The 481,849-nt window shown below is 42.5% G+C and overlaps 1 protein-coding gene and 3 long non-coding RNA genes across 16 annotated transcripts; 3 read left to right on the top strand and 1 right to left on the bottom strand.

Moving 5' to 3' along the window:
* Positions 1–29,183: 29,183 nt before the first annotated feature.
* On the bottom strand, positions 29,184–392,508 carry LOC105488273 (family with sequence similarity 135 member B). 13 transcript variants are annotated; one of them, XM_071067775.1, is made up of 22 exons: positions 371,073–371,829; positions 369,449–369,516; positions 326,642–326,713; positions 269,320–269,415; positions 217,429–217,508; positions 172,020–172,159; positions 162,695–162,765; positions 156,811–156,984; positions 147,873–147,999; positions 101,313–101,466; positions 99,063–99,112; positions 81,700–81,855; positions 80,502–80,575; positions 71,665–71,819; positions 56,290–58,315; positions 54,004–54,170; positions 51,120–51,211; positions 47,888–47,985; positions 46,103–46,254; positions 43,872–43,982; positions 42,039–42,152; positions 32,689–37,702 (listed from the first exon to the last, which is right to left on the bottom strand). In XM_071067775.1, the coding sequence occupies exons 4-22, from the start codon at positions 269,394–269,396 to the stop codon at positions 37,497–37,499; spliced, it is 4,224 nt and encodes a 1,407-aa protein (XP_070923876.1). In that variant the 5' UTR covers positions 269,397–269,415; positions 326,642–326,713; positions 369,449–369,516; positions 371,073–371,829; the 3' UTR covers positions 32,689–37,496. The 13 variants fall into 13 exon arrangements, 12 of the variants coding, with proteins under 12 accessions (XP_070923882.1, XP_070923877.1, XP_070923880.1 ...); XM_071067777.1 differs by having other exon boundaries at positions 371,091–371,829; XM_071067776.1 differs by lacking the exon at positions 326,642–326,713 and having other exon boundaries at positions 29,185–37,702.
* LOC139355739 (uncharacterized) lies at positions 322,992–329,017 on the top strand. The gene is made up of 3 exons (XR_011606685.1): positions 322,992–323,126; positions 328,084–328,221; positions 328,889–329,017. It is a non-coding gene; the product is annotated as an uncharacterized lncRNA (long non-coding RNA).
* LOC139355740 (uncharacterized) lies at positions 336,616–341,110 on the top strand. The gene is made up of 2 exons (XR_011606686.1): positions 336,616–336,774; positions 340,895–341,110. It is a non-coding gene; the product is annotated as an uncharacterized lncRNA (long non-coding RNA).
* An 85,384-nt stretch (positions 392,509–477,892) lies between the features above and the next one.
* Positions 477,893–479,351, top strand: LOC139355634 (uncharacterized). The gene is made up of 3 exons (XR_011606439.1): positions 477,893–477,988; positions 478,236–478,448; positions 478,740–479,351. It is a non-coding gene; the product is annotated as an uncharacterized lncRNA (long non-coding RNA).
* The last annotated feature ends 2,498 nt before the right edge of the window (positions 479,352–481,849 follow it).

Here is a 481,849-nt window from a genome sequence, read left to right as displayed (position 1 = left end):
ATTTTTCTAGACATATTAATTTGAACCAATGACTCCCCTAATAAAAATCGTTCAAGTAATTCGCTGTTGATTAACCCACCACAGAAAATAAAATCAGATCAAATTAGAGCTTCCTTAAAGCACAGTGGCATATTAAACCTTTGGAGTTTTACACATATTTCTCTGTCTTCTGGGATGTTTCTTTCACACATTGGTCTGACTGGAACACCATCATTTTTCTTTTAAGATCCAGACAAAATACCTTTCCCTTTGTTATGAATTTCGGACCCAACAACAACCTCTGGTAGAGTGGTTCATTACTCCCTTTGGCATAACTCTATTTTGGACATGCTTATCATACAGTGTTAGCATGCTATGTCTTATTGTATTTGTTTAGATGTACATCCCTTACTAAACAGTGAGGAAATTAATTGAATACATACATATATATAAAATTAGTTATCTACTATATGTTGCATATTATATCAAGCACCATGGGTTAATAAACTATGCCTAACTTCCATCTGTGCTAGAGAAAGTTACAGCAAAACCATGTCTCCATCAAGAAAAAGTATAAAAACAGATAAAATACAACAACAGAAACATATCTTTTGAAGACTTTAAGGAGCTGCTCAACAACTAAGATGTGAGGAGCCAAATATCGAGGAAAGGAGAATACAGAAGCTCATTGAGTTGAGCCCAACATTTGCATGTTGCTTTTTGGCTGAGAAATTTAGTGATTCTTGTCTTTAGGCAGAAAACTAAGAAGTTAGGTAGAGGGATAGATCGTAAAAGCCTGAGAACCCGCCAGACCTTAGGTAATCTCACTGGGCTGGGAAGAAAAATACCAGGGTTTAAGGTTACAAGAACCAGCACTTAAAAAGCAAAACTCAGACAGTGAAGCAGAAAATTAAACTGAACATCATTTGCCAGTTTTTCCCTTGAAGCATTTGCCAACCAATTGAACAGCCTAAGAGACTAAGAAGTCACTCAGAAAGCAGCTGAAAAAGAGAACAGAGTTTTTTATAAATGTCGCTATGGAGGAAAAACAATAATTGCAACTCAAGACCCGCTAAGAAAGATCCCTAAGAAATATCCCTTACTCTAAATTAGCACTCTGGAGGACTGAATTCTAGGAGTGGTAAAACAGAGGAAGAGCAAACCTTACAAAGACTACTAAGCAGTTTCAAATCTGTTCAGTCCTTGGGTGGACTGAGGAGATCTGATCCACTGCTGTACACAAAGATAAATGCTCTCAAGAGAAAGATACCAGTAAGCAGAACCTCCACAATGTTCAGCAATTATTTTAGACACACTCAACAGGACTCATGCTAAAAACAAAAAGAAAATAGAATGGATGCATGTGTAACTTAGATATTGGAGATCTCAAGCGTGGACTTTAAAATAATTTATTATAATGTTGATGAAAATCTTTAGAAATTTGGAATCTGTACCAAAAACCAAATAAAAATCTTAACAATGAAAAACTCATAAGTAAAATGTACAGCTTAACTGATAGGTCAAACAATTTGTTGGGCATGGCTGCGAAGAACGTTCATGAGCTGGAAGATGGTCAGTTAGGAATATCTCAAAAATGGAGAGCAAAGGAGACAGAAAGCACAGAAACATAAAAACACAAGAGATACATAAAACATAATAGAAAGATCCAGTGCATGTAAAATAAATACCCAGAGGGAAGAATGATAATATAAGAAAGAATAAATATTTGAAGGGATATTGGCTAAGAATTGTCCCAAACTGACAAATGACTCAAGCCAGAAATTCTGGAATTACTATAAGACCCAAGGCAAATAAATAAAGCAAGTAAATCACAATAGGGTTATTTAAGTAGTAGTCTTGTAAATATAAATCATGGAGATAATCTTGTAAGCATTCAGTTTAAAAAATAAAAACAAAATACAAGCACTGATTCAATACCTTTAAAGACTCTACAGTATCAATGATATAGAACTTATCATCAGAAATGATGAAAGCCAAAAGACAAGAGAACATGTCTTCAAAATGCTGGAAGAAAACAAACAAACAAAAACTGAAATAATATATCCAATAAAAATATTCTCAAAGGAGGAGATAAAATAAAGACTTTCCATACAAAGTATTAATTTAATTTCCATCAGACTTACACTAAATGAATTCCAGAAGATATGATTTAATCAAAAGTAAAATGACCCAAAAGGAAACATAAAAATGTAGGAAAAAGACAAAAAGAATGGAAAATGGGTAAATATTTGGGAAAATAGATAGTTATCATTTAGAATAAAACTCTCAGTTCAAAATTCGAACTCCAGTAAAAATACCTTTCAAAAATAAAGAAAAATTCAAACAAATCAATGAAATCTCACAAAACTTAAAACTAGCAGAATTATGTTACAAAGAATCTTTTAAAAAGATATTCAAGCATAAACAATACAATACAAGACTAAAATTAGATTTACATAAAGAAATTAATGACCTGGAAAGAAGATAAATATAAAAGCATCTCTCCTTTAAAAAGATTCTAAAGGATAATTATTGAAAGCAAAAATAGTACACATGGATTATAGCTTTAGAACATATGTAAAGAGAAATGTATTGCAAAAATAGAACAAAAGACAGAGGTGATTGAAATTATATTCTTATAAGACTATAAGCTTTCAACATTTTACATGAAATTTTATATTATTTTTATTGATATATAACAGATGTATATATTTTCTAGGCATATGTGATATTTCGATATATTCACATAATGTGATCAAATTGGAGTAATTGAGATATCCATCACCTTAAGCATTTTTCTTTTCTTTATACTGGAAACATTCAGATTATTTGCTCCTAACTATTTTGAAATATAAAACAGATTATTGTTAACTGTGATCACTCTACCAATCTATTGAACACTAAGTCTTTTTTCTCTTATCTAACTTCATTTTTATATCCATTAGTTAACTTCTCTTCACTCCCCTGCTCCCCATTCCCACCCTTTTGAGCTTCTGGTAACCACCAATCTATTCTCTTTTTGAGATCTACATTTTTAGCTCCCCCAGGTAGTCAGAATATGTAATATTTGTCTTTCTGTGTCTGGCTTATTTCACTTAACATAATGACCTACAGTTCCATCCATATTACTGCAAATGACAGGATTTCATTTACTTTATGGCTTAATAATATTCCACTGTGCATATGTACCAAATTTTTTTTTTTTTTTTTTTTTTTTAGACGGAGTCTCACTCTGTCACCCAGGCTGGAGTGCAGGGGTGTGATCTCGGCTCACTGCAAGCTCCGCCTCCCGGGTTCACGCCATTCTCCTGCCTCAGCCTCCCGAGTAGCTGGGACTACAGGCACCCGCCACCACGCCCGGCTAATTTTTTGTATTTTTAGTAGAGACGGGGTTTCACCGTGGTCTCGATCTCCTGACCTTGTGATCCGCCCACCTCAGCCTCCCAAAGTGCTAGGATTACAGGCGTGAGCCACCGCGCCCGGCCCATATTTTCTTTATCCATTCATCTGTTGATGGCACTTAGTCTGAAACCATATTTTGGCTACTGTGAATAGTGCTGTAGAAAACAAACATTAAGAATTCAAATATCTTTCTAAATAATGGTTTACTTTATTTTAGATATATACACAGTAGTCAGATTCCTGGATCTTTTAAAGGTAGGCCATAATGAATTAAAAGGTATTTTTAAACTGTAGGATAACCATTAAAAATCAAAGACAGGTTAGGTAGGTAGGCAGGTAGGTAGGTAGGTAGGTAGATAGATAGGTAGGTAGATAGAGAGAATGTGCCAATAATGGAGATAAAATAAAGTTATAAATATATCTGATTAATTAAAAAACAGAAAAATGAAAAACAAAAACCAAAAAGCAGATGAAGCAAATACAAAACAACAACTAGCAAGATGGTATATTTAAAATCAAATATACCCATAATTATATTAAATGTAAATGCTCTAAATATATAAATTAAAAGGCAGATATTTTCAGTTTAGATAGCAACAAAGTCAAACTACATATCATCTCAAACATACATAGACACAAACAAAAACAAAAAATAATACCTTAAACATAATGATGTGTATTACAAGTAAAGCATGAGATAAGATACACATTGCAAACTTTAAATAAAACAAATCTGATGCAGAGAAATTGGCCAGAACAAAGGGGCTACAAGCCCCACACAAGGCTGAAACCCAGCATGGCAATCATTAAATTTTAAAGCTCCAAAATAATCTCCTCTAACTACATGTTTCACATTCAGGGCACACTGATTCACGGGATGGGCTCCCAAGGCCTTGAGCAGCTCCACCCCTTTAGCTCTGCAGGGTGCAGCCCCTGCAGCTGCTTTCACGGCTGGCATTGAGTGCCTGCAGCTTTTCCAGGTGCACAGTGCAAGCTGTTGGTGGATCTACCATTCTGGGTTCTTGAGGACAGTAGCCCTCTTCTCACAGTTCCACTAGGCAATGCCACAGTGGGGATACGGTTGGCGGCTCCAACCCCACATTTGCCTTTCATACTGCCTTAGCAGAGGTTCTCCATGAGGGTGTCACCCCTGCAGCAGACATCTGCCTGGACATCCAGATGTTTCTATACATCCTCTGAAATCTAGGCAGAGGTTCTCAAACCTCAACTCTTAATGTCTATGTACCCACAGGCTCAACACCATGTGGAAGACTGCCAAAGCTTGGGGCTTCCATCCTAGGAAGCCATGGCCTGGGCTGCATCCTGGCCCCTTTAGCCACAGCTGAAGTGGTTGGGCTGCAGGGCATCATGTCCTGAGGCTGCACAGAGCAGCTGGACTTTGGACCTGGCCCCCAGAACCATTTTTCCCTCCTAGGCCTCTGGGCCTCTGATGGGAGGTGCTGCCAGGAAGGTCTGTGACATGTCCTAGAGTCATTTTCCCCATTATCTTGGCTATGAACATTCAGCTCCTCATTACTTATGCAAATTTTTGCAACTGGTTTGAATTTCTCCCCAGAAAATGGGCTTTTCTTTTCTACCACATGGTCAGACTGGAAATTTTCCAAACTTTTATGCTCTGCTTTCCTTTTACACAAAAGTTCCAGTTTCAAATAATCTTTTTGTGAATGCAGAGGACTGTGCAATTTCAGCAAAAGCCAGGTCACATCTTGAATGCTTTGCTGCTTACAAATTTCTGCCAGATACCCTAAATTATCTCTCTCAAGTTCAAAGTTCCACAGATTCCCTAGATCAGGGACACAATGCCACCAGTCTCTTTGCTAAAGCATAGCAAGAGTGATCTTCGTTCCAGTTCCCAATAAGTTTCTCATCGCCATCTGAGACCACCTCAGCCTGGACTTCAGTGTCCATATCACTATCAGCATTTTAGTCAAAACCATGTTACAAGTCTCTAGGAAGTTTCAAACTTTCCCATATCTTTCTATCTTCTGAGCCCTCCAAACTGTTCCAATCTCTACTTGTTACTGAGTTCCAAAATCACTTCCATATTTTTGGGTATCTTTATAGCAGTGCCCCAGTTTCATGGTACCAATTTGCTGTAGTAGTCCGTTTTCATACTGTCTTAAAGAACTACCTGAGACTGGGTGATTTATGAAAAAAAGAGGTTTAATTGACTCACAGGTCTTCAGGCTTAACAGAAAGCATGATTAAGAGGCCTCAGGAAACTTACAATCATGACGAAGGAAAAGGGAAGAAAGCAGGTCTTGCCATGGTGGAGCAGGGCAGAGACAGGGGTCGGTGGGAGAGGTGAGGCGAGGGAGAAGTGCCACACACTTTCAAACAACCAGATCTCATGAGAACTCACTATCACAACAACAGCAAGGGACAAATGACAAGCACACCCCCAGTTTAGATCACCTTCCACCAGGCCCCTCCCGAGACTTGTAAGGATTACAATTCCAGATAAGATTTTGGTGGGGATACAGAGCCAAATCAAATCAGTACCCATGAAAATTTAAAATTTTTTAAAAACGGAAAAATTTGAAAACTTAACAACACACTTATAAATAATTCAGGGATCAAATAAAAAGCGAGAAGGACAATTAAAAATGTTTAAAGTTGCAACTAAAATATGACAGTAAAACATGTAGGATGCAGCTAAAGCAATGTTCAAACAGACATTTACAGCATTAAATTTTTATATTAGAAAAGAAGATCATTCTCAAATCAGTGATCTAGGCTTCTACTCTAAAAAACTGAAAGAATAATTAAGTAGAGAAATAAAATAATGAAGGGCAGAAATCAATAAAATTGCAAAAAGAAACATTGAAAAACAGTGGGAAAAAAGGTAGTTCTTTGAAAAGCTCGATAAAATGCTAAATCATTAGCCAGAGTAAATAAGAATAAAATAAAGAATACACAAGTTGCAAATATCAGGAATAAAAGAGGTAACATCTCTATAGATGAGCACTATAATAAGAAACTTCATGAACAAAGTTATACCTTCGAAGTAAGAAACAGAGAACATTTAAGAGAATACAAAGGATGATAAAAGGACACAGCATTCCAGACCCTATAGAAATTAAAATACACAAAATATGAATAACATATTAACATATATAAGTCAAACATTTTAAAATTCTGATAAAATAGATGAATTGCTATAAAAACACATCTTTCCTGAAACTGAAACAAAAATCTGAATAATCATATACATTAAATACTTGAAAAATGCACAGGAAAAGATCTTCAGGAATAAATGGCTTGACCCTTGTTCTCTTAGAAGTATTTGTAGAAAAAAAAAAAACAACATTAATGTGATGCAATGTTTTCTTTTCTTTTCCCAGATAATGAGAAAAAAAGGAAAATTCTCAACTTGCATTATGAGGCCCTAGCAAAACTTTGATATGGAAGCTTGAAAGGAAAATAACAAAAAAAAAAAAAAAAAAAAAAAAAGTCTTAGCCAATTTCTCTTATAAACATGAATCCAAAAATCTTCAATGAGTTATTAATGTAAAATTGATATCTAATTGACACATAGTAAAATGAGGATATACTATTTTTCAATCTTGTTAAGCTTATTTCAGGAAACTCTTAGCAATTGAAAATTAATATAATTTATAATATTAACACAGTAAGTACAAATTATATGATTATCACAGTAGATGGAGAAAAATCATTTTATAAATGTCAACACCATTTGAATAGAAACAAATTTATAGTCAATAAAAACAACCTTTCTTTATAAATATTATCTACAAAATATTGTGTATCCCATGCAAAAAAAAGTATTAAAATGGGAAATCTATGAATTGAAAAGGAAGAAACAAAGTGTTGCTATTTGCAGATTATGTAATTACAAAAATAAAAACAAGGATGTTGACAGCTACCCTTTAAAATTAATAAATGAATTTAACAAGTTGCTGAAGGCAGATTAATATAAAAAACTCAATTGTATTTCTATATTCCATCAAAATTATATCAATAATGCATTTTAAAATGCCATTTAAAATCGCACTAAAATGTCAAATAGTAATAAATCCAATAAATGGCATACAAGACATCTTTCACAATGCTACAAAACACAAAGGAGAAGAATTAAATAAAACAAGTAAAGGAGGAAATATATTCTGTTAATGGACTAGAAGAATCATTATTATAAATATGCCAATTTTACCTAATTTGGACAACCGATTTAGGGTGATCCTAATCATCTCCTGATATTTTTGGTTTTGTTTTCAATGAAAATGAATAAGCTAATTCTAAAATATGTACGAGCATGCAAAGGAACAGTAAGAGCTACACATAAACAGAAACAAGGTTGGATGACTTATTAGCAGAGAGTAAGACATTATAAAGTCACAGTGATTATAATATTGTGTTATTTGTGTGAGTATAAACTATAGAACAAAACAGAGTTCAAAAACAGACATCCACATTTATGATAATTTGATTCATGTAAAAGATACACTAAGAAAGAAGGGGGAAAATGAATTTTTAAATAAATAATTCTGTCAGAAGATATTAAGTGGAAAAAAGAATTTTTATTTCTACCTTAGGACTGAAATAAATTAATTTAGGATAAACTTAGAAGTTTACTGTGAAAGTGAAATGCATAAGTTTAGAAGAAAACAGTAGAATACCTTCACAGCATTGGAATAGGGTAAAGATTTTTCAAATAGAACACAATAAGCTACAACAATAAAATATGTTTGATAAATTGAACTTTATCAAAAAACGTCATTAGGATAATACAAATCCTAGAACAAGTATAAAATCTACAAAGATGACATGTAAGAATCTCATGAGGAATCTCATTGATTCCTCAAATCAATGAGAAATATGTAAACACAATTTTAAAACATGAAAAATATAAAAGAATATTAAAGTGATCCATGAATACAGGAAAATATATTCAATTTGTTTAGTGATCAGAGAAATTCAAATTTAAACCATAATGAGATATCATTACCTAATTGCTAGAATATCTACAATTTTAAAAGACTGACAATGTCAACTATTGTAAAGTAATGGCGTAACTCGAACCTTCATATGCTAAAACAAGTGGTGTAAATAGGTACAACCACTTCAAAAAACTGTTGGCAGTGTCTACCAAAGGTGAAAATACACATACCCTTCACTCAATCATTTCATGCCTAGTATATACCTACAGAAATGTACACATAAGTGCACCAAAAGTCATGTACAAAAGTGTTCATAGCAACACTGCTCCTAACACTCAAACGTGGAAACAACCAGAATGTAAGTCTAAAGATAGATAAGTAAAATGGTCATATATTCATGCAGTGGAATGTGATAAGAATGATTGGTTTTCCACAATACACAATAGGGATGAATTTTACAAAAATGATGTTGAGAGAAGGAATCCAAACAAAGAAGGAGTAATAAGGTGAAGTGTAAAATCAGACAATGGTAACAGGCATTAGGACCGCAATTACCTCAGGAGTTTATAGTGATAGGAAGAGACAGGAGTTTCTGTTCTATTTTTCGATCTAGGTTTAGTGTACTTGTGTCAAAGTTGTAAAAAGTTTTTTACAAAAAAAAAAAAAAATCGTAAAACTTCATTGAGCCTATGGCTTGTGCATTTGTTAAGTGTCAGACACTGCTGCTTCAAAGCACTTGGTCACTCTCAAGCAGCTTTCAGGGATTAACAGCACAAGATTTAAACAAAAATTGAATTTTTAAAGATAGCTGTGACTTTGAGCAAGTCATTTAACATCTCCAAGCCTGTATTTTACCTGTACATAGAGTCTGACAATAATATTCATCCCACAGAATTATTTTAAAAATTTAGTTAATTTAAGGTATATAGTATGTATCATAGTGTCTGACACTAAATACACCCCCAAATGTTAAATAGGATTATTAATGCATATTAAATATTTATGACAGTATCTGGCATGTAGTAAGCAATCAATGTTAATAGTGATTATTATATTAGTAATATTAGCAAAGTGCATGCGGGAATCATTTTATCCAAAGCCTGCCACACATTATTGCCTCTAAAATGGTGTGATGCTAAAATTCCAAAGAAAAGCAGGCCTATCCTTGGTCTTAAAGTTGGTGATGGCTCCAGGTTTCCTGTTTTTCTAAAAGACCTGGAGATTGGAGAGAGAAAGTAAGAACAGCTCTCTGGCAGTCATCCCTGAAGTATGGGACCATGCTGATGATAACTAAAATTGCAATTAGAGGAATTTCCTCAGAGTGCCTCTGGGCATCATCACCCTGGTTTCACTACAAGAGTCTTTAGCCATTTTCAATCTGTGCCTCATTAGACAGTCAGCAGCATGTACAGCCTATGGAGACATTTGGTAAAATAAGCTTTGTGAAAAGGAGTCTGCCTTTTCCCTCCCAACCTTTTTCTACCTCTAAGTGTCTGTTCCACAGCAGCTGGGGGATGCCAGCGAGGGTTTTGGGACTCTTTCCCATTCCATCAAAGTCCTTTTTCCCAGTCAGGCGCAGTGACTCACGCCTGTAATCCCAACACTTTGGAAGGCCGAGGTGCGCGGATCACCAGGTCAGAAGATAGAGACCATCCTGGCTAATACAGTGAAACCTCGTCTCTACTAAAACTACAAAAAAAAAAAAAAATTAGCCAAGCGTGGTGGCATGTGCCTGTAGTCCCAGATACTCAGGAAGCTGAGGCAGGAGAATCGCTTGAACCCAGGAGGCAGAGGTTGCAGTGAGCCAAGATGGCACCACAGGACATTGGGAAAATGTCCTTTTTCTCCAATTTATGTATGCGTGAAAAACATAGGAGACCTTTGCCATTTTGTCACATCATATATTATTTAGTTTTTTTTTGGGTCCCCTCACTTTTCAGTAACCTGAGTAGACAACCAGGTGATCCAAAACCTCAGATGCTCCCCTCAAAGGCAATCATTTTATTCCCGGACAGAGGAGATGCAGGAGAAGCCCACAACTGCCTACATTGCCTTGGGATAGGACCTAACCTTGGGATAGGTTAACCTCTGCATAACTTGGATTACTTTCCTGGGAAAATTGGAAAACAAAAATTGTATCTGTCCAGTTGTGGTATTGAATGAAATCCAGAGTCATGAACGTTGTGTTTCTACCTCTTCACGTTCGGACCCAAGGATTCCTCAACCAAAGCACCATCCCTTCAAATCATACCAGGCACTTTCCCAGCACAAACTCTCCAGTCCCTGTCCTCCAGGCCTTTGCTCAACAAATGTCCCCTCCCAGAGGTGCTCTTCTCTTCATGATGTGCCTGTAGAAATAAATCACTGCTTTCTAAGTCAAGTCCAAATCGATATTTTTTATCTCAGCTAGAATTAACCTCATCTGAGCCCAGTGGTTCTCAATCCAAGATGGATTAAGACATTTAGCATATTTAAAGACGTTTCTGGTTGTCACAATTGGGACAGGTCAACTTGTGGGTAGAAGTCAGTAACACTGCTAGACATCCTGTAATGTGCAGGACAGACTCCCACAGCAAAAAATAATCCAGTCCGAAACGCCAGTAGTGCTGAGGTTGAGAAATCCTGTCCTAAACTGTCATCTGTGACTTAGCCAGAAACCTCTTGTGGCCTCCCCATTACCAGGGTGGTTCCCTGCGCATGGTTCTCAGTAATGAGCATTGAGTTCCCAGAGAAGGGGGCACAACATCATATCATCTGCTCATCTTGATGCCAACTTCAGTGACTGTCTCAGTGCTCCTCCTGAACAGAGGCTGTGCTCAGAACTGTTGGCTTTTTGGAATTGGATTCTGTTTGATTTAATTGTATATTACCAACACTCAGTTTTCTCTCTTTGCAGCTTATCCTAGGTCTAGGAGTTAAAGGGGTCAGAAGAAGAGATGTTGGTGTAAATTCCAATAACCAAAGGAGATATTTAAACTGCTCTCACCACTACACACCATACAAACCAAAGCTCCAGAAGTAGAAACTTCAATAAGGAATGTGTTAGTCCATTCTCACACTGCTATGAAGAAATACCCAAGACTAGGTAATTTATAAAAGAAAGAGGTTTAATGGACTCACAGTTCCACATTGCTGGGGAGGCCTCAGGTAACTTACAATCATGGTGGAAGACACCTCTCCACAGGGAGGCAAGAGAAAGGACGAGTGCCAGCAGGGGAAATGCCAGACGCTTATAAAACCATCAGATCTCATGAAAACTCACTCGCTATCACGAGAACAATGTGGGAAATCCTCCCATTATTCAATTCCACCAGGTGTCTCCCATGATGTGCGGGGATTATGGAGATTACAATTCAAGATGAGATTTGGGTGGGGGCACAGCCGCATCTTATCAAGGAACAAGGATGTGATTCCTCAGTGATGTTACTGGGAGCAAAGTCACTTGCAAATGGGGCTTTTGTTGTGTTGGGGTAGGAGACAGATAAAATCTTGGGCTTTATCAGGGAATAGTCAGTTTGCGGATCTGGGTGATCCTAGCCATAGGCAGAGCATGATAACATGCCTAAGGGAAGTCATGGATTATTACTGGGCACACCTGTCCTTCCCTGACCCTGCCCTGATAAACTTCTATGATCATCCAAAACTTTTTACCCCCACCCAGTACATGCCCTACCAAAGGGCATGGGTGGGGGTATGCAGGGTCAGTACTGCCCCTTTCTCAGTGGTTCTTGCATCTCTGGGAGTCGAGGGAACATGCACTTCATCCTCAAATGCTATTTCTATGGTCCTAACCTTTTGGGATTCAGATTACTACTCAAACTCTGTAAGGCACGTGGATGTGCTTTGGTCAAGAATAAGCTAAAGTAAAGTAAAGAATAGGCTAAAGAATAGGCTAAAGTAAATCACTCAGTGAGTTTGGAGTGCAGGCACATATCTCCACTTGGTGTATAACCTGTTTGTATAATCTCATATGTGGCTCAGAGCCACTATTGTTTGAAAAAGGTATAACTGCCCTGTTGACGCAGTATATATGGCATGGCATGGCATGACATGACATGGCTCAGGCACAGTGGCTCATACTTGGAGAGAGAAAGAGTTAAACTGCTGACCCTGTAGGGAGAGCTGGCCATGCAGCTGTGTATGGGAGCTGCAGGAGCTGCAGAGCCGGCTGCTGAGAAGGGAGCAGACAGCTAAGACAGAAACACTGTGTGAGAGAGCTGCTGATGAGAGAGCAGCTAAATAAAACCATCTTTCACCTGCCTACACTGCATACAGGCCCCCACCGACACACAACCTGAGTGTTCTTTTAGCTATCTGCCACCCATCCACCCACCCTCTTCGGAACTCAGCATGGCCTGGAACCTAACACTGGGCATGACATTTGGCATAGTCATGGCATGACAACCTCTTATCTCTTTGATTAGATTATCTCACTTGTTTTTCCTACATGACTGGATGATATGGGAGTCCTGGGGCACAGCTAAGGCCTGTGAAAAATTGTGATTTTCATCCAGATCATAGGCCAGAGCTACAGTGGAGTCCACCTGGTACACACCCACACCAGCCGGTGCAACATGATTAGATGGTTCTTAAAAGCATGTGGGAAAGTAGCCAAGGCTGGAACAATCAGGCACATCCACTTGGCATATACATCTTCAGAAACACTGGTGGCTGATTGAGTATTGATTGAAAATTGGAGATCCTGAATCCCATTCACCTGTTTTTCTATCTCTTTTCAACTTAAAGACATAACCAATGTGTGGTGCCGTTGGCAGAGAGAGATGAGTCTGGTCTTTCATTCACTGATTCATTGAATATTTGCTAAGACTTACCTCATGCCAAACACAAGGCTAGGTACTGAGAACACGGTGGGCAGCCAAAGGATGTGAGGAGATGTGGTCATTGATTCGAGGGATGTTAAAGAGGCAATAGCAGTCCTTGTGAGAGAGGGGTCATGGAAAATGAAAAGGGGGTTGTCAAGAGTGATTCTGAGGCTCTTCAGCTTCAGAATCTGGATGGATAATGGTATCATTTACTGAGACTGGGAGAGCTAGAGGAGGTAAATCAGAAAGATGGAAGAGCAGGAAGAGAGCTTGGCATGTGCTGAATTGAAGATGCTTTGGAGCCCTCCAAGGTATAAGGTCGAGTGGGAAGTCGGCCACATAGCTTTCTTTCTCAGGAAGGAGTTCTAAGCTGGTATTGCTAAAGTTTTGGTGGTAATGGAAGACTTGGGTGTACCTGAGTTACCCTATTTTCAAACAAGATTCATCTTCCCAGTTAATTAAGGAGATAAGCACTATGTGGGCTCCCAGTGGAAAGTAATAGGATGCTAAATGGAACAATTAAGCTGATTGGCATTCACTGACATCAGAGAGGAATGAAACCCCAAGGCTAAAGTCCTAACCATCACGAATCATATCATTAAAAGAACTTGAAAGTCATGGATAATTTTGTACTACATTATACATCTACGTTTTAGCCCTTAAGACTGAGGCTATATTTTGTCGTTTCGTGAAGATAAAGCCACAGTTATAAGAGATTGCTGTAATTTTTCAACTCCTTAGAAAGCATCCTGATGAAGGATAGGCCTCTAAAGGCCCATAAATGCACCTGCAAAGTATTTCTGCTTTTCATTTGTTTCTTACAAATTCTGCTTCACCCATGAAACTCCATCCGAAAGGCAATGAGGAATGATGTTCTCTGTTCTGAGGCCCAGAACAAGGAGGATCAACATACTGTTGTTTCTTCACTTGTTAAAATTTCTCATTGGTCTACTCTACAGCAGTGTTTCTCTATGGGAGCAATTTTGTCCCCCAGGTTACATCTGGTAATGTCTGGAGATGTTTTTGGTTGTCACAAATTGGGGAGAGGTTGCTACTGACATCTAGTGGGTAGAAGCCAGAAATGCTGCTAAATACTCTACAGTGCACAGACAGCTCCCACAAGGAAGAAAGGAAGAATTATCCAGCCAAGTCTCTCTGTAATATCAAGGTTGAAGAATCCTGTTATACAAAATGGCGCCAAAATGCCAAAGCTGTCACTCAAACCCTTCTGTGATCCCTCTCTCCAGGTGTCAGCTCCATCTAATACCTTTGCCTTCTCATATGTTGTTCTTCAATCATTTCAATCTAGTTATAACATCTGAAACGTTATGAGTATGTATATTCCATGAGAACAGGAAATTATTCTTTTCTGTTTTGTTCATTCCTGCTGTTCAATAAATAACTGTTGAATGAGTGAGTGAATGAACAGTAAGGGCAGTGCTTGCAAAGACAACTTCTTTTCTTGGAATGTTTTATTTTCTCCGTGTTGAGACCTAATAAAGCATTCAACACTGGAGCATCACCTCTTTGAGATGTTCCTCCTTGCCCCAGACAGCCTGTCCTACCTCTCCTACTGCACCATTTTTCATCTTTGACATCCTTCTACTTTGTTTTCATCGCACTGCACTGCAATTTATCTTATCCCATATTTATCTTCTCTATATGACTCCAAGTTCCTTTAAGGCAGTGCTCCTGCCTGATTTACTATCTCCTGTACCTGTCACAGTACGTGTCACTGAAGAGATTCTCGGTAAAGATTTTTTTTAATGGGTGAATGAATGAATGAATGAGGGGATAACTAAATTCTTGCCTTGGAACAAACACGGTGCCTGGAGGGTGGGAGAGTCACTGTAGCTAATAGTGAACGCAGCCCCACCAGGTAGCATCCCCCTCTCCATGTGTCTGCAGGATGCCCAGGGAGCACACAAGGAACCCCCGCAGGGCCAATCAACTGCTGACTATTGTGGGCACAGTTTGGAGTTCTTGAGAATAGGGATATTCTCAAGAATACCATAATGTATAGATTTGTAAAAAGTAAGAGAAATAGAGAACGTGTGTTAAGAAAGACATCAGGTCTAAGTAGAAGCGGCCAGCATGAGTTCTTCACTTTCCATAGACAGCATTTCCCAAGAGACACCTGGGGAGGAACTGGTGTTTTTAGCATTGAGGCAGACACTCAGAGGCCCAGTGGAGAAGGGCCAAGTGGCCAGTCACCTGCCTCTCCACACTTGACAAAAATAGAAGTCAAAATCCGTGTAGGGCCAGATTGTCTGGAAGTCAAGGTAGAAGGAGCTGAGTAAAGGAACAGACAAATGAGGGCAGTGAATTAGCCCAGTGTCTGTCGGTACAGACCGCTGGTAAATCCATGCTCCTCCTGCGAGCCTGGTGGGAGTAGTCCACACGCTCATCCCTCAGAACTTAGGGGAACAGAACACGGAAGCAGAGTGAGAAGTGTTGCCCCACCCGATTGCCTCCAGCCTGTTTATTTATGGCTGGGGTAAGAATGACAAAATTTAGTACTGGTGAAACTCAAAAAAAAAAAAAAAAAAAAAAAAGAAGAGCTCAAGAGAGTTAGGAGAGAAAACTGTTAACTACAGGGAGAAACAGATTTGACAGAGGCTAAGTTCCCTTGTTGACTAAATCCACAAATACTGATTGTGAAACTGTTCAAGTAAACATTTCAGACACAGAAGAATCTTGAGAGAAATTGCCGAAGAAAAATTCCAGAATGTGGCCAACTGGTGATGTGGGGCCATCGCCCACTCTTCATTCTCTAAGGGAAGATATCTGCAAGGAAGTCAGGAGGTGACAAAGACATGTCCATGAAACAGAAGAGAGAAAGGTACTTTTCCAGGCAGAATCTGAAACCACCCATATTTTTCTGAGAGTGCTTCTCCTAGTTAAGAGTATCATCGGATGGTTGGAATGGGTCACTCTTCTCAGTTGTAGTGTATGACATTTTCTGGGAGACATGGTCATCTGTCTTGATATTTACAAATTTGAGGATGCTGACGACCATGGAACGTATTGTTTGAGAATTTTAGGTTTGCAATAAGCACAGAGCTGAACAGAGAGCCTGGCACCTAGAGGGTGCTCCACATATGTTTTGTAGAATAAATGAATAATTTCATAGCCATCATTTATTGAGCACTTATTATTCACAAACTGCTTTTCATATTTTATCTCAACAAACTCTCACAACAATTTAGCAATGTAGGTGAGTGTCTTTGTCCCCAAAGTCTACATGAGGCAACTGAAACTTAGAGGGGGTAAGTCACATGTCTGAGGTCTCACAGATACATTTTTAGTAGTATCTGCATATGAAGTTATGAATGAGTGAATAAATGAAAGTATGAATAAGTGAATTAATGAATGATTGAAAACAGCTATCAGGCTTGAAGTATCACATCAGGGTCAGACACGGTGATTGCCAACCCTGCTGCACAGGTGGGTGGACATTTGAAAACATATGGTACATGGGACATTCTGATTGAATTGATTTGGGCTGAGGAGGAGCCATCAGGGTTTTTACCAGCTCCCTCATGATGATTTTAACGTACAGTCAGGTTTGAGAATTACTTGGTTAGAAGAAAGGATGGTTTTCATTGAACTCAGTTGCTTGGTGAAGGAGATAAAGCTATGATCTTATGTTGGATGTTTACAAAGGCCAGGAGCATGTGTTTTTAATAATCTCACCCAGTGATTCTTATCTTCCAGCAAGTTTGGGAACCACTGTATTAAAGGTAGGCCAGCTGGTTACATAGCTCTTGCTGCAGGATAGGGTTAGTCCTGGAAAGTAGCAATAGACTTGGTCTTTCCAGGAGGGCAATGGGAGGTCAGAGCCTCGTGGCCCCACCTAGAGACGGAAAGGAGGAGTCAGCTGGGTGCAGAAAAGGAGATGCACTAAAGAGGGCAATTATTTGGTGCTATTCAAACTGACAGTCTTTAAATATTTGTTAACGTTTATTCAATAGGGGCTTGGAGTGACTGATTGGCTATTAATGCAAAATGTGTACACAAATAATGTGCTCATTTGGCTTGAACATTTTATTGCTGTGATCGCATTTTTCAAGAAGAAACATTATTCAATAGAGAACATTAAGTTTTTTTATTTGTTTTTTGCTTTGAATAGCTTTGTTTTAATTTCTGACTTCTGCAGGCAAGGGGCCAAATGATATAAAACAATTTATTTCATGGATGTTTAGAGACCCTTGTGCATTATATCTTATCCAGCTCAAATAGCTGGCCTGCACTGTTTGGGGCATTGTGCAAAGCCCTTTAAAGGACAAATTTTAAAAAGCCATAGGCTTTCCTCTAGTGGAGAAAAGTATAATTGCAGAGACACATATATTTTTAATACAAATCTCAGAGATTAACCTTGTTCAGACACCACATTAAATGAGAACATAAAGAGGTGGCTCAGGCACACCTTGGAGCATCTTAGAGTGTGTTGTAGCAATGTTAAAGTCTGGCTCCAGGCCGGGCTCAGTGGCTCACGCCTGTAATCCCAGCACTTTGGGAGGCCGAGGCAGGCAGATCACGAGGTCAAGAGATCAAGACCATCCTGGCCAACATGATGAAACCCCGTCTCTACTAAAAATACAAAAATTAGCTAGGCATGGTGGCATACACCTGTAGTCCCAGCTACTCAGGAGACTGAGGCAGGAGAATCGCTTGAACCTGGGAGGCAGAGCTTGCAGTGAGCCAAGATCATCGCACTACTGCACTCCAGCCTGGTAAGAGAGCGAGACTCCATCTCAAAAAAAAAAAAAAAAAAAAAGAAAAGAAAAAATAGTCTGGCTCCACTTTTGAGGGCAGACAAGTTATTCTATAAATATGTATTTATTCTATGTCTATGCAATGCTGTGTACCTTTTTAAATGCCTTGGATAGAGATGAACAAAACAGATAAGATGCTGGCTTTGATAAAATTTACATTCTAGTTGGAAGAGAAGGACAGTGATTAAAAAATAAACCACAACGTTCATGTGATTATTAGTGCTAGACAGAGAATAATCCCAGGGGCACAGAGAATAACTTTAGGGTGGGTGGTCAGAGGAACATTCTCGTGTTCCAGGCAAAGGCTCTGGGGTGGGAATGGTGTCGGTGTGTTCTGTGTAGCGGAGAGGAAAGCCAGGAAGGGTCAGAAGAGGTCACAGCAGTGCACAAGGACCAGGCCAAATATGATCCAAAAAGCCAGGATAAGGAACTTTATTCCAACTAAAATATAAAGTCATTGGGGGTTGGGGTTTTTTTGTTTTTGTTTTTTTGTTTTTGTTTTTGTTTCTTTGAGACGGAGTCTCGCTCTGTCACCAGGCTGGAGTGCAATGGCACAATCTCGGCTCACTACAACCTCTGCCTCCCAGGTTCAAACTATTCTCCTGCCTCAGCCTCCTGAGTAGCTGGGATGATAGGCATGCGCCACCATGCCCGGCTAATTTTTTGTATTTTTAGTAGAGATGGAGTTTCACCGTGTTAACCAGGATGGTCTTGATGTCCTGACCTCGTGATCCGCCCACCTCAGCCTCCCAAGGTGCTGGGATTACAGGCGTGAGCCACCGCACCTCGCCTCATTGGGAGTTTTAAAGAGGGAGTTGATATATATGACTGCTTCGGGAGAATGAGTGAATAGGTCAAGCAGGAAGGTGGAGAGAATCATTGAGAGACTCTTGCATTGAGTCAAACCAACAATGATGGTGGTTTGAACTAGGATAGACCCATGAAAATGGGGAGGAGTTGCTGAATTTGGGATTTGTTGTGATGGAGGTGTCAGAGGACTTAATAAAGCAATGACTGTGGACCAGTGAGTAGAGAGAGGTAGGAAAGATTTTCTGGGCTTTGGGCTTGAGCATCTAGATCTGTGTTGGTTCATTGACTGGAACAGTGAACACTGGAGTAGGAGCGATTTTGAGGAAGAAAGAATAAAAAATTCTGATTTTATAAACAGATAAATGTATTCTGGGCAGAAGAACATATAAAAAGCATAATTAATATTGATAAGAAATATGTTTTGTATTAAGTTGTGCTAAATACATATAGTTCAGCTAAACAAATATTTACCGAATAACGTCTCACATAAACCTCCACCCAACTATGTGGTAGTTATTATTTCCCTCATTTTCTAACAGTAATGGTTAAGCCACTTGCTCACTCTACCACTCAGAGAGACAGTTAGGATTCATCCCAGGTCTGTCTTCTTGCATAGGCTCATCAGCTCAAACTCTTCAAATGCACTCATTCAATTAGGTACAAGACCTGTTATGTCTTTTAAAATTCATTTTACCAAATGTGCTGGCAAGAACAGCAGAGCTCCTCCTAGCTCTTCTGACTTAAAGCAGGGCAAATCAGAAGCTCATAAAATCTAAATTAAATACACACAACATTGTGGGTTTTTTCCTTTTACTTTTTCTTTTTCTTCTTTAGACTCTTCTCAGTGACAAAGGAGATGTTGATGAAATTTATGCAGGAGATTAAGGAGAAGTTATTTTTTGAATTTTCCGTATGTAGAAACCTATCATCTTCCTATCCAAAATTGGTTTGAGCAATCATTATCCCCAGTGGTGGTGTCAGTTGCCTTCAGAAGTCAGAATTGTATAGATTTCCAAGACTGCTTTTTCACTGCTCAACCAAACCCCACATTCCTAATCCCAACAAAAGAATTGTGATGGGGAAGACGGTGGAGGTAACCGTATTAGAGCTAGAGATGCTGCCTTAGATGAGTCCCCAAGCCTCTAGGAGCCTCACTTCTCTCAACTGTCAACCCTTTGATACTCACAATAGCAGCCCTTACTTTGCCACCACACCAAGTTTTTGCAAGAATCAGTAGAAAGTCACGCAGATGTGAGACTGCTTGGAAAACCAGGAAATCCTCAGATTGGAAGAAAAGGAACACTCTTCCCACACCCACCCCCATTCTGGCCCTTCTTGTTGGCTATGTGGCTATTGGTGAGCTCTTTTTTTGAGTTGCAGATGCCTGATCTGTCATGTGGACATAAAAGAAGGAGTGATGTAGTAGGTCAGAGAGCACCACAAAATTATCACATTTTTAGGGGCTTAAAACAACACACATTTATTATCTAACAATTTCCATGGGTCAGAAGTCAGGCATGGCCTAACAAGGCTCTCAGGCCCTCCCAAGGCTACAATCATGGTGGTGGGTGCTCCTTATTCTCCCCTGGAGCTTAGAGTCTTTTCCCAAGGTTACATGGTTGTTGGAAATGGACTGTCTACATCACAAGGCAGCCTGCCCCTTCCACAGTGAAACCATAGACCAGACGGAAACTGGGAGAGAAGCAGCCCATCTAGATCTTGACTGTATGTGCCAAGATAGAACTTCTGTAAGTAACATGGAGCTTGATGGGAACAGTGAAGCAGTGTCGGGCTCAAATGTCACAGGCTTCCCCTGTCCTCACTGAGAGTACATTTTCCTGAATGACTGTTTCTCCACTTTAGTAAGCCCTTAGGACAACTTCCAAGACAGTCCTCACATTTTCCTCACCTTGACTAAACTTTAGACAGGCTTCTTCCTGCCTCTAGGACACTTGGACTCTCTTTTCTTGGAACATTTACTTTAGAAAACGTATAATTGTGCATTATTTCTCTGACCCACCCCCTGTGATATAAATCTCGTACCAAGCCTTTTATCAGTTTCACAACCCAGAACTGTCTATCTCTAGACCCTGGGAACCATCTCTTTGCAACGTAATCATCACAGAAGTACTGTCCCTTTCTCCCAGCCTCTGCTAGAAGGTGGGAGCCTGACTTTGGTGAGTACATTGCTGCAAGTTGTTGGACTCCCTCCTGTCATAAGGTGAAAATGTTTACTTTTCTTGAGTAAAATCAATTGACAAATACAGATGGCCCACGATCTCCTTCGCACTCCAGCACTTGAAGTCCTTCCTGCCTTTTGTTTCAGCAAAGTTCAGCTCTGACTGAGTCCTGGCCTCACTCCTCTATTGCAATGGCCTTGAATAAAGTCTTTCTTGCCTACTTAATTTGGTGCAAATGTTTGTTTGAAATTTTGATTATTTTTTAAAATAATTCTCACCAGATAAGTTGTGGTTATGCTGGGAATAAAATCCACTGGGCTCCTTACTCATCATTCCAGATGTCTCCACTCTTGGGATGCGATGTGCACACTTGACTGAGGGAGTCTCCAAGGTTGTTTAGCCCCCTCTCCATCCTCAACGCCTAGCACGAAGTAGCTTCATAGTAGACAGTGAATGAATGAATAATAACAACACATAAAACTCATGATCCAGACACTGTGTTGGGTTCTGGAGATTTAATGGTAAACAAAAGAAACAGAGCTGACACCAGGCTGGATCATGATTGTGGTCAGATCTCAGAAGAAATTTAAGTGATTTTCCCTAAAAGCAATGGGGAGCCATTAAAGATTTTTTTTAATAGGAGGTGATTTTTTCATTTATATCTTTAAACAATAAATCTGTGAAATGAGCTTTTTTTATAAATGCAAGGACAGATTTTATTTTCCCTTGATGTTCTGAGCCCAAGATCCATTTCCAGTCACTCTGACTCATCTTTAATTACCATCTTCCATGCAGGCAGAGAGGCCACCACGGGCCCTGTGGTGTGGGCAGAAGTGAGGTCAAGGTTGAAAAGGGGATGGGAAAGAAAACATGGCCAAAAGCCTTTTCCATTTCACTTATTGGAAAATGTGTTATTGGGGGAAATGAAGATGATATGAAGCCAAAAAGCAAATATTACTCTCAACCTACAAGCCCAGGATTTAATGAGAATTAGTCTAACAACTGGTGTCACTTTAAAAGGACTTAGAGAGCCTACTGATTAAAATCTGAGGAAAAGTCATTCTGTTCCTGAGCCAGACATAAGTTTTGTTTTGTTTTGTTTTGTTTTTTGGCGGGGGGGCAGTATATCGTTTGTTTTTGTTTTTGTTTTTAATGAGATGGGTAGAGGAAAGGAGATTTGGGACAAAAGCAACCCTCAGCCTCCTGATGGAGAAGCAAGAGTGCAACCACCAGGCTTAGAAGTGTCAATAAATACCACACATATAAGCAAAGGGATGCAGGGAGCAGTGCTACCAGCATGGGGCTGGGGGCAAATCTCCTGGTCTCCTGTAGGTTAGGTCACTGAACTATGTGTGTCCTGGAGCAACTGAGGTGCCCTTTCTGAGCCTCAGTTTTCTCATTGGCAAAATAAAGTGATTGAACTGATGATTTTAAGGGGAACTACCAGCTCTGAAAACACCAATGTCTCTGTATTCTAAGGAAAGAAGAAATTGACATTAGTGTTGCTGGATGGACCAGATCTCCAGGAACCTTTAGTTAATTATTTTTACCTTTGGAAATAGTGAGTAGCAGGTCATTTCCCTCCATGACCCTGCCATTTCTCTACACCCCGTCTGTCAAATGACTATGCCTTTAATATTCTCTTTGGAATAAGCTAATTCATTTAACATAAAAGTAAATAAAGAGGAACAATAAAAAGATAACAGAGGGGAATTGATGCTAGCAGTGTGGTCTTTCTCTAAGAACAAAGACTTTGGGCCCAGACTCCCTGAAATTAAATGCAGGTGTCTTGGTCTCCCTGTCAGTTGTGTGTTGTTGGCAAATTACTCTCCAAGTTTCTGTTTCTGCATCAGTAAAATGGAAATAATATTCATACATATTTCATGGGGTTTTGAGGACTATATGGCATGATGCCTGTGTTTAAAGAAATAGACTAAGAGAGTGAAACAAGAATAGTATTGATATAAATTTTACTAGCAACAGGAGGCCCCATCCAGTGAGGCATCAAAGCTCTAGGGGATCAGGGTCAGTGGGGGAGAAGTAGAATACATTCTTTAAAACTAAAGTTCCTGCATGCTACCTTTGATCCACTTTAGCAAAGCACAAATCTCTTAGTGTTGTTGGTTATCTAGCCATGTCTGGGCTGATTAGTTGATAGGCACTGGGCCAGCAATTGCATGCACCAGGCATCCCATTGGGGACTATGATATCCAACTGCCTTTGACTGGTAAGAGATGGGTTTATGGTGCTAAGTCAGCTTTTAACCATTGCCAGCAAGCTGTGTCACATGCATGGTGCTAGGCAGAGTTCTTAGCATGTAATAATATCGGTTTTTATAACTAATATCACTTTAAAATGTACACACAATAAAAACACTCAACACTAGATCATAGTTGTTCTTAGAATTATGCCATGTGCCCTGACAGTCCCCTGCTCTAGTGGCTGGCATTCAGCCTGCTCCCATATGGCCATCAGCATTGACCCAGCAATGGTCAGGCTGATGCCATCCATCATGTCCTAAGCTTTTTGCATCAATTTGCTGTGCACTTTAGAGTTTTATTGCACATTAAGCATTTTATTGCATACGCTCTATTACATGTGGATTTGCGACCTATAATATCCATTCACTCGTCCTATTCCAGTTCAGAAAAGTGTGTCTATGATGCTCTTTTAATTTCACCTGCAGCCAGGACCCACCCCAAAGCCTCCCTCCTCCCTCAGCATAAGGCAGCCCTCGTCAATCCCCAGACACATTCCTGCACACCTGTGCCCGTGCCTTTGCACAGGCTGTTTGCTCTGCCTGCTCCTCCTGCCTCTATCCTGCATCTGGAAAACTCTGGATCTTTGTACACAATCCACCCAAATCTCCCCCTCATTATAACCCACCCCACCCCACCTCTTCTAAGCATCATTGCTTGTTGCCTCTGTATTCCTAGAGCTCTTTGCACATTATATCACCTTGCATTACCTTTGGGTCCCAGTTTCTCTACAGGAATAATGGGAAAGTAAGAAAGAAGCATTCACATTTGCAGAATAGCTCAAAAGGCAAGAATGTCAACAATGTTTCACACATGTGAGGACTTTGGAGACTTGTCTGAGTAGGGAATAATGTTCAGGGTAGTCTGGAGGGCGTCCTCCTAAGGCACAGTAGTTTTCTAACTCTGCAGATGGAGACTCCAGTTCCCTCAAGTGGGGATGGAGACAGGGGAAGGGGTTACAATGTGTCTTGTTTACACAAGCATAAAACTGTTGCTCACCCATCTTCAGTGTTAATACAATGCTGAGCTGGCAACTGTTTTGTGAGGTTGACAGAGTTGTCTGTGAGGTTTGAATGAAATAGTATTTTATACAATATTTTTAATGGGCGGAGGGCATTGCAGACCTAAAAGGGATAGATTCGGGGGACAAATTTGCCTTACTTGCTTATTTCTATGAAAATTTCTGTCTTTTTTCATTCTCTGACTCTGTCCATGATCTTGGAGCAACTAGATCAGGCAAACTTAGCACCCCTCTGGGAATCCCATGGGGACAAATTAGCAGAGGCCTCCAAGAGAAAAGTAAAGGACAAAGAGGACCGAGGTGATTGGCTAAGAAATGTGGATCTGGGTTTCCCTGAAACCGTGTAAGATACACAGGGTAGACAGAGTTATTGCTACTGTTTTATAGATGAGAAAAGTGAAGAAAGCTTGATTTACAGGGGTTGATCAATAATATTATTAGGACCAGCATGGTGTGGACTGTGACACAGATAGAGAATATTACAGAGAAGAGAGAGGAAAAAAGAATTCCAATTCTGGTCAGCTGGGAAAACTTCCTGGAGTACATAGTAATAACAAAAATCAATCACCTTTCTTCATTTATTGTTTGTTGTCAATGTAGAACTCCCTCACTAGAATGTAAGCTTCATCAAAGAAAGGATCTTGTCTGTTTGGGCAACCGATCATCTCAAGTGCTTATAACACAGCCTGGGACATTATAGGTTCTCAATAAATATTCGTTTATTGAAAGAATAAATGGCTCCCACAGATCGCCTGTGGATTACATCATTGCCCCTACTGACAGCAACAGAGTTCTCTTTAAATGTAACTGTTGAATACCATCTTTCAGAGGAGAACCTGGGCATCTCTTTCTAAGAAGACAACTTTCTAGCTGATAACTGAATAAAAAGCCAGAATCAGGTAAGAGGGGCGTGCTATTCCTACCCGGAGTCCCATTCCTACACCAATGGCTGGCACACAATATCCCTCAGTAAACAGTTTGAGGATTGAACTGGAATAAATACATTCATCATGCTAATCCTAGCTAAAAATTCTAAGACATCATGCTGCACGTCGCTGATTCTAACTTCTTAACTTCCCTGCTCCTCTCTTGAATCCAAAGAACAAATCCCAAATGGTACAATTTGGCTGTGTCCCCACCAAAATCTCATCTTGAATTGTAGCTCCCATAATTCCCACATGTTGTGGGAGGTAATTGAATCAAAGGGGAGGTTTCACCCATGCTGCTCTCATGGTAGCGAGTAAGTCTCATGAGATCTGTCAGTTTTCTTAATGGGAGTTTCCCTGCACAAAGCTCTCTGGCCTGCCATCCCTGCCTTTGCTCCTCACCTGCCTTCCACCATGATTGTGAGGCCTCCCCAGCCACGTGGAACTGTGAGTCAGTTAACCCTCTTTCCTTTATAAATTACCCAGTCCCGGTATGTCTTTATTAGCAGTGTAAGAACGGACTAATACACCCTCTTCTCTTTTTCTGGCTCAAATGCCAAGCGGAGAGCATTAGGAAGCTTCCGTGAGCGTTCTGCTATTTGCTGGGCTCTGGGCGCCCTCTGCAGGCCCTGTGAATTCCTGTCTCTGCCCCAGGCATAAAACCCAGGGAGGCGTCTGCCTGTAGGCTACATTTCCAGCCACAGGCTGCAATAGTGTGTTTCCCTTGGGTGGAAGATGTGGATAATCAGAGAGCACTGGAGAGGATCCTTGAGCTTAGTTAGACAGAACCAGTTCAAGACGGACGCTTCGTGTAAGGAGGTGGGGGTGTGCTCCAGCAAAAAGGAACTCGGGCTTAGGGATGTGTTAGCCAACATTCGCTTACTGTGAGCCAGATACGTTTTCATTCATTCATTCATCATCAGACTTTTCATAGGGGCCTACTAAGTGCCAGAGCACTGGAATTCAGAAGTGGAAAGCAGGCCACAAAAACAAAACAATCGCCTGCCTTCACGGGGCTGGCACCCTAGAGAGGAAAGACCAACAAACCAATAAGATGAATAAGACAGGTAGTAAGGTGGATGGTGGTAAATGCCAAGGAGAAAAGATGAAGTGGGAAGAAGGCTCTGAAGCTTCTGGGGCAGAGATGGGGAGCAGTGAGATGTTTTGTCAGAGGTTCAGGAAAATCCTGGCTGAGAAGGACTGTGAAATGAAGATCAGAATACAGAGAAGGAGTGCACCTTGCAGCTCCTGGAGGAGGAGCATCCAGGAGAGGGAACTGCCCTGCAAATGCCTTGAGGCAGTAGCATGCTCACGTGCTCAAAGACCAGCAAACAAACTGCATGCCTGGACAGGAGAAGATGAAGAGCAAGTAGGAGGGGCACCGGGGAGTGAAGCAGATTAGGTGGGAGAAGTTACAAAGGGTCAGTTGAATCCAGGTCTTGCTGGCAATGATGTGGGGAAGATGAAGAGCCTCAGAGACCAACCCAAGCTCCGATGTGAACTCCAGTTGCTGGAGCACAATCCCCTCAGCTGTAAGACGTGGATCACGACACTGGCTTGTAGGATTAAGAAAGTGCCTGGCCTGCTGTCTTGCACCTCTTTGCCCCTGCACACATCCCTGCATGTCACGTTTACACGGTGACTTAAGGATTTCTAAAACAGAAGGCCTGAGGCAAATTGTGAAACTGGTTCAAAGTGTCCCCCACATCTGCCCTCCATGCACTCGGTGCTTCGGGCCCTCCTACTTCCCCATCAAGACCTATTGTCCTTCCCTGGGGATGCTGTTCGTAGGCAGCAGCCACTACAAAAGTAACTTCAACTGAGTCTCCATGAACATTTGAATGGAAAAACACTACTAGACCTAGAGACAAGGCTGGAGAGGGAATGCTGGTGTCATCCATTTACTGGTAACACAATCTTGGTCAAACACTTAGACTCTGCACCTCACCCATCAGATGGGCTTGGCTCACAGAGCTTGGTAAGGACCTAAGAGGAGAATTGGCACATGCATCATTTGTCACCTGTGATAACAGCACAATGTGTCTTTACCCAACACTTCATATATCAATTTCAGTTTCCATAGACTCTCAAAATATTTGGATAAGGTTAGAGCCACCTTTAAGTCCTTCGTCAGTAATTGTCTTGGAAATAGGGGTTAGTTTCCTAAGCTTCCCTGAATCTCAGATTGTCTCTGTCTAAATTTGGGGAATCAATATTTGCCTTCTCTATTTCACAAACTCTACTAAAACACGTATGTAAAAGGCTTTTTAAAAAAACTTAAAATGGGTAAGTATATGTGTTTAAACAGATAGTTTGAGCTAACACCTTTTACTCTAATTCACATGATTTTGAACTCTCCTTGTTCGAGAGCCCTACATATCACTCAGATACAAAATCCTTGGTGCCACTGAGAAGATACAGGACTATGGTTTCTCATGATCTCACAGAGACGGAGGTTAGGGATATAAGGAAGCTGCAGGGGCCAGTCTGATTGCCCCCTCTGCAGTCAGAGCCACCTCTCACTAGCACCCTCCTTCCACTTGACAGTGCCTCAGACACATGTTCATATTGATTACCTTTTGCTCCTCCTACTACACAAACTTGACGCTCACTGTAATCTCCAGTTTAGCTTCTGGAGATATCCTTAAGAGTTTGGCCAATTTTCTCCATTCCTGTTCTGCCTATCACAGGTCATTGACTGGTCTAAGGAAGCTCTGTGCTTGGCTCAGTTATCCATCCCTGGTCCTATGAGCTACAGTCAGTGGGGGTAGGGTCAAGTGATGTAGACACCATGCCACAGGGACTGACAGAACAGCCCATGGCCTCCTTTCCTAGCAGGGGTTGTAATCATGGGTGGTTTCTATCGGAAACAGGCAGTGGACAGATGCTCATCATGACTGGCCTTTCAGGACAGCAGGAAACAATGTATTAGACCACTCCCATTGCGTGCTTCTTCCAGTCAACTAGACATATTCAGCAAAGCCACTATCTAGAGAACAGAGCCTATTCTTCCAGCTGCACTTTGGATGAGCAGCGTTGATTGTTAGAGACTCCGAGTAATCGGGGTGCACTGAACATAGAGATGAAGACCAGGTCTTTAGTTTACTTAAATGACACATCCCATTCCCTGACCCAGTTCTCCAAGAGTCCGGTTAGGATTTCTCTCCTATTCTGTCAGCCACTCCAGGACACCCGAGGTCCTTTCTAAAAGATGCCTCCCAAAAATAACAGCCATGTGGCATGTATCCTCTGACGAAATGTCAAAATAACTCCTTCAGCCCTGACTGCATTCCTAAAGAGTGGCTACTGTGCATTCCATAAACAAGAAGTCTTGGCAGAAGAAAGTCAAAGGATTTTCTTTTATTATTGTTGTCATTAATACACATCACAATTTACACAAAATGCCAACCAAAAAAAAATGTAGAAAAATAGTAGAATTGTATTGGCACTAATGACTTTGTAATTACTAAGGTGGCTGTTTTACAGACAATTTGTAAGAGTGCAGGAGATTGTAATTATTGTATACAGATGTTGTCACCAGAATAAATACACATTAGGGTTCACAGTGGCATCAAGCTGTACGTTCAGTTTCTTTCTCAGATAAAGAGACCATGACAAAAGACCCTGCCTCTCTTTGCCTTCTACAATGTAGGAGGTCACTTTTGAAAATAAAAATAAAATAAGAAGAGAAATTACAGAGCCCTGCCCTGTGTAATCAATAAACATAAGCCACTGGCTGGTCCCCTTGGCCAAGTCTAAGCATGGGCATGCTTATGGACACTATTGGTGTGCCTTTTATTTATTCAATAATCTGAGTTTGTCTATTAATTTGGAATAATGTAAAGGTTGGTTACTGAGTATCCAGACTGTATTACAGACAGGAGGAGGTGCTTCTTGACCAACTGTTTTGTAATCGGCCCCATCACTTTCTCTTTTTATTTTTTATTTTTTTTTTTTTTGAGACGGAGTCTGGCTCTGTCACCCAGGCTGGAGTGCAGTGGCCGGATCTCAGCTCACTGCAAGCTCCGCCTCCCGGGTTTACGCCATTCTCCTGCCTCAGCCTCCCGAGTAGCTGGGACTACAGGCGCCCACCACCTCGCCCGGCTAGTTTTTTGTATTTTTTAGTAGAGACGGGGTTTCACCGGGTTAGCCAGGATGGTCTCGATCTCCTGACCTCGTGATCCGCCCGTCTCGGCCTCCCAAAGTGCTGGGATTACAGGCTTGAGCCACGGCGCCCGGCCACTTTCTCTTTTTATACATTCCCTATCTTGGCACTGATCTAGGGATGGTGACCCAATGAAGCATTGAAATCTTACCTGAATGGTGTGGCTGATGTCATGGCAGCATCGCATCTGGACTGGATTTCTGCTTCCAGACCCAGATGAGAAGCCAAAACCCCAATACCAGGGATGTGATTTGCTTTTACCGATATCAGGATAGTATTAGTCTCAATGTTTCCCACTTGCTTTATTGCCTCATTAGTCTATCCTGCACTATGAATGTGGCCATCCTCTCCCCCAACTAGATTATAAATTCTTGAACAGCAAAGTCACATCTAATTAATTTCTGTAACCACCAATGCTTAGCAAAGAGCTAAGCAGAGACTAAACGTTTTTAAAAAATAAATGTATTTCATATGAGTTATGGGAAAATTGTAAATGAAAATCAAATCACAGACTTTCATGTTAAGTTGTATGTAGAGAAGAGAGTATTTTGGGATTAAGTGAAGTGCACTATTTAAAAGGAAATATATATGTGTGTGTGTGTGTGTGTGTGTGTGTATACGTGCAAAGATATAGGAATAGGTTATCAGATGCACCTTATTATTCAATTTTCTTTCTTAGGGTAAGAAAAATAAGCAAGGTATTTTGCCATATGCAATAAGTTTAACCTTGGGCTAGAGGACATTTCAATATGTCTTTGCAGTTTGATGCAATACAAAGGATTCTGAGTGACATTTACAGAATTAAATCTTTCAAACACCTTAAATTAGATGTAATACTGTTCTCGGCTCTGTGTCAAGTTGCAGCCTTTCCTCAACTCTCAACAATGGCGTACAATATACCCTAAACAGAAAAATAGTTTTATGACATAGATCATTCAATAATGCACTGAATGGACCTGAAAACGTCCAGTCTGGAAGCTTGTAGAGTCACAGTGGAATGTTCTGATGGAAGCTTAAGGCTAAAATTTCAAACCAAGTAATCTTCCTTAAGCCATCATGTATGAATCACTTTAAAGCCATGTAAGAAATCTCTTAATTTGTTTATTTCAAAGATACCTCCCTATAACCAACCTTTTGCTACAAAACATTCCCAAGCCACTCCCCAAGCTTTTCAGTGCTCACTCTATAAAAGGCATTGTTCCAGATCTCTACTTTTCCTACCTTGTTTGCACCCCCGAACTACCTTTCAATTAGGTATTTCCAAGCCTTTCCAAGGAAACTAGGGCCTAAAGATAGAATGATGCTTCCCACTACACAAAATTCCACTGTGACGTCTTAAGAAACTCCTCTTCCCTTGCAAATTCAGAAGCTTAGAGAGTAAACATGAGCCAACGTCAAACTCTGCATTAGCATCAGTTGCTGTGGATGACATGAGGGGTTGGAAAGAAAACATGAGCTTTCAAAGGACTGACCCTTTCAGCAAAGATGTATTGAACACCCACTCTGTGCCAGGCAGTGTGTGCAGGATCAGCTGTACTGGAAGAATTAAACATGGTTTCTTCCCTTGAGGAAAAAATATTCGTATGTGAGAGATCTATAGGAGGAATACAGATAAAAATGTGATGAGAAATGAGAAAAGAATGGGCTTATAGGAACGTGAGAAAACCTAGCTCTGATGGCAAAATGCACTGAGCTCAGATTCATCCAGAAGCAGGAATCTGCAATCTCGGAACCATTTATTGTAGACTCAAACCCTATGGTAAAGGGAATGAATCCTGGATGAATATGATCAGCCACTGCGGCGTAAGAATTGTAGAAGGAGATAAGGTATGGAAGGAAGAACATGGCCTGGGACAGCTGTGGAAAGAAAGGTGTGTGGTTTTGGAAAAGGAACTCCAGGTTACTAGGAGAAAAGAGAATCTTGTGAAACATAGATGATCAGCAAAGAATGCAACAGTTCATCCAATTACACTATTGACAATGCTTTATAAAACCACATTTGTCACTGAGTGTTTCTTGCTGTTTATTGGTTATGTAGATGTCTCATACAAGAATTTATTATAATAGAAGGCTCAGAAGGTTACGGTTTAGGAGACGTGGACTTGAACTCTGGCTTTGATTTTAACAAGACATGTGACTTTTACAATTAAGTAACTCTCTGGGTTGGAAAAATCATAGAATAAAAGATAAAATGAAGACTAGAAGTTCAAATCTTGACTCTACCACTGCTAAACTGTGTAATTGGAGGCAAGTTACTTGACTTCTCCCAGCATCATTTACATGTTGTGTGGGATGAAATGAAACCATATATGCAAAAATCTAGCCAACGAATTTGAATACTGTAGATTATTTCCATTTTTTTCTTCTTCATTTGTTACAACTTACAGGGACAAGAATCCAGGTTTGTTTTACTTGTAAAAGTTTCTGATTCTGTGATGACATGAAGTCTGAGGTTTGAGGACTTTTTTTAAAGTCCTATAATCAAAACTACATTTATGAAACAAAAATACACACAGTCTTTATGATCAAATGTAGAGAAATGACCTGGTTTAATGATTCACAAAACACTATTCAGCAACACCCACACATTTACGTTTGATCTAAAAGCTCAATTCTATATATTCTGGTCTTTCTCTTGTGTAACAGAAGTCACTGGGATCCTTTTCCCAAAAGTTAAAATTGATTATTACAGGGTTTGTGCACTGAAAACTCTCTATTATTGCATACCATATCATTTCCATTCAACATAAAAAGCGCTGGGGAGAGTTCCACTTTTCCGAATTGTCCATAGTGTTTTCTACTGAGAGTTAACATCATGCATAATTGCCCAGGTGCCATGGAAAATCAAACTAGAAACAAGTATAGAAAAAAGTAAAACTTATAAATAAAGGAGGAAAGGGAGGAAGAAGCATAGAAATCCTGAGAAAGCCACCTTAAAGGTTTTGAAAAATTGCCATGGTTTCTCTTCATTTAGAAATTACATGTGCGCGCGTGTGTGTGTGTGTGTGTGTACACAATATGGTATATAATGTCAACATAATGACTGTGCTTTGTCATATACGACCTGTCTGGTCAAGTGAAGCTGGAAGTACACAGTTCAGGATATAGACATCAGATAGAGTTAATTATGAAGCAGTCCATTTTTCCTCTTCCAATTCTGATACTCAATATTTCAGACGCCAGTTAAAAGTAAAACATGTTAAAAGTAAAACACGGCGGGTGCAGTGGCTCACTCCTGTAATCCCACCATTTTGGAAGACTGAGGCGGGTGGATTGCCTGAGCTTAGGAGTTTGCGATCAGCCTGGGCAACAAGGTGAAACCCCATCTCTACTAAAAATAAAAAAATTAGCCTGGCATGGTGGTGTGTGCCTGTAGTCCCAGCTACTCAGGAGGCTGAGGCAGGAGAATAATTTGAACCCAGGAGGTGGAGGTTGCAGTGAGCGAAGATCGCGCCACTGCACTCTAGCCTGGTGACAGAGCCAAACTCTGTCCAAAAAAAAACGTAAAACATTAAGCTTTATCATTACCCCAGATCCTTCTAGTGTTTAGGATGATATGATTTCCTAGCATGGTACCCAACTCAAAATAGATGTTCAATAAAACATGTAACAAATAAGTGAGTGAACAATTGAAAAAACAAATGATCCAGATGCTAGCATATAATGCTATATTGGGATGGGTGCCTTGCAAGAAAATTAACAGAAAGCGTAATCATTGTTCTATGTGTCCTTTGCCATGATCACACTTCCGTTTTTTATAGGACCCCCACCACTGTCCCTAGTAGCCCTGGTTATTTCTAATGCTCAGAAATATATGCTGTGAAACCAAAGCTAATGTCACGCCCCCCCCCCAAAAAAAAAAGTGGCAATTACATTCAGGAGCTTGCAAATACCTGAATGCAAGCTTTCAAATCAGTAGCCATGTGTGTAGAGAGAGATGCCATCATCTTACACAGCGAGAGCCATCTGAACACTTGTTCACCTCCTATCACTTTTAAAGGCTATTTTTCTTCTTTACGGAAACACCTGGGTTATGTGCTATTATTTATAGTGTGTTCTTTGCCATTCATGTACTACATGCGTGACCTCCCTATTGGTTTCTCCCAAAACTCCTTCTGGACATGGCCTGGGCCACACTCACTGGGCCTATAACTTTCTGTTCTCTGTCTACTTTCCCTTTGCATGTATACCCTCCATCAGGATGGGATGATTATTTTATTTTAGCTTTACGACCAACACCTGGCTTGTGCCAGGCTATTAGGAAACTTTGTGGCCGAAGGAAGGACTACAGTTTCAACTAAGTTACCCCAATCTTGTGGGGGCTGCAGACTGCTTAACTGTAAGATGAGAATGGAATGACTTTCTTTACTCTATAAAATGTTTATGATCCAAGAGCAGCTTGTGTGGTCACCTTAAATACCAATATAAGAATTTAATTTGATTGCTTCCATGCTTTAAAAAAAAAAAATTAACCAAATGACTGTTCCCTTTTCTTAGCCTGTTTATATGATGCCATTTGTTACAGTTTTTCTCCATGGGAAGCCCAGCAGACATGTCTACTATGCTTCTCAAAGGAAAATTTCAGAAATGAGTGAAGGTGGAGGATGTGGCTGGACTTCTCCCAAGACAGGTGGGATCAGATCTCTCACAGAGGGTGAAGCATGGAGCGACACATGATGGCAGGGGGCAGGCCTTGGTCTCCCAGGGGCTCTCATTGCCAAGTGGGAATTTTCCTGCTAGTGTTAACAATGGAAATTTCCTCCTGATAGAAGAAGAAAATCCTGCATGGCAGCTGATTTCTCACACCTCCATTTTGCTACTTTTGTGCTCAAACATATTCTCCATCTACCTTTGCAGTGGCCAAAGTTTCCCAGCCCTCTGCTCTCACTTGAAGCCCTCTGCTCATTCTGTCCCTCTTGGAGGGATCCACACAACCCACCTTCGCAGAGCCGGCTCCTACTCAGCCTTCGGGTCTCAGCTTAGACACCAGACCCTCCCAAAGGCCTTTCCTGACCACCTCTACCCCACATCCCTGCTGTAAGTGGATGCCCCTGCTCGAGCACACACAGAATCATACCCCTTCTATGGGGCCACCCACTTTGATTTCCCATTTGATCAGCTGTGTTCCTTGCTAGACGGTGAGCTACTGAATTTTACCAATGCATCCCTGGCACAGAGTAGGTCCTCAAGACAAACTTGCCAGATGAATGAATGAATGATATAATGGAAGAGTGCACACTGGGGTGACGGGCTGTGCAAGGTAAATCGTCTCACCTTTCAAGTCTCACTCTCAACGCTTCCTTCCTGGCCTTCCCCAGGCAGTAAGGAGTGGATACCTAAGACCAAGGAGCACCAGCCCCGGCCTCCCTTAGCGCTTTTGTTATATCCCATTGTAATGATAAGACCGGATCTCCCTCGAGTTCCTCATCAGCATGGACTGTGCATTTTACCTCTGTGCTCCATCTGGCACAGACGGATGGAAGCTGCTCAGTAAACACCTGTGAACTGTAGAAGCCAACAGGGGACTTTTCTCTCTTCACCTTCTCTCAGGTTCATAGCACTCCCTCTGCTTTCAAAATGCCATTGGGGTATTTGTTTTGCTCCAAGACGACTTTGGGTTCATATCTGCTTCCCTGGATTTATTTGGCTCATAAACAACAAATTCCAATTAATCTCAATATTGGTGATTTTTATTTCTAACTCATTTTGGGAAACAACAAATCATAAAAACAAAAACAAAAATTACGCAGAGAATGAAGACATACTAGACCATTATCTTGGCAGGCATTTTGTTTATAATTTTTACAATCAATAATAGAATGTCCCTGTTTTACATAATATATATTTATATATATTTTATGTATATATATTTATATATTAGATATCTATATTTCAATAGAAAGAGACATAAAAAAGCCTTTTCAAATGAGGCATGACACGCAACACTTGACACTCTTATTTACAATATAGAGATGTACTTTCTACACAATTATAATAGATGTTCAGAGGCCAGAGAGGGTTTACAAAGACAGCAGAGCACCCCCATAAAAAAGAGGTGCACCATGCAGCTGGACGTTTATTGCCATTAGTTCTCACTATGTCCAGACAGCATATTGAAGTTAAAAATGGCATCTGGTTATTGGAGAAGATGATGATCATCAGATTCATCCCAGCTCCATAACCATGGGCTACACAGTCTTTCAAAGGACCAGGGAATGACGAACATTGCTGATGAAAATTGGAAACACAACATGAAATGCACTCATCAGAGGGACAGGGCCCATCATTTGGCCAGAAAGGAGAAGCTGCTACCAACTTATGGTTCTGTACTGAGCATGGGCACTTGCCTAGGTCAGGAAACATAACATCATGTGCTGCATGACTAGGGAACAAATGTCTCCCAGGTTACAGAGCAAATATAGCATTCCTCATGAGGAACCAGAGTCTATGCCCAGCTCTGACTCGGGAGCTCAGACAAAAATTCCCAGTGGAAAGAGACCAGAGGACTCAGTGAACCCATATGCATTATGACCAGGATATAACAAGCATTTAGAAAGGACCCACTGAGAAACCCTAAATCCATTGTGTGGAACTCTGCCTTTGCAAGACATTCAACTCTCCCTCAACAACTCTCTCTTTCTTAAACAGAATCCAACATGTCTATACTCCTGCAAAGTTGCCCATCTGGACTCATTCTCATGGTCTGCTTTTACTTTTCAAAGTCACGTTGTTAATAGAAGAGGATCCAAAATTCTCAGATGAGCTTAGATTTACTTGGTTTGGTTACCATGGCATCAGTGACCTACAGTCACGGTCCAGGTGCTGAAAACCCTGGTCCTAGATGTGTTTCCACACTTCAGAAGGGATTTTTGCAGAAGCAGGAGTTTTGATCTCCAAAAGATGAGGATCCTGTCTTACTTATCCCTACTGTCCAGGTTCATTCATCTCTTCCATACAACGAAATGATTCTTTAGATTTCCTTTAGCCCATACAACATACTCAGTCTTTGAGACCTGACCATTAAGCATCCTGGTGATTTTCCAAACTCCTCTTTGAGTCACCTACCAATAACAGTTTATGTTGAATCTTCAGTCTGGTTGTTCTCCTCCTATCTGATCTCACTTTTGTCCCTGTCATCTATTGGTTTTTATCAATGCAGTGACCTTTCCTAGCCCTTTATTTTCCTAAGGCAAGAAGACATTTCTATTGAAAGATAACCAGCACCCTTCTTAGAGCTCCCCTGAGGTTTTAATCCAGCACTCCTCCATTTAGATGTGTTTCTCCTTTCATGGAGAGAAGCAGCTGGCCACGTTAATGGTTTTAATTTTTTGCAATTGCATCAAATGCTAACATAGCATGTCTTTGGAAGTGTATCAGCAGGAGCTTCACACATGTGTGCATTCATCTCAGTGCCCCCTTCTGCTAGGTTAGTCTCACCCAATGTTCCCTACTACAGACAAAGATGTAAGCAATCACTACAATAATTAGTGGATCAGGGCTCTGCATAGAAGAAGTCTGGGGAAGTAGGTGGAGCAACTGTTCATAGTTCAGTATATTCCTAGAGTCATGTTTCTTTGTAACAAACATGTATTTACCAATAGTGTCACCTTTATCCCTCGTTACCTTAAGTCACCCTGCTCACTGCTGTTATGAAATAAAACTGGGATTTGTAACGCATTCCTTGCTCCCTTGTTTAGAAAACATGAAGAGAGAAAATGAATATGGGCATCTTGAACAAGTGGCACATTTGAATCTACTGAGGATTCTATTTACACAAATATGTTCCACTTCTGCACAGAGATTAACCTGAGTTCTGAAATGCTTGTGTGCACTTAATCAGAAATGATAAAGCTATAAGCTAGTAACATATTGGGCAAGTCTAGTTAAATTGGAGTAATCGCTCAGTGAGCCATTCGTGGCTAGCAAGGGGAGCTCACCGACTCCCAAGTCTTCTGTTTATTCTCTCATATTTTTCCTAGAAAACATCTTGAATGACACTCCAGGTAACTACACAAATTCAAGCAAACTTTGTTGTCATGTAGTCTATTTGCTCAGCTTTCTCAAATCTCCAAAACAAAAGCACCTCTCATATCAGGTTCCACCCCAGCCTCCATCCCCCAGCGCTGTTCCCTTGGAGTTTCATTCTGAAATGGTGAGGTCTGTAAAAGCAGGTCTCAGCTAAAGCTCTCCACCAATCTTAAGCATTAACAAAGACCCGCTCCCTCAAAGCCACTACTTGAAGTAGTTGAGTCCTGCCACCAAGAAAAACTTCTCCAGGAAAAGTTCTGAATCCAGCACAGCGATGTGAGCGGCTCGGCCGATCAGGGTGTTGGCAGTGTTGGGCAGGGCGTGGAACACGTTGTGTCGGATTAAAGTGCAGTCCTTGGCTTCAACCAGAGGGCCCAGGAGGTTGTTGATCATTTCTGCATAAACTGGCCCTGTAAAGTGGGGAAGAAGGATATAAAGCTAGTGCAGAAGTTAGCAGTGGAATCTAGAGAACATCACCGGATGTGTGTTGAAATTCTATTTCCGGGCAGACCTGTTATATAGCAGTTTCCAACCTCCTTCTAATGTTAGTGAAATAAATATGAAATAAAATCAAAGTTCTCTTTGTCTAGTCAGATTACAATAGCCAGAAGTCAGAAGGGGATTCCGAACAGCGTCTTTGCGAACCCATGCACCAGAAGCTATGATAACGGTGTTCGTGTTTCTCAGTAATAGCTGTGCCTCCCAGCAGCGGAGCAGAGAAGGAGGCATACAGCAGAAAGGACCCTCAGAGTTTCAAGTTCTATTTCAGGGGACGTTGGGGGTTGGAAACACAGCTCAATAGAGAGTTAGAAGCAGACATTTTCTGCTGTCATGCATAATGCAAGCCACGTGGCATTTCGCCTGACTCCTCTGATTCCAAAGAAGGAGAATGCAGTTTTCTTTATGTTGATTTGTTTTGTTTTTACAATTGTTAGTCTGAATTGACTCTTTCCACCTGAAAGTGACACAGTTGCAATTCTGCATCAGGCCATAGGGGTCTTGGAGCCATGCAGTGCAATTGAATTGCTGAATACTAGATAGATTCTCACACCTGGATCTACGATTCATCCCTCTTAGCCCTGTGTTCTTCTTTTCTGAAAAACTGTTGATGACAACTTTTATATCATCGACAGACACCTTCTGCAATGATCCTGACAGCTGGAATATTTTACTTTTGACCAACTTGGAGACAGTAATTGGAAGTTGGAAGTCAGATAAGTCTCTGGGTACCCATTCCAAACAACCGGGTCTGTTTTACAAAGCCAGCAGAGCAGTCACTTTGGAAGATGAAAGAGAGCTTATTCTGAGTTTAACAGTCCACAGCCTCACTCTGGACACTCCCCCATGTCACGGGAAGGGACTCACACCATTTTCCTTTTCCCTCTAGTTATCAGCAGGGGAGAGTACTCAGAGGTCTGCTTTCCGAGACTGGGATGGACAACTGGACTCCTCATTATGCCGGGGGTATGTATTTGGGGGTGTTTCTTTCCCCCCTCTTCTTAGGGTCTTGGTAGGAGCTTTGAGGTAAAGGGAATTGAAACATGAAATTGAAATAATTAGGGATTTGGTTGTAGCCATGTCAATTCAGCTAAAAAGAATTTGGGGTTAAAACAAATGGTATGGCCGTTCCCAAGAGCCCATTAATGTTTCAGAGTAGTGGTCATTACAATAGGCAATAATATGATGTGAGGTTACGCCACAGAAATTTTATGCATGAAATAGTCTTTCCGAGGGAAAATGCAAGTCAGCCAAAATTCAGCATCAAAGGAAGAGTTAAGTAAACCATGCTTTGTGGGCTAAACAATTCTGCGCTTTAAAATGATGTTTATGAACATTATGTAATAATATTTTTTAAATGATGTAAGTGAATATTATGTAATAACAAGAAAAATGAATATTGCCAATAAATGGAAATAGAAGCATATTATTATTGCACAAATACCATAATTTGTTTAAATTGTATATGCAATAAAGGTCAGAAGGTCATTTATTTAAAGAAAAAAGTCACTCAAAATGTAGTGATTACTCAACCAGATCATTTTCTGCTGAGACCTTGATTGGCTTCGTAAGTCCTGGAAGCCATCATTGGTATATTTTTTAACATGTATAGCAGACTCATATTTTTTCTCAAATACAGCACTATTTTTAAATTGATGGACTTTTGGGATAGGAGCAAATTATCTACATGACAATGTAGAGAATAAATTGGAAGGTTACGTGAAGTCAGACAGGTTGAGAGGTATTTTATTTCAGAATTTTTGAAAAATAAAAATATTGGTACTTCTTCCAGAAAAAAAAAAATGATAATCACATATGAACTAAACTTCATATCAAGTCTTCCAATCTGTTTAATTCACCAGTTAAGCCACATTTCTTTAATGCCCATGCAAAAATGTAACAGAAAATATAAATTTAACAAAAGAGAGGGTGATTTTTTTCTTAAGATGACTAACAGGATCATTAATCAATTTAAGTCATATATTAATATCCTTTGAAGATACACTCCCTTTTCCTTAAAGGCCATTGGGAATATTAAATAAGATAAGCAAAGTGCATGAACTGTGCCCAGCACATAACAAATACAATTTGCTATGCTAGAGCAGGAGTTGTCAGGCTTTCTCTGTAAATATTTAGGGCTTTCCAGGACATTCCAGTGTAACTACTCAACATAATTCTGAATTCTAGCATGAAAGCAGTCATATACAATATGTAAATGATGGGCGTGGCTATGTTTCAATAAAACTTTATTTACAAAATGAGAGGGGGGTTGAATTTGGCTTGTGGACCACAGTTGTTGAACTCTGTTCTTAAGCCTTTACCAAGGTTGAAATGTCAACAAAAATACTTCTCTATGTCAGGGAGATAAGAAATTAGGTAAGGAAAATTAACAAATCCCTGCACAAAGAAACAGTTTGGCTGTCTCTTGACAACAGCTGTTTAGTTTAGTCAAGTCTGAACTCAAAACCAGTTCATTAACTCTTTGTTTATTGTCACAAGTCTTAGCATATAATGATGACCCATGGGTAATTAGAAAATACTTAAAAATTGATTAAAATATACATAAAAAAGCATCAATATTTAAAAATTAAGGCTGAAAAATTATAAACAAATATCTTTAAATTAATATTTAATCTGAGAGACAGTAGAGTGAGATAGGCAGGCACCCATATACTCTAACAGTACAGGTGTTGCTGGTATCAATATTTTAGAAGAGAATTTGGCAAAAAACGTTAAGAGTAGCAACTCATTAACATTTTCCTCCAATAATACCACTACTAGAAATCTATTTCAATGAAATACCGTAGATGTATTAAAAATTTACACATGCAAAGTCTTTCATCACATGATAACTAAAAAGGAAGCCTTCCAGAAGCAAACTATACGTGTAGTAATTAACAAGTTATTGATTAAATTATGGTATATGCATATAGTCTATAATTATTAAAATGTGTTTGCATTTATGATATTTTATTAACATGGACAAATAAATATATTAGTCTAAATCAAATCATGACACAAAATTATAACTTTTATCATGAACACACATGAAGAGACTAGAAGAAGAACATGGAAAGTAGGTAGTAATAGAGGTGGAGTTAGAAAGGATCATGAATTATGTAATGAGTTTGACTTTTTCAAATATCCTATAACGTTTTAATCAGACAAAGAATCATTTTAGAATATGCCCTGTGTTACTTTTCATTACATGTACTAGATGGTATAAAACACAATGCTATTTTATGTATTAAAAGTAATTTTTAAATATTTTTTCATCAAAATTCCTGTTGGATTTTCTAGATACCAATGAAAATTTGGAATAGACCCAATTATATATTAGCACCAAATCTTTGGACCTTTGGTACACTATTTTTTTATAGTACCTTAAAATATAACAAAAATACTATTTACTTAAAAAATAATCAATATGCTTGACCTAGAAATAAACAAATTAGACTGGATTCTAGAAGAGAAAGGGGACATTCGTGGACACTGACATAATTTGGATAAGGTCTGTAAATTAGATAATAATATTGTATCAGTATTAATTTTGTGGTTTTGATAATTGTACAATGCTTATGTAAGATGCTAATATTGGGCATCACAATGAAATGTATACAGCAATTTTTTTGCACTGTTGTTGCAACACTTTTTGAGTATAAAATTATTTCAAAATTAAAAGCTACAAACATGTTTAAAAAAAATAAATTAAACAAATTAACCAAAGGAAACCAGGAATGCCAGCCCACATCCATCTTGATTGTCTGGAAAATTCCTACCTATCCTTTAAAACCTAACTCATCGTCATCTCCAGGGACCCTCGTCTGACTCTGTCCTACACTCTGTTCCACTGGGCTGCCTTAATGCCTTAGGCATTATTTTATTTTTTGACTTACCACATTTTTATCATTGCTATTACTTGTCAAGGCTCCAGCTAGACAATGTGCCCCTTGAGGGCAGGGCCTGTCTCGTTGAATTATACATCCCAGCCATCAATTTCAGTGACTGGCACACAATAGGACTGAACAAAAGTTTCATAATCTAATAAACATGCGACTGTTTATTACACAAAGGAAGGATCTGGCACAATAACATCAAGATGAGCTACGTTTATCCTATCACTAAGCTAAGATAAATGCAGCACTAAACCTATAGCCCAGGTGTTCCCAATAGGCATAGTCAATTTCACAAATTTACTTTTGCTTTTCAAATCAGAAAGTCCCTGAGCAAAAATTAAACGTAGCTTACCTGTGTGTCTGTCTTTGAGGGCAGTTTTACACATTTCAATCCTGGCTGAATGAAATGGCACATAACGGTCTTGGGGAGAAGCAACCAGCACGACATTTTTAAAATACTGCAGCCCTGTAACAATTAGCCAGATGAGTACTTTTTACCCAGGTAGTTTCAACTTCAACACCCTCTGGAAATTTGCACAAATTTCTAGACTTGTCCCAGAGAGAGAAAAAATGATGACACACCACACACTAGTTGTATCATTGCACAAGGACATTCTGTCCTGAGGTTTAACAAGGCACAGCAGATGGCACAGATGTATCGTGGGGGCCTGTGGAAGGCTGAAAAAAGAAGTCACTACACAGGGGCTTTGCATTTGTGAGGGGAGATGAAGCCTGTTCTCATCAGCCATGAAAGCTAAGGAGACACACAGAAAGCTACTCTGGACACAGAGAAATAAGCAACAAGGATGAGATCATAAAAGCCTTTTGGGGATAGAAATATTAAGGAGTTCATAAGGACGTCAGTCTGAGTATCCTGTTCTTCCTCCTCAAGCCCAGCACCTCCTCTAATTCCAGCCTTCACCACATCCCATGCTTTAGGAAAACAGCCTCAGAACTCACCTCTCTGTAGCCAGTCTTGCCTTCCTGCAATCTGTCCCCACAATGTCGACAGAAGAACCCTTCAAATTCAATATCACAGTGTATCCCTCCAGGCCGCAAAGCCCATCGTGAACCTCCAGAGCACTGCAGACCACCCGGACACTCCGTCTGGACTGAGGCCATCCTTCTCATTCCCCACATCCTGCTGGGCGGGTGGCTGTCAGCTCTTAGCCATGTGTCCCTTACTGAAGTGGTTCCCCTCATCAGACATCACACACTGGGGGCAGCCTACTTCAATAGCTGGCCAATACACGGGCCAGTAGGACAAAGGTGTGATGGCCAGCCCCTCCCCTTCCTTCAGGATCGCTCTCCAGGGCCACTTCCTACACCCCTGATGGACTCTGCGGTGATCATGCTGCAGTCCCACCTTCTTCCGCCAAGTCCTGCCTCCCTCCTCCTCCTCCACAGAAGATAGCTCTAAGAGCTCAACTCAACACACAGAGGCATAAAGTAGGAGAGGAACTCAGCCGGGCTCACAGATCAGCCTGTGGCTACACCAGACTCACAGGCACAGAGGGATCAGCAGAGTCAGTGTTTACAGGACGGTGGAAGACTGTGACCAAGAACAGACCCTGGACCAGGCCAGCTTGCGTGGTAGGACTGAGCAGGGCAATCAGTCAGCTGCTCCACTCCCCGACTGGACATGGGGACCACTCGGCAATGACCACCATTACTGCTGTCCGCTGTGGTCATTCCCACGTAGCAGGCAGAGTCTTCAACATCTCTATGCACTCCCATGTGACAGAGAGAGGGTGCAGGTACGATAGCAGGCCTGCCTGACAGTGATCGCCGTCTCCCACTGCACAGTCAACACCAGTGGAAAATGTTGCATCTGCCTTTTGTGTAGATGGGCCCGCACCTGGGTGAAGCTGGCACACAGATCTTGGGTCTACGCAATAAGAACATTGAAAAACTGGCACAAAGAGGAATCTACAGCTTCTGGTTATTGAAATGATCTTACACGCACCTTGGCTCAATCTCTCACATGCCATATGGGCAATGGGCAAGAGGAGCTGAGTTCCTGGTAGCTGTTGGCCTCCCAATGAGCCGAAGAGGCTTTGAGTGCTGGGCCTCCTGACTAGGCCCTTCTGTGAGTGAATCAACGTAGCATTATATCTCATTTGTGTCTCAGGAGTTGAATTCCAAGCTCAAACTCATAACTGCAGCGGTGGGGGAAACCACTGACCTGTTTTTTGGCTTAGTTGGTAGAGGAAACATTTGCGCAAATCAGCATTATCCCTGAAGGTCAGCTGCAGTAGAGACCCGGATTTCTTCAGTTTCTGCATGAGCCATAAGCCTAGGAAGACAAAAACAAAACAAAAATCAAAAACATAAAACAAAACAAAAAATAATTGGGATGGAATTTTGGTGAGATGAATGTTAAACTGCGAATTTTAGTTAACTTGAAAATAAGACAGAAGTAGGCATATTAGCAAATAATTGGGAAGTTAGAGGTAAATTTGCCCTCTCATGTACTGGTGGCAAGGACTTAAATCATCCTGCAAAAATGAGAGGACAACAGGCTTGGGAGTAAGGAACTACTCACACTCTTCGATCCAGTCAATCTCCTTCTGAAAAAGAAACCTAGGGTAATAATTTTCAATGCGAAAATAATATAAAAATGATACTTACAGATACATTTAGGATACTGTAAAGCTAGAATAAATGTCTCAATTCACAAGTCATCTGTTTGCCAGGCATGGTGGCTCATGCCTGTAATCTCGGCACTTTGGGAGGCCAAGGTAGGTGGATCACCTGAGGTCAGGAGTTCGAGACCAGGCTGGCCAAAATGGTGAAACCCCATCTCTATTAAAAAATTAACCAGGTGTGGCGGCAGGCACCTGTAATCCCAGCTACTCCGGAGGCTGAGGTAGAAGAATCACTTGAACCTGGGAGTCAGAGGTTGCAGTGAGTCGAGATTGTGCCATTGCACTCCAGCCTGAGCGACAAGAGCAAGACTCCCTCTCAAAAAGCAAAACAAAACAAAACTCATCTGTTTAGCTATGCATAGGCAAACACTAACGTTGATGAGTGTAAGGATTATGTAACCACAACAAGCAAATTAATCTGATAGAAATACAAGGAAATAAGCAAGCTATGGTATGTACATATATTACACTGACTGCTATGTCAGTGTGTGTGTGCAAAGATAAATAGAATGAAATATATAAAATTACTCTGGATATGCTACATTGGAGAAATTATTAGTAAAGTCTCTCTTTTTAAAAAATATTTTATAATGTTGCAAGATTACTTTATAACTCTGGGCGGGGGGCAGGAAATGTAGTTTAACAAATTTGTTTCTGTTCAAAGAATGGCTTCCTTGGTTTGCGAGGAAAGACAGAGTGCAGAGGAAAGGACTTCCATTTGTTATGTGCCAATGTGTCAGATAACTCATGTTCACAAGTATGCCCTAAAATAACTTAAAAGCAAACTAACTAAACTGACCAGGTCATGAGGAAACAATGTGAGTGCTGGGAGAGGACAGGGGACAGTGGCAGAGGCCTAGAGGATTACAGGGACAAGGAAGCTTCTTGGGGTGACTCTAATGCCACATAATGGGTTTGCACAATCAGGGACTACTGAGATATTTGTTAAGAAATGATTTAATAAATGTTTTGTTATTACATGTAAAACTCAGTGCCCTCCTTGGGCTTCCATACACCAAACCATGTCACCTCCTCAGCTAAAATCTCGTGAGTAGTATCTACAAGGTCTACAGGTTAAGTCTAACATCTTTGCGAGTCATTCGAGGTCCTTCTTTGTCTGGCTCTTGCTGATACATTTGACCTCCCATAGATGTGAGTTAACCTCATTTCCTTCCCTTGTGTAATTCAACACGGAAATTCTTCAACAATTCTATGATACACACATGCACATATGTACCTACATAACACATATGTGTATACATACATATATGGTATACATGCTTGTACACATACATGTATGTATGCACACATATACACAAACACAGATACACACACACATAACCACCATTTTACAGACAGGGAGACCGAGGAGCACAGAGATTAAATGTCTAGGCCAGAGTCTTCCTCGAGTGTCCTGGTCAGGACTTAACCACAGGTTTGTCATGCAGGTGGCCTGATTCAGAGTCCCTGTTCTCTTCATCACAATGCCGTGCCTTGTCAATCTTTTCCAACCACGACTCCAGGGACACTGCCTTTTTTCCACAGAAATTTGAAGGCAGAAAGGATCCTGGAAAACATCTAGTGTCACCTCACTCAGCCCCCAGACACAAGGGCCGCACCTCTAAGGCCAGGACTCCTCCCTCCACGCCATGCTTGGAAAAGACTCCATAGTCACAGGGTTTCCTCTGGAAGAACCCCTGTCCCCAGTTTCAGGTCCCAGAGGCCCCAGATTAATTCTGAGGAATGACGAGTCCTAGAAGAGTCTTACCTGTACTAACCAGGGTGCTGTTGTTGTACAGGGTTCCCAGGTGAGGCCCAGAGAGTGACAGGAACGTGTGGAGTTTGTTGAGGTAATACCGGAACCGGGGCCGTGTGAGGACCGATCGGATGATGATGTTGCCAAGAGAATGGCCAATGAAGCTGTGGAGAGACGGAAAGGGTACCCGTGAGTGTGACGGTGAACGCTGGTGCCCAAGAGCGCAGTGCTGGAAGCATCAGGGGCCAGCGTCCTCCACCTCCCACTGAATGTAGGGGCACTGGCAAAGAGCACAGGGACTGCCAACTCATCCTCATCAGGTTTCCAAACCCTGACCATGAGAAGCCTTAGATGGGGTCTTTGTGAATGGGAGCTCTGTGCCCAATCAGGGGAGAAGTGTGGGCATTTCAGCCAGCTTCATGCTGTTAGAGCAGCCTGCTTTTATTCCACATGCAGGAAGGGAAGGTCCTTCCTGAAATGCACCTCTGAACATTGAAATCTCCTGGTCATTCATAGGATCAGGTCCCAAGTCCTTATCCTGCTTGGGAGGCCATTCATCCTCTCCTTCACCTGCTGTGTATATACTGAACCACCTGCTCACAGCCCATGCTGTTAGACCCCCTCCTGCAGGCTCTGCTCCAGCCATACTCCTACTCACAGGCCCATGTGTTCAATGCATCATTACTCTCAAGTTAAATACTTATTTATTGAGAGTCTATTAAATGAGAGGCTATACCTCCCCACCTCTACTCATGATGAGCATACAACCAGCCAAGAAAAGAAGTCAGTGTCAGCCTATGAAGCTGCCTTACCTAGCTTTTCTTTTATTCTCTCTTTTTTTAAATCTAATCTCCATAGGCTTCATTTGTGGAATAAAGAAGTAATATTTTATATCTGAAGACTAAATGGGATAATGCATATCAAGGGATTAGCACTACGTCTACATATTCGAATGCATGAAAAATGCAAGCTGCTTACTAGCACTGTCATCACTGAAACAGTTGGTACAGTGTAAGAATAAAAGCAGTGCTGATTGGAACCCTCTCTTTGGGGTGGGCAACTCATTCTGCTTTTTATTTTCTTTTTTTTTTTTTTTTTTTTTTTTTGAGATGAAGTCTCACTCTGTCGCCAAGGCTGGAGTGCAGTGGCGCAATCTCGGCTCACCGCAAGCTCTGCCTCCTGGGTTCACACCATTCTCCTGCCTCAGTCTCCCAAGTAGCTGGGACTACAGGCAACCACCACCAAGCCTGGCTAATTTTTTTGTGTTTTTAGTAGAGACGAGGTTTCACCATGTTAGCCAGGATGGTCTCTATCTCCTGACCTTGTGATCTGCCCGCCTCGGCCTCCCAAAGTGCTGGGATTACAGGCGTGAGCCACCACGCCTGGCCTTTTTCACACATCATTCCAGTGCTAGTTCCCCTTAATAGATAAAAAAACAGAAGTTTAGAGATTTAGAAACCTTGCAAAAGGTTCTATATCTGGTACATGGTAAGAAACAAGATTTCAACTTGTGAGTGTTAGAACAAGAATTCAAACCTAGGAATTTTTGTTTTAAGTCCAATACTCTTTCTACAGAACTACAAAAATTTTTATTCTCCCTGACATAAACTATGGCAGATATGAATGTGTACAACAGACCTGGTACTTACTTCTGCTTTAAAAATAATTTATTAAAAGTCACAAGTTAGCTTAGCTCAGTGGTATACAGAAGGCATCATAATATTGCTTTTATACAGCAAACACTCAAAAATGTCCCCCCTCTTCCCCCAGCATTCACTACCTGTGGTTTCCTTTTACCTAATTCGGGATATGGAGAGGTTGTACAACTGAATGTGTTGAATGATTTCATCCAACAACCGATCCGTCATGGTATCAAAATCTGCAAATGTGTCCATCTGGAAGAAGAGAGAGGAACAGGTGTTGGGTATGGTTGTGGCGGGGACTGGGCTCTGTGCACAGCCTGTCTTCTTCCACTAAACACTGTGATGTCTACGGGGGTGTGCCTACCTCTGATGTTAGGGCTACAGGATGAGATATGACCTCAGGATGAAAGACCCACAGGCTGGGGCTCTAAGGAAGAAACGTGGAGATGCTCAGGAACACTGAGCTGGGAGGGCGGCTGACAGTGAAGTAGCAAGCTTGTGGTGCCGACTGCCGCACCATGTGCCTGGAGTGTCACCATGCTGCTGGGATTGCCGTCCCCACTTCACAGAGAAGGAAATAGGCTCTGGGAGGGGAGGCTGCCTGTTCACCTCACATGACCCAGGGTTCACACCAAGACAGGCCTGACTCCAAAGGCCCTCCCCTTTCTGGGGCATAGCCTTTAGAGTATGCAGTCAGCTTTGGGAAGGATCGTAAAGTCACCCACGTCTTAGGATGGATAGTGGAAGGATCCAGGAGATGAAAGGAAGAGGAGGAACGCCACCCATGTCCTTGAATGTTTGAAGGGCAGCAACAAGGAAGATATATTAGATTGGTTTATATAACCTCAAGGGCTAACTTTTAGAAACATGAATTAGAGTCAAAGGGAAATAGATTTGGGGCCAATATCCAAAAATGTTTGAAAAGTCCCTCATATGTGGAGCTGTCCTATAACATCATGGGCTGCCAAGAGCTAGGAAAAGTGAACAGGATGTCTCACAAATATCCATCCAGTGAAGAAAGGAGTACATGTTGGGGGATAGGAGTGGTGAAGAGAAGACCTTTATGAGTTTCTGTCACCTGCCATCCAATGAGCTTTGAGGCGCGACAGAATAAAGCATACTGCTAAGTCTCTAGACTTCCTGGAATAAGAAAGAACCATAAGCTCTTCTGCTTATGGGATCTGCGCCTTGGACCTGTTGCTTCCCATCTAAACCTCAGTCTCCTTATTTATTAAAGGGGGATAGTGTTGCTACCTCCTTAGTGCCATGTTAAAAATTAGATAAAATAGGACAGGTGTGGTGGCTCATGCCTGTAATCGTAGCACTTTGGGAGGCCGAGGCAGGTGGATTACGAGGTCAGGAGATCAAGACCATCCTGTCTTACATGGTGAAGCCCCGTCTCTACTAAAACTACAAAAAATTAGTTGGGTGTGGTGGCACATGCCTGTAGTTCAGGAGGCTGAGGCAGGAGAAATGCTTGAACCCAGGAGGTGGAGGCTGCAGTGAGCTGAAGTTGCACCACTGCACTCCAGCCTTGGCGACAGAGTGAGACTCCGTCTCAAAAAAAAAAAAAAAATTAGGTAACCTAAGAGAGATGCTGCTTTTTTTTCTCTAACTTTTCAGAGCCTATTTCCTCATCTATAAAATATTAATTCAACATATACATTATTTAAACAAATGGCTATAATTATGATGCCTGAGTTGACCATGATGAGCTATGCTTTGGAAATCACAGTAGGTTTAAAAGTAATACCAGGAACTCCCCAACCAAGGCGTTTAAAAGTATATTAATACATACTGAAAGTGGACCTGCTGATGAGACAACTTTCTTTTTTTTTTTTTTTGAGACGGAGTCTCGATCTGTCGCAAAGGCTGGAGTGCAGTGGTGCGATCTCGACTTACTGCAACCTCCGCCTCCCGGGTTCACTCCATTCTCCTGTCGAGTAGCTGGGACTACAGGTGCCTGCCTAAGTTTTTGTGTTTTTGTAGAGATGGGGTTTCACCATGTCAGCCAGGATGGTCTCGATCTCCTGACCTCGTGATCCGCCCACCTTGGCCTCCCAAAGTGCTGGGATTACACTGTGCCCGGCCAAGACAGCTTTCAAAAAGTAACAATGTGTGCATAATCAGTACTGAATGGCCAACTCCTGCAATTAAGTGAATTGTGTAAAGGTCCAGCTCTAAAGATCTGAGGTTTCCAGGTTGAACCCAGCAGCCATGAAGCTGCATCAGAGAGTTGCTGGATGCGCACACCCGGAAGGATTATTTCCTGACTGGCTCTCTCTTGCTAACAATTCTTATCTTCCCTGAATAGAAAACCTCTCTAGCACAAATCACAAACACAAAGTGAGCAAGTGCTGCTCACTCATTTCCCTGCTCCCTCCTCTGACTGGCCTGGTTATCCTCTTTTCTTTACTTTTCTTCTCTTTTTTGATTTTTTTTTTTTTTTTTTTTTTTGAAACAGCGTCTTGCTCTTTCACCCATGCTGGAGTGCAGTGGTGTGATCACAGTTCACTGCAACCTCGACCTCCTTGGGCTCACGTGATCCTCCCACCTCAGCCTCCTAAGTAGCTGGGAATATAGGCACCCACCATCACACCAAGCTAATTTTTGTATTTTTTGTAGAGAAAGGGTCTCACTTTGTTGCCCAGGCTGTTTCTGAACTCCTAGGCTCAAGCGATCTGCCTGCCTCGGCTTCCCAAAGTGCTGGGATTATAGGTGCGAGCCACCGCGCCTGGCCATTCTCTCTTAGCACTGGGTCAGATTTGTTCATGTATTAAAGTTGGGTGCACACAGGAATTATCTTCCTGGAGATCACATATAGTATCCTCCTCTCCAGGACAGCCTGACATGGACCCTGCCTAACTCCCAGAAGCTCCGTCCCCTCTCCTGTGAGGAGATGGTGATATCAACGTGTGATAGAACTGCCATGAAGTTAAATGAGGAAACAGGTACAGAGTACGCAGATGCTCCAAAAAATCACTTTCTTCTCTCTCCCTCAACATCTATACCTCTGTGGACTGCATGGTGCACAACTTTGCATAGAGCAGGTGCCCAAGTAAAGGCAGCAGAACTGAGTGCCAACAGTTGGGAAGTGAGTCATTACCCAAATAACTTATGCTCTCACTTGCCACCTGCCCTAATGCCCTGTGAAGGCAAAGGCTCCAGTCAACTGATTCACATGTTCTCATTTCTTACCCTTTCCTCTCCCTCCCAAAATAAAACAGCACGTCTTTTCTTTCCAACTCATCCAAATGCCTGGCCAGCATTTCTTTTCATGGTCTCCTCCTATCTGTGTGTGTCCATAAATTATCATGGTGTGTTGAGGAGGCTCATATAAGCATGCATCCAGGGTTCTTCCAGTTCTGATGTTTTTATCATCATACCTGATTCTTTTCAGACATCAGGAAGTCCAGTTTTCCTCCAGGGAGCCCCAGTTCTATGAACGTCTTTACCAGTCGAAGGTCTGCACTGTTCCCTAAAAATGACAGATAACCCCCACCCCAGTCCCGTAGTTAGTCATATAAAATATTGACACACGAGGAATTTCTTTCTCTCTCCCTCTTCCCCCATTTCTACTGGGTTTTCTCAGTTTTGGTTAAGTAGTTAATATAAACAACTAAAACAGCTACAATCCCAGCTCTCCTGCCACCCCTCGGGCCCCCACACTCAGAGTCTGGTCCTTTCTAGCAGTCCCACCTCGATAGAGTTATCCCTGATCTGTGAGCATGTGACTTGTGAACACTCTGCATGCAGGAATGGTGGGAGGTACACCGCCTCCCCTTCTTCCACAACAAATCCCATTTTGCAAGTGGTTCTTTCGCATGGCTGATGGGGCACAGTGGGACCCCTACCAGCCCCGTCTTCAGTTACTTGCTTAATAGAAGACTATTTAGTACTGCCATTTACAGGTAATCTGCAAGCCTCCCCCTACCTTCCAATTGGCCAATCATGGCACAGTGATCTAAATAGACTAGGACTGTCTCTTGGGAACAAGAGTCACAGCAAAGCAAGCTCTATGGAGGCACAGCAGTGAGCATCGGGGCAGAGGGATGAAAGGTTAAGAATGCAAGGCTATCAAGGCACGAAGAATACAGGAAATGCATTCCCAAAATAAAAGTCATGTGAAAAAAATGGATTTAATACAACAGAATAAGGTTTATATGCAAGTATAGTGACGCATAAATTTAATGTTGGTCGCATGGGTTCAATTATGTCTTAATAAATGTTTGTCCTATTTCTTGAAAGTTCCCTATAGAGGCCAGCAGTGGCGGCTCACACCTGTAATCCCAGCACTTTGGGAGGCCAAGGCAGGTGGATCACCAGGTCAGATCAAAACCATCCTGGCTAACATGGTGAAATCTCGTCTCTACTAAAAATAAAAAAAAATAGCTGGGTGTGGTGGCGGGAGCCTGTAGTCCCAGCTACTTGGGAGGCTGAGGCAGGAGAGTAGCGTGAACCCAGGAGGCGGAGCTTTCAGGGAGCCGAGATCGTGCCACCACACTACAGCCTGGGGGACAGAGCAAGACTCCACCTCAAAAAAATATAAATATATAAATAAATAAATAAATAAATAAGTTCCCTGTAGAGTTGAAAGCTAGAAGCTGGTTATTTAGATATATAAATCACTTACTTTACCATGTAAATATGCCCCACAGGTCATACTTCCAAAATAGTCTGTAAACTGTGAGTGAAAATATCATTCTTTATGAAACTACCCAATGATTCAAAGGAGGGTGAATGTGCCACGTGGAATTGTGGGAAGTCCAGGTGTTTGGGGTTGTCCCTGATGCTTAAGGATGACTCAGATATGCCCAAACGCCACCCATGTTGGTGGCCTGTCAGAGTACATGCCCAAACTTGCAGGGTCACAGTCATAAAATGGTCATTTTTTAAAGGAAATCTCTGCATTTTGTGTTATGATGTTAATTATTGTTCATTCCCTCTTTCATTTTTGTCAGTAAAATTAGGCTCTTTGGTTCCACTGTTGCTATTGTTTGAAGCTCCCTAATGATATGCCAGGGCCTGCCTTAGGAAAACAAAAGCTGCAAGTGTTTATATTCAGCATAAAGTGTTAAGCAAGGGGTGGAAATGGCCCCCTCTCCTTCAGCTACTGAGGGAAAGAGAACTTTCTGCAACTTACAACCGTCTCAGAAAATATGATTTAATATGGTGTTCTTAATAAACTGAGAACATTTATAAGAATACAAATCTTGAGTTTTTTGTACAACATGAAGAGTTGTGTCAATATTCATAACTGTTATCAATGTGCTCAGCTCTCTGTTAATACACATAAGCCCTTGGAAATTGAATTTGAACAAGTGGATCCTGAAAATTCTGCAGAGTTTAGGCAGATGCACCTTGAAGTAGAGAACTCATCTTCCAAAGCACCCTGTGCTTGGTATCTGTTGTGGTTTTCATGACTTGTTGCCCAGTTGATAATGTGATCCACGGCTCCGTTTTCTGACAGTACAAAATGGGTGAAGCCTCTCTATCTTTATAACATTCCTCATCTTTCACGTGCATGATGGAAAAAATTGCCTATAGCCTGATCAGATGTCTTATTTTAACAAATACATTGAAAGTCTTATCTCATTTTACTTTAGTGTCATACACACGAGAGGTACAGACTGGTCATGCATGACATTGAGTTGATGAGTGAGAAAGTTTGTTTTGTTCCTGCAGATCCCAGAACCTAGCAAAGTCCCTGGTATAGCAAAGGTATTCTATAAGTGGGAGGTAAATAAAAGTAGGTAGCAAAATGTTTGGGCCACTAACCTGAGCTCCTCAAAATGAATACATGTATTCATTCCTCTCCATTTCTTCCTTTATTCAGACCATTGTATTGACTCATGAATTCCATGAATTCATGGGTTCAAATCACTGTGTTCATGCATTTCATTAATATATTCATTCCCATAATATACTAATTTCATTAATTCATTCACTCCATTCATTCTTTTACTTTGTACACTTATTCTATGAATCATTTATTCCATTTATTTATGTATTGATTTATCCCATTCACGCCTTCACTACATGTATTCATTCATTCATGTATTTTATTTAGTTAACAGATTTTTTGGGACAGAGAGATATTTTCTTTAAGAGCAAGGCCATATCACTTCCTTAGATTCATCGTAATTACTATCATTCCATAGTTGCTAATAGAACATTCTGTTGAATGAATACTTCATCTAAATTAATGCATAAATATTGTAAGTTGTATATATGACAGAATTTGGGAAGAAAACTTGTTTTAGAACTCACCATCCAGGCCATGGACACAGACAACCAGGTGAATTCCATCTTCCAAATTTTCTTCCTCTTCCTCTGGTGGGAAATATGGTATATCAGAAGCTAGTACAGTTAAGTCACTGTACAGAAATCCTTCAATCTTCAGTTCTTTTTTAAATTTTTCTTTGGCCTGATAAAAACTGGAGAATACACTAATTAATCACAAGCCAAGCTGTGTGTTTCATGTTGAACAGGGAATGAGCTGGGCTGGTATGTAGGAGGGCTGAGCACCCACAGGCAAAGTGCCTGCTGAGTGGCAGTCGCTGACTTGAGCCCCCAGGGGACATGCTAGTGAGTGAAGCTTTGTTCTGAACAAGGAGGCAGGAAAGTACTCTACGAAAACCAAAGCCTCTATGGGTTTTGGTTCTGCAGATGCTTATGTGATTCCTGCATTGAACAGGAGACAGAATGACAGGATATCAAAGATTCTACCCAGCTCTAAGGCCCCATGCAATCTTTAAAAAGTGAAAGCTTCTTGACTTGATTGACACCCAGGCCCACCATGGCTTGGCCTTCCCCTGCTCCTCCAGCATCACTCCTCACCACTCCCAGCCTCCATAAATAACACATTTCTTATCATTTTCTGCATGAACTACATGTCTTGGCTTTACTTAGATGCCTTGGTGCACAAGGGACTGTGTGCCTGAAATGCCTGTCTCACTTGGCTATGATGCTCTTTGTCTGGTTACCTGGCAAGACGATGGTTAAGGGACTGGACCCTGGAGTCAGACTGCCAAGGTCAGAATCTCAAATTTGACACTTACTATTTCTTGTTATTATCTGTTATTAGCCTCATCATCATCATCGTCTCTTATACTTTCTTCTCAGAGTAGATGCCATCGTTTTTAGGACGCTTTGCCTGGCCACTATCCCTATTCACACTCATTTCCCCAAGCCAAATTAGGCACTTTTCCTTCTGGCTTCACCATGCACACATGAAACATCATATTTACCCAGTCACTGCCCTCATCTACTTTTCTCATGTGTCTGTCTCTCCATTAGACTGCAGATACAATAAAAGCAAGGGAACCCCTGGCCAGGCAGGTACTGGATAGCATCTGCTATGTCTGCTGTGTACTCACTGAATTAATGACAAGTACCATATGATAGGTATTTAATATTCTTTATAAAACAAAAAACCCAATGTTTACCTGCCTGTGGCAATTTCTTTTGGAGACACCATTAATATGTAACTCTTTAGCATTTTGCAGAAGGGTAAAGAAGATGGGATGTTTTGATAAAGTGATTCTATTATATACATAATCAGATATACAGTTTACAGATGGGAGAACATTGTGAATACAAGCCCAATACAAGGATGAAGAAATGAATTCTGGCATTACAAAGGTAAACTTAAAAGCCCCACAATGTTAAAGGGTGTTTGGGAGTCAAATCTGACGAAGAATTGTATTCCTCAAAGGCTCTTAAGGAACTCCCCTTTCAAAATATGAAAAGGTAGAGGTACAATGATATTCATAAGAGAGTTATAATATTCATAATAAAAACTGAACAAAATTGGCGGGGTGCGGTGGCTCATGCCTGTAATCCCAGCTCTTTGAGAGGCCCAGGTGGGCGGATCAAGAGGTCAAGAGGTCGAGACCATCCTGACCAACATGGTAAAACCCCATCTCTACGAAAAGTACAAAAATTAGCTGGGCGTGGAGGTGGGTGAGGCAGGAGAATTACTTGAACCCAGGAGGTGGAGGTTGTAGTGAGCCAAGATTGAGCCACTGCACTCCAGCCTGGTGACAGAGCGAGACTCTGTCTCAATCAATCAATCAATCAATCAATAGTTAAAATTTAAAGGTTCATTTGTAAAGAATTTGGTTAACAAATCATGGTATATTCATGCAACAGAATGTTGTGTAATTATTAAAATGATGATGCAAACATAGATATTTCTAATATATTATTAAATTAAACATTTACAATTGCCATTTGTACAGAATGGTCTCATTTTTGTATAAAAAGCATAAATAGATATAGATTCACATAGAAAAAATGCAGAAGAATATACACTGTGGTTACATTTGGAGGTAGACTTATTGACCATTTTTACTTCCTTACAGCATTCTGCATTTTTAATTCATATAATATGAATTAAATATATGATATATTATCTATAATATGATATATTACCTTATTTAAATCAGAAAATCACAGATATCTAAACTTTGAAATAGTATGCATGAAATGGAGAAATATGTGGAAAAATTTAAAAGACTGTTGTGGGAAAGGTAAGCCCATCAGCCAGCTTACCTAAACATCCTTTCACTGACTTCCTCATCCAACGTGCTGGAATGGGTAGAAACAACTCCAAAGGATCCCAAAGGCTGATGGGTGATGGGAAACAGGGTCTGTTTGGAAGAGAATCCAGCCCTGGCAGGGGTCTCCTTGGGCACAGATGAGAAAGGGAGACAGGTGGCAGTGCAAGATACAGATAAGTTCACAACCTCCACAGCCTTCAGACTGTCCAGAGTGAAGGTCTCTGCAGAGGTCAGATGGGACCCCATGATGGAAGTGCCTGCCTTCAGCTCTTGGTTTTTCAAAACCTGGGAATGAACGGAATGGGTCACAGTGGGGCACACAGTGCCTGCTTTATGTTTAGCCTCCGGGAAGGCATTCACTCCTCTATTAAATGCTGTGTCATCCATAATGCAAGGTGAACCGCTTTGGCTTTGCTGGCCTGTTGAGTTCATGTTGATGGCATCAGCAGCTGATGTATAGCTCAATTCAGGCACCTGATGTTGAGAGAGACCCTCAACCTCTGAGATGCCACTGTTGGAAAGAGCTGGCTGACCCACATTCAAGTCTTTAGGTATGCCCTTTGGGGTTTCCACAAGTGCTCTAGGAAGAGATCTGGTCCTGGGGTTTTCAAGTGCTATGACACGTGGTATTTTTAAATTAAGACCTTTGGTTTCAACACCTGGAGTGTTCTCAGTCCTGCCATCAGGAAGGCAGTGTCCTTGAGCATCAAACTGCTTCCCTTTCCCTTTGGGAATGTCTATGTATCCAGGGCCCTGCTGGTTGTCAGCATCTAAAACTATCTCTACCAGGGGATGGTCTGCTCCAGCATCCTGTGTTCCAGAGTCACCAGAAAGTTGAGAGCAAGGTCCTGGGGAACCTTGGCTCTTGCTGTGCATATCTGAAGGTTCAGCAAAACTTCCACCTTGCTGCTTGGTGTCTGCATCTTCAGCAGCCTCCTCTGGGCTACTGATATGGGGAGCAGATACAGACTTGGTTAACTTAGTGAGTGCCACCTCCCGCTCATCCTCCTCGAAAGGTAAAGAGCTAATGGAGGTGAGAGAAGCCTGGATGCCGCTTGGCAAACTCGTGTTACTTTCTGTGTGCCCACCCTCTAGGGAGTTCCGGTGGAGGGCTTGTCTTCGAACAAATGGGTGCAAGACTTCCCGATCACTGGGCAACTCCAGAGCCCTGCTTCGGGCCTCCGACCAGGCAACAGAGCTTGGCTCACTCTCAATGCCTGAATCTGATATGATGGATGCAGATCTCTTGATGACCCCAGATAGCACTGAGAGTTCCTCCTGCTCTTCTGTGTGAGAGTCCTTTAGGGAAGACCTAATATCTAAGGGCTCCCTCACAGTAGAATTTAGTGGATCACAGGGCTCAGAGGGGGTGAGTTTCAAGCTTAGCAGCACCATCTTCCCCTCTTGATCTATTCCCTTTCCTAGAGTACTTAATTCATGGAGAGTTGTTTTGTCTGAAGAGATGGCATTTTGGTGATTTCCACCTACTACCACTTTGCTTGGCCCAGTCCCGTCTAATCCATACTTATCTCTAGAGCTCCTATTCTCATGCTGAGCATTGAAGGCCACCAGGGGTTCAGCTCTGGAGGGGTTCTTATTGCTAGATTTTACATCAATGTAGGTCAGCACTGGGGCCTGTCCATCCTCTGGGCCTGGACTCCTTCTAGAAGTATCCACATCTGCCATTGGATGTGTCCCAGCATCAGATGTTTGGCCAGTCCAACATTCATCTTCAGGCACACCTGTTTTGTTTTGAAATTCACCAATTGTTATATACACCTGAGATTCAGAGCACACATCCATATGCTTTTGTGTGGCCACATTCTCAGCCAGCTCTGGACACTTTATAACTTCTTCATCAGAATCCATTTGGGATGGTTTTATGGTAGACAAGACAAGGTCTTCCCTAAAAGATAAATTGCCATTTACCATACAGTTATCTGCTTTCTCTTTTAGATTCATTATTGTAGGACTTGTCACTGGAACATCAAAATTAGGATAAACACTCAAGTTATGCCCTATGGGAAAAAAAAGAAAGAAAATTATATTATAGCATAAGAATCTATGTTTACAAGTTATCCAAATGTCTAACTGTATAATAAAAAATTTGGCTTTGAGGACTTGGTTCCAAGATGGCTGAATAGAACAGCTCCAATCTACAGCTCCCAGCATGAGTGATGCAGAAGATGGGTCATTTCTGCATTTCCAACTGAAGTACTGAGTTCATCTCACTGGCACTTGTTGGACAGTGGGGGCAGCCAACGGAGTGTGAGCTGAAGCAGGGTGGGGCATCACCTCACCCGGGAAGCACAAGGGGTCAGGGAATTCCCTTTCCTAGCCAAGGGAAGCCAAGACAGATGGTACCTGGAAAATCAGGACACTTCCACCCTAATACTGTGCCTTTCTAATCATCTTAGCAAACAGCACACCAGAGATTATATCCTGCGCCTGGTTCGGAGGGTCCTACACCCATGGAGCCTCGCTCACTGCTTGCACAGCAGTTTGAGATCAAACTTCAAGGTAGCAGCGAGGCTGGAGGAGGGGCGTCTACCATTGCTGAGGCTTGAGTAGATAAACAAAGCAACCAGGAAGCTCGAACTCGGTGGAGCCCAATGCAGCTCAAGCAGGCCTGGCTACCTCTGTAGACTCACCTTCTGGGGGCAGGGCATAGCTGAACAAAAGGCAGCAGAAACTTCTGCAGACCTAAACATCCCTGTCTGACAGCTTTGAAGAGAGTAGTGGTTCTCCCAGCATGGAGTTTGAGATCTGAGAATGGACAGACTGCCTTCTCAAGTGGGTCCCTGACCCCTGAGTAGCATAAGTGGGAGGCACCTCCCAGTAGGGGCTGACTGACAACTCATACAGCCAGGTGCCCCTCTGAGACGAAGCTTCCAGAGGAAGGATCAGTCAGCAACATTTGCTGTTCTGCAATATATGCTGTTCTACAGCCTGCGCTGGTGATACCCAGGCAAACAGGGTCTGGAGTGGACCTCCAGCAAACTCCAACAGACCTGCAGCTGAGGGTCCTGACTGTTAGAAGGAAAACTAACAAACAGAAAGTATATTCACACCAAAACCCCATCTATACATCACAATCATCAAAGACCAAAGGTAGATAAAACCACAAAGATAGGGAGAAACCAGAGCAGAAAAGCTGAAAATTCTAAAAATCAGAGCACCTCTTCTCCTCCAAAGGAATGCAGCTCCTCGCCAGCAATGGAACAAAGTTGGACGGAGAATGACTTTGAAGAGTTGATGGAAGTACACTTCAGATGATCGGTAATAACAAACTTCTCCAAGCTAAAGGAGGATGTTCAAACCCATCGCAAAAAAGCTAAAAACCTTGAAAAAAGATTAGATGAATGGCTAACTAGAATAAACAGCAGAGAGAAGACCTTAAATGACGTGATGGAGCTGAAAATCATGGCATGAGAACTACATGATGCATGCACAAGCTTCAGTAGCCGATTCGATCAAGTGGAAGAAAGGGTATCAGTGACTGAAGATCAAATGAATGAAATGAAGTGAGAAGAGAAGTTTAGAGAAAAAAGAGTAAAAAGAAATGAACAAAGCCTCCAAGAAACATGGGACTATGTGAAAAGACCAAATCTACATCTGATTGGTGTACCTGAAAGCGACAGGGAGAATTGAACCAAGGTGGAAAACGCTCTTCAGGATACTATCCAGGAGAACTTCCTCAACCTAGTAAGGCAGGCCAATATTCAAATTCAGGAAATACGGAGAACTCCACAAAGATACTCCTCGAGAAGAGCAACTCCAAGACACAAAATTGTCAGATTCACCAAAGTTGAAATGAAGGAAAAAATGTTAAGGGCAGCCAGGATGAAGGTCAGGTTACCCACAAAGGGAAGCCCATCAGACTAACAGTGGATCTCTCCGCAGAAACTCTATAAGCCAGAAGAGAGTGGGGGCCAATATTCAGCATTCTTAAAGAAAAGTATTTTCAACCCAGAATTTCATATCCAGCCAAACTAAGCTTCATAAGTGAAGAAATAAAATCCTTTACAGACAAGCAAATGCTGAGACATTCTGTCACCACCAGGCCTGCCTTGCAAGAGCTCCTGAAGGAAGCACTAAACATGGAAAGGAACAACTGGTACTAGCCACTGTAAAAACATGCCAAATTGTAAAGACCATCCATGCTAGGAAGAAACTGCATCAATTAATGAGCAAGATAACCAGCTAACATCATAATGACAGGATCGAATTCACACATAACAATAGTAACTTTAACTGTAAACGGGCTAAATGCTCCAATTAAAAGACACAGACTGGCAAATTGGATAACGAGTCAAGACCCATCAGTGTGCTGCATTCAGGAGACCCATCTCATGTGCAGAGAAGACACATAGGCTCAAAATAAAGGGATGGAGGAAGATCTACCAAGCAAATGGAAAACAAAAAAAAGCAGGGGTTGCAATCCTAGTCTCTGATAAAACAGACTTTAAACCAACAAAGATCAAAAGAGACAAAGAAGGCCATTACATAACGGTAAAGGGATCAATTCAACAAGAAGAGCTAACTATCCTAAATATATATGCACCCAATATAGGAGCACCCAGATTCATACAGCAAGTCCTTAGAGACTTACAAAGACACTTAGACTCCCACACAATAATAATGGGAGATTTTAACACCCCACTGTCAACATTAGACAGATCAATGAGACACAAAGTTAACAAGGATATCCAGGAATTGAACTCAGTTCTGCACCAAGCAGAACTAATAGACATCTACAGAACTCTCCACCCAAAAGCAACAGAATATACATTCTTCTCAGCACCACATCACACTTATTCCAAAATTGACCACATAGTTGGAAGTAAAGCACTCCTAGTAAATATAAAAGACCAGAAATTACCACAAACTGTCTCTCAGACCATAGTGCAATCAAATTAGAACTCAGGATTAAGAAACTCACTGAAAACTACCCAACTACATGGAAACTGAACAACCTGCTCCTGAATGACTACTGGATACATAACGAAATGAAGGCAGAAATAAAGATGTTCTTTGAAACCAATGAGAACAAAGACGCAACATATCAGAATCTCTGGGACACATTTAAAGCAGTATGTAGAGGGAAATTTATAGCACTAAATGCCCACAAGAGACAGCTGGAAAGATCTAAAATTGACACTCTAACATCACAATTAAAAGAACTAGAGAAGCAAGAGCAAACATATTCAAAAGCTAGCAGAAGCCAAGAAATAACCAAGATCAGAGCAGAACTGAAGAAGATAGAGACACAAAAAACCCTTCAAAAAATCAATGAATCCAGGAATTGGTTTTTTGAAAAGATCAACAAAATTGATAGACCACTAGCAAGACTAATAAAGAAGAAAAGAGAGAAGAATCAAATAGATGCAATAAAAAATGATAAATGGGATATCGCCACTGATCCCACAGAAATACAAACTACCATCAGAGAATACTATAAACACCTCTATACAAATAAACTAGAAAATCTAGAAGAAATGAATAAATTCTTGGACACATACACCCTCCCAAGACTAAACCAGGAAGAACTTGAATCCCTGAATAGACCAGTAACAGGTTCTGAAATTGAGGCAATGATTAATAGCCTACCAACCAAAAAAAGTCCAGGACCAGACGGATTCACAGCTGAATTCCACCAGAGGTACAAAGAGGAACTGGTACCATTCCTTCTGAAACTATTCCAATCAATAGAAAAAGAGGGAATCCTTCCTAACTCATTTTATGAGGCCAGCATCATCCTGATACCACAGCCTGGCAGAGACACAACAAAAAAAGAGAATTTTAGACCAATATCCCTGATGAACATTGATGCAAACATCCTCAATAAAATACTGGCAAACCGAATCCAGCAGCACATCAAAAAGTTTATCCACCATGATCAAGTTGGCATCATCCCTGGGATGCAAGGCTGGTTCAACATACACAAATCAATAAATGTAATCCATCATATAAAAGGAACCAATAAATGGGGAAAGGATTCCCTATTTAATAAATGGTGCTGGGAAAATTGGCTAGCCATGTGTAGAAAGCTGAAACTCGATCCTTTCCTTACACCTTATACAAAAATTAGTTCAAGATGGATTAAAGACTTAAATGTTATACCAAAAACCATAAAAACCCTGGAAGAAAACCTAGGCAATACCATTCAGGACATAGGCATGGGCAAGGACTTCATGACTAAAACACCAAAAGCAATGGAAACAAAAGCCAAAATAGACAAATGGGATCTAACTAAACTAAAGAGCTTCTGCAAGCAAAAGAAACTATCATCAGAGTGAACAGGCAACCTACAGAATGGGAGAAAATTTTTACCATCTACCCATCTGACAAAGGGCTAATATCCAGAATCTACAAAGAACTTAAACAAATTTGCAAGAAAAAATCAAACTACTCCATCAAAAAGTGGGAAAGGATATGAACAGACACTTCTTAAAGAAGACATTTATGTAGCCAACAGACACACGAAAAAATGCTTATCATCCCTGGCCATCAGAGAAATGCAAATCAAAACCACAATGAGATACATCTCACACCAGTTAGAATGGCGATCATTAAAAAGTCAGGAAACAACAGGTGCTGGAGAGGATGTGGAGAAATAGGAACACTTTTACACTGTTGGTGGGACTGTAAACTAGTTCAACCCTTGTGGAAGACAGTGTGGCGATTCCTCAAGGATCTAGAACTAGAAATACCATTTGACCCAGCCATCCCATTACTGCGTATATACCCAAAGGATTATAAATCATGCTGCTATAAAGACACATGCACATGTATGTTTGTTGCGGCACTATTCACAATAGCAAAGACTTGGAACCAACCCAAATGTCCATCAATGATAGACTGGATTAAGAAAATGTGGCACATATACACCATGGAATACTATGCAGCCATAAAAGAGGATGAGTTCATGTCCTTTGTAGGGACATAGATGAAGCTGGAAACTATCATTCTGAGCAAACTATCACAAGGACAGAAAACCAAACACCACATGTTCTCACTCATAGGTGTGAAATGAACAATGAGAACACTTGGACACAGGGTGGGGAACATCACACACCAGGGCCTGTTCTAGGGTGGGGGGAGGGGGGAGGGATAGCATTAGGAAACACGTCTAACATAAACGACAAGTTAATGGGTACAGCACACCAACATGGCACATGTATACATATGTAACAAACCTGCACATTGTGCACATGTACCCTAGAACTTAAAGTATAATTAAAAAAAAAAGAATCTGACATTTTTTCATTCCTAATTCCTAAGAGATAGTCTCTAGATTCTTAGAATTTCTCAAATGATAATAGTCTCTTTGTTATTTATGGGGTCTTGACAATGTTTGCTAACCAGGGACTCATGGTGAATCCCTAAACACTTTATGCTAATAAGTTAGTTCAGGATAGAGGTTGGCCATGCTGGAAAGACCAATAATGTGACTAGACAGTTAAGACATTCAGTCAAGTAATACCAGCCTGATTTCTGGGAAAGAGTGACCTGGAGATTGATTTTGGTCACAACGAACCCCCGATAAAAACTCTGAATTCTGAGGCTTAGGTGAGTGTCTCTGGTGATGACACAGACCGGTGTGCCTGGAGGGTGGTAAGTCCTGAGGGCACAGAATGTTTATGTCTGAGGGCCCTCAGACCTCATCCTATGGATCTCCTTTTTAACTGGATGTTGTATCTTTTATAATAAAAATGCAATTATATGTACGATGCTTTCCTGAGTTCTGGGAGTCATTCTAACAAATTATTGAACCTGAGGGGTTATGGAAACCCACAATTTGCAGCCAGTTGTTCAGAATATGGGTGGCCTGGGAACCCCTGAGCTGATGTCTGGTTTTATTTATTTATTTATTTATTTATTTATTTATTTACTTTTTCTTTTGAGATGGAGTCTCGCTCTGTGGCCCAGGCTGGAGTGCAGTGTCTCCATTTCAGCTCACTGCAATCTTCACTCCCAGGTTCAAGTGATTCTCCTGTCTCAGCCTCCCAAGTAGCTGGGATTACAAGCACATGTCACTATGCCTGGCTAATTTTATTTTTTTATTTCTTTATTTTAGTGGAGATGGGGTTTCACCATGTTGCCCAGGCTGGTCTCAAACTCCTGAGCTCAGGCAATCCACCCGCCTCGGCCTCCCAAAGTGCTGGGATTACAGGCGTGAGCCACCGTGCCCAGCCTGGTGTCTGGTATTTAAAGGTAAAGTTCGTCGAGGATTCTGCCCTTAGATGGTGAAGTTTGACCTCTGGGTAGTTAGTGTCAGAATGGTACTGCACAAACAAAAAGCTGTCAAACCTGTCATCCTTTTACTTTTAACTTATCAAAGTATGTGTAATAATCCCCACTTGTAAATATTAAAGCATTTCTCCATCTTATGCACAATATTTACAGAGTAAAAGACAGCTTTAGAGCCAGAAAAGCCTGATTTTCAATTCTGACATTGCCATTTACCCAGCGACAAGACCTTGGACAATTATGGAACTCAAATAAGCTCTTATCCTATTAGAGGTCACTGTCCTCAACTCTACAATGGGAAGATTCAAAGTAAACTTCATGCTCTATAGTCATAAGTCAAAGTAGAGTTATGATACAAAATGATGTTACACCTGGGGAAGACAGATTTCTACTTTCTCAGAAAAATACTGCCAAGCTTCAATTTTATTAAGAGAAACTCTCCTTTGAGGCATTCAGACCACAGGAAAGCTCCCGGAATCATTGTGATCTTCATAATCAGATGGTGGGGAGCCAAAGATGATCTTTTCCTATTTTTATTTAGGTAAGTCATTCTCTCTCTCAAGCTTTTGTCTCTTCTTTCCTTTCTTCTCTCCCCCTTACTCTCTCTCTGCCTCCCTCCCTTCTAAGAATTCGTAACTGGACAAAAACAATAACCTCTCATGTCTGTCTGTATCATGGCTCTCATGAAATAGTCGTGTGACATGTTATTCAATTTACATATACAGCAAACAAAAAAAGGACTGGATTTTTATTTTCTTTAAAAAGTTTAAATCCTCCACATGGTCTTAGTAGAAGTTAAATCAATGCAATCACTATTGAATGTGATCATGAAGTAAACCACTGAGACACTACTTACAGACTGCAGGCAGCATTAAGACATGATGCCTTGGAATGAAGTTTATGATTGCAGCAAGGGAATAATGGATCTCTTCCTTACCAGGGCACATTCTTTGCATCTTGAGCAACTGTGAACAAATTCCCCTCTCTCTATGATATCCTTCCCACAACCTACCACAAGTTAGACATTCTCTAACAAATTCTGAGCCTCCTTTCTAGATACATGCAGTGTGATATATCCTATTGCCATACTATGATCTGTTTGTGCATCTGTTGTCAAGTCTAGAGAGAAGAGTTGATGTTTTGTGAATTTCTATAGCCCCAAGGCTAGCATCATGGCTAGTACATAGGTGATGAATTGAGAATAGAACAGAAATCCAACAAAACAAATAATAATATGCTCATTATTGTTTGCATTGGCTTGAAAAAATGTTGCTTCAATATCATTTAGTCCCACAAACAGTACTTTGACATACTCTACGTGAAAAGTCCCTCTCCTAGGCAGTGGCTTAGGAGGAAGGAAAGTGAGTACTAGTTATAACAGTGAACCAAGCTCTGCCTTTAAGGAATTTGCAAAATGTTGGGAAATATACACAGATACAGCTATCTCTTCTGCCAAAATAATGTGCACTATGGCAAAACAATGAAGATAGTAAAAAGACTAGTGGTTGCCAGGCACTGGGGAGAAGGCAAGATAAATAGGCTAAGCACTGAGGATTTTTTGAGCAATGGAACTACTGTGTATTGTGCTATAAGAATGGATGCACATCACTCATTATACGTCTGTCCAAACCCATAGAATGTGTAACATGAAGAAGGAACCCTCGTGCAAACTAGGAACTTTGGGTGATAATGACGTGTCAATAGAGTTTCATCTGCTGTAACAAAGGCACCTCTCAGGTGGGAGATGTTGATAATGAAGAAGGCTGTGCATGTGAGGGCGCAGGAGGTACGTAGGAAATCTCTGTATCTTCCTCTTTATTTTCCTTTACTGGGAACCTGAAATGCTCTTTTAAAAAGTCTTTAAAAAAATAAAAAAAGAATGGGACTGCTGGGGAATATGAAATGAACTTCTTCAGAAAAGGAGGGAGTGAGCCACACTAAGCACAGGGAACAGCATGGGCAAAGGCCCAGAAGGCTGGGCACACTCTGCTCCAGGTTTGGTTCATTCCCATGTGGATGGAACAAGAGTGAGGTGTTGGGGGTATGGAGTCAGACAGAGAGAGAACCCATGCCATAGATGAACTTGAATGCCTTGTATAAATGAGTCATCTGGTCTTTATACCACAGGTCATAGATTCTTGGAATTAAAAAAAAAAAAAAAAAAAAAAAACATTCACCAAATTCATCACGGACAGCCAAGACAGGAAACAGAAAGTGCATGAAGTCAGTCAGTTGCCAAAATAGCAAATAATTAGTTTCACTATTGTAATTATAGAAAAATGAAAGTAGCAAAGGATCTAATTGAAAGAGAATGGATTTAGAGTCAAATACTAATGAATAGTGTTAGTTAACATGCATTCAGAATGCCTTTATGCCAGTTGCTCTTTTAAGTGTTTTATGGACTGATCAATCCACTAGTCACAGCAATCCTGTGGAGGAGAAACTCTAACCCCTTTTGCCTAATTTCACACAGTTAATAATCGTTAGGGGGAAAGACTCAAAACCAGACAATCTGACAATCTGGCCAACTCTTCAGGTTTTAGGCGAACCTCCCAATTGTCTTAGAATAGAGAGGCATGGTGTGGGTGTTGGGGGAGCAGAGACAAAGACAGATTTTGCAGAGTGTCTGGCACATGGCATATGTTTAGGCCATGTGATATGGTTTGGTTGTGTCCCCACCCAAATCTTACGTTGAATTGTAGCTCCCGTAATTCCCCGATGTTGTGGGAGGGACCTGGTGGGACATAATTGAATCATGGGGGCAGCTTCTCTCATCTGTTCTCGTGCTAGTGAATACATCTCACAAGATCTGATGGTTTCATGAGGGGAAAACCCTTTCGCTTGGCTCTCATTCTCTCTTTGCCTGCTGCCACGTAAGACGTGCCTTTCACCTTCCACCATGTGATGCCTCCCTAGCCACATGGAACTGTGAGTCCATTAAACCTCTGTTTCTTTGTAAGTTACCTAGTCTCAGGTATGTCTTTATCAGCAGTGTGAGAACATACTAATACACCATGGTACTGTCACAGACCATGAAGAAATGCTATTATGGCTTACCTTAGTTGTTTTTTCTTTTTAGAGATAGGGTCTCACCTGTCACCCAGGCTGGAGTGCAGTGAGAGGAGGCACAGTCATAGCTCACTGTAGCCTCTAACTCCTGGGCTTAAGCAAACCTCCCACCTCAGTCTCTCGAGAAGTTTGGACTACAGGTGTGAGCCGCCGTGCCCAGCAAATGCTATTATTTTCACATAGAAATGGAAATCTTTTATTTCCCTTTTTCCCTTACACTGGACGAATGGAATATAATTGTATCTGATAACGTCACGGCAGGGTATAAATATTAAGGTCACTGGGTTCTTGAGGGAAGAGAAAATAGTTCTTTATCACTCATGCTTTTGATCTGGGGTTAAAGAATCATCGGAATACTTTGTGAGAGACCAAGGAGTTCAAGAGAAGCTTTCAGTTTGGAGTGGGGGTACAGTTATTTCTGTAAAAGTAGTATGGGGGATACAGAAGGCTCAGGTCAGAGGTCCGTGGAGAGAAGACTGGAGGAGAGAGATCCGCCTCTGAGAGTGACTGCCTTTGTTCTTCCAGGAAGATGAGTGCACCTGTACTGTGCAGGAGTCCCAGCCTCAAGCTCAACACAGAAGCTGCAAGGAGAGGCTGATCCTAAAATATGACATTGTGCAAGGAAAATATCTTGAGGCCCCCAAAATCACTAAGCTAAAGAGAAAAGCCAAACTAGGAACTGCTTAAGGCAAACCTGCCTCCCATTCTATTCAAAGCTATCCCTTTGCTCACTGAGATAAATGCATATCTGATTACCTCCTTTGGAAAGGCTAATCAGAAACTCTGAAGAATGCAACCATCTGTCTCTTATCTACCTATGACCTGAAAGCCCCCTCCCAGCTTCGAATTGTCCCGCCTTTCAAGACCGAACCAGTGTTCATCTTACATATCTTGATTGATGTCCCATGTCTCCCTAAAATGCATAAAACCAGTGCTCTGACCACCTTGGTTACATGTCATCAGGACCTCCTGAGGCTGTGTTGTGGGCCTGTGTCCTCAACCTTGTCAAAATAAACTTTCTAAATTAACTGAGACCTATCTCAGGTTTTTGGGATTCACAACATAAATATGGATAACCAATGGGTTAGAGCAACCTGCAGGTTTGGACAATCCTAGAAAGACTTCCCGCAACCATGTCTTGTTGCTGTTTGACTCCAGGGCACTGACGTGAGAGGTAGTGAGAAAGGAGTGGGCAGAGAAGCCCCAGAAAGACTGCGGTTGATTTTCCAGCTGATGTTGCAGGATGGAGGCACAGAGAGGGAATGAATTTATTTATTTACTTAATTGATGATTTTTTTTTTTTTTTGAGGCAGAGTTTCACTCTTATTGCCCAGGCTGGAGTGCAATGGCGTGATCTTGGCTCACCACAACCTCCGCCTCCCAGGTTCAAGCAATTCTCCTGCCTCAGCCTCCCGAGTAGCTGGGATTACAGGCATGTGCCACCACACCCAGCTAATTTTGTATTTTTAGTAGAGATGGAGTTTCTTCATGTTAGTCAGCCTGGTCTCGAACTCCCGACCTCAGGTGATCCACCCGCCTCGGCCTCCCAAAGCGCTGGGATTACAGGTGTGAGTCACCGTGACCAGCCAAGGGAATGCATTTATTTAAAAATAGAGGTATGTGATATAACTGCACCTGTGAGTTGAGGGACTGAGATTCATTTTCACAAGAATGTATGTTAATATGTGCAGAAAAAAGACTGGAAGACAATCTGCAACAAAACCTAATAATGATAATACTAGAGGTTCTGATAGTGGGCGATTAATTTAAATTTCTTCTCCAACAGTTCAGATTCTCTGTAGTTAAATCATATAACTCTGATGAAGATGCACTTACATATTAGTATACATGCATACCTACATATGCATACATACACATACATATATATGCAAACACACATACATACATGCACACACACACACCCCACAGAAGAAAACGTCTCAGTGTCATGTTTTAAACTTGTTTTGACCAGTTGGTTTGGAGGCTCTCTGGCCTGTACACTTTATAACTGCCATACACTGTGCTGACACTAGATGTCAGGGTATAACTGAGAACCAAATAACCGTATGTTTGCAAGGTTGCACTGCCCTTGGAAGTCTCTTGGATTTTTAAAATATCCTACAAGTCTCAGGTAGCAGAATCTTTGAAATTTAGCCATTTTAAAGCATCCTTTAAATGATGGGCACTTAAACACGATGATTTAAAACTCCTTGCACAGACAGCGAGGCAGAGCACGGACTGGAATCGGAGTGAGTTGGCTTTGAACATTGGCTTTAATAAGCCTTGTGATCTTTAATAAATTATTATACTTAGTGCCTCAGATTCTCTCTGTGGCATTGAGCTTGTGAGTTTGTTTATAGGATTAAAGAGGTAAAGCATCTACAACCTCCAGCATAGAGCCTGATGTTTTTCTGATTCTTGAAGGGAGCACAGGACGATTTAGCTTGTTGGGTTTCCAGGAGCAGGGCCATGTGGGTTAGGAGAAGAAACGAACCTTGACCTCTTGCCCAGGGCACTTCCCTCTTGACCTCTAAGTCCATTAACAAACTCTGTGTGACAGCAGCAAAACAGATTGCACTCCGGCTACATATACAGAAACAATACACACAAACAGGTGATCTTTTCTCCCTGAAATGAATCATTCATCTATTAAACCATATACAGTAAGTCCTCATTTAACATCATCAGTAGGTTGCTGGAAACACTGACCTCTAACACAATTAAAGGGATGTGTAACAGAAGCAGTTTTACCGTAGGCTAATTGATATAAACAAGAGTTAAGTTCCTATGGCATATTTCTGATCCCAAAACCATCATTAAACTTAAAGACCTAAAACACTTCTAATATTAAACCCTGAAGTAAATCTGAGCTATACATACATTTAAGAACAATTAATAAAAACAAATAATGATTTGCCCAGTATTTGGTGACTCGATGAGTGACAGGAGTTGCAGTGGTGGTGGGTTCGATCAAAGAATAAATGTCTGCAAAGTGAAATTGTAAGGAGCACCTCCTGCCAACCTATAGTTCACGATCAGTCAGAAATATGGTAGCTCGCTGAGTGCTTCCATATTTTACCCTTTCCTGGTGGCTCAGGAAAACAAATCAGCTTAGACAAGATAGCATCCCATTGCAGGACTCAGCCCTGGACAAGACACCATCCCATCTCAGGGTGCACTCACACATACCCACACTCACTCTGACCAGAATGATGTATACACACCAGTTCACCTAATGGGCACAGCTGTAGACTATGCGGGGAAATCAAAATACCTGGCGGAAAAACACCCACGCAGACAAGGTGATAATGTGCAGACAGTGGAACAAATGGCCAATGCCTTTGTTTTTTATTTTTATTTTTTTATTTTTGGGGGACGGAGTCTTGCTCTGTCACCCAGGCTGGAATGTAGTGGTGTGATCTCGGCTCACTGCAACCTCTGCCTCTTGGGTTCAAGCAATTCTCCTGCCTCAGCCTCCCAAGTAGCTGGGATTACAGGCGTCTGCCACCACACCTAGCTAATTTTTGTATTTTTAGTAGAGATGGGGTTTTGCCATTTTGGCCAGGCTGTTTGAACTCCTGACCTCAGCTGATCTGCCCACCTCAGCCTCCCAAAGTGCTGGGATTACAGGCACGAGCCACTGAGCCCAGTCTTTGGCCCAATGTCTTTAAAGTTCACCTGGAAATCGTATTTATTTGAATGGCACATTTGAGATAAGAAAGAATCTTCATCTGACTTTCATGTCACTCTGGTGTGGGGACAGGCAGGCTGTGGCTCCTATTGTGCAGGTGAAAACGCACTACATATAATTCCACTCCAGAAGGAGTCAGGGAAGAAGCGTTTCATTGTTATTTTGTTAGATGGGTTTGTCCATTTCACAGAAACAAAGTCATTTCAAACCATTAGCTTGTTTCCTCTCTACGGACTGACACAATCGTTCATTAATTTGGTGTCACTTTCGCTGGGACATAAACAAACTGGGCCACTGTCGGAATCTCACTGGAAAGCCTTATTCCTGAGTCTTTCCAAAACAAAACAGACAAACCTGTCGCAGGGCAGTCCACGTATCTGTCCTCAAAGATCACCGGCAGGGTGTTCCAATCGCCGTCGATGTCCAGGCACTCTGCAGGCAGCGGAGGCATGCTGGTGAGGTACTCTGAGTTCCGGATGTCCAGGGATAGCTGGCTGTGCGTCTGTATCCTGGGGAGCACATGCAGGGTAAACACCCAGGGAAGAGTGAAAGGTTTCCAAACTGTTACCCCCTCTTCCTCAGCCCAGGAAAATACTCGGTTCTCAGCCGACTCTGGCAATTGTCCGCCCGTCATCCTTCTCTTCCACCCACCTACTCAGCCCCCAGAGCCACAGTCTGCTTTGTTTTGGAACTGACTGAGGTGTTGAAATTAGAGGCCATGGATTATAGGATTAGCAGAAACACAAGGGTATTTATCATAGACCATTTTAGTGAAATATAATAAATACCACATTAGTGGAAAGCAAACTGAGTTTTTAAATGACTAGAAATTTAGAGATTTTAAATTAGCATTTCGAAAAAAATATAAATCTATGTATCTTTTACTCTTTTCTTACTTCTTAGACGTCTTAGGATCTGGTCATATTTTGGCATATTTGAATTAAAACCTATCTAAAATACCATTTTTATTGATTATTACATGGACAGTGGCATCCTGGATGAAGGTATACATTTCCCTAGATCAAGAGCCATATATTTTGATTTCCCCTGTAAGATGAAAAAAAATATGTTCCATATTCTTTCTTTCTGACATATATGTCCTTCCACCAACAGGAATTCAATTCCAGAGTTTGGAATAATCACCATTCCTAATTCAAAGGCTGGGGTGGCACAAAGTGTGTATTCCCTTCTCATCGAGTTTCTACAGAAGGGGGAGAGTGTATTTTACTCCATAAAGGAAAAAGGCATGAACATTTCATCATTATTTTCCATGCCAACTCAATCACTCTTCCCCCAGGGGAAGAAGGAGGCTTACAGAGTCTATGAGTTTTGGGAAGACTTGAGCTTGCAGAGCTAGTTTCTGTGTGTCTGTCTATCACTCCTGTGGAGCAGCTCAGCCTCTGGAAGCTCCCTTCTTACTCCCCAGCCTTGTAGACCAGCTGCCTGTAGAAGAGCTTCATAGCTGTGAAACTGCACAGACTCAAAGCAACTTCTCAAACTCAGCATTCTCAGGAACAGGTGCAATGAAGATAAATGTATAGACATATATAATATTTATGTATGTATAGTTCATACAATATACATATTGAATTTACATATTAAGTATGATTTCATATACATATTTACTATACATATTAAATATGTATATTTTGTTTCCTTCTCATTTTTAATTAGATGTTAACCCACCACAATAGAGAGGAAGGGTTATTTTCTCTTCCTCAAAGCCCTGAAGGCTGCTACAACTTCATAACTCTGTGAATTCTCAGAATATTTAACTCTTTAAATGTTCTTCTCTGAATATGTAACTCTTTACATATTCTTCTCAGCATATTTAACTCTTTAAATATTCTTATCTGAGTGTTTAAATGGAATTTTATCGCAGTCAATTCTGCACTTTTTACCACCCTCTGAATCTGGAATTTCTGGCCCAGTTTTGGTTTTATTAGAAAATATGTTGAATACCAGTGGACTTAGGATGGTGTGCATGGGCTAGGAAGTATACCTAGAAGATTGTAGCTTGAGTTTAGGACGGACAAGCTAACAGTCATGAAAAAAACAAGTGATTAAGCAAATAATTAAAATATAGCAGGACCGGTGTGGGAGAGTCAGGTCTAAGCTATGTTATGCAGGCTGGGATCTAGGGAAACGCAGCTTCTTGAGCACAGGGCTTTCGAGAATGTGACCAAGTACCTAAAACAAGGCCTAGCAAGTGTTAATAAGCTGACTGAAAATGCTAAAGGGTACACAGGAATCAGTGCCTATCTCTGATTGCAAGAATCTGAGGAGTCTGGTTCTAGGCCGAAATCCTGGGCATGACCTCTCAAGCCCAACCATAGGCAACTGCAAGGTTTTGCTAAGCAGGCCTCACAGGAGAAGCTTCCCTGCCATCCTTAAACTTGATGCACAGCCAGTGCAATGTGGCCGTCTGGAGGAAGTTGCAGAATAGTTGTGTCATGCTAGATGTAACTATGACACTGTTACTATCTTTTTTTTTTTTTTTTTTTTTTTTTATGAGACAGAGTTTTGCTCTTGTTGCCCAGGCTGGAGTGCAATGGCACAATCCTGGCTCACTGCAACCTCCACCTCCCGGGTTCAAGAGATTCTCCTGCCTTAGGTTCCCAAGTAGCTGAGATTACAGGCAGGAACTACCATGCCTGGTTAATTTTGCATTTTTAGTTTCTCCATGTTGGTCAGGCTGGTCTCGAACCCCGACCTCAGGTGATCCACCTGCCTCGGCCTCCCAAAGTACTGGGATTACAAGCATGAGCCACCGCACCCGGCCCACTATCTTTATTTGAAGATTAAATAAGTTTTAAGAAATGCGAATGGGTGCCAAGTTGACAAGGGGTGGATTCATGTTGGTTGATTTTGGATGTCACCTTGATTGGATTATATAATCCCCATATAGCTGGTAAAGCACTACACATTGTCAAACATTGCATGGATTATTCTCAGTGATTCTGCTGAAAGGGAAACCTAGGTGGTTTAGCGTGGATTAGAATGACTGGGCTGCCCCAGGATCCCTGTGAGGGTGTCTCCAGAGGAGACTGGCGTGCAAATTGTGGGACCGAGTGGGGAAGATCTACCCTGAATGTGGATGGCACCATCCAATTAGCTGGGTCCTGGATGGAACAAAAAGCAGAGGAAAGGCAAATTCGTCTCTCACTCTCCCTTGGGTCTGGAATGCTCTTCCCCTGCCCTTAGATGTCAGAACTCCAGGTTCTCCAGCTCTTGGACTCTGGGACTCTCAACAGCACTCTCTGCACCCCAGGCGCTCCCAGGCCTTTGTCCACCACCAGCTTCCTTGGTTCTGAGGAATTTCAACCTGGCTTGAGCCACGCTCGCAGTTGCCTTGGTCCTCCAGCTGCCTTGGTCCTCCAGCTGCCTTGGTCCTCCAGCTTGTAGAAGGCCCATCGCGGGACTTCCTGGTCTCCGCAATAAAGTGAGCCAATTGTCCTAATATATTTCTTGTCATCTCTCTCTCTCCATGTATATCCTATGGGTTCCGTCTCTCTGGAGAACACTGATGAAAACAGATCCTGGTAACAGAAATTACCAGGTGCTAATGGACTGAAGCAAGTTGGGGGAGAAGTGTTCCAGGCAGGGATGCTCTCTCCTCCACGGCAAAGATCACAGTTAGGAAACACCACAATCCACCCCACTCAGCCCAACCAAAGGCAGTTGTGATGTCGACTCCCTGCTCTGTGTTTTTACAATGCCTATCACTTCTATCATGCTGCACAACTGACTGATTCATAATGCTTATTGTTTAGCACCTGTCTTCCAACACATGCTGTTTTGCTCACTGATGTATATCCCAAGTGCCTTAGACAATGCCTCCCATGCAGCAAACAGCATTTTGACTATACTTGTTAAATCAATAAAATTAATCAACACGGCATATGCAGGGAATGAGAGAGCTCTGCAAGAGTGGTTCTGACGGCTGGGGCTGCAGTGGGAAGGTCCTGAGCACATTTTTATTTGAACAATAATTAAAGGGAAAAACTACTTTCTCTCTGAGTTAAGCAAACTACAGGGAGAATGTGGAGTTGGAGTTGGAGTTGAGTTTATTATTAGCAAAACTGGGAGTGAATCTTAATTTCTGACTCTCCAAGGCTCTGAATGACCCCCACCCCTGCCATCACTGTAACTCCTCCACCTTCCTCTTCACACACTGCCCTCCAGCCCCACTGACGTTCTCCTAGATCTTTGGTGCAGCATTCAGGCTGTGTCTGGCCTCAGGGCCTTTGCACCGGCTGTTACCTCCGCCTGTAATGCACTGTCCTCCTGGGCTCCTTCCCACCCTCAGACCTTAGTGTAAATGTCACCTTCTCTGAACTGTTCTCCTTTAACACCCTACTTTAGACAGCCACTGGTCCTATTCGGTCAAATCAGGAACTTTCTATTACCAGGTTCTTTAGCCCCATCTTAAATTTTCTTGCTTATTTGCAAATTTATTTATTGTCTTCTCTGTCCAGTGAGGGCTGAGACCTTGTCTACCTTGGTTGCTTTTTAATTCACTGTATGGAAAGTCCCCAGATCAGTTCCTGGATATAAAGGATGATGAATAATTATGCAGAGGGAGGGAGGAAGGGAAGGGGAAAGGGAGTTGAGTAAATAAATACATTAGCAACTAAGAGTAGCATTAATTAAATAAGAAATCCTCATTCCTTACCATCAAGAGGATCCAAACAGGAATCTGAACTCTGCCTTTGCCTTTTCAAACTTTCACCTCCAATTCCACTCCCTACCTACTCCTCCCCCACCCCACCCACGGCAGAAGCCACATAAGTGGAGAGAGACTAGCCTGGAATGCACCCTGCATAGGTCAGCCTTGCACACCTGTGTCTGAGCGAGCATGCTCCATTCATGGCCCCTGTTCAGCACATGGTCACCTCCTTATCTACCTAAATGACACTCTGAGGGAGCAGGGTTTGCTTGGAAGCCAGTCGTTTGCACAGTAGGCAGAGACGCTCCCATTCTGAGCATTCAGGTAGAATCCTTGATTTTAGTTGGGCTATTCTGTATGGCATGTAGGGAAAGAGTCTCCTGAAACATACAGGACCTGGTTCATCTTTTTTTTTGTTTTGTTTCAACATCAGGTTTACCTGAGTCCGGGCTTATGCTGTCAGACAGGAATCCTGACTCCAGGAATACAGAGTGAACGCATAAGGACACTTCTGTTTTAGAAATTCGCAAATCTGCATTTCACTTTATTCCTCCTCATTTGTTCTTTAGGATGATGGCTCAACAGTGCACAGAGAAGCCAAAGCAAGGAGGTGACGAGTGTGGTCACTGGGCTCCAATACATCTTGTTTGTGTCACTTGCTGGCTGTGTGGTCTAAGGTAAGTTACTTAACTTCTCTGAGCCCAGGTTTCCCCAGTTTCTTCTTCTTTAAAGTGGGGAGAATAATAGTACCTACCTCATACAGTTCATGTGAATATTAAACGAGCCAAAGTATGTAAAGCACTCATTTCTGATCAGAGTAGTTTCAATAGACGAAGCACCATGAATAAATGTCTATTTATTCGCACCAGGTAAAATGCCTATTGTGGTCAACCCTATGGACATAGCATCTCTTAGAATGAATTCCTTTTCAAAAGTTAAAACTTACAATTATGTAAAAGAAAGAGTGATATCTCATTACGATTGTTATGAAAATGAATACATCAACATAGGTTCCATCACCACTTCCACATTCATTCCTCAGCAAACTTTCACCCAACACCTCCTTGCTGTGTGAAAAGCACGAGCTAGACATTAGTAAAACAGAGAAGAGGGACAATAAAACACACCCTTGCTGCCGGTCAATTCTAGATGATTTGTTAACACTTTTTATTACGACCCATGGCCAAAGATGGTCTTCATTTCCATGGCAACCCCGTGCTATCACATACTCCCAGAAGCACACACACTGAAGAACAGTTTCAGCAAACACTCCTTCCTCATACCATCTATTCCGCCTTGCCTTGCCCTGTCCTTTCCTACTCCCTCCTATCCTATCCTGTTTCATTTAAGAAGCACTGTTCCAAACACACTAAGTTGATTTCACTGTCCACTAAATGATTGTGACCCATCGTTTGAGAAACACAATTTAATCTGAGCTTGAACAAGATGGGTCTTGACAGCTGAGTTTCACCTGTGCCATCTACATTGCCCCATGTCCATCCTAATTTGGGAGTCCGCTGCTGCCTTGTGTAAGCGGCATGACCTCCCTGGGGCAACTACCTCTCTCCAGCTCTGACCTGCAGGTGTGCAGAACCACATTCACGCACAGGTGCCAGCCCTGCATAGCCCCTCTTCACTATCCCACGGTAAGCCTCACGTCTCTTCACAGCACTTCGTACATTTTCTCTAGCAATTTTCTCAGTCTGAAATAAAATTCTCCCTCTTATTCTTGATGACCTGGCAAAAAGTTTTACTTTCTCCTGAGTAGTATCCCACTTATCTTAGTCTATGATTTATGTTTTCTGTTAATGTCTACTATTCACTGAATGCTTACAACATTCTCTAATCTCTAAAGTCACTCAGAGGATAGACATTACAATCTTCTAGAGATTTGGAAAGCTCATCTCTCACCTGATTCAGATCTTCACTCAACCATCACCTTCTCCAGCAGACCTTCTGTGACAATTCATGAACTAGGACTCTCTGTTCCTCTCACAGCGATGCATGTTTCCCCATAGCACTTACTACCACTTAGCATATCATATCTATGTACTTGTAGGCCTTCCATCACCAAAACATAAGCTCAATGAGATATTGGATTTCTCTGTTTTATTCACTGTTGAATATCCAGCACTCAAAATAGTGAAGAGCCAACTAACATAGTCAACACTAAATACATTAGTAATTGAATGAAGGACTCTTCCCTTTACATCTAAAAAAATTAGATATAAGAGATTCAGTAACTAGTTTGATGTCACAAGCATTATAAGTTATAGAATCAAGATTTCAAATCGTGTATATAAGATTTGAAATGCCAAGGCTCATACTCATTTGCTGGTAAAGGAAAAACAAAAGCATTAACCATAATGTTCATAGTACACGATCCAAAGTCTTTTCCTGGCCGACAAGGCCCCACATGGACTGGTCCCTACTGCCCTCTGGTCCTCCCTCCCTCTCCTCTCCTACTTTCTCACTGTATTCTGGCTACACTTGCCTTCTTGCTGATCTTTAAACACGTGTTCCCATATCAGAACCTTTACGACAACTATTCTGTCTGCCTAAACAATATTCTCGTATGTCATGGCATGGCTTGCTGTAACCCCAGACACTGTTCAAATGTCACATCTTCAAAAAGACCTTTTCTTATCGCGTTGGCTAAAACAGACTTTCTCTTCTACTCAGTGTTGCACTGGGGCCCATTGACGCTGGTTTGCAAGAGCTGACTGTGCACATCTCTTCCCAATTCCATATTCAGTGATAGCACATTGGTAGCTTGAAAGTGACCCTTGTGAAAACATTTGCACAGGAGAAATCAGCAAACACTACAAAAGGCAGTTCGTCCTTTGTCTATTTTTGCTCTTCTGAAAGCTGGTGGTTAAACATTTATGAGATTGCTAGGCATACCCCATTTCTCTTCATTTTCTATGTTCTTATCTTGCTTTTTTTCTTCCACTTGTCAGAACTTGAAATTACATAATTTATGTCTTGCCTGTTTCCTGATGACTGACCCATGTATACAGCACCTTTACTATATTATTGCTGTATTTCCACTTCTACATGGACAATACACATTTGCCTGCTTCATCAGTCACCGTCTAACCCTCTCTGAGGAGAGTATGTGGCTAGCTCCATGTGTTCCATATGCATGGACATGCCTGTTACGTCCTCACAATTGCTATCTTACCTACTGTGTGGATAAGGAAGCTGAGACTGGATGGGGGTGAGAAAAAAACAAGAAGGACAGAAACATAACTCTCTCAAGGACCAATTGCTAATAAATGCAGGAACTGGGTCTTGAACCCATGTAATCTGAGTGCTGGGTCATCTGCAGTTTGTACCGGTGGTCAGTGTTCTAAAGCTCTTCTGGGAGAGCAGTTGTCTCTGAGTCCGTCTCCTGTGTCTGTGCTCACACTCCTTGAGAATGCAACCATGGCTCCACAATCTAAGGCTTCCCTATTGTTGCAGTAACTCTGGAAAGAAGATTTCCTGCAGGGATCTTGATATGCAATAGTTTTCTCAGTGACCCTCACAGTTCTGTTTATATTTGTCAGATTAGCTCTTCTCTGATTTTAATTCTAGAAAATATATTCTCCCAGTTCTAGCTGGCCACTGGGATACAAGAATTAATGAGTGAGTGAACGACCGCAGAAATTCCTAGACTTGTCATTTCAACACGCAGCTGTGCTTTCCTTGGTGCCACCCCCTTACTTGCAGAATCCATGAGACAAGCCGTGAATGTCACTGTACTTTCCAAACAGAATGAATTGTGGGGAGGAAAATAGGATTCCAATGAGAAAGGTGAAAAGGTCTCCACGTCCGTCTTGAGTGATGGATGGGTCTCACCTGTTTCTCCTTCTATTTTTGCTATGGCATCTCAAACATCTCTCCCTCCACATTGAATTTTTGACGTGAACATGTCATTTGGAAGCAAAAAGAAACCCTTGGATCGTGGACCGGAGGACAAAACCTATTAGAGGAGTCTCTGCTCCCACTCACCCGGGAATCTATGAGACAGTGACCTCATCCTCCATCAACCCCCTCACTTCCTTGAGTACTTTTCAGTTTTTTTCTAGAAGAAGGCAAACTTAGAAATTCAACAGCCCTCCTAATTACGTAGTTCACTTAATTCTTATGCTAAATGCATTTCATAGCTACCACAGAGTCTCAGGCGCATTCTGTGTTTTTTTCTGACATAGTTTGTGGCCATACCACCTGCTTCTAATTCATTTTGCAGAGGACTCAGCACAGATGTCTTCGGGGACCTAGGGTGCCTTGATTCTGTCTACAAAACCATGACACTCAATGAAAGAAAATTTTGGCTGGTGACCTTCTCTGCCACCTGCCAGCTCCCCACTCTGCAATCTGTCTGACTCTTTTGCCTGCAGAGGAAATGCAGACAGAAAGTGCAGAGGTGGGCAGATTTCTCTCCTTCACATCCAGCGAGGAAGTGAGGAGTAACTTTGAACTGCGTGTCTTGGGTGGCTGCTTTTAGGGGTAAAGCGGGCGTGCAATGGATACTTACAGATTCTCCTGAAACGTCAGGACTGCAAGCTTTTGGTGCTCCATGTAAAAGAAGGCCTCAGAAAACCTTCGGACCTGCAGAATAAAACAACGTGAACAGTTCAATTCTTTAGGTAGGTATTACCAGCACTTTCTTTTTTTTTTTAATTGAGGCTCAAATAGATAAATGGCATTTCCTCATAGGAGGAGAGCCATGCCCATGACCTGAAGGTCCTGAAACAACAGTCTTCACATTCCTCCAAACTGATCTCTCTCCTTCCTAGCTCTTAGCCCACACTTGGTCTATGAACACAGGTGAATGCAGTCTATGAATCTGTCCTTGCATTGTTTTTGCTATTAATTTTAACTTGAGGTCTTATTTGTTCTACTAGAATGTAAGACCTCTGGTAACAGGGTCCATAAATAAATGCAGATGAAACAGATTTCCCAAACCCAGTCATGTATGTTCTCTGAACATTTTGTGGACTCTGATCTTCATGTGTTTTGTCACCTTGTTCTAACGAGATGTTGGTCTAAATACCAACATATTTAGTTATTCATCAACACCTACCCATATGCACCTAAGCTGGTGGCAGAGAAATACACAGAGAGCAATGTCTTACATTAAAAAGCACTTTTTGAGCTGGGTGCAGTGGCTCGTGCCTGTAATCCCAGCACTTCAGGAGGCCAAGGTGGGCAGATTGCCTGAGGTCAGGAGTTCGAGACCAGTCTAGCCAACATGGTGAAACCCCGTCTCTACTAAAAATACAAAAAACTTAGCCGGGCATGGTGGCGTGAACCTGTAATCCCAGCTACGCGGGAGGCTGAGGCAGGGGAATTGCTTGAACCAGGGAGGTGGAGGTTGTAGTGAGCCGAGATCACCCCACTGCGTGATCCAGTCTACGTGACAGAGTGAGACTCCATCTCAAAGGAAAAGAAAAAAAAAAAAAAAGCACTGTTTCCAAAATACTTCTAATATTTCTTGCGATAGGCTCTGACATCCTCTGAGATTGCCAAGGCAAGTATTCTATGAATGACACAGCAAAGGCCTGAGAGGCTAAGCACGTTCACAAGACCACCCTGCATGATCATGGTAGAGACAGGAAAGCACGAACGAAGATCTGGAGGCCAATCCCAATGCCTGATCTAATTCTCATAAAGGTTCCTCCAAAGAAATCAAATGCATGTGATCAGAGAATGCACAGCAGTTGGCCACTCACCCTCAGGGTGTGGTGTTCCTGGGTGAGATAAGTGGTCACTTGGGAGTGCAGAGTGACTGTGTCCAGGAACTGGGTCCACAGAGCCATCATGTGGGACGTGAGCCAGGCCAGATCCTTGCTTATCTGCTCAGCGATCTTCTCTGGATTGTTCAGCATCTGGAGAGGCAAAACAGGTGGTAGTCAAGGCTCCTGACTCCATGAAGTCAGGAGCAGTCTTCTTCTGAAGTCTTTACTGACTTTTCTGTTTTCAATAAATCACTCTCCTTTCTCTGTACCTCTGTAGTATTATATTACACCTCATAGTACTACAGGATCATGTTATCACTTTTGATCTGGAAGCTAAAACAGCAATGGCAACAAGAAATTATTGAGGTAGTTCCGGTCTATAGAAAAACATCCAAAGCCCTTAGTCTGGCAGGCAAGATTGCCCACTACCTAGTCCCAGTATATATTTTCCATTTCACTTTGATTTCATGTATGTTCTGAGTACAGCTTACTCTTAGATTTCTATAAACATCTTGCAACTTTAATATTTTCTGCCTCTCTTCATTTATCCTGGATATCCCCTTTCAACTTTTCTGTCAAATCTTCTAATCCCATCACCACAAAGCTCAATTCACCCTACTTTTTAATGCCCAGAGCCAACAACACTTGCTTTATGACATCTTCACAATTGCCATCAGCTGGAAAGCTTTTACTCATCTTCTCCCCAAACTCCTCAAGGTACCCCAGATCCATATACTGAACTCTACTCTGTATCCCATCAAATTTTGGATGCAGTACTTCACAGCAGTTATAACTTCCGATTGTCACTATCTCCTATGTGGAACGTTGAACACTCGGCATTTGATGGTGCTCCCCATCTAATCCAGAGGATACCAGCTACCCTTTGGTAGAGTTACTGTGGCCATCCAATTACAGAAAGTGAAATGAGAGTCAGTAAAAGAATGCCCACCCTCACACAGAGCAGGGATTCAATGGAAGGGATTTATGACTATGAAGCCACATCACCATGTCACCTTCACATAGTAAGTGTTAAAAACACCTCCTGAGAGAAGAGAGCATCTCTATAAGCTCACAGCAGCTGAGGACTGCGGCGATTCATGCACGGTCAATGCTCCATAGCTTTTCTCCACCATCCTCCTCACATTACTCCACATTTGTTTTTGTTTTTCTTTTAGTGGCAGGGTCTCGCTCTGTCACCCAGGCTGGAGTGCAGTGGTGTGATCATGGCTCACTGCAGCCTCGAACTCCTGGGCTCTGGCAATCCTCCCATCTCAGCCTCTGGCTGGGACTACAGGTGCATGCCACTGCACCCAGACAACTTTTTGTAGAGACGGGGTCTCGCTATGCTGCCCAGGCTGGTCTCGAACTCCTGGGCTCAAGTGATCCACCTGCCTCAGAGTGTTGGGATTACAGGCATGAGCCATCACACCTGACTTCACTCCACATATCTTATGGGGGATTCCTGGTTACATTAACTAAAACTTAGAGGAGTTAGACTAGAAAGGGCCTAGAGCCTTTGGGAGAAGACCCTTTGGACAGAAACTCTTTAGATAGCTGCAGTTTAGAACCAGGAGAACCACGTTTTGGGGGAGTAACTTGAATTCTGGAGAGGTGAGAAGAGAGGTCACACCTCTGAGGATGGCAGGGAGCCAGTTGCCAAGGCCTGTCACTGACCTCTAAGCTTCATCACTTATTCAAGCCTTTAATCCCAGGCACATGTTTGGAATAAGAGAGAACTCAGAGATGAACAAGAGAGGGTCTCTGTCTGTAGGGAGCCTTGTTCAGTGGTGGAAACAGGAACGTGAGTTAACAATTAAAAGTGCCGCGGAGCTCTCTACCATGCACAATAGACCAGGGACACACAGCCACAGCCACATCCAATCCCATTTCTTTCCCTTCGGTGCCCTGTGCCTCAGTTTCCCCATCTGTAAAGTGAGTATGTAAAGCAAATTACTGCTTTTGGATGTAACAACATGTGAGGAGATCTAAGTCTAATGCCTAGTTTGAAATGCTGGAAGTTTCTTCAGCTGTTTTTAGACTGAAGACTGGTGCTAGATGGAGACCGACTGGGTAAAGTGAGGCATCCAAGAGTATGAAAAAGAGGGAAGGAGGAGTTTGGCACACAGTAAGCTTCTCTAAATGTTGCATATTTCTGCTTTATCATGGATGACTTGCTTCCAGATATGGAACATCATTCAGCCACAGCATCATCTCTGAGCTACTTCTTCCAAAAGGTAAGATAAGTCTGTGATGATGACACAAGCTACGAAACCCCAAAATGAGGGAATGGCCTGCATTTTCTTCTGATGGAAGCTTTATTTCCAGCACTGGCTCTGGGGCAGGCAGCGGTCAAACAGGGAATGGCCACTCTTGGCCCATTCCCATACATCATGGTCAAAAGTGTTAAGTAAAAATTAGGGCCGGGCACGGTGGCTCACACCTGTAATCCCAGCACTTTGGGAGGCTGAGGCGGACAGATCATGAGGCCAAGAGATCGAGACCATCCTGGCCGACATGGTGAAACCCTGTCTCTACTAAAAATACAAAAAAATTAGCCAGGGGTGGTGGCAGGCACCTATAGTCACAGCTAATCTGGAGACTGAGGCAGGAGAATTGCTTGAACCTGGGACGCGGAGGTTGTGTGAGCCGAGATCGTGCCACTATACTCCAGCCTGACGACAGAGTGACTCTGTCTCAAAAAAATAAAGAAGAAAAGAAAAGTAAAAGTTGAATGGTGAATATGGCGGGCAGGGTCAGTCATTACAAAACCTCCTAGCTAGACAGTGAGGCTTTTGGATGAACCGTAAGTGACTTCTGTACAGATTATTGAACCAGTGCCTCTCATAATAAGACCCAACCTTCTGCAGCAGCATGTGGCACGACTGCCCCTGAAAATGTCCCCCACCTCACCTCTGCCCACCTCCCGTCCTAGCCCAGTGCACTCCCGTTCCCAGCCACACTAACCTGCTGGCAGTGGGCTGCACACACACTAGGCCCTTGTTCAGGCTGCTGGTCTCCCTGCCCACCTTCCCCCGTCACCTTCCAGTTCCTTTCTTCTTCTCTTCATCACTTTGGCCTTGTCTGTCCTCTACCAGGTAACTATTTCAGAAACCAATTTTGTGACTCTTTTTTTTTTTTTTTTTTCCTAAATAATGTCAACATTTATTTTAAATTCAGAGAGTCCACACACAGTCCATATTGCTTCTGACGACTCTTCTGAACCTTCTCCAATGCTCCGCGTGTAAGTCTAAGATCCTTCTTGACGTCGACTTGACCCGCACAGGCACCTCTCATAGCACCTCTACCCACAAGTTGCTGGCTTCACTTCCTACGTCCCTGTTTGCCATTTGCCTGCATTTTGAGCTTTAGCCTTCTGAGTATTCCCAGCCCCTAGCACAACAGCTGACAGAGAATGGGGGTCAGTGACTCTTTACAAAATGAATAGGTGGCTCGGTGTCCGTGGGAGGTGTCCCAGGCCTCCGGAACTCAGACTGCCTCTCCCAGGCTCCTTGTGCCCTCACTCACAGCACCACCACCACACCACCACCACAGTGGCACCGGCAAACACAGCATGAAGCCTGAGCTCTGCCACCAGAGTGGAAAAGAGAAAAAAGAAAAGCTATTCATTAAATGTGTCTTTGGGAGGATTATGTTTCCTCAAGTTGATTATAGAAATGGCTTTAGATAAGGTTAAAGAAGCTTCTAATTAAGCCCCAAGAGGACTTTTCTTCTCCACAGATGCCCGAGCCTGTGCAGTCACAGATGGCGGGCTTGGAAGGGTTTGTTCCAGAGACCGAGGATGCCCTTTACACTAACAAGGAGGCAGCTGCAGCCCAGAGACTGTCGGAGCTGAAACTCCCTGAAAAAAGGCCGTGCCATCCACGTCTGCCACACGTTCACCCTCGTCACCTGGGCACTAACCAAGCACCTTTGTTCACCTCCTCACTCCCTTGCTCTGCCAACTGAGTGCCAGTTCTGTCCCAGGGGCATGCCAAGCTCTGGGGAGCCCAACATAAATGCATACAGTCCAGGGACAAGCGTATGATCATGTTATAGTTATTTAATTAGATAATTATAATATACCTGTAAAGTACTGTGCAAGAGATATATACTGAGTACTGTAGAAGGGTCATGGAAGGCTTCCTGGAGGAGGTGATACTTACATTGCATCTTCAAGGTGAATAGACAATAAGTCAAGAGAAGCCTGCTTCACATTCCATGAACAAACTGTGCTCTCTCGTTGGTCCTCAGTTATGGTTACCCATCAGAATCACTAGGAGGCTATAAGTCCACAAATATCTGGGTCCGTCTCAGATTCTCTGAGGGTGTGGCCCAAACATTAAACCTTTGTAAATTTTTCACAGGTGATTGTAATGGGCAGCCAGGGTTGCAAACCCCTTCTTGGTCACAACCCCTGCCTTCGTGCATGTCCTCATCTTTATCCAGAATCCCTCCCCAACACCTTGTGTGCATAGACACTCGGGCATACACACACCTGCGGTGTCCACTCCTGTTTCAGATCTCAGTTCAGTGCTATCCATCCAGGCGCCCTCTCCTACATATACAAGCCGGGGTTCTAAGAATAACAATGGCAACACTGACAATTGCAAGTTACAAGGCACTGTGCACCAAGAGCTTTACAGAACTTTTCATCTACTTAATCACTTAATCCTTATAGTAATCCTACCCATAAATCTAATATTATCACTCTTAATTTATGGATGGAGTAACTAAGGCACTCGAAGGTTGAGCAACATGCCCAAGACTACAGATAGTAAGTGGGAGGCAATGTCTGGACCCAGGAAGTCCAGCTCCAAAGCTCTGTTTAGTTGTCATGCAATGCAGCCTCTCATTAACCCCTCTACATGCTGTGTAGACCTGCATGCTGGCTCCTGTCCCACTGGCTGTATTACAACAGCATGCTCACATGTCTGCTCAACTCACTTCGATATGTATTTGCAGACGACAGGAGGAATCTCCTGCAAACTTCGCATGCATGAAACTCCTTAAACTCACAGGATATACCTGGAGACTTCTGGCATGGGATTCACTTAATACCCCCTTCATTGGGAATTTATTTTTCCTTCAGATGTTCAAGGATTCTCATAACAACAACACAGCAATAGTTCTGCATGTGCCTCCACTTATATGACTTTGGACCAAGGGTGATGTGGATGAAAGAAAATTCAAGTTGTTCCGGGAGACTTTTTATCAATGAAAAATGAAATCCAACATCTTGTTGAGTTCAGTTTGATAATTGCTTCGGGATCTATTCTCTACCTGGTGCTATTTGGAGACTCCTTTTGCATTTTTGCTTCAGCCAATATTTATCATACTTAGTATGTTTTCGTAACAGGCTTCAAATATAAATAGAACTCAGTCCCTTCTATGCAGGAGTTCATGGCTTCGTGGAGCAGGAACAAAGTAACACAAATCATTAAACTAAACTGAGCCATGGCTGGGATGGAGCACGGCACCATGAAACACAGGAGCTCACCAGGAGCTCTCAGATCCCAGGATCTCAGATGGTCTCCCGAGAAGGCAGCCTTTGGTTTGGGCTTTGCAGGCCGATGGGGATTGTGTCAGGAATAAAAACAAGGTGAGATGGGATAGTCCAGGCAGAGACCATAGCTGGCAGAAAGACACTGGGGTAAGAACCCTAGTTTTGCCCCCTGAAGGTCTGAAATACGAGGTGTGCAGGAGGGCTGGGGCACCTCAGGGACAGATGAGAGGAGTATCACATGCCCATGGCTTTGACTTCCATCCTAAGCAATCAGGCCTTCACCCTGCAGGTGAACAGAAACTACCAGGAGCTTTTAACCAGGACAGCGAGAGTTGTCCCTACGTTGGTTTCCATGCTTCCTGCAGCACACTCTGTATGGGAGGCTGTGCAAAGCAAAAGATGGGTCAGACAAGGTCTCCACCATACGGTGCCTTGTGGTTACAGAAGAAGGCCCTGTGAAGGGTGATCCTGACATGTGGTGAGGTCTCACTGGGCCCAGAGGCTTTCCCATTCCATGGCACGGGCCATAGGAAGCCAGGCTGGGTATTGCTGCCAAGGCCCCTGGAACCTCCAGAGAGATGCACTGTGTGTACGGCTATAGAAAAGGCCGGGCAGAGAAGAGTTGAACCCTGTGCCCAGCTTCATGGTATGGTAGAGGGGGACCAGGAGACGGCTATGTGCCTGCCGGATGTCCACCTAAAGGGCGACCCCCAGTGAAGTTTTAGAGTTCAGACACTCACTATTCAAACCATGGTACACCATATCCCAGCTGCACCATCATCTCCAGGGAACTAGTTGGAATTGCAGAATCTCTTGCCCCACCTCAGCTCAAAAGAATCAGAAAGCACATTTTAACAAGATCCCCAGGTAATTCATGTGCACATTAAAGTGTGAGAAGTCCTAAAATCGGAGAGAGAAATTGTTTTTTCTCAAACCAGCTGCCTCCAGCTGAGCTTAGGGTTCCCAGCTGCCCTGGGCAGGCTCTCGATAAGCTCAGGGTCGCCCTCTAGAGTTAGTGCTGTGAAGTCACAGCACCAGGCATTCCCTGACCTGCGGGACAGGGAGCGGTAACGGTGACCACAGCGGACAGCCAGTCCCCAAAGCTTTAGTGTCCCCACTAGGAATCAGGCCTAATAAAACCTACATCACAGCATCAAATGAGGACCCACTGAGCACACGTGTAACATACTAATCAATGGGACCAGTGCAGACTAGGTGCTCAGTTTCAAGGAACAGCTTTCTTTCACTCATTGTTGGAAGGTAGATGGTGTGCCAGAGGGCCTCTTATGCTCTTTACGCCCTTGAATTTGAGGTCAGCTCCTTCACAGCAGAACCTTGAGAAGTCACTGGGCCTCATGGGACCTGAGTATCCTCTAGAATCCCTGACTTCAAAAAGATGTTAAATGAAACAATGCATTTAAAAACCCTCTGACAAGAGGATTGGTCAAAGCAAACAAACAAATGAAAGAAACAAACCCCAAATACACAATCTCTGCCACTCCCCAAAACCAACAAAACAGGCTGCCCACAGTCAGAAGCTGCTCACTGATGCTTTGTAACTGTACTTATCATTAATGGTTCCTGCTAGGAGGGTACAGCTCTGGGAAAGAGTACATGACAATTTGGGATCTCCCAGAAGTTTACTGGGGGGCAACCAGGGAATTCTCTTGTGTTATAGAAAACCCTACATTGCTGTGTTATAAAAAATTAAACCACAACAGCAACACTGCTCTCCAGTTGATACTCAGCATGTGTTAAACTTGTTTGTACCAAAGCACATGTCTGAGTTTCATTAGAACCTGCAGGTCCTCTGCGGGGAGCACACCCCACCTCTGCGGGGAGCACACCCCACCTCTGCAGGGAGCACACCCCACTTCCTCATCAGGCTTCACAGCAGGGGTCCTCAGTAACTGCTCCAACTCCCTTCTCCAGCCTGCATCCTCTCCAGCCTGCCCTGCATCCTCACCTGAGCTCCACCTAGGTGGGCCCCAAGTGCCCATGCTGCTTCAGGCTGGTGGGCCCTTACCCTGGGCTTTGCATGGCTGTTCCCTCTGCCCTGAGGGTCCTTCCCTGACTGGTGTCTGACACCCTCCCACTCTTTCAGGGCAATGTCCCAGGTTCCATCCCTGCCTCCCCAGGCAAGATAAGGTGCCCGCTCCTCCTTGCTCCCGCAGCCCCTCACCTCTCGCTCCCTGGTTGCAGTACTGACCACATCAGCAGTGTCCACCTTATCTGTGAACACTATCTCTCATTGAGCTGCAAGCGAGTCCTGGCTGTTGTCTTCCACCTTTGTATACCCAGTGAATAATCGAGTAGTCGGTACACAGTAGATGCTAAGTAAACGTTTATAAGAATCGCATGGAGTAAAGAGTCATCCACATCACTCCACTACTGCAGAACTCTGTGTCTTCAAATTGCTTTAAATCACCCAAAACACTTTCCAGCCTTCCCAACCCCACCACTGGCAGGAATGGGGAGACCAGGAGGTGGCGATGTTCTACCTCTAAACAGTGCTGCTGACTCAGCTTGCTCTGCAGGGATTTTTGGGAAGCGGGTGCTGTTTCTTCCACTCTAACAGCCAGGCCAGATCTTTAGCAAATCAAGGAGTAGGCAGAAACACACACCCATTCACCCTTTCCACCCTCTTCATGCAGCCACATCCCTGCAGCGGTTGGCTAATTTAGTTGCTTTGTATAAAATAAAGCCTGTGGCAACAGTCACTCAAAACCAAGAGCTGGTAGCCCTGCAGCTTGGGGCACCGCCCTAGAAAAGGAAGGCAACTAGTTGACCTGTCATAAAATATACTTGATCAAGTCACTGGCAGCCTGCATCCTAACCCCTGAATCTCCCACCAGAACCACTGTGGGAAACAGACAAGATAGCATTGCGATGGAATGCAGGTGGCCTTGCATTCAGGCCCTGGGTCCATCCCTTAGTGATTTGTGGACTTTAAGGAAGCCACTTTTCTGTGTGTCCACTTAAAGTAAAATGATTGGGGATACTTGAGTACCTCCCTCCTTGTACTCCCAGGGCTGCAGCAAGGATAGAGCCTGGTGAACCACGGATAGGGAGCCAGCATTCCCTAGGCCAGGTATGTTGGTATTGTCATTGTTATAGTGACTGCAATTAACCTTAATCACCATTTCCTGCCTCAAGATTCACTGCCTTTCCTTGTATATTGTGATAGAAGGAAATTAAAATTTCTTATCCCTAAACATATTTCTTTGACATATTTTGAAAAAGCTGCTGCTTGGCCACCAGGCAGAAGTGACCTAACAAAACTGTCTTAAGTGGGGAAAATTCGTATCTGCAGAGAATCTCCATTAATGAAGCCAGGTCCCCTCCCTTTTCCATGCCTTTCCCAAGATCCAGGAGGGATGGAGAGTTCCACACCTTTAAAAGTCTGAAAAGGAACACGTACCACCTATTCTCTGTGAGGGAGACTTCATCTACACAACAAGGCCACCTTGGCTGGCCAAGCCTCTTCTCTCCCTCCCATAACCTGCTTTGCCAGAATCTAAGCCTCCATCTTTCTGTAACTTTAAGGTGGTGTGTAAGTTTCTGTAACTCACTGGGAAATTGGATCTTTAGGGGGCCAAGAGCCTACAGCCCACATAAATACACATACATATATATCTCTCTCCACAGTTTCTGTCACAGAGCTTCTATTAATAAAACCCTTGACATTTCTGAAGCCACAGGAACATCTTTTGTTATTCATAAATTCCTTTTGAACATATGCTAATTGAGCCTGTACTCATGAGGTGACTCTTGACAGACCTTTAGATAGCTTTAGGGTAGAGGCTGTTTGCCAGCAAGACCAATCCATGATTGGAGAGCTGGGAGTTTGAGCCCCGCCCCTGACCTCTGGAGAAAGGAGAGGGGCTGGGGACTGAGCTAATCAACAATGGCCAATGATTTAATCAATAGTGTCTAATGTCAGGGAACCTCCATAAAAACCTGTAAGGGACGGGTCTTAGAGAGGTTCTAGGTTAGTAACACCTTCACCTGCCAGGAGGATGGTGTACAGGAGAGGACGCCTTCACCTGCCAGGAGGATGGTGTACAGGTGAGGACGCCTTCACCTGCTAGGAGGAACTCTACAGGCGAGAGGTCCCTGCACTTGGGTTCCTTGCAAACCTCACCCCGTGAAATTCTTCATCTTGCTATGCATCTGCATTCTTTGCAATATTCTTTGTCATAGAACAGGTACAGTAAGAAAAGTGCTTCCTGAGTTCTCTGAGTCATTCAACAAGTTATTAACCTAGAGGAGGGCATCATGGGAACCCCTGATGTAAAGCTGATTGGTCAGAAGTACCGCAGGCCCAGGACTCACAACTTGCACCTCAAGTGAGGCCTGTCTTGTGGGGCTGCACCCCTAACCTGTGGGATCTGATGCTGAACCCAGGTAGACAGGATTGGGTTTGAATTGGATCACTAGACATCCAGCTTATGTCAGAGAGCTGGCAAGGTTGTTGGTGTGAGGAAAACCTCCATGCATTTGGTGTCAAAGTGTCTGTGGATACAGACAAATCCTAGTAGTTCCTTTCTCTACACAACTTGTCAGACTCCTTCCTCATGGCTCTCTGTGACTTGGGAATGTGTTTCAGCTCCATGGTGCCTGGGGCACACAGGCCTGTTCACTATTAGCCTGGGATCTCTCCGCAGAACCTCAGTCACCCCATGCCCTCTGCCTTCCTGCAGCCCTGCCCACTGTTCACAAGCACAGCCTTGCACTTCAGGCCTTGCTGCTTCCAAGTTCCATCTACTGCCTTTGCGCAAACAGAAAAGAAGCTCCGTATTCTCTCCAGACTTGGCTCCAACTTAGCCTCCTCTCTCAGGTCCACTGCAGTCAGTCTTGTCCCGGGTAGAATTAGTGACACATCAACCTGGCATCCCTCTACCACATATTGATAGGGACAGAAGACAGGAAAATTCTGGACAGAAGAGGAAAGGTCCTGGCCAGGGCCCCACCCTCAGGCCTGGAACTGTGGCCCAAAGTAAGAACATTCATTTCTATTTTCCTGCTCAAATGTTGCCTTTTCAAAACATCCATGGCCAGCCCCCACCCCCCATCCTGTGCCCATAAAAACCACAGGCTATGCCAACAGAGGAGAAGAGGAGAAGCAGCTGGGTGCCTCCCCAGAGACTACGGTTGCACACTGGAGAGAAGCAGCTTGACTTCAGAAGGATGGCTTGACAGTGTTGCTTCACAGAGGCATCTGGCTGGGGATGGCCAAACTCTGAGGGAAGATTATCTTCCTGCTCCACACCATTTCCAGCTCCCCTTCCCACTGAGAGCCACTTTCATCAGCAATACAAGCCTCCACATTCACCACCCTTCAATTCATTCACCACCCTCAATTCATTCACCATCCTTCAATCACTTCAACCTGAGTTTTCCTGGATGCCAAACAAGAGCTCGCGTACCACAGGTGTGGATGCAAAGGGCTGTCACACTGACTGTCTGCCCTCATTGGCGGAAAGCAGCCACCTCATGCGAAAAAGCGAAAAAGTGTTAACTGAGCTGGGCCGGGCAGGGCGGCTCGCTTCTGTAATCCCAGCACTTTGGGAGGCTGAGGCAGGTGGATCATAAGGTCAGGAAATCAAGACCATCCTGGCTAACACGGTAAAACCCCGTCTGTACTAACAAAAATTAGCCGGGCGTGGTGGTGGGCACCTGTAGTCCCAGCTACTCGGGAGGCTGAGGCAAGAGAATGGCGTGAACCCCGGAGGTGGAGCTTGCAGTGAGCTGAGATCGTACCACTGCTCTTCAGCCTGGGCGACAGAGCAAGACTCCATCTCAAAAAAAAAAAAAAAGTGTTAACTGAGCTGTTAACACACTTAAAGCCATCCGCACATGGCAAAGCTAAAAGAGCGCTGACTGTAACACTCCTTCTGGGACTTTGGGGGTCATGAGTACTCCCCTCTAGATGCTGCTGTGAGGCCCACATGGACTTTTGCCCCTGTGAGCATCCCAAAGCACTTGCCCCGGCTCCTGTACCTGCTCACCTCCTGTGAGGGGTTCAGCTCAATGGGTTTGAGTGAGTGGAGTTTGCCCCTGCTGGTGCTGAAGCAGCCAGCTAGCTCCAGTGCCTACCTCCAGTTCCTGCCTACAAAGGGGTCAGGGAAAATTTCCTGCTTCAATACGGTATCTGTATCCATTGTGGAGTCCTCATAAGGTAAGATAAGTAAGCAACAACAAGGAAGGGGTCCCAGATGCGGGAGAACAATTTTTTTGAGACATGGCTGATCACGGACAACCTGCTGGCACAACATCCTTTTCCCAAATACCTTGTTCGGCACATGGCCCCAGTAGCACAACCTTATCTGCAAGGAGCCCTTCCAGCATGACCCTTTAAAACTTCCCTCCAGTCTCTGACTCTTTGCAGACAGCCCCTTGTCTGCCTCTGCTGCCTGTGATACCCTTGCAACTTATCTTCGTACCTTCGTACTTTAATAATCTGCCTTTCTTTACCTATGACTGTCTTGGTAAATTCTCTTAGCACCTGCAATGCCAGCTCCAGCCAATTACAACCGCGATGGCCACATCCACAACCCTCACCACTATAAATCAAAAATAAAATTCTGAGCCCCCAAACTAACTGAATGGACCCCACCTCTTGGTCAGGGGCATTCAAATGCAAACCTGAAGCACTAGTCAGGCTGTGATAGGAATGGTTGGCTGGGCATGCCTCATTATACCTTTCTCCCTTTGGAATTCAGGCACAGCTGACCAGCAAATTATAATGTTAAAACAGAGGACTTAAGACTGACAAAACAGACTACTTGTAGCAAGAAATACCAACACAACAGACAGCAGGCCCTGGAAGAAACTGAAGTATTTTACTCTAAAATATAGTTATTTAACATATTTTGGAAGGACCCTGCAAAGCGGCCTCTCTAAGAGAAAATCTACATTGTTAGAGAATCTCCTTCCCTTTATGTTTTTGCTGTTGTTGTTGTTGTTGTTTTTCTGATGTGGGAGAGAATTAACTAAGAGTCTGGCACCTTGTTTTTAAATTATTATTATACTTTTAAGTTCTAGGGTACACGTGCACAACGTGTAGGTTTGTTACATATGTATACATGTGCCATGTTGGTGTGCTGCACCCATTAACTCGCCATTTACATTAGGTATGTCTCCTAACGCTATCCCCCACCCTCACCCCTCCCCACAATAGGCCCCGTGTGTGATGTTCCCCTTCCTGTGTCCAAGTGATCTCATTGTTTAATTCCCACCGTCTGGCACCTTTTTAAGTCTGATAAGAAACATTTACCATCTATTCTCTCTGAAATCTGCTATCCAAAGGCCTTCATCTGCATAATAAGAACTTGGTCTCATCAAACCCTTATCTTAACCCAGACTCCCTTGTATTGATTCCAGGTCTTTAGATAACCTCTTTTAACCAATTGCCAATCAGAAAATCTTTGAATCTACCTATGATCTGGAAGCCTCGCCGCCCCCAGCCTTCAGTTGCCCCACCTTTTTGGACCAAACCAATGCAGATCTTACATTTATTGACTGATGTCTTAAGTCTCCCTAAAATGCATAAAACCAAGCTATAGCCTGTCCACCCTGGGCACATGTTCTCAGGATCTTCTGGGGCTGTGTCATGAGCCATGGTCACTCATATTTGGCTCAGAATAAATCTCAAATATTTCATGGAGTTTGACTCTTTTCGTCAACACCAGGCCCATGGAATAGGATGAACAATGACAAGGACAGCAGTGACACTCGTGGCGGCATTTTGCCCCAAGCTCTGTTCTGAGTACTGTGTACCTGTGACCCCACTTCACTCTCCTATGGCCTGCCCGACGCTGGACAGCCAGCTGGCTGATTCAGGACTGTGCCCTGCAGTCTGGGCAGAAGCCTTTACCCACTGCTTTTGGGGTGATGCATGACACAGGACAACGGCACACACAGGTCCATTGGCTCAGTAAATGAACATACTGAGTCCAAGCTCCTTTTGCAGATAGGCCAATAGCCTCAGGGGTGTGACATTAGTGGCTCCATGGTCAGTCACTTCCTCACCTTTGCTACCGTTCATCCACTCATTCTAGCATTTATTCAGAGCTTCTAGGTGCCAGGAGCCCTTCTAAGCAGTATAAGTTCCAGAGTGAAAAGATCACCTCCCTAGGCTATGTGCCACATGAGCAATGGGTCACCACTGAGTCCCCATGGCTGAGACCTGAAGAGCACTGGATCTGAGGAGCACTGGGGGTTGGGGAAATGTTTGTGAAATTGAAAACTCTCATGGGCCAAAAGACGGATGGCAGTCGTTCCCAGGAAAAAGTTGATCCTTTCTGCCATGAAGACAAAAGGAACCTGGACATTTAAATATATTCCCTGCCAAAGGCATGAGTATCACCAAACTCTACTTTATGACCACAAAAAATGACAAGCCAAAGCTCCCATCATTTGATAAATACTTGCACTAGACCTGATGGTTTCCATTTTCTGCATTTACTGCACAGGGCCAGACCTCGTGGACACCATCTCTATTCCTTGCACCGATGCTGCCTCCTGGGCTTGCATCACACTGGGGAGGGCTCAGCGTCGCAGGGACCAGCAGCCTAACCCTGTTCTGCCAGCATTGTGACTCTGGTCAGTGTGTGAGTCAGCCCTGTTTCTTCGCCCACTGAAAAGAATGTGATGGCTTATCTTATAGAATTATTTTATCAATTGCATGAGAAAATTCACACAATGTAGCCAGGCAACCAGCCAGTGTGCCAGGCTTATTGGCTAAGAGAAAAAGACATCAATGAAACCACCATTGCAAAATTATAACTGAGATGGTGAAAGAGACCTGAACTAACCACTTCCTTCTTGATTCTAACCTCTAAGCTGTCCTTGTTCATTCCTGGGCATAGGCCAAACGAACTTTGGGAGGAACTTGGTTTATCGTTTGAAACAAAGATAGCAGCCCTTTCCCAAAACAAACCCCCTTCTTGCCTGGTAAACTAGACTGCCTTTGTAAGACTAACAAACAAGCCAAAATCTTAGAAATTATGGTTTAGGAGTCATGCAGCTGGAGGCTACAAGATTCTGACCCTCCTCAAATTGCTTCTATGGAATAATATCACTATTGTAAAACCTAAGATATTTTGCAGACCCTGCACTTGATGGATCAGTTGGCATCACCCAGACTGATAAACTTGCTCATCTGGTCTCGTGGTCCCCACCCAGGAACTAACTCAGTGCAAGAGGACAGTTGGACTCATCCCCAACCCAACCAATCAGCACTCCTGACTCACTGGCCCCTACTCAGCAAATTATTCTTAAAAACTCAGATCCCCAAATGCCTGGGGAGACTGATTTGAGTAATAACAAAACTCAGGTCTTCTGTATAGCTGGCTCTGTGTGAATTACTCTTTCTCTATTGCTATTCCCCTGTCTTGATAACGGAGCTCTGTCTAGGCGGTGGTAAAGTGAACCCATTGGGTGGTTGCATCAGTGAAAACAGATTGATTTTTATCCCCATATTACGGATAAGAACATCAAGGTTCATGAAGATTAAGCAACTTGCCTAAAGTCACAAGTGAGTAGGTAGAGAATTCAAAGCCATGTCCCCCTGGCTCTGATGTGCATAATCTTTGCAATACAGGATTCCCCACCACTACCACCCACTAGTCACCACGCACCATCATGTGACGTATAAGGAGAAAGCAGGCAGTGGTCCCTGCCTGCTCTCACAACCGCAGTGCAGCAGCAAGCCCTGTCCGGTGACCTAGCTGGGACTCTGGAGGCAGAAGGCCTGCTGCGTGTGAGCACCAATTCCTCCCACCACTTACCAGGAGACTTTGGACAAGTGCTTTGGTAATGGTGAAATCTCAGGGGCTATAGAAAGATTAAAGGGGATTTTATTGACAAGCACTTAGGACTGTGCCAGGCTGAGAATCCCTGCTGATTAAATATAAGTCGGTGATGCTGGTGCTATGGTGATCCCGGACTAGGGAAGAGAAGCTCCTGGAAACCTGAACATAACAGGCACAGAGACCAACACAGAGAACCTGCAGGCCACACCCAGAAGGAAAGAGAGTGGGCGTATTGACAAATAGTCAAATAGTCACGAATCAGCTCTTCAGCCTGATCTCATGATGGGAAATGGAAAAGCTGAATTGGAGAGCTGCCTGTTCCTGTGTTCCTTGTTGTTTCAATTGCTAAAACTAAATTTCTGATAATTTACAGAGTAAAGCAGTTTCCCCTTGGGATGCTGAGTTGCACCTCCACAGGTACGTGGCTCTGGCCAGGCCCTCAGGGGATGGAGCCTGAGGCAGCCCGAGCCAGCCCTGGAAGGAGAGGCCATCTCACCAGAGAAGAGCAGACCCCTTAGGAGGGTCCTTGCTTGAGCTCTCTAGTGGTCCTCTCGGAACAAACCTACTATGTAGATGAGGAATCCCAGGCCCCAAAGGGTGAGCCCATTGTCTCAGGTCCCACAGCTGCTCCAAGGAGAAGCTCAGAGCCTGGATTTAAACCCAGGCCAGCATGGCTTTGAAGCTTCTGGTCCCTGCCTAACACAGTGGGTGCATTGAAGCTCACTCGGGGAAGGATGAGAGCTGTAGCCATCTGGAGCCCAGGGCCTCCTGTCTACCCAGCTGCCCACTCAGACACACATCATCAATACTGCATCAGAGTCGGAGCATATGAGCCCCCAAGTGTGGACATTAGGTCTTTGACTCATCTCAGTGGCTCTTACACACTCTCCAAATGGACTCCTGTGTTGCCGTCCTACAGTCTGCTGACGCTGCATTTAGGATAATCAGTGCTTGGCATGTGTTTCTCTGTTATTGCTACAAGCCAAGCCCCACCCCTTCTCCCAGGCTGCTGTCCAATGGCCCCTCCCTGAAGACCCTTCAGCTCTAAGCTCCCAACACCCTCTTCGGTCTCTGCCTCCGCATTCCGCCCTCTCCAGGGATCTCCTCTGCATCCACTGTGAGAATGGATTTTACGAACTTTCTAACATGCTCTAAAGCAGGGGTTCTCAACCCTGGCTGCACATAATATTCATCTGGGGAGCTTTGAATAAAAACACAGTATCGAACTCCAATCCCAGATCTTCTGTTTCAGCCAGTTTGGGCATCCAGGCTCAGGCAAAGATGCATCGTTAAAGTTCCAAGGATGATTCTAATGTACAGCCAGGGTTGAAAAACACTGGTTTAACAGACAGAGATGTCGGTTTGGGGATGAGAGTTTGAGTCCTGCTTCTAGTACTAATTAGCTGTGTTAGTCACCCTGGTATAGACTTCTTTCCAACCTTAACCTTAATTTGCCTGTTCGTCATATAGAAATAAGAGTACTCACCCAGATATCCAACACAAGGGGGATGTAAAAGTGTTCCAGAGACAGTAAATAGCAGCAGCATGCATTTGTCAAATATTTATTCAGCCTTTACTCTTAATGCACGCTTGATGAGGTTTTTTTTGGCAAATGCACGTGACTGTTTTCATTGTCATCACTGTTTTCATGTCATCTAGCATCCCTGCCATGTCTGAGGCCATCTGTGCACAGGTACAAGATTCTGTCATCCACAGTGAGAAGCACTGAGTTACTAGTCAACAAATGTTTGTTCAATGGATGGGTAATGGACAAATACATATGTGTAGTCTAAGCCTCAGGGAAACAAAAATCTGTGAACATGTTTAGTTTTTCCAAAATATCTAACAAGGCACATACTTATAGAACACAGTGATGTAGGGTAACAGAATGTAAGAATATTTCTCCAGCTTGGTATCTAGAGTGAAGTCACAAGTGGTGTCTTTTCACTTCTGTTTTATATAGCAAGCGAGCAACTGCATTTGTCTTGCAAAACTACTGCCATTCATTCAGACCCCAGCGCCAGCTCTCCAATTACCTGCAGCTCTGAGCACAGCTGAGAGAGTGTTTCTTCAACAGCAAGGGCCTCTAGAAAGAAAAAATAAACCGTATGATTCAATGAACACATAGTGAAACGCAGCAGTTGCTATTAAATGAAAAAGCAAAAGTTTCACATTGGCATTAAAGTCACAGAGACCAACACATTGCTGAGGACCTTCTGTCTATTCTAACTGCCTAATGGAATTGTGCTTATCAGGAGAATAAACCTGATTGGAGCCATGAACTGAGTACTAGATAAAAGCCAATATCACCCCATGCACACAGTTATGAGAAGCAGCATGTCCCAAATTCATACAACACTTGTGTGGCCCGGAGAGATTCCACGTTTATTTCTATTTTTGCAGGTACACACACACACACACACACACACACACACACACACACACAGAGAGAGAGAGAGAGAGAGAGAGAGAGATCTGTGCATCATATATGGAACATGGATTTGAATCTCTATCTTAAAGATAAAATATCAGAAGCCCTGAGAACCTCCTGCTCAGCCCTACCGGCTCTGATACTGAAGAACGTGGCCATCTTATTAACAGAAACCAGGTGGCCTCTGGCCATTTGTTTTCATGGTCACATTTGTGACCGGGTTTGAACTCTCCTCTGGTTCCATGATGCTGTGGTCAGTCATTTGTACACGGCTCTGGCATGGATTTTAATTAAAGCATGCTTGCCTAGGTGAGTGGAAACCATCTCTTAGCAACTTACGGTCTTGCTGATGACCTAATTAGTAGCTACCTCTCTACTTCACCGCTGAACTCAGGTCCCTGAACTCCACAAGGCAAAATGAACTTCTGATACACTATTCATGGCTATGTATTCTCAGTGTCTAGCACAGAATCTGACACAGAGTACACGTCCAGTAAAATATGATGAGGGTGTGAACGAACAAATAAATTCAGCTCCTTTGAATGAAATATAATATTAAAAGTTATATCAGGAATCCAACAGCTACTGAAAAATCTCCATTTTTTCATTTGAGCTATATAAAGTCCCTGTGATTCTGTACATGTCTTTCCTGCATGCATAAGATTTGAACTTGAAAAAAATTCGATGATTGCATGATTCAAAGAGTAGTGCCTGAGTACAGGATTTGTCTAAGATGTGAGAGCTGATAAAGCTTATGGTAAGAAGGCTCCGGATTCAATTCAACAACTGTCCCCTTGTACCTACTCCTTTACTCTACATACCGGAGAGAGTGCAGCAGGGATCTGAGGGGAATCAGCTCTCAAAGACCTCAGTCTAGCTGGGAAGCAAAATATGCAAATACATCTTTTTTACGTGATGATTTCAGTGCAGCAACAAACAATGAGCAAGGCCATCAACCCAGCCAAAACCACAGTTATCTCAGCAGTTGAGGTCTAGGGTAAAGATACGGAAGTCAAGGTACCCAGCAGGGTTCTGATGTTGAAATGGGTGTTATCCTTGAAAAGCAGGCTGAGGACTTGGCCTCTGTTCTAGAGGCAATGAGGCCTTATTAGAGAACTTTGAGCAGAACCAGGACATATCACCTGTTGTTACTGAGTGTGACATGATACAGAGGACTCTGCCCCAAGGGATCCCTGAGCTCTTGTCATGGATCTGCCACACATCACTGTGTGATGCTGAGCAACCCTTTTACCTCTCTGAGTTTCAGGACCACCATCTGTCAATCAACAGAGATTCAAGCCCACTGATTTCTATGATGTCTCATCTTTGGAAAATCCATGTGCAAAAGTCAACTGATCCCAAGATAACCAAATGTAATGGATACTAAGAAGTTTCTATAATCATCCAGATCAAGCATATATGGATGCATGTGTGTGTGTGTGTGTGTGTGTGTGTATGTGTATATATATAGTTCTTTATGAGGACTGTTTTACACTCTTGTAAGTTACAATTCCATAATTACAGCTTAATTAAGAAAAGGCTATAAACGAGCATTTTCCTCTAGAAAGCAACCTAAAATTAAGCAGTGGGGTGGCAGGTGTGTAATAGGTAATAGATGTCTAGCAGATGAATGCGTGAGTGAATGAATGTGCCTTAAAGAGCATGTGTCTTCTCTTACTGTATTTGCATTTCCCAGATCCTCTCCTGCTAGAACAATGAAAATCACAGCCCAAACCTACCTGGACCAGTGTTATTCCTGTGACATTTACAAAAGCATGCCAGCTTTTCCCCATCCCTTGTCTGGAGGAGGCACATGAGCTGCTGGGATGGGCTTGCCCCTGTCCTGGGCCCTTACCCAGCTCCGTGTGTGGCAGCTCTGGGATGTCCCGCATGATCACCAGGAAGTGGAGACGGAGTCCCCGGTAAGCGTGGAGGAGCAACAGGCACAGGTCTCGGTGCCACTTGTGTGCATGCTGCATGCAGTTCTCGGAGGTGATGTAGAAGCTTCCCTACGGAGTGAAACAGAAACAGAGGTTGAGGCATATTGCACCTGGCCCAGGTAGCACAGGGCCCTGATGCTCCATCTGCCCGCACCCACATTCACAAAATGTTTGGAGGTTCAGGGAAGGAAGCAGACCCCATCCTGAGTAAAACTGGAACATGGTTGAAGATTCCAAGAAAAAGAGAGTCCTGAGCTGGAATCGCTTCTTTATCCCTCCAGGTAAGAAAACACTGAAATCTGCCACACCTTTGTCTTATATTCAGATTAAAATAATAAAATAGCAACAATAATCACAATAATAATAAATGATCGTGAAGGTGATGAGGACACTGGCCTCACAGGTTTGAGACAACCAAGTGGCCCCACTTACAAGCTGATATGGTTTGGCTCTGTGTCCCCACTCAAGTCTCATCTTGAATTGTAATAATCCCCACGTGTCATGGGAGGGACCCAGTGGGAGGTAATTGAGTCATGGGGGCGGGTTTTTCCCATGCTGTTCTTATGACAGTGAATAAGTCTCATGAGATCTGATGGTTTTATAAAGGGCAGTTCCCCTGAAAATGCTCTCTTGCCTGTCGTCATGTAAGACATGACTTTGCTCGTCCTTCATTTTCTGCCATAATTGTGAGGCCTCCCCAGCCATGTGGAACTGTGAGTCCATTAAACCTCTTTCCTTTATAAATGACCCAGCCTTGGGTATGTCTTTATTAGCAGCCTGAGAACGGACTAATACACAAACCTCCTTTCCCCACCACTGCAGGGTACACTATAGAGGCCATGGGACAGGTGGCTGTGGGCTCCTTTTCAGAGAGAGAGGAGAAATTTAGAAAGTCCTTTGCAGCAGGTGAGTGAGCAGTAGGTCATGCTGAAAAGGAGGAAAAGAAAGTGTCATTGTAATGTAGAATGAAGTTGTGAGGTTAAGTAACCAATGCCGAAAGCACACCTATAAACAGCTCTGCACACACCTGTAAACAGCTCTGCATGTGAGCATGCAGTGTCACAACACTGTAACACTATATTTTGTTTGTAGAAATAGAATGGATTAAACTGGTAGAATTACAAAGTAGTTTGTCCAATGAGGAAAAGACACCTAAGTCTACAGTGCACTTGGAGACCTAGGCATGACAAAAAGGAATGAACAGGATGGTTCTTTCTTGCCAACTCAACAGAGAAGGATGTCCTGAGGTGAATTTCAAGAGAGATTTGTTCTTAGAGCAGAGAAAGGAATCGTGTGGGAAAAGGCCTGGGCACGTAGGTGGGAGTCTGGAGTAATGTGCTGGTGCCCATCTACTGCTCACATGGCCGTGATGGGAGGAGGCAGTGGCTCTTCATGTTCCCAGGCTGCCTTGTCTGCCTGCTGGAAGAAACGCCAGGTGGCATTTCACCTTGGCTTTTGTGAGTGAGTCTGCACAGTCAATGACCAGAGAGCCTCCTGCCTTGCTTGGTCTCCTTTCTCCTAGCTGCCATCCAAGAGGGCTGAGTTGATCCAATGTGGGCTGAGCAAGTCTCCTGGAGTCGACACACATCTGCACATCATCTGCACTCCCAAGGGTGTTGTATAGGCAGATAATGACGGGCACTATTATACCTTCTCTAATCACCATACCACAATGATTGTCATGTGTGATGCAAGGTGCTACAAGTTAGGAAACGGATAGAAGTCTCAGGCCTGCCGCCATCTACCTCTGATACTGTCTTAGGTGAGAGACTATGAGAAACCAGGAGAGGGTCACTGGGTTGTGCTCTCAGGAGCAACATCTGTGCAGCTGTAAAGCAGGACGGGTGGAGGAACTGCACTGCGTTGTCCTGTGGGTGCAACAGAGACCTCAGCTGATGCTGTGGGGAGTGCTGGGCCTGCAGAGTTACCCGGCCTTGGGGCAAGGACCAGGTCTTTGCACCCATTCACTGATCAGTACTTGGTGTAGGTTACCCTATGTATTAGTTCACTTTCACAGTGCTATAAAGAAATACCTGAGACTGGGTAATTTATAAAGGAAAGGCGTTTAATTGACTCACAGTTCCCCATGGCTGGGGAGGCCTCAGGAAACTTACAGTCATGAAGGAAGAGGAAGCAGGCACATCTTCCAAGGCATGAGGAGAGAGAAATGCAAAGGAGGAACTTCCAAACACTTATGAAACCATAAGATCTCATGAGAACTTACTCACTATCATGAGAACAGCAGTGGGAAAACTGCCCCAATGATCCACTCACCTCCTCGCTCAACATGTGGGGATTACAGGTTCTTCCCCTGACACATCGGAATTACAGTTCGAGATCAGATGTGGGTTGGGACACAGAGTCAAACCATATCACCCTAGCAGGGAAGTGTGACCTTGGAGGAGCAGCTCTCTCCAGATAGGGCAGTCTCCATACTTAGCCAATTGCTGTTGGCCACCAACATTCCCAGCAGTGTGAAGAGCGAACGGCTCAGATCTGAAGGTAGGGCTGGACATCACACCACAGAGTACAGGAGAGAGACCCTCTGCAGAACTTTACCCTCCATGGCTCGCATTTCTCAGCTCTGAAACCTGGTCTTGCATTAAAAGCTTGTTAAATTCTTTCTGATTTGAACTGAAGACATTCAGCAAGTTTTGGAATCAGAAGACTTGTCCATTTTAGAACCAGAAAACTCAACCAACTGCCCTGTCTGTGTTCAGGGTAACCCATGTATTCACATTTCTCAACTTTCCTATTATATTAAGGTTTAACACGGAGAAGCCAGTATGGCTGTAGAAAGTCGAGGAGAGCTTGTATGCAGCATGGAGCACATCAGACCAGCCAGATCTGTGGAGCAGGAAAGAAGTCACTGCTTATGAAGCATCTAGATAGTCCTATTGTACTTTATCTCCTTTGATCTTCAGCAAGCACCATGAAAGGCAGACACTCTCATTTTGATTTTCAAAGTAGAATATAAATATGGTGAAACAAAACCCTACCAATATCATCAAAGTAAACACAACATGAAGTGTCCCATTCCCCATAGTCTAATAATTTTTTCGTGTGGATTCTTCTGGAATACTGCCCATCTATGCTCTTGTATATGTATACATACTACATGTGTGTATGTCTTGAAAACATGCACAGACACACTTATAAGTTGGAGAATGCTCTGAACATTTCTCTGTTGCTTGCTTTTATCACCAAACATTGGAATTCGTTCTGATCAGATCAAACAATAACAATAGAAACTCTTATTTCCATTTCATAGATCAAAAGACTATGGCTCAAAGAACTGAGTGACATGTGCAAGGTCACTCTGCTTGCCAGCAGAAGAAATGTTTCTCAGGATTCAGGGCTGAAGCGAGGTTGTCCTTTCTCGGCATGCCACACCTGCCTCTGAAACCAGGCCTGGCAGAGAACACATGCTGGACAAAGCTCCGCTTGCTTTGACTGAGGCATTCAAGTCCTGCAGTGTCTCTGACAGCTGTGACTAAGCAGAAATGAAAGCAGAAAGGAGATTAACAAAGGCACCAAATACAGTAGTCATGAATCCCTAGTTGGCTTCAAGCAGTCCTGAGAGTCCCATTTTCAGGTCCCGCTACCTGCCACAGCTCCACTGTCCCATCACCCTGGTCTCATTCTGCAAAGCTTCAGGACATATTAAAGAAGGCAAGGAATCTATGAAGTCTCTTATCAAGTTTGACTTTTAAAACTAGACACCAATGTCACAGAGATTTTTCAAGAGACACTTAAAGAAAACTTCGGGGAATCTTCACAAGGCTGATTCAGTATGATTATTGAAATAATAATAAGTCAAAATGCTAATCCAAAGAGAAATCCTGAAAAAAAAATATTTATGGCTAGAGAGTATTATAAACAAAACAAAACAAAACAAAAATAAACCTTCCATTCTTCATAAATTGCTCAGCAGCACGACTTATTGAAAGTGTGCGATATACCGCAGAAAACCCCATTGGTCAGTCCTACAGACCTGCAGAGTCAGTGTCAGAGCGGACGGGCCGGTGGGCCTCCATTAGAATTGCACGAAGAGCACTGAAAAACCTTGCGCCATTTCCCTAGCACAAAGCAGTAACATTTTAGCAACAGTCTTTCCAGCAATCTGAAATGAAAACCTTAAATAATAAAACAAGAATGAAGCAGGCAGGCAGATCATTACATTGTGAATGAACTCGCAAATAGAAGGTCCCTGGCCTGGGCCTGTCCCACAACAGAAGCAGGACAAAAAATAGGCACCTTTCAGCTGAGCACAGTGACTCACGCCTGTAATCCCAGCACTTTGGGAGGCTGAGGCGGGCAGATCACAGCAGGTCGGGAGTTCGAGACCAGCCTTACCAACGTGGAGAAACCCTGTCTCTACTGAAAACGCAAAATTAGCCGGGAGTGGTGGTGCATGCCTGTAATCCCAGCTACTCAGGAGGCTGAGGCAGGAGAATCGCTTGAAACTGAGAGGTGGAGGTTGCGGTGAGCCAAGATCATGCCATTGCACTCCAGCCTGGGCAACAAGAACGAAACTCTGTCTCAAAAAAAAAAAAAAAAAAAAAAAAAAGGGCGCCTCTCCCCTTCTGAGACCGAAGTAAGTCCACTGCAAATGGGAAAATATTTGTATGGTTAAATATGGAGTCTGCAGCATGAGATACAGGGCAAACAGTCTGTTTCTTTTGTTTTGCTTGAGATAAGGCCTTGCTTTGTTACCCAGGTTGGAGTGCAGTGGCGCAATCATGGCTCATTGCAGCCTCGACCCCCTGGGAACAAGTGATCCTTCCACCTCAGTCTCCTGAGTAGCTGGGACTACAGGCATGTGCCATCACACTTGGCTAATGTTTTAACTTTTTTGTAGAGATGAGGTCTCACGATGTTGCCCAGGCTGGTTTTGAACTTCTAGGTTTAAGTGACCCTCTCTCCTCCGCCTCTCAGAAGTAGTGGGATTCCAGGCATGAGCCATGCCCAATTAGTCTTCGTTTTTGCTTTCCCACTTACTACCAATGTCACCTTGGGGAGGTTTCTTCCCCTCCACACACAGCGGGTTCATCACCTGAAAAGAGGGCACAGTCCTGAAATCAGCATCAGAGGGTTGCTGTTAAGGATTAAATGAGATTATTCCAGCAAAATGCAGACTTATGTAATGCTCCAGTATAAAGTCAGTGCACATTAAGAGGAAATTTTGCTTACTTAGGACACGCTCATTGACGGCCTCGGTGAACATGTCTATGGATGGTGCAGCTTAAGATTCAACAGTGATCCACTCAGAAGCCTAACAATGAATTTTAACTTAGTGGGGAGCTCCACAGGGACACAATTTGGTTTTGAAGGCAGAATCTGGAGTCAGACAGGCCTGTACCTCGCTCACAGTGGCACCCTCGCTAGCAAGTTGCCTGAGCTAGACCTTTAACATAGGAAGTGCCAGTTTCCCAACGAGGAAAGTCAGGATAAAGTTAGTTAAAATGCTTATGGAGTGCTTGGTTTACATACAGTTTAGTACTTGATAACTGTTAGCTAAGATGTTTTACTTTCTACTTCATTTATGCAAATGTCTCTCAAATCTACATCTCTACGTCTAATTCCTGCACTGAACTCTAGATCTGTATTGTCTAAACTTCCAATTGACTGGCTTGCCAAGCTGTCACAAAGCCATCTTGCATGGAGCTCACCAGATCCTTCTTTTCCCTCTGGTCTTCCTTAACGGACTCCACTTTTTCCAGCATCCAAGAACACAACAAGTTCTTCCAGATTCCAGACTTCGTTCTCACTTTGAGCATCTGTCAGAACGTCTTGATGGTTCTACCTCTAAAATTCTCTTACCTCTGCCCCAGGTTGAGCTGTCTCTATTGCTTATTGAATTACTAAACACATCCATTCCATCTAACGTGTCTTGCTGCTCTGATCTTACCTTCCGCCGCAGCGCCTGTCTGTGCAAGCGGGTCATATCATTATCCACCGTTTGTAAGATAAAGTTCGAATTCTTTTGTTTGCCATTCAAGGACTTTACACCTTAAAGCAGTAGTCCCCCTCCTTTTTGGCACCAGGGACTGGTTTCATGGAAGATGATTTTTTCCACAGACTGAAGTTGTGGGGGATGGTTTTGGGATGATTCAAGAGCATTACATTTACTGTGCGCTTTATTTCTATTATTATTACATTGTAATATACAATTAAATAATTATACAATTCACCATAATGTAGAGTCAGTGATAGTCCTAAGCTTCCCGGAACTAGACGGTCCCATCTGGGGGTGATGGGAGACAGGGACAGACCATCAGGTGTTAGATTTTCAAAAGAAGTGAGCAACCTAGATCTCTGCCATGTACAGTTCACAACAGGGTTCATGCTTGGGAATCTAATGCCACCACTGACCTGACAGGATGTAGAGCTCAGGTGGTAATGTGAGTGACAGGGAGCAGCTGTAAATACAGATGAAGCTTCACTGGTTCACCTGTCACTCACCTCCTACTATGCAGCCCGGTTCCTAACAGGCCACAGGCCAGTACCAGTCTGTGTCCCAGGTTTGGGGACTGCTGCCTTAATGCATCACATTCCCAGGTTCACCTGCTATCTCTTGTTTTCCTCCGGGACTTTTGTGGCACTTCTCTACAGGGCCTGTGCTCTTGCTGTTGGAAATTTCTTTCTGAATTAACCCTACTCGTCACCAAGACACAGGTCAAATGTCACCTCCTCGGTGACATTCTCCAATCATCCCCTCCTCATGCATACTTCAATAGACCAATTCTTCCTGTATCTCTCATTCCGATACTCCCTGAACACTTTAGGAGTAAAAAGACTTTTTTACTTTTTAGTTTTATTTTTCAGGTTGTCTTTGAAACTGAAACAATTGGCACCTAGATTTCACCGAATACACAGAGAAAGAATGAACGAATGAGTGAGTCACAGCATCCTCTACAGGGCACCCCAATGGCATGACGGTGTAGACCTGATGTATACAGGCCTGGCCTCAGGGTCCAGCTTACCCTCACCACCTCCTACTTTAGAATCGTGGAACATTCACACAATTCTGGGATTTGGATTAGGATTTCCTAGATTACAATAATAATGATGCTATAGAAATGTATGTCCTATAGAAATGTACTTGTTTATACTTTATATGGAATATGTATGTAACCCGATTTTAACTCAGCCTAGGATAAATACTGAGAACTTTTCAACATGATTCAAACAGACCCATAAAAGCAAGACATATTTTTAACCGAGAAATATCAGTACATTGTTTGTGTTACAATTATGGAGGAACTCATAAATGGAATTGGCTTCTAATATTCCAGAGGTTTATTGAAAAAAGAAATTTAAGGTTTATCAGACCTCAAAATCTATAATGCTATTAACAGTCTAGTGTTCATTATATGTCTGCTGTGTGTCTGGTACTATTCTTAGTTCCTGGATTCCTCTTCTTGGTGATTCAGTGAGTTTTACATTATTATCCCATTTTCACTGATAACAAAACAGTATCATCATAAAAAACAGCTAACACTTACTATTTGACTCTTAAATGTCAGGAATTAAGTGTTTTATGTGTATTAAGCATTTAATTCTCTTGCCAATCCTATGCAATAAGCCTGAGTACTTACACCCATTTTGGAGAGTGGAAAAGTGAACCTTAAAAGGGTAAACAATGTTTGCAGGTCTCATGGCAAGAAAGCGGCAGCTCAAGATTCCAGACATGATGTGCTGCTGGAAAACCCCCTACTGTTTCATCTCGATGCTGAACTTCCCCTTTGAACTGAGCTTCAGGCAGTTTAGATAGTTTGCCTGTGTTCACACATCTAGGAAACAGTCGAGTTGAACTTCTAACTCAGGTCAGGGCCCAGGTTTAAAAAGGAAACCAGCTTCATCAATTACAAAGAGAAGCAAAGCCTCTTCGCCAGCTGCAGCTTTGCTGCTAACTAGCTGCGATCTGGGAAAATCGCTTACCTTTCTGGCTCTTTAATACCTTCTCTGTCAGCCACAAATTGCTGAGCTTTTAGTCAGCAATACCTAAATTATGTGTCCCTGTACTCTGCATTGTGGCGACCAGCTTTGAGTTGAACGGCAAGTATTTCTCATCAAAAATTTAAAATATGAAATTCAAAAACGGCTTTTTCTATTAATACCACTGGAGTCAAAGGTACCCATGTTGTCTCCTCATTGACATTCCAGGGAGTGTATCCGAGTATGAGAAAAAGGGAGCAGGAGCTGCTGGACTAGAACTGAGGGGTGGGTGTAGGAGTGGGAAGGCAATTCAGAAACCTGGGTCAAGGTCATGTTCTGACCCCGGTAACTGCTCCATTATGCATATATGGTCTTGCTGCCCTCCCACTTCACACAGCTCCAGCAGCACCTCCACCTACACACAGCTCAGCATCCCCTCTCCACCTATGCAAGACTCCAGCATCCCCTTCACCTACACACAGCTCCAGTATCCCCGCCATCTATGCATAGTTCAGCATCCCCTCCACATGCTCAGGACTCCAGCAGCACCTCCAACACACAGTTCCGTATCACCTCCACCTATGCAAGGCTCCAGCATCCCCTTCACTACCCACAGCTCTATCATGCCCTCCACCTACACACAGCTCTATCATCCCCTCCACCTATGCACAGCTCTACCATCTCCTCCACCTATCCAGGGCTCCAGCATCCCCTCCACCTACACACAACTCTACCATCCCCTCCACCTACACACAACTCCAGCATCCCCTCCACCTACACACAACTCCAGCATCCCCTCCGCCTACCCACAACTCTACCATCCCCTCCACCTACACACAACTCCAGCATCCCCTCCGCCTACCCACAACTCTACCATCCCCTCCACCTACACACAACTCCAGCATCCCCTCCGCCTACCCACAACTCTACCATCCCCTCCACCTACACACAACTCCAGCATCCCCTCCACCTACCCAGAACCCTATCATCCCCTCCACCTACACACAACTCTACCATCCCCTCCACCTACACACAACTCCAGCATCCCCTCCACCTACACACAACTCCAGCATCCCCTCCACCTACCCAGAACCCTATCATCCCCTCCACCTACACACAACTCTACCATCCCCTCCACCTACACACAACTCCAGCATCCCCTCCACCTACACACAACTCCAGCATCCCCTCCACCTACACACAACTCCAGCATCCCCTCCACCTACACACAACTCCAGCATCCCCTCCACCTACACACAACTCTACCATCCCCTCCACCTACACACAACTCCAGCATCCCCTCCACCTACACACAACTCCAGCATCCCCTCCACCTACACACAACTCTACCATCCCCTCCACCTACACACAACTCTACCATCCCCTCCACCTACACACAACTCCAGCATCCCCTCAGCCTACACACAACTCCAGCATCCCCTCCACCTACACACAACTCCAGCATCCCCTCCACCTACACACAACTCCAGCATCCCCTCCACCTACCCACAACTCTACCATCCCCTCCACCTACACACAACTCCAGCATCCCCTCCACCTACACACAACTCCAACATCCCCTCCACCTACCCAGAACCCTATCATCCCCTCCACCTACACACAACTCTACCATCCCCTCCACCTACACACAACTCCAGCATCCCCTCCACCTACACACAACTCCAGCATCCCCTCCACCTACCCAGAACCCTATCATCCCCTCCACCTACACACAACTCTACCATCCCCTCCACCTACACACAACTCCAGCATCCCCTCCACCTACACACAACTCCAGCATCCCCTCCACCTACACACAACTCCAGCATCCCCTCCACCTACCCAGAACTCTACCATCCCCTCCACCTACACACAACTCTACCATCCCCTCCACCTACACACAACTCCAGCATCCCCTCCACCTACACACAACTCCAGCATCCCCTCAGCCTACACACAACTCCAGCATCCCCTCCACCTACACACAACTCCAGCATCCCCTCAGCCTACACACAACTCCAGCATCCCCTCCACCTACCCAGAACTCTACCATCCCCTCCACCTACACACAACTCCAGCATCCCCTCCACCTACACACAACTCCAGCATCCCCTCCACCTACACACAACTCCAGCATCCCCTCAGCCTACACACAACTCCAGCATCCCCTCCACCTACACACAACTCCAGCATCCCCTCAGCCTACACACAACTCCAGCATCCCCTCCACCTACACACAACTCCAGCATCCCCTCCGCCTACACACAACTCCAGCATCCCCTCCGCCTACACACAACTCCAGCATCCCCTCCACCTACACACAACTCCAGCATCCCCTCCACCTACACACAACTCCAGCATCCCCTCCACCTACACACAACTCCAGCATCCCCTCAGCCTACACACAACTCCAGCATCCCCTCCACCTACACACAACTCCAGCATCCCCTCAGCCTACACACAACTCCAGCATCCCCTCCACCTACACACAACTCCAGCATCCCCTCCACCTACACACAACTCCAGCATCCCCTCCACCTACACACAACTCTACCATCCCCTCCACCTACACACAACTCCAGCATCCCCTCCACCTACACACAACTCCAGCATCCCCTCCACCTACACACAACTCCAGCATCCCCTCCACCTACACACAACTCCAGCATCCCCTCCACCTACACACAACTCCAGCATCCCCTCAGCCTACACACAACTCCAGCATCCCCTCCACCTACACACAACTCTACCATCCCCTCCACCTACACACAACTCCAGCATCCCCTCCACCTACACACAACTCCAGCATCCCCTCCACCTACACACAACTCCAGCATCCCCTCCACCTACACACAACTCCAGCATCCCCTCCACCTACACACAACTCCAGCATCCCCTCAGCCTACACACAACTCCAGCATCCCCTCCACCTACACACAACTCCAGCATCCCCTCAGCCTACACACAACTCCAGCATCCCCTCCACCTACCCAGAACTCTACCATCCCCTCCACCTACACACAACTCTACCATCCCCTCCACCTACACACAACTCCAGCATCCCCTCCACCTACACACAACTCCAGCATCCCCTCCACCTACACACAACTCCAGCATCCCCTCAGCCTACACACAACTCCAGCATCCCCTCCACCTACACACAACTCCAGCATCCCCTCCGCCTACACACAACTCCAGCATCCCCTCCGCCTACACACAACTCCAGCATCCCCTCCGCCTACACACAACTCCAGCATCCCCTCCGCCTACACACAACTCCAGCATCCCCTCCACCTACACACAACTCCAGCATCCCCTCCACCTACACACAACTCCAGCATCCCCTCCACCTACACACAACTCCAGCATCCCCTCCGCCTACACACAACTCCAGCATCCCCTCCGCCTACACACAACTCCAGCATCCCCTCCGCCTACACACAACTCCAGCATCCCCTCCACCTACACACAACTCCAGCATCCCCTCCACCTACACACAACTCCAGCATCCCCTCAGCCTACACACAACTCCAGCATCCCCTCCACCTACACACAACTCCAGCATCCCCTCCGCCTACACACAACTCCAGCATCCCCTCCGCCTACACACAACTCCAGCATCCCCTCCGCCTACACACAACTCCAGCATCCCCTCCGCCTACACACAACTCCAGCATCCCCTCCGCCTACACACAACTCCAGCATCCCCTCAGCCTACCCACAACTCTACCATCCCCTCCACCTACACACAACTCCAGCATCCCCTCCGCCTACCCAGAACCCTATCATCCCCTTCACCTACACACTACTCCAGCATCATCTCCACCTACGCATGGCTCCAGCATCAAAGGATCCTAAAAGTGACCGTTGAGTGATCACAGAGACATCTATATGGCTCTGTCCACATGAGAAATAAACTCAGTTTTGTGTTCTTCTCCCTCTAGAAATCTGTTGTACTACTGTGTCCCTCGTGGAAATCAGGGAGAAAATATTGATCATCTTCTATTCTCAGCTACTTTAACATAGTTGGCAATAACTCTGTGTGGTTGACTGAAACAATACTTTGTGTGTATGGTGTGGGTATGGGTGGGTGTGTGTGTGTGTGTGTGTTCTTTTTGTTTGGTTGGTTGGTTTCTTTTCTTTTTTCCTTTTTTTTTTTTTTTTTTGAGACTTGTCTCGCTTTGTTGTCCAGGCTGGAGTTCAGTGGTGCAATTTTGGCTCACTACAACCTCTGCCTCCTAGGTTCAAGTGCCTCAGCCTCCCAAGTAGCTGGGATTACAGGCTCCCGTCACCATGCCAGACTAATTTTTGTGTTTTTTAGTAGAGATGGAGTTTCATCATGTTGGTCAGGCTGGTCTTGAACTCCCAACCTCAAATTATCTGCCTGCCTCGGCCTCCCAAAATGCTGGGATTACAAGCATGAGTCACCGCATCCTGCCTGAAACAATACTTAAAGAAGATGAGGGTCTCTGTGAAGCCTGAGAGATGCCTTCAGCTTTCTGAAGGCTCCTGAGGGAGAGCTCATTGCATAAGATACCACAGAGTGGAGCTAGAGTCAATGGATGGGCATTACATGCAGGCACATACTGTGGGTGAGAAGGCGAATTTTCCACTCTTAATGTCTTTTCAACATGGAGGGACAGCCATTAGCATAATAATCCTGGGCTTTCTCTGCCCATTTATTGGGCAAATGTTGAGTTTTGAATAAGAAACAGGTCTGCTTTGTTCTCCCTCAAAGGTGTCAATCTCCATCACTCTCACCCTGGAGTAGCCTGGTGAAGGAGGCATTCTGCAATGGAGGCTGGTAGCTGATAGTACTGCCATACCAGGGTGGGTAAGTAGTTAAATCCAGGGCTCACTACTCTATGTATCTTTTTGCCCAAAGACATAAACAAAAATCTGCAATTTGTCCTATCCAATTGGTTCAGCACTCACTTGGGGAAAAGAAGGTATTGTTTTTCAGTGCTGCTTCACACCCAACTTCAGATTGGATCTCCTTGGATGATGAGGCCACTGAGGTTATCACCACTCCACTGTGGACAGATGGCCTCAGAAACCTCCTGTCACCCAGGGTGCTCAGGAATTGGGGTTGGGGGGTGGCACACAGGAGAGTTAGTCAGTGTTGGGTAGACAGTTCAAATAGGTCAGTGGGTGGTATTCCCATTTCAACAAATCTGTTTTGTTTATAGCACTTTTATATGCTGGATTCTAAAAATTAAAAAAACAAAAAGTTTGAAAATCATTAGACTAAATGAATACCTCTGGAAGTCTTAGCTATTCCATTGTGATCCAAAAGGCAGGTACAAATTACGTAGCTGAAAATCAGACCTCAACAATCTTTTTGGCTCATGGTTTTCATTTCTTATTCCTAAATATTGTTTTCTTTCCTCTCTAAGTCTTGTTTTATACAGCATTTTTAAAAACTATTCTTTCTGATCCAGTTTATTTCAAAATGATGGCAAAGTGATTTTTAAAAATATATTTTGTGAGGCAAAGAAACGGAGTCCCACAAAAATATCAGCAGATTTAGAATTAGAGGAAAGACCCAAGGTCAAGTCCAGGCTTTGCTACTCCCTTTGGACAGAGACTTTGCTGCCCTCAGAAGGCAAGAGTGAGGACAAAGGGGAAACAGTTCTTTGCCATCATAAAGCATGACAAACATTGGTCTTCTGATTATGATTATTATTGGTAGGAATTCCATATTAATCCTTTCACTGGTGTACTTAAGTGATATTAGTAAACTAGTCAATTAGTCAATTCTTACATTGCCAAGAAATTCTGACCTATTCAGAACTTTTAAAAAATAACTCATTATTAGTTAGATAAGTTGATATATTGACTATGAATAATTCATAACCATCTTATAAATCACCTTAATACCTATGACGCATGTTGCATGAATACATAAATTGGTGTTATTAATCTGTTTGACTTTAGATAACTATATTTTCATATTAGAAGTATTGTGGTTGGGTTTCTGAATATTCCTCAGCAATCAATGGGGTCAGTACCATTGATCCTCATGATCCTAACTGCTGGGGTTTTTTTGGTGCTTCCTGTGTGCCCATCACTGTGGTGAACACTTGAACTCCAGAGGTTAATGAATACTGTCCTCACCTGGAGGAGAATATACCCAAATTGAAGAAATCAGGGTCACAAACACATCATTGCAGCACAATGTGGTAAATATGATACCAAAGGAAACCACAGGATGTAGAGAGTGTGTGATGGGGCACCCAGAGCCATTTAACAGGTAGGGCTAGAAAAAGGCTTCCTGGAGAGATGCTGCTGCAGTTGGACCTTGAAGGCATAGGTAGATACATAAGGGGTAAGAGGAGGGTGTGAGAAGCACAGAAGCCATCATAAACATGGGCATAGAGTAAGTAAAATAACAAAGTGCAGGGAGATAGAATCAGATGTGGGCTGCCAGAGTCCAGGGGAGAAGCAGGAGATGAAGCTCAATGGACAGACTGAATCGGGTCAGGTCATGGAGGGTTGGGCATAGCATGTTGATCAAGAATCAATTCCTAGGAAACTAGCGTCATATTAGCTATGTCCAAACCATGTGATTTTGTGCCCTTCAGGGAGATACAGGTAGGCCTTTCTCTGTGACTCTGGCTTCTCACTGGCTCTGGTTTCTGGTCCCTCAAACCCTTAGGAAAGTTGTAATCATGGTATAAATTTTGTATAAGCGGAATGGGCCAAGAGAGGTTAAGTCAATGGCCCCCAGTCCCACAATTGCTAAGATACAAATTTGGCATTCCAAAACAGCACAGCCTGACTCAAAAGCCAAGCTCTTTATCCCACATGGGACTATTCTGAATTCACCAGAATTAAAGTCCCCAAATAGAAAGGTGGCTTCTCAACTGAGGGCAAGACAATGAGAAAAGAGATAACGAAAACAGCAAGAGTAAGAAGAAACAGCCATCAGATAAATAGGATTAATTATGTAGAGTGTGAAGGGTTAAGCAATGATTACTCCCATCTCTGATAAGTAAGCTATCAGTCTCGGTGCCTCTGGACGTTGTGACCATTGTGTCTGTTTCTAATTTGAAAGTTGCAGCGGTTCACTATGGTGCCTTAGAGATTTCAACTTTCATGCTTTTCTAATTTTAATTATACAAGGCATTAAATTCCTTCAGCTGACACTGGGGCAGGCACAGAGTCAGCAGCTATGACTCTCTTATTGTGAGTTCTAAGATCTCTTGTATGAATTTGGTCTTTTTCTCTCCCCCTACTATGCTTGATGGGTGTATTAGTTCATTCTTGCATTGCTATAACAAACTCCCTGAGACTGGGTAATTTATTAAGAAGAGAGGTTTAATTGACTCAAAGTTTGGCAGGCTTAACAGGAAGCATGACTGGGAGGCCTCAGGAAACTTACAATCATGGTGGAAGGTGAAGGGGAAGCAAGCACCTTCTTCACATAGTGGCAGAAGAGACAGAGTAAGGGAGGCAAGCGCCACACACTTCTAAACCATCAAATCTTGTGAGAATTCACTATCACGAGAATAGCATGGAAGAAATCCATTGCTATGATCCAATCACTTCCCACCAGGTCCCTCCCCCTAACATTGGGAATTATAATTCGACTTTGGGTGCAGACACAGAGCCAAACCATATCAATAGGCTTTCTATACATGGTGCAGTCTGTAGGGAATCCGGAAAGTAGATCAGAACAGACCAGCATGGGAAACATATTCTATGTTCTGATACCAAGCATACACACACCCATTTAGCCCCTCATGAACTTCCTTGCCTGAGCCTCACAGGGCATTCATTCAGAATCATATTTAGTGTGGGGTGGGGGAGCAGAAGTGACTTTTCTGTCTCAAAATTGGACCATCAGTATGAGGCATGGCTGTGATTTGAATGAGGTGTACCTGATCCCAGAGCCATGCTCCTAATCACCACCATTTTTTGCCATTCTATAAAAGATGCTCAGTGCTAATGTTAGCTCTGTCTTGGCTCCTGCAGAAAACACATCAGGCTTTCTGAGGGATCACTAAGCCACATGGGAGGCCACTTAGGGAATCCCATCATATCAGAATATTTAATTCTATAGGAAAGCAGCTCAAAATAGGTCTGGCTTTTATTCAAATAACTGTAGCAATCATAGAAACTAAAATAATAGTATTTGCATAATAAATTATAGCTTACCTGGGACTTTAAGATCAACTCTATAGGGTATGTATTACTATTAGTCCCATTCTACAGATGCAGAGAGAGAGGGGTGGATCTCTCAGACAGTGTCAAGAATCAACAGTTTCCTACAAAATCATTAATCAAAATTAATAGCCCACAAATAATCTGAGCATATTTTAAGTAAAATTTGGATCATGTCAACAACCATGTTACATTCAAATATCATTGCATGGTTTTGGTAGCTGCATTTGCATAGGGTTTAAGATCAAGTTGTTAAACATATGGCCATGCTGTAGTGACAGTATTTATATTGCATTGCAACATTTTAAAATTGAGACTAGGGCACTTGACTTCTATTTAATGCTGCTCTGCACTTATTGACTGTTTGTTATTTGCTAGTATGCTGCTGAATGCTGTGAACACCTTCTATATGGCATATACCATGGATATATATGCAGCACATCTGTAATCATTTATTGCCTCCACTATAAAATAGCAATTATAAGTCCAGGCATGGTGGCTCACACCTGTAATCCCAGCACTTTGGGAGGCAGAGACAGGCAGATCACCTGAGGTCAGGAGTTCAAGATCAGCCTGGCCAAGATGGTAAAACCTCATCTCTACTAAAAATACAAAAATTAGCCAGGTGTGGTGGTGCACACCTGTAATCTCAGCTACTCAGGAGGCTGAGGAAGGGGAATCGCCTGAACCTGGGAGGTGGAGGTTGCAGTGAGCTGAGATGCAGCCACTGCACTCCACCCTGGGTGACAGAGAGAGGCTGTCTCAAAGAAATAAATACAATAAAATAGCAATAATAATAGCAATTACCTATTAGCAATGTGGTGAGGAGCAACTAGGGCAGATAGTGTAAGCAAGTGCTTACGGGAGAGCCTGACAAAGGATGGACATCTGGCACAAAACAGGTATTTGTGCTATGAGTACACAGAATAAAGGTGTGCAGCCCTCACTGCAGGTGTAGGGGGAGTGATAGCCCTCAGGAAGAACTCTAAAGTAGAAAGAAGGATGCTTTAGAGGACTCAGCCGGTAGAGTGATGTTGCTGGCCATCACACTGGCAACTGCACTATACAAATCGTGCCCTGCTTTTCCCTGCTCCGAAGAGACTGAGGCACAGAAAGGAAACAAGAGGAAACTAAAGCCCCATTTCCCTGGAGTCTCACAAACACAGCCGCCCTTCTGCCTTTTGCTTTTCAGGATTATAGACAGATGATATGCATAGGCCATTTCACAACTGGATTTGCTCACAATGACTCTGCAAACAGTAGTTCTTTAATTAAGGCAACTGAAGTCCACACATCATTCCAGTGTGGAGAATACTTAACAATCCACATTTGAAAATGCTAAATCTATCTATTAAAACATTTATAGATGGCACTTTCATTTTCTAGCACTTTACTTCCATTTGTTCTTCATTAAAAGCAATTCCCCTGACTGTGTGCAATGTTCAGCAATTTTGTTAGCAGTTGGCAAATTGGATTCTTAATATTTAATCTAATTGGGAACAACATTACACAACTCAAACTGAACAAGCAATTTAGTTGTCAGATCATTATAAAACCATAAACACCTTTTTGATGAATGTCTTTATTTTTATAGTGTGGCTTGAAGGTCCAGTTTAAAAAAAAAATACCAGTCTCCAATTTAATGTGTGCACATGTTTCTTAAAAATTTTTTACAACGTGATATTTTTTACAACGTGAGACATTGTCTGTTAAGTGAAATGAGCATGAGCTCCACCATCAGGGTCACCCTAGATTCAGATACTGGCTTTGTAAATTGTAAACTCTGAGATCGTGGCTAAGAAGTGACTCCTGAGAGTTCCCGCCTTCATGTGAAAACGCTGAATAGAACTACAAAAACGATATTGGAATGAGATACCACCTCCTGGATATGATTGTTGAAAAGACCAAATTATAGAATAAATTAAATGTCTGATACGTATTAAGCATACTGCATGATCACTACATAAATAGTAGCCATGTGAATTAAGTAATAAGTCTTATTGTCATTAGTAGTGTGAATTCTTTCTATTAATATCATTATAATGCCAACAGCTTGTCATCTCATTTTCCCTCATAATTAGACCACAGTCCGGAGTTACAGGAGACAAACAGATGGACGAATGGGAGAGGATGGCTAAATTCCGTGTGTTGTTTTCAATTTTATGTAATTTCTTTTTTTATTTTTTTAACTTGATGTCTTTGACTGCTTTAAGACTTGGCTCTTAGATCTGGCAGAAATAGCTTTTGGAGATAGAATCTTAGCTTGTTAAGGATCAGATGTGGAGAAAGTTTATCTCCCTTGCAAATTGCTGTTTATAGATTTAAGAAAGAGAAGGATGAATTTAAGCACTAGAATGATGCAAGAAGTAAAAATAAATGAAAATGGACTGGGAGGTTGTACAAAGGAGGGAAAGTCCAACAAACTCAGGAGTAGGGAGGAAGCAGCAAGCTCTAGTAGGCTGGAACCCATGTAGAGGACACTATCAAGGAGGCACCCACAATGAACAGGAGAGCTTGATGGACAGGAGAGCTTCTATAGCTTTGAAGACTTGTGGCTGGAAGTCTGCTCCCAACCCAACTGGACTCAACATAACTTTTGATGGTGTTCAGGATGGCTTTGTTGTGGGAGCCTTTCTAATCCAGGGACCAAAGCCTGATCATCCTCCTGTGGTTTCACGTTCACCTAATTTCTCCAAATCCAGCCTGTTCTGTCCCTGACACCAGTCTCCCATCCCAACACAAATGCATCTATATTCTATGCCTTCACCTTACCAAATCCATTGTGCAGACAGCCAGGTGATTGCCCCTGGTTTTTTCTCAACAGAGATTCCAGGAAATGACAGTCCATCTCCTCTTGGGAACTGCTCTGCCATTTCCCTGATGCAAATGCTATTACTATTTCTATACAAAGGTAATAAACAATTCTATCAAGAATAATTACGATTCGTGTTATTATGAATAGCCATATTTTAAAATTAAGTATAATACATGCACACAGCATGCTTAACATGGTGCATGTATGCATTTATTCAAGAATCACTTATTGGGCATTGTTTCTGGACCAGGTATCAAGCAGAACTCTACTAGGAAATGAAAATATTATTTGTATATGACTTTAGGTTAAAGATCCTTGTAGTTTAGCATGTGGGGTAGCGCACAGACTAATGATTTTAGGAGTCTGATAAGTGCTATGATAAATTTACACATAAATGCTATTGCAGCACAAAGAAAGATGCCTGCATCATGCTGGGGTCAGTTAAGAAAAACACCATGTAAAAATTAATCCTATTGTTTAAAATATATAGTTAGCCAGATAGACACATAGGTGAAAATTCCAGGCACCTAGATAAGGAAAAACCTATTGCAGAAGGGAAAAATAAAACTGATATGATTCTAGCAGAAAGTACAAGGTTGGAGCTGAGCTTAGACTCAGAGTCATAAAGCAGTATGAAGGTCTCTCTTGTTTGTCATGATGATAATTTTAAGATTCAGCACCTCAAATTAGCCTTAGGTGAAGATGGAGCAGAGGGAAGAGGATCAGAAAAAATTAAGAAAGTTGGGAGTCTGTGCTCTGTCTAGACAAGAAATATTTAGGACATATTTGCAGGCAGTGGAAGAAGGGGAAGAGGCAAAAAACACAAAGACACAGTTTGTAGAAATCAGTCACTAACATAGATGTAAGAGAGAAGAAGGGATCGGGGATAATTCTGAGGTTTCTAGTGACTCAAATAAAAAACAGAGATTTTTCAAAAAGTTTTAGATCCCATGAAGATGGACATGATTAAATATCACATGATTTAATATCTAGAGTCTGACAGCCCGGGCTCAAACCCTAGAACCACCATTCACAATCTACCTAATCTTGGGCCAGTTACTTATCTCTCTATGCCTAAGTTACCTTATCCATAAAATGAGAGAAAACTAATAGATTCCCGGTAGGGTGCTAGTGAAGAGCAAATTAGATAATGTGTGCAAGAACTTAATATGGGAGAGAGAAAATAGTAAATGCTCAAAAATAATATTTTAACTAATAATATTCTATTAATTAATTGAAAGTATGGACTCTGATCTGAATGTTGGCCATAGAGCCACTTCCCTTATATCTAGAAACTCACCGCCATGATCCCTGGAAATAACTATTATGTAGCAAAGAGAACATTAGACTTGGAGTCTTGAATCTAGCATCTAATGTTTCCTAGATGGACAATCCTAGGCAAGTCACTTTCAGTCTCTGAGCCTCAGGCTTCCATTCCATGATAGAAGTTAACAGGTTGCAAAGGTGTTATTAGAAATATTAAATGAAACAAGAGGGTGAAGTGCTTTGGGACAGACAGAACATTATAGAACCCCAAAATCATGTTGCATTAATTGATACATCAATAACAATTGTCAGAAAGTACAACTAAGGTACCTTGGGAAGATTGCATGGGCACTCCATTCTCAGCACCCTCTTCCCACCCATGAATGGCTCAGATCCTATAAGTGATGCAAAGCGAAGATTAGAGAAGCCCCCAGCAGATATTCTGGCAGCCATGAGCAAGCATCAGTTTCTTTGGACATTCTCTTGGGAATGAGAATGAGATCAGCATAGAACAGGATTCTCTGTATTACTCAGAGAAAGCAATTAATGAGTCAGAGGGGATGGCAAAAGTCAGTGAAAAGCGATATTCATTTCCAATAACAAATACCAGAACAGACTATGTTTACAGTAAAGAGTACAGTGTACATGCTACTACACCTACAGACAAGGAGCCTGTCTGCACATGGAACAATCTGAAGACATGATTCCAATAGGGTTTCCTTGTCATGTCTACTCCAGGAATAGAAGATCTGCAGTGAAATGGTGGCAGTGAGTTGCTGGTTGCCAATTAAAATCTAAATAACTACAATAACAATTTTTGTGAAGATACTACCAGTAAGACTTAGAACCATTGGGGGTTGGCTAGATAAAAGAGGACACATCTGATCACTTCTGAGATAAGCTTTCTTCAGACTATCTTTTAATAGCATTCACACTCATGATATTTATTGAGTTCCAGGTGTTTACACAGATGCTGAAGGTTATAGCATGAAGGCAGACATGTCTGCCTTCAGCGGGCCTTCAGCCTATAGCGAAGACAGATAATTGTCTGCAGTGAGATTGACATTGCACTAACGGAGAAAGGAAAAGGATGTAGGTAAGGGGAGTTGGGTAACACCTGTCTGAGCCAGGAACATTCATTCTGAATCCTAAAGAACGGCCAAGGGAAAGCTTCAAAAAGTCAATTATCTGATGAACTCTCTTTCTCACTCATTTGGGCAATAAATACCTAAAGTCATCTGATGTGTTTATGAACAAGATGGTGGTTGGAAAGCATTACTGTTTCTAAGCCCCATTAAACAGCCAGTGATGGGTTGCCCACTGGAGAGCGAAAATCTGCTCTCTAAACTCTGATTAATCCACAGGAATCTTTGGCTTGGTAGCCTTTGCAATAAGCATATTTATATAGCTTAACCCATGTTCTTGGAAGAGAGCTACAATCCTAACCATCTTATAAAGGGGGACACTGAGGCATGAGGACACATAACATGTAGGCTGCAGAGCTTTCCAGGGCTTTGGGGTATGGAGTCTACCAGCTTCTTCACTGTATGGTTGTGTAACTTTGGTCAAATAACACAAACCCTTGTTGTCTTGGTTTCCTGATGCACATGATAGTATAATAATAGTCACCTCAAAGCTGTGAGGGATAAGTGAGATAATCTATGTGTTGCCTGTCACTAGAATGACCAGCATCATCACCACCATCATCAACAGCATCATCACCATTATCTGATACCTCACAAACATGCCCACTTAGGTCAAGAGTCTGGAAATTTTGTACAGAATCTATATTTATGTAAATAGCAACTACATGAAATAATATGCTTCATGGCTGGAATTATCAGTATACTTCTGGATAGTCATATCTAGACAACAAAATGGTGTAACTGAAAAAGCTCTTAGCTTAAGATGGGGAGAAGTGATTTGGAATTCCAATACTGTTCTCTGTAAGATAGGAAAAAAAATATCTCTTGCCTCTTGCCTTCCATGTGAAGCTATTCATTGGTTCTCTCTTGGATATCTTTCTTTTTTTTTTTTTTTTTTTTGAGACAGAGTCTCCATCTGTGGCCCAGGCTGGAGTGCAGTGGCATGATCTCAGCTCACTGCAACCTCTGCCTCCAAGGTTCACACCATTCTCCTGCCTCAGTCTCCCGAGTAGCTGGGACTACAGGTGCAAACCAGCATGACCGGCTAATTTTTTTATATTTTTAGTATAGACAGGGTTTCACCATGTTAGCCAGGATGGTCTTGATCTCCTGATCTTGTGATCTGCTCGCCTTGGCTTCCCAAAGTGCTGGGATTACAGGTGTGAGCCACCATGTCCAGCCGATATATTTCTTTATACAACAGCATTCGGTGAGTTTCCTCCTAAGTGTGAGGTGCTGAGGATGTATCAGTGTTCATGAACTACCTAGTCCTTTCCTTCATGTAGCTTTTGTAGCAGTGGAGACAAAGTAGGAAGAGAAAAAGCTGAATATTGCTATGAAACAGCCATGGGATAAAGACAAGAAACTAGAGGGATTCTTTTAGGCTATCTCCTAAATGTAAGGAATTCTTATTTCTGTATCAAAAATTACCTCTCTCTTCCAAACAATGAAACTATTAATAGAAGTCATATTTAACTCCCACCTCTTCACACTAAGTATAATTGGTAGGCTTTAATGGGTGAAAATTTAGTATTTATGAAAACATGATAACTAAGATTACTTCCAAATGTGTGAGCAATGAGACTTCAGGGGAAAATAAAAATGGAATCCATGTAGATGCCATTCTTGAATTAACTAAAAAATGTGCATATAAGCAAAAATAGAAATAATTCTACTTCTATTACTTCTAATTAAAGCTATACTAAAAATAATGAGAAAAATAAAAGCAAGAGAAGGAAAAAGATGAGAGCTACCATTTATTCAGTATTTACCATATGTCAATCACTCTACATACATTAACCATAAGGACAACCATAGAAGTCACACGGGGATAGCAATATGTCCTGCTCACAATCACATATTAATTTCATGCAATACCCATATACAAAATAGTGAACAGTTCAGAATTATAGACGTGGGTTACAATGTGAGCTCTAATAATTTCCCTTAGAAAAGATGCCTGGTGTCTCAGATCCCCTGTTTGCTCCACTACAAAGTGAGACTCATACTTAGAAATGTTCATGGGTGTTAGAAAAGTTAAAAAGATGATGTTTGCAAAAACTGAATATACAGCACAGAGTTACTCAGTAAATATCCTTCCTCCTGTCTTTTTACCTGGGCACTGGATTTCTTGCCTTCTAAGGTTTGCTACGGGCCACTCTAGAGATCCTGTTCAACGCCCTGCTCCTTCCAAACTTACACACACACACACACACACACACACACACACACACACACAGATTTATGAATAGAATGTTGTCCCATCAGACAAGGCAACGCAGCCAAGAAACTGCTTACCAGGCACCAGTAAAATACTCCTCAAGAAAATGAAATTGAACCAAAATAGAAAATAAAACCATTTCTAAAATTCCAACAATAAAAATAAGTTGAAATGAGTTGAACGCATTTGCAGGTGATGATAAATATCGTGTGCCTATTTACCTGGCTAACCCAGTGTGAGCTGTATCTGTAACTGCCATTAATAACCACACAGCCGAACACTAGTAATTTGGTCTCCATGGGAACAGAAGGTAATATCTGTACTACTGTTCCTAGATGGATCTTTTATTATTTCAATATTTGAAAGGTGATTTTTCAAGATGATAGAAACTGTAAAATATATTCAATTATGCATAACATGGGAGATAGGAAGTGTGGAGTTTCGAATACCCTTTGGTTTTGCTTATTTTTCAGGGAGAAAAGAAAATGACACTGATGGGGAGAACAGGTTGATATTTTAGAGGAAAGGATCGCAATTCCCAGATCTCCTGTAATTTCTAACACTGTTAAACCTGGAACCTGTCCCTGGCAGCTTTCATCGAAGGGGTTGATTTACTGCCTTTAGTCATTTCACGGAAGTCCACCAGGCACCAATGCATGCCCAGAACCCTAGTGAATTCAGGAAGGCCACTCGGCAATCACACAGTGAGGTTCACAAAATCTGGGTAAAGATTTGAGATGGGGATTGAGAAAATAACAAAGAAGCGTGGTCTAAAATAACAAATGGACCAGGCCGTCCTATTCCTCCACTAGTTAAAACAGAAAACCAGGGTCATCCTTGAATGTTCTTTCCTTCTTACCCAGACCTGTTCATTCTCTCTCTTAAATAACTCTGCCTCCCTCCCCCATTTCCTGTTGCATTAGCACGGATCAGGTTCTCCCTCAGAATACTACAAATGTGTTTTTACTAGTCAGCTCTTTCCTTCTAGGAACTCATGTTCTGGTAGAAACAGAAACAGATGCATATGTGCTTGTGATAAGCAGTTCATATTAACTATTCACGGACAACAGCTAATAGGCTGACCTCCTGCCCTGGATGATCTCATGGATTTAAAATATTAACTCATTTGCTTCTCACCCCAAACACACTGATTGTTCTTGTTAGTATTATTTCTATTTTACAAATGACTTTAACTCATATACAAATAAGGTGATTTGCCTAAAATCACACAGACACATGTGTGCGTGCGTGCACACACACACACACACACACACGCACGTGTGCTCACGTGTAGAATGTAACAAAGCAGAGAGTAGAACATAAGCAATCTGGGTCCAGAGCCCAAGGTGCACACTAAAGCAGGTATATAATTTGAAATGCTTGGGTTACCCAAAGGTGACAATATTACAAGTACCCCCTTGGTTGGGTCACCTTTCTAGCCAGGAGTCTAGGATAGGCCTGCTGTTTCTTTCCGAGCACTAGGCAAGTGGAACTCAAATGTCACTATAATCAGCAGCTGAAGTACCACCTTCTCCTCTGGGGTACCTTAGGAAGCTCTTGCTGCACCAACTGCTAGTGTGAGGCAAAAAGCATCATTGTTGAGCCTGGAGCCCCTGAAGCCACACTGCTCAGGTGTGTGTCCCGCACAACTGCTTACCAGCTGGTTCCTTGCCCTTTCTGGGCTTCTGTTTCTTCATCTTAAAAATGAGATGATTAATGACCTGCCTTACAGGTGGTCACTTCATTGAAATGAGTAAATAAATGCACAGAGCCTAGAAGCATATCTAACGCATTGTAAGTGCTTGGTCTAAGTATTGATGAGGAAGAGGGTGAGGGGGATGGTAATGATGCTAGTGGTGGTGATAATGAAATTGAAAACAGCTACCACTTCTAAAACACAAGAACTCCCCCCAGCTATTTCGAGTCCTTTGTTTGTATTGCCACTGTACATTTCATCTCATGGTTTATAAGAAAATAGGAAATAGAACAGCAACTAACTGCACCTATATAAATGCTCAAAATCCCATATAAAAAGGAGAGTAAGAAGCAAGGGACCACTGCCTCAGCCAACAAGGAGAAACAAATGTACTCACTCATCTGAAATAAGTAAAATCTAGATAAGATGGGTGAGCATGTTTTTCAGGCTTTGGGTATCAGGCTGCATAGAGTAAAAATGAAGTGAGACCTACTATTGTTTGTTCTAATATACTTCCTGAAGGGAGTTTCCGGGCCATGATGCAGAAAGGTGAAACCCAGGCAAATTCTAGCTGACTTTTTGTATTAGTCTTTTCTTGCAGTGCTAGAAAGAAATGCCTGAGACTGGGTCATTTAGAAAGAAAAGAGGTTTAATTGGCTCATGGTTCTGCAGGCTGTCCAGGAAGCATACTGGCTTCTGTTTCTGGGGAAGCCTCAGGAAACGTACAATCATGGAAGGAGGAGAAGCAGACACCTCTTAGATGGCAGGAGTAGGAGCAAGAGAGAGATCAGGGAAGTGTCACACACTTTCAAACAATCAGATCTCCTGAGAACTCACTCACTATATAGCACCAAGGGGGATGGTGCCAAACCATTCATGAGAACTCTGCCCTCATGATCCAATTACCTCTCAGCAGGCCCCACCTCCAACACTGGGGATTATAATTCAACATGTGATTTGGTGGGGACACAGATTCAAACCATATTACTCTCAGATTTGAGAAGATAGAATGAAATTACAGGGAGTTTAGGCAGGCTAGAGTTCACAGGACAGAGTGCTGAATAGGAGAGCCAAGGAAACAATTCCCAGAGCTCACGCAGGACTGAGAATTAACTGATGTGTCAGATTGAAAAACCTAATAATTCATGGAATATTGAGGAGAAAACTCAGAAGGGCATTACCTAAGTGATTGGGTAAAATTAGCCCTAGAGTAAAAGCTGCTCTGATCCCACCAAACAAATCTCAAAAAGCAAACTTTGGAAAGATCAGATTCCAAGTAACTTAACCACATCCAATTACAAAGCTAAAGAATGCATAAGGATATATGAGTGTGCACAGGCATGCACATGCGCACACACCCACACATACCCAGCACTGAAAAATATAAAACCACAATGCCTATCATTGAATACAAAACTACTAGGCATACAAATAAGCAGGAAAATGAAATATATATAAAGAGAAAAATCAATCAATAGAAACTAGTTCAGAAACAGCAGCAATGATAGAGCTCTCAGCAAGGACAGTTGCAAAGAGACAGAAGATGATGTACAGAGTGGGAAGCGGAGATGTGGAAGGCAGAAAAGAGGAGATGGAGAGAGAGACAGAAGGGGAGCTGACAAAGATGCAGAAACAGAAGGACAACCGAGAGGTAAGGGGATAAACAGAGAAGCCATGTGAGTAAGAAGAGAAATGCCTGGAGAGAAAAGGTAGATACAGGAGGAGGAGCAGGCAGTGGCAGATAAAAGGGATAAAACAGGATGACAGAAAGGGGGTCAAATAGCAATCACCTGCCCACTGCTTCTTAACTCTTATCACAATTGCAACTCATAACTAATTGGTGCAATTATCTATTTATTCTATATGTGCCCCCTCCCCAAATAAAAACTTCCCCACCAAAGCCCTGTCTGTCCACAAAGCCAAGATATCATCTGTCTTATTCACTGCAGTTTTACCAATGATTCAAACAGCCCATTGAATATAGCAGGGTGGCCCAAAGTTACTGAATATATTAAAGAAGAAGGGGACAAATATAACCATTATTTTACTGACCAGGCTGAAGAGGTTCATTAACTTGCTCAAAGAAAAAAGGTAGTAAGTAGAATAATAACATTTAGATGTGGTGGGTTGTTGGTTTTTTTGTTTGTTTGCTTGTTTGTTTGTAGGTTTTCTGTTTTTGGTGGTTTTTTTGTTTTGTTTTTTGTTTTTAATTCTGAGTCCAGGATATTCCTAAGAGTCAGAAAAACAAAATGAATTTTTAAAAAAGATTCTGAAAAGCAATCCATGAGAAGTCTTTTAACTGTTCAATGAATAATTATTCTTAAATTATGGATTATATTTTCTCAAGTAGGACAACTGTGAGTACAGACAGCTCAGAGAGTCTTTATCCTATCTTTAGGAGAAAGACACATTGCCTTCTGCAGCTGCAGGTAGGTCTGGACAATGGAACGGACAAGGCTTGGCTGTGTAGGAGGCTACTGTCGGGGACATGAGCCTCCTCCAACTGCGAACTGGGTCCTCTTCATGTTCAGATTCCAAGATTAGGTAGACAGGTGTTAGGGGTTATCTGCCACACTGGTCTTCTGTAGCTTCTCTACTTGTGTCACACAGGAACAGACAGTTTGTATTTCTGAACCTCCGTTTTCTTGTTCCGAAATGTCAAGGGTGATCTCTCCCTCTAACAGTTATCATGGGGTTAAGCAGGAGAGAACAACAAAATCCATGTGGCAATGACTATTCCACTAGCTCCCATTTATGAGAAGCCTGCTAGTCTGGAAATGCACAGTGAAGAATAAACTGCTTCCTCCAACACCTGTAGTCCAGGAGCTCTTGACTACAGAGACTGGCAAGAAAATAAGCAGTGACAATGAGATGTAACAGTTGAAATGATAGGAGTGAGCAAAAAGATATTTGGGTCCCAGAGAAGGACCTCCTAAACTACCCAGGAATCGGCCAAGAGGGTGGGAAGTAGGTTAGGACTTCGGAGGAAAGAATGCTTGTGCAGAGTATTGTAGGAGCTATAAGAATTCATAAGGTAAAGAGGATCCTGAAGGGAATCCCAGGCATACGAAGCAGCCTACAAACAAGTGGGAAACTGAGAAAGATCATGTGTTTTTAAGGATCCTTTGGCATGGGTTGAAGGGTAGAGGTGGCCGAGACTCTAAGTTCATTGAGTATTAAACAATCACAGACACATATCTTACTCAGAGCATTGTGCACTAGCATTGCAGAAATATGCTAAACTCACATGTTCATCGTAGTACTATTCACAACAGCAAAGACATGGAATCAACCTAATGCCACCAATGATGGATTAAAGAACATGTGGTCCAAATATAACATAGAATACTATGCAGCCATAAAAAATAACAAAATTATTTTCCTTGCAGCAACATGGATATAGCTGGAGGCCATTATCCTAAGCAAATTAACACAGGAACAGAGAAACGTCACCTGTTCTCACTTTTAAGTGGGAGCTAAACACTAGGTACACATGGATATAAAGATGGCAAGAATAGAAACTAGCGACTACTAGAGGTGTGGGGTGGAGGGCAAGCGTTGAAAAATTAACTGTTGCATACTATGCTCAGTGCTTGGGTGACAGGATCAACTGTACCCCAAACCTCAGTATCATGCAATGTACCCATGTAACAAAGCTGCACGTGTGCCCCCCGAACCTAAAGTAAAAGTTGAAAAAAATAAAAATAAAAATGCTAAAGTTAGGGAAATACCACAGTTGAAGAACATTGATAATTGCAGACCAAAGAATTGACAGTGCTCTGTAGTTAACATATTCAGGAAGGCGTAGGTGTCCAGCTGAGATGGAGCAATGCAGGAAGTCATCCAGCATCAAATACAGAACAGGATTCATGCATGCACACATGCACACACACACCCAGGCAATGCAAGAGGGGCTAGACAGAATCAAGACCAAAACAATTTTAAAGATACATGTGGCTAAAGGTCCCATATCATTGAGTAAGAATTGGCATGGAAGAACAGTACTACAATGTAGCTACACCTAAACAGTTAAAACATAACTATTATCTGGTTGGCATATGTTATGGACTTGATGTTTGTGTCTCCCCAAAGCTAATATGTTGAAGTCTTATTCAGAGGTAAGGCCTTTGGAAGGTCATTAGAGTTGGATTAGGTCATGAGGATGGGACCCTCATGATGAGGTTAATGCCCTGAAGGACATTATTAAATAGGCCAGACACAGAATATATAAATCCTGCATGATCCCAGTTATATGTGGAATCTAAAAAAAGTCAAACTCGTAGAAACAGAAAATAGAAAGGTGGTTATTAGACACTGGCTGGGCAGAGGTGGGGGGAACAGGAAAGGCAGGGATGAAAAAAAAAGGACAAATTGGTTCAAGGGTACAAAGTTTCAGTTAGACTGAAGGAATAAGTTTTAGTGATCTATTGCACTGCATGGTGACCACAGTTAATGATAATGTATATTTCAAAATTGCTACAACATAGATTTTAAACATTCTTACCACAAAGTAAAGGATAAGTTGGTGAGTGACAGATCAGATATGTTAATTAGCTTGATTTAATCTGTACAAAGTATACACAGATCCAAAGAATCACACTGTATCCCACAAATATATGCAATTATTATTTGTCAACTAAAAAATAAATAGAAAGAAAATTAGACGGAACAACAAAAAAAGAGGAAAATATATGGATCTCTGTCTGCTCTCTGCCATGTACAACAAGAAGCTAGCCATCTGCAAGCCAGAAAGAGAGCCCTCACTGGACACTGGGTTTGTGGGCGCCTTGATCTTGGGCTTTTCAGCCTACAAAACTGTGAGAAATAAATGCTTGCTGTTTAAGCCAAAATAAAAGAAAAAAGTAAAAGAAAAGAAAAACATTTTTCAATTCTCAGGTGCTATATGTGTACGTGTGTTGTGCAGGGGTTGGGCAGAGAATAGACACCTACACTATTGGAGGTCAAATGGTCTTAGAGTCAGAGACACAGATTCTGGTGCACATAGTTTAATGAGGCACTGCTCTCAGAAGAAAATGATTGAGGGACCAAGATAGGTCAGGACAGATGCTAAGCAAGGACGTATTTTCTATTAGTAATTGGGTTAAACTTGAGACGAGGGGTGGGCAGTCTTCCACACCCAGGTGCCAGGCAGTCATGAGTTGTGAGCAGGGACAGGTGAAGCTCTGAGCTTTCAACACCAACCCTCATAGCAACTGGCAGGGTGGTGGTGCATGGTTCTGGTAAAGGAGATCTGCATACTATGCACAGAGGAGGGAGGAAGAAGTTCCAGTTATATTAAAGGTGTATGCTCATTCCACAGGGGCCTAGCGGAACCTGGAATTCATGAGATTTTGCAAGGAAATAGTATTTGAGCCACGTTTTAGAGGTGGATAACTTATCATTATTATTATCCTATATAACAAGTCATCAAGAAAAATTAGGAGATAAAGTACCTTGAAGTTCTAAAAAAAATACAACTTTCTGGGAACCCACTGTGCGTGTGCATGTGCGTGTGTGTGTGTGTGTGTGCACGCGCATGCACGCATGTCATTTTTTTTTCATTGATTCTACAAACAAATAGCGAGCATTAGTTTATGTTGAACACTATGGTAGGTCATGGAGACACTGTGATGAACAAGAACATCTATGACACCTGCCCTCATAGAACATAGAGTCACTGTTATAAACTAAGACAAATGCACAAAAGGAAAGGAACAAAATTCTGTTACAATGTATGACAAAGGAACCTGACAAACCTAGGAGTCAGGAAAAGTTCTCCCAAGGAATTCACCTTTAAACTGATCTGAAGGATGAATAAGGCCAAAGAGTAGGGGTTGTCCAGGAAGTGGGTGCAGCATGTACAAAGCCCCTGTGGTTGCACAGAACCTGGGTAACTCAGGGCTTTTTGTGTGTGTTTGTTTTGTTTTTGAGATGGAGTCTCACTCCGTCACCCAGGCTGGAGTGCAGTAGTACAATCTCAGCTCACTGCAACTGCCATCTCCTGGGTTCAAGTAATTCTCCTGCCTCAGCCTCCCAAGTAGTTGGGATTACAGGCGCCCGCCACCATGCCCAGCTAATTTTTATATTTTTAGTAGGGATGGAGTTTCACCGTGTTGGCCAGGCTGATCTCAAACTCCTGACCTCAAGTGATCTGCCCGCCTCAGCTTCCCAAAGTGCTGGGATTGCAGGTGTGAGCCACCACACCTGGCCCTAACTCAGAGCTTTCTGTACAGAGTCTGGCCTCTCCAGAGCATGCTCCATGACAAACTGTCCTGCCTTCAGCAGGAAAGATATGCTCTCTTCCATGTGGCCCCAGCTCCCAAGTTCACAACTGATCAGATCAGGGCAGACATGTGACCTAAGGGCAGCCAATCCCTAGGATGTCCAGTGACCTTTGACATGGCTGTTGCTAAAACCTCTGCTCAAATATAGGTGCTCATCTTTGCCCTAGTCAAACCAATAATCCTCTTTAAAAGTGTTTTCTGGGAAATAAGAGCAGAGTCAGCTATTTGAGAGTGGGGGAGGGAAATAATTAAATACAAAGTGAATCCTCAAATCAAGGGCAGCCCAGGCAGCTGACAATGGCACATTAGTAGGGACATTCATGAATAGGATCCTATCCAGCCCTGCTGGGACCTGCCTTGGATCCAGAATTTCTCACTCCAATTAGCAAAACTCTAGGCATACAACTGCTCCTACCTTTGGCATGCTATGAGAGTCCTGTTGTTTTCTTAAATTTATTATTGATAGCTTTATTAGGGGTATAACTGACATACAAAAACTGCACAGACTTAAAGTGTACAGTTTGGTGAGTCTGGGCATATGTGCATGTTCGTGACACCATCACCCCAATCAAGGAAACAGTCACATCCATCACATCTAGAAGTTTCCTTGTGCTTTCTGGTGTGTTTTAATTTTGTCTCCTTTTTTTTTTCTTTCTGTGGTGGTGGTAGCGGTGGTGGTTGCTTTTTGGTAAGACCACTTAATATGAGATCTGCTCTCTCAACAAATTTTTAAGTGTACAATACAGTATTGTTAGCGCTAGGCATTATGCTGTACAACAGATTTCTAGAACTTATTCATCTTACATAATTGCAAGATGAACTGCAATGAAAAAAAAACTGCCTATTGTCATATGTCTCTGTAGTACATCTTTAATCCTGCTATCAAGGCAACCTAATAGAATATACAGAAGGTTGTACCTTATAGCTTCTACTGCCTTCTTCATACACACAGAAAAGCATCCGTTTCTGAGCCATGCACGTGACTGCATTCTGACCCTATCTTGGGTACTTTATGTGTGCATTGTCTCTGGCTCAAAGAAGTTAAATGATGAAATCAAGGACTAGAGCAACTAGGACTAAACTTGGACCTAAGTGTTTGACTCTCAAGTCTATATCTTTTGGACCATTCCAAGAGACCTCATTTGGGGATGGACATCAGAATTATGTAGTAAGATTTTTTATACTGCTATCCAAACTTCACTCTAGCTGGGCTGAATCGGAATCTTTAGGTGTAGAGCTGAGGTATGCATAATTTAAAAAATCCTCTCCAGAAGATTTTGATGTGCACTCCTGGTTAATAACTATGGCATCACCCCCAGCTGCAGGAGCAGGTGCTTTCTGCCTATTCCCCAGTACCATATTCAAGGTTGTTTATCACTCATGAGCTGCTAAGAAGTGCACATTTGTTGGACTTCTGATGTTTATTTTTATGTTAAAGAATACACGGAGATATTTGAGGCTATGGAGTTGAGGGACATATGTTGGCGGGGAGCGGATCTGTGTTTGACAAGGTAGGTTTCACAGGCTGAGCTGAATGACAGACTTCCCTGAGCCGGCATACTGGGAGCATATGTCATATACCCCCACAGCTTCTGGCTGCTCTTCAGAATTGACTTTTCTTCCTCTTAAGCCTCTCAAGCAGTACCATGAGGCCAGCATGGGACTTAGGAAAAGGAGGAAGACAGGAAGAGGACAGCAAGGCTTGCAAGTGCTGGCTGCATTACAGCACAAGGTCCTGATGTCCCCCTGGTTCCCAGGATTCTCTTCAGCCATCCAGCTGCAGCATCTGTTCTTTCTGGGCCAGCTACAATTTCAGACTGAGGACAGAGCAGCAGGGGTATCCAGTAAATAGGTGTAAAGTGTCCTGTTAGTCTGCTGATTGGGTTCCAAACAGAGCACAGCTGCTTTTATGTTGACTGCTTTATCCCTCCTGCAAAGTGCCCGTGTTTCCCTATATGAACGCTCACACGTGTGTGCATGTGCACACCACACTCACACGGAAATCGGCAATGCTGTCAGCACAATGCTGGTTGGTCAGCTTCTGGCTGTCCTCATTACTAGGGGAAGTCATTTAAGGAGTTTCATGGGGTTCACACCATTGCATCTTCCTTCCATGCATTGCCCCTGCTATGTCCTCCTCTTTGGCACCTTTTTCATGGGGTCCGCTAGAAACTGAGTCTGAAGGAATCATCTCCAAGGGTGTCTGGGCCTGGCACTGGACACCTTCTATGATCTGACCCATCTCCAACTAAAGCTCACAAAGCATACACAATCTCAAGACCATAACACAAATGTTAATGATGTCTTGCACATCAGACTCCCAGCCTTCAATAAATATGGTCCTTCCATCTAGCACGCCTTTCCCCAGAGACCCATAGTTATAGTCAGAGTAGGTAAAACAGTGCTGAAGTAACAAACAACCCTAAACTCTCAGTGGGTAACAACACAAAAGCTGAGTTATCACTGTGGAAAAGGCAGCCTTTGTGGGCAGTTTTACAAGAAACAGGGAGTCAGTGTTTCAGCCCTTCCATTTTGTGATGCTGCCATTTTAACATACACCTTCTGTATTAGTCTGCTCTCACGCTGCTATAAAGAACTGCCCGAGACTGAGTAATTGAGAAAGGAAAGAGGTTTAATTGACTCCCAGTTTCACATGGCTGGGGAAGCCTCAAGAAACTTACAATCATGGCAAAAGGCACCTCTTCACAGGGCGACAGGAGAGAGAATGAGTGCTGAGAGAATGGGGAAGACCCCTGTAAAACCATCAGCTCTGGCGAGCACTCACTCACTATCACAAGAACAGCATGGAGGAAGCCGCCCCTGTGGGTCAATTATCTCCACCTGGACCTGTCCTCCTGCCGCCCCGCCCCCTCCTCCCCACCCCACCCATGGGTCAATTATCTCCAACCAGACCTGTCCTTGACACTTTGGGATTATTACAATTCAAAGTGAGATTTGGATGCAGATACAGAGCCAAACCATATCACCTTACAAAGGCACCACAGAAGGGGGTGGAGAGTAGCACATAAAATATTTTTCAGGGATGAGATATGCATCCACTGGCTAGAGTCCAAACACATGGCCCCAAACCAACTACAAGAAAGGCTCAAAAATGGGTCTTCAATTGCGCATGTAAAGATCAAATGAGAATACAGCCAATCTCTGCCACCATGGTCATTCTGATCAGCCACAATCTATTTCACTCTTCTTTCCACACCTAGAGTAACCACATTCCAGGGAAACAGCCCTAGGCTCATGAAGTCCCAGCTTCATACTGAAACTGCAGAATCCCTGAGTGATGGGTGCTGGTATTGGCATTAGGTCTGGATGTGACTCTTTTATGTCCAACAACCTAAGACCTGGACATATAAATTCACTACCCTTCAGAATGTACAATACTAGAAAAATAAGAGGATAACTGACAAAATTACTCCCATTAGGAGGAATGGAGAAAAGCCTCACTTGTAGCAGCCATGGGTCTACAATAGTTCTCAAATGCTGCTGGGCAGGCAAATTGAAAGCCCTCTAGCTGGAGCTGGGAATGGACTCATGGTTAGGCACAAATTCTGCTACTGATTGGAATTCCTTGGTCCGTGCGCCTGGACTCATGTAAGCTGTGCCCACTGAGTCTCCTTCTAAGAGGCTGTTCACCATTATTCTTATTCTTCTTGGACTGTTCTGAGGTAGACAGTGGGAACATGACACTTTGGGGACTATATGCTTTTTAATGCCTACCTCTTGCTCTATAGCACCAGAGGCCAAAGGGTTGATAACAGTCTTAAAGAGTCAAACATTCTTGGAGTCCAAGTTGGTAGTTTCTTTGACAATATAATTTTCTTCAAAAGACTGATTAGGCTGTCAATCTATTTGTTTCTGGTCTCTTCTAGTAAACACATTCAAAGTTTTAAAATCTGCTTTGTTGCTTGGCTTTTCATATACAGGTTACATGAAGTTACTTTTTCGATAATTTCTAATTTATTATTTTATTTTTTATTTTTATTTTATTTTATATTTATATATGTTTTTATTTATTTTGAGACGGAGTCTCGCTCTGTCACCCAGGCTGGAGTGTAGTGGTGCAATCTCAGCTCACTGCAACCTCCGCCTACCGGGTTCAAGCAATTATCCTGCCTCAGCCTCCCAGTGCTGCTGGGACTACAGGTGCCCGCCACCACACCCAGCTAACTGTAATATTTTCAGTAGAGACAGGGTTTTGTCATGTTGGTCGGGCTGGTCTCAAATTCCGGAACTCAAGTGATTTGCCCACCTCAGCCTCCCAAAGTGCTGGGATTACAGGCGTGAGCCACCGCGGCTGGCCTCGAGATTTTTTAAAATGGCTAATTTGTAAACTCCATGAGAGTAGGGACCAGGCAGACTTGTTCACCACCATTGCACTCATCCTTAGCCCTGAGAGGTTTAACATAACCATTGTCCACAACACATGAGTGCACAATAAATGGCTTAGACTCAGTTACACTAACTGCAAAAAAGAGCAAATACTAAATAACTTTTTATTAAGGAGACACCTATTTCTGATGACTCTGTGCTAGGTACAGAATGTGACAGATATGGCTTCCAACTTACCAGGAAGATGAAAGGAGGTGAGCAGGTGAAAAGTGACTCCAAGTGGACAAAAAACAAGTATTGGACACAGTCAGATCTGGAGTCACATCCAGCCCTGCCAGGAATCAACTGTCTGATCCTGGCCAATTTGCTTAAGTTATTAGAGCTCTAGTTTCTTCAACTATATAATGTGAGTATATTCAGGCAGGTGCGAGGAGGTATATTAAAAATATACAGCAGAGAGCCAAACATAAATAAATGCTCACTACATTTACCTGACATACTTATGTTACAAGGTCCATGGGTTTGTAGTGTCACCATCACAGCATCCCGGGGTGGGAGAATGGGGAAAGGAGAAAAAACAGGGTGGGGAGAAAGGGATTTCCCAAAGGAGAAATACTTTACCCTTCCTGAGTCCCACATAAATCTTATAGGTTAAGAAGATTTCATCCTCCCATCAAGAAAAGAAGAAGAAACAGGATCCAAATGGTTAAATGGCTCACTCAAGCTCTCACAGTTAATCCATGGGAAAACCCAAGCTTAGCCCTACCAGGTTTCCTTACTCCAAAGCCACTATTCTTGCTCTATGTCCTGCTTCTCTGTCACCTTGTACTCACTCAGTATGTATCTACTTCATGTCTGTCATGCACCGTGAGCCATGCTGGGCTCCAGGGACACAGTGGGGGAGTCATGGACTGCCTGGAAAGGAATTCCAGTGCTTCACTGTCACCATGTGACATCTCCATCATGCCCAGAAATACTGGTGTGGAGCAAGGATTCAGAAGGCAGACAATGTGGAACAAGGCAATTTTCAGTAATAGAAAAGGGTGATGTATAACTTAGCAATACTGTAGACCATTGCATTAAAGGCCCATTTTTACTGATTTATATGATTCATGAAAATGACCTGTGGAAATATGTTGGGTTCATATGCAGATTGATGTAATGCACCATTTACTCAAAGCACCCCTTAGTGTGTGTACGGTATAGCAACTTGTATTTATCTTGCAGGATTTTATTAAATCAAGCAATCATTTAAAAGATAAATTTTAAAATTTTATAATTTTAATGGGGGAAAATGCAAAAGTGCTTGACATCTTAATTCTTAAAATAGTAGAAGTTATGAAATACCTTTTTTAACTATACAAGTTTTTTTTCTTTAACTTGTGTTTTTATGTTTTCTTGGTAAATTATTTTTTATTTCATTTTTTAAAATTCTAGTAAAAACTTTTAATTTGAAATCTATCCTCTAAACAAAATCGTAAGTGTTCAACACAGTATTTTTAATATAGGCACAATATTGTTTAGCAGATATCTAGAATTTATCTATCTCACATAACTAAAATTTTATACCCATTGAACAGCAACCTCCCACTTTCCCCCTCACCACTGTCAACCACTATTATACTATCTTTTTCTATGAGCTTGACTATATTAGATACCTCATATGAATGGAATCCTGTAGTATTTGTTGTTCTGTGACTAGTTGATGTCACTGTGCATAGTACTAAAATTCATATGGAACTACAAATGATCTCAAATAGCCAAAGTAAACTTGAGAAAGAAGTACAAAGCTGCAGGCATCACACTTCCTGATTTCAAAATATATTGCAGAGCTATAGTAATTAAAACATATGATAAAGGCATAAAAGCAGATATATAGACCAACTGAATCAAACTGCAAGCCCATCCAAACTCACCAAATTGTAGACGCTAAATACGTACAGGTTTTATGTCACTCATACCTCAATAAAGTGGTTTTAACATAATAATAGAAAACTAAGAAATGAACCAACTCATATACAGTCAACTGATCTTGGATAAGGTGTTAAGAGCACACAATGGGGAAATGACAGCCTTCGTAACAAATGATGATGGGAAAACTGGATAGCCACACATAGAAGAATGACATTGGACCAATATCTTACACCATATACAAAAATCAACTCAAATGGATTAAACACTTAAACATCAGACCCCAAACTGTAAAACTCCTAGAAGAAAACATAACGGGAATGCTTCATGACATTAATCTTGGCAATGATTTCTTGGATACAACACCAAATGAACAGCAAGGAAGGCAAAAATAGATGACCAGGACTACACGGAACTAAAAAGTATCTGCACTGCAAAGGAAACAATCAACAGAGTGAAAATGCAACCTGCAGAATAGAAGAAAACTATTTGTAAACCATATATCCAATAAGGGGTTAATATCCAAAAAACATAAGGAACTCCTATAATTCAACAACAATAACAACAACAAATAAATAAGTAAATAAATAAACTTGATTTTTAAAATTGGCAAAGGACTTGAATAGTCATTTATCCAAAGAAGACATACAAGTGGCAAATGGGCATATGAAATGATAGTCAGCGTCACTAATTATTAAGAAAATGCAAATAAAAAACAAAATGAGATATCACTTCACACCTCATTGTCACCACGTGACATCTCTCATCATGCCCACCAGTACTGGTGAGGAGCAAGGCATCAGAAGGCTGATGAGACGGAACAAAGCAATTTTCAGTAATAAAAAGGATGGTGTATAAGTAAGCAGTACTGTTGACTTTTGCATTAAAAGACTCAATTAAACTTGTCAACAGTTATCTTGTAAAAGAAAGATAAGTGTTGACAACAGTATGAAAGATAAGTGTTGACAACAGTATGAAAGATAAGTGTTGACAAGAACATGGAGAAACTTGAATCGTTGTACAACATTGATAGAAATGTAGAATAGTGCAGCCACTATGAAAAACAATATGGTGGCTTCTCAAAATGCTAAAAATATAATTATTATGTGATCCAGAAATCCAATTTCTGAATATATATCCAAAACATTTGAAATCAGAATCTCCAAAAGAAATCTGCACTCATTTGTTCATTGCAGCGTCATTCACAATAGCTAAGATATGGAAACAACTTACATGTCTATGAATGAATGAATAGATGAAGAAAAACATATCTGTATACACATACACACTGGAATATTATTCTGTCTTAATAAAGAATGAAATCTTGCCACATGTAACCACAGGGATGAACCTGAAAGACATTTTTTTTTCTGGTAACTTTGGTCCTTCTCCAGGTAGTTAACCTTAAAGCATATTATTCACAAATGTCAAACAGCGGCACCTCTTGCATTCAGCTACTTCATTGGTGTACAAATGTCCTTGTGGCACACTCCGTGTGCAGGAAGCCATGCTGCCGCAATGAGTGTTAGCAAAGCCTGGGGCCAGAGAGGACTGAGTTCTAGGTTCACATCTTCAAGCCTTGGGGAAGTCCTCTAGGCTCACTGGGCTCAATTTTTCTATGTCTATAATCAAGAGACGATAATGAGGGATAATAATAATTGCTCTCAGAACTGAATTATGACTTTTGTGGGCCCCAGGCACCTTTGCCTTCATAGGCCTCCTTCATCCATAAAACAAGTACTTACAATTATATTTTTGCACCTGTTTGTATAAAGGTGAATATAATTCAGACTGGACCACATTCCTTATTATTTTCTGATTTTAAAAGAAATTAAAACATTCCTTTGGTCCTTAAAAAGTACTGTAGACCCTAGCTAGTACTGTAGACCTGGCTACATCTACTGTGGCCACTCACTGTAGATATAAGAAGATATAAGTCTCTATCTCCTCACCTCACTGATTCAGCACTAACTGAGCACCCACAATGTGTAGGAAACTAATGGGCACTGAGGGCTCTAGAAATGAATATGCTACACCAGGCTCGGATGAAGACTGCCATTTCCATTGCTGCATCACGAACCCCTTACACAGTGCCTGAGACAGCGTTAATGCTTGATTAATGTTTGATTAGTGAATAAACCAATGGCAGCATCTCTGCTCAAAGAGATGTCACCGTCCAGAAACAACATAATGACATGTTTAATGATAATTATGCATGTCTGTGTCTTACATATGTGACTCTACGTCCTCATGAAAAGAATATGAGGGTGTTCACAATAACAAGCAAGGGCATATTCAAAGAAAGGGCAAAGTGCAAAGAATCCAATAGAAATGGGTATAAGAGAATAAAAAGAAGAGCCTATGTAGGAGAAATAAGATTTCTGCCTGAGAGGCAGCTCTGTGCCTCAGCTCCCCCTCCCCACCCTGCCCTGCCAGACACACACCTCCCATCAGAGGAGAAGGGGTTGTCACGGCACAAGGCTCGGCATGGAAGGAGCCTTATAAAGCTAAGCACATCCTCTTGTCCAGTGTGAGCGTTACCCACTTTGAGGAAGATATCGTTCTACAATTCTCTGCAATTCGACTTAAAGACAGCTTCAGAGTGGCAACCTTGTACGTTTTCTCAATGACATGCATTCCTCTGTCTGGGAAACCATCTTCAAAGTAAAACAAAGGAAGGCGGATTTCACTTTGTTGGCCAGCACATTCATCTCGGAGAAAGGTGCTCTAGCAGAACACCCTCCCCACCGCAGGGCCGAACTTATGATCTCCACGGGTGAGCCAAGGCACTGGGAGGCTCAACGTGCAGGCTGGAAACAGGCCTGTTGGGAAAGTCAAATGCCTGACACCCTAAGTGCTTTTGTTCTTCTGCGTTCAGATGTTCTCAGATTCCAAGGCATCCAACACTCATTTACTCAACAAAGGCTTCGTGGCCATCTGTCATGTGCCAGGCACACATAGGTAAATAAATTAGAAACACACCCTAAGCTCTGGTGGAGCTTAGAGTCTGGAGTCCCACTTCTGGATATATATCCAAAATATTCGAAATCAGGATTTCCAAGAGAAATCGGCACTCCCATGTTCACTGGCACATTATTCACAAAAGCCAAAATGTGGAAACAACTTAAATGCTCATCAATGAATAAATGGATAAAGAACACACGCACACACGCGCGCGCGCGCGCGCACACACACACACACACACACACCCCCACATACACACTAGAATATTATCAAGTCCTTCCAAAGAAGGACAAAAGGTATCACAACCTTCTTTGGTTAAACATTCACATCATGGTTACTGATGGGGATGAGGAGATGGCATCAGGCTCACTGATTTAAAACTCCAGCTTGGTCCCTGCTCAGCTGTGTGGCTGCAGTGACATACTTAACCTCTCCCAGTTTCAATGTTTTCATTTGTAAAAGAAAATATGAAAGGGCCATTCTGTGAATTGAAGGAGTCCGTGCACATAAGTGGCTTACCAGCATATTTGATGTAAAGTAGATGCTCAAAAATATGATTTGAAATGATCAGTAACACACTTTTCACACTGTTGTGAAATGTGTAATTTTCAATTATTTCATGTACAATAATTGTTTCATGTACAACATGGTGAATGACTCACAGGATCCATTAAGGGTTGGCACTGAGTTTTTATACATTGTCTTAGCCCCTGCAGCTCACAGATCCTAGCACACAGTAGGCACGAAATAAATGGCTGATGAATAAATGAGCGTGTGTACTAAAGCTCCTGCCCAAGGAAATGGAGGTCTGAAGACAAAGAAATCTCCCTAAAGTCCGTGTCTCCCCACTAGGCTGCCATTCTTCCCTTGGATGAAGGAACAGCCCTCCTTATGTCAGCGAAAAGAAAAGGAGTGTGCAGACTTTATTGGGGAAGAACAGGTTGCACCTCACTCTGAGTAACTGGATCCTTGATTTTTTTTTGGAGACAGAGTTTCACTCTGTCACCCAGGCTGGAGTTCAGTGGTACGATCTCGGCTCACTGCAACCTCCGCCTTCAGGGTTCAAGTGATTCTCCTGCCTCAGCCTCCTGAATAGCTGGGATTACAGGTGTCCACCAACACACCCAGCTAATTTTTGTATTTTTAGTAGACACAGGGTTTCTCCATGTTGGCCAGGCTGGTCTTGAACTCCTGGCCTTAGGTGATCTGCCTGCCTCGGCCTCCCAAAGTGCTGGGACTACAGGCGTGAGCCACCACACCCAGTCTGAGTCCTTGATCTTTAATGACAGTCTGTCAGAGCCTGAGTATTCATCAGCTGTGATGGCTATTTATGTCTCAACCTGGTCAGGTCACAAAACCCAGGTATTTGGTCCAACATTGCAGATGTTTCTGTGAAGGTATCTTTTAGAGGAAATTAATATTTAAATCATTAGACTTTGAGTACAGCAGATGACCCTCCGTCGTATGGGTGGGCCCTGTTCAGTCAGTTGAAGACCTTTCAGTAGAAAAAGACTGACTTTCCCCAAAGAAAAAGAAATTCTGCCAGCAGACGGCATTCAGACTTGGATGGCAACTCTTCCCTGGGTCTCCAGCCTGCCAGCCTACCCTGTAGACTTTAGACGTGCCAGCCTCCACAAGTGCGTGACCCAATTTCTTAAAATCTTAAAATACACACGCGCAAACACATTCACACACACACGTACAACTTATCGGTTCTGTTACTCGGGAGAAAGTAACACATCGCGCATGTGCCAACTGCCCCCAACTGGACCAGGCAGTGTCAGGGATCTCACAATTAAAAACAGCACACAAAGGGCTAAAGGAGGCCTCCGGGGTGATCATATCCAATTGTCTCTCTATACCTTGAGAAACTGAGACCCAGAAAGGGTAGGTGCCTGGCTCAATGTCACACAGCAGGTTGGCACTGAGGAAAACCACATGGCAGACCCTTCACTCAATGTCTCACCACAAGGCTGCATTGGAGCTCATGGAGTAACATTTGATTTAATTATGTGGATAAATAACAGAAAAAATAATTTCAGCAGGAGGTTTTTATTGGGCATGTTTGTGTCAGGCTCTATGCGCAAGGCCTTTATAAGCTTATTTCATTTCATCTTCTCAGCACCCTGTGAGCCAGGCATTAGTATCTCCTTTGACAGCTAAGCCATGAGTCAAAGAGGGTAAATAATTCCCCTAGTGTGAAGTTGCTGGTTTCAGATGCAGAGGGAATATAAGTACTTGTTCCACCAACTCTAAATGTGGAATGTCTAGATGTCAAAGGTGCTGCAGGAAAGAACAGAGGCCACGAGGGGAGAGGGGCCGGGGCTAATGAGAAAAAGACATGGCCTGTCGCAGCAACCCTCACCTCCCTGTGATTTTTTATGCCAATCAGCTCATTTTGCTATGAAACTCCAGTTTTGCAAATGTCTCTGCAAGGAAAGGCTTATTTTGAAGGGAGCACCTGTTCTCTAATCCTTCCAGCTGATGCTGCAATCTGTGCGGATTCCAGTGTTATTTGTTAATGCGCTGGGCTTCTCAGGGATTTGGATACAGAGCTCCCAGGGGAGGTGGAAGGAGTGGATTTTATTCTTTGCTTGGCAGCACTTCTCTGGTGGGAAGGCACAGGGTGGGTGCACAGCACTGAATCTGCATAATTGGATGCGAATCAAATAGAAAATGCACAGGAAAAGAATCAAGTCCTGAAAATAACCCATTGAGCTCAACTCCGTGAGCAAGTTCAAAGCTAAGCACTCACAAATAAACCATTTTATCTGACTCTGGTAAAAGACAGGGATGTCTGCTTTGACACACATCCCCAAAAATAGCCAAGAAGAGAAATAAAAAGAAATGCTATACTGTATCATGGGCCTAAGTCTATTTCTGTGGTGTTTTTACACACATTAACTTCTGAAATCCTCCCTAGAAGGTAGATGTGATCCCATTTCACAGTTAAGAAAACTAAGTTTCCACAAGAGTGAATGAGTTCCCCCAAGTCACACAGCATTTACCATAGCGGGCATTTGTAACCAGAGTCTGCTTTCTACCACATCGTGTCAGTCTCAGAGATAGAAATTTGGCTGGGCCATGCTCAGATGTGTCATCTGTAATAGAGTCTGGTGGACTGAAATGGTCTATCATGTGTCCCATTCCATCCCACCCCACACCAGGTCTAATGTTCTGAGCTGGGCAAGCACACGTCAGCGGAGATGCCCCTCCTTCCACAGCTGCCTCCTGCAGCCTGTTGCTGGCTCCTGCCGTGTGAAGCAACGGATGGTCCGTGTGGCCTCAGTGTCTTGCTGCTCAGCTTCCTACATGAACAGGATTCACACATTTATATCATTCATTCCCCACACTTTTATTGAGCACTGAGTATGGTGGGCATGGTGTTGGCCCTAGGGATGGGGAGCTGAATGAGGAGGTTTCTATTCCCAGCCACTCAGAGCCCAGTGGAGGAGGGACACAGAAATGCCTAGAGAATTGAAGAGGAAGTATTTCTTTTTAAAAAATCAGAGAGTACTTTCACATTAGCGGTGGCATCTAACAAGGTCTTGGAGGGTGTGCGGGGATTTGCACATCAGAGTCCTTCAGGACAGAAACCTTCTTGTAGTCATCTTCATAAGCTCCTGTGGCAGCCTCGGCAAAGGCCCTTGGCTTGGGAGATGAGTGTTGAAAGTGTTCTGAATTGATCTGTGACCAATGACATCCCCTAACGCCCCAGGCCACATTCCCTGGAAAACAGTCTGAGTGGAAGATTTTCAGGCAGTAGATTACTAAGGTTCTGAGGGCCAGCCCTGGCTCTGAGGCTCCTCAGTCTCCACATGCGGTCTACTGAAACTCTAGGTGCCAGCCCACATGGGGGCTGAAGGAAGGAAGGCTGGACACAGGGAGAAGCTGAAATGTGATTTAGTCACTGCAAAGGCTTCAGCTGACCATGGGGAGCTCTGCCTCAGTGGTGGTCCTGGTGCAAAAGACCCGCAGCAGGGATAGTCCAACGACATGCTACAGGGCTCACTGCTTTCCACTCGCTTTCTTACTCATTCAGTTCCTATCTTCTGGGCCCTACATCAGCGCTAAGGATATCAGGTTCTGAGAAGCTCAGTGGTTGACTGAAGTTCTGCATCTACAAGTCGTTGGAGTCTACCCTGGAACTGGTCTTATTTGGCTCTAAAATCTGCTCCTTCCATCACATAGAACCCCTTTCTGGCCTCAGGTCCTCTCAGCAGGCTCTTGACCACTCTTTTCTTTGCTTCTCAGGACCATAAAGTCGCGTGACACAGCAGCTTGGACCAGATGAAGACACGACTTGGGCAGTTTTTGCCACCAGACCTCCTGGCTGGGTCTCAGAGCTTGCAAAGATGACATCACGGGAGAGCCAGCTGAATGCATTACCTAATATTCTGAACAGTTTGTGCACAGAGCCTGACTGTATATGAGGATAGAGCACCTCTTTTGTGGGGCTGACTGGGCATGGACAGTTTAACACATAATGTGGGCTACTCAGAAATTAGTAGTGATGGTTACTATTAGTGTGATGGTTACTTTTATGTATCAATTTACTTGGGCCACAAGGCACCCAGATGTTTGGTCAAACATTATTCTGGGTAAGCCTGTGAGGGTATGTCTGGATGAACTGGTCAATTGAATAAAGCAGATAACCCTCTCTAACATGAATGGGCCTCACCCAATCCACTGAGGGCCTGAATAGGACAAAAAGACTGAGTGAGAGAAAACTGTCTCTTATTTATTGTCTTTGATCTAGGACATCAGTTTTCTCCTGCCTTTGGACTTGGACTTGGAATGGGCCTTATAACACCAGCTTTCCTGGTTCTGAGGCCTTTAGCCTTGGACTGGAATGATACCATCTGTACTCTTGGGTACAGCTTGCTGGATGAAGATTTGGGGGCTTCTCAGCCTCCAAAATCATGTGAATCAATTACTTATGATAAATCTGTGTGTGTGTGTGTGTGTGTGTGTGTGTGTGTGTGTGTGTGTATGTGTGTATCCTATTGGCTGTATTGGTCCTGTTTCGCTGGAGAATCCTGAACAATACAGGCTGGTTATTTATGAGTAGACCACTAATAAAAACCCAGCACACACTGGCTCAGGAGAAATGAGCAGAATCATACCCTGTGTAGTTAAAGCCCTGCACATCACAGAAGAGTAAGGGTTGTTTCTTGGGATAAAAGAACAAGGAGAAGGACAGGATATGTATAGTCAGCAGCTAGTGAGTATTGGATACCGGGCTAGGAACTTTACATTCATTACAACATTTGGGTACATATAACACTTCATGAGATTATTAGCTATTGGGGAGCCCACTCTACAGGTGGGAAAACTGATGTTCAGAGAGTGCACAAATGAAAGTGGGAGCTAGGTTTTGAAAGCAGGCATGGCTTTCAATGTTATCACACAGTCTGAGTGGCCCCCTCACAGCACAGCCTCCTGACCTACAGAGAACCGTATTCTTCCAAGAGACCACATATAAGAAGTATCATATGAAGACCATATTCCTTGTATCTATCCCAGGGCTTGGCCTTAGAAATATTTCTGATAGAGCTTGTAGTGATAAAAAGAAGAGGTGGGAAGATGGTGAAAGGAAGGGTTAAATTAGCAAAAATCTCTGAAGGGGATGTTTCAAAGAAGCATGAATCTCATAGAACATACACTCTGCAAAGTAAAGTTTGAAAGTTTTGAAGCAACTGCCCCACGCAGGCCTTACCTCTGAGGAAGTCGGCTTGCAGTATCCAGCTCCAAAGACCAAGTTTTCCAGAGAAATGATAGACTGTTCTTGTCCGGTGTCTGGGCCACCTTTACCAAGCCAGGAGCCTCTTCCTGGACGAGTAAAACTAAATGAAAGATAATTGAAAGGGTGAAAAAGGAGGTAAAGAAAGTGATGGTGCCATTAACTCAGCCCCTTTGAGGGGTGTTCCTGTGAAGCCTTTGGGATAAGTCATTTAGGAGTAGTTCACCCCCAGGAGGTGTTTGCATGTGACATTTGTGGATGTCTTGATAATAAAGAGGGTATAACTGGCATGTAAGCTTGAAAGTCAAAGATGATACACATCCTACAACGTGTGCATGTAAATGCCCACCCTGAATACCAACAACATACCTGTAAGAAACACTGAAGCAGAGCTCCAAGCTTATATCACTAGAGGGGAAGGTGGCATGGGCTCCGGAAGTTTCAGGGGCAACTCTGACCGGACAAGGTCTGAGTCCTGTCACTGCTCCTTCCACCCCCTCGTCCCACTCCCTGGACCTCTTTTCTTCTGTGGAAAAGCATAAACCATCTTCCTCCATGATCCACACAAGAGTCTAATACGATGTCAAAGACTGTCATAAGCCAGAAAGCACTCGCTGTGTCAACGCTAATTGGGAAGACCATAACCTACTCAGCTCACAAATGCGCAGTTCCTGCCCAGCTCTGCAATCCAAAGATTAATGGACATGTGATGGCAATGATCAATGTCAGGATCAAAGGAGATTAGGAAAAGATGTGTGATTATTAAAATTTATCATATTTGAGTTTATGATCATCTTCCTCTATCTTTACCTGTTTGGTTTTCATCAATTGATATACCAGTAATGTTTACTCATTCTCGTATTCTTTTTTAGATCTCTTCTATTCAATTTCTTTTCCAATGGATGTTTTGTCATATTGTGGATACTATATTCTAGGCATGTTTTAGTCCCTCCGTAAAATTTAAAGTCTCTGATGGCAAAGAGAGTCTTGACAATAAATAGCCCCAGGTGACATCTTCACCATCTTCACTATGGGTGCTTAAGAAACATTTGTGGAAGGGCTTAATCCAAGAGATCCAGGTTCCTGCTTAAAATATTGACAGGAAAATAAATTTAGAATTATATTTCCGTTTAATTCATTTATTCAAATATGTATTAGGCCCATACCATACGCCAGGCAGTGGGTTAGGTGCTAGGATGATAAGATGATTAAGGCACAGCCTTCACCTTAAGACATTTGTCTAGAGAGCAAAGGAAACCAACAGATGTAATACAATGCAGGAAAATTCAGGCCAGTGCGTGCAGGAAAGCAATTTCCGAGGCAAACGAGGTAAAAAGAATACCATTCAGGACATAGGCATGGGCAAGGACTTCATGTCTAAAAATGGCAACAAAAGCCAAAATTGACAAATGGGATCTAATTAAACTAAAGAGCTTCTGCACAGCAAAAGAAACTACCATCAGAGTGAACAGGCAACCTACAGAATGCGAGAAAATTTTTGCAATCTACTCATCTGACAAAGGGCTAATATCCAGAACCTACAAAGAACTCAAACAAATTTACAAGAAAAAAACAAACAACCCCATCAAAAAGTGGGCAAAGGATATGAACAGACATTTCTCAAAAGAAGACATGCATACAGCCAACAGATACATGAAAAAATGCTCGACATCACTGGCCACCAGAGAAATGCAAATAGAAACCACAATGAGATACCATCTCACACCAGTTAGAATGGCAATCATTAAAAAGTCAGGAAACAACAGGTGCTGGAGAGGATGTGGAGAAATAGGAACACTTTTACACTGTTGGTGGGATTGTAAACTAGTTCAACCATTATGGAAAACAGTATGGCGATTCCTCAAGGATCTAGAACTAGAAGTACCATATGACCCAGCCATCCCATTACTGGGTATATAACCCAAAGGATTATAGATCATGCTGCTATAAAGACACATGCACATGTATGTTCATTGCAGCACTATTCACAATAGCAAAGACTTGGAATCAACCCAAATGTCCATCAGTAACAGACTGGATTAAGAAAATGTGGCACATATACACCATGGAATACTATGCAGCCATAAAAAAGGATGAGTTTGTGTCCTTGTACGGACATGGATGCAGCTGGAAACCATCATTCTCAGCAAACTATCGCAAGAACAGAAAACCAAACACCTCATGTTCTCACTCATAGGTGGGAACTGAACAATGAGATCACTTGGACTTGGGAAGGGGAACATCACACACTGGGGCCTATCATGGGGAGTGGGGAGGGGGGAGGGATTGCATTGGGAGTTATACCTGATGTAAATGACGAGTTGATGGGTGCTGACGAGTTGATGGATGCAGCACACCAACATGGCACAAGTATACATATGTAACAAACCTGCACGTTATGCATATGTACCCTAGAACTTAAAGTATAATAATAATAATAATAGAAAGAATTTGTCTAGAGATGATCCTCAGAGTATGGCCAATCAGCGAGGGGGCAATAAAGCCAGCCTCTCAGGGTTCAACTCCCTAAAGGCTGTGTGACCTAAGGCAAGTTTTTAATCTCCCTACTCTGCTTCTTCCTGTCAGAAGGTTTGATACCAGCACCCTAGCCATTTGGTGGTTGTGGGGGTCACATGGGATAAGCTAGGGGTAGCTTCCAGTACAGTGTCTGGCAAGCAGCAAGGCTTCCATCAATGCTAGGAGCTATCTGTTGTTAATACCACACATATAATAAAATAGAATCACTGTTCTGATTTCTTTTGAATTGCAAGTTGAAGAAACTCTATAATTTACCTGGAAGATGGATAAAAGGAACATCCACAAGAAAAGTAGAAAGTGTGTATGTGGATATTCCTGGCACATTCACTGGACAGACTGCAGATTAACAACTAAAATAACTTGTTATTTACTTAATTAGCTTTTCTGGTGGATCTGAATCCCTCAAGTGAAATCCAATCATATCCATTTGGGAGTTAAAAATGGATTCTTTGCTTCAACTTGTTTTAGTGAAGGCTAAGGGGTTTTGGAGGTTAAATGTTAATTTCACACCTGTTTCATGATAATTGGATTTAACCACTTTTCTGGAAAAGTTAGTGCTTGCCCTATTTGACAGGCATTTCCCACAAGCTTAAAGGGTTCCCTTTGTTTCCAGTTGCTGTGATCCAACTGATAGAAGTTCTTCCTGCAAAATCCAGAAGACAGAAGACAGAAGACAGTTCTATTTTTACCCCCATCCCTGGAGAAATCTAGCCCTTACTGTGAATTTATATCTGTGTTTCACTCCACCAAGGTTTCTGCAGACAAACTTGCAAGACTCTTTCGGTCGGAAGGTTAAACATTTTACTAAGATTTCTGATTCCCAAATTCTCATCAGGATAGTATCAGGGCCCCCGTTATAAAATGGGAGTGAAGCCTGCTGATATGGTTTCACTGTGTCCTCACCCAAATCTCATCTTGAATTGTAGTTTTTGTAATACCCACATGTTGTGCGAGGGACCCAGTGAGAGGTAATTGAATCATGGGGGTGGTTACCTCCATGCTGTTCTCCTGCAGTGAGTTCCATCTCATGAGATCTGATGGTTTTATAAGGGGCTTTCCCCTATTTGCTCAGCACTTCTCCTTGCTGCTGTCATGTGGAAGGACATGTTTGCTTCCCCTTCCACCATGATTGTAAGCTTCCTGAGGCTACCTCAGCCCAGCAGAACTGTGAGTCAATTAAACCTCTTTTCTTTATTAATTACCCAGCCTTGGGTATTTCTTTATAGCAGTATAGGAATGGAATAATAGAGTAAACTGGTACCACAAAATGTGGCAGTGACTTTAGAACTGAGTAACAGGCAGAAGTTGGAACAATTTGAAGGGCTCAGAAGAAGACAGGAAAATGTGGGAAAGTTTGGAATTTCCTAGAGGCTTGGAGGACTCAGAAGACAGGAAGATGTGGTAAAGTTTGGAACTTCCTAGAGACATGTTGAATGGCCTTAACCAAATTGCTGATAGTGATAAGGGCAATGAAGTCCAGGGTGAGGTGTCTCAGATGGAGATTAGGAACTTCTTGGGAACTGGAACAAAGGTGATTCTTGCTATGCTTTAATAAAGAGACTGGCAACATGTTCCCCCTTCCCTAGAGATCTGTGGAATTTTGAACTTGAGAGAGATGATTTAGGGTATCTGGCGGAAGAAATTTCTAAGTGGTAAAGTTTTCAAGAGGGAACAGAGCATAAAAGTTTGGAAAATTTGCAGCCTGATGATGCAATAGAAAAGAAAAACCCATTTTCTAGAAAGAGACTCAAGCCTGCTGCAGAAATTTGCATAAGTAATGAGGGACCCAATGTTAATCACCAAGGAAATGGGGAAAATGTCTCTAGGGCATTCCAGAGACCTTCTTGGAAACCCCTCCCATCACAGGCCCAGAGGCCCAGGAAGAAAAAATGGTTTTGAGGACCTGGGACCAGGGCCCCCTTGCTGTGCGCAGCCTAGAGACTTCGTGCCCTGTGTCCCAGCTGCTCCAGTTGTGACTAAAAGGGGCCAAGGTATAGCTCAGCCCATGGCTTCAGAGGGTGCAAGCCTCAAGCCTTGGCAGCCTCCACTTGATGTTGAGCCTGCAGGTGCACAGAAGTCAAGAATTGAGGTTTGGGAATCTCTGCCTAGATTTCAGAGGCTATATGGAAACTCCTGGATGTCCAGGCAGAAGTTTGCTGCAGGAGCAGATCCCTCATGGAGAATCTCTGCTAGGGCAGGGCAGAAGGGAAATACAGGGTCAGAACTCCCACACGAGTCCCCACTGGGACATGGCCTAATGGAGCTATGACAAGAGGGCCACCATCCTCCAGACTCCAGAATAGTAGATCCACTGATAGCTTGCCCCATGTGCCTGGAAAAGCCACACTCAACATCAGCCCATGAAAGCAACCAGTAGAGGAGACTGTACCCTGCAAAATCAAGGGGCATTGCTACCCAAGGTCATGGGAGCTCACCTCTTGCATCAGCATGACCTGGATGTGAGAGATGGAGTCAAAGGGGATTATTTCAGAGCTTTGAGATTTAATTACTGCCTTATTAGATTTTGGACTTGCATGGGACCTGTAACCCCTTTGTTTTGGCCAATTTGGAATAGATATATTTACCCAATGCCTGTACCCTCAATGTGTCTAGAAAATAACTAACTTGCTTCTGATTTTGCAGGCTCATAGGCAGAAGGGACTTGCCTTGTCTCAGTTGAGACTTTGGACTTGGACTTTTGGGTTAATGCTGAAATGAATTAAGACTTTGGGGGAATGTTGGAAAGGCATGATTTTGTTTTGAAATGTAAGGACATGAGATTTGGAAAGGATCAGGGTGAAATGATATGGTTTGGCTATGTCTCTACCCAGAGTTCATCTTGAATTATAGTTCCCATAATCCCCACATGTGGTGGGAGGGATCTGGTGGGAGGTAACTGAATCATGAGGGCAGTTACCTCCATGCTGTTCTTGTGATAGTGAGTGAATGCTCACAAGATCTGATGGTTTTATAAAGGGCTTTTCCCCTTTTGCTCAGCACTTCTCCTTGATGCTGCCATGTGAAGAAGGATGTGTTTTCTTCCACTTCCACCATGATTGTATGTTTCCTGAGGCCTCCCCAGCACTGTGGAACTGTGGGTCAGTTAAACCTCTTTCCTTTATACATTACCCAGTGCCAATTATTTCTTCATAGCAGAGTGAGAACAGACTAATACACCTGCTCTCTGCCCTTTCAGTTGGCATAAACACTTTGCATTAACAAACTGGCCTCTAATCTGATGTAACTTCCAGTCTAACCAACTCAAAGCTGCTGGAGTCTTTACAAAACATAGATCTTACCGGGTAACTCTCCTGCTGAAAACATTCAGTGCCTCCTTTTTATACAATAAACAAATTCTCAATTCTTTAATGTGTCATTAATTACTGTATTAAACTGTAACTCCAATTTACCATCCCAAATTCACTTTTCACTGTCACAGTCTCTCGTCCTCTAGGTGTAGCACAAAGACCGTTTCTTCTAGAAAGATTTCTCTCATGTCCCTGAAGTAGAGTTGCTTCTTTCCCATGCTAACGATTACATACCATTTATTAAATGCTTTTTATGTACTAGACATGAGGCCTAGGTGAGGGCTTGGAATACGAGAGGTGCTAAATAACAATCAACTGAATTAATGGCCAAGGGTTTTACATGTGCTGTCTCATTTAATCCTTCTAAAAGCGTTCTGGTATGTACTGAAACTGAAACTCACATGCTCAAACTAACAGAGTTAACAAGCAGAGGGCTCAGATTTGCAACATGGGTCTGTCTAACCCTAAAAACCATCCCTTTAATTCCTACCCTACACTGGGTTCCCACTCCACTCACTTAACAGGTATTGCTCAGAACTAGAGTTTGGTCTACATGTGTTTCTGCCGGACTCTGAGACTTTAATGATGTCAGACTTGATTTATCTCAGAGTTTCCAGACATGGCCTCTCTAGAAGTGGCCAAAGCTTTTGCCACCCACCTTGAAGGAAGCATGTTTTCGCCACGTGCAGCACTATACACCTCATCCCATTGCACCTTCTCATCATCCCTGTTGGGTTAGTATCACATCTCATTTTTAAAAAATTTTCGGCTTGGTGCAGTGGCTCACACCTATAATCTTAGCACTTTGGGAGGCTGAGGCAGGTGGATTTCGTGACCTCAGGAGTTTGAGACCAGTATGACCAACTTGGTGAAACCCTGTCTCTACAAAAAATTAAAAAAATTTAGCTGGGCATGGTGGCTCCTGCCTGTAGTCCCAGCTACTTGGGGGGCTGAGGCAGGAGGATCACTTGAGCCCAGTTGGCAGAGGTTGCAGTGAGCTGAATTTGCATTACTGTGCTCTAGCTTGGGTGACAGACAGAATGAGACCCTGTCTCAAAAAACAAAACAAAACAAAAAAACAATAAAAATAAAATAAAATAAATGGAAATTACTTTGACTCATTCATTGACTTATATGTTGAAACAGACGCTAGAAAAGTTAGGTGACTTATCCAAGAATTCCCCAAAAAGTAAGTGGTAGGGCTAGATGATAAGATGGTCTTGACTCCAGCCGATGAAAGAACAGTTTGATCCCAGGGCCCCAGAATCTGCTGCAGGAAGCTCTGCCTTTCCTACCGCAGGCTGTCTGTCACCTTCTCTTGCCTCATCTTCAGCAGTGACAGCCTGCTAATCGCAGGACCTGACCTCGCTAGCCTCACCTCATGGAGGGCAGACAGATCATGCCCTTAACTCTGCATTGAGGACGTGATTTGCCAGCCTTGGAGTGCGTTAGGAGCTAGGGAATATCCTTTGGGAATATTCTTCACAGGATGATAATACTCTCTGCTGCTTTCTGGATTCTATATCTCCTGTCACTTCCCAAGGTCAGGTCTGCTCTCCTTTGTTTCTGTAACTGTGAATATTGTAACATTTTCTACCAATCTCTACCACAACAGCATAACTTCACAAATGCAAATGGGCCCACTTCATTGGACTGTGAACTCACTGAGGGAAAGATCTATTCCAAAGTATTTTTATATTCCATAGTAGAATGTACTGCATATTCTCTTACACTTTTCCTAGAGCACAGCAGGCCCCCAGTAAATACCCATTGAGTAAAAGAATAATGGAGCCAGGAAAGGAACCCAGCAGATGGATGTGGTCACTGGATCACACCTCCAGGGGCACCAGCTCCTGGTCACATGGCATGGGTCAGATTGGGTAACTAATTTCCCACTCTCTGACCCCAGCAGAGAACAGGGGCTTCAGGACAGGAACAGCAAACGTAGTGAAAATTCTAGTCTCCTGTACCTGCACTTAAACTCTCAGCACTGAGAAGCCATTCAGAAAAGAGAAATTAGGAAAGATTCCTTTTGGAAATGCCATGCTACAACATTCTAGGCATAAACACTGCACACATGCAACTTTTGCCCATGTGTATATGTAATGTTTTGAAATTATTTCATGCACCGATCTGGCCATGCTCGGAGTAGGTATGAAGACAGGCAAGCACAGTACAATATGCTACATGTTGTCAGTTCTGTCCCTCCACTTGGGACATTCATAGAACCTCAGTGGTTCACATGATCTTGAACATGTTCTGGGAAAATTCACAGAAGGGAAGAATCAAACCATATGCATGGGCTGGGCATGGTGGCTCATGCCTGGAATCCCAGCACTTTGAGAGGCTGAGGAGGGTGGATAACCTGAGGTCAAGAGTTTGAGACCAGCCTGGCCAACATGGTGAAACCCCAGGTCTACTAAAAATTACAAAAATTAGCTGGGCTTGGTGGCAGGTGCCCGTAATCCCAGCTACTCAGGAGGCTGAGGCAGGAGAATCACTTAACCCCGGGAACCGGAAGTTGCAGCAAGCCGAGGTTGTGCCATTGCACTCCAGCCTGGGCAACAAGAGCAAGACTCCCTCTCGAATAAATAAATAAATAAATAAATAAATGGACCTTCTACATTTGAACAAATAACTACTTGGGGAAGAAAAAGAAAACTAAGCCCCTATCATGTGCCTGGCACTATCTTCATTTGAGATTCACTAAAATCTTATGTAGATGGGATACACATTAGTATCCCTGTTGTAGAGGATTATATGGCTCAGGAACATTAAATGACTTCTGAAAGAAGGCACAGTTAGAAAAATGTGAAGCCAGACTCCAAGTCTTCCTGGTGTAAGCCATAGTTTGCAGGTTTTCGACTTCCGGGTCCCACACCAGTCTCCCCTTGGGACCTCCTCCTTACTCTCTCCCATGCTCCTCAATGAGAACCAAAGCTTAAACCTGCAGCCTTAGAGAAACTCCCTTGCGTGTGCTGATCTCTCCTGGAAAACTCCCTGCCCCTCCACCACACCTGCAATGGAAGGTAGGTCCCACATATCAGGGCTGCCTCCAAACTTCATACCTGATCAAGGGCTGCTGCAGAGCCACCAGGGCAGCATGGACGGTCACTGAGATCACAGACAGGTGGAAATAGTCGAACATGACTGGGACCTGGTGGTGCAGACCATTCCTGGGGTGGAAGTGCAGGCCAAGCGTGCGGCTGCTGACCATCGGTGCCCCGGCCACATCCCTCAACCTAGAAGGCAAGCATGTGAGCTCATGTGAGAAATGGTGGGTTGCCCCTGCTGTCATCCTAGCATATCTGTATTAAGCCTCTCCATTGGCCAAGCACCATGCATACATCGTCTTATTCAGTCCTGCAAGTGCTCTGCCTGGTAGAGATCATTTTTCCCATCACTGGCAGATGAGAAAACCAGGGTTCAGAGGTATTACTGGATATCACACAGCTGCTACACAACAGATCTGGTGACATGCTGCACTGTCAGGAACATCAAGCTCATGTGTCAGTGATGGATAGGAAGCACACACTAGCTTTTCAAGACTCTTCAACACTGAAGCCTCCTACTTTTTCCACTTCATTTTTATTTCCCCCATAGATGTCCAGATGTCCAGTGCTCTCCTCATAATGCTGCACTGACTGTGTGAGCCTATGTTTTCGAACAGATTCCTACCACTTAAGGGACTATGATTAATGCATCTTTATAATCTCAATACCTAGCCTAGTATCTGGCAGGTATTGAGAATATAAATACAAATTAAAATGAACAATTGACTGACTGAATGAACAAAAGAATGAATGACACCCAAAGCACAGTGCTTAAATAATCTGACTAGTTTCATCAAGGGTTCCCCAATGTCTGCTCCAGTATTTTGTAATTGACACGTATCTGAGTCTAAGAGATTAAACCAACTGTCACAGCATCTTTGATGATTAAAAGAAGATTGGTTGTTACCTATATAAAACCTGGGGCCATGTTTGCCCCAGGAAGACCCAGCACTAATCTCAAATCCTGAGAACCAGTCATTTGGGCTGTGCAAATTTCTCTGAAGCAGAACACAAGGGAAACCTGGGAGGAGCATCTTTCATGAGGAGAACAGAGAGGAAATGCTTGTCCTCCATCCATAGATAAGGAAATGAAGCACAGAAAGGGCCAGATGGAGGGAGCAGCCTCTGGAGACCCAACACCACGGGCTTTGCTTCCTTGAAACCCTTGTTGCTTGTGTGCAAACAAAGGCCAAGTGAAAGAGCCAACTAAATTATTGGAGCTCAGGATGACTCCATAGATTGAATATGAATAATGATCCCCTGGTACCAGAAAGAAATCTGTTGGGGAGAGGGTGAAGGGTCTACCCCATGAATCTCAGCAAGGTGTTAACATTTACATTATTTTTAATTCTGGCTACAATGTATTGAGAGCTTATTATGAACTGAACATGTACTTTTCCCTTTAATCCGCATGGCAATTATAGGAGGTATTTATTGGCATTATTCTGTTTGTAGACAAGGAAGTAAAGTCAACAAGAGTTAATTAAAGCCACAAGACAAAAATGTAATCTTGGACCAGGTCTTCCTGATTCACAGTTATTTCTGAGTTACTGCTCAATATTGCTTTGAATCCAGTCAGACCCAGGTTCCTATGAATCACAGATATATCCCTAGGGCTTGAACAACAGAATGTTGAATACATATCAGTGTAGCAAAGATGGCAAAAATGTTCACAAGAATTTAAGCCACATTAGTAAAAGTAAAGAATTAAGAATGAAGAGGTGGTAACTCTCCTGTGCTCTTAAAGAGATATATCCAAAATGGAGATAAAACTTAGGTCCTGGTGGTGGTGCAGGGAGGTCTCTAAGCTCTGAAATGATGGTGGTAAACTTGATTGCACTGATAGGACAGTGTCTGAGTTCTTATAAGGGAAATAAAGCAAACAAATTAAACAAACAAAAAACACACACAGAAATAGCCCTAGTATTTAACCTGGAAATGACACAAATAAGGTTTCTTTTTTATTTTTTTGAGATGGAGTCTCACTCTGTCACCCAGGCTGCCAGGCTGGAGTACTGTGGTGTAATCTCGGCTCACTGCAACCTCCGCCTCCTGGGTTCAAGAAAACCTCCCACCTCAACCTCCCAAGTAGCTGGGATTACAAGCCTGAGCCCACACCCAGCTAATTTTTGTATTTTTTAGTAGAGATGGGGTTTCACCATGTTGGCCAGGCTGGTCTTGAATTCCTGACCAAAAGTAATCCTCTTGCCTTGGCCTACCAAAGTGCTGGGATTACAGGTGAGAACCACCGTGCCTGGCCAAGAAGATTTCTTTTCTGAACTGCCATCCAGACTTGGGATTTGTCTGGGTGGTCACAAGAAATAAAACTGAAATCTACTGAGGGCAGATGCACAGGGATGAATCGTTCCTTGAAATAAAGAAGAATTTCCCAATCAGCAGAACTATTCAGGGCAGAATGGGCCATGATGTGAAGGAGTGAGGTTCCCATCCCTGTGCAAACAGGTTCTGATGGGTCTTTGCAGAGGAACAAGTACAAATATGAGATTAGAATAAAGCACAGTTTCCTCACCTCATAACATTGCTTTGGGGACCGAGTCATGCTTTCTTGTGGTGGGAGGGGGCGCTGCTAACTTGTGCACTGTACGACGTGCAGCAGCATATCTGGCCTTCACTCACTAGACGGCAATATCTAAGTGTGACAATCCTGTCTGCTTCACACCATTCCTGGGACTTGTTCTAAGGCCCTAGAAGAGGTTGGCCTTCTTTCGGATCTATAAAGTCAGAAGTGAAGCCCTGCCCTTACTGTGCTCACATCTCCCCTCAAGCATCCTCCTCAGCTGTGATAACCAAACATGTCTCTGGGCAAGGCCACATGTCTCCAGGGGTCAGAATCCTCCCACCTGCATTGAGAGCCACCAGAAAAGACAAATTTCAGGAGCTCTTCTGTCCCAATATGAGAGGCTCTGCTTCTCCATTTTGTTCCCACCCAGGCCTATATGATGCTAAAGAAGCCAGATGACTTGGTCATGTTTCAGAGCCTAATGTCCACCCCAGGATATGCCACGGATGCCTTGTCATCCTTAAACTCAATTTATGAAAATTTAAAAATGTGGCATTTTCAATCTTCCCCAGCCTCTGACTTCCTGTTCATCTTAGCTAATCTTATAGTTCATGAAAACCCTTATTATTATTATTATTAAGTGCTTGGGAGAGGAAGCAACACATTGAAGCCTGGCCTCACTTCCAGCTAAGAAGCCATAAAGAGCAAGAAGACATTTATCCATCAGATTGTGTACTTGGCCTGCTACATATATTGTCTCTCTTAATCATCAAACAGACCTATGAGGTATGTATTCTATAATGATATCTATTTTATAACTGAAGCTACTGAGATTTATGAAAGTGTGAGACTTCCCCAATGTTTTATAGTTAATGAGTGCAGAGTCTAGGTTGCTGAGTTTTATACACTTTGATTAAACCAGTCGCCGGTATACAGGCTCTCCATTAACTACTGTTTTGCTGAACAGAAAGTCTCATTTACTGTGTACACTATGGCTTATCACATGGAGGGCAGGTGGGAGGCTGATTTCTAGGCTGAGCTTGGAGTTAGCCGCAAGGTTCTGTGATGAATTGGAAATGTCTACCATAAAGCTATGAATGAATGTCTGGGAAGGAAGTGGAACAGAGTGATAGGGCGGGGTGGGTTACTGGAGGTGTTAATGACAGAAACCCCAGATGGTTAGAGGAAAATAGGAGCACCATAACGTCAGGGCTTTACTTCTGAGTTTATAGCTCGGGAAGAAGGCCAGCCTCTTTTAGGGCGTCTGAGTTCAGTATGGTGCTAGAACAAGTCCTGGCGATGGGGTGAAGCAGGTAGGATTCCTCAAGTCTCTACACTATCCTGCTAAGGAGAAAGCAGATGTGATGAGAAAGGCAGGTGGCCAGAGGGCTGGGGTCCAGATAGAGACAAAAATGAGGCATCTGTGAAGTTGAACCCAGACTGTGGCACGACCATGGACAGATACTCCTGCCAGCCCAGGGACCAGGCAAGACTGGCTACACATCAGTGGATGCCCCTTCTCAATTCCCATACACGATCAAGTCCCTAACACTTCAGTAGACATCCATCTTTGGTTCAAATCCCCTTGGACCCAACTCCTCATGTTATGAACAGTCCCATAACGGATTAGACAGATTTCAGAGATAGGACAGTCCTTGAGAAGGGGAAGAAGTTCTGCGAAGAAATCTGACCTTTTTTTATTGTTTTTTGTTTGGTTTGTTTTGTTTTTGAGACAGGGTCTTGCTCTGTAACCCAGGCTGGAGTGCAGTGGCACAATCATGACACACCGTAAACTTGAAGTCCTGGGCTCATGCAATCTTTCCACCTCAGCCTCCCAAAGTGCTGGGATAACAGGCATGAGCCACTGCCCCTGGCCAAATCTGAACTTTGAAGGGATGAGGGAAACAGTTCTGCCAGCATTGACTCCTCAGCTTCCCAACTCCCCATTCTCCAAAGGAAAAGGGGAAACATTTGTTGGAGAGGTTACAGAGACCAGAAGTGAAAATTGACTTTAATTTGCAGATAGTGGTCAGCGTGTGCTGAGATTCTGCTAACAGAACGGAGAAAGAAGGAGTTTTCCTCCCTTTGCCTAAGCCAAGAGAGGAGGTCTTCAAGGGAGATTGCCCTGTATCCCCTAGAACAGTGGGAATGCAGTTCCTAGTGCTCAACTCATTCTGCAAAGGCCATCAAGAGAGAAGCTGAGGGTGGCTGGATTGGTCTAAACAAAAGTGAGCAGGCTTGGCAGAGGAGGTTATGTGGAATGGGGGTTAAAGTGTCTGTGTCCATTTCCCATGGGCCAGATGAGTGTGCTTTGGAAAAGTATCCACCCCCAAAGAGCTTCTTGCAAGGAATGAGTCACCCAGCCTCTTGTGAGGCATCACTACATCAGATAACTGCAGGGACGGGGCTGGGTGAGAGTCTTCTGGTCAGGGGTACCTAAGGAGTCTATCTCTAAGGAATTCACAAGAACATCCTAAGGCCAATTCAGGGTTTACCATATGACAATCCTACTCACAAATGAACCCCTGCCCTTTTCTCCACTGTTTCCCTCCTTACTGTGCCTGACCCTGCAAAGCCTGCAAACTGCAGTGGGGAAGAAATGGGGGATATGAAGTCCCCCACCATGCCCTGTTCCTACACTGGGAGTTTTCTACGCTAGGAAAGCCTGGATCTGGAGGTGAGGTAGAGAAAGGAGGCAACAGAAAGAAGTTATACAATGGATGAGGTTTAGAGTTCTGATATTATACTTCACTGGACTTTTCACACCTAAAAAAGGATGACTTACTCATTAGCGGAAATATCCCAGCTTAGTGGCCTGACAGCTCAGCCCAGGGTAGGAAGAAGAGGCCACAGAACAAGCCGAAAGAAAGCAGTTATGAGAAAGAAGAAAGTTGCCTCCTGCTTATTTAATGAGCAGGTTACAGATAAATGGAGTTTCAAGTTTCAGAGTTGAAACATAACAGCAGATAGGTCACACAAAGACGTTGAATCCTGAGAGAATCTCCTTTGATTCAGAAGGGGATTTGCCATTTGTAGCTTCATAGGGTCATTAATCTAAAACCTCCAATTATTATCACATTGTAAGATGTGTGAAGGTGTCAGACATGAGAAAGTGCCAGTTAATAAAGCCAACAAGTTATGAGATTTCTGTGTATGCATTTGAGCTGCCTGCCTAAAATGTATGTGGTTTGAAATGACCACACAAACTTTCTTAGCCCACACCCCTGAGTAAGGGACATTGCAGCTTATCAGGAGATGCTTATCTGAGAGACGTTCTGAGATTCATGGCCTATGAGACTATCCCAGGAGTAGGGAAGCGGGGAGGAGAGCATCGTGCTACTACTACAATTCAATAATTTCCATTTCCATGACACTCACTGCTGTTCACTGTCCGTAAAGTGCAGATCCACCTTGAGTTGAAAATCTACTTCACTCAGCGCATCTTCCATCTGCAAAAGAAACAAAGTCCAAGGGATTTCAGGAGTCAAATATTGTCCAAATGAAATACTTAGCTTGTCTACTTCCCAAAGTAGAGAAACACCATCTTGTCCAAAAATCAATGCCATTTATGCTGAAAGCAGAATTTCCATGTATGTTTCATGGAGTTCTGGGTGAACAGGATATCTGGGAGTATTACACAAAAAGAAAAAAAGAAGGGATTTACATACTCAGTTTGGGGAAAGTCAATTTGCAAAAAAAAAAAAATGCTAAACAAGTTTCTTTATTGCAGGACTTTCGAGAATCTCATTTGGATTTGATCTAGAATCCCATTTGGGGCAAGAGTCAAGTGTTCTGTAGCACCTCCTTTGGGAAGGATGGAGCAGTGAACTCGCAGTGAAATTCCACTTGGCTAGCAATGGGATTAAGTCAGAACAATGTCATCTCTAACCCTCAGGCATCCTCTCAGGGCAGGCATCATGGCCCACGTGTCCAGAGGAGGAAGCTCATGTTTGGGAAAGCAGTCACTTCTTCAGGTGGCTCAGCTTCATAAGAAAGCAGCTTCTCCTTCCTGAGTCCAAGTGATCTCATTGTTCAGTTCCCACCTATGAGTGACTGATGTAAATGACGAGTTGATGGGTGCAGCACACCAACATGGCACAAGTATACATATGTAACAAACCTGCACGTTATGCACATGTACCCTACAACTTAAAGTATAATAATAATAAATAAATTTAAAAAATAATAATAAATAAAATAAAATAAAATAAAATAAAAAAGAAAGCAGCTTCTTCATTTTTGTCTTGAAATCCATTGTATTTAACCATTTTCACTTTAAGACACTGGCATTTTATGTCCTACCCATGGCCGCATTTATCCTTTGCTTTAAGAAAAAATAAAAAAAGAAAACATACTTTTTAAACACAGGAATCTTTATTCTTCCTGCCAGTTTCTCCTATATACCTGGAAGATGGTACCCCTAGTTCTCCTTTTTTAACATCACTCCCAACTCAAGGGGGTGTTACTTGCTAAATACCAGATCTCGCCACCACCTCTACTCAGAGGTCAGCCCAGGGTCAGTTCTACACACCTGTGATAGGACTTGGCCTCCTCCTCATTCACAGGCAGGATGGAGCCCTTTTTGTCTGTAACCACAAAATGCCGTGTCTTGTTTATCTTGGTATTTAACGGTGCCTATTACAATTTTGGAGGCGGTGTTATCACCTGGAAGCTTGTGAGCCAAGTATTGTCTGCTGATGTGTCTTGTTTAGTCCCCATAGTATTTTTGAAAATGTTTTCAACAAATTGCAAACATTTACAATTCAGGCAATTTCATATTTGTATTATGGGTTTTTAGCTTCTGCAAAAAAAACAAAAAACAAAGCAAAACAAAACCCTGGACTTGGGAGTGCTGGGCTGGCATTTAGAAACTCATTTAGAAACTCTGTTTCAGGGTTCAATCACCTGATCTGTTTCAGATCAGGTAATTGCTGTCCCTTCTACCACCATTCACAGTATTCACTGACACCCGTCTGACCTGCATCTAAAAGCCCCTGGCTATTTTCTTGTGTAGTGTTCCCAGTAATCCTTGTATGATTAACAGAGAGACTAGTTTTAATTCATTCTTGATCCCTTGCTCCAGAAATAGTGTCTGCTACATAGAAAGTATCAATGCATCTTTGAGGAATAAATAAAGCTTTTTCCCCAATCCCCACCTTTTTTGGTTTTCATTTCTTTGCAAGAATCTCCTCATCTTCCTGAGATGGAAATATCTTACCCAAAGATCTCTTTGGAAATGTCTTCCTGGTTAAGCATAATTCATGGAGAGATATACAGATGGAATTTATCTTTAGGTCTCCAGGGTTTAAAATTTGTTATTTAAAAAAAAGCATTTAAAAGTTAACATTTTGCTGAATCCAAGTGCTATAAATAACTTCCTTTCCTAGCTTTGTTTTGCATAATCATGAACCTAGCTTCAAACACACAAGGAACGCATTGCAGCCTCTTGTCACCAGGAAGGGAGGGAGACTGGCAACGTAAGCTTCCCAACTACCTTCTGAGCACGCATTTGCCTGGGTAATGAAAATTCAATGTAAACTCCAGTTTTAAACTTGCTGCAGTTTCCTTAGGAACTGGGAGAGAAATCATTGGCCTGGATAAGCTGTGGCTAAATTGAGCTGGGCTATAACTTTACAATGCTTCAATGAATCTTATTTGCAAGATATTCCAGAATGAAGTCACTGCCTTTTCTAAACATTTATTCCTTGGTTGGCTGTTGACTTCCTACCCACCCCCCCCCCTTCAAAAAGACACACACACACACACACACCCCATACAAACATATGATTTTCCTTTATTCTGCATTATCTCAATTAGAGTCATCATCTCCATTCAAGGGTCATTTTCTCACGAACAGGAAGCAGTTCTGCAAACTAGTAGAAATAATATAAGAAGCTAATATTTACAGAAGAGTTATTATTTGGCAGGCAATAAACTATCATTATAAGTATACTATTTTATTTAACATGGATAAAACTATGAGTTAGGAAAGACTGTCCTGCATTTACCCATGAGGAAACTGAGGCTCCCTGTGGTAAAGGCATTTTCTCAAACTCAGTTAGTGAGAGTCCCACATCCCAGATGCTGTCAAGGGCTCCATTTCTTCAGCTTTCTCCCATGGTCATGTGTGTGTTCTAGGTTGGATGTTCTCTCACTGCTTGGTTTCAACTCATAATGGTGACTCTCTTGTTTTCTCCTCCATTCTTAACTACTATCTTGGGATTTGTTGCAGCCTGACAGCTAAGAGAGCAGCTTCTGAAATCAAGATACATGTGTACAACTCTTAGTTCTATCATTTCATATCTATGAGACCTGGGGCCAGTCAACCTCTCTGTTGTTTTCTCATCTGTAAAATGAGAGTAAAATAATCACATTTACTCACAAAGCATTGTTATTGTGTGAATTAAAATTTAAAAATGTACACAAAGGGCTTTGTTTACAATTGAACTGACAATTCTCAACAAAGGTTAGCTATTATTATTGCTGTCATTTTCAACCACAGGGGGCCCGGCCACATGAAGGACCCATTCTTCTACCAACGTCACATAGTGGTCCTGCACGCTGGTCACACACATAGACTTTATGATCAGAGGGCCCAGGTTCAAACCCTGGCTCTACAACTTCCAGGTGGCATGACTTCAGATAAATGCCTTCTCTAAGTCACTGTATCCTCCTCTGTAAAACAGGAGTAGTAAAACACCTCTCACGTTGTCGCAATAATTCAATGAAATATTCCAGACAAAGAAATCAGCACAGCGCCTGCCATACAGCACATACCTTGTAGGTATAAGATGCTGTTTGTTGGGGTTCAATCAGGCTGGTGGGAAAAATATGGAAGATAGTTAGAGTAATAGTCAAAAACTCTCTTGGAAGGCCTGACAGTTTGCACAGCTTCAGATTGCTTGGCTGAAGGCAGCCAGGGTGTCTTTGCAGGAGCCAGAAAGATGAGGGTACAAGCACAGAAGAATGTGGGAAGTTAATCTTCCCATCCTGTTTACTTACATGGGCTTAAGACTAACCTCTGTCCTACCAGGCACACTTTACTGCCTCCTACTTGGTGGCCGGCAGAAGTTTATTACCCGCAAATGGTGTTTACTTTAGGCCTGAGAACCTGGCCTTTAATCTTTACCCTCTAGTGGTGTTTACTCACAACTTTTGTTAATTAGTCTTACTGAATAAATAAGAGCCTCACTAACCCATATGGGCCCAGTCGCAACTGTAGAACTCATCTTGGAGCCTTTAAGCAGCTCAGACCCTCAGCTGGACTGGCAAAGCAGAATATCTGTGTGTCAGTGTATGTTTATTCATCCATCGCCGAATCAGGGGTCTGCAGGAACAGACCCCCTGCAGCTAGTGTCCCCGTGAAAGGAGCGCTGCCTCCGCTGTTAGTGCTAAGATCCTTGTGATTGTTCTTATAACTCATCCTCAACTCCTTTCACTCCCCAGTAGAAGCTTTTCTTCTCCCAACTACCCTGGACTATTAGTAACTCCAAGCCTATTTCATGCCCAAATCTTAGAGTCAACTTCCATTTATCAATCCTTTCTACATGATGCCTGCCATCTCCTATGCTCAACCTGAACCCAGTCCTAAGGGCTGCACTTGGCGGCCATGCAGCTCACCCTTTCAACTCACACAGTTTCCATTCACACAGTTACGTCCTCTGCCATGATGCTCACCAAGACACCATGCACTATAGCAGCAACTGCCTGTACGCCCTTGGTCTCCTGGGCCCCATTTTCTATATTATTGCCAGACCTTTCTAAATGCCAGGTCTCCTCCTTCTGTCCTGAAGGAGACTCCTACCTTTAAAAAAGGAAAAACATGACCTTCGGCAGAGTCTCTATGGCTCTCCATGCTGTGTCCTCAACCTTCCTTTCTAGCTTTGTGTCCCTGCCAGTTTCCAGCCCATTAGCAACAATGCTTTCTTCCCCAAATCTGCCTTCTGCTTTACTGCTTTTTATGGGCCTTGCTGTCTTCTGTCTCAGGGGCTCTTAACTGGTTACTGTGGAAATCTCGTCCATTTTTCTACTTATCAAAACTCTGAATCAACTCAGGCCCCTCTCTGCTTCCAGCAAACAAAAAAAAAAGAAAAAGAAAAAAAACCCCACCTCTGTCTGAATCACTAGGTCTGGCATGGGCTCATGAATCTGCATTTTGTATGAGTACTGCCAGGGGACTGTGATGCCGGTGCAGCAAGGAATTACACTTTGGAAAATGCTTTTCCTTTTTAAGCCTATGAAAATGCAATCTTGCTCATAAAATGTGTTTAATATATAATCTTTTCCCCTTCTTCCTCAGAGTGGCAAGCATTTTGTTGTTAATAATTGTATCTGCTTTTTTGCTCTGCCTGCTAGGAGCTTAGCACTAAATGTATGATCACCATTAGCAAATATCCAGAGGGTGTCTGCGCATTTTGGTCCCCTACATTTACCCCAGCCTTTATTTTCCTGTATGTGTTTCTCCTCCACTCTGCCTCATTCCATTGCTAACTTTTCTTTTTACTATTCTATGCATTTTGTAAGGCTTCCCAAATCTTCTGTGGGATTACACAGAGTATATAAATAAAATATACACACTACCTCCAGACTCACTCTTTGCAACTGTTATTATAACATCTCTTCCTACACCTTAACTTGTGATTAGTTCTGTCCATGGTCATCTCTTGCACTTATCTGTGACCTCAATGCATAACTGAATCTTCCTCATGTCTGAATTTCTGATAGCAGGTGGAATCACGTGTTTGGCGAATAGGCATTTCATAAATGTCTGTGGTTCACAATCATGTCTATGTGTATCCATGAACATAATTTCTGGCCGATTGGCTATAAGCAGTGTTTTGGTTGTCATAAGCAGACTGATACTAACTGGAAATGCATCCATTCCAAATATACAGTGTTTACAGACATATCCAATTAACTTTTATTATCCCTGATTTGTATATAGCAATTAGCTGTGACATTGTTTGCTGCCATATGGATTACCCCCAACAGAATAACAAATTATTAGCTTGCAGAGATAAGAAATTTGATAGGAAGAAGAAAACAACATGTAATATGAAACAGACTCCCCATTCAACTTGAGAACTAAGGTTGGCTACAACCTCACATGAGTTAAGGTTGAAGGTTGGGAAGGTCAAACTTGAAGGCTTTAAATTGTCAGGGACAAGAACAATTCTCTGACGGAATTAAATGGAGCAATGGCCAGGATACCTGACTAATACCCAAACCCAGCCTCCATCATTGGTTTGTCATAAGCATTCTGCCAGGGTAGCTCTTTGAGATCAATGTCCCAAAGGGCAAAGGCCCATGGGAAAAAATGGAGCACTGATTTCTTATTGGAGTTTGGGGAAGTGGACCTTGAGCTTGCAGTCTGTTTAACTGGGAGTTTATGACCACTCTAGGCAACCTAATGGTCTTGTTTCCTAAACTAAAGGTATCAACTTGAGTCCAGGAAGGAATTAGAGGATACACTCAAAATGAGGACTCTAGGTACAGTTTATTAAAGGGATTATTTACAAAGTGTGTGGAAGATTTAGAAAAAGCAACTAACAGCTGGGCGCAGTAGCTCACCCCTGTAATCCCAGCACTTTGGGAGGCTGAGGCGGGTGGATCACAAGGTCAGGAGTTTAAGACCAGCCTGGCCAACATAGTGAAACCCTGTCTCTACTAAAACTACAAAAAAAAAAAAAAAAAAAAAATAGCCAGGCATGGTGGTGGGCAGCTGTAATCCCAGCTACTCAGGAGGCTGAGACAGGAGAATCACTTGAACCCTGGAAGCTGTAATCCCAGCTACTCAGGAGGCTGAGACAGGAGAATCACTTGAACCCTGGAGGCAGAGGTTGCAGTGAGCCGAGATCACGCCACTGCACTCCACCTGAGCGACAGTGCGAGATTCTGTCTTAAAAAAAAAAAAAAAAAAAAAAAGCAACTAACAATGGCTCAGTTCCTCAAGATTAGTAACCTCAGGACCTCCTTATCACCCTAGGCATGAAGAATCAAGCAGAGACAGTGGCTATCAGAACTGGAGAGAAAGCTACATGGAGTGTGTCTCCCTGCCTGGAGCTGGGGCCTTTGGAAGAAGGACAGAGCAAGTGGTATACTGGTAAAGGTTTAACAACTGGCTCTCTGAAGAAAAATAAAAAAACACTGATTTGTAGCATTGGCAGTTTCTCCTGTGTAAATGTTTTCATCACAATTGACTTCGAGCTATGAATGTGAAGTCGCTAAATAAGGAGTTGGAAAGAAGTCTGTAGCGTGGCTATCAAAAGCTGATATAAGCAGACTCCAGCACACCACTGGACACAGCCAACCCTCCAGGACCCTGCAGGGAAGGAGCCTGGGGAATGAACACTCTGGGCCCATTCTCCTCGTAGTCACCTGCAGAAGCTCTCATAGGCTGAACTCAACGGAAACTAAAAGGTAAAGACATGACTGAGCAGTTCTTGCAGCCAGTCTCTGGGGGCATATAGCAGGTGGGAGAGCAGACAGGGGAAATGGTCAAGTAGTCAAAAGCTAGCCAGCATGGCTAATAGGAGCTTCATTTGTTCTTTTAAATTTTGATTACAGATCAAGTATTTGCAGTCACTGTGATGGCATAAGGGAGACAGGGTCAGGTTAACTGAAGGCTCCAGTGAGTGAGGTGTGCCTTGAGGTATCGAAGCAGGCAACTGTGGTCTAGGCATGATACAGGGAGCCCAGGGCCATCAAACAGGGCGCATGGTGGATGCTTATCTCTGTTTGGAAAGAATAGTGTGCAAAGGGCCTAAAAAGAAGAGATTATAAGTTAAATTCATTCATTCAACAACTAGGTCATCCACTCCATGTCAGGTATCCACAAGTGTAGTCCTATGGCTACTGGGGCACTCAGGATACAAAGAGAGATCCAGTCCTGTGGAGCTTGCAGACTGGGAGAGGGATGACAAAATTCTAAAATAAAAATTGTGCCATTGCACCATTCTAACAAAATCAGTGGATTTCTATTGCCCAAGAATAAGCCCTAATTTCCCTATCATGGCCCACAATGCTGGGCCTCCCTGCTCCATCTTCGTCTCCTGCTCCTTTGCCCTCCCTGTCTGTGCAAGTCACCTCAGCCTTAGTGCTCTTCCTGAAACACCCCAACGTCATTCCCACCTCAGGCTCTTTGTCCTTGCTGTGCTCTCCTCCAGAGCCGACATCTCCCTGAGCTCATGGCATGCCTGAATCTTCCTCCACAGTTGGGTGTCCGCAATTCTGCACTGGCTTCTCTGGGAGACTCTCCTGTCTGTCACTTGTCCTCCAGGGAATAATCACCTTGGGTGAAGGTTGTGTTGAAAGTTGTGCTGAGTTCTTGACATTCTCAATATCTGAGTATCTGTCATGAGGCAACAGCCAGTCTTGCACAGCAGGACCATCATGAGGTATCTTCCACTTTGGGTACGGTTGTAGCTTCACGGGGCCTCCAGTGAGGGTGCAAACTCCTATACTCTTATCTCCCTCATGAGTGTGTCTCAGAGACTAGGGAGCTGAGTATGTAGCAGTGAGAAGGCTCAGTAATAGAATATGCATGATTGGTTTATTTAATTACATTGTGATATATTGATCTAATATTAGAATATAAGTCCAAAATGCCAGGGATATTTCATGTTCACTATTTTACCTTCAGCACACAGTAGGTGCTTAGTGAGTGCTCAATAAATTTTTGAAAGGATAGATGGGTTAATGAATAAAGAATGAGTGACGCTTTTCAGTTTTAGCCACAAAGGGGAACCTGGTCACTACCTAGATAACAAAAGATGTGGACAAAAAGCCAAGAAGCCTGAGAGGAGAAAGATAACAGATGCCCAATAGGAGCTGTTATGCACACTACATGAGGAATGCAAGTAGTGGGGGCTCTAATTAGACCTTCCTAAAACAGGAATACTCTTTCAAATAATTCTCAATATATTCTAGCAGGAAAAAGTCAGCTCAAATGTGGCAACAGGTACACTTCAGTGAGGCTAGGGGAGGCAGATCAAAAGTTTGAGCTTCAGATATTCCTTTGAAATGTGTTAATCTGATGAACAGGAAATTTTCAATCAAGTTCCCAACTAATAAAGCGAGCTCCCCAAGGCCTCTGGGCTTGCAGTGATGCTGTTTCTCCTTCATTCAATGCCCTTCCTCTTTCTTTCTCTGGTGAATTCAGCATGTGCATCTGAAGCCAGCTCTTGTGCAAGCCTTGATGAACACCAGCTTTGTCATCTCCACAGAGATCATTGCTCACATCACCTACCAAGGTGTTTGCTTATATATCTGTTTTCCTGCTAAATTATCAACCCTTTCAAGGTAGAGTTCCTGCTGCCTTCTCCGGTTCTGTCCCTTATCCAAGGGTCCCACATTGAGCCCTGCAAAAAAACAGTTACTCAAAACCACCTGCTGATTGACTCATTGACAGAGGGCCTGAACAGATGCACAAATGGGCAAATGAGGAGGGAAGAAGAGACCCAGTAAATGAGTCAATGGAGACTGTCTGCACTTGAGACTACATGGAACAAGCAAATATATGAATTAAAAAAATGAGTAAAACAACAAATACATAAATAAGTGCATGAGTGCACTAAAAGCACTAATCTCTGTCAGATTTCAGAGCAAATCCATACCTTCTTCTTTCACCATTTACCTAGCAATGAGAGAGAACAGCCATGAGAGGGAATAGCCACTTGTGGCTGGTGGTAGATTCTTGACTTACCCTTTCACCACCTAAGAGCAAATGAACTCGGAAGACCACAGCATCATTTATGGGCACCTCTTCATTCCGGTATAAGATCTGAAAGACCCGGCTGTGCACGGTGCTGTCATGGACACAGGCTGAATGCAGGCTGCTGCTCTCTGCAAAACAAGAATCAGTTGGAACCCATGAACTCCAATACTGTCCTTTACCTGCAGCCCTGTCAGGTGTCTTTCCTGCTCAAGGAACTAATGGTCCCAAGCGGCCTTCCAATTTCCAAAGCTTAAAATCAGTTAATGAGACCTCACCATATGAATATTTCTGTTCATTGAGTTGGGCTGGTATCTCAGAAAAACCTTGTTCCATTCCTTACAAGCAATAAGATCTTGGCTAAGTCACTCATGCCGTGGGCAGTGCTCCTGGGCTGCTATGCAGTGCCTGCTCAACTTCTCACCTGTTCACCTGTGCCCTCCTCTGTGAAGCATTCCATAAACCTCCTCTCCCAGAAACAATGAGGAGAAGAACAGGGACTGAAAGACAGAAAACACCCTTCCTTCTACAAGGACTTCCTAGTGCCCATAGAATCTCTCCCTTCTCAAAGGTGCTGCTTGCACCTCATGCATGTCATGAGAACACTCTGTCTTGAGTTTTAGGAAAATGTGCTAATCCTACTGTATAATCCTACTGTATATCAAGTTTTAAAGGAATTGGTTTAGCTCTGTATCCCCCAATGCATTCTAGATATACCATATCCCTAAACAGTACTTCAAAGTTGAGTTATATTTCAAGAAGACAAATCTAGCCAATGCATCCACTGTCCAGGGTTATTTGGGGGAACAAATGGGTGAACTCTTCCAAATTACTTAACACACAAACTACACAGTTGGAGATACATGTAAAAAATATATATATATATATATTCTAAAATAAATAACACTGTCCAGGGTTATTGTGGGGAAACAAATGGATGAACTCCTCCAAATTACTTAACACATAAACTATCCACTTGGATATACATGTGTGTGTGTGTATATATGTATATGTGTATATATATATACACACATATATATACATATATATGTGTGTATATATCTACATATATATGTATATGTATATATATATACACACACACACACATATACACACAAACATATGTTTATATACATATTCTAAAGTAAATAATACTAATATTTGTATAAGGCAACAATGACCTATTGATTACCTATTTATAACAGGGAACAACTATATGGCATTTTACAAGTTCTAAAGTGCTTTTCAATTGTGGTTACTTTCCTTAATTATCATAACAAACCCATAAGGTAAATTTTACACCAGATGAAGAGACAAAGGGTCAAAGCAGAGGCAGGTGCCTAAATATGTACTTGTTGTGAATGTTTATGTCTCCCCAAGATGCAAATGTTCAAATCTAATCACCAATGTGATTATATTTGGAGGTGCAGCCTTTGGGAGGTAATCACATCATAAGGGTACAGCTCTCACATATGGGATTAATGTCCTTATAAAAAGAGGCCAGGGATCTGTTCCCCTCACCTTTCCCACCATGGAAGGATACAATGAGAGACGTCATCAATCTGCAAACCTGGAAAAGGGCCCTCACCAGAACCTGACCATGCTGGCTTCCTGATCTCAAACTTCCAGCCTCTAGAACTGTGAAAAATACATTTCTGTGGTCAATAAGGCACCCAGTTTATGGCATTTTGTTAGCAGACTTTGCTGGAGAATTGCTATATAATGAAGCATTGTGTAGATTCATCCTCACATCTACCTCTTTAATAAGAGAGAAAATGAAGTCTCCAGTGAATGAATAAAATGCATCTATTTCCTAGCAAAGGGTGGGGACTCTATAAAACAGTACTGAAAGAATTAAATAGTTTGACTGAAATGGGAGCCAAGAAAAAAAAAAAAAAACAGCCCAACTAGCAAAGAAAAATCCTAAGTATCTTGTACACTGTCTCTGGATGGGTCAAACAGTTTTTTGGAAACAGGGACACAGGATCACAGTCACCTCCCAATGCACAGTCACATCTAAACAAGCACCTACCTTGTAGCTTCAGAGCAAGGAATACAAAATATGTAAAATGCCAGGTTATTTCCAAGGCTGCTCAGATGTGCCTGCTCTAAGTTGCACTTTGTCATGAAGGCAATAAAATTACTGGCCTAATGCAGTTCTATTTAGACCTGCTGTATTCAAATTGATGGGCCTATTAAATAAAAATGATTCATGTGTGCAGATGCCTCTCTGTTTTTATTTGCTACACTAGCTCTTTCTATATCACTGTCAAGGCCCCGCTGATCTATAAGCCAGAATGACAACGTGGCAGCGGATGGATGGGGTAAATACCCTGAAGGTCAGAGCAGCCCTGAGCTGTCTGCTACCAGGAGGGACAGCCAGCAAAACAGTTCAATCACTTGCTGTCGTGGGCAAGTGACATCACCTCTTGGAACAGCAGCTTTCCATGTGAGAAATGGACACAGCCACACTGACCTTATGGGATCACTGTGGACACAGAGGATAAAATAGATCAAGCTCCTAAGACCAGGCACACGCTGGGCATACAATATACAGTATGATGACTTTTTAATTGTGTTTGCAGAGAAAGTTCTGAGTACTTTCTGTTGAATAAATTGTCATTGGCCACATTTTTTATGGGAGATTAAGAGCCTCTGAATTTGAGCAGATTGGCAAACAGACCACAGGGCTTAACGGGTATTTACTGAAAATCACTAAATCCCGAGGTGCCCCATTAAGCCTGGGATAAGGCAGTTTTCATACCTTAGGAGACTTTCTGGGTCAACTCCCCACCACTATTAAATAGGGCATCACATAGAACAGGTGTCTTTTTAACAAGGGAAGGCTCACCAATCACAAGATAACTTCCCTGGGATGGAGATCACTGGGACAACACTCCCTGCTTCATTCCCATTGGGATTCTCCCTTCTTCACCAACAATCCACATCTGGATACCCGGCCCACTATCCTCTCTCCTCCTTCCTGGTGAAATCAGCACCCAGAGACAACCAAAGTACATACTCCCTCTACCCTTAAAGACTAACTCATACTTTGGGAAGGCAGCCTTTCCTAGCTATGTGTTAAATAGCCACTTTTCATTCTAGAGTATTTTTTATGTATTTTTAGGCAACAAGATTTCTATTCAAGTGGTCCAATGAGAAGGTGTAGACTAGAGTCTTCCTACATATCTGCCTTCTTCTTTTCTGTGTGTCAGCCTTGGTACCATGCATAAAAAGAGTTGAGAGTTTAAGGGGAAAAAAAGAGATGAAAAGAAAATGGGTGGAAGAAGGAAAGGGAGTGTGAAGGAAAAACAGGAGGGGAGCAGAGAAAAGAGAATACAGTAGAGGAGGTAAGAGGAGCTCTTCAGGTCTCAGCTGCACAAAGAATACATTCCGAACATCTTAACACAGAATTTCAGGCCAGAGGGCAAGAGAAAAAAAAGACTTTTAGGTGCTGTAGTTTCTTCTTCTCCCCCCCACAAAATGAATGATATTAATATTTTATATATCTATACACCTCTAAATGTTTAAACTTTAAATGATGACATTCCCTCAGCTGAGAGCTCCCAGCAGTCCTAGAGGGATCTGTCAGTGTGGAGTATAAAATATAAGTATTATTCTTCTGACAGGGACTCTATGCCCAATGCTCAAACCAACAGCACCTGTAGGGACCATTTACTTGTGGACTAAACCTCAATCTCATTCCAAGAACATAGCCATGGCTCTGCCTGCATGTAGGAGATTCCCAAAGAATCATTTCTGTGCCCAAACCCCAGAAAACAACCCCTTCAATACCCCAGGCCTGAAGCCAGCTTTAAACTCAGGATATACTCAGTTAAATTCCTTTAAACTCAGGATATACTCATAGAGAATCTTCCAACATATTAGAGCCAACAGAAGTGGAAAAGCCCCATTAGACTATGGGTTCCTCAAAGTCACAATGTTAGCTTTCATATGGTTTAGAAAATGCTCCTTTAGTAAGGGAAATATAAGTTCTAGACTTGTCCCCACTTTCCGGCTGTGTGGCCTTGGGCAGGACTATGGAATCTGAGCTCCACGATAAGAATCTTGCCTTACTTAATTTCCATAATGAATGTGAGGCTTAGGTAAAATGGTGAGTAGAGAAGGATGTTTTTAACTGAAAAATTATCAAAATCCAAACAGATTTTCTCAAAGACTAAAGATGACAACGATTAAGACTCTTTAGGTAGGGTGAATTTTCTGACCCTTTCTAGGAACAGGAAGAACAGAAAATCACCCTGAAGCCAAACTTTATTTTTTTTCTCCAACGATTGTAAGGAATAGGCAGAAGAGAAAGCCACTTTGAAAAAGATATTCATTGTTGTTCCAGAGAAAGACCAGAATAATTTCCTGTAGTCGAGTATGTGCTGTCTAGCTCATAGGGTCATCAAGCCTTCAACGCCAGGGTAGGGAGGTCCAATACATGACCTCTTGAGACTCCCCCAAGGTTGCTACTTTCCTGGAGAGCCCATCACTGGAGGGCAAGTAGAAAAGTATGGATAAGAAACCAGGAACTCCTGGGAGACAGGTAACCATGGTCTTGATGACTTTTCTTGAGGTTGAAAATCAGGGATACTGTTGGACTGGGACAGATGCTTCTCAACCAAGGTGATACTAGTGTCAATCACACAAGCACAACGTGTTCCCAGAAATGAGGCTATCTTAAGAAAAGCTGGGGCCCAGGATGATGACTCCGGATGTTCAGAAATGCTCAGGGCTTCATGGGTAGAAGGTTGGTTTGGCTACATTGTGAGCTGGAAAGATGAGGACCCACCTAACCTGAAACAAAGATTGTGTTGTCAAAAGCAATATTTTAGTTCATTGTGTGTTTCAATAAGACAATAGCACAGACTACATAATTCACAGTGCACAAAATTTGATTGGCTCACAGTTCTGGAGGCTGGGAAGTCCAATATCAAGGTGCTTTCATCTGGCAAAGGCCTTATTTCTGCATCATCCCATTGCAAAAGGCAGAAAGGCCAAGAGACAAAAGGGAGCTGAACTTGCCCTTTTATAAAGGCAGTATTCCCACCCAGTAGGGTAAAGCCTTCATGGCCCAAACACCTCTTAACGGTTCTCACCTCAAAACTGTTACAATGGCAACTAAAGTTTCAACACACATTTTGGAGGGGACAAACGTTTAAATCATAGCAGTCTCTAATGAGTTATAACCTGGGAGCTCAGGGTGAAGACCCTAGTGGCCTGTGCAGATAACTGGAGCAGCAAAGCGTTCACCATTGAAGACCCTCAAGCTTCCTCCGAATTCTAAATACCTATGCTTCAATAGATACCCTGTGTGCCAATGAGATGCCCCAGCAGCAAGGGACTGATGAGATTCATTTCTATCCTAAACTAGCATTCAGAAAAGGACCACACTTCACTGAGTCAGCCCAGGGCTTCTGGGATGATGTGACATGGGAAAAGGAAGTGGCATTTCTGCTAACAGGGCATTGAGATATACAAGCACTTACTTGAAATATCTGAAGAGATGCAATTCTGCTCGTACCTTCAATTTTTGAAGCATATCAAATTGGTGACACATCAATAAAGAGCTGTATTTTGGTTGTCATTTTTATTTCTATCTCAAAGAATATAAAACATTTTTCTTGTTTTCTACTTAAAGTACCCTGCGGCACACGGAGTATTGAATATTTTGCTTTCATGCACATGGACATAAGTTCATGCCTCACCTATAATTTTGGATTATTATGTTTGTATGTTTTTGCTATAAAACGTGTTAATTCATTCATTGAATATTTACTAATCACCTGCTATGCACTAGGTCTTGGGCAAAACATTGTGATTCAGCATTGAACACTCACAGGGTTCCTTTTGGGACATCTATGTTTTACACTTGTGTCTGTGGAATAGGGAATGAATATTCCCATTGTTGTCCAACTCCACAGACATCTCCTTGTGTAAATGAATGTTTCATCTTTCCACACACGTTGCATTAGTCGGAATGCCTTATAAGGGCTAATTTAAAATTCTGATTGAGGTGGCAAATTATGTAAAACAAACTGAGTTTGATCAAAGATGTTATTTGTAAATTATATGATTGGAAAAGTCACTTTTCTATAATATATAATAAATACAAAATGGTTTTGTTAATTGCAAATTGCTCAATTAAAGCTAGCCTGAGATTTACTGGTCTAAATTCTAGATACCTTATGTTCCTTCCATCACTGAGTATAGCCTTGGGTATATGAGTTTTCATTTTATTCATGAGGAAACTCATGATCATAGAGATTGTAACATCCTCAATGTCAAATATAGTAGATGGTACAATGGTGACTCCAAATGGTTTTTTTTTTAATTTCACTCCTTAATTTGTTTATTCATTCATTCATTATTTAACTCAACAACCACACAGGCAATATGTTAGACATAATTCTGTCACTGGTAAAGATAAAACAATGACAAGGAATATTATTCAATATTTAGTACAGTATTTCCCAACTTTTTTTCTCTCCTCACTTCAAATGCACCATCCATCAATTTCTGTTTAATTGTTTAAAAAATCTGAGAATGACAGAACAAAGGCTTTGCATATCACTAACACTCAAATATTTAGCAGATCAATCCATCAATCAATTTATTAATAAATGCAAAAATGGAGGGATATGACTTTTGGAAGTTACCCAATGTTTGTTATAGTTCTAGTTTGTGACAGTTCTAATATCCAGAATTTCTGACTCCTAGCCTACTCTACAAGAAAACCCAACTTACAAAGCCGATACCATGCTCTGGCAGAAAGTCCTGTTTGTAGGAGGGCAACTAAACTAAAGAGCCCATTAAAAAGCACCATTTAACCTACTGAAAATGAGAAAGGCTGCTGCTGCGATTCAACAGGAAGCATTCTCTCATCAACACTGACTGGGCTTAATTACTTAATTACAAACCATCGTGACTTACTATTAGAATAAGCCCACTAAGCCAGCACTTGATAACACTTTATTATCTAATAACATGTATTGCTCCATAATCTCAAAAGTAAAAGGCCAGTGTGTTGCCTCCAGTACACTCTAGTTGCTCACTACAGAAACCCATTGGATTTCCTTGGATTGGTCGTAACTGCTGAGTGGTCTCAGGTATTTCAGTCTGGATTTCAATAACAGAGTCCAGGGTATGGCCTTGTACCTCATGCTTGTGTAAGGACATAGATGTGAGTTAAAAGACATGGATTTACTCTCAGCTCTGCCATTTATACACTGTATACCTATGAACAAAGAACTTGCTCAGTGTAAGCCTCAGTTTCCTCATCTGTGAGCGGGGGATGGAAGAGCAATACTGTTTCAGGGTTGAGAGGGTTTTACGAGATGACCTATGAAAGTACCTGGCACAAGATGGAACATATAATAGGGGCTCAGACAAATGGAGGGAATAAACATGCTGCTGGATCAATAGGAGTGTGGAGCTGACATGGCTTTTACAAATACTCCAGCATAGAACTTTACCAGCTATTAGTAGAAGTCTCAGTGGAAGTGAGGAGTGGAAAATAATCTGTTTGTTTGTTTGTTTGTTTGTTTTCAGATGGAGTCTCGCTCTGTAGCCCATGCTGAAGTGCAGTGGTGCGATCTTGGCTCACTACAATCTCTGCCTCCAGGGTTCCAGTGATTCTCCTGCCTCAGCCTCCTGAGTAGCTGGGATTATAGGTACGTGCCACCATGTCCGGCTAATTTTTGTAGTTTTGGTAGAGACAGTGCTTCACCATGTTGGTCAGGCTGGTCTCAAACTCCTGACCTCGTGATCCACCCACCTCGGCCTCCCAAAGTGTTGGGATTGCAGGTGTGAGCCACTGCCTCCAACCAAAGGGAATCTTTAATTACCTTTTGACACTATGAAGAAAGCAGGCCTGGCCCAGGGCAGTGGGCACTGCCTGAATGGAGCATGGAGCATGGAGCATCTCCCAGCTAGTAAGCAGGGAGATGCTGGGTGAGACTTCGACTCCACTGGCCTTAGTTCTTTTACAGGCACAAATGACAATAACAATCCGACTACACTGGGGAGCCAGATGATGCCTCACGTCCATCTCACCTGCTCTTCCAGCTCTTGTAGATCTTCAGCTTCTCTCTCATTTGCTCCTGCCCCTTCTGGATTCCTAGGCTCCTCCTGCACCTGCCACCTCTCTGTGTTGTAGAACCCCAGGTCATGGTCCCAATTATTTTCTCCATTATTAGCTGTGCTCCTTCCCTAGCATCATTTCCAAGGCTTTCTATGCCACCTACAAGCTGAGCACTCTCCAATGTACAATGCCAGCCCCATCCCTCTCCCGAGTGGGCCTGATCCCTCACCACTTGACGTGATTTCTCTGTCAAATAAAGATCAGAACCCTCGTGTGTCCAGTACAAAACCTTTGATTATATTTCCCAAATATGTTCCTCCTCCTGTCTTACCCATACTAATGAAATACTTCCTGGTCATTTAATTCCTCTTTTCCACTCACCTCCTCTATCCAATCATCAGCACATCCTGTGGATTCACACCCAAAACATGGTTCTGACAAATCAAATCCTTTCTACCTCTTTAAAAAAATTTTCTCTCAATATTGCATACTGAAAACCTTACTTTTTGCTTCTACTCTTACCACCTATTTGTCTACTAACATAAAATATAAACTAGATGTTGGCCAGACACGATAGCTCATTCTTACAATCCCAGCACTTCAGGAGGCCAAGGTGGGAGGATCACTTGAGGCCGGGAGTTCAAGACCAGCCTGGATAACACAGTGAGACCCTGTCCCTACAAATTCTTTTTCTGAATATATAAAATTAGCTGGGCATGGTGGTGTGTGCCTGTAATCCTAACTACTCAGAAAGCTGAAGTTGGAAGATCTCTTGAGCCCAGGAATTCGAGGCTGCAGTGAGCCATGATCTTGCCACCGCGCTCTGGCCTAGGTGATAGAGTGAGAGTTGGTCTCTAAAAAAACCTAATAAACAAAATATAAACCAGGTGCCTTTATCCCCTCCTTGCACTTAGAATGAAACCTAAAGTCTGTACTGTGGTTAATTGGCCCTAAATGATAAGTGTAGGAGCTGCAGCCACAGTGAGGACTGAACACAGAGCTGGTTCTTTGTGCTGTCTCCAGGCCCAGCAAATATCTATAGAATGCATGACTGACCGAAGCTCCAAGTGGCCTGATCACAGACAACTTGGCAGCGGTGTGTAGTAACATTTGTGGAGGTGAACGGAATCTCGGATGGAGCAGCTAGCTCACTGAGGCTGTCTCTATTTCCCGCTATGTCCTCATGATGACCCAGAGTCCACATTGATCCAGGTTCCCTTGCGAAAGGCCGGCACAAAGGATGCCCAGAATGCGTAACATGGGGCTTTCTGAGAAGGGTACAGCCAAGGCTCCACCGTCAAATCCTGAAACCCGTCCTGTTAATAAGTCATTCAGGAGACTCAACAAATCGGAGACAAAGAGCCTTGTTGATGTGATTCAGGCTTTCCTGAACCATCTGCCTCCCCATATGCTTACCAAGGAGAACTAAGTATAGCTGCAATCGCAGCTAATCAAATATTTGTCAGAGCTGCAGTGTCCCCACCCAATCATGGTCTCCAGGATGTGCCAAGGAGCACAGAGCTGTTTGCTAATCCACGGTGACCTTGGCCTTAGTTGGAGGTCACAGAATATAGCAGGGAGTTGTGACTACAACAAATAGCAGGGAGCCCCAGAGTCACTGCTGATTAGGGGAGGACAGGTGGTTGCTCTGCCTTTGTCTTCCACAGAGATGGCAGATCCCTCCAGCAGGGCCTGCCCACTCCAGGGGTAAGCTAAGCCCAGCCAGTCCAGAAAGAGATCACAGCCTCAGTCCCTCCAACTCCCTCCAAGGTCTGAGGCCCCCACCAACCCAAACATTGAATGAGTTGTCCCCGTCACAGCACATTCTCACCTGGACTGTCTCCTCTTTCCTCTCTTGGTCCCCTCCCTTCTGTCTATTAGGGCACACACCCACACACCAGGGTTGCACTTGCAGTCTGGAGTAGGGCAGGATATTCAAAACTGGTGACCCAGATAGCACCCAGTCAGAATGCCTGCTAGGCAGGGCGATGAGCAGGGCCTGCCGGTCATCGGCTGCCCTGGTGTAAATCCTTTAGCTATGGATGATAGAGAAGGTGAGGGTCTGCAATGGGGGCCAGGGTAACTGGTCATTGTAGTCCGGGAAGGAGGACTTGAAAAGCTCAGGGCAGTGCCTGTTATAACAACTGTTCATACCAGATGCACTGGCTGAATATTGCTCCTGGTTAAAATGAGCAAGGTATCCCCGTGTCATGCACAGGTCAGTCCTGCTGAGACCTGTCTCTGTAACTCGAGTTTTGTCTTCTCAGCTTCACAGCTTTTCACCTCATTCACTCTCCTTCTAGACTCCAGTGGCAGCTCAGAGTGACCTGAGTTCTTGTCCTCCAGGACAGCAGAGGCTCTTGCAGCTGACATTTTTTCTTCTGTCATTCAACTTCTCTCTCTGCTGCTTATACATTGTGCCAATACTGCAGATACACAGTCTGTCTGTGCGTGGACTTGGAAATTCTTTCAGGGAGAGCTCCCCTCTCTCCAGCTCAAACCTCCTTAGTCCTTGATACCCATGCACTCTTCCAGTTGCCTGCATACCTCAGAGTCCCAGTCCAATGGGTGACCTGGTTTCTGATGGGTCACCTTGACTCAGACTTGGCCCTGGCTGGGTCAAGTAATTAACTCCACACAACAAATGCAGAACAGAAGGGTTTTAACCACACTTTTCAACCAAGTTCTAGAATATTTCTTGATCTGTACTTCTGCATGTAAGCCCCTTAACTCCAGTCAAAAACTGGGACAGTCTCAGGCATAGCCAGAGTATATGGTAACCACACACTTATTGGTGCTGACACTTCAGGGAGTAGGGCCTTGAGAAATGATGCAAGATCCAGCCCATTTCATACTGTCACCCTTTCAGCAAGCTTTCTCTGCCTGTTCAGATTAGTGTGAATATTCTCACCTCTGGATCACACCCATTTACTGCTCAACAACATTCGGCAGGCAAAATATGCTGTCCGTCTCTTCCATGCATCCCTCCAATACACGTACTCCATTGATGGGAAATACTGAGAATTCCAGGGACCTTGCTGGATCAGTAAACACAAGATGCTCCTTGCTTTTGAAGAATCCCCAATATTATTCTCTTCTCTTGAATAAATGTTATGATTTCCTCATTAGTGTCACCTGTTGAATCTTGCCCTTTGACCCCTCAGCAGGTATATGCCCCTTGCGCTCAGCCCCCAGCAATGTACAGAGGGCTGGCCGATAGTGCCCCTGGTGCCTAAACAAACGTTCATGGTTGCCTCTGCACCAAGGTGTTGATGTGAAAATAAATAAGCATAAGAGAACAGGTCATCTGGTAGTTGAATCTAAGCTGCAAAAGTTGCTGATGAGAATGTAGATCTAGGTGTTCACTGACACTATAGCCAACTGGCTAAGCCTTGGCTGATACCCAGCCAGGTGATACTGCAACTTTCAGAAGGCTCTTTTGACCCCTCGTGTCTGAGAAAATTCTATATCCACCATCTGAAAGTCACAGTGTCATCTGCATGGGTGTCAGCCAAGGTTTAGCCAGTTGGCTCTCGTATCAATGAATACCTAGGCCTACATCCTCAAAAGCAATATGTGCTTGCTCAATGAAACAGATGAGGCAAAATGACTTGAGGGATGTGACAGTGCTGCTTTAGACGACTGTGGTACTGCGGGAGAACTGAGAGGCTCATAATGTTTCCTATTACAAGAACATGATTTTTTTTTTTTTTTTTTTTTTTTTTTTTTTTTTTTTTTTTTTTTGAGACAGAGTCTCGCTGTCACCCAGGCTGGAGTGCAGTTTCACCATCTTGGCTCACTGCAAATTCCACCTCCCAGTTCAAGCGATTATCCTACTTCAGCCTCTCAAGCAGCTGGGACTATAGGTGCCCGCCACCACACCCAACTAAATTTTTGAATTTTTAGTAGAGATGGGGTTTTGCCATGTTGACCAGTCTAGAGAACATGATTTTTTCTTACAAAAAACAACTTCATTTTCTGTAAAATGGAGCTATAATATCTAATCATAGGGTTGTCATGAGTATCAAATGAGATAATACAAATCAATGCCTAAAATCACTATACATGAGCAATATTGTTCAGTGTTTTAATTACTTCCTTGACTTTTGGGGAGAAGGAGGGTGGGTACTGGCTCATGGTGACTTCCACCATGCCAAATCTAAGCTTCTTTCTGATTAGACCTGGTTAATTATTGACAATTCTCAGAAGTCCTATCACACTGCTTGTCCAAATGACCAATCCGTAAATATTTTTTGAATGTTCTGTTTCCTCTGACATTCTTTTTCTGACTTTTTTCTTCTCATTCACAAAGACTCTGTGTATTTTTCCTTTCCTCAGAAGTTCTTCCCTCAATGCCACAGGCAGAGTAATTACTCCCTTGTCTGTTTCCGCAGCATTTTGCACCAGCTCTTGTAGAATACTTGTTCTTCGGAGCAGCAGTTCTGTGTGTCTTTCTGTAACCAGACTGTAGGCTTCTCCAAGACTGAAGAGTACACAACTCACCAATGAGTTCTAGGATTCTAGTAAGGCACTTAACATAAGAGGCACATAATTAGTCTTTTTTAATGAATTGATAGCATCATCCTCACCTCAAAAGTCTGCCTGTTTCTCAGTGACCTCTTAAATGCTACTTCTTCTATGAAGATCTTCCCAGCTAGAAGGCAGAATTTAGTGTATTTATAAGCAGCACAGGCTCTGACTCAGACTGATCTTTATTTAAGTTCAGGCTTTCCATGCACTTGCAAATCATTTATTCTTTCGAGAATAATTATCTTCATATATATAGTAATCATGAAAGATTAGATAAGACAAAGATGCCCATCATTATTATTAAAAACACATATCTTCCCCATGTTTATTCATCTAGCTTTATACCTTTCCTGTGTCTCACAGAGTCCACCTCCAATTTTACCCATCTTAGAGTCACGTTATTGCCACCCACCTACTCCCTCTCATCCTCTATTGTTCTGTAAGCTACTTAAGGGCATAGACATTAGGAAATCACTTGAGTCTCTTCCCTGTGACCTGGATCAGACCTGGATCAGATGCTCAAAAAGTTGCCAAATGAGCACTTGAGTGTTAGTCTGGGTAACTTGCTTACCCCCAAAAGAAGGCTGAGTACTCACTCCTATATCTGAAAACTCATGCAACCAATATGGGGACTGGGAGCTAAAAGAAAGTCATATAGTTTTATAAACCCATTTCACAAATAGGAACTGGGGCCTCAGAGAGATGGAGAATCCAACCAAGGACCAGCAGTGGAATGCTGAATCTACCCACCACACCCACGGCCATCCCTGCTACCCCCAACTGCCCTGATGCTTACCAGGGCACCACAAAATTATTTCCAAGGCTCTCTTGACTCCTTATGTGCAAGAACATTCTATATCCACTATCTGAAAGTTGTAGTATCACCTGATTGGGTGTCAGCCAAGGCTTAAGCCCGTTGGCTTTAGTATGAATGAACACCTAGGCCTACATCCTCAGAAGTACTTTCTGCAGCTTTAGATTCAACTACCAGATGGCCTGTTCTCATGGGCTCATTTACCTTCCCATCAACATTATGGTGCAGAGGCAACCACCAAGTTTGCTGTTTAGGTTCCAGGGCCACAATCAGCCGGCCCTTTGTATGCTGCTGGGGGCTGAGCCCAGGGAGCCCTTGACCAAACATTCATTCCTCTGCCTTCCTCAGGATCTCTTGTTATTGTGCAGCTGTTTATTTGCAGGTCTGTATGAGTTCCTTAGAGTTCAGTAGTGCTGTGGTTCATCCCAGCGGCCACAGGACTTGGCACAGGGCTTGGAAAAAGCAAACTTTTAATGACTGTGTTACCCAAAAAAGAATGGGGTTCATTTGCCTGGCAAGTAACAGACGAATCTCCTCAAGAGTGCAGGTTTTGATCAATAGGAGTTACATCACTTGTCACAAGGGAGGAGAGCACTAGGAGTATTCTCCAAGCAGTATCTCACCAAGGGAAAGTGACAGGAGGGTTTTATGGGGTGTTGGAAAGGGGAGAGGGTGCATCATCGCATGCAGAGGAGGGGGCTCAGAGGTGCAGACGCAGTGATTCATCATGCCAGCACAGAGGCACAGAGGTTGCATGTTATGGTAACGAGGCTACAGCTCCTCCCAGGGTGGAAGCTTTAGCATGGTAACCAGGAAAGGTCACTCAAGTTTATCTATAAGTTGCCAGGGCTGTCGGGAGCTGCTTCCACCCAACTAGGTGATTACATTCCACACAGGATTTTAGGGGGAAAAAAAACAGGTAGGAGGCTGTAAAATAGGCGGATTGCTCAAGCTGATTAAATTCCTATAGTCCCTGGAGATCCTCCATGTCTGCTTGCAACTAGAGTGTTTCAACTATTTTTCCTATTTTACATATCCAACATTTCCTCCTAAACCAGATTCTTCCCAATGATGTTGAAATGTATTCACCATTCTCTCATTAGAAATAAAATATACACAGAAGTCAAATCTCACAGCTCTTCCTAGATACCTTGGTTGGGTAGCAACCAACTTACCTACAGGATGTCTCTACTGGCTGTTTCCATTTCTCCATTGCTCTACTCACTCTTCACTATCCCAAATCTGGTTTCTGTCCCTTTAGCATCAGCCAAAAAAAAAAAAAAAAAAAAAAAAAGTCCTATCGAAGTAAATAGTGTCCTACATGTTTCTAAAAGCTCGAGGAAATTTTTAGTCCACATTATACTTGGATTCTCAGCAGCATTCTGCAATGTTGGTCAACTCCTCCCCCATTGAAATACCCTCCCTTGGCCACTGTGAAATGAAGCTTCACTATTTTTCCTCTTGACTCTCTGATAGCCTTTCTCTGTCTCCTTATCAGGGCCACCTCCCTGTAAATTGTCATGCCTTTCCCCACTCCAAGGTCACTTTCTATTCCCCTTAGGGTAGTTTATTTTATTTCATGGTACATATTACTATTTGTGTTATACTGATTCTCTTCTTTTTAAAAGAATTTTTAAATTATTTTAGAGACAGGGTCTCACTCTGTTGCTCAGGCTGAAGTGCAGTGGCACATTAATGGCTCACTGCAGGCTCAACCTCCTGGGCTCAAAGGATCCTCCCACCTCAGCCTCCTGAGTAGCTGGAACTACAGGCATGCACCATTGTGCCCAGCTGATGATCTTCTTTTCCAACCATAATGTAAGCAACATGAGAGCAGAAAATCTGCCTATTTTGTGCATTTTCCAAGTCCTACACATAAAATGGCATACAGGGCATAGCCACTTAATGAAAATTATGTCTCTAAAACAGATTTTTCCTCTAAGTTCAAGATCTAAAAGTTAAATTGGCTACTTCAAATTTTATGCTTAGATTTTCAAAGATAGCATACATTTAACATGTTCAAAAGTAATCTATCATCCCAGAAGATAATACAGGAGAAATATGTAGAATTCCTTGGATCTGGTAATGAGTTTTTAGATATGACACCTAAGGCACAGTTCCTGAAAAAAAAAAAAAAAAAAGAACTGATAGATTTCATTACAATTAAAATTTTCTGCTCAGAAAAAAACCATTGCCAAGAACATGGAAAGACAAGCCATAGGCGGGAAGAAAATGTTTCCAAAAGGCAAAAGGCATATTTGATAATGGAATGTTATCTACAGTATATTTTAAAGATCTTAAAACTTAACAGTGGAAAATAAACAACCCAATTAAAAAATGAGTCAAAGATCTTAACAGACACCACACCAAAGAAGATGCAGGAATGGCAAATAAGCATATGAAAGGTTGTTCCACATCATGTGTCATCAGGGAAATGCAAATTTAAAACACTGAGATACTGTTACACACCTATTAGGTGGCTAAAATTCAAAACTCTGATAACACCAAATGCTGACAAAGGTGTGGAATAACAAGAAATCTCATTCACGACATGTGTGAATGGAAAAGGGCACAGACACTTTGGGAGATCGTTTGGTGATTTCTTACAAAACTATGCATCCTCTTACCATATGATCCAGCAGCTGCACTCCTTGGCATTTACCCAAAGGAGATGAAGACACATGTCTATGTAAAAACCCACACACAAAAGTTCATAGCAGTTTGTTTTTTGTTTGCTTATTTGTTTTTGAGACAGAGTCTGACTCTGTCACCAGGCTACAGTGCAGTGGTATGATCTCGGCTCACTGCAACCTCCGCCTCCCGGGTTCAAGTGATTCTCCTGCCTCAGCCTCCTGAGTAGCTGGAACTATAGGCGCATGCCACCACGCCCAGCTAATTTTTGTATTTTTAGTAGAGACAGGGTTTCATCACATTGGCCAGGATGGTTTCACTCTCTTGACCTTGTGACGTGCCCACCTCAGCCTCCCAAAATTCATAGCAGTTGTATTCATAATTGCCAAAACCTGGAAGCAACCAAGACGTCCTTCAGGAACTGGATAAATAAACTGTGGTACATCCATACAATGGAATATTATCCAGAGCCAAAAAGAAATGAGTCGTTGGGCTATAAAAAGACAGAAAAAATCCAAATACTTATTACTAATTGAAATAAGTCAATCTAAAGGGCTAAGTACTCATGATTCCAACTATATGACATTCTGAAAAAGACAAAACTATGGATACAGTAAAAAAAAAAAAAAAAAAAAAAAAAAAGATAGTGGTTTTTCAGAGTTAAGGCAGATGAAGGGATTAACAGGCAAAGCTCAGAGGAATTTTAGGGCAGTGAAACTACTCTGTATGATCCTCTAATGGTAGACATGTGTCATTATATATTTGTGCAAACCCATAGAATGTACAATACCGAGAATGAACCCTGAACCCTAATGTAAACTTGAGACTTTGGGTGATAATGATGTTTCAATGGAGGTTTATCAATTGTAACAAATGTTCCACTCTAATGGGAGATATTGATAATGGGTGAGGCTGTGCATGTGTGTGTGTGTGTGTATAGGGTGTGGGTGGTATATGGGAAATCTCTGGACCTTCCCCTCAATTTTGCAGTCAATATAAACTGCTCTAAAAAAATAAAATCTGTTTAAAAAAACTTTAATCACTGCTAGAAAAAGAGAATTAAAAAATAGTTTAGTGAATGACCCTATAACCTAACCTCTTGCATAAGGCGAAGATCTGAGGGTCACCTTTAATAAATCCTTTTCTCTCACTCTCCATGTGTAATCCCTCAACAAGTAATTCCAATTCTCTCCCTCTCAATCACCTACCACAACCTTGTCCGTGCTCTCCTTGCCTCGCTCCTGGACCACTCTGCCCAGTGGCTTTCCTTCTGCTCAACCCAACTCCTGTGCAGACTTTCTCCACAGTTTCGTCTGAGAAGAATCTTTTCAATATGCAAAATGGATCAAGCTGCTCCCAGCCCAAAACCCTTCAGCATCTTTCCACTCCACTTAGGATAAAGAAAAAAAAAAATCCTAATGTATTTCTCAAAGCCAGTTTTGCTTTCTCCCCCGCCTCCATCTCCATATCACTCCAGGATCCAACCCCTTCCAGCTCACTGTTCTCCAGCCTCCCTGGCCTACCAGCCCCTCCCTGTCACAAGCTACCTTTGCCTATGCTGTTCCCTCTGCTTGGAATGGCATTTCCCTTCCCTATGGACCCCAGAGGCTTCAACTCACCCCTCACCTCTCAGTTCAGGCATCTCTTCCTCCCTGGAAAGTCTACCCTAATCTCCTTAACATGGTCAGACATACCTCTTAGCAGTGTGACATTAGTTGGTGTAGAAATACCTTTGTGTGATTATTTACATAGTAACTGCCTTTCGTATTAGACTAAGGCCTCTGTGAAGGGAGGTTTGTTTGGCTCAAACAGATCTAATACACTGTATAGCACCCAGCTGCTCAACAGATGTTTGCTGAATGTGGAACTTTAAAAAAATAGTATTAATTTTGAATGAAAGTATGAGGGCATTAACTCGACCATTTTCAAAGCATTTCCTTCTCATCTGACCATTACAAAAAATAATAAAAATACAGAGAAGTCAAAGTGTCACTCGATGAAATGAAATGAAAAACCAAACTGGAAAACATACATTAGCTCTACTAATTTTTTTTTTTTTTTTTTTTTTTTTTTGAGACAGAGTCTCACTCTCTCACCCAGACAGGAGTGCAGTGGTGCAATCTCGGCTCACCACAACCTCTGCCTCCTGGGTTCAAGTGATTCTCCTGCCTCAGCCTCCTGAGTGGCTGGAATTACAGGCACCCATCACCATGCCTGGCTAATTTTTGTATTTTCAGTAGAGACAGGTTTTCACCATGTTGGCCAGGCTGGTCTCAAACTCTTGACCTCAGATAATATGCCCGCCTCGGCCTCCCAAAGTGCTGGGATTATAGGCATGAGCCACCACGCCTGGCCTTGGCTCTACTGATTTTTAAACTCTCTGAGATCCAGGTTCCTTCTGTAGGGACGGAGATACCTTTCTCTACAGATTGTTATGAGGATATATACAATAATATCAACAAAAAATCTAGCACAGTGCCCAGTGTATTTGGTTGTACAGTCAAGAGAAATTTATTAGTGCCATTACTACCAATCCATGAAAATACAGGTCAGCCATTGGCACATATTTCAGAAAGCTGAGCAAAGTACACTTACTTTAAGGGAGATAAACAAGAGCATTAATTTCCAGGAGTCATGACTTTTATTGTGTCTTAAACTTTAACAATATTGACCTGAATTGCTCTAAACCAAAGCCATCAATACTGCAGAATGTTTGCTCAGGTGAAGCTTTCGAATGGGATTTAGGTGAAAGCAAAAGGTTCCTAAAATGGAGTGTGGAAGTGATGTGAGATTCTTCATTCATCTGCTTATCTTTGCATCCACCTATCCGTCCATTGGCTCAAAACTTAAGTATTGAGTAACTGAGATACAACAGGCACTAGAGTTATGGCAGTGAAGAGAACAGAGTTCCTGTCTTCATAGAACTTACACTATAGAAAAACAAAAACATAAAACCCACAAAACACTCAAGTAATCATTCCATGCCAGTGCCACAAAGGTTAAAAAATAAATAAAAATAGAAGAAAATATAGAACACTTAATTTGTAGATAGGGAAGGACCTGTTACATAACGATGAAAATAGGCATTTATATAAATCGTGGCTGGACAGATACCAGAACAGATTCTGCAAACCAATGTGAGGGAGCAGATTCAGAAGCAGAGCTTACAAGGGAGTGGGTGAAAACCACGGCTCTTGAACCCCTGGGTCAGGTTAACGGAGGAACATGGCGCCAGATTGAAGGGGAAGAAATAATTTTGGAAAGAAGACATATGCAGATGTTTATAGAGAGCTTTTGCTATGCAGTCTCTGTTTACACCATCTCCAATGCAGGAGATCAAAGAATTGTCACCTCCTTGCATCCACGTATAGAAGGCCTACTCAGAAAGCTTGGTATAGATTCCCATGTTTGGGGACCAGAGGCACAGGGATATTTCACTCCTCAGAAAGCTAAGGCAATCCTAGGCAACAAGAGGAACGCTAATGCATCAGGATAGGCTTAGATATTTAGAATTTGTCGAGGCAAAGGAAGCATTGCTCATGGACTAGAGGTGAGACACGTGGGGAAAAGAGTTGTCCTGGTGCCATTTTAAGGCCTGCCCAAGACTCCAGCAGGAGATTTCTGTGTGTTTGAAACATGTCCAATTGCAAAATGGACATCCAAGGCATGCTAAGTCAGGTGGGAGCCTCGGGAGGAGAGTCACTCATGACGGACCCCCAAGGTGCCATCCTGACAACAGCCTGGGGCCATGGCTCAAGCACACCATGATATCCGAGCCAGTGAGACCTGGACACAAATCCCAGGCCCACCAGTTTACCTCCCTGAACCTCAGTTCTTCCATCTGCAAAACAGAATATTAGCCACAGCATCGAGAGGTTGGGAAGAATATTTACATGAGTAGGAAAGCCCATTTTAAACAAGCTTATAGGAAAAAGCTTCAATACACTAAACTTCAAAGTTTAAAATGTCTGTATGACATAAACAGCCTAAAACAAACTTAAAGGACAAGCTACAGACTACGGGAAGATATTTTCTACATAATATACCCAAAAATTACTATCAAAGATGTGGTTGGCAGTAGACAGGAAATAAAATTATATAATGAAGGAGTAAATTATTCAAAGAAAAAGAAGCAAAAGTTGTAGATGGGAGATTCATGAAAGGGAAAACAAAAATAGCCAATAAACATGAGAAGATGGTCAACCTCCTTTGTAAACTTAAAAAAAAAAAAAAAAAAACTACATTTTTACCCTTCGTGACTGGGTTGAAGAAATAAGTATTTCTATAAACTGCTAGTAGAAGTTGAAACTAACACTTTGAAGTACATTTTGGAAGTCTTTTAAAAAAAAAAAAAAAATCTGCCTATCCTATGACTCCTTCAGCAATGTGGCTGCTTGGTATCTCCCTTAGAGAAACTCTTCATATGTTTTCACAAAGAAGCATGGACAGAAATGGTTACAGAATCATCCTCTCTTGTAAAAGTCCCCAAACAGTGGCAGGTTAGGACATGTTTAACAACTGGCTTCCCCCAGACAGACCTGATTTGCAGTGTTTGCTGATTTCCTGGCACACACAGCCCTACCATGGCCAATTTGAAGCTACTGAAATGAAGTCACTAAAGGAGATGGGATGTCCACAGTCAGCTCTTGTGAGTAGCACAAGTTGGCTGCAAGACACCACTGTTCCCAGTAGTACATATGGACAGATTGTGTTAAAGTACAAAAACCAAAACCTACATGTTGCCTATTAGTCTGTGACCCACAGTAAGAAATGTAGATAATACATATCAACAAGTTAGCAACGGTTTCTTTAGGTCTTGGATTTGTGTAATAATCCATTAGGTCTTTAGCCTTATTTGTAACATTCTCAAGGAGCATTTTGTCCTAGAGAGCTTACATAAGCAAAGGAAGGAAGTAATGAAATTACCACATAGTTACCACTTATGTAGCAAAATTAGTATAAAAACATTAAGGCAATAGCCAATCAGTGTTGATTCCTTTATTACCCCACCTCTCATTATAAGATCTCATGCATGCTGAGGGAAACCAATAAGGTTTGTTCATTCATTCATGAAATAAACTATTACTGAGTGCCCAATTTGTACCAAGCATGACAAGAGAAGATGGTGGTGACCAAGAGGTACATCAAATTACCCAACTAGGAAGTTTTATAACCTGTCATTGAAGAAATGGACATTAAGGAGTAATTTCTATTATACAAAGGTGCAAATCTACCTGAGAAAAAGAGAAAGGAGGCATACGGTAGATGTGGTCTTGGGGATATCTGGGGTGCTGTGAGGGAAGTGTGCAGGGCAAGGTTTCAGAGCTTGGGAAGCCCTTCTAGGTTTATCAAACATTCTGAGGGATCTGGAGGAAAGGAAGGTGAGGGAGATAGAGGGAAGAGCAGAGACAGGAAATGATCAAGCCAAGGAGAAACTTCCTGGCAAGGTGTGCAGGTAAGAGAAAGCAGGAGATGCTGAGGAAACAGAGGAAGTCCACTGGGCTGGCACATGCCAGGGTGACGCCAAAGAGACAGGTAGTGCTGGGCTGGAGAAGCCTTGTTAGCCAGGTCCATTTTGATAATCAAAATAATTTCTGATGAAGAAAGAGAACAAGCAGATCAAAGTATTTTTCTTTTAAGAAGATAATTTTCTTTTAAGGAGAAAGCAAAAAGATAAAATTCCTCAAAAACAAACCACCCATTAATAAAATCTCCTAAAAATGTTCTAGAGCAGGTATTAAAGATTATCCAACTTGCAGAGCTTTGGAGCAGTGCCTGGAAATGTTAAGTGCACCCAGTAGGTCTGCAGTGTACACAGATGTCCTTCTGATTACAACACTTGCCTATGCAGGCTGGAAGTCTGCCTAAAACAGGGTTCTGCCCAGCCAGTTTCATCTGAAAGCACAAAGCATTTGCTTTTCTGCTTTCTCCACACCTCCCTGACAAGTCTCTCATTACCCACTGTCAGCCTGGTTTTCCTCTGGACATTTTATCTTCATTTCCTTGGTACAGGTCCAGTTTCTCTGTAGATGGAAACCTCTATTTTCCTTTTTGTAAAATAAAAGAGAGAGATTCTTGCAGACAGGTTGTCCAAGCCTCTGCCATCAAGATGTGTGAGTTTACAATTGCCACGTATGCCCACCCAATAGGAATCACAATCTCTCAATAATAGAGAATATTCTTCTTATTTTCTGCCTTATCTTTGCCCCTCAGAGTTGTTGAAGGAAGAATCTTTACCGACCGAGAGACTGATGCAGTGACAAATGAATTGTTCAGTTACTCAATCAATAAACTCATTCACTGAGCTCTGCTGGGGCTGGTACTCCCTCACTCCACTTCTATCTGCTTTAGCCCAAAAACCATGGCCCTGGACATTTCTCAGAAGTGGCTCCAGCTCAGTGGCGTCTTCCCAGGAGATCCACTTAGGGCAAGGAGGAAACTTGCATTTTTTCAGAGTCATCCTGAGTATACTGCAACTAACTCCTCAGCACTATTTACTAACACACCATTAAGACCTCTGTTTATAGACCTACTTTTGGAATCTCCTGTTGCATTTCTCTTTTGCCCCAGTTACATCTTATCTAGGAGGCTGAGCCCCCTAAAGCCACCAGCACATTACGTTGTCACCCATGCTCCTGTCCATCCCAATCATCCTGGGAGTTGGTTGCCTTTGCTGAGTACAAGGAAAAGGGACTTTTGTTGTTGTCGTTGTTGCTTGTTTTCATTTTTATTTCATTCAGTGATTATGGCGCATCCAATACTCAAGGGGCAGCACACCCAGCGGCACCATCAGAGTTGCCTGTGACATGACAGATCATCAGCTGTATCCAGGCAAGAACATCACACTCAGGAAGAGTCGTTGTTAAATCATGCCAGGCCAAATGTGGAGCCTAAAAACACTGTGTCAGGAAGACAGTGTCCAGAGCCTTGAGACGAGCATTTAAAAACAGAGGGCTGCCTCTCAGTGAGTGCTCAACAGAGCTTTGCATTGGGGGTCCATATCATGAATCATCACCGAGCCCCCCCTTATAAGCTGGGTAAGGATGCTTGAACTTCTGAGCCTGCCCACCCTTGGCAGGGAAGGCAGAGCTAAGGAAGTGAAGGTTTGGTCAGAGGTATCCGTTAGAGGAGCAAGGACTCAGTGATTCTGAAGGGGGGGAATCATGGAGGCTGGGAGGGTGAGCTGGATTTCAATCAGAAGTGAAACGATACCTAGAAGTTGAATCCATGTCTTGGCCATGTCACCTTTCAGTCCCTTTAGAGCAGTGAATGCCCAGATTTTGTTTATTTAAAATAAGAACTTAGTGGTCTCAATGTGTCTATCTTTAACTTTTACCATTTTTCTTCTTGAAACGTTGGGGTTTGTGCGTGTGTGTGTGTGTGTGTTTTGTTTGTTTGAATTATTGTTATGTTCTCTTGATTTCATGAGGAAAGACCCCACTTGAGAAATAGAAACTGGGTTTTGAAACATCCGACTTGATTCTGTTGTAACTTACTTATTTTGATTTTTACTCCTGATGGCTTATTTTCTCATTGTAGCAGTGTTGGGTTAGGGGAGCAGAAACTGCTCTAGGTATTTCAAGCAGAGAGAGACTTAGTGCAGGAATTTGGTTGTGAGGGTGTTGGGGTGGGTTGGGAAAGCAAAAGGGGGAGGAAGATATTAGGAAGCTGCTGTTCGCATGAGATGAGGAGACTGTGGCTGAGACATTTTGATTGACTTGCTTGAGATCCTGCTAACCCTTGTTCTCATGAAGCCCAAACTCCAGGCAAGGGAGCAAGCATACACGATCAGCCATGGAGATTGAGCCTCTCCTGCCTTTAACTCCTGCCCAGTTCTCATTATGTCATGCTGCCTGCCATAGATGAGTGACTAGGAGGCTCAGGGACCTGGAAGGGGACTTTCTGCATCTCCATACCCTGCCGTATGTTCTTGGGATCTGAAAAATGTATCAAATATCTACTACTAGCTCTTTGAAACTTTTCAAAACCACCACATGCAGAGCTACCTGACAATAGCCTGAATCTGAACAAACAGGCTAACTGAAAACCGGCTGGATCAAAGCAGCTATATTTAGACTGATTGAATAGCATATCTTAGTGAAAGACTGGAACCTCCAAAGTCACCTATAAGCATACTTATTGACCAGGCATTTGACTAATGGAAGACATTTCTAAGGTAAGAGACAAAGACACTGGCAGAACTTAGGCATAAAATGTCCATCATACAAGCATTTATAGAAGAATGAATGTCGATCCTTCTAAAACTCTTCCAAAAAATAGAATAGGAGGTAACACTTCCAAACTCATTTTTTGAGGCCAGCATTACCTAGATACCAAAACAAGATAAGGTCATCCAATAAAAAAATATACAGGCCAATATATCTGATGAACATAGATGCAAATATTTGGAACAAAATACTAGCAAGCCTATTTCAACAGCACATTAAAAGGATCATATGCCATAATCAAATAGGATCTACTCAGATGCAAGGATGTTCAACACATGAACATCTGTAAATATAATACAGCATATCAACAGAATGAAAGACAAAAACTGTATCATCATCTCAATAGATGCAAAAAAGCATGATAAAATTCAACATCCTTTCACGATAAAAATTCTCAACAAATTAGGCATAAAATAAAAAATAAAGACCATATATTTCAAGCCTACAGCTAACATCATACTCAATGGTGAAAAGCTGAAAGCTTTTCCTCTAAGATCAGAAACAAAACAAGGGTACCCATTATTACCACTTCAGTTGAACACAGTACTGAAAGGCTTAGCCCGAGAAATTGAACAAGAGTAAAAGGACCTCCGTATTTTAAAGGAAGAGGTAAAGTTTGTTTTTGTTGGCAGATGACATGATCTCATATATACAGAAGCCTAAAAACTCCATCAAAAAACTGTTAGGATCAATAAAAAAATTTAGTCAAGATGAAGGATTAAAAAATCAACATTAAAAAATCAGTTGTGTTTCTGTATGCTAACAACAAAATACCTCAGAAAGAAATCAATAAAGCAATCCCATGTACAGTAGCTACAAAAACAACAAAATACTTAGAGACAAATTTAATCAAGGCAGTAAATGGTCTATACACTGAAAATATAAGACACTAATGAAAGAAACTGAAAAGGGCACAGATACATGTAAAGATATCTCACGTTCACGGATTAAAATAATTAATATTGTTAAAATGTCCATGCCATTTAAAGCAATCTATAGATTTGATGTAAGCCCTGTCAAATTTCCAGTATTTTTTCACATAAATAGAAAAAAAACCCTAAAATTCATATGAAACCACAAAAGACCTCAAATAGCCAAAGCAATCTTGTGCAAAAAGAACACAAAGGGAAAAACATTCCATGCTTATGGATAGGAAGAATCAATATCATTAAAATGGCCATACTGCCCCAAGCCATTTATAGATTGAATGCTACTCCTATTAAAACCACCATTGATATTCTTCACAGAACTAGAAAAATTGTTTTAAAATTCATATTGAGTTCATATAAAATTCATAAAAGAGTCCAAACAGTCAAAGGGCTGGTAATTATTTTACAATATATACTATATCAAATCATCACATTGCAGACCTTAACAAATGGAAACACATCTCATGTCATGGATTGGAAAACTCAATATCGTGAAAATGACCATTTCAATATTTGAAAATGACCATTTGAAACTGCCCAGAGCAATCTACAGATTCAGTGCAATTCCTATCAAAATACCAACATCATCTTTCACAGAATTAGAAAAAACAATCCTAAAATTCATGTGGAACCAAAAAAGAACCTGAATAGCCAAAGCTATCCTAAGCATAAAGAACAAATCTAGAGGAATCACATTACCTGACTTCAAATTATACTACAAGGCTGTATTTCCAAATCAGGATGGTACTACTATAAAAGTAGACACATAGACTAGCGGAAAAGAGTAGAGGACTCAGAAATAAAGCCAAATTTACAACCAACTGATCTTCAGCAAAGCCTACAAAAAATAAATTGGGGAAAGATATCCTAATTAATAATTGATGATGGGAAAACTGGATAGCCACAGGTAGAAGAATGAAACCAGATCAATCCTTATCTCTCACCTTACACAAAAATCAACTCGAGATGAGTCAAAGACTGAAATCTAAGTCGTGAAATCAGAACAATTCTCGAAGATAAACTAGGAAAAACTCTTCTGGACATTGGCCTACGCAAAGACTTTATGACAAAGAACCCAAACACAAATGTTACAAAAACAAAGATAAATAGATGAGTCCTAATTAAGCTAAAAAGTTTCTATACAACAAGTAAATAACTATCAAAGTAAACAGACAACTCACAGAATGGGAGAAAATATTTGCAAACTCTACATCTGACAAAGCTCTAATATCTAGAATCTACAAGGAGCTCAAACAAATTAGCAAGAAAAAAAAATCCCATCAAAAAGTGGGCAAATGACATGAATAGACATTTCTCAAAAGAAGACACACAAATGGCCAATGAACATATGAAAATATGCTCAACATAACTAACCATCAGGGAAATTCAAATTAAAACTACAATGAGATACCACCTTGCCCTTGCAAGAATGAATATTATTAAAAAGTCAAAAAACAGTAGACGTTGGCATAGATATGGTGAAAAGGAGATGCTTATACACTGCTGGTGGGAATGTAAATTAGTACCGACTCTATGGAAAACAGCATGGAGATTTCTTAAAGAACTGAAAGTAGGCCTACCATTTGACCCAGCAATCCCAGTGCTGGGAATCCACCCACAGAGAAAGAAGTCATTATATTCAAAAATGCACCTGCGTGCGTATGTTTATTGCAGCACAATTCACAATTGCAAAGATATGGAACCAACCTAAGTGTCCATCAACCAATTAGTAGGTAAAGAAAAAAAGCTATATCCACACCATGGAATACTACTCAGCCATAAAAAGAATAAAATGATGTATTTTGCAATAACTTAGGTGAGTTGGAGGCCATTATTTTAAGTGAAGTAACTCAGGAATGGAAAACCAAATACTGTATGTTCTGATAAGCGGGAGCTAGGCTGTGGGTATGGAAAGGTGTACAGAATGGTATAAAGGACTTTGGAGACTCAGAAAGAGGACAGTGGAAGGGGGTGAAAGATAAAAAATTGCACATTGGGTACCATGTACAATATTTGGGTGATGGGTGTGCTAAAATCTCAGACTTCACCACTATACAATTCATCCATATATTCAAACACCACCTGTACTCCAAAAGCTACTTAAATAAAACATATTTTTAAAATAAAATTTAAAAGTGGTAGACCTTAAAAATATGCAATTTTTATTTGTCAATTATACCTCGATAAAGCTAGAAAAACAAACTAAACCAAAAAGCTGTCCACATCATCATTCATAATTAATGACATTGAAATCATATTCAATATAAGGAGAATGGTTAAATAAATCACACTACACGCATTAAATGGAAAACTCTGAGGTAATTTAAAAGGTTTAGCTTTTAACATAATTAATTAAATAGCAACATATTTACAATCAACAAAATAAAAAAATATTAATTGACAAATTATCTCTGGAATCTTAAATTCCCGACCATTTAAACTGCAAAGAAACAGAAGGTCTTTCTCGTGATGAAACAAACAAACAAAAAAACCATTCAAGGTGAAAATGTCTTTAGATTTCACGTTCCTGAGTCAGAATACCAGCTTTGCTACTGACTAGTGACCTTAATCAATTCATTTCATGACCCTGCGTCTGCAAGTCTCCCATTTAATCTTTAAATTCATTTGGCCCTGAAACTCTGCTGTATTTCCCATACAAGTCTATTTCCTCTCATTCATAATCAAATACTTCAAGGCAATAATCTTCAGGGTCTGTTCTCAATGAAGGTAAACTGGCCACATAGAAGAGCTGGATCATGAGAGATAATTCCTCACACATTTGATTCAAATTTTAATACCATCCTTGCTGGTTCTTTTTTTTTTTTTTTTTTTTTTTTTTGGTTAAGAATCCCTTGCCCAGGCTCCTCAATGCACAAGCACAAGAAGGGGTGACGTCTAGCTCATAAAGACTCCTGCTGAGGGACAGATTCCTCCATCTGTGCAAAAGGGAGAAAGGAGCCATTTAACCTGCTAGGAAAGGCACTGGTCTGGGAACCCATCATGCCGGTTCTCTTGGTGACTTTGACATTGACTCTTTTGTGCTACAACTTTGTAGAGAGCCAACGTCTCCTTATCTACAGGATATGGGTGCTAGCCTTGATGAATACCAGGGTTTGGATACTGGATCCTGTGTCAGGAAGAGAGAGGAATAAAAACACAGTCCCTGCTTTCACTGAGCTTGAATCTGCAGGGGCCAAGGGAGGAACTGGATATTTTTTACACAAATACACGCACACTTAAAGTCCTGATTGCCACAAAGCAGAGGTGCCTGCCAGCCATGCCAAGGGGCACTTCCTGCAGGGAGTAGCCTGCGGCAGAGTTCTGAAGGAAATGAAGGCATGAGGAGGCAAAGCAGAGGGGAGACAGAGGGAGACACATGCAAGCATCTTGTCTTCTCAGTGTACATTAGTGGAGACGGCCAAGCCATGGTCTGCACAAACCCATGGTAAGGAAGCAGAAAGCATCATAAGGAATGTTCAGATGAAATATTAAGGAAATATTATGTCTTTTAAAGCAAGATTATTCCTGCCTGGAAGATAAAAGGCTTTGTGTAAGTGTGAGTGGAAAATAGAGCTGCAGAATTTGATGATCTGGTAGGAAATAAATTAAAAATTTGAGGGGCAAAAGCACATTTGGCAGGTCCATCACAGAACAAGCAAAGGCAGCCCCTCCCTTAAAAAAACAGAAAGCAGTCCAGCCTGAGTGAAGGCATGCGTCCGGGATGACTTGAAAAGTTTTATTTCAGAGACCTTGAAAATAAGCCTCAGGTATTTGCTGCTAATGAATGCTTTTTAGTCTATATCAAATGCCTGTCTATAGCTCTTTTCACTGTGGACTGAGACTTCTTTGAAATCCTCTCTGGTTCTTGTCTTTTTCTCTTAATTCTCTAGCTGTTCCTCCTCAGGCATCCTCATCAACTTGTTTTTATCTGCCCACCCCTGAACGTTCACATGGCCTCAGAAGGCCTCGGCTGGCTTCCTTTCACATTTCACAGAATCTCCACCTTCAAACTTATCCTCATGTCTGGCTTTAACCTCTGTGTATCTGCTGGTGACTCCACATGAATTAATGTCAGTTCAGATCTTCCAACGAACCAGCCGAGTCCCCGGTGCTGGGCCCTTTATGCATTTTATTATGTTGAATTATTTTTAGGTAACGGAGCTCCTTCTTTCCCAGCCCCTCAGCTCAATCTTACATGGAAATCTAATCTGTAAAACAGGTAAACATAATTTTATGAAAATAATTTAGTTTATATAGTCCAAATGGGTGGCGTTTACTGAAGAAAATCAATGAAACCGTGAAGTATTCTGGGTGACATGCAAGTTAGAAATTAAGAGCTATGGAGCCTTAGATAAGTAAGTTTTTATTTTTCTGACAGCATAAGATATAGTATATGTAACATCTACAAGCATCATTGTTTGTACATACGTATTTTGTGTGATATATATTTGATTTCATCCCATCCCTTTTCAAAATCTTTGGTTCTGCTATTCATTTTTACCCCCCGCCCCGCCCCGCCATGGTAACTATTTATCTTGCTATTATTCAAAAACTCGAAAATTGATTTTTTAAAATAAAAATTTGGGATCAATTATTGTTTCAAAGTCCCGTTACTTTATCTAGCAAATGTTCACACTCTCTTCCTCATGAATGTTAAAGCCAAATGAGAGGTATGGCAAGCTCAGGGTAAGCACTGAAATTACACATAGCCCCATTTGTCGTGACCTGGGATACCATCTGTTCTCATGTCATTGCACAACTCTGTGCTGAGAGGATGTGACCCAGCCAGGCCTGGCATCTGGGCCCCTCACGTGTAGGTGCTACAGAGAGGGATGTCTGCTTGCATCATGTCATGTGATCAGACATATGCATCTGCTAAGTCACCCTCTCAATGCCACAGAGTTGAAATATGGAAAGAAAGGAAATCTATACAAAAACAGTTAAGAAATATAGCACGAGTCGATGATGGTGAGAAGGAGGGGCAGAGCAGCTGCCATTTGAATATTACTTCCGTGACAAGGGCTTGCATGACCTAAGTAAATCTGCGACATGACCTCGCGAGACAGGGTCTGCTCCTGCTATCATGCTCATATGTAGAAACTGAGGCACTGGGTGCTTGCCCAAAGTCTCACCACTTTAGAGGTCGAGCCAGGATTTGAACCCAGACACTAGAAGTTATACTCCTAAAATCGGTCTTCACTGTATAAATATTTATTAATAAGACAAACATTTCATTCATTGTATTTTTTAAAACATGTAACATATTTAAGAAAAGCAACTGAAATAACGTGTGCCGTTAACCTAGAGGCCAGTCCATGGAACACTGAGAGACCCCTAAAAGTCTCATCTTGTCACTGCTGCATCAGTGTGAATGTCCAATGAGAGCTGGGAGCATGCAGAGAAGGAGGCTGGTGAAGACGCTGAGCAAAGGAAGGAATCAGGCAGTGCCAGGGGCACAAGGGGAAGCTGAACATCCAAGAAGGCAGAGACAGCTCTGATGGACAGGACTTAAAATTGAGATTAGAGGCAGAAGTGAGGGTGGATAAGGGGGTCAGGATGAAGCTCAGGTCCATCTTGCTGGGCCAGCTGCATGGCAGGGCCATTTATCAACAAAGCTGATTCCCTCGTTCAGCAGACGCTTGCCACAGGTCCTGTTCCCAGCACCATGGGTGCAGAACGGGACAAACAACGCTTGTCCAGATCCGGGATCTGGACCATCTGGACTTGAATCTTGCCTCCAGGAGTTAATAATTGGGGAGCCTTGGGCAAGTCAGTGGGTTTCTCTATGCCTAAATTTCCCTTTCTGCAAAACAGGGACCTATTCATATAACTGACTACATAGGGAAGATGTGATGAGTTAAGTACAGCATACACACGAAATATTACAAATAACTCCTGGCGTGTAAGCACCACTCAGTCGTGATCTGCTGAAAGTAACATTATTATTAAATTCAAGAGGAGATGCAGATGAAAAGCAACTAAGCCCATATGTAATAAATTAACTGAAGTCCCTTAAAGAAAAAAAGAGTAAGGACTTGCGTGTCGATAAGTGAAACAGAGAATCTATTCAAAGAAAACACTGGGCAAGAATTCCTCTCTCAGAAGGTGACATTTGAGCAAAGATCTGAATTAATTAAGGAAACAAGCTAGACAAAGGTTGGGAGAGAAATCGCCAAGTGCCAGACAAAAACATACCCAAGTTCAGAAGCTCTGAATTGGGAATGAACTTGGTGAATTCAAGAAAGAATAAGAGTCACAGGGAAGAGGGACAGAGACGAGTGGAAGAGGAACTCCGCGATGAGATGACCCCAAGCGAGCCAGGACCTGCTAAGAAGTTTGGATTTTTTTCCCATGGTTTACAAGATACAATAATATTGTAGTGACAAGCCAGACTGTCTGAGTTAGAACCCTGACCCCACCTCTTATTATACTTTGGCTAAGTCACAGGCTCGTTTTTAACCACGAGTATTAACTTGTGGATTTTTTTTTTTAGCTATTGCCAAGGAACACACAGTGGGAGGGACAGGTGTATCAGGATCTCTGAAATGCAAAATGAGAAAGGCGAGTGTTCTCAGGATAACAGTCCTGCTCACAGAAATTCTATACACCCCACACTGGGTCCCTTAGAGCCATTTCAAAAACGGTGACTGCAATTCCAGCTACTCAGGAGGCTGAGGCACAAGAATCACTTGAACCTGGGATGCGGAGGTTGCAGTGAGCCGAGATTGCTCCACTGCACTCCAGCCTGGCCAACAGAGCGACATTCAGCCTCAAATTAATTAATTAATTAATTAATTAAAAATAAAAAACACTCTAACTTTGGTGATCCCACTTTCTAGCAATTATATTAAAATACCAAATTTCCCACAAATGAATCAGAGAAATATGTCTTATTTTCTACAACACGTGTTTTCAAAATTAGTTACTTCCTAATAATCCTTGACTATCCTGTTGCCTATCAAAGAAGGCCCAATTCATCCCACTATCATGAAAAATAATTCTTAAATGAGGAAAGAGAAAATTTCATGTTTTTCTTATGCAGACGAACCCCCCCGAAACAACAATGAGCCCAGCAGAAGTAGACCCAACTCCACCAGAACTGACACCCGCTCACCAGGCCTCACCATTTTATTTGTGTTTGCCTTGGCTGCCAATGGCAGGCTACCTGGAGTGTGCAAGCTGTCCAGTGGCTTAGGGAATGGTTGAGATACACATGTATGTACACACACACACACATGCTCCAAATACAAAAATTAAGCTGCAGAGTCAAAATTAATAATGCTTAACTGCATTTCCTCAAAATGATAGTCCATTGGTCCCATGAGTCTTTATGAAAATGTCAGTGCATTTGCAGAGACCTTGTAGGTAGATTTTCTTACTTTGTGACATTTCTTGAGTGTGCAGTAAAATCACAAATGCTTATGAATAAAGAGTTAGTTATTAGGAGGTAACTAATTTTGAAAACACATGTTGTAGAAAAATAATACCTATTTATCTGATTCATTTGTGGAAAACTTTAATATAATTAAAATTGGTATATTTTAATATAATTGCTAGGAAGTGGGATCACCAAAAGTGAGAGTGGTTTTTCATTTTTTATTTTATTTTATTTTATTTATTTATTTATTTATTTGAGACTGAATCTCGCTCTATCGCCCAGGCTGGAGTGCGGTGGCAGGATTTCGGCTCACTGCAACCTCTGCAACCTGGGTTGAAGTGATTCTTGTGCTTCAGCCTCCTGAGTAACTGGGATTAAAGGCACCATTTTTGAAATGGCTCCAAGGGATCCAGTGTGGGGTGTATAGAACGTCTGTAAGTGGGACTGTTATCCTGAGAACACACCCCTTTCTCATTTCGCATTTCAGAGGTCCTGATATACCTGTTCCTCCCACTGTGTGTTCCTTGGGAATAATTTTTTTTTTTAATTCCAAAAGTTAATACTCATGGTTAAAAATGAGCCTGTGGCCTAGCCAAGGTATATATTCAGCAGAGCCTGGAGACTGCCCTCCTGCCGTTCATGGCAACCACTATTCCATTTGCCTAATGGAATCTGCCTCCCTAGCTCAGAAATAAAATCTATTTCTTTTCACAATTACAGTGCTTTCCACTGGCACCCAATGAAAATGCATCTGCGAGCAGGTCAAAAATCAAAGCCCTCTGCTGCAAAGGTCCTCAAAGACGTGGCTTTCACATTTAATGCATTAAGACTACAGAATTTCTTCTTATAACTGTTAAGTCACCAAGGAGAAAAGACTAAATCATGCAATTATCCATCATTAGTATCAACCTATTAGCTACAATTTTAGAATTCCCAGGTTCTGGGAGAGCAAAGAATTTATCTTGTGCAGCCTCATGTGAATTTCCTCTTCAATATTTTCTCCCCTTGCCGTTTTATTTCACTTTTTTTTTTTTTATTTTTTTATAGAGACAGAGTCTCGCTCTGTTGCCAGGCTAGAGTGCAGTGGCACCATCTCAGCTCACTGTAACCTCCACCTCCCGGGTTCAGGGTTCAAGCGATTCTCCTGCCTCAGCCTCCCGAGTAAATGGGACTACAGGCACGCACCAACACGCCCAGCTAATTTTTTGCATTTTTAGTAAAGGCGGGGTTTCACCATGTTGTCCAGGATGGTCTTGATCTCTTGACTTTGTGATCTGCCCACCTCAGTCTCCCAAAGTGCTGGGATTAAGGCATAAGCCACTGCGCCCAGCCTCATTTTACTTTTAAAGCTTGACTTAGGAGATCTGGGAGTCAGGGTCAAGAAACTGACCTTAGCAAATGCCCATGGGATTCTGTGAGTCAGGACCTTGGGCCACATATTGAGGAACTCTGGGCTATGGGATGTGGACCCACATGCTGTGGTTTGAGGGGGTACAGAACAGTTCTCCCCACACTGATCCTAAATATTTTCCATGGGGATAACCCAAATGTCAGGCATCATACTTCAGTCTTAGTCTATCAGAGACCTTCTGACCAAAACAGAAAGCGGTTGTCTTGCCTCTTTTGGTTTTCTCCAAATAATCAGGATATTTTTTTCTTTCAGTAACAGTTTAATGACTATGAGAACTCCAAACGGCATAGTTTTCCACTGATATTCTTTCTTCCAAAACAGCCTATTTTGCCTAGCCTTCGAGAGCTCAATTTTCTTTTTTTTCTAATTGCATGAAATTCAGCTTTCCACTTCCTTTTGTTCTTTGCTCTGAGCTCCGTCTTCAGATGTGGCTTTTTATCCACTCATTCAACAAACATGCATGAGATGCCTACTCTGCCCCAGGCCCTCTGCTAGGCACCAGCCGGCCAGCATTGAAGAAAGCAACATGGTTCCAGCAACTTGGAGTGTGCATTTTAGCATCGCCTTCCTCATGAAAGATTAACTTATATCCCTAAGTATCAAAAGATAAGAAAAGCTTTCTCATGTTAAAAAGACCTGGATGACTCCAAACAGATGCACACAATTTTATAATGCCCTTTTCATTGTGCATGGCCTCATACCATGATGGACCCCCGCTTGAAACCTTCAGTACAAGAAAAGTTCCGTGCTGTGGAAGACAACATCGCAGCTGGGCATCTCAGGGTTCAGAGAGAGCTCTGGACCAGTGCCTGGCACACAGGAGGCCCTCAAGAAATTCTGAAAAAGTAAAACTCCGTCAGGACTAACATTCTAGTCCGTGCAACTTCCCCCACTTTCTGTTATAAAACTAAAATAACCAATGTTGATGAGGGTTCATCATGTCGGACTCCCTTTTCAGTGCGACATTTTTAATTCTCACAAAAACCACATGAAGGAATTGTTATTATCATTATTATTCTTCCCATTTTACAGAGAAGAAAAATGAATTCCAGGGAGGTGAGTGAGGAGTCCGAGGTCATCCAGTGTGAGTGCGGGCCCAGGCTTCTGATTCTAGAATCTGTGTAAGTGGTACTCTAGAGACAGAGGTTGTCCTTTCTTCTACCCACAAGGTAAGCCACTCTGAAGCCTTGAGCTACATCTCTGGATGCATGCTTTCCGGCCCTCCACTTGTCCCTCATCCCTAGGTTTGTTTGCTTAAAACTCATTGTACTGGGTGAAATTTCCCAGGCAGCAGCTGTTAATGCCGCTGCCTGAGCAAGGAAAAGGTAGCTAAGCTAACCAAGGGACCCTGGAGCCTTACCCACTAGAGAACGAATGCAGGGCAGGGCTGCTGACTCCAAGTGAGCCGAAGTCATAAAGACCTGCTAGGGGGACCCTCCTCATTTCTGAGCAGATGAAGATTTGCCTTGATAACCTGCACCAGAAATCAGGACACCAGAAGTCAGGTGTGCCTCACAAAAGAGGGCAGCCTTGTCAAGGAGGCCCCCCTGAGCCCTGAGCCCCCGGGGCCAACCCTCCCAAGCCCACATCACTCACGTTGTGATTGCCAGACAATCTCTCTGTTCCACACCCTGGTCTTGGGGCCCCATGAGAATAGCGCCAGCCACCAAGCTCACTGTCAAGAGCGCCTCATACACAGCAAACTTTCAAAAGTAGAATTTTATGCTGGGTAAGTATCTTAACAGAAATCACAACACACACCAGTTAGAATGGCAATTATTAAAAAGTTAGGAAACAACAGATGCTGGAGAGGATGTGGAGAAATAGGAACGCTTTTACACTATTGATACGAATGTAAATTAGTTCAACCATTGTGGAAGACAGTGTGGCAATTCCTCAAGGATCTCGAACCAGAAATACCATTTGACCCAGCAATCCCATTACTGGGTATATACCCAAAGAATTATAAATCATTCTACTATAAAGACACATGCACATGTATGTTTATCGCAGCACTATTTAGAATAGCAAAGACTTGGAACCAACTCAAATGCCCATCAATGATAGACTGGATAAAGAAAATGAGGCACATATACACCATGGAATATTATGCAGCCATAAAAAAGAATGAGTTCATGTCCTTTGCAGGGTCATGGATGAAGCTGGAAGTCATTATTCTCAGGAAACTGACACAGGAACAGAAAACCAAACACCGCATGTTCTCACTCATAAGTGGGAGTTGAACAATAAGAACACATGGACAGAGGGAGGGGAACATCACACACCGGGGCCTCTCTGGGGGCGGTGGGCAAGGCGAGGGAGAGCATTAGGATAAATACCTAATGCATGCAGGGCTTAAAACCTGATGATGAGTTGGTAGGTGCGGCAAACCACCATGGCACATGTATGCCTATATAACAAACCTGCACGTTCTGCACATGTATCCCAGAACTTAAAGTAAAATAAAAAAAAATAAAGAAGTAGCCGCCATGCTAATCCCAATTAAAAAAAAAAATCACAACAAATGTGGGGTGGACTAAGAGATTATTCCCACCAGATGTGGCAGGGGGTGGTGCAAGGTTGTGGTGTCCTGGTGCGTGTGCCTGCGCATGAGAATCTATGCATATGTGTGCTCCCAACGGGACAGGAAATCTACCAAGTACCCACATATGTTACCTACACTGATCCTTCAAACATTTCTACAGGGTCATTCCTATCGTTGCTATTCCCATTTACAGAGAGCTAAAGAGCGGCACAGAAGCTACTGGTTCAGGGTCACAAGAACCTGGGTGGACTCAGGTTTGGCCAACTTCAAACCCTACTTCCTAACTGCTATACAATTTCTAGCAGCTTCTGGACACAGATGCTAAAGCAGCAGAGAACGATGTGTTGTCAAATAACTTATGACGGGTATGCCCTCAGTGAGACCCAGACAGAGAGTGGGGAACCAGGGTAGGGAAAGAGAGGAAGACAGGCCTGGGCACATTTCAGAGGTCCTGAGAAGGGCGCTTCAGCCTGATTGTCAGACAACTTGGGAGTGAGCCTTACTTTCCATCCTGAGACAAGGGAGCTGGGTTTCCATGACCCTGTGTTAGTAGCCATTTGTTCATAGCAAGGGTTGGGGTGAGGATGGGGGATGATGGAATTCAAACTCCCAGGAAAGTTTAATTATTGGACGAAATGCTTCCTGTTGTCTGGGAGTGGTCCTCCACAGGGAAGCCACAGGTTCTGGGGACTGGAAACACACTAAAATAGGGTAGAAGCAGCACAGAAATGCAGGTGGAGTGTGGAAGTGGCTACGTGCTGCATGCCTATAGCTTGTGCAAAGGACGTTCAGTTGCGTAACTATTAATAGTCGCATAACTATTAAGTCTCCTGGGGGCAGGAGACTGCCCTTAGACCACCTGGTTGTTGAAGGCTGCATGCATTCTTTCTGTAAGTCCACTGGGAGGAGAGGCGGGAAAGAAAGAAACAGGGGTAGGCATTCGAAGTTGAAGGAACTACAAAAGCAGGAGCTGAGATGAGTCAAGGCACATGACTGCACAGAGATTGATGGACGCTCCTGAAGGAGGGCCCTAGATGGCTAGCAGGTATCATGACACAACCTCAAGGACAAAGGATAGAGCAACAATGCTGGCTTGGCCCAAAGGAAGTGGGGTGGTCACCCACTCCCTTGGCTCGGAGTGGAAGGAAAGGGCCCCTGGGCTTGGCGTTTCTGAGTTGACTGGTGTGACCTGCCTGGAAGCCGAAAAGATGGAAGAGCCCCCTTTAAGTGCTTTGTTTAATCAGGAAGCCCACCCTGCCGCCCACCCTGCTGGCCCCGGGTAGGCTCTTCTGTGGCCCCAGGCTGGTACTTAGAGCCTGGGAGCTGCAGTGTTTTACCTGCTTAGAATTCTCCATGAAAAACAGACATATTTGATATTTAGGTGCTTTAATGGACCCTGAAAAGAAATTAGATTGATTCATTTGAAGAATAAATGTCTGTCCCCCGCCCTCTACATGGTAAAACTCTTAAATGCTTCTACTTAATGGAAATGGAAATTACCTCTCAAAACATTACGAAAACTAATCATGGCAATTTTTATACATTTCCACAATTTACTGTGCTATCTTTTCTCTTACTTTGATGAGCAGTGACTAGCAGATGCCTGTTTTGTGCCTAATCATTTAGCAGCCTCACTCGACTTGAACAGACCCCTCTCCCAAGTATGATTCAGCTGATCAGCCCCCTAAGGGAAAAAAATAACATCTCTAGGTAGAAAGAGACTGCAGAATCTACGAAACAGCAACATTTTGGTGGAAGAAAAGAGCCAAGGCTAAGTATATTTAACATCTGTTCACACAGACATGGACATACCAATTACTTTGTAACCCTGAACTCAAAAGAAAAAAACAAATCTGAGACCCGCAAAACATAAGCAAGCCTTTGAAGTAAGCATAATCACATTTTAAAATGTCTTACGTCTGTTTTATCCTCCTGGAATACCTGAACTCTCACATTCAATTCATTATCATTCATCTTTGTATTTCTCAGGGCATAGTACACATTCTGGCTTGTAGGAGGCATCTGAAAAATTTGTTGAACTCAGATAAATATCAATTTTGATCCAAATGTCATAGGCTTGACTGACAAGTATAATAAGTGAGTATGTTAGAAATAAGATAGACCAAATCAGTTATACATACATACATATATATATGCATATATTTATATGTATAGACATTTATATTTATAGGCGGACCACTTGAAATTAATTATATACACACATGCATATATATGTATACATATGCATGTATGTTCGCGTGTGTATATGTCTTATGATTACTACAAAGAATAGTGAAAGTAGCATTCAATTTGAGTACTGAGACACACAAGGAAGTTTCTGAAAATCCCCATCACACTTTTACTAAGAAAAATCTATGTTCTGTTCTATTTGCATAACTAGCTGTTGGCAAGCCACATCCTATTGGCAGGCCTCCTCTTAGAAACTATTAGATGAGGCCAGGCGCAGTGGCTCATGCCTGTAATACTAGCAATTTGGGAGGCTGAGGTGGGCGACCACTTGAGGTCAGGCGTGCAAGACCAGCCTGGCCAACATGGTAAAACCCAATCTCTACTAAAAATACAAAAATTAGCCAGGCATGGTGGCGCACACCTGTAATCCCAGCCACTTGGGAGGCTGAGGCAGGAGAATTGTTTGAACCCGAAAGGCACAGGTTGCGGTGAGCTGAGATTGCACCACTACACTCCAGGCTGGGAGACCGAGCAAGACTCCGTCTCAAAAAAAAAGAAACTATCAGATGAGACTGTACAACCTGGCTCGGCTCTCCCTTGAATGTTTAGACCTCATCTCACTAAGGGTCCACAGGAATGCAACAATAATACAAAAATCCCGTTACAGTCTATCACCTTTTTTTTTTTTTTTTTTGAGACAGAGTCTCACTCTGTCACCCAGGCTGGAGAGCAGTGGCACGATCTCTGCTCACTGAAACCTCCGCCTCCCATGCTCAAGCAATTCTCCTGTCTCAGTCCCCTGAGTAGCCGGGACTACAGGTGCATGTCACCACGCCTTGCTAATTTTTTGTATTTTTAGTAGAGACGGGGTTTTTCCATGTTGGCCAGGCTGGTCCTAAACTCCTGACTTCAGGTGATCTGCCTGCCTCGGCCTCCCAAAGTGCTGAGATTACAAGTGTGGGCCACCACACCCGCTGTATCATACACAGGCTGTATCATTCTTTAAGGCCATTGTGAACACAGAGATTAGCAAATGCTGCTGGTTACAGTCTTGGTTCTGAGCTGGTTGTCCCAGCCATTCCTGTATCCCACTCTCTAAAGTCTATCAATGTCCATGTTCCCATCTTGCCTTCACACTGAATGTTCAGCAACATCCCTCCTGTTTAACCTTGGCACCTGATGTGGTTTTGCTATGTCCCCACCCAAATCCCATCTTGAATTCCTACATGTTGTGGGAGGGACCCAGTGGGAGGTAACTGAATCATGGTATTCATTCTCGTGATAGTGAATAAGTCTCATGAGATCTGACAGTTTTAAAAAGAGGAGTTCTCCTATACAAACCCTGTCTCTCTTTGCCTGCTGCCATCCATGTAAGATGTGACTTGTTCCTCCTTGCCTTCCCTGGTGATTGTGAGGCTTCCCCACCCATGCAGAACTGTAAGTCCAATTAAACCTTTTTCTTATGTAAATTGCCCAGTCTTGGGTATGTCTTTATCAGTAGCATGAAAAGGGACTAATACACCCATGCTGTGAGGGCCCTCTGTCTCACTTACATCCAATCACCCTGTCACCTTTGCCTTAGGAACACTTCTGCTGACTCCGTCTGCAAGCTTCCCTTGAATGCATGGTAAGACTTTTTATTAATTGATAATATTAATAATAATAGCTGCTTCTTATTTTTCCCATTTTGTATCAGGCACTGTGCTAGGGGCTTTGCCATCATGCTCTCAAACCCTCTCTGAAACCCTAGGCAAAAGGTATGACTATCCCCATTGTGGTAAAAAAAAAAAAAAAAAAAAAAAAAAAAATTGAAGGCTTAGTGGTTGAAAGGCTTCCCTTGGCACACATAGTTCTGAAGTGAGTGATTGGGATGTTAACATGACTATCTGAGTTCAAGTCTTTTCTGCTGCAGGCCCTCCCTCCCTAATAAGTAGATTCTTTTATCAAACAGTTTTCATGGAATCTTCCTAATTTTCACTGAATTTTCTTAATTTTCACTGAAGGTCAAGGGGAACAACAGGAAGATATTGCAATGATTTTTTTCTTTTTTGTTCTTGAACAGTCAAGGGGTGTCTTGGTCAGTGAATCATTAGTCACTTGTAATTTGCACTTTTCTATTTCTGGTAATGATGAAGACCTGCGTCCTTCATATTCATACCCAACACTAAGGCCAAACCCCCAGTGTTCTCACATCTACACAGAAGGGGCCCCAGGTCCACAAGCACATCTGACAGTATTACAGTTGCTGTCACCATTCGTGTGCCTGTCCCTTCTCAAATGCTAGGATCTTTCTCACATGTCCAAGAAAACGATTATTCCTAACTGGTGTGAGCTCCAAGCCTGTCATGTTCTATGGAATAAGATATGCAGCTAACTCAGAAAAGAGCAAACCTTCAGTTTTCCAGAGAAGTCTTCCCCAAATCACCTCTTAAAAAAGAATTGAAAGGAAAAGGCAATGGCATGCAGGCTGTGCACATGGGGAATTACTATTATATTTTAACACACAGGATCTAATCATAAACATCTAGCTTGTACAAGTCAATGCAATATTTATTTCATATCAAGAAGATCTGGACCTAAATCATCTACATAATGGAAACATGCTTCCATATAATGAGGCTATTAGAGAACTGACATATTTAAAAAGAGAATAAAAATGCAGAATCCTGTCCCTCGATTTATGAGAGAGCACCACGTGTTTGAACAGCACTGGGCTGGACAAGGTGCTTTCATTTCACCTGGCTGTGTCTCTAAAACAAAACCAATCTCTTCCGTGTGGCACAAATGGGCTCCAAACCTGACCACAGCTTGTTTCTCTACTCATGTTGGTGCTGTTCTTATCAGCAGTCACATCTCTCCTCATCCTGTGAACACCTTTGCTCTGTACAGGTCATTGTATTACCTCGCCTGGATCAACCTTCCCTACTTTTGTCTGTGGAACCAACGTCTGCTTGTTCTTCAAGCCCAATCTGAGAGGTCCTTTCTCAGTCAAGCCACTGGCTCCTCGCACAGGCAGTCCTGCATGGCCCCACAGTCCGTCCGATGGTCACCGCACTCTCCACCCCTACTGTATCATCTGATCACTTCTGTCTCCCTGAGGTGACTTTGAGCATCTCTAGAGCTGGAAGGCAGCCTCTCGTTCCCCTGGATGAACAGCACAGGTCAGAAGGCTGCTAAATAAAAAGTGACTCTTGTACCTAATAGCAACACTTATTCTAAGTAACAGTTATTATGAGCTCACCATGTGCCAGGCAACAGTCTAATCACTTTACATAAATGATTTATATGTAAACCATGTAATGTATGTAATCATTTTACATGCATGAATTTGCATAATTCATTCAATCTTTACCATAAACCTATAAGTACCAACTGCCATCCCTGTTTTATAGATGAGGAACCTGAAAAACAAATTGGTTAAAGAACTTTTCTAAAGTCAAGCAGCTTAGAAGTGGGAGAAGTAGAAATTATACCTGGAAAGCCCAAGCTTGTGGCCCTCATAACTGCTAAATTCTGCCTCCTTGGATATGGCAAGCTGTTTCTATTTCCATTTAGAGATACATGGAACTAAAAAGCCAAATGAAATCATTTATTCCAACAAGATCGTTTAAGTACTGAGTATCAAAGACATCATTAAAGTCCAAATGTTTTCACTCCTCCTGGTTCTCTTCCAATATGTTATATTTTGTTGCCTAAAGATACATTTTTCTCTTTTCTCCTCAGAAATGCATATAGGTAATGGAAAATATGTTTGGATAGTTGGCCAGATATAGGACTGCCAGAGTTTCCTCCCATCACTGTACATGCAGATGGTGCTTCCAATGAAAGGCGAAAGTCTATTTCCATTCCCCTGGGGCTGGCCTTGTCACCTCCCCTGACCAATGAACTGTGGAGGAAGCGACCCTGGGCCAGTCTCCATCTAGCCCTTAGGTGGCCTGGAATCTTCCTCATTTTCTCTCTGGGGAACTCAGCTTTCATGTAAGAAGTGTGACCACCCAACTGGAGACAGAAGCCCAGCTGTGCCTCTTCTGGTGCAGCCAGTCCAACCAAGGAGTCAGACACAGATGAGTGACGGCATCTTGGCTGCTCCATCCTCAGCCGAGATCTCAGCTGAAGGTAGTGCATAAATGTCCCCAGCCTAGGCTGGCTAACTCAAAACATTACAAAAGAATAAGCCATTGTTAAAAGTCAGACGTTTTGGAGTGCTTCATAATGCAGCGGTCTCTAACCAAAAATAGTATAATTGGAAAATTCACCTTGAAGAAGAAATACAAATTCTGCACATCCCTCACCTGGGGCACAATCTCATTGTAAATTACTGCTGACCACTGTGTTTGTATTCTGTTCTAAACAGCGTGCTACTGTAAAGCTCAAGGCATACCAACTTCATCATAATTATTCTTCTGCTAAACGATACTAGAAAAGAAAATCGTGTTTTCATTTTTATTTTCTTCGTCTCTGTGCAGCACTATCTCAAGCCCTTCTCAACCCCCGTGGGCTCTGCCAACCACTGAGCATCCTGCAGCCCTCCGGTCCTCACAGCTGGGGCCTGCCAGCTCCAAAAGATGGCTCATCCGGTGACAGGACCCAAGCTCCTGACATCCACAGTCACAAGGAAGAAGCAGAGTCCTTGACGGGGAGCCTGGGGATGGCTTTCATCAGGTCGGCTGCAGTGTTATTTCTGCTTCACTTTTAGGTCCCTCTCCAAGGCTTTTACCTTGACCCTGAGATCGGGTTCCTCAAATCCCTGACGATATGACCACAGGTAGGACTAACTGGCTACTTACCTTGTGCTGGTTCTTGTTCTGACATAAGTATATTTAAAACCTCTATGAAATATAAAGTGTCCTTTTTAATTATAATTTCTAAGACAATATCTATGAAGAATGCATTTTTATCCTCACATTTCAGGAAACTAAAGTTAAAACTGCTAGTAACATATCTGGGGTCACGGATATGTTATTATCCAATGTACACATACGGACACTGGTTCACGGAGGGTCAGGGTCCAAATCCCCTGCTCTCTCTGTGGACATCATGGACCTTCTTCTGTTGGAAGGTGAGGTGGGGAAGGGGTGAAGCACATGATGATAGGAAAGGAGGGAACTGCTGGATTCTTAAATCACTCTGGATCTACACTGGACCTACGGGGATGGGTAGCCTACTTATCAGATGCCTGATTCCTTCCCAGGAGAGAGGAGTGGAGAGAAATAGGAGGAACACCTTAGAAATATGGCAACTTGACTATTATTTAATGTTTTACTCTACTCAGAGGCAAGGGGGAAGCCTGTGGCCATCAGTGTCTTTCCTTCTGTAGATCACAGGCTTGAGTTATCCTATTGCTCTGAAACCACAGGTCTCTTCTCATGTTTTATCATGTGGCCTCAGGAACCAGGTCCCCCTCCAGATGTCTTCTAAGGTAAATTTAAGCAGACCACCACATCTACATTCCTGACTTGTGGATATTCAATTGCATGTGATTCCACTCACCATAACATGTTGCAAATTCCAAATGAATTTTATCAAGCGTAGCTACGACCAGTACTCTTAGCTTTACTGGATTGGATTTCTACAACATTCTTGGCTACTTGTACTTTATAATTAATGTTAAACAGATTTTGCACAGCTCTGTCTTAATGTTCCCTACCCTCTACCCTGCCCTTTAAGTATTTCTCCTTTTTCTTTTTCTTTTTTTTTTTTTTTTTTGGAGCCCCACTTTGTCACCCAGGCTGGAGCGCAGCGGCACAATCCCGGCTCACTGCAACCTCCACCTCCCAGGTTTAAGTGATTCTCCTGCCTCAGTCTCCTGGGTAGCTGGGATTACAGGCACCCACCACCACGCCTGGCTAATTCTTTTGTATTTTTAGTATAGGCAGGGTTTCACCTTGTTGACCAGGCTGGTCTCAAACCCCTGACCTCAGGTGATCTGCCCACCTTGGCCTCCCAAAGTGCTGGGATTACAGGTATGAGTCACCGTGCCTGGCCTCTCCTTCTTCTTAAGGTCTAGCTAGTCTATACAGTTCTCCCAAATTTACTAATGCAAACTCCTAATAGTTCTACTAGTTAATATTATGTCTGTCTTTATTTCTGGCACAGTAAGTTCTCTTTTTCTGACTCAATACTCTGTGATAAACTACCTGCTCAGAGCCCTGGTTACCAACTTTGTACTCCAGCCTTCTCAAGATCAGGATCCGAGTTGTCCTTGGCAATCCTTCTCCTCAAGCTGGGACCACTGCTCTTTGTCCCCTCACTGTATATGGAAAGTGCCAGCAACACCACCTACTCACTCTGTCCTCTGTACCTAGTTGATTCCCAGGTTCCCTTTAACAGGCTTCTCTTTACCCACTTGCTGGATGTCATTTCCCACCGACGTCCTCCCTGACTTGACTTTAACCAACCTCCCACAGCCAGTTTATCTCTAAATACTGGCTGTTCGTGGGAAAGTATATTTCTCTTAAGCCAGGTTCCCCTTGCCACAATGTACACATATGGACACCTCCAACTGTTGGTTTCCATTTCCAAAATTTGCTCATCCAACATTCACCACAGATTGGCTGAGTGCGTCTACACGCCTTGCGCTCGGCTGTGCCCTGGCGAGCAGTGACAAAGGGAGGTTCGCCATTAGGGGCAAGCGCCCCATGGCCATTCTTCTGCTCACCTGTCTGCCCAGCGATGGAGGCACTCAGTCTGTGGGGGATCCTTGAAGACACCTTCAAGGTCACTCGGATCTGGTAATACCTAAGAAAAGAGAAGAGGAGAGGATGCTGAAGATCAGGCTTCTTAACGTTGACTTCTAAAAATACCTAGAACGAATCCTGAAAGCCACAGGAAATCAGGGAAGTTTCTTGGCAGCATGCACAATCATCTGGCATCAAAGAGAAATGCATTTTATCAGCAGAGCTGGAGAGGGAAGCAAGGGGGCAGCGTTGGAGACAGGAAGTTAAGTTCACTTGAGATCACACGAGACTGAACAAGGTTGGAGGTGATTGGAATAGAGAAAAGAAAGAGATGGGTCATGTGACACAGTTTCATTAAGGGGTGTGGGTTTTATGTAGTCAAGAAAGGTTATTGTTATAGGAAAGTAGGCTATTTATGCACGGTGGATAATCCATCTATAAACTGAGTTTCTATCATGTTGCAACACAAAAACCACTTCTTTTAGTAACACAGCCGCTGAGTTATTCTTCTTGGGGGTGTTGCCAAATGCACTTTTCCCTGTGTATTTCATCTTCTTAATTTTAACATAGCACTCCCATTTTCAAATTCCACCATTTCAGGACAATGTGCAGCTTCTCCTGCTATCCGTTAACTCTCTAATGTGCCCTCTTTCACCCCAAGTACAGAAGCATCTTTTGAAGTTCTGTGCTTTGCAATTAATGACTTTTTGCTTGTAAGCACTTGAGGACATTTCTGGCATCATCACTGTTCTCTTCTTTTACTGATTTGAAACCCATTGTGAACTGAAATGTGAATAAACCAAAGCGAAATATAAGGAAAATGGACCATGAACACATCAGTCTCCCGTAGCTCATTGAGCTCATGGCTAGGCAAGTACCCTGCTATTGACGTCCTTGCACTGCACATACACTCATAGAATGTTTCCTTGGCAGTCTCCTGCTTGTTTTTAACGTATAAATGATGAGCAAAAATGAAGAGAAAAGGGCACTAGCACTGAATTCATAGCTGCAGCATGAGTGACACATTTCCAGCTGCATGACTTTAAGTACATCACATAACTTCTCTGAACTTGTTTCTGTATCTGTAAAATGAATATATATATATATATTGAGATGGCGTCTTGCTGTGTAGCCCAGGCAGGTAAACAGTGGTACGATCTCAGCTTACTACAACATCCACCTCCTGGGTTCAAGCAATTCTTCTGCCTCAGCCTCCCATGTAGCTGGGACTACAGGCGCGCACCACCATGCCTGGCTAATTTTTGTATTTTTAGTAGAGATGGGTTTCACCATGTTGGTCAGGCTGGTCTTGAACTTCTAACCTTATGATCCGCCTGCCTCAGCCTCCCAAAGTGCTGGGATTACAGGCGTGAGCCACCATGCCCAGCCAAAATGAATATTTTTTAAAAGTACCTGCCATGACTTCTGTTTCCAGAAAGTGAAGTAGAGAGACATACTTTACCCTATTTTTCGCACTAAGCACAACAAAAACTCTAACAGTATATAGAAAACAAGCAAATGCAGATTCTTCAAGGTGGAGAAGAAAGCAGACAGGTTGGGAACCTCAGGACCCAAGGAGAGACATGCTGGTGAGGCTTCTGCATTTTCTGTTGCCTCATATATCCAGACTGGATACTGGAGAAGCCAAGAAGCCAGAAAAGCTAATAGCCACGAACAAGAAAATTATCCAAAGAAAGCCCTCTCCCTCCAGCCAAAGGATCAGGAAGAGAACAGCCTAGCAAGACAGAAAACTTTTAGGCAACAGCTGTCTACTCCAGCCAAAAAACAGAAAATACTGTGGGCCCACCTCCACCCACACCAGCAAAGGCAAAGTGGGAAGTCTAGACACCCGCCATCCCCAGACTGCATGAAAACACTGCATCCCCACCCAACCTGCCAAGAGAAGGACTTCAGCAGGGAGCCAGGCTTCCATCCCTAACAGATGGTGAAGAGAACCCCACCTGTTCAGTTTAAGTGGAGACCATTTGGGGAGCCTGGACCTCCACCCAGCACCCCGCAGTAATGAGGACATACATATGCCCATGTGGTTTTTCACAAAGGTGCAAAAGCAATTCAATGGATCAGAGATCACCTTTTAAAATAAGTTGTCCTGAAGCAATTGGCTATCCATAGACAAGATAACAGCCACAACCAAACACACAAACCTCAACTTTAATTTCATATCTTATAAAGAAACTATTAATAATGTAGATTGTGGACGTAAATGAAAAATATGAAACTATAAAACTATTAGGAAACAGAGAAAAGTTTTAAAATTATTCCTTTTTTCTTTCTTTGAGGCAGAGTCTCACTTTGTTGCCCAGGCTGGAGTGCAATGGTGCGATCTCGACTCACTGTAACCTCCACCTCCCCGGTTCAAGTGATTCTCCTGCCTCAGCCTCCCAAGTAGCTGGGATCACAGGTACCCACCACCATGCCCAGCTAATTTTTTTATTTTTAGTAGAGACGGGGTTTCACCATGTTGGCCAGGCTGGTCTCGAACTCCTGACCTCAGGCAATCCACCTGCCTTGGCCTTCCAAAGTGCTGGAATTACAGGTGTGAGCCACCACATCTGGCCTAAAACATATTCTAAATATAGAATTAAGCAAAGAGTTTTTAGACTTGGTACAGAAAACATGAATCATAAAAGAAAAACATATATTTTGTTTGTTTGTTTGCTTGTTTATTTTGAGAGATGAGGTCTTGCTATGTTACCCAGGCTGGCATCAAACTCCTGGTCTCAAGTGATCCTCCCACCTCGGCCCCCCAAAGTGCTAGGATTACAGGTGTGAGCCACTGAACCCCACAGATAAATTTTAATTCATTAAAACTAAACAGTTTTGTGCTATGAAAGACCCTGTTAAGATACAAGCTACCATGTGGGAAAAAATAGTTGCAAATCACATGCAGTGGCCCTCAGTATCTGTGTATTCTGTATTTGGGAATTTGTTTACTTGATAAAATATGTTTTAGCCCCAAATGCAACACTCACAGCACCTTTGTGGTCATTCACAGACACGAACACAGTGGTAAAAAGTTTGAATCTTCTGACACTCAGGTGCCCAACTGAGGTTAAGCAATACTACAAACAAGGATCCCTTTTGCAATTTATTTAGTCCCACATATTTTTCTACTCTGTGCTTTTTGTTGGTGATTCCACTGTTTGAGATAGACCCCAGGCATAGTACTAAAGGGCTGTCTAGCATTCCTAAGGGCAGGAATGCTGTGATGTGCCCCATGGAGAAAGGATGTGTGTTATTAGATGAGCTTCACTCAGCTATGAGTTCTAGTGCTGCTGACTGAGATCAATGGTAATGAATCAACAGTACATATTAACTGTGAGGTATCTTTAAACAGAAGCACATAAAACAAGATTATGTATTGGTAAGTCTGGCAGAAATGTGACCAGAGGCTCACAGGAACCTAACCTTGTATTTCCCCCAGGAACAGTGGTTCAGTATTTGCTAATTCAGTATTCATGGTGACTTTACAGAACATACTACTGTAACTATTGAGAATTGACTATCTGACAAAGGACTATTGCCTAGGATATATAAAGGACTCTTGGAACTGAGTAGTAAAAGCAAACACACCAATTAAAAAGTGGTCAAACACAAGAAAAATTTCACCAAAGGGAACACACAGAGGGCAAATAAGCTCATGAAAAGATGTTCAAATGTTCATACACCCAAAGCAAAACAGAGTATCAGTGCAGTCTCTATTAAAATGCCAGGTCAGGTGTGGTGGCTCATGCCTCTAATCCCAGCCCTTTCGGAGGCCAAGGCTGGAGGATTGCTTGAGCCCGGCCTAGGCAATATATGGAGACCCCATCCCTACAGAAAATAAATAAATAAATTAGCTGGGTGTGGTGGCATATACCTGTAGTCTGTAGTCTCAGTTACTGGAAGGGTTGAGGTAGGGAAAATCACTTGAGCACAGGAGGTTGAAGAGGAGGTGGGCTGAAATCACAACACTGTACTCCAGCCTGGGTGTCAGGTGGAGACCTTACCTCAAAAAAAAAAAAAAAAAAAAAAAAAAATCCCAAGGGCATTTTTTATACAAATAGAGAAAATAGTTCTAAAATATGTATGGAACCACAAAAGATGTTAAACAGCTATAATACAATCTTGAGAAACAAGAAAAATGAACAAGGTAAAATGGCCACTTACAAAAGAATGAAAATATTTGCAAACAGTATGTCTGATAAGGGATTAGTGTTCAAAATGTGTAAGAAAATCATGCAACTCAATAGCAGTAATAATAATAATAATAATAATAATCCAATTTAAAGGACAAAGGACCTGAATACACATTTTTCCAAAGAAAACATTCAAATTACCAACACATTTGTGAAAAAGTACTCAATGTTACTAATCATCAGGGAAACACAAATCAAAACCACAACATATCACCTCATACATTTCAGGATAGTTATCATGAAAAAGACAAGAAATAACCAGTGTTGGTGAGAATGTGGAGAAAAGAAAACCCTTGTATTCTTTTCTGGTGGGAATGTAAATTGGTACAGCCATTATGAAAAATAACATGGAGGTTCCTCAAAAAACTAAAAATAAAACTGCCATATGACCCAGAAACCCCTCTGCTTGTGTACACCAACAAGACATCAAAGTCAGCACCTCGTGGAGAGATCTGCACCTCCACCTTCATTGCGGCATTAGTCACAATAGCCCGGATACAGAAACAACCTAAGCGCCCAGCAATGAATCAGTGGATAAACTGTGGAATACATATCAATGTACACACACACATACACACACACACAAACAATAGAATGTTATTCAGCCTCAAAAAAAAGAAGCTACTGCCATTTTCAATAACATGAATGAAACTGAAGAACATTATGCTTAAATGAAATAAGCCAGATACAGAAAAAATATATATACAAGATCTCACTTACACGTAGAACTTTTTAAAAAAAAGGAAGTCAAACACATAGAAAGAGAGAATAGGATGATAGTTACCAAGAATGGAGAGGGGAAAGAAGAAATGGAGAAACGTAGGTCAGAGAGTATAAACTTGCAGTTCTATAGTATAAATAAGTTTAGAGATCTAATGTACAGCCAGAGGATTATAGTTAATAATATTGTATTATATACTGAAAATTTGCTAAGAGAACAGATTTTAGATGTACTTACTATGGAAAAGTTTAAAAAAAGAAGGCCACTTTGGAAGACAGTAGATGTGCTACTTTGCTCACATATAATGATCATTTCACTGCATATTTTTTATCAAAACATCATGTTGTATACTTCAAATATATACGATAAAATAAATGTTTAAAAAAGATATTCAACATCATCAGACAAAATACTAATTAAAACCGCAATTAGATGCTACAACGCACTCATCAAAATGACTAAAATAAAAAGCATTGACAACACCAGTTACTGGCAATTATGCAGGCAAAGTGGATCACTCACACATTGCTGCTGGAAATGTAAAATGGAACAGCCACTCTGGAAAATGTTAGCTAGCTTCTTTAAAAATTAAACATACAACTGTCTAACAACCCAACAACTGCCCTCCTAGGCATTTCTCTTAGAGAAATGAAAACTTATTTATGTAAGAACTTGTTCAAAATGTTGAGAGAAGCTTTATCCACAATACTAAAAACTGAAACAACCCAGATGTCCTTTAGTAAATGAATAAACTGTGGAAACTACTCCGCAATAAATAAGAATGAACAATTCATCCACAGACAGTCTGGATGGAGCTCCAGACAGTTATGCTCAGCAAAAGAAGCTAATTTGAAAAAGGTGTATATTTCCATTTATATGGCATGTTTAAAGTTGCAAAATTATAAAAATAGAATACAGATTAGTGGCTCCAGGGGTTGGAGAGAGGATGGGAGTGGGAGACGAGTGGGTGTGGAGCAACATAAAATGTGAGATCCATGTGGTGATGAAAATAATTTGTACCCTGACTGTCCATATCAATATCCTGACTGTGAAATTGCACCACAGCATTACAAGATACTACCATTAAGGAAACTAGATAAACATTATATGAGATGTCTCTGTACTACTTCTTAAAACTGCATGTGATGCTACAACTAATTCAAAATAAAACATTTAACTGAAAAACATCAAAGGCATCTGTCCTGTTCAACAGGAAAATCACAGTGATGGATCTATTGGAAAGGATGAGGCTCCATACCAACTGGAGAAAACACAAATGCCTGCAGGGGCCAGGCAAACTACAAAAATGAAATTGTCAGAAAACCTTGGGTTCCACCTAATCTATCTTTTTATTTTCTGCTTTTGATGGATATACGGGTCCAAAAATAATCAACTACCATTAGAAAATCCCAGTGGAAGCACATTTACAAATGATCATGACACTTGCCTCTGTGTGAGGGCAGCGGTGGCCGCCTTGGCCACAGGAGCAGCTGCTACTTAGCAGTGGCTTATTACGACCCTGCAGAAATGTTGACGGCATGTTGGGAGATCTTTCAGTTTTTCAGGGGAAGACAGAAATTTAATTTTGTAATAAAACATCTTTAAAATGCTAAATATTGGTTCACAAATCAATGGCAATGACAACAGCAACATCAGCAACAGCAAAAACAATTAGCAGCGGTAGCCATGGCCACGTTAGCAATAAAGCACTGTGTCAACAAGATAAAACACATTTGCAGGCTCAATCCTCAAGGGCCAATAATTGGCAAACCCTGACTGACACAAATGCAAGATGTTACTTTTAATGTTTCTTTAATAAAAGATCTATGTATTTCAGTAATTTCATGAAGAAGGAAAGGGACACAAATCCCATCAGCACGGCCACCAACTGTCACATTGTAACGGCGCCTTCTCTGAACATATTAATACGATGTGTCAGTCATTGCCAGGGGCTATGCATCCCTCTCCCATCCCACTGCACTTGCAGTGGTTACAGCTATGCTCAAGATTTATTGAGCATTTCTGTGGCAGGACCTGTACTAGCAACTTCCATGTATGCAATCTTGGTTGATCCCCCATGAATCCTTTGTGAAAGCAAGCAGCAGCTCAAGGGTAAACCAAGGAAGGCATTGAGCCATTGGAAAGATCTAACCAGTTATCCAAAGCCACAGAGCTAGCAAACGGCAACCAGGATTCCAATTCCAGAGATGGGTGTTTCCTTTTCCCTGATACACCTCATAGGAGGCACATTTTGTTGTACAGCTAAGTCCCTTTTATAGATGATTCCAAAGTGCTCTCAAATTGTTTCTTAAAAGCACTTGATGCTACTGAATCTTACTTCAATAAGTTAATTATGTTGAACTTCAGATGCTTTATAGGAATAGGGTGAACATTTATGTTTCAATTAGGTTGACCCATTCAGGCTCTGTCCCGATTAAACAGAAAGCTAAAACTGCTTTAGTAATTCCCTTTTATCTCATGGGAAATTTCTATCAGGTCATAAATCCATAAACCACATACTCATGTATGACATGCATGATACTGTTTGATCCCCATAGGATGTCTTTAATGTACTTACCATGATTTCTCTCTTAAAGATGGGAAAATTTACATTTAGTGATAAAGATTGGTGCAAGTTCACAGACTCAGTAAGTAAACCTACAAGTTTTTTGGTTTTTTTGTTTTTTTGGTTTTTTTTTTGGGTTTTTTTGGTTTTGTTTTGTTTGAGACAGAGTATTGCTCTGTCACTCAGGCTGGAGTGCAGTGGCACAATCTTGGCTCACTGCAACCTCCACCTCCCAGGTTCAAGCAATTCTCCTGCTTCAGCCTCCCAAGTGACTGGGATAACAAGCATGTGTCACCACACCAGGCTAATTTTTGTATTTTTAGTAGAGACGGGGTTTCACCATGTTGGTCAGACTGGTCTTGAACTCCTGACCTCAGGTGATCTCCCCGTCTTGGCCTCCCAAAGTGCTAGGATTACAGACGTGAGCCACTACACCCGGCCTCCAAGTATCTTTTAACCATCTTAGAGCCATCTCCTTCCACCTGGAGTCAAAGAAGTTATCATAAAGAAGGGAGCAGTTCACTTAAATTGCTGCAGAATGATCAAATGGCAAAAGAAGATGGGCCATGAGTTTCCTCAGAATGGGGAAAGAAGCTAGGAGGTGGAAAACTTCAGAGAGTATGCTGATGTGTTTCAGTAGCCTAGATTTGCACTGGACTCCTTCTGGGAAACAGTAACAAAAATAGTCACCCTTTATTGATTTCCATCTGTATGACTGGCACTAAACTATGCCCTTTGGATAATGTGGTAAGCATAATAATACGCCCCAACCCCTGACATATACCTCCTAATTTTCAGAACCTGTAAATATGTTGGGCAAAAGAGAATTAAGGTTGCAGATGAAATTAAGGCTGTTAATCAGCTGGCCTTGAAATCTGGATATTATTCTAAACTTCATGGGTATAATCAATGCAACACAAGAGTTTTTTCCTTATAAGAGAAAGAAGGAGGCAAGAGACAGAGAGAGAGGGACAGAGTAGTGCAATGTGAGAAAGACTTGACCAGCCATCGCTGATCACCACCCAAGGGATGCAGGCAGCCTCTATAAACTGGAAAAGATAAAGAAACAGACTCTAGAGCCTCCATGCAGTAATACAATCATGCAAGAATACTGACTTTAGCCCACATTTCAGAATTCTAACCTGCGGAATTCTAAGATAATAATGTTATGTTGTTTTAAGCCACTTAGGTTATGGCACTATGTCACAGCAGTAATTGTAAACTAATGAATACAGGTTTTCAAACTTCCTCCTCATGACAAAACCAATAGAGGAGAATAAATATTCTCATGTCAACAACACACACTTTGTGACTCAGAGAAGTTAGGTGATTTGCCCACAGTCACATAGCTAGGCAATGAATAGTTTAGGGATTAAAATGCAGGGCCATTTGGCTAGCACCCAGCTTATTTTAGGGAAGGCAAAGCCAGGTGCTTTAACATTATAAGCTCACCTCAATTTCCTCATCACTGTTATTACAGGAGCCTAAGTGGATTCTCGCTCTGATTACTAATTTTCTAGTAACACCTCTCGTTTCATGTATTTCATTCTGTTTTCTCAAAAGCACCTTGAGAATAGGAATGCTACTATTTACTTCTTTTGTATTCCTTAGAGGTCTCACAGCTGTGCCAAACAGAGAAAAGCACCTAATGAACATCTGTTCTCAGTTGATTAGAGAAATATCCATTACCACCAGCCACTGAAGGAGACCAGCCAGGCCCCATTCATCTCTGTACCCCAGAAACTAACAGAGGCTGACGTGGTTCGCATTCAATAAATGCCAGGTGAAGGAATGAATAAGTGAAAATTCTAAAAACAAAGATTCCCCCAAACAATGGTTTTCTACAATCCAATCCTAATACACAATTCTTTGCATGATAAAGAATCCACATGCAATTTTTGTAAAATGAGGGGTAATATTCTATAATGGGAATACAGAAATCTGTGACATTTTGTCGAAATCATTTTTCAGATCAGTATAGCACGAAACAACTGCTCTGACTCAGGGGCATCTGACATGACCTAAAATACACATCATTATCATGAAAAATCAAACACCGATACTCTGGAGTCTGAACACCTAGGTTCCCAAAGCCAGGTTGGAAAACTTAAAGCTAGTAACTTTCCCTCCCTGAGCCTCTCTTTCCTCCTGGGCGAGGAAAGCCATGCTGGTGCCAGCCTTGCAGACTTATTGTGAGGCAGGAACGGGAGCATCCATGGCAAGCACAGCATGATGCTCAACCCCATATTCCATTAAAGGTACAATGTCTTCATTGCTATTCCCTAAGACATGTGTGAGACACAGCCTCCCACCTCCATGATCCCAGTCTACCCTCCGGCATCACAGTTGGGATGAAGCTGGGAGAAGGCATGATGCTTTTCGTGGGTCACGTTTCAGGGATGCCTGCGGGATACAGTATACGATTACACCAAACAGTGCACCAAGATGTAAATGGTCGGCTATGATATGGGTGTGCCTACACGGCTGGGCGAAAATTATCTTTGAGTCTTGTGAAGCAATATAACATTTTGATTAAGAGGGTAAGCTCTGAAAATCTGCCCGTTTCTGACTGTGTGACCTTGAATAAATCACTCTCACAGTGTCCCTGTGCTCAAGGTCCTCATGTATAAATGGGGATAGTAATGACAGTAATGTTCCTCATAGTGCCATTACGAGGATTAAATGATTTGTAATATGCAAAGTGCATATCATGCCTGGTAAGTATTGAGTCTAAATGAGTGCTTTTTAATAATAGGTATAATAAAAATGATGATGATGAAGATGGCTTTATGAAGGCACCTTAGGCCCCCAGCATCACACTTGTCACATGATAATGGAATGACTCCCCTCTGTCTGTCTGTTCACCCAGGTGTCGAGGTCCCTGTGAAGAGGAGTGAAGTGTCCTTGCTTGCACCTCAGGAATTACAAGAGAACCACACATGCTGTGACTGCCAACAAAGGTCATTGGAAAGTGTGAGCATGACTTTCTCACAACCAGTCTTGCCTACATGAGCCTCAGGAGGGAACCACTGGAGACAGGCAGACATGGATTCAAATTCCCAAGGATTCAAAACTTGCAGAGGCTCAGTTCCCTTATGTTTAAAGTATACATTGTAATATGAACGTGGAGGGGAACTTTGTTTTTAAAGGACAGTTAAAACATTGTATATGGCAGGGACTCTGTAAATGGTAGCCATGATCACAACTTCCCATAAAGCATGCACACATTTCTATCAGCAGCGTTAGTGGAAACTCAAAACAGCTCCTCTGCCCACACCTGACAAGCGTGGTGCCTACTTAAGGGCAAGCTGGCAGAGGATTCAGGACATGAGCTAAGCTTCCTCTGGTCTGGCTAGGGGAGGAGACCCTCTCCTGTGCTATGTTGTTCCCCAAAAGGCTGAGTCAATTTAGAGTCAAAGCTAACTCCAGATTGCTTGATACTGTAGGGTTTTTTCCAGTGAGTTCTGAAAAGCCTGATTAAATACTGGCAATCCTGTCCTCGGTCTTGTCCTAACAGTGGGACACCATGACAGAATCAGCAATAATGCAGTCAGTGGATTTCTCTCCTTTAAAAAAGCTAATGCTCCACAATCTAATGATAGTCAGCTATGGGGAAACTGCATGAGGATTTATAAACAACTAGAGAGGTGAAATATTTTCTCGTATGGCCAGGTATAATAAACATAACCTGCCCTACCTCCATCTTTATAAAGAACTGCCATTTGCCTAGACCTCACCTAATGAGCTGTCACACTACTCTTCCCAGTCTCTTTGCCAGCAGGACACCTGGCACCATCTGGAATCCCAGCCTCACATAGCTGGCCCCCACCTGACAGTGGAAGACACTGTGATGCGGAGGTGAAACTCTGCCCTGGCAGGAAGGTCTGCAAGTCCTGCCAATAAAAGAGGCCTTGGTTTCAAAAGATAAGAAACAAAAAAACCAATGAAATGACTAATATATTTTTACTATACAGTACACACTAACAGGTTGACAGTATGTACTCACCACTGTAGGACTATGAACCATTCTGTTGCATTTTATTGGCTTCAATGGCGATTATTGAAATACTTTTCCAAGGAAAGTCCACTCTAATATTTCAGCAGAACTCATCTGGATACTTTGATATAATCACAATATAATAACTCATTCAGATTCCACCAATGTTTACTGTGATGATCCTCTGCATTTCTCTAGCCGCATTCTCCTTGCTGACCCAGAAGGTTCTATGTGGCTCAGGCTGTGAATTGCTGGCTGGCTATCTGTAAACTCCTCTTTCCTTACAAAGCAAAGCCAGGTTTTCTCAGGGGAATTACTATACCTACCTGAAAATATCCACCCTTTGCTGACTCCCTTGCAGCTAGGAGAAATCTCATGACCCCCTCTTGGCTAATGAAATAAAAGTGCACATTGGCAGGTAAAGCAGACAGGAAAGCTTTTAAAGGAGAAACCTGTTTCATGACCCTTGGGCTGTTTGTCTCTTCTCTTAATTTGTTAATATATCCAAAAATATAAATGTGGTTGTAAAGGCAGCCTTTCTCCAGCTATGAGTATTAAAAAGCCTTTTGCTATGCATGGAAGAGCAGAAAGAGAAGTCTAAGTCCTCACTGTCCCTGGTGACATGGTTGTGCTGTCTACTTCTGTGTTTCTTGTGGTATCTTGTGCTAGTTAAGCCAGCGTAAGTTATATGCTTGATTATTTGAAGCCAAACACACCTCTTACTGTAGGATCTGATTGCAGGACTCTCCTGGGCCATACTTTGTGTAGGTGAAAATTCAGAAGAATTGACACAGACAGCCTGACTTATCTCACTGCTTTTTTTCCTGAAAATGGAAAACTCTGCTTTGCCCTGCATAAGAGCCATTAAAATCTAAGAATCTAGGTTGGACTTTCGTGTAGACATAAAGCAGATATTTTTTATATACCGTAATTCAAGGTTATTTAATGGAAGACGAAGGCTGTCTTCATGTGGCTGAACCTAACTCGTTGGCATTCTCCAACAGGGCTTGGGGCCAAAGCCACAGATGACAGGACAACACTTCTTTCTTAATTCTCTGTGCTCATATCTGTCCAGGAAACTTGAGGGTAGTAAGTGGTCAAAAGCAGAAATTGCGAATCCCCATGTCCCAGCCAACTATAAACTAATTGCATTTTCTGCCATGTTTCGATCCTTTTTGTCTAGCACTATGTGGCATCCACATTACCAGAGATCACATTTAATTCTCATGAAAATTCTATGAATTGTACATTGTCATTCCATATACGGGTAAGGAAGTAAGGTTTTTCAAATTCCTGCAGTCACATGACTCCTAAGTCAGGTAAGAGATCTATATAGTATTAGATAGCATTTATTCTTCAATTTCTTTTAAGAAATTGAGGAATTCCTTAAAAGAAAGTAAACATTTTCAGCCAGACCACTCACTTCTAAAAAGTAGTAATGACAAAGGGTAAAGCCATTTGCCATTTTTGCAGAATCTTAAAAGTCCAAACAAAATTCTTTCTTCTTGCCACAGAAAATGTTTAAAAATATCAAACCAGTGATTTCCTTGAATTACCAAAACCACAGAAATTCAGAATGGAAAGAATAATCAGCAATTATCACTTTGATAGCTGACAATGTTCCAACCACTATGCTCACCACTCTTAGATCATCTCATGTAATCATCAAAAGCAGCCATGTATGGTGGAAACAAATATTAATATCCATTCAGAAAAACGATGTAAGATTGAGAGAAGGTAAACTATTTTTCCAAGTTTCTGCAACTTGTAAATTGGAGAGCTAAGACTCAAGCCCAAGAAATCTGATTTGTGAGTGTGTGCTCGTAACCACTATACAATACGGCATATCCTGACCAGGGGAAGAACTAATTAAAAGTCCTGGTTTTATCTACAGGAAGCCGAAAAGCAACTTACATGTAATCACTTAGTTAATGCATACAAATTCTCTTTGCGTTAAGTACTGTTCAATCATTTTACATAAAAGAAAAGTCAAGCAAAAATGAATTAGATAACTTTCCCAGGATAAGTAGCAGAGTTGGGATTCAAACAACACAGTCTGATTTCAAAGCCCATATTCTTATCTCTTTCTTATTTTTGACACTGTGTCTCCTCTGAGGGCTAGAGGATTCCGTAGAAATCATTAACCCCCATAGATTAAAAAAAATAAGAAAATTTAAGTTATATAACAAATATCAAAGCTATTAATGAGAATACTGAGTTGTAGGCACTTAACAAACATTTGTCCAATCCAATTGTGTGTAAATGGAGCCTCTGCAGAAGCCTGGAAGTAGTTGCTGCCTGCTGATTGTGCATTGCCTTCAGGTCCTTTAACTTCACATTGGTATCTTGAAATTGGCCTTGGTGGGAGTATTTACAGCATGTAAATGGACAAATACCATAAATCTTTGTTTTGAAGTGCCAGTTTTTACACATCAGCACCACTGCTCCACCTCCTTCCGTCACCACCACCGCTCTATCCTGTTAACCAAAGGAAATCTGAAACCCAAACAGAGGAAATAAATGGGCGATCTGGAAAAATTTCAAGAAAATCACTGTTGGGTGGAACTCAAACTGTTGAGCCTCCAGGAAATAATACATATATTGCTCAGAGAATCCTCATTGAATAAAGCTAGCTCATTAAGCTCTTACAAGCTGCAGGGAAGAATGACCTCTGTAAAATGTATGCCTTTTGTACACAAACTTGGAAGTCTGAACAGAATGGCTATAACTTCTCCCACTGCCTCCTCTTCTCATTCATATTAAAACAAAACAAAGCAAATGAACAGCATTAGCAACACTACAATGGTGCTTTCTGTGTCAACTTAAAGCTACTAACTCTCTGAGCTTCACTTTTGTCATTTGCAAATGAAGATTTCAGTTACCTTCTGGAGTTGACGTAGAAATCAAAATCAATGTGTATAGCAAAACTGAGCTTCAATGAATGGTGGGTATCATTACTGCTATGGTTATCTTTGCATATCTACCCCAAATACATTCATCAGCAAATGTCTATACTCCTAGAAGGAGGCCCCTTAAGGAACTCAAACCAGCAACACAAGTAGCTTAGTTGGGGTGACTGTATATAAAAAAATACGAGATTGCTGAGCTGCTGGGAAACTGAAAGGTGCTTCCCCATCCCTGCATCTCCCTTTGCTGCTTTTATTCATACGGGCTGATGGACCTGTTGTTCCTATCTGATGAGTCAACCCAGATGGAGTTCTAGTTTGCTGAGTGGCCATGTGTCAATGTTGTGCTCAGAGAAGTTGCTGCTGCTGGTCTGTCATCCAGGGAGTTACCACTTGCAGGTAAAATGAACATTCCTTCTAGAGAGCCAATATGAAACATTATTACAAGATGCCAGACATACAGTGGATGCTCAACAGGTGTCAGTCCTCTTCCCTCTGGATTCAAGGCAGCATTTGATTTTCTTTGCATGTGTGTGGCTTGATTAAATGAGCTTGGTTGAGGCAGGCCTTCAAGCGACTTGCACAGCTTGAAATGTCACGAGTAATTTAAAACCTCAGACCAGAAAATTTGTCGTGCAGTATCACACTGTGACAGGAGTTTCTGCAGAGAGAAGTTTTCTGATTGGCAAAACCAGAAACCCGCCACCAGTTCCAAGCAGTCAGGAGTTGGGAGCAGAGTTGAAAAGCAAAACAACTCACAAGTGTTTCATGCAGAAGGATCAAAGGCATGAAGTGAAAACACACGATAGAATCCAGGTGCTCAGAAAGACCAGGCTTTAAATGCTGGATTTGCAGTTTACTAATGGTGCGTTACCCTGAACAGTTCATTTTACCTCTCTGAGCATTTGGTTTCTCATGTTAACATTTTTTATGGGAAACAAATGAGATCACACATGCGCAACACCTGGGACCGTGTAGGAGACACAGTCAGCACCAACTCCTTCTAAAAGCCGTAATTTAATTATTATTATAATTATGACATTCATATGTTGCTAATGGAATGTAGACACAGAAATGGGGAAGAAGTCTTCCAAAGATTAGCAAAGTCTATGCTAGACCTCAGGACTGCTAATGTTGGCCCATCCTCCAATTCATTATACCCATATAATTGAACACAATTTAATTCTAGGATATATATTAATATTAAGTGATAAGAAAATACTTTCTATAAGTAGGCTGTTTACCTTATTGTTCCTGTTACCTTATTGTTCCTTTCAGGTACTCTGTAAATATCAATAATAAGCAGAATACCAGAGTGAAAACAAAGGAAGCCACCAGCTCTTGCAAGTCAACCGTGTGCCAGGCAAAGACTCTTGGTGATTTACATTCATTGTCACATTCTACCTGGACGATATTCAAAACAGATCCTTCCAATATTCCTCCTCCAGTATTCCTATGAGGAACCTGAAGTTTGGAACAAAAAGTATCTTGCTCATAGACTGTAGCTCACAAGAAAACCTGGGATGCAAGGTCATGGCTACGAAACTCCAAAGACAAAAATATTCTCAAAATGTATCAAGTCATACATAATGGCTACCCACTGAAATGTCACCAGGGTACAGGAATGACCCATAATAGCAGGAGGAGTGCAAACATTCACAAGTCGTGTCAGTAACCATGACGGAAACAGTCATTGCAAGCTTTGTGTCCACATCATTCAAGTTCTTGCTGCTCAGCTATGCTCATCTGAAAATCGAACATTGCTGAGAACAAGGCACCAGAACAGTGGCTGAGAACACAAGAAGGAAGGATGGAAGCTCCCCCTGACTTGGGGGAGCTTACAGTCTAACAGAGAACAAAACCAATTTCACAAATTATAATCACAATCACAGGAAACCCCTCAGGACTTCCAAGGGGGTAAGAAAAAGAGTGAGGTTAACTCAGAGTGGGAACATATTGCCTTTAGTAGAAGACAGGAGTTGATTTAAGGAAGAAGTAAATTTAAAACTCAAAGTCCCTACAAGGTAGTAGAACATATGAGAGAGACTTCACATTGCAAGAAATAGCCAAGAGTACAAAGCCAATAAAAACAGCAAACTGGTTGGAGCAAAAATTGATATCTTTGATGTCAGTAATTTTCATCAGGGCCTTATTATCATTCTTGTCTTGGGGAACAAGCCTAAAACTGCATTCAGTGTTTCTGTATTCCCCGGAGAACCCCAGCATGCTTCTTCAGTTTTAGAATGTAGGCCACAACCCAGAATGATTGAGATGCTGGTAGACAGAGATGCCCTGTAAAGAAATTTTGTGCATGTTGCATATATCTACACATGAGCTCACCTGACTTATTCAGATTTGACCCATTTTACAACTCTAACTGAATGCTGATGGAGCTTACGTGTCATTTTGGCTCACCCCTAAGAACAGGTAGGTCTTGACCAGGCTGGGGAAGATGGGACGGCATTTAACCTATTTATGCCTGAGGTTGCAATTTTTTGAAATTTTGTGATCAGACCTTGGCGATGACCTTGAGCAGTGGATATAAATAACTCCCACATGCTTAGCTTTCCAATAATGGAACATTAGGCATAAATGGCTAAGGTGGAGGAACAACTTGGGGAAATGCAGGAGGGCAAGTCCTAGAGAGCATTGTAGGAACCCTGAGGAGTTGACATTGGCCAGAGTATGGGATGGGTAATGAGGAAGTGCAAATAGATATTTCCTTCCCAACCATTTATTCTAATAAGTGTTACTATAAAAATAGATGGCCCAAGCTACCTTCCACCAGAGGATATAAGTGTAGTGGTTAAGGCAATCAACTGTGAAATCAAACAGAGCTAGGTTTGAGTCATCGCCTCCCAGCTTAGGAAAGTTACTTAACCTCTGTGAGCTACTATTCCCTCCTTTGTAACATACAGATGAACAAAGATCCAATTCATAAGGTTGAGTGAGGGAGACATACGAAAGTTTGGCACAGCCCAGATAAAGTCTTCAATAGTTATGAGACTATTTGATGAAAGGTGCATGTATATACTGTACATACTCAGAAAATGCATGATGCCTCACTTATCCTTTTGGATGATGTCACGTTCTCCTCTGTTTCCTTTGGAAACAAACAAAACACCCAAAAATAATACAGTACAAGCAACAGTTTATGCATGGGCTACAATGACAGGTAAAATAGGCCACCGCAAACTCCATAAACAAACAGCCACATAGATGATCGATTGAAAAGCAGACAGTGAGGGACAGAGGTAAGTAGATGTTGGGTAGATAAATAGATATAGATGGATGGGTGGGCAGATGGAAAGATAGAGACGGAGAGAGAGAGATGATAGAGGAACAAACACACGCACCAACTGTTGTGTCACAGAAAAGATCTCTGACCAATTTCCAGCTCCTTCCACCAGCATGTGTCTCTTTTGAGAAGAAACCATCATAACCCTGAATCGTGACTCCCTCCCTTGGCTCCCTGTGTCTTTTAATTGCTTTTTGATATGAAAACTCCCAGGTGTCTGAAGTCATTCTGGAGATTTCAAGGGATTTCATTATGTGTGTAGGAATTTCCATTTCCTCATCAATCAAATCTTTATTTCTACAAAACTGTTCAGACAGAACAACAACAAAAAATCCCCTTGGCTCCGTTTGACTAGGAGATGTATTCTGTAATTACAATGGGGGAGTGTGTTTTAACCAAAAGATCACACATGAGGCAAATGGTCTTTGCAAAACTCCTCACTGGCTGAAGTGAGGAGCAGGTAGAGTGAGGATTCTGGGGTCAGACAGACATGGGGAAGCTGTAAACTCACCTCACAGCTTTGTTGTGAGGGTTCACGAGGCAGTAGGTGGGAGAACTCAGCCCCACGTCTGGTAAGCTACTGCAACTTTGGTCATAGTTGTTAATATTAATTTGAACATGATTATCGCTCCAGAAAAAGCCCTGGGTTCCATGTAAGAAGATCTAGGTCAGGAAGTTTGACGGATGTCACTATATAAATATTAATGAATTGAATAGAAGGAAGAAAGGGAGAGAGTCCCAATGTTTAAGACAAGAATGCAGAGACTGCTTGATAAAGTTATGTTGAACAGAACATAAGAACGCTGGCTTGCATCCAGGCATGTTCTCAACCAGCTGGTTAGTGGCAAGCTGTCTGATGGGCTTGCTCCTGCCCAGTCTCTCCAGTCTCCTCTTCCCACCCCAACTCAATCCTCACTCATACCTTTTCCTAACAATAATGCCCAGGCAGCTGCTCTTATTTTTGCAGCAAAGCACCAGTTGCTTATTTTTACCATCAGTTGCCTTTTCTTATATGTCTCCCTTAACCTGTAATCAAAGTGCCGTGAGTTCAAAGTGTGGCTGCTGCTTTATGTGGTTCAGGGCAATGTCAGTCTCTGGTGGACAGAAAGCCACCACTTCCCTGGGCTTTCTTTGTCTTTGAGTACCAGGAAAAGCAAACACCCAAGTTCTGCAAGAGCAGAGCCTAGAAAAGTCCAGACACCTCTGAATCCACAGGCACACGGCAGGCCCACAGAAAACACTCATCTCACAATAACAACCTTGCAGAAGCTTTTCTTGCTCAAAGGCACTGCCCCTTTCAAATAAAAATAGTACAACTGCCGGCTACCAAGCATGGAATCACTGCTCTGTGCTGTCACCCAGTCCAGGAGGACGCCTTATCTCTAGACTTCAGCAAACCCCCTAAGCATGCTCATTCTCAGATTATTAATGAAGGAAGTTAACTCATAGAGGTTAAGTGGCTTTTCCCAAGGCTGTGATACTGATAATTAGCCAAGCAGGATCCAGGGCAGCTCCATCCACTCTTATATTCATGTGCTCTCATTACCTCCCCTCCACACTTTTTCTGAGCAGGACTATATTTTGGAAGGTCCCACATTTCAGGCAGTCAGTGATCTCCAGAACAAGCTGTCAGCCACTCTCATATAAATGCATTTTTTTTTTTTTTTGACAGAGTTTCACTCTTGTTGCCCAGGCTAGAGTGCAGTGGCGTGATCTTGGCTCACTGCAACCTCCGCCTCCTGGGTTCGAGCAGTTCTCCTGCCTCAACCTCCCAAGTAGCTGGGATCACAGGCATGCACCACCACACCCAGCTAATTTTGTATTTTTAGTAGAGATGGGGTTTCTCCATGTTGGTCAGGCTGGTCTCGAACTCCTGACCTCAGGTGATCCACCCGCCTCAGCCTCCCAAAAATGCATTATTTTTAGTCCTGCTTCCCTGGCATGCCATATGTGGTAGGTGCTAGGAAACATTTTCCAACTTAATGCAAAGTTCCAAAAACAAGAAGTATTGACTAATGAATGACTTCAATCACAGACACATTATTTGGAAAAGAAATATATTTGGGTGTGTATTTCATCATCTGACTCAGGCATTCAAAGTGTTAATCAAAGGTCTTTGCAGCATTTTTATCAATAATGTGTAAACCCCAAATAGTTTCTTTTATGATACAAGAATTCAAGGACTATAATGGCTCTTCTATTTTTAGGATGATGGAAAACAGATTAATTCCTTTTTAAAAGCAGGTCTAAAAATAGGCATTATCCCAGATTACAGATGAGGAAAGAGGTTCAGAGAAGTTGACTGACTTTGCCAAGCCATAGAGCAAAACAGTGGTGAGGCTGAATTTAAATCCAAGATCTGTCAGACTCTTTGAGCCACAAAACCCTGCACTACAGAAAGGTCTTCCAAAGATAATCATAACACAGTCAAATCTTAGCCACCTCACCTGATGACTAATTAGTGGAGGATTTAAATAAAGTCTTTTCTCTGGGGTGAACAGTAGCCTCCCCAAAGCCTGCATTTTGCTTGTTTGGTTAGTTTAGTTTCTACTGCTTTTATACTAGGCTAAATAAAGTTGCATTAAAATAATCCAAATACATTTATCTAGGATTTGGAAAAGGATTCTGTGAGAACTCTTAGATGGGCCTCAGCATGTGACTCCTCCCCCGTTGTGTCACATCACATCACATGTGTGATGGGCTGCTCCTCTGGGAATGGAGAGCCCCCAGGTGATGTGGTCAAAAGGTCCCAGAACCATCCCTAACACCAACCCACATGTGACCTTAGGCAAGTCACTTAATGTCTCCAGGACTCTCTGACTTTCATTCCCCAAATGAAAACACTGAACTACTTATGTTATGAAACCCAGTGCTACATTCTTGTTCCAAGCTGCCCAAATCTTGTTCCAAGATCTGTTTGAAGTGCTCTGAACAAGTCTGCAATTGTCAAGTAAGGTTGCAAGTCACAATTCCATGCTTATTTGCAAAATAAAAATTAATAGGACAGGTGCAACTAGGAGATTGCTCTCTCAATAATGACACTTAATGGGAGCAGTGTCAAAGCTTGGGTTTACACCTGGATCATCTGGCTCTGAGTCCAAGGCTTAGGGTAGCACATCCCCTGGAGACCAGAGGATACTTCATCTTCAGTCCAAGAGTGATTCCTTTGGTCTTCAAGGAAAGGGCATGCTTGCATTGCATCAGGACCAGGTAGGGCTATGTGGACACCTGCTTCTTCATGAGCCAATTTCTATGGCCCATGATGATCTCTGCTTCCAGTTTTAGTAAGACGCTGCTGCTCTTAGGAGATCATTGAGGGCTTTCTCTTTGGGAGGAAAAAAAAAATTTGCATTTGCTATAATGCTAAAATTACCTTAATGGACACTGCACATAAATTATATCATTCAGCCCTCCCAGTCATACAGTTAAGATGCCATATCCCAATTTTCAGAAGACGAAGTTGAAATTCAAGGTAAAACAAAGTCATGTGTGGATTTAGTAGACCTGGGATTTGGATCCAGACCTGGTTACAAAGATCACACTCTTCCTCACTACTCCTCCATCTCACCTCTGTTCAGGCAAAAGGGTGGATGATGAGGCTCTCAACTGTGACAGGTGAGGAGAAACCCTGGCGAAGAGCAGGGGCGTGTGGTGCATTTGGGGGCAAGGAGAAGAGTGAACATGGAGTGCAGGAAACCTGGGCAGGATTTAGGGGCCTACGCAACTCTAAACCATTTTGACTTGAGTCCTAACACACCAGGGAAGAAATGAAAGTTGTTGAGTTACACCCAAACAAAACAGCTGGCAGCTCTTTCTAGACATCTGTGTGGTGCTTCTTCAGGGAGATGGTGGAAGTGAGATGACCTCACATAAAACAAGGTTGGGTGTTTTGTGCTGGGAGAGTGCTGACCAGAGTGCTGTCCTCCCCTAACGATCCTAACGGAAGACTCTACAGCTGGGATTTGGAAAGCAAACACACACACACACACACACACACACACACACACACACACACACACTTGTATTTTAGATTAACAGTCCTCCAACCAACCGTAAAATATTTGGGGGAAAAAAATCACATTTAGAATGTTATTAAATCAAAGGAGATTTTGGCTTAGTGACTTGCGAAGAGGTAAAGGAACATCCAGTCAGGGATCTTCTGTGCTGTGTAGGGATTAGCCTCAAAACCAATTCACAGAACAAAGATCATCTCCACAGAGCCCTGTAACACTTACCCTGGGACAACTAAACCTCGGACCCTGTTTGCTCAACACTGTGGCATCTGCCTTCTACCAGACTCTGTCTCTGAGGTTGGGTCTTTCATTGTCTCTTCTGATAGCATCTTGGTTACCTGCTTCCTACTCCCTAGGCATCTCTGCCTTTGCACCAGGTATGCTGTGTTGCTGGTGTGCAAATGCATCATGTTCTTCCAAATTTCCACACCTTTGCCCGTGTCACTCCCCTAAAAGGCTCCCTCCCTGACCTGGTGGGAAGCCTTCCCTGACATCCAGCAGAATAGGGCTTGCCTATCTTCTGTTGTCTAAGGGCTGGGGGATCCCCACTGTTTTCTAAACATAATACTACATCACCATTGCTTGCTTTCCAGACAGGTTTTCCTTAGCTAGACCTGAGCACTTTGACAGCAAGAGTCATATCATGCTCCTTCTTTCTGTCTAAAATCCCATCACAGTGCCTAACACCCAGCAGTCCTTCAAGACATGAATTGAGAAAGGATTTATAAGATATTAATTAACAATTAATATCTGCTTAACCCAAGATCCTGATTCAGACTGTGAGCTTGCTTGCTATGAGAACTTTTGCTTGACTGATATCTGCAGACTGCTCAACCTACTTATTTGAGGAAAGAGTTCATGACCCAGTTCTGAGCCCATTTTAGTAGCCAGAATCATCTAACCACTGACCTCCTGATCCTGACCTCTATGTCTCTTTTTTTTTTTTTTTTTGAGGCGGGAAGAGGAATGGAGTCTTGCTCTGTTACCCAGGCTGGAGTGCAGTGGCGTGATCTCAGATCACGGCAACCTCTGCCTCCCGGGTTCAAGTGATTCTCGTGCCTCAGCCTCCCAAGTAGCTGGGATTACATGCACACACCACCATGCCCAGCTAATTTTTGTATTTTTAGTAGAGACAGGGTTTTGCCATGTTTGCCAGGCTGGTCTCGAACTCCTGACCTCAGGTGACCTACCCACCTCAGCCTCCAAAGTGCTGGGATTACAGGCGTGAGCTACCATGTCTGGCCCCATCTCTCTCTTATTGACCCACCACAGTAGGGTGGGGCTAGAATTGCTTGCTTTGGCAATGCTTCTACATTCCCACGTCACTCAGACTTTGGCCTACAGCAAGTGGCTATATAGAAACTCCCTTAGCAAATATCCACTTATTCAGTTGTTTTGTTTGTTTGTTTTCTTTTTTAAAAAATTTATTTTCAGTCCAGGGGTACATGTGCGGGTTTGTTTCATAGGAAAACTTGTTTCATGGGGATTTGTCACACAAATTATTTCATTACCATGGTATTAAGTCTAGTACCCATTAGTTATTTTTCCTGATCTTCTCCCCATTCCCAACCTCTACCTTCCCATAGGCCCCAGTGTGTGTTGCTCCCCCCTCTATGTGCCCATATATTCTCATCATCTAGCTCCTACTTATAAGTGAGAACGTGTGGTATTTGGCTTTCTATTCCTGCATTAGTTTTCTATGAATAATGGCCCCCAGATCCCTCCATGTCCCTGCAAAGGACATGATCTTGTTCATTTTCATGGCTGTATAGTATTCTATGGTGTATATGTACCACATTTTCTTTACCCAGTCTATCATTGATGGGCATTTAGGTTGATTCCATCTCTTTGCTATCTTGAATAGTGCTGCAGTGAACATACGCGTACACGTGTCTTTACAATAGAACTACTCAATTGTTCATAAGCAATCAGAAAAAGGAAAAGGATTCAGTGTGTCCAGCAGAATCTTATTTTTGTTTATAACGCTCACATCAATGCATTTATAATCCTCATGCATGCAAAAGAAAAGTTTACATTTTCTAAAACTTTAGTAATAATTGTAATACAATTTTTCTTATTCTGCATTTTCTAATTTGTTTAAATGAGTACACTGTGATTCTTGTTCAACAGCACAAATGTCTCAAGGGTAATACAGATCTCAGGAAGTGCCATGCCCAGCTCTAGACATGACCTACAGGGCAGGATTCTGAAAAGGAGTCTGGTCTTGGGAATCCCATGCCCATCGGAGAACTTGGGATTTTCAGGGTCCCACAGAGATGAGAGGAAGAACCCGCTGCACTCAGTCCTTAAAATGATTCCACATTCTTCTCGCCTAGCACCCTCATCATCTTACTGTTTTCTTCGTGTCAATTAAAAGAGTTGTGCAATACGTCGTACATAATTTTAAAACCCTAAATCATCATACAAATGTTTGTTGGTTAAGGGGCATTTACTCAGATTTGAGAAGTCAATTGCATCATGTTTAAAAAACTAAATAAATAGATATTTTTTTTATAATCTCCAATGTAAACTGTTTTCCCTGAACTGCCTCCTCCTGCCCCAACCCCACACCCTTTCTCCTTTCTTCTACCCTGAAGCTGGGCAGAATGCCAGGGAAGTATCAGAGTCAGGAAAAGTGACACCTACCATTTCTACCCTGCTTTCGTGACATCAGAAAAAAGGAGAGTGGATTGGGGAGGCTAGAAAACGGCACTGGCCTTTGACAAAACTGGGACACAGATTGCATATGTGTCCCAGTTTTTTTGCATATGTGCGTATGGTGATTAGAACTAGAGCATTCCATCAGCTGAGAGCTGCAGCGTCACAGAGTTAAAGCGCTAGAACAATCTAAACACAATTCCTCCTTGCTTCATGTTACAGGAAAGCCTCCCCGGCTCACACCCCCAACCCAGCCCCCTCTGTTAGGCCACCTGAGTGTCCTCTGCAGGGCTGAACTCCAAAGAGAGGGGTCCCATCGCTTCCTGTTCATCAGATGGTGAGGAAGCACTGACCGGGGAGGGGAAGAGTGGGGGCTGTGCTTTGTCCCCACCCCCATCCGGTTCAGCCTGCAGTGGGCACAGCCCCTCCATCTGAATTCCTCATATCTAACTTATGATCCCTGGACGCCAGGCCTGGTTCATCATCCCCGGGATGGGTTGGGAGCTGCAAGAACTCCCTTGTCATCATCTGGCAGGACTGCAGTCCTTCCTGAAGTACACGACTCAGCTGTCTATGTAGCACAGGTCACAAAAAATCTGGAATAATGACAGCGAGGTCCAGCACTCACATCCGGAACATCTCTGCACCCTGAATTTCTGAAAACCCCATCATAATGCACGCTCCCCACTGCCACTGCTAGAGAGAGCCTGCGAAAATAATAATCCCACACGAGAACAATATCAACGATACAAACAGAAAGAAAGAAACAGAACAGGAAACAGTCAGGGAGTACTCATCTATGCTCCAGCCCTGTGTGAAGCATTTTACTTAAAGTGTCTCACTAAATCCTCACAACTGCCCTATTCACATGGATATCAGTAGTATCCACCTTACCCACATCCTTATGCCCATGCTGTCATCCATATTACCATCCACAAACAGGACGCTGACATAGAGGGAGAGAGGATGATGGGTCCTGGCCACACAGCTAGGAGTTAACCCAGGAGGGCCAGGCTCCAGCACCCATGTCCTGTTCATCATTCCTCACCTGGGCATTGAGTACTAGCTATGATGCCAACCTGCTCTTAGAACCCTCCTGCTGGCCAGCATCCCAACTCCTCAGCCTGGAACATAGGGTTTCTCGTGGTCCAGCTCTCCCACATCCATCCCCTCCTCCCTCCTGCATGCTTCCCACATCCTTGGATGAGTCAGCCTATGCCCCCGAGGCTCCCTGTACCTCAACTCTCTCTGTGCCTCGTGCATCCACTCATCCTTGAAGGGCTAGTTCAAGGTTCACTTTCTTGGCAGTGGTAAATGGCCCTTCCTTCTCTTGGGACTCTCAGCTTCTGCATGCACTCCAGATCCAGCTCTACCTCCCTGTGTTACATGAATGTGCTTTTGTTCATCCCACAAGACTTTCCTAGTATAGGAGCACTTTCCTAGTATAGGAACACTGTCTCATTGTCTAGTACTCCCTGTTCCCAGCACCTAGGAAAGGAACTGAAACAAAGTACTCAAGAATTGTTTAGTACTGGGTATAAACCCAGAAGAAGTAGAATAAGAGACTCACACAGATTTTGCATACTCATGTTCACTGCAGCATTGTTTGCAATAGCCAAAAGGTAAAAGCAATACAAGTGTCCATCACCACGTAACTGGACAATCTGTGGCATGCCCATACAATGGAACAGTATTTAGCCTTAAAATGGAAGGAAGTTCTGGCACAGCTACAACATAAATGAACCTTGAGGACATTATTGCCAAGGGAAATAAGCCAGTCACAAAAGAATAAACAAATACTGTATTATTCCCCTCCTATGAGGTTCCTCGCATAGTCAAATTCGTAGGGACAGAAAGTTGAATGGTGGTTGCCAGGGCATGGAGAAAGGCCGAAACTGGGTTAGTTACAATAGTTAGTGTTTAGTGGGTTCAGAGTTTCAGCTGAGGAAGCTTTAAAAGTTCTGGAGACGGATCATGGTGATTGTTCCACAACAATGTGAATGTACTTAAGGACAAAGAATTGTACATTTAAAATGGCTAAAATAATTTATTTTATATTATGCATATTTTACCAAAATTGAAAAAAATTAGAAAGGTTTTTGGTAAAGCGAATGAATGAATGAAGACTTGGGCCACTGCAAGAATCCCCTGGAAGCACCTCTCTACCCTAAGCCTCTCCTAACTCCAATCCATTGCCCTCACACGTAATCAGATGCCTGTCCCCTGCAATCACCCCTTTCTTTCCCAAAAGCATAAAGACAAATGTCTTAGCCCAGCACACAAGGACCCTCTCAGCAGGGGGAACACTGACCTCCCCATGAAAGGAAAGGAATGCTTATTCAACCTCCTCATCTCCACAGAAGTTAGCTAATAAGCCTTTAACACGTTTATACTACACACTGCTTTATATACTGTTTTAGATACAGGGAATAAACATCACTTAAGACGTGGACCACATTTTGGTGCTCTCAAGCCAGCAGATGCAAAAAGGACTCTGCCAATCATTTAAGGCTGCCATTAATTACTGCTAGAAACACCAACGAGGCATCAAGCACTCTGCCAAGATTTCCACATCTCTTCACCCATTTTATCCCCACAAAACACCATGAAATCGGTCTTCTCGTAATATAGCGAAATACAGGCAGACTGAGCTCAAAGAGCTTAAACCAACCCCTCAGCTAGAGTGAGACAGAACCATGATTCAATTCTAGAGCTCTCTCAAGGGAGTAATCCAGGCATGAGTGACAGATAGAGAAAATGAACCAGAGAGGGGGATGACCCTTCTGATGACACAGAGTAATTAAGGACTCATCCCAGAACCTCCTCGTCTCCCCAGCAGTCAGGAAGTTTCATTGCTGTTTTGGCCTCAACATCAGCTAAGGCAGCTGCAAAGGCAGAAGGCACAGCCTCCTTTCAGACCAGAGAAAAGGGAAAGTGCTTTAAACTGTGCTTGCAACCAAGAATTAAACTGTGCTTGCAACCAAGAGCCCTCCAGGTGACTTTAAAGGGCCTTTGGCGCTCAAATGGTTCTTAGAACATATCCATGTAGACCCCTGGGACAGAGGAGGATACCTGAGTTGACCATTGAGCAGGAGACTGACACTCAGTAGAAACTTCACGTATGGCATAATGAGGTGGATAATTCAAGTTTCACTCGGGAGAAGGGACATGAAGAAGAAAAATGCCACAGGCGCCCTCCAATGTCTAAGGCCTTCAGTGCTGTACAACAGAGTTCAGATATGCCTGCTTGTTCATTTGTTTAATTAAGCACGCAGGCATGCCCACAAACACATATGCACACAACTATGCATACCCATAGACATGTCAGCACACAAACATGTATGCCCGCAAACACATGTGTATGTGCATACCTAAACACATGTGCACCCAAACATGGATGCGCAAATCCAATGGCCACAGCTGTATGCTAGGTATAGTGAATTCAGAACTGAATATAATGAGGTCTATATATTGATATATCACTGACATTTTCTTCCTTACATTCCACGCTGCAATAGAAGTACACTGATTCTTAAAATAGGCATTTGTTTATTTATTTATTCTTTAAAAACTTGTCCCATGAGGAATAGTTGAAGAAACTGAGGCACTTAGAGCTTGAAAGATTTGAAGTCCTGATGAAGTTCAAAGGAAAATCCAGAACTAAGGGCTGGAAGGTAGAAGGTGGCTGTCCCACTGTTGCATGGCTTTCTGACCACAGAGCTGTTCAATGGGGGAATTGGCTCTCATGAAACCTTGGGTTTCCCAGCTCTAGAGACGTGCAGGCAGGAAGACACATGCAGACACTGCTATACACTATAGCTGCCAAGAACAGCCAAACCCAGGCAAAGACACTCTGATCTCAGCTTCTTAGGCACAGAGCTTGACCTCCAGGCCACACGTGGATCTTAAAAGGGCCTCAGGACTCTGAAAGTCTCCAGAGCTAACTCCATCCCACCTCTGGTCTCTGTTGACAGCCATGGATGGCTGAACGGAAGCTGCAGGAACCGTCTTCACCTCCTCCACTGAGCCACAGCCAACATAGTAAAATGAATGTGACGAACTTTGGCTTATCATACTCTGCTTTCACCAGCCAGTGCCCAACGGGAAGGTCCTCCCCTGGCCAGGTATCTTCTACCACACAAGCACCCCACGATCTTCCTTGCCCTTGACCAAGTCCACAACCATTCCATCACCTCCCAAAGGTGTCCACTGTGTCCCCTGGAACTCTCATCTCATAATCAGAAAATACCTCCAAATATTTTTGCATCTCCCTGCCTGAGATAAAGAAAACCTGCATTCCCTGAGGACTCTGGCTCCCTGCAGCGCCTTACAGTGCACTGGTTTTGTTGTTTTCTCTTATCTGAAACACCACTGGACAGGAGGTGGGTTTGGGAGCTCCTTTCTCTTCATGGCCCTTCTAGGCCATTGCTGCTGACCCTTTCACCCAAGGCTGATCTTCAAGGCCTGTGCCATTTAGTTATACCCCCTCCAGCACTTCTGGCTGCTGTGCTGATGAGAATGGGATGAGGAGGGAGGCAGAGGGAGGCTAGGGAAAGGCAGTGACAGGCGTCCAGGCAAGTGAGGACAGTGGCTTACACTGGACGGCAGCAGTGAAGATGCTGAGAAGAGCCGCAGGATTTGAGGTATCTTACGAATGTGAGCCAAAAGCATTGCCTGAGGATTAACAAAAGATAAGAAGTGTCAAGGGAGAAGACGTCATGTCAAGAATGACTCTGGGGTTCAGTCCTGCGGGGTTGCCTGTAATTCTCAATGGCAAGGTGGCCAACGCAGTGCAATGAAAGATGCCCAACAGAGAATCACAGCCCAGCACAACCTGGCGCCAGCTCACCTCTCCAGCAGCCGTGGTGGCCTCACTTCATTTTCTGAAATAATCTGTCCCTGCCTTGAGGTCGCAGGGACTGCTCTTCCTTTGGCCTCTTTCCTCCCACCTGCACTTGGCTATCTCTTAATTAACCTTCAGGTCTCCTGTTAAATGTACTTCCTCAAAGACGCTTTTCCGAACGCTCAGTCTAAATTAGGAATCTCTTGCCACACTTTCTATGGTCACCTGCACTTTACATCATAGCACGTATTTCAAACTAAATGATCCACTTGGAAAAGGGCGTTTGGGTCTTATACTTGTTCTCCCACTGGACTGATGCTTCGTAAGAGCAGGGACTGTTCTTTATTTCATTTGGGTCATAACCATGAAAGCAGCATCCAGCACTGTGTCAGCAAATGCAGTAGACAATAAATACTGTTTTATTGTTGGATAAGTGGAGGACAAGGGTCAGAATAGTTCAGCCCAGCTCAGGAACTTTTCAACAAGCTTTGACTGAGCCCCAGTCTGTGCCAGCCTGAGTGGCAAGCCCAGGAAACAGAGGAATTGGTGGATGAGACCTGGCTGCAAGGCCCTGCTGTGTCACAGTGAGGTGATTAGCATAAGTGGTAGGACAAAGGAGAGCATGGGGGAGGCTCCTCAAACAGGCTCAGCCTTCAGAAAGTTTCCTGAAATAAGTGACATCTGAGCAGAGACAAAAGGCATGAGCAGGAGTTGGCGAGAGAACACTGCAGATGGAAAGAGTGCTTCTAGCAGCAGCAGGGCCAGGGGCAAAGCTTGGAGGTAACAGAGTCTACGTAACTCCGGGTAATTCTAAACGGACAGGGTGGGCAGTAGACTGACTGCAAGTCAGCCACCATAATCACAGTAGAAACCCTTGTTTTGCCAATGTGGTATCCCCTAATGTATTTGTTCAAGCCCCTTTGACATGGTATATGAGGAATCTGTGATATTAACTCAGTCTCCTGTCCAACTCTATCTGAAGCCACTCACTGCCCCCAAACCACCCAGCCATGTGGCTACCACATTGGACATCCCAAAATTGAGAGGAGGGGAGAGCATCCTCTGACCTTGACTTTCAGCCATTCCTGAATTCGCCAAAGGAAAATCAGACTCTGCCTTGGAAGGGCTCCTATAACATCCTGCATGATGATCTCTACTGCCTCAGTTTCTTCATCTGAGAAGGTAGATGTGGATAGGACGTGCCTGTGTTTCTGTGATTAAGTTAAATGTTTTGCAATCTATCAATCTGACAAAGGTCTAATATCCAGAGTCTACAAGGAATTTAAATAAATTTACAAGAAAAAAACAAACAACCCCATTAAAAACTGGGCAAAGGACATGAACAGACACTTCTCAAAAGAAGACATTCATGTAATCAACAAACATATGAAAACAAGCTCAACATCATTGATCATTAGAGAAACGTAAATCAAAACCACAATGAGATACCATTTCACACCAGTCAGAATGGTGATTATTAAAAGTCAAAAACAACAGGTGGTGGCAAGGTTGTGGATAAAAAGGAACACTTTTACACTGTTGGTGGGAATGTACATTAGCTCAACCATTGTGGAAGACAGTGTGGTAATTCCTCAAAGATCTACAACCAGAAATACCATTTGACCCAGCAATCCCATTACTGGGCATACAAAATATAAATCATTCTATTATAAAGGTACATGCACATGTATGTCCACAATAGCAGTTCTCAAATGCAGCACTATTCACAATAGCAAAGATGTGGAATCAACCCAAATGCCAATCAATGATAGACTGGGTAAAGAAAATGTGTTACATATATACCATGAAATACTATGCAGCCATAAAAAGGAAGGAGATCATGTCCTTTGCAGGGACATGGATGGAACTGGAAGCTGCTATCCTCAGTAAACTAACACAGAAATAGAAAATCAAACACCACATGTTCTCATTTACAAGTGGGAGCTGAGCAATGAGAACACATGGACACATAGGGAGAACAACACACACTGGGGCCTGTCAGGGGGTCAGCAGTGGTGAGGGAGAGAATATCAGGAAGAATAGCTAATGAATGCTGGGCTTAATACCTAGGTGATGGGTTGATCTGCACAGCACACCACTGTGGCACACATTTACCTATGTAACAAAGCTTCACATCCTGCACATGTACCCTGGAACTTAAAATAAATGTTGAAGAAAACAAAAAACTTATCATGTGAAATGTTCAACAGAAGGCCTGGCAGGTAGCAAGCCCTCACCAATGTCCATTATAATCACACTGTATGATAATATGTGTCTGTTTCTATCAGGAGGATTTAGAAGCCTGAGAAAAAGGTTTTGTGTTTTCACTTCTGGGTCCCTAATATCTAGCACCCTGCTTGGCACATAGGTATCAATTTCAGTTTAGTAAGTGAATAAATACATGAACAAAAGGAAGAATGAATGAATGAATGAATGAATGAATGAATGAATGAATGAATGCAAGGTCTGAGTAGGACAGTGTCTTTCCCAGGAGGACCTGGCTTCTCACTTGGGGAATGGGACTTGACAGAATGTCTCAGTAACATCATGTCCTAATCCACCTAGGTCATGGGTCTCGATGCTTTCTAAATGAAAGACTAGAAATGGAGCTCTGCACTTCATAACACAATCATCCCTTCCTGTGGTATCAATGATCCATGAGCCTGTGATTGGCTCAGCCTCAAAGCGAGAGAACAAAAGAGATGGCAATGCTTATAGAAGTCTGGGATCCTTCACCCCAGCATCATAACCTATGACATTGAGGCTTAAAAGTCTCACAGGTCATCTCTGCGTGAGCGTAGTGCATGGAAACCCAAGCTTCAGAAAGATCACAAGAAGGAAATAGCCAAAAGGAACGGTGCCCAGTCAGGATTGCACACAGAGAGAGCCTGCTGCTTTTATAATTAACAGCCCTCTCATAAGCCCTTGAGATTTTTAATTTTTATTCTTAAGATGATACAAGTTGGAGTTCCAGTCACCTACCATCACCACTCTGCTTGCAGATCTCCAGGGGATGGAAAGTCAGGGCCTGAGCCAATCACACCTGTTCTAGGACAATCAGACTGGTAGGGATCAATATGACCTTAGAGGTTACCCAATCTGATCTAATAACGGGCAGCCAAGCTCTGTCTCAGACCAGCAGTGTTACCTCGAGTAAGTCACATCATGTTTGTGTCTCTTGGTTCCCTTACCTACAAAACAGAGGTAGAATTATAGTCCTGATTTCATGAGGTTGTTTTAAGAATTAAATGAGATAATAAATGTAAGTCTGGAAGAGTACCAAGCTCACAGTAAATGTTCAGTGAATGTTGGCTAATTCTACTATTACTATTTTTACTGTTGTTATCTCAGTGGTTCAAATACGTACAATGAGGTCTTCACATTCTGAGGAGAAGGCTCAAAGTTGCCCCCCATGCAACAACAATCAGACTAGCTCTTCTTTTTCCTTTTTTTTTTTTTTTTTTTTTTTTTTTTGAGACGGAATTTCACTCTTGTTTCCCAGGCTGGAGTGCAATGGCTCCATCACGGCTCACAGCAACCTCCACCTCCCAGGTTCAAGCGATTTTCCTGCCTCAGCCTCCTGAGTAGCTGGGATTACAGGCATGCACCACCACACCCAGCTAATTTTTGTATTTTTAGTAGAGACAGGGTTTCTCCATGTTGGTCAGGCTGGTCTCAAACTCCCAACCTCAGGTGATCCCCCCGCCTCGGCCTCCCAAAGTGCTGAGATTACAGGCATGAGCCACCACACCTGGCCCTTTTTCCTCTTTTACACATCAGTTTACTTTATAAAGTTCAACAGGACAAAAGAAAGTCAACACTTTATAAACAACAATGCTTTAAGACCTGTGACTCAATCCTTCGCCACTTTCTTCCCTGGCGGTAGCTTTCCTGGACTCTCAACTATATTAACACATCTTCTTCTGGTAAGGACACTAATGACTGCCCACAACGACCCTGTTCATTGAGGACAATTCCATTAGAAAACAGTTTCTGGTAGTGAACACTTAAAATCTACCTTCTTTTCACTCTCAGTCTTAGTTCTGGACTTAAGAGAAACTAAGAGTGAGTCCAACTGATCTTCCTAGGAGACCATTTGTGATCACAAAATTGTGCTTGCACAGCTCTGAATCCTCTCCAATTTATTTAATTAATTCTTGTAGGACGTGGTTGGGGCATAATTGACCGGGCTTAGAGTACCCAGGTTTGTCAACACGTGCCCGGTGTCCTGTACTTTAAACACGGATGGGGAAGCCCAGAGATCTGTCTGGAGCAGAGAGTTGTGGCCATGCCCAGGCCCCTTCTTGCACCAGACTAGATGAGGCCAGCCAAGATGGGCAGGCAGGAGATTATCCCAAAGTCATCATTCACCGTGTAACCCTAGGGTGACCAACCCATTGTAGTTTGCCTGGGACTTTCGTGGTCTTAGCACTGAAAGTCTTACATTCCAGGAAACCCCCTTCAGTTCACTGGGGCTAATGCCCCTTGTGAAGTAGCAGCAACAAAAGCAAAGGATGTATGTCTGTGCCTCCTCATGTCTCTTGACTGTTCAGGAAGGTTGAGAGCTGTTTGGGAACAGGGACCCAGAACATGTGTTTTGGAAGGGAAACTCCATGCCTTCGGAGAAAGAATGTAGACTTGGAAGTGAGACAGACCAGGAACAGGATCCTGGGCCTGTCACAGAGTACTCTGCAGGGCTTCGAGTACATTATTTTGCTTCACTCTTTGTTGAAGGCTGTTTGCTCATGTGTAAAATGGAACAGATAGTATCTGCTTCTTCAGGATAATTAAATGAAATGATGTAGATAAAATGTCTAGCACAATCCCTAGGATACAGCAGGATATAGCAGGGATTAAGGAAGGCTGGTTCTTTCTTTTTTATTTTTTCTTTCTTAAATTCCCCATCATTTGACATAGGGCTGGCCACAAATGACATATTTGACACATGTATGATGACAGATAAAATAGATTAATGAATGACTGAATGACTGACTGACTGAATGAATGAATACATATGTGTGAGGATGGATGGACAGACAAACTCTCAATAAAGGTAGTTTTGTGGCTCACACAGGCCCACTTTTCTGCAGGCTAAGATGAGCAAAGCAGAGCCAGAAATGGAAAGCATGTTCAAGTATCCATAAGTTCTGCAGTGAGCCAGATTCAGGCTTCAATCCTGGATTTACCATTCACCTACCATAGTGTTCCCTCAGACAAATTATGGAATAACTATCTTCATGATGATGATCAAGAATATCTACATAGCTAAAATTTATTGAGAACAATACACACACAATTTTTTGTCCACAAAAAACCTGTGAGGCGGACTCTATCACTATCCCCAATGTTCAGACGAGAAAGATGAAGTACTTTGGCCATGACCACATTGCTCAGAGGTCCTGAGGTAAAGACTAAACTCAGTCGCTCTGATACCAGATTCCAGGACCCAAATCCCACTCCCCAAGCAAACCCCTTTGGATTTCATTTGTGTCTTCATCTGAGAAGTTTCCTCATTCTCCTGATATTTCAAAGATGAAAACTAGAATATGCTACATGAAATGCTTCATGTAAATAGACAGCAAAATATGCCATCCTGTTCCTTCACCTAAGTCAACATTCCTATGTCATTATTCAAAAGGAGGCTGATAGACAAGGGCACAAGGCAATCAACCATTCCAACCCTCTAATCAAATCCAGCTTAGGACAATTTTGCAAATCAATCCTTTTGATGCATAAAAGGAGGTGGCTTGGGGAAAATAGCCATTCTCCAAGAGGTGCTCATTGGGGCACTAGAATCAGGAACTGTAAACAGGTTTTCTACAACACACATGCACACACACACACACATCTGTGACACACGTGGAGAAATATTGCTGTGTAAAAATCCCGAGAGAGATACTGCAGGCTGTATCTGAGGGACTAATGTTTCATTGAATACACTAGAATATTTGGTTGTGAAAGAGAAAAGGCCTTGATTAAGAATCAGAAAGCTGAGATTCTGAGAGGATTCTTCCACCTCCCAGCTGTTTATCTATTGAAGGCAAAGTTTCCTTTTCCTATGCCCTGTTTTCTTATTCATACATTAAGGAAGCTGAGCTGTGTGACATATAAGCTAATTCCCAGAACTTCCACATTTTATGCCTATAGACTTGTCATTCCTATCACCTTGTATACCTTGCGGTGCCTACTCACCACCAGATAATGGTCATGGTCTTCATATCTAATGTCCTTGTCACATAACCTGCTTACCTCCCCAAAGTCATCACTCACCATGTAACCCTAGAGTGACCAACTCAATGCAGTTTGCCTGGGACTTTTGTGGTCTTAGCCCTGAAAGTCTTACATTCCAGGAAACCCCCTTCAGTCCTGATAAAATCCACACAGAATCTACCCAAAATTTTGTTACTTCACATATAAGGCATGCCTTTTTGTGCTTTTCCAAATTGTGTTCCCTCTAAACAAAACTAGCAGATGCCACCTGTACAGGCTGAATTGTGTACCCTTCAAAGAGAGATGCTCAAGTCCCAACTCCCAGTACCTCAGAATGTGGCATTGTTTGGAAACAGGGTCTTTACAGAGTCTAAGAAAGCTCAATAGAGTTAAAACAAGACCATTAGGGTGGTCCCTGATCCAATATAACTGGAGTCCTTATAAAAGGGGAAGTTTGGACATAGAGGCAGACATGCAGAGGGAAGATCCTGTGAAGAGACATAGGTAGAACACTATGTGAAGGTGGAGGCAGAAACTGTAGTAATGCACTGAAAAGCCAAGGCACATCAGAGATTAACAGAAAAACCACCAGAAGCCAGGATAAAGGCATGGAACAGATCCTCGCAGTCCTGAGAAAGAGAATGTCGCTTACACCTTGATTTCAGACTTCTAGACCCAAGAACTTTAACACAACACATTTCTGTTGCTTCATATGCCCAGTTTTGGGTACTCTGTAACAGCAACCCTAGAAAACCAAGACACCACCAACTCCTATATGCTTAGGAAAGATTTTTTTTTTTTTTTTTTTTTTTTAATGGAATCTCACTCTGTTGCTCAGGCTGGAGTGCAGTGGTGCAATCTCAGCTTATTGCAACTTCCGCCTCCCAGGTTCAAGCATTTTCCTGCCTCAGCCTCTCCAGTAGCTGGGACTACAGGCATGCACTACCATGCCCAGCTAATTTTTGTATTTTTAGTAGAGAAAGGGTTTCACCATGATGAACAGGCTGGTCTTAAACTCCTCACCTCAGGTAATCTGCCCGCCTCAGACTCCCAAAGTGCTGGGATTACAGGTGTGAGCCACCGCGTACGACCAGATTATGTTTTATTAACTAAGTACTTTTCCAACTGATCCTGTATGGAACCTTGGAAACGTTGATATAATGTTCTGTGCATAATACTCTAGGTCTAGAAGGGGCCACATGAAGGCTGACTGATTACAGACGTTAGGAAACCATTGGCACCCAGACAGTGTTTAAACCCATGAAACAGTTTCACCCAGGCAATGAAGCTTTGCTAATTTGATTGTTTAAAGGCCAAGATTTTTACTGGGATGCATTTTAATAACAGGTAGGGGGTTATGTTGCTTTAAATATCAAATCTGAATGATAAATGTTTGAGGTGATGTGTATCCCAATTACTTCAATTTGATCATTATACATTGTACGCATGTATCAAAATATCAGATGTACACCATAGATGTGTACAACTGTCTAAAATAAACATCACATCGTAAACATTATAAATAAACAAAAAATATCAAGAACCACGCACAGTCTTACGACTAGCTGCTGTTTTCTCCTTATATTCAGTAAATACAACTTGGCTGATGGACCATGGGCTCCTCCTGGGAGCCAGGTATCTGTTCATCTTCTCTCCTTTCACTCTCCCTGGCCCTCTGTCTCTAAACACTTGAGTCTAAAGATTTATCTCAGTTAGGGTGGAGAGAGACAGAAAGAAATCCCATTTTGGCATCCATACCTATGTCTTACACTTATTGTTGAATCTGTTTTCCTCAATGCCCCCCACAAGGAGGGCATTAGGAATGTTCCCAGCTATAAATAAAGTACATTGGTTCCATTCCATTCCTGTTTCTTATGTTTCTATAGCTCCCTAATTCACAGGAAGAGAGAAATCAGGAGTGAGACTTACGTTTTATATAAACCTAACCCCAACATCTCAGAAACTACTCATCAATAGTATTTGGAGTGCAGTAGGAACTCTGTCACAGTGCTCAGAACATGTCTCCTTCATCAACATCCAGCTAACATAAGACACCTCATCCAACAAATGTGAATTAAAATAGGTGAGTGCCAACTATGTTCTAGGCAGGCAATGCCTCTCCCTGCTACAATCCGCTCTTCACACTTCAGCCAAATGAGATTCTGACCCATATCTGATCACATCACTCCCCTACTTAACACATTCCACACTGGCACCTTCTGTACCATTCCTAGGAGAGAAAGTCCAAACTCCTAGGCACGCTTTTCTACCTCCTCTAGGAAGCTTTCTCTGCCTCCCACCACATTGAGTAGTAAAACCTGGTTTATATGTCAGCTCCCCCAAGTGCACGGTGAGATTTTCCTCTCAGGATCAGTTCTCATCCACATTTGTACACAAGGCTCTCTGGCTGCTGCTCTCATGATATAGACAAATTATTTTGGTAAAGCTATTCTTGACCCCTGAGCCGAAATCAGGATGCTTTTTGGTCCTCATACCCTTGATTCCTCTGCAACAGTTAGCCTTGGGATGCTCCCGCCTTCTGGCTCTCACATTTCTGTGACTCTTTGAATTCTTTGTCCTGATTTTCCTTGCACCTGTCCAACAGCTCTAGCTGAGACTCTTTGGCAAGTTTCTTCACCTTCAAATATACTTAAATTGTGGATTTTCTCTTTAGAGTCTGATCTTACCAACAAAACAAAATTCAGACTTCATAATACTGGCTCTGGAGACAAACAGCTATGAATCCAAACCCTGACTGTCATAAGGTGGCCAAGTGACCTTGGGCCTCAGTGTACTTATCTGTGAAATAATACCTATCTCAAAGGTCTATCAATGGCATCAAGTGAGTTGACAGAGTAAAACCTCCTGGCACAGTCTGAGCTCACATGTCTGTGCTAGTGTTGTATAGTCACTGAGTGATTTCAGCCAAGCTCAATTATGGCTATGAGCTGATGAATCCCAGCCCAGATTCCCACCTAGCCTCTGCACTCAGATACCCCATTGCCTTTAGACCTATGAACTCACATCAACTCCTCTTGCTGCCTGATCCTCTTCTTCTTCAGCTTTATTGACTAATTCACCCAAGGGAACCTCTTACCATCACTGCGACTTTTCCCTTCCCCTCAACACAGTACAAAAGCACCAATTCTTTTCATTCCGTTACCTCAGCAGTCCTCAGTGATTCTCCTTCTGAGCTACCTTCACCTTTTCAATAATTTCTCCCCACCCCAGCTGTCATCCTGTTTGATTCTAACATGTCATTTCTATTACATATACAATCAAGCAACTCCCTTACTCAAATTGTTTCGCAGTCTTCCTTTATCAACAGATGCAATCTCAGCTCCAGAAGGGGACACATACACCCTTCATGATCAATCTCCCTGGAATCTGGCTAGCCCCATCCCTCCCACTCTATCAAAAACAAAACAAAACAAAACACTTGTATGCAGTACTCTTGAAAACCCTAGCACTACCCAGGAGATGGCATGCCCTTTTCCATTTCCGTACCTTTGTGCATACCTTCTCAATGCCTGAGACCACCTTCTCAATGCCTGAGACCCCCTTCCAGCCTTTATCTGGCTTGTGAATGCCCTCTCTTCCAGGTAACCCATCCTGATACCTCCTGGGTGGGTGTTTTGGGAGTTCTCTGTCCTCCATCAACACCTTGTCCATGTTTAGCTTCCATTTCTGACATCACTTTCTTGACTTCCACCTGTCTCTCTTACACTATATCAGGAGCAACTTGAGGTCACAATTGTGTCTTTCTCATTGCTCTGCCCAGAATTCTTCAGATAGAGCCAACAAGAGCAAGAGCTCAAGGTCTCCTAAATAAGCAAATTGATGACAGACTGTAAATCAATAAATGAAGGAAAAGGACTCTGAGGTTTATCTTTCAAGGGGGGATTTGTATGAAAATGCCATGGGAGGAACATCACATATTCCCTTTTGAGGAGGACAACATCAGCAAGAAGGGAGTGAGCCAAAGGGGGCTCTTTTCTCATTCACTTGCTTTTAAGGAATGAGAAAAGGGGGGCCATGATCACTTCCGAGGACTCTATTTGGAGAATAAACTTTTATTAAGGAAATGTGAGTACATTTGGCTAAGAAAGTATCTCTCACATCTGTCAGTCATTGGCTGGAAGGATTCAGTTCTCAAAACCCACATTATCTTCTCATTATTCAAGGAAGAGACACTGGCAGGTGCCAAGCAGCAAGAAAGCGAAGTCTGAGTATAATTTTGTCCTGAGAGTACTGCTCTATAATTTCACTGTTTGCAGCAGTGCATAGCATTTAAGAAATAGGGGGAGAAAGACATCACAACATTTGAATGCCCTTGTCTGAGCCAAATAAAACAAAATGTGCACTGTGGCACTATGGTATGAATGTGTCCCCTCTAAACTGTATGTTAAAACCTAATGCCCTCCTAACGATGTTAAGAGGTGAGGCCCTTTGGAACGTGATTAAGTAATCAAGGCTTTGTCCTCATGAGTGGATTAGTGACTTATAAAAAGCCTGGAAGGAACTAGCTTAACCTTTTTCTCCCTTCTACTTTCCACCATGTGACAGGGCAGCATTTGCCCCTTCCATCATGTAAGGACACAGCACAAGAGCCCTCACCAGGCATCAAATGCTGGTGTCTTGAACTTGGACTTCCCAGTCTCCAGAACTGTGAGAAAATAAGTGTATGCCATTTGCAAATTACCCAGTTTCAGGCATTTTGTTACAGCAGCACAAAAGGACTAAAACAGTGTGTTGGGGATGAGGGGGAGGGGAGAGACAGAAAGGGAAAGAGAGAGAGAGAAAGAAAAAGAGAGTGAGCAAGCAAGAGAAAACAGAGTATGTGAACGCTAGCATCTAAGCATTGAATTCTTTCATGTGGCCACTTGCAGAATGTTCAAAACCAGGGCAGATATTGCACCCATGTGAGCCTCTACTTCCTCTATGATTTAGGGATAATACAATATTCCTTGTAGAACTGTGAGAATTACATGAGGTTATTTGTCATAATACAAAGTTTTAAATTTTTTCTTCTCCAAAGAATTCCAGTTAACTCCATTGGGTTGAGGCATAAAAGACACTTCCACCCAATGATGGTGAAGTGATGTTTTTTCAAGTAAAACACCAAATTTTACTTGTTCTGAGAACACAAAATATGATGGTGGAAGTGAAGATCTGCCTGCTTTGAGGAAGAACATCAGAACAGCCTTCCAATGGTGTCTTCTGTTTTTCCAAAAGTTTCTAAAGAGTAACTCAGCTACTTGAGTGTCAACGGCTGGGGTCTGTGGAGCCATGGAAAACCTTACATCAGCTGGATGGAAGATTTGTAGACGTTTTCTGTTTACAAAACCTCCTCTCACTTATAAAGTGCAGATCCATTACCTAATACCATGAAGTTTCTTAATCTATGTTTAATTCCTCTAAGCTTTGTGAAATGTCTTTTGCAGAGGTTTTAGAAGGGGTGGAGTAGAAGAGATTTGGGAGTATATGAGGACAGTTATGTCAAGATCATTTCCTCCCTCACCTTGTTCAATGATGAAAGAGTTTGATCAAACAGTATGAATCTTCATGAACATTAACCTGGTCTACGAAGCAAGACAAGCAGCAAGATGTATTCATTTTTTAGGGCATATTATTTATATTATCAAGAGAGCATAGTTTCCTAACAAAGAAAAAAATGACAATTTTAAATAATGAAATTATTAAAATTTGTGCTAGTGTTGCATAGCAACATGTTTTTCCCCCCATTTCTAAAATGCACTTAAATGCATTTTAATATTAAAACTAAAACTATAAAACAAGTGAAATGTGCAAAAATACAGCATTGGTTAAATAAATTATAATAGAATCACATGATGGAATTCTGTGTAGTTATTATGTTGTAAAAATATGTAGGGTTATTGAAAATGTTTATAACATGGCAAGAGAGAAAAACAGAGTAACTTATACACTTTTACCCTTTTATATATTTTTGTAAAGGAAAATACATGTGAATATAAAATAGTTTGTGCCTAGAGAAAGAATATGATGACATTTTTCTTTGTACTTTTACTTATTTTCACAGTATACATATTTATGTAATCAGAACTATAAACATACATATATATATGTGTGTGCAACTGAAAGTTTAAAGTGAGGATATCTGAAGGAATACATCTAAAACTGCTTTTGAGCAACATTTGACAATTCATGGGGAAAAAAAAAACAAGAACAGTGAAGGATCCTACTCTCTTATACCTCCTCTGGCCCAAGATCTACTCAAAAAACTTCTAGAAAAGAAACATTCTAGAGTTTAGTATATTTTATTGACTATATTTTCCTAGTGTCCCTAAAGCTATTATTTCTTTAGAAATATGGCATTTTCACTTTGTAGATCTCAAATGTAAAGTAAAAAAGAGAAAATGTGATTTCTCCTATTGAAGCCAATAGGAATAAACATGGCGTCCATTAGTGTTTAAACCCATTTTCATACTGCTATGAAGGAATACCCAAGACTGGGTAATTTATTAAAAAAAAAAAAAAAAAAAAGGTTTAATGGATTCACAGCTCCACATGGCGGGTGAGGACTTACAATCATGGCAGAAGATGAAAAAGGAGCAAAGGTACGTCTTACCTGGCAGTAGGCAAGAGAGCACGTGTAGGGGAACTGCCCTTTATAAAATCATCATTCTCATGAAACTTATTCACCATCACGAGAACAGCCCAAGAAAAATCCGCCCCCATGATTCAATTACCTCCCACCAGGTTCTTCCTACAACACATGGTGATTATGAGAGCTACAATTCAAGATGAGATTTGGATGGGGACACAGCCAAACCATATCAATTAAATTTTTAAGTGACAAGAACACCGCTTCCTGAGGAATTAGCTGTAATAAGCATAAAGTACCTGCACAAAATGTAGAGAGGAACAAGTATTCAGAGCTTGACCAGATCAACAGTCTGTTCCAGCCCCAGCACTAACCAGCTGAGGATGTTTTTTTCAGAGTCTTAGTTATAATCAATGGAGTAGTCCATAGAGGGCTTAGGTCCTCTTGGCTAGTACTGTAAAACCTGGGTCTCTATTTTACTAGGTGCTTTACAAATATCACCTCGTGAACGTTTAATAGATTCTGCAAAATAAGTGAAGAAAGTGAGATGAAAGAATTTTAATAACTTGCCCATGGGTACCCTGCTAATAATAGAATAAATGACATTAGAACCAGGATATGTGTCTCTTAAATGTCTCTGATTTTTCCATCATCCTACCTTCATGGCCACATGACCTTTTACTCTACTTAAGAGACCTCAGTGAGAATCGTCAAGTACCTTTAGAGTACAGAGTTCTTTTACAGCACAAAACTAGAAAGGACCACACTGCCCAGTGGCATTCTGCTCTGCCTTTGATTCCACCAGGAAGTATTTGGGCCCTGTGGGTGGCTCTGAGCTCACCAGAGGCATTTTAAATCTCAGCAGGTCAATATCCGGTCCCCTGGAAAGAGCTTTTCTTTATATACCTGCTGAGCCTGTCCTCAGCCAGGGGTTAAGAGGATAAAAGGCTCAAAGCAGCAGGCTCATGAAGTCACAGATTAAAAGGTAAATTGAGAAAAAAAAAATAGGACAGGGCAATCATTAACAGGAATGCGGATTTGTCCAAAAAATAATCCAGAATGTTCATCTACATAAGCACTTGGGTAACTGAAGTCTGTTCACTTATCATAGGAATAATGATAATAATGTCATTGTATGAAAGGGGAATATAAAATTGCGATTAAAATAATAATTATGGAATATTAGAGAAAAAAAGACTCAGAGATGAACAAGGCTACCTATCCCTTTGTGCTAGATGAAACACGGACTGTAAGTGATCAATATCCTACATCAAACTGGCTTTAACAAAAATAAAAGGAATGGATTGGCTTGAAAAACTGAAAAGTCATGGGGCTGGAATGATGTATTAAATCCATTGCTTCTGTGGTGTGTCCAAATCATACCCACCTACCATTCATCATGGTGGACATTCTACCTTCACAAATGCATCATTGCCAAAGCCGTCGTAACGCTAAACTTGTAGGTTCACCTGCACGCTGACTGCCCAACTCTCTAACGGTTGCTTCTTAGTCCAGCAAAGCTGAACATTCAATGGGACTCTCAAATATTTATAATTCCCACTCACTTTCGAAAGTGTGGGAATGAATGAAAAGGATCTCAAAATATTTTAATAAGAGAAGTGGGGGAAAAAAGATTGTTTCTGACAGAACCAGACAAATCAATTAATTAATCTCTGGCAAGCAAAGATAATTGTATTTCTGAGTCTATTAAGGGACATCAGAGCTAGTTAGCTAATTTCACAGGGGAGCTGGATGTCGCTGGGCATTAGGCAGTGATGGGAAACATCAGGCAGAAACACAAGATGATATTTTCTTTCAGGAAGCACTTGACTTTCAACTTAACTATTTCCACTTTGGTAGAGAAGAGCCAGGTGAGTGTGTTCAAAGGAGATTTCAATCCTAACGTTTCTGAGCCTTCACACTTTTACACCGGCTCTGATAATACTGATCGTAGGTCCTTTTTGTGAGACTATTCTGTGGATGAGAACAGAATTTTTCAGTAAAATCATCTAAAGCCACTGGGGAGAAAATCTGCTAAATGATATTGTAAAGAAGGGGAGGAAGAAAGACAGGGGATGAATCTAAATATCAAACAATGAAAAATCTTACTTGGAAAGAAAATCTGTTTGATTTAGAGCTTTATCTGAATTAATATTTAAAACTAAATTTGAATTCATTGTCAAGGACAAATGTTAGCTCCATTTCAGCTAACAATACTAGAAATGCAGGTTCATGCCCTCGTAAATAGATACAAATGAGTTATGGATATACTGATGATTAACAAATATCCATGTAATGAGTTTCATAATTAATTGTTCATTAGAAAGCATTTCCTTGGGAGAAAAGAATTGCATAAGAAAATAAGGCCATTCCTCCTATTTTCTCACCATTAGCACCATGCTGGAAAGCTAACACAAAGTCTCCGGAATTTCCACAGCAGAAGAATGCATAAACGGAGTTAAGATCCAGTGTCCTATTGGGGAAGAGAAGGCTTCGCAATCTGGTTATGAAAGTAGAAGTCAGGGTCTCATTTTCTTTATAAAAAAGAGGCTAGCAAAGAGAGGCTGAGATTACTTGGCCTGTGCAATCTTCACTTAGCCTTAATCCCATCATTTCCAACCTTGAAATTACCTCATGAACTTTAGCAAGTGCTGACACCTCGGTCCCACTGCAAAGATCTTTTTACTTAATTGGTCTGGAGGATAAAAAATTTCAGTTTTCCAGGAACTTCCACTACACAATGAAGGTTGAGATTTTCACAGGAACTCTTTCATCAGAGTCATCCAGGGAGCATATTAAAACACAGTCTCCTAAGCCCCTCAACCAGAGATTCTGACTCTGTAGGTCTGAGACCAGGGCCAAGAATTTCCATTTCTTTTCTTTATTATTATTATTATTTTTTTGAGACGAAGTCTCACTCTGCTGCCCAGGCAGGAGTGCAGTGGCACAATCTCGGTTCACTGCAACTTCCACCTCCACCTCCCTGGTTCAAGCAATTCCCCTGCCTCAGCCTCCCGGGTAGCTAGGATTACAGGTGCGCACCACCACGTCCAGCTAATTTTTTTGTATTTTTAGTAAAGATGGGGTTTCACCATGTTGGCCAGACTGGTCTCGAACTCCTGACCTGAGGCAATCCACCCTCCTTGGCCTCCCAAAGCTGGGATTACAGGTGTGAGGCACCACGCGCCAGCCAAGAATTTCTATTTTTAATGTGCTCCCAGTTGACAGGGATGCTGCTGGCCCATGAGCCACCCTTTGAGCAGCATTGATTTAAATAGAACGTTAGGAATTAGGAATCATCTTCTGTTACTATCATTTAATGAAGATCCATGTAACTCATCTGTAATTGAATAAATTTTGAAAGAAGAAACAGGAAGTTCAATACAATATAAGCTAGAATTTTTCTCCCTGTATGCACTAGGCCCTATGCTGGGCACTGGCAATGCAAAGTCAAATAAGATCAGATCTTCACTCTGAAGCAGCTCACATCGACAGAGAAGAAGACAAAGCAACACATTACATCTCTAACATTCCCTCTTTGCAATTTCCTCTTCTGCAGTCTAAAAACTCTCTGGCAGTTGACACTCGCATCCCTACATCTCCAAGTTTAATAAAAAGTATGCTGCAATATATACATTCATAAATCCTTCACCTCCGCCCACTCCCCCACTCTTACTCTTCACTTCAACCATGAGTTGTCGTCTTTGGTCTTTCAGGTGGGCTGGGTGTTCTGATATCACAGGTCCCCTGTCGGGATGACCCACATCGATTCTTAAAGTGACAGCTCTGCTGTTATTTCACTCCGAGACATCTGTTCTGGCTCTGCATAGAGACTGCATTCCTCCTTCTCTGTCTCTTCATAGTATCCCCAGTCTGTCTCAGTGACAAGCATCTACCATGCATATGATGGCCATTTTCTTTGTTTCCTGATTTTAAATTTTAGTTTTCTGTGGGTACATAGTAGGTATAGATATTTATGGGGCACATAAGATGTTTTAATACAGGCATGCAATGCATAATAATCACCTCATGGAGAAGAGAGTATTCATCTCCTCAAGCGTATTTATCCTTTGTGTTATAAACAATCCAATTACCCTCTTTTAGTTATTTTTAAATGTACAATTATTATTGACTATAGTCACCCTGTTGTGCTATCAAATAGTAGGACTTATTCTTTCTAACTTATTTTGTACCCATTAACCATCCCAACTCCCTCTCACCACCCCCCACCCCCATATCACTTTTTTTTTTTTTTTATGAAATACCATTACCCAGTTTGGTGATGGTAGGGATCATTCATCTGATCATCTCCTCAAGTAGTATTATGCACGGACTACGGGTGCACACGTGATAGTCTTCACTGATGGCCATTGGTTGAGTGACCCTTTAATCTATGAGACTTTGGTCTGAATGACTTATAGCTGCTTCCACAACCTCAAGTCATCTTCTAAGATGTGAAGAAGATGTTGCAAGGTGGATAGTGCACGCTGCTTGAAGTCAGACATTCTGACCTTATTTGTCAGCTGTGTGTACTTGGGCAAAAAACTTAGCTTGGGGCCTTGGTTTCTTCATGCTACAGAAGTTATACAGTCTTGGGGACGTTTTGACGATAAACTGGATAATGTATAAATGGTATGACACATGGTAGGATTACTTATTATTGTTATCTAATTGGGATATACATAACCTGTAAAAATAACTTCAAGATTTACTGAAATATTTGAACTGATGGTCATTTTCTCTGTATGTGTCAGTCTCTCTCATTAGCTGGTAAACACCTCGATGGCAGGGGCTCTATCACTTCATCTTAGTGTTTCTAGAGCCGAAAACAATAGCATATGCAAACTAGTGTCCTTGGGAATGAGTAGATGACCAAATAAAGCATGTATAGATGTGCCTTAGGAATATGGAAAAGCTAGGGATTCCAAAAATCTTGGCTGAACACAATAACTAAATGTCCATATACAGAGATGGTTTGCAGAGGAGGTTATATTGAGCTGGAACTTGTATAGCATAGAATTTTCAAGAGAGATGCTAGGTGGAACAGGGCCAAGAATTGTCTGATGAGTGAGAGCAAAAAGAAACTGGGAGGGTTTTAAACAGGGAAACAAGGTGGTCACTACAACCTTTTTGGGTAGTAACTCCATTAATAGTGTTAATGACAGGTTAGAGACAAGGCTATACTTGTAGTGGTGACAATTTAGTTGGCATCGGCTAGATACAAAGTACCCTACTACCTTCTCTGCATATATTAATTAATGCCATACACTTTCAGATTCATCCATGAGACAAACTTTGTCACCACCATTTTACAGGCCATAAAATGTTGGGTTGGGGGATGTTTCCAAGTCCTCAGAGCTCATAAATGGCAGAGCATGGCTTCAAATTAAGGTCTGACCCCAAAGCCAGATCCTCAGTACTTCCCTGTCCCTGCCTTTTTGTCAGCATGAGTCTTACTGCTGAATGTGGGGGTGACATCCTGTGATTCTTGATGACTAGTTTGAGGAGAAGTTTTCCCTTTGAGAATTTGTGTCAGTCCATACAGACTTTGGATGAAGGCATGTTGACTCTTTGCTCAAAGCAAACATCATCACAAGGCAGTGTGCATTCTCAGACTAGAACAAACACCCATGAATATAAATGTGCTAGAAGCAAGGAACTCCCTGATCAGGACAAATTATCAGGCAATATTCTTTCTTCTTTGTCTTTATGCTTCCAACATAGCATCTTATAAAACCTGGAGAGGAGGTTTCTTTCTGGCCAGACTGTGTAGCAATGAACTGCAACATTTGGATGGAGGTACAAGAGATATTTCTCATCAACTACATAAATGAGGTGGAACTTGGAAGACCACAGTCAGGCTCAGTCTGAAAGGTACTCTCCCTCTCTTGCAATCCCCAGCTCTAATTTTACCATCCCAAAGGCACTGTAGAGCACACATTTAATCACATATCCTTGCACCCCAAAAAGGAACCAGCTTCCCCAAAATCTACATTTCTTCTCTTTACTAACATCAGAAGACCATTTGCTTTTCCTCAGAAACTACCCTGGGGCCCCACCTTGCCCACCAGGTTTGGATTGTAGCCATGTCTTCTCCATGGAGCACTTGCTGGATAAAGTAATTACACTTCATTCTAAGCATAGCTCCTGCGGGATTCAGAGCAGAAAAATACTTAGCACCTGAGCATCAGGGATCATGCCTGTCAGGAACACCCCTGGCAAATGCAGAATCCTGGTTGGCATCACGCCCAGTCTGTCCACAGCTGCCCGAAGGCAGGATTTAGGAGGCTAGTGGTTACCAAGTGCAAGGTTTTGTTGCTGATGAGACCTTAGAGATCCTAGATGTCATTACAAGACAGTATGCATCCACCTGAGAGGTCTAATTCGCTTCATCCAAACCACACCCAGACCTGTCCATAGAAGTAACTGCAATCAAGTGACCCTCAAGCATATGTAGTCATAAGATTATGCCCTCATCCACATCTGAAGTGTGTGCCTAAATACACACCTTCCTTGAAACCATGAAAAGCTAGCCTTAAGAGCTAGAAGCTTATAAGAATATTCCTAATCTTCTGGGCGGGTGGTCTCCAACTATTAGTGATTTGTATGCCTATCTATAAAACCATTCTTGAGTATAAAACCCCAATATATGTATATTTACTTATAAATACTACACATGTACAATTATACTCATATGTAACATGCATTATAAATATAGAAAAAGGTTTTTTAAAGATGAGAGAAGGATATAATAATCCATGTTTTAAAAATAGATATTTTATATATTAATGGATCACATAATATTTTGGGTTTTGTTTTGTTTTTTTTTTTAGATGGAGTCTCACTCTGTCTCCCAGGCTAGAGTGCAGTAGCACAATCTCAGCCCACTGCAACCTCCACTTCCTGGTTCAAGCAATTCTCCTGCCTCAGCCTCCCAAGTAGCTGAAATTACACAGGCCCACCACCACTCCCAGGTGATTTTTGTATTTTTGGTAAAGATGGACTTTCACCATTTTGGCCAGGCTGATCTCAAACTCCCAAACTCAAGTGATCCACCTGCCTTGGCCTCCCATAGTGCTGGGATTACAGGCATGAACCACCACACCTGGCTGATCACATAATATTTTTTTTCTCCCAAAAAACATTACAGTGATTCCAAGTTCTGGTTTTAGTTTAGCCTAATTCAATATTAGACTTCAGTGGTGAGCATGGATAAATGAGATGCTTCCCAAAAACATACAGATCTAGAAAAAAAGGGTATCGTAGGCTTGCTGAATAGGTGATTATTTTTATCCTCATTTTTCAAGCTTTTTTACAACTCAATAGGGGTCTATTCCTGTTTTGGATGTGTTATTTTGAAATATTTTGTTAATGGTGATTATTTTGTGTAAGACCCAATATCCATTTAGAATAAGGTGTGTTTTAAGTATTTATGCTTACAAGTCTATATATCAAATCGTTTTTAAAATATAACTAAATCACTATCTACTTATTGTTAGATAGATTAGCTTATCATCTTTAATTCTTACTGTGTGTATCAATAGGCTTTTGTAAGAAGTAGGATAAATGTGGTTGGTTCTGGCATTTCCTGGTATTTAGTATGCTTCCATTATTAATATTATCTTCAATTCATGATTCATCATCGTATTGGACATTTTTCTATTTGTCTTTTCCTAACTCTTCATAACCAACAATATGAGGGTTAGTGAAGTTAAAACTAGAGATCAATTTAGAGCTGTATGTAACTGACCAGTTGCACACTGCAATATTTTGCAATGTCAGTCTGTGCTACAGACTTCCCTCTTTGCTCTTGAGACCTAAGTTACTGAATGGGATTCTGCCATACAGAAACAGCAAGGTCGTCCACATCAATCTGGATTCTAATTATTAGTGAAGCTTGATTTCAATTTTTTTTCTTTTTCACCAAAGCAATTGTAAATAGACGTTCTAATACTGTCTTTCCACATCCTGATGGCCGTCTTGTGCACCCTGGGGAGAATGAAGCCCACTTTGCACCTTAAGTAATAATATAAAATAATACATGATTTTGAATGAGAGAAGCTTAGCCTCAGCTCCTCACTCTGCTATATTACAGCTATGTACTGTTCTACTTCCCTAATCCCAAGTTATCTATCTGGTACATGAAGATACTGCTCAGTTCTATGGTTTGTTATGAAGAGTCAGGAAAAGACAATTAAGAAAAATGTCTAATACCATGATGGAAACCTGACATTATCAAAATCGCTTGCTTTTCTTGTAAATGTGAACCTGAAAATCAGAGTAGAGTGCTGCCAAAGTAGCAAACAGAAGCAGTAGCACAGCCTGGACTCAGGAGTACTGGCCCCAAGCCCAGGGCTCCTATCAATATACAATGTGACTTCTGATCAAATGAGATGTGGACCAATGGCAACAGGACTTCGAGAAGGATGCACAGATCTTTGCCTCATTAAAGCTCAGCCTCTGTGAATGCTGCCCAGAACCCCTCCTCATATGCCTCCTTCACTGGAACAGAAAGCTGGTCTCAGAAAAATTTCCCATTCTTCTCACTGCCTGGGGTTCAGGACACCCACCAAAACCACTCAACCTCACTGAATTCCATCCTTAAGTAAGTAGGGGCTATAGTACACAAGAGGCACTTGAAGCATTAAACTCAGGGTTATCTTTTCACAACTGGAGTCTAATCTTGGAGGTAGATTATTTAAATGTACATGGATTCTTAGTCTTCTATCTAGAGATGGTATCTATTTCTTCATTTTGAAGCTGGACTGGCCTTGTGACTTGCTTTGGTTGGTGGAATGTATTAGGAAAACAACTTTATGCATTCCAAGACTGAACAACAGGAGATTTTGTGTGTTTCCCCTCTTGATAGCCCAGGAACCTAGCCTGCTGGAGGATGAGAGGCCACAAGGAGAAGCACAACAGCCCAGCTGGGAGCCCCAGACCTGTGAGTGAGCCCAGTGAGATCATCCAAGTCACATCTAACTCAGTAGAACCGCCCAACTGAGCCCAGTCCAAACTACTTACTCACGAGCTAAACTAAGTTGTTGTTTTTAAGCCATTAAGTTTTAGAAGAGTCTGTTATGCAACAAAAGCAAAAGGATAGATATCCCTTGCTTTTTATACTAATTTGCTCTGTTAATTGGACACATAAAAAAACTCAATTTCTATTAACTTTGTTTTTTGTGTGTCAGTAACATGTCAAAAGTAGTAGCAACCATCAGGAGGACATGTAGTTCATGTCTGTGTTTGGTTTCTTATATAACTATTTCACATCTTGATTATTTACAATGAGCCTTGGAGGTAAGTCTATCATGAGGATTTATTAATATCACCAGCACGTGAAATGCCAAATTTAGACTGCATCCTCAAAAAGATAAAAGCAACTATATTTCAATTATATAAATTGATGTTTGGAAATACCAACATTATCAGTTTTTTAAAGATCTAGGCACAAGTGTTACAATACGTGGTTTTGAAGTAACGGTCTGCATCAGTATTGAACATACTGACTCCTTTTTACCACAGCTACACAGGCAACCTTCATTTTCCATCAATTCACTTCCCTTTAAAACTGACATATTTAATAGAAAGAGCCACTGAGAAGAGAGTAGGCAGAACGGAGTGCAGGAGGGAGGCGATGAATTAGCACTTTCTAGTCTCTGTCAATATGTGGTTTATTTTCAGATGCAATAAAGGTTTGGATTTTTGACTTGGCAGGAAAACACAATGAAAATCTTTTCCTCATTAGTACCAAATTTCCTACAATCTGACTTCCCCACCTCCACTTTCTTCCATGGAAAGAAACACACACACACACACACACACACACACACACACACACACACACACAAATACAAATTGTAAAGCATACTTACCCTCTCTGAAAGAGATCCACATTATAAAATTTATGTAGCTCTACAGAAAACTCAACCGTTCCTTGTATTTCAGACATGATCTTTTTGGCTCATTACCTGAAAAACAAGAGAGAAATTAACAGCTTGAGATCACATCAACCACTCAGAGAGAATCTGGCTTTTACAACAGGAAATCAATCTGACCAACAGGACCAACAGGAGTAGCATGTGTCCACTGAACGTCACCACTCAGGGTTCCTTTTATGGAAGAAGACACGGAGAGACAAAATGACTTGCCTACTGTCACAGCTTCTACCTGGAAGGGCCAGGAGGCAGACCCAGGTCTCCTAACTCCAAAGCTGAGCTGGTCCCCTGCCCTTTCCTATCTGTCAGTACCGTGGAGACAACAACATCCTGGCCAAGAGCACATCCTTCATGGCCAAAGGCACAAGAATCCCTGCTCTACCGCTTTTCAGCTGTGTGACCTTGAGCAAGTCACTGAACTTCCCTCATCTTCAGTGTTCTCATCTGTAACGTGAGGACTGGTAATAGCACATAACTTTGATAGATGGTGGGAAGAGAAAATAAATATGCCACATTGAGCACTTTGCACGGTCATTTGTGTAGTAAATACTCAATAAGTTGTAGCTACCACTGATAATAATAATTTTAAATGATTTTATAATTCATATTATAAATGCAGTCTTTAAAGACTAAAGGTGGCTGGAGCAATATCAAGCATGGCACATAGAGCATGTGGGTGCTGCTGCCAGGTAGATGTTTAACCCAACTTGACAGGTTGCTAATTTTCCAATTAGTTGTTACTGGGGGTCAGTAACAAGAGGGTTGAAAGGAAAAGATGGGAGGAAAAAAAAACATTAAAACAGTCCAAGTCTGGGATGAGAAATAAGCCAAGAGGTACATTGAAAAGCAGGCTGGGTTTTCTGAGAATATCAAAGCATCTAGATACCAGGAATGTGATGAAAGGGAAAGAAGTTTACTTGTACTGAGCACCTACTATATTCTTGGTGTTGCATAAAGTATTTCATGTAAGTTGCCTGATTTTTTCCAACAAGAATTTTGTATTATTCTTGCCGCATTTTGCATGCAAGAAAAAAGGACCAGAGAAGCTCTGACCTGGAGCCACTTTCTAACTCTGTAATATGCTGGTGGTGTGGCCTTTGGTAAGACCCTTGCATTCTCCAAGCCTGCTTACTACCATGCCTAACAGGGATAATGCAAGCTACTGAGTAGACTCCTGATAGAATAAGAGGTAACGACTTGCAATATACCTGGCACTTAGCAGGATCTCAAGACCTGGTATGACCTCTGGGAAGGGAGAGAAGGAGGAGAGGGGAAAGGAAGGGAACACGTGGATCTGTCACCTGGCAACTTGTGATTCAACTTGGATCTCCTTCCAAAGCCCCTCTTTCTGCCCCCAGATGCCTCAGGGACCAGACCATTCTTGTGGTTCAGAGCACAACTTTACTGCAGTTAACACGGTCAGGCTAGGCCAGATCCCACAGATAAGAGCAGGAGGGATTAACTGGGCCTTAACTGCATCTCAGCTCAGGCAAATGTTTCACCCAGGCAACATTTCTAGGGATTCATAAGGCTGCATACCAAATTAAAATCCTTAGAACCAACCTCTATAAATTCTGCAAGACAGAATTTCAATCTGGCAAACATGGAAAGGCCTGGCTCACAAACTGTGCCAAAAACCCATTTCCCTAATGAAGAGCCACGGAGGTGCACCCTGACCCTGCCCAACACACCGGAGCCAGCCAAGGTCAGAAGCCGAGGTTCAATTTTAATCCCAAGTCATTTCCAGTCAAAGTCAGATGGAGGGGCAAGCAAATGGAAGCCACTCTGTGCTTCCCTTCATAATCACATTAAATGTCAACAGCTGCATTGTCCTCATTTTCTCATCACCCCACTCAGCCTGAATCCTCCAAAAACTCAGAGCTGGTAAAATCACCTGACTCCTTTCTTGGAGTTGTCAGTTTTCTATTATTCCCGGTCCCTCTCCTGATCTCTGATCCTGGGGAGGAGAATATATAGAAAGAGAGACAAAGGCAGAGCAGGAACAATGAACCCCAATAGTGCCAGCCTACCATATACTACACACTGATGGGGGTTCCATGCATGACTTCACACAATCCTCAAAAGCCCTCTGTATGGGTGGCATTGACCCTGAGTCACACAGACACTGGTGCTGTGCAGGCAGAGTGCCTACCCAGGAGCCTGAGTTTTCCAGCTCCAGCACTTACTGGCAGAATGGCTGGGACCATGTTTTGGTATAGAGCTAATATTTAGAAGAAAATATTTAATGCATGGAGAATACCACACGGAACATTCTTTTCTCCTTGAAAGATGCACCATACCATGCTCTTGTTCAGGACAAATGGGATAGGGTTCTAGAACTTGTAAACACAGACACAGTTTCTCGGTGGGAAGCTGCCTTTTCCTTTAAAATAGCATGTTAGGCATTATAACCAAACACTCATAATGCAGTGAGGAAGATGAGTTCCATGTAAAATAGTTTTGGTTTTGTTTTGTTTTGTTTTGTTTTTGTTTTTGTTTTTGTTTTTTGAGATGGAGTCTCGCACGGTCACCCAGGCTGGAATGCAGTGGCTCGATCTTGGCTCACTGCAAGCTCCTTCTCCCAGGTTAACTCCATTCTGCCTCAGCCTCCCAGGTAACTAGGACTACAGGTGCCTGCCACCACACCTGGCTAATTCTTTGTATTTTTAGTAGAGACGGGGTTTCACTGTATTAGCCAGGATGATCTCGATCTCCTGATCTCGTGATCCGCCCGCCTCGGCCTCCCAAAGTACTGGGATTACAGGTGTGAGCCACCATGCCCCACCCCATGTAAAATACTTTTAAAACTCTGTGTTGATTTTGCTGATAACATCCTTGGTCCACTTTGTGGTCAGTAATCTAGAGCCATTTGCCTTTGTCCCAACCTTCTCCCCTTCTCTTTCCATCTGAGGATTAATGGGAAGGTATCAGAGCAGTGGTTTTCAGGTGTGGTCCTCAGACCAGTGACATCAGCAACATTTTGTTGTGAAAACCAAGTATTGAGTCCCATGCCAGACTTGCTCAGTCAGAAACTCCAGGTTCAGGGATCTGTGTTTTCACAAGTTCTCCAGGGAATTTAGGTGCAAACACTAATTTGAGAACCACTGGCCTAAAGACAAGGGTTTTAGCATTAACTAGACCTGAGTTAACTTGCTTTCTTGTGAGGTGCATGACCTTGGGCCCATTCGTTAACTTCTCTGTCCCTCATTGCTGAGAGGTGAAGAGAAAGAGTACCTACCCTATAAAAATGTCTTCGTGATCAGTAGGGAGACAGCATTCGAAATGTTTAATATACTGTTTGGCATATTGTTGGAACATACTTATGACATATGCACACAATAGACACATGACACATACCCAACACACACATCACAGTCATACACACAAACACACAGATACATACAATATGCATTGATACAACACACACACACAAATCTTCATCACACACACAAGATGCCCATGACACATACCCAGCACACACCGGGTGCTGAAAAGACTGTCCAGGAAAGCCCGTTCTCTGCCTCTGTAGGACTGAGCTCAGGGGCAAGGTTCTGAGAATGCATCGTGATGAGTGCAGTGAGAAGTGTCAGCATACGTCATGCTCATGAGGAGGACAGGACATGATTTAGATCTCCGTCCCCAGCACATCAGCAACCACACCTCGGGTAGACCAGTTTTCCTCAATATTTGTTCCAAGAACCTCCCATGAAACATCAGAAAACCCAGCACTCACCCCCAACATGAACATGTACCATACACACAACAACATACCCAACCCAAAACACACAGGCACCATCTGCACACACACCACAGACATCTTTTCTACACTAACTTCCTACTACAACCAGCACCACCCACCACTCTAGTGAACTCAGTCATTCTGCTGCATTTGGTGTGACTCTGAAAAGCTCACCTTCAAACCTGCACTTCCTGAAAGCTGTGTGTACAGGCACTGTGGCACTCTAAAGCATACGGAGCTTACCAGCAGACCTTGCCCTCATGATGCTCAGGGACTGGGAAAGAGTGATTCAGTGACAATCACAATGCCAGTGATGACAGCTTAGGAAGAGGGAGGACCTGGGTCTTTGGCACTCAGGTACGGCCTCCCTGGGAAGGCTGGCTTCTGAAAGAGGAGGCCTTTGCCATGCCTCAGTCCAGTGCCATCAGTGCATATCTCTTCTGTTCAGAAAGTGAAGAGAGTAACCTCAGCAGGTCATCTCAACCTCAGCTCACCTGAAGTCGACACACCTGCCCTTGGTACTGCCCTTCATTGTGTAATCTCCCTGGGCCCCTGGTTACTGCCTGGTCCTCACTCAGGCAGCAGCACCCACAGCTTACACCTATGTGCAGACAGCTTGCCCCTGGTACACCACATTTAGGCAAACATGCCTAGAGAAGAGGATGGAGAGAGGGGCAGGATGGGAAGGCCCTTGAAGCCTATGTCTAGAAATTAACACAGGCATCATCAGATTAGCCTTCCTTGTGGACAGCGGAGAGAACAGTCTGTCTCTAAAACAATATACATACAGGCTCCAGAACAAGACTCCTGGGTCTCAATGGCCCTGGGTGACCTTGGAGTCATTATTATCTGCCTGGGCCTCTTTTTCCTTGTGTGTTAAGTGAGGACAATAATAATACCTACTTCCTGGAGTATTGCAATAATTAAAACTATTAACATACATAAGGCACTCAAAATAGAGACTGGCATGTGATAAACTTTCAATACACGCATGCTATGTTTAGCTTTGTTACAGAAGACAGAACTAGGAGACAGAGTAAAAGAAAATGCAGTGAAATTACAGCTTTGTTTGGTTTTCATTCACTAAAAAATAATCTTGATCAAGTGCCCCTTACTGACCTGCCCTGTTCTGGGAGCTTTTTTTTTTTTTTTTTTTTTAATTTATTTATTATTATTATACTTTAAGTTCTAGGGTACATGTGCATAATGTGCAAGTTTGTTACATATGTATACTTGTGCCATGTTGGTGTGCTGCACCCATCAACTCATCAGCACCCATCAACTCGTCATTTACATCAGGTATAACTCCCAGTGCAATCCCTCCCCCCTCCCCCCTCCCCATGATAGGCCCCGGTGTGTGATGTTCCCCTTCCCGAGTCCAAGTGATCTCATTGTTCAGTTCCCACCTATGAGTGAGAACATGTGGTGTGGTTTTCTGTTCTTGTGATAGTTTGCTAAGAATGATGGTTTCCAGCTGCATCCATGTCCCTACAAAGGACACAAACTCATCCTTTTTTATGGCTGCATAGTATTCCATGGTGTATATGTGCCACATTTTCTTAATCCAATCTGTCACTGATGGACATTTGGGTTGATTCCAAGTCTTTGCTATTGTGAATAGTGCCGCAATAAACATACGTGTGCATGTGTCTTTATAGCAGCATGATTTATAATCCTTTGGGTATATACCCAGTAATGGGATGGCTGGGTCATATGGTACATCTAGTTCTAGATCCTTGAGGAATCACCATACTGTTTTCCGTAATGGTTGAACTAGTTTACAATCCTACCAACAGTGTAAAAGTGTTCCTATTTCTCCACATCCTCTCCAGCACCTGTTGTTTCCTGACTTTTTAATGATCGCCATTCTAACTGGTGTGAGATGGTATCTCATTGTGGTTTTGATTTGCATTTCTCTGATGGCCAGTGATGATGAGCATTTTTTCATGTATCTGTTGGCTGTATGCATGTCTTCTTTTGAGAAATGTCTGTTCATATCCTTTGCCCACTTTTTGATGGGGTTGTTTGTTTTTTTCTTGTAAATTTGTTTGAGTTCTTTGTAGGTTCTGGATATTAGCCCTTTGTCAGATGAGTAGATTGCAAAAATTTTCTCCCATTCTGTAGGTTGCCTGTTCACTCTGATGGTAGTTTCTTTTGCTGTGCAGAAGCTCTTTAGTTTAATGAGATCCCATTTGTCAATTTTGGCTTTTGCTGCCGTTGCTTTTGGTGTTTTAGACATGAAGTCTTTGCCCATGCCTATGTCCTGAATGGTACTACCTAGGTTTTCCTCTAGGATTTTTATGGTATTAGGTCTAACATTTAAGTCTCTAATCCATCTTGAATTAATTTTCGTTTAAGGAGTAAGGAAAGGATCCAGTTTCAGCTTTCTACTTACGGCTAGCCAATTTTCCCAGCACCATTTATTAAATAGGGAATTCTTTCCCCATTTCTTGTTTCTCTCAGGTTTGTCAAAGATCAGATGGCTGTAGATGTGTGGTATTATTTCTGAGGACTCTGTTCTGTTCCATTGGTCTATATCTCTGTTTTGGTACCAGTACCATGCTGTTTTGATTACTGTAGCCTTGTAGTATAGTTTGAAGTCAGGTAGCGTGATGCCTCCAGCTTTGTTCTTTTGACTTAGGATTGTCTTGGAGATGCGGGCTCTTTTTTGGTTCCATATGAACTTTAAAGCAGTTTTTTCCAATGCTGTGAAGAAATTCATTGGCAGCATTCTGGGAGCTTTCTAGCCATCCCAGCTGCCCAACAATGGACCAGTCTACTTTATGAAGCAATGAACTCCCTCATCACTGGGAGTGTGCAGACAAACGATGAGGTCCCACTTTTCTGGGAAAGCCCCTGCCTTGAGTTTAAACAACAATTAAATTCCCCTTTGTCCACAAGATTCTAACATCTCATTACCCTAAGCAGGCCATGTTTGTATTTGATTGATGAGGAACAAAAGAGGCAGAGGGTAGACCAGAGAACCAGAAGGTGATGTCACAGAACCTCAGTTCAGATTAGATTTCTGCCACTTGGGTTGACGAGGACATCACTTCATCTCTTTGAGTCCAGGCTTCTGCCTCTGTACCTGGAGGGAAACACCTACCTCAGAGGATGATACAGAATGGTAACGAATTAAACCAACTTTTGTAAAGTATTAAAAATGTTCTCATGGTCAATAGGATATTGTTAGAGTACAGAAAAATATTTTAGAAACATAGCATGTTACTTTTCTTCCTTAAGAAGGAGATGACTGGGCTATAAGTCCCTAAAAAGGAGTCATTGTCTGTTTATGAATTTCTGAGCACTCCATGCCCAACCTGGCATCTGGTAAACAGCAGAGGTTCACAAATACTATGGAATTAACGAATAAAATGGTAACATCAGACAACAGACTCTGGGCCAGAATGTGAGTATGAAAGAGGAACAGAATTCAGCAAGGAAAACAAAGCAACAGAAAATAAGACCAAAAGCATTTAAGAGTTGAAACAGTGATGTTGGTTATGGCAGATAAAGCAAGTTCTTTGTCATTAGAGGTATCCAAAAAGGGGCTGTCCAAGAAAGCCCTTTCTCCACCTCTGTCAGACTGAGTTCGACTGAGGATACACAGTGATGAGTGCACTGAGAGGTGCCAACATGCATCATGCTTAGGAGGAGGGCAGGACACGATTCAGATCTCCATCCACAGCATATCAGCAACCACACTCTGGGTAAACCAGCTCTCCCCAATATTCATTCCAAAAACCTCCCACAAAAGAACAACCTGGGAAAATTAACAACAACAACAACAACAACAACCCAGATTATTGAGTCCTACACTCAGATCTCCTCATCAGACTCCAAGACAGGATCTAGGAACACAAAGGCTAACGTCTGTTCCCACTGCTGCATCTGCCTCTAATGCCAGCTCTGGCAGAAAACCTGTGCTTGTAAATCACAGCTGAGCAGAATGCATCTATGTCCCATTTGTGTGGCTGAATGCGGATAAGAAATCACCTCTGAGAAGAAATATGAGCTGATTATTTTGTCAAAAATCAAATTCTTTTTCTTTTAGAGCTACAAAAATTGTCTAGATTTATAAACTACTATGTAAAATGCAGAGTCTACATGGCACCTGCAATGGAGCCTCCATAGTGTGCCCGTCTGTCTCTGTGTGTGTGTGTGTGTGTGTGTGTGTGTGTGTGTATGTGTGTATGTAGGTCGGGTTTTGGGATAGACCAGCCAGGATCCAGATATCAACGTTACAATCTACCTAAAGTTAAAAAACTCCATAAACCTCAGTCTCCTCCTCTGTAAAACAACAAATAGATCTTTATCCCCAACATGTAACACAGAAGGTTGACAACAGATGTCAGACCTAGCCCTTCCATAACACATAAAGTTGAAGCCACCAAGAATAAATGTGAATACATCTAGTTAATTGTATGAGTGTTTCATTTTGAATTTTCTTTTTACTGTCATCATCATATTTCACTGAGCCTTTTCTTTCTGCATGTGTGTTGGTTTCCCTCCAGTTTTTCATCATTATTATCCAGAATGGTGTGTTCAAAGACATCCAAAACTAAGCAACATGGTGGGGATGGGGGAAAGTCTGTCTTCTCTGTTCCAAAATTGTGACCTGCAGGTCCTTCTCCCAGCAACAGGACATGGAGATGGCATTCCCTCTTGCATTCAAGGAATCTGGAGAGACCTCAAAATTGTGGCAGACTGTTGTCACTTACCCGGTTGTCTGGGCATCAACTGGGTTCAGCCTTCAGTCCTTCTTTTTTTGTTTGTTTGTTTTATTTTGTTTTGAAATGGAGACTCACTCTGTTGCCCAAGCTGGAGTGAGGTGGCACGATCTCGGCTCACTGCAACTTCCGCCTCCTGGGTTCAAGCGATTTCTGGCTAATTTTTGTATTTTTAGTAGAGACAGGGTTTCACTGTGTTGGCCAGGCTGGTCTCGAACTGCTGACCCCACGTGATCTGCCCACCTCAGCCTCCCAAAGTGCTAGGACTACAGGCATGAACCATTGCACCTGGCCCAGGGCCCAGTCCTTCTTCTCCCTTCCTCACAAAGACAATTAGTTGTCAGTTCTCACTATCATTATCTCCATCTCCAAAGCCACTACCCTAGGAATGCTGATCACTATTCTCTTTCCTGATTATTCCCACCTCTTCCATGCGCCTCTCTCTGCTCCAGCTTCATCACCTTCTGTGCATTCTCCACCTCTCACTGCAGTGGCCTATCTTGAGCACCAAGAAGCTCACGTTCTGCATATCTCAAAAGCTTTCAGTGGTTTCTCTGGCCCTTGGCAAGATTCAAGAGGCATTGTACACTCCATCAACTTCTTACTTCTCCGGACACAATGCTTTATCCTCTCTCCCATGCCAAAACTGAGCTTTAATCTATTTCCTTTAGTTCTACAACATGTGATCTTTCAAAGATTCCATCTCTGTATAAGTACCAGAGAGAACATCAATGCATTAGGGTGGCACTGAGGATTAAAGATAATCACATACATAAAGAACTTCAGTCATTGCCTACAAAACTGTCAATCACTCATCATCACTAGCAATCACTATTTTTATTTCCACCTTCAACATAGTTGGCAGAAATTCAAAAGGTCCCTCATATCCAGACCTAAAGAACTAGGCCCCTGTCTTAACTTTAGAGGTTCTGGCATTTGTAGAGGCCCGAGTAAATGTTTGCACTTTTCATCACAATATATCAAAATGTTTAATTAGTTATTTAATTTTTTTTTAATGTACTAGAGCAGTCTCAGTTGCCTCTGAGAATGTTGGATAAAATATTAAAACTGTTTTGAAGAAATATCATAACTCCAATACCTCATTAGATTTTGTTTGGGAATAAATTATTTTACAAACATGTTTTCCTTTCAATGCAATTTTTCTTTAAAACTTCAATCCTCAGAGTATATGGTCTTTGAAAGATTAAATGAAAATAATAATTCAATCTTAATATACATCAGCATTTACTTTATGAAAAGGGAAAACAACATTAATGTTCTCAAAGGACTGTGTATCACAGAATTACAATATAGATGGGAAAGGCTCGGGAAGAGATCTCTCATGTACAGAGGAATATTATGAGGATAGAGAAGGATGTATCTTAGTCTGTTTTCTGCTGCTATAACAGAATACCACAGATTGAATAATTTATTAAGAACAGAAAGTTATTTGGCTCATGGTTCTGGAGGTTGGGAAGTCCAAGAGCACAGCATCTGGTATTCCCCTGTCCACAGTAGAAGGACTGAAGGCACAAGAGAACACTCAAGACAGAGAGAGGAAACTGGACTAAACTCCCTTTCATAACAAACCCAGTCTGGAGATAACTAACCCACTCCCTCTATAACACCATTAATCTATTTATCTCTTAAAGGCTCCACATTTCAACACTGCTAATAACAATGAAATCTCAATATGAGTTTTGGCAGAAATCATAGCAGGATACCAGAGCACACATGACCTAGCAAGTTCTTGGGATAGCCACACTCAAACCCAGATTACCCTGTCAGAATGTGCTGCTTTCTCTGTAGGGTCCAAGAGAAGCAGCAGAAATTACTCTCCAAAGCATGTATCTGCATTCAGTGATGTCCTTCTCCCCAGGGGATTTACTCCACGCAGCCATTCTAACAAGGTAATAACTTCAGTTTGTTGCCTGGCTTGATCACTGCAGGGAAAATCTGCTCAGTGTTCCAGGCAAATAATCTTACTAGAGATGGAAAACTGGTGCTTCTTCATTAAGAAGGGAGGATCCCCTAAGCACTCTTTCTTGCTGTGAGAGGATCTCATCAACATTTGACTCCCAATCTTGGGTCTCACCTCTGTGTGGAAACTTGGACAAGTCACACAACATCTCTAAGCCTCACCGTTCACATGCAGAATAGGGGCCAACTTCTCACAGCACCAGGGACACGGGAAATCTGAGCCATCGACCTGGGCCATTGGAAGACACAGATAGGACCTGAGCAAAGGAAGTCAAGCCACAACTGTGGTCCACAAGGATAAATACCTTGAAATAAAGATGCACAAAGAAGGCAGGTGCACCTACTGGTGGTGGCTGAGACACACCGGGTCAGCCTTCTGGGACCTGGCCAGTCCAAGCAATACAGAGGCCAATCTCTCAGCAGCTGTGCAATCTTGGAGCAAGAACTTAATCGCTCTGTGCCTCAGTTTCCCCAAATGCAAGTTGTTTTGGAGTCTGGCATATGATAAATGCTTAATAAGTATAAGCTAGTATGATAAAGAAGCAAACCTAAAAATAGTTCTGTGGCAATGGCAGGAGAGGAATGATAATCCCCTTCCACCATGAGTTACCTACACCCTCGCCAACTTTGAGGTTCTTCAGGGCTCCCCTGTTGATTAGGAGCAGAGGCGAGGCCAGAAATCACATCTCTGACCCTTACCCAACATAGAAAATGCAGCCCCAGGCATTCACCCCCTGAATGTTTAAAAGTATTTTCTTTCCTTCAATATAGAAATCAAAACTGGCTGTGTATGTTTGCTTATTTTTTTTTCACATCTAAAGACAGCGCAAATAGAAGCAACCCATACAATGCCAAGTTCCTGTTTTCTTTGGGATTCTATGTCCCCCTTATCTTAGGCAGCATTTTAAAATTAAGGCAAGCAGGCACATAAGATTTCACAATCTCATAAAAAGATAACTGACTCATAAACTCAGGCAGAGGGCTTGAAGTACCAAAGATGAGGAAGCTCTATTAAGGGAGCAGCAGCCAATGCCATCACTATTTGCAGCTCTCAGGCATGAAGCCTTCTCCCTTTCTGCCAATGCTGGAAGCTCTGGTGACACTCACTGAGAAGTTAAACATGTGACCACAGTGAGTGGCAATTTATCTCTCTTTCCACCTACTGAAACACATGCACACAAACAGACTCCTAAGTGTGTGTGTGTACATAAGCACACACAACAAGGAGCATACTGTCTCCAAGTTCTTTTTTTAGAGAGGCAATGTCAAATAATGGAAAGGGCAGGGGCTTCAGGGCTGCCAAATCTGGTTCACATTCTGACCATTTTACGGGTTACCCTAATCAAATTTTAGCGCTCTCACTTTCCACATCTGTAATCCTACTATAGTAATGTCCATGTACTTGGTAGTGATTTACTTTTGGGAAGATCAACATAAATGTTTATTTTTTTCAGCAACATTGTGGCTTTTCAATATATAGTGGATAATGTTAATATTAGACTAATAATAACAATAAAATATATGTATGTTGTGCAATAAAAATTTTGCTTAACAAAGATAAGCTTAAATATCCAAAGAAATCCAGCCTGAAATGAACCACAGGATAACCTGGATGAAGCTGAGTTGCTAGGCAAAGACATAGGCAATGTCCAGGGCCCAGATACCAGGACTCCAAGCTTGGGGGAAGCATACTGGATACTGAGCCCACAGCCAATGAGGCTGGATTCAGATGTAGGTTCCCATTTTCTCTGGGTCCTGAGGGAGACAGAAGTTGCATCTCTCCTCCTCAAGAAACGTAATTCAGGCAGGTAAGAATAGCACCTCACATTCATTGAGGTTGGGGGAGGTTTCAATGCAATGACAGACATAACTTGATAGTGAATACACCTTCCCTGAAAGGCAGTGATTCCTTGTCCCTGGAAGAATGTCGCAGATGCCAAGTCTGCCCCAGGAGTTGAAGACAGGATTTCTGCTTTGGGATTGAGCCTTGAGTAGACGTCCTCTATGCTTCTTGACAGTCTTGAGAGTCTATGAATATCATGCCATCTAATTTTAAGGTTCTGCGTTCATTAATGGCCATAAATATTTCAAGAGCATTTCGTTTGCCGAACGGCAGTGGACCACACCCAATTCAAGTTGAATCACATGATGGCATCAGCAGGCTTAGTATCAGTGGTGAGTGGTGTCTCTGTAGTGAACCCTTTAAGGTCAGTAGCACTATATAGGTTTCTTTCTTCTTTTCTTTTCTTTCTTTCTTTCTTTTTTTGAGACAGTCTCGCTCTGCCACCCAGGTTGATGCGTAGTGGTGTGGTCTTGGCTCACTGCAACCTCCACCTCCTGGGTTTAAGCGATTCTCCTGCCTCAGCCTCCGAGCAGCTGGGATTACAGGTGCCTGCCACGACGCCTGGCTAGTTTTTGTATTTCTAGTAGAGATGGGGTTTTGCCATGTTGGCCAGGCTGGTCTCAAACTCCTGGCCTCAGGTGATCTGCCCACCTCAGCCTCCCAAAGTGCTGGGATTACAGATGTGAGCCACTATATAGGTTTTAGTACCTCACGCATCAAAGCATAGTGATCCAGTGGTCCCTACCACCACCTTGTCCACCCACTCCTTACACAGATACGACATGTGAGGCCCAGAAAAGGGAGTGCTTTGCCCATAATCACAGAACAAATGTCCTCAGGACCCCGTCTCCAGATTTGTAGTCCATTGATCTTTAAATTCTTGGTGGTCAAAGTTTTTACATCCATGATTTCATCTGATCATAGAAAGAACCCCAAGAGGTTGAAAAAAAAGTGACAACAAAATCTAACTTTAGATCTTCCTATAAGATTTAAAGTTCCGAGACACTGATGAATCTTAGTTATATCCACTTCCTTCCTCTTACCATGCAGATATGGGGAAATGGTTAACATCAGGGTCTCAGAACTTTAGATCTTACAGGAAGCTCAGAGATCACAGAGCTCAGGCCCTCATATTGGAGCAACAAACCACACACACACACACACACACACACACAGAGAGAGAACATGTGCATTGTTTGGGGGCTGTTGCACAACCATCTGAGAGAAAAACCATGACCTGAGGCATCCGGGTCCTTAGAGTATGAGCTCTGCACAATTCTGCTAAACAGACCTAGTCCTCTTTCATGTGCAGCACTGATGCATATTTAATCTGAGCATAATCTAAATTCTTAGCATGAAACAGGTGCTTCAAACTCTAGGACCTTCTTCCCTCGCTATATCACCACCGCCCCAAACAAAGCCTCTCAAAATACTTTCATCGAAGTGCTCCATTACCTCTAAACATGGTTTTATTATACCTTTGTTCAACCTATTATCTCCACCGGAGGGCCCACCTTGCACCTCTCTGCCTGACAAGCTCCCCATCCTTAAATGTCCAATCTAGCTTATCCAGAAAGCCCTCCCTGAACAGCCATGCCACCGCCCTCCCTAACACAAGCCCCCAACCTTGCCTTGTGCATGTCAAAATAGCCCTGAATAGGTGGTGCTCTGCAAGTATCTCTATTTTCAGGTTAGGCTGTGAGTGCCATAAAATGAAGGACAGCCATGGAGTCTAGCAAGAAACATGGTAGAGAACAGGTATGGAATAACATTTGTGGGACAAACAGGAGAAGGAATGAAAGACTAAACAAACATAAGAGAAAATGCACATATGAACGACTGAATAAGTTCATTACTCTTCTTTCTGATCAAAGTTTTTTTGGGCACTTGGAATCCGCTCCTACTTAGGACGTTAAGACTGATGGAATTATACCCGTCTTATTTTGAATGCATCTTTGGGCTCCTTTTGTCCTCTGCGTATGTCCACTGAGGAAAGGAGGGAGGTGTGTACAATCCATCTTGCCTGAGAGCATCCCGCAGAGGAACCAGCGTCAGGGGAAGGATGCAGTAGCGGGTGGTGTCTCAACCACAGACAAGCCCTCTATTTATCCTTCCTGATGCCACAACATAAACAGGAGAGGAGGTGAATGCGAGATGCAAGGCTCCCACACATGAGTCAAGGTTGGCATTTCAGACACGCTATCTGTTTGTGCCCTGGTCACGATGGTTTGGGATCCAATTTTGTTTAGCATCTGTCATTAGCTTCACAAGTGCAGCCATGACTCAGCCCGCGTCACCGTGTTCCCACACTGACCACCCACAAGATGTGCAAGCCTCCATTCCCAACCTTCTCACGCACTCCAAGGCCTGCCCTCCTCCCAGCCAAAATGGAAAACCAAGTAGGGACAAGATATCAAGATACAGAGGACCTTAAGGATGGTCTTCAACAATGGTTTCTAAAATTTCTTGGGAGCCAGAGGAACCAGGGTAATCAGTCTTCCCTGTGCTCTGCTTAATATCAATCCTCCTGAGGGGCTCCTCTTTCTTCAGGGCTACAGCTACCTCCAGGGGTGTGGATCTCACTGGAAAGGCCTCTCTTGAGGGTTCGGTGGTCAGCTCATAGTCTCACAGGGATATGGAGGGTTTGGGGTGAGTAAACCACAGCAGGACATGGAGAGGCAGCTCAGTGCACAGCAAAGGGCAAAGTTTGGCACAAAACTTTCATGGTCACTAGTCCTGTTCTTTATTAATCCCTGCTTTTGTGTGGTGCCTTCATTTCTCAGTTTTCTCATCTGTGTATAGGAGCTCTGCACAGGATAATTATGAAAAACCAAGGAATTTTATACACAAAGTGCATAGTGTGGCATCTGGCACCCAGAGAACACTCAGAGTAGCTGCTACTATTCTTAACATCCTATTGTGATGGCAATAGACACTCAATGAATTACAATTTAGAAAAAAAAAATAACCCTTTCATGCAGAGTTAGAAATACCTGACTCCCTCCCTTATAATGAATGAACAGGGTTAATTTCATATTGAACTTTTCCTTCAAAACCTGCCCTGCAAGTACAATCTTGCTGGCAAGAAGTTACCCCCGGATGATGGAGAGGAAACCTAGAGGACAGAAGATGGATGGAGAGGATGGAAACGGGAGTGATTGTAGGCATAGATCTGGCCTAGACATATCCACTGGAAAAGGGGCCAGATCAAATCCCAGGCTCAACAAAGTTCATTCATTTGAATGACCGTAGAGTATCTCCATTATTCCCAACCTCAAAAGTGTCCCTTTCTGCACTGTCAACTACTTATCTACATGTCAGTGAGGTTGACTATCTCCTCCAGCTCCTCAGATGATTCCTGAGGTTCAGGCCCAGGAACTCTGATGCCCAGAGGTATGCAGTGTCCTCACATTTTCTTAGACCTTCAACTGAGAGTCTTTAAAGCCAGACATGCTTTGGTTCAAATCCCAAATGCAATGTGTATTTCTGTGCAAACTGGAGGTCAGTAGCTTAATGTGGTCAGTTTTCCTTATCTGTAAAAACACACATGTCTAGCAGGGAAAGGTTAGAGATTAAGGAGACCTAAATGCCATCTGGCACAGAGGGAATAGACGCATGATAGCTGATGTAGAGGTTGGTGGGATCTCAAGCATTCTGCTCTGTTTCTGTTTTCCCAGTTATTTCTATTCATAATTTACATAAAAATGAGAATGGGAGTGTTAGAATAAAGGGGAGAGGAAATCACAGAGGCAAAACCTTAAACACCACGATACTGGATACTTCAATGCTTCTTTCATTTAATCTTCAAAACTCAACATGAGAAGTCATCAAAGAACATCTTTTTTTGTGTGTGAGAGGCAATTGATGTTAAGGAAGGCAATCTCTGTGACTTAATCTCTGCATGATTCTTCTTGACATTCTGATTTTTTATTCTTAAAAGGTAATAGACACATTTGTTGGTTTGTTTCTTCCTCCTCCCCGACCATTGCTATATAAACACCGCTCCAATCAAACTGGGTTCCTTATGTTTGACAAAGGAGACCACGCCCATTCTCTGTCTTGGTTCCCATTCCCTTTGGTGCTCACTATCCTGGCACCTGCTTCCTCCCTCTGAATCTTTTCCTAGCTACCCAGAGTTTCCCCTCCTCTGTTAAGCCTTCCCATGCTCTAAGTTCATCCTGTTCTCCCCTGTTTTGGAATGTCCACCTTCATTGTCTATACAGCCAATGTGCCCTGCCTGGTCAGGATGCCTAAGGCACTATTGTAGGAGCTGTAGACACAGAAATGAGCCACATGGACATGATCTCAGCTCCCACACAGCTGGATGTCCAGTGCATAGCATAGCTGTCTGCATTGATACCATTCTACTCGCTGTATGCAGGATTAGCTTGACGTCTGACTGTTGCAATGGGCCAGGCCGACCCAAAGTGACTGAACCCATTAAGGGTGTTATACACCTAACACCACTTCCTCCCCTTTAGTCTAGGAGGCTAGTGGTTGCTTAATGGTAACCTAGGCCCCTATAGGCTCCATTTATTTATTTACCCATTATTTATTTATTTACCCATTTTCTAAATAGATATATTAGGGGCCTATTATGTGCCTGGCTTCCAGAGTACAGCCTGGGGATTTGTGCAGAGAGGAAGAGTTGCAATGACCAGACTCCAGTGACTCGGGAACCCACACTGGCAGAGGCTCTACTGCAATAGGTCACAGGCTGTGATGGGGGTAAGACTACCTGCTCCCAAGCATAGCAGAGACATTTGGTTTTCTGCCAAGTAAATTGAGAGAGAGAAAGAGTGTGTGTGTGTGTGTGTGTATGTGTGTGTGTGTGTACATGTGTGTGAGTATGTGTGTGTGTATATATAAGTGGTTTAGAGAAGGGAGAGATGGAGCCATGGAAGGAACCACAGGCTTTAGAAAGCCCTGACGTTTTTAGTTCCAAAATCTGTTTAGGGGCTAGCAATGGGTCAACACCTGACTCCAAGTCTCACCGCCTGGAGGACACAAGCCCCCACACTGCATCTCTGCTTCTCTTCTTCCCCTCCCTCCACAATCCCTTCTTCACTCAGCAGCAGAGGGGATGGGAGACCTTTCTTAGAAGTACCTCCAATCATGTCATCCTGCAGCGACCTCTCGTCCCCTCAGTTAATGAGCTTCATGCCCTCACATCGGCCAACGCAGTCTGATATAACCTGCTTCCCAGCTCTGCTGTAGATGACCCCCTTCCCCTAAGATGGCCCAGCAAACAACCCTCCTTACTGCTCCTCACTCCATTTCCCCCAGCTCAGATATGCCTGAGGTTTTTGGCCTGGACCATCCACTTGCCTCAAAGGACCTTTCTGACAACTACTCAGAGCTGCTCCCCAATTTTCCCTACTGATCTCTGCTCCCAGGCCATTTCCTCAAGTAGCCTCTTCTCTCTTCTCAGTTGTTCTCCAGCATATCACTGTTTTATGGTATTTAGAGTATCAACCACTCCATGGAATTATCTACTTGATTTCCAAGTCCTCTCTCAGAATATCACCTCCAGGAAAGCCGCCCATCATTTGTCCATGGCATGCTATAATCCCAGGGGACAGCACAGGGCTCAACCCTGACACAGCACCCCATAAATATTTGCCAATTGAACTAAAGGTAAACATTGAGCGCAGTCTTGAAGAAATTACAGGATTTAGGAGTTGAACATTGAGAAAGGACATATTTAAAGCAAAAGGGGCCTGGCGAGGTGGCTCATGCCTGTAATCCCAGCACTTTGGGAGGCTGAGATGGGTGGATTGCTTGAGGTCAGAAGTTCTAGACCAGCCTTGCCAACATGGTGAAACCCTGTGTCTACTAAAAAAATACAAAAATTAGCCAGCTGTGGTGGTGGGTGCCTGTAATTCCAGCTACTCTGGAGGTTGAGGCAGGAGAATCACTTGAACCCAGGAGGCAGAGGTTGCAGTGAGCTGAGACAGCACCAGTGCACACCGGTCTGGGTGACAGAGTGAGTTCAAACAAACAAAAACAATAACAAAATAAAGCAAAAGGGACAAAGGACACACAGAAGGAAACAGGCCAGACTTTTAGAACAAATATGATACTGGGTACTTCAACATTTTATTTCATTTTATCTTCGAAACCCAACCTAGCCAGGCATGTTGCTCATGCCTGTAATTCCAGCCCTTTGGGAGCCTGAGGCAGGTGGATCACCTGAGGTCAGGAGTTCGACACCAGCCTGACATGGTGAAACCTCGACTCTACCAAAAATAAAAAATTAGCTGGGTGTGGTGGTGCATGCCTGTAATCTCAGCTATTCTGGAGGCTGAGGCAGGAGAATCACTTGAACCTGGGAGGTGGAGGTTGCAATTAGCTGAGATCACGCCATTGCACTCCAGCCTAGGCAACAAGAGGGAAACTCCATCTCAAAAAAAAAAAAAAAAAAAAAAAACCAACAAACAAACAACCAAACAATAACAACAACCTCACATATCATCATGAAAATGTCCATGTTTTTGTGGAAGAAAATTGATGCTGAAAGAGAGGAGAAAGCCTCAGTTCCCTCAAGCCACCAGGTAATAAAGTGATAAAAGTATTGATGGTTCAGAAAAAACTGAGTTACGATGCCCCTAGCCAGTGAAAAGAAGGAGCTGATAAGCTCTTGGAAGACACGGGCCCAAGTTGTGCTCAAGCCTTGGAGGGCTGGAAGAAAAGAATGGAGGAAGAAGGAAGTCCCAACAGCATTAGGGATTCTAGGAGTTGCCTTCAACTGTGGTATAGAATGAATTTGTAGTAGGACACTTTATACCAGCCTAGATATTAAACTTTATCAAATGACAATGCACAACCTATTTTTTGGCATGAATCAATCATGAACTTATGCTTTTTAATTTTTTAAAACAATCTTCCTTTATCAATATCTCAGCAAAGGCTGCTCAGACAACCATCTCCCTGGTCATGATGAGATCACTGCTTCATTCAATCATTGAGCAAATGTTAATATTAATGAAATGCCAAGCATGTGTCAACAGCCAAACTCGGTATTAGGGAGACAGGAATGAACGAGATGGGAGTTCAAGACAGGGAAGTATGACAAGAGATAATGATCACACACTACAGTGAGTGCTCTACGGGGCCTATACAGAAAGCCTGCCACCGGATCATACAGGGGTCCTATCATTTCTTCATCTCTTGAAGGAATAGAGGGACATGGGGACTGCCCCCAGACCTAAGCCCTATAAAAGCTGAGTATCTGTGAAACTTATCTCCCATTTAACCTGACATATGTATTCATATACAAAGTGTTATTTCATATTTGGAAATTAAGGAAAAATGGCAGTTCACTAAATGATGGTAATTAACATTATAGTTGCACAGACCAGCCAAGTACTATCGAGTTGACTGAGTAGGGAGAGAAGAGGTGAGAGCAGGCCAGACTTCTTAAGTCCTGGCTCTAAAGAGAAAACACCTGAACTGGGTCCAGGTCTCATAAGATTAGCATCTCCCTGCAGCCACCTGCAGCTACCTCCTTCCAGCACTACACACGCCTCCTAGTGCTGTGTGGATTTGAGATGACAGGGAGTCCACCCAGCAGAGATACAGAGAAAGAGGCAAATGTAGTTCAGATAAACCCACCTCTCCACCCAACCTTCCTCTCTTTTCTCCTTTTGCTCATTCACTCCAGACCAGCAGAAGGAAGATGACCTAACAAGCAATGAGTCCAGAACCTCACATTCTCCCATTGGACTTTGAGACACAGCCTATCCTGCAAGTGCTGAGGGAGGGGACTCCTATTTCTTGGAGCTCCTGCTATGTGCCACACCCAGAGTAGGTTCTCCAAAGTCATAGTCCCACTTAATCACAGACACAGTGCTGTTACTACCCAGTTCCACAGAGGGGATTACTAAGGTTCATGGGTGGCATGGTGTACCCAGGTACCAGTGCCAGAGAGAATAATCACAGAATCATGAACCACTTACTCTCAAGTCCCAGTCCTCTCTCTCCCTACTCCTAAAATACCTTCACTAGTGGTCTCCTTGCGTCCTCCATCCTCTACCCAGAAGCTAGAGGGTCTATTAATACGAAAATCATATCATACAATTCTCTGGTTACAAACTCCCACTGGCTTCCTATCACCCTTTAAATAAAATTGAAGTTCTCCTAAGAGGATATGCAAATGGCCAACAAGTACATGAAAAGAGGCTCAACATCATTAGTCATGAGGGGAATGCAAATTAAAACCACAATGAGATATCCCGATTAAAAAATGGGCCGAGACCTTAACAAACCCCTCAACACAAAAAGACACACAGATGGCAAATAAGCATATGAAAAGATGTTCCACATCACACGTCACCAGGAAAATGCAAATGAAAACAACAATGAGACCCCACTACACGTCTATTAGAAGGGCCAAAATCCAGGAGACTAACAATATCAAATGCTGGCAAACACGTGGAGTAATAGAAACTCATTCACTGCTGGTGGGAATGCGAAAGGGTACAGCCACTTTGGAAGACATTTTGACAGTTTTGTACAAAACGAAACACACTCTTACCATAAGATCCAGTAATTGTGCTCCTCAGTATCTACCCAAAGCAGTTGAAAACATGTCTGTACAAAAACCTGCAAACAGATGTTTACAGCAGCTTATTCATAACTACCAAAACTCGGAAGAAACTCAAATATCCTTCAGTGGGAGAATGAATAATAAACCACTGTGTATCCTGACAATGGAGTATTATTCAACACTAAGAATAAATGAGCTATCAAGCCATGTCGAGGCATGGAGGCACCTTGCATGCATATTACTGAGTGAAAAAAACGCCAATCTGAAAACGCTACATGCCATATGATTTCAACTGTATGATGTTATAGAAGATGGAACAACCTACACAGTAAGATGAGTGGTGGCCAAGGATTTAAGGAATAGAAAGCAGTGAACGGGCAGAGGTCAGAGGATTTTCAGGGCAGTGAAAGTACTCAGTAAGGTATTACAATGGTTGGTATATGCCAACACTTCTGCTCAGATCCATATAATGTTAGTGTTCAACAACACTAGTGCATCCCAGTGTGAACTGTGGACTTTGGGTGATAATGATGTGTCAATGTAGGTCTATTTGTTGTTATATATATACCCCCTCTGAGATATCTTAATAGAACGGTCATACATGTGTGGAGTCAGGGGGTAAATGGGAAATCTCTGTATCTTCCATTCTATTTTGATGTGAACCTAAAACTGCTCTAAAAAATAAAGTCTATTCACATATAACACACACACAATGAGATATCACTTCATAGCCACTAGGATGGCCATAATTTAAATGGAAAATAACAAGTGCTGACATGAATGTAAAATCAGAGCCCTTGTACATTGTTAGTGGGAAAATGGAATGATGCAACAGTCAATATGGAAATCAGTCTGATAGTACCTCAATGAATTAAACCTAGAATTACCACAGTTAAACCTACCACACGCCAGCAATTCCACCCCGGGCATGTACACACAAGAGAAGTGAAACCATTGTTCAAACAAAAACTTTTACACAAATAAATGTTCGTAGCAGCATTATTCACAATAGACAAGGGGCAGAAATGAAGGAAATGGCCATCAACTGATAAATGGATAAATCAAAATGTGGCATATTCATGCAGTGGAATATTATTCAGCCATCAAAAGTGTGAAGTTTTAATACCTGCCGCAACACAGATGAGCCTTGCAAAATTATGCTAAGTGAAAGATGCCAAACATGAAAGGACAAACACTGTATGATTTCATTTAATAATAGATATCCCAACCAAAACAAATCCATACAGGGAGCAGACAGGGGCTGGGGGAAAAGGGGGGAATGAGGAGCGACTGCTCATGAAAATAAGATATCTTTCTAAGATGATGAAATATTTTGAAACTACATAGTGGTGACAGTTGGACAATATTGTGGATATGCTGAAAGCTACTGAATCGTTCACTTTAAAATGGATCCAACTGTGTTTGTGTTATGTGTGTTTTACCACCACAAAAGGAACCGAAATCAAGTCCTCCTCTCCTACCCTCTTCTGGAACTTCCCTTCCTGAACAAGTCAGCCCTAAAGTAGTTAGAGGGTCTAGGAAGTAGTGGGCAGAATAAGGATGCCCTATCGTACTTATCTGCTTTGCACATGTATATGTGCTTATGTATTTATGTTTAATGCATGCAAACACCCACTAGAATGAAGCTTGTTTATCTTGTTCACCATTTGGGATTGCCAGACTTAGCATGACCAATAATGGAATATTTGGGGACACATTTGTACTCAAAAATCTTAAATATTTCTGTTTGTCTAAACTTCACATTTAACCGGGTGTCTGATATTGTCCGGCTATGTCCCCACCCAAATGTAGTTCCCATAACTCCTATGTGTTGTGGGAGGGACCCAGTGGGAGATAATTGAATCATGGGGGCAGTTTCCCCCATACTGTTCTCATGGTAGTGAATAAGTCCCAGGAGATCTGATGGTTTTATAAGGAGAAACCCCTTTTGCTTGGTTCTCATTCTCTCTTGTCTGCCGTCATGTAAGATGTGCCTTTTGCCTTCTGCCATGATTATGAGGCCTCCCCACCCACGTGGAACTGTGAGTCCATCACACCTCTTTTTCTTTATAAATTACCTAGTCTCAGGTATGTCTTTATAAGCAGCATGAAAAGGGACTAATACAGTGTCCCATGCTTTATCTTGTTGTCCTGTCACCATTGTATCTCCAGTACAGAGTAGGTACAAGATAAATATTTATGGAAATTGAATGAATAAATAATTCCTCATTCAACACTGTTGTGTTCACTAATGAGGAATTCAGCCATTCACTAAATGAGTGCATGTCCATCAATCACTGATATTCTAGTGTACAGAGAGCAAAAGCAGAAGGCAGAGGAAGGTGGGGATGCGGTCATCTCTAGACGGGCCTTTTCTATTTTGTCTCCTTCCACAGCACTCTATGGCAGTGTTTAAAGCAGAGCTGAGCTCTGGGGATAGCAAATTTGCAATTTAGAAGCTCTACCCTTCAGAAATGTGCGCTTTGGAGAAGATAGGAAACAACTGTTTACAGTACCATGATGCAACAGGTGCTACCCAGGGAAAGCAAAATTTCCAGGTACAAAGAGGATGAATCATTCAGGAAGTTACTTCCCAAGATGAAGAATGGGAGTATCCGGGGCAGCAGCAGATCACTCCCAAACCCAAGAGTCACCCTGCTCACAAGTGCAGGGGCCACCCTCCCTGACTCCTTCCCTTCCTGACTCCTTCCCTCTCTGCACCCCTGGAATCTCTGTCTTCTCATTAAGGCTGAGCTCCTTGTTTCTGGTCCCAGATCAGAGAGACTGGTGAAATGCAGGGTGGCAGGCCCCTCTGCTGCTCACTCACTTACACTGTCTTATTGCCGGTGGGAGGCATTATTCCCATTTTACAGATGAGGATCCAGGGCTACAGAGCCCCCAGGACTGGCCTCTCCCCTGTCTGCCTCCAGCACCATCTCCCCTCAGTTCCAGCTCCCTCCTTCCACTCCATTCACCTCCCAGCTTCTCCAGCCACTTCTCTCATCCGCCACCCTCACACAGATCTTCCTGGTTTCCAGAACAGTCAAGCCATTTCATAATGTGCACCTCCTTAGCACTGCAGGGTTTTTGTGGCCTTGACCTAAGCTCTTCAATCCGCAAGTGCCTACTTCTCCCTCCAGATGAATTCTCAAGCCAGCTACCCTCTGAAGGCAGCAGGCTAGCTGGTGGGCCATCTACCCCTGTACCATCTAAGTTTGGGTCTAATCTTCTCTAAGTCATTCTTGTACTGTAATGATCACATAGACTAATATTTACTAAGCATTCCCTCCATATCAGGCCCTGTTCTAAGGTTTGTATATAATTAAACCTTCCTAACAACTCCATACAGTAGGTATTATTATCATCATCCCCATTTTACAGACATGTTATGAGGCATAGACAGGTTAGGCAACTTGCCTGAAGGTCACACAGTTAAATCAGTAACAAAGCAGAATTGGAACCAAGGCAGCCTGGCAGTGATCTCCGGCTGCTTATCACTAGGCCATCTGGTCTCCAGGTAAGTAAACACTGCCTAGAGGAGGATGGGTCTCTCTCACCTCTTTGACCTGCCCTAGCACCTAGCTCATGAGGCGGCACAGGGCAGGGTAAGTCATAAGACTCAACATTAGTTTATTAATTGCATGGAGCCAAATAACATATGGAAACACCTGGCATGTTGAATGTCACACATTCAGATAAGGTCTGGAATGTAACCATCTCATTTGACTAAACATTTCCCTTTCCCATCTTTGAAACTGCCTTTGCAAACTGCTCTTTCATCTTCTGGCCCCAGGCCCAGGAGCCCCTCCCACCCAAATCTAGCTTCTACTCCCAACTTGCATGTATCTCTAGGCTTGCTTCAGGGAACTCTCCAGGTGGGAAGACTAAGTAGCACTTTGCTTCCTGTGAAGATAATAGCTAATTGGAGTAATTCACATTAAAGTGTGAAGGAAGCCAGCAGTTGCAAGGGAAAAGTGAGGGGAATACATTTTGAAGCAGGAGCCGAGTAAATCCTGTATTTGTTGCAGGTCCCCAAGACCCACAAAAGTCCCTTCTAGAGCTTGGATCACTGTGAATACTGCAGTCAACCTGTCCATCTCTCCCTACCACCTCACCTTCTCCTTTAAGTCACAGAGTCTAGCTACTCTGTCAGGATTTTTCTAAGTCAAAATGAAAAAAGAACAATGTTTTAGAATTAGACCTGAGTTTAAATCTTCTCCACCCTTGAGCTTTGTGACCTTAGACAAGTAGCTTAGTGTCTTCTGAGCATCTAGGTACTCTTTTATTCTTTTTTCAACTGCACCAGGGGCATGGAATTACATTAGTCCAGCAGGGTCCTAGCTCAGGGGCTTCTCTTCCTCCTGCCAGCCTCTCTATCCCTCTACTTCCACTCCAGCCTATGGGGAGGAATTAGAAACTACCTCCCAGGCTGTGTTCTGAGAATACGCCTTAACAGGTGTTGTATTAGTCCGTTTTCACGCTGTTGATAAAGACATACAAGAGACTAGGCAATTTACAAAAGAAAGAGGTTTAATTGGACTTAAAGTTCTGTGTGGCTGGCGAAGCCTCACAATCATGGTGGAAGACGAGGAGGAGCAAGTCACATCTTACATGGATGGCAGCAGGCAAAGAGAGCTTGTGCAGAAAAACTCTGCCATCTAAAGCCATCAGATCTCATGAGACTAACTATCACCAGAACAGCACGGGAAAGACCTGCCCCCATGATTCAATTACCTCCCAATGGGTCCCTCCCACAACACGTGGGAATTATGGGTGTACAATTCAAGATGAGATTTGGTTAGGGACATAGAGCCAAATCTTATCAGGTGTTTCTTACCAACAGAGTCACTTAGTCAAAAAAATTCTGGAATCACCAGATTTAAAAGGGTAATCTTTGCTCCTACAGGACTTCTCAGAAACATTAACATGCTGGCATTTACATCAGTCTCCAAGGTGGGAGTGCACTCTAGGACACTGTTTTAGTAAAAAACAAAACAAAAAAAAAAAAAAACCAGATTTTTAAGTGTATTCCATGTGCCATAAATGGTGCTAGGTCCTCTCTGTGTGCAGAGTGAACTTACTTCCTGCAGCTTAGCTTACAGGCTGGAGGAGGAGTGCAGATGCATGAACAGAAAAGCCCTTTTTGCCTGAAACAGTTATTGAGATGTCAATACTAATGCTGAATGGAAATATAACTGCAGTAGTCCCAGACTGGAGCCTTCAGGCAGTTTACTTTCCTGCCCTCACTGAGCCCATGCTTAGCACCCCCACTGTCCTCTGCTTCTTCACATGATCTCTGCATGTGTCTCTCCTAGACGCTGATGTCCTGGGCAGTGTGTGCCACATAACGCCTGTGGAAGGGATGGATGGATAGACGAACAGTAAGACACAACAAACATTCTGATCAAGGATTTATAACACCCATATCTGGAACCCAGGCCTTCCACAAGCACTCCATATGCCTAAGAGCCAGCCACAACCCCAGGCCTTGGTTTCTTCTTTTATAAAGTGGGGAGTTGGGGCAATTGGGAACCAAGCAGCTGGCATGCCTGAGCCAACAGGACACTTTGGTTCATGTGATGGGCTGGGGAATCTGCACCTTGACTAAGAGGACAGCACGCCTGAGTCCCAAGGACTGTGGTCCTTCAGCAAAGTCGGGGGTGCCTGATCTATTTCTCAGAAGAAGACAGATCGCTAATTTCCTAGGGGACATGCCCTCCTATCAATGTTGAGAATGAATTCAGAAATTTTTCAAAACCTCTGGAGTCCACACAAAATCCATCTGCAGGATGTGTTTGTCCCATGGGCCACCAGCTCCTGAGCCAGTATTTATTCAAGTTTCCATGTGCCAGGCACTGGGTCACGTGCTGTACTACATCATCTCCTTCCATCCCCCATTAATTCTGAGAGCAGTCACTCTTCTCCCCATTTGACTGATGAGAGCACAGACGTTCAGGGAGGCTAAGTCAGTTAGCCAGGAATAGAGAATAGAGTTAGAGCTGAGATTTACACCCAGGATGGTGAGATTAATTAATTATTCAGGCCTTGCCAATATACTCTACTGCCTGCTCTTGTGCAAACTCAAAGAGCACTTTAGACCAGTTATTCTATCTGTGGTGGTCTCATTTCACTGAGGAAGGTGACCTTCGTGATCTGACTTCTGTGAATGTCATAGATGTGTGGAGTCCCTCCCGGGTTCTGAATCCTCTGCATGAGTTCTCCCAACCCCACAGCAGGCCTGTGTGAGTTTGTGTTCCTACATTACTGAAGACACAGGTTCAGACTGACCATGATGTCCTGTGACCCACTGCTACTGGTGGAAGGAGACAGATCCCAGCTTAGGTCTAGGCAACTGAGCTGTCCATGCAAACAGCAGCACTCGAGTTAATTGCCAGCTGGGTCCGTGTAAGGAAGCAGCAACTTCAGGAAACAGGATGATAGATTCAGGGGCCAAAGGGAGGGGAACACACAGTCATTTGAGGCAAATCATTTAATGGGCACGATTAGGTCACCTGTGTCCCTTCTCTTGACTGCCGTGTTTCTCCTTGTTTCCATCCTTTTCCACTGCACCCTTTTTAACCCAGCCCCTGCTGGCCAGTGGGTCGCTGCCAATGCAGTGAGTTAATGCCTCTGCATTTCTGCATGCCTGTGAGAGAAACCAGCCCTGAATCCCAAGTGCTACTTATCTAATAAGACTGCAGTTACATTAATTATATTTAAATGTCTCCACTTATATAATAAATTTGCCTGCACAACCCTGTCATTATCTCTCCTCTGTAGCCCCTCCACAGTCTCTGGGTCCTCTGAGGAATTCCCAGCAGAACTGCCAGCCCCAAAATAGAAGGAGCCTGGCTGGGAGACGCCGCACCTGCTTGGTTACCGAGGTCTTCTCCTAGTTTGCATTGCAGATGTTCCCCACTCTGAGCCAGAGAGCTACAGAACCACAGGAGCTCTGGGGAAAAGGGAAAAACTAAGACACCTGAGTCGGTATCCACTGTCGGCTACTTACCACCTGGGTGACCTTGGCGCTATCTCCTAACCTCTCTGAGCTACAGCCCTATTAAATTACAGATTTGCATCTGGGCAAAGATGGGATGAATTTAGTCTTTCTAGGTCCCCGGTGGGTCTCCTTGGGCACAAGTGTCCCATGCAAAATATTTATCAACCACATATTATGTGCCAAATAACATGCTTGGCCCTGGACATGCAAAGGTGAAAGAGGATTGCCGATCTCTATACTTTGCAGGGGCAGAAAGCAGAAAGACTCTAGACTCTTAAAGACCTTAGTTTTGACAACATCTCCACTACTTAACAAAGGTTGGACATTAGGCATATTGTTTAACTTCATGGTCTCTGTTTTAATTATCTGCAAAGTGAGAATAATAGCTACCTTCTTTATATGTCTGTGGTGATTAAAATAATCTGCAAAATCCCTTGCACAGTTTTTGTGTTATAGCACATGTTCCACAAATGGAAGAATTATTCAGCTGATATCTTACAAATAGGACTCTGGGTATCAGGGTTGTAACCTTCATCACCAGGCTTCCCTGGGGTGAACTTATGTCAAGTATTTTCCTGTTTATGTGCCTCAGTTTACCCATCTGTGCAACGAAAGCACATCTTTGCTTCCTGGAAAGAGCATGAGCTTTGGGGTGAGACCAGGACCAGAAGACCAGCGCTTCCCCTTACTGGCTCTGTGGGCTTGGGGTACAGAATCTCTGAGGGCCCCACTAGCTGCAGTCTTCCCCACTGAAATGTAAGCCCTGTGCACACCCTTGACCATGTCTGCATGGAGCAAAGCAGTGGCCAGTGTGGCAGGCTGCATAGGCATACAGAGTGCATAAAAGAAGGAAAAGGGATGCAGTGAGAACACTGACAGCCACTTCCCAGCTTTGCTGTAAAGCCCATATAAAACTCCATCAATACCTTCTTGATGATGTTCAGGCTCCATCTGATCCACTGAATTCCAATGACTCGGGGCAAGAGTGGTGTGAAAAGGGGACAAGGCAGAGCAGGTTTACTCTGTCCTTCCTCCCAGCATCTGTGAGTGAATGCCTGATAAATACTCGTCTATGGATGTGTTCAGTTATTGATCAAAACTTTACAGCAACTATGTGTATAACAACAATGATTAAACGTAAGGACATTGAAGCCCCTGGCAGGAAAGACATCTGGCCAACAGCACATGGAGAAGTGCCTAATAATTGGGATGCAGATCTTCCCTGAAGTCTTTTAATCTGTCCACTTTACCTCACTCAGGAAAACCTCATCCAGGGCTGCAGGGCCACTGACTCCACTAGCCCTGTCTCCCCACACACAGAGCAGCCTGTGGCTTTGCAAATAAGGAAGCCCATCTGGTTACCTTCCCCCAGACCTATCCCCAGATAGCACCTGCTTCTGCCTCGAAGGACACATATGCCTCTAATTGTATCCATAAGACAAATGTGGCTCATTCCATCACAGAACTAGAGAGTCCAAGGAAGCAAACTGAAATGTATAAAATCAGGGTTCCTTGACTAATTTGTCCAATACCACAGCTAGCATGATGGGAGCCAGGTGTGCATCTCTCAGACTGTAAAGCAGTTAACCACCTAACCAAGTAGTGAGTCCCAGTCCTGAGCTGCCCAAGAACCGAATGAGCTGCTTTAGTAGATTCAGATATCACAAGCATCTGTGAGCCTACAGAAGGCTGGGTCCTGTGACAGATGAAATGTTTCACAGAAATCTGGAGCCAGATTCCAGGTTGCAAAACCACCCACAACAGAGATGAACCTTGAAAACATCATGCTAAGTGAAAGAAGTCAGCATAGAAGGTTCTATGTTGCATGACTTTATGTGTATGAAATGTCCAGGATGGGTAAGCCCAGGTCAGTGGAGACTGACTGCTTAAGAGGTATGAGGTTTCCTTTTAGAGTGATAAAAATGTTTTAAAAGTACATAGAGGTGACGGTTATACAACATTGTGAATGTGTTAAATGCCAATACATTGTACACTTTAAATAGTTAACTTCCTATTATGTACATTTCTTCTCAGTTAAATTTCATCTCCAATATCATATGTACTTGTAGTATGTTATGCACATATCCCACAGCTCAGTGAAAATAATTGCTGTTGACTCTAAAAATAATTAGCTATCGATATTATTAATTAGCTATATCATCTTATAACTTAGCTGTGACATCAAGGCTACCTGCCACTCCCTGGACTCCACATGTTGGCACAGATTCCACAGATTAAGCCTCTTTCTCCCATGGACAGAGCTTCAGGAGTTTGAAGTCAGAGTTTCTGTCCCTAGAACATTTTCTTTTGGTGATGGCGCATGTTTGGGTCCTCCAGCCTTGGAAAACAAGGTGTCACCATCTCTTCCTTGCCCAGGGCAGCCCTGGTGTGCCTGGAAGGAAGGATTCATGTCCCTCTAGGAGTGGCCTGACCAGCCAGGTGGAGATTCCCTCTCTAGACACCACATCTGTTCTCACAGTGTCAGAAATTGCACCCCAGCTTCCAGCACCTTTGCACACCTTCAGCCAGGGCAGCGGGAGCTCTCCTGGACCTTCTGAATGTAAACTCCCTCTGGTCCCAGATAATATAGACACAGAGGGAGGCCATGGTCCTGCATCTTGGCTCTTCTGTTCAAAGGCTATGTGACCTTGGGGAAGCTGCTTCATGCCTTCTGTAAAATGGAAATGGCACCACCACCCAGCACCCATCAGAGCCCAAAGGAGTTATGGCACCATGCGTGGGACTCCCCAGCAAGGTGCCTGAGCCCTAGAGGGGCTCGTTCAGTCTGCGCAGGTAAAAAGACCAAGAGAAAAGAGGAGGCAGTGACTGGATTTTCAAGGGTATAAGAGTGTACCTGTAGCCAAAAGGATGCTGCTAAAAATAGCAGATATTCTATGGATGATTTCATATTAAATCTGCTCAATTTACAAGTCAAAACCTTATTACCTTCCTTTCCCACCCCTGCAGGCCTCAGGGAACCAGGCACAGATGCACACGGTGCACGGAAGAGTAAGCCCTGGGCTTTAATCAAAATCAGTCACATTCATAGACCCCAGAGAGAAGGGTTTGGCTCATCAACCTGTAGACCCAACCCCTGGGTGTAGAATGACAGTTTGATTTGGAAAGAATGCAGACATTAGAAGCTGCATGGGGGAGGAAGTGGCATAGGGAGCAGAGAATGGAAAGGTTGAAGTGCATTCCTCCAAAGTGGGAGGCATTGACTAATTTTAAGGCAACGTTGAGGCAATGGTTTTAAGCCTATGATGAAAAGATGTTGAAATAGTCATTGAATGTCAGTGGTCAGACCTTAACAAGAAGGTAGTGAGATACTTGGTCTTCATATATATTTATTCCTCACCCTTACCTGCCCATGCCCAGCCTCTATTTCTCCTAATACAGAATCTAGAAAATTATTTGACAAACTCTTGCTCAAAGGTTGACCAGGAGATGAATATAACCCTGTAATCACGACTTGAATCCAGGCCATTAGGATTCTAGAACAGAGCTCGTTCTACCACAATATCTTGCTTATGCAAAATTAGCCTGTCTTCTCATTAATCAAACAATAACAGGAGTAAGAATAATAATACATATTTTTAAGACACCTGATTTAGGGCTCTCATAGCATTGCATCATTCTAATTAATCCATATGCCTTTTTTTTCCCTGGGACAGTCTCGGTTAATACCTAGTGTCCTAGCTGAATTAATAATAGCATCCGCATTAATTCTCAGAAGTGTCTGGCTTTGAACAATATATTATATGGTCATCATATTCACAGCAACCCTATAAGATGTGACTTATTGTTGCTTTCCATTTACAAATGAGGCAATCAGGGCTGAGACAGATTATTCCAGCTATTCAGCAGAACAGTATTCAAATCTAGTCAATCTAGAATAGAGAGTGAGCTCTAATCTCGCCACAACCATTTCCTACCAAAATAAGTGGTTTTTAGATAGTGTTCCTTAAACCCCAGGGCAGAAGAGAGGCATTTTTTAGGATTCACTGAAGGAACACAGGAAAACCACATGGGTGGGTCTTGGGGTTTTACCACCCCCGAGTATCAACAGACAAAGCCTTCTTTAGATTTTATAGATGGGGGGGAGCGGGAGCACGTTCTCTGCAAGAGTTCCCTTGGGAAAGAAAGCTAGTATTTACAAAAATGAACACGATGATTTTATTTCCATATCACCAGTTCCTAGAACAATGCTGAGCCCATGGAGTCTCCAGTTAATACTGAATAAGAGAATGAACAACAGTCCCTACCTAATAGCTCCCCAGGCTGATGGACACTTTGAAAATGACTGACACAAGCTTTCTGGTGAAGAATCACATTCATGTCAGAATTCACAATCAAAATATTCATGTCAGACCCACCCAACCCCAGCATCAGAGGACATAATATAGAAATACAAGAAAAAGCCATCATTGCAGAAGGCATCCTTGAGCTTACCTGGCCTTGTAGGAAGAGCATACCCTTGGCAAGGTTAGGAGGAGGAGCCATGAATATATATCAGCATCCTCTGAAACTGTCTCACTAACCAGTCCCCAGGCCCCCTGCAGAGTGTTTGGTACTATACGAAGATTCAGTAAATTTCAGATGGGGAAATGGATGTTGGGGTGAATGAGATCTCTGAATCTCTCTGGAGCTTGGGCTTTAAGTGTGCTGGAAGCCCCCACAGCAAGGCTTGGCTGGGACTCTGCCTGAAATCTGCCAAGGGAGCCTGGCTAATGCTGAAGCCAGAGTCGCTCCTCAGATATTCCAGCTTGGAGCGGGGCAGGCGAAATTGAGTGTCCCAGGCCAGCAGATGCAAGGCAAATGATTCAGTCACTTACTGCAGCCCCTGTCCAGAATGCCCTGCTACCAAAGAGCCCTTCTGGAATAAGTGGAGAGCAGGATGCAGTGCCGTGGATCAACCAAGGGACCAGAGACTGGGTGACAGACTTGAAGCCTGGTCATTCCCATAGTCTAAGATCTCAGGATCTCTCCCAGTTTATCCCAGTCTCACCCTCCACCCACCACCATTAGAAGGATGTGGGAGGAAGGGAAGATGAGAGGAGGAGGACTGAAGAGATGAGTCAGTGAAAAGTAGGTCAGACTCCTACTCTCCTAGCAGAATCCCAAGTGTGGAAGGAGCTGCCTGATGCAAGCTGAGGAATCCCCTGTATTCCCTTAGCACATTGTTGCTCAGCCTTTGTTTAAACCCATCCAAGACAGGGAATGTGCTACCTTCCAAGGCTGCCAGGGCCGTTTCCTCCTTGAGCTACCCACTGCCTCACTCTACACATAGGGAAATGTCCCCTCCCTCTAATTTTAAACTACTCCAAAATCCATACTACAATAGGTCTGTGTTCCAAAACACCAAAATGTATAAGAAATAGTGTCTCCAAATAAGGTTTGAAAACACTGCAAGACTATATGCAATTTATTTCCTACAGTTTGATGACTTTGCTGAAACTGAACCATCAACCATTTTAAGATCTCTGATAAGATTGCAAAGGACTATGAACTTAAGAAACAACTTAGAAATTCACAAAATGTTTGGGATTCAAAGGGAGAGGCTTAGCAATCCTCTAATTGAGGATTTATTTACAAAATTATAAACCAAGGCAAGTTTTTATATAAAATATTAACTGGTATTATATCAAAAGAAGCTTCCATGCTCGACCAAGTTTGGGACACATTAGGTCAAATGTCTAGAATGCAGGCTTCTCAGAGCCCTTGATAAGATGATTCCCTCTATAATACTCTAAGCAGGACGAGTGCAGAATGTCTCCCTAGCTCCCTTAATTATGGAATTATTATTTTGTAGGTTATCACCTGGACTGATAGTCTATGTTATACTCTTTGAAGAAAAGCTGATCTACCGTCACTGCGACCTTAAAATCATTAAAACTTTCTGAGACTTGGTTGCTTTCTCTGCAATTTCTGTCTTACCGATGAAGACCAAGGTGGTGTAATTGTGGAAACCCTGAGCAGGCACACAGGAGGCACAGGGCACTCATGTCGCCTTTCTTTCCAAGTCAGTGACAGTCACGTGCTTGAAAGAAACCCATCTTTTACCAGCCCAGGTTGCGAGCCAAATGCTGGTCCCAGCGGCAATCTCATATCTATTTTTTCAGCCTTCAACAAATAAGAAAAAAAAAATGGCCTTTTAACCTCAGCTGACATAGCAATGGGACCTGGAAAAGCAATGGATGAGAATCTTTCTGTTTAATGCAATATTATCCTACAGAGATAACAACCAATTGCATTTCCTTTCTTAAGAGCCAGTGATGAATGTGACTGATGGGTAAGAAATACCACTCCTGGGTTATACATTTTAGGGTAAAGCTATGATACCAAACTCACCCCATCATTTCTGAGAACCATCTGGCTTAAGTGGATCATCACAGAAAGTATAAGCATTCTGGGAACTCAGGCACGGTTTTCCTAGGTAAGCTCTGCTCTCCACAGGTATTTATTCTGCTCAGGGACCAGTCCACTTACAGAGTTACCACTGTCTACTGTATGCCTGTCCCTGGTGTGTGTGTGGCGGGTGGGAGGTGGAGACAGAGAGAGACAGAGACAGAGAGCGAGAGCTGGTGCTGAAGCTCCGTGGGCAATAGGGCTCTTATGCAGAGAAAACAAAGAGACAGAATGGCTGCAGATCATCTCTGAATTCACTGGGGTCTTCGAAATCCGCAGACTCAGCAGTACCTGGAACACTGCCTTTTCAACAGACTCAATCCTTCCTTCCCTTGGGTGTGAAACACAAAGGGTATTTCTGGTATTGTATAAAGTCCTATGAAGTCAGGGCACTTAATGACAAGAGATTTCTCAGTTTTTCGTGGGAAATAGAATCCACATTCAAGAAGTTAACTGGGAAGAACGTTCATTTCTGATTCTGTGCTCAGCCCTTGATGTTTTTGACCCAGGTGTGTAAGGACTGGATGGCTTCTGTTTACCATAGCTCACCTCAGGCAAAACCCACAATTCTGTTATGCCTGCACCCTCAAATAACCATTATAAACAACATAGCCAGAGACTCTTGGGCCAGACCTTGTATTCAGTGATTCCCCTACATTAACTCACTTCTACGCAGAGAAGTAGGTGCTCCCTATTGAAGATGATAAAACCAAGATACAAAGAGAGTAAATCACTTGGCCAAGGTCCAAAAGTAGGAAGGGACAGGACTGGAACTCACTGTGGCATTCTGACTCCAGAACTGCTGTTCTCAGTCACTGTACTATGCTACCAAGGTTCTCATCCCAGTGGGAAAGTGAATAATGCAAGTTAAATTAGAATTTGTGAGGAAATGAGTAGTATTGACTGAATGTTCAGGTTTTCCAAACAATTCATATAGTGAAGTCCTAACCCCCGATGGGATGGTTTTTGGAGGTGGAGTTTTGGGGAGGCCATTTCGTCATGAAGGTGGAACCTCTCAAGAGAGATGAGTGACCTTACAAGAAGAAACATGAAAGAGATGATCTTTCTCTCTGCCATGTGAGGACACAGCAAAAAGATGGCCATCTGCAAACTGAAGCAGGCCCTCACTAAACAGCAAATCAGCTCGTACCTTGATGGTGGACGCCCCAGCCTCAGAACTGTGAGAAGTAAGTGTTTGCTGCTTAAGCTGTCCTGTCTATGGTATTTGTTATAGCAGCCTGAACTAAAATGAGAAAATATTTATCTCACTCCACAGCAAAACATACTGATGATCCCATGAGACAACTCCTTACCAGTTCCTTTCCAGGAGCAAACCCCTTCACTCCCTCTTCCCATTCAACCCTTCAAATGTCCAGACAAAGCCCTCTCACCTTCCACTCCCATGCTTTTACGTGGGAGAACCAGCCCTGCAGGTAGACAGACCCACCACCAACCTTGGAGAACAACCCGGACATCATTCATGATATCCAAGTCAAGTTTATTGGGAGGGTTCATTCAAGCAGGTCACCAAATTGTTGATTCTCAACAACATAGAGCTCTTCATACAAAAAGGAGTCTGCTGCTATGAAATATAAAGTTTCCTCACATTGTTACACAGGGATGAATTGATTTAATCATTAGAACAATCTAGAAAAAAATCATAAATGTTTATCTCTGCTCTGCAGATAAGAAAACTGAGCTAGAGAGGGTTGTCATGGCATCCTAATACCAAAGGAAAGTGGGGCTGGACCTTGACCTTTTGCTGTAGGCAGAGCAACCCTGAAAGCTTGGTCCCTTTAGTACATTCTGTGCCTCTTCTGAATGGTTCTCTGCCCATTCCCCTCCCCAAAGACCCACACCTCAGAGTTCATCCAATGTTTCATGCAGCAAATTTTCTAAGCTGTTCATTGGTACAAGGCAGAGAGGGTTCTCAACTAGATGTCAGGGGCAATTTTGCTGGCAATGTCTGAAGACATTTTTTTATTTTCAATACTGGAGGGAGCCACAAGCATTTAGTGTGTAGAGGACAGATGTGTGGCTAAACATCCTAACATGAACAGGGCAGTACCTCACACAACAGTAGTATTAAGGTTGAGAAATCCTATGAACGGGGTACACAAAGAAAATTATAGGCACCCTTACACCATTTTGAGTGATTTTCATATACTCAATTATGGGTATACCTTGGTGATGTTGCAGGTTCAGTGCCACACGGCTACAATAAGGCAAATATTGCTAAATATTTGCTATTTAAATAAAATAAATATATAATTTTAAAAACTATTCATGGATTTTTTTGGATTCTCAGTGCATATAAAAGTTATGTTTATACTATAACATAGTCTATTAAGTGTGCAATGCCATTATGTTTACTTTAAAAAAATGCACATACCTTATTTAAAACTACTTTATTGCTAAAAAAATTATAATAATCATCTGAACCTTCAGTGAGTCAGATCTTTTGCTGATGGAGAGTCTTGCCTCGATGTTGATGGCTGCTGACCAATCAGAGTAACAGTTGCTGAAGATTAGGGTGACTGTGACAATTTCTTAAAACAAGACAACAATGAAGTTTGTCATATCGTTGGACCCTTCCTTTCATGAAAGATCTCTCTGTAGCATGTGATAGAATGCTTGATAACTTTTATCCAAAGTAGAACTTCTTTCAGGATTAGAGTCAATCCTCCCAAATCCTACAGCTGCCCTATCAACTCAGATTATAGAATATTTTAAATCCTCTGTTGCCATTTCAACAATGACAACATCTTCACCAGGAGTAGATTCCATCTCAAGACACCACTTTCTTTGCTCATCTATAAGAAGCAACTTCTCATCCATTAAAGTTTTATCGTGAGATTGTAGCAATTCAGTCACATCTCCAGGCTCCACTTCTAAATGTAGTGATCTTTCTACTTCTCTCACATCTACAGTTACTTCTTCCACTGAAGTCTTGAACCTCTTAAAGTCATCCATGAGGGTTGCTATCAACTTCTTCCAAAGTTCTGTTAATGTTGATATTTTTACCTCCTCCCATGAATCACCAATGTTCTTAATGGCAGCTAAAATGATGAATCCTTTCCAGAAGGTTTTCGATTTACTTTTCCCAAATCCAGCAGAGGAATCACTATCTATTGCAGCTATAGTCTTGCTAAATGTATTTCTTAAATAATAAAACTTGAAAGTCAAAATTACCCCCGATCCATGGGTTTCAGCACTGATGTGCTAGCAGGCTTGAAAACAAATTAATCTCCATCAGAGTGCTTGGGTAAATAGGTGCATTCTCAATGAGTAGTAATATTCTTAAAGGAATCTTTTTTACTCTCTGAGCTGTAGACTTCAACATTGGGCTTAAATATTCCATAAACCATACTATAAATAGATGTGCTGTAATCCAGGCTTTGTTGTTCCATTTCTAGAGCACAGGCAGAGTAGATTTAGCATAATTCTTAAGGACCCTAGGATTTTTGGAATGGGAAATGAGAATTGGCTTCAACTTAAAATCACCAGCTGCAATAGCCCCTAACAAAAGAAAGTCAGCCTTGGAAGCTTTGAAGCCAGGCATTGACTTCTCCTCTCTAGTTATGAAAGGTTTTTATGGCATCTTTTTCCTCTATAAGGCTGTTTTTATCTACACTGGAAATCTGTTTCTTAGGGTAGCCACCTTCATGAATGATTTCAGCTAGATTTTCTAACTTCTAACTGATAACTTGCTGCAGCTTCTATATCAGCACTTGTTCCTACACCTTGCAATTTAAGGTTATAGAGATGGTTTCTTTCTTTAAACCCTCATTAATCAACCTCTGCTAGCTTCTAAATTTTTTTCTGCAGCTTCCTCACCTCTCTCAGCCTTTATAGAATTGAAGAGAGTTAGGGCCTTGCTTTGGAATTTGCTTCAACTTAAGGGAATTGTATTAGTCTGTTCTCATACTGCTATAAAGATACTACCTGAGACTAAGTAATTTATAATAAAATAATTTTAATTGACACACAGTCTCATATGGCTGGGGGGGCCTTAAGAAACTTACAATCATGGAAGAAGGTGAAGGGGAAGCAAAGCAGGAGAGAGAACAAGAACACAGGGGAACTGCCACTTTTAAACCATCAGATCTCATAAGGACTCCCTTACTACCATGAGAACAGCATGGGGGAAAGCGCCCCCATGATCCAATTACTTCTTACCAGATCCCTCTCTTGACACATGGGGATTACAATTTGAGATGAGATTTGGGCAGGGGCACAGAGCCAAAATGTATTAGGAATGTTGTGGCTTGTTTGATCTTCTATTCAAACCACAAAAACTTTCTCCATTTCAGCGATTAGGCTATTTTGCTTGCTTTTCATCTGTTAACTCAAAAAGGGATTTTAAATGTTCTTCAAGACCTTTTCCTTTATATTTATAACTTGACTGTTTGGCACAAGAGGTCTAGCTTTCAGTTGATCTCAGCTTTGACACGCCTTCCTCACAAAGCTTAATCATTTCTAGCTTTTAATTTAAAGTGAGAAACACACGACATTTCTTTTCACTTGTCCACTTAGAGGCCACTGTAGGGTTATTAATTGGCCAATTTTCAGTATTGTTTCTCTGGGATTAGGGAGGACCAAGTAGAGGAGAAAGATGGGGGGAAGGGCCGGTGGGTGGAGCAGTCAGAACACACACATTTATCAATTAAGTTCACAGTCTTACATGGGCATGCTTCATGGCAGCCAAAACAATTACAACAGTAACATCCAAGAAGACTAATCATGGATCACCGCAGCAGATATAAAAATAATGAAAAGGTATGACAATTGTGAGAATTAGCAAAATGGGACACAGAGACGCAAAGTGAGCATGTGTTGTTGGAAAAAAATAAACGGTGCCAATAGACTTGCTGGAGGCAGGGTTGCCACAAACCTTTAATTTGTAAAAATTGCATCACCTAGGAAGGACAATAAAGTAAAGAGCAGGCTGGGCGTGGTGGCTCACGCCTGTAATCCCAGCACTTTGGGAGGCCGAGGCGGGCGGATCACAAGGTCAGGAGATCAAGACCATCCTGGCTAATATGGTGAAACCGCATCTCCACTAAAAATACAAAAATTAGCCGGGCGTGGTGGCGGGCACCTGTAGTCCCAGCTACTCGGGAGGCTGAGGCAGGAGAATGGCATGAACTCAAGAGGCGGAACTTGCAGTGAACCAAGATCGTGCCATTGCACTCTACTCCAGCCTGGGCGACACAGCAAGACTCCATCTCAAAAACAAACAAACAAACAAACAATAAAGTGATGCATGCCTGTAGCCAATTTTCAAAATAATACTATGAGACTGAAAATATTACTATTTCATGTAAGAAGAGGATATGGAAGCCTGAGAGTTGACCAAGGTTCAAGTTGACTTGAACTCTAACGTTCAGCTTTAGGGCCCACACTCTAAAGTGTTGTTGTGGTATCTTTCATAGTTGAGTAAGACGCTGTCAATATGTTTATACTGCTGGTGAGAGTGAAAAGGTTCTGCAGCAAGGACAGGGTGGTGCCCGGAGCTGCCACTGCAAAGGGTGACTTACAGAAAGCAGATAGTTTTCGAAGTGGGGCTTACATATTCTCAGGAAGGGCTCCAGGAGGAGGAGAGGTTGAAAAGACTCTGAGGTGAAGTCCTTGGTGGCATAAAACGACCATGCCCCTGGGACTTCCCTGATTACCAAATGCAATGCAGTTTGCGTAGCAGGCTGCTTCTAAGATAGCCCCAGTGACCCCTGTTCCTGGTGTCGATGCCCTTGTATGATCCTCTTCGAAGATTACAAGGGTTCTGGCTTCTACCTTGCTTGATCTCTCTTGCTTTTCAAACGAAAGCCAAGTGCCATGTTGTAAACTGCCTTATGGAACTGGCGATAAAGCCAAGGGACTGACGGAAGCTTCCAGACAACAGCCTGTGGGAACAGAGTCCTGCCCACACCAATTTGAGTGAACTTAGGACAAAATGCTCAACATCACTAATCATCAGAGAAACATAAACCACAACCACAATGAGAGACTATCTCACACCAGTCAGAATGGCTATTATTAAAAAGTCAAAAAGCAACAGATATTCGCAAGGCTGTGGAGAAAAGGTTCACTCATACACTGCTGGTGGAAATGTAAATTAGCTAAGCCACTGTGGAAAGCAGTTGGAGATTTCTCAAAGAACATAAAACAGAACTACCATTCTATCCAGCAACCCCATTCCTGGGTAAATATCCAAAAGAAAATAAATCATTTTACCAAAAAGATACCTGTACTTGTATGTTCATAGCGGTACTATTCATAATAACAAAGACATAGACTCAACCTAGGAGCCCATCAGTGGTGGATTGAATAAAGAAAATGTATATATACATCATGAAATACTCTGCAGCCATAAAGAAACAAAATCATGTCCTTTGCAGCCACATGGATGCAGCTGGAGGCTATTTTCCTAAGCAAATTAACGCGGGAACAAAAAACCAAATACCGTATGTTCTCACTTATAAGTGGGAGCTAAACATTGGTTAGACATGGACATAAAAATTGCAAAAGACACTGGGGACTACTAGAAGGGGCAGCCGGGAAGGAAAGTAAGGGTTAAACAACCAGCTCTGGGGTACTATGCATGCTATCTGGGTGATGGGATCATTTGTATCCCTCAGCATCATGCAATATACCCATGCCACAAATCTGCAAATATTCCCCCTGAATCTCACATAAAAGCTGAAATTATTTTAAGAAACAAAAGAAAAAGGAAGTAGGTCCTTCTTAAGAGGACTACAGCCCCGGGCAACACATTAATTGCAGCTTGGTCAGAGACTCAGGCAGATAACCCAGCTAAGTCACACCCAGATTCCTGACATTGGGACAAAATAAATGTTTTCGCTTCAAGCTGCTAACCTTGGCGGGTAATTTGTTACACCGCAGAGAAGACTAATACAGTGTGCACATCAGATTCTTCCAACACATTTCTTCAGGTCCTCTGGGACTCACCTGGCTCTGATTCCAGTCATCTTTGAGGTGACCAGTCTTGCTTGGGCTCCAGTCACCTTCATGCAGGTGGAATCTGGTCCCACTTTGCTTCTGTCTTATATTGTACCTGTCTCCTCCCACCTGCCCTGCACCCATGCATATCTATTTTGCAGATAAGTTAACTTGCTATGGTGAAAATCTTTGGCCTGGGGGCAATGGAACAATGGATAATAAATGATTTCCCCTTTCCTTTTTCCTGGAAATGATATCCTGAGATACACTTCTTACTGCTTTTCAGGAACTGTTGTATGGTAACTGTGAAAGTATGCAACAATACCTGCAGAAACAGCCACCTGGCAACACCTGCATCAGCAATCTCTCCTTCCCTGATTTGCTTCCTGACTCTCTCTCCTGCTCCCTGGAATCCCACCTCCCAAAACTGTATGTGCAGAAGCCTCTGTTGGGCTGTGATTTCTGGGCAATCTAAGCCAGGATAGACATTGTCTAATACATCAGAGATGCTCAGTCAATGGACATTATCAAGCCTCTTCTCTGTATGGTTGAGTGACCCGGACAGTATTCCTTTTAGTTTGAAAGTTTTATAATTCCCTATATTTTTATTTTGTTCTTATAGCCTCTTATCTTCATGAGAGAAGATAACAAAATGGAAGACACAAAGCAGTTCAGTGAACAAGTTTCAAATCGCATTGAAGTTTTTCCCTCCAAACTCACTCTCCTGTGACTCCTTCCACCCACTCCCTCCTTTGCTCTTCATTCCTTATTGGTACTTTCCAGTGTAGAGTTTCCCTGTCTCATCGCCCTTTCATACTTCCAAGTCTTTGCTCCTCTATTCCCCCTGCCACAAATAGCATCCAACCTTCTAGTTAATTATTATGTATTTTTAATGATACCACTTTAAAGGTCGTCTTATCCAGCAACTTAGGAAACCTTCTCTAAAAACCTCCCTTTGGACCAAGGGTTCCTTCTCTGAGATCTCAGAAGAACCTAGAACCTCCCTGAACCTTTAATTATTGCCTTAAATTATTCATTTTTCATAAAAACATTATAAACTTTGCTGGAACAACAACCATAGTATATTCATCTAACACCTTCAGTGCTTAATTACTCTTCATTGAATGAATGAATAAATCCAATAAAGCAAGAAGAATGACTAAAATCAACTTTCCCTTGAATGTCATGCTGACAATTTCAACATAAATCTGAAAGCTACTCAATTCTGTGTTGAAAGTTAGGGTGACTGGAATAAAAACTCATACTCTTTCAACAAGTTCCATATTCAGCCCGCACCCAGTTTGCTGTTATCAGTGCAGTTCAGCAAGGCAGACAATCTGGCCCTCCTCCTCTAGCATTTGAGAGCTCATGAGCTGACACAGTAAAACATGCAGAATAAACCTGGGGGGTGGGTGACAAGCATTTTTCACCTCCCCTCTTGCCTTGGCTAGGCCTACACACTTCACTTCCCAATATCCCACTTCTAACATCAACCTCATTTTCAAGAGCGAGAGCATGAAGTGTCCAAAGTTCTACAACCTTAGAAATGTCGACAGATCAATGACTTTTGAGACCAAAGAATGTCTGTGATAATTTAAAAATACGATATGCTTAAGTCCCCCTGTTCACACACAAATATATATATATATATATACACACACACACACAAAAAAATAAGAAGCTCATTAGCACTTGAGACGGTTCAGTTTCTACCTAAATCATGAATAGACAGAATGTCTGATATATTATTTTCTAGGATGTGACCTGTGACAAGTCAGCTCACCCACTGAGCCTCAATTTTCTCATCTGTGCAACTGAAACCATATGCGCCTACATGGCCTTGTACAAAGGATGATAGCAGCAATCACAGGAATGAATGGAGAACAACTCTGAAACATGAAGAGATGTTTTCTTCTAGTACAGACTGTTGTTCCTGTTCTACCTTCAATCTAGGGCCACTGGGAATTCTTCATTCCTGAAACACCCCACAAAAGGGATGGTGCATTGGAACTGCAGACATAAGAAGAGAATAGTTTATCCTTCATTTTAAGTTTTCAAACAGACTTTTGAATTTAATGAGCAAGATTTCAATTTAATATCAAAGAATTTGAAGCTTCAAAACTCCAGGAATTTGGCCATGAATAGTAGCTTCAAGAGATTATTAACTGATTAATTTTTTCCCCACTCCTCAACCTAAAAACTGGATAGAGTTTGATTGGACTAGGAGAATCTGAGACAGAGTCAAAGGGGAAGTAAAGATGGCTGTAGCACTTATCAGTCCCCCACTAAGAGGCTCCATGCATGCTCTTACCCCACCTTCACACCTGGCTGAGTGTCCTAATTCTAAAGAAAAAAACATGAAATGACTTGGAGGAATCTCTGTGCAGAGATGATCTGTGTCCTCATCCCTCCTTTGAATTTGGGCACACAGCAGGTTCCTGGGTTCTCCAAGCACCAAATGGTTTCCTACCAAAGGACCTTAAAGGGTCCAGGGATCCAGAAGTAGCAACTCTGGATAAGCAGTGAGAAGTTAATGACTGAGGATCCTATGGGAAGATGTAAAACTCAAAGAATGCTGGCGAGGAAGGTAATGATCAGAAGCTAAATACTCAATCCCCATGCTCAATTCTCAACTCCAATACTGTAGCTCTCTGGAAGCCCAAGAACTTGGTTTCAACCTCACAGAAAAGTGAGGAGAAATTCTTGATTTTGCTGCTGTTGTTATCTATGGCCTGGAGATTAGAATTAAAATGAGGTTCAACTACAGAAAAACAGCTCCATTTTTGCAAATCTAAGTTGGTGGGCTATGTCACCATGAGCGAAGGGACTCACACAGCATCTGGCCCAGAGCAGGTGTCCTGTTATTAACAGCTCCCTTCCCACAATGTTGAACTGACCCTGACCTCACAACACTCTCACAGCTCCCAGTTTAGCTCTCGTGGTGACAGTGACAAACGATTTAATCACAGAATCTTTGCCCAGTATGGAACTTTCCAGGGCAGCTCTCTCAATTTAGAGTTTGGAACCTGAGACCCAGGGATGGGAGGGACACTACCAGACACAGTAAAGTAGCATCAGAGATAGGAGGGAAGCCCAGGTCTCCTGAATTTATGTTACAACTCTTTCCATTTCCCATGAAGCTTCCCAAGGAAAAAAGCTGAAGATGACTTTGCAGGAGATCATCAATAATTTAATTGGTGGAAGACAGAAGGGCAAGAGGGAGTTAATTAGTGTGAAGAGCTAATCAAGACAATATGGCCCCAAGGGGAATCCTAATACTCTCCAGCATCTGAGAATGAATGACAGTGACATAGGAACAAGTTGCTCTAATCCTTCACATCCCCCTAGGCCCACCTCCTGAAATATGTTTCACATAGTTATGTCTTTATCAAATATCTCCATTGGTTTCATGGTGTCTAGAAACTAAAATTCTACTTCTTTGGCAGAGCAGTCAAAGCCCTCTCTGTTCTTCCCTCAATGCCCTTTGCTAGCCTCAGTGTTCTCTGCAGCCTTTCAGACAACCTCCTCTCCCTTCCCTTGGAGCAATCATGCCTGGTCCTCAATTTTTTGCCCAGTCTGCAAGGCTCTCTTTCTTTATCCTCCCTCATGTATCAAAATTGAGCTCAGTTTGTAAGGCACAGTTTAGATGACACTTTCCCTTGATACCCCAGGACAAAATAAATCTGAATTCTCTGTACTTTTAGAGTACAAAACTAGGAGAATAGTAAAGCAGAGCAATAGAGAGGTTAAAGCACAGGAGCTTAAGTCAAACAGACCAGCCACTTACTAGTTACATGATCCTTAGCAATTTCCCTAACCTCCCTGAACCTTTAATTTGCAAAATGAGATATTAATGTTGTCACCTCCTAAGGGCGTGTGACTTACATAATACATAATACCTGTAGCATGCTTAGGATAATGTTTGGTACTGGTTTTATTTCATCCAGTCTAATACAGCAGGAGCAAAACATGATAATATGCATAATCATATTTTAATGTCTCATTTTTTATCTTGTATTATCATCCTTTTAGTCTATCTCTACCCCTTCTCTGTACAAGTTCCAGAAGGGTCAGATTTATGTCTTGCTCATTCACTCATTCAAAAATTAGTTACGCACCCATGTATGTCAGATATTCTTCTAAGCACTGGAGATACCGAGCTGAAACCAAATAAACATGATTCCTATTCTCAAAGACTACTTCTGAGCAAGATGGCTGAATAGATGTGGACAGGAAGAGCTTCTCCCACCAAGATACCAAATCATCAAGAAGATTAGCACACTTCAAACAGAGCTTCAGAAAGAAGGCACTGAGAGTGAATGGAGGGAGGGTGCAGATGCCAGGCTAAAAGGGGAGGAAGGTGGAAGCCCTGCATGGAGTTGATGAGCACCAGGACTCATTCCTGTTCCAGAGTGGCTCCTGGGGAAGAGGTGTGTGAAAGAGGCACGGAGTGCCCCAGATTCACCGTGGACCTCCAGAATCCTAGCTTCAGGAGATTCCACAACCCTGATGGACATTTAAGCTGGCAGGAAACTGCCCAGAGAGATGGCAGAGACAGAACTCCAGCCTGCATGTGGCCTACAGGATATGGCTTGGGAACAACTGTAGTGGAGCACAGTCATTGGTGCTCATCCTCCTAGGCTCACCATACTCCTCTAGTTGGCTTTAGCCTTGATTGACTTACAGACCTGAACAGAGCAGGGCTATCTTGCCAATGGGAGGGGACCAGTCTGATCTGACTGTCTTCATCTGCTGGCTTATCCCAGAGTCCCTGCCTGACTGCACCTAGATGCAACACAGCCTCAGCTGCCCAGCCAAGGCACCTGCCAGTAGCTTCTACCATACCTCTTTCACTGGCAGACCTGCCTAAAGTTGGAGAGCTTCCGTAGGCAGGCCCTCACCACCAGCAACCCTCTCCCCCTGCTGCTTTGTTGGTGTACACTCACCCACACCCTTCCCTTGCTGCTTTGCCAGTGCTCACTCACCCACAACCTCCCCTGGCTGCTTCCCCAGTGTGCATGCATGTGCTAACCCTGCCACTGGCATGAATGTGTGCATGGGACCAGCCACTGCCCCACCACTGCCCTGCTGAAGCACCCTTGCCAGCATTGCCCATGACAGTATTGTTACTAATGGACTGGGGACACCCTGGCTTCTCCAACACAGCAGGTGCTTAAGCTCAAGAAGCCAGAGAGAAAAAATAATGCAGGCCTGGTCCCAGACCACCACAGTTAGCGCACACAGCCCAAGAGTGCTGAGCTAAGCCTTGGACCCCTGAAATCAATGAGAAATGAAGCCAATTAACTAAGCCCAATCAACCTATACCACAGTCAAAAGCATCAAAGAATCCCACCCAAAAGACAGCAATTTTAAACATTAAAGGAACATCAACCCATTCACATGAGAAAAAAATAAGCGTAAGAACTCTGGCGACAGTAAAAGCCTATCTTCTTACCTCCAAATGAATGCCCTAACTTCCCAGCAATGGTTCTTAACCATGCTAAAATGGCTGAAATTACAGACATCAAATTCGGAATCTGGATGATAATGATTATCATCAAGATTCAGGAGAAAGTTGAAACCCAATCCAAGGAACCTAAAAAATCCAACAATATGTATATAAGAGCTGAGAGATGAAACGGCTATTTTAAGAAGGAACAAAATTAATCTCCTAGAGCTGAAAAACTCACTATAAGAATTTCATAATGTAATCAGAAGTATTAACAGCAGAATATACAAAGCTGATGAAAGAATCTCAGAGCTTGAATACTGGTTCTTCAAACCAACTCAGTCAGACAAAAGTAAAGTGAAAAGAATTTTTTAAAATGAACAAAACCTTGGGAAAATGAGGGATTATGTAAAGAGACCAAACCGATGACTCACTGGCATCTCAGAAAGAGAGGGGACAAGCAACTTTGAAAACATATTTGAGGATATTGTCCATAAAAATTTCCCCAACCTCACTAGAGAGGTCAATATACAAATTGAGAAAATTCAGAGAACTGCAGTGAGATACTACACAAGATGACCATTCAAAATTAGTTGTAGACACATAGTCATCAGATTCTCCAAGGTCAACATGTAAAAAAAGTAAAGGCTGCTAGAAAGAAGAGGTAGATAATGTAGAAAGGGATCTCCATCAGACTACAAGTGTATCTCTCAGCAAAAACCTTACAAGACAGAAGAGATTGAAAGCATATATTCAGCATCTTTAAAGAAACTCCAACCAAGAATTTTATATCTAGCAAAGCTAAGCTTTGTAAATGAAGGATAAATAAAATCCTTTTCAGATGAGCGAACATTAAGGGAACTTGTTAACAAATTAGTAACAAATTTTCTTAGTGTTTGCTGGTCTGAAAAGGATTTTCTTTTCAGATCTGCCTTACTAGAGGTCTGTAAGGGAGTGCTAAACATAGAAATAAAAACACTGTCGCCAATCACAAAAAAAAAAAAAAAAAATACTTAAGCACAAAGCACACTGACACTATAACAACCATACAATAAAGTCTACATAATAACTAGCTAACAACAAGATAACAGAATCAAATCCTCACATATGATTATTAACCTTGAACATAAATAGGCTAAATGTCCCACTTAAAAGGCACAGAGTGGCAAGTTGGATAAAGAAGCAAGAAGACCAAACTGTATGCTGTCTTCAAGAGACCCATTTCACATGCAATGACGCCCACAGATTCAAAGTAAAGAAATGGAGAAAGAGCTATCAAGCAAACAAAAAACAACAAAAAGGAGCAGAGGTTGTTATTCTTATTTCAGAGAAAACAGACTGTAAATCAACAACAATGAAAAATGACAAAGAATGGTGTTACATAATGATAAAAGGTTCAACTCAACAAGAAGACTTAGCTATACTAAATACATATACACCCAACATTGGAGCACCAGACTCATAAAACAAGTTCTTTGAGACCTACAAAGACACTTAAATAGCCACACAATAATAATAGAAATCTTTAACCCCCTACTGATAGTATTAGGCAGACCATCAAGGCAAGAAACTAACAATGATATTCAGAACCTAAACTCGACACTTCACCAAAGTGACCTAACAGACATCTACAGAACACTCCACTCAACAATTACAAAATAAACATTATTCTTATCCACACATGGCACATACCCTAAGATCAACCACATATTTGGCCATAAGGCAGTTCTCAACAAATTTTTAAAATTAAAACCACATCCATGTTCTCAGACCACAGCACAATTAAAAATAATAATATTTTTTTTTCTTTCTTTTTTTTTTTTTTTTGAGATGGAGTCTCGCTCTGTTGCCCAGGCTGGAGTGCAGTGGCCGGATCTCAGCTCACTGCAAGCTCCGCCTCCTGGGTTTACACCATTCTCCTGCCTCAGCCTCCTGAGTAGCTGACACTACAGGCACCCGCCACCTCGCCCGGCGGCTAGTTTTTTGTATTTTTTAGTAGAGACGGGGTAAAAATAATAATATTTTTAAATATTATTTTATTAAAATAAAGATATCTCAAAACCATGCAATTACATGGAAATCAAACAATTTGCTCTTGAGTAACTTTTGTGTAAAGAATCAAATTAAGACAGAAATCAATATTTTTAATTGTTCAATTTCAATGTTTTGAAACTAATGAGAGCAAAGATACAACATACTAGAATCTCTGAGATATAGCTAAAGCAGTGTTAGAAAATCAATAGTGCTAAACACCTACATCAACAAATTATAGAAAGATCTCAAATTAACAACCTAACATCACACCTAGAGGAACCAGAAAAATAAGAGCAAATGAACTCCAAAGATGCAGTGAATGATATCAAGATACAAAAATATATACAAAAGATCAACAACCAAAAGCTGATTCTTTGAAAAAGTAATATTGATAGACTTCTAAGTGGACTAATAAAGAAAAAAGGGAGAAAATACACATAATCTTAATTAGAAATGCCAAACGTGACACTACCACTGACCCAACAGGAATACAGAAAAAAAAAAAAAAAACACAACACTCAGAGACTATTACAAACATCTCTATGCATGCAAACTAGAAAACCTACAAGAAATTGATAAAATTCCTGGAAACATAAAATTTCCCAAAAGTGAACCAGGGAGAAATTGAATACCTCAAGAGACTAATAATGCATTCCAAAATTGAATCAATAATAAAAAAAACTCCAATCATAAAAAGCCCTAGATCAGAGAGATTCACAGCCAAAATCTACCAGATATAGACAGAATAGGTGATAACAAAACTATTGAAATTGTTTCAAAACATCAAGGAGTAGGGCTCCTCTCTAACTCATTCTATGAGGCCAGCATCATTCTATTAATAATACCAAAACTGGGCAGAGACGCAATAAAAAAAGAAAACAGTCCACTATCCTTGATGAACATAGATGTAAAAATCCTGCCAAATCAAATCCACTGGCACATCAAAAAGCTAACCAATCAAGATCAGTAGGCTTTTTTTCCTAGGATGCAAAGTTGTTTCAAAATACACAAACCAATAAATGAGATTCATCACATAAACAGAACTAAAAACAAAAAAACACATGATCATCTCAATAGGCACAAAAAAAGGCTTTCAATGAAATTCAACATCGCTTTATATTAAAAGCCCTAAACAAACTAGGAATTAAAGGAGCATATCTCAAAATAACAAGAGATGTCTATGACAAACCTACAAGTCAACCTAATCCTGAATGGGCAAAAGCTGGTAGCATTCCCCTTGAGCACTGGAACCACACAAGGCTGCCCAATCTCACTGCAACTGTTCAACATAGTACTCAAAGTACTAGCCAGAGCAATAAGGCAAGAGAAAGAAAGAAAAGACATCCAAATAGGGAAAAGGTAAGTCAAACTATCTGTTTTCACAGATGATATGGTTTTGTACCTAGAAAAGCCCATAGTCACTGTATAGAAGCTCTTAGAACTGATAAATAATTTCAGTATGGTTTCAAGATACCAAAGTCAATGCACAAGATCAGCATCTCTATACATCATTAATGTCCAAGCTGAGAACCAAACAAAAATGCAATCTCATTCACAATAGCCACAAATATAATAAAATACCTAGGAATACAGCTAACCAGAGATATCAAAGAACTCTATAACAAGAATTACAAAACACTGCTGGAAAAAGTCAGAAATGGCACAAACAAATAGAAAAATATTCCATGTTCTGGATAGGAAGAATAAACATTGTTAAAATGTCCATAGTGTCCAAAGTAATTTATAGATTCAATGCTATTTTTTACCAAACTACCAATATCATTTTCATAGAATTAGAAAAATTATTCCAATATTCATATGAAACTGAAAGAGCCTAAATAGCCAAAACAATACTAAACAAAAAGAAAAAAGCTAGAGGCATTACATTACCCAATTGCAAATGATACTACAAGGCTACAGAAACCAAAACAGCATGGTATGTGTACAAAAACAGACACATAGACCAATGGAACAGGTTAGAGAACTCAGAAATAAAGCCCCATAACTACAACCATTGGATGCTTGACAAAGTCAACAATAACAAGCAATGGAAAAGGACTCCCTATTTAATAAATTGTGCTGGGATAACTGGCTAGCCAAAAGCAGAAGATTAAACCTGGACTCCCCCTTTCACCATGCACAAAAAAATCAACACAAAGTGGATTAAAGACTTAAACATAAAACCTGAAATCATAAAAGTCCTAGAAGAAAACCCAGGAAATACCATTCTGGACATAGGCCTTCACAAAGATTTTTTGACAAAGACTCCAAAAGCAATTATAACAAAAACTAAGATAGGCAAGTGGGACCTAACTAAACTAAAAAGCTTCTGCACAGCAAAGGAAATTATTAATAGATTAAACAGAAAACCTACAGAATTGGAGAGAATATTTGCAAACTACTTTCTAAGAAGTGTCTAATATCTAGAATCTATAAGAAACTTTAACCGGCCAGGCACGGTGGCTCAAGCCTGCAATCCCAGCACTTTGGGAGGCCGAGACGGGCAGATCACAAGGTCAGGAGATCAAGACCACCCTGGCTAACATGGTGAAACCCTGTCTCTACTAAAAAATACAGAAAAAACTAGCCGGGCGAGGTGGCGGGCGCCTGTAGTCCCAGCTACTCGGGAGGCTGAGGCAGGAGAATGGCGTAAACCCGGGAGGCGGAGCTTGCAGTGAGCTGAAATCTGGCCACTGCACTCCAGCCTGGGCGACAGAGCCAGACTCCATCTCAAAAAAAAAAAAAAAAAAAGAAAAGAAACTTTAACCAACAAGCAAAAACAAAACCCCATTTTTAAAAAGCCAAAGGACATGAACAGACACTTCTCAAAATAAGACATACATACATACATTTCAACTAGCATATGAAAAAAATGCTCAACATCACTAATCACTAGAGAAATTCAAATCAAAACTACAATATCATCTCATACCAGTCAGAATTGCTACAATTAAAAAGTCAAAAAAATAACAGAAAAAGGAAAGTTTATACACTCCTGATGGTAATATAAGTTAATTCAGTCACTGTAGAAAGCAGTTTGGGTTACAGATTTCTGAAAACAAAACAAAAACAAAAATAAAAAGCTACCATTCAACCCAGCAATCCTATTATTGGGTGTATACCCAATTGAATATAAATTGTTCTACCATAAAGATACATACACTCACATGTTCACTGCAGCACTTTTCATAACAGCAAAAAGACGTGCAATTTACATACATATCCATTAACAGTGGACTGGATAAAGAAAATGTGGTAAATATATACCATCGAATACGATGCAGTCATAAAAGAGAACAAAATCATGTTCTTTGCAGCCAACATGGATGCAACTGGAGGCCATTATCCTAAGCAAATTAACACAGGAACAGAAAACCACAGACTACATGTTCTTACTTACAAGTAGGAGTTAAACACTGAGCACACACGTATACCAATAGGGAAACAACAGACACAAGGGCTTACATGAGGGTAGAGAGTGGGAGGAGGGTGAGGACTGAAAATCTACCTCTTGAGTACTATGTTCACTATCTGAGTGATGAAATAATTTGTAAGCCAAACCCAGACAACGGGCAACTTATCTGTGTAACAAATCTGTACTTGTACCCTCTGAACCTAAAATAAAAGAAGAAAAAAAAGGCTTCGCTTTCTACTTAGGGAGGAAGACATCTAGATGTGTATATCTTCAATACCTTCTTAGATTCTAGCACAAAGATCTGCACAAATAGGTATCTACTTTAAAATTTACCCTTGAAGTAGTTTCTTTGTGCCAAATGTCAGACTAAGCAATTTCTATGCATTATCTCAATGAATATTTACAACTTCCCAGTGCTCTCCCTGTTTTAACACTAGAAAATTATGTCTCTGTCAGGTTATATGGTTTGTTCAAGGATCCACAATTAGGAAACAATGACACTAGAATTCAAATTCAGATATGCCTTATCCCAAAACTTTTATCCATTCCACTAGATTTTAGTGCCTCTACTTATTGGATACTTAGTCATTGTCTCAATAAATAAACTGATGGGTGGAATAATATTATGAAAAGTAGGGAAAGCTTTCAGGATTCCATTTTGTCTTTGCTTTCTAAAATTACAAACAATGACATTTTTTGAACCATCCATCACACTGAATTTTATGAGTATTATTCATTCTTTAGGTTGCTATTCAAAGTTCATTGCTACCATGCATTGCTACCATTTAACCTTTGTAAGGCTCAATGAGCCAGTCAACTCCATTGATTGTCTCTCACTTCAAAATATGTCTGTCACAAATTCATCCCAAAGCTATGCTGGGCCAACCACATGGTCATCCTTATCTTTGACTTAATTTCACTATTCATAATAAGAGCTACCATAATGTATACAAGCATTACATATTTTAAAACTAATAAAAAGAAAAACTGGCATTGAGTAGGTGTTCACTTGTTGCCATGAACTCTCCTCAGTATTGTATATACATGGATACATTTGATCCTTACAGTGGCCTTTGATGTGGGTAATATTGCTCAGTATCACAGACGGAAAAGACTCAGGGCACTAGCAATCTGACCAAAGTTCAAACAGAGCAAATGAGAAGGAGGACCAGTTCAAACAGAGCAAATGAGAAGCAGGACCAGATCTCAAAGAGCATACCTTTCAGGCCACAAGCATTTGCTTGGAAACATCATGTGTAGTTGGTGAAAAGGTAAATATCATTCTGAGTAAGGCTTCTCACCAATAAGATGCAGTTGCGAAGGGAGTGGGGACAGAACCTCCTTATGTATTCATAAAACTGTCCAGAGAGAAAGTGCCTCTGGCTCTTGAAGGTGTGGTCTCTATAGCGGCCATACCGGAATCCTATTGTTCAGAGCAGCTCCACTCATTGGCTTAAATGAACATTCCATTTGGAATGATTCTAGTGCAATGGAGAAGAAAGAGCATGCTAAGCCTCATTTACCCTCTTCACAGTAGAATGAACACAGACAGGCTTCGCTTTTCATCCTGGCTTCAACTCTTACTCAGTGTAGATACTGTGCTTTCTCCTGAACTTTGGTCAAACAATTGTTGGTCAGGTACTGTCCTAGGTGCTGAAGTCACATAAAAGAATGAGGCTCGGTTTACACTAGAAAAAGTTCACAGGAACTGGAGAATATAAATGTACTATGGGGTTGATCGTGGTGGCTCATGCCTGTAATCTCAGCATTTTGGGAGGCTGAGGTGGGCAGATTACCTGAAGTCAGGAGTTCAAGGCCAGCCGGGCCTATATATATATATATATATATATATATATGTGTGTGTGTGTGTGTGTGTATATGTATATAAAAATATGTTTATATATGTGTGTGTGTGTGTGTATAGTGCTAAGCACAGCCAGAAAAAAATCTAAGCCTCAAGTTGTACATCAAAATATTGTACCAAGGAAGACTACATCAAACTTCATTTGTAATCTGGTAAGTGCAAATTAACATCACAATATGGCACTTCACACTGACCAGAATGGCTAAAATAAAAAAGCAGAGATTACCAAGTGTGGATGTGGATGTGAAGTGACTGAAATTTTCGTATATTGCTGGAGTAAGTGCAAATTGGTATGGCTACTCTGGAAAACTATTTAGCAGTATTTACTAAAACTAAGCACACATGTACCCTATTACACAACTGTGTCATTCTTAGTAATATATTCAATTATATATGTGTGTGTATAATATATGTACACATATATAATGTGTATTTTATATATACATTAAAAGATATGTATGAGAATGGTATTATCATTTTTATAATCTAATGCTATAATTTATACAAATCTCATTAGAAGGGGTAATTGAATTGTGGTATAGTCAAACTTTAAAACACTTCATGGCAAAGAGAATAAAATACTATTCTATTAAGACAGGATTAAGATACTATTATTCTATTAAGAATCTATTAAGAGTAGACCTAAACACAGATACCTTGACCTATGAGACAAGAATTATGATATCTACCTTTTAAAATATTTAAAAATGTCTTACATGGCACTGAATTTTCAGATATGGCTTTTAACTTGATTTCTCCAAAAATTCCTATTTTTCATCCTGAAATGCAAACTACCTTCCCAAGATACAAATGAAGTTTTCTGAACTTTGACTTATGAGACAAGAATTATGATATAATAGAATAAAATACTATTCTATATGGCAATTTGGATTAATTGCATAATAATGTTTGAGCAAAAGAAGCCAAAAACAAAAAATATACATTGTCTGATCCTGTTTGTATAAACCTGTTCAAAACTGGTCAAAACTAACCTATGGTATTATAAGTCAGGATTGTAAATACCTTTGGTAGTGGGGAAGAGGGAGTGATTATGTGTAGACAGGAACAAAAGGGAGTTTTGGGGGTGTAGGTGATATCTGTTTCTTGATGTGGGTGCTAGTTAAACTGAATCTTTGAGTCGGGAGAAATTCATCAAGATTATATATATCTATATATATACACACACACACACATATATATATGCATTCTACAAATATAAATATGCATTCTACAAATGTATATTTTAATAAAATACTTAAAAGTTTCTTACAGGGCACTGAATTTTGAGACATGGCTTTTAAATTGATTTCTCCAAAATTTCCTATTTTTTATCCCAAAACAAAAACTATCATTCAAAAATATAAGTTTTCTGAACCTTGACCTATGAGACGAGAATTATGACATCCACTTTCTCCAAGTGAAAGTGAGAATTAAATTTGAAAACTTAACACTGCAACAACTTACCAGCATAATAAATACTTGTAATGGATGAGTGAGTGAGTAAACGTGTCCTATAAATGCCATTACATTAAGGTTAGGCCACTACATTGTTTAGAAAACCACGTAGCAGCACTTACTAAGAGTAGATCTAAACACATTACATAACGTAGCTATGCCAATCGAGCCCTAGAATGTACAATAAATTGTACATTGTTGTTGAAATCGATATAACATCATTCCCTGATCATTTTCCATATTTTAATTTATATTGCCTCTACTTCATTGACACATCTTTTATTCCTTTTTTTTTTTTTTGAGATGGAGTCTCGCTCTGTCGCCCAGGCTGGAGCACGGTGGTGGTATGATCTCGGCTCACTGCAAGCTCCGCCTCCCGGGTTCACACCATTCTCCTGCCTCAGCCTCCCGAGTAGCTGCGACTACAGGCGCCCGCCACCTCACCCGGCTCATTTTGTTTTGTATTTTTTAGTAGAGACGGGGTTTCACAGTGTTAGCCAGGATGGTCTCGATCTCCTGACCTCGTGATCCACCCATCTCGGCCTCCCAAAGTGCTGGGATTACAGGCTTGAGCCACCACATTGGCCACATCTTTTATTCTTGCCATAACAAACATCCTACTCATCCCAAACATGCCCCATGGATTTCTCCACCTGGTCTCAAGCCAGACAGTTCCATCTTCTCAGAATTCTCATCCACCAACCTGTGCAAAGGGTACCTATTTCTTCAAAGTCCTCTCCCTCTTTCTAACTCCCATGATACTTTGCTGCCTACTTCTTCAATAGCAATAACAGCACCACGATCATAATAGGCTTCCATTAGTTGGGTGTCAAGCTTTGGGCTAAATGTTTTATGTTAATTTATAATCCAATCATCCCCTGGAATAGTACTGATAGTCTGTTGATATTTTTAACATTAAAAAAAATAAAATAAATTAACAGGAACTATGGGAACTGGGCATTGTCTCCCATTTTTTAAATAAGAAAACAAAGTCTCCCATTGACTAAGTAATACACAGATCTATCCTACACAATTAGGGCCTAGAGGACTTGGGGTTCAAAACCACAGCTAGCAGAGTCCAATGCCCAAACTATCTTAGCTAGTAATTGGCTACTGAAATTCTGAACTTTCAGAATGATAGATCCAGACATCAGGCTGTCTCTGCTTGCAACATAATTGTGATTTCTTTATTTACAGTGGGGTACTGAGGCAGAGATTTATTTCAGTGCCTAGGCCATTGTCTCATATCTTGTGTAAGAGAGGAATCATAAAATTGGAGTCATGATTCTGGAAAGTGTCATCTGCAGCTGTCAAATAATCTACCTGCGTTACTTTGTCTGTTGCTAAGAGGACAAAGAGTATTCTCCTCAATTTGCAGGTGTGCTAACTGTAGCACAGAGAGGTCAAGCAATGCACTCAAGGTCACACAGCTAATGGTTGCAGGAAGCAAACTTAGAACCCACTGATTCTTGATACTTCTATGCCAGGCTCCCTCTACCACAAAAGCTACCTCCTTAAAGATCCACATGTTCATGAGTCTTAGTAGGGATTCCTGCCAATCCATAACAAAGGGCCAATGAGGTCCCACTTTCCTTTTAAACTGTCATTATTTTTAGACTTACTTTTGTTTCTGCTGTTTTGGAGGCAGGCTTCTATTCATACCTCGAAATTTAATTTGAGTATCTCATTCTCTGGGGAGTCTTATCAGATCATTTACTCCTCTATTTCATTCCACAAACTGCCCCCGAGGGCCTACTATGTAGGAGGCAGTGGCCAACATACTGGGGATTCAATGGTGAATAAAAAGTCATACTCCCTGTTCTTCAGAGCTTACCTTTCTTAGTGTAGGAGAGGGGGAGGGCTCAAATGCATCACTCTCAAATGCAATTTCCAATTGTGGTAAATGCTATGAACAAAAAATATGGGTATTTTTAAAAGAGTATAATGGAGCACTGGATCTAGTTAGAGAGGTCTGGGAATGTTTCCTATTCCTTTGGTAGAATTAAGTAACCTGGCACTATTTGTACCTCTGCGCTTACCCTCACTTCGTTGTAATTTATTTTCCTGCAGTCTATGAGTAACACAAGTACAGGACCATGTCCTAGTCACACCTTGAGCCCATGTCCTAGAAAACTTGCATGCTATATTATAGGTAGTTAATAGCTCTCCTCTGAATTGGCTTTTATTATCATCACTATTATTGCTGCTATCCTTGTGGCTACCACCATTGTTGGAGAAAAAATGTGGGACGTGTCTGAATCCAAGTCCCATGTGATGAACTCTATTTTAACTGCACCTTCTTGGCACGTAAAGGAAGCACACAACAATTTGTTGATGACAAAAGAAATGAGAAAGCTGACTAACTCCAACTGCTTCTCTGAAATGCTAATTTGCTTTCAGAGTCTCTGCTCTGGTTCCTTTATAGCAATTTTACAAGCTTGTAGCAAGGACAGCTTTCTGTTAATGACTACTTGCAAATCCAGTATGATGACTGTGTTTTGTCTTAAGCTGGGTTAAAACACTAGCTTACGAATAGAACAGCAGAGGCAGAGACGTTGGCAGCCAGTCCAGAGCAGAGATCAAAGGCGCTACCCTGGCAAGAGAGATTTGCTCTTAGGTACTTTAAAAATTAGAACTATGTTTTCTTTTTTTTTTTTTTTTTTTAACATCCAGAAGGCCCTTTTCAGAAACACTCTCCAACTACCAAACTGGTGAAAGAAACTGACTGAGGCCTGAGAAGATAAATTCTAAGTCATACAGTCATACAGCAAGATAGGGTGAAAATGGGTTTTAGGCCCTATCTTTGTTGGTTTTGTTTTATGCAAAACTCTTTCTACTATGCCCAGTTTCTTTAATAGCATGCCAGAAGTATGAAATTTCAGCCAAGGCAGCACTTTCTAAAGAAGAAGGGCTACAGTGACTGCAAATTTCATGTAAAATTTTCACACGGTACTCCATTCCTTCACCACCTTCCCAGTTCTGTCTTCTCCCGACCCTTCAGGAAGTTTACTCTGCAAGAAACGGCTGCTGCTTCATAAACACCTCACTGTGCTCATGCTGTTCCCCACTTCCATCTGTACTGATAACAATAGTCACTATTGATCACCTGTCATGTGCCACACCCAGTAAGATGCTTGGTATATGCTTCTTCCGAAGCTCAGAAGAACACTGCAAGGACATTTAGAATGCATTTTTAGTATACATGCATAAAATCATCCTGAAACTCAGTGGCTTAAAGTAACAACGATTTTGTTTGCTCCCAATTCTATGGATCAGGTATTTAAGCAGCACTCAGACGGGCACCTCCACATCCAGCCTGGGAGCTCTCATCTGAAGCTGGGATGTGCTTCACTGAACACAGCCTTTCTCTGCTGCTGGGCAGGTGCTGGCCTCCAAGAGGATACATTCCACAAGGTGATGGTGGAAGCTGTGAATCTCGTAAGGCTCAAACTTGAGGAAGGAAAACAGGATCACTTCTTCCACATTCTATTTTTTAAGCCAGGTGACAGAGTTGGCCTGGCTTCAAGGACAGGGGAAGAAAGACCCTGCCTCCCAGTGGGGCTGTGATAAAGTCAACTTGTAAAAGAGCAATTGGGATAAGACAGGAAATACTATTACAGGCATCTTTGGGCATAAAATCTACCAGAAGATAGTAATTAAGGAACTGTACTTTGGAGTCAAACATTTAAGCTCTGCCATCAGCTGCGTGTCCATGGATAGGTTATTTCACCTCTGAGGCTCAGTTTCCTCATCCCTAAAATGGGGATAACACCATAAAATTTCCCAAGGGAATAAATAATGTATAAAATGAGCTTAATGTCATGCCAACACAGAGTAAGCCTCTATACACAGTTGCTATTAATCTAAGGATACTTTTAAGAGTGAAATCTGCCTTATGAAATTTACATAGAGACAACAGATATACACCAGAATTTATGTTCACCTCCAGCTAACATTATCGTTAACCACTGAAAATGGGGAAAATCAAACTAAAACTGAAACTGAAAGAGATTAATTAGCTTGTCCACATTCACTAACTCACTCACACTTACACACTAATGAAACTTTTCTTATGTGCCAGGTAAGAGAAAACATGCCCCTGCCATCTTAGGACTTGTACTCCAGTGACAGAGAGACTGAACTACCAAACAAGTAAACAATTCATCATAATATGCCTCTTAATTAGATGAATCAGGGTAAAGAAAGAGAGAATACATTAGTGGACATAGTTTCACCTGAAAGAACGAAATAATGCTGATTCAAATGACTTAAACCACTGGTCCACAAACTGGCCCATAGACCTAGCCTGACACCTGCTTTTGTAAATAAAGTTTCATTGGAACACAATTACACCCATTTATTTACATATACTTTATGGTTGCTTTCATACGACAATTGCATCTTCAAGTACTTCCAACAGATCGCATGGCCTGCAAAGCTTAAAATATTTCCTATCTAGCCTTTAACAGAGAACATTTTCCTATCTCTGTTTTAAACCATAGAGAAATGTATTATCCCCCATAACTGAAGATTTTAAGGAAGACAATGTCATATCCTGAATCACTGCTGTCATGAGGGACTCAGGATCCTCACATCTTTCCATTCTGTGGCCTTCAGGCCACAGCTTCATGCAAGACTGGGTCCCTTTAGGTTTGTAGGATGGATTACAGATATTCCAGACAGAGAATCAAGACGAGAAGAGAGCATCCTCCAGAGACAAGGCCATTCTTAAGAATGCCTCTCTTGGGAGGAAAATAAAATCATTCCCAGAGGCACCCAAAGACACCGAACAATGCCCCATCAGACTTCATTGGCCAGAAGTGTGTCATATGTCCTCCTGTAAACAAGCCACTGGGCAGGGAAGGAGACCAGCCTAATTGGCTAATACCCATCAGAACGATCCCTGGGGATGGGTGTAAGCTCCTTCTCCCCTAAATTGTGTTGAGGAGGGATACATGTATAAACAAAGTTGGTACAAAAGAGGAGAGGCTACTGGACCCCAACAGTGTCTGATAGGAAAGTGATCATAGTCAGCATAAAGGAAAAATGTTCCTTTATAAAACGTGTTCAGAGAAGGAATCTCACAGGATATGATGCCTGAATGTAGCCCTGAATGATAAGAAGGAACAGGCCTTAGGTTCTATGAAAGAGTTTCCCAGATAGGGGGAGACTTGCTGGTAAGGCACAAGACTGGTATTCAAATTCCTACACTTTGGATCCAAAGCTTGCACAGTCTCCACTACTCCAAGCTGTCTGCTGAAACTGCACCTGTTCCCAAACAACAGCCTCTAATATCATGGTCTTCTGGGCAGTCTTTGACCATGTCCTCCAAACCAGACGTGTCTTCTTACCCATCTTGGTACTTTTCTCCTTCTGTTTGATATAAGTGGAGAGAGTTATACAGGTTATTTTGCCCTAAGCAGGTTATCCACATCCCTAAAATAGGGATAGCATCAGTAGCATCAAGTACCTCTCATGTAATCATCACTAACAGAAGATAAGAGAGCAAAATCTAACTGGTAGATATTTTGCTCTTTCATCTTCTATTAGCATAGGAATTCCTTAAGGTCAATGACCATGGCTGGTTCTGATCCACATGTACCACGACAACACCTAACACAGAGTGAACATACAGTACATTCTTGATGAATATACATCAAATTAGACACAGTAGTATAGATCTGTGGCTCAGCTTGATTCAATGTGTTGCGGGTGACAGGGCCCCAGAAAACCTGAATATTTGTAAAACAGTCCAGCTACCCAACCAAAAGGCACACAGGAAGGAATGACAATGGAACACTGTCCATCCAAAATCTGTTCCCAGAGGACTGATGGGAAAAATATAAAGTCAGACAGAACAATGAGGCGAGAGGCAGGAGAGCAGTCCACTGTATACAGATAGCAAAGGGTGGAGGACACAGGTGGAGGGCCTAGAAAGTCATAATAAAATTAGATCTGACTTTTTCCAGCAATGAAGAGTCACTGAAAAGAAAACAAGATTTACTGATTACTTGTTATATTTCAGGAACTGTTAAGGTATTTTATATATACCTTTAATCTTCATTTAAAAAGATTATTAAGGCTGAGTACAGTGGCTCATGCCTGTAATCCCAGCACTTTGGGAGGCTGAGAAGGGCAGATCACTTGAGGTCAGGAGTTCAAGACCAGCCTGACCAACATGGTGAAACCCCGTCTCTACTAAAAAAATGAAAATTAGCCAGATGTGATGGTACATGCCTGTAGTCCCAGCTACTCAGGAGGCTGAGGCAGAAGGATCACTTGAACCCAGAAGGCAGAGGTTGCAGTGAGCAGAGATCATGCCACTGCCCTCCAGCCTGGGTGACAGAGCAAGACTCTGTCTCAATAAATAAATAAATAAAATAATTTTAAAAGATTATTAAATAAATCTCTATTTAGTAATCTCTATTTCATAGGTGATGAAATTCATGCTCAGGAAGGTCAGGTGGCTGAGGGTCACACGGTGAGATGACAGATCTAGGATTCTACCCAAATCTCTTTGATATTCAAGTTTATGACTTGTTTTCTCAGCCACATAGTTGACCTCTGACCAATGATTTAAGAAGCTCAACCCAGTAAGAAGAGAGAGAGAATGGGTTTGCTGGCGAGGGAGAGAAATCGGAGGTTGGGACATTAGTTAAAAGCTGTGGCAATAGCGCAGGACAGAAAGGGTGAAGTCTGGCTCTGAGCATCATTATTAGAAATCAACCACACATAGAAACTAAGTGGATGAAGAGAAGGGAGCCGCTGCAGAAGACACAAATGCATCCACCTTGGGGAGACGTACTCTGGGAAAAACAAGCGTTTCTGCTTATGCCACTATTACTAAATAAAAGCAGCATTGACATTGCCCTTGGGATTCTTGCTCTAACTCTGGGCACACATTCTAAGCTTAGACAAGCTTTAGTCACAAGGACAAAATATTATTAGTTTAGCTGTGTTTTAGCTCCAGCTTTCTCTATGAATCATGTGTGCATGAATCATAATCACCACTCTTCATATTTTAGAAGCAGATGTATAATTTTTCTTACCCAAGAAAAAAATCAATTGCTGTCTAAATAAGAATCTAATGTTGTTTCTGAATCTCTTTGATTTATTCAATTCTGAGCCTTCATCTTCTTTGGGAGTGAGAATAATCAGGAAAGCCTAAAAGAAGAAGGTGACAAGGTGACACACACTGAGCATTTGCTCTGTCCATGACTGCTCTCCACTTTTCAAAGTCAAGGCAGGTGTAAGTGTTCCCATTATTTTATAGATGAGGAACCTGAGGCTCATATAAGCAATTTATTGGCTTGGGATCACACAGCTAGTAAGCACCAGAAGCCAGGATTTCAATTAAAGAGTGTCAGACACCAAAGTATATGCTTCCAATGACCCTTCCCCAGCTTACCTAGCTACAGTGTAAAAATATGGTATTAGGCCAACTGACTGCATGTTACAGTTCTCTTTGGAGATGACCTTCAAAGTTCTTCCCAAGATGGCCTTGTCATTTGTTGTTTACTGTCATCTTAGGACACTTCATTAACAATGGAAAGCTACTTACCTCTGAATACATTCACTGTCTATGAAATGGGGATCCCAATCCCACCAGCTTCTTACGGTTGACATGAAGTACACCGTTCAAGTAGGTGGGTGTACATGCCAGTATTGTGTCACTAATAACAGTGACACCAGTCAGACTGGACACCTCTCAGGTCCAGGACATGATCATATAATGCCCTGAGCATTTCTACCCTCCTGCTACTTATCACAAGTTTCCTCTGGCACATTACCTGCTCCACTATCAGACAATGTAAATATTTTCAATCTTGCAAGTGTGGCTGAAGCCACATGCCAGCCAGGCGCGGTGGCTCGCGCCTGTAATCCCAGCACTTTGAGAGGCCGAGAAGGGTGGATCACGAGGTCAGGAGTTCATGGCCAAGATGGTGAAACCCTGTCTCTACTAAAAATACAAAAAATTAACCGGGCGTGGTGGCAGGCACCTGTAATCCCAGCTCCTCGGGAGGCTGAGGCAGAGAATTACTTGAACCTGGGAGGCAGAGATTGCATTGAGCTGAGATAACGCCATTGTACTCCAGCCTGGGTGACAGAGTGAGACTCTGTCTCAAAAAAAAAAAAAAGAAGGAAAAAAAAGAAGCCACATGCCAAGCTCCATGATGATGTCTCAATGCACCTCATCTCATTGATGCCCCCAGTGGTGAAGCTTGGAGTGCTATCCTCAAGTTACTGATGTGAAAGCTGAAGTTCTGAATGTTGACATGTCCACAGGGGTACTGCTTTATGATGTAGTATCCTTGCTGTATTTAAATGCAATAAGAGCACTAATGTATTGAATTACATTACTTATTAGAATGCAATAATATTACTAATATTATTTATCAAATACAACAGCAATATCTATAAGTAGTTTATGTATAGTTTTAGAACTGTTTGTGTATTTTCAATTATATTATCTCATCAGGCCCCAATATTCCCTAAAATTTAGGTCTACAATAAATATTGCTTTAAAAAACACATACAAATGAATCAACACACATATCTGAAGGTCACAAATTGCCCTCTGGTCTGCTCTCAAAATTATCGTTCTAAATTGCAGTTATTATCCTATCACCCTTTTGTTTAAACATTGTAGGGGAGATTTCAAATCTGATTTATCAATAGAACTGAAGCAATTCCAATCATGATTCAAGACTAGGGATCTGGATTTAGCAGATATTTCAAAACCACCTTGTTCTCACTGTCTTTTTGATCGGGGCTATTTCAGCTTTCTACCATCCTGCCTTTCCTGACCTTCAGACTATACTATCTGTGACAGCCTACATGCTCCACTGGGTCTCATGTCATAGTAACAGTGTCGTAGAAGAGGTGGAGAGGTGGAGACTAGATCCTTCACTTTTATTCACTGTGAAATACGGGGAATGTGCAATTTAACGCTTATCTTACATGTGATAACTGGGCATTGGGAAGGGCAAAAAAGGGGCTAAGCAAATGCTAAAACAATGAGAGGACCTGGATCTGCAAGAGAAGATGTTCTCTGGGAAGAACTCAGCAAGATCAATGGACATAAATTGCTGAAAAAAATCACACTTATATGGTCACTTCTTCCGTTTATCTGGAAAATACCCCTGAGCAGTTTTTTTTAATGCAATGCACAGCGTCACAGTGATATGAGAGAGTGACAATCATGTGATGTAGAAAGGTGGCTTACTCTACAGAAGTATTTGTAGAAATGTATTCATTCACGCTGGACAGCAGGGATCAAAGTGTCTGCTTATTTTGCCAGTGAACACGAGGCCCTGAGTCCAGCGTTCTGTGAAATGCAATGACAGGCTAGTCTGTGTTTCCACAGACCTCCTCCCACAATCAAAGACTCTAAGGCATGAGTTTGCAACCATGTGTTCACATTGAACAGAAAATCTTTACACAGCATGTCAACATAGGTGGGCATATTTGATTCCGACTGATTTAGCCATCAAGTCTGATTAGAATGTGACTTTCCAAACAGTGTGAGCATAGCAGGAAGAGGTCTTGAAGTTAAATGAGCTGGTGACATTTTGTAAGGGCCAGGCAACCTTCAGAAAATCCTTTAAGATGTCTGAGTCTTAATTTCTTGTTCTGTACAATGAAGTTGAGAACTTGCCACATAGAGCTGTTGTGAGAATAAAATTTGTTGACATATTTACTATAGTGTCTTCTCATATTCTCAGAGGCTGGAGATTTCCTTGCCTTTGCCCCTTGGACCTTGGAGTGCTGCAGATCAATATTGATAAACAGGATGGCATAAATAAGGAGAATAAAGTCCAAATGCCATGGCTTGTTTTTAAGGCCCCCTGTGCTCTGACCTTCTCCAACAGTGTTACTTCCTCTCCTCTCACTGCCATTACTGAACTCCCATTTCAAGTTAGCAGCTTCTCTTAATGACAGGAATACGTTATATTCCTCAGGAGTTTAGAAATAGAGAAGAACTAAGTAATAACGTTTGGTAATGATATTGGTAGAGAAGAAGAATATAGACACAGCAATCAAACAAACATGGGTTAAAACCCCAGCTCTGTGATATAGTTAGGCTTTGTGTCCCTACCCAGAACTCATCTTGAATTAGAATCCCCCTAATCCCCATGTGTCATGGAAGGGACCTGGTGGGAGGTAACTGAATCATGGGGGCAATTACTCTCATGCTGTTCTTGTGGTAATGAGTGAGTTCTCATGGGAACTGATGGTTTTCTAAGGGGCTCTTCCCCCTTCACTTGGCACTTCTTCCTGCCACCTTGTGAAGATGGTGCCTTGCTTCTCCTTCCCCTTATGTCATGATTGTAAGTTTCCTGAGGCCTCCCCAGCCATGCTGAACTATGAGTCAATTAAATTTATTTTCTTTATAAATTATCCCACCTCAGGCAGTTCTTTATAGCAGTGTGAATACAGACTAATACACTCTGCCATTTCCTAGCTGCAGGACCTATGACAAGTGGCTCAGCTGCTTTCGCACTGAGTGTCCAGGGCTGTAAAATGATGATAAATCCTACCTTACGGGAGCATAAAGCAAAGATAAGACCTACTTTACAGTGGCATTGTGAGAATGCAACACACTACCACAAACCAAGCGCCAGGCATAATGCATGGCTTACTGCAGCCAATCAGTAAATCGTAGCACAAATATTAGAATACCAGAATTCAGGAATCACTACATTATTGTCATTATATTTCTGAAGGGCAATGAAATTTGGCAGCATGGTTGGTGTGCTAATGCTGAAATCACCTGTTCTCAGAACATCTCTATTTGATTAGTCAAAGAAGTTATTTGTGCTTCAATTCACTCACCTGTAAAAACACCCGAAAGTACAAAAACAGTCACCTTCTTTGTCTCGGAAACCTGCTCATTTTAATTAACCTAAAAGGTTTCTAGCAATTCATGTTTGTAAAGCACTTTGACATGCTAAGAATAAGAGGCAATTTAAATGCAAAATTTTATTATAACAGCTTTTTTAAAAATAATTATTACTCAAGGGGCTCTCAAGCAAGAAGGAGCTCCTAGAATTCCACACCTCTTATCTAGGAGAAGGTGCCGGGTGGCTATTGAAGAGCCATGTCTCAAGTACTCCCTGAGAGTTCCTGGAACTCTGCTTCCTTAGCAAAAATAATGTGGGGCAGAGTCAAAATATATAATAAAAGGTAGTAAAAAGAGTGATAATATAAGTGTCTTCAAATACTAGCTAAATCTTGATTGCTGCTACATCTACAAATCAAATTTGAATTGCACTTCTGAGCTCTGTCAAAGAAAAAACAGAGCTAGACAGTAGTTAAAGCGGTAAAAACAGACTCTATTCTGGATTATTGAAACAGGAGAAGAGATGCCTCAATATAAAACTGGGTTCAGTTGCGAATACAGCACAAGTAAGGGGAAATATATAACCAAGGAACAGGAGAGGGATCAGGGGATGGAAAACAACTAAGAGAAAACATCAGAAGTAAAAGGATTCTGGCAAAACCCACTGAACTGGATTCTTGCCAAAGATAGGCCAGGATGATCAGACATCACCTGGGGATGATGCCTGGCACAGCAGTCCCAACCAGACTCTGGCCCAGCCATTTAACAGTATGTAGCAAGGACTAAAACCAGGTTTCCTGGGGACTGCATTTTACTCCTCAGCATCTCCTGTCTTTCAATGGGATGATCTTCTTGACCTAAAATTGCCATGGCAACCTTGTGGGTGGGGTGGAAGAGGTCACTATACAAACAGGTTATCAGTGACAGATGTGGCTTCTGTTCCATAATTGGTACCTGAAAAAACAAGTGGGTCATCACATTAGCTTGACTCAGGACATCTCTCACCAGGCTATTAGCCTTTAGAAAACACAGAGCTCAATTAACTTTCATGGAAATTGGATTATTTCCTGCCCATTTAAAGGCCTTCATTTATCCACTAGGAGCTGTACAAGGCAAAGGTTCTGGTGAGTACATCCCTGAAAATCTTTGAGAAGGCTCCAGGACAAAGATAATATTCTTCTAGGTTACAAAGAACCTGCATGTAAATTACCAATTATCATTTCACAATGGCCCTGTGTGGTCAGTATGAGAGAATCATAGCACATAGGACAATAAATGAGGTTCAAGATTAAGCAACTAATCACATATGTCATTATTAGGTATGAGTTCAGACCTGCCTGATCCCAAATCCTATGCTCATTCCGCTACACCATGTGACCTCAGTGGTCCTCGTGGATTACAAACACCAGACTCATCTTCAAACTCCAAGGTACAGCTTCACAGGCTGACCACATAACGTCAGAGGAGGACATGACCTAGGGGGAGGGAACATGTCAACCCGGGTTTCCCTTTGACTGGAGTAGTCAAGGGATACTCCAGTCTCTGTGAATGAGGATAATGCATTAACATTAACAAAAAGGGAAAGAACTTTCCACTGTAGTGCCAGAACTTTCCACCGTTACTGTGTGCCAGAAGCTCTCCCAGGTGCTTCACAACTGCTCTCTAATTTAATCTTAACCCCCCTGCTTGGGATGTATTATTGTGTCTCATGTTACAACGAAAGAAATTGGTGCTTAGAAAGTTTGATTGTCAAACGCTAAAATGTGAGCAGAAAAGGCAGACCTGAAATTTGGAACCAGTTCTTGGCTACAGTGCTTTGTAAACTTTGGCCAAGTGCTTTCCATCACTCCAGGCACTTCTAAAGTAATTCAATAGATAACTGAAGCAGTCATGGTTCCTGAGATGCCAGCAATAATGCAGGCTTACCTGTGCAAGAAGGGACCCACTGGAGAGCTGCAGTGCGGGTGCGAGGATCATAGGGAAGATAGTGTAGTGAACCAGGCTAAGAACTAAGAGCTATCAGGGTGTTCTTGACAGTCTCATCAGTCAGAACTTGACAAGCTCACCAGGTTCCCACCACTGGGCTGCAGGAACTATAATGTTTTCTTCTGTGTTGACTCATCTTAGTTAAGACTTAAAGTTCCAGGTGAGAGATGCCTTCCTGGCCATATTTAGATAATCAGCCCAGCTTTCGGCTATGCTCTTGCAAATAAATGTCTCGGGAACCCTTAAGCCACCCCAGAAGAGGGCGTATTTCTGGGTTTACTTTCAACCAAGAGCACACATTCAAGAGGCAATTCATCTAGAGGAAAGTCTAGGAGGGAGAAATGGGTGCAAGATAGTGACAAATATCTAGGACAAAAGTAAAATATGGTCTTTATATTTAACAGATAATATATATAAAGTTCAAAAAAGGTAAAATTAGAATTAAATATCTGTAACAATACACAGGAAATTATTGACGAACTGCATTGTCTAAATCATATCTTAACAAAATCATCATCACTGTCATCACCAAAATCATCATCATTGCTATCATTACAAGATAATATAAATTAGTTCCAGACCCAGACCACAAACCTAGGTTACTGGACACCTTACCCAATACTCTTTTGACATGAGACATTTTAGAGGTGTCTCTCACAGAGTATAGATGGGAACCATCTTTAGAAAGGCAAGATCAATTTAAAATCTATCACATTTCTGAGATATACTCATACTGTAGGCTTCATCTAATAGATTGAAAAAGTGGCTATGATATTTCAGGACATGTAACTCAAGAGGTAGAGCCAATTTCCAGGCCCCTTGGTCTGGGTGGTAACTGAATATGCAGAAGTGAAACTGTGTGAGTTCCTGAGCCTTCTACCTTGCTATTTTGGAGTGTTTCTGCCACTACCTAACAAAGCCTATACTAGAATATTGAAAACAGACCTTAAAGAAAGAGAGGAACAGTTAGCACCTGCACCAAGACCCCACACATGTGAGTGAAGCCATGGTAGACCCTCCAGCCTCAGTGGAGGAAGTGCTCACTCTGGCAAGTGCCTTGGATGACCCAGTGGCTGCTGCACGTAGCTACAATGTTAATGATGAATACAAGGATGCTGGGATGGATGCTTTTTACAGCACTGGAGAGATAACAGAGGAAAATAACAAGATCTAGCCTTCAGACTGTCTACCAACTCAGCTCTGATGAGAGAACAAGTTTGTTTCTGGGGTAGCCCTAAAAGAATCTCTTATTTCATGTAGTCACAGGCAAGATAAGGCTAAAAATCAGAACTAAAACTTTCTTAAACAGGTTGCAGAATTATGAGGAAAGGTGAATTCACACACCCAGCTAGTCTTTTCTGTGAGCTTTAGGACATCAGTTGGGAGGGAGTAGGACTTTGAAAGGGGGTGTTTCATTGGATTGAGATCAAACTGGGAATCTTCATCCATCAGCATCACTATTGTGTAAAGAACTCAATACATTGCCTTGAACACAGCCTGAAACACTATTTGCTTATTTTTTCAAACAATGCTTTCTCCAATTAGTACATACATTCCATGAGAGAAAGAATTTCTGTTTGTTTGCAGACTTCACTCACTACCTGAAACAATGCCTACAAGTATCGCCTACAAGTATGTTTTCTCCTTTTGTGACTTCCCTTCCAATTCTCTGCTTTCTGACATATAGATTCTCTGCTTTCTTACTTTTTTTCCTTAGGTTAGCTTGAGACCTTGATTCAAATCAGATCATAGGGGTGGACCTAGTACGCAAGGATATTTACCCTCAGCACTGTGAGAAGGGGGTGCCCTGAAGACTCAGAGAGTGCAGTCACTTATGACGGAGAATATGCTCTGCGAGGAAAGAGCAAAAAATAATCATGGAGCAAAAGAGAGAGAAATTTGGAAGGAAGGAGGAAATAAGGGGGAAAAATAGAAAAGTGCTGGGAAATCACATACACACAGAGTGATATGGATTGGAGTTGGTTGAATATTTTATATGTCAAGTTCTGTAAGTCCTTTTGCAGTAGGCAAAGGATGTAAAGGACCATTTTATTATCTCCTCCCTTGAATTTTACAAATGTTGGAAACGGAGGGTCTTAAACTATTACATAATCTGTCCAAGGTGTATGAAATAGAACTAGAATACAGCTTGTCTTAGCCTAGCATCTTCAATTTGGAAATAAAAAAAATTAATATGAAGAAGAATATGGGTATTACATTTTTAAAAAGCCTTGGCAGCTGAATATCTTTTTATAGGCACAATGTATATGTTTGGTTGTGCGTCTGTATTTCTATGTTTACTATTTTATTTGTTCAACATGAAATATTTAATGAGCACCTATTACTATGTGTCAGGCACATACAACATCCTTTAAAATGAATGCTGTTTATCATCCTCTTTCAATGGGTTTCAAAATGTCAAGTGACAGGATGTAGCTAAGACTTAGGTTAGACCTCACAGAACTAGAGTTACTATTTTTTGCACTGTGTTGTCTCAACCTGACCTCTACCACCAAACACAAAGCAAAATAAAAACAGAAAGAAAGAGAGGAGGACAAAAACAATCAAAAACATTCTGGAGAGTAGCCAGGACGTTATGTCAGTCACTCCACATAAAGCAGAATGTAAAAAGTAATAGATCTTCAATTCGCCAAGTCCCCTGAGTAATGAATTCCAAGCAAACCGCATTGTATCAGAAAGCCGCGCCGTGCTGAGGAGTTCCCACTCCCAGGGGGAAGGACTGATGTGCTCTAGCTGTGTCTATAATTTGATAAGACAAGGACAGCAATGGAGTTTGGGAAACGGATCGATTTTAATGCAATGCCACTGACAAATCAGAAAGGACTACGTGATGGTTGTCAGGAGAACATGCCTGCACCTCCTCATCCCTCTATGCGAGGATGGCTTGTCTTTAATTAAGTTAGGGTATTACAGCCCCAGTGAGGCTGCTGCTACTGATGAGTCAGGACTCACCCTAAGGCTTGCATTAAATGGAATGTAAAGACCCCAATAGGTCCTATCTCAAGGCTGTATGTTTGTGGAGTTGTGTGCAGAGGAGAGAAACAGTCCATGATCCACCCTAATGCCAGGCCCTAAAAGCCTCGTTGCTCATCACATCTGGGTAAAGCAGATTTTATCAATGCCCCCAAATAAAATAGGAAATTAATGTTCCAGAAATAATAGATTATTGAGACAGAAATTGAAGTCTGGTCTATCCATTCAAATATTCTTTTTTCTCTTTTTCTTTCTTTTTACCAGATCCTATGGCTTCCAAAGACATTCTCCATAAAGGAGCCAGAAAATATGATCTGCACTCACGAAGTCAGTATTAGATGGGGTCCACTTAAATACCTGGACCTTACACTACGAAGGACAAAAGCAGGAAACAAAAAGCAAACAAAAAAGACATTTTTCAAAATCTTACATCAAATCTGAAAGGCTGAACTCACACAAATAAAATTGCTAATTAGTTAATCCAAGACATCTTTATTTTCCAAATTGTCATTCATCAAATTAATTCACTCAGCAAGTATTTACTAAGCACTGACTAAGGGACAAGGGCTGTTCCCAGCACTGGGAATCAGAGAGCAAACCCATGACAGGAAGTATTGAACCCTCCTGTTGTGGAGACAACAATAACAGTAACAAAGAAATGTACTTTATGTCAGGTAAGACTCAGGTTATATGAAGACAAAGAAGGGTAAAGGGACAGAGTGCTGGGGAAGTTGTTTTGAAGATCAGTGATCACAGAACATCCTCTGTATCATACGTGACCATACTCTTGAGGGCTCCAAACCACCCTCTTCTCACAGGAAGTAGAAGATCCTTGTTTACTAGATCCTATGATCTAATTTGGCAAGCTGAATAGGCCTCAAGCTACTCTAAGGAAAAAAATAAGAAAGCAGAGAAGTCATACGGCAGAGAGCAGAGAAGGGATAGAGAGGTCAGATAAAAAAAAGAAAAAGTACTTGGGGTGGGTGTCAGAATCGTTTGGGGAGGGTGTGATGGTTAATTTTCTAGGTCAACATGCCTGGGCTATGGGGTGCCCAGATATTTGGTCAAACTTTATTCCCAGTGTGTTGGGCAGGGGACTTTTGGATGAGATGCACATTTGCACTGGTGGACTGAGTAAAGCAGATTGCCCTCCCTAATGTAAGTGGGTCACATCAATCAGTTGAAGGCCCCAATAGAACAGAAAGACTGCCCCTTCCAAATATAAGGGTGGACTCCTCCTGTCTGTCATTTTTTCTTTAGATTGCTTGAAACCTTGGTTCAGCTCACCAAATTAGATCATAAGAGTGGACCTAGTTAGCAAGGATCTTTTCCTTACTGTAAAAGCTGGAATATCACTTATTTCCAGCCTTTGGACTCAAACTAAAACATCGGCTCTTCCTGCATGTTGAGCCAGCCAGCACTTGGACTGGAGCTGCACCATCAGCTCTCCTGGGCTTCTGGCTCACCAACTGAAGATCTTGGGACTTCTCAGCCTCCATAATCACATGAACCAATCCCTGATCTCATATAATAATATCATGAAACTAACATATTATATTATGAAATATATTTCATAATCACACAAGCCTATACCTTTCTTCTGTTCCTCTGGAAAACCTAACACGGGAAAGAAAAAAAAAAAAAGCTAGGAATCTGAAAAAAAAAGTTCTTGGGAGAGAGTAGCTGTTTCCATGGAGATTACTAAGAAGAGCAGAGGGAGAGAGAAAACCAGGATTTAAAAGATGATCTTCTATATTTTATGGGAACCCCTCTTTACACACTAATCTTCGTTTGGGAGATCTTTTCTCAGGAGACTAAATACATATTTCAATCTCTTCCATTGTATTGCTGATACAGTCCAATTGTCATTTCTTTTAAACAATTATCTAATATGTTTACTATAAATAAACTGAGGCCACATCAGGCCCAGGTTTACTCACAATACAAAATTATCTGAGTAGCTGCTATCAGAGAAGCACCAGGGATACATGATGAAAAAGAACTTACAAATGGGTGTGAAAGGCATTCAAATGCTTCTCACATAAATAATTCATTCATTACAACTGTATTAAGTAGAATAAAAGACAAGCACAAGCTGCTAAGAGAGCTCGTGCTGGGGAAACTAACCTGCTCCAAAGTGCCATAAAGGGATTGAGGCCGGCCCGGATTACAGCTGAGATCCAAGGAGCAAGGAGGGAGAGAAACGAGTGTTCCAGAAAGAGGATCCCACAGAAGGAGGAAGGGCTCTGAGAGAGGATGGAGCTCAGAGCTGTCAAATGGCTGAGGTGAGAGTGGTTGGACGTGGGGACGGGGGCAGTAGTGAAGCAGCAGCAGTAACTAATATGAAGAGGTGGTCGTCTAAGTGGAAACTTGGGGAGCAGTCAGGGGCCCACCACTCAGGGCCAAGACCAACTTTAGGATTCAAACCCTGCTGAGTGCATTGGAAGCCTATAGAAGCTACAGAGGAATCCACTCAGATTTCTTTTTCTAAGACTTCATGTTTTTCAAACAGTTTTAGGTTCATAGCAAAATTAAGAAGAAGGTACAGAGATTTCCCATAAACCCCCCATCCCCACACATCAGAACGTCCCCCATTATCAATATTTCTCACCAGAGTGGTGCATGTGTTACAACTGATGAACCTGCATTGATACATCATAATCCTCCAAAGTTCCAAGCTCACATTAGGATTCATTGTTGATTGAACTCTAGATGTTATACCTTCTATTGGTTCAATCCCTAGATATACATACATATTATATAATCTATGGGTTTGAAAAAATAGATAATGATGGCATCCAACATTATGGTATCATACAGAGTAGTTTCACTGCCCTAAAAATCCTGTGCTCTGCCTCTTCCTCCCTCTCTACCTGCTGACAACCACTAACATTTTTATTGTCTCCATAGTTTTTCTTTGCCCAGAATGTCAAGGAAAAGCTATGCCTTTTCAGGCTAGTATCTTTCACTTAGCAATATGCATTTAAGTTTCCTCCATGTCTTTTCATGGCTTGACAGCTCATTTCTTTTCAGCCCTGAATATGTCGTTGTCTGGATGCTGCACAGTTTATTTATCTATTTAACTACTGAAGGACATCTTGATTGCTTCCAAGTTTTGGCAGTTATGAATAAAACTGCTATAAACATACATGTGCAGGTTTTTGTGTGGATATATGTTCTCAACTCCTTTGGGTAAATACTGAGGAGCACAATTGTTGGATTGCCGGGTAAGAGTATGCTTAGTTTTGTAAGGAATGGTCAAACTGTCTTCCACAGGGATTATAGCATTTTGCATTCCCACCAGCTATGAATGAGAGTTCCTATTTTTTTTTCCATCCTTTCCAGCATTTAGTGGTGTTGATGTTCTAGATTTCGGTCATTCTGATAGATGTGTGGTGGTATCTCATTGATGTTTTCATTTACGTTTATCTGATGAACTATGATGTGGAGCATCTTTTCATAAGGTTACTTGTCATCTGTACATCTTCTTTGGTGAAGTGTCTGTTATAATTTTTGGCTCACTTTGTAATCTGGTTGGTTACATTCTTATTGTTGAGTTTTATGGTCTTTGGGATGCCAAAGATCCTTCTCTTTCCTTACTCAGCAAGGGCTCATTAGCAGTTGACTCAGGATCTGTCAATCAGTCATCTTCTATCCTGAAGGAATGATGCAATAATGCGAACATTTGTTGAGTGCTGTTTATGTCCTAGACACTGTGCTAAACTATGTGAATTATCTAATTTACGCCTCACCTGATAAAGTTGGTACTATTATTATCTCAACTGCAGAAACAATAAAACTGAGGCCTATAAAGTTTAAGTAATTTGACAATGATCACGAAACTAATATACGACATGCTGTGATCCAAATCCAGGCAGTCTGGCCCCAGGGTCTGCTGTCTGGACCAACACATTCTACTGCTTTTAAAAAATGGCTACAGACTAGCACACAGGCCCTGCTCATCCAACGGGATAGCCTTGACTAATTATAAACCCTGCCCCTTAGCCTCAGAGGTCCCTGCCGCTTCTGCTCAGTTCTGAACTAAATTTCTACTATGTTACTAATTCAGCAATTCCCTCATATTCTTTCAAACCATTCCCATTTTGTTGAAGATGATCAAGTTGCATTCTTGTTTGCTACCAAGAACCTTGACTGACACACTTCTTGTTGCATATGCCATGTTGCTATTGGGGTAGAAGTTATTGAAATGGTTCTTGGATTTTAACAAACGGCAATTACTTGGACAGCAAAAAGATACTTGAAGAAATCCTAAAAATGAGAAGGTCTTGAAGGATGAAAAGGAAGCAACAGTAGCTATACATGCTGAGTACAGATGTCCTATGAGTCACCTGGGGATATTCAGAGTAAGGGGACAACCCCTACAGCAGAATTTCCTATGAACAAGCTTGAATGGTGAAAAATCACAGGGAACCAAATGAACAGAGGTTTGAGGTGTTCAGTACAAGGGCAACTAAGTCTTTCGTCAACTGGAATAAAGAGTTTGCTATGAGCGTGTTTACTAATCTTTGAATGACTCCTCTTTTCTTTCACTACAGGTGTGCTCCTCTAAAGCCAGGGAATCCGTACTATTCAGCAGTCTACCCCCAGCATCCCCAACAGTGCCTGACAGATAAATGTCCACAAATATTTGGTAAAAAGATGGACTTATGGATGGATGGGCGAACAAATGAATGGGTAAATACAGGAATGAGAGATATTTCGAGACATTTTGGTACAGTCTGTGAGATTTAACATATTAGAAAAATGATGGCTGATGGCACAGCCCATATTTTCTCCTTCATTCTTTTTCACCTTGCCCATAATTTATGTAATTGATATAAGTTGCATTTAAACGCAGACAAAATAAAAAAAAATCACTTTGTAGGCATAAAAGTCACAAAACAATATTAATTTTATTATACTGTGCCCCACAATTTCTTATTTCATCCACCCAATCTTCTTTTTTCTTTTCTTTTTTTCTTTTTTTTTTTTTTTTTTTTTTTTTTGAGATGGAGTCTTGCTCTGTTACTCAGGCTGGAATGCAGTGGTGTGATCTCGGCTCACTGCAACCTCCACCTCCAAGGCTCAAGCAATCCTCCCACCTCAGTCTCTCAAGTAGCTGAGATGGGACACCATACCCGGCTACTTTTTGTAGTTTTAGTAGAGACAGGGTTTCACCATGTTGGCCAGACTGGTCTCGAACTCCTGACCTCAGGTGACCCACCCACTTCAGCCTTCCAAAGTGCTGGGATTACAGGCATGAGCCACCGTGCCTGGCCCCAATCCACTTTTCAAAGTGGAGGTGACCACAGTCTACAGATAAAGAGTAGGACTGAGAGGCCCAGGAAAAACAAAAGTGTCCACACCAAGACACAGAGAAGTGGCGCTTGCTCCAGCTTCTACATAGACATCCTTCTGTGTCTTTTCCATGTCACTACACTGTATTAATTATCTACACTGGTTAACAAATTACCTAGATACTTGGCAATTATAAACAATTACCACTTATGAACTCACAGTTTCTGTGGACACGGGATTCAGAAGTGGCTTAGCTGGATCCTCTAGTCTAGAGTCTCTCATTAAGTTGCAGTCAAAATGTCAGTTAGGGCTACTGTCATCTCAAGGCTCGACTGGGGCTGGAGAATCCATCCTCAGAAGGTTCATTCCTCTGTCTGGCAAGGTAGTGCTGGTTGGTGGCAGGTGCCTTAGTTTTCCTGCGCACCCGTCCATGAGACTGCCTAGGTGTCCTCATGGCATGACAGTTGGTTTGGCCAGAGCAAATGATCCAAGAGAAGAAGGAGGAAGCTACGTCTCCTGTGAGCTACCCGTGGAAGTTCAGCTCTGTCATCTCCACAATGTCCTAGGAGTTATGTGGGTTAAGGTGGGAGAAGACTAGTAGCTCATGAATAGAATACAATATCAGAAACTGGGGATCATGGAGGGGCATCTCAGCACCTGGACAGCACTCAGAAGTTAAAAATGAGTTTCAGGAAAGATGCAAGGCCGAAAGCCAAGGCACTCTCAGGCCTGCTGTCATTATCTCTGTAACATCATTGCCTACTATGGGGACATCAGCTTTTTTGCCCACTTTCAGAAATCCCACTTGTGAAAAGTTCACATTACAAACAGATGCTCATTTTGGAGGAGTGCTGATAGGTTATCAATATATATCCCATATGTAAAATACCTATTATTTATACAAGAATATTTACTGTAGGCACTCGAACAAATTCCTGCCCCTGCCTTCTCTCACTTAGGTCCCAGTGACAAAAAATAAAAAGAGGCAAAATGACTATCACTATCTTCATTACGTAAGAGAAGTATATGCCCATTCCCTGCTGGTCCCAGACACCCTCACCTCCACAAGCAAAAAGAAGCTTTCTCTTGCAGCTGGGGATTTGCTCAACTAGCAGAATGCTGTAGATCAGCCCAAAAAATAAGCAGAAGCCAGGGTACCACATACAGTTAAGGGTCAGGGTCCAGAGTCCAGGTCACTCCATAGAATCAGCAGGGCCCATATTGCTGTTCTTAGACCCCTTTTTAGAAACAGTAGAAGATAGTTGTCCAGAGAGCAGGTCTTGGAGCCAGGCTGCCCAGGTTCAAATCTCAGCACCCTACATGTTATTTTTGTGACATTTTCCAAATTCCTTAAACTTGATGGACCTCAGCTTCAGTACCTATATAGTGAAGATAATACTACTACTGACTCCATCAGGTGAGGGCAGATTAAATTACGTAATCCTCATAAAGTAAAAGGATCTTTGCTATGCTTTTGCTAAACTTACTCTCTCCTTATTTCACTAAAGAAAAATCTGACTCCTGGGGATAGTGTGTGGTTTTCCCCAAGGTAATATATAGATAGTCGAGCTACGCCTGCAACTCATGCACTGACTCCCAGAACCGGGGTGGGTCACTGAGTTAGTCCAGACCGGATGCAGGAGAGGAGAATACGGCAGGTAAAAAGGAAGGTAATTGCACAAAAACTCCCTTTAATTCCACTGCTTTTAAAATTAAAAAAAAAAAAAAAAGAATAATTTTGAAAATGCCTTTTGAAAAGCAACCTAAGTGTTTAAGCCACGGACTTGGCCAAGGTTCTCTTCAAAGGCCAGTTCTCCAGGCCAAAAAACGGGATCAGGTACACGTGAAGTGGATGACTGGAACACAGCCATGTTTCAGTGACCCATTTTCTCCTTCATTCGTCAAATGGAAAAATGACTGCCCTAGATGCCTCCCTTAAGTGATGGCTTTTGAGGGATATTAGAGTCTTAGTGCCGCTGGCAGAGGTTACAAAATAACTGTCAAATCTCAGCATCTTCTCCTGGAAAGAACCTGGGAGTTTAGCTATTTGAACCGCCTACTAAACAGAGGAAGAAACGGAGGCCAAACATATTCTAATATTGTCTTGATACTGTGGAGTAAATAACTGCAGAACCAGGGCTAGTACTAAAGCCTCACTCTGCACTCTTTCTTCCCCCATCACTCAGGTCTTAATTTAAAAGTCGACGAGCGGGGCAGGATTCTGTAAACATAGATTTGTTTCCGTCCATCTGGAGGAGTCTCACTTTCATGCTATTGTGGCTTCGCACACAGAGAGCTCCACTAAATTTAGAATCAGAAGGGATGGAAACAATTAACTACTACGGACCTACTGTGCACCAGGCATCTGTTCCTTGTCTCATGCACAGCCTATGTTGCCCACAATGCTGCAGACTCCACGAGAACAAGAACTCTGTCCACAGTTTCTCACCTTCGTGTCACTATCCCTCAGCCCAGGGCATGGCATGTAGTAGACATTCAATAAACATATTGAGTCAATGTTCTCACTTAAATTGTAAGATAACAGATGAGCACTGAATTATAAATTAGGGAACTTAGCTGAAATTGGTTGAAAGATGTGTTCAAGCCAATCGGAGTGTAAATGTGGGAACTGAGTGTAATTTTGTGACCTTCAGAAAGAGGAAGTCCTTGGGGGATCTATTTTAATGTAAAAGTAAGATGGCTTCAAATCCAACAAATACAGTGTTGCTGGCATTTAGGACCTTTCAAAGTACTCTGGAGGTTAAATATGTCTCCAAGCAGTTACACTAGCTCTGCCTGTTTACTCAGCAAATTCTCTTTCATTACAGATAGGAGAAATGTAAACTGCAGTGGGACCTTGGGCTGCACAATTGTCATAGATTTCAAAGTCACTAAAGTCCAAATGAACCAGGGTTTCATATTCTTCACATTCCAAGTACTTGGTCTGACAGCATCTCTTAAGATTCTAGCCAACAATGCAAAATGAAGCATAATATAGATGACATAATAATAAACAATAACAATGTCCTAATAATTATAAAGTGCCCGACATCGTTCTGAGAACTTTCCATGTATTACCTAATCTGATCCTTAAAACAAACCTAAGATGTAGGTTTTTATTATTACCATAATAACCCCCATTGTATAGAAGAGACAACTGAGGAAGAAATAAATATCTAGGCCTGAGAGATCAACTGCTTCTACATTCTGGCCCTGTTCTTTCTTGTCTAGCATTATTCTCCTTGTGAATGGATGGGTAGGTGGGTATGTGGGCAGATGGATGAATAGATGGATGGGTGAATAACAGGATGGGAAGAGATGGGAATCAGCAAGGGGTCCATCACCTCTATGTTGGTATGGTTTCTAAGTACCTGACTTCACGCATAATTCATGCCGTAGACAGCTATTGCAGTGGCTGAGTCCTACTGGATTGGTTTGGAAGGCCAGGAACGGTGGTTGTGTGTACAGGCTCTGAAATCAGATCTACACCCTCCATATGCCAGATCCAGACCTACAAGCTGTCTGCCTTTGTGTATGACTTTTCAGAGCCTCAATTTCTGTCTCTATAAATGGGAAAAATAAATTATCTACTCAGAAGTGTACGTGAGGACCGAATGTAATGTCAGCACATAGTAGGTGGTCAGTACATGTGTTGAAAGACTGAGTGAACAAGTCACCAACATATCACTGGCAGCCCACAAGGATTCAACAGGTCTCCCTTATGTTATGGTTTGAATGACACGATCACCCAAACACAACAAAACTGTGAAAATCCCCAGATTTATACTTTAAATCCTCACAAATATCATTGGGTATATAGCTGAAGTATTTTGGCTTCACCGACATTGAAGTCATCAAAATGAACTAAGAGCTAATTGCAATTTACAAAGTCAGGTAATCTTCCTAATCCTTTGTATCTTTGAACTGCAGATTTGCAATTTGCCAAAACAAGTCCATTTCTAAGGAGGGTGAAGGGAGTGGAGAGGAAGTGTTTTCATCGGGAGACTACAAGCTTAGGGTCTTAGCTTCTGTGTATTGCTCCTTCCATGTAATCCATGCTCCCAGCCTAGGGAGAAGGCATTATCTAATGCCTAAGTGGGAAATCCCTGCCCACTAGGTCACGAGGCTGGTGGGTTGTGGATTTACCTGACTCTTCTATAGGCAGCTCTATCAATTCCTAGGTAACGATTATGCCTCCAGCTGGAAAAAAACAAGATCATTTTAAAGCTTTCCTTAGACTCGTCATTACTAAAATATACACCAAATGGTGATTTCCACCATATTCCCTTGATCCTCTTTAGAAGCACTTTTTTCTCTATCAAAGAGAAGATGAAAAGGACATTCATGTTGTAAGGGAAAGCAAAGGCCTCGCTGGTATGCGCTGCATACATCAGCACTTAGTGAGACGAAGGGAAAAGCGGATGGTGGAGACAGAAACCACGCTCCCTTCCCGGAGTCATACCCCATTTCTCTCACCGCGGACGTGGAAAGATAAAACGGGGGAAGGACGAGGAAAATCATCCTGGGAAGCTTTGGGGAGAACAAAACTGGGACAACAAAGAACATGTGAAAGAAAAACAAAAGGAACAACAACAACAACAAAGCCTTACATGTGGAATTAAAAACATAGGTGATAAAAGAATAGGTGAAATGCTTCTAGAAAAGAGAAGGGATGGCCAGCAACTCTCCACACTAGACCTAAGAAGACGAGCGGGAGCCAGAAGAAAAGGAAGAGGGCATGGGATGTAAGTGTGTGCAGACACACAGAGGGAGGGAAGGGTGTGGAGGTGTGGGAAATGGGGCATGGCAACAGGCATCTCCAACACTGAGCAGGTATGAGAGCTGTGGCAGAGACGGCTAGAGATGGTGTAGGCCATGGAAAGTATGTGAGCCATTGCAGGGCCATATTGTCACAGTGTCTAGGCTGGAGTTTCTCAAGGTGTGATACTCATACAACTGCCTCAGTATCACCCCAGATGGTTGCTAAAATTTCAGATCCCAAGCCCTTCCTGAGACTTAGCCAATTTCACAAGACAGAATGTAGATGATGAGCATGGCGCCACCAAGTCCCAGTGGTGATCCTTGTTTACACTGAGCTGGTGACTCTCCACCAGGTACAGGGGAGCCACTGAAGGCTTTGCAGCAGGAAACTGACATTCATGTTTCACTTTACAAGGATTTTTATCATCCTTTATGCTTTATAGGATTTACAACAATCATCTATTTCATATATAAAGTATACATTCTTGCACAGGCATAGTGGCTCATGCCTGTAATCCCAACACTTTTGGATGCTGAGGCAGGCTGATTGGATGAGGTCAGGAGTTCAAAACCAGCCTGGCCAACATGGCAAAATCCCATCTCTACTAAAAACACACACGAAAAATTAGCCAGGCACCCTGATGGGCACCTGTAATCCCAGCTACTTGAGAGGTTAAGGCAGGAGAATCACTTGACCCTGGGAGGCAAAGGTTGCAGTGAACTGAGATTGCGCCACTACACTCCAGCCTGGGCAACAGAGCTAGACTACATCTCAAAAAAAAAAAAAAAAAAAAAAAATTAGCTGGACGTGGTACACATGCCTGTAATCTAGCTACGTGAGAGGCTGAGACACGAGAATCACTTGAACTTGGGAGGAAGAGGTTGCAGTGAGCTGAGATCATGCCACTACCCTCCAGCCTAGGTGACAGAATGAGACTCCATCTCAAATAAATAAATAAATAAACAAAGCATATATTCTTATGAGCACATAGTAGCATACTTACATATTCCCATACTAAATTATAAGTTCTGTGAAGGTGGGAACCTTGTCTTTTTTCCGTTTACCTTTAAAGCCTTAAGAGTTAACACAATGGTAACCTGTCACATGAGGAATTCAATATTTATTAAGTGAACAAATTCACAAATAAATTCAGTCTGTCAGGAGTCAAAATGACACATCAGAAGATGGAGATCTGAGGCAAGGTGGAAAACTTGGATAATCCAGGTAAACTTGGTAAGACGGTTATGGCCTGAAATAAGATGGTCAAGGTTGCTTTGGGAAGGAAGGAACAGAGTAGAAAGAATCTGAAAATATTTCCTGGATTTGACACGGATGGCCATTAGATCAAAAGAGTTAGTACATGTGTCCAGAGAATTCCATGCTTCCTTCCTGGTACCAAATCTACTGCCACTCTGGCCCACGGTCTGTTTCTGTAAATAAAGCTTTATTGGAACACAGCCATTTATTTATGTATTGTCTGTGGCTGCTTTCTCACTATAAAAGCAGAGTTGAGTAGTTGAGTCCAGGACCATATGGCCTGGAAGACCTAATATATGTACCATCTATCTAGCCCTTTACAGAAAATGTACTCTGACCCCTGATTTAGGAGCTCATTTAGTTCTCTGCTGTTGTAGAAGTTACGCTGAATTCAGAGGGAGTAGCAAATGATAATTTTCCAGCAGCACATGGCTAATTTAAGCAGAGGCAAAGTGAAGTGTGGGATTTCTGACTTGCGAAATTGCCAGCATGTACTGGTGGCCACACAGTGCATGTGTGTGAAATTCCCTACACAGGCAAGCCCAGGGAATACAGCAGAGGCTGGGCGTCTGAATCCACGCAGCACTCCCACTCCCCATCCCCAAATCAGCCCAGAGCAAAAGGAACTGGGGAAATTTATGATCACAGTTCCTCTATAATTTTGTGATGAAGAATGACAGGGATTTGCAGGAATCGTAGCTGGCAGAACAATCAAGAAGGACATTAAAGGACTCAGGCTATTTTGCCATAAACATCAGTAGTCTCCAAAAGTGTCAGTTCTTGGGCAGTAAGAGGATTTGTTGACATTTTTCCAGAACCACTTTTCACAATTGCCAAAATACTATGAGGGAAGAAAACCAGATAAACAAGGCAGAAACTAGAAGAAGGCACAAAACAGCAGTGGCGGGGACAATTATAAATCTCCAGGGCTGCAGGATCCTGAACTCATAAAATTGAAAACGCACTTCAAAAAATCCTCCATGCCCGTGACAGTCTGTCACTAGAGAGGGCTCTCCTCAGATTATCAACAACCATGAAGCTCTCTAATGCCTTATCAACAGTCTCAAGGACCAGCCAATCATGAGAAACACAGGCTGTATTGATTCAATACTCAAACTGGTGGGATGATGATGATGAATGGCCAGTTTTTCTCTGTCTCATCCTCTTCGAGCATAACTCCACCCTGAACCTCAGCTCTTTACAGACCCTGACTCCGATCTGGACTGAAGTAGGGCTCAGACTACTGCAGAGGGGGCCCTGGCATTGTGCAACCAAAGCTCCTATACTCAGAGAGCTTGGGTTTTCCTGTTTGCTCTTCCAATCTACAGCAAAGGGGACTGGAGAGCTAAGAAGCAGGCCCCCTTTGAAAGTCTGTGAGTCACTTTAAAATAGAGATTGGCCATAGACCCTGGGTCCAGAAAGCATCAGTTTAAATCCCAGGCGGCCTAAGGGAGTTACTTCATACATCCTTGTACTCTGCTCCATCAGCTGTAAAATGAATAGAACTGTAGAACTTTCCTCCTCAATTTGCGATACGGTGAACTGATTTAATACATGCAAAGCACTGTGAATGAGGCCAGCCTGTAGGAAGCATCCTGTAAGGATTAACTACTGTTTTTTTTGTTGTTGTTGTTGTACCAATAGTTTAAGCTCTTACTTTGGGTGATACATCATGCTAAGCAGTTCCTATTCATTATCCATTCCATTCATTATCACATTTATTACTAGAAGGCAGACACAATACCTACGTTTTGCAGATGAGAACACTGAGGCACAGGTAAGGGACATAATTTGCTCAGAGGCACATGGCTCGTAAGCAGCGGAGCTGGGAATGGAAGATTCCATAGACTGTCTGGCTTCAAAGCCTATGAGTTCAACAACCCAGTGCTATACTGCAGTGCCTGAGACACCCACAGCCCCAGAAGCTAACGCCTTCCTCCAAATGCAAAACAACAGCCTGGAGGGTGAAACACACACACCCTGGAAGTGGAGATAAAGGGACATGGCAAAGGTCCCAGAGCCAATTCACACCAACAGGGGCTTCACCCAAACATGGCAGGGACTGTCTAACCCAAGAGCTTTTCATTCTCAGGCGTCCCCATGCCTTGGAGTATACATTTGTGCCTGCTTCAGACTATTAAGATTGGGGAAAAGAAGACAGTTATTCATTCTCCAGCATTTCTTCTAGGATGGTCCTCTAGGTGACCCTGTTTTGACTAAGAAATAAAAGAAGAAATATCCTGGGAGGCTTCTGGAAGGATTTTTTTTCTATCAAAAAAGAACAAATGAGGAAGAAAAATGGCTGGTGCTGTACTCCTCTTTTCTTCTGCCCTGAACACAGATGTGATGTTGGGAGCTGTGGTTATTCTACTACAACAATGTGACAACAAGGCAATAGCTAAGGATGGCAAAGAATAACTCTACCCTGAACCTCAGCTCTTTACAGACCGTGATTCGGATCTGGACTGAGGTAGGGCTTAGACTCCTGCAGAGGGGGCCCTGGCATCATACAGCCAAAGTTCCTGTATTCAGAGAGCTTGGGTTTTCCTATTTTCTCTTCCAATCCACAGCAAAGGGAACTGGTGAGATAAGGATCAGATGCTCATTTAAAAAACAAGGAGTCAATCCTTTGTTATAAGTTTCTTTTTTTTTTTAATTTATTTTTTATTATTATTATACTTTAAGTTCTAGGGTACATGTGCATAACGTGCAGGTTTGTTACATATGTATACTTGTGCCATGCTGCTGTGCTGCACCCATCAACTCGTCAGCACCCATCAACTCGTCATTTACATCAGGTATAACTCCCAATGCAATCCCTCCCCCCTCCCCCCTCCCCACAGTTTCTTTTTTTTTTAACGTCCTGTCACAGGTCACCTCCAGGCTAGTTAACAGGAGTTGAAGCTACTATTCTCCACGTATCCTCTGACAGCAGTCCTGGCTCACACTGCAAGGCAGCTGAGATCTGCAGGGGTGTCAAGCACACACCTGAGCCAGAAAGTGGACCAGGTGCTAGGGACGCATCCTGGTCATCAAGGAAACAACTCACCAATTCTCATTTGTAAAGTAAGGAAAAAAAGCCAGATGTCAGCAAAGGTCTGTTTCAGTTCTAAGATGTTACGACTTTCTGTAATGAAGAGATTACAAAAAATCTTTCCCAGAGGATTTGAGAAGCCCAGTGACATGATGAAAGCAGAGAACACATACAATAAATTACCACAAATATATTTAAATGTGACCTCAGGATTGACATTTAACTTCTCTTGGTTTTCAAGTCCATGTCAAGGTATGCAAACGAAATGTTAGGCCAATACTGTAATTCCATAGGGCTAGTTATTTAGGACCTGTGCGAGGTTCCTTATACATATCGCATTTAACCCTGAAGAGAACACTATGAAATGAGTAGGATCACTCTCTTTGATAAAACATGAAGCTCAGACTTCAGTCGTCTATATAAATCATCCTAGGACCTCACAGTCAACCATGACTATTGGGACTTAAACCCAGGCCTGCCTTCCTCTACAAGACATAGCCACATTGCCACTGCCCCTTGATTTCTTTTTAAAACCAGCACATACTCAAAAATGATGATCTTCTCTCTGTATCGTTCAACCCACGAGGGTAGGAGAAGGTTGCTAATAACCGCCCACCCAGAGCAGCATGATTCATGTGGCTGTCATCCTGCCCGAATGACACATATGAGCTGTCAGCCTTCTCTCAGAAGCCTGAGTCAACTCTATGACCAGCTGAATCAATTATCCAAGGTTGGCTTGATAGAGGATGATAATAATGATGATGATAATGATGATAAATCCATCAATGTAAATACTTCCAGAAACAAAGTAGAAATGAGAAGAAAAAGAAAGAAAACAAAGTATTGCATATATATGTAACATGTAATAATATACGTTAAAAGTATTCCACATATATGTTTATATGTACATATATGTGGGATACTTTGTTTTCTTTCTACTGATTTCTTCTTTGTCATACACCAAGGCCATCTGGGGACAACACATTGTTCCACTGCTCTTGGCATTTATTTTTGTTTTCATAACTGTGCAGAATACTTTCCTATTTGGTAGAGCAAGTCACATCGAAGTTCTTTCAAGGATTCACAAGGGTGGGATAAAGGTTCCAATGTCCTGCTATGAATGAAGTCAACTCCAAGGGAGGCAGTTTTGTTGCTGAGTGCATATGTTTAAAGAGAGTCAAGAAAGAACTCCAGAGCTGTGGGTTTCCAACTCTCACCAGAGGGTGTGCAGGTCCTAGAATGCTTCCTGGAGTCACTGGGGAGAGGAGGGTAGGGTAAATGCCAGGACAACTGAGCCAGGCTCAGGACCCCAACTCATAATTTAACCCAAGTAGCTCTTCTCTGTGTCCATTTTCTATATAGGAGTTTTCTGTTCAACATCATTTGAAAAAAAAGGGAGTCGGTGCCTTTTAATATAAAAAAGAAAATGCTAGGGAATTACCCATCTGGCGAGCACCAGTGTGAGGTGCAAAGAAACAAGGTAGGTCAAGATGTGGAAATGAGAGGAGGGAGGTCCAGAGAAAATCTGAAGCTAGGTCCAGATCTGGGGAAAGTCACTGCTCAGCCCAACCTGGCTGAGTTTCAACCACAGCTTCTCTGATATTTCTGAGTGGTCAGTATCTATAATTTCCTCTGTATTCTCATCCAAAAATTAACTAACAGCAGGCTATTTACATTACATTTTCATAATAACTGAAAGACCAAGAAGTAATAATAAATTATTCCCAAAAGAACATCATAGCACTTAAAATGTTTGTGATCCCAGGCAACCGGCACATCTGTGTTAATAAATAAAACTGAAGATCTCAGTTCTAAAAGGAAGTTTCTATTCCTATGTTTTTGGTGAAAAGCACATATGGAGTCCTTGCTTCATCGGGTTCTGTTGCTAATCGGGTTGAAAGAAAGAGAGATAGAAAAGAGATAGTAAGTATCTTCAGATTCTTCCAAAGCTAATGGGGATGAAAAGTGCAAGTACCAAATGATTATAATTCAAAGTAGAACACATACAGTTAGAGCAGTGACAGTAGGAAAGACAGGGCCAGCCAGGAGTTAGAAAAGGGAGAGACCACTGAACCAAGGAACTCAAGAAGGGTGGGAGAGGATTATATCAAGAAAGGGCGTGGGTGTTGGGGCCTCCAGATAGAGCAAAGTCCACTGTAAGAAGTTTCATAGCCATGGTGAAGCAGGAAGAGCCTGGAATCCCAGTTCCACGACCTCCAGGCTGCAGCACCTGTGCTTCAGCTCCTCTGGGTAAATGGCTTGTCTGAGTGTTTTGAAGACACCATGGCATAATTTCTGGGGTGAACATACAGCACTCCACAAATACCAAAGGTCCTGTAACCAAGTGGCAACTCAGGAGGAGTGCATTGAGAAAGAGGAAGTAGCTGGCATGGGCACCTCTTTCAGGGAGGGAGTTAGTAGAGAGAAGCAGTAGTAAGATGTAATCTAAGACGCTGCAGAAGGGAAGGAAGTTTCAGAAGGAGGAGGCTGGAACTTCACCCTTGAGCAATCCTGAGGAGAAGGGTCAAGTAGAATGAGATTTTAAGATATAAAGAAAGGCCCATTAGTCAAGAAACCCTTCGATGGATAGTAATTATCATTATTAAAATCACCAACATGTATAAGGAGCTTAAAATAGAAAGTATGCTGCATTTTTGAGTTGTATGATCTCATTTGATTTGTCTACAATGCATGAGATATCAGTACCTTGCATTTATTTTCACAGAAAAGGAGACTGAGGCCGAGCGCGCCAATGTCTGCATTCACTCATTCCTTCGTCAGGTAGTATTTGGCTGTCGGAGCCATGCGTCAGGCACTGCTAGACAATGGAAGTGAAGACAGGAGTAAGGGGCATACCATCCTTGACTTTAAGAAGGTTGCAGCCTATCACGGTGAATGGGGAGATGGCTGAGACGTCACTGAGCAAATATCAGCCCAGTGGATACCTGGCTTGGACCTGATGCTCAGGATAGATTCTTCACTCCCTCCTGAGACGCAAGTGGACCTCTCTTTGGTCTGTATGTTTTGTTCCTAGGGTGGGGCTTACCAAATAGCCTCCTTTCAGATCCAGGACTTCAGACCTCCAGGCCTCTCAAAAACCTTCCCCCAACACATGGCGCAGGATGCAAAGAGAGCAAAACAATACCCACCCCTTAGAACAGAGGTTTAATTTGCATTGCTGAGCCCTCTGGCCTCAGTGATATCCATAGACAGGGTCCTCTCGGGTGTCTTCTGAACACATGAAGCATTAGCCACAGAATTCTGGACAAAGTGAATATTCTAAGAAAGGAGGGAGGAAGACAGGAGGTTTGCCAAAGCGACAGTGAAATTCCGAAATGGAAAAAACCAGAATGGAAGGATTTCAGGATATTCTTCCATCATCCCAACAGAGATCCTGCGGCTGGATGACAGTGGGCCCACTGCCCAGAACATCAGAAGAGAAAAACAAGTCAGCACATATCCTCACAGGAAAGGCATCCAGTCATTCTGTACTGCCGCAGTAAGTGCCCCGGCTGCTCTGTCCCCTACGCTGGCCCTGGAGTGTGGCCCTCAGCACCAGACACTGTCTTTCTGTACCTTGGCACTTTGAATGTACCCGGCCATATTTTAAGACTTTTGCGAATGCAGAAGAATACATTCGGAAGTTGAGAAGAACTACAGCTTTACTCATTACTTTAAAAACAATTAGTGAAGAAACAGCCACAAGCTGGAATCACAGGCTTGAGGGCAATTTTGCAATTAAGAAAATTGGAGGCTGCTGTTTCAGGAGACAAACTGTCAAGTCAAAAGCGGGAAGACAAAGGGATACACAAACCCAGCCGGGCTCTTGTAGTATCCAAGTCAATGCTGAGACCTGATTGAGGTAGTTCTGAAGTAGAGGGAAAGGAAGGGAGCGGCATTCATTGACGTTGCACGTATCAGGTGTTTAGACCCAAAGATCATCTGCCAATTGCCCGTCATGATTCTTTTCTAGTAGATGTTTTTGAAGTGCCCACTCTGCACCTGGCCCTACACTCAGATCTCGCAGGCGCTGCAAGGAGTCCATCATATCCCCAGTTTACAGATGGAGCATCTCAGGCTTCAAGGTCACTTTGTCCTAAGATTACACGGTAAGTAAGGGGTGGTACCACAAGCAAACTCAGGGCTGATCAAATCCAAATGCTTTGTCTTTTTCACTGATGGATCTTCCTCTCTAAAATCCTCTCTCATGCCCATGCACGCTTTCTAATCCCCCAGAAATGCAATGTCCATTCTTTAGCCTCTCTTGGTGTCATCATTTGAGGCTTGTGCCTTTGCCCAACCCACTCTTTGCATAATGCAACTGCATACAGCCAGCAGAGCTCCCAGAGCCCAGCCCTGCAAACAGCAAAAAGCCTCTGCCCTCTCAGCTGAGTGTGACTTGTACCCAGCCTCCTGCTCAGCCCTCATCTCATGTTCACCTGGCTGCTGACTTGTCGCTGTACATCCTGGTGCAAGTTTCACCTGATTTTTTTTTTTTTAGATGGAGTTTCTCTCCGTTGCCCAGGCTGGAGTATGCAGTGGTACAATCTTGGCTCACTGCAACCTCCGCCTCCCAGGTTCAAGCGATTCTCCTGCCTCAGTCTCCCAGGTAGCTGGGATTACAGGCATGTGCCACCACACTCAGATAATTGTTTTTTTGTTTGTTTGTTTTTAGTAGAGACAGGGTTTCACTGTATTGGCCAGGCTGGTCTCAAACTCCTGAAATCAGGTGATCTGCCTGCCTCGGCCTCCCAATGTGCTGGGATTACAGGCGTGAGCCACTGTGCCTGGCCTCACCTGATCTTTTAAATCTGATCTATGGCTTTAGCCTGGACAGTATGTTCTTCCCTTTTCCAACAAGAGCTCCAGGTCTTGCTTATATGCAAAGGACCTGGAAGGGGCCTGCATTGGAGGGTAAAGGCTCTCTGAGTCAAGAAGACAGACTGGACCCTGCTCTTGACTCCTCTTGTCTGGCACTGAAACTAAGACAGATCAAAGTAAGCAAGAGAGCTGCACTGTGACCCAGTTAAAGAGAGTGGGTCAGAATCTCGGTCAGGAGAGAGAAGTAGGTCAGTGGCAGGCTGAGAGCAAAGCAAACCTGGAGACGAAACTGGAAAACCCAAGAGATGATGCCTGTGAGTAGACAAGAGCAGGAACAAATGCACCAGGAAAGGCAATGTGACCAGGTGGGCAGCTGCATCCAGAGTCTGAGATTCAGAGTGGAGGATGCCAGCACCATGTTCCCTGATGATGCTTTCGGGGAAGAGCGGGGGCCTCACACTAGAATGTGTTCACTAATGTTAGCTGGAGAAATTAATGACTGAACAACTGAATTTAAATAAGAATGGCGTTGTGTCTTACAAGATGAGAAGTAAGGACAAATTAATAATCTATGCCAATGCAATGAGTGATGTATCAAAAACTACTTTATTTTTAAAGCTCTTGGTTAACTATATGGAGGGCTGGGATGTTCTGTTTAATTTACTTCATGTCTAGTTCAGGAGATGAGCTAAAAGTTTTACGTCAACCTCAGCAGTTAAAAGTTTTTTATTTCCTTTCCTGAATAAGTATACTGCAGCAAATTTATAGAAACTTTACTTTGATGATTCAAGACCAGGCAGTTGTGTCATTAGTGAAATGCTGACTATGAACACATAGAAATATGGATTAAGGAGGTGTGACGAGGTGGGATCCCAAGCAGACCCCAGAACTAAAGATGGTGATAAAATATCCTATCTAGTTGTTTTCCCATAATTCATCCCCTCACTCAAAAAAAACATACTCCGAATCAGTCATCGGTCACTTTAAGTTCTAGGTAATCATTGTCTTCCCGAAATATGATTGGAAGATCCCATCTGGCCTGTGCTATAAATGTGCAGAAGAAATTGGAGAACATAGTCTGTGATTCACTGCATGCTATCTTATACCAGTTGCCGCTCAGTCTAACCGTAGGGTTCACCAGAGGATGAACAGAACTAGAACCTTTAAAATTGGAAACCAAATTTCAAACATCTCGGAGGCATAGTTGCTGGACTATTTAACTTATTCAAGTTGTCAAATGTGGTAGTCACTAGCCACATGGGGTTACTTACATTAAAATTAATTAAATGAAATGTTAAAAATTCATTTCCTTTATTTTAGTAGCCACATTTCAAGTGTTCAGTAACCATATGTGGCAACTGGCCACCATAATAAACAACATATGGGATATGTTTTATCACCACAGAAAGTTCTATTGGACAGTATTGCCTTAGACCTCACTTCTAGTGCTTCTGAAATACAGGGTACAGAGAACCACAGTAAATGACACTTTGAGAAAACAGACAACTCCAACATGTGGAAATTTGTATAAGCAAACTGGCTCACACTCTCAAATAGTCAACGTTATGGGTGCGGTGTTGAGAAGGGAAATTTGGAGGACTGTTGTAGATTTAAAGAGAATAAAGATATAACATCAAAAGAAATTCATGTACTTAGATTGGATTCCACTTCAAAAATATCTATAAGCAAATTTCTTGAAAAATTGGGAAAATATGAATGTAGAGCATACATTAAATAGTATTATGAAATATCATTTATTTACTTCAGTATAATGATGTCATTGGAGTTCCACTGAAAAATGTCTTATTCCTAGGAGAAGCCTGGCAAAGTATTTAGAGTATACTGTCTTAAAGTCTGCAACTTACTTTCAAATGATCTAGAAAAATATGCATATGCATATTTTATTCAAAATACGCATTCATGTGCTGATAAAGAAAATATTACAAAATGTTAACAATTGTTAAACCTGGGATTAGGAACTATGGGTATTCATCATGCCTTTCTTCAACATTTCTGGATGATTGAAACTTTCATCATAAATTTCTGTGAAACAACATCCCTATGGAATTTACAGAGCCTGACATGTGTCAAAACTCCAAGGCAATTTGTATTTGAAAGCCCTTTTTGCTTTCCTTACCTAGTAATGGAACATTTCCATTCCTCTAACACTTTTTTATTTACATGGGTGTCAGGAGATCAAATGACAGGAATAATTTTATTGCGTTTTCTGAGTCAGCTGTTAGCTCTTCATGACTCTCTATCTATGGACAGAAGAAAGCCTGCATATTTTACTGACATGAAACTTTCAACATGTGTCTCCCAATCCCAAGCCAATCAATTTCATTATGAGCCCACTTGATAAACTTTCTTTATTTGCCACCCACCACTCTTCCTTTTTCTTTTTGAATAGGGTGTTGCAATTTACATGCAATATTTACATTTCCCCATTAAATACCAGGCACCTCATTTCTCCTGTATCTGTCAAAACTTGCTTTTGATTCAGCCAGCTTTAACCAGAGAGCCTCCTCTTAAACATCACAACTGAAAATTTAAAAATTTTAAGCATGTTTTCCATTACTTTCAAAGGGAAAAACCACAATTACTTTTGCACCAACCTAATAAATATATTAATTAAAAATTGGAGGCCGGACACGGTGGCTCACGCCTGCAATCCCAGCACATTGAGAGGCCAAGGCGGGCAGATCACCTGAGGCCAAGAGTTCGAGACCAGCCTGGCCAACAAGGTGAAACCCCGTTTCTACAAGAAATACAAAAATTAGCCAGCCATGGTGGCACCTGTCTGTAATTCCACCTACTTGGAAGGCTGAGGCAGGAGAATTGCTTAAACCAGGAGGCAGAGGTTGCAGTGAGCCAAGATATAGCCAGTGCACTCCAACCTGGGTGACAGAACAAGACTCTGTCAAGAAAGAGAGATAAAAAAGAAAGAAAAGAAAAGAAAAGAAAGAGAGGGAAAGAGAGAGAGAGTGTGTGTGAGCGAGGAAGGAAGGAAGGAAGGAAGGAAGGAAGGAAGGAAGGAAGGAAGGAAGGAAGGAAGGAAGGAAGGAAGGAAGGAAGGAAGGAAGGAAGGAAGGATGGACTGTGGTTTTTCCCTTTGAAAGTAATGGAAAAAATGCTTAAAATTTTTAAATACTCACTTTTTAAAGTTTCAGAAAGGAAAGAAAGAAAGAGAGAAAGAGAGTTACAGGAAAAGAAGAAGAAAACATGAAAGGTAATCAAGTTCCTGGGATTAAGGAACTCAATGATGAAAGGTTAAAAAGGAACTAGAATGATTGATTAGACCTAGGAAACAGAAGACAAATAATTTTTTACAAGGCAACTAGTGACTAGGCACATCTCTGAACAGACCTAGGTGTCTCGGGTGACAACTAATTTAATATAAAGCCAATGTTGATTGAGGACCCTGAGAAAGGAGCAGGATATATGCGTAACATCTTAGGAACTAGGGAAGCAAAGTAGGAAGAAAAAAGTCAGGGAAAAAGAAAGCATTAAGCTCACCTGTTACAACTGGACAATGGGCTTATACTGATACCAAGAGATGAATACAGAGACCACTGCCAAGAAATATTAGAGATTCCTCAATTAATTATGTAACTGTATGTCTTCAGGCAGGTGGCATAGCAGGACAAACACAAGATTAGAAAGCAGATACAACCTCTCTGAATTGTCATGCTAATGCTACCTAACTAAGGATTAATATTTGGGGGAGAAGAAGGGGTGGAGATTTTATTTTTGGCTTTTTAACAGGCTTACATTTACAGTCCCCAACACAGAGCTCTCAGCACATTCTGAAACTAGCAGCATTAATTGGGAAAATATAAAAATAAATGCAGTGCAACTAGCACAGCGGCTGACAGGTATGCACTGATCCATTCATTCATTCATTATTAACGCAACACCTTGGATGTGGTTAGCCAGTGGGCTAAGGGCTGGATTCCAGAGATTAGCAAAAGCAGGCACATTCTCCTCAACATGGAGTATGCAGGCTAGTGAATGAGGAAACAAAATAATTATAGAAATAAACGCAAGACTTAAGGAAAACTGCTTTGAAAGATATAATACCTGAACTGAAATATAAAAGACATGAGTGGAAAGAAGCACTGACTCTCAGGCGGGAGCCCTAAGACAGGAGAAAACACCAAGCTTTAGAGAAATGTCTCCTAAACATTTTAGAACACACATCACAAGCCCAGGAACAAGAGCAGGAACAAATGTACCAGGAAAGGCAATGTGACCGGGGGGTAAAAAAACCATACACACCCATATACATAGACACAGATATTATATTCTCTGAACATTTTATATTTATACATTAACTAATATCTTAAGTCTCAGTATATTTAAAGGCAGGAGCTCACTGTGGCTATGAATCAGTGTAAAGCCCTGGTTCAAATGGTCTTGCGGATATTTTTATAATGTATTATCAAATATAATTAGATCGAATTTGTTTTTTAACTTGTGATATGTCTGGAAAAAAGCTTTTACTTGATTTCTATTCATTGTGTAATTATCAGCATTGTCTTCAATCTGCCATTTCCTTGAGGGAATCTTTCAGAGTCATTTGTTCATTTTGTGAAGTCTGTTTAATTAAAACTAAATACTATAATCCACATATCTACACAATTGGGTACCAGAGACAATGTATTGTCACAATAAAGCTGGATTTGAAAGGACAAGTGAGGACATCACTCCAACTTGCTTTGTTAGGAGTCCCCCTCCCTCAGGACATTGGTCACACTACATGTGACGTCTGATAAGTAGACAGGCAAGGGAACTGAAATCATGCAGAAAATGAATATTAAAAAGCCCAATTTCTCACTTATTTTATAATTACAAAACCAATATAAAGGAAAGTTCTAGCATTTTCTCTCTGTGCTCCAATGAACTCTCTTAAGCATTCACTGAAATGCATGCCTCTCGCTCTGGAAGCCACTGTTTTGGGAAAGCACTGTATGGATCTGAGAGGTAAACACGTTATCATGCACACAGACAACGCTGAAATGTATGCTCTTAGTCTTCATGAAACTGCAAAACCTTGTGGGGTTCCTAGAGAAAGGTGAGGGGGCAGGATCTCATCTCCATTCTGAGAATATCAAATGCCCCACAGATTTGAGGCACAATGTGGCTGGCAACAAGTTATCATGCACACAGACAATGCTGAAATGTATGCTCTTAGTCTTCATGAAACTGCAAAGCTTTGTAGGGTTCCTAGAGAAAGGTGAGAGGAGCAGGATCTCGTCTCCATTCTGAGAATATCAAATGCACTACAGATTTGGGGCAGAGTGTGGCTGGTATACATGGGGAAATCATTGGGAGAATATGACTGCAATAGAGCTGAGAGATGATGGTGGCCTCACCAGGATCATCGAGGGAAGGACGAAGATGGAGGAAGATTAGAAGGACAGAGATGGACAGGTGATGGGATGGTGACACAGGCATATATGGAAACAATGACTTTTGCTTCTAGCTTAGGGAAACAGATGGACAAAAGTACCATTTACCCACTGAGACAGGAACCTCAAAGAAGCACAGATTGTAGAAGTAAGTTTGGAACTTGTTGAGTTTAAGGTGCTTTGAAACGCACTCCCAGAGAAATCCAGCAGGATGCGTGGATTTATAGAAGCGGATCAAGCACAACTTAAAAGTCAGAAACCTATGGTAATTTAAACCTCTGAAGTAGGTAAGAACACCTGGGATATGCATTTACCATAAAAACATCAAAGGATCAAAGTATATACCAGAGAGGAACTTAGCATTTAAGGAGTAAGCCAAGAATTAGAGATAACATACACTACAAGGAAAACAAGTATTATATGACAGGTAGGAGGAAATTGAGGAAAGAATGAAATCAAGGAAAAAATAGTGAAGAGAAGTGATTTACAGAAGGAAGACATGGTCAACTTGGTCACCATGCAAAGAGGCATCCTTCCAAAGATCTAAAGAGTGCAATTAGAAGACTGTTTGGTGATTTGCACAAAGGCATGTTCAGTGGGAAAAGAAGAAACGAGAAAATGGGGACAACAAGTTGAGACAACCTTGTCAAGATTGGGTGTGCAGGACCAAGCGAGAGGACAGAGACAGGAGGGGAAACAGTGTGTGTTGGGGGGGAATGTAGGGATGGCCATGTGGTTTGATAAGACAGAGAAATTTCTATCATATGTATATGTTAATGAGCTAATGAACCAGGGCAAGAAAAGAGGAAGAGGTTGACCATTCTGAAGGAAGAAGGAATATCACAGGGAACAAGTTCCTTGAAGAAAAGAAGGAGGCTGAGATCCAGAATAGGAGGGAGTAGGGAGGATCTGGCCTTAGAAAGAGGCCCATTCTTTCCAGAAAGAGCTACATACAAATGAAGTGGTATGCAGGAGTACAGGGAGATTACATAGGGATGGTCCCCACGCTGTTCTGGTTTCATTTTGTTTTCCTAGTGCAGAAGGTGAAGTGGGTCTCCTGCCAGGTCCGAGGACACGTGGTGGGAGGTAGACAATGCAAGGAGGGTATAATTTGGAAGATTTTGAACAACTCAAATTCCAGTAGAGAAAGAGCAGAAGGAGAAACAAGAGCAGAGGAAGGAGGTGTTAAAGGGTTGTCCAGCAATGTTAAGAACTGAGCTAAGTTTTAGAGACTAGGGATTTCAACTGGCACCATTCCACAATGTGCATGTTATTTCCACTGGCAGCCTGACAGCCTCAGCGAGGGGAGTCCCATGTTTAGAAGGACTCAAGACTGAGCACTACCAGATGCAGGTATCATGGTTTGTCTCTGCTGGTTGGTCTGTTAATGCAGATGCATTGATTGACACCGCCTGATGTCTGCCCTCAAGACCAAGGATGCATGTTTTATCACAAATAGAGCACATTTTATCTGGAGGTCATGTAGAAGTCCTGCGAATCCATGAGAGAGCACGTGGATTTCAGGAATTCTAGCCAGAAGCACAGTCATTAATATGAATTATTACATTCTAGAAAAATAAGAATAAACTGAGATGAATCATTTCTTCTCTACTCAAACCATTTTCACCTTTTGTTCCACATTAGATTGTGATCATGTGATCTGCTTTGCTCATGATCACTTAAGGCCTTACATTAATAATGAGGGATAGCACGATCTAGTAGGAGAACGTCAAAGTGAGCACTAAGAATAAAACATGCTGACCTAAAGTCTAGCCTGAACCAACAGCCAGCCACACCCTCGTTGCCCCAGAATAATTCACAAAAATCTAAAGTCTTCTCATGGCGTTCCCTTGCTTAAAAATCCTTCAAGAATTCATGGTGCCTACAGAATCAAGCCCAGCATCCGTAGAATGCTTTACACAACCCTCCTAGATAAGAGGATAAAGTTCCTGCTGCTTCTCCAATCTCTCATCCTGCTCCTTCCCACACAGATCCCATCTTCCTATAACATGGAAATACATATCTCAGAGAATTCTAAACTTATACAGCCACTTCCTTCCTAACTTCCAAAAGATGGTAGTTTTTGAAATAGAAACAATACCCTAAGCAGTAAAAGCCATTGCTCCAACCAGAGTCAGCCTAATATCGTCACCCTGAAAAGTAGTTTCCTAAAGCCTCTCCAGATGCTAAAGACAGCTATCGATTGCCAATGAGAATAATGCACTGGTAATTCGCTAGTAAACAATCAGGAGATCAACCCAGTCACCAACAGCTTTCAGATACAACAGTGAAAACAAATAAGAACAGAACTGTTCGTAACTTATTGATACTAGTGCTTAATTTTTTACCCACTCATATGAGAGAGAGAGACTTTTCCATTGTAATTTTATTGTTTTAATTCAGTCCAAGCATTGTGTAAATGTGCATAAAACTAAACAGAAGCCATCCCTGGGGACCTTGGCACTACAGTGAGTGCCTTGGGATACATTTGTTTGTTATGCACACTACATAAAGATCAGCATTCCATCTTTTATTTGACTATATCAACGTGTCTCAGGCAGAACTTTAAATAGATTCAGTGATTCTATCTGAGGTTTGCAAAACCATTGTGGAGTCAGCCAGTCAACAGAAAACAAATATAGCCCTAGTTCCTTCCTTGCAGTGCAGCGAGTTTAAATTTGTCCTGTGGAATACACAGTTGGGAGTGTCACCTGAGTCATTTGTGGAGGATGCCATAGATGGATGAACGAAAAGTAAGGGCATTGAGGCCAGAAAGACCCCCACGGACATTCCAGCTCTACCAGCCATTAACAGTGGAACGTGGGGCAAATTATGTTCTCTCTGAGCCTCAGTTTCTCTCCTGCAAAATGAGAGCAACAGCATGACTTACGATACATGGTTGTAAGGAACAAGTGAGAAAAGGTCAAGTGTTCAGTATAGACACCAGCACATAGTAGAGATCAATCATAACTTCTCTCTCATGCCAGTGTTATTTCTGTGTTATTCCAGCTATGAAAGATGCAAGCTTGTTGGGGACATAGGTATGATTTTACTGTGAAGAATTGAAGTTGTCAGAATCCCCTGGCCTGCTTTCCTTTGAATGGAATGCCTTTCCTACACACAGTCACACAGCTCAAATCCTAACTTTATTTGGGTCTTTGCTCAACCAACGACTCTATGTAAAGCAGAAATTCTCTGCCTCCTCTTCCCTTGTTGTACTTTACTGCATTATGCATTTTACTTTCTATTATATTTTGTAAATATTTATGCACTGTTTGACTCCTTCCACTAGGGCTGAGAATCTGGGGAAATGAAGGTTTGGTCTGGACTCTTCCCTCTCTATTCCCAATGTGCTGAACAGCATCCATCCCAGAGTAAGCACCAGGAAGTATTTGCCAGCAGTAAATGAATAAAGTAATTCACATACTACTAACCCTTAACTACCTGGTTCATTATCAGCCTCTTACAGAATGCTTTTCCAGACCTGTTTGTGACATGCATTCTCAGTATCACTCACTTTTGGACAAAACCTTGTGCTGTTACCAAGTTTTGTAACATTTGCTCTTTTTTGCTTCTAGGTTAGTGAAAAATATACAGTTTGAAAGCCATAGCTTATATTAGCTAAGGATAACAGGGAGACAGAAATAGCTGGGTAGTTCAAGTCAACATCTATTAACTGAGGCAACAAACTTTGTGCAAGACACTGTTGGTTTCTGTAGGCTCTTCTTTCTCCCGACCCCTTGCAAGTTGGTTTTCACACCACCCACAATTCTGTCTCCTGCCCTTTCTTTTATCGTTCTACAGGAAATGCTCTAACTGGGGAGTCACATCAAATCTCATGAATTCAGCTACAATCTTCACATCCATAAACCCTGAATTTCTACTTCCAACCCAGACATCGCCCAAAGCCACAGACTATAGATAGCTCATAATGAGGTACCATATTGCCAGCTCTCAAAACTTCAGTTTTGGTCCTCTATTCTCCTATGTCTGCAGGTAGTGTCCTCTATTCTCCTATGTCTGCAGGTAGTATCACTACCATCTATCATCTTGTCATCAAACCCAAAACCTCAGAGTCAACCAAGATTCAACACCCAAGGTCAATCTATCACCACAATCTGTCAATTCTAAATTGGCAATATTTCTAGAATTTAGTCACTCAATATCCATTGCCACTGCCTTAGTTCAGGACCTCACCAATTCTTACCTCATTGATGGTATAGGTATTCTCTTACCTTGAAAACAAAACACTGGCCACACAAAATGCTGGTGAGGATGTGGAACAACAGACACGTTTTTATTGCTGGTGGAAATGCAAAATGGTACAGTCACTTTGGAAAAAAGAATTTGGTTGTTTCTTACAAAACTAAACATACTCTTACCTTACAATCCAGCAATCATGCCCTTTGCATTTACCCAATTAGTTGAGAATTTATGTCCACCAAAAATCTGCATATGCATGTTTATAGTAGCTTTATTCATAACTGTCAAAAACCATATTGGTTACTGAAGTAACCAATATGTCCTTCAGTGGGAGAGTGGCTAAATAAACTATGGTACATCTAGATGATGAAATGTTATTCAGCACTAAAAAGACATAAGCTAAGGAGCTGTGGAAAGATATGGAAGAAACTTACATGAGTGTTACTAAATGAAATAAGCCAACAGGAAAGGATGCATACTGTAGGATTCTAACTATATGATATTTTGGAAAAAGCAAAACCATGAAGACAGTAAAATGATCAGTGGTTGCCAAGGGTCTGGGGGGATTGAAAAATGAAAAGGCAGAGGGCAAGATTTTTAGAGCAGTAAAACTATTCTGCATGATACTACAATGGTGGAAACATATCATTAAACATTTATCAAAGCCAAGAGAATATGCAACATCAAAGTGAACCCTGATGTAAACTATGGATTTGGGGTGATAATGATTTGTCAATGTAGGTTCATCAATTATAAGAAGTGAACCACGGTGAGGTGGGTGCTGATGAGTGGCTGTGCATGTATGGGGATGGGAGATGTGGGGTATCTCTCTACCTTTTGCTCAATTTTACTGTGAACTGAAAGCTGCTCTAAAAAATTAAGTCTATTAAAAACAAAAAAGGAAATAAACACAAAATAGCCTTTCATCTAGCCATATGAACCATCATGAACCTATTGAATCAATCTCCTGCGTAACTCAGGAATAATTTTTAAATAAAAAATATAATCAGCATAATCTACTTTCAGAAAACCCTTTTATGCTTTTCATAGCCTATACATTAAAGAGCTCTGGGCAAACAGTTAGCATTTTTTCCCCTTGTGCATTAACAATCTGACCACTGGATAAAATTTCTAAGCTGTTTTCCTGGAAACAGATATATCACTTAAACAAAACAGTACTGCTTCTTGTAAAATGACCCCTGTTGTTAAGAGGACTGGAGCTGGACTGGGATAACTACAGATATGTGATGAAGATTCCTTATTTTGGGTTTTCCTGATTATGGAGACTTCTATAGTTAGCATGAGAGAAGAAGCCAAGAAGCAACAAGCAATGCCTACGGAGTTCTTATGAGAGATAAATGGTTCCTGAAAGGCATGAGACTTTTAAGCCCTATGGAACCTGAACCATCCAATGTACATCATTCTTCCTTGCATCTGAGCTGTCTGCCATGTGGCTGCTGCAAAGGCTTTTGCTAAAGAGGAACACCTGTGGTTCCTGAGTAGGCAGATGTCAAGTGTCACCAATGGTTGTCCTATGTGTCTAGTTGAGACTAAGAAGAACCCACTCCCTCTCTACCCTTCTCCAATAGAACTATTTACATTTGCCAGCCAGGATCATGTAATCTCTTTTCCCTGAGCTTTCTTGCACATCCTTACCTCTTCTTTGTCACCTACCAATTATCTTCCTTCAAGCTCAGCCACAGAGTCACTTTCTCTGGGGATACCTTCCCAAACCATGCCCCACACTGGGTGAAGTGCTCCTTCCTTTGGCTCCCAAATCACCACAAATCCCTCTTACCCTACGTTTTCATCAACTGTTTGTTTATCTGTTGCCTCATTATGAGCTGCTTGATTGCCATGGCTACAAGGTCATGGTAACCTTGATGGCTGACAATGCCAGTTTTGTAAATGTAAGCTGATCCTGTCACTCACACTAGCAGGCACTGCTAGTTTCTTAGCCAAAATCTATCCTCCTTTTCTCGCTAAACAGAATGGTGATATTAACTGACACCTACTCAGACAGGCACTTCCTCAGATGCCCTTTTGGTCAGTGGTGGCCACGAGGGTCAGTTCAGGCTAAGAAGATGTTAGTGAAAGTCTAGTGAATGGAATTAGGAGAATGACACTTTGTCCTGATTCAAAGAGATAAACTTTGCTGACATATGCTTTTGCTCTTCACCCTTCCTGCTTCCTATATATCAGGAATTTGGACTTCAGACATCATGTCTGATTATAGAGAAGAGATCTCATGGTCATGAACCAGAAAAAGACAGACATACAGTAAAGATATCAGAGAAGAGATCCTGGGAAGCCTGGGTTCTTGATGACTTCCCACAAGTAGCAGCATGAGCCAGATCGGTTGTTGCATGAGAAAAATAAAACCCTATTTGGATAAGCCTCGTCATGAGGTTTCTGTTATTCCAGCGGAACCCCGTGTTAACTGGAAGAAAACTATATATAATTTCTTCCCCCAAAACAAGATGAAATCTCAGCCCATCCCCCTGACACTCCCTGCATCTCAGGGTCTGTATAGCTTATCAGTCCTACCTCCTGCCACTAGTCACTACATGCTCTCTGAGCCCTAATCATTCTAAATATGTGTTAACAACTGCCCCCGAAAACCCTGGCCCTTACTATAGGTCCTTGTCTTTGCAATTGCAAAGGTTCTTCTCTGTCCTTGGAATGCCTTTTTCCCCACGAGCTTCCTGTGAAAGTGTCCAACTGGCCTATCAACATGGGGGTGCATATTACCTCCTCTTTAAAGCCTTCCTTGATCCCAAGTCCCTCATTCCCCTGAACTTCCAGAGAGCACCCTATGGTTGCTTTTGTCGCAGCAATTAATAAATGACTTTCAAATTATTTGTTTTATCATCTCCCTTCTCCACCAGAACTTGAAACCAGAGAGAGAGCAGCGATCCTGCCTTATCAGGCATTCAGTCTAGTGTGGGAAGGTGCTTCTAAATACACTGGCTCTACCTACCAAAGCGGTGACCCTGATCTTCTCTAACTCTGGATAAACTCGGGATGGCACTAGGTTAGCCACATAAGACAACCCTAGGGATATAATACTACAAATAATAAGGGCCCTGCCCTTGGGTGAGTGTTGAGGAAGACATGAAAAGACATTTCTCATAAGGAGGGAAAAACAAACCATTTTTCAATACGCTCACAGAGAAAACATTTCTGCTGGCAGACATGTCGGTTTTGCACACTGAGCAATTCTGACGCTAACTGCCTGGGGTCAGTGCAGACCCTGGCAGGTTAAGGGCTCAGACCCCTAACTTCAGATGCCAATGGAAAGTCCGGTTGTCATCTGTGCCTCTGACTGACCAGCTCTATGTCACAGGTTCCCACAACCTCCTCATCTAGTTTAATGATTTCCTAGAACAGCTGGCAAAACTCAGGAAAACATCTACTTACATGTAGCCATTTATAACAAAGGATGCAACTCAAAAAGCACTGAAAAAAAGAGATACATAAGGTGAGGTATGGAAAGGGATGTGGAACTTCCATGCCCTCTCCGGGCAACCACCCTCTCAGCACCTCCAGGTGTTCACCAACCTGGGAGCCCTCTGAACCCTGTCCATGTGGGTTTTTATGGCAGTTTCACTACATAGATATGATTGATTAGAACATTGACATTGGTAATAAATTCAGTCTCCAGTCCCTCTCCTCACCCCATCCTGGAGGTTGGGAGGTCGGGGATCTGGCAGTTCTAACCCACTAACCACATGGTTGATCCCCTTGGCAACTAGCCCCCCCCACCCCCCCGTTTAGGGGCTTTCCAAAAGTCATGCCATTGATATCAACTCAGGCAATGTTGATAGAGGCTTGTTATGAATCACAAAAATTGCTATTTTCATCTTTATTGCTCTTATCACTTAGGAAATTATAAAGGTTTTAGGAGCTCTGTGTCCATAACTGAGGACTAAAATAAAAATGTAGATTTCTTATTATATCATAATATCATACAACCCTGGAGTTGGGCACCCTATGGATTAAGTAGGTAGTACATGCAAAGTGTTTAACATAATGCCTGCTGAAATGAATTCAACAAATATTAGTTTTAGGGATGATGATGATGATTATATCTTTATATCCTCAGCACTGGACTCGGACTATAGTAGGTGCTTATTAATATTTTTTAGATAAATAAATGAAACAATATGTACGTCTTTTGTTCTTGCTTCTAAATTACACCAAACTCTAACATCTAAGTACAAAAGGACACAAAATCAAATGATATCCCTGTGCACCTCATTTTCCCACAAAAATACCTCCTGATGTTTATCCCCCAAGGCTTACCCCATCAAGCAGGCTCGATGCCTCATTGAGACAGTCTGTTTCTGAGCACAGTGAAGCCCTGGGGCAGCCACTTTGCTGGGAGGTTCTCAGTGGTGCCAACTGTGCTGGCAGGACTGGGTCAGTAACAAACACAGCTAAACAACACGGTCATTCATCGGATCTGGATGTCCATGAGCCTCTGGGAGTTGAGCTCTGGCTCCACCGTTCTGAACAATTTAATTTCCTCATGTGAATTCCATGGGGACTCCCTGGGACAAGGGCTGGAGAGAAGTGAGCAGTCATTTATAACTAGTGCTCAGCTTAGGAGAGGCTAGCTGGGAGACCAGCTCTCAGCCTGTGCTAGTAACTCAGGGGAAACCTCAACGTCAGTTATTTTGAACTATCTGGTTCCAAAACATCAGTACCTTGACATGATGGGATTGTTCTGTTTCTGTAGGCTGTTGTCATCAGGTTGTACAATAAAATCCTATTTGCAGAATTATATAAACACTTATTGTGCAGCTATGGTGTGGAAGCACTGTGGAGAAAGATAGATTATGAAATAGGCTCAATATTCAAGCTGTCCACACTCAAATAGGATTTTTTAAATGTAAATAAGTATCTCTACTAATAGAGAAATAAGGAATATATGAGAAAATAGGAAAAAAATGAGAGAGGTTCAGTGGAAGAAACAAACTCAAAGGAAAGAGAAAAATATTTCCTAATGGAAGAAAGCCAACATGAAACAACACTAGGATGATTTCTGCATCTCTCATCATTTTGAGAAGCAAGTCAACTTGTCCTAGTTTGCACTGATTGCTCTGCAGGACTGTGAGTCCGTCTCTATTTAACAAGTTAGCCTTCTGAAACAGCTTTGGAATCAGATGCCTCTAAGTTGGAATTTGGGTTCTGAGACTGATCATCTGTGTGACTCTTGGCAGGACACTCAACTCTCTGAGCTTCAGAATCTTCATTTGTGAAGAGACCAGTAAGAATGCCTTCATCTGATAAAACTGTTGTTAAAATTACAGGAGAAAACCCATGTCTGTTGAATGAACATGTGTTTGAACACATTGTTTACAAGGGAAAAGAAAAAGGAACTACTGTCTATTACCTCTGACTTCTCCCTACTCTCCCTGCTAAAAGAATTTAAGTTTGAGGAGACAGAGACCATGCCCGCCTTGCTCTCAACAGCATCCCCAGCACACACGATGATTCTTGGCACATGCTATAGACTTGATTAAATTTCATTTACTGATAAAATAAATATTCTTTCTCAATTATGTCTCACGGTATCAGGCACTTTGTTAAGTCTGTGTATGCAGTGGTTACATCATTCAATCATCCAGGCCACCTAGGACAAAAGAAGTCTTGTTATCTCCATTTTACAGATAAGAAAACAGATTCGAAGAAGTTAAATGTTTTCCAAAACAGAGCTAGTGACTGGCACAGTTGAAATTGGAACAGGATTTTTTGAATTCAAATACTCTGCTTGCATCCTTCAGGTCAATTAGTTTGCATATTACAGCTGAGCATAGCAGGGCAGAAAGTGGGTCTAAGCTAATGCCCACGAAGCAGGCTCTTGGGAAAGCACCAATGGCTGCACCATTCCCTTAGGTGGACAGTGATTGAACTGGGCATGTTTTGGCATAGTCCTGGGAGTTAGCCCTTCAAGGCTGGCTTCCACACTGCCTGCCCTGGTTATGCGACTGTAACACAGCCAGTCTTTGCTCATGCTTTATTGCTTTATTCTCGCTTGAATGACAGCTCCTCCACTCTATCATTTTTACCTTCCACTTGCTCCTGCCTCTGTTACATCCAACCTAGTGTCTGTTCAACTGGTCTCTCCCAGCCACTTCAGGGAATTGTTCTATAAAACCAGCTCCAGAAACCAAGATTTTACCATGAGTCTGTGCATCTAACAGTGCCAAGGCCAGACCTAACTTTAGAAGAAATGTTTGTAATAGTCAAGCATTAGATGGGAGTACAAGATAAATAAGTCAAAGGCCTCCCCTGGAGTTCACTGTCTGGAGAAGAAGGGTGTGAAATTGTTCAGTTCAAAGATGGACATTAGTATGGGCTACATGGTCAGCACATAAGGCAGAGGAGTCCATTCCACATCATGCCCAAGCTTCAGCTGAAAGATGCAAAAGAGATTCCCAGACTGTAGAGGGAGAATGGAAAGGAAGTGCCACTTCAGCAGAGTGGGGATGAGTATAGTCTGTGCAGGAGTGACACCTTGCTGGTTTCCAAAGATGTGGGGAACAACAAGGTCCATAGGATATCTGTATGGGATGAGGAAGGGTAGGGAAGAGGGAAATAGGGAAGAGTGTGTTGAAGTACTTGGCCACAGGGGCCATCAAGAGCCTGCTCAGAAGATGCCTGTAATCTTTGTCAGACTCTGTAATTTAGGGAAATGAGCATCCTACCAGGGTTGACTTTATGAGTGCATGCCCTACGTAGTCACAGAGGATCCCACACCGTGCTTAGAAGACCCCTCCCTTCGATTAATTGCTCTGCTGTTACCATCTTGATATTAATACTAATTTTTAACAATGGGCTCCACCTCCTCATTTTGCAGCTGGCCCTGCAAGTTTTGTAGTCAAGACCAGGTCCTACCTAGTAATAGTAGCTTACACTTCCTAGTGTTTATATATAGCATGCCAGTCACTGTTTAAATGTTTTTCATATATTAACTCATTTAATCCTCAAATTACTCCATTAGGTAGATATATTGTTCTTGCATTGTTTGATGAAAGGATTTATGCTCAGATTAGTTAACAAACCTGACCAATGCCAGTAGCACAGGTAGGATTAAACCCAGTTTTCTGGCTTCAGAGCCAGCGTTCCTATCCACTCACACTGGGTCTCTTCATTTTATATTTTCATCATGGAGTAGTACTCTGAGATACCCACATTTTTAGAAAAAAAAGTTGTTAAACTATTTTAGCATCCATCTACCCACCCATGCACCCATCCATCCATCTACCCAAGCATTCATTTAATAACTCCATGAACCGATTTTCCTATAAAACCTGTGCCAACATAGTACCTAGACTTAGGTGCCTTAGTGACTTTTGCTTTAATGAATGGAACAGACTATATTTCAGGAACAATGAATGTAAAATTTGAAAAAAAAAAAAAAAAAAAAACCTCACTGTCCCAAATAAGAAACAGAGATGGACTTAAATCAATGCTCAAAGCACAAAAGTTAACATTTCTTGAGTCTTGCTTATGGGTCACATTTCTAACCACATTTCTTCTTAAGTTTGTTCTTTCATTCTAACAAAAATGTGAAGGAGGCACCATTTTATTTTTTATCCCAATTTTCCACGTGAAGAAATGGAAGTACAGAGAGGCTGAGCAATCTGTCCTGGGTAACACAGCCAACTAGGAGAGGAGCGAGGCTTTGAGCGACGTATTACCACACAACCCACAGGCTGTCACGCCTCCAAGCTGGGGTCTTAGCCGAGCTGCTGTGGGAGAGAAAGACAATGAATTCAACCATCAGAGGCGTGGGAAATGCCTTTTCAGAAATGATGGCAACTGAGGTGAATCTGAATCCATGAGGAGGCTGCCCAGATGAAGATGGGGTTTGTACGTGTGTTTATGCATGCCTGTGTAACAGAGAGAGGAAGAGAGACAGGAGAGGCAATAATATAATATTGGGCTTAAATTATAAATAGATGCACCAGCTCCTTCTTTGGGGGTACCTCACCCTCTGCACCCCTGGAAGCCATGATCAGGACCCCAAAAATACTTGCAAAGAAAACTTCCAGCTCAGGGCACACTGCTCATTCCTGCAGTGACCCTACGCAAGCCTCAACTGGATTACACTGGGTGTCAATCCAGCCTCAGTTTTAACTTAAAATGAGATGCCTCTTAAAGCAGCATATTGATTTTCAGTCTAGATATACACTATACATTACATTTGCATCCCAGGAGTTTTGACACATCCATTAATCACTGAATTTTGAATAAAAATATCTAGGGGGACACTGAATGAAGCCATACAAACAAGAAAGAGCAGACCTGCAATTTTAGTAAATGCTCCTTTCTTCCAGTTTGGTTCAAGAAAGTCAATAAAGTATAAAGTGAAAGGATGAACACCTAATATTTTGACTGCTCATCTGAGTAAGTAGGGAGGACACAGATTTCTCTGGATTTCTTTTTCTTTTTTTTTTTTAGCCTAAGAGGATTCTAATTCTATGAGTTTTTTCAAGTAGATGTGCCTGCAACCCTTCATGCGTGTTCTAGAATCAAAAAATGTTGGAACCAGACCTGATATGAGGGATCCTCAAATAAATCCCTTCCTCTAAGTTAAACAGGAGCTCTAGTCCTTTCTCAAGTTCACACAGCTGGGTGGCTAAAAGCAAGCAATCTGGAGTAAACAGGGTTTTTTGAGGTTTTATTTGGGTTTCTTTATTGGCTGAGAGGGAAATAGTTTGTTTTACTTTGATGATTTATAGCTGAATTTTGAATACCCTGCACAAGGGACATCTACAGTGCGGCCAGGAAGGAATAAGTTTTGAGATCAAACGAATTTGGGGGTCAGGTTCTGGCTGACTGTGTGACTGTGAACAAGTATTTTACCCTCTTGGCTTTTATTTTTTAGGGCTAATGATGGCCCCGCATGAAGATGACATAAGAGCTTCACCTGGGAACGTGCTTTCTACAGTCCACAGCTCATTGTAGGGGCTTAGAAAGAGCTTCCCAAGGAAAAATGGTCAGACTACATAAAATATAAGTTTACTTTTACAAAGTATACTTAGGTAGTATTTTGTTAATAATTTCAGAATTATATATTTACTTTTATACAGTTAAATGTACTTAAAGTATGCTGAAATTTTACTGTGATTATCTTGCAATCAATTATTATAGAAAAGTTGTGAATATTCAAGTTGGTCTTATTGTAGTATCAGCTCTTTACACCAAAGGGCTTTTTATTGTATGCTTTTGTTTTATTTCACATTTAATTAAAGCTAATAATTTGTTTAAAAAAGAAAAGAAAGAGCTTCCTTTTCCTCTCACGCACACCGCTTCCTAATTCAATGTTAATCCATCGCTGAAAGATGGTTTTATTATCATTCTTTGTCTCCAACATCTGCATGCTTTTGAAAAGAAGGTGGGGAAAGGAAGAAAAAAAAAAGAAACCTGGAAGAATCTCATTCTGTTATTCAGAAGCAATTATATTAATATTCATTTTATTCTCCCAAAAGGCCAACACAAGCCAATCTGTTAAAATACCAAGCTTGATGAATTCTACTTGGGGCACAAGATTCCGAGGATAATCTTATCTTTATACATTTCCTTTAAACAAACTAAAAAGGCAATTTATTCTTCAGTGCATTTTATATTCTGGATTAAAATCAGCGAAGTTTCACCAAAGGCACCAATTCAGTTGCCTTCTCTTCCCCTGCAATAACACCTCAGCTAAGATGATGTGTGCCCCAGAAATTAATTTTCCAGATAACTAATATCAAGTTCTTTAAACACCAAATACTTTTATATTTAATTTTAGTAATTTCTGATGTAACCTATTTTAGAAATTATACTCTTATTTCAGCAGAGTTTACAGACTGTAATTTTGATTTTCTTTTGTGACTCATTGTCACGCTTCTGAACATAAGCTATTGCTCAGTGTTGTCATGGGTTGATGGCCTCAAAGACCCCTAAGGCATCACATCGAGGTTCCTCAGTTTTCAGAGTGGAATGACAATCCCGCCATCCTCTTGGTTGATATTAAATACATACACAGATCAGCCTTTAGTCAGAATAAACATTGATTAATCTACTATGTGCCAAGTATTACAATAGAAGCTGTTTAATTTTATTTTTATGTAAATTTTATTAAAAATTCCTCATAGGTTGTGTATTATCATTGTTTTAGAGATAAAGGAACTAAGGTCAATACAGTTAAAGCAACAGAAGTGAAGTCTTACAGTCTCCTGGGGCGAAATTGAGGTTACAATGAGGTTATTGGGAAAAGTACTGCTGAAATTCCATACCATGAAACCCATGTGGGTAAGGAGGGGAGTTATAAAAAAGAGGGCTAAAAAATTGAGGGAAATAGGAGAGATCACTGGGCCAGAGGAATCCTGGCAATCAAAGAACAGCAATAGCAGGAAAACTCAAAAAGCAAGCTAAGAGACGAGGCTATGTTCGACAGATCATCTGGAATGAAGAACAAGTATGATATGTGAGTGAGTGTGCGGCTAAGGGAAGTAGAGGAAAACCTATCTGAGTAGAAGGTGGGATTCAGGATGGTCTAGGGGTCATCTACTTAAACTTGGAAAGCCTCCTAGGTAATTGCAGAAGTGGGTGGTAAAGAAAACCAAGCTTCAGGTACCAAAATTATCAGTGAGTGGAGAGTAATGTGTGAACAGCTAATGCAACCCCACCAGGCTGGAAGGTACTGGTGTAGCTGGCATCCCATTGCACTTTTGCTGGTCAGCAGATGCTTTTAAGAGACGAGCAGGAGGAGTGGCTAAGTCGGGATGAAAATCCACAGCAGGGCTCCTCGGGTTCCAAGCATGGCAAAGTTTCGGGAGACATTTTTATAGTATTTTATGACTCATTCCCTCAGGGCACAGGCATTTTCAAAGGATCAGAGGGTGGTAGGGCTGAATGTTATGAGTCCCAAAGAATAAGCCTTGGGGAATGTGTGTGTCTTAAAGGAAGACATGGAGGGCTGTAATTGAAATACCCATTAATGTAGTGGATGCTACTGCTGACCCACCTGGTCCCCTCTACTGAGCTGGTGCTCCATCACCCAGATGATTTTTTGGCTGCTAGTAGCCTGCAGTTGCTTTGTTCTTCTGAGAATTGCCCACAGCTGACAGGAGCTGCTTTTCCCAGAAATACTTGGGAGGATATGCTGCCAGAGCTGAGTCTACAGCAGTAACAACAGCCTGGGCCCTGGCCACAAGGAGGAAGACTGTGTGGGCCGTGTGTGTCCCAGGGCATCCTGTGCCATCAGCTGAGACTAGATATCCATGGCTGGCCTCTCCCTTGTCTAATCCTGCTTCCCTCTTTCTCTGAAATTTCAACTGAAGGTACCTGCTCAGCCAATCACTTGCACAAGAATCTCCATTTCAGTTTCTGCATCTTAGGAACCTGACCTAAGGTGCAGGACCTCTCCACGAAGACCTAGTAACTGCCTGGGGTCCCTGGGCTAACAAATGTCAGAACTAGGGTGACCAACTCATCCATGTTGTCCAGGACCAAGAAGGTTCCTGGGATGCAAGACTTTCAGTTTTCAAACTGGAACAGTCCCCCTCAAAATGTTACAAGTTGATTACTCTAATCAGAACTTGGATTCAAACCAAAGTCTGCCTCACTCTAAAGGTTGTGATTTTCATTTGCATGACCCTGTCTCACTAATACTCAGAAGACCTGCCGTTTAGTTTTCACCAGAGAATACGTTCACTTTGTGATGTTCATGCAGGGATGTCTGTAGGCTCCAAAGCAGCCCCATCCCACTTGTAGAAAAGGCATTCTTAGCTGGTCACGGAGGACTTCAGGAGATCCATACTTTCCCCCCAACTCCCATAGGATTACTTTTTTTTTTTCTGAGAAGAGTGGCTATAAATTTTATCAGATGCTCAAAGTGATCCTGGACCTAATTAAGGTTAAGAACAATTGTCTAAGAAAACATTGCTTTTATCTCTGGATTAAGCAGAACAGTGGGGTGCTGTACTTACATCTGATGCTTAATGTCTCAAGCAGAGCTGTTTCCCAGTAAATGGCCCAGCACCCACCCGTGCACTCACAGCAGCATGGTGGGTGGGAGTTGTCCACTGCATTCCTCAGGCTACTTTCATCCTAGCCCTAAGTGTGTGTGCAGTGGGGGGCGGGGGTGGGGTGGGCAGGGGTGGTACTTCTTTTCTGTTTCAACTGAAATTTAAAACACCCTTGTCACTTGTCAGCCAGGCGCAGTGGCTCATGCCTGTAATCCCAGCACTTTGGAAGGCCAAGGTGGGCAGATTACCTGAGGTGAGGAGTTCAAGACCAACCTGGCCAACATGGCGAAACCCCTTATCTACCAAAAATACAAAAAATTAGCCAGGCAAGGTGGTGGGCACCTGGAATCCCAGCTACTGGGGAGGCCGAGGCAGGAGAATCGCTTGAACCCGGGAGGCAGAGGTTGCAGTGAGCTGAGATGAAGAAAAGACCTGTCAGTGTCATCTGAGGAGATGGACAGGGGAGGTCATCCTAGGGGGGCAGGTGCCCAGCAGCAAGCAACCAGGCTGCAAGGTGCCCCTGAACTGGAAGGCTACCTTCTGACCTGTAAATGGTGCTTAAATAGGGAACTGTAAATGGTGCTTAAATAGGGCTGCAGTTATTAGTTTTTAAATGTAAAAAGTATTATTTTTATTATTGATGATTTCTGCATGTATTCTTCTATTTTTTGACAAATATTTATTGCATGCTCAATGGGTGTCAGGAACTATTCTAAGGGTTTTGTGCAGCTATGAGTACAGCAAAGTCCTTGCACCATGGGAGGTCACATCTTGCAGAGGAGATAACAGAAAACAAATAAACCGATGCATCTCTACTATTTCAGATAATGATATAATAATGAATTCTTTTGAGAAAAAAAGAAAGCAAGCTCTGTGGCTAGAGACTACACAGGGTTATTTAACTAGGGTTGTCCAGAGAGATCACTACAAAGAGGGAACTTAGATGAGGAAAGGGAGTGAGCCACAGGAACATCAAGGGATGATCTGTCCCAACAAACAGGGTAGACACATAAGGAAAAATCCTTAAGGCAAGAGGAAGCCAGATAGTGTGTGCTGTTGTTTGTTTTTGTGTGTGTGTTGTTGTTTGATTTTGTTTGTTTGTTTGTTGTTTGTGAGACAGAGTCTCACTATGTCACCAGGCTGGAGTGCAGTGCCGCAGTCTCAGCTCACTGCAACCTTTGCCTCCCAGGTTCAAGCGATTCTCCTGCCTCAGCTTCCCAAGTAGCTGGGACTACAGGCACACACCACCACCCAGCTAATTTTTGTATTTTTCGTAGAGATGGGGTTTCACCATGTTGGCCAGGATGGTCTCGAGCTCCTGACCTCGTGATCCGTCCGCCTCGACCTCCCAAAGTGCTGGGATTACAGGCATAAGCCATCGCACCCGGTGTTTGATTTTTTGAACGAGCAGTAGTGTAGACCTTGTCGGTCTAAAAGAACACCTTTGCTTCCTCTACCCCTATACTTCTCCTAGCCGATCACTGCTACTCCCAGGCTCTCAATTAGCATCTATGTACTGAGGATTCCCTAAGTCTGTGTATTCAGCCAAACTCTTTTCTGAGTTTGATTGATACTGCCTAAAATGTATATGGATGTCATTGGAGACCTGAAACTCCACACATTCGAAACAGAACTCACCATTTCCTCCTGAAAACCTGTTCTTTCCCCTGTGTCCCCAGGCCAGTGAACAGCAGCAAAGCCAATCCATCAGACTAGGTCAGAAAACGGAGCATCAGCGTGGAGCAGAGATATTCTTTACTCTTGGACACTGTATGTCAAGATTCTACTGACTGAATAAATCTCAAGTTGGTCCTCCTGTCTCCGTCCCTACTACCCTAACCTAGGTTTAGGCCATCCTTACGTCTAGGTACCTTAAATTTCCTGCAATAGACTCCCACCTAGTTTCCATGCCTCCTGTCTAACTTACTTCTCTCCAATGCATTCTTTATGTTGCAGCCAGAATGGACAAGTCCAAAATGCATGCTTGTGTCCCTCATCTCCCAGTTTAAGATCTTCCCACCCTTCCCATTAGCTTCCAGATAAAGAATAAATCCATTCACAAAGTGTGCAAGGGCCCACACACCCAGCCTCTACTCACCTCTCCAGCCTTTCAGCTTCCCACCCCTGTCTCAAGTTCTTCACCCACACTCTCTCTGAGCCCACACATCCCACTGCCTGCAATACTCTCTCAACCCCCGCTCTCCACACTGGCTTTCTTCTATGTGAAACAGCTCCCCCGACTCCTTGTCCCACGTTTATCTATGTAACTCCTATTTTCCATTCATGTCTCATATTTGATACCTCTTCCTCCAGGAAGCCCCCCATGGCATTCCCAGGTGGGTTTAGGTGTCCTTCTCTGTTATCAGGTCTTATCTCTATCACAGAGATGTACATTATAACTGTACATCTGTCACTGTACATTATAACTGCTTCTCTACTTGTTTGTCTTCTTTAAAAGTTATAAACTTCTTAAGGACATAAACATTATCTTCTTTATCTTGGCCCCCTTCAAGCTGCTATAACAGAGTATGGGGCATAACAGGCACTTAGGAAATAAAATCTGTGTTGACTGCCTTCACTTCACAATTGGGAAAAGAACTCCAGGGAGGTTAAGTTCCTGCTTAAAGAACACAGTTAATTGATATCAGAGTTAACCCTAGAGTACCTGTATTCAATTTTTGATACGATTTTATTTCAGATACCAGACTCCTCATAAAAGATAAAACCCAGTTCTTAATCTCAAAAATACAGAGTCTAGGAGGGACTCAAGATCTAGACAAGAAAGCTACAGACAGCTCAAGCCATAGGGTTGCACTGAGTGTTGGAGAGGAACACAGGGACCTGCAGGGCCCATCAGGTAAGTGAGCCCAGCCCTGGAGACATGGAAGAGGGTGTACCTGGTTGGGAGAGCAGAGTGAGCCATGCTCAGACAGACAGACAGGTGGATAAGGGCCTCATCTGCCATCCCAGCAAGAGAACTTCCACCACGGGAACTTCCTACCGAAAGAGCTGCGCCAGGAAGACACTCTAACAAAGGGAGCCTACACCGCTCTACCTCTAGATTATCCATATGCAAAGAGTTCATCCCACCACTACCTCCCTCCAGCTACCTGGGATGACACTCACCTCTTCAATCTCCCTGCCCGTCTTCCCTCCAATAACTAAAGACTAAAGACTGTAAGTTACAGTTATTCTAAGTAACTGAAGACTTAGAGAATATGACGTCACTTCAACGTCTGCTAAATATAATGAAATTAGAGACAAAACTCTAGAAGAGAAAGAAAAATAAGCCAGGCATGGTGGATCATGCCTGTAATCCCACCAATTTGGGGGGCCGCAGCAGGTGGATCACTTGAGGTCAAGAGTTCAAGACCAGCCTGACCAACGTGGTAAAACTCTGTCTCTACTAAAAATACAAAATTAGCTGGGCGTGGTGGCACATGCCTGTAATCCCAGCTACTTGGGAGGCTGAGGCAGGAGAATCGCTTCAACCCGGGAGGTGGAGGTTGCAGTGAGCTGAGATTGTGCCACTGTACTCCCAGCCTGGGTAACAAGAGCAAAACTCTGTCTAAAAAAAAAAAAAGAAAAAAAGAAAGGAAAGAAAAGAAAAATATTTCCTATATCACAAAGCCCAACAACAAAAGCTATATCATCAATTAAATATAGGGCAAGACTTTAAAGAATGGGGTGGAAAGAATATGTCTAAAGTGACAGAGAAAGTGAACAGCAGAACTCAACCAGGCCCACACCCTCCAGTGTCTAGCTGGAGACTCCTCTAACAATAAATCTATAGTTTTCTGTGTCCCAAGAAATGTTTCAAAAGAAATTTGATCTTGGTAGTCTTGCTATCCAACTGTCTAGTTATACCTGGAATATTGGAGCTATGTAGGAAATCATCATTTAATTCTAACCCACAATTTGGAACATGTCATTGTTTCTCCCTCAATCGTTTCCTCATTTTCTAATTCCTAGTCAATGCCGGGACCAGCATCTACTCTGGCACCAAGGCAATCCTATGTTCATTCATTCATTCATTCAGCAAACATTTACTGAGTGCATATTATATGAGAGGATTTGTTCTACCGGTGGGAGTTCAACAGTGAACTATGTAATATATTGATGAGTACTATAAAGAAAGAAACATCAAAATAAGGACTGTCATTGTAGAAGCAGGTGGTAAGGGTGGGTTAATGATATGCTAAGGTGACATTTGAGTTGCAGCCAGAATAAAGTAGGGACACCGGTGGTTACCAGGGAGAAGAATGTCCCAGGAGGAAGGAGTAGCACGTGCTGCTGAAGATCAGGCAGGAGGCCAGGGTGGGTAGAGGTGAGTGGCTGTGGAGGAGACCAGGTCACGAGGTGGTGAGCAGGGTTGGAACAGGGGCTGAAGGTCATGTAGGTTGCAGGTCATGGGAAATGCTTCAGATTTTACTCTGAGTTAGAAAACCACTAAAGGGCTTTGAGCAAAGAGTTTAATCTGATTTCAGTTTTATAAAGATCTCTCTGGCTGCCTTGTGCAGAGTAGACACTGGGAAGCAGAATAGAGGCAGGATGTCAATTCACAGCCTGGTTTATTAATCCTTGCCTTCTTCTCTCATGGTGGGAGGATGGATAGAAAGCCTGAGTATCAACCATGACCCCTCCTTCCTCTTGACCTATCAATGGTCAAAGGTCCCTAGAATGTCTCACTGATATTTTTGTGAGATAGGATGCAATCTGTTCATTTCTCTGATACCCTCCTTCTGTTCCTCTCTACTATTCCTTCTCACACTACTTCTTCTCTGTCCTCTTTCTCCCACCTCTCATTACCTGAAGTCAAGCACCTCTGCAGAGCCTCCTAAGAGGCCATAAAATCTTTGTTGGATCTCACTAACCTGGCCTCTATCACAGCTGGGGAGAGCATCCTGCCCAGGTCTAGACTTTTCTGTGACTTCCTATGGCCTTCCATTAGAGGAAAAGACTGGCTTGCAAAACTCTCAAATATGTAACCCTACTGTCTCTCAAGCCTCAATGGACACCACCTCACCCCTTGGCCTCTTGTTCCAGCCCTGCCGTTCCTTTCTCTTCCTTGCTACTTCTTGTCTCCAAGTCTCTGCATGTTGCTCTCCCTTTCTGATTGCCCTTCCCTCAGGTCTGCATGTGGAGATTCCTTCAGACTCAGCTTAGACAGTCTATTCTCTGAGAAGGCATCCTTGACGGCCACCACCTAGGAAATACGCCGTAGGCTCCTTCTCTGCTCCTGCAGACCCCCTGCATTGCCTGGTTTGTTCTTGCCCATTTCCATGACTGATCCCCCAACTACATATTAAGCTCTTGAAAGGCAAGGACCTTGTGTTGTCCACAGTTGATTCTCAGTCTGGCATGATGAGTGACACAGGGCAGGCTACTTATGCAAATGTCCTGTACCAGGCACATCACAGCACCACTCCATCCACACCAGAGGTGGAGGGAGGGCCACAGATCCCAGGCTTACAGTGCCACTTTCCTAAGATCTCCCTCACGAGTCACTCCTGAGATGGGTGTGCAGCCACCTAGTAATGATTCATGTTTGAGCAGAAACATTTGACATGTTTGAGCACCCATTGTCTGGGTAGCTCAGCAGATATTAGCGATATCCATGAACCTCTGCCAGATCTCTCAGGTAAGATCAGACTTTACACACACAATTTCTTGCATTTGAAATTAAGGAGATCTTCCAGACTGGACTGAGCAGCAGAACCTCCTGCCTAGAGTAGGGTAAGAATTGGACTGGGACAAGGAGTATTGAACAACTCCCTAAGTCCCTGGGTCATCTTAGGCACTTTAACTTTCTTTCTTTTCCTTTTTCTTTCTTTCCTTTTTTTTGAGTTGGAGTCTCACTCTGTTGCCCAGGTTGTAGGGCAGTAGTGCAATCTTGGCTCACTGCAACCTCTGCCTCCTGGGTTCAAGCAATTCTCCTGCCTCAGCCTCCTAAGTAGCTGGGATTACAGATGTGTGCCACCACGCTTGGCTAATTTTTGTATTTTTTAGTAGAGATGGGGTTTCATCATATTGGACAGGCTGGTCTTGAACTCCTGACCTTGTGATCCATCTGCCTCAGCCTTCCAAAGTGCTGGGATTACAAGCATGAGCCGCCACACCCAGTCTTAACTTTCTAAACTAAGGAAAATGCAAAAAGAAGAAAAATTTGGTGGTAGGGCTATGGGTATATAATGCATTGAAATGTAGAGTTTTGGATAAGCTGTGAGTCCCAACAATAACAACAACCACAAAATGGTCTGAGGGCTACAGATGTAAACTTGGTAAGAGGAAACACGGATTAGTATATACGAGCACTGAAATAAAGCTAGAGAAGGCCATTGACATCACCCAGGTTTTCTACAGATGGAAACACTGAGTCAAGAAAGGTAAGGTGACCAGATCAATAGTCCTGCAAATAGTTAGTGTCAGATCTGGAGTGAGGACTCGGTCCCTGAATCTAAATCTTTAGGTCATTCTGCTCCCTCTTGGTGTCTCTCATGTCTAACCAAAAGAGGTTCTGGGTGGTTGGGACCATGGCCATCTTCTTAGTTCTTCCTCTCTTGTAGAAATGTAGGTGAAATAGAGGGAGGAGACTCATTTGGGGCATTTCAAAAAATTCTGGAACCCTCTATTATTGACAATTACATCAATCATTTGCAAATTACAGATGTTACGTATTGAGTTCCTGGCATGGCATTTTTCTTTCTGTGCATTTCCCTACCTATCTTGAAAGGTGGCTATCATTGCAATGCTACGCAGGTAAGGCAGATGGCTGGGGGAACAAAATGATTTACTGCAGGTCACACAGAGCTAATGAGTGAAGGAGCTAGCATTTGAAGCCCATGTGATGCTGTGAAATTAGACAAGGATTTTGCTCATTTTCTAGGACAAAAATTAAGGAAAAGAATGAATTTACTTAGGGTATTAATATTTTACAGTTTATGAACTACTTTTATGGCACAGTATTAATTTGCTCCAAGCACTCGACATCCCTGTGAGATGGGTATTCACATCCACACTTTACGAATGAGGAAACTGAGGCACAAGACAATCAAGTGCCCTAGTTCCAGGTACCCTGAGAACTGAGATTAAATCTAGGCTATCTTAATCCAATTCTTGTGCTTTTTTACTATACTGGAGCTGAAATCCCAATGCTTGTGCTTTTTTACTATACTGGAGCTGAAATCAAGGAAAGAAACTGAAGCAAGAGAAAGATATTTCAAGTTTAAAATATTCCATCAGATGTTTTCAGCAAATGTTACATGAAGGCCATTCAACACCAGATTTCAGTTATCCTAAAGTGCCCACTTGAAAAAAAAAATGAGCATTTTAAAGCAAAATATGTGCTTCTGTTCTCCTTCACTTTGCCTCAGTGGTTGACCCTAAATAATACACAACAAGCCATGGAGCATCCTTCAGGCTTGCCACACAGACCGAGATGGCGAAAGCGGCCAGGAACGGCCTTTCTGCAGCCTACGTCTGCACAGGTGGTCATGTTGGAAGTAAGGCTCGTTCACTCATTCAACAACCATTCATCATGGCCATGGCTGCACCAGGTGCTGCAGCCACAACCAAAGTCAGATAGGGAGAAGCACCAGTCATCGGGAAGCATCAAATCAACAGAAAGGACAGGTATGTGTGCAAGCAATGACACAGCACAGTCCATCACAAAGCAGGTCCAGAGTGTTGTGGGAGCACATGAGAGAATCTGGGAAGGCTTCCTATAGGAAGGGGCATTTGAATCGGGTTGTTAAGGGAAGAAAGAAGTGGGAAATGGTTATTCTAGGCAGGGAGACCACCATGAGCAAAGTCAGGGGCATAAAAGAGCAGAGAACAGTATAAGATAGTCCTGGTTCCTTCCAGAAATTATAATTCCTTCAGCAATAAAATCAAGCTGTAAGCATTCAGTCTATTTCAGTCAAATTGAGCAAACATTTGGTAAACACCTGACATTACAGAGCAGAGTTGGATGAAAGTAATCCTGCCCACAAGAAACCCACAACCCGAGGTGAACAGTTAAATGCGTCCCTACTCTGTGTAAATCTCTGTTTACACTGTAAAAAAAAAAAAAAAAAAAATCCACCCCTGTGGTGAGCAGACCTCACTGTTTCAAACTAGATGAGTGTTGCATTTGATGGCAAAGCACTTGACCTTCAGCACTTGTAGGCAAGGAGGATGGCATGCAGCATTTTCCCCTGAGAAGCCCTCTTTATGTTGCCCTGAGTGAATCTTGGACCAGACTACAGTGTTTCCACTGTGAGTCACTGACTAATATTTCCACTCTCTTTTCATAGCTGATGGATGTTTAATGATTTGCCAATCTGAGGAAGAGAGTTTCTTTAGAAAACAATAATCCCTTTTACTTGCACAAGACATTAGGTTTTTAAAAGCCCTTCCCAAACATCCTCTCCACATCCCACTGGATTGTGATTGAGCCTGATAAACTGCAAGACTTGTTGGTAGCCCCATTCTCCAGATGAGAGAAAGAAGCCTCAGTGAGGTGGAACAACTCAAGGTCACACAGCAGGTGCATGAGGAAATCTGAGTTCAAATCCATGTTTTCTGACCCTCAAATCTGGTCCACTTTCCTCTACACCTAACCATCTGCCTAAGCTCTGATAATATCATCCATATTATGACATAAATCTCCAGATGAGACATTGGCCAAATCACATCCCCTTGGGTAACATAATGACACCATAAATTAAAAGCCCAATTAAAGAACATAGCCATTTAACTGGGACTTAGACTGTCCCCCGAGGCCACGATATAAAGGAAGAGCCTTTTCAAAGTCAATGGCTGCCTATCCTGGTTATTACTCAGAGACCTACTTACCCACATGCACGAACTTTCAGACCCTAATTATTCACAATGCTATCTTCCTTCTTCCGGGGCCCTGGTCCCAGCTGATCTGAGTTGGGAATCACTACCCAAGCTCTGGCCCTCTCTCCAGCCTGCAGATGTAGTTAACAGTTCATCACACTGTGTGGACAGCCCAGGTGCCTCTCGGCTTTGACACATCACTTAACATCAAGAGCATCATAACCTGATGGAAAACAATGCCCCCTGGTTCAAATGGACAACTGAAGCGGGTGTCTCCAGCTGTCTGAAAGTGAGGTAGTTTGCCAGTGGCCAAGCAGCAAGGAATGTCACTATGCGCGATGTGGTTCTTGTTTTGCTGGCAAAGTGGGGTGGGGAGCTAGAAATGAGGCAGGGAGAAGGGGAGAGCACCGTCTTGTCTCCTAGCTCAAAATTTCTATTCCCCTCCTATCCCTAATAGTCAACGACAATAACATGATACTCCTGTGTCCCAAAATAATAACAGTTACTACTTGCCTCGTCTAAACATCCCTTCCAGTGATTGGGTTTGAAGGTGGCTCTACAGATCAAGAGCTGGTCCCTTTCCATGTCATAGCTGAGCTGCAGTGTCCCCGCACACCCCTGTCCCCAGCCAAGCCACAGGAAGAATGGGTCTGTGCATTCGCCTGGATCACAGAGAATCGCTGCCACTGTCCCCTCCATCCCAGTGCGGTCTTCTCCTGAGCCTGGCCCCCGGGTTCCCTGGCTCCAAGGACCCCAATGGCCAAGGTCTGCACGCGCCCCCTCAGCCTCCATCTGGAACTCCTGGGGGGACCCCCTCATTAACCCAGCCTCTCCGCTTCTCTCACAGCCGTGGCCCTTCTTATCCCCTCAAGACCTGCCCAGCTGTGCAGCAAACCTGGAGGGCAGAGAGACTGGGGAAAATCGAGGGAGATAAACCACATTTTGCGGCGGAATCGCTGTTCCGTGACAGAAAGCCATCCAACTGGCAACCACGCTTGCAGAAGCGTCACTGCCACCGACTAGAGAGTTTTGCAGCTGCCGACCCCAGAGCGCTCTCACCTACCTGTCTCCACTGCAGGGCTCCCCTCTCTCTCCCCCGGGGGCCGCGCTCCTGGGTCCCTCTCTCTCCTCTTTCGCCGTCTCTGGCCGCCAACACTTGCGGCGGCGGGCGGACTGGGAAGTCCGCGGCACCTGCGAGCTGGTGTCGGGTCCCCGCGGCGAGGCTGCCTGGAGGAGGAGCGAGCGGATGCTGCCCTCGCCCGCCGCCGCCGGTGCTGATGCGGTTGCTATGGTTATGGAACTCCGCAGCTGCCCCCTCTCGGTGCAACAGCTGCCCGGCCGCGGCCTCCGGGCAGCCCCAGCGAGCGGGCGCCAGGACGCTAGGCTGTCAGCGCGGTCGGGGGAACGCAGCCGCCAGCGCCGCAAGAGAGCAAGGACCGAGCAGCTGCGCCCGCGCCGCTGGGCTGGCGCCTCCGGGCTGCGCTCACCTCCGGCGCCCTGGCTCCTCTACTTCCTCCGCCTGGACGCGGCCAGACCTCCGCGCCGCGCCGCGCGCCCTAGCGGCCGGGAGAGCCCGCCCTGCTGCTCCCGCTGGCTCCGCTCCGCAGCCGCTGCGCACCGCGGGGGGTAAACGCTGCGCGACTGGCTGGCAGCGCGGCTCACGCGCTCCAACCTCGGTCCCTCTTCGCCGCGAGGCCCTGATGGGAGCCCGGGGCGGGCTGCCCAGCGGCCAAACCCCTCCCGCCCGGCCGCCCGGCTGCCCAGGGCGCAGGCTGCGGCCCCGCGTGCGGCCCTCCCAGCCCGACCGGCGCGAGCATGCTCAGTCCCCGCGGCGGGGCTGCCCTCCCGAGCCAAGACCCCAGGCCTCGGGAAGGAAAAGAGTCCCTGCAGACGCCCGGGGGCGGGGCGCGGCGACGAACTGGCCGGGAGGGGGCTGTTGAACTTCGAAGGGAAGCCTAGGCAACAAGTAGATGCCTGAGAAAGGGTAAAAGCGCTGAGCAACCCATACCTCTAATGCGAAGTCAGCAGTGGCCTTCAACCAGCCAGCTGGCCCGTCATCCGATGGGCTCCTCACTTCATGCTGAACGTGGGGGTTCACAGACGTGTGAGATTCTGTCCACGGAGAAGGGAGAGGAAGATCAGGGAGAGTTAAGCCAACTCCTGTCTACTGAGCATTCTTAAGGGGCATTGGGAACTCTGATTATCACCACCACTGTGTTGGCAGGTTCTTGTGGCATGCCTGTGACAGATGACAAAACAGCCTTAGAGAAGGAGCCAAGACTGGGACTCGGAAGCCCAGTGACCCGTCCACTAGACTCAGCTGCACTGACTCCACCCAGGAGGAGGCAGGGAATGGAACCAGGCATTAGAGGATGACTATGTCCCCCACTAGACTGGGCTGCACTAACTCATACCCCAGGAGGAGGCAGGGAATGGAACCAGGCATTAGAGGATGACTATGTCCCCCACTAGACTGGGCTGCACTAACTCATACCCCGGGAGGAAGCAGGGAATGGAACCAGGCAATTGCAGTGAGCAGGAGGAGCCTCTAACCCAGTCAGGTTGGGGTCTGGGGCAGGTAATTGGGGAAAGATACCTGAAAAAAAGGCATAAGAACAAATGAGTGGGGCGGTGAAGGGTGGAGAAGACTGCTCTTTCCAGGACAGAGGGGCAGCGTACAGAGGCCTGGAGTCAGGACAGAACAGCTGGAATCTAGCAGCAGCAGGCAAGGAGAGGTGAGGCAGGCGAGTGGTGAGGTTTACAGGGCAGGCACTGCACACCAAAGGCCTTGCGATCCAAGTGAAGGGGTTGGAATTTGACAATGTGACCCTTACGATGGAAGGGGAATGGGGAAGGTGGTGGGGAGGAGGACAGTGAAGCAGTTTAAGCAGGAGAAAGGCTGGGTAGAAATGATGGGAAGGTCACCTTAGTTGAAGTGTGTGTGGTGCTGGCTAGGGTGGGGATTAAGGCTGCAGAAAGGGGTGTCCTAAGGAGGCTGTTGACATAGTGGGCCTGGGCAGATGGAGGCTCTGAGCTATCTACCCTGCTTGTCCTCCCCACAGCACCCAGCAAGCCCAGGGCAATGCATACCCTCAGTAAAGGTTTGGTGAATGGCAAATAAATATGTATTTCTCTATAGAGAAAATGGATGCTTTTCTTTTACAATATTTGTCTCTTAAATGTGATCATAATCATATGGCATTTATTTTGCTATTGACATTGCATTTTTATGCAACCTTATTTTTGAAAGTCAATGCAAGCACTCAATATTTTCCTCTGCATTTTCCAGTCCTCGGCAGTAGAGATATGCCAGGAGCATAGGATTTGCTTGTATTGGATGTGTTTCAATTGTCTGGATAAAACAGCTCCATGATATATTAAGTGAAAAAGCAAAGTGCAGAATAGATAAAATAAGATCATATTAAAATAAGACAACTGTTGTGAAACAAGGAGACAGATACACATATTTGTATTGCTTGCATTGGCATGAAAATATGCTAGAAGGATATGTAAGAAACTTGGAGAAGTAGCTATTAGCTATGAGGGTGAAGATGGGTGGAAGAACTAGGTTGATGAGGTTAGAGTGAGAGTGAGAATTTTGACATACACTATTTTTTGTTTGTTTGTTTTTTGAGACAGGGTCTTACCTTGTTAGCCAGGCTAGAGTGCAGTGGCACAATCTTAACTCACTGCAGGCTTTAACTCCTGGGCACAAGTGATCTTCCCACCTCAGCCCCTCCAAGTAGGTAGGGCTACCATGCCTGGGTAAGGTTTTTATTTTTTGTAGACCTACCACCATACCTGGGTGAGGTTTTAATTTTTTGTAGAGATGGGGTCTGGCTATGGTGCCCAGGCTAGTTTCAAACTCCTGGGCTCAAATGATCCTCCTGCCTCAGACTTGCAGAGTGCTGGGATTAGAGGTGGGAGCCACTGCACTTGATCTCAACATACACTTTTATAAAACATTTTGATGTTTAAGCCAAAAAGAAATTGCACACATATATGAGTGTGTATGTGCATATATATAAACACACACATATGTACGTTTGTGTGTGTATATATATATGCACATATACATAATCTGTATATATAATCTGTGACTAGAATCTCAGTGAATCTTGAAATAACCTCAAAGGCAACATGCAACATGTGCCAGTGAGATATGTCCCAAGAGATGCCCCCAATCCTTGTTCCCCATGTGGTAAAATAGTAGTATGAATTATCATTGCAAAGTCTTCTTCAAACTCTGCTCGTGGACTGCCCAGCATGACATTAATCAATCAGCTGGAATGATGCACTGTTGGCTCCGAGATCCCCTTACCCACTATCCCCTTACCCACTACCCTCTTAATGAATGGGCCTTGTGCAAGGTAAGGCCCTGAACAGCTGGGGGCTGGGGGAGGTCTGGAAGGGAAAGCCTCTGCTGCTGCCCAGGTTGGGCCTTGGTGGAACTGACTCAAAAGCAGCAATAGCCCTCCACTGTTATCTCCCACCAAGAAAATGTCCCACTGCCCGTCAAATCACAGAAACCAGAAACCTAACATCGTCCTAGGCTTCCTAGTCTCTCCCTCTCTCCCATTCTCTGGACTCCTCTCATCTCCCTCAACCGAATTAATTGCCAACTTCTGCCAATTCCACCATGTAAATAGCTCTCAGAGTCATCTATAGCAGGGGCTCCCTGAGAGATTTTTTAAAACCTTCTTCAAAAAGGGGTCATGAGTGATGATGTGTCTGTCAAGAGAAACGGTGTTTCGGGATGATGTTTTGGGATGAGCAGTTATGAACAGGACAGATGGACGTTGGTTCTGAGACGAATACAAGCCAAATCCAGGCCCTAGTTCTGGTGCAGGTGGAAGGTGAGCCCAGTGGAAAGAATTGAGTGCTGAGAGGTACAGTCTGGGGAGCTCCCCTGAGATGCTTTGGCTGAGTGGGGTTCAAGGGTGTAGTGTGAGGTTGTCCTCCCTCATAGGGACCACAGGGGCTTGAGCCCCTTCAGGGTGAGCAAGGGATCACAGCCAAGTAGGCCAGCATTTCTTCCTGCAGAAGGCAGGTTTTCAATGGTGACATCCTGTGGTAGCAAGAAGCAACTGTCCTAAAATGCTAATCAGACTCCACAGCTCTACATATCGGAGAGAAAGTCCGAGCAGCCTCCCTGGGGACTGGACTGTGTGCAAACCCCGGCAGACTGAGGACAATTCCGGAAAACCAGACCCCAAGAGGGAGAACCTTCACTTCCCGCTAATAGAAGGACACAGAGGAAACAATTTGCTAGGCCTGGAACCTTGGCTTTGCTGCTGTCTTCCTGTTGTCCTTAAAGATGCAGCATGACCTAATTACGTCTCAGTTCCCGTTTCTCTAAAACAAGGATAATAATAAAATGGACCTCATAGCTTTGTTGTGAAGATTAAATGGATTAACACATATGGATGCAAATGGATTGAAACTTAGAACCCTGCCTCAGACCCAGGAAGGACTATGTAGGTGTGAGCTGTTTTTATGATCTTTTTCAATACTGAAATGAGTTGAAGAAACAGGTGTCTGGGTACCATGTTTATTAGTTATACTTTCTTATCTAGCCACACATTGACCCAAGACCATCCTGCTTCTTATCTGAAATAATTTCTTATCTGACCTCTCCAATTCTAGTTTTGTCCCCTTTAATACTCTTCTGTATATATCCTGTGGACCTTTTAAAAATGCAACTTTGGGCCGGGCGCGGTGGCTCAAGCCTGTAATCCCAGCGCTTTGGGAGGCCGAGACGGGCGGATCTCGAGGTCAGGAGATTGAGGCCATCCTGGCTAACACAGTGAAACCCCATCTCTACTAAAAAATACAAAAAAAAAAAAACTAGCCGGGCAAGGTAGCGGGCGCCTGTAGTCCCAGGTACGCAGGAAGCTGAGGCAGGAGAATGGCATAAACCCGGGAGGCGGAGCTTGCAGTGAGCTGAGATCCGGCCACTACAATCCAGCCTGGGCAACAGAGCGAGACTCCGTCTCAAAGAAAAAAAAAAAAATGCAACTTTGATCCCATCCTCTTCCTCTTAAGATCCTTCAGGAGTGATTCTGGACTTCCAGAATAAGTTCCATGCCCCAGAGTCTGGCCTTCAGGGGCAGCTAAGGTCTGACTCCTGCTCTATTTGGTTCAACAACACCCAAGTGTTTGAACTTCCCAGAAAGTCCCACGCTGTCTAGAACATCCATGAATTCTTACTCATCCTTCAAACCTCTGTCACCACATTACTTCCTTCCTGAAAGCTTCTCAGACCTACCTTAGGGTTAATCCCTTCTGAACCTCACACACAGAGCCTGTAATATAATTATTTAATATAAAAATAGATTTCCCACACTAGACTGAGAAGTCTTTGAATTAAGTTATTATAAAAGGGGCCTGTGTCTTTTTATCTTTCTTTACTCAAACTATAGCACAGTGTTTGGAATATACAGATGTTCTTAGTACATGTCAAAAATATTATCTGAGGCCGGGCGTGGTGGTTCGTGCCTGTAATCCCAACACTTTGGAAGGCTGAGGTGGGTGGATCATCTGAGGTCAGAAGTTTGAGACCAGCCTGGCCAACATGGTGAAACCCCTGTCTCAACTAAAAATGCAAAAAAAAAAAAAAAAAAAAATAGCTAGGCATGGCAGTGCACGCCTATAATCCCAGCTACTCAGGGGGCTGAGGCAGGAGAATCACTTGAACCTGGGAGGTGGAGGTTGCAGTGAGCCGAGATTGCACCATTGCACTGCGGCCTGGACAACAAGAGTAAGATTCTGTCTCAAAAAAAAAAAAAAAAAGTATTTAAATAGATTTGAGGTTGATTTTCTTATGTGATATGGTTTGGCTGTGTCCCCAAATCTTATCTTGAATTGTGGCTCCTGTAATTCCCACATGTTGTGGGAGAGACCTAGTAGGAGATAACTGAATCATGGGGGCGGTTTTCCCCCATAGTGTTCTCATGATAGTGAATAAGTCTCATGAGATCTAACGTATTTATAAGGGGTTACCCCTTTCACTTGGGTCTCATTCTCTCTGGCCTGCTGCCATGTAAGACATGCCTTTCACCTTCCACCATGATTGTGAGGCCTCCCCAGCCACCATGTGGAACTGTGAGTCCATTAAACCTCTTTTTCTTTATAAATTACCCAGTCTCACATATGTCTTTATCAGCAATGTGAAATGGCCTAATATATCATGTATTTGACTTGTCTTGCCAGCCAACCAAAGATCAAAAGTTTGTTTTAAACATCAATATACTTATGATAGCCATTCAGTTATTGCATTTAATTTTATTAACTGATGAAATGAGGGATTGGTTCACCTAAGAACCTGCTTGATTGGCACAGCGGGGTGGGAAGGGGAATTAAGAAAAGGCCAACTTTGTTAATGTTTGGGGCAGGTCTTGAATGAAAATACTTCTTCAGCAGTTCAGCTCAGAGGTATTCCCATGTTTATCACTTCTTTCCATCAGTGCTTTATTTGGGGGCACATGTAATGGTGACCACAGCCAAACCCTTAGGGAGCAGTGTTCTTACCGGGAACCAGACACTATTCTAAACACGTTGTGTGGAACTCGTTTCATCTTTCTTAGGGTCAACAAGCCTGTTATGAGGAAACACAGACAAAGGTGGAGGATTTCAACAGCCAGTCCCTGTTTACTCCAACTAAACATCACCACCTATATCCTCTGTTCGAGCTTGGCTTCCATTTCCCGTGTGGTTTACATTTATGTTTTACAGGTGTCTTACTATCATTATCTAACACAGTGTTTCTCAACCTCAGCATTATTGACAGTTGAGACCCAGTGATTCTCTTCCAGAGGGGGCTTCCCCATGCATTGCAGGATGTTCAAAAACTCCCTGACCTCCGCCCAATAATAGCACCTTCCCTCACCCTCAACTGTGATGACCAAAATGGTATCTAGACATTGGCAATGTCTCTGGGGAGTAAAATTGAGGACCACTAATCGGAAAAATGGATTTAAGGCATTAGCATTTACTGTAAAAGATAATGCATATAAAACCAACTTAAATCAATGTACTGATATTTTCAAGTAGGCCAGTATTGGCTGGGTGCCATGGGTCACACCTGTTATCTAAGCAATTTAAGAGGCTGAGAAGCAAGGATCACTTGAAGCCAGGAGTTTGAAACCAACCTGGGCAATATAGCAAGACCCTAGTTTCTACAGAAAACCAAAAAAAACAAATTAGCTAGGTACGATGGTCCCAGCGACTTGGAAGGCTTAGGAGAGAGGATCTCTTGAGCACAGGAGCTTGAGGCCTGCAATGAGCTATGATTGAACCATTGTACTTCAGCCTGGGTGATATAGCAAGACCTCCCCCCAACCAGAAAAGGGGCTGATATTTGTTAGATGTAATTGAATCAACACTGTTTTCAATTGTGGTTTGGGCTGGCAAAGGCTTTCCTGGTAGATGTGTTTGCTTGACTTTTTCTTTCTGTTCACTTATGTTTCCATTACATGTTCATTCTTTATTTTTATTTCTTTGGCCTTTTTATTAATATTATTATTATTATTTTGAGACGGAGTCTTGCTCTTGTTGGCCAGGCTGGAGTGCAATGGCACGATCTTGGCTCACTGCAGCCTCTGCCTCCCTGTTTCAAGCAATTCTCTTGCTTCAGCTTCCCGAGTAGCTGGGATTACAGGCGCCTGCCACCACACCTGGCTAACTTCCGTATTTTTAGTAGAAGCGGCATTTCACCATGTTGGCCAGGCTGGTCTTGAACTCCTGACCTCGTGATCCACCTGCCTCGGCCTCTGAAAGTGCTAAGATTACAGGCATGGGCTACCACACCCGGCCCATGTGCATTGTGCATTCTTTTTAAATCTCTCTCTCTCCCTCTCTCTGTGTGTGTGTGTGTGTGTGTGTGTGTGTGTGTGTGTGTGTGTGTTTCATTCAATTTGTTTGCAGGGGTCTTTTTAAACCATTTGTCCACTTTGCAGGGATTAGCTTAATTATAGCATTTTTATCATCTTTAATTTAATTAGGCACAACCAACTGCATATCCCCATTGCATTGAAGGAGGTAAACCACTGCCAAGTTTCCCTCATGTGTGGTTTTCAAAAGCAAGCATTCCTCAAGAGTGGGCACATTTCAGGTGCCCACCGAAATGCGACGGAGTTATGGTGCTGCTGTCGATGTTTATGTTAAACATCCGTGAAATTAAACCATTTTCCTTTTTAAGACAAAGTTCAATATAAATGAACAGTTTAACATATTCTGGCTGTGTATTCTGAAATATGGGAAATCTTGTCCACAGCCCCCTACTCCTGCAACCTGAAGATCAGCAGAGTTGCTGGAAAGCACATGGGCAGCAGAATCAAAGGGACCCAATGGGACCCCAACTTCAACCTCTCTACCTGTGTGACCTCGTGCATGATACAAAATCTCCTTGAACTTCAGCTTCCTCCTCTGCTGCTTTACATGAGAATTAATCATTATATGAAAAAGGTCTAACCTCTGGCATGTTCTCAGTACGGCAGCTACTCTAATTCAGCTGAGCGACCACCTGCATTTGCCAGCCCCCCTTGTAGCCAGATGGGAACTGCATGACTCCCCACTAGTCAGTGGTCAAATGAGCAAACATTTTTGTGTGAGGAAATAGTGGGCATGACACACACACACACACACACACACACACACACACACACACACCCTCTCTTCTATCTCTGCAAATGAAAACAAAAAAGAAATATACAATATACAATATACAACAACAACAACAAAATAAAACAGCCAATTTCAAAATAGAGATAGGTCGGGCCCCTGAAGTTACCTCTGAGGCTCCTAGTGACAATTGCCTGACCCGCATCAGGTTATGATGGGGCAAGAAGTTAGCTCTCATTTCAGTTTCACGTCACTGAGATGTCAGGGTTCATCTGCTTATGTAGCGTATAATTGCCAATTCTGAGTAATCTAGGTAGAGAATCACAGATTTCCAAACCACTAGACAATCACCTTGAAAACAACACGAAGACTTTATTATTATCCAGTGTTTTCACAGATAAGGAAATAGGCATAGCTGGCTAATAGCACTTCTCCAAGTTAGAAAGTGGCAGAGCTGGAATTTGACCCTAGCAGTCTAATTCCAGGATTTTCTCCTCTGGAAAGCCGCAATAAAGGTTTGAGTAATGAACGATTGATAGAATTGGGGGTACATGAAGTTGTGTTTACTTATCACACTTAATCATGCCCATTTCTTTACTGCTAAGAGCTTGATTCATTACTGAAGAAAAAAGGTCAGTCGGTAACAAATAAATCATTTGTGTCTTTGAGAACATCAGCAACTTTGAAGAAAAGGGGGTGAGGATGTCTATTGAGTTGATAGTGAGCCTAATGACATTAAAAGCAAATGTCCTTAGTAAATAGTCAAACAATGATATGATTTTTCAAGTCAATAAAGAAGATATGTATATATTAAAGTTACAAATATATATGTCTTCTTTATTGAGTTGAAATGATGAATATATATGTACATATTCATCCTTTTAAGTTGGTGAATTATTATATTAAATGGCTACAGTACTTTGGGAACAAATTCTTCCTTTTATAAAGGACACAGCCTTGGGCGTTGTCCAGGGCATTCTCTCTTCTCTTGATCAAAGTGTTTAAGTCTTCAATATCATTCCTGTCTGCAGAAACTTCAGGCCCTGTTCCAAGGCCTGCCCTTGGTGAATTATAAAGGGGGAGCAATTTATCTTCAGCACAAAGTTGCTATGTGTGTTTGCTCTGAGACTGTTTCCCCCTCTGTGTAATAGAGTAGGTGCACTGCCCTTGCTGGGTGCACTGGGGGATTCAATGGCACCACAGTGTGTAAGCTGGGGCTCAGGATGGGGTCTGGCACCTATTAGGCATCCAGTACATCTTCGGCCCATTCCTTTCAGGCTCCTACAGTCTCGTGTTGCTTCCTCGGCCACTAGCACCTTGTGGCTCACCTATAAAAGTCTCAGTGACCAGGTAACAACCCCCTGAGAATACTGTAGACAGGAAACCCTGAGCCTGGCTCTAGCACTGAGAACTGCTAGTAATCAGCTCAGTGACCTTGGAAAAATCATTTGGATTCTCTCAGTTTCTCATCCATGCAAGGGTCTGTATTCATAAGAGAAGCACTAAGTTCCCTTCTAATTTTGCATTTAATGTGTCATCAGACCTGCATTCCATTCCATGCAAACATTTGTTGTCTTACATGAAAAAAGTACAAGTTCGATACAAAACTCAGCACAAATATATGACTCTTACTCAATGTAAGTGCTGTCTCCCCCTAACTGAATGTAATTAAGCACATCTATTGTTTTAAGGTATTCTTAAATAAACATTTTAAATTTAATTTCAAAATTAAAATTTGTAAATGAAATGGATCAAACAAATAAACTAGTTACATATATATGTAACTCTATATATATGAGAGAGAGAGACAGAGAAAACAGAGATGGCACATACATCTTCATTATAACAATATTAAAACTTGGTACACCCAATCTAGTCTCAGGACGAGAGCAGAGTACCTGTGCAGTGTCCTGTGTGCCCTTTCCTGATCCCATTCCCATCTCTCTCCCCCTTCAGGTGACATTTCTCAATTTTGTGTTAAGTTCTCTGTTTTATATTTTACCATACATATATATCACATAAAATGATTGTTTATTTTAGTCAAAGGAAGTAAGTTATATGTATTCTTCTGAGGCTTGTCTTTTTTTTTCTGAACATGTTTTTTGGGTGCCATTCAGGTTGATGCAGTAACTCTAAATTCACTCATTGCTATTGCTGCATAATATTCTATTACAAGAGTAAACCAGAATTTATGAGATTCCACAGCTATATTCAGTTTCTTCTGAGTATGGAGGGTGTGTGTGTGAGTGTGAGTGTGTGTGTGTTGAGAGTGTGTGTGAGTGTGAGTGTGTGTGTGAATGTGTGTGTGTTGAGAGTGTGTGTGAGTGTGAGTGTGTGTGTGTGAATGTGTGTGTGTGTGTGAGTATATGTTTGAGTGTGTGAGTGTGTGTGAATGTGAGTGTGTGTGTGTGTGAGAGAGAGACTGTGTGTGTGTGTGTCTGAGCATGCACATTTCCAATAAGGGTGCTATGACAATGCATTCTCCTCTTGGTATACTTATGGCTGTTTTCTCTATGCATTTAAGAGGACAATTGCTGAATTATAGAGTACATACATGTTCCAATGTACAGATAGTCTCACATTATTTTCTGAAAGGATTGTATCATTTTAAACTTGCATCAGCAGGGGGCACAAGTTCCCATGGCTACATGTCTTCCTAATACCTGATAAGGTCAGACTCTGATTTTGCCAGTCTAATGAATTGGAAATGGCCTTTTGTGCAGAAATGGTTTTTCTTTGCATTTTTCTGATTATAAGTGATATTCAGGTCTCCTGTGGTGCTTACTGGCCATTCATGTTTCCTGTACTCTGAAATGCTTACTGTTTTGCTGATGTTTATTACTGGTTCATTCGTCTTTTTCTTATGAATTTGTAGGAGTTTTTTATGTAGTCATAGTATCTCTTAGGTATTATGTGTTCAAATACCTTCTCACGATGTGTGGTTTTTGTTTATCCACATTTCCATGATGTCTTCAGATGAATAGAACTTTGTGTTAATATGTTGATCTTTATATTTTTCATTATCTTTGCTTTTTGTTGCTTTTTAAGAACACTTCCTTATCATGAAAGCCATTAAGATCCTCCCCTATATTATTTTTTAATTATAGGACTTTAATTTTTACTTTTTCTATCCGATGACTCAGCACCATTCATTGTCCAGGCCATGCTCCCCCGAGTAATCGGCCACACCAACTCTGTGACAGACAAGGTTTGCATACATGCAGGGTCTGGCCCTGGGCTCTCTGATTTGCTCCATTAGTGTAGTGGGTCTGGCTCTGGGCTCTCGATTTTGCTCCATTAGTGTAGTTTGCTTCCCCTCTTATAAACAATACGCTACTGTTCATAATACTATAGTTTTGCAATGAATCTTGTTATTTCCTACAGTATTGCCACTCATCTGGCTCTTCTTCAGGAAGAAGAATTTATTCAGGTATGTCAGTGATTCCTGACAACACACCACTGCAGGATTCTGGAAGGAATAGGATAAAAATGAGTTTTCCCTTTAAACTTTAAAATAGGCTTTGCTAAGTTTCATAACAACACCATTTAGGATTCTTTTTTGAGATTTCTGATAATCACATAGAGCAATTTGGGGGTTACTAACATATTTACAAAAATAAGTATACATGTTTTTCAATATTCTAATGCAAATAAAGTTTATAATTTTCTGCTTAAACCACTTGAAAACATTTTATTCCATTTACACCTAGGTACGATGTTTTTTTGTGGCTATTTTATGAGACAGGGTCTTGCTTTGTACAGGCTGGAGAGCAGTGACGTGATCACAGCTCACTGCAGCCTCCATTTCCTGAAATCAGATGATTCTCCCACTTCAGACTCCCAAGTAGCTGGGACTATGGGCATGTGCCACCATGCCCAGCAAATTTTTTTGTGTTTTTAGTAGAGATGGGATTCAGCCATGTTGCGCAGGCTGGTCTCCAACTCCTGTACTCAAGCAGTCTGCCTGCCTGGACCTCTCAAAGCACTTAGATTAAAGGCATGAGTCACCTCGCCCGGCCTGGCTATTTTTTTTATTTATTTTTTTAATTTTTTGAGACAGTCTCACTCTTTCGCCAGGCTGGAGTGCAGTGGCGCCATCTCGACTCACTGCAACCTCCCACTGCCTGGTTCAAGCAATTCTCCTGCCTCAGCCTCCCAAGTAGCTGGGATTACGGACACACACCACCACGTCCAGCTAATTTTTGTATTTTTAGTAGAAACAGGGTTTCACAATGTTGACCAGGATGGCTTTGATATCCCGACCTCGTGATCCGCCAGCCTCAGCCTCCCAAAGTGCTGGGATTACAGGAGTAAGCCACCGCATTCGGCCCTGGCCTGGCTATTTTAAAGGTATTTTTTAGCCATCAGTAGATAGAAATGCAACTGACTATAGCATTGGCTTTTACTGTCTACTCAGTTTGTTTAGGCTGCTATACAAAAATATCATAAACTGGGTGGGCTTATAAACAACAGAAATGTATGTCTTTTAGTTCCAGAGTCTGAGAAATTCAAGATCAAGAACTGAGCAGATCTGGTGTCTGGTGAGAGCCATCTTCTCACTGGAATCTCATGTGGAGGAGGGAGGCAAGGCTGCTCTCTGGAGGCTCTTTCACCAGGGCACTAAATGCCATTCATGAGGCCTCCATCCTCATGAACAAATCACTTTCCAGGGACCTCACCTCCAAATTTCCTCACACTGAGGACTAGGATTCAACATAAGAATTTGAGGGGGGGCCCCAATCCAGACCACTGCACCATCGCTATGCAAAAAATGGAAATTTACATGGTTAGCTAGGTCTTCTCCCTGATATCTAGATATGTATAACCAACTCCCTGGAGGTCCTGTTAGGAGTCGTCAGGTGTCCCAAAGTAACCGTTCTAAAGCATAGCTATTGGTCCCTGACCAGACCACTTCCCAACATCCCCCTCACTCACAGCTTCTGTGATTCAGCAAATGTCTCAACGCCCAACCCAGTGCTCAGGCCAAAGTATAGGAGCAACCTTCTCCTGCCTCACAACGTGCAACAGTAACGCCCTTCAGGGGCACTTCCAAAACCTTCGCCAAACAGCTCACTTCACCACCTGCACAGCCACCTCCCACCTGGCCCCCACACCTGTCATCTTTCTCCCCTAAATCTGCCAGAGAAAGGTATCTTAAGAACTTACACTGTTTTTTTTTAAAAAAAATTTACTTCTTAGTCCATTTGGACTGATATAACAAAATATCATAAAATTGGTAGCTTATAATCAACAGAAATTGGTAGCTTATAAACAACAGAAATTTATATCTGGAGGCTTGGAAGTTCAACATCAAGGTGCTGGCAGATGTGGTGTCTGGTGGGGGCCAGGGGCCTGCTTTCTTTATAAAGGAACCTCTTCTCGCTGCATCCTAACGTAGAGGAAGGGGAAACAAGCTCCCTTAAGCCTCTTTTATAAGGGCATTAATTTCTCTTATATCCTAATCACCTCCCAAAGGCCCTTCTCTTAATAGTACCCTTGGGGATTAGGTTTCAACATATGAATTTAGGGAAGACAAAGGCATTCAGACCATGACACCCATATTCCTATAATCTGTTACTAATTCCAATAATTTGTCTATGATTTATTTGGTTTCTTATGTAGACAGTTGTGTTAGCTGGAAATAATGGTAGTTGTGATTCTTTCTTTTCATATTTTATACAAATTATTTGTCTTTCCTGTCATAGGTCCCTGGCTGAACATAGAATGCAGGAGATGACAGTGAGCAGTCTCCCACTGATCTTCATTTTAAAGAGAATGCTTTTAAATAATTCAATGTTGTATATATCATTCCATTATTTTATCTGTAGATACTCATAAATTATTTAAGAAAGTTTTCTTTTATTCTTATATTACTAAACTTTTTAATATCAAATGATTATTGAAATTTTATCATTCTCTTCTACATCTATTAAGATAAGGAGGTGATTTTCTTTTCACTTCTGTGAATAGAGTTGATTACATTGATATGTTTTATCATACTGATATAAATTTGCATTCCTGGAATAAACCTCAATTGGTCATAATTCATCATCCTTTTGCAAACACTCTTCCATTTAGACTGCCAATGTTTTATTTAGAAATGTTATATTATGTTTATGAATGAGATTTAAATACAATTTTCCTTGACTCTACTAATCTTGCTTGGCTGTAGAATCAAAGTTATACCAACACTCTCTTTTTCACTTTTTTGAAATATTTTATACAATATTAATAATATCTACTTCTCCAGTATGTAACTGTAAAATAATTGGAGGGTGGTCTAAAATTTTCTTTATAGGAAGAGATTTAATTGTTGATTTAGTTTCTAAATGGGAGAATAAAGTTATTAGGCAAAGCTCCAGAGATGGAAGAGGGATGTTCCAGATTGAAGCAAATTTATAAACTGAAGGAACCAGAAAGAGTGAGAGTTCAGAAAAAGAGAGGGATGGAAGAAAGAATAGGAAGGTCCTGAGGAAGGCTTGCCTGCTAGAGAGGAAGATTTGGAATCAGAGATTGAGGAAAATGGGAAACCTGGATTGGTGTAGAAGAACAGGTGATCAGAGACAGGCTGATGGCTTGATACGACAGATATGGGCAGGTCACTGGGCTGTGGCTTGGATTCCAGGGGAGCTACAGCAGGACTGGAGTGGAGAGAGCTTAGTGTATGAATTAGGGTAGTTACCGGATGCTGACTGAAAAGCTGAATCGTGATAGGCTTGAGGAGGATGAGGGAAGTGGGGGCCGGAGGTGTCTGTGATGTTAAAGTAAGAAGAGGTGGAGTGGAAGAGAAAGAGGACGCTAAAATACCAGAACTTAAAATTAAATTCAATTAATTTTTTTTAAAAAGGCAGCTACTATGATCAGAAAGAACAGATCTCAATGTATATGATTGTCAAGGTGGAGTGCTCTGAGTTTGGGATTGGGTTAAGGTTAGGGTAAATACCCAGGGACATCGTGGGAGGGGAAATGAAAGGAGATTCTGTGGCAAGATAGACTGGAGCCAGGGCTGTAGAGAAGCATCTGCAGTGAGTGGTTGATTTTGCCCTTATCATCTGCCCCAAAGAGTGTTAAGAAATTTACATATATCATGTAATTTAATCCTCACAACAGGGTAATGAGGTAGGCTTTAATATTATCTCTAATTTCCAGATGGAGAGCTGATGCTCAGAAAGTTGGTATGCCAGGTTCAGCTAGGACATTTCTGAGATGGGATTTAATTCCACATCTTTCTGATCCCAAAGTCATGATATTTAACCAGTATTCCACATGCTAGAGAGGCCATGAAGTTTACTAACTCCTTCCTGAGACATTAAAATCTCCCAGAGAAACAGCAGGACTTTGGATGAAGAGCAAGCCCCTGAGCCAGCAAATGCCAGAGCGAGGGCAGGTGAAGGGTGGAGGAGCAGATGCCATAGTCTCCAAGAGCCTCTGCTGAAGGCCAGGGACAGGGACCTGGAACTCCATACTGGAGTATGGGGACAGAAGAGAGCGCTCCATTCACTTGAGGTGGCAGAGGAGAAAAGGAATCCCCAAGGGAGAGTCAGGGTTCAGTTTAGGTGGGGGCCCTGTCCTGAGGAGCTCTCGAGGGACATCTCATCACTCAAAACGACTCAAGCTCCTGTATGAGTGCTCCTTGCATGGGCTAACAAGCAGTCATCATGCTACAGAAAATGTTCAATGGCAGCCAAGACAAGCTGGCCTGGGATCCTGGGTTGGGACTCTGCACTGAGAGGTCAACGGAGGATTCCCAGAGGAGATGACATTTGAACTTGGACTTGAAGCATCAGCATTTCCAGGAAGCATAGTGGGATTACAGACAGAGGAAACCTAGGGGTGTAGAGCAGTGTGAATTGTAGAGAAGCTAAGAACAGTCCACTGTAGCAGGAACACTGGAGACATTTGTGAGGAGGTGGCTTTGCCAGCAAGGCTCTATAGAGAAGGTGATATTTCCACAGAATCTAAAAAGATGCTAGATGAATGAGTGCCAAGCAGATAACAGAAGGTGAGGAAAACATTCCCCATGAGAGGATGCTAGAGCACTGAAATGTGGCTGGGAAGGGAACCTTCCAGTTCCCAGGAAGCATCACTGAGAGGTGAAAACACACACCTGCCGGCTAAGGCAGCATCCTCTTTCCTGGCTTAGGTGGACCCAGCAGCAACACAATAGATCCTTGTGTGTATTTCCTTCCTAAGCCATCTGCAAAGTGAGCCTGCCCTACATGACACCACATTGCTTCCACTAAGGTGCTGAGGATAGGGCCATTAGACCCAGGTCCTGTGGGTTTAGAACCAGGTCCCATGCACATTTGTATATAAATGATGTGAGAGTCTCCCCTCCTCTACCCTATTTCCTCCCAAGGGAAAGTAAGCCTCCTGTTCTTGATCCTTGATGTCATCTACAATCCATTTATTAGTTCCCAGTATTGAGAGAACTGAATGAGGCATTCCACATTTAGCATCTTTCTTGATCCCTACTTCTACCCCATCAGTTAGATATTATTATCCTCATTTTACAAGCCACAATACTTAAGCACAGAGAGATCAAGAGATTTGGTGATGTACAAACATCCCTTGCAATTGTAGACCTTTTTTAAAAGGGAATATTTACTGCATGCTTTTGTATCCATAATCTCTGATTTGGTTTGTGTTATCTCCATTGGCAGAGAAGTAGTGCCCCTTGCTCCAAGACATGTCACCAGTAAATACTGGACTTCTGGCTTGCTACCCTGTGATATTTTCACAAGGATCACTGTAGTACTTCCAGAACCAAAAGTAAAGGGTAGATCTTCATGCAGGAATGTTGGCTAAACCTGGTGAATTTTATAACTTTGGCTCAGGGCTTCCAGAAAATTTGGCACTCAGTGGGGCTCCCTCCCTATGTCCTGGTTCACCTTTACTTCAAGAGGCAGTTCAGGGACCACCAGTGGGTCCTGCAGAAGTCAGGCACAGATCAGAGGAGAGAATACCAAGGCCCTGCATCCTAAAGGCCCCCTCCTCTTTAGGCAAATGGTAGAATTCTCCAGTGACTGATAAAGGAGTAAGGATAAGGTAGGGGCATTAGTCTAGCGGATTCAGTTCAAAGGGGCTGAGAGACTGAGGTTTTCAGCATGGAGATGTTCACCTCAGGGTGGGTCTGTGTTGCACGCTAAGAAAAGAAGCCACCCATCTACTGAGCTCTTTCAGAGTGCTTTGTTTTTTCATTTACTTCTCTCACTAAACTTGCATCATGATTATCAACTTTTTCGGACCAGAACAAAGTGAGGAGAACAGATTTGGAGTCTGAGTACCCAGAAGTAATTTCTGAACCTGCCAGTTCCAACTGGTCAACTGGGGCTTAAAGGTGCATGTTGGGGGAGGTTAGGGAGAATGAAGGGATGAATAGGCAGAGCACAGAGGAATCTTAGGGCAGTGAAAGTACTCTGTATGGTACTATAATGGTGTTAAATCATCATTCATGTGTCCAAACTTATGGAATGTCCAACACCAAGAGTGAACAGTAATGTATGTTATGATAACAATGTGTCAATTTAGGCTCATTGTATTAGCCCATTCTCACACTGCTATAAGGATACTACCCAAGACTGGGTAATTTATAAACAAAGGAGATTAAATTGACTCACCATTCCACACTGCTGGAAAGGTCTCAGGAAACTTATAGTCATGGTGGAAGGCAAAACAGGAACATCTTATATGACGGCAGGAGAGAGAAGCAAGTGAAGGAGGAGCTTGCCAAACACTTATAAAACCATCAGATCTCATGAGAATGCACTTACTATCACAAGAACAGTATGGGGGAAACTGCCCCCATGATCCAATCAACTCCCACAGGTTCCTCCCTCAACACCTGGGGATTACAATTCAAGATGAGATTTGGGTGGGGACACAAAGCCAAACCATATCACTAATCTACTGTAACAATAACACTCTGGTACAGGACATTGATAATGGGGGAAGGCGATGGAAGAGGGAGGGGGAGACTATATGAGATGTCTCTGGACCTTCTGCTCAATTTTACCTTAAACTTAAAACTGCTCTAAAACACGTAAGTGTTTGTAAAAGGTTTATATCCCTGAACTTTTATTTTATAAAATAATTTATAAAACACAAACATTTATAAACTAGAAAGACTAATAATAATAAGGCCACAGTGAGGATTATATAAATTATTACACATAAGGTATTGAGAAGAATAACTGACCCATAGCAAGCACTCAATATATGTCTGCTGTTGTTATTATCAATAACATGAATACTGAGAGAGAAGCTCAGAGGGGAAATAATTTGGCCAAGAAAATGCAGCTCGAATGCCAACCTGGGCCTTCCATGTTCTAGAATTCACATTCATTCTGCACAGAGGAAGATACTTCAAGAGTTCCATAGCTGGGTTAATCCTGGTAAAAAGAGCACCCTTCCATTTACATTCTCCTTTATCCAACCAAATATTTTCTGAGCACTGCCTCTGAATGCGACTCTGTACACATGCCTGGCTTCTGGTCCCTGTCTCCGAGGGGTCCTCAGTAGGAGGACATCAGACACACAGAGAAATAAACAGGGATTTAGACAGGAATCAGACTCTCAGTAGGGCTTTAAGGGAAGGCCTGTAAAGGGCTCTCAGAATCCAGCTGAGGCTGCAGGCATCGGCACTCAGAAAACATGGAAGACTTTGTGCATAAATCTGGAAAGATCTGCAAGACAAAAACAGTGACACGAGACTGGGAGAACTGGAAAAAATTAATAGTGTGAGCAGAGGCAGGGTTGGGTACCCATCAACTTTGGAGCTCAGAAACTTGACAGCAGGAGGGCATCTTACCGACCAGCTAGCCCAGCCCCTTGCAGTAAGTCACCGGGTAAAGTCATTTACTAGCCACATGTTCTTGAGTAGGATCTGAACCTCTCTATGCCTGTTTCCTTGTTTTAAAATATTTACAGCAATATTCCTACTGTGCAGGGTTATGATGACAAATGCTCCTTAAACATAAGCATTTGATAATCATCATTTATAATAATCATAGTTATTATTGTTATTTAAACTGATGTGAAAACTGAGATAAGAGAAGTCAATAGAATATCCAAGTTCTCACACCAAGCCAGAATCTAAAACTCTGTGTTTTTCATCCCAGCAAACTTCCTCCTCTTATGAGGACAATTTGGGGTAAATATGGGTAAAGTACTGTATTAGTTTTCTAGGGCTGCCATAACCAAATACCATAGACTGACGAGCTTAAACAACAGAAATTTAATTTCTCATGGGTCTGAAGGCTGAAAGTTTGAGATCAAGGTGTCAGCAAGGTTGATTCCTGTTGAGGATCCTCACACACCTGGTCTTTCCTCTGTGTGTGCATGTCTGTATTTAAATTCCCTCCTCTCATAAGAACACCAGCCATGTTGGCTTAGAGCCTGTCTTAGTTCATTTGTGTTGCTACAACAAAATTCCACAGGGCAAGTAATTTATAAAGAATAGAAACATATTTCCTCATAGTTCTGGGGGCTGGGAAGTCCAAGATCAAGACTCCAGCAGGTTTAGGGGCTAGAGAGGGCTCACTAATTCAAGATGGCAGCTTGCTGCATCTTCACATGGCAGAAAGCTGACAGGCAAAAGGGCCTAAGCTAGTTTCCTCCAGGTCTTTAATCAGACACTAATCCACTCATAAGGCTGGGCCCTCATGGCTTAATCACTACCCCAAAGGCCTTACCTCTTAATACCACCACAATGGAGACTAAGTTTCAACATGAATTTTGTAGGGTACACAAATGTTCAAGCCATAGCAGGGCCTGCCCTAATGGCCTCATTTTACTCAGTTCCCTCTTTACAGACCTTATCTCCTAGGCCAGGTGTGGTGACTCATACCTGTAATCCCAGCATTTTGGGAGGCTGAGGCAGGCAGATCCTGTTGGTCAAGAGTTTGAGACTAGCCTGGCCAACATAGTGAAACCCCATCCCTACTAAAAATACAAAAAATTAGCTGGGTGTGGTGCCTGTAGTCCCAGCTACTTGTAAAACTGAGGCAGAAGAATTGCTTGAAGCTGGAAGGGGGTTGCAGTGGGCCAAGATCATGCCACTGCACTCCAGCCTGGGCTACAGAGCAAGACTCCATCTCAAAAACAAAACAAACAAACAAAAAAACTGACTTTTAGTTTTGGCTGGGCCCAGTGGCTTACGCCTTGTATTAGGGTTCTCTAGAGGGGCACAGCTAATATGTATATATAAAACATATAATATATATATAACATATAATATACATATTTATTTATAGGGGAGTTTATTAAGTATTAATGTACATGATCACAAAGTCCCAAAATAGACCGTCTGCAAGCTGAAATCCAGTTCGAGTTCCAAAACTGAAGAACTTGAAGTCTGATGTTCAGGGGCAGGAAGCATCCAGCATGGGAGAAAGATGTCGGCTGGGAGGCTAGGACAGTCTCGCCTTTTCACATTTTTCTGCCTGCTTTATATTCACAGGAAACTGATTAGATGGTTCCCACCAGATGGGTGGGTCTGTCTACCCCAGACAGTTCCCACTAGGGTGGGTCTGTCTGACTCAAATGTTAATCTCCTTCAACAACACCCTCACAGACACACCCAAGATCAATACTTTGCATCCTTCAATCCAATCAATTCAACATTCAGTATTAACCACCACATGCCTATAATCACAGCTCTTTGGAGGCTGAGGCGAGTGGATCACTTGAGGTCAGGAGCTCAAGACCAGCCTTGACAATGTGGTGAAACTTTACCGCTACTAAAAATACAAAAATTAGCTGGGCATGGTAACACGCACCTGTAACCTGTTACTTGGGAGGCTGAGGCAGGAGAATCGCTTGAACCTGGGAGGCAGAGGTTGCAGTGAGTGGAAATAGCATCACTGTACTACAGCCTGGGTGACAGAGCAAGAATCTATCTAAAAAAACAGGACCTTATCTCCAAAGACAGCCACATTCTGAGGTTAGAACCTCTACATGTGAATTTTGGGGGCTCATAATTAAGCCCATAAGAAGCACTTGTCACTGATTCTGGCAGAGAAAAGATGCTAAAACATATCAGCTGCTACTGACACAGCATGGTTACTGCAGTGCCTTGTCGCTAGAGTTTGATGAAATCTTCGTGTCAATGCCTATTGTTTGTGTAACATCCAGAGCAGAAGCCCCTTAAACCTTTTCCACATATTCTGCAGGGAACATCACACAGTTCCACCAGCCTGCTGTGCCCTCAGGCTCCTTCTGCAAAATGACAAGCCCTGTAACATTTTTTTTCATAGAGCTGGCTTTTGAAGAGGCTGTATCAACATGTACTACCATTCTCCAGAGAAATAGAACCAATAGGAGATGACAGATAGATAGATAATAGATAGACAGATAGGTACAGAGATAGATAGATAGATACATAGATACATAGATAGATAGGAGAGAATTTATTAGGGAATTGGCTCATGCAATTATGGAGGCTGAGAAGTTCCCTGAAATGCCATCTGCAAGCCAGAGAGCCAGGGGAGCTGGTAGTAAGGCTTAGTTCAAGTTGAAAGGCCTAAAAACATGGAGTTCTGAAGGCTAAAGGCAGGAGAATATGGGTGCTCCAGCTCTAGAGAGGGTGTGAGAACAAATTTGCCTTTACTCTGCCTTTTTGTTATATCCAGGCCCTCAGGCAACAGGATGGTGCCTTTCCACATTGATCAGGATGGATCTTCTTTACTCAAAACCGCTGATTCAAATACCAATCTCTTCCAGAAACACCCTCACAGACACACCCAGAAATAATGTGTAACCAGTTATTTAGGTTTTCCTTAATCCAGTCAAGTGACACCTAAAATTAACCATCATACAAGGTCTACTTGATACACAAAAAATTGCACACATGTAATATATCCATCTTGATGAGGTTAAACATATGCATACACCCATGATACCATCAACACAACCAAAATACTAAACATATCAATCTCCTCCAAAGATTTCCTTGTGTTCTGTGCTCTACTTTTTTTGGCGGGGGAGGGGGTAAGAACCCTTAACATGATGTCTATCTTTTAACATATTCTAAAGGGTACAATACCATGTGGTTAACTATAGGCACTATGTGGTTATAGAACTTATTTGTCTTTTATAACAGAAACTCTATACCCCTTGAAAAACAACTCCTCATTGCCCCCTTCCTCTAGCCTCTGGGAAATACAATTCTACTCTCTGCTTCCATGAGTTTGACTATTTTAAACACCTCCTATAAGTATAAACATGTAGTATTTGTCTTTCTGTGACTGGCTTATTTCACTTAGTATCATGTCTTTAGGTCCATTCATGTTGTTACAAAATTGGTCAGACCCATGAGCACTGAGTGAAGGAATTCCTGCTCTACTACCCCAGCACGTGATTTTGGTCAGACATTAATATCTGACCAAAATGCAGCCAGGGATGGTAATATAGGTATCAACCCTGTCTGTCTGTGGTATGGAGCAGTGCTCAGTGGAAAGCATCATATAATTTGGTGGTTAGAGCCCCTCTCCTTGGGGACAAAGAGATCAGACTTGAGTTTGACCCAATCTGTGCCCCACCTCCATGTACAGAAAACCCCAAAAGACTCAAAAACACTTTTGTTTCTGTGTATCTATAATGTACAATGCTTGGATGCATTTGATCTCCTCTGCTATTCTCCAGGGCCTTTTCCCACTCCCTTTATCCTAAGGCCAACCATACTTCCTTTTCATGGAGTGCCTGCGCTTCTTATTTATAGGTAAATGGCCAAGACAGAGTAACACGCCTCCCTTTCAATTCTCAGCGAATGGGGTCAGCATGAAGAGGTGGAGCTCCTGTCCATTACTGTGGTTTTCTTTCAGGACCAGGGACTTTGTAACACTTGGCATGCCAACGAACAAGAGGATGGCAAAAAATGTGTTAAAGTCTCTCAGTTCTGACCATCTGTGATGCAATGTGTGGCCCCTGTATCTAGCGCACATGCACCCCCTGCCAGTCCCTTCTGCCTTCACACTACAGCAGAGCCTGCACCTCAGAAGGCAACTCACGTCTCTGCTGCTGCAGGGAGGGAGGCTGGGCATGATGGATGGAGAGCAATTTGACAGACTGATTTCAGTGAGTGTGTGTGCGTGGGTGTGTTTTAGAATGCAGGAGGAAATGCCATGTCCATGCACTTGTTTATTCCTGTATTAGAGGGTGTGCCATGTCCCCTGCATGGTGGGAGGCTCTGAGAACACAGAAGAGCCCATTGTCTGGGTGGGGGCATTGACCATGAACCCACAGGATCGTCACAGCCAACAGAAATGGCACCAGGACACGGACACACGTGCTGCAGGGAAGCTCACAGGAGGGCGTCTCACTCAGCTCCTGCCCACCAAAGAGATTTCAGAAGGGGGGATTTGGGTTATTTATTGTTTGCGTAACTCTTGACAAGTTCTTCCACACAGCACGGTTGGGAGAATCGTGAGAATTACAGAAGCATTCTGTATGCTGCAACTGCATTATAAATGCTAATTATTATTAAGAAGGTGATTGCTCTGGGGTATGATATGATTCACACTCCTTAGCATGACAACCAAAGCAGCTAAACATCTGACTCAGGTTATGTCACTATGCCATGCAGTCTGTTCTCTACATACATAGGGCAAAGCACAGTTTCTCAAGCCATCCATACCTGGCCATGTTCTACGCCTGCTCCCTGCACCCTGGATGCCCGCCCCCTTGCTGTTTGGCAAATACATGCTTACTTGTCAGAATTGACATCTCCTATCATCCCACACGTATATGCATCCACACAGACACAAATTAGTTACCATTAGTTGTGTCTTCTAGACAAATTGTCTGACCTCAAGGTAAGTCAGGAAAGATTAAATTCACTAAACAACCTTTAAGTCATTTTTTCAAGAAGCCCCCGGGTTCTGATAACCCAGAGGCTCTGAAACAGTCTTGGTTAGGTCTCATGTTCCTGATTCTAACTGCAAATTCTCAATCAGAGTGAAACGCAGGGCAGTGAACTCATGGATAACCCTTTTGTGCAGTACAAGGATGTCCATTTCTATGTTCTTAGCAGTAACATAAACAGGGAAGAACATTTTAATATACAGTATTAGAGGAGATTGTTTGAATAATAGATAATAAGCTACGACTCAACAATTAAAGTGGTGCTTTAAATGTACTTAAGAATAAAGAGAAATGTTCTATTAAGTAGAAAAAATAGATTTATGAAATACTTCATGGTGGGATCTCATTTTTGTACAAACCTAATTGAAGAAACCATAGCACCCTGGAAGTATACAAAGCCAACATAAGCTCTGGGCACAGTGAGTACAGGTGATTTTAATTCTCTCTATGATGGTTTTTTCTACATTTTCTAAATATCCTATAAGAAATCATTCCTTATATCACCAGGCAAAAATAAATGTGTTTTTATACATCACCTTGATTCAAATGACTCAAACTTTTGTATTCTAGACTTTCATTTATTTTAACAATCATCCATCCATCCATCCATTCATTCATCCTAAGAAAACTGATGTATCTCACAATGTTGGCTGTGTCCCTTGCAACCTTTGGGATATCACTGAAGCAGAGAGCAGGTTGGAGATCTGCAGATATGCAGGGGAGGTGCTGGGCCTGTGGAGGGACCCTTCCTCTACAGCTGGCTCTGCTTTGCATTGAGACCTGAGGGCCCTACACAAAATAAACAGGGGCCTTCTGCTCCATCCCCACAGGTTGGACAGCAGCTGCCAAGAGCAGACCGGGAGCAGCAGGATGTGGGAACTGTGGCACAGGCACGATGGGAAAGTCCTAAATGATTTCTGAGGCAGACTCTGGGCTGACTTTTAGGAAACCATTAATCCCAGTGGAAAGGTTGCTAGATGAGAGTGTCAGAAGTAGGAGTTGGCTGTGCCAGTGATAACTAATGGTGCCATGCCCTTGACAAGATTCGGGCCCCTGAGCTTCACTAGCCATGTTCAAACCTCTCATTTATACCAAGGAGGGAAATGAAACTCAGAGAGACCATGCACCCCAAGTCCTGGGAGGGCAGGTCCTGATGAGAACCCCCATCCCCACCTCCCTCCTCAGGATCCCACTGATACTGAATACTACTCACTGGCATCCTGACTGCCAAAGAATAGCTCAACCTCTGTCCTCAGTTAAAACATCTGTGAATGGGGACAATATCCTCAGCCTAGAATGCCTTTAATGATTCTTTTGAGAAAAAAAGACTTACAGATGGGAAACCCATTCAAAGCTTCTACTCCCCAAGTGTGTGACCTGCACTTTTCATTCTCCAAGCAGGTTTCATGCTCACCCACTTCATTTTGCAGAAACCCAAACCATTCCACAAACAATAGCTTTCATATAAATGCATTTTTGGAATCAGTGAAGGCTCCAATTAGGATTTTGATGTCTAAAAGAAAATGCACACCATCTCTTCTAATGTAAAAGCAATTGACTGACTTCCTACATAAAGGATTCTTTTCATTTAAATAGAGAAGAAATCTTAATAATAGATGATTACTTTATGAATATGAAAATTATATATTCACTGCATAATCAACCATTTAATTGACACATCATCACATCTCCCATGGAGTGTGTGGAACAGATTTGAAACCATGTGACTGATTGTTCCAATGCTTCTTTAAAAAAAAAAAAAAGAGGTCTGCTATTTATCTAAAAGTATAATATCCCGTCCAAGGCCATTTTTATTTATTAAGCACCTGTTGTATGCAAGGAGAGATTGTTACAGAGTTTATAATCTTCAAGGGGATATCTCCACTACTATGAAGCAGAAAATTCATGAGACCAGTGCACAGATTGTCCTCATACAGTCTAGCTTTAAACCCTTTGGGAAAAAGGCAGAAATGAGTAAAGGAAAAGAGTTTTAAGGATCTACTATGAACAATTACTTTAAACATATAGTCTGACTTAATTTTCAGCACAATAGTATGTAATAGGTATCATTAGCTCCATTTTGCACATGAAACAAAAAACTGAGTCACAGCCAGATGAATCACTGTACTCAAAACAGGTGATAGAAGCAATAAAAGAATCATCTGGATTAAAATGCCCACTTTCTGTCATTTATGTATCTCATGCTATTGGCCCCGTCCCTTGCAGCCCTTGGGATATCACTGAGGCAGAGAGCAAGTTGGAAATTTCCAGATGCCCATGGAAGGTGCATGTCTTTCCAGGCTATCAAGGTGGACAACCTGCACCTCTATTGCTTCCTTTCACGTGAATTACGAAGAATACTCACACGGGTCTGGGTGGGAGCAGCTTCAGAGTGACAGAGACTGAAAAAGCTCCATAGAGCACGTGGTATTTAAAAGGACTGGGAGGATGGAACAGCCTTGGGTTGAAGACAGTGGGGTAGACAGTTTTCCAGACAGAGGCGGAGAGCATGGAGCAAGATCTCTGCGCTGTCCAGGTGGGCTGCTTAGTACACATGTGTTTGCGTGAAGGTGGGTTGCAAGCAGGTTCTGATGACCTAGAACAACCTGCACCTCTATTGGTAGAGAACCCTGAGCCCTTCAGGATGTCTGAGCAGAAATGAGTGCAAGATACTCTGAGATTTGTGCAAGCTCTGTCCTTGTGGGAGAAGGATTGCAATAGAGACTATGGAGGCAGGAAGCCTTAGCCAGCTGTTTCACTTTGTGACAAAAGAGGTGGAGGGCCCTGACCTAGGGCTCAGGGAAAGGCCTCAGCTTTCTCAGGAGTAATTCCTATAAGGCTCTGAAAGGCTCTGAAATTGGCTCCCTGTAGGCGATGGCAGTTAAAGGAATGGAAGGAGTCAAATGATCTCTGGGGATAGGATTCCGAGGGACCCCAAAGAAGCCCACCATCCATTCTTCTCAGCAGAACAAGATTTCCAATTACAGAAAATAAAAATAAAGATGGCCAATCACATTTGAATTTCAGGTAAAGGATAGTTTTTAATAGAAATATGCTCCAAACCATGCATGAGAAATATACTGAAAAGTTACCTGAAATTCAAATTTAACTGGGTGTTCTCTATTTTATCTGGTAAATCTACACCAGAAGGACACAAAACTCTATCTCCTGGCTGGGCGCAGTGGCTCACGCCTGGAATCCCAGCACTTTGGGAGGCCAAAGTGGGCAGATCTTGAGGTCAGGAGATCGAGACCATCCTGGCTAACACCGTGAAACCCTGTCTCTACTAAAAATACAAAAACAAAATTAGCCAGGTGTGGTGGCAGGTGCCTGTAGTCCCAGCTACTCGGGAGGCTGAGGCAGGAGAATGGTGTGAGCCCGGCAGGCGGAGTTTGCAGTGAGCCGAGATTACACCACTGCACTCCAGCCTGGGGGACAGAGCGAGACTCCGTCTCAAAACAAAAACAAAAACACACACACACACACAAAAAAAAACAAAAACCACAACACTCTAACTCCCTACAGAATGCTCCCCGAAGCACGGCATTGCATTGGCCCCCATACCACCTGCAGTCCGCTCTGTCTCTGAGGGTATGGTGCACCACACAGATCCAAAAGCAGAACGCATCATGGCTAGTTTGCACCATCAATATGCGGTTGCCCTAGAATCTGGGTGTCTGCTACGGGGCCACGAGGAGTAGCCATGAGAGAGCACCTGGGAAGAACAGCGGGTTCCAAGAAATGGACACAAGCACCGTGTGATTACTTGACTTCGTTACACAGAAGGAAACAAGCACAAAGACTCTGGAAAAGTAAAATTAATTTTTATCCTGATTCCTTGTCCTCCCTTCCTCCCATTCATTCAATATTTGTTGACTTCCTGGAATGTGCCTATGTTCCTGGGATGTGGCACTATGACCAGCAGCTGTAAAGATGAGTGGGACCCCAAAAGGCCGCCTTATATACTAGGTTTCAAACGCTGTCTTTGCTATCTTCAAGCTGTCTGATCTTTCACTGACCCTGTTTCCTCATCTGGAAAATGGGCATAAGAGTGCATTCCCACCAGGTTGTTTTAAGATTAATTTAAATGAAATGAGCATTTAAGCAAAAATAATACTCACCAAAAGCTAGCTGCCCACTTCTGACGCTATTCTCATCTTCTATTCATGGAGAAAGAAAGATGATCTCATAATCCCCAAGCAGCGAGAAAAAAAAAAAGGATACAATTTTATAGGCACCAGAGGAAGGAGCAAATTCTTAACAGAAGAAAGGCATTTAACCATAACTTGGAGAAAAAAAATAAGGTGTGCTCCATACAGGCTTTTAATTAAACCTACTCAGGATTCCTCGCTATGGAAAGCCACCCCTCCTCCATCCTTAATAACCCCATTTAGCCCCCGAGGTTTTCTTGGGACTTGTCTTGTTCTCAGGGCTGGTGGCATTGTGCAGCCACTCAGAGAAATTATACCTGAGAATGAAGAGAGAGACCCAATGACATAACTGAGACCTTGAATCAGACTATGTCTGAAGTCAGCTTTGTCTCCTGGACTTATCCATTACAGGACCCAGTAGAGGTTCCTTTTCACTTAAACCAGTTTGATTCAGAGCTTTGTTAATACCAATTAAACAGCTCCCATACTAGGAGACATCTTCCATTAATTTTGCAAATACTGAGTGTTTCCTATACTGCCTGATGAATAAAGAAAAGATACAATTTAGAAGAAAGTAGTCCCAGCTACTCAGGAGGCTAAGCCAAGAGAATCGTTTGAACCCGGGAGGCAGAGGTTGCAGTGAGCCAAGATCGCGCCATTGCACCCTAGCCTGGGTGACAGGGCGAGACTCTGTCTCAAAAAAAAAAAAAAAAAAAAAAAATAAGCAATCTTGTCATCAAGAAGTTTTTAGTTGACTACTGGCGTCTTCATCTCATATGTACATATGGTAAGATATTTCTATTTGAGTTACATTTTGAAGGTGGCATCTTATTCAGATATTGGATAATAATAAAACAACCAATACTACTGTTACTTAATATACAAATAAAATTTTCTTAATTTACTTTAAGGAATTGTTGGTATTCCTTGAGGTAATTGATGGGTTCTAGACGATGGCGAAATCACAAGGAGGTACCCTTGCCTGGACAAATATTTGAGACTCAAACTGAGCTCATAATGTCAAATGCAATTCATGGTGAATTGTATTGTTACTTTGTATTTTGAAACATTTCAGTTAACTGGAGTTAGCTCCAGCAAGATTTTTTTTTTTTTAGATCTTGCACATTTAAAGTGTTTGAAGTTCAATGTTCATGCTTTCTGGGAATTTTAAGAATACTCATTTTATATGAGCAAATTTTCATCTCTATAAACCAATTAGAACAGAGTACTTTTAATTTAAGAAAATTCATAATCTAATTGATTAGTACTAGGAAAGTATCACCCAGGCACATAACGAGGAGTAAAGTCCTTTTTGAATTACAGGCGTATAGAGAGAGCTGGGTTTTCAGCTTCCATTTTAGCCATAGATGAAGAGACACAAGAGACACTGAAACACAGCTCACAGATCCAAATATCAAACAGCAGTTCTTCCCAATGGGCACAAAATTCTTAATTAAATTCGAGCCTAAATAAACAGACACACAAACAAAGAGACTAAAAACTGTATTATCTGTCATTTCCCACCCAACAGAGAATAGAGCTCTATACTTCACTAATCCATTTAAGGAAACCACCTAATGGTCAGATTATAAAACCAAATTCCCAGTCACTGCTGTCACCAACAGGAAGCAAATTTATCAGCTGTCAATGAACCAAAAACAAAACACAAAATTAGTAGAAAATAATATCACAAAACAAAGGGTCAGCAAAATTTCACTAGGCTTAGAATTCACCTCTGTGAGCCAAGAAAAGGTGCACCTGGGTTTAAGCGGTCCATTGCTGGTAACACAGTTTACCTGGCTCTGTCAGGTGAATCCAGGGGCATCTCAATGGACGACTTCCCAAACTATAAAATGATATTATTTTTAAAAAGATAAAATCATGGCTTTTATAGGTCACAGATTTTATTTAATTTATAAATAACGGCAAAACCAGCAATAGGCTATACAGGTTCTACTTAATTGTTTTAACTTTAAGAAATACTCAGAAACTTCATTGAAAAATAGAAACGTATTAGTGATGCCTTTCCTAAATGTGTAGTAAGTAATTTTACTGCACACTAATTTGATGGTGCCAGTGATTCAGAAGGTAAAGCTGAATTGTGTGTAGGTGTCTACAAGAATTTGGGAGGTGTGACTGTGGATATGTGGTGGAAAGGAGTGGCGTGTAGCCCGTCTCAAAGCAACAGACTCGAGATGGCACTTCGTCCTAACAATTTAACAGTTTCACACCACAAGGACATAATAAACAATTTCACGAGAGTCTGACATTAAAGTGCTAAATTCCTTGAGATCAGGTGAAGTATTGGAAAGCCAAAAACACTTTATCTGTAAGAGAAAAGCATTTACTGTTGGTTATCTCCTCAACAAAATGCTACAGTCTTTTTTTCTTAAACAAGATTTGAAACTCACAAGGGCCAAGCTCCTACTGCAAAGAATTATGTCTAAAACTGATTAAAAACATGCTCATAAAAAGATATATATGTATATAAATAGATATCTATACATACATATGTATAAATGTAGATATGTATGTATACATATTGAAAAATCTACAAAACAGAAGATAATGTGTCAGGCCAACATATAGGCATGACATACCAATAGGATTTGTTGAGCATTTCCTGTGAGCCAGCCCTTTAGTAGCCAGCCTTTGAAAGTCAGAAAAGTGACGATGGACTAAGTTTGGGTTTCCCGTTAGGCACTTGTGGATGTGAAATCTATGTGTAAAATTTACATGCATTGCAGCCTTTGGGATTGGGGCAAGTTTTACCTCTGACTCTCAGTTGGCTCCACTGTAAACCGTGAATGCGGTGCTTGGAAGCTTTTGAGCTTTCACATGTGTCTGTGCTTTATTTTCCACTGAACCCTGAAGATTGGATAAAGGACAGGGAGGACAGGAGGGTGGAATCTGAGGAAAGGGGGACTGAGAAAATGAAGGAAGAAAGACAATCTTGGGGTTGTTATCTCTCTGGGGAATGAGTCAACACATGCTGTCAAGCAACAATCACTTGTGAAATTAAAACTCCTCACGGACATGTTTAGACACCTACAAGTAGACTGCCAGTTGTTTGGGACTATGTGACTTTACTGAGTATTGACAAAGGCTATCCACTACAGCTGTGCTTTTTAACACTCCTACCAGCCTTGCAAAAGAGCACAAGGAAATTGATTTGAACGACGTTAATGTGGGGGAAAAAATCAAGGAATGGAGACATAAACTGTGGTTTATATATAAATTATTTTTAAAGTAGCTAAACCGACTGACCTACATTATCTGCTATTGGTTGGAAAAGAAGAAATTAAAAGATATTTATAAAATATAATGCCACTTTGTAAAACTTTCAAACTCACCAACTAATACAAGATATTGCTTATAGCTAAATATCTATGTAGCAAAAGTTCAAACTGTAGATGGGAATGGTACACAACTATTTCAGAATAGTGGTTGCATTTAGGGAAGTAGATGAAGTGAAGGTATGAGAACTAAGGCTTTTGCTAATTTAGCAGTAATGACTATTTCTTTTAAAAAATAACTGAAGCAAATACAATAAAATATTCACCTTTGTTAGACTTGAGTGGTAAGTGCCTTAGTGTCTGTTATTTTTATGTACATTTCTATTTTTTCATTTTAAAATTATAATGAAACCTATGTACCTGTATTTCAGTAAGAAGAGCTTTTCTATCAAAAATGCAAGTGTTACGCTCACTATCTGGGTGATGGGGTCATTTATACTGGAAACCTCAGTATCATGTAATATACCCAAGTAACAAAAATGTATATGTACCCCCTGAGTCCAAAATGCAAGTTAAAATTATGAAAAAAAATGTGCAAGTGTTAGATCAAGAATGATAATTTTTACCGTCTAGAGGAAAGGCCACCACCTGTGCACCCTGATTCCTTTTCTGGCAAAGTGCTTCTCAATTACATTTTGTTCACAATTAAAAATAGGCTGTCCATGGCTTTCTGTATCATGATCTGCAAAATTCTTCCATCTTCCACTCACTACCTGATTTTAATAATACTCCCACTTTTAGGCATTTGTTGTGAAAGGACCCCACTTTTAGACACAAAAAAATATTTATTTTCAACCTATTGTTGCATAAAAATATTACCAAAACTTTAAAGGAATAAAGCAACATATGTTTATCACACAGTTTCTGCAGGGACAGGAACTCCAGTATGGTTTAGCAGGTCCCTCTGCTCCAGGGTCTCACAAGGTGGTAATCAAGTTACAGCTCATCTGAGGCTGCCCTGGGGAAAAACTTGAGTTCCATCTCTTAGGTCTTTGCCACATGGTCCTCTGCTGAGGGAGCTCACAACATGGGAACTTGTTCTTCAAAGTTCGCAAGGGAGAGCCAGTCTCCTTGCAAGATGAGCAGGCATTTCAACATACTGTAATGTAATCATATGCATGAATCACATATACCCCCATCACTTTTGCTATATTCTTTGGGTTAGAAGCAAGTCCCAGGTCTTGCCCACAACACTCAAGAGGGCCAGAAGGCAGGTATTATGGAGACCACTCTAGAACTTATCCACCACACATCTCTGAGCTTCAAGATTTCTTTAGGCTTACTTTTCCCTGTGTCATTGGCTTCTACCTTTAAAATCTCTTGAGTACATGTTGACCGCTGAGGTTTTGTTATCTGGTTCTGACCATGAACCTAAATTCACTTTTCTCTTATGTATAGGCAAAGTTTCTCTAACCCTGTGGACCGCCATCGCCTTCTCTGCTGCAAAAATACCCGATGTAGTTGCCTTCCAGCAGCAGCAGCTCCAAGCAAAATCTCCTGAGCAGCTGCTCTGCCCCATGCCCCACAGGTGACATGTCCATATGTGTTTTCTCCAAATCTGTCACATTCCCACTGCTGAGATACATAAAATCTATTTTACAAATGACTAACTGGAGACTCAGATCAATTAATTTTCTTCTATATACATATTAATACATTGGCAACGGCAGAACTTGGATTTGAATCTAAATCCCTCTATTCTTTCCATTGCACCCCCACCACCTTCTTAATACATGTCTCTTTCTGTGTTTCTACAGGTTCAAGCTATTTGTAAAGTAGCCTTCTTCCCTCCTCTAGATATACACCTGATGTTGAATGTCTTATTCCTCATCCCCCACTGTTTCTCATTTATAGTTAAAAGCCTCCACTAGTCTTTGCTTTTTCCCCCCTTTTATCTCACTCAAGATTCCATTTCCAGAGTATGCAATAAAATAACAGTACTTGGTGCTAGTTTTACATGTTCCAAATATGGTTATATCTCTTCTATTTTTCAGTTATTGCTCAGATACTTGCATGTACAATTAGAACCTGCCTCACCCAAAGTTGAATGTTCTAGATATCCATGTATTTACTTGGTCTCAAAGGATTTCAAAACCTGAATTTAACTGTCAGGTGGAGAAGAAACTTGGATCAGATCAGCCTATAACTATTGCATGCTGTTAGGGAATGTAGCAGATGAAGATGGTGGCTGTACCGTGCTGCGGACAAATATTGCCTATTGTTGTTGTGGTATACTTTCTGAACAAGAACCCTGTCTGGGCCATCTTAGTGCTCCAGATTCCATGGTTACTGCTCACAATTCTGTTCCTCAAGGCACAGTATTGTGGCAGGGTGACTCTGACATGGTGGTATTCTAGCCTCAGCCACCCACATGCCACAAGCAGCTCTTGTATTAGTTAGGTTGTACTTCATAACAAAACATCCTCAAACTCAGGGCTTTAAAGCCTCTGTAAGTCTATGCATTGGGAAGTTGGATTCAACTGAGTGGTTCTTTTGCTTGCCTCAGCTGGGTTCACTTATGTATCTGTAAGCAGCTGCAGATCAGCTACAAAGCTCTGTTTTTGGGGACTCTGATATTAATTTTAACTATTATTATAGGGGAATGGAGGGAATGGGAGCAACAGGGCCTCTGTCCTGTGTCCTCTTGCAAGTTACCCTGAGCTTGTTGACATGGCAGTAGAATTCCAGGAGCAATAAGAAGCAAGCCCCAATATGCATGGGCTTTTCAATCTCTGCTAATGTCACATTTGCTACTATTCTTTTGACCAAAGCAAAAACATGGCCCCAAGTTCAGATTCAATGTAGAAGGGCACTACAAATGGAAGGGCAACAGGGAGGTATATACAAATCAGGGCTAAGATACAATCGATCCATCACAGCCCTCCTTAGTGAGCCCTTGACTTAAGATCAAGGAGCAAGACTGCTTTATTCATTTCTTCAAGATTAACTTGACTTCAGAAGTTTCATGGCCCTTCCCTGCATTCCTATTGATCGCCTCCAGTTTACCTGGACTGCTTCCACAGATCATTACACCCCTTCTGTAGTGATCAGCTTTGCATATTAGGTCTCCTGCAACAGAAGACACTTACTCCACTTGCATGAAAGAGAATAGTCAAGTGCATCTTTACAGACTGATGAAGATGTGATTCAAGGTTATTTTATTCATGTTTGCCGAGAAGTAGCTGATGACTTCTCTTGCTTAAAAAGCCAAACAATAAGATTTCCTGCCATATTTGCTATGCACTGTGAAAGTAAAAAGTCATCATTGCATGTACCTAACTTAAAATACTTAAAACCATATTTTTCAAAGTAACAACACAAATCAATAGAAATGTGTTGGCTCCTGTAACTAGGAAGCCCCATGGTGAAGCCCGGAGAGGACTTAATCGCAATTTGGTTCTGTTTATCTCTATCTGGCCATGTTCATCAAGCAGACTTTTCTAATGTAGTAGGCAAAATGGCCCCCAGGAAGTCCTGCTGAAAATAAATTGTCTGCATTAGCAAAAAAAATGGGTTAGTGTTCTACCATGTAATAAAACCATGACATTTGGAGTCATCTTTTCTACAGGACAAGTGTCATTTGCATCATTACTAGCAAAGGTCGACAAGTTGACATGAAATGCCACACAGAGTTTGACACCTTAAATACCAAATTTCAAAATGAAGCAGAGGTCAATTCCCCCAGATGATTAAATAATGACTGAGTGGACTTATTAAAAAAATGCCCCATTCTGACACTGAAGGATTTGCTTCTTGCTCTTGGCCCGCTTTTCGAGTTTTGGATGAGTTTCTCCTATCAGTTGTAATGTTACCACAGGGAAGTCTAAGCACAATAAAGGTTATGACAGAGATAATCATTCAATGTAGAATAATAAGATTCGATTGCTAATCTGTTAGTGACCTTTCTTTACTTTTTACTAGCTAGTACTTATGCTAGAAAGAAAGCTTTCAAATAATGTTCATATGTTAATTTAAAGTTAGCAATTCAAGGCTGGGCATGGTGGCTCACACCTGTAATCCCAGCATTTTGGGAGGCCGAGGCAGGCGGATCACTTGAGGTCAGGAGTTTGGGACCAGCCTGGCTAACATGCTGAAACCTGTCTCTACGAGAAATACAAAAATTAGCTCTGCATGGTGGTGCGTGCCTTAGTTCCAGCTATTTGGGAGGCCAAGGCAGGAGAATCGCTTTAATCAGAGAGGCGGAGGTTGTAGTGAGTCGAGATCGTGCCATCACACTCCAGCCTGGGCAACAGAGTGAGACTCCATCTCAAAAAATAAAATAGAGTCAGCAATTCATATATGATTAGTAATTTATGATAAGTACAGTGAGTTCAGGGTAAGCAGGTTAATTATTGCAAGGATGGATAATAAATTTCACCTTTTTTGACAAATATAGCCATATTAAATAAACAAAAATAATTCACAACAACAAATACATTTTAATAATCTAAGAGTTATAAACAAATAGGTCTGAAGATATTTTTAAAAATATATCTTTGAATATAACAGAAAGTTCTTTGTCCTGTTAGAAAAGAGACATAAATTAAACTTTAAGATGACAAGATACAGACTAAAATTCTATGACTCTCTCTCTTATCTTCCTGAACAAAGAATAAAGGCTAAGTGCTTTGCATTTTCATCCTTTTAAATTTTCTCATACACTTCCAATGAAAACTGTAGTTTCTGATTTTAAATAAAATGTTAATCAAGGCTAAATCATAAGTATGGGGATCTCATATATTTATAGCGACATTTAGCAGGTAAAATAGACATAGTAAAAGAATTGATTATTAAATTCAGATTTTTAAAAAATGAGCAGGAGCTAAGTCAGCAAGGGCTGGCAGGTAGGATAGGGAATTCCAGACAATGGGAGGAATAAGAGCCAATGCTTCCTGGTAGGTTGGATCTTGGCAAGCTTGAGGAACACAATGAAGGTGAGTGCATCTCCAGAGCACAGCCATCCAGGGGCTTGGCCAGAAATAATGCTGGAAACAGGCTGGCCCTTCCAGGTCAAGGGCTTTGTACATTATCCTAAAAGCAATAGGATGGCATTGTGCGTTTTAATACTGAGTTCAGAAGGAAGACCAGGATTAGATCTGTTTTTTGAAGACAACAGTTTGGCTATTATGTTCAAGGCCAAGACTAGCCCTGGCTATACCCATTAGGAAGCAAATGAAGTCACTCTGGGCAATGAGGCAGACCAAGTCAGTGGTGGTGGACACAGAAGTAAATGGGCCAACTTACGAAACTCTGAGAATGAACATAGAGAAGAGGCAAGGAAAAGCATTTAGCTGACATAGCAGAACTAGATGACAGGTTATAAATACATGAATTACAGGAAGAACTCTGCCAACTGACAGGCTGTTTTGTACTGCAAAAGAAATTTTATGTAAAACATTTCGATTTTTGTATTCTCTGGAAAAAAATCAGATTTGTTAATACTTGAATGACAATTCACCTTGGCAACTATTCGCTGGAGTTGATAAGTGGTTGACTTTTACACTAGAAACACACTCTGCACCATCATCCTCCCAAGGCCAACCCACCCTTTATTGTATTACCCTACTTCCTGCATGGATTCACCTACCTAGCCCTATAAATTTACAGGTTTCCCATCTGTCAAAATATTATTTTCAAAAGTATGAAATATGGATCTCATACACATATAAAAACAAATGTGTCAAAGATGCATTTAGCTCATTCATGTGGAAACTGGCAAGGTATTAAAGCTGGTTTAAATGTGAAATCAATAAACAAAAACAAATATATATATATGTATACACACACACACACACACATATATATATCATACACAGAGGAAGTAATACCATCTAACAATATTACCTTCTCTGTGTGTGTGTATTTATGGGAACAAACTTATGTTATATGAAGCAAATTTGTTAAGTTAAAGACAAAACTTAATGTTTTGTTAATGGGCTATAGGTCAATAAAACCTTAAGCTTTGTAGTTATCTTCCTTACCAGAAAGAAATCACTTACATTACTGGGCAAAAACCTAAAAATTAACATGCATCTCCAGAGTCTGGGCCCTCAATAGTGAATAGTAAGCCAGAAAAAACATCCTCTAGAGAATGACATTTTCTTGGGCATGCCTGTTAGGCAATGTTCCAGCCTGGCATTGCAAGGACATGCAGTCATTCTTCGCTTATGTGTAAGTATTGAAAAATTGTTTTCTATACATACTGCTGGTTAGGATGAGCTTGAATTGACAGTTTTATTATGCCAGTGCTTCTTCTGAAATCCATGCAGATAGTTTTAACCATTCACTTTAAAGGTACATTATTCTGCCATTTGTTCCCTTAATTTTTAAAGAAATTACAAATAAATTTAAAATACCTGGTTAAGAAACTCAGCTCCCTGCGATTATTTCCAACCGGGCTCCTACCTATTACTCCCTCTTTGTCCATTTGCAAATAGTGATTTTCAATTAAGCTGCTTCACTCTCTGAATGAAATCAAGGTCTCAGGTTTGGCTGAAATTACATCACTTACCAACCCATCCATTTTTCTGGATAATGAGGGGTCCAATCTCTGCTTGGTTGTTTGTGGTCCAATTTTCTTTTGAGAGCAACAGCAAGCCATGCTATGTTTAAACACAATGAGTAAAGTGGAAAATTGACACAATTATTCAGAAAATTTTGGCTAAAGAGACAACAATAATCGAGTGGAAAATAATGCATGTTTCAGCAGACATTATACAAATGGGCTGTCTGTATCAGTCAAATTCATTTTCCCAATTATTTATTCCATAGATTTTCTCTAGTAGGTTATCTAGTCAGAGACTTTATTGTACATGACATATGAACCTCAGTTTAATGTCTGTTTGCCCAGGAATAGATTCCCTTGAAATTTTTGCTGTTTTCTGCAGAATGAAAGAGAGTGTGATTTAAGTTGCACAGACACAGGTCTCGTTGCAGCTTCACCCTTTACTTGGTGTGGACTGGGGTAGATCCACATACCTCCTATCCCTTTTCTTTCAAATGGAGGTGACAATGCTAACACTTCAGATTATTGTAAGAAGAGGATGAAATTGTTTATGTATGTATAACAAGGTGCTCTGCATCCAGTGGGTTCTAGGAAATGCATCCCCACGCCCCTGCCCCTTCCCCTTCCTCTTCCAGGAGGTGGTGTGCAAGAGGGTGGGGTTCAGAGAGGAACCATGTGGATGCTCCGTATAAGGAGAGTTATCTTCTAAACTCCTTTTGTGCTAAGATCCCCTTGAGGGTTCTTACAAATGTAATGAGCATGCCCTATGCCCCATGCCCCATCCCAAACACACTGAACTAGACTCTTATTTTCTGGAGGAGAGGCCTGGCAAAGACAGCATCGTGAGTCTCTGAATCAAAGAGATTTGTAATCTCAGAGCTGTGGGTCTCCCGGACACCTGACATTTCAAACAAGCTTGCTTTTCCTCTTGCATAATTGTTTATTTGAACAAAATCTAAATTGGAAATTGGATATGGGAAATAAAGTGGAACCCTCTGATTTGAGTGAGAGGGTGAGGGGCAGTTGGGCTATGTACAACGCCCCACCCCAAACATATCCACATACGAATTTTCAGAACCTGTTTATGTGACCTTGCATGACTAAAGAGGCATTGCCAGCATGATTCAGTGAAATTATCTTGAGATGGAGAGATTATCTTGAATATCTGAGCTCCATGTAATCACAAAGGTCCTTACTAGGGGTGGTCAGACAGTGAGAATCAGAGCAGATGTTAGGATAGAAGCAGAGGATGGATTAATGCAAGATCATGAATCAAAAAATGCAAGTGACCTTTAGAAGCTGGAAAAGGCAAGAAACAGACATTTCCCAACAGCCTCCAAAAGGAACATTGACCTTCTGACCCATTTTGGACTTATGACTTCCAGAACTGTTAGAGAATAAATTTGTGTTAAGCCACTAAGATCATGGTAGCATGCTACAGCAGCAATAGGAGATGAATACATGGGCTCATGTACTCCAGTTACCATGGCTGAAAGTCATTAACATCTAAGAGAGATTTTCCACTGGACGATGCCAGGAAAAGGCCCCCTGAGCTAAGATCTGAATAAATTGGGAGCAGTTGACAGAACTGGCCAGGGCCACAGTGAGTCATGCCATCAGCATTAACATCTCAGCAAAACCCAAGTCCTAGTTCAACTCCCCCATCTCCCATGCCCAAGGCAGTGTCAGCACTTTGGAATAACAACAATAGCTACCACTGATTCTAGGATGCAGCAGACAGCCACAGAGGTTGTGGCTTGCACAGCTGGGAGGGCACCTTTCCCACGGTCTGTAATAATGAGTGGCAATTGTTGACTTGCGTAGCCTTCAACCTATGTGACCTTGCCTGGGAATAGTGGCTTCAACATCATCACTGTGCCAGGTAACAGGGGTACAAAGATGGGTAACTAACAGTTCCTGACTCAAGGAACTCAAAAAGGTGAACCACATGTTTTGATTCCTGGGGTTTTTGCAGCCCTGTCTTTGAAGTGCTACTTCCCATACCCCATTCTCCTTTAGGCTGATCTGGTACTCACGCTATACTCCATGGGAAGGGGGAGGTCTTTCCAAGTCATCCTACTCCATTGATTTGGTAAGCTGGAGACGAGCTTGTTCAGCAGCTACATCCTGGAGAGAGCTTAAGTAGCTGCATCTCAGCCTTGAATGGCCGATAAAGAACAGAAACTGGAGCCAGAAGAGGCACAGAAGGGTGTACATTAGGGGCCTACTCTTACTAGAAACTATGCTCAGTGCCACATATCCAAAATCTTCTTAACTACTCCACTAACAATGTGAAGTAGACATTGCCATACCCATTTAAGAGATGAGGAGAGCAAGACTTATGAATGTAATGACCAGCCCGGGAGCACTCAGACATGAAGAGTAGAACATATATCACTGACCCCATGGTTCAAAATCTTGCTACTACCTCTACCACCAGCTGAGAAGTGAGTGGCTCAGCCTAGAGACGTCCTCTTCCATCAAATTATGTTCTTCTCCATACACAAATACAAACTGAGAGTGAGGAAGGAAGGAAAGAAGGAAGGAAGGAAGGAAGGAAAGAAGGAACGAAGGAAGGAAAGAAGGAACGAAGGAAGGAAGGAAGGAAGGAAGGAAGGAAGGAAGGAAGGAAGGAAGGAAGGAGAAGGAGAAGGAGAAGGAGAAGGAGGAGAAGGAGAAGGGGAAGGGGAAGGAGAAGGGGAAAGGAACATCCTTTTCCATCAAATTATGTTCTCCTTCACAGACAAACACAAACTGAGAGTGGGGAAGGAAGGAAGGGAAGGGAAGGGAAGGCAAGGGAAGGGAAAAGAAAAAGGAAAGGAAAAAAGTAGAGTCTCAGATATTAGATCTGGATAATCCTTTTCAAGCTCATCATTACCTTGTCAACATTTGGTAGTATTTAATGGGCACCTATTTTATACCAGACACTATGCTACTGTGACACTGCATGACATTTATAGGCCATGTGGTAGGATTTTGGAATTTTATTCTTAGTGTGATGGAAAGTGTTTGAGAGGTCTTAAGCAACTGAGTGACATTGGTTTATGTTTTGTGAAGATCACAGGTATGGAAAGAGTGAGGTCAAGAAGGACAAACAGATGAACCTTTGATACAACAGTGAGTTAGAGCCATACCAAGGTCAGAGGGCAAAGGCTTTACAAAGGGGGAACAGGAAAAAAATGAACAGAAAAAAATGAGATCAATAAATAAATGACAAGACCAAGAGCAGTAGGAAAATGAAACGAGTCACTCCTGGGACTGCCGGGAGGCAGCTCCATGAGAATCTGTACCGTGCCTCTCTCATTTGTAGTTATGTCCCTGACGCCTTGAGCTGCGCTCAGCGTACAATGTTCTATAAATATTTGTTCAAGAGTGAAAGGAAAGCAGGATATTATAAGGCACTGGGAGAATGTGCAAATGCAATTGCTAAGCTGAAGTTTAGGAAATCATGAAGAGGGTGCTTGAAGGGCAGAGATGGCTGAAACATCACTCTAGGTATTTAAAAGATCTGAAGAGGGTGGATTCTACAAAACCCATACAGATGCTACTCAACTTATAGAAGCATATTTTCAACTTAGGATATTTTCAATTAATGATGAATCTATTGGGTATAACCCCATTGTAAGTTGAGGAACACACTGAATGTGTAACACTATGCACCACTGTAAAAGGGAAAAGTCTTTTGAACCATTGTAAGTTGGGGACTTGTGAACCTGGCTTCACCCAAATATTAATTAGGATACAGTTCAGCTCTAGGTGAAGGAAAACCCAAAATGGCAGTGGCTGGTAAAAGGCAAAGTTATTTCTCTCAATTTTATTCAGTCATGAGGGAAACATTTCAGGACTTACAGTCCAGCTTGGATTCACAAAGATTTCAGGGACCCAGACACCTGGCAACTCACGCTTAACCAAAAGTGTGGTGTGATCCACACAGTGCAATGCGGTGGCATTTGGATTCTAGGCCACAGAACGGAGGAAGGGAAGGAGAAGAGGCAGCCCTCTCTAAGGAAAATGGCAGGAAGCTGACACTGACTCCCACTCTCATCTCAATTGGAGCTTCATTGCATGATCCCCTCTAGAGAGAAGTCAGCCAACTATGGTGGGCTGGTCGCCTGTTTCTATGAAGAAAGCTTTCTTGGAGCACAACCACACCCGTTCATTTACGGATTGACTTTGGCCATCTCTGCTACAGCAACAGAGTTGGGTAGTGTCACAGTGGCTGTGTGGCCCACAGATCCTTAACTATTTGTGTCTGACTCTTTATAGAAAAAGTGTATTAGCCAACCCCATATTCTATGGAAGAAAGGGATGGAAGCCACTGGGGGATGCCCCTAGTTAGTGTTGTAGAAGAAATCACCAAAGACATGAAGCATGAGAGCCTAGGAGAGGAAGCTGTGATCCCAGGAAGCTGGAAGGAGTTCACTGAACTTAAAGGGAAAGTGGGTGGGCCTGGTGTCCCAAAGGCCCCACTCAGGACCTCTGCTGGGTAAGAAATTGCCCATGAGTGAGAAGTTCCCTTGGCCTCTCTGAGCTGCAATTTTCTCACCTACAAGAAAGCTTAATAGCCACATCCCTTAATGCAAGTAATGGAGATTATATGAGCTGGAAAATGAGAAGTTCCTGGTACCAGGACTGGTACATAGCATATGTTCAATCAACAGACACTGTTACGGTTACAAGGAATATGTCATCTATTCTGATCTCCTTCTTCTAGAGGATCCTTAGTGCAGTGGGGTGAAAAGTCAACCGTGCATTCTGAGTTTTAGTAAGGCCTTGGAGGAAACCCCTGGCCTGTGTGTGCATTTGTGTGTGTGTGTGTGTGTTTGTGTGTGTGTGTGATACTCACATGCCTGTGCGCATTGATCTACATTCTGGGACAAACAAAACAATAATTAATTGAAAATTATATTGTGAAGTTTTCAATTCATTCGTGTTTAATCACTCAATATTAATGACACTTCATGCTTGGGATACCAGCAAAGCAGAGGCATTAAAAATAATCTTTGAAAAAAGCTTTTTTGGAGAGATTTTATGTATGAATGCTCAAAAGCAGCAGCAGAATTAGAACAAATGAGACTTTTCTCCATTTATTTGTATGGTTTATTACTGCTTTTATTTTAATCCTACATAAAGCATTCTCCTATTTTCAGTGTCTATAACCTTCTAAGGTCTTTATCTGGAGTTATGGTAATGATGACTGTTAAGAGTGCAGAGGTCTATGGCGATACGTTGTATAACTGATTTGGTTCTTGACAGATGCAAGCAGATGCCCAAACGACAAAGAACCAACATTAAACCAAAAAGCTTCCCACGTAAGGCCTGCAGTTTTATCCCCTCAAGAAGCAAACAAACAATAGCAGCAATGAAAGCCACACCAACAAAAATAGGCAAGAAGAACAGTAGCTCTTAAAATTACGTATTAGGGTTAAACCTCAGGAAATTCAAACAAGGGAAATCAAAGCTAGGGCTGTCCTAAGCTGCCTGGAGAGATACTCAGCATCCTCTCGGCCACCCAGTGATCAATGCTCCCTGGGGCACTGCCTGAGGTCACATGGAATGAGAAAAAGAGCATCAGTTTTGTAGCCAGCAGATTTGGGATTGGATCCCAGATCTGACCCTTAGAGATCCCATGAACCTGCACAGGTCACGTCACGTCTCTCAGATCTTTCTCATCTGTAAAATGGGGATGATGCCTGTCTCATAGGGGTGTTGAAATTTAACAGGAAGGTGAATGTGAGGAGCTAGTTCAGCACCTAGCACAAGGTAGGCACGGGAGTGGGCCCAGTTCCAGAGTGTGGGAATGTCTTATTGAGTCTAGTTCTCAGGTCTAAGGAGCTCCAGGATTCCCTAAGGACCCAGATCCCTAAGACTGTGACTCCAGTGATAGACCTCCTTGCTAGGCTCAGTCATGCCAGTGTATGACCTTGATGTTTACTAACTTATCTTGCAACAGTGAAAGGCTCTAAAGCCAGGGGTTCCTATGATACTTGGCAGAGCCTTGCTCTAATACTCCTGGAAGGCAGCTGCTCATCAGCCTAAGCAGCAAGAGAGGCTCACGGTGATGGAAGGTAACATTTCACCAAGCCCGTCTCCTTGGGTATTTCATATAATTCACACAGTTCTCAGCATGATACACATTCAGCCCTTTAAAATAGGGGAAAATTCATTCTTTACGGATGAATCATGGATGAATGAATGAATGAATGAATGAAGACAAAATGTTTGTGTCCAAATCCTAGTTCTGCACCTGTATTAGTCTGTTTTCACACTGCTGATAAAGACATACCCGAGACTGGGTAATTTACAAAAGAAGGAGGTTTAACTGGACTTACAGTTCCACATGGCTGCGGAAGGTCTCACAATCATGGCAGAGAGTGAAAGGCACTTCTTATGCGGCAGTGGAAAGAGACAATGAGGAGGAAGCATCTGATAAACCCATCAGATCTCGCGAGACTTATTCACTATCACGAGAATAGCATAGGAAAGAACAGCCCCCATGATTCAATTGCCTCCCCCTGGGTCCTCCCACAACACGTGGGAATTCTGGGAGATACAATTCAAGTGGAGATTTGGGTGGGGACACAGCCAAACCCTATCAGCACCCTACAGTTAGCTTCATGATTTTGACTCTGTCACTTCTGTGAGCATCCGTTCTGTTTTCTACTTACATATTTGTTATCAGAATAAAAATAATCCCTTATAAACAATGCCTGGTACAGAAAGGACACGAGAAAAACTCAAAAATAAGGTAGTTATGATACTGAAAGAAGGTTAACCCCGCAGGAAACTGTGACTCAAATGAGATAATATGTAGAACTGCTATTATTGTTCAATGACAAATAAATGCTAGTGATTTGAATTCTAAAATCTAATGGGTTGAGTGGTTGAGTCTATAATTTATTTCCTTGGTAAAGGAGGTACAATCTTCAGTGAGTCAGAGCATAAGAACACCTAGTTAGCTGAGCATAAAGAAAATATTCACTGTACACACCATAATAAGAAACATTGCAATGATTTTAATGGGTTCATTATTTGTTCCATTCCAAAAGTAATATATATTCATTTAATGAGATCTGGAAATTATATCAAAGCAGGAAGAAGAAAATAAAATTACTCACTTACCAGCCAGAAACATACTCTGTTAACATTTTAATATGTTTTCCTTTAGCTTTTTACTTTCCTCTTTATAAATTTTGACAAGAAACGCTGTAGAATTTTTTTTACCCAGCAGTGATAATATGTTATATAAGATTTAACATTCTACATTTTATTCACTTTACTTTTTAAGATAAATGTTTTCTCCATGTTTGGCTAGATTTTTTAACATAATTGCTATTGCCTACAAAACATCTCAAGTGTATATGCCTGCTTTTATTTAATCATCATTATTAAGTTTTTTCCACATTTTATTGCTTTCAGTAATGATAGAGTGAACTACCTAGGCAACTTTGTGCATAGTTTTTCTTTTAAAATTTAGGAAATTCTTTGCATTTGATGAGCATGTTACTGTTTGCACAGGGTTAATTTTATTCCATCATTTGAGAAACATGCAAGGTACTTCTCCAGGGACTAGGAATATAACAGAGAATTCAGTGGAGAAGGTTCCTGGACTCCTGGATCATGATAGGTTCCGGAAAGATGGAACACAGCCTCTCATCAGCCATCACATTTACCTAGGGTTGCAGGGACTTGCTGTCATTGCCATTTCAGGCATGCAGAGTTTAGAGATTCAAATGACAGAATGATACTGAAACCTGTTGTTTGGATATAAACCCAGCATGCTTTCTTGCCTTCCTTGCACTCTCCACCCCATAACCTGTACGAGGAAAGCTGATGGCTGGCCTCCACAGGCTTTCTTAGGTACAGAGATCTGTCTGCCCTGGATGGACACTGGACTGTGAGTTCCTTCAGGGCCAAGACAGTCTCAATATCTCTACATCCCCAGTGCTCAGCTCCCAACATGGCACTCAAGAAGTATTTGGTGAAAAACTTCACGATTCTGTCTTCTCTTCTCTTTCCCAGTGTCTATTGTAATAGGGTGCCTCCACTTATCCTGCTGTCAGCAAACCCCAGTTCCTGCAGCCCCGCTGTGAGCATGTCGCCCACACTCCAAACCCTTCCAAGAACTTGCTGTTAGCACAGGATGGTGCCCGGAGGATCGGACACTCAGTACCATGTGATTCCCCGAGTGCCTCCCAAACTCAGGCTGTACATCCTCAGTGGGGTCTACGGTGGATGCCCAGAGGTAAGGGTGGGGGAATAAATCCCAGAGAGACTGCAGACAAGAGAAGCAGGGCTTGATGATAGCAGCGGGATGCTTTCCATCTGGGCGTGAAATAGGGTTTTCTCTGTGGTTAATGAGAACAGCCTGTTTCCAATTTGACTAATGCCTTCCATTAGAGCTTTCGCACAGCCCAGCCGAGAGGCACGACTGGGGGCTTTGAAGTCATTTCTTAAAAGCCAGAAACTGCTTTGTCATTCAGGACTTTCCTTTCATCCTGCCCCAGAATTCTAAGGCAAGATTTATTGTGGCAGATCTGAAAAAGCCTACCTTTCCACTTGCTGGCAGGCTGGTAACCTTGGGCAAGATTTATCACCTCTCTGAGCTTCAATATATTCTTCTATAAAATGGGGGTGATAACACCTAGGCAGCCTACTTCCCAAGTTCAATAAGAAGATCAGATTTGGAAACCACAAACAGCAATGCCTGCTACAATTTATTAAGCCCTTAATGTGTGCCAGACACTATACAAGGCATTTGACTTTCAACGGCTCATTTGATTCTTATAGCAATTCTGTAAGATGTGGTAAGTGGAATCATACCACTCCCAAAGAAGGCTACATCCTAATCCCTGGAAGCTGTGAATGTGCTAGATGACACAGCAAAGGGAAGTTAAGGTTGTAGATGGAATGAAGGTTGTTCATCAGCCAACTTTAAAACAGGGAGATTATCCAGGTGGGCCCTACAATAGCATGATCGTTCTTAGAAAAGGAAAAGAGAGTCGAAGAAAGAGACAATAACATGGCAGCAAGGTCAGAATGATGAGATGTGAAAAGGGCTCCACCTGCTGATGCTGGCTTTGAAGATATTGGAAGAGGCCATGAGCCAAGGAGTGTAGCAGCTTTTAAAAGCTGGAGAATGATTTTTAAAAGTAAAGAAACTGATTTTCCTCCAGAAAGCACACATCCCTTCCCACATCTCAATTTCAGCCCAGCAAGAGACATGCACAATTTCTAAATTTCAGAAAAGATAACGAATGTGTGTTGTTTTAAGCCACTACATTTGAGGTAGTTTTGTTATGGCAGCCATAGAAAATAACACATTTATTTTTCCTTTTCTTGCTGTTTAAAACAGATGAGGAAACGGAAAGTCAGGAAAACGAAATGTCATAACCAAGATCTATCAGCTATTATCAACAACAATCTGTGTTTTTCAGTCCACCTCTAACTGATTATTGGCCACAAATGTGTATCTTTGGGGTGAATAAAGTCACATTTTGAAGAATCTGTATATTCCTAGGTATAACATACACCTGCCATCAGCTTGACATAACCTCTGTTGAAGAATCTAGGAATCATGGCTCCCCACCTTCTGACCTGCAATGGGAAATAGGTTTCTCCTTTTCCCATTCACAATGGACAGCATGGAATAGAATGGTGTTATCACTTTTCTGTTGCTTCGTAACAAATCACCACAAACTTAGAGGCTTAAAATAACATCTATTGTCTCCTGACCTATTGCTTGGGTCAGGAGTATGGGCATAAGTTCAGAACTCCACAAGATTGGACTGGGCTACCTTCTCATCTGGAAAGATTCACTTCCAGACTCTCTCAGTGTGTTGGAAAAAAATTATTTCCTTGAAGCTGTATAAGTGATGGAAGCCTGCTTCTTCAAGGTCAGCAGGAGAACAAGTCTCTGAGTTCCAGACATTCTTTTAAAGGGATAACTCGATTAGGTCATGAGCACCCAGGACAACCATCATTTGGATTAGCTTAAAGCCAACTGATTACGGACCTTCATTATGTCTATGAAACCTTTCGGCCCTTGCCAAGTAAGGGAACATAGTCACAGGCATGGTACCTCGTCAGCTTTGCAAAGTTCCCTTGGTTAGAATCAGGTGGCAGTCCTGTTCACACTTGGGGGAAGGGACTATACAAGGTAAAGAGTCAGAGGAGGGTCATTTTAGAATTCTGCCTGGTAGGATATTCCAGCTGAAAGTCACTCTATATCTTATCCAACCTGAAGTGGAAAGAATTTCCTGTTGTTTAGCCTACGTATAGTTACTAAGCATCTGACCTGCCCCAGGTGGTGGTCTCGGTGCTAGGGATACAGAAGTGAACAAACAACAGACAAAATGAAATCCTAGCAGGTGGAGAAAGACAATAACCACACAAATGAAGAAACAGCTGGTGAGCCTTGGGGCTGGAGAAAGGATACTCTAGCATGGACCATGAGTCGCTGTGGCTGGAGGAAAGGTTAATTCCATGTATGAGTCTGTTTTGCATTGCTACAAAATAGTACCTGAGACTTGGTAATTTACAAAGAAAAGAGGTTTATTTGGCTCTCATTTCTGCAGGCTGTACAAACATGGGCCAGCATCTGCTCAGCTTCTGATAAGGCCTCAGGAAGCTTTTACTCATAGCAGAAGGTGAAACAGAAGCAAGTCCATTACACGGTGAGAGAGGAATCAAGAGAGAGGAGGAAATGGCAGGCTCTTTTCAACTACCAGTTCTGAGTGAACTAATGGAGTGGAAACCCACTCATTACTGTGAGGACAGCACCAAGCTGTTCATGAGAGATCCGTCCCTATGACCTAAACACCTCCCCCTAAGCCCCACCTCCAACACTGGGGATCATTTCAACATGAGATTTACAGGGGACAAGCATCCAAGCCATACCGCTTCGCCATAGGGAAGCCTCCAGTGGGGCTGTTGCTCTAAGTTTCTGATTGTTTTCTTTGCAATTGGTGCCTAATTCCACCTCACAGCAGCCACGCAGCCTCAATGAGGCCTGGGGTGCATGGAGAATTAGCCTAACCTTGAGCCCCAGGAAGGCAGGAGGATCATGCTTGGGGACAAAGGAAAGGCTGAGATAGGGCATTCAGAAATAATCTAGGGAGAAGGAGAGGACATGACAGGAGCAGGAAAGGGGGCACAGTGTTGGTGGGGACAGTGCACAGCAGGGATGGCCCTGGTTATGGTCCTATGCTCTCTACCTTCCCCAGTTCTTTTTCTTTTTTTTTTTCCTTTTTTTGAGACAGAGTCTCACTCTGCTGCCCAGGCTGGAGTGCAGTGATGCGATCTCGGCTCACTGCAGCCTCTGCCTCCCAGGTTCAAGCAATTCTCCTGCCTCAGCCTCCCAAGGAGTAGCCGGGATTACAGGTGCATGCTGCTATGCCTGGCTAATTTTTCTATTTTTTTTTTTTAGTAGAGACGGGGTTTCACCACGTTGGCCAGGATGGTCTTGATCTCCTGACCTCAAGATCTTCCGCCTCAGCCTCCCAGAGTGTTGGGATTACAGGCATGAGCCACCGGGCCTTCCCCAGGAAGTTCTAACAATGGCCACATGCTGCTGCCCACGCCCCTGGTTTTGCTCTAAGTCTCTAGCCCTCTTGTTTTTATTTCCATTTTCTCTTTATCCCACTCTCCCTTACTTTGCCTCATTGTCTAAATCCCAATGTCTCCTTTGCTACCTCTATGTGTTTCTTTCTTCCTTAACTTTTATAAACTGTCTCTCTTTCCATCACTCTTTAATTTGCTCCTCTCTTACTCTCTCATCTCCCACCCAAATAATCCCCCTCACTGGGATTTTCTCTTATCATTTCTTCTCTAAAATCTCTCACTTGACTCTTCCTTTTCCACTGTGCTCATGTTCTCTCTCTCTCATTTCCCCCCTCACTCTTCTCTCTCTCCTCCCCTCTCTTCCTCTCTCCATCTCCCTCTCTTTTTCTCTCTCTCCTCTCTCTCTCCCTCTGTCTCCTCTCTTCCCCGTCCTTTCTCCTCCCCTTTTCTGCTCCCCTTCAACCTCTTGTGCAGTCCTCACTACCCCGCTTCTCTTTCACCTTCTCCTTCTCTCCCTTTCTCTTCCCTTTGAAAACCGTGTTCCCATCTGGTTCCCTCCTACTTACCTTGTCTTTAGAAACTGATTTCTCTTTCAGATATTCAATTTTCTTTTCTCTGGTTTGTAATAATTAAAAAGGACAATGTGTTAAATGCTTTCCATCCCTGTTGTCTCCCCTCATCCCATCTCCTTGCTTTCTTTAATCTTTCTCCATGACTCCTGTTTTACCCTCTCCCTCTCTCTCTTGTTCTCTCCCCATCTCTTTTGCTACCTCTTTTCAGCTTGGCTGGAGAGGGAGGAAGGGACCAGCCTGATGTTCCCCACTTCTGAGCTCTGGCTATTCCACACAATGCCCTGAAGTCTGAACAGACTACCCCTGTTATCCCAGTCCCCTTTGCACCTGTCACCACATGAAATTGTCTGGTTTATTTCTCTGATCACTTGTCCCCACTAGAATGTAAGTTGTTTGGTCAAAGACTTTGCCTATTTTGTCTGTGGCTCTGCTACAGTACTCAGAAGAGTGTCTGCACACAGCAGGTGCTCCACAAGTATTTGTTTTATCGAATGGATTTATAGATGGAGGGATGGATCAATACATAGACACATCAATGGAAGAGTTTTTAATAAAACTAAACCAGACCAAAGTGATGAGGGCATCTTTGCAACGACAAATATAAAGGGAGTCTGCAGAGGTGCCCTATATTCGATCTGGATCTGTGGATGCATCTGAAATATGCTCCTACTGCCAATCCATATGGAGATTTCCACCACTAAAGACAGTAAATTGCTTCTGGAAAAATGACCATCCTTTACTAAAGCAGTGCCAGAGAGGCACATACTGAATTGTGTTATGCGATGATCCTCAACTCTTCACTGTAGCAAAACTCATTTGAAAGAAACCGTAGGTAGCCCACTTTTGCCAGGCCAGGTTCTAACTGATTAAGTACAGACAGGCTCACATCCCTTCTCAAATCCACAAAACAGTGGTTCCCGAGCCAGATACTACCCTGAAGTCATATTTATGGACCTGCTAACTTGTTTCCAAGCCAAATTAATCAAAGACATAAGAGAGAGGGAGAGATATTTTTTATTTTCTAAGTTAATGAACAAATGGATTTTCTATTCATTATTCATTGGTATTTGAAATTTAATGAATAGCTTAGGGACAATCACTAAATGTTAGTATTTATAGAAAATCAGCACCAGCCAGATTCAATATGCATCAAGTATTCAAGTATCCATTTATTATATGTAATGAATTCCACTTACTACTTTAACTATCTAGTATTTATTAACTTTAAATTTTTAATGAACAAAAAGTGATGAATTCATTAAGAATGCCCTCAGTCCTCACTCTTCTGTAGTTTGATTCCTTTGTGAGAAGTGGATTAAATTTTCCACAAGAGCCTGCATTGCCTTTTATTCATGTCTGTCTTTTAAATGGTTTTTTGTTTTGTTTCCAGCAGAACTATCTTTCCCTTGATATTCATCTACTTTTCCATTAGTTTCTTCTGCTGATGGGAAAATATCTTTCCTCCTCTTCTTTCCAGAAAGACATTCATGGATATTATGATTAATGATAAACCGTCAGAAAATAAGACATTTCAAGGCTACTACTTTGTGGTAACTTAAAACTCACAGCAGAAGTGTAAGAGAAAAAAATGTAACTCCATTTCAAAAGTCCTCATTCATTCCCTGTAGTCTATACCTGTAGATATTTAAAGAGAATAAACTTGGAGATAATTTCAAAAGAGGAAAATAAGAGATTGATGTTACCCAGGAAAGCCTCTTGACATATCATTATGATGATAATCAATATTATAATCATTAAGTTGCAGTTTTAGGAAGGAGCCTAAATATGCTGGAAACAGACATGAAATAGCTTTACTTTTTCTCCAGTTAAAAATCTTCCTTTCACTTGAGCAGTGTTTCGGGTCATTGTTTTTTGTTCTTAGCATCCGAATAAGGTTCAATGATATTTTTAGTCATTTTTGTTTACTGAAGCCATCACGTTTAAGTTATTACACCTCATCTGTTCATTTTCATACTTCTACTTCATGTCCTACTCAAGGTTCCCTACACCCCACCCTGCCACCCTACTATCTGTGCAAGCCAAGTGGTACTTCATTAGTGGCTCTACAAACACAATGGGGAGGCTAAAGAATGTGATATTCGCCGGGCGCGGTGGCTCAAGCCTGTAAAACCAGCACTTTGGGAGGCCGAGACGGGCGGATCACGAGGTCAGGAGATCGAGACCATCCTGGCTAACACGGTGAAACCCCGTCTCTACTAAAAAATACAAAAAAAAATTAGCCGGGCGAGGTGGTGGGCGCCTGTAGTCCCAGCTACTCAGGAGGCTGAGGCAGGAGAATGGCGTGAACCCGGGAGGCGGAGCTTGCAGTGAGCTGAGATCCGGCCACTGCACTCCAGCCTGGGCGACAGAGTGAGACTCCGTCTCAAAAAAAAAAAAAAAAAAAGAATGTGATATTCTCTCACCTCCTTCCCATTCATCTCGGGGAAAAGAGCAAAGAGCAGGGAGCTCCATAAGTGATTGCCTGTGATGAGATTGTTGCTGATGGGCTTGAGGAAGGCAAGCATTGGCTTCACAGTTCCCCCTTTGCATGGGTCTCCCTCACGAACAGGCCTATTTTTTCCTGTTCGCCCTCTAAAGGCTGACTCATGGTGCACTCCTTTCCACTGCTGCAAGCACCTCTTAGCCCCATGTGTGGGAGTCCTCAGCCAGCCTGAAACCTCCAATCTCACACCATCATGGACCCAAACTCTGGGGCCTATGAATTGGTAGGGTCCATTTCTATAACTCTTGGGAATGGAAACATGAGGAGAGTGGTCCTCTTTCATTTTTCTGCCTGAACTTGCTACCAGACCAACCTCACCTGATATGATTTGGCTCTGTGTCCCCACCCAAATCTCATCTCAAATTGTAATCCCCACATGTCAGGGGAGGCACCTGGTGGAAGGGAATTGAATCATGGAGGTGGACTTCTCGCTTGCTGTTCTCATGATGGTGAGTGAGTTTTCATGAGATCTGGTTGTTTGAAAGTGGGCAGCACTTCTCCCTTTGTCTCTCTCTCTCTCTCTGTCTCCTGCCACCATAAGAAGAAGGTCCTTGGTTTTCCTTCACCTTCTGCCATGATTGTGAGTTTCCAGAGGGCTCCTTGTCATGCTCCCTGTTAGGTCTGCAGAACTGTGAGTCAATTAAAAACCTATTTTCTTCATAAATTACCTACTCTCAGGTAGTTCTTTATAGAAGTGTGAGAATGAACCAATATAAAAAATTGGTATCAGGCAGTAGGGTACTGCTATAAAGATACCTGGAAATGTGCAAGCAGTTTTGGAACTGCTTAACGGGCAGAGGTTGGAACACTTTGGAGGGCTTAAAAGAAGACCAGAAGATGTGGAAAAGTTTGGAACTTCCTGGAGACTTGTTGAATAATTGTGACCAAAATGCTGATAGTGATATGGACAGCGAAGTCCAGGCTGAGGTGGTCTCCGATGGAGATGAAGCTCTTATTGGGAATGGCAGTAAAGGTCACTCTTGCTGTGTTTTAGCAAAGAGACTGGCAGCATTTTGTCCCTGCCCTAGAAATCTGTGGAACTTTGAACTTGAGAGATATGATCTTGGGTATCTAGTAGAAAGACATTTCTAAGCAGCAAAGCATTCATATTGTGGCTTAGCTGCTTCTAACAGCATACAGTCACATGTGTTCACAAAGAGATGGCATGAAATTGGAACTTAACATTTAAAAGGGAAGCAGAGCATAAAGTTTGGAAAATCTGTGGCCTGACCATATGGTAGAAAAGATAAATCTATTTTCTGGGTAGGAATTCAAGCCAGCTGCAGAAATTTGCATAGGTCATGAGGAGCTGAATGTTAATAGCCAAGACAATGGGGAAAATGTTTCCAGGGCATTTCAGAGATTTTTGCACAACCTCTCCATCATAGGCCCAGAGGCCTAGGAGGGAAAAATGGTTTCATGATCCCAGCCCCATTGCTCTGTACTCAAGATATGACACCCTGTGTCCCAGCCACTCCAGCTCTAGCCATGGATAAAAGGGGCCAAGGTACAGCTTGGGCTTCAGATAGTGCAAGCCCCAAGTCTTTCTGGATTCGACATGGTTAGGCCTGCAGATGCATGGAAGGCAAGAGTTGAAGTTTGGGAACCTCCATCTAGATTTCAGAGAATGTATGGAAATGCCTGAATGTCTTGGCAGAAGTCTGCTGGAAGGGCAGAGCCCTCATGGAGAATCTCTACTAGGCCAGTGAAGAGGGAAAATGTGGAGTTGGAGACCCCATGCAGAGTTCCCACTGGGGCACTGCCTAGTGGAGCTGTGAGAAGACAGCCACTGTCCTCCAGAGCCCAGAATGGTAGATCCACCAACAGATTGTACCATGAGCCCTGAAAAGCTGCAGGTACTCAATGCCAGCCTATGAAAGCAGTCATGTGGGTTGTCCCTTGCAGAGCCACAGAGGCAGACCTGCCTAAGTACTTGGGAGCTGACCCCTTGCATCAATGTTCCCTGGATGTGAGACATGGAGTCAAGGGAGATTATTTTGGAGCTTTAAGATTTAATGATTGCCCTGCTGGGTTTCAGACTTGCATGGGGCCTGTAGCTCAGTTGTTTTGGCCAATTTCTCCCAGCTGGAATGGGAACATTCACCCAAAGCCTGTCATCCCATTGTATCTTGGAAGTGACGAACTGTTTTTTTATTTTACAGGCTCATAGGTGGAAGAGACTCCCCTTGTCTCAGATGAGACTTTGGACTTGGACTTTTGAGTTAATGCTGGAATGAGTTAAGATTTTGGGGTACTCCTGGGAAGGCATAATGGTGTTTTGACATTTGAAAAGGACATGGTATTTGGGAGGGGCCAGTGGCAAAAATGATACAGTTTGGCTGTGTCCCAACCCAAATCTCATCTCGAATTGTAATCCCCACATGCAAGGGGAAAAGGCTAGTGGAAGGAGAATGAATCATGGGGGCAGATTGCCTCCTTGCTGATCTCGTGATATTGAGTGAGTTCTCATGAGAGCTTGTTATTTAAAAGTGGGTGGCACTCCCCTCTCTCTCTCTCTCCTGCCACCATGCAAAGAAGGTCCTTACTTCCCCTTCACTGTCTGCCATGATTGTAAGTTTCCTGAGGCCTCACATTCGTGCATCCTGTTAAGCCTTGGAACTGTGAGTCAATTAAACCTCTTTTCTTTATAAATTACCCAGTCTTAGGTAGTTCTTTATAGCAGTGTGAGAATGGACTAATACATTCCCCAAAGCTTCACTGCTTGCTCCAAGAACCTCAGCCATGTCAGCAAGCCCAGTGCCATAAGGAGCTTCCAACTAGAAAACAAAATAGTCTCCCCCTGTGACAGAACCCCCTTTAATTAGCCAGTTTTATGAGTGGCTCTTTGGAGACCTCCATCCTTTGGTTTTAGTTCTGAAGAAGCTACTCTAGGATTTTCACCCAGTTCTCCACTCATTCCTAAAGCCATGCCCTTTTCAATCAGACCATCAGCTAGCCCCTCTTGTACAGAGGTGTCATCTATTTCCCACCCCTTGAGCATGGGCTGAACTTATGATAAGATAGAATGTGGTAGAAGTTTGTGTTACATCTGAGCCTAGACCTTAAGAGATTTTGTGCACTCTTTCTCACTCTCGGAATTCTCCCCAGCACTTATGAACTATTTACAGTTGTGTTGCTATTTATGTGATGCTTAAGATCTGCCCCCTAAAATATATTTTAAATTTATTGAACAGGGGGATCCTGCCTATTTTTTTCTGTATATTCAGCTTCTAATATCTGGCTTTCAGTGGTACCCAAAAGTATTTGTACTAGGAGAGGCACAGACTAAAGTGGAATTTCTGCGGGGATAATGCTCAAAGATAATGTTTTTAAACTCAAATATTTACTGTGATTTTGTTTATGATGTGTCAAGCAACCTGAGTTCTTCCTGCTATCACATCAATCTTCCCACCCCAGATCTTCAGTAGAACCAATTCTTCTTATGAAGTGTATTTTGCAGTTGAAATTTGTGTATTTTTGTTTATCTGGGAAAATAGATTAAGGAATGAGTCATATTTGAATTAATACAGTAGAATAACAAGACTGAATACAAGGAAGTAGAGCCCAATGGAAAGAGGAGGAGGAGAAAGTTAACACTTTTTATAAATTTGTCTAAAGCTGGGAGAGATTTTTGGACTTCCACAGGCTGTGGAATTTGGGATGCCAAGATAATTTTACCTAGAAAGCTGCAGGGATGCTCCATCCAATATCAGAGTTACATAAAGATGGATGAATAAGACTGCTTTCCGACCCTGACAAGCTTATACTCTGGTCATATCGGAAGCTTACGTGCACACCGAGTTTTCATGCCCAAATATCTTCAAGACTGAGCTCCTCAAAATGCTATACATATTCCAAAAGGCAGCACAGATCACAGGAACACTAGGAAATTTGAAGTCAAAGGGCATGAATCCTAACCTCAATTCTAGCACTGGATCTGTAAGTTTACCCAGACAAGGGCCCTCCTCTCTCTGGGGCTCAGTTTGTGTGAGCTGAGCAGGTGCTCTGGGAATACCCACTCTGCCTCAGCTCCATGTGGTGCCTTGAAAGAGGTACAGATAGGATGGAGGGGTTTTTTCTTCTACCTTTACATGTGAGGTACTTATTAATACTTTCTCTAGTGCCATTCAGAGATCACCCTAGGAAGCAGAATAAATAATCAACGCATGAACAGGACACACGGCAGAGATGAATATACTAATTCGGAGGGAGACTTGCTAATCAATAGTGCTCCCTGTGGCAGGATTTTGTTTCCCTAATGAAGGGTGGGAAGTGGAGTGGTAATATCAGCATCACGAACCACTAAACACTCTTTTTTCCTCGAGCAGGATGGAACGTGGGTTTTAGTGACTGGGTGACATTTGGAAAATAATTTGAAAGAATAGAAACTTCAATGGTTGCTAGGCAGCCTGAAGACTTTGCAAAATACATATATTAAGGTCTGGTGACCAATCTTTTTAAATATTATTATTTTTTCAACCTGACAGGTCTATGGCTCTAGGGGATGCCAGGGCTGAGTTATTAGCAATTATAAATATGGTCATTTGGAAAAGGCTACATTGTGCAGATTTTAAAATCCTGTTTCAAGATGTTCCTCTCATCAAACCACATAAAAGGTCCCTGACTTGTGCCCTAATGTACTCATTTAATTTAAGAGTCAGCTAACATCAACTAAGTGCTATATGCCAAGCATGGTGCTGGGCACTTTAAATGGGGTTGTATTTACTTGATGGTCACCCAAACCCACATGAGATAGCGATTCATAATGCACTTACAGATGATTCAACTGATGCCAGAGAAACAAATTGCCTTATCCAGGGACAGAGTCAACCCATTTTCCTGATCCTTTGTCCAATCCTGAGCATTTGTCAGATCGATCTCTCTCCCTTTTTTGATAGTCAGACTCTGTCCCAAGATGTAATTCAAACAAAATGCGAATTCTCTCATTCTTAATCATTATAATGTGGTGGGGTTTTTGTTGTTGTTGTTGTTGTTGTTGTTTTTTGGTGTATCCCCCCATGTGCAGGGCATAGTTTTGTTTATTTATGGCATTATTGAATTTGATCCTTGTCAAAGCTATGTGAGGTAGAGACTATTGTGACCTATTTTATATCTGAAGAAATTGAGAGTCTTGAGGAGATGAAATAAGTTGCCCAAGGTCACCCAGATCCAGAATATTTAAAGACCAGATCTGCCTGATGACAGGACCTGCTTGCTCAGCATCTTTGCCATGTGACCTACTCTATATGAGTGTATACGCTAAACCCATCTCCCTTTGTGAACACGGGCAGCTGTGCTAGAGATTAAACATGTGCAAAGATCTTGAAATTTTTTACTCCTCCCTGTCATTGACATTAGCTACAACTCTGCCCTTTCTGCCACACTCCGTGTCCAACTCATCAACAAATCGTATTGGTTCTACCATCAGATGCATCCACACAATTCCCTCACTCCTCACCTCCTCCACAGCCACAAGCCTGTCATGAGCCAGTGCTACTTCTCACCTGGAGGAAGTATGACAATGACCTCCTTCCTGGTCCTTGACCTCGCTGAAGCCTGTGGATAGGGGCATCCAACTGGGGCACTCATCTCCTATCAGATCATCTTCCTTCTACACATCTCAGTAACCCATACACAGTAAACAAGTATAATAAACATGTAAAGCATATTTATTGCAGTATTACTTCTTAACCCTTTTGTACATATAAAATGGTGCTACAGTTTTGATTAAGTTTCTTTTCTAATGTGTCACTGATAAAGTTTTTTAGTGTAGTGACTCTGATTTTTGTTCTATGATTGTGAATAGTACAGTGATTTTTATTAACACATGTATAACATTATAGCAGAACTATGTACATACATATGTATAAAGCATAGTATTTATTCCACCTACTTCTCTTCTTTGAAGACTCATGGATTTAGGCATGTGTCAACTATTGTCTTTTTTTCTAATTTTTTAATATCTTATTTTTGATTGACAAATAAGAGTTGTGTATGTTTATGGGATACAATGTAATGTTTTGATATATGTTTACAATGTGGAATGATTAAATCAAGCTTATTAATGAGTATAGAAAACAGTATGGGGGTTCCTCAGAAAACTAAAAATCAAATTACCATGTGATCCAGCAAGCCCAATTTTGGGTATAAATTAGGGGTATAATATTTGAAAGAGAAGTATATTTATTACTATGTATAGATGAGTTGGTTATAAAACTGGAAATTCTAAGAGAATAAACAAAAAACCTGCAAATTATAATTCAATTAGAAGTTGATGTATAAAATCAATATTCAAGAATAAATCATCTTTAAAAATAGAAGCAACAAATAATTGGGAAACATTATGCACAAAATCCCTACCTACAATGACAACAAAATAATATGTAAGAATCCATTTAACAAGAAATGTTTTAAAATCTTTATGAGTAAAATTATGTTCATAAATTACCCAGTCTCAGGTAGTTCTTTATAGCAGTGTAAGAATGGACTAATACATCCCCCAAAGCTTCATTGCCTGCTCCAAGAACATCAGCCATGTCATCAAGCCCAGTGCATAAGGAGTTTCCAACTAGGAAACAAAATAGTCTCCCCCTGTGACAAACCCCCTTAATTAGCCAATTTTATGAGTGGCTCTTTGGAGACCTCCATCCTTTGGCTTTGGTTCTGAAGAAGCTACTTCAGACATAAAGGCAAGTCTGTGGAGACTTGTACTGTGTCAACTCGGCAAACAGGAGCCACATTTTTCAGAATTCCCTTCTCTGCCTGGTTCTCATCTAGGGCTTGCAATAATAAGTCTCCATGGGGTTTGGAAACAGGACGAGAAGCAGCACCCATTGTTTTTCTCTGAAGGTTACCACAGGGCACCAGGCTCTGTGACAGCTTGCTCACATCCTCAAAAATCTTCTGGAGGCAGAACCCAGGCCCATGACTCCCGAAGCTCCCACCAGATCATTTCCTTAGGCTTCCCCGAGTCTTGGACCAGGTATGTGCACAGCCCCTTGGCAAAGTTCTCCTGTATTGTCATCAAATCATTGAGCTTGGAAGGAATGGCCTTATGGATTCCAGTTCGTCCTTTTCTGCCTTGAGTCTAGCTTTTGTCTTCAACTGAGACCAAAAAAAGAGATGAAATGTATCTATTGCCAAAATGATATTTTGTATCCCTCAAATGGGATACAATTGTATCTATTGCCCTGAATGAGCTATAGTGACGGTCACTGAGACAATAGCACTGCATAGGCTTCTCCACCAGCCCCCATAATGGTATAAAGGTCTTACCCCATAGCAAATTCTTTAGTATCCATCACTTCTTGTTGTCCTACTTCTCTGATCAAACCTTCAATAACCCAAGGCCCCTGACTTGGAAATATTAAAAACTGACATGAAATACTACTTTATAGATTTAAAATCATAGTTTATCCATTCGCTTGATGTTGGACACCTAGGTTGCTTTCATATCTCAGCAATTGTGAACAGTGTTGCAATGAACATAAAGTACAGATGCCTCTTTGACCAGTCTTCCTGAAACAATAGCCCTTGGTGGTGTATGCTATTCACTTACTCTAGTTAATTTTTCTTCAGGAGACTTATTTCCTGAAAACTTTTTTTTTTTTTTGTCTTTCTCCACAACTGTAATATAAACTCCATGTGGACAGAAGCATGATTTGTGGGGTCTGCTATGGTGTCAACTATAGTCTTTTTTCTTTAGTGTCTAGACTCAAGTCTGAAGTATTTAAGAAACATCCTGGGAAGAGGGAAAAAAGGGAGGGAAAGAGGAAAGAAAGGAGGGAGGGAAGAAATGAGGAAGGGAAAGAAATTGCTTCATATTTCACCTCACTCGCATCCTAGCTTCCTCCACCTACCCTAAGCCACAGAGGGAATCTTTCTGCCATTTCTGGGAAGAATACAAAGACTTAATTTTCTATAAAGGTTGAGATCACCAAAGACAGGTTGGAGAGAGGAAGCTGATGTTGCAACCTTTGCTGATTTGAGGAGAAATGGTGTTTCCCACGGGACCTCCAGTAAACTACAGAATCTAAGTAGAGGGGAAAAGGCCAGGAAATGGGCCAGGCAGAGCTTTAAGAGAACCTGGCTCAGTGTTCCACACACAGAAGTAAATCTGGGCTCTCAAGGCACCCCAGGGCTTATTACGGAGGGCTGGTGTCCAAGGTGCAGGTGGAAGTGATCCTCACCATGTTGACTTCCAGCATCACTAGGACACATTCAGTGAAAAACGTAAGGTGCCAGAGCCAGGGTAAATCATCCTGTGCTGCTGTTCATGTGTGTAGCAGCTCTGAAGGAGGCACGCACGTGAACCAGGTTAGAGCAACTGCCCGTTGGAGGAGAGTCAGATGACTGGGGGACAGCTGTCTACTTGCTTTTCACTGATGTGTCATTAAGTATTGTTCATATGAATGTATTTTGTGGGGAGATAGTTAATTATGACTACTTGTAGATCACATGGAGACTTCTCGTAGCAGTGAAGGCAGATAGATACTCCTAAATCTTCCCACTTCTCCTTCCATAGCTTGACAGAAAAGAACACAATTTCTTTTCAGGACTCAGACTGAGCCACTACTGGCTTCCTTGCTCTTTGTCAAATGCATGTTTGATTACATGTATAACCTCCCAATGCTTTCTCACTGCTTTACAAGAGAAACTAAAAATATTTCCTCAGCATGCAGGGCTCTGCAGGGCTGGCCAGTGTCTACATTGCCAACCTCAGCTCCCACTCACCCCTTGCTGTCTCTGCTCCCACCAGGCATATTTTAAGTTCCTTCAATGAGATCCTTCCTTCTATGGGTCCATTGTGCATCAGTCCTCTCTGGCTGAAATTCTCCTCCTTCATTCTATTCCCATCCCTTTGCCTAATCCTTCTTACCTAAACTCAGTCATGTCCTGGAGAGCCCTTTCTGTCCTTCTCACTGGTTGGGTCTCATCATAGGCTTTCATAGAAACTTCTGTCTGTACCCAGTGCTTAATGTGGATGGACTCTCACAAGCTTCTGTGTGGTTCCTTGGTTAATGTCCCTACGGTGGCCATAAGAATTGCACCTTGCTATCCTCCAACTACAGGGAACCCCTGCAAGACCTAGGGCTCCAGCTCCTGTGCTTTCATATCCATCATTGTGTTTGCAACAAGGCCATGCCTCCAACAGACAACTACTCACTGGCCAGTAACTGGGCACAGAAGCGAAGCTAAAGCCAGCTTGCTCCTGGGAGACAAAGGACTCCTCAGACAGCTGACTGTGGCTCGAGGACCACCCCCAGCAGTTTTGCCAAGCCCTATTTAGACTACGTGGCAGTCTAGGAAGCTTTTGCCCAGCCTTCTCTTCTTTTGCTGTCACTCAAGATTGGACTTATATAACCATCTGCAGTTCTCTAGCCTCTCCCTGCTTCCTCTCTATTTTTGTTCACAGAGGCTTTTCCCATAACTAAATATTTGCACACTTAATCTCACACTGGCATTTGTTTCTTGGAGAACCTGAACTAATACAGTTCCTTTTTGTGACTGTATGTTCAACTCCCTGAGGGTCAGGAGCTAGCATCCCTCTAGGATACCACTGGCCCTGGGACCTCACACAGCATCTGACACATACTAAGTAGTCAATAAATTACCAGTGAATGAATGAAGAGTCTTTGATGCTGAGCATGCCTTTCCTTCTTCTTGGGACAGCCCCTCATGTGTTTTAGCCACTTGGAGAGCTCCATTCATCCGTTGTAACTTACTTGCTACCCTCTGAAACCTTCACTGATATCATGACTCAGTTGTTTATTCCCACTTCTGTGGTCCCACTAAATATTTCACATTCTTCTATCACAACATTTGCCACTTTGTACTGTAACTATCTGATTTTCTAAATCAGTCGTTGCCACTGATTCCGAGCTCCTTGAGTTGAAAAACTGTATTCTTTATTTCCAAACGCTTATTGTCTAGCACATTGACTAATCCATTTTAGACGATCAGTGACTGTGGGAGGGAAGGAAGGAAGGAAGGGAGGGAGGGAGGGACGGAGGGAGGAAGGGAAGGAGGGAGGGAGGAAGGAAAGAAAAGGAAGGAAGGAAGGGAGGGAGGGAGGGAGGGAGGGAGGGAGGAAAGAAAAGGAAGGAAGGAAGGAAGGAAGGAAGGAAGGAAGGAAGGAAGGAAGGAAGGAAGGAAGGAAGGAAGGAAGGAAGGATCGAAGACTGAGAATAGAGAGTTTAACATCCCCAAGAATCCATTTCTTCATCTTTAAAATGCTCTGCCTATTCCAAAATATTTCAAAAAATTGTGTGAGAAAATAAACATGATTCATACATCCAAAATTATTATTTAAATAGAGACAATTCTGGAATAGTTTGCTACAGTGGAAAGAAAAGGGATTTGGCAATTTATCAGTCCTAAGTCAAAACCTTGGTGTAATGTGTGCCCCTCTACCACCTTGGGAAAGTTGAATTTTTCCCCACTCCCTCATTTTCCAAACTATAAAACAGGATCCAATATGTCTCAATCTGTTTTGTGTTGCTATAACAGAATACCACATTTATAAAGAAAAGACATTTGTTTCTCACAGTTCTGGAGGCTGAGAAGTCCAATATCAAAGTATTGACATCTTGAGAGGGCCTTATGTTTCCATCGTCTTGGGAGGATAGAGTTTGAGAATGAGAAGGATAGAGGAGGGAAGAGGCCAAACTCCTATTTTTCTCAGGAACCCACTCCCAAGATAACAACATTAATGCATTTCTGAGAGCTGAGCCCACATGACCTAATCATGTTTTAAATATCCCACCTTTCAGTGCTGTTGCATCGGGGATTAAATGTCCAACACATGAACTTTGAGGGACTCATTTAAACCAAAGTACAATAGGATGCCATAAGACAATGCATGCAATCCCCTGACACATGGTAGGGGATAGAGGAATAAAATTATCATTTTTCTTTAAGCCACAAGTCTTGGGGGGTGCATTCTTAAAACATGTGACTAGGCTCAATGTTTTAGACTGGAGTCTTGAACAGATAACGAGAAATAGCAACCATACTGCAAAGGAATAGATATTTGTGTCCTGGCAGCCCAAGTGATTTGAGTGTCACATCACAGACAATTGTCAGACCAAAATAGTCCTTACCAGGATTTCAGCTTTGAGACATTTTTTAAAATTTTGGCCTAAAATATTTGTCAAGCTCTAGTTATGTATTTTTATTGGGAAAAGAGCTCTGTAATTTCACACTTGCTTGCTACTGTTTGCTACCTTCTGACAGCTTTCACTATTTGGATTGGAATTCTGAGTGTGTCATTGAGAGACGAGGTGAGACATTTTTAAAATGTTGATGTTTTCAGTGAGCACAGGCAGATTTTCACAATCTAAGCCTCTGGCTTTAACTAATTTTGCATTTCACCAACTCCACATACTGTAGCCCTACTCAACTTCTGTCAAAGGCTCGCATGGGACAGGAAATTGACAGTCCCCTCCATATGTGTCGTCACCTCTGCCCAGAATCCTCTCTCCATCTTGTCTACCTTCTCTCTCCTCTTCACACCTCTTATGTGATCTTCCCCCGAATGCTTCCTTTACCCAGGATGCATTGATTAATCTTCGCTTGGGCCACTACTGGATATGATTTTCTCATCTCCTTTCATATGTCCATTATTGAATGTCCATCATGTGACAACTTCATTGATAAACACTGAGGATGCAAAGGTGAATAAAACAGACTGAGGATGCAAAGGTGAATATGCTCAAGTTGTGGAGCATACCATTTAGTTGGAAAAATAAATAATTGGATTATTGTATAATTACAAGCATTTTAAATGCTTCAGAGAAGGTGATTGTCTACAATGTTTTCACTAGTCAAATGAATAGGTTATGCTGTGGTAACACTGCTTAGCACAACTAACATAACTATAGTAGTTTACTATTTTCTCTGTGTATTAGTCCATTTTCACACTACTATAAAGAAATGCCCAAGACTGGGTAATTTATAAAGAAAGGAAGTTTAATTGACTCACAGTTCTGCATGGCTGAGGAGGCTTCAGGAAACTTACAATCATGGTGGAAGGAGAAGCAGTCACCTTCTTCACAAGGCAGCAGGAGAGAGAAGAGCGAAGGGAGAGCTTCCAAATACTTATAAAACCATCACACCTCGTGAGAACTCATTCACTATCATGAGAATAGCATGGGGGAAGCCGACCCCATGATGCAATCACTTCCCTCCCTCAATGTGTGGGGATTACAGATCCCTCCCTCAATATATGGGGATTACAATTTGAGATGAGATTTGGGTGGGGACACAGAACCAATCCATATCACCGTGTAATGTGTAATGTGATCATGGAAGGACATAGGGAGGAAAGGTTTACGGACTGGCCTCAGCTGACCATGGCTTGCAGAGCAGATTCAGACCCATACCAAGCCAGACTCATGCTGTGAGAGACAACTACACTTCTGGTGCTGCAACAAGCCCCTTTCCAAGGTGGCCCCTAGAGTCCCTGACTACACACTTTCTCCCAGTTACTTAATAAAACCATGGTTTAAATGTTGCCATGAAGAGATTTTGCTGATGTAATTAACTGGCAAAACCTCTTCATAGGAAATTAACCTGTGTAACTACAAAGTTAGCATCTTAAAAGATGCAAATTTGTCATCTCATTCAGGAGTCCAGAACATTTCATCTGGGTCCTCTGCTCAGAAATTCACAAGGCTGAAATTGAGTTGTCAACTGGGTCTGTATTCTCATCTGTAGGCTCCTCTAGGGAAAAGCCTGTTTAGAACTCCTTCAGTTGTTGAAAGAATTCAGAATTCATTGCCTTGTGGTTGTAGGACTAAGGCACTCATTTTCCTGATAGTGGTCAGCCAGAACCACTCTCTGCTTGCAGAGGCTGCTCTGAGGTGCTTGCCATGTGACCCCCTCCCCTTCCACACTTTGATTCTTTGTCTTCGGGAAATGTCTGGTCACATTTAAGAGCTCGCCTGATTAGGTGAGGCTCATCCAAGATAATCTCCCTTTTTATTAACTCAAACTGATTAGGGACCTTAATTGCAACTGCAAAATGCCTTCATAGCAGCACTTAGACCATGGTTTCATTAAATAACTAAGAGAAGGTGTGTAATTGGGGGAGCGGGAATTTAGGGGCCATGTTAGAAGAAGGTTTGTCACGACACCAGAAGTGTAGTTGCCTCTCACAGCATGAGTCTGGTTTGGTTTAGATCTGTGAGGCTACTCTGCAGGCCATAGTCAGCCAGAGGGAGGGCCACAGACTATCTCCCTGTGTACTTCCATGATTATCACAAGAGTAGAAAGGGCACAAGCAGCCCCACACTGGCTCTGCAAGGTGTTACAGCTAAAATCAAGGCTTAATGCTATGTGCTGCTTTGGCATCTGGTGAGATAAAGAGGACCTTGAATGGCCTCATTCCAATTTTCCCACCGCACTCTGCTCTCCTGAATAAGGTCTCCCAGCATCCTTATCGCACAGACCAGGCACAGTTCCTGCCTATCCTGAATAGTGGGTTTCAGTTCCCTGCCAGTCTGCAGAATTATTCAAACAAGCCAATTGCATCTCCTTGTGGACCAGGGGGCATTTCCCCTGCCTTTTACTACAAAGCCTGCCTCCGACAGCCCCTGGTTGTTCTCTGGGTAACCACTTTATGTCTCTGCATAGCGTGCAGTGTCCTCACCACTGAGCTGTTAGTGTATGTGACTAATAAATGTTGTTTATCTCCTTTATCCAGTTTGCATGTCATGTGTGTGGCCATCCCCATAACCCTAGCCTGGGAATCCCTCCTCAACACTGGGGCGAATGGGAGGCAACTAAAACATGCTGAAAACTTCAGCCCAGGAAATAGCACCACTTACTTCAGCTCACATTTCTTTGACCAAAGAGAATCCAATGGCATTGGCTAACTTCCAGGAATTTAGGGAAATAAAATTACACCCTGTTCTCAAAAAAGAGAAAAGTTGGAAGTCTTTAGTGACAGCACTTACAGTCACCCTTGTGGATAAAAAGGCAGACTCTGGAACTGGGCTCTTTCATTCACTAGCTGTGGGATTTGGGGTAAGCCACCCAACCTTTCTGTGCCTTTGTTTACTCTTTTACTTTATTAGTTTAAAAAAAAAAACTCCACAATAATAGTAAAACAAGGCACAATAATAGTAAAACCTAACTCAGAGATTTGTCATGGGAATTAAGCTAACTCGCTGAGGAATTAGATGTGGAATTCCAGAGGACAAGAGAGGTCAGGAATGATGTCATGACTTTAGGCTAAGCAACTAGAAGGATGCAGCTGTTCAACGTGGACGGTACTGTAAGACCCAACTGCTCCATGTATTGCTTTGACATCTCTGAGCCCCCACAGGACTGCAAAGGTCTCCCTGTTAGTTCCACTCTTCTGCCAGACATGCCCCCACTAACAGGGAAAGGCTCCTCACTGTCTAGTTCTCCATCAGCTGGACCAGCTGCACTCTACCGGGTTCTCAAACTAATGGGCTTCATCTCCCTGCCAGCCTATTATATCCTCCCACTGGAGCCAGGGAGCATCTCACTGTTTGTTGTTGTTGTTGTTGTTGTTGTTTGGGTTTGTTTTCTTTTGTGAGATGGAGTCTTGCTCTGTTGCCCAGGCTGGAGTTCAGTGGCACAATCTTGGCTCACTGCAACCTTTGCCTCCCAAGTTCAAGCAATTCTCCTGCCACAGCTTTCCTAGAGCTGGGACTACAGGCATGCACCACCACACCCTGCTAATTTTTTTTTTTTTTTTAAGTAGAGGCTGGGTTTCACCATGTTGGCCAGGCTGGTCTTGAACTCCTGACTTCAAATGATCCACCCACTTCGGCCTCCCGGAGTGCTGGGATTACAGGCGTGAACCACTGTGCCCAGGTGCATCTCACCTTTCAATCGCTCTGATCACTGCAAGCCTGCCTCCCACAACTTCTGCTTACTCATTCCACTCTGCTCCTAAATGCAACCCCAGTAGAGCCCTGCATGGGTGTTGTGGTGTACGCCTTCCCCAGGCTGTCAGTATTTGCAACTAATAAACTGCTGCCAGTCTCATCTGCCCAGTGCTGAGTGTCATGTGTTCAGCCCTCGTGTACCATTTAGGGCAGAGGATCACTCCTTCACCAATGGGGTGAACAAGAAGTGGTCAAAACAGATGGGCAAGAATGTATAAAGAGCATGAATATGTGCATGTGTATGGGAATAGATCAGAAGATTGTCTTCAAGCATATTAAAATTTTAGAAGCCTCTTATTACATCCAAATGAAGATGCCATACAATAAGGTTAAAAAAAAAAAAAAAAGCACACGATGTTCAGTCTCGGCTGGAAGCATAAATGTGGAAGTCATCAGCATGCGTTTGGCATTGCAGGCGGTGAGATGGATGAAGTCACACAAGAAACAGGTCATAAAGACAGAGATGGGGTCTAAGAACTGAGTTCTGTTCAGTGTTTAGAGTTGCGGACAGTAAGAAGCAACAAGAGGGAGAGGAAGAGGGAGAGGGACAGAGAGAGATTAAAGTGACATGATAGGTAGATGGTTTCTTAGAAGCCAAATGAAGATGGTCTTCCAGTGACATGAAAAATAGTGATCACTGTGTCAAACATTACTGATTTAAGTGAAATGGGAATTGAGAACTGACCATTGGAATAGCAATAATGAGACAGAATGAATGACCATCTCAAGAATTATTTTATTGGAATAGTGGCTGACTGGAGCACATTAAAAAGAGATTGAGCTACAATTAATATAGACGACTTTTTGAGTAATGTACTATAAAAGAGGGCAAAGAAAGTGAGCAGTAACTGGATAGGGAAGTCAAGAGAAGTAGTAATTGTTTTGAAGTTGGGAGATACTAAAGCATGTGCTGGTGTAAATCATCTAAAGGGAGGGTAGATATTTAATGCAGGAGAGAAGGTGGAAATAGCTGGAAAATGCCCTTTTTTATTTGAAATGGAAATAGAACTAAGGCATATGTAGAAGGGTCGCTGTGTTTAAGAACAAAGTCGGCCAGGCGCGGTGGCTCAAGCCTGTAATCCCAGCACTTTGGGAGGCCGAGGAGGGTGAATCATGAGGTCAGGAGATTGAGACCATCCTGGCTAACCCGGTGAAACCCCGTCTCTACTAAAAAACACACACAAAAAAACTAGCTGGGTGAGGTGGTGGGCGCCTGTAGTCCCAGCTACTCGGGAGGCTGAGGCAGGAGAATGGCGTGAACCCGGGAGGCGGAGCTTGCAGCGAGCTGAGATCTGGCCACTGCACTCCAGCCTGGGCGACAGAGCGAGACTCCCTCCCAAAAAAAAAAAAAAAAAAAAAAAAAAGGAACAAAGTCAATCCATCCAAAGCAATGGGAGGGGGACATGGAGATGATGGGCACAGATGTAAGAGGTTATTAGCTAGGGTGGTGAGTGTGTGGAAGTTTTTGTCTCATTCCTTGAATAAAACAGAAATTAAAGTCATCATCTGAGAGCAAAGATGAGAAGAAGGTGTCAGAAGTTTGTGGGCAACGAAAGCATATAAAACAGTCATCTAGGAATATGAGATGGTGACTAGACAAAGAAAATAAGTGGCATTGCCAGGTAGCCAAGAGTTTATCTAGTATTAGCGATCATTAATTTTAAAGGAGGCAGCCAATCAGAATGACTTTAAACTTTTTCTCTATCATGAACAGCTGTTGTAGGGGAAGTACAGAGAACACAGGAAAAAAATAGAATCTAAACACAGCTGGCATTTTCTCCTGAGAGTTACGTGAGGGAGAAGGGGCCCAGGGCACGGAGGGTGTGATGATGATAGATTGTGGAATATAAGCTTGGTAAGGAGAGAAGTGTAGGCTCAACAGATTTGGAGACCTTTGTCAGTGGAATGATTGCTGGGTGTGGAACAGCAGAGAAAATGGGTTCAAATGAAAGGAAGAGGTGGTTAGAGAGTGGAATGTTTAGGGTGAGACTATGGAGAGGGGGCTATTGTCACAGTAAAGAGCTAGACTAAGTCTCACTGGAGTGACTGACTGAAGCAGAGTGGAAATTAAGACCATAAGAGGAGAAGGAATTAGGGAGCACCAGGCCTGACATATTAGAAAGATCATCTATGAGGACAGTGAAATTACCAACAATTACAACAGAGAACAAAGCATTAAAGTCATCAACGAATAAGGACATCTGAAGATGACTACAACAAGGAGGCTTGATGGAGGGAGGGTCTGCTAACACGTGCTTCACAGACTTATTTAGCGGGGAGGGTAAGGAGAGGAGGTGACAATAGACTGGAAGCAGCAACACAAGGAACATCACGCTTTCCTCCTCTTGGATTAATAGCACGAAGCTAGAAGAGAAAACAGCTACCACGGGGAGAGCTGCAGAGGAAACTGTGTGTGTGTGTGTGTGTGTGTGTGTGTGTGTGTGTGTGTGTGTGTGTGTTTAAGGGAAAGTAGTAAAGGGAATGTTCAGAGGAAGCACTGAGGGTATAGGAGATTTATCTGATGGACAACAGTAAGTTCAGAGGGCAGAGTGGATGATTTCAGCGGCTGCAGAGGGAAAGAATTTTGATCAGATCAGAGGATACATATGGCCAGTAGGAATGAGAGTCCAGAAGAGGAATGACCAGGCATCCCAGGCTTCCCGTGTTAACTACACTTAACCAGAGTTTCAGGCAGGAAAGGATCGCCCAGATGGTGCTACAAGAGGGCTGGAGGAATGACACTGGGAGGTTGGAGCTGCAGAGTCTTGGCCATAAGCTAGAGAACTCTGGGACCCCATCTTCTTTCATGCTTGAGAAGGGATGGTTCCATTTTAAGCCTTGGAGAGATTATTGAGTCTCCTTCTTCAGCAGGTCTGAAAGTTCCATGCTGGGTGATTTCCAGGCTCTGCTTAGATACTTCCAGTATCAGGAAGATTGTTTCCTCACAAAACAGCCTAATCTACTGTGAATCAACTCTATTTGCTGGACATATATTTCTTACATTGGTCCAAAAAATGTACATTTATATCCTTGCCCTCAAAAGTCAAACACACCAAGATTTTTAATCTGTTCCTCAGGTAATGGCCATCAAGCTGTTGAAGCTCAAGCTCCATGCTCCTGCTGGCACCTGCCTTTTTTTGTCCAGGTTAAACAATCCCGTTTTCTACAGCCATCACTCACTGTCTTGGGTCTCAGACCCTCTCCTCTGATAGCTCTCAGGAGTATGCATAGCAATGTGTGTCCTTCTGATGACCAGTGACCCCAAATGGCAGCCATTTCTAGATGTGGTCTGAGGATGAGCCACAGCCATAGGGGAACCTTCACCTCCCTTATTCTGGATTCTCTGCTCATATTCATGCTGCTTATCATGAAGCCAATTTTTGCCTTTTAAATTCATGTCAAGTCATCATGATATGCACAGAATTATTTACATGATTTTCCAAAGAACAGGAATATCACATATGTAGGGGAACACTGGATTCGAAATTTGCCCACCCTAGAACCGAATACAAAATTTGCCTACTCTAGAACTGTGCTGTCATTTCCACACTTTACTTGCAGGTGCCATAAGTCTATAGCATTGAAAATTCAAACTATAAATCAAATACACATTTCCACTGGGTAAATTTGCCATTCAGAACACTAAGACCCACCAGAATATGAAAAAAAAGAAACAAAAGAGCTTTGTTTGAATTTTTGCTTTGCTATTTACTAGCTGTGACCTTGAGCAATACCCTTAACCCCTCTGAACTATTTATTTGTTTGTCATCCCATCAAGGACAGATTTTTTTTTTAAATAAAAGCAGTTTGGGGATGATCTGATCTAAAATATGTTGCCTAGAGTGTTCACAATTTACTTTAGAAAATATTAAAGCATTAATGTTTCAGAAAGCTATAACCAGGTTTTACATTTTTTAAAAATCTGATTTAAAATTCAAACTCTGGCCTGCAGGAATTTACCACGGGAGGTCCTGGGAACACTTCTTTGGGAACAGGCAATCAGTTCCCAGCATATCCAGAAAAGAAGGGAATCCTCATCACCCTGCTCAGAGCGTCAAGTCAAAGGACAACAACATGGGTTTGACAAGGAACCCCCAATCAAGTCACAAGAGTGGTCTAAATTTCATACAAGATCTTTGGTCATTCCAGTGTCTTGCTGGGGGGTATATTTAAAACAACAGTTAATGATTCTCCCAAGCAGTGGCCTGGAGACCCCAACTTCCTTTGTGATATGGGCATAATTGCATTGTTCCTGCCTTGCTGTACTGGGGAAGTTGTTGTAGAGAGAAAATGAGATATCAAATGTAGAAACGTTCTATAGATAGATTGACAGACACATAGATGGAATGAAGGGAGACAGGAAGGAAGGAAGGAAGGAAGGAAGGAAGGAAGGAAGGAAGGAAGGAAGGAAGGAAGGAAGGAAGGGAGGGAGGGAGGGAGGGAGGCAGGGAGGAAGGAAGGGAGGAAGGGAGGGAGGGAGGGAGGGAGGGAGGGAGGGAGGAAGGAAGGAAGGAGAGGTGGTTGAATGAATGGATTGATGGATGAATGGGTGATTGTTTGGGTAAATGCATAGATGGATAAATGGATAGACAGACACACATAATGGAACAAGTGTTATGTACCAAACATCACCTGAAGGAGGGAAGTAAGTAGCTAAAACTTGAGAAAACATATTCATGATATCACGATTTTTTTAAAGAAAGTTTCTGGAAGAAATAGGAATGTAAATCATTTTCAGATGAAGCAACTTTGAGTACTGAGAGGGGCAGCACAGGTAGGGGTGTTGCCAGGGTCTGGATGAGTGTAGTCTGTGCCTGTGAGCAGGAGTACATTCAGGATGGTGGGTGTGTTTTACCTGGTGAAGGGTGGAGCTGTTTCTGGAATGCCCCTGTATTGTCTGAATGCTAAGTCAGACAATAGGAACTCTGGAGTCTTCAAAAGAGGTGTTAAACACCATTGAGCTATAAGAGAATTAATTCTGAATAAGTTTCTAATGGTCAACACACTTATAATGACTTGTTCCAGGCTTTTCCATTCTAAGGAATGTAAACTCCATCAAAACAGGGACTGTGAATTTTCCATTTTTCCCTAAATCTGCAACACCGAAGGTATCATGCAGAGTGGGAACTCAGTCAACATTTTTTAAAGGACTTCACATTTTATTCTGTTGTCAAAGCTTCCAATTCTTCTTCCTGGCCTGGACTCTGGACTGCCCCATGGTTCTTTCCTCTTAGACAAAGGCATTCCTGGTAGGATTCTTTACAGGATTCCTATCTGCCTCCCTCCCTTGAATCTCTTCCTCAACCCTGGCCTGGTTCAGATGTCCTACTGCTGTTTCTAAATCAATAGCTCTGGATGGATAGCATGCTCAGGGTTTTGCTTGATATTTTTACTTGCTCGCTCTGCACAAGAGAATGTCCCCTAGACTGGACCAAGGACAACTCCCGGTCAAGTTTCTCAACAGGAACTATTAAAACACACTTAACCCCTCCACTCATAAAAATGTGAAATATCACTTGGTCTTTACAACTGGGGCTAGTGTAGTGGATAATTGCATTTCTGAAGTGAATGGCATAGGTTATAATGAGCAATTGGGGAAAAAAAGAAACATTAACCATGATTCATACCACAAATTGAAGGTAGGACAAGTAGTTCTTGAACATCCTGATTAGATTTTAATCTTGTTTTAGCAGCAGCAGCTCAAGTTAATGTTTGCTCGGTGCAATAACGTCATGTGGATTGACACATAGGTAATTATGCTATTTATCTTCTTACAAAACTCTCTCAACTGGGGAGCTGTGATTATTCAGTGCTTGAGAAGGCTGGGAATAAAAAGTCACGCTGGCAAGAGAAGAGGGCAAGACCAATGCTTCGGGAGGGTGAGGCGGGCGGTTCACAAGGTCAGGAGTTTGGGACCAGCCTGGCCAAGATGGTGAAACCCCATCTCTACTAAAAATACAAAAAATTAGCCGGGCATCATGGCAGGCACCTGTAATCTCAGCTACTTGGGAGGCTGAGGCAGGAGAATCACTTGAACCCGGGATGTGGAGGTTGCAGTGAGCCAAGACCATGCCACTTCACTTCAGCCTGGGCATCAGAGTGAGAATCTATCTCAACAACAACAACAAAAAGGTCAAGTCCTTGACTAATGGGGTTGGTGCGAAGTGGGAAAGACTTGTTCTTCCAGTGGGAAAGTGGCTTGTTTCTCCGAGCTTTTACACCCAGCACACTCTGCCTCTCCAGCTCTCTGCTCTTCAGACAACCTGGATTAATGAATCTGTCCATGTCACATTCAATTTCCATCTCTAAGGAGCCTCCTAATTGGCTTCAGGTCTCTTCCCGTCCACTGCGGCTTCCTCCTAGTTGTTTTTAGAATGACCTGCTACCCTGCTTTTATTCTATTTTTAAAGCTCTCTCAATTATGTCCTCACTCATTAACATCTCTTAATCTTCTCTCATTTACTCAGTAGATCACTTACCTAACATGTAGTGACTACTTTTCTAAGACACAAAGCTAATCACATTACTTACTTGCTTAAAAAAACCTTTTACTGGCTTTAACATATAGAATAAGAGCCTCATAACAGTCTATCCAAATGCTCCATCATCAGCCGCTATTTACTGTTCAAAAGTCTTTGCTGTCACACTTCGCAAGAAACCCAAACGCTGTGCACCTAACCTTCTTTATTTTGTTTGATACATGAACCAAGGCCCTAACGACTGACAGGGCCTACAAAGATGGGAAACCCGCACTGATAAGAGTGACACGGAAGAACAGATAATACCCCTTGGGAAAGAGGCCAAAAGCAAGACTAGAAAAGCTGAAGGAAATGAATTTGCACTGCTAAGGTCCTAGATTTGAATATATATATTTGGATATATGTATATTTGAATAGGTACAAGTATAGATATAGATATCTGCATAGATATATATATAGAGATACATAGATACATACCCATCCCCACATCCCTCTCTGCTCTTCTTCCCAGCAAAAACCCATTAAGGGAGATGTTTGTATTAATTTCTCCACATTCACACTTTTGATGTGTCCCCAGGTAACTAAATTAGGCCTCACACCCACCACGATTCTGAAATTTCCTTATTAACCTTATGAGTGGTTCCCTGCTGATTGAAGCCAAGGACCAATTCTCTGTTCTCCTTCTCAATCTGTGATGGTGAATGCTGAGTGTCAACCTGATTGGATTGAAAGATGCAAAGTATTCTTCCTGGGTGTGTCTGTGAGGGTGTTGCCAAAGGAGATTAATATTTGAGTCAGTGGATTGGGAAAGACAGACCCACCCTCAGGTTGGGTAAGCACCATCTAATAAACTGCCAGAGTGGCCAGAATAAAAGCAGACAGAGGAATGTAGAAAGATTAGACTGGCTGGGTCTTCTGGCCTCCATCTTTCTCCTGTGCTGGATGCTTCCTGCCCTCAAACATCGGACTCCAGGTTCTTCAGCTTTTGGACTCTTGGACCTACATCAGTGATTTGCCAAGGGCTCTCAGGCCTTTGGTCACAGACTGAAGGCTGCACTGTCAGTTTTCCTACTTTGGAGGTTTGGGGACTCAGACTGACTTCCTTGCTCCTCAGCTTACAGACGGTCTATTGTGGGACTTCACCTTGTGATCATGTGAGTCAGTACTCCTTAATAAACACCTCTTCATGTATACATCTATCCTGTTAGTCCTGTCTGTCTAGAGAACCCCGACTAATAATACACCAACCTCTCAGTAATAGTTGACATGTCTATTCTTCACTGCTTTATGAAAAACTCTGTTCTATGGGCTTGCTTGACACCAACCAAGCTGGCTTTTGCATATTTTACTTGAATATTTCTCAAGTTTTTCTTAGATTCCTCCTCCTCTAGGACCTCTAGGAGTTGCAATGGACTGAGGCTCAGCTCTCTTTTCTGAGGAGTGAGTACATAAGGAGAAGAGATTATATCCATTGTCAGATGGTACACGCCCTGTCTCTTAGTCCTTTTGGGCTGTTATAACAAACCACCATAGACTGGGCATGGCTTATGTACAACGTAAATTCATTTACTATAGCTCTGAAGGCTGGGAAGTTCAAGGTAATGGGGCAGGAAGATTCGGTGTCTGGGAAGGGCCATCTCTCATCTCTCACTGTAACCTCATATGGAGGAGGGAGGCAAGGCTGCTCTCTGGGGCCTCTTTCACCAGGGCACTAAATGCCATTCATGAGGCCTCCATCCTCACGTGCTAATCACCTTCCAGGGGCCTCACCTCCAAATATCCTCATGTTGAGGACTAGGATTAACATAAGAATCTGCGGGGGACCCCAATCCAGACCAGCACACGATCTCTATGCTAAAAACTCTGAAATTTACATGGTTAGCTGGGTCTTCTCCCTAAACTCCAGATATGTATTCCCAATGCTCAGGCCAAAATATAGGAGTACCCCTCTCCTGTCCCACAACATGCATCAGTAATGCTCCTCAGTGGCATCTCCAAAACCTTCCCTAAGTAGCCCATTTTGCCACTTGCACAGTCTCCACCTTTGTCCCAGCCCATCCTCCTCACCTGGACTCAGGCAGCCACCTCCCACCTGGCCCCCACACCTGCCATTTTGCTCCTCTAAATCTGCCAGAGGAATATTTTTGAAAAACTTTTGCTGGTTTTTCATTTTTTTCTTAGACCATTTGGGCTGCTATAACAAAATATCATAAAGTGGGTGGCTTATAAACAACAGAAATTTATATCTCACTGTACTGGAGCCTTGGAAGTCAAAGATCAAGGTGCTGGCAGATGCGGTGTTTGGCAAGGGCCTTCTTTCTTTATAAAGGGACCAGTTCTCACTGCATCCTAATGTGTAGGAAGGGAAAACAAGCTCCCTTGGGCTTCTTTTATAAGGGCACTAATCCCATTCGTGAGGGCTCCACACTCATAAGCCAATCGCCTCCACAGCTGCCACCTCTTAACATCATCACTTTGAGGGTTAGGATTTCATCATATGAATTGTAGGGGGACATGATTATTTGGACCATGTCATTACTCTTAGAATAAAACCCAAGCCCCTGACTCGGTCCCTTACGGGCCTTCCCAACCAGTTTCCTCTCTTTCTGTCATCTCAGCTGTCTTTATTTTACCCCACAGATGCTCTCTTCAATACCCTTCAAACAAGGCACGATGCTTCCTACCACAGGAAATTTGCATATCCCGTTTCTTTGTTTTAAATCCCCTCTCTTCCCCAACAGACTTGTGCTTGTCAGTTTCTTTCTTAACATCCAAGTTTCAGTTCAAATGTAATCTTCTCAAAGATTTCCCCAAACTCCCTAAGACAAGTACTCTGTCATACTAACATACTCTGTCTTACTAGTAGCCCTTTTCAATATCTATGTATTGTGTGTGTGTCTGTGTGTCTTTAAGAGTTATACTGCCTATCTCTGCTAGAATAAAACTTTCTTGAAAGGAGCCATAATTATTTCTTAACTATTGTATCTCTCGTGCCTAGAACAGTGGCCTGTTAGAGTAATACATTCCTCTCTAGTAAGTTATGGATCATGTGGTTGGTGATAGAGCCAGAGGCCAAAGGCAGCCTGCCTGGATGTAACCCACAAAGCCAGTTGAAAAGCTCACAGCTATGTGTTCAACTGCATCCACCGATATACATGAATAAGTGCATCGTCTTTATGTGCTATCAAGTGCCCATACACCGTAAAATAAGGGGGGGGAAACTCCCATAGTAACCTACTGCCTGGAGAGAAAAGACCCCCTTGCCTCAGTTTGAGTCCTCTGCTTACTGCTGGGTGAACATTGGGTCAGGTCGTTTTTCTTCAACAGGTATCACCTCTGAGCCTCAGGGTCATCATTGTAAAATGCGGATAATAAGCTCACCTATCAGAGATCTTGACTATAAAGATTGTACATTTTTATGTGGTTAAGGCACGGTAGTGACCATCCTTCACTTTCACTTCTCTGAAAAATAAGAGCTTTCTCCCTTTGGTCGTGAACTGGTAGGGTCCAGGGCACTGAACTGCAAGGAAGACAGAAGCTCCACCCCCTCCTGCCAACTCCCCTTTTCCCAGAAGGCCCCTCTAGGAGAATGTAAGGAGGCAGGAATCAGCCAAGAGTGGGCTTCAAAAGAAGCTTGTTCTAGTCTGCTTGTGCAGCTTTACTAGAATTGCCTGAGTCTGGGAGTTTACAAAGAGCAGAAGTTTATTTCTCACATTTCTGGAGGCTGAGGAGTCTAAGATCAAGGCACAGGCAGGTTCCGTGTCTGAGGAGGGCTGCTCTCTACCTCCAAGATGGTGCCTGGTACACTGCATCTTCTGGAGGAAGGAACTCTGTGTCCTCACATGGCAGAAAGTAGAAGGGCAAAAAGCTGACAGCTCTGCCAATCAAATCCTTTCAAAGGGCACCTAATCCTGTTCATAAGGACAGAGGCCACATGACTCTATAGCCTCCCAAAGGCCGCATCTCCTAATACTGTTGCATTGTGGATTACATTACAACATGAATTTGAGAGGGGACAAAAACATTCAAACTGTAGCAAAGCTTACCGCTCTCCTGCCCCAATCTCTCCTCCTAACTTCCACCACCCACTACGGAAGGAAACTGCTCTTTTGGCACGCCTCTTGGGGAGGAGGAGAGGTGGTTCACAGGGCCTACTTGACCGTGGTCCCCCAATACCTGAAGGACTGCAAGTAAAGAAACAGCTATGTTAGGAAGGCTGCCCGGTCTGCAGGAGCCAGGCAGATGAGCGTTAAACACTGGCTCCCACATGCCTGGGCTTCCTCTTCTATAAAATCCACATGTGGCCCTAGCAGTGACAATGGAAAGGACAGGAGGGGCAGTCATTTGGTGAATTATTGATCACGCATACTCGCGGACGGCAACACAGACCTTCACGTGGAGCTGGAGTCATGTCAACCAGTCCAGAGAGGCCACTTGACTGCTTCACCTCCTCTCTCCATCTGGGCTCGTAGGTCCTTTACGCAGCAATAAAGTCTTGCGGTTCTCTTGGGCCTCACTCAGTGCTGAGCCGAAAAACCGTGCTCACTAAATAAGTGCTAATTGACCCGCAGAGAGAAAAAAAGAAGTGAGTGACTCCTTCCTGGCTTAACTTTTTTTTTCTGCTTAAAACGAATCTATACCACCTTAGGGAAATGGCCCAGTTTCTGAAAGGCAGTGCTGGTAATGTAATATTCTTGGCTAAAAGGCAGTGCTTTCCTCAGGTGAGATGACCTCTCTGGACCTGCAGCCAGGAGGCCTGCGTTCCATTCCTACCCTTCCACTCAGCATGGGCTTCTTCCTAGACATGTCGCTCCACCTCTTCACTGTCTGCAGTGTATAAAAGTTTATCAGAAAATCCGCCTCGCTGTGGCTGAAGGAGTCTGATAAAGGCGCATTTGTGAAAGATGCCAGCAGAGTATTGGGCATACGTAGGAACTCAGAAAAGGTTGGGCGTGGAAGGTTTCAGTCAATCTAAGGTTATTAGAAAGTGCTGAGCCTTGGAGCGGACTCTTCAGCATGGGCTTTCAGAATAAGTGTCCTGGAGGCAGGAGGGAAGGAAGACTGAGAGGGGAAGACCAGAGAAAGGACACTGCTGCTCCTCCAGGTGGGAGATGAGCGAACCCACACTGAGGCAGTGGCTGAGGATGAACGGAGGAGAAGCACGGGAGGGGCTGAAGTGGTGGAATAAAGAGGTCACCCATCTCAGCACCTGAGAAGTTTTCACATTTCCAAAGGGACCAATATGTCCAGGGATGCTTATTCCCACGTGGGCACCAGCTGGTTGGTGACAGTGTGGTCCTGGGTGGTGCTGTAAAAGCCGGATGAGCTTTAGGGGCTGCAAAGCAGCTGATCAAGCAGAACTCAGAGTGTGAACACCTCCAGCCTTGCAGACCACTTGAATTTTTCATCTCTCTGTCCTCTCTTTGTCACTCAATATGTAGTCAAACGGTGCCTGGAACTGTTTTCTTCTCTCATGGGCTCTGAAGAGCCCTCTGCAGTAAATGGTGAGGGCCCGGCTTCCTGGCTTGGGAGGGCAGTGGAACTGAAGGGGATCTTGAGTAGAGGGCCGAGCTCTGGGGTCAGAGCATGGAAGCCGATCTCCAGCAGCTTCCCAGAGTCTTTCTCCACTCGGACCTGCATGACTTGGGTGGCTTTGTTCACACGAAAAGGCCACTGTCTGATGCCCAGTCTCACAGGGTGATGTTTTGTGATGGGTCTACTCTGACCTTCAGGGATTAACAATCCACCAGGCAGATATGAAAGGATTCTGAAAACAGAGAAGCGCAGATCCCAAGCAGGGCGAGGGGTGCACCGTGTGTGGGTGTCAGAGCCCCAGCAGGGTGAGCAAGGTGTCCACACAGAGGGGCAGGACTGGCCAAAGAACTCAGAGCCTGTGCTGGGTAGGGATGCCTGCTTGGAGGTGTCAGAGCCCAGTCAAGATCAGAAAAACACAGTGTGGAGGCAGAGCCACGCAGAGAGGGGAGAGGGCAGCCTGCTCAGGATGACACAGCCTCAGTGGGTGAGAATGACTTCCAGGAAGGGCCACAGGGGTTGGAGGTGGCCTGGGGGTGTCAGAGCCTGGATCAGGTTGGGGGTGTAATAGCAGTGGCAGTGGGAGTATACAGGGAATGGTCGAAATAAATAAAGATATTAGGATGATGGGGTCCATTTCTCATTGTTGGAGGAGAGAGTTACAAATGTGGAAAGAGAAAACTAGAAGGAACCTGGTGGTTTTTGGCTGCAGTTCGAGGTATTGATTTAAAGCCATTTTCTATCTATAGATAGATAAAAAATAAATATAGATGCAATATGGGATCTCAAGGAAGGATTCATCACTTTTTATTTCATGCTAAAATGATACAATTCAACTCACATGGATTTCCAGGTGGAATGAGGATGGGAGAATGACTTCTCTGATTTGCTTAACTGAAGCCAGAGCTTGGGGCTATCCTCTTGGTGGGCAGAGACCACTCACCCTGAACTCTCCTTCTCTGAGTCTCCTACACCACCTCTCCCCGCTCTGAACAATCAGAAGCTCTTATCATCTCCATCTACTCCCATCCCACCCCCAGCCCCTTTCCCACATCTCCTCTTCTCTTTGCCAGGCTCCTTGAGTGGTTTTCCATCATCCTCCACTCCTCCTGTCCTCACTGCTGGATGGAGGGGACAGGAAGCCCTTTGGATCTTGAGGGTGGAGGAATGGAAGCATGAAAGAGGGGTTTAGCCAGAGGACTGGAGATCCAAAGAGCAGTGAGCCCCTATACCATCTGAGTCCAGCCTCCCAGCAGGCTGCCTGTGCGTTATCTAAGACGGGGGACGGGGGAGGAAAGGCAGGTGAACGAGCCTTCCCTGCCTGTTGTTGTTGCTGAAAGCTACCTGGCCACAGGAGGCTCCAGGAACTGTAAGGAAAAGTGGTCATAGAACAGCTGTCTCAGATCAATGCTAATAATGAAATGATGATGATAATGGCGATGCTACTGATAACACCAGCTTTTTAAAAATATTTCCTACATGTCAGATATTGAAATACCATTCATAGAATAATTGATTTACACTTCCCACCAATCTTATAAAGAAGGCACTATTTAGGTTCCCACTAAGAGAGGGGGAAATCAACATGTTGGGATGCTTTTGAAACTTGTCCAAAGCATATGCTGGAAAGTGGGAAAGGAGGCCCATGTCCTTCCAAGTCAGGAGTCGGACCCTTACTGTAGGTTTGCTTACCATCTGTCCGACTGCACTGGCGCCGCTCCCACAGTAGTGGTAGAGCTGAGTCGACCCTCAGGACAAGTGAGAGCCAGTGAGTCAGGGCAGAGGGTGCAGTAGCGGCCTGGGAGGATGTCCTGGCCAGAAGGGCAGCTTTGCGGGGGATGGTAGGGCACTCAGAGAACTGAAGATCTTTGGATGTGTCTATGGAGAAGGACTTGGAGGTGTATCATGGAGCTGGGCCTGAAGAGGCAGCTAAGGACAGACCACGAATGCCTGTCAGGCCATTCAGAGACCAGATGGCCACAGGCATGGAAGGAGACTCACTACCTACAGCTTCCAAATCTTGGCATAGGCAGGCTCAGAAAATGCACAGCAGGAAACCACGGTATTGCTGTAATCTAAAGTTGGGAGGAACTCACCTTCTTAGGTGGGCACCAGAGGAAAGGGGGCTGAAATCAACCCCAGGGGGGGAGGAAGCCCCATCTCTGTCACTCAGTCCCATGGGGTATATGAGCAAGATCATCAACTGCTTGGATGTTCCAGACACAGAGAATGTGCCTGTTAATGAGCACCTTTAGGAGGCTTCCTAACCAGAGGTCCCAGCTAAATGAGGAAACCCCGTGAAAAGTACGCACTCCATCACACAAAGAGCCCCTGTTTTTACCAGAGGGCTAAGAAACTCATCTAACGCTGCTAACAGACTATCTTAGACTTAAAAATAAGTAATTAAATAAATGACTAATCAAGTAGCTTCCGGCTAATGAGGAATGCATCCTGAATCTCATCTAGTTCTGCAATGAAGGAATGAGCCACAGGGCAGGCCACGTGTGGGAGTGAACCATTCAGGGCTTCCCTCTCAGGAGAAAACTGCTCCAGCCGGGAAATTCCTCCCACCTGCTGAGTAAGTGGCTGGGCCTCTGCAGCTGAGGCCCAAAGAACCAAAGGCAGGTGAAGCTTGGGCTTCCAGGACACAGGAATGAAAACAGGACCACAGAAGCTGAATGATCCATCTTAAGGTTATCACCTTTCCTTTCCAGGGGTCAGCAGACTGGAAGGTCCAGGGTTTTCCCAGCACCCTTACAGCTGGCAGCAGTTCAGGGAGGCTGCGCAAGGCCTCCGCACATGGTCCCAGCTCAGGAGACAGAGACTGCAGGCAGCTGTTAGGGAGGATGAGACGCTCAAGCTTCCCCAAGGAGACCATTGCTGGGGCAGCTCCTGAAGGTTGTTGGACCCCAGGTAGAGATGAGTGAGATTGTGCAGGTGGATGCTCTCCCCTGGGAGTCTAGAGAGACTCCACTGGGAGCCAGTTCTGTCCCTGGGGCTCAGTCTTAGCTCCTGCAGATGTTTTAGTCGAAGCAACCCCTGAGGCAGGTATGCTGGACACCCTCCAGCATAGGACCTTGGAGAGGAATGGAAGGCACACCTTAGGAGCTGCCTCCTTCTTGCACTAGGGTGTGCCATCTTATTAATATTAATATTAAGACAGAGTCTTGCTCTGTCATCCAGGCTGGAGTGCAGTGGCATGATCATAGCTCACCATACCTACCTCCTGGACTCAAGTGATCCTCCTACCTTAGCCTCCCTAGTAGCTGGGAATCACAAGCATGTACCAGTAGGCTATTTTGATTTTTTGTAGACATGGGATTTCACTGTGTTGCCCAGGCTGGACAAAACTCCTAGGCTCAAACAATCCTCTTGCTTCAGCCTCCCAAAGTGCTAGGATTACAAGTGCGAGCCACCGTGCCTGGCCTAGGCAAGTCATCTCAGACACCCCTTCTCTGGGCTTTATCTCCCTGTCCCTGTGGTGAGGAGGTGGGAAGAAATCATCCCTCAGATATTTGTCTAACTCCCTGGCTTCTCAGCCCAAGTAATCTGGTCTGCTAGCTGGGTTAACTTGTACGTTGCCTGGTGCTGTCTCAGAGTTAGCCCAGCCCAGCCCAGCCCTGGGGACAATCTGGTTTTCCTGACAAAATAGGCTGCCCCTGGCACTTCACCAGCCCACTCCAGCAGGACAGGGATTAGGGGTGAGACAAGTGAAGAGCTCGTCTTGGGGGAGAAGTACGGGTGAGCCACAGATATTCTCAGGATGAATATGTCAATGCAGTATTTTTTTAAAATCAGAATTCATGCCAAAAATCCATGATGAACAGAATATCAAATTTTAAATAAAGAATCAGTGTTGCCAGTTTCTCTCTTTGCCTCTAGCACTAACCTGGCTTCACACAGCACCCTTTATTGATCCTGTCTGGACTTAAAATTGTGTCCTTCACAGCATCTCCGATAAACCTCACTAACACCCTTGGAGGTCAGGATTATGTCTCCCTGCTTGCAGGCAGAGAAGTCAGGTGCCTTTTTTCTGGGGACCAGTAATTGACTGGACACTGGTTCTGTCTGATCCTTTACCCCACAATGCTCTTTCCAGTGGTATCTGTCTAAGGGGGTTCATAACCCACTGGTGGACATGGGTAAACACATTTTTCAGTGTAATCATTTTATTTTCATTTTATCATCTGATTAAAAAATACATAGATATTATGCCTCATGAAGAAGTCAAATATAAATATAAATTAAGGCAAAAAATCAAGGTGTTGAATTAAAAAATGGTCAAGATGTTTCTTGGACATGGCAGCCATCTGGGGTCTGAGGGCACTTTCTTGCTGTTTGATCTTGGCCAAGTGGCTTTCCCTTTCTGAACCTTTAATTGTTGCAACTACAGAATGGGTCTCCAAGCCACCCTACAGCGTCAGCATTCTTGGGCTTTGGGACTCATTTCTCTGTTGTCTCTCTTAATTCCTTTCAGGGAACCATGGCTACTTAGGAGTCCCAGCAGGCTGGCCCTGGGTATCATCTGTGCCCGACCTGGGGTCTGGCTGCTCCTGGTTGTCACCAGAACAGTGTCAGACTTGGTAATATAAGAGGCTCGGCCCCACCCAGGCCCCGGGATGATGACAACCCAGCCTGTGTCTTCCCATCCCTCGCGTCCATTCCAGTGGGTAGAGTTTAGTACAAGCCCCCTCGGAGCTTGGCCAGGGCTGGGCCTCCATCCTCCTCATCTCCTAGTGTTTTATCTTCAAGCAGCAGCAATTCCTGATTTGCATTCCAGTGGCACCTGCTCTTGAACTCCTTTCACCTGGAGCTCTGGGCAACCCTACTGCCCAGGAGAAAGAGAGAGAGCACCCAGGCTCTTCTTCCATCTCTGCACTGCCCTGCTACTGGACCTGGGGAGCATCGACTTTGAGTCTTGAGTGCTTCATCTTTCAAATGCAGAGGTATCAATTCCTGCCTCAGATGCTGGCCACGAGGGCCACATGAAACAGCGTTTGTACAGTGTCTAGGCCAACATCTGCCCTGTAGAAGATGATTCATCATTGTCACTTCTCTTTTTCCCCCACCCCACCCCCGCTGCTACCCAACTGTGACCTAAAAGATTCTCTTTGACACAAGCTGTGTGGCCTGTTTCTTTACCATATTTCTCTTGCTTACCACCTGGTAACCAGCATGCTGGTCTCATTATCCTCCCAAAAAACAAAGTCCCATTCCTCAGCTTCAAACTATGAATCCCCAGCAGCTAGCACAGTTTCCCTAGGCTGACCCCATTTAAGGGTGTGTCCTGAGCCCCTGCTGTGCCTGGAATATTCTCTGCTTGAAGACCTCTGGTGGAGGGGGCTCAGGTCCTTCATGGCTGTGCCCACTGTCTCTGGGCCTTTCTGACCAAATGTTTTCATGAACGCCACCCTGAGAACCATCATCTCCTAACTTTACTCATCCACTCCTTTCTTGGACTCTCCCTTCAGGTGTCCAAATTCAGCTGTGAGGCATCTAACATTCGTTTTTCAAGACGAATATCACAGTTCTTTGTGTGCCATGGGTTGAGTCCACCCAGCGTTCTCCAATGTACCCTCGTGGGTCTAAATTCCTCCTCGTGGCCCTCAGAACCCCTCGTTGTGCTGTGGCAGGTGGGGAGTTGAGTGGGTTTGTGTGTCCTGATTCCTTCTATAGGATCAAATTCCTTAAATGTATCGCTTCTGAGAGGGGGTACATTTTGCCTTCTGCAGGCCTCCTGCATGTCCTCAAAGGAACATCTCAACAGGTTCCCGTGAAACTCAGGCAACTCTTATGCCCTGAAAACAAGATTCTGAAAAACAGAACCGAAGGGTCCCCAGGGTGGAGTCTCACAGAAGGAAGAGCTCCATGTTTCCTGAATAAGACGAGGAGAGGTCCCAAATGCAGTTCCGCCTCACCCTACATCCAGTGTGTGGAGTGGTCGGGTGGGAAAGGCCAAGCCGCAGACACTTCGTATTTCATAGCAGGATTTGGCCTTGCTGCTGTGAAGCCTGGGGGCGGCCCTTCTTCTGTCTTGCTGCTACATCCTTCCCTGTAAAGATGGGGCTAAAAACACCTGCTCCCCAGGACTGTGGTGAGAGACAGTGTGTGAGGCTCCAAGCACTCAACGGGCACACTCACTGGCAGATGATAGTATCTTTATTTCTACTGTGGAGTCTTCTATAATACCTATAAATTTTATTTATAGCTCTAATCAAATTCAATTGCCAGATTCTGTTCCATGCGTGTCTGTCCCTGTACATGTTGCCCAGAAACACACTTTGGGAGTTAATTATAGACCAGTCTCCTAGACTGTGAGCTCCTTAAGAATGGACCTCTATCCTGTTCACTGTGGTATCCCCAGCACCTGGCCCATGTTTGCTCAGAGTGAAGGACTGTCATTTGCCCACTATGCCCCATCCACTCTGACCATGGAGAATAGCCCCGCTATGAATGGCAGGGAGCTCTGTCATCCCTGTCAACTTCTCTATTCTTCAGTGATGACAGGGGGCATTCCAGAAGGGAACCAAAGTGAGACCAGGCCAGACAACCTCACAAATGTCTCCATGGCAACAGCTTGTCCTGCCGCACACAAAGGATCCTGGCTAACTATGCCGCCAAAGGTCAAATTGTCAGCGTGGGGCCTCTTAGCCAAGCACGCCTCTCAGAACAAGGCTAGTTTTCCTTATTCTCACTCCTTCTTTCCCATACATCAGGATTGTAAGTAGTGAAGGCAATAACCAAGAACACCTTAGGAACAATGCTTGTAGAAATGGGGAATTAGGACACGTTTACACTGTTGGTGGGAGTGTAAATTAGTTCAACCATTGTGGAAGACAGAATGGCGATTCCTCAAGGATCTAACTAGTAATATCATTTGATCCAGTGATCATATTACTGGGTATATACCCAAAGGATTATAAATCATGCTACTATAAAGACACATGCACATGTATGTTTATTGCAGCACTAACAGCAAAGACTTGGAACCAACCCAAATGTCCATCAATGATAGACTGGATTAAGAAAACGTGGTACATGTACACTGTGGAATACTATGCAGCCATAAAAAAGGATGAGTTCACGTCCTTTGTAGGGACATGGATGAAGCTGGAAACCACCATTCTGAGCAAACTATCGCAAGGACAGAAAACCAAACGCCACATGTTCTCACTCACAGGTGGGAATTGAGCAATGGGAACACTTGGACACAGGGCAGGGAACATCACACACCAGTGCCTGTCATAGTATGGGGGGCTGGGGAGGGATAGCATTAAGAGAAATACCTAATGTAAATGACGAGTTAATGGGTGCAGCACACCAACATGGCACATGTATACATATGTAACAAACCTGCATGTTGTGCACCATAGAACTTAAAGTATAATAATTTAAAAAAAAAAGAAATGGGGAATTAGTTGGTCTGGAAATGTCTGTGTCTGGTATTACTTCATTGTATGCACCTTTTCAGGCCTCAAGTACCTGGAGAACAGATTACATCGCTTACCCCACATTCCCTCTCTTCCCAAATGAACGTTCAGACCAGCTTCACAGAGAGCCCACTATCTTCAACCACACACATTACCCTCATAACCCTGGCTTCACAAAATAGCACCATCAAAGCAACCTGAAGACAAATGTTCACAATTGGTAAGAAAAGAAAAGGAAGAGAAAAAAATGATTCCCCTAAAATAGCATCTCCCCAACCACGTCAAAGATGCAGCCAGAAATACACCCTCCCTCCTTTTAATGATTTAACAAACAGCTTCTCCTTTGCCCTGGAGAACATTTCTAAAAAACACAGGTTTGGAGTCAGCTCTCTTCACCTCAGCAGGAGAGTCCAGGAGGGACACAGGTAAAGGCGGCCCAGAGTGAGGCTGCTGTCTGCTGGCTCAGAGCATGCTTCTGTGTCATGTGTCACAGAGCAGGGAGGTGGGGCATTCTCCAGGAAGTGGGAGACAGGAGTTTTGTGCATGACTTTGGGCATATTGCCTCACCCCTCTGACACAGTTTCCTAATGAATGGAGGGGCAAAGATCTACGCCTGGCCCATCACAGTTGTGTTGCAAGGAATAAATGATAAAGCTTAAGGGAACATGCTTTGAAAAATAGATAAGCACCCACTGGTTTAAAAAGAGCTCCTCTCCTTGAATTAAAGTGAACAAATGAGCAAGGTTGACTCAAGTGTTTTAAAAGATGCCAAAGAGACTCTTGTAAAGGATGGTTTAGTTTGCCCTACTTTTAAAAAATTTAATCCTCACCCAAATCCTGTGAATTAATGTTGTCGATTTTATTTAATGGAGGAGGAAACTGAGGTTACTTGGTTATTTCTTTGATGTCTCCAGTTTCGAGCAGCTGGAGTACATTGGGCAGCAAGGGGATGGGCTGCAACACTAAAGCCAAGCAGCTGGGCAGTTCTTAGGGACCAGAGAGACTAATCAACAAATGAATGGGGGTCACCCAGCACTGCAGCCTGGCTGCACTCAAGCTGGGGAAGTTCTTCCAAGTCCTAGCCCACAGAAGCCAGGGCTGCTGATCAGAAGGTCTCCAACCTGCCCCCAACAAGAAAGCATGCAGGTGCCCTGTGCAGAAGGCAAAGTGGTCCCTGAGCCAAGGCCAATATGACAGGATTCTACTCATTCCCCTTCTTCCAACTGGAAGAGGAGTGAGCTTGTATGACCAACCCCATATGGGAGAAAGCCCATGTGGGCCCAGGCATCCCAAAACACACCCCGGAGGTCTTTGGGAAACCCCTGGTCTCATCCATTATTTATTGAATATCTGCTGTGTATTTATTGAGCATCTACTGAACCAGGTGCTGAGTTTCTCCAAAACACAGAATCAACTCTTTCTGCACCTTCCCCATGGCGTTCTAAGAAAGAAGGGGTTTGCAGAGATGGACCCTCAGGCTGTAGCAGTTGGCAGAAAGCAAGTAGGAAGGTCTGGCTAGAAAGTGCTGGTCACTCCAGGTTTGAGCCCAACTCCTTGGGCTACTTGAGTGAATTATCTGTCTCTTCCCAACCCAGGAAAGCATCTTTTCAAGCTCACAGCAGTGAGGATGAAGCATCTCATCTTCGAAGATCTTAAAATCTGTGGGGACATCTGAGTCTTGTTCTGGGTTTACCTGAACTCTGAGCCCCAGGTTTGGGTTGAAATATATGGGACTCTGGGAAACTGAGCAGCAGGAGGCCTCCATGGTGCTTAGGTTGGAAGGGAGACAGCAAAGGAAGTGTGGGGAGATCTCTAAAATCTGCACAGATCTCTAAAATCTGCTGGGGAGACGTCAAACACTGATTATTCCATACCATCTCCCAGAGACCCTGATCCAGTGGCTCTGGAGCAGTTCCCTAGAATCTATACTGTTAGAGATAAAGTTCCCCAATGAATTTTTTACCATCAGCATATCAAGGGAATCACCAGAGAAGTGGTACGAACCCTTGTATCCAAATACTGGGCTCCACACTTAGAATTTTGGGAAAATCACTCTTTCTTTCTGAGCCTTGTTTTTCCCATTTGTGGGAGAAAAATAAGGATTTGGATGACACCAGATATTCCCAAGTGTGGGAATTATGAACTGGTACTTACAAAATAATAATTATTGGGAACTATATAAGGTAGGTAAGCCAGATCTTTATTTTGTCAAGTAAGGATATAAAAAAGAAGTAAATATTACCCTACACACACACACACACCCCCCCCACATTCTCCTCTCACTATTATTTCTCACAGTATGAATCATTTTAAACTATAAAAATTAGAGAGATTTCAGTCTCAGAATGAAAGGTCATCCTTCCAATGCAACACAGTTGGGTTGGTTTTCTGTCCAGCTCACACTGTTGACCTCTCGTCCCACCTGGCAAATGAACACCTCTGCCTGTGAATGTGAACTCAGTACCAGTAATTGGGAACCTCAGGCCTGTGACTGCCAGGTTTCTGACAAAGAACTGTCATCCAAAATATACAGAAAACTCTTCAGACTCAAAAATAAAAATCAGATAATTTTTTTAAATGGGCAAAATATCTGAACATAAACTTCACCAAAGAAGATATTCAAGTGGGAAATAAGTGTACGAAAATATGCTGGATATCATGCTATTAGGGGATTGCTAATGGAAGCAACAATGAGATACCACTATGCACCTATTAGAATGATCAAAATCCCAAACACTAACAGCACAAAATGCAGGTCAGAAGGTGGAGCAACAGAAACTCACCGCTGATGGAAATGGAAAAGGATGCAGCTATTTGGAAGACCAATTTGGCAGTTTCTTACAAAACTAAACCTGCTCTTACCATGCAATCTAGCAATTGTGCTTCTTGGTATTTACCCAAAGGAGTTGAATAATTACATCCACACAAAAACCTGCACAGATACGTTTATAGCAGCTTTATTCGTAACTGCCAAAACTTGGAAGCAACCAAGATGCCCTTCAGTAGGTAAACGGATAAAACCTGAAACTTCCAGGCAATGGGATATTATTCAGCACTTAAAAAAAAAGGGAGGCTATTAAGCCAAGAAAAGCCATAGAGGAACCTAAATGCAAAACACTAAGTGAAAGAAGGTAAATTGAAAAGGCTGTAT

This window comes from Macaca nemestrina, chromosome 8 (assembly GCF_043159975.1).
Source record: "Macaca nemestrina isolate mMacNem1 chromosome 8, mMacNem.hap1, whole genome shotgun sequence".
Taxonomy (NCBI): Eukaryota; Metazoa; Chordata; class Mammalia; order Primates; family Cercopithecidae; genus Macaca; species Macaca nemestrina.
The sequence above is the reverse complement of the archived record's forward strand: the minus strand, read 5'-3'. Positions and strand labels throughout refer to the sequence as shown.

Bases quoted from the DNA above. Each gene is read 5' to 3' on its own strand.
- LOC105488273 (XM_011752155.3), bottom strand. From the start codon at position 269,396: ATGTCTGAAATACAAGGAACGGTTGAGTTTTCTGTAGAGCTACATAAA. The intron at 162,766-172,019 runs GTAAGTCAAGAA...TTTCTTTTGCAG, and splicing joins TGCTCTTAGGTGGTGAAAGG to ATGGAAGATGCGCTGAGTGA. The intron at 47,986-51,119 runs GTATGATGATAA...CTCTTCTTCCAG, and splicing joins TGATGTCTGAAAAGAATCAG to ATGGACACATTTGCAGATTT.